Source organism: Ochlerotatus camptorhynchus, unplaced genomic scaffold (assembly GCF_037179485.1).
Source record: "Ochlerotatus camptorhynchus isolate MF236.1 unplaced genomic scaffold, CSIRO-AGI_Acam_v1.1 ptg000116l, whole genome shotgun sequence".
In the NCBI taxonomy this organism is placed as follows: domain Eukaryota; kingdom Metazoa; phylum Arthropoda; class Insecta; order Diptera; family Culicidae; genus Ochlerotatus; species Ochlerotatus camptorhynchus.
The window spans coordinates 588,818-1,165,533 of NW_027040606.1; the positions used below are offsets into that span (position 1 = coordinate 588,818).

General features: G+C 40.2%; 12 protein-coding genes and 2 pseudogenes across 19 annotated transcripts in view; 5 read left to right on the top strand and 9 right to left on the bottom strand.

Moving 5' to 3' along the window:
* ClC-a (chloride channel protein 2) overlaps nt 1-1,905 on the bottom strand; it is a 188,843-nt gene extending 186,938 nt beyond the window's left edge. The window contains exon 1 of the mRNA XM_065220112.1: nt 1,162-1,905. The gene's annotated coding sequence lies outside the window, so the exon portion shown is untranslated. The remainder of the gene's footprint in view (nt 1-1,161) is intronic.
* Nucleotides 1,906-19,869: 17,964 nt separating this feature from the next.
* On the bottom strand, nt 19,870-34,688 carry glo (glorund). Its single transcript, XM_065220099.1, has 6 exons — nt 34,519-34,688; nt 33,703-34,105; nt 32,997-33,141; nt 21,534-21,733; nt 21,189-21,467; nt 19,870-20,885 (listed from the first exon to the last, which is right to left on the bottom strand). Exons 1-6 carry the CDS (start codon nt 34,519-34,521, stop codon nt 20,338-20,340), a joined length of 1,578 nt encoding a protein of 525 aa, XP_065076171.1. The 5' UTR covers nt 34,522-34,688; the 3' UTR covers nt 19,870-20,337.
* An 8,768-nt stretch (nt 34,689-43,456) lies between these two features.
* Nucleotides 43,457-44,198, top strand: mRpS23 (mitochondrial ribosomal protein S23). Its single transcript, XM_065220087.1, has 3 exons — nt 43,457-43,577; nt 43,642-43,803; nt 43,877-44,198. The coding sequence occupies exons 1-3, from the start codon at nt 43,534-43,536 to the stop codon at nt 44,169-44,171; spliced, it is 501 nt and encodes a 166-aa protein (XP_065076159.1). The 5' UTR covers nt 43,457-43,533; the 3' UTR covers nt 44,172-44,198.
* Nucleotides 44,199-63,031: 18,833 nt separating this feature from the next.
* Mgat2 (alpha-1,6-mannosyl-glycoprotein 2-beta-N-acetylglucosaminyltransferase) lies at nt 63,032-455,537 on the top strand. Of its 5 annotated transcripts, none has more exons than XM_065220140.1 (13): nt 63,032-63,313; nt 71,933-72,656; nt 272,302-272,928; nt 311,694-311,822; nt 311,969-312,085; nt 328,869-329,032; nt 413,130-413,282; nt 413,414-413,502; nt 429,268-429,413; nt 429,484-429,644; nt 443,795-443,977; nt 445,052-445,266; nt 454,043-455,537. In XM_065220140.1, exons 3-13 carry the CDS (start codon nt 272,922-272,924, stop codon nt 454,263-454,265), a joined length of 1,587 nt encoding a protein of 528 aa, XP_065076212.1. In that variant the 5' UTR covers nt 63,032-63,313; nt 71,933-72,656; nt 272,302-272,921; the 3' UTR covers nt 454,266-455,537. The 5 variants fall into 5 exon arrangements, with proteins under 5 accessions (XP_065076212.1, XP_065076210.1, XP_065076213.1 ...); XM_065220139.1 differs by lacking the exon at nt 63,032-63,313 and adding an exon at nt 71,741-71,845; XM_065220138.1 differs by lacking the exon at nt 63,032-63,313 and having other exon boundaries at nt 71,734-72,656.
* Nucleotides 84,071-86,304, bottom strand: LOC135699813 (PAS domain-containing serine/threonine-protein kinase-like; annotated as a pseudogene).
* Nucleotides 139,440-153,457, top strand: LOC135699803 (uncharacterized). Its single transcript, XM_065220150.1, has 2 exons — nt 139,440-139,825; nt 152,706-153,457. The coding sequence occupies exon 2, from the start codon at nt 152,814-152,816 to the stop codon at nt 153,414-153,416; it is 603 nt and encodes a 200-aa protein (XP_065076222.1). The 5' UTR covers nt 139,440-139,825; nt 152,706-152,813; the 3' UTR covers nt 153,417-153,457.
* Nucleotides 260,044-261,825, bottom strand: LOC135699781 (uncharacterized). Its single transcript, XM_065220098.1, has 3 exons — nt 261,496-261,825; nt 260,940-261,110; nt 260,044-260,496 (listed from the first exon to the last, which is right to left on the bottom strand). Exons 1-3 carry the CDS (start codon nt 261,823-261,825, stop codon nt 260,044-260,046), a joined length of 954 nt encoding a protein of 317 aa, XP_065076170.1.
* LOC135699808 (uncharacterized) lies at nt 329,051-348,218 on the bottom strand. The gene is made up of 3 exons (XM_065220155.1): nt 347,929-348,218; nt 336,201-336,315; nt 329,051-329,709 (listed from the first exon to the last, which is right to left on the bottom strand). The coding sequence occupies exons 1-3, from the start codon at nt 347,994-347,996 to the stop codon at nt 329,137-329,139; spliced, it is 756 nt and encodes a 251-aa protein (XP_065076227.1). The 5' UTR covers nt 347,997-348,218; the 3' UTR covers nt 329,051-329,136.
* LOC135699809 (uncharacterized) lies at nt 433,192-443,395 on the bottom strand (annotated as a pseudogene).
* An 18,555-nt stretch (nt 455,538-474,092) lies between the features above and the next one.
* On the top strand, nt 474,093-498,368 carry LOC135699799 (4-hydroxybutyrate coenzyme A transferase). Its single transcript, XM_065220145.1, has 4 exons — nt 474,093-474,690; nt 496,382-497,179; nt 497,241-497,507; nt 497,583-498,368. Exons 1-4 carry the CDS (start codon nt 474,513-474,515, stop codon nt 497,768-497,770), a joined length of 1,431 nt encoding a protein of 476 aa, XP_065076217.1. The 5' UTR covers nt 474,093-474,512; the 3' UTR covers nt 497,771-498,368.
* Nucleotides 498,369-504,501: 6,133 nt separating this feature from the next.
* Nlp (Nucleoplasmin) lies at nt 504,502-506,639 on the bottom strand. Its single transcript, XM_065220100.1, has 2 exons — nt 506,474-506,639; nt 504,502-505,837 (listed from the first exon to the last, which is right to left on the bottom strand). Exons 1-2 carry the CDS (start codon nt 506,493-506,495, stop codon nt 505,335-505,337), a joined length of 525 nt encoding a protein of 174 aa, XP_065076172.1. The 5' UTR covers nt 506,496-506,639; the 3' UTR covers nt 504,502-505,334.
* A 10,024-nt stretch (nt 506,640-516,663) lies between these two features.
* Nucleotides 516,664-557,720, bottom strand: LOC135699787 (serine/arginine repetitive matrix protein 2-like). Of its 4 annotated transcripts, none has more exons than XM_065220107.1 (7): nt 557,160-557,720; nt 522,817-523,109; nt 522,532-522,733; nt 518,782-522,466; nt 518,597-518,714; nt 518,383-518,528; nt 516,664-518,141 (listed from the first exon to the last, which is right to left on the bottom strand). In XM_065220107.1, the coding sequence occupies exons 2-7, from the start codon at nt 522,936-522,938 to the stop codon at nt 517,966-517,968; spliced, it is 4,449 nt and encodes a 1,482-aa protein (XP_065076179.1). In that variant the 5' UTR covers nt 522,939-523,109; nt 557,160-557,720; the 3' UTR covers nt 516,664-517,965. The 4 variants fall into 4 exon arrangements, with proteins under 4 accessions (XP_065076179.1, XP_065076176.1, XP_065076177.1 ...); XM_065220104.1 differs by having other exon boundaries at nt 522,532-522,745; XM_065220105.1 differs by lacking the exon at nt 557,160-557,720 and adding an exon at nt 556,916-557,150 and having other exon boundaries at nt 522,532-522,745.
* Nucleotides 557,721-565,112: 7,392 nt separating this feature from the next.
* On the bottom strand, nt 565,113-573,180 carry BCAS2 (BCAS2 pre-mRNA processing factor). The gene is made up of 2 exons (XM_065220149.1): nt 573,047-573,180; nt 565,113-565,698 (listed from the first exon to the last, which is right to left on the bottom strand). Exons 1-2 carry the CDS (start codon nt 573,119-573,121, stop codon nt 565,126-565,128), a joined length of 648 nt encoding a protein of 215 aa, XP_065076221.1. The 5' UTR covers nt 573,122-573,180; the 3' UTR covers nt 565,113-565,125.
* Nucleotides 573,181-573,300: 120 nt separating this feature from the next.
* On the top strand, nt 573,301-575,383 carry RpL4 (ribosomal protein L4). Its single transcript, XM_065220101.1, has 3 exons — nt 573,301-573,458; nt 573,861-574,287; nt 574,354-575,383. Exons 1-3 carry the CDS (start codon nt 573,456-573,458, stop codon nt 575,217-575,219), a joined length of 1,296 nt encoding a protein of 431 aa, XP_065076173.1. The 5' UTR covers nt 573,301-573,455; the 3' UTR covers nt 575,220-575,383.
* The last annotated feature ends 1,333 nt before the right edge of the window (nt 575,384-576,716 follow it).

Consider the following 576,716-nt stretch of genomic DNA (forward strand, 5'->3'; position numbering starts at 1 on the left):
TTCCAAATTCCATATTTTTTCCATCCCTCTTAATTCAACAAAGATCTCTGAACATCTTTGCACTTCTGGAAAGACACCTAAGATATCTACAAATATTATTGTACACCTAGAAAGTTCCTTGAAATTTAGTGAAGTTCCCAAAACCTCCAAGAAGTTCATGGAGCTTTTTTGGAGTAAGATCTCTGACAAACTGCAACGAAGTTCCCTAAGCTGAAGCGAAGATCCCTTAAGCTCTTAGAAATTTATTGAACTATTTTTAGATCATTTATAAAATTCCTTGAACTTTTTCAAAATTCCTTATATGCAGTTTTACGCAGCTCCTCAAAATGCTACGAAATTCGAAAAACTTTTACAAAGTTTGCTGCACTTCTACGTTTCTTGAGCTTGTACGGTAATTCCATAGCTATTCTAAGTTCATGATGCTTAAAAAACCTGAAATTATGTAATAATAATTAGATCAATAATTAGCTTCCCTATAATAAAATAATGTTCCTTTAACTTCTACGAAGCTCATCAAATTTAAATGAATTCTCTACTTCTACGCAGTTTTCAGAATGTTTTCAAGTTCCCTTTCTCTACGATTTTTTTTTTCTAAGATCCATGAAGTTCCCAGAATTTCTACCGAGTTGACTTAATTTCTACCGAGTTGACTTAAGCACCCCCATTAGCTACGCCAAAGGCACCGATTTTTTTTTCGATAGTCTTAGATGAAGTCCCAGCATTAAAACTGATCGCATTTATTCAAAATTGAGCTTAGTTGTGGTCTACTAAAAAGATAATACGACACTGACACATTTGGGAATTTTTAAACCATAAAAATTAAAATCAAATATTTTTCTTGACTCATTGCCCAACACAACATAAAAGATTTGTTTCAATTTGTATATGCTAATCACAGCTAAATATATGATTTCTTTTTATTACAGTCACTTCAACACTCTTGGGTCATTCGTGACTTGTCCCGGGATGAGATTTAAACTCGTGGATTTGGCGTGGAATATATGGATGTTAACCACTACACCGGGGCCGTCTTATTGACACTATGATGAACTCTAGATATTTTGATTTTATTTTATTTAGTCCCTTGAATATCGAGTAATGGAGAGTTGGCTGTATATCGCTCTTAGGCTCTTCTACTAAAATTCCGCAAGTCCTACTTACCTCTCTCAAAACAACTTAACTCCAGCTGATCAATACTCTGCGAAACCTATTTAGCGCAACCAGACTGCAATTAATTCTTCCTATTGAACTTGGCCTCGTTGACATTTTCCGATTCGCGATAAAGTGTCATTAATCAATTGACTCGCTATCGAAGTAAGCCGTTGTGTAGTTTCTGTTGCACCTCCTTCATGCTAAGGAAAACACCCTCTCGAATGCACCTCACTAACGATCTTCACCGAATACATAGATAACAACGCTCTATTTTTACATAATTTTTGTATCGCCTTAAAACTGAACCACAATGGGACCTGTTTTATTTATTTTTTCACTGACGCTAGCACTTTTTCTAACCCTTTGTTTTGTAAACACACAATCCTCGTCGCGTTGTTCAACGGAAAATTCCGCAGCCAGCTGATATTTGATCGTCAAAAAACAAGAAACCGTGTAACAAGATCTTCTACAAGTTGCACGTCACTGGAATGTTCGCGAGGTCGGTCGAATTTCTCTCAGAAAATCGCTGGACTGGTAAAATTGCAACCATCAACCGAAAGCCCAGAAGACGATCGACGTAGACCGGTGATAATGACCGTGCAGTGCGACGACGACGTTAGCGAAAGAAACAAAAACAAACCCTTGAGAATGTGTGACGATCGTTCTTCACTAACCCGGCTAACCAATGGGCGATGATCGCGTGCACGTTTCGGTATTAAAAAACGTACGGTTCTACGCTGATACGACGACCGAACCAAAGTCTGTCCGAGCAGTGACTGACAATGCGCCTCGCCGGTCTGGAGCGCCATACCTATACTGAACAACCTCAGTGGAGAAGTGAAATGAGTCACCCCGATTAAGAAGAAGCTGATCTAGGAAGGTAAATTAAAATTTAAAGAAACTCGATTATTTGATTTGAATTACCGAAATCAAAATCATTCACTTTAGTGACAACAAACATAATATGGGCGGAACGAAAGCGGCAAGGTTGAAAGCTGTTATAAATATCATCAAAATATCTAATCGGAGTTGATACTCATGTCATACCGGGCTTTTTTCGTGGACACCAACCGTTCCGCTTTCGCTGTTATTGCGTTCGGGCCTTAACATTCTACGGTTTTTTAGCAGTTGTTCAGGAAATCAAGGCTATGATCGTGTGCACATTTGCTCGGGTCCCGATCGGTTTTCCATTTCTCTTTTAGCAACTGTTTCTCCAAACACAACACAACCAACCAACGATGCACGCGATCGCAACGAAACCCGCCCTCTAAAGAGACGAGACAAGAACGACCTCTTCTTGCTCATCGGTACATCTATCTAACAACACACGGTGGCATCTTCGGTTTGGTGACGGGCTTTAATTTGGGTCTTTCGGATGGATAGGTCTTCCAAATTTTGATCGATTCCGGCTGTTTCCGCGTTCGTCCGTACCTGTTCCATTTAACATGCTACCACGAGCTTTGGTCCATTCAACTTTGGCACAACAACCAAGAATCCTTCTCCGCGGACTGCGGTATAGAAATCAATCCCTTTAATGAGGATTGCGTTAGTGGAAGTTCTGTTTGAAGTGCCATTCGACATCATGCATACAATGTTATGGAATAATCAACTAGGGGATTACATTTTTGGCCCTTCGATATAGGAAGCATAGAACCAGCTCAAACTCGTCAAGGTTCCTTTTTTCAATGGCGGTGCGGTGTTCTATGTTCGATGATCATTGGTCATCAGCAGCAAAATATTTGGGTTAGTGTCATGGTTGAGATCCAGCTCTTGGGTCGAACTTTGGGCAAGCTTAAATCTCGAATAAGGTACGTGACTGCTTCAAGGCATAACCTGCTAACGTGCTGTAAAGCATCCGCGTAATTGGATGCTTGGCTGTGTAACTACCAGGAACTATATTTTTTTCGCAGTATCGTGCACGGTTCCAATTTTCAGCATTTCTATTGCGATCATGTGATTGAATAAAACGCTCGGCAGCCACATGATATTGTTGCCTGACGACTAGTGGCTAGCTTATGGATTGCTGTGAACAATCATCTCAGGGTCGGCTTTCTATTTCACCTTGATTATACTAATCACAAGCCCCCAGCAAGGTGACAGATAAACTTAGTTTCACGTACCCATTTATAAATAGTAGATGTCGCTACACAACGTAAACAAAGGGATTGTCCTTCACCGCTGCAACGGTTTTTTTTTTCTATGGGAAACCAACTTTTCGTTTCACCATATGTGGACGCCGAACAACAGACAAGAATGTCATACGAAAAGAGAGAATTTTTACGAGGCTTATGATTTACGTGGTGAAATTAAATAAATCCAAACGAATTTAAATTGATGGAGGTTCACTTTCTTCTATAATCATATTACAATAAAATACTTTGGTTTCTTCGATTATATTTTGCTAATGAATATAATCAGCCTTCAGATTTATGTTTTTGTGTATGAATTAAAAATATTGACTTTCCCGTGTTTCTCTTACGGAGTAAGTAAACTAAACGGTTTGAAAGACTGAAATTGACAATAAATCAAATTGAATAATGTATCACATATTTAGCTTAAATGTATTTCAGGCCTTCGTCAGACGTACAAAGTACACCGTTGTACCAACAATCAATACGAAACTAACGATTTTAAATTGGCTCACTACCCAACTAACAATTTTCACAATGTAAACGCTTTACTCATTTCATTTATACAGCCTCAAGCTGTATTCAAACGTTATACGATATGAGGAAACCTTTACTCAACCTCTATACAAGCAAATCTGGTGAACTTAGTCAGCTACTTATGGCTGTTGGGATGGTTGGGACAAGCTTTTATTGCATACCCATTAACGCTTCTATACAGCTGTTATCCTGCTGTTTAGTTGTGTGTGAACTTGAAAGGCGCTTATTTAACCTTTTCCCGGTTATCCAATAATCACTACACAGCTTTCTTACGCTCTTTTACGAAGGAATTTATTGAGTTTATTTAGCTGTGAATCAAAGTAATCGAAATTAGTTAGAAATCATCACCAAATTATTTACCCTGCACCGGAACCTGGAATCGAACTCGAGACGACCTCATTGGCAAACCTTGACACTACCAACTGTGCTACGCCAACACTTTGAACTTATGTAAACAAATCAACATTCCCTTCTACAACAAAATCGCTGAGTAGAGGCTTTATAATAGTGCACATGAATCACTTTTCTCGACTAGTTATAAAAGAGCAGAGTAAAAGCTGTAAAACTGCACACGTCTAAAAATAAACCTAGTTGACTGTGAAAATGCTTCCGAAGTTGCTCTAACACAGTTTATAAGCTGAGTACAGGTTGTTTAGTTGTTGAAAAAGCACTTTTGATGTTTATGTTATTCAGCAAGAGTGGTTGGTTGTTTAGAAGCCATCAAATGAGTAATATATTCACTTTGTTAGCTTTGTTTTGCAGTTACAAGTTGAAAGTTGATTAGTGTGTGTATATAGAAGTGACATTAGCGTTTATTGGCTGATGTTATTCAGTGCGACTGAAAAATTGAATAATGGTTGTGAGAAAGTTTAGTAAACGCTCTCCAAAACTATTTTGCTAGCTTTTGCTTGTAGCTGTATCTGCAGCTTCTTTTCAGCTACTTTACAGCACAACGCTGGACAAATTGGCTTACAAAGCTGAAAATGTTAGTTGCAGGGCTGTTACAAGATTTTCTAAATTTGATCCGCTAAATCCGCGATTTCTCAAAAGAAATCTGCGACTTCTAATACTAATCCGCGACAGCAAAAAACTGTTTTCTTTTCCTAAAAATAGAATTTGTATACAAGGGGAAATGGCTCTAATGCTGGCCTATGAATCTAAGATTGGGCCCATCGCTAAAAATCTGCTTTTTATCAATTTTATCTAGATCAACGCGTCATTGGGACGGTACTATTGGATATTTTGGGTAGTCGATAGCTGAATTTAAGTATGGGCCCAAATTAGGGGCATTTCAAGCTTATTTCTTATATAGTTAGATTTTAGATTTTTGCCTGCTCTGAACATAGTGTTCTTTGAAGTACTTTCACATTTTAATTGAGAGCATTCTATGCCTATGCCCTTATGAAGTAGAGCAATTTTCCAACCCGAAAAATTAATAGACCGGACGGGAATTGAGCTCAGTCACGCCCAGCATGGATTTGATTTGTAGCTGCGCCTTTACCGACTGAGCTAAAGGAGTATCATTTGTAACCTTTGATTTTTTTTTTAAATAAAATTGTATCATCTTCAGTTATTTATGTATAGTATTCTGAGTAATTAATGAACATAATAAAACACCCTTATACCCCGTTCACATTACAGCCTATATCACGTAATATAGGCGTGTCTATGTGGATCATGCATGATCTATTTCCGAGTAATTCAGATGTAATAATGTTTAATTATTTCCATGTATACCAGATGATCTAGGTTCTCCAAGTTTAATCATGCAGTTCAGCTGATTTGTTTTACTAGATCAACAAAGACTAGGATAATATCTGTAGTATTGAAATATCGATTTGGAAATCCTAAAACATTTGGCATACACGAAAATAGGTTGGCATGATCCACATAGACACTGCAAATTTGTTTGGGCATGTTTCGATACTACAGATATTGAATAAGTCTTGAGTGAACTAGTGGAAAAATAATCTGATCTCCATAATGATTTCAGAACCTATAACATATTGTATACGTACCGTAGCGTAACGTCTGATTTGACAACGAAAAATGCTATGTTCGTATTGAAAAAAAAGGAAAATGTTTCACATTGGACAGACCTCAGAGAATTTCCGTGTGACTTATGGAATTGAGATCATTTCTCGATTATTTGCAGGATGTTTGGTTTGAACTGGTAAAAAATTGAGAGCCAAATAAACTACAAAATTGATGACAGCAAAATAATCCGGGAAGGAAAGGTTACAATGAATTCCATAATTTTAGTGACAGCACATCAGTCCCTTCGCGATCTTCGCGACATCATTTAATGTTTCCGCGATTTTCGCGACTGAAAGTTCAAATCCGCGACCAAAATTCGCGAAATCCGCGCCTGTTGTAACAGCCCTGTAGTTGGGTACTTCACTAGCCTATTGGTCCCAAGCAAACGATTAACGTACCTCATTCTAGTCGAAATTCTAGTACTACACAATGTTTGTTTTGATTCGCTATGAAAGGTTGACAGATAAAATGAGGGGTTAGTGGATTTTCCTATGTTTCGAGGGGTGAATCTACTAGCTTGGGACCGAAAAGAGTACCAGAACTGAGCCAAAAAGTTGAGCACGTTTCTTCAGGACCTGCTGGTCTTAGAGTTACCTCTATGGTTGTACCATAGAGGTAACTCTAAGACCAGAAGGTCCCGAACATACGTGCTCAACTTTTTGACTCAGCTCTGGTGCTGTCTTCGGTCCCAAGCTAATCGATTGTTTTTACTTGATTTGTTTTTTGTCGATCTTGTTTTCCGTGCTGAGCACCAATGCTACCGACGCCATGAAGGAAGCTCCCACACCTGAACCCTACCTATCGACCCATCAACTCATGAAACGGGGACCGACGACTTTACTTCCCTTCCGAAGGAAGGTGTGATCAGAGATGTTATGCCTCAGAACATCCCGGCAGCGCCGACTGGAATTCAACCCAGGCCTGCTGGGGTGAGAGGTAATCACGCTTACCACTACACCACCGGCACCGCTAAGCTAATCCATGCGCCCCTCGAAACATAGGAAAATCCATAAACCCTTCATTTTATCTGTCAAAATTTCATAGCAAATCAAAACAAACATAGTGTAGTACTAGAATTTCGACTAGAATGGGATACGTTGATTGTTTGCTTGGGACCAGCAGGCTACTGTGTTACCTGACTTATAACGAATATACGTTCTATACGAGTACCCCGAATACAACGTATAGTTCGTCTAATTTTACATTGCAAATGCTATGCAAAATTAGACGAGTCATACGTTGTATTCGGGGTACTCGTATAGAACGTATATTCGTTATAAGTCAGGTAACACAGTAGTCAAGTAGTGAGCCATTTTAAAATCGTTAGTTTCCACCGGTTGGTTGTACCAACAATCAATACGAAACTAACGATTTTAAATTGGCTCACCACTTTAGTAGCCTATTGGTCCCAAGCAAACGATTAACGTACCCTATTCTAGTTGAAATTCTATTACTACACTATGTTTGTTTTGATTCGCTATGAAAGTTTGACAGATAACATCAGGGGTGTGTGGATTCATGCAGAACATGCAGGGGTGAGTGAAATAGCTTGGGACTGCTTGGGACCGTTGTTCTGGTACTGAGTGAGCCAAAAATAATAATGATTTTCTTCGGGACCCAGTGGTCTTAGAGTTACCTCTATGGCGCTAGTGTGCATATGAGCTCGCTATATAAGCTGTATCTCAAAATCCTGGCCATATAGAAAGTTACTGTCTTCAGCAAAGTTGTTCAGGTGATCATGTCCTTTTGTATGGTGCTTATATTAGTTCAGAACTTTCACACTACGTGGCACTAGTGTGCACATGAACTTCCTTAATATGTTATGTCTGGAAAACTTGTCCATATAAGATGTTGCTGTGCAATGTGAGGACACGAAACGGAATAGGGATGACGTGTAGAGAGACTTTAAATTTATTTCGGACGCCATTTTAAAATCTAAGATGGCGGTCATTGATTCAAGAAAAACTGTCAAACATCCCACAATATGGCGAGGGGGACGACTCTATCTACGATGCAGAAAAAATTGTGTTTTGCTGTGGCTAGCTGCGCGCACCCTGAGTAGATAGAAAGACGATTGATGACGATTCTGAAGATTTCCTGCAAAAAGATGATGCGCGATGCAAGTAGATGCGACAAATGAAAGAAGATTTTTCGAAGATTGATTCGCTAGTGTGAGATTTGTAAAGCATCTATGGGTATTTTCGGAAAGGGAACGAGTTGTAGAGGATGGAAATCGATGCCAGACCCCATTCTGAAATCCAAGATGGTGGCCATCAGTTCAAGAAAAACAGTCAAATACCCTACAATATAGGTGTTTTCGAAAAGGGGATGACGTTTAGTGGCCGGAAATAGATGCCAGACGTCATATGGGTATTTCTGGAACGGGGACGACGTGTAGAGGCCGGAAATCGATTCAAGACGTCATTTAAGAATCCAAGATGGCGGTGATAATACGCTAGGAAGATGAATTTTGTCTAATTAATGTTCTAGCACAGACAAACAGACGTAACTCTTCGAAAAAGTTGTTCTTGAAAACATAGTATCTCAAGGCATAGGACCTCAGTAACGACATCTCTCGGGATTCTCGCGGAAAACAAGCTTGCTCGCTAACTCGTAAACAATATTGCATAAAAATTCTATAGAATGTATAGAAACGTCAAAGTGATCCGATGCCAGCGCTGCGGCGAGTAGTTCGCGGAATTGATAATATTCAAATCAACCGTTAAATGCGTGAACGAAGATACACAATGAAGAGTTACGTCTGTTTGTCTGTGGTTTAGGGTATTTTGGAGCTCAAAATCTTGCCTCGCATTAATTTTCCTGAATAATGCTTACCAAGCATGTTGCGTATGATTTGTATAATGTGTATAAACTGATCTCTATATGTATATTAAAACAAATGAGATAATCCACCACAGCCCCTATTAGAAAAATCCCATAAGCTGTGGGTATCCTTATTCGCGGATAGCCCGGTAATAAGGATTCGGCAATAAGGGATACACTCAAAAAATTCTACACTTCATCATCATGTGTCTCACACTTAATTTTGCACTTATTGTGAAACACATCCATTTCATGTGTGAATCTTATGCTACACGGATACGAATTTTGTTTATTTAAAACAAAAATATAAATGTTCATACTCTAAACATATGAATTATTCAAAGTAAATTGAAAGCATGTTTAAAACTAAAATATTTATGTTTGAATTAAATTCAAAAGCATGTTTATTTCAACAATATAGGATTTGGGTAAACAGTTTTTAGCGTGTCATGCCTTTTTATTTTCTTCTTGTTACATTCGGAAAAAGTTGCCCCAGCTTTGCTCAACCTCAACAAAAAACGGCCATCCATTCCGAATCCATTCCGGATCCTCCTCCGATACCGAACATGGAAAGAAACCGGTATGAGGGCCAGTGGCAGAAACGGCGAAACGACGCTAATAGCACAAATTTGCATCGGTTCCTCTGAACTGAAACCCCCGGACACCCATCCCGACGGGTCCTCGCATCCCGGACCAGGACCCCAATACCCACAGGTCACCCTTAATCGCACCCGAAAAAGAGGAGGAATTAAGATGCCCTGCCCATTTCTTTGCAAACCGTTTTATTTTGCTTTACTCTGCACTCAAGTACTAAAATAATTCCAAAATATGTATGTTTATTTTAAACATGAGAAGCATGTTTAAAATAAACATATTTATTATTGTTCGCATAGCTGTCAAACCAAACAAAAATTAATACGTTTATTTCCAACACGAATATTTTTGAAATAAACGTAACATTATTTTTATTTTAAACATTGATTTCACATGACTTCAAACATGGAATACGTTTGAAATCAACCTAATTTATGTTTGTGGCCAGAACAAACTGAGTTTACGTTTAAATTTACCTCAAATATTTTTGTTACGACGATAGTTTTTTCTGCGTGTATGAATCATGCCTGAACACTATGGATTTGAATTGTGACACACTTGGATTCTATGTGCCTCATATGGTGATATCAATAGCTTTGCACATCATAGTTCAATATTCTACAATATTCTACTTTATCGACTTGTACTTTACCGATTCTAAAAATTAATCGACAAATATATAAACAAAACTTCAGGAGGCCAGAGCTTTCACATATCTTTTTAATGGGTCTGATTTGGGATTCGATCATGGACTGTTGCGGCATAGAGGTTGGTTACGGTGTGCTGCTGCCGGAGTCTTCGTTCGATCTCACTGTGGCACTGTATATGAAAGTCATTTGAAGCCACTCGAAGAAACATGGTTGCCAGTGACATTTCCAAAAGATCCCTCAAAAACCATGCTGCTGTTTTGACAGAAATTTTCTATGCGCGTCTTTATCAACGTCTCTGGTCTATTGTTGCAAAAAATTATCAAACTCGGCATCCATTTTGACGTCAGCAGCAAAAAGGCCTTTTCTTTCAATACAGGCAAGTGAACTGTGAACTGCGAAAAAAAGGAAATTGAAAAATGTTTCACAACCTTTTCCGCTAGTGAAATTTCTAGAAATTTCCCTTCGCTTTGAACTGTATACCTCGCTGTACACTAGGCTTAAACGAAAAAGATGCGATCCACAAAATTCAATTTCACTTTAGAGGAAATAACACTGATGAAGACTGCACCTTGCAGTCGAAATACGTATCTGACATGGATACCAAAGGGTAGAGTCATCGGAGCTCTGACTGCCAAACTTCAGAGAGGCCTGGACGTCCTGTCTGAATATTTCAACAGCTGGAAGATCCGTATCAACGCGGCAAAGACCCTAACACTAGACAGCAAGCTTCTTTTCAGGGAGCACGTTGACAAAACCAAAATCAAGTGCAACATCTTGATAAGATCGTTGTATCCACTCATCAACAGGAGGTCTACCCTGTCCCTGAAAAATAAGCTTGCTGTCTACAAACAAATCATCCTTCCCCTAATAGAATACGGGATGCCAATCTGGGAGAGTTGCGCAAAAAGCCACCATCTTAAACTTCAAAGGATCCAGAACAAGATCCTGAGAATGATCCTCAACAGTCCACCGCGGACTAGAAACTCTGAGGTTCACCGCCTGGCTGGTCTTCAGACACTGGAGTTACGGAGAGCTGCCTCCATCGCAAGGTTCAGAGATTGCTGTAGGCGATCCGACCAACAGATCGTCAGGGATCTGGCACGTTAGGTTAAATTAGGTTAAGTAGGTAGAATAACAAATTAAAACATTCAAGCAACATACTTCATAAGAAGAAAATTGAAAAACATTACACAACATGTACAACACAAAATCAAACAGTTCACCAAAGATGAAGAGCCCTTCTGGCTAACCTCTTGCCCTGTATTAGCAAATGTACACAGCAAAAAAATAATTTTGATATCACATCAAAGTGGATGCACTACAATCATGTCGAAAATGTCATGTAATTTTTATGACCACATAAATAAACAAATGCAGTAAAAGCAGCGTAATGTCAGTTCATGCATTGTATTAATGATAATTTTGTCCTTTTTAGCAAGTAATATTACACCATATTTTCGACATGATTGTAGTGCATCCACTTTGACGTGATATCAAAATTATTTTTTTGCTGTGTAAACCACATAACGAATCGAAAATAAAGAAGAATTTTACTACTACGATACCAAAATTAATTAAGTGGAATTAATGGAAGATAACCTTTTTGCTATTTTATTGAAGCATTCCGCTAACAACCCAATTTCATTACTTCATCACAAAGCTTATTTTTAATAGCAATTGGACAGGAACTCACCTGTTCGTCATTGACTGTCTACATCTGTCGTCTACGTTGAAATGCTGTCGCCAATAAAACTTTTGGCGCTCCAAATAGCTTCCAACGATTATTGTTATGCATGTTAGAAATTGGCCACTTTCCCGGGCTCATCCCGATGGCAAATGTGGCTACTATGGCTACCGTCGATTTTGTTAAATTCCCATGGGATTTGAGCTGTCGCATGATGGGTTTTAATCAAAATCAGAAACTGGCTACTTCCCCGGGAGCAACCGTAGCACCATACTCAGAACGCATTTGCCTTCCCGTTTTTGGCAACACATGATTTATGTCTTATTCACTTTCTAAATAATCCATCCAACGCTTAATTCCATTTCTGATATCACTAGACCCTTCTTTGGAGATCTACTTGAAATGTCATGAAAAAATCCCCAGAAAGTGCTAGCACAAATTTGAAGAAAGAATTAGTTGATGAGGTCGTGTGTAAGGCACTTCATTTCCATTTATGGTCTAACATTTAAAATTAGACTCTAAACTGACTCCCTCAATTCATGTTTTTTTTTTGTGAATTTGACTAAACGAAACTCAAATTTGTGTGATATTCAAAGGCCGTGAATTCAAACAATCCTTATGGCAACTTTTCCCATACTCAGCGACTGGATCAAAAACTGTTACCCGCCTTACCAGTCGTTTAAATCACTTTATCTTTCTGTTAGTTAGTGGCTGGGTTCCTAAGGAAAAAAGGTTTCAATTTTCCTTCCTTATATGTACGCGTTCGTAGTTTCCTCCCGTTGGTCACCTTTGGCACCTTGTCGAAGGTGGGAGGGCTTAAGGTGTTTCCTCGTAGAGTCCGTTTTTCCATCACACCTCGCAATTTCAAGAGCACACATCTCAAGATCTACGAGGTGTATACATCTGAAAATTTCAGACATTCCTTGCTTCTCCGCAGCAAACAACAAGTAGTAGTTTCAGCTACATGAATTCACAGAAACCTTATTATTTTTATATGTGAAATCGCGAAGTGTAACGCGAAAAAGGTCGCTACAGGGAATCACCTTAATATTATGCTGTACGCGTGCATGTAAGACCAAGAATTTGACCAGTAGTAAAAGCACAGACAAACAGATACAACGCATAGTGTACTTTTCGCTGTAAAACATCGTCACTCGAACACTACCGCCGTCTGTTGAATACACTGTAATAGGCACTACGCGGAACAGATGGCGGTAGTGTGTACACGTCAAACACAAGGAAATTGACTATGCGTGCCACAGGCGGTGGCACCATAGAGGTAACTCTAAGACCAGAAGGTCTCGAAGAAACGAGCTCAACTTTTTGGCTCAACCCTGGTACTATCTTCGGTCCCAAGCTAAACGATGCACCCCTCGAAACATAGGAAAATCCACGAACCCCTAATTGTATCTGTCAAACTTTCATAGTGAATCAAAACAAACATAGTGTGTAGTATTTGAATTTATACTAGAATGGGATACGTTAATCGATTTGCTTGGGACCAATAGCCTAGTCAAGCAGTGAGCCAATTTAAAATCGTTAGTTTCGTATTGATTGTTAGTGGTACTGCCAACTAACAAACATTTAAATTGACCGTTAAATGCGTGCTCGATGAAAAACGTGCAAGTGTTTGGCTGTTAGTCGGTAGTAAAAGCAACAATCAATACGAAACTATCGATTTTAAGTTGGCTCACTACTTGACTAGCCTACAGTCAACAGTGACCAAATAGTTTTTTTTTAAACAATGAAAATGTGACCAATAGCGACATTTACTGATCGGACATATGGAGTCTATTATCATCGTCACGTCACCTCACTTTCTTGTCACCGTGCGACAAAAACAAACTACAAGGGACAGCCCTATAGGGTTGTACACAATGGTGACGTAGGACTTCGTGGTCTTTATTCTATACGTAAACGACATATCTTACATTCTCAAAAAACTTAAATTGCTTATTTATGCCGACGACATGAAGCTCTTTTTGGAAATAAGAAATGAAGAAGACATCAATATATTCCGGAATGAAATACACATATTCTACATATGGTGCAAAAAAAGTCTACTAGAATTGAATGTAAAAAAATGTAACTTAATATCATTTAGTAGGAAAAGAACAACTTCAAACATTTCAATTGCATTAGGAAATCAAACTGTAGACAAATGTGAAAGAGTTAGGGATTTAGGAATTATCTTAGACTCTAAGCTAACTTTCATAGACCATTGCAATACAATTATTCACAGGGCAAATAACATGCTAGGCTTTATCAAGCGCTTTTGCTATAACTTTCAGGACCCTTACACAATTAAAACACTATATATTGCCTATGTGAGGTCAATACTGGAATATTGCAGCATTGTATGGTCTCCATTTTCAATCACGCACGAAGAAAGATTAGAATCAGTACAAAAACAATTTCTATTATACGCTCTTCGTAAATTAGGTTGGACTTCATTTCCTCTTCCATCATATGAAGCACGCTGCATGCTTATAAACATACAAACATTAAAAGAGCGTCGTGAATATGCAAAGGTTTCATTTGTAAATGATATCGTTTCGCAGCGAATTGACTCAACAGAACTTTTATCAAAATTAAATTTCCATGCACCCACTCGGCAACTCCGAAATCGCAATTTATTTGCCATAAAACATCATCGCACAAATTATGCAAAATATGGGCCATTAAACCGCATGATGGCCTCTTACAATAAACACTGCGAAACCATTGACTTTACAATGTCTCGGCATAAACTAAAGCAATATTTTTATTCCATAAGAAATAACAACTCATAAAAGAAAAGACAAGAAAGCTGACACTACTTTTTTATATAAATATATATTTAAGAAAACAAAACTGTATTAGTTGTACTAGTCTACGTTGGTTGACGAAATAAATAAATAAAATAAATATAATAAATCTTATTTGTTACCTGCAGCACGAGCTTGTGTTTTGTCGAAGACAACAAATCAAGAAGACTGGCAACTTTGCCAGAATCCAAGCGACCGAAACAGTAGCGCTGCGCTTGAGTGAAGGTGTAAGCATTTGAAAAATTAGCAAATACACAAACCTTACTTCTGAGGATGTAATCTTTGCTAGCAAATTCGTTCGAAGCATTTACATTTGAGCGGCAGATGACGCGATTTTACCTGTCTCATAGCGTTCGTATGAGAAAATGGAAGAGTTGCCAGTCCTCTTGATATGAAGTCTTAGGTTTTGTGTAGGAATAGTAATTTGAGCGGGGTTCTCTCTCTGTTTACACTCTTTAGTATGACGCACTTGACATACACACTTAGAAAAAATAATGTAAATGTAGGCAGGGTGCCTTCCATTCATTTTGGATAAATAATGTTTTATTAAATTATGGAACAATAAGATATTATAGTAATATATTGTTTGTGTAAGCAACAAGAAAAGACTGGGAAGTTTGTGTTTGGCACATAATACCTGCCAATTTTGCTACACGAGTGTCGCAATAAGCGATTTTGTCATTTATTTCACCCACTCTTCGTTCTTCACTCTTCGCGAAGAGGCGATTAGAAAATCGCTCATTGTGACTCTGCCAAAGCTAAATTTGCAGGTTTTATGCGTCAAACACAAACATTACAATCTTTTCTTGTTACTTACACATACAAAATATCATCATAATATATTATTATTCTATAATTTAATAAAACATTTGTTTAGCCAAAATGAATGGAAGGCACCCTGAATGTAGGTGCTCTGAGACTGACATATACGAGCGTCAATGTTGACATAAAATTGAGTCATAAAAGACGCGAAATATAGTTGAATCAAACGTACTTTTCGTCGAGTACCGAACTTGTCAGTCTCGGAGCACTTAATTTTACATGACATGTTCGTTTACGTCTCACCCCTGCGCTTCGGTCAGAGAGCGTATAGGGCGTCGTTGTGCCAATTTGGTCGTGGCACATTTCGAGTATGAGAGAGTAATTGCAGTTAGCTCAAAAGTGCCTGAGAAAAATGCTAGTACTTCCGCAGATTACCCGAAGTTGCGATAGTGAAGGTATGATCACAGAAAAGCAGACATAACACTCTTAAAACGTTCATAAAAATCGTTTTTAACGGTCAATTTAAATGTTTCTTATTTGGTAGTACTGCCATTTGTGGTGCACATAATCAATTCCCCAGCGTTTGACGTTTACACACTACAACCATCTGTTGAGTGTATTGCCCATTAAAGTATATACGACAGATGGCGGTAGGGTTTACAATTATAAATTTTCAATGTGTTGTGTATGCTTGTCTGTGAAATAACATTGAGGTAACGTTAGGATAAATTCAAAACATTGAGAAATATTACGCATCACTTTCAGAAATACTTCACTTCGCAACCGATGAACCATTCTGACGGCCATATGAGTACCCAAGTAACCATATAGTCGCAATATAGCTTGTATATTCTTACTTTGCTTGAGTATGGTTAGTTGGGGAATCTGATGAAACTGTCACTTCTTGAAACTGATCCCTTTCGTATTTCTTTCATTCTCCTTTCGCAAACGGAGCGCTCGATGGACCAGTGACTTTGGACGTGAGCCTCGTCCCAGATCACCATGGCAATTCAATAACATATGGTGGACATCAAACCGGCCAAAAAATGCGGAATCATATTAGAACCAACCAACCAAGGACGGTCTACGGAAGGAAATTGCCGGTGAAGCCCGGAATGAAATACGAAGCGTTAGAGAAAAAGTCCAAGGGATTCCAAAAGAAGCAAATAACGACGGCGGAAGAGCAGAATATGGTGAGAGCTTTCCATTTATTTAAAAAAAAAAAAAATCAAAATTACACTAAATACATGCCAGGGTTGAAAAGAATATTTTCGAACCTGGAAGTGTGTATGTATCACCAATATCCATTTGATAACGGTGATGCATACATGCGGGGCTTATTGTAAGTGAAAGTAACCTCGGAATGGGCGTGACTCTCCAGACATTCTGAAATGGAATGCTGGATCTGCAATAGAGCTATCACCTTCTAACTCCCGGACTAAAGCTGTCTACAATGACCATAAATGCGACATTGTAGAGAGAGTTCTTCCATAATAACACTGCCGGCCAGTGGGGGTTAGTCTTCCTCCTTCTATGGATGGTCATGTGGGCTGCAGCTCGCAGCTTGCTGGTAGCCCAAGGTGACTACATATAGGTGTTCTAATGGGTCAAATTCATGATTCAGCCATATTGGATTTTTGTATGGGACAGCGACCGAGTTTGTTTATAATTTGCTCTAAAACCGCACTTTTCCCCCCCGCGACCTCATCGCCTATATAGTGACAAAGCTGATCACCATTTATATACCCACCATGAGGTAGCCGTTCGTTGTGTACTTGAGAATAAACACCGTTTGGTGAGACCGGATGGAATTCAACTTTGAAATATGTGTTAGGGAAATCAAGTGATCAAGCAATCAGTGATAATTTTAATTATCAAAGCAACAGATGCACATTCGTTCAATTTTCAATTGTGACATTAAAAAATATATATAAATCTTAAATTTAATAGATGTGTAGAAATATATATGATCGATTGGTGATAAAATTATTAAAATTAGTCCTGGGGCAGCTGAGTTATTAACGTTCAAAATCTTTCGTTTTTTTATTACATGTTCCATTTTCGGTTTTCACAAAGTGTACCCCCATATAGAAATGATAGACGTAATCGTAGACGTAGTTACGTTCATAATCCCTCTGGTACCGTGACTCTCGTCACTGAGTGACAAAAGGTGAGGCTCATAATCGCTCCAGTGACGTGACTCTGGCCACTATGTGCCAAAAAGGGACGCCCATAATCGCTCATTAAGTGACACAAAAGTGACTCGAAATTTATGAGGATTTTTTTTAAACACAGTGCACAGTGGTGTAGATTTAGGTCGAAGGATATGTTTTGAGCCTGAAATTGAAACTTTAGACTAAAAGTCTCTTCTGCAAAGTTGTTCCTTATACTAAGGCCCTCATTTTTTAATTCTGGGGTGGTTCTTAATATCATTAAAATCAAAAAAATCTAACTTTTTTGGGTGAAGAAATTAAGATATACATTCTTTAGCAAAGTTATAGCTGAGCTAATTTAAAGCAATTTTGTTAAAAGACTTTTTTGTATCTCCTAAATTGACCGATTTAGAGCAACTTTCTTGAATTGAGTTTGGGTGTCTTTGAAAAACAGTTGTTTTACTCTTGTTTTCTTATTTAAAATTTCTCAACAAAGGTGGTTTCAAATAACTTTTAGATCTTTAGAAGGCACAAATTTTTGATGCACAGAGCTTGTCGATATCTTTCGCCTGGTGGCAAGACAGCTTTTGATCGTGAGTAACATTTGAGTTCATTTTGAGCAACTCTAAGTTAATTTTCAATAGTGACCAAAAATATCCATCCCGAATGGCGCGTTCATCTTGATAAAATTGATAAATATCAGATTTTTAAGCGATGGACCCAATCTTAGATCCATAGGCCAACATTAGAGCCATTTCCCCTATAAATTTGGTTGCTGGATGTCATGATTTTCAGAAAAAAATTAACTATAAACAATTCTATTTGCCACTAAGTTCGAGCCGAGATTACGAGATAAACCTAGCCTACGGCTAAAAATCTCAAATATTAATAGAAAAGCAATACATTGTCATCGTATAGTCATATTTAAAATTGTATGTTTCGATCTAACCATCCCCATCCATCTTGAATGTTCAACTTATTCATGTTTATTAGCTATGCTGAGATTTTGTAATGTGTAGACGTACAGAACCTCTGCTTTTCCAAGCACATGATGCCTCATAAAGCACGTTTTGCCGGGTGATACGGATACATTTTTCATATTAGGCCATCTTCGGATATGATATTTTTTATCTTGTTTGCCTTTACATAAAGCTAAGTTCTTAGATTCCGCTTATCAGTGTGATTCATGACGTTAATGAATTTAATAGATTATATAACGATTTATAACAAGAATATAATAAAATAATTCTGATTATCCTCCTCCTTTGACACATAATGTTGATTTACACTGTAGTTTGTATTTGTTGATGGATATAATGTAATTAACAAATATACTAAATAGGAAGATTTATTATACAACTCTAAAGCTGCCCCCCGCGTCCTATCTCTTATGTCAATTGACTTTCTGAATTCTCTTATTGAAGTTCATTTGATGATTATTTATTCTTATTTAATAAATAACTGAAATCTCTATCTAATAATTTCAAGTTTTTCTGGCTTTGACATATATTAATTATATCTTTGATCGTCCCAGGTGACACCTTCAAGTGACTAAAATGCTTCACTTTGAAGTTAGTTTTCTAGCTAATTTTAAATTGTAAGGGTAAATGTTCCAATTACGCTCTCACGTTTCCACTATGTCACACCACAAAAATTCATATAGGTATGTCACAATAGAAGCACACCACAGTGGAAATCCCGAGCCATAGTTCAAACACTTATCCCAAATCAAAATGCAGCACATATAAGATTAGTTACAATACCATGTACCAAAATGGCGTTTAACATTGTTCCCTGAGTAATACCTCAATGAAAACAACAATGAAAGCTTGTCACGCAAATAGAAGGAGCACTGTTGGGCACTTTCTGAAATATTTCAATAGTGTAATTCTCTTGCAAAGCCAAATAAATCTATCTGCGTAAAAATAAATAAAATTAGAGTGATTTGCGGAAAAACCCGCCAGTATCGCACCCAACGTCAATGCCTATACGTAAGCGTACTACAACGCGGCTGTCAAACAAAGTAGTAATAAGTGTGATACTATCACTGCTAGACTAGATCTTTGGTTTTCTCATGCAATGGTTTATCAGAGAGGGGAAGCTTAGTAATCCCCATTGCCTGCCCATGGCGCCATTCTATCATGACATGAGCCATCAACGCTGGCCATAAACCTACCGTCTCCAACACTCCACTAAAAAGCATGAAATTAAGCCCGCCCAGCAAACAAGGTGGGGCCTGTTCATAAACTACGTAGACAGTTTTTTTGGGATTCTTCACCCCCCCCCCTCCCCCTGCGTAGACAATTGTCCATACAAAAAAATTAAAATTTGTATGGGCCGTGGATAATTGTTAACCCCCCCCCCCCTAAAACTGTCTACGTAGTTTATGGACAGCCCCGTGCAAAAACTAGCAAGGGGAGGGATTTGCAATTAAATTAAATTAAATGGAAATTACTAATCGAAATCGATTGATTCGAGAGCGGGAATAAGAGCGATAATGTATAATGGAATTTCTTTCATTTAAAACCAAACAACGATCGATTAGGATCCTGAAGCATAGATACTGATGTATTCAATGTTTTCTTATTTTTTGTGTTTACAAACTAGTGACCTGGTAAGTTGAGTTAGTTACGCCTTCGGTTAAGTTACCACACACTCTTATGTTTTGTTCCTTCGATAAATTGCGTTATTTTTCAAACGTTTAAAAACTGAAAAACAATATTTCCTATCTTAAAACCTAAAATAAATGAAAAGTGATTTAGCTTCGAAGTTGTTAAGTGCTTTTCTTTTTCTCTCAAATGTAATGGTGGATTGCCGGGAGGTTTGCCACCCCGACACTTACTCTCTAGCTGTTTGTTTATATTATGTGTGGTTGTGAGCGAATGTAGTAAATGTTGAACTCGAATTAATCAATGCATTTGTGTCGGGAAATTACACATCTGGAAGCTAAGTTTCTTCACTTGTCACCATGTCGAGTGTTGCTGAATCTCTTGCAATCGGAGTAGTAGTTCAATCCATAAACTTGCTTTGCGGTCGTCGTGATCCAGCAAAGAGCTCGATGTACCGCGAACCCATCTTCTCCTTGTGTTTCTTCATGGCCTTCATCGCTTCCTCCATGGTGTCGAAGTAGGCGTCACCTTCGCCGGACGGACGACCTCTGGAGTCGAATGAAACCGAAGACTTGACCGGTCTCAGCGGCATGAAGAAGTCGTAGATGTCCTGCTCGTCACAACTGAACGGCATGCCTCTCAGATGTACGCAGAACAGATCCTGTTCGCCGCTGCTGAAAAAGTCATTGCTGGTGAAATTGGTTCCACCGCCGCCGCCGCTGGTGTTGCTACCGAAGCTGCTGTAATTGTTGCCACCAAGTTGGCCACCACCCCCGCCTCCACCGCCACCACCGCTAGTGGAGCGGAAGCCACGGTCCGAGCCGAATCCTCCGGAGCCGGTGTTGTCATTGCTGCTGCCAAAGTTACCGCCTCCGAAGCCGCTACCTCCGGTGCTGTAATTGCCACCGCTGCCGCGTCCCGAACCGTAGCTGGTGCTTCCGCCACGCTCTGAAAGAAGAGACATTTGATAATGAACTTGACACTGAAGCAGGTTTGCTTGGGTTATCGAATTTCGTTGAGGGCTGTGAGGACCATCTGAGTTGTGATGCTGGCGGCTTGTCAAGATGGGACAATATTCGTAGGATTTTAGTTACAAAATGCGCACGCAATGGAGGATGAAGTCGATGCAATTTACCTTTGTTCAACAAGCAAACCAGCAACGTTTTATGTCGAAACCCACCACCCCGCGCCGGACTCACTCGTTCTCACTCATTCAACGTGAGCCTCTACGAAGAACACTCAGCCACTTACTCAACTGATCCTGCAACAATCTCAAGATGTCAATGTTGCCCGTATTGTTGGCCAACCCACCGGAGTACATGTTGCCACCGCCGCCGCCGCCGCCACCGCTGCTCATGTTGCCACCGCCGCCACTGCTTCCGTAGTTGTTACCACCGGTGGAGCCGTAGCTATTTCCGCCACCGAAGCTGTTGCCTCCGCCGAAGCCATTGCCATCGCGAGTACTCCAGTTGCTGCCACCGCCAATACCGCCACCACCACCACCACCGGATGGAGAATCATCGTAGTCATCTGGAATGGGCATGACATTGGGTCAACATTTCCCTCGCTAGGAAACTGCTCGCAAAGAGCTCTTACCTCCGCCGCCCGATCCCCGACCGTAACCTTGACCCGGTGGGAAGCGCGCACGGCTGTTGCTATCGTTGCCATCGTTACTCGAGTTGCTACGACCACCTCCGCCGCCGCCACCGCCACTGCCGCCGTACGGTGACATACGCCGCAGACGTTTCTCGGCCCACTTCAGTTCACGAGTGCTACTGCGGAACAGCTCGATATATCTGTGGTGCGATGATCATGATGATGAGGACGACGGTTCGAAAAATAGGACAAGAATGGTTTTTTGTTTAGGGTTTTGATGGGGGGAAAAGAAAACAGAAAACTTGCGTTAATCTTGCTGGCAAAGAAATTCGGGAGATACGGTATTTTTTTTTTTTTTCAATTGGTGTTCCAGAAATAGAAGGTAGTTTCTTTCAAGTGTTATAGGATCCGTTTGAATTGAATGGAAATAAATCAGTCAATGGATAGTCAGATGCTTCGAATCATAGTATATAATGTGTATGCCTAGGTTTCAACTTGCAACGTTTTTGATGAAAGATAAGTTAAATCATAAGCATTTTATCGCGTTATTTTTTGCTACATACAATTCGATATACAGTTAAATTTAATCACATTCATTTCAGATTTTTACCTGATATATTGCCTTTGTAATAAATCTTTACCGTCATGAGAATTACTTTTTAAGCGTATTCCTAAACTGTCCTGTTTTCTCTATTGGCTCTTGTGGATGGGATAAAATAGTTTTGGTATTGTTCATGACGCTTTCTAAACTAAGTAGGAAACTTTTAGTGTCCATTGTTAAGTCATGGTAGTTGACAATTCGATTCCAATGTATAACTTATTTTCGCCAAAAATTCGAAGGGAACAGTTCTGCCGAGTATCTACCCACATAAACGCATGACAGTCCCATTTAAATAGGAAATCAAGCAAAGATGTGACTGTTATGCTTTTACGGGCAGTCATTTAAAATTGCTATTAACTTTTCATATATTTCGCCATTATTTCTCCTCCAACTGTATCGAAACCTCTCAAATAGATTTTTTCTTATCAAAGTTCATGATGATCAGCAAATGAAAATTTTAAAATGACAGGGCTGGTCTGGTAGCGATCAGTGCTGTCGAAAATAGTGATGTTAGTGACCATTTTGAAGAAATAAGTGACCAAATAGTGACTTATAGTTGTAAAAAAGGGACTATAAAGCGACCTAAGGGAAGAAAATTATTCGTTCTGATGGCATACCAAATAAATGTTTGATGTTTTAGACTTATTCAATTAGATTCTCAGAAACACTTATAGATGTACAATAGGAACCTTTAAACCGAAAGATTCAATAGAAAGTTTAACACTAAACCTCTAAGCTTCTACTATCTGGAGAAAAACTTGAAAAACCTGGAATTCGCAAGGAATTTTATTTGTCTTGAAACCTAGAAGTATCAGGAAATTTAAAAATAAAAACAATTAATATTCCTAGTTATTTTCTTTCACACATTGAACAAATACATTTTTAAAATTCAGAGGCTTCAAATGATTTTTTTTTTTTTGTTCTTGAATATGCATATTTCCCACAAATTTTATAAATGCTGAACTGAAAAGTTATGATACTTTAAGAAATTTTCTAGAATCTGGAGTCAAAATCCTTGCACAGTTTTAGGGCTCATGGAATTTTATTATTATTACTAATGACCTCATTTCACTGGAGTTCTGGAAAAAAAAAATCTATGAGAAAAACATCAACTGCAATCTGCTTTCATGGTAATTCTGAGAAATTTTAAACTTCATGTGAAGCCTATGCCTACGATAGTAAACTCCAAGCGAATTTTCATGAGAAATCTCCGTTGAATATGAAATGGACTATTCTGAGGTCTTCATCTAATAATTGCCTTGAAGTTCTTTAGTAGTTTGAGAAACTAGCCTGATGCTCGCAATACTTCTCATCATTTTTTTTAACTTCTCTAAACTTTTTCGGGCTTCCTAAAGATTCCACAATTTTCCTAACGATCATGAATCTTCTCTAAAGTGTTAACAATTCACTGAATTTATCGAAACTTTTTTTATGATTTAAGTAATTTCCCTGCTCTGGAATATCTTTGCTCTGAGGATATCGAGCTGAACATTGCATTAGGTCCTAAGTAACATTGACAGATTCTCGTCGTCGACTTTCTCTCTTCCACGGCCATATAAAGACATTCCCAGGTATTTTCAGCACACAGATCGATAATAGACGCTTTTATCTAGCATGTTCTGTGCTCAAGTAATTAACGAAAGAGAAAGTCAACGAAGAGAATCGATCAATGTTACTTAGGACCTAATGCAATGTTCAGCTTGATATCTGTTCTTTCTTGAAGTTTTTTTTTTTTTGTGTATAGCTTTAGTAGCGAGATCAATATCTTTCTCGAAGTTCTCGAAACTTCTCTAAAGTTTTTGCAGTTCTCATGAAGCTTGTTGAACTACCATGAATCTATTTGAACAGTTCTAAAAACGTTTAAGCTTGCGTGAACTTCTGGACTTATGTGAAAACCTCAATAATTTTCTTAACATCTCTAAAGTTCTCTGAAAATCTGGGACCTTCTTGAATTTTCCCGCTAATTTAGTGAAACTAATGAAACTAAACTCCCCTGAAATCCCCTTTGTTTTTGGGGCTTAACTGCATAAAATTATTTGAGATGCTCCCGAAATGTCAATAAAAGTTCCTGAAGTACTCCCTTAAGTTCCATAGACTTTTATGAAGTTCTCGAAATGTTTCTGAAGATCTCTGTATTTCTGTAAAGTTTTCGAAGTTATTCTGAAATTTCAGGAACATCTTTAAGCTTCCGCAGCGAAATTATTAATATAGTTATATGATCTGAGGTTCTCAAGATTTGTCTGAAGTTCAAATTATCGAAACTAATTTATAACTTCTTCAATAGTCTAGAGTTTCCTAATGTTTTTAAAACTACCCAAAATATTGCTCAATTTCCTTAAAATTTTCTAGACTACCCTGAATATCTTAGTATTTTTTTAAAAGAACCCACCATTTACTGGACTTGATTGAATTGCCTTTAGGTTCTACAATTTTCCTGAAGTTTTATGAAGTTGAAAATATCGATGCTTGTTAAAATTTCTTCCCTTTTTTTATTAATGGAACTTCGTTGATGTTCTCTAATCAACTTAGCTAAATTTTCGATTTTTTAGATCTTCATGATATAACACCCTTGAAATACTCTCACATTTTATAGATGTTCATACAATTTTTATTGCGTTCCAGAAATTTTCTCTGAGCAAACCGAAGTTTCCGGAAATTCAGGTTTCTGCTATTCCTTGAAATGTTTTGAACTGCCCTTTAATTCTCTTATCTGTCTAGATGTTCTCGAAGCTTCCCTAGAACTTTTAACTCTAATGAAGATCTCGGTTCTGCTTTAAAATAAATGGAATTCTCCTGAAAACCTTTAAACTTCCCTGGAATTTTCTGGATTTCAGTGAAGTTCCTAAAATATTTCTGAAATTTTCTGAAGGTCTCTGTACTGAATCTTTCGGACCATCTCATGGGTTCTCGATTTTATTCCAGCATATCATGGAACTATCCAGAATTTGTCTCAACTCACGCTTATAGATTTTTAAACTAATTCAATAGTCTGGGTTAAAGTTTCGGGGGCTTCCCGTTAAGATCTCTGGAATCCCCCAAAGATCTCTAGATCTAGCTTTTCTGAGATCAATAGAACTTCATTGATGTTTCCACATTTTTGTTAGTACGAAACGTCACGACATTAAAAATGTTGTAATCTTAGACTTACTAAAATGAAGTAAGCAGGGTGGCAAGTGAATTTCTGATTTCAAATTTCTTGGTTTTTTCCCGGTTTTCCTGGTTTCTTCTATTAAATTCCTTGGTTTTTGAACAAAGCTTTAAATATATGAGTTTTGCATTTTTCCTATAATTCTTCTACATCAGAGAAATGTCTTAACTATATTAGTGAAATACTTCAAATTATATGCTTCGTATGCATACTCAACTGGTTTGAAAAAAACAGAAGTAAAATAATTATTCCATTAAATATATGCAACGTTCGCTGAGCTGTGTCGACTTTTCACCAACACAAGGGCATTCGCTAACTAAAATGCATATCATTGCGTCAAATCACATAATAAAAAATATTTAAAATACATCAGTGCTCAACCGGTTCATGAAAACAAATTGAAATTAAATTTGAACAGATAAATATCCATTAACTGAGTATTTGTAGTCCAAGGTTTTTCACTTAGCTAACGTCTACTGTATTCAAGCAGCTTAAGACCAATTTCTTGACCTCCGCTCAAGCCTTAATCCTGGTTTAACTAAATGGGTACAGTGGTCCCTAGCGATATTGGCATTTATATGCCATTAACACTCCGAACACGAAGCCTTCGGTAGAATGTGTAACAGAAAACTTGCAATGTTTGAATGGATGAATTTTACACTCGTTTCCTTTCAGCATCGCTGTCCCTATCGATAGCTTCCTTGTACCGATCGTAGGAGTTTTTGGCATACTGCACAAAACTTTTCGTGATTCCGACTTTCGTCACGCCTCCAGCATTAAATATTGCATTATGCACAATGCGCTGAGCCACAAGACTTTCTTCTGTCTGGTTGATCACCAAACACTTCTTATTAACGAAAAATCCCTGTTCCAGCGTGGCATTTCCATGCGACAATATAATAATTTTCGTGACGAAACCCATAAGGTTTGGAACATCTTTGCCAGCAACATTCATAAGTCATATCCACAATCTGTCCAAATCTGACTTCAGCGATAATTTTTCAAAATTTTCTTAAAATTAAGAGCATCGCACAACTCATTATATTCCACCATAATTTTTGTCCGCTACCGTACCATTAATATTATTCTTCTCCACTAGTTGTTCAAGACAAAAATTCAACTGCTTGTTTAGCAGTTTCAGGAGAATTCGATAGAACAGCAGGATCGAGATAAGAAACATATCTGGTCATAGGGTATGACAATGGTGATCGGTCTTGCGTTGTACGAAGGATTGCTACGTAAAAATCCTTACAGTTCTGTCGGAAAATTAGGAGGGTTTTCTCCGAAACTATGTTTTCCCCCACAGGCAGGCATGGAAAATCATTTACATTCATTTCATGCATTCATTTACATTCATTTGCCCCTAACTTTTTTCATCAACAGAATTCCGCAAAATGATGTATGGAGTTTTTATAGGTTTTGTTATTAGCTACAATTCTTGCTACTAACTCAAATCTGTATCTCTTATGCATCACGAATTAGAGCGGGCAGAACTCGTTACTGTTTTTCAGTGCATGTAAAATACATTCACTGAAAAACAGTAGTGGATTCTGTTTGCTCTGGTTCGTCATGCATAAGAGATATGGATTTGGGTTTTTAACAAGAGTTGGAGCTAATAACAAAACCTACAAAAGCTTCATACATCATTTTGTAGAATTCTGTTGATGAAAAAAGTTAGGGGTAAATGAATGTAAATGAATGCACGAAATGAATGCAAATGATTTTCCATGCCTGCCCACAGGACTTTCAACCGCAGCTTTCACAGCAAATCCCAGCTCAATCTTGGCTACCGGCAAGAAAGAATATTCAGAAAGTTCAACACTTATGAGCGATATGTGATTCACTTTCAAAAGCGCCGGTATGAACGATTTATCCATAACTGGTTTAATTATATTTGTTGATTCGGTGAAAAGAAAAGGCACCATAGGTTCATCGCTTTAAAAAAATTTCAGGAATAGTTCAACTGCAGCAGCCGATGTCATGAAAAAGTTAAACAAACCGACATACATCTGTAAATTATTATTTTTCCTGGTAATTCCCGGTTTTTCCTGGTTAAAAAAAAAATCCCTACATTTTCCTTTTTTTCCTGGTTAACTTGCCACCCTGAGTTAGTATTTAACATATTTAATGGATTAAATAGTAAAGCTGTTTCTTTAAAACTGATTGTCAAGTCTTAAACACGTTTGCGTTAAAAACACATTTTTAACGCATTTCATAAATATCATTCTTATTATAAACCTGGAAATTATCCGCCAAAGTTATGGAAAAACCTGCAAAACTCAGGGAACTTTATTTAACCAAATGAGTGGACACCCTGTAAATAGAGAAGAACGATTAAACGGTAAAAAAAAAAACTCTATACAAGGTCGTAAACATCGAATTGTTCAAAAAATGTAAGCCTATTCAGAAGAATTGTCAATCTTGAAATAAATTCAGGTTTAAAAAACTTTAAAATAGTGACTTATTACAATAAAATGTGACATTAGTAACTTGGTCTTAAAAAATAGACTTTTTAGTGACTGTCTTGGAAAAGTGACCAAGTCACTAAAAAGTGACTCGCTACCAGCCCTGGTTGCATGGGCTTGCACACCTTGGAATTCGTGCCACAAGAAAGCTGATCGCCGATCGCTTCGTGTGGCCATCAATGCAACGGAAGCACTATTTCGGCATATGTATTCACATGGATCTAGTTCGACTGCTTGCGATTTCCATTAGAGGTGAGTGCATAAAACCCATCCAGCTCACTAAAGGGAGTCGATTCTTTTGAACAGCTCTTCAGCTCACATTGGAATTATAGACATTATGACACAAATTGGATAATTAATTAGTGGTTTTAGTGCTTAAAACCGCATGCAATCGTAAAAGTAGTCTAAACCAATAAATCCGTACCTTAATACATGGCTTTACTTTTCAATGGAAAACGCTACTAACGCAATAACTGATTAACCATAGCGTAAACCGAAATGCGCAAAATGTGCCAGCAACATAACAAAAAATGTATGCGAAAAAGCTACACCTATGTCACACACGATGATATGATTGACATCGTGGCACACGATGTTACGCCTTTTCTCAAGCTATGCAATCCAGTCTACATTCTGATGTTATTTCTTCAGCAGAATTTCTCTCACTATTCTCGGCATCAGCTTCAGATCATCAGCTCAGATCCGGATCCGGAGCTGAATCGTGAAAAATCGAGAGAAAAAAAAGATCCGAAGAGCTGGACGGGTCCGAGAGTTGTCATCCTAAACAGCTCCCAGTGAATCATTCGGGACGATGATTCCGATCCGGAGCTGAGCTAATAAGCTGTAGAGCCATAGAGGTAACTCTAAGACTAGAAGGTCCCGAATTAACGTGCTCAACTTTTTTGCTCAGCTCTGGTACTCTCTTCGGTCCCAAGCTAATCGATTCACCCCTCGAAACATAGGAAAAACCAATAACCCCTCATTTTATCTGTCAAACTTTCATAGCGAATCAAAACAAACATTGCGTAGTACTAGAATTTCGACTAGAATGGGATACGTTAATCGTTTGCTTGGGACCAATAGGCTAGTCAAGTAGTGAGCCAATTTAAAATCGTTAGTTTCGTATTGATTGTTGGTAGAGCTGCATTTCGCTTTTTCGGTTATTTGCTTTTGTGCCGATCTTCCGCTCCCCCAGAGAATTATGGGAGGAGAGGTGAGAGCACATATACTGGAGGAATAACATCTACTGGGTAATACCAATAGAAAATTAAGATCATGTAGCACATGCACATATTTCTCTCTCTCCCAAACAGCCGCTGTCGATCAGTAGGCACATGTTGTATTACGCCAATGAGATATACATTCAGGAGTGGCACATGATAGTGTTTGTTTGTGTTTGAGAGCAATACTACGAAACATTTTCGGAGATGAAAAGTGGTGACGACACAAGAACCAACTCTCCGAACAAAAATCGTGATTGTGACGTCGCAACTTTATTGTCTCCGGTGCCTGAAGCCTCGGGTACACGGGACCACACTACCACCCATAAAGTTTGCCCCGCTTACTAATACATTCGTAAGAGGCACTGCCTCACCTATAGGTAAAGCACATAGGTATTACGCGCGAGTCTTGGTTTACGCGGTGACTGTTCAATGCGTTAGTTGAGTAATGAGTCCTTTTTTGAAAAGTTCCACTATGAGTGATGGATTGAATGGATTAGACTTGTGATATCAGTGATCTGATGAGCTACGGTTCCTAAAACATGAACCGCGGGTCATCAGCTGGCTTTAGAGAATCGGGTCTATAGAACAGCTCGGGAGCGGATCGCCCATCTCTAATTTCCATATCGCATAACTATTGCCGACCGTTTCCCGCGTTGGCCAGAAGCAATTCCACTCCAGGACATGACAGCGCGGACAGTTGCTATGGCCTTATAAAATGAATGGATAGCACGTTTTGAAACAATCACAACTGACCGGGGACGTCAATTCGAGTCCCAAATCTTTCAGGAGCTGACACATTTGCTTGGCGTACATATCACATTCACACCACCGCTTACCATCGACAATGAAACGGAATGGTCGAGCGCTTTCATTGCATTGATGTGTACCAACTCGAAAATTTGGTATGATCGCATTCCTTTGGTACTGCTGCTTGGTTTGAGGTCTGCATTTCGTGAAGATTCAAAGTGTACAGTAGCAGCTGTAGAGGTCTACATATGATCCACCAGCTCATTGCGTGAATCGTTCGGATTTTGTGAAGATTCTACATCAAATATTCTCTGATGCAAAATTGCCTAAAGGAACGCGACATGCCAAGGAGAGACTCTATTTGAGTCCCGAATTGAAGGATTGCAGCCATGTGTTCATTCGGATCGATGCAGTTCTACGACCACTTCAACAACCATATGAAGGACCATACGAAGTTCTTAAAAGGAGTAACAAAGTTTTTGAAATTCTGGTGCCTGGCAAGAAGCAAATCGTTTCAATCATTCGAGTAAAACCAGCATTCATTTGTGATGGCAATCTGTCTAGTTATCCACAAGATGATCGTCGCAAAGTAATTACACCAGTAGGACATTGTGTTCGATTCATGGTGTAACTGGGCGGGTGGCGAACTGACAGCGCCACCCGATGCGTGAAGAGAGAACCTTCAAAAGAGAAAGTCACGAACAAGTGTAAACACATACGTATCGGAAATAAAACGCAATTCACTTTGTAGTAAACGCCGTGGTTTTCTATTCGCGAACCAAATTGTTCCCACAGTCCTTTTAAATGATAGCTTGAAAGCTGATGTGTATTTGCCCCGTGCTGAGTAATGAACATTTTAAAAAGCTGTATTTTATATAGAAAATCGTTTACATCGCATGATCTTTAACAGATATTAAATAGCTTTATTCGGCAAAAATGTGTATGTATTTTTTTTTTTTTTTTTATACACCCTAATTAAATTCTTAAAAATTACTCTAAAATGAGAACGTTGCCTTCACAAAGTTGCTTCTCAAATACATCTTTACTGAACCACATGAAGTCAAACAAAATCAAGGCTAAAAAGTTAGTTTCTGACAATCATTTAATTTGAGGCCCACCCTAATGTTCACAACCACCAGAAAAAGGGAGTCTTCAAGCACAAAAACTTCACCAACGTCACCAAACGTCTAAATATTACAGTAAATGCTCTAGGACTAGTCAATTCCACCAGAATTCCCATGCTCAGGGTATGCACTGGATTTCAGAAATTAAATTCCCGGGAGACACCACCATAATTTTCCCGGTTTCATAAAAAACAGCATAACAAGAACTAAACCACAGACAAACAGACTTAAAACATAGACAATTTTTCACTGTACAACATCGTTACTAAAACACTATTCGCCATCAATTGCGCACGCTGTCATGGGCAGTACGCTCAACAGATGGCGGTACACGGCGAATGAGAACGACCCAAATTGAGTATAGTTCACTCATAATCGCCAAAAGTACACACGGAGATGAGAAACTACTCAAAATTAAGCACTTTTCCTTCAATTCTATAGTAGTTTCCATTTAACACCAGCAAAAAATTTCTTACTCTTAAGTATTATATTATATTCCACCCAAAATTATGTTTAATTCACGTAAATTTTAGAATATGCAATTTACTCAAAAGTAATTTATCGGGCTAAACTATATCGTTGGGTCGAATCTATCGTTCCTTTTTTGACAACAATAACGAGTGCAAGTGAGAGGCTCATCTCAAAATTAAGTAAAAAGCACTCATATTAAGGGTAGTATTTTTTCTCCGTGCAGGAACTCAGTGATTAATAAATTTGCCTCATGGTTTGCAGTGGAATACCTCAAAAACCTGGCGGAATATGAAGAAAATCGACTAAAGTTTTACTCAGTCTAGGAGTAGTACCAATAGACTAATGCTGCCTTGTTTAGACTACAGAGTTATAACATGTTATAGCGCTATTTTGATGGTGGTTTCTGTGTTGTAATTATTAAACAGGTATAACATGTTATAACTCTGTAGTCTTCAAATGATCAAAATTCAGAGAACGATTAACGAAAACGTAGTTTTATAAAGGCTATTATTATTGAAATATTGTGCAAACTTCATACGCATCGAGTCCACAACTACAGTACCCGTTCGATTTTGGCAACAACACCGTGCTATGTATTTTTGCACGTTGTTATTACAATTTTTAATAAAAGATTAATTACTAATAACGTCCATGTCATCAAGACCGTTCGATTCTGGCAACACATTTTTGAGCTTGTTTGCCAAAATAGAACGCGTATTGTACATCGATATGTCTTGAATGTTTGATCAACCAGCAGTTTCGCGACTCTCTTGGTAGCAAGACATCAGTAAAGTGTACTACCGATAAAAGCATAACAGTCACATCTTTGCTTGATTTCCTATATTCTAATGGGACTGCTATGCATCTATGGGTAGTGTATGAGAATGAACTGTATTAATTGATTTTACAGAAAATTATTTCCAACTATTTTAAAGTAATAGTTGTACCGCATGGTGGATATTTACTATCACTATGTACTTGAACAAAAACTACATACACTTTCCAATTAAAATATTAGGATCACACGTATGAATAAAAGAGAAAAAGAGACCCACAACCAAAACTGCCATGATTCTGTTTTGAACAAAGGAAAATTATGTCACTCATGATTATTGAAGCACCTGACTAGCCGCGAACTATCGGATTTCCATTGACCTGGTTTACCATAATTGTGTCCCGTTCCAAACTCAAAAGAAAAAAAAATCATTGATCTAAAAAAAAAGGCCCTCGAACCCGCCGAATAAAACCGAACCCATCCACGTGGATATCGGCGGAAGGAGCGGCTTTTTGGAGTTAGTAGTTCCTAGGTTTGCATTAGCAATCATCAAATAACAATAAATTATCCCTTAAAAAATCAGGCATCCAGAATGCGAGAATTGAACGACAAACGAAAAATGCATTGAACAGATTTTCAAACAAATCATAAACTAACAGAAGCAAACGCAAACGCTACAATCCAAATAAGAGTTCTACCCTAGAATTTCTTAAACCTTATATTCTTCTCGCGGTTCGTCCATCCTACGGAAATCCACCTCTTCATACCATTATATTTCTTTCACATCCAGATCACAAATGCATTGAAGTTTACCATAACACTCTAGGTTCTCTATAAATGTATGTTTTTGAAGTATAGACAAAGAAAAAAAAAGTAGTGTAAAAGCTTGCAGTTCAGAAAACAACCCACCTGTTCCCAATCTTCTCTTTCTGTTTGCTCATGGCCTGTTCGGCTTCGGCATCAGTTGCAAATTCAACAATCGCCTCCCCAGATGCCCGTCCCAGCTGATCCAGTGGCAAAACAATCCCATTATAGCCATTCTTTATCGTCAACCCTGTGTGTGTATGTAACGTTGGTTTTAAATTTGGTTTGAGAAATATCAATCGAATCTGTTAAGTTGAATCAAAAAAAGGAAAGGGATATAAAAGGGTAAGGAGTTTCGTTCTTAATCCCGCAATGTCCCACAGGAGCCCTTCCCTTGAGGGGGATGCTTTCTTGCTGTAGTAGTCCTCCTTTGACGGGAGGGTACGACGAGGCAAAACCCGTTGTGCCACTTTGAGCCAAGAACGAAACTGTTTGCCGAGCGCGTGATAGTTGATTTCCTAGGAACGATACCCACAAAACTAGAGAGATAGACAGAAGATAGATAGTGCACGTTAATTTTTGTTCCCTTCAGAAATGGGAAATAGTTGGAATAGGGAACCAAGAGTAGCAAAACATTTTTATTTTGTTACGCACGTTAGTAGTTGGGAAAGAATCTGAAAGAATACCGCCCATCACCGGCTGTCCCCACGCGAAGACTCTTCCGTTTCCCTCTGCTTGTCCCGTCACGTTAGCTATGTACCTCCCAGGAAATCGGCCACAATCGCACCCGCCCTCGCATTGGCACACTTACCGTTGAAGAAGCGCTTGACGTCATCCTTGGTGCAGGACCAGGGCAAGCCACGCAACTTCAGTACCGGACCGCCATCCTCGGCGTTCTCGTCCCGGTTGACAGCCGTATCAAACTGATCGTCCGAAGCCGTGAACACCTCGATGTACCGATGGCCGAGGGTGGCCTTGTTCTGATCCAGCGCCTTGATCTGATCATCCAGCGTCGGCAAACGCAAGTAAGCTTCGCCCGTCTGACGCTTGGTCATCTGGTTGATGCAAATGTGCACCTGATCAATTTCGACTCCGTTCAAAAAGTCGCGGATGTCAGCCTCCGTGATGTTCCACGGAAGTCCGCGCAAGCGAATAAAGAAACCGGATCCGCATCCGTCGTTTCCGTTCCCGTCATTATAGGGCATGGTACTTGTCTGTAAACAATAAAAATATGTATGAAACCGAATAACATCAAACCCAAACAACGCAACACGAAGAAGACAGAAGCCGAACCAGAACCAAACAAGAATTGATGACAGTCGGAAGCGTCGGAAGCTTACTACAAGAAAATTCACCGAAGGCAAAGATAAGGAACACGAAAAAAATGCCACTTGGTAATGGGCTGCGAAAAGACGCCGCCATCTTGGCAAATGCGATGCGTCGTTTAGAAAAATTTACATTTTTTAGATAGTTTCTCACAAATTTACACGTTAAGCACATAAAATTTATATTTTCCGATCATTCATTGTAATTGAAACAGTAATCAACACCATTAAACCGGAAATACTGGAGTTTTTGAAGCATTTTCAGCAAAGTGCGAACATTAGCCCGAATTTAAAAAACTTACCATTTTAGAATACTTCAACTGTTTTTCAGCAAACTTTAACCTCGATGAATTTCCCCACACACTAATGGATCGATTTCACAAGTTTTCACTAACTTTTGCACAACTTTCACTAGGGAAAATATTTTTCCCAACTACCCGGTGAAAATTCGACAAACCAACGCCGGTCGCAAATGAAGTTGAAATGAATGAATGGCGGCTGCGTACCAAGAAGTACAGAGAGAGGTGCAGCAGATCAGGAAATATTGTTGGATTAGTAAACCAAAAATCAACGTAAATGCAATAAAAGACGTCACAAATTGCTTGTATCGTACAGGGGTTTCACTCACACAACTTTACCGAATGTTTTACCTCGGTAATCTGGCAGCTTGGCTGCAGCAAACGAAGAAGATCGAAAGGAAAATTTAAGAGAATTCGTACAATCCCTGCGGCTGAAACTTTGCCACAGTTTATCGGTGAAATCAAGAACAAAGTTTTAAAACGAACTACAGTATCCCCTAGCCAACTCATTCATACCATTCATATAAATACTGTCGGTGTATAATGAGTCACGCCAAGAGTGAAGCCAAGTCTACCAATTGAACTGTCAGACTGGCTACCTATCGTGCAAAGTAAACAAACATTACGATGCTATGAAAGGTACACGCAAGGTATTGCAATAAAATATAAAATATATATGAATAAATGATCATAAACACGCAGTGAGCATTAAATTGTCATGGGATACGTTTGGTAATGATCAGTAATAAGAATTTCTACTATTTTTTGATAAGATAATTTGACAAAATCACTGAAATAACGATTCACTACAGCCGCTTTTTTTTCTCGCTAGAAGTCATTTGAAGTTGATGTAGAAGTCCTCTGTTGCCAAGCAGCCATGGTAAAAACACTGAACCCTTTTGCACGGGTGGCAGTTTTGTCTACAAACACACCACCAAGAGCATTGGGTTTTACGCGTCGTACCAGTGCTCGATGGAAAACACCAAACGCAGCGAACAAGGCACCGGTACCGGTGCCTTGTTCGCTGCGTTTGGTGTTTTCTATCGAGCACTGGTACGAAGCGTACAACTCAATGCTCTTCGTGGTGTGTAAAAGAGGCAGTACGCAGTGTAGTGTTGCGTTTAGACATGCCTGTTGCCAAGTGAAAAGAAAGGGAATCTTTCGAAAACCGTGATGCGCATACAACTGTTTTTTTTTCTCTTGGCGTGACTCATTATACACCGACTCTTATTCATACAGATTCATACCAAATTTATAAAATCTATTCGGTACTTCTTTTTTTTGCTGAATTCGTTCTGTAACATATAATTTGTACCGAAAGCTTTGTAAAATATATTGTTTTACCATCTTTCAGCAGTAAATAATACTGAATTTCCGTACTATCAGAAAATTAAGGAAAACTGTAAATAAATATTACTTTTTTGACAGTATCGTAGAATTGCAGTCATTTACAGTTTATGACTGCAATTCTACAATAAAGGGTGTCCACGATGAAATTGCCACACTATGAAATTGCTCTAACTTTTTAACCGTTGGGTAGAATTTAATGAAAATTTGGGTGGATTTAGTTCATAGTGCATTATTTACATCCTGCAAGTTTTAAAGTCCTGTGATCAAAGCTCGCAGAAATGGAGTCGAAAGAACAGCTCGTGCGTGATAAAATCTTGCGTATTCATCACGAGAACAAGGATCTCTCGCATCGTTCCTTCGCTAAAACGTTGGGAATCGCGAATTCCACGGTGTCGCGAGTGATTAAGCGGTTCGAGGAACGGTTGACCACCGATCGGAAGCCCAGAAGTGAAGGAAAAAGTATTCCGTACAACACCAAAAATCACAACCGCGTAGTTGGGGCCTTCAACCGAAATCCGAACGCCTCCGTTAGGGATGTGGCTAAGAAGCTGCACCTAAGCCGAAGTTTTGTCCAGAAGGCCAAAACTAAGGCTGGGCTTCGAACGTTCAAGGTACAAAAGGCCCCTAATCGCGACGAGAAGCAGAACAAGTCCGCCAAAACCCGTGCCAGGAAGTTGTACCTCAACATGCTGACGAAAGTTGAATGCTGCATCATGGACGACGAAGCATATGTAAAGGCCGACTTCAAACAGATCCTCGGCAACCTGTTTTTCACGGCCAAGAATAAGTTCAGCGTTCCGGAGCATGTCCGCACTCAGAAGATGTCCAAATTTGCGAAGAAATTCCTGGTTTGGCAAGCCATCTGCACGTGCGGGAAGCGGAGTGCACCTTTCGTGACCCAGAACACGATGAACGGACAGGTGTACATAAAAGAGTGCCTCCAGAAGTGGCTGCTTCCTCTCCTGAAGGCCCACAACGTCCCAACAATCTTCTGGCCGGATTTGGCCTCATGCCACTACTCCAAGGACGTGCTGAAGTGGTATGCGGACAATAAGGTCAATTTCGTGCCGAAAATGTTAAACCCTCCCAACACTCCGGAGCTCCGCCCCATCGAGAAGTACTGGGCGATTATGAAGCAGCACCTTCTTAAACGACCTAAGGTAGTGAAGACAGTCGAGGAACTGAAGAAAGTATGGATTTACATGCAAAAAACGGTTGATTCACAGGTTGTGCAGAATCTTATGGCCGGGGTTAAGGCCAAGGTGCGGGCATTTGCGTATGGACTGTAAATAAAATACGAGTAAAATGGTAAAATGAAGTTTAATAGTTATTTCTCAATCCCTGAAAATTTGATGGCAATCGGATGAAAACTCGAATTTTTCGAATCAATTTTGTGTGTGGCAATTTCATCGTGGACACCCTTTACTGTCAAAAAAGTGGCGAACGTACTTACAGTACAGTCTTTTACAAAAACAAACTTTAGTAAAGTACCAGATTCTTGTAAAATTACGGAACAGTACAGAACAGTGTAAATGTCATACTATCAAAAACATCCTTTGCCGCACGGAAAAAAGTTTTCATGTAGTTTCTATTGGGAATGGCCATAATATTTTTCCATTAACAATACCAATAATATCTATCTGAATTTCACATAACATTCATGTGATCAAATGAGTTCTATATGATAAATCACTTAAATTTCATTTGACACATAAGGTTCATGTGATTTTGTGGTGCAATTTCCAATTATGATATCACATGAAAGTTATGTGAAATTCTAATGAATATTTTCCATTGGATATGTGATTTATTCTTTGAGTGTGCTATTTCGAGATTGAATGTTCTTTGGTTCTCCCGAAAACGCACACTCACGTACACATGCTTGCTTGAACAAGCAAGGCTCTGGCTTGAGTGCTTCTCCTTGTACATGGTTCGGTTGAGTCCAGTCGTGTAAAAGATGTTGTAGGTAGCAATGCGTGTTGTGCGGCTTATGTAGTGTCAATGTAGAGTGTGATGGAACCAGCTTTTGTGATTTGCGCGAGGGGGGCGAAAGTAATCCATTCTACATTTCTTTTAGCAGATTTAACCAAAATTAGCTAAATAATTCAGATTTTTTTAATAAACTTGATTCATAATGAATAATAACACGTGCCTGCCGATAGCATCCGATTTCATGCACTATTCTTCGATAATCTTGGATGAGTTAGAATTATCTATCTGTTTACTCTAATATGTTTTAGTGTGTTTATGTTTACTGTCACATTCATGACCACGTGGATTTCACATTCCGTCAATTTCGAAAACATCGCAAATCGAGCGGAAGATTCTTTTAAGCCACTACACTCTTCCCCGGAGCAACAACAAAAACCACCCTTAGCTGCCAATCTTCCGTTCAGCAAAGCAGTTCCGTTTAGTTAATGCAGTTTTGGACCCCAAACAGTGGCAGACGATCGGATACTAGATTACTGGAAACATGACCGGAAAAGGTTCCAGCAGATGCGCTTCTCAGTTCTCTAGATTGAATTCCAACGTCTGAAAGAACTCATCGAGGACTAGTCCACCCCCGGGGTCAAGTTAGCCAATCTGCACTCCAAAGGGTATCCGGCTTAAATACTCATCCTCTCTGGTCCATTACTGCCGTCCCATTCTCTGACCCACAGATTCCGATCGCGCTAATCTACCTAAATATCAGCGACAATGCCTGGCAAATCCCCTAACAACTCCCCGGTTCGCAACCCATCAGCAGCAGAAGAAGAAGCTGAAGTCCGGCACTCCGCCTATACCACTCCCAACCAACAACCTCCCTCTCAATATCTAGACAACCCCTCAACGAGTACTCCCGAAATCCAGCCGTCAACCAAAACTCGTTTGGTCTTACCGAGGGTTTTACAACCACCTCAGCTTCCCACCCGGAGGATGCTCAATTATTTAATGATTCTCAGCCATGCAAGTATCCAAGCAAACCTGGTGCTGCTCGGTCAGACGTCGGTTGCACCTATTTGGGCAGAACCCATTATCCAGGTTGCGATTCGTGAGCTCGAAGCACCCACATTCCTCATCGAACTCTGACGAAATCCACCTCAACATCTCTACACTGAGCGTTCATAAGGGCCAATGTTTTAAATGTAAACAATGGGTTTTTTCTTAAATTTTCCTAATTCAAATTCTATCCATGCAAGCCACTAATTCTATCGGATAGGAGCACTCTCCCTCTACACAATCATTGTGATATTTTACTTGAGCGAGTTTTCATCTTCGAGAAATTCGCGGAAGAAGTCATTGATTACGTTTTAGACATTGGCCCTTATGAAAAAGCAACAGAGAGTTTTTTTTTTGCTTGTTTTGATTTCCGTCGATCTTGTTTTCCGCGCTGAGCACCAATGCTACCGACGCCAGGTAGGCAGCTCCCGCACCTGGACCCTACCTATCGACCCATCCACTCATGTACCGGGGACCAACGGCTTTACTTCCCTTCCGAAGAAAGGCGTGATCAGAGATTTTATACCTCAGAACATCCCGGCGACGCTGACTGGGATTGAACCCAGGCCTGCTGGGGTGAAAGGCAATCACGCTTATGACAATCACGAGGAAAAAAAGATAGATAGATATTTGACCCGATATATTAGAGATGTGATCGATAAAAAGACGATATTATTCATTTTAAATATTTGAACGCAATTATTTCGGATAAAATAAATGTGCATGGATTTAAATCAATTCATCAAACTAAAAGATATTTTTGGATAAAATTTGAATAAATCTGGGACTTTCATCCCCCTCGGATTTGCGTCGGTTCACGACACAACCCAAGTAACCATAGGCACATTATTTCGCCTTTTTGGCTATATACGGGCCTCATCAGAACTTACAAATACTGGTATAGCATTTGTTCAGCTGTATATAGCCAAAAAGGCGAAATAACGTGCCTATGGTTACTTGGGAATCTACCTTAAGAAGTTTCTTCCAGCGTATCCAGGAAATTTCTTCCGTCTTCTGCAGGAAACTCTATTAAACCGGATGTATCTATCAAATTGTCCCAGACATTTATTTAGTCATCCCGAGCGTCATCCTAAAATTTTCTCCATAAGCCATTATTTGTAGGTTTATTTCCGACTTTATTGGCAGGTTTTTCCTCGGGTTTTTCCGAGCTTCTTCTGGCTTCCCCTGAAAATGGCGACTTCTGGAATTTGCTTCCGATTTCCAAAACGTTTCTGGCTTCCTCTGGATGCGTTGACCCTTTTTTTTCGAAAGTTTCTTTAAATTTACGCCCGACGTTTCTCAATATTTGTTAAATCCGACTTTTCATAGAACTGCCAAAGAAACTTCCTGCCTCGCTTCCTCCAGAAGAACTTCTTTATTTTTTCTCTGGAAGTTTTTTTTTCAGCTCCTTCAGAAGCTTATTGAAATATTCCTCGGAAATTTCTTCCGAATTTTCCTGGAAAGTATATTTTCTGATCTTAGTCCAGAAGTTTTAATTTTGGCCTGACAAAAAACCTCGCAAAAAACCGAGGGGGCGACACATCTAAATCTCAATTTTCTAGATGCTCAAAAAATCTCACACTAGCGAATCAATATTCCAAAAATAATCTTTTATTTCTCGCATCTACTTGCATCGCGCTTCATCTGTTTTGCAAGAAATCTGGACGGTTTTAACTTTTACGGGTTCACACTACACAGCAAAAAAAAATGTAATATCGATCAACATAATTCAAGCTGATGTATGAAATAATGATGTAATAGCAAAAAGCAGATACAATATTACATCAATTGATGTAATTTTGTTCGCAAAATCGATGTACATCGTACAATGTGATATTACACAACCGATGGATTGACCTGGTTGCATCAGTTTCGATGTAATATTCAACAACTTTTTTTGCTGTGTAGTGAATACTTTTCCGAACCGAAATGGACGTTTGCTAGATCTTGTCCTGGCAAATGATTCCGCACTACCAGGCACTTCTGTTTCCTTGCCCGTCGAGCCACTGATTGATCTAGATGCCGATCATCCCGCTCTCGTCGTGTCATTTAGTTTACCTGCGCCGATTCTTTTTACGCCGTCATCTGAGTGCTACTCTTTGGACTTTCACCGGGCCGATTATGTTGCATTGAACAATGCGCTTCCGGAAATTGATTGGCAATTTATCGAAACTGCCGCTAGCGTGAATGATGCAGTGGATTTTTTCAGTGCTGCACTGGAAGATGCTATTTTTCGCATCGTCCTAGCTCGACGACCACCGCTAAAGCCTGCATGGTCTAACCCACGCCTACGCGTGCTAAAACGTCAACGCTCTGCCGCCCTCCGAAAGTATTGTAACTCTTGCTCGCCGTACTACAAACGACTGTTCAATTTTGCGAGTCGTAGTTATCGAAATTACAATCGTTTTCTCTATAATCGACACGTGAGACGCACGGAAGCGAACCTTCACACGAATCCGAAAAGTTTTTGGTCATTTGTGAACTCAAAACGGAAGGAATCCGGGTTGCCTTGTTCCATGTTTGCTCATCATTTCAAGCAAGTGTTCAACGATTTCTCCGCTTCGCCAACACAAGTGCTGGATGCTGCTGTTGGGATGCCACGTGATGTGTTTAGTTTCGTTATTCCGCGCATTTCAGAAGACATGGTGATAGCCGCAACACGCAGACTGAAGCTATCGTTCGCCTCCGGACCTGATGGCATTCCGTCATCAGTTCTAAAACGTTGTGTAGCCAATCTCTGCCTTCCACTTGCGAGGCTATTCAATCTCTCGGCACAGCAATGTGAGTTCCCCTGCCGCTGGAAACTTTCTTATCTGTTCCCAGTGCACAAAAAAGGAGATAAACGGAATGTCATAAATTATCGTGGAATCACCTCCCTGTGTGCCTGCTCAAAACTGTTCGAGATTTTCATAAATGGTGCTCTGTTCGCACGCTGCAAAAATTATATCGATACAGAACAACACGGTTTCTACCCGAAGCGCTCCGTGTCCACGAACCTGGTGCACTTCATTTCTAACTGTCTGCGATGCATGGATTCAGGATGGAAAGTCGATACTGCGTATATGGATCTAAAAGCTGCATTTGACACGGTGGACCATAATATCTTGCTGGCCAAGCTGGAGATACTTGGCATCTCGTCAACTGCTGTGGATTGGTTCAGATCTTACTTGGTGAATCGCTATGTACATGTCAAGATTGGCGCGTCGGAATCGGATGTTTTCTCAAACAACTCGGGAGTCCCGCAAGGCAGTAACCTAGGACCGCTACTATTTTCGATCTTTTTAAACGATGTCGCCTTGCTGATACCATTAGGATGCCGCGTTTTCTATGCAGACGATACGAAAATCAACAAAATTATTAAAAGCCTCTCGGACTGCTGGGATCTCCAGAATATGTTAGGTATTTTTGCTGACTGGTGCTCAAGAAATTTGTTGAGTCTAAGCATAGAAAAATGTAACATTATTTCATATCACCGAAAAATTGAACCAATCATGTTTGACTATGTTCTCTACGAACGCTGTCTTGCTCGTGTAGAGCACATAAAGGATCTCGGCGTTACCTTGGACTGCAGACTCACTTTCAGAATCCACTACAATGACATCATCTCCAGAGCTAATCGACAATTGGGCTTTATTTTCAAAATTGCCGACGAGTTTCGTGACCCGCTATGTCTCAGGTCACTTTACTGCTCGCTTGTGCGATCCTTATTGGAGTCAAGTTCAGTTGTTTGGTGCCCTTTCCATGCTAGCTGAATCACTAGAATTGAATCCGTTCAACGCAAGTTTGTGAGATATGCTCTTCGTTTCCTCAACTGGCGTGACCCAACGAACTTGCCACCGTACGAGGAGCATTGTCGTCTCCTGGGAATCGAGCCATTAGAGGTGAGACGGACGGTCGCTCAAGCTATGTTCGCTGGAAAGCTGCTTACAGGTGACATTGACTGCCCAACACTGCTGTCACAGCTAAATATGTATGCCCCTGAGAGGTCTCTTCGTCAACGCGACTTTCTGTTTTTGGAACCACGGAGCCGGAATTATACACAACACGAGCCAATTCGAGCAATCAGCCGGCAATTCAACAACTTTTTTTTATATGTTCGACTTCAATGTATCAGCTGACGTGTTTCGTCATCGGCTACTTGGCCTTTTCCGTACCGTTGACCGTAACTATTTAGTTTAAGTTTTATTCATTTAGACAGTATTTGTCAGTTGAATTTTTCAATAAACAATAAACAAATCTTCAAAATCGACATAAATCTTCCTTCTGTCTACTCAGTGTGCATGCAGCTAGCCACAGCAAAACACAATCTTTTCTGCATCGTAGATAGAGTCGTCCCCCTCGCAAAAAACGGCAAAAATATGAAATTAATTAAATTAGAGGATACCGATTTTTTTTACACATTTGATACTGATATGCTTGAAACAATCTGGCAACGCTGCTGGAGGTTCCCATTAATGTCACAGTTGATTGTTCTGTTCACCTAAATTTTCTCCGCGGAGAGAGAGACGCGTCTCTCTCGCAAGCTCTCAAAAAGCAAAACAAAAGTAAAGTAACTGTTGTAGACAAACGTCAAAATTTATCAAAATAAAAACATCACTTTCGTAATCGTGCATGCGGACGGCACACATTTTCCTTCGGTAAATTTTCTTATAGAATTATCCTAATCGTTACGTGTGAAACAACCCGAAAATGGCCAGCAGTCGTCTAGAGAAGATTGGCACAATCGTATCTCGGTAAGTGAATTCTTATACCCTCAGGAAAAATTCTCATATAATACCAAATACTGTTTCTCCCAAGTACCCAAGGGCTTTTACGTTCCGGTGCAATGAAATGGGATGACCGACCTCTGTGGTACGACATTGTCAAGGCATTTCCTCCGAAGGAAGAACCGCGTTTCGATCGCCCTGCACCTAATGTTTCCGTGAAGCCCATCTTCTACCCCGAGGATATCATTCGGTCGTAAGTACAGAAATCTATTCTTATTCTCCTGACCAGACCAGAGCTTTAACCATTATGCACTGCCATCCAACAGGAAATTCCATAAACAGAACCGAAACCAGTACGTGACGAACCTGGCTGACACGCGCAACAAAACCGCCACGCAGCATTTCGTAGAGATCTATCAAAACTTACAACAGCAGGGAGCATTGGACGAAGAAAAGGTATTCGAAACGGCTCAGGAACTGCTGGATGAAAAATTGACTCAGTTAAAGTACGAAAAGGCGGCCGCACCCGTGGGGCAGCAGCCGACGAGTGTTGCTCCGACGCAGTTGGCTAACGATACGAAAGCTAAAACCGTTCAATTGGAGGATATTTTCAAAGAATAGAAGTTTAGTCTTGGTTAATATAGTGGAGAATAGGAAACGTTAACTGTTTTGTTCATTGTTTTTCTTAAAATCACTGTCCGACGGCCGGCTGTGCTCATGTTTCTTTCTTTAGATCAGTTTGTTGTTAGTTAGCAGATCCTCGCTTCACCTTCGCTGCAGCTCTGTAAATATGAAATAACAAATATTGTTATACATATCATACTAATCCAGTCAGTAAGGTTTTGCTGGGTTTATGAATTGCGGAAATGTTCGGTAAAATAAGATATAATTGATTTCTTACGGATAACGGTTATTTGATTTGATATTTTCTGCAATTCAAAAACCCAGTAAAAAATACGGACACTTATAAAATAGAGTGATAGTCCTGTTGACGGCATTCCACGTGACCTTATCATCTCTACACATTTATCGTACAAAAAGTGTTGAATACAGTTTCACCAAGGGCATCTCCCTTCGTATTGGCTCAATTCTTGAACAGTAGAAGACCACGTGCTCCGAAGTTTCCTCCTCGTTACCCCATGCTCATGCACGCCTCTTTAGCTTAGCTAGCCGGCGTTGCTAATTCGCTGATCGTCTCTTCACTTTCGCACTGCTTCAAATCTTTGGCAGTCAAAGACCACATTCTGCTGAGTATCTTTCAGATTTCCACAATCAGGATAGAGGGGTGTCCGAAACGATGTAGGTACTTCCAGAAGAAGACTTCAGATCTAGAGATTCGGTTATAGTTTGAGTTCATCTACCGTACTTCACTGTGTGCCATTCGTACTGCCATCTGACCATCGACTCAGCTCTCACTACCACATAACTGATGGGGAAGTGCAAACAAATCGGTGAATCAAAAAGTGGTTCGTTTTTCTGCTCAACAAACGATGCGTTGTGGTAGCGTTCCACACGGGCTTATATGTACACTTACACTATCATAGCATGCTGCCGCCTATCTTAACTGCAGGCAGAAGATGCCTTTTACCGCTAGGTACGCTAGTGTTCGCCAATGGAGAGTGGAGCCACGTTCTGATCCGACGTTCCCCTTCTGTTCTGTGCTCACTGCCTTACGTATTCTACGTGTTCTATACGTGCTCACAACTTCCGTGCCAGATGCGAGCCTGTTTATAAATTACGTAACGCAATAGGGGAAGAGGTGAGTGTAGAAGTATGTTACAATTTGTTACACTTTGTTGGTAAGCTAGCCACTAACAAGTCCACTACGGCGCCGTCAGTGCAGTTTAGTTAGCAACCAAATGATCCTCCAATTTTGAAAGGACCATCAGCAAAATGTAAAATTTATGCTACCCTAATAGTAAAACACATCTCAAACGGTTTTTCATATCCAACTACCAAATGCATATGATCTTATCATTATGCATAAAGCCCAGTCACAGTATCACAACACTTCACACCACCAATGAGGCGCTCTCTAGCACTTGGTAATTCAATCTTTGATTATCATCCATTCTCATTTTCGCCAGAGACAGAAAGTCATTCTAATATCAAATCACAAATTAGCCGAAAAAAGCGCGGTCATTTGTCTTGCCAATGTATGTACAGAGGAATGGTGTCATCAAAAGTACACACAGCTGGAGACACATCGCGATGGCATTCGCTCGCTATGGGGATAGAACATGGACGGATTATGAAGACAAATGAACTTTAATTGCATATTTCTTTCCTCTTTCTCTAGATTTTCCGCGCTGTGAGCGGATGGGTCTAATTTTTTTTCGCGCTTGTCCACCGTCGGTCTTTGCGAGAGGATTATTGTATTAATATTTGCATAAAAATTACTTTCGTCTTTCAGTTGCACCGGAGCACTGCCAGAATGACGAATGTGAAATTGCAGTGCCTTGGAGTGCTTTCTTTGATCATCTCGGTGTGTTTTAGACAGGGGTAATGGATTCAGGAGGTGCGAAAATATTTAGCAATTTAGCCGACATTGGACATTTGGGCACTAGTTTGGGCATAAGTTTAGAATCGCAGTGAATCAATAAAATGTATGGTACAGGTGAACTGTACCGTCGATAATCATATTTATTTTGCGTTTACTAATTTCTCCATAATTAGTATTTAGAGTTTCATGAACAATACATTAAAGACCATGTCAGCCTCCCAGGTCCATATCGGCCTTACAGTGGCAACGGAACAGGTTCCAATGTTCCAGACAAGGTATTGGAAGCCCCGTACAGGCAAAATGTCAAGCTTTTTTTTTATAATTTTAGGACCAATTTATCCGAAACCATGCCACATAACCAATGGTGCTTGGTGTTCTCTCGCATTTCCCTTTCTTACCTGGTCTGATATCAATTGTTAGGTGCATTGTGCTCCTTATTAAAAAATCACATTATGCTAAAGGGTGTTACGATCAAAATTTGGTCGACTTAAACTTGAGGCATTTCTTTTAAACGAGCATTAAAAAAAACCTTAAATAATAATAATCAAAAATAGCGAAAGTTTATGTATTGGGATGAATAACTTTAAAATGGGTTAAGCTCGGATAGAAAAGCGTCTCCAGTCAAGTTAGGGTCGTAGCATAGAATTATTTTTATGAATTGATTATCATACAACGCTTACTATGTTAACATCCCCCCTTAGGCGGAATTTCTTCAACACGCAATAGCTTTCGGTTTTCAATTAGCTTCAAGCCAGGTTATGCCTTAGTGAAGATGTCCGCAGGTTGAAGATTGGAGGGGACATGTTTCAATTTGATTGACTTCAGATCCACTTGCTCTCGGATTAAATTATGTGTTTGGTTGTTACTGAATACCCAATTTCTTTTTCAGCAAGACTGATAGGGGAATTTACGTATTCTCGTCAATCTAAGCAGCGTCTGCACTTCTACTAGCATTTTCTCAGCGTCACGCACATATATGATGTGTCTGTTTGTTTACATTCATCTGCTGCTTGCTTCTCTATCCATTCCAATCGACAGAATTTTTCAAAACGTTTTGAAAGCGTTTTTACAACGCTCCAAACTTCTCAGGTGAGTGTGACTATTGTCGGCAGCCTCTTTTTCTTCTGCAACCTTCCCATTAGAACTGCGTGTTAACCAGCTGTTCTATTATCGGCAACTCGAAATCAACCCCATTTTGTAGAGCGTATGCTTTATTTGAAGAAAAATGTAGCATTACTGGATTGCTCGATCGTTCAAATATAATCAGATTGAAGCTGAAAGGCTAAACAATCGTTTGGACACATTCAGGGAAGTGCGTTGATGGGAAAACATAGTGAAATTAACGTTTAAATTTAGGTTGCCGAAAACAGTCAATGGGTGCCGAAGCCAACATTTACCCTAGCACTCTTCTTGTCGCACTTGATGGTAATTGAATCCTTAGCGCCATGTAGTTCATGCAAGTTCCACTAGATGACTTCTTGTGTTGCCGTTGAGAGGGCCATATATATCAGCTTCTGTAGTTGATAAAGCAAAAGTGGATTGCTTTCGGGAACTTTACGATACAGCACCGCCGCTTTGAACGAAGGCGTAAACGCTGAAGGATCGCCTCATCTCAGGACCGTTTCCCCAATCACTATAGCCCGATAGTTTGGAATCAGCAGATTTTCGGTACGACAGCTTACATGCTTTGGTGCAGGGGGTAAGGCACTCTGCTACCTTGTGTCTGTGCTTATTGTGTTCCATGTGTATTTTTGGGTGTCGGAAGGTGTTTTTGGGTGTTTCAGCATGTTAACCCAGCTCCGAATCCTTTGTTGTTGTGCAGATGTGCAGATTAGTAATTCAGGGGAAGCATGTCAGAAGGGTATAACTCGAAACGTAAACAATGACTTTGAACGTCGATTTCTCTTGAATGACCACACATCTACGGAATCTGACTACACTAGCTCATAGAACCAACATTTCTCTGTCAGATGATTTAGTTAGTTTGAGTGGGTATGTAGTCATTCGTAAGAAACTGACGATCCAAGTCATTGTTTACGTTTCGAGTTAGACCCTTCTGACATGTTTCGCCTGAATTGATCAATTTAGATGATCCAAGGGGCTTGCACGCAGTCATCTTTTCGTAGCATAAAAAAGTTAAAACAAAGCAATCAATGCTAGGCCCAAGCGTGGGCCCGCGGTTATGCTCGCTACGGCTACTTGTTATTAGTAGAGATAGGAGTGCCACTTCCCTGAGATGATCAAGCATACCACAGCATGCTTTCGGCGCTACTGTATTTTTTTATACAGGGGGAATCTGCTCCCAGACACCTGAGAAGATAACTCAGGGTGTGGGGATGGGAGAAGTAGCGCTCCCCCCCTATCCTGTGCTCTTGTCCTTTGCCCTTCCCGGAACCGCCCGAAAGCATTACATCATGGGAGGGGGTCGGTTGCGCTATGGCGCATCGCTAGTGGTGGATCACAGACGTGACACTTGCTACTGCACAGTGAGCAGCTGTGCAGGGCCTTCCTCTTATCGTTCGCTGTTAATTGTTCGCCGGACTTCTAGAGCATACGTGATAGCAATCCAACTGTCCACGGCGGGCCAGTTGAGATGTGACTGCGTACCAGCTGCATGTGCTGCGACTTGGTCAGAGTCGTCTACACTCTAAGGCTCTGAACCATTTGGTGGATTATTTTAACTTTTGGTTAAAATTTGACAGATGGAAAGTTATCGATTAACCCTGCTATCCGAGCATGGTTATTTCTGACAGACAAGAAGTTAAATTTTGACGACCGTGGCTCGAAAACCGGTCGATCGACAGCACGGGGATTTTCGAACATAAGAAATAACTTTCGAAATGTCACTTTTAACTACGAGTTAAATTTAACTCGTGGTTAAAAGTGACATTTCGAAAGTTATTTCTTATGTTCGAAAATCCCCGTGCTGTCGATCGACCGGTTTTCGAGCCACGGTCGTCAAAATTTAACTTCTTGTCTGTCAGAAGTAACCACGCTCGGATAGCAGGGTTAATCGATAACTTTTCATCTGTCAAATTTTAACCAAAAGCCTTAGGCTCTGAACCATTTGGTGGATTATTTTAACTTTTGGTTAAAATTTGACAGATGGAAAGTTATCGATTGACCCTGCTATCCGAGCTTGGTTACTTCTGACAGACAAGAAGTTAAATTTTGACAACTTTGGCTGAGTTCTTCTCGAAAACCGGTCGATCGACAGCACAGGGATTTTCGAACATAGAAAATAACTTTCGAAATGTCACTTTTAACCACGAGTTAAATTTAACTCGGCAAATGGTTCACAGCCTAAGAACCCGGGGTCACGAGGGTTTGTGCAGGGCTTATCGAACTCCTGGGACGAGCTGGATGGGGCTCCCGCGTCCTTACTCTGCTGTAGTTCGTTTAAACGTAATATATCTTGGGTTCGATAATTAACGTTTCCAGGGCACACCACGAGGAGGCGAACTACTTCATGCCCCACTGTATACGGACGATCAAATGTAAAATACTGTGGTAGCCACAGTATAGTTCTGTCAAAACCTCAGCATTTTCATTGATGCATTGAAACGGGCATTGGCCCTCTCACTGCAGGACGAAGACGAAATGGGTGCCTAATATCAATTTTATTGCGTCCAGGGAACGGTCGAACACAAAATTCTTCGTGGAGCGTAAAATGTGGAGTTCGGGAATCGGCAGGTCAAATACATGAGTTTCAGTGCTCATGCAGACGCGAAAGGCATCATGCAGCTGATCCAGTAGTGTGAACCCAAAGGATGAAGCTAAAAAGAAAAGTGCTGAGCCACCAGATCCGAAGCGTAGACGCGTCAAATCTCGCTGATGAAATCTTCAACAAATGTGAAATCAATCGTCACGTAATAAGGTAAACTTTATGCCGTTTAAGCATGGCATTCAAGCGTGACTCATGAAATGTAGTTCAAATGCTTGTTTCAGATTCATTGTGAAAAATTGACGATTCGGGGCAAACCCTACGAACAGTTGAGAACAAGATTGAGAAACTGTACAATCTGCTAAACGAGCGCTTCGCAGGATGGAACGTATCGATGAATGAGAAGGGCTCAATCAATGTGAAATCGGTGAATATCAAGATCAAAGGTGACGTGTCGATAGCCGTATCACCAGGATCGGCTTCCGTTCCACCATCACCGCCAGGTATTTCAACGAAGCATAACATTTGTAGCGTTTTGTGGGTTAACCAAGATGAAGATTTAAGAAACTACATCCTCGGCTTATTGCAAAGCTTATAAGCACAACAATTCGTACCTAGCGGTAAGACGTTGATGACTTTTCTAACAAATATAAATTTAATATAGAAGCCTAATAAAGCTGGGAGTAACTGGAAGATTTTTTTTATTACCTGTTCCAGGTGCTTGTTACACAATACTCAAACACATGCATTGGTTGACACAGAAAAAGCCCTTCATTCGGAGTTTTTCCTTGTGGCCAACAAATTCGTCGTCTTGTTCCTCGGCGGATCCATTGACGGCAATCGAATGTGCAGAAAGGCAGCTTCCACACCTGCGTAGGATATCACACCCATACCCATTCCCATACTTCCCTTCGGAAGAAAGACGTGACCAGTAATTTTTATGCCTCAGAAAAAATCCAACCGACCTCGGCTGGGATTGAACCCAGACCCATTGGGGTGCGAAAGCAGTCACGCTTATCACATATCGCTTACCGCACATCTCTATAAATGAATTCGTCCTAGATGCAAAACTACTGTTTATAAACATAAAAATCGAATGCTTAATCGAATGTAAACAGTCGTGGAAGTGGTGCCAGATTTTATAGAAAATTCTGGTGGAAGTGTGTTTGAAGTATGTCGAACTGTGTTTTTGGAATGACACAAGGTGACAGAGTGAGTTACCCCTTGATGGTATGTCACCAACAACGTGCAGGTGGTTCCCAAGGACAAGGGCCCTCCCAACACGTCAGAGCTCCACCTAATCGAAAAATATTGGGCCATCGTTAAGCGGAACCTGAAGAAGCTCCAAACAACTGTTGGAAGCGAGAATCAGTTTAAGGCAAATTAGCGTTCTGCGGCGAAAAAAAGTGGACGAGGTGGCTGTACAGAATCTGATGGCAGAAGTTAAACGAAAGGCCCGGAAATTAGGATTCGGTTAACCGGTTGACGTAGGACTACGTCTGTGATTTCCATATGGGGGTACACTTTGTGAAAACCGAAAATGGAACATGTAAAACATTATGAAAGATTTTGAACGTTAATAACTCACCTGCCCCAGGACCAATTTCAAAATTTTTATCACCAATCCATCAGAAATATTTCTACGCATCTGTTAAATTTGAGACATTGTAATTTTTCAAACTGTCACTATTGAAAATTGCACGAATGTGCAACTGTTGCTATGATGGTTAAAATTATCATATCAAAGTTGAATTCCATCCGGTCTCACCAAACGGTGTTTACCGCGTGGTAAGTGGTGGTGTTCTCCAGTACACAACGAAAGGCTTCTCCCCCAGTTTCAATCACCGTGTGTGGTGGTGTCCGGTCGTCAGCATCAGCAGCAGCAGCAGTGTTTTCGGCACGTGGCATTGAACATTGTTCTACAGTACACAACAAAGGGCTGCCTGCATGCAGCGAGCTGCAGCCCACTTGAACATCCATAGACGAAGGAAGATGCCGCACCGTTATTGATTGGAATCAGTTGCTCTTCGTGAGTCGCTGTGGGTCGTCTATGTCAAGCGCTTAATACTAAAAAGTATAAACAGAGAGAACCCCGCTCAAATTCCTATTCCTACACAAAACACAAGCTGCTGCTGCAGTTAACAAATAAGATTTATTATATAAGACCACGTAGTCCTACGTCACCATTGCGGACAACCCCACAGGGCTGTCCTTTGTAGTTTTTATTTCTGTATTCTATCCTGATTGAACTTGCACAACACGCATTCTTGTTTAACCAAATTTTATGCTAATAATAAAGGGACATAGAACCGATATGTATTTCCGCTCTACTAGATAGCTGTGTAGGTGTCATGCGGGCGTATTACCATCACAGAATAATGTAGATTTCATATGCTCTGCGTGCTTATACCACAAACGAAGTGACAGACGGAGCGGCTCGAAAACTTTGGTGACGCACCTGCTAATGCAATTTTTCAGTGTACCACATGGCAACACCACTACTACTGGATTGTGCCACATGGTAACACTTCTAATGGATTGTACCACATGGCAACACTAAATGTACCCTCAAAAATATTACTAAACTAAGAAAGATTAAAAATTAATAATTTTATGTATAAACGATGTTTATACATTGATTCGATTAAAATGTATTTCAAATTTATACTAACGCCGAATTACGGAGGGGAATTTGTTCGTTGGTATTGCTTTTGATAGACTTGCAGACGAGGAGGTCATCGGCGTGGTTTTGCGTGAAATCTTACGGTGCGGTGGTTTTTGCTAGTGAAATTCCCGTGAATTCATAGCATTAACAAGTTTCCCGGTCGTCACTGGACTAAATTAAGGAGAATGTTTTCAATGAAAAAGATGCCGATAAAAATCATACTGAAGAAGTGGTGTGACGGTGACGCACGGAAGGCTCGGATATTTACCTCGCAGATGAAACGAAATCGTCAACCTGGGTGAATAATCCGGTGCTCGATGACAGATAAGAATTCGATCTGATTAGCCGTAAGTATTGTTGGGAATATGGAAGAGTTAAGTATTTACTACGATTCCATCTGAACCAGATCGTACCACTTCCAAGCGGAGGACGGAGTCGATCAGAAGGTGTGGATGTCGGTGCTGATGAACTGTAAGGAAAAGGCACTGTATTCTTACACTCAACACCGCAGATGAGTCCTAGTCTTATCAAGCTACAGAAGACGGTGACATCCAGAACCTGCAACTTGTGGACGAAAAAGCTTCTGATCACCCGGTCCAAGGTAAACAACAGTCATGGTAGGTATTGGGAAACTAATACCGGTTAGTGGTACGAGCCTGCGCCGATGGTCCGGCAAAAATACTGCCCTCCTCCAATGCACACTGCACGATCGACGATAGTGCATTGTTACAGCTGTGATCCGTCTGTGATTACTGATTACGAGGTATCACCGATATATTCGGATATTCCCAGTCAATGTACATTTTTATTATTCCTTTTTGTGGTATATTATTATTTATTAATGGTTTACAAAATATAACTTAATCATTACGGAATCCTTTGTTTACATTTATCAATAAATCACTTGAAAGCAGTCACTTAACGCATTTTGACCAATAAATGGACTTAATACATTCTAGGAATATCGTAAGTTTATACTAAGCAGTAAATAAATCATTTTTATACTAAGTTTGCATTCTCTCCCATTATACGAATCTATGCGTCAGGCAGGAGAGTTGCCATTTAGCGTAGTTTTTAATCTATATAGATTTGAATATTTTTTGAGTGTACTAGAATGTTTTGGTTCTATCTCTTTCACTCTACTCTAAACTGAAATGCATAAAAAAATGACAAAAAGATACACTCTTTGCACACTGTCAAAGATCATATTGCACACAAAATCAACTATGTTCAAATCAAAACAAAAATACTAGCCCATCTAGTGGCTGATGGCACAAGCTTCTAAGAAAATTCTATTACAGCGAACCACATTCTTTTAATTGATTTCTTCGCCAGTTAGTCGTCTGTCACTTCGTTTGTGCTTATACTTTATCCTCATCGTGCTAAAGGTAGGTACAATTAAATAATAGATAGAGATCTCGATTTTTAGCTATTAATCGATTTCTTTTTCATTCTAATCGATTTGGGATCGTTTAATTCACCCTAGTAAATCTATTACAATTTCATATATATTTTTTATATTTTGCATAGCTATTCATTAGCAGGAGCACAAAATGTATATCATCCATTATCTTCAATAATCTTCTGAAATATGAGATGTCTTTCAAATATTTGCGAAAACAACATGTCGTTACAGCAATTCAAATGACTTCATAATGAATGTAAACAAAGTGGCATCCCTGGGAAGCACAGTAAATCTGAGTAGCTACGGAGTAATTGCGCGTTTTTCAAAAGTTTAAGAAGCACGTTTTAGTGGTACGCTTACATAGCTGCTATTGCAAAGCAATCAAATTAAAAAGTTGTTAAGAAAGTAATCGATCAGTTCAATTGTTCGAAAATTAATCAGGCATCTCCATTCCCAACTTACCAAGTCCATCTCTGACCCTGAAGCTTTGCAAATGTTTCGTTGAAGTTTTTATACCTAGTAAAACAAAACGTGTAAACTCTAAACGTTTCAACCAGGTAGATGAAATGAAAGCATGTTAATGTTTGCTTTGGAATCTACATATGTTGGCCATCACCATGTTGAACGAGCGCTTACAGACGACAATATTTGCTCAGCGGCGATAACATCAGGTTTAAGTCACACGTCAGTTAGTTTGCACATACCTACTAGTACATTCCGACAAAAACCTTGTTTTTGGGCTGATTCAATCAACTACTAGAAAATAACAATGTATCCCATTAAGCGAACAAATGTTGATAAAATGTGTTATCTAATGGACAACCAGTGTTTGATGTGAATCGTTGTTTTCAGTAATGTAAGGGTAATAGCTGTATGGAATCGGTCCACTGTAGAAGCTGAGAGCTGGTGTTGAGATTTGGGAACTTTTCGACGGATGGCTATTACCTTGACTATTACTGGTGTATGGAAGCTTCTTCAGCTACTAACAAATTATGCCAACATTCGAGCATTCGAGATCTTGCCATAGCCAGCTAATTGCATTACCTTTAATTGTGTTACGTTTTAAATTAATTCTGTTCAGATAAAGGGTGATACGGTAAAAATTTGGTCAAGGGAAAACGCGTGTAAATCGGTGAAATCGTTTATTTAAAAAATCAAATTAAATTTCTTTTTCAAGTTCAATTAGTATAAAATTCAGGAAAAATATTCAGTTAGGCTTCCGCTTTTCCAAATCCGAATTGCCGGGCCTTACGCTTGACCCCTGCCATCAGATTTTGTACAGCCATCTTGTCCACCTTCTTCGCCGCAGAAAGCCAGTTTGCCTTGAACTGCTGCTCGCCCTTAGCAGTTTTTTTGGTCTTCTATAGGTTCCGCTTGACAATAGCCCAGTATTTCTCAAATGGGCGGAGCTCTGGCGTGTTGGGAGGGTTCTTGTCCTTGGGAACCACCTGCACGTTGTTGGCGGCGTACCACTCCATGGCCTTTTTACCGTAATGGCAAGATGCCAAATCCGGCCAAAACAGTACGGAACAACCGTGTTTCTTCAGGAAAGGCAGCAGACGTTTATTCAAACACTCTTTCACGTAAATTTCTTGGTTGACAGTCCCGGAAGCTATGAAAATGCTGCTTTTCAAGCCACAGGTACAGATGGCTTGCCAAACCGGATATTTCTTTGCGAACTTTGACAGTTTCATGTGCTTGAAAACATCTGCTACCCTCCCGGAAGCTGCTTGTAGTCGGCTTTGACGTAGGTTTCGTCGTCCATTACCACGCAGTCAAACTTCGTCAGCATCGTCGTGTACAGCCTCCGGGATCGCGCTTTGGCCGTCGTATTTTGTTTATCATCGCGATTTGGAGTCACTACCTTCTTGTAAGTCGATAGTCCGGCTCGTTTTTTGGCTCGATGCACGGTTGTAAACGATACACCCAGCTTATTTGCGGCATCTCGGAGAGAGAGGTTAGGGTTTCGCTTGAAACTACCGGCAACTCTCTTTGTCGTCTCAGCGGCTTCCGGTTTTCGATTTCCCCCCGATCCAGACTTCCTGGCTGTCGACAAACGTTCCCCAAACACTTTAATTACATTTGTAACGGTTGATTTGGCAACTTTTAGCGATTTTGCCAACTTTGCGTGCGAGTAGCTCGGATTTTCGCGATGCGCGAGCAAAATTTTGATACGCTGCTCTTCTTGCTTGGACGGCATTTTGACAACTGAAGAGTGAATTCCAAAATAAAAATAGGAGCAACATTCTACACACACACACACCTTCAAAATGAGGGGTGTTCAGGTTTTTTAAATGCAAAATTGAAAGAAATATGTCAAGTTGATATTGACCAAATTTTGACCGTATCACCCTTTAGTTAAATTCTACTCTCTTCACACCCTTTTTCCCAAGTTTCTGCAACCGAACCCATTTATAAAATATCGTAACCAATAAAAATTAAATAAGATGAACCTGAAGGCAAACACGAATTTTCCATTTTAGCGTTGTACTTCTCTTAGGTGATTGGCAGAGTGAAAGCTGGCGACCGAGTGGACTCAATATTTTATTAATATGTACATGTTATTCCTTTTGCTGGCCAACTCGGTCGCCAGCTTTCACTCTGCCCGCGACCTTAGACTCAGCTAGCCGGCGTTGCTAGTTCACTGATTATCTATCCGTTTCCGTTGCAGCTCCGATAGCTGTTACAGCTAACGGCATTCCAGGTGCTTCCTCCCTGTGCCTGATGGCGCATCCCGGGAATTCCTGGAAATCGGGAAATACTTTTATTCAGTGAACACATAAATCCATCAAAATGTTAATTTTTTAACTTCCTGAAATTTTTCTTACCTTCCTTTCGAAGTTTCTTCCAACTTTCGCATGGAATTTTCGTCCACCTTACCCTGTAAGTTATTTTACAATTCCTTCCGGAAGTTTATTTCGACTTCCCTTGGAAGCTTCTTCTGGCTGCCCTTGAAAGGTTCCCAAGTAACCAAAAGTTCTGATAAAAGGCTATTTATGGCTTAAGCACCTTGGTTGAAGGTGGTCTATAGAATTCTAAGCAGCCTCATTTTTAAGTCGTTATAAGAACTTGAAAGTTCCGGTACCATAATTGAAGAGCATTCTAAGCAGCCTCTGGCGGAACTTAAACGGAACTTTTAGAAAAAAAATTAAAAAAAAAAATTTGTCCTCTACGCCAATTCTAATATTTAGTTCGTACTTTTATGAAAGTTATTTCTAAATGCAGGTATTAATGTGTATTGAGCATCAGTATTAGTAATGGAGCTGTTTGAAGAATTAAACCCAGTCCTTCTGGGTCTGAAATATATTAAAGTGAGCTGTTGTCCCGCCTATTGTTGGAGTTATCTGAGCCGGCTGACTGACTTGAGTACGAAACACAACACCTTGATGAATTTAAATTGGTGTTTGCCCACATGGTATTCCATCAAACTTGTGGCGCAGTGGTTAGCTATCGTAGATCACATGCCCAAATACACGGGTTCGAATCCAGGAAATTACTTTTTATTTTTTTTATTTTTTGATAGAATGTTGCATAAATATAAGAATTATGATTAATTCGGGCCACTGATTATTTCATATTTACGTACATTAAATTTTGTTACAAAAAAAGATTTGTGCGGATTGCTTCATGTGGCTTGAAAGTTCTGTCGGAACTTTATTTGAACTTTATGGAACTTGAAAGTTCTGTCGGAACTTTATTTGAACTTTATGGAACTTGAAAGTTCTGTCGGAACTTTATTTGAACTTTATGGAACTTGAAAGTTCTATCGGAACTTTATTTGAACTTTATGGAACTTGGAAGTGTTGAATGCGGAGCTTTTGGTTACTTGGGTTCTTTCGTCTTCTCCCTTACCTTACCAATCAGGCTAAGGCCTTGTTGTCCTCAACTCTCCGAAGAAGTCGTCTCCGCTCTACTCGATCCATGGCTACACGTCGTCAGCCTCGTAGTCTACCAAGGGTCCGCAGGTCGCCTTCTACTTCGTCTTCTCCCGTCAGTTTTTTCAACTTCCCTGGAACTTCAGAAATGCTTCCAGAGATTTATTGCAGTTCCACTAGCTTCAGGAAAACTGCAGGATCTTTTCAGAAGTTCTGAAACTTCAGAATAGCTCGGACTTTTGGGTAAGTGTAAAGATATGTAAGTACCGATAAATTGAAGGCAGTTTCATAAATTGCTGTTAAAATTCGAGAACCCGGGAATTTCAGGAAAGTCCAAAGAACTCCAGTGAACTAAAGGCGACATCTGAAATATTTTGGAAACTTCACAAGTCCAAAAAACTTAATGGTTTTCAGGAAACTTCCATTTGTTTCAGGAGAATTGAGATAACTTTAGGAAAGCTGGGAGAACATCAGGACACATCAAGTCATGAAAATTTCTGAACCTTTAAAGGAGAGAAACTCAGGGAATTTTCCAAAAACTTCAGTAAAGAGCCGAGAGGTTCATGAAAACTTTGTAAACTTCAAAACAGCCCCATTAACTTCAGGAAAAATGCAAGAACTTTCAAGGAGTTCCAAAGAATTAAGGAATATTCTGAAGTGCATTTCAGGAATGTTCTGAAAACTTCAGAGAAATTGTGGGGTTTCAGGGATGTTTTATCAATATCAAGAATATTGCTGAATCATTTGAGCATGTAAGGAACTTCAGGAAATGTTGTTAACATCGCCTAGAAATCTATTTCTTGCAGATTTTCCCCCAACTTCTCCTTGAAGTATCTTGAGCTCTCTGGCTTCCGGCTTTTTCCAGAAGTTTCTTCCTATCTACTTTAGGAAGTTTCTCCCAGTGCCTCCAAAAAGTTTCCTCCATCGTCTACAGGAAGTTCTCCCAGAAGTTTCTTTCGTCTTCTGAAAGTTTCTCCATAAATCTTCGACTTCTATTCGAAGGTTTTTCCGAGCTTCTTATGACTTCCCCTGGAATTGGCTTCCAATTTTCAAAACTTTTCTGGTTTCCTCTGGGTGTGTTATCTCATTTTTTCCGACAGTTTCTAAAGTTTTCGCCAGAAGTTTCTCAATATTTGTCTTGGAAGATCCTCATCGGATATTTTTCCAACATTTCTTAGAATGTCCTGCAAACTTCCACCACAAGATCTTCTTTATTCTTTCTCTGGAAGTTTTTCCGGTATCATTAAGAGACTAATTCAAATATTCCCGGAAATTTCTTCCGACTTACTACTTCGTTCTCAGTCCAAAAATTTAATTTTCGCCTACAAAAAAAAAACAAAAATATAAAATTAATTAAAATAGTGAATACCGATAAATACCGATTTTTCAAACATTTGATAACGATAAGCTTGAAAACAATCTAGCAACGCTGCCTGGAACTCCGCACCTCAGTATCGACGAGAAACACAAGCCATAAGACGGCTCTTAATACTGCTTGATCCAGAGTTGTTCGGCATGATTCTAGCTACCAAGCTGTGATGGCTTGAAATGATGTCAAAGTTTAGCCGGTTGTCGAACAGCTTTGCTTAGCTCCCTGACGGTGATTTCTGTCTGCTGCACCACTTTGTAGCTACTGACAAATACCACTATCTGCAGTTTCGCTCCTTGCATCCAGCTCCAATCGCTTAGATAGCCTCGACTGCCAGCATTTCCACTTCTTCTAGCGTCTCGCCTGTTACAGTCAAGGCAGCGCGCGTCGCACAGTGGGACGAAATTTAAAAAAAAACTACAAGGGACAACCATATGGGGTTGTTCGCAATAGTGACGTAGGACTACATGGTCTCATATAATAAATCTTATTTGTTAACTGCAGCAGAAGCTTGTATTTTGTGTAGGAATAGGAATTTGAGCGGGGTTCTCTTTATTAATACGCTTTAGTATGACGTGTTTGACATAGATGGCCCACAGAAACTCACGAAGAGCTACTGATTACGATCAATAGCGGTGTGGCTTCTTCCTCCTTTATGGATGCTTATCTGGGCGAGTGAATAAACACCGTCTGGTGAGACCGGATGGAATTAAACTTTGAAATCTGTGTTAGGGAAATCGCTTTTCGCAGCCAATCGATGATAATTTTAATTATCATAGCAACAGTTGCACATTCGTGCAAAAGTGACATTTAAAAAAAAAATGATAAAGCCTTAAATTTAACAGATGCGTAGAAATATGATCGATTGGTGATAAAATTATAATATTTGGTCCAGGGGCAGCTGAGTTATTAACATTGCAAATCTTTCATAATTTTGTTACATGTTTCATTTTCGGTTTTCACAAAGTGTACCCCCATATAGAAATCACAGACGTAGTCCTACGTCAAAAAAGTGGGACATGGCCATTTGCGACGAAACTATTGAGTGTAGCATTTTGATGTCTTCTAAAATGTTGCTTCATTTTTTTTAGTAATTTATTTAAGTGGTGAAAATTTTTGATTAAGGAGGATATACACTCAGATAAAAATAATAACTTTTTTATGTCTGGTTAAAATTGCTGAACATCCATGGAAACATTGCATAAAGCCTTTGACATAGTTTGGAAAACGTAGTGAAATATTCTATAAACCATAAAGTGACGAATGGCCAATTGGATTTGTTGACTATTTAATAAACCTATGTGGAATAATGCTTGCTCTAATAAAACTTTAATAAAACTCAAATGAAGCTGTAAGGCATTGAGAATGTTACTTAGGTTATACCATAGAGGTAACTCTAAGACTAGTAGGTCCCGAAGAAACGTGCTCAACTTTTTGGCTCAGCTCTGGTACTCTATTCGGTCCCAAGCTAATCGATTCACCCCTCGAAACGTTTGCTTGGGACCAATAGGCTACTCAAGTAGTGAGCCAATTTAAAATCGTTAGTTTCGTATTGATTGTTGGTTATACCGTACGGCGAGGCTGAGGAAGACAACGCTGAAGCAATACAAGTCTCCGATGAAGAACTTGTAACAGTGACGAAGGATTGAATGTGAAGAAAGCGCTCGGCCCGGATGGAATCCACAACGTGCCTTTAAAAGCGGTGATCTAGGCGTTCCCAGTCAGATGAAAGCTAGTATACCTGCCGAAGCCAGGAAAACCTCTGGGGGATCCAGCATCTTATAGGGCTACACAGCAAGCAATTTGGAATTTTAATTGTGATGCAAATATTCATTCTCGTGAACTTGTATTTAATTTTTCACAAACGAGCAACTTGTAAACTTGTATGCATTTCAGTTTTGAGTAGAGTGAAAAAGATAGAACCAAAACATTTCAGTACACTTGGTGAAAATACTTGTACAATCCAGTAGTAGCATAGAGCTAACTCTAAGACCAGAAGGTCCCGAAGAACCGTGCTCATTTTGTTGGCTCAGCTCTGGTACTATCTTCGGTCCCAAGCTAATCGATGCACCCCTCGAAACATAGGAAAATCCACGAACTTCTCATTTTATCTGTCAAACTTTCATAGCGAATCAAAACAAACATAGTGTAGTACTAGAATTTTGACTAGAATACGGTACGTTAATCGATTTGCTTGGGACCGATAGGCAAGTCCAGTGTGAGCCAATTTAAAATCGTTAGTTTCCACCGGCTGGTAGTAGTGTTGCCATGTGGTACACTGAAAAATTTCATTAGGCTTTTTTAATAGGAACTAAACGATCGATTCAGCCTCTGGTGGTGAATAGGAGAACGTCAACAAAGGTGTTGTGAGCGAGGGTGGCAACTCTATCTACGATGTAGATTTTTTTTTGTTTTGCTTTGGTTAGCTGCGCGCACGCTGAGTAAATAGAAAGAAGATTGTAATGATTCAGAAAATATCCTGCAAAAAGATGATGCGCGATGCAAGTAGATGCGAGAAATGAAAGAAATTTTTTCGAAGATTGATTCGCTAGTGTGAAATTTGATGAGCATTTAGGATTGAGATTTAGATGTGTCGCCCCCCTCGGTTGTGAGCAGAAATTTTTGCCTGATTAATCTGAGAATCTCCAAAACTTAATCTACAGTTGAAAAATATAATTCTGTAACGTTTTTGCAAAGATCCTGCTGATGTTCAGGAATATTTTTGTCGAGAAAAATGGAAAATTTGAAACTCGTACCCTCAAAGTTATTTTTCCACTTCGCAAATACCAAATTCAACGCGGTTTCCCGGTATCCCGATTGTTCTGGTTTCAATAAACTATTACTACTTAAATACTCCAACAGCTGGCCTTTCACAACAAGTTCTACAATTTTCTCTAATAATGTGTGCAAAATGCCGACGATACCACCCACCGCATATATGGATGGGTTACTGTACTCGATTAGTACCGAGCCAAAGTGCGCCCTCTCCCATCTTTCTATTTATGTATTATAATTTCCTTCTTTCTTGTAACTTTGATACTGCTTGGCGGACGATAGCTGCTGTTGATGACCGGACGCTGATTCGCATATATTGCGGTATATTTTATTATTATTTAGATTTATTTTTAAAAAGGGTCCATTTTTCTACCGATGTAAGATTGCATGTTTTATTGAGGTTTCAAAGTGTAAACCATGGTCTACAGAACGCTCATAAAACCAAAATTGTAACTTGGGTCTCGTTACTTTTGCGCTATTCAATAATATACAAACCTCTCACAAGTGTGGCGCTACTTTACTGCCCTGTGCGGCATGCCATTCACAGTAGCATTTTTGGAGAAAACTAGTTATAAATTGGAATCGATTGTCAAGTACCACTACCACTTTGTTCAGGAAATGTCGCGAAAAATACCAAAACTATGTTGCCCCATCCATAAGAGCCCATGGAAAAAAATCTTCGACAGCTTTTTCTCAGCTTGCTGTTTTTACGAATAGGACAACTATGCTGAAAAGGGCTACTAAATATAGCGACAGTAGGCGCTACCACCTCACTGTGCCTATATGTAGTTTGGTTGGACCCATAATAGTAGCTAGTCCAAGTACCTACCGTGTGCGTGCGAAGTGTGGCGAGTCGGGCGTATGAACGTTACCAAGCGTTACAAAGTGGTTCGCCCCCAGCACTACCCAACAGTGCAGTCAGTGGATTTGGCCGGTCGCCCGAGAGGTGGAAAACCATTGCAAATACGATTGCAAATTTTCCCGACCCCATCCTAGGTTGTAGTAGTGTAGTGCTGCTGATGAAAATGGTGTTGTTTGATCAAAATATTGTGCACTGAATGCGTGTAGTGGTGTACCTCCATATCGTGGTTCGTGTGAACTACCAATACCTACACGAAAAGTTCGTTTCACGCGTAAACGATAAATTACTGCGCATTGCGCGAATGTAAATCAACCGATTTCGGTCGTCTGCTGTGCGGTTTCTCTGTCGTGATGTTGGTGATTTCTTATAGTGGGAGCATGTTGCACACGGAGAAGAGCAAGACAAAACAGTCATCCTAGCTCGACGACGATGTGTGATGAAAACAAATAATTAGTTTCAGAACTATTCGCGGAGTATAGCGAAAGTCGCGTTGGTATAGCAAATACATTTCAGCACGGAGCTGTCAAAAGTGATCCAACAACATCTGGATCGTTTTCCGATTGGTGCAACTGTAAAGTGCAATATGGTCATTTGAAATTTGACAAACTGACTATCGAAGATTTGTGCCCAAAAGGTGTTGAAAGCGTGAGTTTCGTCAAAGCCAAATATGTGAAGCAAGCAAGTGAACTCGAAGACATCACGTTGGATTACCTTGGTCGGACGAAGAAAAAGAACGGAAAGCCATAAGGAAAAATGAAGTGATAAACAACGAAATAGGGTATAGAGTCGATAATTGAATGAACGGCTCCAGGCCATAGGCAGCTGGTTGTGAAAGCATGATGTAATCTACGGTCGGACCGGTCGATCGAACTGTCGGAACAGTACAATCATATTTGCTCGCAGTGCCATAAACAGTGCCACTTGGACATAATCTGCGATAATCTATTGCAGGGCTAAATTTAGTTTCTTATCAATGTACCATGTACGGACGATGATGGTATTCGTCATTCAGTAGTGTTGTCTTGCGGTGACGTTTGCTAAATCTTTTTCTGCTCATGAATGAAAACCGCTGTGGCGCATGCTCGACCTCTGGTTCGCTTTCTCCCATGGGTTTCCATACCACCGACCACCGAGCTACAGCGAGCATAGAACCAGCATATCAAAACAAAGCATGAGACCAATGAACAAGAAGGGGAGCTCCACAGGCAGTCAATCTCGCTATTTGCGCTCACCTTTCGGTTTCTCTGATATACCTACATAGTGTTTTTGAATGGTTTGTCCATTCGCACGCACGTGCGTCTATCATCTTACCTTTCCGGTGCCGATGGACACGCATACCTACATACATAGATTGCACGTGATGTCACCGCTAGCGAAATGGCTCTCCGTTGCTGCTGCTGCTACTGTCATGGTTCGTTTGATGTCGTTGTTGTGTCCACATGCCGAGGGGTAACTTAATCGGGATGTTGTGAGATTTGTTCTGTTGGCTCGGTTACTGTTATTCGCTCAGAAGGCGAATGTAAATTTACAACATACCGTATGCGTGATCATGTTTGCAACATTAAGCAATGTAAAAATTGAAAAAAATCTCAAAAATTTCGTTTTCGAGTTTTTTTTTATTTATTCAAAGGGGTCTTAAACTATGTTAATCTTCGATCGAGTTTCCACTTGCTGCAATTACGGCCTTCACACGCTTCCGGAATGCACGGCAGGTTCTAATAATGTAGTCTGGATCCATTTCTCTCCAGGTACGGGTCAATGTTTGTCTGAGGCTTGCTGTACTCGGGTGGCGTTTAGAACAGGTCTTGGCCTTCATGACGCGTCATATTGAGTAATCCAGCGGATTAAGATCGGGGCTGGATGGCGGCCACATATCCTTCGCCCAGAACGGAAGATGTTCCTGCAACCACTTCTGAGTGCGGTTCGAGGTGTGGCACGGAGCCCCATCTTGTTGAAATACAACATTTGGCTTCGGACCGTACTGTTCTTTGATCCACGGAAGAACATACTTACTTAAAATCCCGATGTAGACCTCCGTGTTGACCTTGTCGCCTTCTGGAATGAACACTGGGTCAATTTTTTGCCATCGGAAGCCACCAATCCAAACACCGTAATACTAGCAGGATGCTTGGTCAGATACAAGTTCTTGTGCTCGTCGGCCACGTCTTTTACCGGAAGAGAACTAATATTAAGGTCGGTTCTGGAATTTGATACGGGATCGACGGTAAACATGGTCTCGTCGGTGAACAGGTTTACCGGATTTTTTTCGCTTAAGGAAGTTCAAGATTTTCTTGCATCGTTCGACTAGTAGCTCCCGGAAGCGGTTGGTAATCATGTGAGTTTTTTCCCGTGCCCTTGATTTCGCCCCGCAATCTTCCTTTACGATCTTCACGCATACGGTAAGTTGGCTGCAAAAAGATTTCCATCACTTTATTTTTTAACACTCGCAAACCTGGTGACTAACAGCAAACATTTTTAAAAGAGAATGTGTAAATCATTAACATCGATGCTATGATCAAAATTTCTCTTCCATGGCATAATTGCAGCTCCCCCATTGACTATGGTCTCTTCAGGTCTCTTCAAAGTGTTCCAGATCAACTTCAACCTATCTCAATTTCCCGTATTTTTGCTGAAAAGTACCAACGAGTCAATTGCAATAGAAGATTTTTCACTGATGAATCCACTGGCAATCGCCTTCCGGAACCTTCAGAAACATTGTTCCGTTTATGTTGATGACCTGGCAGCAATCCACTTCGCATTGGGGATGATTTCCAACATGCCCATAGACCATTATTTCATCTTCTCGGATAGTTTCAGTTCTATTGAGGCCCTCCGGTCGACGAAACTAGAAAGGCACTCATCTTACTTCATTACAAAAACAACAGGGAGTAGTTGTGTGCGTTGGCAGAAAGATCATTTTTTAAACTCTTTATTTGTTCCAAATTCAATATAAATTACATTTCATTTTAACCTAGGCGCTCCAGTTACTACAGTAACTTACCAGCCTTGATTGTTATGATATATATCTAAGTGTTTTTACATTGGCAATTCAGTGTTTTTACATTGGCAACTTCCAAATCATCTTCAGAACTTTGTTCTGAATCCTATGAAGTGCTTTTTTCCTGGTAGTGCAACAAATAGACCATATTGGCACAGCATAAAGCACTTGTTTAAATATTAGAAGTTTATTCGCCAGGCAAAGTTTGGATTTCCTGTTTATAAGAGGATACACACATTTTATGTATTTGTTAGATTTGGCTTGAATACCCTCAATGTAATCTTTGAAAGTTAATTTTTGGTCAAGTACTAATCCAAGATATTTCACTTGACTTGACGAACAAATTGAAACTCCGTTTATAGTACTATGTTACTACTACTAGGTTTCAAAAAGGAAGCTTTAGGCTTATGTGGAAATATTATAAGTTGAGTTTTGGAAGCGTTGGAAGAAATCTTCCATTTGTGTAAATAACAAGAGAAAATATCAAAACTTTTCTGCAGTCTGCTGCAAATAACACGAAGACTTCTTCCTTTAGCGGAAATGCCTGTGTCATTAGCGAACAAGGATTTGTGGCTGCCCTGAGGCAAATCAAGGAGGTACGAAGTGAAAATGTTATACAATATAAGCCCAAGAATGCTACTCTGAGGATCTCCTGCTCTAACAGATAGTCGATCAGATTTGAAATTTGGATAATTTACCTGCAGAGTTCTGTCAGTTAAATAGTTTTGAACTAATTTCGTAATATACACCCCTATTCTGTATTTCGTTTCGAACGAAATTCTCATACAAAAAAATATGTTTTTGTATGAGAATTTCGTTCGAAACGAAATACAGAATAGGGGTGATAGAGCGGAAAATTAAACTTTTTCAATTTAGCAATCAAAACTTCATGCCAAACACTGTCGAATGCTTTTTATATGTCTAGAAGAGCAACTCCAGTTGAGTGGCTTTCAGATTTGTTTGAACGAATTAAATTGGTAACTCTTAAGAGTTGATGAGTAGTTGAATGCCCATGGCGAAATCCAAACTGCTCATCTGCAAAAATTGAGTTCGTATTGATGTGAAGCATCATTCTATTCAAAATTATCTTTTCAAAAAGTTCACTTATTGAAGAAAGCAAACTTACTGGACGGTAGCTAGAAGCTTCAGCTGGATTTTTATCCGGCTTCAAAATTGGAACAACTTTTGCATTTTTCCATTTATCAGGAAAGTATGCCAAATGGAAACATCTGTTAAATAATTTTACCAAAAAAGACATGGTACTCTCTCGGAGTTTTTTATGATGATATAAAAAATTCCATCATCACCTGGAGCTTTCTTATTATGAAACTTTCTTAGTTGTAGATCTTACTTCGTCCGAATCAGTCCCCCAGGAATCATCAAAAATATTTTCCTGGGAGGAAATATTCAGATAGTCCCGAGCAACCTGATTCTCAATAGGACTATTAAGACCCAAACTTAAATTATGGGAACTCTCGAATTGCTTAGCATGTTTCTGAGCTTTTTCCAAATTTGTAATCAAAGTTTTACTAACTTCTTTAAGCGCTGGAATAGGCTTTTGAGGTTTTTTTTTTGAAAATTTTTGTGAGTTTCCAAAAGAGTTTGGAACATCGGTCTAATTTAGAAACATTATTTTCAAAAGTTTTGTTCCTCAAGGCAGAGAATCGCCTTTTAATTTGTTTTTGCAAATCCCGCCAGATAACTTTCATTTCAGGATCGCGTGTTCTTTGATATTGTCTCCTACGGACATTTTTAAGACGGATCAAGAGCTGAAGATCGTCGTCAATTATAATTGAATCGAATTTAACCTTGCATTTTGGTACTGAGGCAGCTCTTGCTTCAACTATAGAAGTAGTCAGAGATTTAAGAGCATAATTAACATCATTTTTGTTTTGCAAAGTAATGTTTGGATCACAGCTATATTCCATAAATGTTCGATATTGCTCCCAATCAGCTCTATGGTAATTGAAAGTAGAGCTGTTGGGATTAGAAATTATTTCTTGGGATATTTCAAAGGTACTGGAAGGTGATCAGAACCGAGGTCAGCATGGGGATCCAATTGGCTACAAAGTTGACATGAATCAGTTAAGACCAAATCAATAGTTGAGGGGTTTCTTACTTAAGAAAAGCATGTTGGGCTGTTTGGATATTGAATAGTGTAATAACCTGCGGAACAATCATCAAACAGAATATTACCATTGGAATTGCTTTGAGCATTATTCCATGGGTGGTGTTTTGCATTAAAATCACCAATAATGAAGAATTTAGACCTATGACGGGTAAGTTTCTGAAGGTCACCCTTGAGAAAATTCTGTTGCTGGCCTACGCATTGGAATGGCAAATAGGCAGCTATAAACGTAAGTTGTTCAAATTTTGTTTCAACAGAAACTCCCAAAGTTTCAAAAATTTTGGTTTCAAATGTAGAAAGAATTTTATGTTTGATTCGTCTATGAACAATGATGGCAACGCCACCACAGGCTCCATCAAGACGATCGTTTCTATAAATGAAATAATTTGCGTCCCTTTTAACCTTATGGTCAGGTTTAAGGAACGTTTCAGTTATAACGACAATATGCACGTTGTGAACTTTCAAAATGTTAAATAGCTCGTCTTCATTATCTTTTTTACAGGTATTCCAATTTAAAAAAATTAATGATTTAAAATCCATTGCTGAATTTCATAGTCATGACAATATTGTTCGCAAATTTTACTCCAGTTTGAATAGCATCAAACATGGAGTTATTTAAATATTTTTTTTTTTCATTACTAAAGAGAATTTCAGCCTAAAGGCTGGTTCACCTCTGGATCAACAACATGGAGTTAGATTTATGCATATCAGTAATCATGTCAATTAATGATTTCTGCAGTAATGCTTCCTAATACCCCGTACGGATTATGGCTTATATCATGTAATATAGTATTTCTTGCAATGAGTACTAATACATAGGATTTCCAGTGAAAACTAGATTTATGAGTGCTCATTGCAAGACAGCCTATATTACATGATATAAGCCATAGTCTGTACGGGGCAGGGCTGGCAAATGTCATTTTTAATGAAAGATCTTACGCGATATATACAGAGATATTTCTGTCACTATCATCGGGTCACATGACGGTCGTGATATTTACCAGCTCTGGTACGGGGTATAAGTCAAAATTTTCAAAATTCCCGTTAGAATCCCGTTGGCTAGTATTTTGATTTCTACCCGTTGCAATAGCAGCATAGGTAGGTCCATTTAATCGCTGAACATTTTTAGCAGCTAGAGGAGTAGGTATAGATGAAGAATTTGAAGCAGGGTGATACCTGTACATGAACATGAAGCTTTTAGTGTGAGCTATTCCACAGCCGCAGACAGTAATGAGCATAGGCGGGCGCAGGATTTTTTTCTCAAAATACTTTAGGGTGATCAAATATCAGAGATTCTCCAGATGTCTCAGAAATTATTGCAAAACTTTCAGGTCTCCAATAACTTCTCGCAACGTTTTTGCAATACTCCAGGATATTCAAGGTTTATTCTGAAGATATATAACTATCCAAAAATTCAAATAACGTCTCTAAGAGATTTTCTCGAGATATCAGCTGTCTCAGAAATCATTGCAAAGACCTGCAGGTGCTCATAGGTCTCCAAACACATCTCTGAATATTTTTTCCAATACGTCCTGATTTGTCCCACGTCTTCCGTTCTGGGCGAAGGAAATGTGGCCGCCATCCAGCCCCGATGTTAATCCGCTAGATTACTCAATATGGCGCGTCATGAAGGCCAAGGCCTGTTGTAAACGCCACCCGAGTATAGGAAGCGTCAGACAAACATTGACCCGTACCTGGAGAGAAATTGATCCAGACTACATTATTAGAACCTGCCGTGCATTCAGGAAGCGTGTGGAGGCCGTAATTGCAGCAAGTGGAAACTCGATCGATGATTAACATAGTTTAAGACTCTGAGAAACATCCCCCCTTGGAATAAATAAAAAAACTCGAAAACGAAATTTTTGATTTTTTTTTTAAATTTGATATTGCAATGGTGCAAACATTATCACGCATACGGTAAGCTCTCTTGATATAATATTATATAACGTATTATCAACTATATTTAGTATGAACGTAGTATAATATCATGACGTCAGGGTAGGCTTGTAAGAATGCACGAGAAAGCTAATACTGTCTGCCACACCTTTTATTTTACTACACTTATGGATTGATTACGCGCTTAAATATTAATGCCGCGAATGGTTTTGGTTACCGTTCTCACCGGGAAAGGGTATTACTGTTGCGGCTTTTCAGAAACATATGGAAATTCTGGAAGTGAACCATATTGTTAATTTATAATATTTGGTGACTGCTTCTCACTCCAGTATGTCTGGGTTCAGGTAGGCTCTGGTGAATGAGATGTCTCATTGGTCTCTGATCACGTCATTTTTCGGAACTTCGGAAGGGAAGTAGCCGTTGGTCCCGACCCATGGTTCGATAATACTCCAGGTGTGGAAATCGCCTCCATAGAATTCGACTGCCGCCAATAGATGGCAATCGTTGTATGTCGGTGATTGGCACTCGATTGCAAAACAGAGACTGACGTTAAATAAAGGAATCAAGAATCGTCCCACCCTGTATGTTTTGACAGCAGAATCATCCGGGACCTTTTCTCGTGGTTCGAACTCGTTACCTGACACTGGATTATGTTGATGTAATCATCTTGTTCCAGGAAACATTCTTGAGTCAGAAACACCTTCTCCATCCGTGCTAAAATCACCGATGCAAACAAAATTTGCACACGCATAAATATGTAGGGATGAATATCAAACACCGCTTAAAATTGTACATTGCGCTTATCATGTTGCAGTTTCATTTTTGACAGTTTCAAATTTTAGAACTATCGAGCAGTTTGAAACAATTTTGTAACTCAGCATTGCAAACGGCCTAATGGATGTTAATTTGTGAATTTGTGAGCTTTATGTTATTAGTAACCACAAGTACGATATCAAGGAATATCTTTCCAACGCCTCAGGAAAAAAATGGTTAGAACCAGAACCTTGATAAAAAAAAAGTCATGCATCAAATCGAACTTCAAAGTATTCATATAACTTCTCGTTCCATAACTAAGTGTTCTTTAAAAAACGCTTCTACAGTGTTCAATCGAAATCTTTTTTCATTCAAATAAATCCTCGACTGAGTTAGGAATCGAACCCTCAAACACGGCTATCGAGAGCCCTTCTATGTCCGTTTCAATAAATGATTCGTACTTCAAAAGCCAACCATCATTCAATGCACGTTCAACGGAATAGCTTGAAGTCAAACACCCTCGGCACAGGTTTACGCAGAGCGCTTTGTTTTACCAACAAAACAAACTGGCCACGATAACAATCATCGACATGCCCCTCGTGCCACACCCGCACTTCAAGTCAATGTTGTCGTGAATCGTCAAAAATCAAAGCACGTCCGAGGTTCACCTGTCGTCCACTCTGTACAGTCACGTCTCGCACTGGACGGTTGCTTTGGTGCCTATTGTTATTCAACCTTGAAACACTTCCTATAGCTATTGATCCTGATGAACCAAGCGTCTCCATCGAGCAATTCAAGATCCATGGAAGCGCATGGTACTTCCCAGTAACATACACCGCACAAAACCACTCTTGACTGTGCTGCTGCAAATGAATCAACAGAGTGCGATATCGGCAGGTCAGTCAGCCAGCCAGCGAAGAAGACGATTGTGACCCACCCATCGCCGTCGCTGACCACCTTTCCACGTCTCTCACGAGACGACTAGGTTCGTCGTCATGTTGGGGTGTGATGCGCGCGTTCACTCACTCTCTGCCATCGTCGACGTCGTCATCATAGGCGTCGTCGTCGTCGTCGTCACTGTGTCTCTTCTCTATACCTCTCGCTGAGGCGTTACATTATATCCATTTCGCACTCCATACAGCGGCCATTACTCGGTTTTCCACACGTAGGTATCAGCAGCCTCTCAGACTGCTCAGTGTACCTACGCAGTTTCGTAGTGTTTGTCGACGTTCGATCGACCGACCAACCGAACGACCGACCGGCTGATGATTCTTAGAGCGCCGCCACGCTAGTTAGTATGAGTACGACAGTGAACCAACTTGGACGGACAGTGCGGGCGTCTGATCTAGCGAACGTCGCCGTGGTCATCGTGTGAAGTGGCTGGCTGCTATAGTTTTAAAGTGTATGGAAGAAGCTCGAGTGTGGGAAAAAATCAGCTGAGACGGTGGAGAGAGTGTGTGACGGAAGCATCTTTAATTTTAATTCGCAGGTGGTGGTCGTGGACGGATTTGCAGAAACTCCGCCGCACACGGTTTTGACAGTTACCCATCCCATTCATTGAACTGTCATCTTCCGGATGAGTGCGATGTGCGCGTGAAGTGAATTTCTAATGCGGTGTTTGTCGTCGGAAGGTACCTGCATATCGTACCAAGAACGAGGGAATGTGCCACTACTGCCGTGAATCAGTGTTTATTGATCTGTTGTGTGTCTAAATTGGCTAGCCGCCTTGCACGGCAGGCAATGTGAATCGAGTCGTAGAGTGATATAGCTATATGGCTACAAGAGCATGCTGAAGATCGTTGGCGCAATGGAAGGCCAAGGCGAATGTGTCACAAATTGAAGAAAGCTTACCAGATATAGTGCGTAAACAGAGGGAAAATTAGCATAAAGCTCAGTTGCCACATCGAAAAATCGCGACATAATAGAGGATTGCATTGCACCAACAAGCACTGTGAAGCGCGAGTGTGTTTGTGAGGCTGTGTGTGTATCGTCGTTGTTTATATTTTCACATCTCGCCGAGCAGCCGCGGAACTGCTCCAATGTTATTGTTGTGCATTGTGTAAGAGTTGCACAGACCAAGTTTATGGTTTTATTGCTGCTACTGTTGTTTTGTTGATGGCACCAACGACGGTAATGATGATGATGATGACGTTGATGATGGCGGCGACTGCAAACGAGGGATCGATATCAATTAAACGGCCGTTTGAATCAAGGTTAGTGTTTGCTGTTTTCCTCGTTTCTTTCCTGCCCTACTAGGGTAGGAAAGGGAGCCAATGTGTGTTTTTGTTTGATTTTATTTTCCAGCCGGTTTGCAGTATGTTTGTTTGGCATGATTTGTTTTTGAACACTATTTTCTGCTGGTGCCAGCAACGCTTGTTCAATGTGAAAATTCTTCGAGGTCGAAACACAATGTTTGATCATGAAATGTTGTATTGCGGTTGAATGTGGACTACATTTTTTAGGGTATCAACATGGAAAACGCTGTAAACAACATGTTACAATGCCAAGTTTTTTTTTCTCAGTATTAACAAAGTGTATGGTTCAAATTGATAGTATGTTATTGCTAACAAGCGAGAACCTGCCAGTTATACAAATATACATCAGTCCAAGGAATTGATACAGTTGTATTGACGGTTTCTTCTTGATTTCTTTATTTAACGTTGCCAATCACCGATAGACAACGATTGCCATCCATTGACGGCAGTCGAATTCCATGGAGGCGATTTCCATACCTGGAGTATTATCGAACCATGGGCCGGGACCAACGGCTACTTTCCGTCCGAAGTTCCGAAGAAAGACGTGATCAGAGACCAATGAGACATCTCATTTACCAGAGCCTACCACTGCTGGAATTGAACCCAGACACTCTGGGGCGAGAAGCAGTCACCAAATTTTATAAATTAACAATATGGTCCACTTCCCGAATTTCCATATGTTTCTGAAAAGCCGCAACAGCAGTACCCTTTCCCGGTGAGAAACGTAACCAAAACCATTCGTGTCATTAATATTTAAGCGTGTAATCAATCCATAAGTGTAGTAAAATGAAAGGTGTGGCAGACAGTATTAGCAACAATCAATACGAAACTAACGATTTTAAATTGGCTCACCACTTTAGTAGCCTATTGGTCCCAAGCAAACGATTAACGTACCCTATTCTAGTTGAAATTCTATTACTACACTATGTTTGTTTTGATTCGCTATGAAAGTTTGACAGATAACATCAGGGGTGTGTGGATTCATGCAGAACATGCAGGGGTGAGTGAAATAGCTTGGGACTGCTTGGGACCGTTGTTCTGGTACTGAGTGAGCCAAAAATAATAATGATTTTCTTGGGGACCCAGTGGTCTTAGAGTTACCTCTATGGTATTAGCTTTCTCCTGCATTCTTACAAGCCTATTCTGACGTCATGACATTATACTACGTTGATACTTTAGTTCATACCACTTAATATGATATTATATCATGAGAGCCTATATTACATGATATCAGCTATAGTATGTACGGGGTATAAAGGCGAACCAAACGAATGGCAGATTATAAAGGTTGAACACGAAAAAATCCAGACACGAATAGAGGTTTAAAAATGGTTTTTATTTTTCATAGTTCAATGTGAGGGGTGCGGCACATCTAAGTCTCAATTATAGATGTTTGAAAAATCTGATGCTAGCAAACCAATCCACAAAAATGTCTTTTTACATCTTTTGCATCTAAACCCATATACTCGCATCGCTCTCCACCTTTTTGCAGTAAATCTTCAAAATCATCATCAATCTAATAAGCGAGTGTGCATCTCACTAGATAAAAGCAAAATTTTTGCTTAATCTTAGATAGAGTTGTCCCCCTCGGTTCAATGTAACAGCTATACATTAGTAGGTATTATGCTTATTGTAAGACCATTGTTTCGGCCTTCCTTCTAACCATAGGCCATTGCTAGAACTTTTCTTCGTACACGGGCCATCATCTTTTGCATGAGCCTTGTATCCACTTGTTTGGTTGCCAAATTCTATTTCCGCTTGAAATCCTGCAGGTCAATGACAATTCCACCCTTTTTCTTCAGTATGTGCTTCATAATTTATCAGTATTCCTCAATTGGCCATAGTTCCGGAGTATTGGCCGGATTCATCACAGTGACGCCATTTTTGCTGTACCACTGTTTGGTGGAATTTAAGTAGTGGCAGCTTGCCAGGTCCGGCCAGAATAGGCAATTCACCTCCTGCTGCTGTAGAAAATACAGTGTGTAGTCTCTTCCGTAGCCACTCCTCCTGGTAAATTTGCTGGTTCATAGTCCCAGAAGTAAGGAAAGTTTCACTTTTCAACTCAAAACTGCACATTGCTTGCCAAATAAGGAACTTTTTGAGGAATTTCCAGATTTTCATCCTTTATCTGGCATCCACCTTTACATATCTTATTGGCAACTGAATAGTTATGAATCGTTAATCCAAATGTGGGAAATCGATTTACATAGATTTCTTCTCGAGCAACATGTCAAAAAGGCATACAAGCCAAACGTAAACAATGCATTTAAATGTCAATATGTGTTCACGAATTTAAACACGTCTACACAAATTAACTATATCATCTGATTCAGCAAACTTTCTCTCAGATGCTGGTATCGATTTACCAGGAATGAGGCTATATTCACGAGAAATCGACGTTTAAAGTAATTGCACAGACAAACAGACATAACACTCGCAAGTTATTCATCGAAGAAGCATTTAACGGTCAATTCAAAAGTATCGTAGTTGGTAGTACCGCCACCTGTGGCGCGCATAGTCATTTCCCTTGAGTTTGACGTTTACACACTACCGCCATCTGTTGAGCGTACTACCCACCACAGTGTACTCAACAGATGGCGGTAATGTTTTAGCGACGATGTTTTATAGTGAGAAATATTCAATGTGTTATGTCTGTTTGTCTGTGGTAATTGTTTACATTTGGTCCCTTTCACATGTTGCTCTAGTTACTAGCTTCTCCCATCATACGTCAAAACAAAAACCATAAAGTTGAGTGCAAAGAAGAAATGAGACTACTCTTGCTAAGTGACGGGTTGCGACATAATTTTGTTCAGGTATCCACTTCCCTAAGATTTAGTAAACCGGAACATGGCTAAGCTGAAATATTTGGAAGAAATAAATACTGAAAGGACCTTATTTTGTGCTGGAACATCCAGAAACTGCGAGAAACGATCGACACCATGCGTTAAAATAATCAGTGAATAAAACGATCCAGATAGTTTAGATGATTAGTTAACAGATAAATTGACAGAAGTTGGCGGTACACAGTCCATGAAAACAACTCTAAATTGATTATTATTTACTTTTTCTAGGCTTTTGTAGTGAGCATTTTGCCGGCTCTCAACTTTAAACAAACATCTAAGGAGCGATTCCAGACGAATTCGCAACTCCATTAATTTTAGTTTTTGTTTTATTTGGCTGAAAGTTTTCAGAAACGTTCATGACCAAAAACTTCATTTTGCATCTTCACATCATCATTTTGAATCGAGCCTTAATTTTAAAAAAGGGCCTGTAGACAAATGTTATGCTTATCTTCAGAAAACAGTTACTCGAAAAATGTTTGTCCAATCGGTTTGGTACCTGCTGCAATGTTGTTTGGAATATCTGGAATTATTTGAAAAAAATACACTCTAAAAAAATCTAAAAAATATTTTAATTTAAAACAAAAACTCGTTTTCTCGTTTTCTCAAAAACCGAATGTTTTATATAAAAAAAAGCGCTTACCAGCTCATCAATATGATTAGTGTCTTCCTTAATGTAAAAATAAAACATTGTGACCTTTTATCATGCACCAAATAGGTATTAACTTGGTGCTAAAATGCTAACATACTACCTATTGCTAAGAAATTCATGATTACCTACACCCTTAGAAATACCTAATTTTACACGTGACGGAATCCATCTTTGACATAAAGGATGAGACTTAAACATACATGTCATGTAAAATTAAGTGCTCCGAGACTGAAAAGTTCGTTGCTCGACGAAAAGTATGTTTGATTGAGCTGAATTTCGCGTCTATTTTGACTAAATTTTATGTCAAAATTGACGCTCGTATATGTCAGTCTCAGAGCACCTAAATTTACATGATTTTTTCTAAGTGTGTACATCCATATTTAAGTCAAGTCTGACACACAATCAACATTATAATATAATTCGCTGTGTATATGTGAAAGTGGCCGGCTTAAGTTCAGTAATTCAGAAGACGAGGTATTAGTTAAAATTAATACTTTTTATCATAAGTTCATAAACGTGTTTAGTAAACGTTGCTCGAAAAAGTGCTCAAGTCTCACGAAAGCCCAACTTGCACTTCAGTATTTAATTCTTTGAATCGGTTGTAGTACTCCCGTATAGTGGTCGTCATTAACCTTTTTTGAACAGACTGACGCTTACAATCTTTTCTTATTGTTACATAATCACGGTGCCAAGGCATTGCTCGATTTAAAATAGTGATCTAAAGATGCAAAATGGCATTTTTGGTCATGAAGAACGAAAATGTTAAGCCAAATAAAAAAAATATGAAAATTTATGGATTTGCAAATTGTATGTATGTATGTAAGGTAGCCACCATCCCTTCGAAGATTTTGTCTTATATGCAGCTCCACTTAATAGTAAGATCCATTTGAGCTACCGATCTGAATTCACAATATCGCTGTATGAAGGGTCAAAAACGGAGGTGCGGACCCGTAAGCAGAGACACTTACACGAAATCCACGGGAATTTAAGAATCTCCTTCCAACGATACGATCCAACAAATCGAATAACACAATTCGCAATACTTATTAAGCTTCCTACAGGATGGTTTGTAAAGAAGGGCGCGTCAATCTCACTGAAACTGTTGAAGTAGAATTCACACCACCACAATCGAATCGGTAGGATAAAGAAAATGATAGTGTTTATTCCCTCCTAGACTCCGGTTGTCATACCACTCCATCGCCCAGTTCCAGGTCAAATGATACCCTGATGCTCCCTCCTAACCCAGTATTTATTTATATAATGGAAATGTATGTAATGGAGAAATGAAATATGTCAGAACATTTAATATGAAATAATGAATATAAATTTATATAGATAAAATATTATAATAATTATTTTACATATAATAAGATGCAGCTCTATGTTTCCTCAGCTCACAATATCAAGTGGATGTAACACTGAAATTTCAAGGTTAGCAAATATATATTTTTATCTCTAATTACTAATAACCTAAGGATTTAAATTTAAAGTGTAAAGTGTGATGTATAACTAACATGACTAACAATAAAAATGGGATTACGAGAAAAATAAAGGAAAGATCTCACCCGATATGTTGCAATGGTATCCATGACATCACGATGATTTCGAAGAGCTCCAATAGATATGCTGCCGCTACTTCTTCAACCGGTGTTTAAAACAGCACTTTCGCCTTTCGGTTCTCACACAGCAGCGCCAACCCCATCAACCACGAAATACACTCTAGCTGCTCCAACTAGAGGGATCTCAGCAGAGAAAAAAAGGGCTACATCCATTTTCCATCACCAATCACTCGCGACGCCAACTCCTCAGCAACCGAATCAATTCGTGACCAACGCCGAAATCAGAACCAAAAACTCCAGCGACGGAAAACCCACGCGTCTAATAGCGGCCACGGCCCACTTCGATTGCATTTCTGAAACATAACCTCAACGCACGAACACGACGATGATAACATTCGGCCGGGAGGCGGAACGCCAGCACGCACAAACAAAGGGAAGACAAAATGCACACACAGAACACGGCACGAGCTGAACTGCTAACGTTGAAAGCCAAACGCGAACTAACGAAAATTTATGGATTTGCGAATTTGTCTGAAATCGCTCTAAGATTAAATATTATTCGTTTTAGGCTAATCATGTGTTTTTTTTCTATTACATATTATCTTCTGTTTTTTTTTTCGCTTTTTCGGACATTGTGGAATTCATATTAAACATGTTCAACATACAAGACCCTCTAAGAAGCTTAGTTTCTGCCTTGCTTCCAACGTTAGAATCATATCTTAAGCAATTGACTGTTTCATGGCCCCTCCTTGCATCAATCATATCTTTCGATGGATAATTCGTCGAACGAGGTTGAAGATATGATCACTGTGCTACAGTGGAACTGCCGTAGTCTAGTGCCTAAACTAGACTCGTTCAAATTTTTACTTCACAATTCTGATTGTGATATATTTGCTCTCTGTGAAACATGGCTTTCTTCCGATAAAGAACTCAACTTCCACGATTTTAACATTATTCGCCTGGATAGAGACGATTCTTATGGAGGAGTACTTTTAGGGATCAAAAAGTGCTACCCTTTCTACAAAATTTCCCTTCCTGCTCTATCAGGCGTCGAAATCGTCGCTTGCCAAATAAATGTGAAGAACAAAGATCTTTGCATAGCTTCAGTATACGTTCCACCAAGAACCTCCATTAGCCGTAGTCAACTCTGGAATCTAGTTTCGATTCTTCCATCCCCAGTATTAATTCTGGGTGATATGAACTCCCATGGTACTGGGTGGGGCGATCTATATGACGACAATAGAGCGGCTATTTTTTACGATTTAAGTGACGATTTCAATTTGACTATTTTGAACACTGGTGAAGCGACACGTATAGCAAAACCTCCGGCTCGAGAAAGCCGACTCGACCTATCTTTGTGTTCAAGATCGCTATCATTGGATTGTCAGTGGAAGGTTATCAATGATACCCATGGTAGCGATCATTTGCCAATCATCATTTCAATAAAGTGTGGCCCTCACTCTGCAGAACCATCTCGGGTTCCATTTGATCTTACAAGGAACATCGACTGGCAGAAATATGCAACGGCGGTGACAATCGGTGTCGAATCAATAGATGCGCTTCCACCATTGGAAGAATATCGATTCCTAGCCGATTTGATTTACAAAAGCTCACTGGAAGCACAAAAAAGAAAAGTTCCAAGTGCACCCTTTAAAAGGAGACCAGCCACACCTGGTTGGGACGAAGAATGCACAAAATTGTATGTAGAAAAATCTGATGCTTTCAAAGCTTTTCGTAGACACAAAACCTCCACTTACTTCGAGGAATATTCAAAGCTTAAGCAAAGCTGAAACAATTAATCAAAGCAAAATAACGCGGTTATTGGCGCAATTTCGCCGAGGGACTCTCACGAGAAACCTCAATGAGCACCTTGTGGAGGGTGGCTCGCAACATGCGTAACCGCTCATCTTTCAATGAGAGTGAAGAATACTCCAACCGATGGATATTCGATTTCGCTAAAAAGGTCTGTCCGGACTCAGTTCCAGTACAAAATATTCTTCGAGAAGCGTCTCCTAGCGGCGGCTCTCTGGATAGACCATTCTCAATGCTGGATTTCTCTATGGCTCTTCTTTCATCGAACAACTCCTCACCGGGAAGCGATATGATTAAATTCAATCTTCTGAAAAATCTCCTAGATATCGCTAAAAGACGCTTGCTAGATTTATTCAATTCCTTGCTAGAAAACAACATTGTACCGCCTGAATGGAGACAGGTCAAAGTAATAGCAATTAAAAAACCTGGCAAATCAGCGTCTGACCATAACTCATACCGTCCGATTGCTATGCTTTCGTGCATTAGGAAATTGTTGGAGAAAATGATCCTTCGGAGACTCGATCACTGGGTCGAATCAAACAACTTGCTATCAAATACACAGTTTGGGTTCCGCAAGAGCAAAGGAACAAACGATTGTCTAGAGCTGCTTTCCACAGATATTCAACTGGCCTTTGCGCACAAGGAGCAATTGGCTTCAGTATTCTTGGACATTAAGGGGGCTTTTGATTCAGTTTCCATTGAAATTCTGTCAATCAATGTTCTGACAATCTGCACAGTTGTGGACTTTCTGGAATTTTAAATAATTTCTTGTACAATTTGTTGTCAGAAAAGCAAATGAACTTTTCTCTTGGAAAACTGACAACTTCCAGAATTAGTTACATGGGCCTGCCCCAAGGCTCATGTCTCAGCCCTCTTCTTTATAACTTTTATGTCAAAGATATCGACAACTGTTTGGCAGAACAATGCACGCTAAGACAACTTGCAGATGACGGTGTGGTTTCCGTAAGAGGTCCACATGCCGTGGACTTGCAAGGACCATTGCAAAATTCCTTAGATAACTTGTCTTCTTGGGCTATGAATCTAGGGATCGAATTTTTGCCGCAGAAAACTGAACTAGTAGTGTTTACTCGAAAGCGGTACCCAGCCCAAATGCAGCTTAATCTTTTGGGCAGAAACATTACCCAATCATTGTCTTTCAAGTACCTTGGGGTCTGGTTTGATTCAAAGTGCACTTGGAATGCCCATATTACGTATTTGAAGCAAAAATGTCAGCAGAGGATCAACTTTCTCCGTTCAATTTGCGGCACATGGTGGGGTGCTCATCCGGGAGACCTCATAACGCTTTATAAAACAACTATTCTCTCTGTTCTAGAGTACGGCTCTTTCTGCTTTCTCTCGGCAAGAAAAAGTCACCTAATAAAATTGGAACGAATTCAATATCGTTGTCTGCGTATTGCTCTAGGCTGTATGCACTCAACGCATAACATGAGTCTCGAGGTTCTGGCAGGAGTAACACCCCTCCAGAACCGTTTCTGGGAGCTCTCTCTCAGAATACTAATCAAATGCGGAGTGACGAACACACTTATAATTGCTAATTTTGAAGAAATTCTTGGGCTGAACACACAATCTCGATTTATGAGAATCTACCACCACTACATATCATCAGATATGTGTCTTCCTTGTTATACTCCAGACCGTGTTCACTTCACCAATCGCAGTTCCTCAATTGAATATGATCTGACCATGAAACAAGCAACTCATGGGATTCCCGATCAACTTCGACCTATTATTATTCCGCGTATTTTTACTGAAAAGTACCAACAAGTCAATTGCATGAAAAGATATTTTACAGACGGGTACCGTCTCAATGGATCCACTGGCTTCGGTGTCTTCAATGAAAACTCTAGCGCCTTCCGCAAACTTCAGGAACCTTGTTCCGTTTTTGTTGCTGAGCTGGCAGCAATCAACTTCGCATTGGGGATGATTTCCAACATGCCCGTAGACCATTACTTCATCTTCACGGATAGTCTCAGTTCGATTGAGGCTATTCGGTCGATGACACAAGGTAGGCACTCATCTTATTTCCTTTCAAAGGTAAGGGAGCAGATGTGTGTGCTGGTCGAAAGATCATATATGATTACCTTTGTATGGGTCCCCTCACATTGCTCAATCCCAGGCAATGAGAAGGCGGACTCTCTCGCAAAGGTGGGCGCGCAGGAAGGCGAATTGTATGACAGGCAAATTTCACACGATGAATTTTACCATTTAGTGCGTCAGAGTACCTTTTCGAGTTGGCAAACCGATTGGGACACTGGAAATCTTGGACGGTGGTTACATTCAATTATTCCTAATGTTTCTTCGAGAGCGTGGTTTAAAGGCTTGGGCTTAAGTCGTGACTTCATTCGCGTGATGAGTAGACTTATGTCCAACCACTACTCGCTAGATGCTCATCTCAATAGAATAAACCTCGTGGACAGCAACATCTGTCGGTGTGGAAACGGTTACGATGACATCGAACACGCAGTTTGGCAATGTACGGATAATGACGCCGCCAGAGAGCGACTTTTGAATACCCTCGAAGCCCAAGGAAGACAACCCTATGTTCCTATCAGAGACGTGTTGGCAACCCGTGATCTCTGCTATATGCAGTCCATTTATGTTTTTCTTCAAATGTCTAGTATAAGAATTTAATTCCTTTTGTCTTTTGTCTCTCTTTATTAGTTTTTGTTTGTCTTGTCCCCCCGTCTCGATGAGTCTCATCGTCGCCCACTGGTCACCCACCATAGCCGGTCGAACTCCGGACGAAGCTAGAACAGCACTACCATTCATACTGGCTACAACGCTCTGATGAGACAACGAAACCCTACCCCAAGCTCCTCCCCTGATCCTATCCTTCGAAAATGTACCCTTCTAACCTCGAGTAAGCCGCGAGTAATCGGCCCAACTCCTACTACACATAGAATTAAGTGAATTTTGTTACACACAGTGAACAATGCATTATCGGCTCCGTAAAGTTAACGCGATTGAGCCTTCCAAATAAACGAACTAGATAAAAAATCTTCTGTTTTGCGAAATTTCGTAAGTGTTATATAATAAACGCCCAATCATAGATCCATAGGCCAACATTAGAGCCACACACTTAGAAATAACTAATTTTCGTGACGGAATCCATCTTTGACATAAAAGATGAGACATAAACAAGTGTATAAGTGTATAAAGATTGCCAGGTGGTGGAGTTTTTATTGCTATTTCTTCAAAATTTATTTCAGAACTTATTGTCTCATGGAAAGTAAAAGAATTTGAGCATGTGTAAAAAGGTTTTTTGCAAAATAAAACAAAGAATAACTAGTGCACAACACAGCTTTTTTAAAGGCCGTTCAACCACCACAATTCTTTTGGAATTTCATATTAAATGGAATGGACAGAGGTAACCAAGTAGAAGTTCTATATACGGACTTCAGCAAAGCGTTGTGAATGATGGTAATGAAAATGTTTAAAAATGTGAAAATGTAAGAGATTTCGGTGTTATTCTAGATTCTAAATTGACATTTGTGGACCATTACAATACAATCCTACATAGAACAGGCAATATGCTTAATTTTATAAAACGTTTCGGTCTCCACTTTAAAGATCCTTATAAGATAAAATCACTTTACGCTGCTTATGTGAGGTCAATATTAGAATATTGTAGCGTTTTTTGGTCATCTTATATGAAAAAGCATGGAGAACGAATAGAGTCAATCCAAAAGCAGTTTTTATTATATGCACTACGTAAGTTAGGTTGCACGGCTTTTCCTCTCCCGTCATACGAAGCACGTTGTTTTTGATCAGCTTTCAAACATTGAACGAACGTCGGGATTACGCAAAGATTTCTTTATTAACAGTATTCAGAACCATACGATGTGAATGAACATAATTCCATTCCTAATGCACGATTTGATTGATTGACGATTAAATAAATAAATAAATTAATTAATTAATAATCTATTAGTCGTTGGGAGCATCTAGTTTAAATATGTTTCGTGATGCTCCATTTTCTTCTAATGGTCGTCTATGTGGCCTATATGGCTTATGGTTATAACGCCATTACTTGCTTTCTGCAAAGAGCAGAATGGAAGAAAATAACGTAGGAGAAGGGTAAAGGAGGAAGGCGTCCTAGTTCTATCATCCCTTGTATGAAAACTGAGAAAAAGCGGGTCTCTAATCAATCTATATAGACAAAAAATCGTGAACTCTCACAAAGACTCGCGAACTTTTTCTTTTGTAAGCTTCAAGAATCTCGTGAAATTTCCCAACGCTGAAAACGAAAAGGTGACGACAAGAAGTTGGTCACTCAGCACAGTGTGCCAAAAACACAGAAGGGCATCTTGGCACACTTATTGGCGCTGTTTGGCATCCATGGTACATATTTGTTATGATATCTAAAGTAACTGGCATCACTGCTCTATTTCTGCGCCTGCGCAGTGCAGATGTGTCACAATTTGATTGTGGACACAATAATTTTTGCTATCCGCAACAGATAAATTGGCCGGAGCCTCCAATTCACCCTTACTGCCATGAGGAAGATCCAGACATCACGAAAACGACCAGGTGGTTTGTTTACCAAGCACGCTTTCGTCGCTGTTGTTGCTGCTGCCGCCCCTGACGGTTACTTTTGCTCGGCGAGTTGTGTATCGTCGTGAAGTGACCCTTCGGGTCGTTCCATCCCCCGGTTGACAGCAGCAGCAGCATCACCACTGTCATTCTCATCCTTATCGTCAGCATCACCATCCAACACCACCAGCAATATCTCACTGTCTTCTTTATTACAGTTGTCTTCTATTAATAAAGCTTCTGTTGTTGATTGTTGGCCAATCCGATCGCCATCGAGCAGACTGATACACGTTCCGTCCGGTGCCCTCAGGCACAGACTGATGAGACAAATATCATCGAAAGGCAGTGTAGTGATGTGGACAGTCCCGTCTGGCTGGAGCACTTCTACGGATTGGTTTCGTACGGTTCGCAGGGGACGGTTTTGGCAAAATTGTACTGTGACAAGTTGATTTCCTGCGTTATCCATTCCGTCACCAGTAGCTCCTGGATGGTGATTCGAGTTTTGGGGTTCCTGTCCAGCAGTGAAAGCAAAACGAGCTCCAATTCTTCGCTGATTTCGTGCGGAATGATTCGGAAGTTCGGATTGTAAGATTTCCTCAACGTCCACATTTCCAGTTCCGGGCCGGAGTAGCGTTTGCATGCTAACACTTCCAAACTGCAGTACGCGGTCGTGCCGTAGAAGGTAGATAAAAGTTGCCCTTCCTGTACGAACGTCGCCGATCCTAAGTCAATCAACTTGATATGGAAATTGTAATCGATGATAACGTTTTCGTCTTTGATGTCCCGGTGCAGAATGTTCAACAAGTGCAGGAAAGCAATCGCATTAGCAATCGGTTGAAAGATCCAACAACCCAGTTTCTTCGTCATCGAGGATCTACGATCGATAAACTCGAACAGTTCCATTCCGGAGCCGTGGATTTCCATCAAAACCTGGAAGAACTTGTCGTTCACGACAATGTTCGGATGCTTCATGTGCGTTAGCAGGTACACTTCCATCGGAATTTCCCGCTTCTCCTCGGGCTTAATCATAAACTGCGGCACGAGCTTCTCCTTCAGTATGAACTTCGATATCACCAGCAACCAATCGGAGCTCCGGTAGCTCAGCTTCACATACCCGTACGCTCACCTCCCGATATGCCTCACCAGATTCTCATATTTGCTGTACTCGCCGTGGATGAAATATTCAAAGCACTGTAACAAATGGGATATGGAACTGGGTCGATTCGTGACTGTAGCAGAAGATATCTTGATGACCTGCCCAACCGAATTGTCCACCGTATTGGTCACGCTGATGAACGTTAACGTCAGATTCTAATACTTACCCTCATCCTTCAGGTTGTTGTACGATGAATCCGGATCCCAGCTTACTCAGATGCAGTAGACATTCCTCCCGCAGGGAAGCGTCTGATTCGAAATGGTGTACAGTATGTCGATCACGTTGCCATCATAGTGAATCGCTCTCCCGCGAATAGATCGACCTGTGTGGTACACACAGAATCGGAAGCGTACCAATGGCCGAATTTCGTTTCTGTTGATCTGGCGTTGACGTGACCATTGTCTTGGACAGCTCGTACGGTTTGGCATACCAAAATAAACATTTGAACTGTTAAAATACCGGGTTGCTAAACATATACTTATTCACAATCAAAGTCAGTCCCATTAATGACACTCTTGGCACAGTGCGGCACACTTGAGGCACACTGAGAAAAATGTTGGCGCAATATAAGTGTGTAGAGTGACCACTCCTTGGTAGATTTCAGTAGTGAGAAATAGAACGAGAATTCATTATAAATTTAACTACATACAAATGTAAATAACTGTCCTGCTGTACTACTGTTGAACCAGACTATTTCAAAACTTTTCCGTGTTGTTCTCAAACTAATGCGAAAACTCTTGATCACAAAAAAGGGAACTTTCAAGTACAAAAACATAGCTGAAGACATCAAACGTCTAAACCCAGAAACAAAAGCACTAGGATGACTCTCTTGCCGTGCTGAAACTTGGCAATTTCCACTCGTTCACAACCTTAGAAAATAGCGCGCTCGACAATTCTCAACAAATTACAGCATGATGTCTAAAACAATAAAACTGATAAAAGGTACCGAAACAGGTGAATAAATAAACAGGAACGAACTCACCAAACGAACGGTGGTTTGCCCGTGAAGCAAATACTTCAAAGACTGCTGCATCTCCTAATTCTAGCACAACATTTCACAACTTTCCATCGGATCTTCAAAGAAACTCTTGCACAAGCCGCCTGCCAATCCCCTGATAGCAGTTCTGCACTTGCACGTGCTTTGCATTAAAGTATTTTTCATGAACTATGTTATCGCGTGGCACATTGTTTTGAGCTAAAATGCGATGAAAAAGTCGATTCCAGAAATACAATACACTCGGAAACACAAGCAGAGCACACTGCGATCCCCAGGAAAAAATGTCTCGAATATGAGTAAAATCGATAGAGGTTTCACTCTCTATTGGTATCCTCCTAGACTGAGTAAAATTTTCATGGATTTTCCTCATACCGTAATCCCTCCATTAATGCGGCGGGTGGTATTGCTTGCCCACCGCTAATTCTCGGCTGTCCTTCAACCAATTGAGCTGATTTTCTGTAGATAACTAGTTTTTTTTGACACTAATCACTTACAAAAAATCACCGTAATTGGTTGAAAAAAAAAGCCGAGAAACAGCGTTGAGTGTACGGCATCACCCACCGCATAAATGAAGGGATTACTGTATTCGAGAAGTTTTTCCTGGCTTTTGTTTGGACTCACTTTTAGGTAAATCCACTTTTGCCGAAATTGAGTCGACTCGACTCAATTTTGAGACGGTCTGAACGACCGTGTGCAATTATTCTAATCGAAAGCTCCCGCCCCTTAGTAAGTAGTACAAAATAGAAGACTTTGCGCAACTTTTGTTTGCGAGACCAACAAAAGTGATATGTTTCATTTGGTTTTAGAATTCCTACAATCTTCTTTGACCTCAACTCCGATCTACTGTGTAAGAATATTCTTCTCTATAAAAGGCCTAAACTGTGAAACTCGGTTTCTTCGAATTGAGAAACAAATTGAGATGGACTTCATCCGATTCCAAGATTAATCTGTCAATGCTCTAGACAAATATCAAACAAATCATTTCTATTCAATTCGTCAAGACAGTAGGAAACTTTGCACACATTGTCACCGACCCAAGATTGATGTGTTTGCTTTCCGGAAAGTTGAAAAAGCAATCCATCTCACCCTCGCTGGTGCGCGTGTGTGTGTGGTGTCAAAGTATTCTCGTGTCGGGTCGCACCTACCCATCTAGATGCTAAAGTTGGTGTGACCATGCCAGCAACTAAAAGAAAGTATCTCTGTCGGTCACGGAGAGCACAATCCCTATGGCTTTTCTTGGTTACCTTTGTTTGTATGCCACTTTGACATTCAAATCGATTAGGTTGGAAGAACAGAAGCGTTTAGCAGAGGAATCAGTATACATGTCACTTGATCACTGATGAAGCCAAAGCTGCCACTGGTGTAGCAAGCAATTATTGGTTTTGGGAAGAATAACAATTGGAGGCTTGAGAATAAGATGGGCCATTTCTACCATTCAGTCCAATTCAGTAGTTTGTTAGTTACTTCATCGCTTCGCAGTAATTAATCTTCATGGAAATAGTTGTGACTAAATTACGTTCCCAAAAACAATAGACCACCCTGCATCCCTTGCGACACCCTTCAAATCTCCACCTGACGAAGCAGAATCGACCGCTCATAGCCATAGGTATTTTCTGTGCGGCATTCATTGGTTGGTCATGGCCTCATACTCTCTGGATGCCTGTTCTGCATTCATCAAATAGATTACCCACGAACCAATTTTCTCGATGTCGTATGGTGGGAATTCCTGGATCCAAACCGATATGAAATCCAGTCATCCAGATCGTCCATTGCGTTCTGTCGGCGTATATGACTTCCATCTACTGTTCTGTTGCGGTTTACCATTCGCATGGATGATGGTTTCTTCTCATCCGACAATGATAGGCATTTTCTCTGTCCTATTTTCAAACACATCCGAACATGGATGGATGGAAATAATGAATGGCTGTACTAAACCATCTACGAGACCGATTGGGCGATGACGGAGCAATGAAATAGGAGCCACCGCATCATCATCCGATATAGGCAGCCTATCGTCACCGCCGGTAGCAGCATCTGATGGATGGTTGCGGTTAATACATCATTCCAACAGTGACATCAGCAGGACGATGCCTCGCACACGTCTACTAGCTGCAAACCGTCTTTGGTGTGTGATATATATCACCAACATAACACCATCCATAGTGTACTGCGCGGTTACCATCGTAGGCTCCTTGCTCCAGGGTCCTGAAGGTTGAATCTCTGTTCTGCACCACGAATTAATATGGAAGCTGGCGAAGCGAAAGCTGTCTGTGATGCGTAATTCTTCACAACTGACAGTAAATTTCCCTCCGGTGCCGTTAGCATAACTGGAATCCGCATACGACCTTTCTACGGGGCTTATAGTTGTGCAAACGAAAGCAAATTGTTACATTGCGTGCCACCGTTTGATGGCAGCACAAATATGACGGTCTCCGCCGCGTAGCATCCGTAATTTATTTCGTAGAATCGAATACATAAGACACGCATAGCTATCAGAACAAAAGTGGACAAAGGTTTTCAGATTGATGAGAGGATGCTAATTTTCATTTGAAATATAGGCAATACTTAAAATGTGTACTGGAATTTGACTATTTTTCAATAAAATTCGGATAAAATGGAACATCTATAAAGTGCCACAGCGCTTCAAAATTTGGATCTGGGTGTGACATATTGCATTGTATTTGGGAAGTAAAGCCGTTGGTCCCCGGTTCATGAGTAGATGGGTCGATAGGTAGGGTTCAGGAGTGGGAGCTTCCTCCCTGGCGTCGGTAGCATTGGTGCTCAGCACGGAAAAAAAGTCGACGGTACAAATCAAGGAAAAAAAAAACGTACAGTTTTGCTCTTTATAGCCTCACTATCGGCTCGTCTCTCTACGCTCACTCTATAGTCATTACAAGCAAGCACGGGATTGGTTGATTGCGACCAAAAATTTTGATCAATTTTGAATAGTATTCTAACGACAAACTAATATAATCTTTAAACCAAACGAGTCTTACATCAAATCTGAATCCAGTGGTGTGATAAGAATTGAAATCCATCCATAAACGGCTATGTTATAAGCATTTAAAATCTGACGCTATTTCGTCACACCGTTTGTTTGATTTGCACCCCAGTATATACATATTCCACAAAGACGTAGTCCTTCGTCAAAATAAACGCTGTACAGTTGTTTGTTTATTACTATTAAGATTGCAGGACAGAAGTCGAAATCGGGCTCGCAGGCAGCAATTTGTGCGCTTGTGGTAGTGGCTATCACGATATCGACCACGTACGTCATGTACCCTCCATTGTGTTGCTAGATCCGAGTTATCCGCATCCCTCAGGGCCCGAGGAAAACAACCCATGCGGCCCGTTAGAGACATCTTGGCGAGCCGAGATCTCGACTATTGCAATTTAATATATGTGTTTTTAAAACGGATAGATCTGAGGATTTAGTAGTTAGTGTCATCTTGTGTTCCCCCAAGTTGTTAGCTGCCCATCGGTGTACCCCCATGTTTGTCTTTTTCATCAGTTGGTCGCTTAGTTCGAGATCAAGAGCACATTGCTCTCCAAACCTTGTGTTCTCAATCCCTACCCTGCCATCCATTTGTTACAATTTGTTACCCCTAACCTCGAGATAGCCGCGAGTAATCGGCCCCCGCTTTACTAACGTTAGTCTTAAGAAATTTTGTAACCTAAACAATGAATATCGGCTCCGCAAAGCTACGGCAAATGAGCCTGGAAAAATAAACACATTAAAAAAAAAAAACCATCTCGTTGTTTACTCCCTGGAAGCATGTAGCATTATCGGAGAAGATTTAACTGGGCTTGCCGAACTTGCTACGGAAACGAGCGATGGCCATTTGACACGACTCAGTCGTGAGACTATGCACGACTTCCAGGTGCACCGCCCCCCGACCAAACAGGTGAAAACTACCACCCAACGCTTCTGCTTACGCCACCCAACCGTAACTTCGACAGGACCCAGGTTGTCAATGCCCACTAGCTGAAAGGCCGAAGATGATTAGTAATCCGCTCAACTGGAAGTGGAGCCATCCTCGGTGATCGTGGATGACACTTGTTTACCTTACACCACATTACGCAATCGCTAATTACCTTCTGGTTCCCCGGACGCATTCTTGGAATCTGAAACCGCTGCCTCATTTCGTTGAACATGGTCTCCGAATTTGCGTGCCCGAACTCTTCGTGATAGTGCTGGATCCAAGAGGTGGTCACTCTACACACTTGTTTTGCGCCAACTTTTTTCTCAGTGTACCTCAGTGTGCCGCAGCTGTACCGACAGTTCCAAGAAGTCATTGAACTGACATTTGATTGCTTGTGAATAATGCTTTGTTTGGCAACCCGGTATTTTAACAGCTCTTGTTTTTGTTTCAAAAACGACACGGACTCCAGTTGGGACTACATACTGGATGCATCCGTCTCCAAGGATGCCTACAACGGACGACGGACGAGCTCCGTTGCTACACGATCCTTTCATCTTCGGCGGAAGGCCGACCCCGCACACCGAACGTCAATCATTAGTCAACCAACTCTTCTGGGAGCTGGCGGAGGAAACGGATTTGAACCGAATTTTTCACCGCCCGAGCATCATCCGTCGGAAAACTGGAAACCAACACCGGCCGGAACACACGTCGGACTGATGAAGGACGCACCGCTGACCCGAAACGGACGAGCCAATTTTCCAAGTAGAACTACTTGTCAGAGTCCACCAACCCGTACACCCTGTCGGATAATTCGATCAGCTTCAAGGTCTACAGCGCCTCCAAAACAATCGCTTCCCAGGCCAGCAAAAATCGAATTCTCCTTTTCTTCAATACCCCACCCGTATGTCATCCGAGGATCTGCTGCTGACTGCATTCACCACCAAGGACTGCCACCCGTCGCAAGTGCGAATGTTTCCGCTGAAATCGGAAAGTTGCTCCTCGGGATTGGTCGAGTTTCCGAGCGTAGCCCTGGCGGTGAACGCCATCATGAAGTGCAACCACAGCGTGATCGATCTCAAATGCACAAAACTCCCGTTCATTATGAAGCTGTTAGTTGGAAGTGCAAAAAGGCAGGAGTAAAAATAATTTGTTGAACTATTTGAGATTTTGCAAAGACGGTCTTCCGCCATTATATGTTGGACGATGGAATGATTGGTGTAGCAGCCACCGCCATGGTTGTATTCGAGCAGTTCGAATAGTCGGATGGTATAGTTTTTGACTTTCCGATTAAAACTCAAGCTCCGCTTGTCGTGACCGGCCCAAGATTTCCAGCGTCGGCCACGGCTACACTAATTAGCGATGCAGCTCTCACAGCTGCGGCTGCTTCCAATGCTGCTGCTACTGCTGTTCCGTTTCCTCTAAAATTCGTAAACAAAAAAGACGGACCAGCAGCATTGGAAGCAGCCGCAGCCGCAGCCGCAGCCGTGGAAGCTGCATCGCTAGTTCGTGTAGCCATGGCCGGAAACCTCGGTCAGGTCAAGAAACCGCTGTTAGCTGTTCTTCGTCTGGAAGGAAATGTGGATGCGACTGCCGTCACGGGTGTAACGATTTTGAGAATCCATAGCGAGACTGGGTGAAGATTCACGGTTGTTTTGAAAATAATTTGACTAGGAGTGGCAACATCAATAACATTTTGACACATGCACACTGCGCAGGCGCAGAAAAAATTCAGTGTTGCCAGTAACCACCAGATTTGCCAGATCATAAAAATTGTAACCATGGGTGCCAAACAACGCCAATGACTGCACCCGGGTGTGCCAAAGTTTGATTATGGCACACTGTGTAGAGTGACCAACCCCTTGGCTGGATCAGTTTCTGCGTCACGTCGTCGAATCGGGACGGAATGATCGGATGCCTTTTGTCGAAAGAACTCGCTTTGGCATTCGTAAGTCGACCGTCCATGCGACATATGCCTTCGCTATCCAACACCGGTGAACATTTGTAGATTGGACTACTTTGACAGTCGCCACTGTTCCCTCCGGATGACGCTTCAAGTTGTCCGTGAGCACGCTCATTTCGTCCTGAAAACTGTTCCACCAGGCCTGCTGCCCATGAATTGTTTCCGCATGCTGGAGCTCTTCCTGTCCGAGAATTGCTTTCACCGACGCGTAATTCACTGCCGTCGCTTCTCAGCTGCCGCTTCTTCGCCGTAGCCTGTGTGGTCACGGTCACTATCAGCTCTTCTCTTCTTTTTCTTCGGCAGTTGGCGATAAAGCGTAAGGTCTGTATCCGCATTATGTTTCATTTGTAGTTGTTTATTTCAAATTCATGGGATATGATTTAAAAATTCACGAAGTCAAAACATAGATATTTGGTATTTGCATAAAATTTTTGTACTTTGCCCTTAACTCCATCCATTTAGGGTTTGTACACACTCATCAGATACCCTGGTAACCCTGGCCTTTATCAAAATTTGTTGGAAGTGTTTGATATCTGTGATTCCTTATTTCTTTCCAGAAAGCTTCCGGTTCATCAGAGCCCAACATCTCTCGATTGGACGTAACTCTGGACAATTTGGTGGATTTGCGGTTGTTGGTACAATATTCACTTGATTTGCTTCGTACCACTCCATCACAGTTTTAGCATAAAGGCAGTATGCCAAATCGGGTCAGAACAAAGGGTTTTCTTTGTGGATTTTGATGAAGGGTAGCAATCGCTTCTGCATACACTCTTTCTGGTAAATCTCATTGCGGATTGTGGCTGTAGTGAAGAAAGATTTGCTCTTTCTGTCACACGTGCAAATTGCTTGCCAAATAAGGTATTGTTTGGGAAATTTCAATGCTTTCTTCGTTCTGAAATTCTCTGCTGTAGTATTTTTGGCCATAGCAGAATAGAAATCCAGCCATGGAAGCTGCTTGAAATCCTCCAGGACATAAGTTTCATCGTCCATAACAACGTATGTAAACGTCGTCAAATATTCGCAGTACAAACTTCGAGCCCGTGATTTTGCTGTCAAATTCTGTTTTTCATTGCGATTTGGAACTGTTTTTACTATATACGACTTCTAATCTAATGTAATCTAATCTAATCTAATCTAATCTAATCTAATCTAATCTAATCTAATCTAATCTAATCTAATCTAATCTAATCTAATCTAACACCAACACAGCCAGTTCTTGAAAGCATCCTGGAAAATGATGGATATACCTCCATCATTTTTCTTGTCTACTTGATATATGTTTCACATCGGCCAGCATTTAAGGAGCAAGATGATTCAGAAAACATCGGGCCTGTTTAAATCGAAGATTTAAACACGATGCTTCAGAATCCAATGAATGGAAGAAACGTGGACATCTCGTACCGTACTCTCCGATTTTGGTAATTATATGATTGGTTGATCGTTGGAAGCATCAAAGCTAGAAAGGTTAAGTGATACTCCATTTTCTTCTGACGGTTAGGACATGAGCACTAATTCTTGTCCTAGCCTTTTATGGCTTATGGCTATAGCGCCATTACTCGCTTTCTGAAAAGAGAAGAGGGAAAGGAATAGGAGAAGGACAAAGGGAAAAGGATTATGTAAATTCTATGAACATAAGCAATATTTTTTATTTGAAATATATAAATGCATAACGGCGGTGGCCACTACCCGAGTCTTGTCACTATTATCAAGTCATAAAAAGTAACAAGGACTAAAATGTGATCCTTTGATTACTGGAAAATTCTGATTCCGTAGTTTGAAGTTGTCACAACTAGGGTTCGGTGGTAGATCTTATACCAGTAACGCACCACAAAAAGGTGATCCCTCAATGTTCTTCTTCTTCTTCTTCGCATTTCAAGCTTATTGCATATCGCATATTAGCTTATTGCGTGCTCTCAACTTAGTGTTCTAGATGCACTTCCACAGTTATTAATTGAGAGCTTTCGATGCCTGTACCATTTTTGCATCGATATGATTGTGTGGCAAGTCCAATCATACTTCTATGCCCAGGGAAGTCGAGAAATTTTCCAACCCGAAAAATTCCTAGACCGGACCGGGAATTGAACCCAGCCACCTCCAGCATGGTCTTGCTTTGTAGCTGCGCCTTTACCGACTGAGCTAAGGGAGATCCCTCAACGTTACTGGTTTGAAAAGATAAAAATTTACAAAATGGAACGAACTCACCAAGTTTGGCCAATTGAACCAAAAGATAGCTTGACACGTGTTGATGTAGAAGTTCAAATTGTAGACGAAGCTTGACGAAGATCAACATAAACTAGTCCGGTTTATGTATTTGAGCGAAATGTCTTCCCTCGATTTGAGATAAAAAATGTTCGGATGTATGTAGTGTAGTGTATGTATTTTGCACACTTAGAAATAACTAATTTTACACGTGACGGAATCCATCATTGACATAAAAAATGAGACGTAAACAAGCATGTCATGGAAAATTACGTACCCTGAGACTGAAAACTTCGTTGCTCGACGAAAAATACGTTTTATTGAGCTATATTTCGCGTCTGTTATGACTCAAATGTATGTCAAAATTGAGGCTCGCATTTGTCGCTCTCAGAGCACCCAAACTTACATTAATTTGTCTAAGTGTATGTGCATTGGCAAGCCTTTTCGTAGCCAATTGTCAGGTTCAGCGCTGCGACTCAACGCTGAGACGAATGATGGAACTAATGATGGAAGAGGTTCTACTTGTCTTCGGAACAGCTTCTCAGTGGGAAACAACAGGGAAATAGAACTAGATACAATGAGATGCAGCTGTCGCAGGACTTCTTCTGTCTTAATGAACTTGCTGACAATCTAGAAATCGTCTCCTGGGCCTGGTTTTGACCAGATCAGCAACCGATAACAAATAAAAAAAAAACGTTACGTTTGATCACACGCACAGTCTACTCCTTCTCAAACCGTGGGCACATGATCAACCTCAAACATGAATTTACGGAAACAAAGTACAAACTGACAAAAAACGATAAAAAAGAACGATCTCACCAAGTCTGCAACAAGCCGCTGTGCCACTTTTCAGCGTAGCAATCCCAATTGTAGATGATCCACTTCTTGACAGGAACCAACATATACCATACCGGTTCATCTGTTTGAAATTCCCCGAGTAATGTTCTCCTTTGATAGGTTCAGCGATCCGCCACACCTCCATAATAATATAGGGAAGTCACGAGTTCGTTTGAGGCTCCACCTTGGTTGTAAAAATACACGCTGCCCGGGGCTCAGAAGCAGCCATTGCAGTACAGCTCTTATGAAGACTAACCACAAAAGAAATGTGGAACCAGCCCATTTGAGTATCACTACTCAGACTTCATGGTTCAGATTCACACTTTACAAACTTCAGATCTCTATTTGCTTGACTTCAAGTTGTAGAGCCAAGGTCTTGATAACCTCAAAAAAAATCATTTGAGCAGCACCCAAGTAGAGCAAAAATAAACGTGCCGTTCGTTCACAAGCACCTGTTTTTACTATATACGACTTCAGCCCCAAACGCTGTTTTTATTTTTTGACAAAACCAGGTGACATTCTTATTTTACGATCCACCGTTCGAACAGAGCGATTCGAGTTTTCCTTCAATATCCTCTTCACCTTTCGGTCCATGACAGGATCAGCACGTCCAATGTTTTTATCACTTCTCGGTTTCCTTTCAAGCGTTCCGAAAATGATTTGAGCACACCGTGAACAGTGGATTTAGGTAAATCCAATTGTTTTGCAAGTTCCCGTATTGACAAGGCGTCCGTACAAAATCCGCTCGCGCATGTGTTTTTCAATGACTCCCAGCTATACCTCAGTGAAATTTTTCACTCATACGTGCAATATTTCAAAAGTTACTGTGATTTGAAGGTGTCAGAATTAATGTGGATACAGACGGTTACTACACTGGTTGTCACTCATAACAGTTTTGTCCAGCGAGAAATCGGTTCGACGTTGATCACCCCGTGGAACAGCACTACACCTCTTGCTTCCTCACCCGTCTCTTCAATCATCTACACCGCTTGCTTTGGCCACTGCTCTTGCGGCCGATACATGAACGCTGGTCCGTTGAATCATTCTCCTTCACTTTGCAACGGTGGACCCCTTCGTTAGCACGTCTGCGATGTTCATCTTGGCCGGAATCCATCTTCAATCCGCTACCTTCGTCAGCTCTTGAATCTCACCAACCCGGAATGCAAAGAATTGCTTGTATCGGTAATGATCGGAATTGAGCCAACTGCACACGGTTCGAGAATCCGTTCAGAAGACGGTGCGACTAATCTGATATTAGTGCGTGCCCAGGATCGTTTGACTCATCCGAGCCCCCAGAACAGTACCCATCAACTCCAGACGGGGAATCGATTGATGTTTTATCAGCGCCACCTTAGTTTGGGACATCATCAGACTGCAGTGGACTTCTCCTTCGATGTAATCTTTCAAGTATGCTACGCAGCCGTATCCATGTTCGCTGGCATTGGTGAAGACGTGTATTTCCAGCGAATCAACTTCAACTGACCTGGCACCACGGAGATAGCAGCGGGGAATCCTAATGGCTTCAACCTCCGGCAATAAACTTGTCCACCGGTTCCATATTTTTTTTATATATTTTGTCCAGAAAAAAAAAATAATTTTCTCTAATACTTTGTTTCAGACGTCATTTCGATCAGAAGTGTCGTTTCCGTGCTGCGATATTTTGAAAAATTTCAAAGACACACGCAAACCAAAAATCTATTACAATGAATGTTAGTTGCGTTTCCTATCATCCTCTGTTCATGGAAATCGGAGCGAATGTTAGAGGTTGACCTTACAGGCGATGTAATGGTTTTTTGTCTTTTTCATTTCGTGTTCTATCTACGCTTTCGACTATACCAGTAAGCTTGTAGAACGATGCACATTGTAGAACATTGTAGAACGACGTACACACTTGCCTCGAATCTCTCCAGCAGAAAAAGCATACGAAGTCGAGTATGCGAGAAAATGAGCGCTTCATGTTTGCTTTTAGGCTATCCATATTCAGGAGCATGGAGAGAGCAGTGGAGAAAGCACAGGTCTGATAATTGCAACGTTCGTTGTTCGAGTCCAGTCGGCAACCTTTTTCCCATTTTTTTTTCGACATAATTAATTTACCTCACTAATACACTCTACATTTTTTGGTCTCCAATTTTCTTGCATTGGACCGCAGCTAGGTATATCGCATCCTCGGTTCATGCGGTCTCCACTTACATCCTCTGATGATGAATCCCACATAATTGTAAGCGAATCTTACATCCACCGGTTGGGTGCACATTTTGAAAATTGTACAAGATTGATGAATTTACGTTACGATCGACCAGCAGATGGAAATGATGAGAAAATGATAATGACGTTTTGCTACCTGTCAAATCGTATGGAATATTTTTTAGTACATCATCATTTTTATGGTTTTTGGATTTCAAACCTAGGTGTCGCATGCACTGGTGCAGTTTCGCGTAGATTCATCAATCTAAAATAGCCGAATTTAGCACAAAGTTGAATCATTGCCCATAACAAACAATTATGCAAAGTTTCGTGCAAATCGGAGAAGGTCGAGTTTTTTCGATTCGTGGAACTGCTCAATATACAAATTCATACACTGGGATTTTATTTAAATGAACAAAAAAGAAGAATAAACTAATATATTAACTACCTAAATACAACATTGTACTGCCCATAATCGCATATCAGTCCCATATGGATAGGAAACACTAGTTTACAAAACAACATAAAAAGTGTGAACTTTAGTGGTTGACCAACGTTTCCAATGCAAAATCCTACGCTGAATTCAATGCCGTGGTCAGAAAAAATTAAAGTAGATCCATTTTTGAGATATACAAAAAATTTGATTTTTTGAATTTGGGCAAAAGTACGATTACTAAAATGTCAATATCTTTGGAACTAGTGCACCAATTTAAATCTTTTTTATGAAAGTGAAGCCAAATAAATTTGCTATCGTTCACTTGAATATTATGTCTTAATTAAAAATTTAATTTTAAAGTCATTTAAAAATTTACAGCATTTTTTTTTATTTTTCCTGCGAATTTTCCATAAAAATCTTGTTTTAATCAACATTTTTGATGGGATAAAAAGATTCAAAAAATCATTCCATAATTTATTCTTAAAGTCCATTAAAAACTGGAGAAAATGAGCCTTTGATGGATGAAATCGGTTGGAAATTGTCGAAGTTATGAAATTTTTTGTAAAATCATGGAAATTGAATGTTCCAAGATTGGCCGTTGTCCCGCTCCTAGGTTCATGCACCACTTCCAGTAAGCCTTTCTGCGGACGTGTACGCATACGGTGCATTTCACTAACACTACCAGCTGTCACGCAAAATTAAATGGGATATTTTCAACAATATAATTTACGCTAGTGTTTGTGAGACCGCTCGGCGAGAACCTAACGCAACCAACTCAATTTGACAGCTTTCTTTCTTTAACATTGCTAAACGATGTATACGACAAAACGTGAATTCAAGTGTAAAAATGATCCTCAAAAGTTTTGTTACGCGTGTGGCAACTATATATTTACAAAATCGGTCAATTTCACTGCTTCGTTGCAAACTGCAAACAGGCTTTATTTTAAAATTGATCCTGGAGACTTTGACGAACCGTGGATTCCAAAAGTATTATGTAGTTCGTGCAAAACGTGCTTGGCTAGGTGGATGTCAGGCGCAAGGTAAATTGATTTTTTGAATAACTTTCATATAAACAATTTATGTACAGCATGGTAGTGCTTTGTTCTTTCCTGATCGACATTATCTTACTTCATCTATTTTTGATAAGTGTTAATGTCTTACTTACTAACTCACTTATTTGTTATCTGTCAGTCGCTATTTGTCCTTTGACATGCCCACCATATGGCGTCGACCGTTTTGTCATGCAACGGATTGTTATTTCTGCTTGACAAAAGTTAAGCAACAAGGACGTCACAAAACAGTTGAGTATCCACAAGTGGCTTATATGACAAAACCTGTTCCACATTCAAGTTCGGTCCTGTATCCTGTTTATCCAAAGCGGAAACGAGCGCCCTCTGTTGAATCGACCGTTACAAAAAGTGAGGAGGAATTCAAGGAGGAATGCGAGGAAGACTTCGAGGTGGAATTGGAAAGAACCCCAAAACTGTTTATACAATCCGAATTTAATGATTTGGTGCGAGATCTCGACTTATCGAAGGAGAAATCCGAATTGCTGGCATCACGCTTGAAAGAACACAACATGCTGAGCAAGGAGGTCAAAATTTCTTGTCACAGGAATCGTCACAAGAAATTTGACAAATATTATTCTACAAAGAACAAGGCATGTTTTTGCCATGACGTAAACGGCTTGTTTGAAGAGTTTGGTGAGCCATATGATCCAGCTGAATGGCGTTTATTCATCGATAGCAGCAAGTTGAGCTTGAAAGCCGTTTTACTGCATCAAGGGAATGAGAAACCTTCTATTCCATTAGCTCATGCCGTTAATATGAAGGAAACGTATGAATCAATGGCTCTATTGCTCAATTTGATAAATTACAATCAACACAATTGGAAAATTTGTTCCGATCTTAAAGTGGTTGCCATGTTGACTGGATTGCAACAGGGATACACAAAATATATGTGTTTTTTGAGTAAATGGGACAGTCGAGCTCGTAAGGAACACTACGTCCGAAAAGATTAGCCAAAACGGGATAATTTCACAATTGGTAAAGACAACGTTAAAAATGATCCTCTTGTGGTAAAAGAACGCATAATACTTCCACCACTACATATAAAACTTGGGCTATTCAAAAATTTCGTCAAAGCGTTGCAAAAAGAAGGGCCGGCATTCCAGTACTTGAAATCAGTATTTCCAAATTTATCTGACGCAAAGATAAAGGAAGGTGTATTTGTTGGCTCACAGATCAAAAAACTGCTCAATGATTCCGCATTCAATACAGTTTTGACACCAGATGAGGAAGAAGCGTGGAAATCGTTCCAGCGTGTTGTCACAACCTTTTTAGGAAATTTCAGAAGCCCAGATTATGAGGAAGCCGTCGATGAATTGCTCAAAAATTATGAGAAAATAGGTATAAATCAAAAATATTGTGTTTGTTACATATACCTAATTAATTTCAAATCCTTTTATTTCACTGAACACAGGTGTGAATATGTCGTTGAAGATACATTTCCTACATTCTCACATGGATTTTTTCCCGGAAAATCTTGTTGACGAGAGTGATGAGCACGGCGAACGTTTTCACCAACAAATGAAGATGATGGAACGTCGTTACCAAGGGTTTTGGGATGAAGCAATGATGGGTGACTATTGTTGGTTTCTGATTCGAGAAACAAGTTCAAAACATCGAAGACAAAGTCATTCGATTCTCAATCATTTTTAATAAAACCTAAATAAATTTCTTTTGTATCAACTCGGTTTTAAATCCTGATATGCCTTAATCAAATTGATATGTAGAGAAAAGAATCTCCCATGAAAACTTTACATGCGATTTGGATGCTTACAACGACACCTAGAAAAGGAACTCTAAAGCTGTTGTATTTCAACAACATTTTTAAGTGTTTTACAAAAATGCTTATAACTTCGACAATTTCCAACCAATTTCATCCATTAAAGGCTCATTTTCTCCGGTTTTGAATGGACTTTAAGAATAAATTATTGAATGATTTTTTGAATCTTTTTATCCCATTAAAAATGTTGATTAAAACAAGATTTTTATGGAAAATTCGCAGGAAAAATAAAAAAAAATACTGTAAATTTTTAAATGACTTCAAAATTAAATTTTTAATTAAGACATAATATTCCAATAAACGATAGCAAATTTATTTAGCTTCATTTTCATAAAAAAAAATTTAAAATTGGTGCACTAGTTCCAAAGATATTGACATTTTAGTAATCGTACTTTTGTCCAAAATCCAAAAAATCAAAATTTTTGTATATCTCAAAAATGGCTCTACTTTAATTTTTTCGGACCACGGCATTGAATTCAGCGTAGGATTTTGCATTGGAAATGATCATCACCTTACCGAGTTCAAAAATGCTGTAAACTAGTGAAATCAAGCAAACATGGGACTGATATGCGATTATGGGTTGTGTATTTGATGCACAAAAGTGTAGCTCTCGTGTCACAAAACAAATGATAATTAGCATTAATTACTATTCCATCGACCTAGTTTAAAAACACGTGGAAGTCTGTTTAACCCTTGTCAGAATGCAAAATGTGTATATTTTCTGAGCTAATTTATACGCATGTTTTCAAGTCAAAAGTAAATTCCTTGTACTGACACCATGGAAACAAAATAATGGAAAATAATAAACTTCAACTTTTCACGGCAATGTGACTGCAACCGACACGGCACACACACGGCAGGCAGGTTGAAGCAATATGGAGAACTTTTGCATGTGTGACTGTGCCTACAGATGACAATGTTTGCTGTCATTTTTGGACGGCCTCGTCCAAATATGGCAAACATGGCTCTACTGTGTTCTAATATGAATGCGTTTCAACTTTCCTGAGTCCTGCTCTCGACTTGTCCACTTGCGGATAACGACTTGCCATCAGCGATATTGGCACCGTAAAGCACAACTGACCTGAAAAGTTGAGCCATAAAATTTATACATCTTCACATTGCCGTCCTAGGTGGGGTAGTTATGACCTACTAACAAGCAAACCAAAGCATCCGAATCGTTCCCACCACACGCTGTGCCCGGTCGGTCATGTCGTACATAAATTGACTTTTGACTCCTCCGAGCGAACTAATTCTCTATCCGGACGGATTGACTACCACTGACGATACATTTCTATGATTTTTCCTACTGTCACGTCACAACATCCTTGAACATTACTTCAGATTTTTGCACTGTGCAGACTATAAAATCGCACCCAAAAAGGGTGCTATACGCATCAAATACAGGAGGAATCAACGGTCATCCATATCCACCCGAACCCAACGAACCTGTGGTAAACTTTGATCGACACATCTCGAATCTCGACACATAAAAGGGAGCCGATGTCACATATTGGATTTCATCCACTTGCAACAACATGGTACCGGCGATGGGGGCGGAATAATCCTGCTCATCTCCCATGTAAGCAAGCATGTAGCCATGCTTGGACGGTACAATGGAGCTGCCAATTTATGTTCCACCAAATTATCGATTTTCCTCCAAACAACTCCACCAATCGATTATGTTTGCTTGAGCTGTCGACCGTGATGATGCGTTATTATTATCTCTTCTCGGGAGTCCAAAATAAACAAACTGATTTTCCAGAACCAACATTTCCCATCCGAGATTAGAAGATGATTTGGTCTGCTGCGAGAGGGCTTGTGCCATTATAATTGAACGCACACATCAACATTCCAGTTCCATTTTGGTGCTGTTTTTCGTTGTTCAGTGGGTGGGAGGGATTCGAGTGTCGCTGGATTTGAAAATTGCGTCGCTCGTGTTGCGATGCGTGGTTGGAGATAGTGAAAGTTGATTAATTGGGCAACCGTGCTGTGGGTGTCCGCACGGCCAATGAGAATAACTCAAAATTGAGTCGGGTTTGACACAAAACTGCACATAGTGCGGGTAGTCAGTGAATGAGTAAATTTTTCCTCTATTTTTACAGGAAAAACTTTTTGAATATGAGGAAAATTGAGAGATATTTCACTCAGTATATATGTAACCTCCAAGACTGAGTACACTTTTGGTCGATTTTTCTCATATTCAAGCATTTTTTCCCCGTTAAAGTGAGGAAAGTTTTACTCACTCACTGAGTAACCCCACTTTTTGCAATTTTGAAATGAATTCGACTCAGTTACTGCACGGCCGATTAAACCAACGCAAATTTGAGTTTAGTTCACTCAAATTTTCAAAAAACGTAGGTTACTCATTACTCATACACTGAGTAAAAGTTTCCTAGGTTTTCCAGCAAAAACTTTTCGAATATGAGGAAAATCGAGGGAGGTCTCACTCAGTCTATTAGTATACTCCTAAACTGAGTAAAATTTTCGTCGATTTTTCTCATAAAGGGTGATACGGTCAAAATTTGGTCAAGGGAAAACGCGTGTAAATCGGTGAAATCGTTTATTTAAAAAATCAAATTAAATTTCTTTTTCAAGTTCAATTAGTATAAAATTCAGGAAAAATATTCAGTTAGGCTTCCGCTTTTCCAAATCCGAATTGCCGGGCCTTACGCTTGACCCCTGCCATCAGATTTTGTACAGCCACCTTGTCCACCTTCTTCGCCGCAGAAAGCCAGTTTGCCTTGAACTGCTGCTCGCCCTTAGCAGTTTTTTGGTCTTCTTTAGGTTCCGCTTGACAATAGGCCAGTATTTCTCAATTGGGCGGAGCTCTGGCGTGTTGGGAGGGTTCTTGTCCTTGGGAACCACCTGCACGTTGTTGGCGGCGTACCACTCCATGGCCTTTTTACCGTAATGGCAAGATGCCAAATCCGGCCAAAACAGTACGGAACAACCGTGTTTCTTCAGGAAAGGCAGCAGACGTTTATTCAAACACTCTTTCACGTAAATTTCTTGGTTGACAGTCCCGGAAGCTATGAAAATGCTGCTTTTCAAGCCACAGGTACAGATGGCTTGCCAAACCAGATATTTCTTTGCGAACTTTGACAGTTTCATGTGCTTGAAAACATCTGCTACCTTTCCCCTTCCTTTTGCCGTATAAAACTCCTGTCCCGGAAGCTGCTTGTAGTCGGCTTTGACGTAGGTTTCGTCGTCCATTACCACGCAGTCAAACTTCGTCAGCATCGTCGTGTACAGCCTCCGGGATCGCGCTTTGGCCGTCGTATTTTGTTTATCATCGCGATTTGGAGTCACTACCTTCTTGTAAGTCGATAGTCCGGCTCGTTTTTTGGCTCGATGCACGGTTGTAGACGATACACCCAGCTTATTTGCGGCATCTCGGAGAGAGAGGTTAGGGTTTCGCTTGAAACTACCGGCAACTCTCTTTGTCGTCTCAGCGGCTTCCGGTTTTCGATTTCCCCCCGATCCAGACTTCCTGGCTGTCGACAAACGTTCCCCAAACACTTTAATTACATTTGTAACGGTTGGTTTGGCAACTTTTAGCGATTTTGCCAACTTTGCGTGCGAGTAGCTCGGATTTTCGCGATGCGCGAGCAAAATTTTGATACGCTGCTCTTCTTGCTTGGACGGCATTTTGACAACTGAAGAGTGAATTCCAAAATCAAAATAGGGTTACGGTATGTAATGTGGGTCTAGTCCTTTCATTCGGCCTATCACGCAAATAAATAATTAATTAAGGAATATTACACAAAAAATAAGGAAAATATTGATCACTGATGATTGATAAATGTGTACCACACACAAATCAATTTATATCACAACATTTCAATACATTTTCAGCTCTCGTAAGTAATAAAACTGGTTGAGAATATCACTCTGTTCGGAGTTTTTAGCCGCCATGACTTCTAAGGTTAAGATGGGAAGGTTGCACTGACGATCATCAAATGGCCTGATTATGGCATTTATTGAATGGAATTACCTGATAATACACACTAGACGTAAAACTCACAGTTACTGTTTGAATATTTTATGTTTATTTTAATTGTTTAACAACGTTTTCACAAGTAAATCATGGACCCAACTTTAGGGACACATTTCTTTTCTATGTTCCTAACTTTGGCCCATGAAATTCATTTGACAGCATATAGCAATAAGAGTAACGTCAACAATGTGGTTTGCATTTGGATGATAAGGAACGAACAGGAAGGGAGATTTTTTCTGCCAAATCTGTATAATGAACATCACAATGTTTTGATTTAGATATTCTGCGGTCGAAAGACGATAAGCGAAATTTTTAATTTTTAATTTTTAACTTGAGTGATTTAATGTAGTTTTCGTAAAATTTTCTCTAAGAAATGTTTTGAGGAATGAAGAGTATTAAGTTAACAGTGATAGTGATAAAAAAAAAATACGTAAGAAAACGTTACCAAGAGCGTTTTTTTTGAGAATCAAACAGGATAGGACGAAGTTGCATCCATAAATAGACCCAATTTGGGGACAATAGACCGATATTACATACATTTCCCTGGTGAGTTTTTGTCTTAAAAAAAGTAAGTTTTTCAACTTTTTGCGGTTCCTGATAGCAAACGACATGATAAGCATATCTAAGCATACCATTTAGCAGTAGAATATCGTTTGCAGGTAAATTAATTGATGAGTTATGATTAAAAACGTAATCTATGGCTGCATATTAGACCGAGGTTAGGGACGTATACCCTAGGAGCAACATTCTACACACACACACCTTCAAAATGAGGGGTGTTCAGGTTTTTTAAATGCAAAATTGAAAGAAATACGTCAAGTTGATATTGACCAAATTTTGACCGTATCACCCTTTATTCGAGCAGAATTTGGAGGAAAAGCGAAGAAAATTTAACTCAGTCTTCAAGTGTTCTACGTTTTTGCGATTTTGAGTGAAAAAAAAACATCAATTTCGAGTCGATTTTATCGTCAGTGTGAGATACTTTCATCGCACTAGGAGAGGAAGGTGGAAATGAATCAAAAAAACAGACCATCTCCAATTCAAAGCAGATACTCTAGCTAAGCTAAGCTCAACATATTTCTGCTAAAGCCCTGCCACTTCAGAATCGGTACGCTGAAAGGATGTGTCGCAGAATCTGTTTGGTTCAGTATAAAACGTTATTAGAAGAAAATCGATGCATAAGGGCCTAACTGCGATGATCGATTCCCTTTATCGATTTTCTCTTTAAATTACTACAGCTAAGGGAAGCAATTTTCTGAAATGTGTCCAGTAAAGTGCTGTAACAGGTTTTATTGGCTATCAAAAGCAACAACAAACGAACCGACAAATGTTAATCCACGCGAGTTATGTATTTATTGTAGTTTATAGATACAGTTTGCGATTTTTATTCCACTTGAGAATTCATTCTCTTCGTTTTTCGCGTCCCAATTCAAGAAAACATAATTTGTTTTTTAATAATTTTTGCACAGGATTTCTAGAGAAAGACATTTATTAACAAATTTCTGTCAAAATATTTCAGAACTGACCAGAGCCGACCAAGTTGTATTATTACCGAACATATTTATGTGAAGTTACTCGAGACATATATTATAACAAATTGTTGATTTTTTTCACCAAATGATGTCTAAAAGAAAAGATCTTCTTAATTCAAATTTACTTGAATTCGTCAACTATTCTTTGATTGCATTGGATAATGGAAACCATGGAGAAGCACTCTATACTGATTTTAGCAAAGCATTTGATCGTATTGATATACGCTTGCTTCTTTTCAAATTACAAAAAAAAAAATAGGAATTTAAACTGGACTTCTTAAATGGCTTGAGTCATATTTAACTAATCGCCAACAAATAGTTCGATTCAAAGGTGAAAAATCAAACCCTATTACTGTTACTACTGGAGTCCCCAAAAGCTCGCATCTAGGCCCTCTTATGTTTATTTTGACGAAGGATTACGTCTTTTGGCAACATATTGGGGATGCAATATCAAAAAACCAAAATTGACCACATTACGAAAAGTGGTCAGATTTTGACCACATATAACTCTGTCAATAGCGGATGGATTTTAATTCTAAACTACGAATCTGCTAAATTGAACACTTTATTAATTTTCAATAGGTCACTACTGTAAATTGCACAAATGTTCAACTGTTGCAATAGTGATCAAAGTTATCACCGATTGTCTGCAAACAGCGCATTCCCTAACACAGATTTCAAAATCAAATTCCATCCTGTCTCCCTGAACGGTGCTTATTCAATCACCGTGTGTGGTGGTGTCCGGTCGGTCGCCAACAGCAGCATCAGCAGCAGTCAGGCTTCCAAATAGTACAGCCTGCTCGCGATAGTTGGTTTATACCTGAACTGACTGTTGCTTTGTGTGCTTTACTACCGCTTGCTACCGTACGTTCAGATCTGAATTCGAAGTGTATTGGTAACAGCGCACGCACGAACGAATGAAAGCTGTATTAGAACAGTCGCATCTACACCCGCTTTGCTAAAATAATCGTTCTTGGAACATAGTGAACCGAATGGGCTGTATTTATACATTTCTTTATGACCAGGTTCTCAATGTTTCTGTCGTCATAACAGCCTTCACAAACCGACGACTCTCTCCGGAGAAAACTGAGTTGGTTGTTTTTTCTAGGAAGCATCATCCTGCACAGTTACAGCTTCAACTAAAGGGTAGAACAATCACTCAAAGTATATCTTTCAAGTATTTAGGTGTCTGGTTCGATTCCAAATGCACATGGGGAAAACATATTGCGTATCTAAAACAAAAATGCCAACAAAGAATCAATTTTCTTCGTACAATTACCGGAACTTGGTGGGGAGCACACCCGGAAGATCTTATCAGGTTGTATCGAACAACCATCTTGTCGGTTCTAGAGTACGGTAGCTTCTGCTTTCAATCCGCGGCGAAAACACATATCTTGAAGCTGCAACGAGTTCAATACCGTTGCCTCCGAATCGCGCTTGGCTGTATGCACTCGACGCATACGATGAGCCTCGAAGTACTTGCGGGTGTTCTCCCACTGACAGATCGTTTCGCTGAGCTGTCTTTCCGGTTCCTCATCCGTTGTGAAGTATTGAATCCTTTGGTAATAGAACACTTTGAGAAGCTGCTCGACCAAAATCCTCAAACAAGATTCATGAGTTTGTACTATGAGTACATGACGCTGGAGGTTGGTCCTTCTTCATTAACTGACATAACCCCAAGCCATAAAAACTTCCTCAAAGCCCCAAGGCTGCAAAATGCGTGTCGATTCATGGTTGACATGGTTGGTTCTCAATAATGCGATGATCAATCTTTATGATTTAGCCACCATTCGAAAGGTATGGCTATCGTCATTCATTTAATACAGGTAGATACCCGATTGGACCTGTGATTGGACATCCGGAACGGAAAAACCCGGAAAAGTCCCGAGCAAAATGCGTGTCGATTGAAGTTGACATGACTGGTTCTCGGTGATTTGGTTACCAAATTTCAAGATTGAGCCACTATTTGAAAGGTATAACTATTTACTTACGAACGAAACAGACAACGAACTGATTGCACTTGTGGTTGGCAAATCGGAACGGGAACACCCGCGAAAGGTGGCTCTGTGGAAATTCGGATTCACCGATAAAATGGTCAATTCCTGAAAGTAGACCTAGAGATCCGCGATTTTTTCTAAATTGCGAACAATTATTAGCAGAGAAGAAATATACCATCAACATATCGATTCTGCAACCAAGTGGCCAGAAAACGGTCCTCTGGATATCCGGAATCACCGGAAAAATAGTAAATTCTTGAAAGTAGACCTAGAGATCCGCGATTTTTTCTAAATTGCTTACAATCATGAGCATAGAAGAAATAAACCATCAACATATCGATTCTGCAACCAAGTGGCCAGAAAACGGTCCCCTGAATATCTGGAATCACCGGGAAAATAGCCAATTCCTGAAAGTAAAACTAGAGATCCGCGATTTTTTCTAAATTGCTTACAATCATGAGCATAGAGGAAATATGACATCAACATATTGATACTGCTATCGGGTGGCTGGAATATGGTGCTCTGGATATCCGGAATCACCGGAAAAATAGCCAATTCTTAAAAGTAAACCTAGAGATCCGTGATTTTTTAGAACATGTGAAGAACCCTTAGTTGAGAAGAGATATCTCAGTGCCATAGTGATCCGGTCCCCCGGTGGCCATAAAACACCCTTCTGGATATCCGGATTCACCAGAAAAATTGTCAATTCCTAAAAGTAGTCCTAGAGATTCGCGATTTTTTCCAAATTGCATACAATCTTGAGTATAGAGGAAATATACCACTACCATATAGATTCTGCCAGGGGTTGCTAGAAAACGGTTCTGAGGATATACGGAATCACTGGAAAACTAGTCATTTTCAGGAAGTGGACCTAGAGCTCTGCAAGTTTTTAGAAAATGAATAGAGCGCTTATTTGAACAAATATGTCTCAGCGCGATATTGATTCGATCCCCCGGAAGCTATAAAAGGCCGGTAAAATGGTTAATTCCTTAAATTAGTCTTAGAGGTCCATAATATTTTTCTAAATTGCGTACAATCTTGAGCATAGAGAAAAAATGCCATCACCATATTGATTATGCCACCATAAAACTGGATTTCCCGAATCACCGTAAAAGTAATCATAAAACTCTGCGAGGAGGATACATCTCAGCACCATATTAATTCAAACACCCAGTAGCCATAAAACACCCTTCCGAATATCCAGATTCTTCATAAAAGTGGTCAGTTTTTGAATGTGTGCCTGGACCTATGATTTTTTGACTTTAATAAATGCTCAGAATGCTGAGAAAAATTGAAATTTATCTGCGTCATATCGATTCACTCACGTGGTAGTCATAGAATATTAACTTGGATATCCGGATTCCTCTGACAAGTGGTAGATTTTTGAATATGGTCCTGAGTTACCTGCTGTTCTATTTTTTTTTTGTTAACGTCGGTTTTCTGTTCCGCAATCTAGTGCCAATCACCGACGGATATCGATTGCCATCCATTGACGACAATCGAATGTGCAGAGAGGCAGCTTCCACACCTGCGTAAGGATATCGTACCCATCAACGCATAAGGGCCGGGACCAACGGCTTTACTTCCCTTCCGAAGGAAGACGTGACCAGAGATTTTTATGCCTCAGAAAAATCCCACCGACCTCGGCTGGGATTGAACCTAGACCCATTGGGGTGAGAGAGCAGTCACGCTTACCCTACACCACTGGCGCCGAAAAAAATCCTGTCCTTGCAAATATTGACGAAATGTTTTTATTAGTTTACGTTATTTTTGTTTTACTAAGTAATACAAACAGATTCTCGAACTTTACCACCTTCCTCCTATACTTCATAACATTGACAAAACCCTGGCATAGATCGATGTCCGATACAACACATATATTATAGATCTGGCCCAACAGATAGCTTGCTTGCATTAGCAGCAAAAATATTGTGAACATTGCTGAGCAAGCATACAGTGACGACGCGTGAGACCTACGAACGTTCCATATAGCGAATATCCAACGTGACGTTACCACTGCAGTTCATGCAAAAAAAAGTAAACATTATGATAAAATACAAACACCACTAAACATTGCCTCATATCACTAACACCAACAAGCCAGTTGAGCAGGATCTTATACAAAGGACATCAGACAGCTATCCTCAGCATCTCTGTCATTCAATTATCTTATTGTCATTAGCCACAGTAACAGGAATGTTGTTGCTTCTGGCATTATTGCTTACCACTTTTTGATGTATACACATTCAGTTGACTTTCACCCACAGTTTCTTCATTGTCATCACCAATAATTATGTCTTCCTCCTCGGAATATTCTTCCACCACCATTTCCTCATCAATCGAGCATTCCGATTCATCCTCACTTTCTTCCCAATCACTTGTTTCACTCATTTTTTTTATTCAGACAAAGCGAAACACGTCACTTTCGAATAGATTGAATTTGAAATATGATATGATGGCTTCAAAAATAAACAAATCACGCTAAAACAAGAAACACCACTTGTGCCGTTCGCATAACGGGTTATAAAATGTTACAAGGCTATCTTGATGTAACATGTTATAACTCCGTAGTGCAAACATAGAATTACAGTAAAAATTGTGTTAGTACACACACAACAAAGCTATTCAATATTTCTCACAAAACCATCTGCACATTTGTCAATGGGCTTATTGGGTAATATAACATTGTACAATGTACTAAGAAACTGTGATCAAATTCACATACATGTATGTAATATTGTATCTGCTTTTAGCAATTGTGAAACATGGATTACATAGATTTATATTACATTTTTACACATTACATTACAACTTTTTTACAGAGGAGAGTATACGTATCGCTAAGAAAACCGTATTTTGATCCGATGCCAAGTTTCAAAAAACATTCAAGTAAGCTCGCCGAGATCAGAATATGTCTGTACAACTTCTTCTTCTTCGCATTTAAATCTTATTGCTTATCGCATATTACCTTATTGCGTGCTCTCAACTTATACCTCGTTCACACTACAACCTATATCATATAATATAGGTTGTCTTGCAATGAGCACTCATACATTTAGTTTTCACTGGAAATCCTATATGAGTGCTCGGTGCAATACAGCCTATATTACATGATATAGGTTGTAGTGTGAACGGGGTATTAGTGTTCTAAATGCACTTCCACAGTTATGAATTGAGAGACGTCGATGCCAATACCAATACATGAATTGGGGCCTATGGGACCCCTATGTATGTACATATGTAAGGGGAGATCCCCCAGCGCGACATATCTCATTGCTCGGACATTGCTGATTTCCATGATTTCAACGGTCAATGGAAGTATAAGACAAGAAATAAGAAGAAGCATACATGCCAAAACACGTGAATAGCACGCATGAAACCGTGGATAAAAGCAATGTCCGGTATTGAGAGATGCCCGCCGCTTAGGGATCTGCCCCTTTTTTTAATTTTTTTATAGTATGGATAAAAATGCTTCAAAAACCTGGCTTTGTTTTGTGGTGTTGTTATGCAGTAATCGAGTTTATACCCATATGTACCCTTGACCACGATGTGAACTCACTAATCATCTAGTGCCTTCCTACTGAAAACAACTCCTTAAGCTGGGTTTAGACAAGGCAAGTCAATTGATCAACTCAGTTGAATTCAATTGGCTTGAAAAGTTGAGCCTGGTTCAACTTTTTTCAATTCAAGTGAGTTGATCAAGTCAGTTGAATGGCATGGTTTACACGTTCAATTCGCGTTCAAGTCAGTTGAATTCAACTGATTTGATCAATTGACTTGCCCTGTCTAAACCCAGCTTTACTCTCTTCAGTAGCCTAGACTTCCCACACGAACACGTGTGTGGTGTGTGGTGTGTGTCTTTGTAAACAATTTTGAGTAACGTGATTCTCAGTAACACCTCATATAATACCTCATAACATGAGAATTAAAACCAAGTGCAATGTTATAAAAAGTGCCCAGAATTACATTGGACACATCCGGACACATGACATATCCGGACGCATGCAATTCGGTCCAGTGGTTAGTGAGAAAAACATTACTCAAAATTGTATAACACACATACATATACTCATCACGTGGTCTTCGACCTCGATTCGAAACAATACGAAGGGAGATGTCTGCCCTTGGCGCAATTAATGTCGGCGAGGAAATGTGTCGAGAGGAGGGCACCTGGGATGCCGTCAACAGGGCAGTCGCTCAAATGCTGTTGAACCTGCAACGTAAGTCACTGAAAATAAAATTTCGTTTATACAACGAAATCGCTCGTTTATTCTACGAATTTATTCGTTGTTTTCTGCAACGAAATGGATTTGTACATTGTATGAAGCTAGTTTCGTTAGAACTGCCACACTCGCTATCGCTACATCCAAGCAGCGGTTCACAAGTGTTGGTAGTGGAAACCGAAAAATGTGGAGTGTGTTAGTGAGGATGGGTAAAAATAACTTCATCATTAGAAGGAATAAATATGACAAAAAAATAAAAATAGGCTTTCAACCGGACTCGATTATGAAGCTTGCGTTAGGTAGATCTGTGCTTTATCCATCGCTCTATCTGTGCGGTGAGAAATAGTAAAGCTAAAGGCAAATAACAAGCACTTATGGAGCGGTACTTCGATTTCTCTTGCTTTTTCTGCTGCTTGCATGTATTTTTATTTCTAACATAAAACCACCGTGACGGGTAATTTGATTTATTGTGGTAGCTTGCATGTATTGGTATATCCCATCTCCAACACACAATCAGCACTTTAGGCGACAATAAGCGCAGTTGTTGGTTTGATTGTACGAAGATGTACTTGTATATTATACGAATAAGGCGTAATATTGACATTGCGTCAAATGACAGGAAAAACGAATGTTTCGTACCATTTATGAAAGATATGTTGTATGTACGATATTCATTTTTACGAAACGGTTTTCAAAGAAATAACGAAAATACATTTTCAGTGTAGGCAGACGATCAGCGAGCTAGTAACACCAGCTAGCGCTGATATTATGAGAGGTGCATAACCACTTTTAGGAATACACTATTTTTCCGGTGTTTCCGATTATCCAGAAGGGCCTTCTATGGCCTTCGAGGGATTGAATCAATGTGGTACTGAGATATCTCTCTCAACCAAGAGTTTTTCACATTTTCTAAAAAATCGCAAATCTCTAGGTCTACTTTCAAGAATTGACCTTGATCCCGTTTATTCAGGATGTCCAGAGGACCGTTTTCAGATCACTTTGAGGAGGATCGATATAGTGATGGCATATTTTCTCTATGCTCACGATAGAATCAAATTAAGAAAAAATCGCGGGTCTCTAGGACCATTTTTAGGAATGGACTAATTTCCCGATGAATCCAGATATCCAGAAGGGCGTTTATGACCACCGGGGGATTGAATCAATATGGAGCAGAGATATCTCTCCTCAAATGAGGGTTTTTCACATTTAAAAAAGAAACGTGGATCGCTAGGTCTACTTTTATGAGTTGCTCATTTTCCTGGTGATTCTGGATATCTAGCTGACCGTTTCGTGGTCACCGTGAAGCAGAATCGATATGGTGATTGAATATTTCCTCTATGATGAAGATTGTATGCAATTTTGCAAAAATTGCGGATCGCTAGGACCACTTTTAATTTAATTGACCATTTTCCTGGTGATTCCAAATTCAGAAAGGGGTTTTATGGCCACCGGGTGAACGAATTAATATTTCACTGAGATATCTCCACTTAACTTAAGGATCAATACATTTACTAAAAATTCACCGAGCATTAGAACCACTTTGTAAAAATTACTACTTTTCCGATGTATCCGAATATCCTGAGGAACGTTTTCTGGCCACCCAGAAGGAGAATTGATATGGTGATGGCATATTTCCTCTTTACTCAATATTGTATGCAATTTATAAAAAATCACGGATCTCAGGGACTACTTTTAGTAATTAACCAATTTCCCGGTGAATCCGGATAACCAGAAGGGCGTTCTATGGCCACCGGGGGATCGAATCAATATGGCACTGAGGTATTTCATCGCAACTGAACGTTCTTCACACGTTCTAAAAAATCACGGATTTCTAAGTCTACATTTAGGAATTGCCCTTAATCACAGTGATTATGGATATCCAGAGGACCGTTTTCTGGTCACCTAGCAGCCGCATAGATATAGTGATATCTTATTTCCTCTATGATTATTATTGTGTGCAATTTATGAAAAAAATCGCGGAACTCTAGGATCACTTTTAGGAATTGGCCATTTTCTCAGTGAATCCGGATATCCACGAGGGTGTTTGGACACCCGGCAGCAAAATCGATTCAGCGATGGCATATTTCCTCTAAGCTCAAGATTGTATGAAATTTAGAAAAAAATCGCGGAACTCTAGGCTACTTTCAGGAATGGATAATTTTACCGATTATTCCGGCCATCTAGAGGACCGTTTTCTGGCCCCTCGGTAGCATAATCGATATGGTGACAGCATATTTTCTTTATGCTCATGATGCTATGCAATTTAGAAAAAATCGCGAATCTCTAGGACTACTTTTAGGAATTGAACATTTTTCTGGTGAATCCGGATATCCAGAAGGGCGTTTTATGGCCACCGGGGGACCGAATCACTATGGCACTGAGATATCTCTTCTCAACTAAGGGTTCTTCACATGTTCTAAAAATCACGGATCTCTAGGTTTACTTTTAAGAATTGGCTATTTTTCCGGTGATTCCGGATATCCAGAGCACCATATTCCGGCCACCCGGTAGCAGTATCAATATTTTGGTGTCATATTTCCTCTATGCTCATGATGCTATGCAATTTCGAAAAAATCGCGAATCTCTAGGACTACTTTTAGGAATTGAACATTTTTCTGGTGAATCCGGATATCCAGAAGGGCGTTTTATGGCCACCGGAGGACCGAATCACTATGGCACTGAGATATCTCTTCTCAACTAAGGGTTCTTCACATGTTCTAAAAAATCACGGATCTCTAGGTTTACTTTTAAGAATTGGTTATTTTTCCGGTGATTCCGGATATCCAGAGCACCATATTCCGGCCACCCGGTAGCAGTATCAATATTTTGATGTCATATTTCCTCTATGCTCATGATTGTATGCAATTTAGAAAAAATCGCGGATCTCTAGGTCTACTTTCAAGAATTTACTATTTTTCCGGTGATTCCGGATATCCAGAGGACCGTTTTCTGGCCACTTGGTTGCAGAATCGATATGTTGATGGTATATTTCTTCTCTGCTAATAATTGTTCGCAATTTAGAAAAAATCGCGGATCTCTAGGTCTACTTTCAGGAATTGACCATTTTATCGGTGAATCCGAATTTCCACAGAGCCACCTTTCGCGGGTGTTCCCGTTCCGTTGTCTGTTCTGTTCGAAAGTAGATAGTTATACCTTTCAAATAGTGGCTCAATCTTGAAATTTGGTAACCAAATCACCGAGAACCAGTCATGTCAACTTCAATCGACACGCATTTTGCTCGGGACTTTTCCGGGTTTTTCCGTTCCGGCTGGCCAACCACAGGTCCAATTGGTTTTCTATCTGTTCAAAATAAAATTAGATAGCCATATCTTTTGATTGGTGGCTGAATCATAACGATTGGTGATCGAGTCCGCATCGTGCTCTCTTGCCGTGCGGATCTATTTGCTTTTTGCTGAAGGAAGTGTTACTACTACCTAAAGCTACAATAAATTTAAACAGCACTTTTCAGTGCTCAACCTGTAAAATTTCTACCTTGTTCAACTCCTCTTATTCCTCTTCGATCCTTGTTTGGACCCTACCCGAGGTAATCCTTCTTGGATATCGATTTGGAAAATTCCTCTTCGATCCTTCAGATTCTTATAGTAATCTGCTTGGAAGTCGATTTGGATAAAAATTTACTGCCGCCATGGCGCCTAAACGCAAAAGAAAGGGGCAAACTCTTGACCCCCCTTCTGAAGAAATTAATTTGAGTAATCAATTTGATTTGCTCACGGATGATGAGAATGATCCATCATCCAAGAAAAATTCTAGTAAACTTTCCCGGCTTAATGCCAAGAAGGAAAAGATTCCCCCTATTGTGATAACCACTTCCGATTTCCATGCTCTTCGCATGGAACTTTTGAATTTCGTGAAAGTTAAGTTTTCACTACAAATTGGACGTCGGGGTGAATGCCGTGTATTGGCTGAAACCTTGGACGGATTTAAATGTCTTCTCAAGTATCTTACTGAGAAGAAGCACAATTTTTTTACTTACGACACCAAAACTGAACGTGTGTTCAAGGTTGTCATGAAAGGACTGCCCAGTGGTGAATCCCTGGATCAGATCAAAGATGAACTGGCAAAATTACTTGGAGTTGTGCCACTCCAAGTAATCAAAATGAAAATGAAATCCCGTCCTGGCGATTCGCGCAACGGGATTTCTAATGATTTTTATTTAGTTCACTTCAAGTCTAGTGAACTAAACAACCTTAAGGCCTTAGAAAAAGCTAGCCTTATGCTCCATGTCCGAGTGAAGTGGGAACACTTCAGGAAGACTGGAGGAAATTTCCAAAACCTCACTCAGTGCCGTAAGTGCCAGGGATGGGGTCACGGAACTAAAAATTGCTACATGCCAGCTAAATGCATGAATTGTGGTGATTCCTCTCACGCAAAGGACGACTGTCCTGTGAAGGAAGATCCTAAGAAATTTAAATGTTCAAATTGTGGTGAAAACCACAAATCCAATTTTTGGGAATGTAAGACTCGCAAAGCGATCCTACAATCTCGTTCTAACCGACAGGTAAGAAACGCTCCACGTTTCCGACCAGGTACAAATTCCTCTGCTGTTAACAACGGTCAGCGAGGAACAAATTCTACATTCGTACCCGTAGGTACAAATATCACCCCTGCTTCAAATTTTTCATCTGTACCTACTCCCCTCGCTGCTAACAATGTTCAGCGAGTTAATGGAGCTACCTATGCTGCTATTGCAGCGGGTAGAAATCAAAATACTAACCAAAGTAATTCTAACGGAAATTTTGACAATTTTGATTTAGGAAGCATTACTGCCCCTAAAATGGAATTTTTACAGAAATCATTAATTGACATGATTTCTGATATGCTTAAATCTAACTCCATGTTTGATGCTATTCAAACTGGAGTAAAATTTGCAAATAATATTGTCATGACTTTAAAATTCAGTAATGGATTTTAAAGCATTAAATATTGTAAATTGGAATGCTCGATCTCTTAAAGATAATGAAGACGAGCTATTTAACTTTTTGCGAGTTCATAACGTGCATATTGCCGTTATAACTGAAACGTTCCTTAAACCTGACCATAAGGTTAAGAAGGACGCAAATTACTTGATTTATAGAAATGATCGTCTTGATGGACCCTGTGGTGGCGTTGCCATCATTATTCATAGACGAATCAAGCATAAAATTCTTTCTTCATTTGAAACCAAAGTTTTTGAAACTTTGGGAGTTTCTGTTGAAACGAAATTTGGACAACTTACGTTTATAGCTGCCTATTTGCCATTCCAATGCGTAGGCCAGCAAAAGAATTTTCTCAAGGGTGACCTCCAGAAACTTACCCGTCATAGGTCTAAATTCTTCATTATTGGTGATTTTAATTCAAAACACCGCTCATGGAATAATGCTCAAAGCAATTCCAATGGTAATGTTCTGTTTGATGATTGTTCTGCAATTCGAGAGTTCCCATAATTTCAGTTTGGGTCTTACTAGTCCTATTGAGAATCAGGTTGCTCGGGATTTTCGGAATATTTTCTCTCGGGAAAATATTTTTGATGATTCCTGGGGGACTGATTTGGACGAAGTAAGGTCTATAACTAAAAAATTTCAAAATATGAAAGCTCCAGGTGATGATGGAATTTTCTATATCCTCATCAAAAAACTCCCAGAGAGTACCTTGTTTTTCTTGGTAAAATTATTTAACAGATGTTTCCATTTGGCATACTTTCCTGATAAATGGAAAAATGCAAAAGTTGTTCCAATTTTGAAGCCGGATAAAAATCCAGCTGAAGCTTCTAGCTACCGCCCAATAAGTTTGCTTTCTTCAATAAGTAAACTTTTTGAAAAGATAATTTTGAATAGAATGATGCTTCACATCAATACGAACTCAATTTTTGCAGATGAGCAGTTTGGATTTCGCCAAGGGCATTCAACTACTCATCAACTCTTAAGAGTTACCAATTTAATTCGTTCAAACAAATCGGAAGGCCACTCAACTGGAGTTGCTCTTCTAGACATAGAAAAAGCATTCGACAGTGTTTGGCATGAAGGATTGATTGCCAAATTGAAAAAGTTTAATTTTCCACTTTATATTATGAAATTAGTTCAAAATTATTTAACTGACAGAACTCTGCAGGTAAATTATCAAAATTCCAAATCTAATCGACTACCTGTTAGAGCAGGAGTTCCTCAGGGTAGCATTCTTGGGCCTATATTGTATAACATTTTCACTTCGGACCTCCCTGATTTGCCTCAGGGTTGCCACAAATCTTTGTTCGCTGATGACACAGGCATTTCCGCTAAAGGAAAAAGTCTTCGTGTTATTTGCAGCAGACTGCAGAAAAGTTTAGATATTTTCTCTTCTTATTTACAAAAATGGAAGATTTCTCCCAACGCTTCCAAAACTCAACTTATAATATTTCCACACAAGCCTAGAGCTTCGGTTTTGAAACCTAGTAGTAGTCACATAGTCACTATGAACGGAGTTCCAATTTCCTGGTCAAACCAAGTGAAATATCTTGGATTAATACTTGACCAAAAATTAACTTTTAAAGATCACATTGAGGGCATTCAAGCCAAATGTAACAAATATATAAAATGTTTGTATCCTCTTATAAACAGAAAATCCAAACTTTGCCTGACGAATAAACTTCTAATATTTAAACAAGTTTTTAGACCGGCCATGCTTTACGCTGTGCCAATATGGTCTAGTTGTTGCACTACCAGGAAAAAAGCACTTCAAAGGATTCAGAACAAAGTTCTGAAAATGATTTTGAAGTTGCCTCCCTGGTACAGTACTACCGAGGTACATAGAATTTCGAATGATGAGACTTTAGAACTAATGTCCAACAAAATAATGAATAATTTCAGGCAAAAATCGTTGCAATCCTCAATTGCAACGATTAATTCCCTTTATACTTAGATAAGATTTAGTTTTAGTTTTTAGTTTTAAGATATCAATTGTTATACTGACATGCAGGTTTAAAAAACCTGTTTTAAATACTGAATTGCCAAGACATGAACAATGTAAAAACACTTAGATATATATCATAACAATTAAGGCTGGTACGTTACTGCAGTAACTGGAGCACCTAGGTTAAAAATGAAATGTAATTTATTTTGAATTTGGAACAAATAAAGAGTTAAAAAAAAAAAAAAAAAAAAAAAAAAAAAAAAAAAAAAAAAAAAAAAAAAAAACGATTGGTGATTGTATTGCTGAGAACCAGTCATGTCAACATGCATCGACACGCATTTTGCAGCCTTGGGGTTATGTCAGTTAATCTCCAATCGTGATTGCTTCCAAGCCTTCTATAGTTCCTCTGTAAATTTTGATCTGACCATGATGCAAGAAATCCATGGAATACCAGATCACCATCGGTCGATGGTTGTTCCCTCAATTTTTGCAATCAAGTACCACCATGTAAGTAACGATAAAAGATTTTTCACAGATGGGTCAACCATAAATGCTTCCACTGGATTTGGTGTATTTAATCAATTTCATAGCGCCTCCTATAAACTGCAGAAACCATGCTCCGTATACGTTGCGGAACTCGCAGCTATATTTTACGCAGTAGAGCGAATTGCCTCACTACCTTCTGACCATTATTTCATTTTTACGGATAGTCTTAGCTCATTGCACAGTGGTACAGAATGCAGATTTAGGTGGAATGATATGTTTTGAGCCTGAAATTGAAACATTAGACTAAAAGTCTCTTTTACAAAGTTGTTTCTTATAGTTAGGCCCTCATTTTTATGACAATGAATTCTAGGGTGGTTCCTATTATCATTAAAATCAAAAATCTAACTTTTTTGTTTGAATAAATTAAGGTATACATTATTTGGCAAAGTTATAGCTGAGCTAATTTCAAGCAACTTTGTTGAAAAAAACTTTTTTGTATCTCTTAAATTGGCCGATTAAGAGCTATTTGCTTGAATTGAGTTAGGGTGGCTCTTAAAAAAACAGGTTTTTTGCTCTATTTTTCTTATTTCGAATTTCTCGGCAAAGTTGTCTTCAGATAACTTTTAGATCTTAAGAAGGCGCAAATTTTTGCTGCACAAAGCTTGTCAATATCTTTCGCCGATCAAGAGTTATTGACGTTTGTATACTAAAAATATACACTTTTCAAATGTTAATATCTCTGGTTGGGGCAAACAAAAAAAAAGTTTTTTTGCAGCATTTGAAAGAGCGTATGTTATTCTCTATAATATGAAAAAATTGGAGGTATTTTATTTTTTAAACTCGTATAAAATCAATTTGAATTTATTCATATTTTTTACTATATTTGAGTATATCTTTTTTATTAGAAGATATACAGGCAACAAATTTAGCTATAAAACATTCGTCTTAAAGAGTTTTAAAAGTCTCTAGGAGATAACATTCATGAGAATTTTCAAATAAAAAAGTTATGGCTAAAAAAACTATTTTTCCAGGAACACCCTAAGTCAACTCCGAAAAATTACTCTAAAATGAGAACGTTAAGAGATAGAAAAAAATTTTCTTCGACAAAGTTGCTTGCAAGTAACTTAACTACAACTTTGTTGAACAATACATGTTTATATTTTATAGAACAAAAAAGTTAGTTTTAAAAATTCCCTAATTTGAGGACCACCCGTTCGTTGTCAAACTTCAATCACCGCGTGTGGTAAGTGCTGGTGTTCTCCAATACACAACGAAAGGCTCCCCGCAAGCAATAAGCTACCAAGGCTGCCCTCAACCGCTGATCGGATTTAGTTGCTCGTCGTGAGCCGCTGTGGGGCATCTATGCCGAGTGCGATTGTTACGGCAACCCAGTGGTTTATCTGATAACCCCTGAAGAGAAGGCTGCCGCGATAGGTCAACACTTCGTCAACTCCCACAATCTCGGACAAAACATCGTCAGCCCTCATGAATCTGTGGTTGCTGAAAATTCAACCAATCTTCAGCAGATTCCTAACATTTTACTACTACTGTTACTACTATATGTAAGATCAATACTTGAATATTGCAGCATAGTTTGATCACCTTTTTCACTCAGGAACGATTAGAATCAGTGCAAACGCAATTCTTATTATTTGCTCTTCGTAAATTAGGTTGGACAAGATTTCCTCTTCCATCTTATGATGCACGTTGCATGCTCGTCAACATTCAAACATTAAAAGCGCGTCGTGAATTTGCAATGGTTTCGTCTGTGAACGATATCGAATCGCATCGGATTGACTCAGTAGAACTGTTTTCAAAATATAATTTTTACATACCTTCTCGGCTGAAGAATGTAACTATCTATAACTTAAAACAAAAAAAGTTAGATTCCTGATTTAAGTTAAAATACCACTCTAAAGTTGATTAACCGTAGTAAAGTACAAAGACTTTATTGTAGACTGTAATGGTTTGTTCATCTACTGCTTGCAATTTAGTGAATCGATCCTCAAACGAAAGAGAAGACTGGTCGAAGGATCAATCTGCGACCAATCGAGTCTCTTCATTTTTTGCAGTACGATATTCATTCTCTAGGGGAGGAGTACCAGTTTTGGAACTACTTAAAAAATGAACCAGTTATGCCCATTATTAGTGCCATTGCGTACATGGGATAGTACCATAGCTGGTGCAAAGGGCTGAACACTCCCATTCTGTGCAAGGGAATATTATCATTTCTACCCATTACAGACGGCAGCTGTTTCAAGTGTACCAAACTACTCGCACGTGGTCAACACTTCGGTCGACGCATCCCACACTTACATGGTAATTTAATCCCCAATCGGTGACACAACTGCAACTTAGTATGACCGCATATCACGGTTCCTCCGTTGATCATTATTGTGACTTTCCCCTGTTCGCTTAGTTTGTTTTACATGAGTATCTGAGCTTGGCAGCATATCCATTTTCAACCATTTGTGTCATTTTTACCGTCAACCGTGTTTGTGAATGTTTCATATTACATACCGATGTATGACAAGGGATGTTTAACGAATGACACCATCCACCGTCCGCCGTCGGGATAAATGCAGTATCTGATGTCCACGATTCCTCTAAAGGCCTGACAGGCGTCAAAGGCATTATTACGAAATACACAATGCAATAAGTACAATCGAACGTCAGTCCCGTCAATTACTCCCCCATTGTAATCCAATTAGCCGGAGGGAAGTATCCATTTGAAATCACTCAACTAAATTAAACGATGTGCAACACATAACGAGCCAGTGTTGAAAGAATCTCCTCGAACCGGTTGCCGAATCCTGTTGGATCCAGATTTTTTAGCAGCACCAGACCCAGTCTGTCACCTAGATTAATTGCTGCTGCGTACGCGACGAGATAAGCGTGGACGTAACAGAAGTGTTTAGTGTGATTGAATGAAAATGACACGCCGCACATTTATTCCCATGTAAACACATTATCTACGGCACGGCTGATGGGCGATGTAATGAACGGTGAGCTGCTGCTACTCTGCAGCGCTATAAATTGCTTTATCAGATGTTGTTTCACATTTGCTAATGACATGCGTTGTTTGACACCTTGTAGCACGCCAATCATAAATCGTTCCATTCGGCGAATAAGTTTCAGGTTAATTGATTTGTTATTGTAGGCCTGTCCTGTATTCAAAGTGATTCCGAATGTGTACTTATGGTTTGCACTTAGTCATATAGTTTATTTCTGACCATCACAATCAATCCCCACTGGCTGGCGATAACGCCCACGGCAGAGTAGTACTTACTCATTCAAAACAATTCTATATCGATGTTGGCAGATGTATTAAGCGAAGAGTTTAAGCGTCGCGAGGGGCTCAAATGCAGTGATAATGGCCGTTTGTTATCGTTTTGTTCAGTACTCAATGCAAACATATGGCGCGTGTTGATTTGATTGCTTGAAAATTAGGAACCACGTGATCAGGAGGCGGTTCAGTGCTGTATTTTTACCCGATACGATGAAGTTATTCATTTGAAATGAATAGGGGCGGAAGAGAATAATCCCAGTGTTCCATTTCACGATAAGTTAATTCAGACAAAATAGATTTCAATTTGTATTCCTTAGAATACAGTGCTTTCGAAATTGCCTAAGAGCAACCGGTGCGTTGCTATTCGGACTGCTATTTTGACAGCTTTGGTCGTTGCTATTTAGCTAGCAACCTGTTTGCACACCAGTCGTTGCTATCAAGGTTGTTCATTTATGGTCTTGAATTTCACACCGCACCGGTAGTTGATAATATGGGTTCTTATCGTAAAATTTAGAGGTGAAAGTGATCATTGAGTTTTGTGATTTTTTAAAGATGATTTGTAATAGCGATAAAATAATAAATTTAGGGTTGTGGGCCAACGAGGTAAAAGTGGTAAATCCATGAAGCTCATTCTAGATCTAGCTCGAGATCCGTGCTAAATGAATTTGGATCTATGACCGAAATTTAGACCCTGAAGGCCAGTAACACTTGTACTCGAGCTCAGCTGTGAACCAGCTATGATAATTTATGACAATATTCTGGGAAGGAATATGTTCCCTGGATTCAACTAGATGATTCTTCGGATGATCCGAAACATGGAAATCTTTTATGAATTCCTTTGAGATCGCGTGTAGTTGTTTAATTCACATCTGTGACCGTAATGTGGAACCTTGCCGTTTCGAAGCGCAATAAACGGAATAACTCGATACATCGCATAAATTTATTTGAATTGATTGGAATTGGCTAACTATTGTTTTGTTTGTTTTTTTCTTTGCAGGTATATCAATAAAGATGCCCGGATGTCAACCTAGGATTGGTAAATACAAATTAGAGAACGGTTTTGTTTTGATTAAAAACATTCGCTAGGGTAAATTTCGAATTGTTGTACAGCTAAGTACGCGTTTTTTGTTATGTTGTGTATTTACGAAGTTGAACAAGTTTAATACAAGTTACTTCAAGGATTTCTCAAGAATGTTACCGTTTGGGTACTTTGCCTAATGGAAAAAGCAGTGCTATAAAAAGCGAGCACTCAACCGAACGAGACAGCGATCCACTAGTATACTGCTGTTCGGTGCGCTCAAGCCTGAGAACCATGAAAGTTTTTAATCAGTAATGATTGAACTCATGTTTGTTTAGAATTAATGATACTATTATTCATATTGTTGCCTATTGAATGGTGAATGAATAGTAAAACACCAATGCCGCAATCACAAACATAAAACAGATAGGAATTAGGGAACTGAATAACATAAACTCCAGTATGAACGGTCGAATTGAATACAGAAACACTTCAACTGTTATACACCTACACTACAGAAAACAACACTCACCATCCGGATCATGGAAGAGATGGGAAATTTGGAATGGAACTAATAGATCAAGAAGGAAAGGGACATGTTGGGAAAAGGGAAATATATGGTCTGCTACCGGTCCGAAGAATAGCACTAGTTCTTTTCCACGCCAACCTTTGAGTTAACAAGTTCACCAAGTTGAATAAAAAAGTTTATAATTTTGATATATAATTTAAATATAAATAGTGAACAGTCGAATACGGGTGGAAAAACAAAGCTGCCTCCCAACAAACAATTTGAGCTGATTAAAAGCTTAATAAGCTATTTTTTAGCTGAAGATGCATATTTTTGTCCGAATAAGCTATTATTCAGCTTTCAATGTTTCATGGGCTAATCCTTTGAAACCGTAGAATCAGTTAGGACAATTTAAGACGGACTCCGGTAGCATAACCTTCAATAGACCTTATTTTCCACGTGCCCGCAGGACCCATTGAGATTTACCTCAAAGCCGTGTGTACATCAGCCCGAGATTGCACCGGGCCAGGTAGTACTCAATCGACGTTGGCTACACGTGCCAACGAGTTGAAGTTCAGCCTTGGTAGGGAACCAAGTACCGCGAGGAGTTCGCAGCGACAGGACTCCGTACCATCCTGCACTGATACCACTGTCCGTGGCAACCGTGCCATTCATCGCACTCATAGCCGCCCCGTCCGATTTCCCGCAGTTGAGATCCCCGTGCCGGCCGGCCCTTACACACATACACACAAACACCCGGAAATTTTAAGTAGGTTTTGGTAAATAAGACCTTACTAGTGAAAGAGTAGGTGACCGTTTTTGAACTTGCTGATCAGTGTCCCATATGTGTCCGGAGCCGACCTTGAGAGTTCCGTCTCTCATCTCGAGCTAGTCGCCGCAAAAGAAGCTGGTGGATAGCCCACCCCGTCTGATCCCCGTGGCTTTAGACCAGAGACCAGTTACCTGCTAACTCAGGATAAGGGATTTCAGGGTCATTTACTGTAGCTTGTATCTTCCACTTTTACGTCAAATATGCAAATTCCAAATTAACAGGAGCAACAAAGATAATAATACTCAACCCACAGATGTCGTTTGCCTGTCAAACAGAATGTAACGACAGAATTAACACTGAATGAATCCTCAACACACCCGAAGAAGAAATTTCAACTCGTATCACTAGAAAGGCGAGGACTGTCGGTTCCCTTGTGAACATGGTTTCAGACGGAATTACGAAAAGGGTGAAAATATGTTAACCAGGGCTGCTCTTTGAAATAACAGACTACCACTGAATCTACTTTTTCATTCTACATTTGTATATTCGTGACGTCACAATTTAGAGTACTTGCATGCTTTATTTTCGGACCGAGTCCAGGTTTACGCTGGTGATGGTACACGGATAGAAATCTCCTTATACCTTTTGGCAAATTTCTATTGCTGATTATTCATAAAATGTATAAGTCAACTAATAAGCAGACGCCTTGCAAAAAGTTAATGAAGATCATGTGTCAAATGAAATGTATAAGCGGTCACACATACCTTTTATGCATTATTATAGGACCTATGTGGTATGTCTTATGGAATGTATAAGGCTGTTGTTTTGGCAAAAATGTATAAGTGAAACATATTAATAAAATAATTGATTTTCGTTTCGTGTACTGTTGGCGATTAGGGTTGGTCGTGCTGGCGATGAAAACGGTGGTTGATCATGATGGATGACAATTGTAGCGGTGGTGGGAAGCTGAAGGTGGTGGTGGCGGACGGCCGCAGCCGGATACTTTATCCGCACGGGCGAAAGAGGTTAGCCGAAGATGACGATGATGAAAGCCGGGAACTAGATTCAACCCGCTAACACTAGCGTTGACCACGCGGTGGCTTTGGTTACGGTGGATCTACGATGGTGGACGGGTAGCTTTAATGATGGCGGATGTGGCTTTTGAGGCCAGTCACTGCCTCTCTATGTGGCAATAATCACAATGGCAGCCTTCCGAGACGTCGGAAACAACCTGCCTCTTCGCGGACCACGGAGCACCACCGGAGTTCCACTCACCGGACACTTTCCTGTCGGATTGGACCACAAAATAAAAGAAAAAGGCCCTTTGGACCGAACAACCAGCATTAGTTACCCTGTGACGTCACTATTCTACACCAGCATAGTTTTCGCAATGTTACAAACTAAATTACCTTTTTCTTCTCGTTTCTTTCTTCTGTAGGTTCAACTGAGAGTGGTTTTTACAAAAGTTTTACTTGTCTTCTTAATTAACTACACTCCTTTATCGTACTATTTACAATAGTTGCACTGCCTACTAAACAAAAAAAAGAGACAAACGCTGAAATTAACACGTTTTCACCATGAGGTTATTTAATTCCCTACCTCAGATTTACTGCAACACACGCGCGCACTTCTACTCCGTGCTAGGATAAGTTGGAAAAAGATCTTTTCCGGGTAGAAGCTGAGCTATATATCAATTTTAAAATAATGTCCTTAATCTAGAACATTCCACATGTCAGTTATGTTTTGTGTTGTGAAACACCTTGCTCTCAAAACCTTAGGCGCCATCTGTGGATGAGCTCAGGTACTAATAGGGCTGGGATATGTTTTGCCCGCTCAAACTGTTATAACAGAATCGCACTCGAATCGGTACTCGTGGAAGTGGAACAGGCTCACACACTCGCAAGCCAACAAGTGAGTGCCACTGTTACCAATCTTTCAGTTAATGTGCTAGTTTAATCGGAAGTTTGTGGAGGAGCCTAAAAGTAATAATTTGGAACCACTGGTTACAGACCTGGGGCATTGTAGTAATATAGCGAGAGAGAGAGAGAGAACTCAGAGATTAACAAGAAACTTTTGAATGCGAATTCATTTCCAATATTCGTATAAACTTTCTTTATAAAAGATCATTTAAATGGGCCTTGGATTCCCCCAATCGCACATTTTGTATATAATTGGTGCACACCTATCAAATATTGTTAAATACACCATACCCACGAATGTAATTTTTCAGCAAGGATAATCATTCCGTGATTCTGTTATATCAGTTATTTCGATAATATTTTTGAACCGGTCAACTATAGAAGGAAAATATACTCAGAAGCTACTTTATATCAATCATAACATTCCTTTATGTGAAGTAATTAAATTGGATTGTTAGCGAAATGCTTAAATAAAGCAGAAAAATAGGTTATCTTTCATTTAATTCCATTTCAATAATTTTGGTATCCATGACAGATACGTATTTCGACTACAATGTGCAGTCTTCATCAGTGTCATTCCCTTTAAAGACTTATCAAAAATCTAACTTCCTTACGAGGGGGGCGACACATCTAAATCTCAAGTTTAGATGGTCAATAAATCTCACACTAGCGAATCAATCTTCGAACAATCTTCTTTCATTTGTCGCATCTACTTGCATCGCTCATCAATTTTTTGCAGGAAATCTTCAGAATCGTCATCAATCTTCTTTCTATCTACTCAGCGTGCGCGCAGCTAGCCACAGCAAAACACAATCTTTTTTGCATCGTAGATAGAGTCGTCCCCCTCGCTTCCTTAAGTACTCATCCTTCCTTATCCTGGTCCGATATCCCTCAGGATTGCACCTACATCACTATGTTACGCCAATTCACTCGGTCCGAGGCTGCTTGTCTCCAATTTCTTGACCGTCCAACACTTCCAAGATCCTGCTCCACTTGGTCTAACCACCTTGCTCGCTGTGCTCCTCTTCGTCTTGTACCGGCCGGATTCGAGGCAAACACCATTTTTGCGGGATTGTTGTCCGGCATTCCTAAAACGTGCCCCGCCCATCGTACCCGTCTAGCTTTCGCAACTTTCTGGATACATGGTCCGCCATAGAGTTGCGCCAGCTCGTGGTTAATCCTTCGCCTCCATACACCGTTCTCACATACCCCGCCAAAGATGGTCCTAAGCACTCGTCGTTCGAAAATACCCAGTGCTTGCAGGTCCTCCTCGAGCATCGTCGACGTCTCGTGCCCGTAGAGAACTACCGGTCTTATCAGCGTCTTGTACATGGTACATTTAGTACGGAGGTGAAGTTTACCCGACCTCAGGGTCTTGTGGGGTCCGTAGTAAGCATGACTTCCGGCAATAATACACCGACAAATTTCTCTGCTGCAGTTGTTATCCGACGTCACCAATGATCCGAGGTACACAATTTAATCCACCATCTCGAACTCATCCCCGTCGATTGTCACGCTTCTGCCTATCCCGCTCGGTTCCTCCAGCTAACAGATACTTTGTCTTCGACGTATTCACCTTTAATCCAACCTTCTCTGCTTCACGTTTCAGACAATGTCCACGTCTTCAGCGAAGCAGATGAACTGGTTGGACTTATTGAAGATCGTGCCCCGCATGTTAAAGCCCGCCCGTTTCATAAAACCTTCTAGCGCAATGTTGAACAGGAGGCAGGAAAGACCATCGCCTTTTCTAAGTCCTTTGCGAGTTTCAAACGAGTCCGATAACGCACCCGATATCTTCACGCAACACTGTACACCATCCATCGTAGCCCTGATCAGTCTGGTCAGCTTCCCGGGAAAACTGTTCTCGTCCATAATCTTCCATAGCTCTTCACGGTCAATAGTATCATAGGAAGCCTTGAAATCGATGAATAGGTGGTGCGTAGGAACTTGTTATTCACGACACTTTTGGAGGATCTGCCGGAACGTTAAGATTTGGTCCGTTGTCGATCGCCCGTCCACAAAACCGGCATGATAACTTCCCACAAATCTGCTTGCTAGCGGCGATAAACGGTGAAAGATGATCTGGGAAAGCACTTTTAGACCACGTTAAGAATAGTGATCGCTCGATAGTTCTCACATTCTGGTTTGTCGCCCTGAATCCTGACTATCAGTCGGTGCAGACAAGTGGCCAACTTATCCGGGCCCATTTTGATAAGTTCCGCTCCGATGCCATCTTTCCCAGCTGCTTTGTTGTTCTTAAGCTGTCGGATAGCATCCTTAACTTCACCTATCATGGGAGCTGGCATGTCTCCCTCATCCGCTGTACCGACGAAGCTATTCCTCCTGCCGCCTTGGTCCTCCGCCTCTGCGCCGTTCAGTTGTTCATCGTAGTGCTGCTTCCACCTTTCAATCACCTCACGTTCGTCCGTTAAGATACCCCCTTCCTTATCCCGACACATTTCGGCTCGCGGCACAAAGCCTTGGTGGGATGCGTTGAGTTTCTTGTAGAACTTGCGTGTTTCTTGGAACGATGCAGCTGTTCCATTACTTCGCACTCCAGCTCTTCCAGGCGGCGCTTCTTATCCCGGAAAAGATGGGTTTGCTGTCTTCGCTTCTGTTTATATCGCTCCATATTATGACGGGTTCCTTGCTGGAGCATCGCAGTACTTATCCCTTAGGTAAATACCTGTGATCTTGACATTTGCCGCTCCTAACTTGAAGAACAGGCGCCATTTTAAGCCGCACCTCCATGGTGAATGGATGCTCGAAGACTGCACTCTCCGGAGAGAGGAGTCTCCCCTAATAAAAACTTTCAGCATACGACCAAGGTCCCTCCGGAGTTGGTACACACTTAATCTAGCTCGGTAAAATCTCTGCAAAATATTTGTTTGTTAGCTGATATCTCAGCAAAATTTTATTTGTTAGCTGAGTCTCGGCAATTGAGTTACTGAATCTCAGCAAAATAAATTGCAGAACTGCTCGGCTGTTGGAATCTCGGCGAAAAAAATTAAGTGTGTAGCCCGATCTTTCTTATGACCTCGGCACCGCGGTGAGGAAGGGAAAGGAGTATCTGGACAAGAGGCTAAGTGACCACGCCCACAGAGGTGTTGGGGTCTATTTTATACCTGCAGATACGCGAAGTATCGATGGTACGCATTGTCCAGCCGTTCACCAGCCGAATCGAAGTCTAGTTATGATAAAATCGCCGATCGGATGAAAACAACTTTCGTTACAGTTATCGTTTGGTCCCATACTCAATATATCCAGTGCAATGTCTGAATCGAATCGTCGATCGTGGGATTTCGTAATGCTTAGCTGCTTTTTTGATGCTCATCTCTTTGCGTTCAAATTTATCAAACGCAGCAGATAGCTCAATTGTGGTGTACGTTTTTCCATATTGTTTAGGTCTCTGCGCGTGTGAGATTCAAAATAAATGATTGAATAAGGGAACAATTGCGAAAACTTCCTGTACTATAATTTGCCACCATTTAATTTATCAAAAATCGTTCGAAAGATATGATTTTGAAAAGTAAAATTACTGAAAATATCTTTGTTTATGTGCTAGAATGTTTTCACGCTTCATAAAGTTTATTTGTATTTCCAGAAAATATTAAAATACCTCATTTCTTAAATTTTTCAAAAAAATTGAGTACGATTGAAGAAGCATTGTTTAAGAATATGATTTATGAATCATAATCGTTGATATTATTAGCAAGTAATTGAAAACATGTGATTTTTCGTTGAATTATATTGGATGAATAATTGTTGCAAGTTGAATTATATTGGATGAATAATTGTTCACTATTCTAAAAACGCTAATTGTTCGTGGCAAAAAATTAACACAGTTGCGAAATACAATGCTTCTACCCTATATATAATCGTTGATGTATGTAATATATAATCAGCTAAGAGGTAGAAGATATAAATGGAACGTTGAATTTCCCCTATTGACTAATACATCCTAAAAAGACAGGCAATTTACTCAACCTGTTCATTCCAGTCAGTCGTATAGGTCATAACAAATCGATTTTAAATGCATTACGATTCACGCTAGTTGTCCGGTTCAATCATCGCACATACCCTCCCCACAATATACATTCGCTCTTCTTCTGGCTCGGTGGCTGTGGTGTGACGTGACGTGCAAAACCAACGCGGAACACTCATTAAAAGTTGTGTATAATCACACCGCTCTTCTCACGCCTTTTAAAAATGTTGGCAAAAACCAAATGCCTCAATCAGCAGTTCATTTCCATTTCCACATCTAATTGGTTCAATATAGGGAGAGAAAATACATGTCATTCACCACTACCTGCAACTACATTGAAGGTAAGTTTTTCTTTTATGGACCCTTTCTCTTAGTGGACCACTAACGGATTAATTCAATTTGACATAAACAAAATTGAAGCAATTTACCGGTAGATTCCATCAAAAGAAATTTTTAAAACAAGGAGAAAAAAACATTTTTATATAAAGCACGGCGGATGCTGTCAAATAAATAGAGGGTTCATATTAGGGCATCTTATGTAAATGCTTCCTTTAGTCGACCATTTGTTTTAGATGATAATTTATCAAAACTAGTGCTGTTATGGTAAATTATACTGATATGTCACATTTGCGCCAAGCCATCTTAAATTCATGCGCCCCTTAAAGAGTGACTCTAATTGTAATTTGGGAATTTACACACAATTTAGCTCCCTCTAACTAATACTAGTATATGGATAAAACTCGGCTGCAATTAGTTCACAATAAATCTTAAAAATACTTAACAAAATTACGAATTCTTCTAGATTTTTTAAATCACCCGTAAATATGGACTATTCTGAAGTTTTCGGTGCTTGGAACTGTTCTAAAGCACTGAGAACAGACGTTGAGGCTCGGATAAAATGTCTAGTGTAAATATTCACATTTAACTCAAGCGCCGTCAATGCCAAGTGTCTAACTAACAAATCCTTTTTGACAACATGATGGTGCAGGCGTTGTTCTCATTACACTAAACAATAAGTACCGATAGCGACCAGTGACAATTTTGAATAGAAAAATGATCGACTTAGTTGGTCATCATTGGAAGATTTTTAGAGGAAACCAGGAAACTTGTAGCCGTTGGCTACAAATCAGGAGATGCCAGCTCCACGTAGCCTTCAAAGGATCCAGAACAAGATCCTCAGGATGGTCCTAAACAGTCTTCCACGGACGTGAAATTCTGAGGTCCACCGCCTGGCTGGTCTTCAGTCTCTTGAAGAGCGAAGAAGGGTCTTCTTGGAAAGTTTCAGAGACACCGGTCTGAGATCAGATCATCAGATCATACACATTTTTCAATTAAAACAAAACACACCCCCAAGGGGTATTCTGTAAACCAGATGAAAAATGCTAATATTGAATTAGAATATTCAATTAAACAAAGATCAAGAGCCAGGTAGGCTAATCAATTGAAATGTTAAATCAATGTTCAATCACAGCCAAACAGACGTAACTCTTCATTCTGGAGCATCGTTTGCGCATTTAACGATTGGCTGGAATGTTATCGTTTCCGTGAACTACTCGCTGCAGCGCTGGCATCGGATCACTTTGACGTTTCTTTATATTCGGTTTTTTTGCATGCAACATTGTTTGCGAGTCAGCGAGCAAGCTTATTTTCCGCGAGAAGCCCGCGAGATGTCGTTACTGAAATTCTTTGTTTGGCGGTACTATGCTTTGAAGATAATTTTATTAAAATAGTTACGTCTGTTTGTCTGTCATTCAATCATAATCAACAGAAATATACGTGACTTTACTATTACTACTACTCCACGTTTCGGCCATGTTACCACTAATTATTATACAAATTTACAAAAGTGTATGACTGAAGTTGGACTTGTGTTCTTTGTGTCTAAAGGTTTTGAATCGTTAATAAACATTTCTAGACTTCCTTGAATTTATCAGAAGGATTTAAACAGGGTTGCCAGTAAACAAAGCAGGAAATTCTGGAAATAACAAGGAGTTTAAAAGTAGCCAGAAAAAAAACGAGGAAAACCCGGGAATTCTACGGAACTTAATCCTTATCATACGGTAATTGTTTTACGCCAGAGGTTCAAAATCAGCTAGTGCAATAGAGCGAGCTTCTATCAAAAGAACGACTTGCTCTTTCTGAAACATAACTATAAATGATCACGCACGGGCAGAACTTTCCTACGTTGTGTGTTTAATTATTAAAATAAAACTCGACCGATTATCTGGTCATCCTGCCATGGCGGAGACATACTAACTACTAAATTTATTGATAGTGTATAGGGATACAATACAACACACAGTTGGTGCGGTAGGAACACACGTAGTGGACGTTTGCTATTTTATGCCCTTTGCTAGTTTAGGTTTAATCCCGTTATATCGGAGTTGGCTTTCTAAATGGAGCGTTTACTTTAAAAAAATAGTTCAAACATTTTTGGATTTAGCAGACTACAGTACTGGACTTAACATAAAATGATACATCGTGATTTTTTTGACTCTCTATGAAATGCATCAAGATTTTTGAAATTTAGGCTGCTGGTTGATTAAATATTCGAAACGGTATCATCATAATTGGTGGCTTGATCGCTATCGCCAAATAAGAGCAATTTAAGTAAATCAATTATTACTTGATTACCATTTTTCAATCTGTTATTTTTTTACGAGGGGGAGCCTCTATCTAAAATGTAGGGAATATTTTGTTTTGCTGTCGTGATATACGATTGAAGAAAATTTTGTAGATTTCATACTTCTATTTTTCGATGCGAGTAGATAGATTTAGTAGCGTAAAATAAAAATAGATTTTAGTAGACCAATTTGATTGCGTTGGAATTTTAAACATCGAATTCTTCTCTTTTAAACTACTCATTATTTATTAAAATTCGTTCAACGCTGTCAAATTTACAAAAGATTAACATGTTTTTCGCGGTCTATAAAAAGAAGAAAATTTTCAAATTTTGTCGCGTTGATTTTTTATTTTTCGGCTATTAGTTTCAATATGCTTCTGACTCTAAGAAGAATATCATTGGAGTAGATTAAATGCCCATTTTAAAATCAGAAGTTATTAGCTTAAATATAATTATACAACCATATATTATAAGTTTTTGCAAAGTATAATAAAAATTATTACTTCTTTCTTTAAACGCAAAATTTAGATATTTGAGAGTAATGTATAAAAATATTGACATGACTACAAATGATAATTTGTTTAGCAAATTAGGAATATTGTACTTCAAGAAATAAAAGATTGAAAAGAGGTACACACTCAATCTAGCTCGGTAAAATCTCCACCAGCTGATTACCTCGGCATTTACTTTTTTCTTATATCTGACAAAAATTAGGTTAGGTGAGATCCCAACAAACATTTAATTTTTAAGCTGATTCTCGGCAATTTTTTTATTGAATGTCAGCTAAATAAATTGCAGACAAATTAAGTAGGGGAAATGGCTCTAATGCTGGCCTATGGATCTACCTATAAGATTGGGTCCATTGCTAAAAATCTGCTATTTATCAATTTTATCTAGATGAATGCGTTATTGGGACGGTACTAATGGATATTTTTGGTCGCTATTGAAAATTTAGTCGATTGCTAAATTTATATATTGGTCCAAATTAGGGACATTTAGGCCGACATTTTACATCCATTTCCCCTTTGTAGTCTAATAAGCAACGATTTAGTAAAATCATTTTAATTGCATTCATACCAAGCCATTCAAGTCACAAACTATATTTATAAACTAGTAACCAACATTTCAGAATAATGATGATGATGATGACGATGATGATGATGATAGTGGTCTACACTCATTGTAGCACCAAAACTAGTCCGATAGCTGTGGGCTCTCTCATTTATATTCATTTCATGCATTCATTTACATTCATTTGCCTCTAACTTTTTTCATCAATAGCATTTCGCAAAATAATGTATAGAGCTTTTGTAGGTTTTGTTATTAGCTACAACTTTTGTTAAAAACTCAAATCTGTATCTCTTATGCATCATAAATTAGAGTGGGCAGAACTCGTTACTGTTTTTCAGTGAATATAAAATACATTCACTGAAAAACCGTAGTGGATTCTTTTTGCTCTCGTTCGTCATGCATAAGAGATACGGATTTGAATTCCTGACAAAAGTTGTAGTTAATAATAAAACCTACAAAAGCTCTGTACATCATTTTGCGGAATTCTGTTGATGAAAAAAGTTAGGGGCAAATGAATGTAAATGAATGCACGAAATGAATGTAAATGATTTTCCATGCCTGGGCTCTCCTCACTATTGAACTTCATCAAGCTTAATAACCTTTGATTTACATCAGTAAATTGCTGTATCAAACGCCAAAAACTAATGAATGGATTGATAGGCAATTCGCCTATTCATCTCCTTGGGACAGTTAAGAACAGAACTTAAAATTATTGACTGCCTAGGCTGAGTGTGAAAGCACTGCACTATTCAATCTATTTCTCTGTGCAGACCGTTTGTACCAAACGGTAAAGGACGAGGCAATGAAAGAGCCAACAAAAACATTCAGTCACTCACGAGCAGGCGACGCACACCGCTTGCATTCACTCTCACAGCATGTAATTGAGTCATTTTTCTATAGAAAATGCACGCTCAGTCATTCTAAACAAATATTGGGTACCATCACGGCAGAATAAACGTTGACTGAGCTACTGACTGAGTGCTCGGCTGTCAGTGACTCGATTACCTCTGAATCATTCAGACTCTCACGAGGCAGTGAATGATGAGGCAGATGGCAGTTCATATTCATATCAAAATGACTCAATGAACCTGACTGTTTTGCGCACTGGTTAAGAATCTCCTTCCAATAACTTGATCAGTCAATTGGTCAGAAAACGAGTCATCCAACAGGAAGATGCCCCAAATGAACGGTAAGAAGAGCCCGCCCTTTGTCCACGAAATGTTAGCAACAGGGAGTTGACATTTTCACTCTCCCCATCCAAATTGCTTTAATTGGGTACCCTGGTGGTGCCTCCTCTTCCCAGCATTTATTGCTTCATGTAGTTTTAAATTTACACTTTTATATGCAAATGCTATAATTTTGAGAAAGTATATACGGAGACTTACCTTTGATAATGTATACCTATGATGATGCCCTAATGGATGCCTGCCGCCGTTGATTGCTTCTTTTGGAATGTTTTGTACATTTTCTCTACCGCTTCGTATTTCATTTCATGCTTCACCGGAAATTTCCTTCTGTAGATCGTACTTGGTCGATTCTGACATGATTCCGCCTCTTGCGTTTTTTTTTTTGGGTTTTCTTGTTTTCTCGAGGTTGATCATTTCCGTTCCTGATTTGACGTTGACTCTTTCTTCGCTGGTTGGTGTGTGTTAGGTCTTATATCCACATCATTGAATCAATGTTGAGATTATGGTTTATATGCAAAGTGCGAAAAGAGAATGAAAGAAAGAAAAAAATACGAACGAGATTAGTTTCAAGCAAGGTTGGAAATACTCATTTCAGCTAAAATAATGTTTTTCGGAATAATAAAACCAAAAGATGGTATGATGGCATGTTTTACTGGTAACTTACAAGAAGAGGTTACAAAGTATGCGTCCTGTAAATTTTGCTTTCTATGAGTCACAATCAGCGATTTTCTGATCGCTGAATGAGTGAGTGAGTGAGTGAGTGAGTGAGTGAATGAGTGAGTGAGTGAGTGAGTGAGTGAGTGAGTGAGTGAGTGAGTGAGTGAGTGAGTGAGTGTGTGAAAAATCGCTGATTGTGACTCTCATGAAGTGAAATAAACAGGTTTTAATATGTCAAACACATTCTTTGCAACTTCTTTTTTGTATCCTAGAATTCAAAATATGATCCTGGCATCTAATTATTTAATAATTAAAAAAAAAACATTGTTTTTGCTGAAATGAGAATTTGCAACCTTGGTTTCAAGAAGTGATATTTTCATCGGATTCCCTAACTAACCATACTCAAGCAAAATAAGTATATATGAGCTATATTGCAATTATATGGTTACTTTGGTCTCAATATTACATGATAGACAAACAGACACAACACTTTGGACATTTCTCATTTTAAAACATCGTCACTAATATACTACTGCGATCTGTCGCTTACCCTTTACATAAAACAGTAAAAAAAAGGTTATCTTCCAATTAATTCCACTCAATTAATTTTGGTATCCATGACAAATACGTATTTCGACTACAATATGCAGTCTTCATCAGTGTCATTCCCATTAAAGAACTTATTAAAATCTAACCCCCTTAAGTATAAAAATGAAACTACAATGTGTTGAATCGGAACCTACCTTACTAATAAAAACCAAAGATTTAAGTAAACTAAAGGAGAAAAATCTGTACAACTCTTCAATAAGGAAGTTTACCCTTTGTTAATACACTTAACAGATGGCTGTAGTGTGTAAACGTCAAATGAAAGGGAATTGATGATAACATTTTGCAAAACCTCTTGTATTCAATAATTAAAAAGTTATGGCCTTGTTTGATTCCCTTACCTCTTTTGAAATCAATAGAATCCTGATTTTGCCATAAAACTCTACTTAGTTCATCTTTTACACATAATAGGACTCTACCAACCTTGATGGAACATTTAAATTAAGTAACATTTCTCTTAAAGTTTGCACTTTCACAGTATCAAATGCATTACTTTTATCTAACGCTAAAATAGTTTAATCTTCCTCCGCATTCTTCCATGACCCACCTAACTATACATATGTGGTCATTTGTTGATCTTCTTCAAGTAAATACAACTTGATGAAATCCTGGTTCTCCTGTAAATCTTCGAAGCTGATTACCTATCCTTTTAGCGTAAATTATGTATGCTACGTTACAAAGCGAAATTCTACGAAAATTTTCTGCTTCCGATGCTCCTGACTTTTTTTAAATGGATATCTGCGTTGACTTATTCCAATCTGAATGCATATTGTTTTGCACATAAATCATTTCAATGATTCTAACCAACTCATCTATCGTTGCCTCATCTGCATTTTTAAAATATTCTACAAAAACTCTATCTGAACCTAGAGACTTCCCATTGCAATATGTATTAACTATAAATCTGATGCCAAAATTTCAGAATGTTGGATACAAGAAATGAAAAGTAATAGCTCTTTGAATTTTCATGGAGAGACAAAACAAAAAATCTCGGGGTATTATTTTTGTATGTATAGTACTGTATGTCTTGCTTGGTATCTTACCGACAACTCGATAACTACGATGAATAATTGTACTGTATTTACAAGACATAATTTTAAGGTTTAATTTTCAATTATAACATAAGTGATAGTTCTTGACCAACGTGAGAGTTGGGCTAAAAGGCAGCGAATTTGAATGCAGATTTTTCACGAATTAAAGGCTCATCCATGCAAATCACCAGCACCATTTGGTAAAGCATGTTTTATCTATATAAATCACAATCGAAGATCCATATTATCCATGGGTTGGGTTGTGTATTAAGCAAATATGAACTCAGGAGAAACCCAGTACAGCAAATTTGAAAAAGAGATACTAAAGAGCAATGAACTCCGATGAATTCTACAAGGAATTAAGGAGATAAATCTTGTTTGGCATTTTGGAGCCCATAGATATATTATGGGTAATCTCAGCGAAGTGCTCTAAGAAGGATTCTAGCGAATTCCCAAAGTATTTCTGAAGGATCAATGAGCAAATCTAGAAAATATCATAAAATAGGAGAATCGCACTAAGACTAGATTATAAATAAGCTTAAAACAGATTCCGTATAATTTAAGCAGCGCCGATGGTGTAGTGGTGAGCGTTCACCCCAAAAGGCCTTTGTTCAATCCCAGTCGACACCGCCGGGATTTTCTGAGGCATACAATCTCTGATCACGCCTTCCTTCGGAAGGGAAGCAAAGCCGTTGGTCCCCGGTTCATGAATTGATGGGTCGATAGGTAGGGTCCAGATGTAGGAGCTGCCTCCCTGGTGTCAGCAGCATTGGTGCTCAGCACGGAAAACAAGATCGACGAAAAACAAATCAAGGAAAAAAATATGCACGAAATTTCGTTCAAATTAACGGGGGTCCACAGTTTATGTAACTTGTGGATCATGCACGACTTATTATCATGTATACTGGAATTTCAACCAAGCCTGGGATAATGTCTTTAGTATCGGAATATCTCTCATCAGATCATGCATGACCTATTGCCATGTTCTAGATGTTATAGGCAAGGTTGCAAAGACTCATTTCAGCTAAAATAATGTTTTTCGGAATAATAAAACCAAAAGATGGTATGATGGCATGTTTTACTTGTAACTTACAAGAAGAGGTTACAAAGTATGCGTTGGAAACATAAAACCTGTAAATTTTGCTTTCTATGAGTCACAATCAGCGATTTGCTGATCGCTGAGTGAGTGAGTGAGTGAGTGAGTGAGTTTGTGAAAAATCGCTGATTGTGACTCTCATGAAGTGAAATAAACAGGTTTAATATGTCAAACACATTCTTTGCAACCTCTTCTTGTATCCTACCAATTCAAAATTTGATCATGGCATCTAATTATTTCATAATTTAGAAAAACATTGTTTTAGCTGAAATGAGTCTTTGCAACCTTGGTTATAGGTTCTCCAAATCGTACCGGGTTCAGTTGATTTGTTCTACTAGATCAACCTAGACTAGGACTATGTCTCTAGTATCGAAATATGTCCAAACAGATTCATTGTACTATGTGGATCATGAACGACTTATTGCCTTGTATACCGGATATTGTAGGTTCTCCAAATCATTCCGGAGTTCAGCTAATTTGTTCTACTAGATCAACCACAAATGTCTGTAGTTAGCCTCCTAAAAGCCTTGAATCGAGTCTGGTCCAGTGAAGATCTCCCTACTGCCCGATTCCGATCCCCAAAGGTGTAGGAAACACAAACGAAGCCAGTAACTTCCGCTCAATCTCGCTAACGAGTTGTTTGGACAAAACCATGGAACGAATGGTGAATCATCGGCTCATCGCGCACTTAGAGGAAAACGGTAATTTGCGCCACAGACAACAGGCAATGGCTGTGGAATCGGGCCACCCTCTCACTAATCAGGAAAGCATTTTCCGTGCTGGAAAAACTACCCAACAAGTGCAACGGCTTTCGCATTTGAAAAAAAAAAAACTTGTAACTGTCCAACATAGACCTTGGCACAAACGGAAATCCTCAATCGATTGGACAATCAAAGTGAAAGTCAAAGCAGGACAGACGCCTCAGTTAGCAAGGAAAGCTTTCCGTGAGCTATTAGTTCAGAAAAATACCAACAGCACAATCGGTGGTACACAGATGTTTGGCTGATGGGAAAGTTGGCTCCGGTGTAATTGGTCCTACACAGATAAAAATTCTGAATTTTAATTGTGATGTAAACATTCATTCACGTAAACTTGTATTTCATCTCACACAACCGAGCAACTTGTAAACAATGTTGTTTACAAAGATGGGCTTTTGTATACAATATATGCTACATTGCATGAAATGTGTCAGAACTTTATATGATATATAATGTAAACGTATATGATATGTGACGCTCCATTTATGTGTATTATATTGAACAGAAATTTACACTACTTTTTCGAACTGTGTACAACTAGAATTGAAGCTGGTATTTCTAATCAATGTTCTGTTTTCACCGCCGAAGCTGCATTATTGTTATGGGCAACTCGTGAAGTAAATGGCAAATCCGTTATATTTAGCGACTCTACTAGTTGCCTACAAGCACTAGAAGCACGAAAGTCCAAGAACACGTGCGTTCAAGCCATCAAGAAGAAGGCAGAAGGAAAGGATATTTGCTATTGGTTGGATTCCCGGTCACTAGAAATGACCGACGGTGACAGAGCAGTAAATAAAGGTTGACAGCTAGAGAAAGGTACAAACCAATGTTTAAGCTACAAGCTAAAAATCTTGTTAATAAAGCATTAAAAAATGATCCAGCACACGATATTATTGAATGGAGTAAAAGTGAAATATGGAAAACACATCAGTCAACATGGGACGGATCAGCAAGGAATATTACTAGGATTATGAAACCAACAGTTAGTGGATGGATGGACCAGATGGACAGAAGAGACCAAATAGTTCTGCCGAGTATGTGTTACGAGGCTTCGACTTGGAAACACCTGGCTAACAAAACACCATTTGTTTGAAAGGAAACCACAAGAAGTTTGAGAGATGAACTAGCCTACGGCTAAAAATCTCTAAAATAAAGGTTGAAAAAAAAACAAGAAGTTTGCAATACCTGTAACACCAAACAGTTCATCATATACTAATCGGCTGTCAAACGAAGTGGGTTTCACGCTATTTTGAATCTACCCAGTAACTATGTAAATGGCACCCAGTCTTGTAGCCAGTAAGGAGTTGTCAAAATCTTGGTAAACAATCTTTGTTCTGATGAGTAGAATCTACCCAGATTCTGGGTAAATGGTTCTAAGTGAAAATTTCCCAAACTTAGACATGGTTTGTTGTGCTGCCAGTGAAATGATTACTGTTCAAAATATACAATTCTGACGCTAAAAATGTTACAGCTACGGAACTGTTTGGATTGCGAGTGCTACCAGCAGCTATAGTTAGTAAGTATATTGTTAGTTTCTGAACTTTAAACTTTCTTATATTTATAGGTTATAAAGATATTCCGTGCCGCTTTTCTTGATGACAAATCTTTGTTGTTGTTCTTATTTAAAAACTTATTTAAAATCAAATATCAATAAATGGTTAGCATTTGTAATGATATCCTTATTTGGGAATTGCAATGCCTTATTCCATAGTTATACATTTTTTCGACAATCATTAACAGGTTAGATAAACCGAGAGATGAGCTATAGTCAGGTGAGGTTATGTTTGATAGAGCTGCTGCAGCGGTCATATCAACAAATTTCTATTAAATGAGTAAAGTTTACCCAGTTATCAAATGTCAACATCTGAGTAACCGTTACCCAGTTTGTGTCGCAAGTACGTTTACCCAGATTTGGGTAAATGCATGTTTACCCATTTTTGGATAGGTTCAGTTTTGACCGAACTGGGTAGACTCTACTCATTTTTGGGTAGTTTTCAAGTAGCGTGTTCCGCGACGACGTAGAATTTGTATTAAGAAATAATTGGGCTGCCGAAGTGAAAGTACTAAGTTTTTTGAAAAAATTAGAATGTATAAGAAAATTTTCAATGTAGGGGAATTTACGTATTCTCGGCAACCTAAGCAGCGACCTTCTTTCTATAGCCTTTTTCTCTATGGAACGCACACATATGCAGTATTGGTTTGTTTACAATCTTTTGCTGCCAGCTGCTCTAACAATTTCAGTCGAAAGAATTGCCAAAAACTGTTTTGAAACGCTTTTACAAAGCTCCAATCTTCTCTAGTGAGAGCGAGTATTGTCGGCAACCAGTTTTTCTTCGGCAACCGTTCCATTTGAACTGCATGTAAATCTGCTGTTCTATTATCGGCAACTCGAAATCAGCTACAATTTGTAGTGCGTGTGTTTCATTTCAAGAAAACCCTGCTAGATTGCTTTTTCTCAGTGGTAAAAATATAGCCAAATTGAAGCTGAAAGCATAAAGAATAGTTTGCATGCATTCAGCGAAGTGTTTTCATAAGAAAATCCAGTGAAAATAGTGTTTCAATTTATGTTGCCGAAAATAGTCTGTCATGCCGAAGCCGTCTCCCTGTTTATTTTGTGAATTATTAAATATATATAAAAATCTTAAACTTTCAGCGACGAATGCCCATGAAGGGTAAAGTCTCTTTAAAAAAAATGTATGTGGTATCGAAATATGTCCAAACAGATATATAGTGGCTATGTGGATCATGCACGACCTATTGCCATGTATACCAGACGTTCAGATGGTTTGTTCTACTAGATCAGCAAAGACTGGGACAATAATGTTAAATAAAGTAGGTAAAATATACTAAGTTATTTATTTCACGTATCAGCCTCGCTAATTAAAGGATAAACTTGCACCTTATTGAAAACCATTGCTGCAATACTTATTGAATTGCCGTGAATTTAGCGTAAAACAGCAACTAAATAGGGAACCCATAATGGGCCAATTGACCCTACCTACAAATTGGTTCAGATGTGCTGGCGCGGAAAACGAAAAACATCGAGAAACACTCGAAAAAAACAGTGCAATCAAAAGTGAGTTCCGATTCGTCAATAATGACCATTAAAAACAACAGTTCGAAAATTGTTGGTTGCTTGGTTGACGATGGACTTTGCTTTCCCGTTTCCTCTTTTTTCTCGGCGCTTTTTTTTTCAACGAGCGCTCGGTGAGGAAAGCCATTAAAAAAAATAAGTGACCACTTTGTGCCGATTAATCAACTGGTTCTCTCACTTCTTACGCTCTCTCCCTCCCATCTCTTGCTTGCTCTCTCTCTCTCTATATGTGATGTGCCTGTGATGGTTCGTTGGTCGGTATAATGATCGGTTGTACCGGATTAAATAAAGTGATGCATTTGTCATGTGATTTATGGGACATTTCTGCCGATGATTTGCGGTTCCCGAACTCGTTGTTGGATTAAATGAATGGGAAGCAATAAAGATAAGCACAAATTGGCATTTAATGTTGGAAAATTGGAACTTTGGTGGGGTAAAGCGGCAGTGAAATGGGATAGGAAACCGTACACCAAAACTAATGGATATTAAATAATGTGGCATACACAGCTCAAGGTCACCAACTTTTTTGGACTGTCGGAAAAGTCTGTGGTGATAATTTCAGCTCCTGTGCTGTGAACAGCTAGTTATTGTAATTCAATTTGAATTTTAATTAATTTTTACCCGATTTTGTCAGCACATTTTTGAAAATCTAATGGTCTATGAAACTCATGCGCTTTTTCAGTGACCTAATTGCACCAAAGTACACATGAAACAGATTTGGAATTACGGCTATGTAAAATTGTTGATAGATAAAAGTGTGATGCGCAAGCCCCTCCGACAAAATAGGACAGTTACTATATTTTCCTGAAAGAAGTAAATTTTCTACTGGTTTGCGAGAAATAAAGGAAAATACATTATGTATAAGGCTGCCATAAGAGACCGTCCACACGGAGCAAATAAAAAGCTTGCAATATTAATGAAATGCTGTTGATTTAATGCAATTTTCCAGCCACAATAAAAGCGCAAATGAAATTTATGATACCTCTAAATATAACGATTTACTGTATGGAAACCAAATAAAAACCAAAACGAATTACTGAAAGCCCGCGTTAATTTATGCAAATCCTTTTTGCACACAAAATCCAAATACTGCGCAGAGCCGTGACGGAATGGCAATAACCCAAATTGTTTTAATTTTTACACTACTTCCTCCCGGTGTTTTCCCGGTCACCCGGTCATAAACCTTCGATAATTCAGAAAGCACCCTTCCTCCCAACAAGCACTTCTCTAGATACTCAGCCCGGCCGCAGTCGATCGAACCAAATGTGTTATTTTCCACTTTCCCTCGTCTCGGCACATGCGGTCGCATTTTTTCCTATACAATTCATACCATTCACAAAGCACGGAGCGGACCCCCCCCCCCATCATGAGAGGTCAGGTCAGGTTCCAGTGAAACAACCTGCGGACGCACCGTTTTTCGCATCGTTAAGCAGTCGTCTGCTCTGATGGTTCGACCCAATGACCATTCGGGTCAATGCTGTGCTTTGGTGTGATGGAAGCCGCGAGCTCCGGACGCGCGGTTGTCTCAGTTTAACGGCGGTTGCGTTTTGGAGCAATGGAATTGTTTTGGATTTTGGTGCTTTTGTGCGAAGTAGGTACCCATGCAATGACTTAATTACAGAACGAAATTTCTATTTACTAGGGTTTTCAATGTTAATTCAAAATCCGGAGAAATCTAAAATCCAAATTGAGCATCGTATTGCAATATGGGACAATCCAAATTTACGATGAAATCTTGATGTATTATTTAGAGTGCAATTTAAATCTTCGCATTATTGATTCAAAAAAAAATAAGTCCGACTTCCATTTGCATATAATTCAAGCTGAACATTGCATTAGGTCCTAAGTAACATTGATCGATTCTCTTCGTCGACTTTCTCTTTTGCTTATAACTTTAGCACATAATTGTTTCTTGTTGTGTTTGTCTTATTATTGGCTGGATAAAAGCTTCTTTATCGATCTGTGTGCTGAAACTACCTGAGAATGTCTTAACATGGCCGTGGGGATACAAAGAGAAAGTTGATGAAGAGAGTCTGTCAATGTTACTTAGGACCTAATGCAATGTTCAGCTTGAATTCATGTCACACGGAGGCATAGAAGAAATGTAAACGTCCAGCACAGACACGAAGTCGACCAATTTCTTCCTCCTCTTCCATTCAATGAATAATTATGCCTGTTCCGGGGCATCTACCGAGCACAAATCATTTCGACCTCAGAAACATTGTCCAATGATTCATCGCAGTTTTTTTTTCGTCAATGCATAATTCTCATTATTTATTGCGTTACGAGACGACAATGACGGCTATCACTAATCGTCTTATCAAATTATTTGCCGCTAATGAGGCATCGTCTGAAGATTTCAGGCAAAAAAATAACACAAATAAAAATCAATAAATAAATAGCCGGTGCCGGTGGTGTAGTGGTAAGCGTGACTGCTTTCTTACCCCAATGGGCCTGGGTTCAATCCCAGCCGACGTCGGTGGGATTTTTCTGAGGCATAATAATCTCTGATCACGTCTTCCTTCGGAAGGGAAGTAAAGCCGTTGGTCCCGGCCTATGTGTGTTGAATGGGTGCGATACGATGTCAATTATACAAGGTCTGGCTCCAACCGGCTTATTGGTATTAGTGAAATGTGAAAATGTCTAGTGGTGGTCGTATTTCTAGCAATGTTTATCTTTTTACACGAAACAGCTGTTTTCTGTGACGACACGTCTGCTAATCGCAGTATGGAATGTTCGCTTGCTCAGCAATGTTTACAACATTTTTGCTTCTAACACTAGCAAGCTGCCTGTTGTTCCAGACCTTGTATGATTGACATCGGGTGCGATATTCTAAGCAGGTGTGGAAGCTGCCTCCCTGCAAATTCGATTGCCGTCAATAGATGGCAATCGATGTCCGTCGGTGATGGGCACTAGATTGCGGAACAGAGACCGACGTTAAATAAAGGAAAGTAAAAAATCAATAAACCCCCTTATGTGAATAAGAAGGGAACGCTACTTCCAATCCAACTTCCAGTTCGACTATTATCGCTTATCGCAACAACAGCAACAGCTCATCATAACAATCATCTACTCGCACGCACACACACACATAAAGCAGATTGACACGATGATCGCAATAATTTATGCAATGACGGAAACGAGACATCTATACAGAAGGGGGGCTGGGGGGTTTAGAAAACAAACAGAAGACATTGTGGTATTGGAAACAAACAAAAAAATGAATGACAGTTTTGAATTGATTGCCATCAATCGATGAATTCTCGATGAACATTTCAAATAGTCCTATCTGCTTTGATCGATTCTCTTCATCGACTTTCTCTTTTCATAACCACTGCTATGCAAACAGATTTCGCGCTAATTCTACCACATAGTTTGATAAAGGAGGTTCTTATCTAGCGTACAAAACGTCAAATACAACAGGGAAAGGTTTTACAGCTTAGTTATTAACGAAAGAGAAAGTCGATGAAGAGAATCGATCAAAGCAGATAGGACCATTTGAAATGTTCATCGAGAATTCATCGATTGATGGCAATCAATTCAAAACTGTCATTCATTTTTTTGTTTGTTATCAATCGATGAATTCTATGAATTTATTATACCGTAGAGCACCGGTAAGTAGACCGTTTTAAATCTGAATAGGGTAAAGAACTATTTTGGCCTAGTCGCCCATTTTGGGCCTATCGAGCAGAAAACTTCAAATAAATCCATGATGTCAGAGTTAACAAGGCAATTAGGCGTTTGGTACGATACTTTAATTAATAAGCTACGGAACGAAGTCAATGAGAACGCGTGATATGAAGGTTTCCACCAATTATTCCCAAAAACCAAAAGAAGCACTCGGACCGAATCAATTTGTATCTTCATCCGATAGGCCGAATTGAATTCATTGGCGTTTCAATGCGTTAGGCCGAGTTTAGAATCCATAGGCCGAGTTTGGCGTCAAGAAGCAGTGTTAGACTTTTGATAATATCTCAAAGATTGGTTTCTCTTTATCAAATCTTACGGTACGTACGGAAACGTAAATAAATTTGGAAGCCATCAGTAATAATAACATTCCGTTTGGTGCTAAACTGCGCTATATTAAGAAAGACTAAATGCGGGTTGTGCTTAATAGGCCGGAAATGGGGTAGTTAACACTACTTCCTATAATTTGAAATCTGCACGACGTGCAAACTTAAAAAAAATAGTAAAACGTCATTTAGCATAAGGAATGAAGTAAAGTGAAATACAGTGCTCTCCTGATTTTGTTTGCTCCCGATTTTGTCTACCCCCGATTTTGTCTACACCCGATTTTGTCAGCCTAAAGATTTTGCTGAACTTTTTTGATTTTTAAGCAAGAATTCTTAAGCATTTCGCTCCAAATGACTCCAATTTGTCGCAACAATTACAGAGGTAACTCAAATAAACCTCCAGCTGTATCGAGTCTCTCCCGATAAAGGTAACTAGGTGGCGGATAGAGCTGGATGGCTGCAATACAAGTTATGGGCAGATACCCCATTCAAGAAGAAGGTTTCGTGATCGCCAAAATTAACGGAATAATCATTTGCAGTTTCTACCGAGGGAGGTGACTCTATCTACGATGCAGGAAAAATTGTGTTTTGCTGTGGTTAGCAGCGTGCACGCTGAGTAGATATGAAGAAGATTGATGACGATTTTGAAGATTTCCTGCAAAAAGATGATGCGGGATGCAAATAGATGCGAGAAATCAAAGAAGATTTTTCGAAGTTTGATTCGCTAGTGTGAGATTTTTGAGCATCTAGAATTGAGATTTAGATGTGTCCGCCCCACTCGGGTAGGGAAAGACTTCCCCTATCCGATGGTTATATGCGTCTGCGTGGGCGTGCCTTGAGTTCCTAGGAATCATCGATAGAAGTCATTGTTTACAAAAGCTGTTACGCCCTAATTCCAGCTCTATCTAGATATGGAAAATCAATGTGCGTAAACAGGAGAGGGTCAGTAAATTTATCGTCTCTTTCGTTCTCCAGCTGATTAAATGGATGACGGAGTTTGACGTCACACTCCTTCAACCGTGTAAACAGCGGGAGAACGAAAGTGATGACAAACGCAATGAGCTTTACACATTTATATCATAGAGGTAACTTTAAGACCACTGGGTCCCGAAGAAAATCATTATTATTTTTGGCTCACTCAGTACTAGAACAACGGTCCCAAGCAGTCCCAAGCTATTTCACTCACCCCTGCATGTTCTGCATGAATCCACACACCCCTGATGATATCTGTCAAACTTTCATAGCGAATCAAAACAAACATAGTGTAGTAATAGAATTTCAACTAGAATAGGGTACGTTAATCGTTTGCTTGGGACCAATAGGCTACTAAAGTGGTGAGCCAATTTAAAATCGTTAGTTTCGTATTGATTGTTGTTTATATCTCATTGATGGATTTTAAGTAAAGGGCGAACACGAAATTATTGCGACACCGAAAATGTCATGCCAATTTTCTTATAATGTTTAGAATCAAACCAAAATTTTAGGGTAGTTTTATACATATATTTACTTCAAAAATCAAAAGAAAAGTTATCGATGGAGCCTTGAGTGTAAAATTGAACGCATTTTCGCTCGATGCCCTCCATCAAAGTCTTTACAGTGTCATCCGGTACCAGTTTCTCAGTTTTTTTTTCCATTTTCTTAACATGTCCTTCTCGTCTTTGACTGTCTTCTTGCTCTTCCGAAGTTCCCGCTTCATTATTGCCCAGTACTGCTCCACCGGGCGCAGCTCCGGACAGTTTGGCGGATTCATGTCCTTTGGAACAAAATGGACAGAATTGGCCTCATACCACTCCAGGACACTTTTAGAATAGTGGCATGATGCCAAATCTGGCCAAAATAGCGGAGCTTCGTCGTGCTGCTGCAAGAACGGCAAAAGGCGCTTCTCGAGGCACTCAGATTTGTAGATCTCGCCATTTACTGTGCCCTTTGTCACGAAAGGCTCACTCCTCAGTCCGCAAGAGCAGATGGCCTGCCAAATGAGATATTTGGAGGCGAACTTCGACATTTTCTTCTTCTTAAATTTGTCGTCCACATCGAACTTGCTCTTGCCGGTGAAAAACCCCAACCCCGGAATTTGCTTAAAATCGGCTTTTATATACGTTTCGTCGTCCATCACACAGCAGCCATATTTTGTCAGCATCTTCTCGTAGAGCTTCCGTGCCCGAGTTTTAGCCGTCGATTGTTGCCGCTCATCGCGGTGTGGGAAGTTCTGTACCTTGTATGTATGTAGTCCAGCTCTCTTCTTTGCATTCTGGACGTAGCTCTGCGACATGCCGATCTTTTTAGCCAAATCACGGCTTGAGACGTTGGGATTTGCTTTAATCATCCGCTTCACCTTTCCCTCCGTCTTTTTGTTCTCCGGTCCCAGTTTTCTTCCAGCTCCTTTGCCGTGGTCCAACGTCAACCGCTCCTGGAACCGCTTCAACACTATGGAGACGGTTGAATGGCGAATGTTCATCATTTTTCCCAACTGCCGGTGCGACAGGTCAGGAAATTCCAGGTGTTTGGAAAGAATTTGTTCTCTCCACTCGCGTTGGTTCACCTCCATTTTCGTTGAATCGAAAAACACGACTTCGAGTTTGACAGCATGTACACAATACACATCAATGAGAAAGTATGCAAAATTTGGTTGATTTTTACCCAATGGTAAAAAAGTTATGCCCTGTTGAATGTGTCGCAATAATTTCGTGTTCGCCCTTTAGACCAATTTGACTGCACATTCCGCCCCTGGGTGAGCCAAGAGTTTCGTCAAATTGACGTTTGATTCTTTGTTTACAAATGCAGATACGGCTATTTGAAATTTAATCTGTAATTCCAATACAATTGCAAAGGATTCCTGAGAATAATTTTAAGGGAATTCCGTGAATAATTTAAAGGGCATAACGAAGAGAATTTGTAGAGAACTTCATGAAAATATCCTAAAAAAATTCAAAAGAATTAAGAGGTGAACTTCAAGAGAATTCTGAACAAATTTTGAAGAAATTCTGATGTGAATTTTTTGAGTCATTCAAAAAAGGAAGCTTCAATTAATTTAAAGAAAAAAGCTTTAAAGTTCAATGAAAATCTAACAAAGCATTTCATGATTTCTTTGAAATGATATGCAGAGATTTTCTGGACTGTTTTAAAGAAATTTTCAAGGGACTCCTAGAGAAAATTTCAAACTAATTTTAGAAGAATTCTGAAATAAAGACTGTACTCGAAAAAAAATGCAACAGACAAAAAGATCACCAGATATTTTTGAAACTCTCAGGGAATAAATAAACACAAACTTGCAAACTTGGTTTATTAAACCTCCTCTCCTAGGCTAAGTGCCCACACCTTGGACTTAACGCTACCCGTCAAATCCTGTGCAACACTTGCGCCATCTTTCTTACACACTTTCATCCACTCTTTCTTCAAATCCTTGTCGGTTTTGAAGACCTTCCCTGTTTTCCGGAGCTTGGCTTTCATAATAGCTCAAATTTTTTTCTATTGGGCTATGTTCTGGCGGATTTGCCTCCTTTAGCACAAAAATAACATCGTTGGCTTCGTACCACTCCATCACCCGTTTCGCGTAATGGCAGATCCGGCCAAAATAGAGTGTCACCTTCGTGGGACCGAAGAAAGGACAGCAGGCGCTTTTGGAGGCATTCTTATTTATATATTTAGCCGTTGATGGTACCGGTCGTTATGTACTTCTTGGCAAATTTGTCGACCTTCTTCTTCCGGAACTTCTTCATTTCGGCTGCACCAACCATTCGCGGTACAGCTTCCTGGTGCGAGATTTGGCCACCGTATGCTGTTTATTGGTTCGGTTAGGCGCCTTCCTTACCTTGAAGACATGAAGTCCGGCCCGCTTCATTATTTGCTGGACGAACCAGACGGAAGAATTGACCTTTTTGGCCACGTCCCGAATCGAAAGCGCTTGAAGTAATCCCTCACCTTCCTTGCGTTCACGGGGTCCGTGGTCTTTGCTTTTCTTAAGTGCCATCCATTGACGGCAATCGAATGTGCAGGAAGGCAGCTTGTGGCCTCCCTTAGCTCAGTTGGTAAAGGCGCAGCTACAAAGCAAGACCATGGTGGAGGTGGCTGGGTTCAATTCCCGCTCCGGTCTATGAATTTTTCGGGTTGGAAAATTTCTCGACTTCCCTGGGCATATAAGTATGATTGAACTTGCCACACAATTATACCAATGCAAAAATGGTACAGGCATCGAAAGCTCTCAATTAATAACTGTGGAAGTGCATCTAGAACACTAAGTTGAGAGCACGCAATAAGCTAATATGCGATATGCAATAAGCTTGAAATGCGAAGAAGAAGAAGAAGAAGAAGGAAGGCAGCTTCCACACCTGCGTAGGATATCGTACCCATTCAACACACATGGGCCGAGACCAACGGCTTTACTTCCCTTCCGAAGGAAGACGTGACCAAAGATTTTTATGCCTCAGAAAAATCCCACCGACCTCGGCTGGGATTGAACCCAGACCCATTGGAGTGTGAAGAAAGCAGTCACGCTTACCACTACACCACCGGCGCCGGCGGAAGCCATCTCGATAATCACTTAACATATTATGACGAGATTTTTCACATCTAAACATTACACTCTAAAGTAGTTTTACTGAAAATTTCATAATTTTTTACCCAAGTAATTCACAAAAGAACATGTTGTATTTTTTCGAGTACAATCTTTAACATCTGTGAAAGGAAATAATTCACTTTCCTTTCGACGGAAGATGTAATATTGAAGCCATATTCACTGGGGTGAGAAAGCAGTCACGCTTATCACTCATCAACCGGTGGTTTCAAAATAAGGCTCTTGTTTTTTTTCACTAATGAAAGGGGCGTCATTTCCAAAGACTGTCAAGGGTGTAGTAAAGGGTGTCCACGATGAAATTGCCACACTATGAAATTGCTCTAACTTTTTAACCGTTGGGTAGAATTTAATGAAAATTTGGGTGGATTTAGTTCATAGTGCATTATTTACATCCTGCAAGTTTTAAAGTTCTGTGATCAAAACTCGCGGAAATGGAGTCGAAAGAACAGCTCGTGCGTTATAAAATCTTGCGCATTCATCACGAGAACAAGGATCTCTCGCATCGTTCCATCGCTAAAACGTTGGGAATCGCGAATTCCACGGTGTCGCGAGTGATTAAGCGGTTCGAGGAACGGTTGACCACCGATCGGAAGCCCAGAAGTGAAGGAAAAAGTATTCCGTACAACACCAAAAATCACAACCGCGTAGTTGGGGCCTTCAACCGAAATCCGAACGCCTCCGTTAGGGATGTGGCTAAGAAGCTGCACCTAAGCCAAAGTTTTGTCGAGAAGGCCAAAACTAAGGCTGGGCTTCGAAAGTTCAAGGTACAAAAGGCCCCTAATCGCGACGAGAAGCAGAACAAGTCCGCCAAAACCCGTGCCAGGAAGTTGTACCTCAACATGCTGACGAAAGTTGAATGCTGCATCATGGACGACGAAACATATGTGAAGGCCGACTTCAAACAGATCCCCGGCAACCTGTTTTTCACGGCCAAGGATAAGTTCAGCGTTCCGGAGCATGTCCGCACTCAGAAGATGTCCAAATTTGCGAAGAAATTCCTGGTTTGGCAAGCCATCTGCACGTGCGGGAAGCGGAGTGCACCTTTCGTGACCCAGGACACGATGAACGGACAGGTGTACATAAAAGAGTGCCTCCAGAAGCGGCTGCTTCCTCTCCTGAAGGCCCACAACGTCCCAACAATCTTCTGGCCTGATTTGGCCTCATGCCACTACTCCAAGGACGTGCTGAAGTGGTATGCGGACAATAAGGTCAATTTCGTGCCGAAAATGTTCAACCCTCCCAACACTCCGGAGCTCCGCCCCATCGAGAAGTACTGGGCGATTATGAAGCAGCATCTTCTTAAACGACCTAAGGTAGTGAAGACAGTCGAGGAACTGAAGAAAGTATGGGTTTACATGCAAAAAACGGTTGATTCACAGGTTGTGCAGAATCTTATGGCCGGGGTTAAGGCCAAGGTGCGGGCATTTGCGTATGGACTGTAAATAAAATACGAGTAAAATGGTAAAATGAAGTTTAATAGTTATTTCTCAATCCCTGAAAATTTGATGGCAATCGGATGAAAACTCGAATTTTGCGAATCAATTTTGTGTGTGGCAATTTCATCGTGGACACCCTTTAAACCATCACCATGCCTCTGCCCCCGTAACAGCTTCTGTATTACTTTATGATTTATGGAAAACTTACCACTTTTTTCTGTAAGTACACCCAACAGACTTGTATTTTCCTAATAATAACATTACTTATACATGACATAATATAATTCTAAATGTGTCAGAAATGCATTTCACAACATTAAAAGTAATATAACAATCAACTGTACAGCAGTTTCTATATTCATAACCAAGAGGGTAGCCGCCTCAACTGGACATCGTCACAGTCATGGTTGAGGTACCAACCACCAAGGGAAAAACCGAGATTGTAGTTGCTCGGCTTATTTTCCTGGTGATGCTCCTGAGGTACCTCCTCCTGAGATCGCCTCATTAGTCCAATATTGCAGAGAATACAACAAGTCGTTCATCATTGGCTGTGATGCAAATGCGCATCATACCTTGTGGGGTAGTGCGGACATCAACAGTCGAGGTGAGTGCCTTTTGGAATTTCTCTCATCTTATAATGTAGACATATGCAACAAAGGAAATGAACCTACTTTTTCAAATGCCATTAGACAGAAATGTTTAGACTTGACATTTTGCAACACTGCAATTTCTGAGAAGATTCGAAATTGGCGTGTGTCAGATGAAATCTCACTTTCTGATCATAAACACATTATGTTTGAATGGGGTGGAGGTGATTTACCACCTTCTGCATTTAGAGATCCTAGGAAAACAAACTAGGATCAATATGCACAGTGCTTAGATTCTTAGACAAACGACGTAAATATTGATTCGATACAACAATTGAAATCATTTTCTGAAAAGGTAAACGAAAAAATTATCAATCTGGAAAATCAACGGTTACTGCTCTCCATACTTTGGTAACTAAAATCGAAAAATCACTTTCAGTTAAAGAAATTGCACTTTGTTCTTTCTTGGATATTGAAGGAGCTTTCGACAACGCATCCTATTTTTCTATGGTTGACACCATGAAGAAAAGGAACTACACGTACATCGTTAACTGGATTCATACTATGCTTGCAAAAAGAAAAGTCTTTTCTGGGCTGGGAAGCTCATCTATAACAGTAAAGGCAACAAAAGGCTGTCCTCAAGGAGGAGTCCTTTCACCACTAATGTGGTCTTTAGTTGTAGACGATCTTCTAAGAAGCCTAGAGGCGAAAGGTTTCGAAGTTGTGGGCTTTGCGGATGATATAGTCATCGTATTTAGAGGAAAGTTTGACGCTATCATTTCAGAAAGAATGTAGTAATCGTTCCTTTTACTAGAAAGAGGAAGTTCAACCTAAAGGAGTTCAAGCTTGGAGGAGAACAGATCCATCTTAGTGAACAGGTCAAATACCTAGGAGTTATATTCAATGCAAGATGAATTGAAATGCTCATATTGATTCTGTGATCAACAAAGCAGCCAGTTCCCTGTGGTTATGCTCCAAAACTGTTGGTAGAAAATGGTTCAAAACCAACAATGACAATGTGGATTTACACATCAGCAATCCGTCCAAAAGTAACTTATGCTTCGTTAGTGTGGTGGCCAAAAACAAGGGGGGAGAGGTAGCTCATCGATTCTTCCGGTTCGCCTCCTAGCATCGTGCTATAAGGTACCAGGCGATAACCAGGGTAGTTGATCGATAGCTCGATGACGTCATTTCGTTGACGTATGCAATGGGAAATTCTCATAGCAGGCATTGACGATGGGACGTTGTCGAGTTGTTGAATAGCAACTATCGTGGTAACTCACCGATTACCTGTCGATCTGCTAAATTTGGAAAGACGTCTGCATTGAATTGTCTCATATAATAATATTCCGCCCACTATATCACAAGAAATTGCGAGTAGCTGAGTGGAATGGAGATAAGTTAAGCATTGGGTACAGGACCAAGTCTCCCCTGGGTGGTGCCAAAAGATGAGCGCAATATAATCATCAAGTTGCCATAAGGCACGGAATGAGACTATTGCATGGCTGGGTAGTCAAAGTCTTCCATTCGTTAGTCATTTCAGGTGGATTAGAACAGGTTTAGGTGGGCGCTGGCCAGATTTGGATTTTTTAGATGTAATCCTGGATAGGACCCTGTCATTGAACGTCGCGTGAAAGTGGAACTTAATGAAGGCCTAAGTACTTTTTCGTAGTTTTTAGTTTTCGGATTTGAAAGATCGTCGGTTACAGTGGCCTGCTTACTGAGCAGAAAAACGCTGTCCCAGGTCTTTACATATCAAAGAGATTTATGGTAAAATCGCTAGTGTATCGTGTATTTTGCGAAACTCGTTGTTGTCGTTGGTTCCGGGTTTGAATGGATACACAAATTTGAGCAACGGTATTATGTGATATGAGGGGCTCGGTGGCCTTAGAGCAACCGTTTTTGCTTACTGAGCAGAACATCATGAGTCTAATCTCAGGCCCATCCACATTCAAGATTCGTCAATCGTTTTATTTGTTAATATGACTACATGGTAATAACAGCACTCGGTGATTAAAAAGGTGCTCGTCTGAGTTGGTTGGAAATGCTAACATGAAGCTTTAGTGTGATGATTTATTAGCTAGGGAATGATCTTTAGAAGAGTGTAGGTGGATAGTTCCGTTAGAGTACGGCAGTATGAAAATTGAATAGAAGTTGAAAATGAGCGAAGGGCCATTAAAGCGACAGTTTTCAAGATAGACGCACATTTTTGCCTAGCCCGTACGATGTACGCGGGGACTTGAAGTATGTCTCCAAGTCCACAGGCAAAAATGTGCGTCCCTCTTGTTGCTCATAAACTGACTGCGGCTGTGGAATAGTTCTAGCGACGTTTTCATCACTACCTAAAGCCCCACGTCGCGAGAGCATTTCCAGTCGATGGTGTGTTATAATGCAGTTCTTCTTTACCCAACTATTGTGTTGCTCCTCTCGTCATGACCAACGTGATCATCTCAGAGAGAAAGCAGTAGGGTGGTTGTTGCGTGCTGTACCATCATCAGCATTGTTGACGGCTACTCCCGCCTTGAGTTGTTACATTCAAAGTGTTTTTTATGTTACTTCATACGCGAAGTTAACGATTTTCAGAACTGCAAACCCAACCCTCTTATCCAACATCCCAGTGATTCCTCGTGGAAGTGCAGAGGTGTTCTCGGCTTCCATCAAAGCGAGTGTCATGTCAACACAATCCTTCCCATTCCTTTCTTGACCTGTGTTCGGGCGCGGCCGGCGCTGGTATTGCCTAATTTAAGATCACCAGTTTTTACACATTGAGGATGATTGCTAGTCCCAAGCATTGTCTATTGGTTCTCTGTGTAATTACAGCTGATTTGGCAGTAACAGAGTAGCAACCGTGGGCGGTCAATCAAGCTCAAGCTCAAGCTCAAGCTCAAGCTCAAGCTCAAGTTAGTGTGGTGGCCAAAAACAAAAGAGGCTACCTCACAGAGGAAGCTGACAAAACTACAACGTCTAGCATGTATTGCTATAACGGGTACGATGCGCAGCAACCCATCAAAAGCGTTGGATGCAATTCTAAATCTACTGCCCTTGCATGAATACGTGCAACTAGAAGCGGAAAGAAGTGCACTAAGGCTCAAAAGGTCTAAAAAAAGTCATGCCTGGTGACCTGGTTGATCACCTAATCATTTTACAATACTTCCAAAAAGGACCAGTTATGAGTATGAATGGGACTGGATGAAACCAGAGGACAATTATGACACTCCCTTCAACGTATGTGAAATGTTGCGTTCGAATTGGGAAGTCGGTGGCGTTCGTCAAGGCTCAATCATATTTTTCACAGATGGCTCAAAAATTGGAACACAAACAGGTGCAGGAATCTTTGGCCCTGGTACAAATATTTCAGTAGCGATGGGACATTTTCAACGGCGCCGGTGGTGTAGTGGTAAGCGTGATTACCTCTCACCCCAGCAGGCCTGGGTTCAGTCCCAGTCGACGCCGCCGGGATGTTCTGAGGCATAGCATCTCTGATCACGCCTTCCTTCGGATGGGAAGTAAAGCCGTTGGTCCCCGGTTCATGAGTTGATGGGTCGATAGGTAGGGTCCAGGTGTGGGAGCTGCCTTCCTGGCACGTCGGTAGCATTGGTGCTCAGCACGGAAAACAAGATCGACGGAAAAAACAAACCAAAGGAAAAAAAAAAAAAAAAAAATGGGACATTTTCCAACAGTGTTTCAAGCGAAAATCGTGGCCATACTTGAATGTGTAAGTGTTCGCTTAACCCTTTGTCTGTACCTTGGGGTCAATTTGACCCCAGGCCACTTTGATAGGCTGTAACTTTTTTATTTGACAATGGATTTTTCTAATTCTTTCACGACTAGGCGCATCCACCGGAGCTCTGTAATACTCGATAAAATTTAGTTAAAAAAACTTAAAAAAATATTTGTTGGATAACATTTATTAAAATACTTACGTAGTCTGTACCTTGGTGTCAATTTGACCCCAAATTTAAATTGCCGTATCTTCACGAATTTTCAATGGATTTCTAAAATTTTAAATGTTTTGCATAGGTAATTTAGTGGACTTTCCGTTACTATTATCAATTTTTGTTTAGGGGTTGGTATCTCGGGGGGAGGGGTCATTACAAAAATATACCCCTGAAATGGCATATTTTGATGTTAGCAACGTTTGTATCACGAGATCCCAACCATATAGGATGTTGCTTCTTTCTGTAAAGATGTTCAAAAATACAAGGTCTTCAAAACTATGGATAGTGTATGACAGAATTCACTCACTAGATGGCGCTAAAATGAAAATGATGAAGTTGCGCCATCGTAAATAAACATTATATAACGTTATCTACAGATCCTGCACATACAGATATGGTTCCATTCTTCAGCAAAGTTGTTCTGATGGACTAGACCTATCTTCAGGACTAGAGTTTAGTTCAGAATTCACTCACCAGGCAGCGCTAGTGTGAAATCAATTATGAATTGTTTGCCTTAGCTCAACACACGGCCTAGATAGAAAGTTTTCGTCTTGGGTAAAGTTATTCAGATGGAAAAGATCTCTCCTAAGGTAAAAAGTTTAGTTCAAAATGCACTCACCAGGCAGCGCTAATGTGACATTCATTTTAAATTGTTTGCGCTAACTTAACGTTTAGACAAGCTAGAATGTTCTCGTCTTCGGCAAAGTTGTTCATATGGACAAGTCCTATCATATGGTAAATAATTTAGATCAAAGTTAACTCACCAGGCGGCGCTAGTGTGGCATTACTTTTTCATTGTTTGCCCTAACTTAACATATGGATTAGATAGAAGGTTCCCGTCTTCGGCAAAGTTGTTCAGATGAACTGGACCTATCTTCAGAATTAGAGTTTAGTTCAGAAAACACTTACCAAGTTGCACCAGTGTGATATTAATTTTAAACTGTTTTGTTAACCTATCAGATAAACAAGACCTATTTTGTGGTAAAAAAAAGTTCGGCACAGGATTCTCTCACCAGGTGGTGTTCGTGTGACATTAATTTAGAATGTTTTGCCCTGACTTAACATCTTAACTAGATTGAAAGCTTCCAACTTATGCAAAGTTGTTCAGATAGATTCTATGGTAAACAGATTAGCTAAGAATTTACTCATCAGTTTTCACTGTTGCTTCACATTGTTTCGAGTTTTTTGGTTTCACTGGACAGTTTGCCTAGATGGAAGTTTTTTGATTTCGACCAAGTTCTTAAGATGAACTAAAACAAATATATAGTAATCCTCATAGTTTAGAATTCATTTCCCAGGGATCACTAAAGCGTCATTGTGTTTAGATTTTCTGCATTAATTTTATATTTTAAGTAATAAGAATATCGCTCTCTTCAGCAATATCAGCATTCAGAAATTTAAAAAAGTAAAGAATATAAGCAGCAATACATGCTACGTCCATCATATTGAAGAACGCAGTCATTGGCCATCTATTTGACTTTCTCCGACAGGTGTACGTTGAAACAAGTTTGTCCATATTGTCTACTCCACCTTTAGTCTTGTTGTAGTCCAATATTATTGTCGGCTTGTTTCTCTGTGTCATATCCGTTTCGTTTGTGTGCTGCATTCTGGACAGTAAAATCACGTTTTTACCTTTCTTCGAAACGTAACTTACCAGCGTTAGTTGTCTATCGAAACAAAAAAGACTCGATTTTTTTACCTTTCTTTGACATTCAACATCTCTCGAGGAAGGTTGGCTTGTTTTTGCAAATTGTCCCAAGGAGAGTTGTTGTGCGTTGAGCCGCTGTGTCACGAAAATGAAAAGTGGACGCAGGCCTTGTTTTCTCTGCTGAGATCCCTCTAGTTGGAGCAGCTAGAGTGTGTTTCGTGGTTGATAGGGGTTTACGCTGCTGTGTGGAACGAAAGGCGAGAGTGCTGTTTTTAACGCCTGTTGAAGATATAGTGGCAGCATATCTATGGAGCTCTTAGAAATCTTCGTGATTAACGTGATATCATGGATTTCTTGGTAACATACCGGGTGATATCATTCCTTTATTTTTTCTTAACTTTCATTCCATTATTATATGAAACATTAAATGTTGTGGACAGGACGGATCACCAGGACACCCGATTGACGCGAAATGGATGGGGAGAGTCGAAATGCCAACTCCCTGTCGTTTACATTTCGTGAAAAGAAGGTGGGCTCTTCTCTCCCACTCATTAGGACATCCTCCTGTTGGATGGCCTGTTTTTTGACCGGTTGTATGATCCTGTTGTTGGAAGGAGATTCTCATTTATTCCGTGTATGCAAGTGGGCGATGTTGCTCACGGATTCACCCAAACCGTTTTTGGCCCTTCATACAATGGCAGGTTGAATACAATTAGAAGCTTCGGCATTCTTCAGCTGCTAGATGGACGAAGGCAGTGCAAAGCGGCTGCTTTTCAACTTCGCCAGCTGACCAGCTTCACCGGTGTGGAGAACATTAAGTTGGCCAGATGGTCGTTCACCAGCATTTTGTCGTTGGATAGCGAACGGACCTTCAGGGCACCCTTGATGTGGGAGGTTGCCTTCCGTTTTTTTGGAGTGCTACTGTCCATGACGTCGATTTCCTGTGTCAAACGGTCCTGTTGGTGCATCCGTACTGATATGCATTAGATAATGCTGGTAAAATGTAAAGAATGCGTTATTTTTTGTTTTGTAATAGGGATCGTGGCGTCATTTTCAAGCAATTGAGGCCAATTGATTTTTTTTTTTTGCGTTTTCTGTAATGGCGTCGTTTTGAAACGATTGAGGCATATTTAGCATTTTTTTAGGCATTGGCATCGTTTTGAAACGATTTGGGCAGATTTTGCGTTTTCTGTAATGGCGTCGTTTTGAAACGATTAAGGCAGGCTTGGTAGTTTTTTTTCTCGCAATGGCGTCGTCTTGAGACGAATAAGGCAGATTTGGCGTCGTTTATAAACGAATCAACCGGTTCTAGCAGTTTCCATTATTATTATTTTTGCGGTGCGTGAAGGCTACGGTTATTCTAAACCGATTGATATTAGCGTGGCCCCTTTATGATAGAAAATCAAATGAGTTTATGGAAGATTCCATATGGCTTAGTTAAATCTGGCAGGATCGCCAATGTGCAACTTACCTTGTGAAGAGCTGGTCCGAAAGTGAGTGGAGAGTTGCCCGTGTGTGTTTATGATGCGTTGCCATAGATACCTCTGTTTACCAGCACACATGGCTTGCTGACTCGTTAAGCGTCAAGTTAAGACCTGCTTACACTAGCGCTAATATATGCCACACAATTTATACATCGCTCTTAGATTTTTCTGGAACACATCCCATATTTTTCGCAAGGCAGCTAGTTTGTCTTCGGCTAGTCTGACTTTTCTTGTACGCAAATCATCAAACCTTAAGAACCGTAGCAATTGTTGGAATCGCATCAATGACATAGTTGCTCTGAATATAGGGCGATTATCATTTTTCCACAAATCTGGTAATTCCTCATCCCACGATTTACATGCTCCAGCATAAATTAGCAATCCCAAAAATGCATAAATTTCCTTAGAATCTTTCCATTTTCTATAAGATCCACCAGGATTATTTCTGAAAAAACTACAAGCTTTCCTGTTAGTTTCACAGACGACGATTTTTACAATATTGTCATCAATGAACAGTTTAAAGGCATCAACCACATTCAACTTACAGATAATCCCCGTTTCTCACGTGTTATCACATCAGTGGGAGGTTGTGTGTTTGGAATAACACTCCACAAACGACCATTTTTTCCCACAAACATGTTACCTACATCCGGTTCCATAACGTCTGCATCTTCTTCGTCATCGGAAGACATTTCCTCGTCATGGTCAATACTTTCTTCATACGTCAAAATCAGAGAAGTCACCATCAACGTTATCTTCGATTTCCGCGTCCATTATGCTAATTGAAATACAAATCAAATATCCTTCAATAATAATAAATATAACGGCGCCGGTGGTGTTAGCGTGATTACCTCTCACCCCAGCAGGCCTGGGTTCAATCCCAGTCGGCGCCGCCGGGATGTTCTGAGGCATAACATCTCTGATCACGCCTTCCTTCGGATGGGAAGTAAAGCCGTTGGTCCCCGGTTCATGAGTTGATGGGTCGATAGGTAGGGTCTAGGTGTGGGAGCTGCCTTCCTGGCACGTCGGTAGCATTGGTGCTCAGCACGGAAAACAAGATCGACGGAAAAAACAAACCAAAGGAAAAAAAAAAAAAAATAATAATAAATAAAAGTATCACTTACTCAATCATCCAAGAGTATGGTATAATCGAATGGTAATTGAGAATGAAAAACTCACTTCGCATTAACCAATTTGTAGACCTATTTTCGTTAGTATTGGTTTATAGTACCATATATGCACAAAACAGTTCATAATTACAGATTATGTACAGAAAAAAAGCAAAAAGCAAAAAAACAAGCACGGGAACAGACCTATGAGCTTGCTTTCGTCTGACTATTTTTCGATATGCTTGAGATAAAGAAAAGCTTCAAAAACGTATTGCGCAGTTAATCTTGAATCCCCCCGATAGCGCGGTGGTTGATGCCGTCCATCCACCGTACCTTCTCGGTTGTCTTCCAACGAATTGAGGTGATTTTTTGTCGGTGCCAAGTTTACAGAAAATCAGCTCAATTGGAAAGAGAACAGCCGGTAAATGGCGGTGGGAGCTCGGCGCCACGCACCGCACATAATGGTATTAGTTAAATGTGGAAATGTTTAGTGGCGCTATAGACAACTATATTCTGTGACTTTACATCTACTATTTACATTGGAATGTTGTGTTGCGTCGACGTGACGTCGTCATTCGCTTGCTTAGACATATTTACAACATTTTTGCCTAACGTCAGAAAGCTGCCTTTTGTTTCAGACCTTATCTAATTGAAATCTGAACAACTTTGCCTAAGACGGGAACCTTCTATCTAATCAAGATGTTAATTCAGGGCAAACAATTCAAAACGAGTGTCACACTAGTGCTGCCTGGTGAGTGAATTCTGAACTTAAACTCTTTGTCTTAGCATAGTTCTAGTCCATCTGAACAACTTTTCCTAAGACGGAAACCTTCTATCTAGTCCAAAAGTTAAGTTAAGGAAATCAGTTCAAAATGAATGTCACTCTAGCGATGAATGAATTCTGAACTAAAATCTTTTCTGGCAGATAGGTCTTGTCCATCTGAACAACTTTGCTGAAGACGGGAACCATCCATATGAGCAGGATCTGTAGATAACGTTATACAATGTGTATTTACGATGGCGCAACTTGAGCATTTTCGTTTTAGTACCATCTAGGGAGTGAATTCTGTCATGCACTATCCATAGTTTGGAAGACCTTGTATTTTTGAACATCTTTACAGAAAGAAGCAACATCCTATTTTGTTGAGATCTTGTGATATAAACATCTCTAACATTAAAATATGCCACTTCATGGGAATATTTTTACAATGACCCCTCCCTATAGTAGATCCGCCCTCTAAAATAAATTTTGATAATTTAAACAGAAATTCCACTAAATTTACCTTACATAACATTTGAAATTTCGATAATCCGTTGAACCTTCGCTGAGATATGACAATTTGTATTTGGGGTCCCCAAGGTACAGACAACGTAATTTTTTTTTGGCACAGCGAAGGGTTAAGGAGAAAATATAGATGTGTATTTTTTTTCTGACAGTCAAGCAGCACTAAAAGCGCTTCGTGCTTACAAATCTACATCAAAGATTGTCTGGGAATGTATTCTCTTGTTGCGACAGCTGTGCAAACAGAACTCAGTAAACTTATATTGGGTTCCTGGACACTGTGGCATTGAAGGGAATGAAAGGGCAGACGATCTCGCAAAATTCGATTCCAATTCGCCGTTTATTGGCCCAGAACCATACTGTGGAATATCAAACTGTACGGTAAAAATGGAACTCAAACGCTTGGAAGAACAAAGGGTGATGGCCAACTGGATGGTCGTCACGAAGTGCAACCAGTCGAAAAGATTTATAACTCCAAATGTAACACATACCAAAAAGCTCTTGGAGCTCAATAAACGGGCTCTTAGTATATACACTGGCCTAGTAACTGGGCACTGTCCGAGTAGATATCATTTGAAGAACATTGGTCGGGTTCAAACCGATATCTGCCGTTTCTGTAGCACAGAACGTGTAACCTCGGAACATCTGCTCTGCAGTTACGGTGCATTACACAAGCGTTGATCTAAATTTCTTCGTAGTGTTATCCTACAACCTAATGGAATTGGGTCTGCTAATCCTGGAAAGGTAGATGGTTTCATAAACCATATCATGGTTTCATAAACCAATAATGGACGCAGTGGTTCAACTCCCCCTAACAAAAAAGCCGTCTCACCCCGGATGGTCGTCTTCCTCCGTTTATTTCATGCCAACCGAAGATGCGTAACCTGAACATTGATTAAAAAATGCATGAAATCCTCTCCCTGCATCAGTAGTGGAATGTATTGAAACCAAACCATCCGCATGCCGTTCATCGTTCATTATGATTCATTGATAATCAAACACGTAATCAGCACATTTTAATTGAAAATGCACCCTGACGACACGTGTCTTGCTGCGACGGCTGATAACGACTGATAACGACTGATTAATAAAAAAAAAAATCCTCTCATTACTGCGGTTTCGGCAACCGTGGCTACCGAGGTATTTTACACCACGTCAGCATTAAACCCCGCGGAGAGCATGCTCGCTCAGCAAGTCAGGTGATTAATGGTTTCCCCGAGCAAACAATAATGCATTTTTTTATCCGAAACTGGCTGATGGCTGCGGTGGTTGCCGGCTGCGTCACGCTGATTACAATACTCATTAAATACACTATTTATCCAACTGCAACAAAGACACCGTAACCCATCAACCATCATATATATTGGTACGTTGGTGGGTAAAGTGCATTTTTTTTTATTCGTTGACCGATTTCCATATCAGAAGGGCTGATAATGCCATTTACCACCAGCAGCGTTCCCTTGTGGGATTTTGTCGGTGGATAGCATTGTTAAATTGTTTATGCGGTGTTAAAATGCATTGCTCGTGAGCAATTAAGCACCAATTGCCATATATATTTTTTTTTTCAATGTCTCGTTATAATCATTTCATGAGTTGGTATCAGGTGTACTTGTGTGTGACATAGTGCCTTTGGCATAAATGAATCCATTTTGATGTGAGGTGGGCGATTTTTTGCTGGCACACGTGGTTCAGTTTACCAACAAGCCGCATGCGGGTGGTTTATTTACTTTTAATTGATTAGTTTTGGACTAATTAACGTTGATTGAAAATGTCAATGGGTAAATCACAGTTGTTTTCCCATGTTTGATGTCAAGTTGGCAAATATACTAGCTACATGGTTTGATACACGAATAGAGATTATAATGCAAACATTAATGGCATGGACAGTGTTGCGCATATTGAATAACTGTTGAGCTATTTTCAATCATAGCTTTGATCAAAATTTGAGCTAATTAATTTGAGTTAATAAGCGATGACAGCTTACCTTATCAATCAGGCTAAGGCCTTGTTATCCTCTGCTGTCTCTCCTCTACTCGAGCCAGCCGGTCTAATCAGCGTCTTGCAGACAGTCAACTTCGTGCGGCGGCGAATTTTATTCGACCGGAGCGTCTTTCGGAGTCCAAAGTAAAGTAGGCACAATTCCCTGCCATAATGCATTTTTGAATTTCTCTGCTGGTATCATTTTCGGCGGTCACCAGTGAGCCCAATTACACGAACTCGTCGACCACCTCGATTTCGTCACCATCAATCTGAACTCGGGATGGGAGGCGTACATTTTCTTCCCTAGAACATCTTCCTCTCATGTATTTCGTCTTCGATGCGGTGATGGCGATTCCAATCTGCCTAGCTTCAGCCTTCAGTCGGTGTACGTTTCCGCCATCGTCTCAATGATCCGTGATTTTTTGCCACTCGTGTTTTTCCCAGCTCTTCTGAGATCACATCGTCTAACGCGATGTTTAATAGCAAACACGAAAGTCCATCACCATGCCGTAACCCCCTTCGAGATTCAAAAGGACTCTAGAGTGTCCCCGATATTCGAACAATGCACATCACTCGATCCATCGTCGCCTTGACCAATCGCGTCAGTTTATCCGGAAATCCGTACTCGTGCATAATCTGCCATAGCGATCGATTGTGTCGTATGCGGATTTGAAATCGATGAACAAATGATGTGTGGGCACGTTGCATTCGCGGCATTTCTGCAGAACCTGCCGAATCGCGAAAATGTGGTCCGTGGTAGCGCGGGCACCCATGAATCCCACCTGGATTTCCCCGCGAGCTCTCTTGCAAATGGTGACAGACTTGACGCCCTTTTTGTAGATTGGGCATGCGACACGTTCATTCCACTCCTCCGGTAATATCTCCTCCTCCCAAATCAGTGCAGCGCTCTAGCCAGTGCATCACCACCGTATTTTAATAGCTCACTTGGTAGTTGATCTACACCAGTTGGTTTGTTGTTCTTCAGCCGACCGATCTCCTCCTCAACTTCTTGAAGATCAGGTGTCGGTAGCCTGTCGTCTTCTGCGCGTGCTCCAAGGTCTGTTGCCGTGCCACCTTCGTTTTCTGCTGCATCACCGTTGAGGTGCACGTTATAGTACTGCTTCCACCTCTCAATCACCTCACAGTCGTTCGTAAGGTTACCGTCCAAGTCCTTGCACAGCTTGCGGCACGTAGCCTTTGCACGAACTATTTAGCTTCTCGTTGAACTTCCATGTGTCGTTTACGTGGTACAGATTTTCCATCGCCTCGCGATCTCGGTCATCCTGACGCTTCTTCCATCGGAAAACCGAGTTTAGTGTGTTCCGCGCTTGTCTGTATCGCTCCACATTCAATATCGTGCGGTGTTGCAGCATTCTCGCGCGTGCTGCATTCTTCTCTTCTACTAACAGTTTGCATTCGCCGTCAAACCAGCCATTTCTTCGGTTCGGGATCGCAGTACCTAGTGCCGCTGCAGCAGTACTACCTATGGCTGAACGGATGTCCCTCCAGCCATCTTCAAGAGTTGCTACGCCAAGCTGCTCTTCCGTGGGTAGTGCAGCTTCCAGCTGCTGCGTTTAATCCTGGGCAACTCCGGCGTCCCGTAATTGCTCAATGTTGGGTCGCAGTGTTCGTCTTCGACGGGTATTATGTACCGTCGAGAGATTTGAGCGCATGCAACCTGCTACTAAGTAGTGGTCCGAATCTATGTTCGCACTGTGGTACGTGCGGACGTTGATAATGTCGGAGAAGAATTTCCCGTCGTTTAGAACATGGTCGATTTGGTTTTCTGTGTGTTCGTCAGGTGATCTCCAGGTGGCTTTGTGGATATCATTGCGGGGGAAAAAGGTACTTCGAACTACCATTCCTCGAGAGGCTGCAAATTTCACGCATCGTTGGCCGTTGTCGTTCGATACGGCATGCAGGCTGTTTAGCCCGATTGCCGGTCTGCACTTTGCCTGCCGTCCTACCTGAGCGACCATGTCGTTGATAACGATTTTGACGTCCCGTTGCGAACAGCCGTCGTACACTTGCTCCAGCTGCGCATAGAACGCTTCTTTCTCGTTGTCGGGTCTCCCTTCGTGTGGGCAGTGCACGTTGATGATGCTGTAGTTGAAGAAACGGCCCTTAATCCTCAACTTGCACAAGCTCGCGTTGATCGGCTGCCAACCAATCACGCGTTGGCGCATCTTACCCGGCACTACAAAGCCGGTTCCCAGCCCGTTGGTGGTGCCACAGCTCTGGTAGAAAGTAATCGCTCGATGCCCGCTTGTCCATACCTTTTGTCTCGTTCAGCAAAGTTCCTGCAGTGCTACGACTTCGAAGTTGCTTGGTTGAAGTTCATGATTATCAGAGTAATTTGCAGTTCCATTTCCTGAGTTTCCAATCGTAGTCCTTATTTCGTCGCGTAGGTCTGTGCCGATTTGGTATTTGCAACTTTACATTTTTTCCAGGGTGGCTTGCTGGGCCTGCCATACCTCCCTGTCTCGCCGGGGGACCATCGTGCACAGCTCTGTTTAGAGTCCTACGCTGGCACTAGGTGGGTGATCAGCCGCTCCTAACATAGAGAACAGACGCCGTTTTGAGCTGCACCTACATGGTGAACAGACACTTAGGTTTGGTGAAGCATTTCCTCTATCACCGTACTTTGTTTAACGCGCCAGTGTTTGTGTCGCGTTTGTGTATTCGAAAATTTGAAATCTCGTCAAGTCATCCACAAGAAATGTTATGATAATTTTAAAGATACTGTTTTCGATTTTATAAAATGCAATATCCCCAAAAATTTAACAATTGTTTTGCCCAATTGGGCAATTGTATACAACAAACATTTCATTTATTAGCTATTATTAAAGAAATTTAATTCAAACCATCATGCTCCTGCTATCAAATTTTAAATGGTTGCTTTCACTTTTGCCCCGATTTCAGGCGGAACATAACATATTTCCTTATTAACACCAACTTGAAATTCTGACAATGAAAACCGTGCGGAAGAAGCTCCACGAGTTGTGAAAGTTTCTCCTCCAAATTTTCCCGCAACATACAGACCGTACTGATCGAACTCCGGAACACGACGTCCATGTTTTTGAAGAACCCCCAAAGTTTTGATCGATGGGAAATATTCGGTAAAACGAAAACTTTTGGTATTCTGATTCAAATACGTCCACTATATGCAAACATGTTTTGCAACTGATGGATCTGTTCTTCTTATTATTCGAATTTCAAGCTTATTGCGTGCTCTTAACTGAGTGTTCTAAATGCACTTCCACAGTTATTAATTGAGAGCTTTCGATGCCAATGCCAATGCATGAATTTGTATATTGTGTGGCAGTCGAGAAAATTTTCCACGACTGGACCGGGAATCGAACCCGCCGTGCTCCGGCTTGGTAATACCGTGCCTTTACTGACTAGGCTATGAGGTACCCTAATGATGGATCTGTTACTTAAGCTTTTTTTTAAATATATCCCTATGTGTGAAACAGAGAGTTCATTTCAGCCCTGTCCAGTACACATTCCAATATCTTTATTACCTTTGAGGTGATCTCTGTGCACTACATCGAGCTCCAGACCTTTTTCATCGGTGTACCATTTCGGAAACAGCAAAAAATAATTCTTATCAACAAGAGGAACCAAGGATAAATCGTTCATGCCATTTTCACACTCGTAAGCAAGACCCATTCCTCTCCACATTCGTTGGTTTTCAGATTCCGAATCGGATGTGATTAATTGCACTCGCAATCCAAATTCTTCTACTCTCTGAACAGCTTCAGGTGGTCTTGAGGAATGGAACATCCGGTGAGCTCATAGGCTACAACCTGCTTCTATCGCTGCGCTACTCCAACTAGCATCAGTACTAAGTCTTTAGATGCTAACGAATCTGAAGCAGGGAACGTTGCGTTACCAATAAAACGTTTAGTGGTAGTGCAAAACTCTTGAGCTTCATCGATACTCATTTCATCAAGCCCCAACCTCCAATCTCTATCTGCGGCTGACATGTTTGAAATCTTGTACTAGAGTAAAGCAAAGATATCGTCAAGAATGCCTTGTTTATTACCAGCGGAGAAATTGATGCCTTCAACTCGACGTAGTAGAGCACTGGAAATGGAAACCCACGCTTGATAAATTTGTCGTATCCTCCCTGGCATGCAAACCGAATTGGCAGACTGTCAATTATTGTTGTTTCTGACCATTGTTTCACTTGACGTAGCTTGTCAGTTATCAATCTCAGTTGATCCGCATTGAAAAGTTTCTGTATGTCAGGCTTGACTGAACTCTCAAAGTTTTTCTTCTTCTGGGTTAACAACGCACCACATCGACTTCTCCAATGAGTAACGGACCCAAGGTGTAAGTCACTCAGTTATTAATAAAAGTTGTTCCTTTTCTCGAGTACCTGGGCTACTGCACGCGTCTTTGAGTTTTTTCCGCTGATATCCGTTTTTCCGTATTTTCCGTTGCAATCTGCCTACAGGTTGGGGACCCAGTGTCGGAAGAAGTGAACGTTCATTGAGAAAAGCTGGTTTTCCGGAAGAATCGCGTTTTTTCCGACTGTTTGATTGTGCTGCGCGAAGTGAGAAAAGATGGCTGATAATGTGAGGGTTACGTTTACCAAACTGAACGACAGCAATTACGTCTCATGGAAATACCGCATGATGACAATGTTGAAGCGGGAGGAGGTTTGACACGTAATCGAAGAGGCAAAGCCGGAGGAAGTCGATGATGCATTTCGGCAATGGCAGAAGGATGACCGGAAGGCCCGCACGATCGCCTTGTTCGTGGAGGACAACCAGTTGAGGATCGTTAAGAAGGCAAAGTCAGCGAAGGAAATGTGGTACAACCTTAAAACGTACCACGAGAAAGCAACCACCGGCAATCAGGCGTTGCTATTGCAACAGCTGTTGTGTGCTTTGAACCTGAGCAAAGGCAGTGTTGTAGAGAAGCACATCGAAGAAATTGAAAGCCTCTACGAGCGTCTGGATTGTGCGGGGGTGGAACTGAGTGAGCTGCTGCGAATCATAATGATGTTGCGGAGCTTGCCACCGTCGTTCAACAGTTTCGTCACTTCATTGGAAAACCGCCCGCAAGAGGACTTAACGATGGTTTTGGTTGTGGCTCGAATGCGGGACGAATGTCAAAAGCGAGCGAGTCAGCCGGAAGGCAGCTGTAAGGAGGAGCGTGCTCTGAAAGCAGAAATTAAACCGAAAAATGACAAACTAAAGTGTTTCTTCTGTAACATGCCGGGTCATCTGCGAATGAACTGCCGGAAGTTTTTGGCTGCCAAGAAGGAGGAGAAAGCCAGTAATTCTGCGCCTAAGTCCGGCGAACAGCAAGCGAAGCAAGTTCAAGCAATGCGTTTCGTGGAGACCATCCCATAGCGGCTTCCTCTATCCAGATCCAGAACGTTCTGTATTTCATGCAGGAGCTATCGGCCTTCTCGATAACTATAGTGTAGCAACGCTTTCTCAAATTAACTACGTAGTCAACGAGAACAACCGTAGTTTGGACCTCTGCTTCGTGAGCACTCAGGACAATGCTCCGTTCATTTCCACAGCACCTTGTCCACTAGTTAAGCTTGTTCCGCACCACCCTCCTCTGATTGTCACTGTTGAGGACAATCTCGTTCGTGATTTCGATAGTCTTCCTGCTGCGGTTTCTTATGACTTTCGAAAGGCCGACCATCGAAGCATTGTAGATGTGTTGTCAAACATGGACTGGGAGAACATTCTCGATCATGACGACGTTGAGGCCGCTGCGCAAACTTTTTCTCATGTCTTGGCATATGTCATTGACAGACACGTCCCGAAAAGAATTCAACGCAAAGACTCTCACCCTCCCTGGCAGACGATTGAGCTGCGTAGGTTGAAGTCGATCAAGAGAGCAGCATTGAGAAGATTTACGAAGTATCGCACGCTTCCTCTGAAACATCACTACGTGAGGCTTAATCACGAGTATCAGCGAGCCAGTCGTCGATGCTTTCTGCGATTTCAACGAGGTATTCAGCGTAACCTTAAACTTCACCCAAAATCCTTCTGGAACTACGTGAACGAGCAACGCAGAGAATCTGGCCTCCCATCGTCAATGGAATTGAACAGTGAAGTCGCTTCCACTCCGCAGGATATTTGTCGCCTTTTTTCTGTCAATTTTGCCAGTGTGTTCACTGATGAGAGACTAAGTGACGACCATGTTTCCCTCGCAGCCAGGAACATCCCACTAAATGGTCAAACGCTGAGTGCAATTGATGTCAACGTTGAGATGATTTCTAACGCTGCAACGCAGCTCAAATCGTCCTTCAACCCTGGACCCGATGGAGTTCCGTCCGTGTTTTTGAAGAAACATATTGCTTGCTTGTTAACTCCACTTCACCGTCTATTCCGGATGTCTCTCTCCAGTGGTATATTTCCATTCTTCTGGAAATGTGCACACATGTTTCCTGTCCACAAAAAGGGAAGCAAACGAGCCGTGGATAACTATCGTGGAATTACATCGCTGAGTGCTGTTTCGAAACTATTCGAGCTTGTTATTATGGAACCGTTGCTCTCTCACAGCAAGCAGTATCTGAGTGCTGATCAACACGGGTTTACTGGCGGTCGCTCTACAACCACCAATCTGCTATGCCTCACATCCTACATTACCGATAGTATGACTGAACGGGTACAGACGGACGTTATATATACCGATCTATCCGCGGCATTCGATAAGTTGAATCATGACATTGCGATTGCTAAACTTGACAGGCTTGGGGTGAGCGGAAATCTTTTGAGTTGGTTCCGTTCGTATCTTACTGGTCGCCAACTTATGGTTGCTATAGGAGATTGCAAATCAGCTAGCTTCTTTGCCACATCAGGTATACCGCAGGGAAGCCATCTGGGACCGTTGATTTTTCTACTCTACTTCAACGACGTGAACCTGGTTATCGAAGGACCTCGATTAGCATATGCAGACGACCTCAAAATATTTTTACGAATTTGCTCGATCGCTGACTGCCACAATCTTCAACATCAGCTTAATGTCTTTGCCAGTTGGTGTACTTTAAATCGAATGGTAGTGAACCCAGCAAAGTGTTCTGCCATAACGTTCTCACGAAAAAAGCAACCGATTGTATTCAGCTATGACCTGCTTGGAACGACACTCGAACGCGTGAATCAGGTGAAAGACCTGGGTGTGGTGTTGGATTCACAGCTAACATTCAGGCAACACATTTCTTATGTCATCAATAAGTCGTCTAGGACTTTAGGATTCATCTTCAGGATAGCTAAGAATTTCACCGATGTCTACTGCTTAAAATCTCTTTACTGCTCCCTCGTACGATCGACGCTTGAGTATTGTTCTGCGGTTTGGAATCCGAATTACAACAATGGTGCCGAGAGAATCGAATCTGTTCAACGTCGCTTTCTTCGTTTTGCGCTTCGTAGACTGCCCTGGAGAGATCCGCTTCGGCTGCCCAGCTACGAGAGTCGCTGCCAACTGATAAACCTTGAACCTCTCCGGATTAGAAGGGACACCAACAGAGCTTTGATTATCGCCGACACTCTACAGGGACGAATAGATTGTGAGGCTATCCTAAGGCAAATTGACCTAAACGTGCAACCCCGACCACTCCGTAACAACCTCATGCTGAGACTGCCACTGCGTCGCACGAACTACGGGGCATATGGTGCGATTTGTGGACTACAGCGTGTGTTCAATAGAGTCGCATCTGTATTCGACTTTCACCTCACACGTGATGCGCTTCGTCGGAGATTCTCATCTGTTTTCGCCGGCCGCAGTGACTGACAGAGAAAATTAGTGTATTTCCATTTATGTTTTTTTTTACATTCTGACCATGTTGCTTTGTTTTTCTTTCTGTGATTATTTGACATGTAATTTTACTATTATTATTTTTATGATTAGTATTATTAACATCATTTGGGCTACAGCCAGCCTGTTGATGTATGGCAACAATAAACAATAAACAATAAACAATGCCGAAACCGGTGGAGCAGCCCTCGGAGCAACCATCAACAAGTTCGAGCACGGTACAGGGTGCTATGTGTTTCATCGCAGGTGGAGCAATTCCAGAAGCCTGGACGGTGGACAGTGGCTGCACGTGCCACATGACAAACGACCGTGAGTTATTCAATGAGTTTAAACGGGAGGCAATTGTCGATGTGACACTTGCTGATGGTACCACAACAAAGTCAGCTGGATGTGGTAATGGCGTTCTGTTCGGCGTAAATGGTGAAGGAAATCGTATCGCAATCAGATTGGAGAACGTTTTGTACGTGCCGTCGTTGAAGGGTGGCCTAATTTCAGCTCGAAAATTGGCACTGAAGGGATTTGCAGTGATTTTTAAAGTGGATTGCTGCGAGATCCGCGCGGCGGATGGTGTCGTAGTTGCAGTTGGCGAAACGATTGGTAACCAGTATAAGCTGAAGATGACAGAGCAGTGCAAGGCGGTGGTGGTTGAAAACCACAATGATCAGTTTCAACACACTTGGCACAGAAGATTTGACCATCGAGATGTGAGTGTCATTAACGTAATCAAGTCGAAGGATTTGGCGAGTGGATTCGAAATCAAGGATTGTGGTCAACGGATCGTTTGCGAGTGCTGTCTTCGAGGGAAGCTAGTCTGGAGCCCGTTCCCTCCAGTGACCGAGCGCAAGTCCAAGCAGCCGCTTGATCTGATCCACAGTGATCTATGTGGACCGATGGAACATCAGACGCCGAGCGGCTACAAATATTTGATGACCGTAATCGACGATTTTAGCAGATTTTGCGTGAAATCAAAGGCAGGCGGCAGACAAAATTCGTGAGTATGTACGGTGGACTGAAAACGTTTTTGGCCCGAAGCCTCGGGCCATTAGATCGGACGGCGGAGGTGAATACATCGGACACGAGTTGCAGAACTTGTATAAAGCAGAAGGCATCGAGACTCTCCCCAACAGAATGGAGTAGCGGAACGGAAAAACCGTTCTCTTCAAGAGATGGCCATTTGAATGCTTTTGGACGCGTATTTGCCGAAGCGATATTGGGGAGAAGCGGTGTTGACGGCAGCTTACATTCAGAACAAAATGCCTTTCCGTACCGTCGATCGCACTGTGGATGAAGAACTTTACATGCTACAGCCACCGGGTTTTGCGGCAAGTGGACAGGAGGAGTTAGTGTGCAGGCTTAAGAAGAGTATCTACGGTCGGCGTCAGTCCGCGAGACGCTGGTTTTGTAAGCTTTGGACAGTGTACTTCGTGATCTTTGGCTGCACGGACGAGGAATGAACGATGCGGCACCAGTGAAAACTCCAATGAACCCCGGTTACATCACGGTCAACAGTGACAGTAAGCTGTTCCTTGATACAACACGTTACCGTAGTCTGGTGGGAGCGTTACTTTATTTAGCGGTGAATGCACAACCGGATGTTTCCATCAGTGTGGGATTGTTGGGAAGAAAAGTGAATGAGCTGAACCAAAGCGACTGGGCAGCTCCAGTACTTGAACACCACGAAGTGCTGGAAACTGAAGTTCAGTCCGAGGGAGGCCTGGAAATTGATCGGGTACTCGGACTCAGATTGGGCGGGTGACCAGCAAACGAGAAAGTCCACCTCTGGGATTGTATTTTTCTTCGGTGGAGGTCCTATCAGTTGGACTAGTAAGGGTCAGGATTCGGTAGCTCTCTTATCGCTTGAGGCAGAGTACAATGCGCTATCCGTAGCGTGCCAAGAAGTCATCTGGATTAGACGATTGCTAAAGGATGAGGGTGAGCCCCAAAATGAAGCGACAATTCCATAATATTCGTATTTTACAAAAATATACAAATGTACCATAATATTCGTATTTTACAAAAAAAAAATCACAGCTTGCTTCATCACCAGCACTGCCGTCACAATCGGCAGACTTGAAGCACACTGAGAAAAATGTTGACCTAAGATTGGTGTGTGGAGTGACCTACCCCTTGAACGGACCTGAGAATCGTTTATGAAATCATCATAATTTTTTCATCAGCTATGAGTGGCTATTATGTCTAAAATTGTGATTTTCCTTGGTTTCTATGTGTGTGTATGTGCATAGGATTAATTTCCTTGCTGATATTCATAATTTTACTTGAAACTGCGTGCCAATTACCTTTTAAGCTTAATCAGTTGTAAAATTGTATTTGTTTATTTGATTTTTAGTATTTACTTACACTGCATAGTCTAATGTGGGGACGAACTTTGAACAACGGCACTTCTTCCCCATTAAAAACGCACGCACGTATCCACTCCCGGCGGATGATTGGGTCCTTTGGAAAACGGTAGAAATGAAGCCCTGGATTAGCTTTATCGCTTTTTCTACATCCGATAACCTTGCACTTCATTTTGGAATTTCAAACGAACCAAAATATATCAGATTTGAACAAAATGAAAATGACTAAATGTAACCGCTGTTGTTGCTATGCCAATTATGTGTATCATACCAATCTTCTAGCAACACGGCCAAAAAAATTACAAAAAACCCTGTAGTAATTTCATCGAGGCTTGCTTGTGTTAATTTCAGCCAATCAGAAAGCGGTCTCCTTTTGACATCAAATTGGTCTCAAAATTTAACATGAGCTGACGCCATCCAGTTTTACATACGGTCCATCACGCTTCACGCTCACCCGATTCTACTCATTCTTTATTCCACACTAACTCTATCTACTACAATCAAATGACTCGGGGAGGCGTGAGATGGGAACTTGTAAGGACCAGAGCTAGGTATTCCGCTCCTAACAGGTTGTCAACTCACCATTTTGTACACAGCAAAAAAATAATTTTGATATCACATCAAAGTGGATGCACTACAATCATGTCGAAAATTGCATGTAATTTTTATGACCACATAAATAAACAAATGCAGTAAAAGCAGCGTAATGTCAGTTCATGCATTGTATTAATGATAATTTTGTCCTTTTTAGCAAGTAATATTACACCATATTTTCGACATGATTGTAGTGCATCCACTTTGACGTGATATCAAAATTATTTTTTTGCTGTGTAGCCCAAATATCAATATATCGTAATTTTATAACGAGGTAGGCATTTGTCACAGGTAGGTTAATTCCGGAGAACTTTGAGATTAGGGCGTAATTGCTTTTGTAAACAAACACGTCAATCGCCGATTTCTCGCAAATTAAAGCTCAATCTAAAAAATTAACGGCACAAACAGGTAGAGAAATGATTCCTTTATCATTTAGTATGGTTTGTTCGCGATAATAAGTTTCAATTTACGATTAATCGGCGATAGACGTGTTTGTTTACAAAAGCAATTACGTCCAAATCTCAAAGTTCTCCGGAATTAATTAAGGTGTTTTTTTTATGAAAACAATTACAATCCATCGCTACTGTTAATTTGTGACAGAGATTTATAAATCGTAATTGCGGTCATCGAGTAGATAACTCCATTTGCATCCTTTGTGAATTTACAAACAAGCAGTAATGCATAATTATCGGTGCTGCGGTCAGCAATGGCTAGCAATTATGTTATACTGTTGTAAGTGAGACAATGTGGAACCATCGACCACCCGGACCACTTTCCACCGCGAGTATGTAATTATGGAGATTTATTGACTTTTGACCTTGCGCAGGTGTACCCCAGGTGCGGTTTCATTTGCAACAATTAAACTTTTGTGATGTGGCTTCATCGCTGGCTGTAAAATACAAAAGTTATTTATCCACATCGAATTAATGTATTTATCAGTTCCAGATCAATCGAAAAGTTTCACTCCCCTGCTGGACAACAACGTTCATCAATCAGTGAGAGCAAACATAGGCAAACAAATTTTAGTGCTGTTGATACGCCAATCAACAAATGGCTTGAAGTTCATCAAACTTTGACCAATACGTTCACATAGATTGAAATCACAATTTACTGATTCGATGGAGTTAGTTTCATACCCATGATCGTCACTTCTTGCAAAAGCGAAACTATGTTTGTCTATGTTAGTTTTGACACTAATCTGATTGCGATTGCTGCATCCTACTGGCATCAATTTGGATTTTGTAGCTATGCACCACAGCAAATTTGGCTAACTACACACTTAGAAATACCTAATCTTACACGTGAAGGAATCCATCTTTGACATAAAGGATGATACGTAAACAAACATGTCATGTAAAATTAAGTGTTCCGAGACTGAAAAGTTCAAAATTACGTTTGATTCAGCTGAATTTCGCGTCTATTATGACTCAATTTTATGTCAAAATTGAAACTCCTATATGTCAGCCTCAGAACACCTAGATTTACATTAATGTTTCTAAGTGTGTAGTTCTGTAGCAGCAGATCGCGGAATTATCCATCAATCAAAGGCTAATTATCATCAGTGCATCACTCTACCCTTCCTCATGCCTTTTTCCTCACATCCTCAAGTACCCGGCAAGTCACACGGGCATGCAATTAGGGTGTCTAGATTATTGCGTTGTAATGGCTGTAATACGTCACGTAATGTACATTGTACATGATACTTTGATGGACCTGCTGGACTTTGTAGTAGACTTTGATACATGACACGTATGTGTTGCGGTCAACTGTGTACAGTAGTTAGTGAAGGATTGGCCTATGTCAAGCCAACTGGCTTCCTGCGGTTAGGAGTTTAACTAGTTGTTGTCAGAGTTACTGAAAATCATTGTTTATTTTATTTGTCTTATGGTTGACACCTTGAATTTCATTTCAATACTTCAAACCATTTTCAAAAATTAACTTCTACGTAAGCTTCTACCATTCAGCTTTAATTCCATTTCACTGTATTTATCTCCACGCATCTCCGATCTGCACGATAGCCTCCACAATTCGAGCTTCCTATCTTTTGGAAACTCAATTAAGCTTAAAGAACCCAAACCCGTCAAAAGCGAAGTAGAAAATCTCCAAAAACGGCCATAACCTAAAAGATAGAAAACGCTCTCGTCGTTGTTACAGAGCGGAAACAACCCGTGTCGCTTTTGGATGATTGAGCAGCATTCTGTTGTGTGCTCTCCTTTCCTATTTTTTCCGATGATTTCCCAGGGTATCCGGGCAGACGGCCAAGGTTTCACTTTCCAATGAATCCGAGGAATGTTGAGCGAGGAAAAGTAGAGCGAAATCATTCGGTAATGTGCTGGAGATATCCGCAATCCGCACACTCAATGTGGAGAAGCGCAGTGATTCATTTAATTAAATTACATTTTGGGAAATCCCTTCGAGTGGTGCTGGTAGGAGTTTTCGATATTTGAATCATGTTCATGATAATGATGATGATATTGAAAATAAAATGGGGCGCTACTTGAGTATATACAATGATGAAATGCTTGCGAAGAAAGCGATGGAAAATAGGTCGAGGATTTTTCGTCAATAGAATATCATTCATTGTCAAACAATATGCGATAGATTTCTTTCACATAATGAGTGCTCAAAAATGGAAATACCTACATGTGATTTTCTAAAATTCTGTCGTCAAAACCACCCTCACACACACAATTGCTTTTTTCGCTGCTCTGTTCTTATGATCGCAATCATCCCAATAGTAACTGATTTTATTTATTGAACAGATTTATTGAATTTATGGGACATTTTATTTCCCGTGAAGCATAGCAGCTTCCAGCTAATTAGTTTCCTTTTTCGTTTACTTCCACCAAATTCCTCTGCATTGAGAGGGATGATAGTGGTTTGAAGATACAGTTCAAGTGGCCAGAACGGAAACCCCAAAACAAATACCAACAGACAAACAAGAACAAAATAAATAGGAATTTGTTTTGAGCTTGGTTTGGAGTGGTTTTTCAACGGGTACGTTTTATTTGTTTTAGGTCCTAGAATCAATTTGCCATTCGAGTTCTGAGGAATTACACGATGGAAGATGGATTGTTTTTTTCACTCGGAGTTTGACGCAATGTGTGGGGAGGGAGCTTGATAAGAATGAAAAAAGTTTTGGACATATCCGGAGAATTTCGAGATTTTTGGCGTAATTGCTTTTGTAAACAAACACGTCAATCGCCGATTTCTCGCGAATAAAAGCTCAATCTCGTGATCAAATTATACTAGATGAATTATTCCTCTACGTGTTTGTGTTGTGAACTTTCTAGGCTGAGCTTATTCGCGAGAAATCGTCAATTGAAGCGTTTGTTTACAAAACGCCCAAATCTTAAATCACTCCGGATATTTCATCTGAAGCCCTGTTCCGATGTTCGTGATGTCAATGAAGTTATCCAGTACCATACCATCCAGCATGTACTAATTTCTAATACAGGAAGCCATACAGTACCATACCATACAGCATGCAAAATAAATCAACTATTGCACGGCGTAAATCGAGCAATTGTGTTAAATAAACATTCAAATCAAAACTTGCAACCATGAATGATATTACATATAATTAAACCATGTATGGTGGGAAAACCAAGTAAAATACCACTTCAGTTCTTCACCAAGAATATTCTAGAATATCAAAAGAAGACATTTGAACATTAAGACATCATGGTTAATTGTTTTAAAATTGTCTGATTGATTTTTTTTACTTCTGAGAGGAGTTCTTCAAATAAATTTTAATTTCTTTAACAAATACTTGTTGGATGGGAAAATGAGCCAAACATAATTAAAATGATTTATCCATAGTATTCAGAAGTATCTTTAGAACACATTTGCATACATAAACAATAGTTGATTTATTATGCATGCTGGATGGCTTCCTGTACTTGAAATTAGTACATGCTGGATGCGAGGCTGGATGGTACTGGATAACTTCATTGACATGTTCGTGAATGATTTCTAGATATAGCTGGAATTAGGGCGTAACAGCTTTTGTTTACAATGACTTCTCTCGAATTCTAGGAATTCAAGGCACGCCCATGCAAACCAACCATCGGAAAGCGGAAGTGTTCCCCTACCCGATGGTTATGTTGATTGACCTTCTAGAAATCACCAAGAGAAGTCATTGTTTATGTCACGGCTTCGAACTGACAGGGAGAATGTCAAGACTTTAACCGACCGGAGACCACTTTCGGATATTATAGGGATAGACCGTACGTTCGTGATTTCAAGCTAAGACTGACTGTATTGTATTCTCAGATCATTACATTACCCTGACATTGAGTTCACTTGAAGTGTTCATTTCTCTCTCGGCTAGTACACCAAATCCCTTACCTCACATCTCCCCCCTTCAAGTTAACCCTGTACCTGAATTTTCAACACCTCTTTAATCTTAGATTTCCAAATTATGTTATCTTTTTAGCTAACTTCTCGAGGTTAAGATTACTATGTCTTGGGTTTCTCGTTCTGTTAGAACGACGTATTACACTAGGTGAGTTTTGTTTACATTCACTGGTTTGAACGGCGTCTTTTTCTTCGTCTTCATCTGAGTTGCTTGAATAAGGCTGGTTATCTGTAATGTCGCTTGGGAGGCTGGGGTTGCCAATGTTATTTTTTAATACAAAAGGTGTTTGGGGTACATATTTTAAATGGTTCAAATGAGCTGAGCGGGTTGAACCATCTATTTCAATTAAGAAAACTAGCTTTGATAATGGTTTGATAATTCTTGCTTCATGTTTGAACTGTCTGCCGTTTACTTTATGTGTATAGATGACTTTGTCATTAGGTTTCCAATTCATGCTTTTAAATTCATTTTCACTTGACTTAAAACTATAATGTTTTTCTCTTAAATTTAATAATTCTGAACGTGGTGTGAATGAAAAAAATCGTTGATTCGGTATGATGTTATCGCCAGTGGTTGGAGTTTGGTGGTGATTGTAGAGGAACGTTCGGATTTTATTCTCGATCTGTAACGATGAAGAAGGATCTTTCTCGTTTATTATTTTTTCTAACACCGCTTTTGTGGTTTGAACGGCTCTTTCTGCTAGACCATTGCTGGCAGGGTGATACGGTGGGGAGAAAATGTGCTTTATGTTTCTTGCTGTACAGTATTGGGAAAATTTATGGCTATTAAAAGGAGGCCCATTGTCGCTCACTATGGTTGCCGCAAACCCAAAAGTGGAAAATATATTATCTAATTCTTGGGCTACATCTTCTGCTGTTGTTTTGCCCATTTTTTTAATCTCAATCCATCTTGAGTATGCGTCTATTAAAATGAGAAAAGTACGATTATATTTATGAAAAAAATCGATGTGGTACCCGCTCAAATGGTGTACTTGTTGCTGGCCAGTTACCATAAATTCGCGGTGTCCTATCAATTCCTTTAAGCTGACATGTATTACAAGACATTGCATAATTTTCAATGTCTGATCCGATCCCTTCCCAATATATAAATGTACGTGCTATTTGTTTCATTTTTTGAACACCCCTATGATTTGCGTGCAAAAGTTCCAGGGCATGATGTTTCAAACTAGTTGGAATAACAATCCTTTCTCTGAAAATAAGACAATTTGCCTCCAGACTCAATTCATGTCTTTTAGCGTAATAATTTTTAATGTTCTTATTTTTAACATGACTTGGCCATCCTTGTTTTATGTGTTTAATTACTAAAGAGAGAACTGGATCATTTTCAGATTCAACGGAGATGAGTCTGGCATTGAGAACGACCTTGTGATTTTCAATCAGATAATTTGCCCAGTTTGGAGAACTTCTCAAACTTTCTTTTAAATCTGCGTCACTTAAATTTTGTTGTAGTGGTAATCTTGAAAGACAATCAGCTGTGTGATTTTCCCTACCAGGTTTATAGGTGATGGTGAAATCAAATATTGTTAATCTAGAAAAATAACGCTCTAAACGGTTTGCAATTACCGTTGGACTATTGTTTTTGCCCATGAAAATCCCCACTAATGGTTTGTGGTCCGTAATTATGTTTACTTTGTGACCTAAAATATATTTGTAGAATTTTTCCATCGCAAACACTATAGCCAAGGCTTCACGGTGTAGAATCGGATATTTCCTTTCTGCTTTGGACAGTCGTCGAGACACAAAAAAACTGGTTTCTCGAATCCATTTATTTTGTGACTTAGAATTCCTGATATACCATCGTCACTTGCATCGCATGTAACTGTAATGGGTTTGGAAGGATCGAAGTGCGTAAGAACATTTGCGCTACAAATAGCTTTTTTGCTGTTTTCTAACGCATTTTGGCATGCTTCGTTCCAGACCCAAATGGTATCTTTTGTTAATAAATTATACAATGGTGAGAGTACTATATTCAGTTTTGGGACAAATTTGGTATAAAATGTAATCATGCCGAGAAATGACTTGAGTTGTGTCTTTGTTTTAGGCACTGGCACGGCCATTATTGCTTTCACCTTCTCCGGATTAGGCGATACCCCTGCCTCCGAAAGAATGTGACCCAAATACTTCACCTGGGAGACAAACCATTGACATTTCTCGGCATTGATTTTTACATTGTATCTTTCTAATCTTTCTAACACTATTTTTAATTTTTCAAGTAGTTCCTTATCCGACCTCGCCCATATCAGTATATCGTCAATATAAACTTGTACACCAGGAATTCCGCTTAAAATGTTATCCATAGCAGATTGGAAAAGAGTTGCTGCTGGTTTTACCCCAAATGGTAGCCGCTTAAATGCATACAGGCCTTTATGGGTATTAATCACAAGCATTTTTTTGTAGCATCCGATACTACTAATTGTTGATACGCCCCTCGTAAATCAATTAACGCAAATTTTTTTGCACCACTCTTATTTGTAATTAATTCCTCAATTAATGGTAATGGGTAATGGTGAGTAGTTATGTGTGGGTTTACTGTTTTAGAGCCATCCATACAGATTCTAATATCAACTTTATTTGATTTTACCACCACTACGATAGGAGAAGCCCACTCCGCATATTGTACTTTTTCAAGAATCCCTTTTGATTCAAGGTCATCCAAATATTTTTTTCCACCTTTTCTCTGTGTTTAAAAGCTACTGTGTATGGTTTGTGTATAAACGGTTTTGCGTTTGGATCCATTTTAATATCTACTACTACATCTTTGATAGGCTCCGTTAAATCATCATCGAAAGCTTTTGAATATTTACTTTTTAAGTTTTTTACAACTTGTTGGATCCATTGCTCTCTCGGTTCGCTCTGAAGTGAATTGAGAGTGAAGCTTTTTCTCCAATCCGGCCAAATTATATTCAACCAATCTCTACCCAAGAGAGGCACGAAATCTCTTGGGGAGTTGATCACTAACATTTTTAAATTTTTGAGTTCATTACTCAGTTGAAGCTGTACATCTAGTGTTCCCAATACTGAGACCTTTTCTCCAGAGATTACAAAAAAGCTTTTTTTTATTGGTATTAGTTATAAGTTCTTAAAATGGTCTTTATAAGTGTTAAATGAACATATCGTTGCACATGCACCGGTATCATACTCCATTTCTATTTTTTTTTCCGTTTACGATCAGGCCCACAAAAGCAGGTGTTATATTGTCTGACTTACCGAGCAGGACGTTATTTACCCAGTTAGCCGCTTCGTCATCATCGTCGTCTGATCCCTCGATGGATTGCTTGTCCGACGGTTCTTCTTCGTCCTGTATTGATGACCTGAGTTCCTCCATAGCCGCCGTTAGTTGGTTGATACGTTCTTCGAATGCTCGTTTTCTATATCTTGACTGTAGTGGTACACTTGGCTTAGGTTTTTTCACTTTTGGTAAGGTACAGTCGTACGACAAATGACCTCTATTATAACAATTGTAGCACACTGTCTGAGTACTAGGCTTGAATGTACCCCGATGGCTCACCATATCGCTTTGTTTTTAAAATGCATTATTGGCTTCACCAAACTTGCCTCTCTTCACTAAGTTGTGAGGTTGGGAGTATAATCCCCGCCGATCGAAATAATTTACATCTCCCGATTCACTACGACCCATTTTCCGCGCTCCCTGAACAGCAATTTCAATGCTTTTCGCTTTTTCCAATAACTGCGCCAAATTAAGCTTTTCACTAGCGTCACGTAACATCGTTTCTCGGGTGTTATCGTTTCTCAAACCCGCTACAAATACAGATTGCACTAAGGTTGCTTCAGTTTCCACATTAACACCACAGTGCTCGACAATATCTTGCAATTCAATTGCGAAATCATCGAGACTTTCGCCCACCGCCTGCTTGCGAGTTATCAAACGGTAGCGCTCCGCGAACACGTTTTTATTTTCTTCGTGTAATTTTTTAAACTTGTCTATAATTTGTTCAAACGTTTTATCTACTATTTTCTCAGGTTTAAAACTTCCTATGATACGATTTGCCGTTTCCTGCCCGACACTTGTAATGAATTCTAACGCTTTTTCTTCGACCGAGGTTTTGTTCAACGTAAAATAAATTTCTACCGTTTGCAAATACGAACTCACGTTGAGGCCTACAACGTACATTGGAAACTTTCCTTTTGTTCTCTTCTCCGCTACCGGTACCACTTGCGGTATGGGATTCTTATTATCACTCCCTGTAGCCATGTGGAATGTTTTTCTAGAGTATCTGGGTATCTTTCACGACCCGTTTTTATTTCACTACTTCCAATTACACTGCTATAGTCCAGGGAATTTTACCCTCGTCGCCAATTGTCACGGCTTCGAACTGACAGGGAGAATGTCAAGACTTTAACCGACCGGAGACCACTTTCGGATATTATAGGGATAGACCGTACGTTCGTGATTTCAAGCTAAGACTGACTGTATTGTATTCTCAGATCATTACATTACCCTGACATTGAGTTCACTTGAAGTGTTCATTTCTCTCTTGGCTACTACACCAAATCCCTTACCTCACAGTTTACAAAAGCTGTTACGCCTCATTCCAGCTCTATCTAGATTTGTTTTTTTTTCGGTTCAAAAATTTGGTGTGCTCTGGTACTCTCTTCGGTCCCAAGCTAATCGATTCACCCCTCGAAACATAGAAAAATCCACTAACCCCTCATTTTATCTGTCAAACCTTCATAGCGAATCAAAACAAACATAGTGTAGTACTAGAATTTCGACTAGAATGGTGTACGTTGATCGTTTGCTTGGGAATAATCAAGTAGTGAGCCAATTTAAAATCGTTAGTTTCGTATTGATTGTTGATATAACTCTGTCAATAGCGGATGGATTTTTTTTAATTATTATTATTTTGTGCCACACATTTTAGGTCATTCGTGACTTGGGATGAAATTTTAACCCGTGATTTTATTGGGTCCCTTGTTCTGTACGTATCTGACCTTGCCATGAGATGAAATGCCTGACAGAATTTCCAGACGCTCCTGAAATTAATTCCAGGGTCCAGACGGAGATTTCAAACGTTCACGACGCAGATTCCACAAGTTTTCGATGAGAATTCCAGACGATCAAGACGGAGATATCAGGCGTTCCCACTGGGAAATTTATATCTTTATTCGATTCAACCGAGGGAGGCGACTCTATCTTTGATGCAGGAAAAATTGTGTTTTGCTGTGGTTAGCTACGCGCACGCTGAGTAGATAGAAAGAAGATTGATGTCGATTATGAAGATTTCCTGCAAAAAGATGATGCGCGATGCAAGTAGATGTGAGAAATGAAAGAATATTTTTCGAAGTTTGATTCGCTAGTTTGAGGTTTGTTGAGCTTCTAGAATTGAGATTTTGATGTGTCGCCCCCCTCGGATTCAACTTCATTTCCTCCGTTGAAATTTGTCGTTAGTGTGAGGTGTTGCTTGTGACTGTCACGTCAACATAATTAATTGACCATTGTTTTCACCTCTTTGACATCGCAGACTTATCAGCATTTCGTTCAATACAAATTGCAACATTGTAGTATTGTGGCTATTTCCTTGGTAAAGGAATATATTTTATTAATATTGAATCTACTAACACATCGTGAATCTGCTATCCTAGAATTCTCTGGAGTCAATGCTTCAGTGGCATAAGCAAAGTAATGCAGAAAGAGCTTTTGATGTTTTATCTTTATGATCTCAAGACAGTTCAGCTGCTTTCAAAAACGTTCAAGCAGCTTTTTCTCATTCCTGATATTCCGGGAAATCCCGGAAAATTGATCGCCGGGAAATTTGGAAACACAAGTTCCTACCGAGGGATCCAGACTTTTCCGACTAGGATTCTAAACGTTACTGAGGAAGATTCTAGTTGTTCCCAAGATGATTCTTGACGTTCCCATTTTTTTTATCTTGATCGTTTATTTAGAAGACTCAATCGCGTTAGCTTTATGGAGCCTGTAATTCATTGTACATTGTTTGCAACAAAATTCACTTATTTATATATCTAGGTAGTAGGAGTTGGGTCGAATACTCGCAGCTTACCCGAGGTTAGAGGATATGCTTAGGGGTGAGGTTTCGTTTATCAGAGTGTCACGTTCCCATCTTGGTTTCGGGACGTTCTTAGTTGAGGTTTCAGAAGTTCTTGACGGAGATTACAGACGTTCCCCACTTAAATTCGAGATTCTTCTGACAGAAACTCCAAAGGCTCCCGACGAAAGTTCTAGAAGATCCCAAAGATGATTCCAGATGTTTAAGACGAACACGTCCAGACGTTCCCGAGGGTGGTTTCAGACGGCTCCGAAGATGATTCTAGACGTTACCGACGGAGATACCAGACGTTCCCACCGAGAATTCCAGACTCTCCCAACTGGGTTTTCAGACGTTATTGTGGGATATTCCAGGTGTTCTCGGCGATGATGCTAGACGTTCCCAACTTGGTTTCGAGACGTTGTATAGGGAGGTTCGAGACGTTCCCGAAGATGTTTCCAGACGTTCCCACGAAGGGTTCCAGACTTTCCCGACGGGGACTCCGAACAGTACTGAGGGAGGTTGCAGACTTTTCCGGCGATACCAGACATTCTCAACCTGGTTTCGCGACGCTCTGAATGGAGGTTTCAGACGTTCTTGACAGAGATTCTAAACGTTCCTGACTTGGATTCGAAACATTTCTGACGGGGATTCAAGGTGATCCCGAAGATTTTCCAGACGTTACCGAGGGATATACCAAAGGAAACCATAGAGGGTTCCAGACTTTCTCGATTGGCGTTTCTGATGTTACTGTTGAGGGTTCCAGACTTTCCGAACGATGATTCCAAATATTCCCAACTTGGTTTCGAGACGTCCTTAATGGATGATCCCAACCTTCTTGACGGAAATTCCAGACTTGGATTCGATTTCGACTTGGATTCGAGACGCTCGCGACGTAGATTCTGGAGGTTCTCTACGGACGTTCTCGCAAACAAAAAGTAAACCAAATCATAGAGGAATCATTCCTATACCTGATTGTAATGTTAGTTTTAGAGATTGAGCTTTTATTTGCGAGAAATTGGCGATATGCGTTTTTGTTAACAAAATCAATTTCGCCCTTATATCTAATTTGCTCCAGACGTTACTCAGTAAAGTTTGCACTTCAATCTTCAAAAGTGATCATTGTATATTATGATTTGTACTTATTGTTGAAGTGCTTTACACTGACGATGAAACGAAACGAAAATGACTGAACTTGCCAATGAAGGCATTTGCACTAGTCCGTGAAATGCTTTACCCATACAATAAACTTTGTTAGATCTGTACTTGACCCATGAATTCTTTGGACAAGCCCCGGATATTTTATACTTAATCCCTTGATTTTGAACATGTTCATTCAAGACTTCAACATTTCAACACCACAACATAACAAACCGATGGGAGCGTTCCAAGGCGATCGATAGTCTACAATCACAGAGATCTGGATGTGGTACTAATCAACGGCAACTCATACACATTATCCGATACGAAAATGAGTGTACAGGCGCCAAGATAAGTTAATTTTAAATTACTGAAATGCAATATGGCAGCTTCCGGTTTCAGAAAAAGTGCAAAATAATGTCAAAAAGTACAAAATATGGATATTTTCGGAATCAGAGTGCCATCTAGAGACCGAAAATTTACATCCGACGCAATTTTGAATTCCAAGATGGTGGCTTTTGGTAACAGATAATCTGGAAAGCACTGTCAAATACTTCCTCAAATTGGGTATTTTTAGAACGGGAACGACATGTATATGCCAAAAACAGATGTCCGACGCCATTTTGAACTCTAAAATGGCAGCCCTCTGTTTTATAAAACTGTCGAATACCCTACAATAGACGGAAAATCGAATGTTTGACGCCATTTTTGAAATCCGATATTTTGACATTACAATTTTCGGTATCTATAAGTCATCCTCTTAATTCTGATTCCGAGGGCTGTCATCATGGATTAAAAATGGCGCAGAACATCAATTTTTGGCACGTCGTCCAAATTCGGATAATATCCATATTGTAGGATTTATGACAGTTTTTCTGCATCAAATGGACGTCATCTTGGATTCCAAAATGGCGTCGGACATCGATTTTTAACACCTGCACGTCGTGCCCGTTCTGAAAATACTCATATTATAGAGTTTTTCACAGTTTTCTGATACCAATGACTAGTGGCGCCGGTGGTGTATTGGTAAGCGTGTTTACCTCTCACCCCAGCAGGCCTGGGTTCAATCCCAGTCGGCGCCGCCGGGATGTTCTGAGGCATAACCTCTCTGATCACGCCTTCCTTCGGAAAGGAAGTAAAGCCGTTGGTCCCCGGCTCATGAGTTGATGGGTCGATAGGTATAGTACAGGTGTGGGAGCTGCCTCCCTGGCGTCGGTAGCATTGGTGCTCAGCACGGAAAACAAGATCGACGGAAAACAAACTAAAAAAAAATATACCAATGGCTGCCATCTTGGATTCGAATATGGTGTAGGGCATTGATTTTCAGCATCTACACGTTGTAGTCGTTCTGAAAATACCCATATTGTAGGGTGTTTTTCAGTTTTTGTGATTCTGAGAGCCGCCATCTTGGATTCCATAGATGGACGCCATCTTGGATTCCATAGATGGCCGCCATCTTGGATTCCATAGATGGCCGCCATCTTGGATTCCATCTTGGATAGCGTCGAACATCGATTTTCGGCATCTACACGTCGCCCTCCTTCCGTATAATTTCCATACTGTAGGATTTGACAGTTTTTTTTTTCAGAAACCAATGGCCACCATCTTGGTTTCCAAAATGGCGTCAGACACTGGCCACTGTGGTCCGAATATTGTATTTACATGCCATTTATAATATCGTCAAGGTGATCGACTTCATGTCTTGATTACGTCATTATAACAATCTAAACAGTGTATGTTGATTTTTTTTAAGTTGTATCATTAACTTAATCACCAAATTATTTGAAAGAGCCATCAGCTGAAATGCATTAAAGAATCTGTACTGTTCACTTTTTCGAAGTGTTCTTGAGTATGCTGTGCAAATCTGGACCCCTTACCACGAAACCCATATTGCCCGAATTGAAAGAGTGCAACCATAGAGGTAACTGTAAGACCAGAAGGTCCCGAAGAAACGAGCTCAACTTTTTGACGGATTACTCACTTTAATGAAAGCTGATAACACCTCTGCACTTTCACGAGAAATCACTGGGATGTTGGATAAAAGGGTTGGGATTGCAGCAGCATTCGTTTTGATAAACGATATGCTGAATTGATGTACTAATGATTCAATAGCGCGAAGGAGCTTGGGTTTGAACCCACGGTCTTCTGCTCAGTAAGTAAAATCAGTCACCACTAGACCACTGAGCTCCTTATATCACAAACCAATTACGATCCCGTTACCGTTCAACTTGTTGTTCAATCCCGGTGGCGACCTGACCGACGACGACAACATGTGCTCTTGAGAAGGATTTGATATGGATTTCCGATCAACACCTCTTTCCTAAAACTCAAATATTTCTTCTTTTACGTACCCGTCTCTTCAACTGAATTTGATAACGCTTTGTATCATATTTTATTAAAGAAAGCCGATTTAAAGTATAGCTCTATAATGTGAAGGATTAAACACATGATTTTCTACTCAGTAAGCAAAACTGGTCGCCACAAGGCCACCGAGCTCCTCATTTCACAAAACAATTACATCCAAGTTCCTGTTCAATTTGCTGTTACTAAATTTCGATCCCCGCGGTGACCTCACTAAATACGATCACAACTAATCTTGCGAAGGATCTGTTATAGATTTCCGATCAACAAGTTTTTCCTAAAACTCCAATATTATTTATTTTAAGTACTCGTTCCTTAAACCGAACTTCATTTTATCTCATACATTGGATACTAGTGACACTCTCGTCTCTTTAGAAATTCTCAGTCAGGAATAATGATTCCAATTTTAGCACGGATACCAAAAGCATAACTGTTGCTGTTCCCAACCACGCCCATCATTACCGTACCTAGGGATAGGGAAGGAAATGTTGATGTAGTACTTAATTAACGGAAGGCCACCGACTTAGCAACACCCTCATAAGTGCTACGGAGTTGAAAAATTGGGTAGAGTATTAGCATAGAGGTAACTCTAAGACTAGAAGGTCCCGAAATAACGTGCTCAACTTTTTGGCTCAACTCTGGTACTATCTTCTGTCCCAAGCTAATCGATTCACCCCTCGAAACATAGGAAAAACCAATAACCCCTCATTTTATCTGTCAAACTTTCATAGCGAATCAAAACAAACATTGCGTAGTACTAGAATTACGACTAGAATGAGGTACGTTAATCATTTGCTTGGGACCAATAGGCTAGTCAAGTAGTGAGCCAATTTAACATCGTTAGTTTCGTATTGATTGTTGGTATTAGGGCATGATTCGCCTCAAGCTGGTGATGCGACCAAAAGTATATGTTGTTTATGTGTTGCTTATTTAATCTATCGACAGCCAACTATCGAAAGAGTATATTCATTTTATGTAGAGTTTGTGAATTTTAGGGTTTATGGTTACCGAGAGGTAAGGAGTAGTTCCAATGTAATAATGATTTAAACATTTCAACTTATGGTTAATATGACGAATCTCGGCGATGGAGATTTATTCTGTTATGGAAGAGCTTGGGATTAAACCCATGATTTCTGTTCAGTAAGCAAAACCGAATCCTCCACAACGCTCTACGACAAAATACGATGTAGTTTTCGCTTAGTATGTAACGAACGACGCTATGATTCATATCGTTTCTACGGTTCAGTGTTGGAAAAATATCAAAAAATCAAATCTCACCAAAGCTCAAGATCACGCTAAATTTTCGTAGACAAAAATCAACAAGCACACAACTGCGGTTGATATTGCAAGCTGGGATGTTGCAACTCGAAATATCAAGTTAACAAAACTCACCAGCTGCAAATCTCTCCAAACTGTGGTGAGATTGAGGCTGTGTTCCATTTGGTGAATTTTCACTTAAATTTGACAGATGGAAAATTTTCAAATAAACCTGCTAATGTACTAGACTTATTTCTGACAGACCAGGAATCAATTTTGACAAACACCTTCTCGAAAATAGGAAGATCAACAACAGAGGGATTTTCGAACATCTTATTTTATTTTCGAACTGTCAAATTTAAGTGAAAATTCACCAAATGGAACACAGCCTGAGTTTCATGATGTTTATTTTACACCCGAACGCAACCGAAACTTCCGTAACGACTGGTAGCAGTGGCATCGTGTCTGCCATCGGTGAAGATAAAAAAGAGATAGCACTGTTAAACCTTCCCTTTCTAAGAAAAACCAGGTGCCATGGAATCATTTTTGCGTCGATTCAACTCTCACCTTCAACTTTAGGCTGGGTTTAGACAGGGCAAGTAAATTGATCAAGTCAGTTGAATTCAACTGACTTGAACGTGAATTGAACGTGTAAACCATGCCATTCATCTGACTTGATCTATTCACTTGAATTGAAAAAAGTTGAACCAGGCTCAACTTTTCAAGCCAATTGAATTCAACTGACTTGATCATTTGACTTGCCTAGTCTAAACCCAGCTTTACACGTTGTGAATAGTCTCGCAATATCAAAGGAGCTTTTAAAATCAATATCAAGCATTATATTTTGCTCCAATCATACGCGTGATATTGAGAGCGGAAAAATATCAATTTGCTAATGATTATGCCATCACTGCTACGGTTAATGGTAAATGTTAAATATATCAATCGTACTGCCAACGACTATGACGACAACGACGAAAACAGCGAATTCTTACGTTAATTGAACATTTCTTGCAAAGGATTTAAGAGGAGACACAGGACGCGTGGTTCCCCATAATAGATCAATTTGAACGTGTTTGAAATAAATATTTAAGTAAAGTACACACCTAGAAACATTCATGTAAATTTAGATGCTCTGAGACTGACAAATACGAGCGTTGGCATTCAATTTAGTCATAACAAACGCGAGAGTCAGCTCAAACAAACTTTTTGTTCAGTAACAAACTATTCAGTCTTGCAGCCTTTAATGTTACATGCCATGTTTGTTTACGTCTCATCTTATATGTCAAAGATGGATTCTGTCACGTGTAAAATTGGTTATTTCTACATTTCAAAGTATTAACGAACGTTCAGCTGTTGAGATAAAGTTGTATATTTCTGAGCTCATTTAAACAATAATTCGATTTCTGCTTCCTAATTCCTGCATTCAGTTTACTGTTTCAGCTTTTGATTTCTGACTTTTGCTTCATTATTGTTGATTTCAGAATTTTCAAAGCGATGGCTGTGCTGACATTGACTCCAATTACCGAAAAGTCTATTCAATTTACACTGTATCATCATTTATCGGTCATTGTGGTTGCAAATTAACACCCCCCGCCCAGTGATACGTGTTAAACTCTCAAAAATAGTTGTATAGGAACACAGAACCATTAGTCAGTTTCGGTTGATTCAACACACGTACAGTTTGCTTTCCTATGTGAAGTGTTCCTATATCCAAGTGATAATCGGTCGTCCAAATTGTGTACAGTCATGAAACCATTATTTACAATCATCGCCGTTGTCCCAAATGGCACGTTTGTCTAAATATTCACTGATCACCGATTCGAAACATGTTCCAAGTAGGGAAGATTACATCTGCCTGCTCATCTCGTGGTGCACCCGGTCGCTCACCCGTCGACCTAGTGAGAGGAATGGTATTTGTCTACTAATTAGTTTCCAACCGCCAACCGCTATTCGCGCAGATTCCCTAGCAAGTGGGTTGCCTCATTTAGCATCTTGTTGCAACAAATCTGCAACGACGACAACGGCTAAGGGGGCATAGGACAACACGCAACCAGCAAAGCTTCTTACCTTGCTATGTGCCTCTTCCACAATGTAAAATAGAACATGCTTTCCCATGTCCAACGTGGGCGGAAGTTTCCTCCAGTTGCATTTAATTATCGCTTGCACACCGACTTTAATTAATTTAAATGCTTACCATGCCCGACCGTCCTCCGGCCGGAACTGGGTCACATCTCATATATGTACATGTGTTTCTAATGTGTTGTTTTTCTTGTATCTCTAATTTGCAGGTTGGTTGAATGACGGAAACATTCTATGCTGCTTTTGACTTGAATTATCGCGCATCAAGCAGGTAGGTAGCTGATTGTAATCAACAGCTTATCACACAGGTTGTACGCCCCCACTCGCCAGGAACAGTAACCATTATTGCTTGTTTCTGGGACCATTTTTCCACGGTCATTATGGGTCACGTAACGGGAATAATTCCCTCTACTCATCAAAAGTAGTTTGCTGAATGTTAATCATGCTCATTTGAAGAAGAAGCTTATCACGCAATATTATTAGGTCACTAGTATAAAGTCTTACACAAGCATCCTTTCCATACGTCTATGCACGCCAGTGCCGGTCCGTGTGTGCTGTCTTACATTCATCAAGTTAAACATAAGGCTCAATTGAAATACATTATTCATCCTCAAAAAACACACGTGCTCGCTAGCAACACTGACCTACGATGAAGCACTAGCAGCCAGCTCTGGCTGAAAGAGGGGGTTGGATGGTTGATGTGCAAAATTTAATCAAAACCCCCGGGAGGCAGCCTGCTCCTAATTGAAATTTATTATTAATGGGCACACATTTTTCAACACTGCCAAATCCTTCGACGCCAAGCCAACGCGTTGGACCTCAATCGGGCACCGAACGTTTCCGTGAGCTTCGAATCTATCAACAATGTCAAAATCTAGCAAAAGGAACAAATCTAGCAAATGCATCGAATGAGTTCCGGTATGCGCGCATCGGCATGCTCGATCGCCCCCTGACGCTAGCATACCTAGAGCCAGCAACTGGAATAGTGGCACCGGGAGTTTATCTACTATGGAGCGACCGCAGAGTGTTGTTACATGCTCCAGGCGCCCGAGGGTGAGCCATTGGGAGCACGTGCTAGACCAAAGCACACTGGATTCCATTGGAAATATGTGTGCACGTTCTATCTGGAGGTTGTGGGAGTCACGGACCGTGTGCCAGACACTAAATGTGTGCCCATGCATAACTACAATGAAGATAAATATTTCAGTGGGTTTCGCTGCCAAAGGGATCGGAAATGGGCAGTGCACGCAGATTATTTGGAATTATTTCTTGAAAACCATTTACAGATTCCAAGACTGATGCAAGTTTTAAATTTTCGCTCTACAGGGCTCAAATAGCATCGCATCTGGTCTTTATTTTATTCCCAACATTTGAACTCATCTGGTTGAAAACTGGTTTTGCACAAACCATTCGGGTGAAATTTCCCCTATCTGATGGTAGTGTTAGGATGCGTGGGCGAGTTACCTAGTTACGCCAAATCGACGATTAAATGCATTGTTTACAAAAGCTGATACGTCCCTTTGAAAAAGTTTTCGAGAATTGCTAATTTTTCTAATTCTTTTTTTCCATTCCTTGTTCAATTTGCCCACCGATTTTGAATGTTTAAGGTATGATAGAAAATACTATTTTTGTTTGGTGTAAAAAGATTTGTTTTTCATTTTGAACAACTGCGCCATATTCTGATATGGTAAACGCTCCTATAGTTGCGGTACGTTAGAAGCGTTAGGTTCCTATAGTTGTGTACGGAGTCTCCATACACAACTATAGGAACCTAACGCTTCTAACGTACCGCAACTATAGGAGCGTTTACCCTACATAATATTGGGCAAAAAAATTAGTTTGGTTTCAGTCAATAATGACGAAAGAATTTTCTTGCATAATGGCTGATTTTAAATTAGAGAATGTATAAAATCTTTTAGACAGCATATTGTTCTCATGACTATTACTCGAGATAAAGTACCTGTCAGACCTTGATAAAATTACACGTTATCGACTACATGTACTTCACTGAAAATTTCAAGTAATTTAGTTACAGCTGTTTATATGTGTGACATTTTTTTATAATACACCCTTTATACGGCCTGACTATGTCTGGAATCTCAAACTATTTTCTAAATACGGTATCATTAATCCATCTCCAAGATTTTGTTTTGTATTATAGTCACAATTAGAGAGGGTCTAGTATAAGAGAGGAGCGGATTCAAAACAAAATGCCTTGGCAACCTATGCCTAGGTCATTTCTAGCAACACTGCCAATGTAATCAAGATAGGCGCTGCTCGATTGGCTCTGGCTTTGACAGTTCGTTTGGCTCAAAACCAGCCAGTCCGCTCCTCTCTTATATTAGACCCTCTCTAGGTACTATAACACATTTTCGTTACAGCAATTCCTTGATTTGATTTCCTTCGATCTTGTTTTCCGTGCTGAGTATCAATGCTACCGACGCCAGGGAGGCAGCTCCCACACCTGGACTCTACCTATCGACTTATCAACTCATGAACCGGGACCAACGGCTTTACTTTCGAAGGAAGGCGTGATCAGAGATGTTATGCTTCAGAACATCCGGGTGGCGCCGACTGGGATTGAACCCAGGCCTGCTGGGGTGAGAGGTAATCATGCTTACCACTACACCACCGGCGCCGCTGTTACAGCAATTCAAAATCAGTTGTTTTAAGATCTTATTACAATTTTTCAACTCTGAGGCATTATTATTTCATATGTGGCTTAAGGTGATATGATATGGAAACCCTTTTTTCCTTGATTTTTTTTTCTGTCGATCTTGTTTTCCGTACTTCAAATACAAAGGTCCAAAGAGTGATTCTGAAGAATATTAAGAGACATTCCTTAAGCATTTGAAATTTTTCTTAAGTTCTCAGATCTTCTTGAGAGTTTGCTGCAGATGTTGGAACTTCTTGAAAGCTCTCGTTTTTTTCTTCTTAAAGTTATGGAACTGCCTTGAAGTTTTCTGATCTTCACTGAAGTTTCCGCAATTTTTCGAAAGTTTTCGGATCTACTATTAAATTATCGGAACTTCTCTTAACACTCCGAATACGGTGGGTAAAAAACTTTACGCCGACTACGAAGCCTCCGAAAAACGTGTAACGGCAAGTTTGCAATGGCACAACTTAGCCATTTCTTAATGAATTTCAAAAATTGTGGTACTTTTAGAATTCCTAGATTGCAAAAAACTTGAAAATAGAGTCGTCTACTTTTTTAAAAAGCGAAAAGAGTTGTTACACGTTTTTTTGGAAGGTGTGTTTGTAGGGTTTTGCAAGTGGCGCAAGATCTTTAATTTAGATTAATGGGCACAAATGTTCACAATTAGCCAGAATACAGTCATGGTTCCTATATATGGATCCTGGAGACAATGGAACGGTCCTCGAAAAATCCGGAACATCCATAAAAATGGTCAATCCATGATCCTGATCCTAGAGGTCTGCGTTTTTTTAGAAAACATCAGGAACTGTGATATTAAAAAATATTTGGGGTCGTGACATAAACATGTACCTGTATGGCCATGGGCCCGTCCTCCGGAAGATACGGAACATCCGTAAAAGTGATCCAGTGGTTTCTTATATCACAGTGTTTAAAAAAGAACTGCAGAGCTCTAGGATCAGTTTCACAGTATGATAAATTTACGGATGTTCCGGATCTTTTGGAGGACAGTCTCATGGCCATCCGGATCCATGTTTATGTCACGACCCTAAATTCTATCTTAAATCGCAGTTCCAAAAGTTTTCGAGAAAAAAACTACGGTTTTTTCACAGTTTCATCGATGATCCACTTTTACGGATGATCAGGATCTTCTGGAGGCGGTTCCAATGGCTATCCAGGTTCGTGTTGATGTCTCGACCCTAAATTCTTTCAAATATCACAGTTCGAAGTGTTTTCGACAAAACTACGGAGCTCTAGAAACAGTATCATGGATGGACCATTTTTACGGATCTTCCGGAGGACTGTCCCATGGTCATTCGGTTCCATGTTTATGTTAAGACTCCAAATTCATTCTAATATCACAATTCCACGGTTTTTTCGTTCTTGGATCAATTTTATGGCTTGCACTCGGGCTAAGGCCTTGTTGTCCTCTGCTGTCCGAAGAAGTCGTATCCACTCTACTCGATCCATGGCCAGACTTCGCCAGCCTCGTAGTCTGCGAAGGGTCGGCAGGTCGCATTCTACTTGGTTGATCCACATTGCCCGCTGCGCGCCTCTTCTTCTTGTTCCTGTTGGCGCGCTCGAAAACCATTTTCGCTGCGTCGTCGTGCGGTATTCTTACGACATGCTCAGCCTACGGTAGTCGCCCAATTTTTGCAATGTGAACGATGGATGGTTCTCCCAACAGCTGGTGCAATTCTTGGTTCATTCGCTTCCTCCACGTTCCTTCATCCAAGGGCGCGTTTGTCCTCCCCGAGCATAGTCACGGTCTCGTGGCTGTAGACGACCACTGGTCTAATCAGCGTCTTTTAGATAGTCAACTTCGTGGCGAATTTTATTCGACCGGAGCGTCCTCCGGAGTCCAAAGTAGGAACGATTCCCTGCCATAATGCGTCTTTGAAATTCTCTGCTGGTATCATTTTCGACGGTCACCAGTGAGCCCAAATACACGAACTCATCAACCACCTCGATTTCGTCACCGTCAATCTGAACTCGGGGTGTTAGGCTAACATTGTCTTCCCTAGAACCGCTTTCTTTCATGTATTTTGTGTTTAATGCGTTGATGGCAAGTCCAATCCACCTTGCTTCAGCCTGATGTACGTTTCGCCTTCGTCTCAAAGTTTCGTGCTGTGATGTCGATATCATCGGCGAGGCCAAGAAGCTGGATGGACATCCTGAAAATCGTACCACTCGTGTCTATCCCTGCTTTTCTGATCACACCTTCTAACGCGATGTTGAATAGCAGTCACGAAAGTCCATCACCTTGCCGTAACCCCCTTCGAGATTCAAAGGGACTCGAGAGTGTCCCAGATACTCGAACAATGCACATCACTCGATCCATCGTTGCCTTAACCAATCGCGTCAGTTTATCTGGAAATCAGTACTCGTGCATAATCTGCCATAGCTGATCACGATCGATTGTGTCGTATGTGGATTTGAAATCGATGAACAAATGATGTGTAAGCAGGTTGTATTTGTGGCATTTCTGCAGAACCTGCCGAATCGCGAATATGAACCGATGAATCCCTGCTGGTATTGCCCAAGAAATCTCTTGCAAATGGTGACAGGCGGCGGCATATAATTTGGGAGAGTACCTTGTAGGCGGTGCTCAGCAGTGTGATCGCGCGGTAGTTGCAGCAATCCAACTTGTCGCCCTTTTTGTAGATTGGGCATAAAACACCTTGCTTCACTCCTCCGGTAATATCCCCTCCTCCAAATCTTGCCCATTACTTAGTGCAGCGCTCTAGCCAGTGCTTTACCACCGTATTTTAATAGCTCACTTGGTAGTTGATCTACACCAGTTGCTTTGTTGTTCTTCAGCCGACCGATCTCCTCAACTTCTTGAAGATCAGGGGCCGGTAGCCTGTTGTCTTCTACGCGTGCTCCAAGGTATGTTGCAGTGCCACCTTCGTTTTCTGCTGCATCACCGTTGAGGTGCTCGTCATAGTAATGCTTCCACCTCTCAATTTTATGGAGTGACCATTTTACTGATGTTGTTGATCTTCTTGACGACGGCTCCATGGCTATCTAGGTACATGTTTAAGTCACGATCACAAATTCATTCTTATATCACAGTTCCTAATGTTTTTGGAAAAAAACTGTGGAGCTCTAGGACCAGTTTCATTGATTAACCTCTTTTACGGATGTTCTGGACTTGGATGGCCCCATGGCCATTTGGGTCCATGTTTATATCATGACCCCAAAATCTTTCTTATATCGCAGTTCCACATGCTTTCGAAAAAACCGTAAAACTCTAGGATCAGTTTCGGAGATTGACCATTTTTAAAGATGTTCTAGATCTTGCGGAGGACGGTCCCATGGCCTTCTAGGTACATGTTTATGTAACGACCGCAAATTAATTTTTATACGACAGTTCTAAGTGATTTCGAAAAAACCGTGGAGCTCTAGGCTCAGTTTCATACATTGACCACTTTTACGGAATTCTAGGATCTTCCGGAGGACGGTCCGATGGCCATCTGAGTCCATGTTTATGTCACGATCCCAAATTTATTCTAATATCGCAGTTCCTAACGTTTTCAAGAAAACCATGGAGCTCTAGGATCAGTTTCGTCAATTTTCCACTTTCACGGATGTTCCGGAACTTCCAGTGGATGGTCTCATGGCCATCAAGGTCCATGTTTATGTCACGACCCCAAATTCCTTCTATCATCTCAGTTCTTAGTGTTTTTTTTTTTAAACTGCGGAATTTTTCGGATCTTCCGGAAGACGTTCCGATGGCCATCTGGCTCCATGTTTATGTCACGATCGCAAAATCATTCTAATAACGCAGTTCCTAACGTTTTCAAGAAAACCACGGAGCTTTTGGATCAGTTTCGTGAATTTTCCACTTTCACGAATGTTCCGGATCTTCCGCAGGACGGTCCTATGGACATCCAGGTTCATGTTTATGTCACAAGCCCAAATTCTTTCTATCATCACAGTTCCTAATGTTTATAAAAAAACGCGGATTTCTAGGATCAGGATCGTGGATTTACTTCTTTTACGGATGTTGCGGATCTTCCGGAGGACGGTCCCATGGCCATCCAGGAACATGTTTATGTCACGACCCCAAATATTTTTTTGTATCACAGTTCCTAATGTTTTCAAAAAAACCGCAGACCTCTAGGATCAGGATCATGGATTGACCATTTTTACGGATGTTCCGAATTTTTCGAGGACCGTTCCATTGTCTCCAGGATCCATATATAGGAACCATGACTGTATTCTGGCTAATTGTGAACATTTGTGCCCATTAATCTAAATTAATGATCTTGCGCCACTTGCAAAACCCTACAAACACACCTTCCAAAAAAACGTGTAACAACTCTTTTCGCTTTTTAAAAAAGTAGACGACTCTAATTTCAAGTTTTTTGCAATCAAAATCATCTAGAAACCCTAGGAATTCTAAAAGTACCACAATTTTTGAAATTCATTAAGAAATGGCTAAGTTGTGCCATTGCAAACTTGCCGTTACACGTTTTTCGGAGGCATCGTATTCGGAGTGTTAAAATATTCTCGCAGTTCCTCGATGTTCCCTGAAGATTCTGCAATTTACCTGAAACTCTCGGAGCTTTACTAAAGTTTCCGAAAATTTCCTGAGTTTCTCAAAACTTCCAGAAATCCTTTAAATTCATTGGCGTTAATTGAACTGCCCTGAGGTTCATGTTCATGGAATTTTCCCAAAGTTGTCGCAATTCTTTTGAAGAGCTTCTCTGAAGCTCTGAAATAAATGGAAATGTCCGAAAAACTAAAATAATTCCAGAAGCACTCATACTTCTATGAAGTTCCTGAAATATTTCTTAAGTTTTCCAAACTTCATTCTGGACTTCCCGGAAATATTTATGGAATCTTTGGAACTGTCAAGTATACTTCGGAGTTTACCCTTACAGATCACTAAGCTTCCCCAAAAGTCTGGACATTGCTTAAATTGTCCGAATATCCCTGACGTTATTGCGCTTCCTTGAAGATCTCTGAACCAAGCTTTCCAGAGCTTCGTGGAACTTCTGCTAAGTTTTACAATTTAACTCTAGTTCTAGGGTCATGTCTGGTGGTGTTGTGGTAAGCGTGATTGCCTCTCACCCCAAAGAGCCTTGGTTCAATTCCCAGTCCTTCGGAAGGGAAGTAAAGCCGTTGGTCCTCTGTCCTTAAGTAGATAGTTCGATAGGTACGGTCCAGGTGTGGGAGCTGCCTTCCTGGCATCGGTAGCATTGGTACTTAGTACGGAAAACAAGATCGACGGAAAACAAATCTCTGAAGTTTTCAGGACTTTCTGGAACAATTGCTCGTTACAGACAAAATGTTATTATTGAGATACTATAGTTAAAGATATTTTTTTATTTGTAACATGCTGGAAGAGAAGGTAAAGTTTGTGAATGCCACATAAAACCTGACCCTGACCAGACTCTGGAAGCAAGATTGAGAGATTTTATGTGGCATACACAAACTATAGCTCGTATTCTTGCATTTTACATATACAAATTATTATTATTATATCTCATAGTTTCATAATTGAAAAAGTAGCATTTAAGCTGTAACACTACCTGGAAGTTCTCCGAATACCCCTGGTTGCGGCACTTGGCAACACTGCGTGACTGAAAAATGGTAATGTTAATTTAGCGTGCGTAAGGTCCACCCACCTTGTGCGCGGATCACCTTGTACGGATTACCTTGTGCGGATCACTTTGATCGCGCAAACGTCAAACGAAGGATAGATAGAAATAATAGGCGAAAACATTAATGTGAGAAAGACTTTATTACGGCCATTGTTAGTGGTTACGCGGTGAATAATTGCTCTTGGTGAACCTGGAAATATAATTAGAATTAGTGATCAACAGTTGAATTCGGGTTGAAGAAAATAGTGAAAGTGAAATATAAATTGAATATCAAATAGAAAGAATATTAACATAAATTGCATTTAGTTTGCAGATAGTTGAGGGAGAGAAAGAGCTTGAATAGTGATAGCTAGGAGTGAAAACTATACATGTATGTAATGTGAAACAAAAGGTAACGATGAAATTTAAATAAACACCCCTGAAGTTCTCAGATAAGTTGCTGCAGTTTTTCTGAAACTAGTTGAACGCCTTGAACCTCTTGAAGCTTCCAAGAAGAGCACAAAACTTTTCTAGAAGTTCAGGAAACTTTCCCTGTAAGGATGTGTCCGCAATCTGTTAAAGAATTTTCCCCGAAATTTTCGGAACCTCTTTAAAGTTTCTCATATATTCATGAGTACACTCATAAAATTCAACACATTTTTATTGGCGAATTTCCATGTAAAATTCCACGTGATTTTCATGTGTCCACACATAAACATAATCCACTCAGAAGTACACATGAAATTTATAAGTCGAATGAATAGTATGTGTGGTTACACATGAATTTTATGTGTACACATAAGAATTATGTGTCCGACACATATATAAAGTTTGTTTATCACATTAAAAAAATTCATGTGTGGGACACATAAAAATTAGCTTTGGATTTTTATTAACTACTGTAATTAAGACTGTCCCAATGTTCTCTATTCTTGCTTGAAGCTATTGAAACTTCCCTGAAGTATTCACTATTTTCCTGATGATGTTCGTGGAACATCCGAGAAATTTATGGAACTACTCAAAATATCTTTGGACTTACGGAACTTCTATAAGGTTTCCGCTGTTTTCCTGAAATTAATTAAACTGTCTCAAAAATATCGGAATTAATCTGAAGTTATCAGATGTTCCCTTAAGTTCCCACAATTTTCCCGATGTTCATGGAACTATACTAAAGCTCTCAGAATTTCCTAAAATTTCACCTAACGTCCCTAAAGATCATTAAACTTCCCTGGAGTTTTGGCAAGTCCTGTAAAGCTCCTGCAATTTCGCAAAAGTCAATGGAACTGCCCTGAAGGTCTCTAATCTTCACAGAAGTTCTAGAAATTGTCCTGGAGTCTGTGGAGGAACTTACTCTTTAAGGTAATCAAACTTCCCCAGAGCTCTGGACGATCTTGAAACTCTTGGAACTACAATGAAGTTTTTTCCGTTTTCTATAACGCTCAAATCTCCTTGAATGTTCCCAATAGAACACTAAGTTGAGAGCACAAAATAAGCAAATACGCTATAAGCAATAAGATTAGAATGCTAAGAAGAAGAAGAAGAAAAATAAGTTTTTTTCCTTGATTTGTTTTCTGTCGATCTTGTTTTCCGTGCTGAGCATCAATGCTACCGACGCCACGAAAGCAGCTCCCACACCTGGACCCTACCTATCGACCCATCAACTCATGAACCGGGGACCAACGGCTTTACTTCCTTTCCGAAGGAAGGTGTGATCAGAGATGTTATGCCTCAGAACAACCCGGCGTCGCCGACTGGAATTGATCCCAGGCCTGCTTAGGTGAGAGGTAATCACGCTTACCACTACACTACCGGCGCCGCTTGAAAAATAAGTGTTCTTAATAAATTTGGAGGTTTATGTTTTGAGGTTATAAGTCTATATAGAGCTTGAATTAGGGCGTTACAATGAATCTCTCGATGTTTTCTATGAATTCAAGACACGCTCACGCAAACCAACATAACTACCGGGTATGATGTTCGTTTGCGTGGGCAATTCTTGACTTTCTAGAAATCATGCCTCTGTTTACAAAAGCTGTTTCGTTCTAATTTCAGCTCTATCTAGAATTATTCTGTTATTCAACATTGCGAAATTCCTTTCACATGTAAAAAAATATGTTCATTACATACTAAGGATTATCACGGAATACTCCATAACTCCAGAAAATTCTCTTGGAAACCTACTCTTAATTAAAATCCCTTTGCAACTTTTATGGGAATTAGATAACTTGAAAATTCCTCTTAAAACTTTCTTTGAATTCAAAACTCTCCTCAGAACTCCTTCAGAATTCTCCTCAGAAATTCTCAGCTTAAATAACATTCAACTTTCTTAAAAATTAAAAACAAATCCTTGAAATTTATTTTTAAATTATCCTCAAATCCCTCGAATTTGTCTTCTGAATCTTCCTCAGTATCCCTTTGAAGTTATCCTCAGAATGGCTTTTTTATTCTGCTTATAATTCTACTGGTACTCTCATTCGAATACTCTTTGAACTCTCCTGCTATCCTTTTACTTTTTTCCTTGATTTGTTTTACGTCAATCATTTTTTTCCATACTAAGTACCAATGCTACTGACACAAGCGAAGCTGCTCCCACACCTAGACCCTACCTATCGACCCATCAACTCATGGACCGGGGACCAACGGCTTTACTTCCATTCCAAAGGCGTGATCAGAGATGTTATGGCTCAGAAAATCCCAACGGCTCCGACTGGGATTGAACCCAGGCCCTTTGGAGTTATAAGCATTTACGCTTACCACTACATCACGGGTGCCACTATATTCTCTTCATGATTTCCATTCATTTCTCCAAGGAATTCTATTCAGAATTTCCTTTCATCTCTACAGAAAACCTTTGAAATTCATCTCTGAATTTCTTAGGATTTTATCTTCAAAGCAGCTTCAGAATTTTTCCCGTATTTTTTTTTTTGGAAATATTTTTCCTCAGCATTTTTGAATTAATACTTTAATTCCTTTCAAATCCTAACAAAAAATATCGGATTTATCGGTTGGATTCTATAAAAAAAATTAGAACCCTACATATACTAAGTCCCAAAGCCTAGATTTGTTTGAGCCAAAATCTGGGATCTTGGAAATTTGTCAATATCTCACATTTTGAGTTCTTTCTCAGCCCTAGATTGATGAAAACATTTCCATTTCTGTTTATTTTTCTAAATCTAGGATCACGGAGATTTTTTTTTGGTTTTAGAGCCGTTTCAATACAAGATTAAACAATGAAGTCGATCCTCCACCAGTTCTCAAACAATTTCTTAATCCAATCATTGACTGTTTACTGTTTTCCATTTGGATAGCTAGCACACTGAGCTGACTGATTCATAATGATTATTAGTTGGTCCTAATTGTGAGATGATTTTTCAACTTACAGTGTATCTCAAAATTGAGTTTACAGCTGTCCGTACATTTCAGAAAGACAATGTTTGGTTGCTGGCTCATCAACCATTTATCGGTATAGTATTGGGCATATTTGAATGAGTGTGTAAGAAGTTAGAGCTATTTTAGAAAAATAAAACTAGATTTCCTAAAAAACACACATTTTCTTGAAGTTCAATGAGAAAAACATATTAAAATTCTGCTAATCTGTAGTCATAATAAAGATCTTTAAAATGCCGCTAATATTACTTAAATCCGCCAACTATGAGACAAGTTGAAAATCGACCGTTTTACTGAAATTACTCAAACTTCATACATAACTACTCTGCCAATAAAGGCCAAAGCTATACTGATCAATAAATAAATAGTTGTTCAACCACTAGCCAAGATTTCAAAAATCTATCTACTCACAATCTTTAAAAAAAATTGCCTATTCAGGTGTACGCTCAATGTTGAGATACACTGTATATACATTGATCAAAACATTATCGTGAAAATTAATGCTTTATTTTTGAAGATGTCAATGGGTCACTAGTTTGATATACTTTCAACTTAAACCAGAATTGTTCCTGATGATTTACCCACAAATAGCATCAAAAATTTGCTAGTAGTTACGCTTAAAAAAAAAGATGATCATTTCGTGTTTAATTGAACATTAAAATCTGGGAAATTTTTGAGATTTGTACAGGTATACCTCGATATAACGTAACTGTCACTTTTCGCTTACATCGATGATTTCTAGAAATCGACCATTCAATTACTTATTGGTTTGTGCTATTGAGTTGTTATTTGAGAGAAATCGACCACGGATGTCACAGTGACAGTTGCGTTATTTTGAGGTATACCTGTACCTGGAAAACTGGGGAAAAAACTGGGAATTTTTAAATGAAAATATACTGACCACCCTGATTTTTATTTCTGTTTTGAAGCTAGTGGCTTATGGTATCTCTGAATATTAGTCTTCAATTCATCGTTTCGAAGTTCTCATTTAAAAAATACGCAAATCTGCCAACTATTCCCTGGTACAACCGACAACGTTTGCAAACGATAGCACCGAAACCAAGCACCGCTCTATCTAAATATTCCACTCCATGCACTACAAATCACGGCGAGTATTAATTGTCCTTCCCAGCATATGCAATTCCATGCACCTGGCTGCTATAAGGGATACTATTTCAGTGCTCCCACGTGCCATCTACGGTCTTCCCTCACTAGACTCAAAAAACAAAACAACACCAGAACAGTGAAACTCAATATTCGCAACCATTTACATTTGCAAACACAACAAACCCTAAAAACACCTCCGATCCCATGCTTCTAGCCAGGCCACTAGGGAGTGTATGTGTGTAAAATTTACATTCCAACGTGTATCATGATTACAAAGTTTGTTGTTTCACCATCACAACCGACCAACTGTTTTCTATGGCTTAAATTGAAAAACCCACATCTGTTTGATTGCTTTTTGAAGGGGGTAATTGTGCAGTTCTGGTTAGGGTAATGAACACGTAGATACTGTTCTGAAATAATTATCAGCCAAGGGCTCTAGATCAGGTGCGCTATTTCGCGGAATCATTATCCAAAGTAGGGCGGGGTTGGTTTATTGATTCGCGGATCAATTTCCATATGATGGCTTCTTATTGGTGGGCATTTTAATTGAATGGAAAATCGATTCAGGCACGAATTGAACAAATGGAAGGTTCAGTTACAGAAGGTCTTTCAAAAGCACAGGAAGAACGGAAGAAGCTTAAAGAGAAATGTGCTGAAACAGAATTTTCTAGTAGGCATCGGCATGTCGTCTCGATTGATGTAGCCCGACCAGACAAGTGGCAGAACAAGTACTCTCACCATACTTCAAAGGATGCGCTGTCATCGGTGTACCAGGTTTCCGTTTTTGAATCATGAACGATAGCGAAACCAATGATGATTCCGTTTTCAGTCAGGGCTGTTTTACGCCGTGTGTTAAATTTCCTAAAGTTCTTTTTCTTTCTAAAATTTCCGATATGTACATCTCTACTGTTCGTCTATTCATCGTACTTGAACCTAAAATTAGGAAACTCTGCCAATTTGAAAAACGCGTCAATTTCCGAAACTTGGCGTGCAGTGGTTTGATGATTTCACATTGATTTTTAGGTGATTTCTTTTACGCTGCTATAGTAAAACCACCCACCCGGTGCACTATCCATTTCGCTAGCAATAAAATCTTATCGTGTAAATCCGGACTTTGAGCACCAACGATGTTCAACCATTCTGCATCCTTTCGTTCGTTGGACCGTGGTCCGTGGTTGGTTATTGCTTTCAGGGCCATTTCCGACGAAGATCGGGAAAAAATGCTGTCGATTCCTTTGTTCTTCAAAGGGGGGGAGGATGAGCAGAGCATTTGTAAAAATCCTAACTAATGGCAAGAGCATGTCAACGGTTCCGTAGTTTGCTATAACAAGGAAAAACAGTGAACCTTCCAGTGCAGTGCAGTGGTGATGACGATGGCTATAAAACCGGCAATCAGTCCTAAACTACATACAGGGAATATGACTGCAAGCGATCAACGCCTCTTAGTGCTTGTTCTAGCTATCGGCAAGCAAAAAAGTACGGTAGCACGTGGTTGGTAGAGTGCAGCGTGGACCGCACTAGTAAGAAATGCAATAATCCTTCCCCTCGACTTTGTGAAGGTCGTTACTCGTTCGTTCGTTCGTTAGTGTGTGACACTACCGAGTATGCACTTTATAGCGTACCATTAGCTTTTATGAATGGAGCACTGCGCGAAAATGTGCTGGATCTTTACATCCTCTTTTTAGTTTTCAAGCAATTTGTCACTGTGCATCAGAGTTGCCTCTTCGGTGGAAGTGCTGACGAAGTGGGAGAGACATATAACGACGCCGACGGTATAGGTAGCTAGATGCTAGAGTCATATTTTTCGGAATTTACGATCGAACTGGTAATGGATGAAATTGACTAGGAAACGACTTACTTCCAGTAGTAGGTAGCACTGAAAGATGTTCGTATGTAATGATCTTTCAACGAGTTATGCCGCGGATACACTTGTATGACAAACTATGAAGCAGAAAATGTTCCTCTTGTCAACATCCAATGCGCAGTACAAAGCTCGTGAAATTCAACAAACACAAAAAAGTTCCGAAAAGTACTACTTTTCGACACGCCCTTCAGTGCTGAAAAGTAGTAATTTTCGGCATTGTTGTTATAGTTAAGTAAAGAGGGCTATTTTGTCATTCCACCGCTTGATGAAAACGGGGTAACTTTGATAGTTTTTTGAAGCATATTCTAAATATTTTTTACAACAATGAATGTTTTTCAATTTTTTTAACAAGTACTGGAGATCCTAGAGTCAATTTGTTAGTAATATGTTTACCAGGAATTAATGCATTTGTACTATTTGTATTGCCTTGTGACCGAACATCAGTTCAATTCCATCAACTCATGAACCGGGGACCAACAACTTTACTTCTCTTAGACTGCAACTTCTTGAAATTAATCCCAAGTAACAATTTCGGTTTTATGATGGTTCTGTAGACCACGATTTAGACTTGTGGAATACTGTAAAACCTCTATAAAGCTTGCAATGTTACTTGGAATGTAACTGATTTATCCTCTAAACGCGCGAGGAATTTGTTGCTTTTTCTACATCGTGTTATTCAAGCTGGATATCCGGGTTAGCAATGGGCGATCTTGGATAGAAACACAAAAGATCGATTGTTTTGGTTTGACTAATCGATTTTTTGAATCGATCTCAAACACGACAAAAATCGACTGCATCAATCCTTCTCATTCGATTTTTGTTTCGATCCAACAAAAAAAATTTCAGTGCATTTGCATTTGCAATTTAATATTAACCTGTACATGGAGTCTTAAACTCACGGTCGGACCGTCAAAATTGTGTCTCAACAGATCTATGGTACCAAAGAGTATACGATGATTGCACACATCTGTCGCCCCACCAAAATCAACCGGAGGCCTGTGGGATATTCATGACGAAATGGTAAAGAAAGTTATTAATCTACATATGTACAAACATTCACTTCTTATGACATATTTCAGGTTCATCAGTCCTCTGCTATGTCAAAACTGGATCACCATGGGGGCATATCGGCAGAATTACAAAATTTATTGCATCAGCCTGTTTTCCCACGTTCTGTCGATCTTTTTCAAGCATGGGAGAAAATCCTTAGTATATCCCCATGTAAACCCCATTGCTCGAGACTATTTATCAAGAATGGTAACAAGTGTTCCGTCAGAGAGACTATTCTTCAAAACAAACAGAATCGATACCGGTTCAATGCAAAACGCATGGCTAAATTTGCTTTCTTGGGATCCCTCTCGGATGAGTGTTACGTGAGTATTTTAAGAGGTATGAAGAAAATAAGTTCAGTGTGTAAGCCACACAAGGAATTAAAATGAAGTATTTTCATCGAGCGTGCATCACCGAAACGTCTTGCTGCAGGGGCGTCTCGCTTGAAAAATCAACAAGGAACAAAGAATCGCTTGCAGTTTGACAGGCGCTGGGATTTCCGCCGTACACACACTAACAAACAGAACGAAAGCAACGAAACATCATCGACAGAGTAGTTCGTGTCCGGGGCTGAAGTCGAAAGGTCGTCGAACGATTGGTGCGGAGTGAGTGGCAGCAGCCGGTCGGCAATCAAGGAAGTTGGTGAGGTCTGGTGGCAGCGGTGAGCTACACCGTGAAAACATGATCACGCGACGTCACGCGACGTGTCGCAGCGCGAGTGAGAAAAAATCCAAGATACGCGACGGGTTACGAGAAGCCCCTGAATTTTCCTGTCACGCACGTGACATTCTGGTACCGGCCATCTTACAACACCAGGTAAGATCACGAAAGTTGCCACACGAGGTGAATTTGAAGTGAATCTCGCATTTCGATCTCGGTCTGCCAAAATCCCACGAACACTTTGTAATCGATCGATCCCACGTCCAGCGAAGAACTATCCGCCGCACGGACAACAAGCCACAAGCCGTCAAGAAACCCATTACACGAGACAAAAGAGCCTTCTCAGGAAGTAAGACTCCATCGTTCTGTTCTGCATTACTCGGACTAACGGTATTCGTCCGCAAGGCTCTTTTTTTCATTTAATTCACAGCTAAGGAGATTTCATTTATTGACGTATCGGGAAGCGGCATGGACACCGACACGCACGGTTAACGCATACCCGCACCGAATCGGGTTCTTGAATGGCGAGCGGTGGCGTGCAGTTGCAGCTGGAAACGGTACCATCTGGAGCGGGCGTCCTCGCGCAAGTAGATCTTTGACAACATCCCGGTACGCCGCATGAAGTGACCTTCGCGAGTTATCATCGGAAGAGGAAGGTCGAACAGCGTCCCGAGACGCCCATGAGAAGCGAGAAGCAGCAGTTTCGGATGGTGATAGCCATTTGGATCAGCACAGTGGGGTTGACGCTATGCGGATATGCCAACGGTCCGAGAGTAGAAAAGTTAAATGTGATAGCATATAAAAGAACATTAGGCAGATTAGGGACAGACAAAATGTTGGTGCAGCAATCAAATAAAGGGGCATGTACTTAAAACCATACTTCATACTTTGTTGGCGTGTTGGCATGTTAGCCGGTTTGACGGATGCACAAATCCCCGCAGAAGTCGTTATTGCAACATGAGTTTTGGGATACCTGAATTAAGTACTTTCCGTACTTACCTACTTTTACACTCTGACCATCTGATCGTTTTGTTTCATATGTTATTCTTTCGTTTTTTAAATCGTTCATTTAATACCAATAAAACGAACGAAAACCTGTTAAATCACTTACCTAATCAAGAATCCTGAGCAAAAACTTCCACATGTCCAATGAAATCAAAATAGTCATTCACTATATTCTCACGTAGACCATCCGGTAAAGAGTTCGATCCGCGATACACGGTAAAGACCGAAAATCATGGTTTAGGGCTGTTTTTCTTGGTAGGGAGTAGGTCCCATTTTCCGTGTTAATTCTATCATGACCAGATTTGAATACAAAGAAATCATGGAGGAGGTTATGCTCCCTTATGCAGAAGAGAACATTCCTCTTATATAGCATTTTCAGCAAGACAACGATCCGAAACCTAGGGGAAGGACAGCTCCAAGTATCAGTATCAATACCGATGGTGGAAATATTAAATATTTTAATATGTGTGATATTTGCGAATCTTATACTTAGTCTGACAGTTGTTTTTTGTTTGTTTTTGACTAGTTTTGTTTTAAGTGTACATTTGACATTCGTTTAATCAAAAATGTATTTCACACAAGAGGCAAGTCATTCCTTTGTGATCTTGCTGGCCACCGCCACCAAAATCCGCTCCTTGTTCTCATAAATTCGGCATTTTTTGGTAGCTGTTCTCAGTGCACATAATCGGCCGCACTTCCATTCTCAGGAATTAATTTCCACGAATTCTTCATCGTCTGTGAACCAATGTGCTGTTCTCCTATGGAACGGGAATCGATTGACAACGCCGCCCCTGTTAACGGAAGCCCAGAGTGATGGTCCCGTGGTCGTATTACGCTCGATTCGCCATGAGAATGCAACTTGAGTGTATGCGTTAAAGTTACACTGTTATTTTTTTTTTACTTTGAAGCTTTCCGCTTGACAGTTAATATCATTAATATTTATACTAAAAAATATAATATCTACCAATTTGAGCAATTTTTACATCAAATATTACTTCAGATCAAGTTGTAGTCCGAAACACACTTCTAAGTATGTTGGAATGGTTTCGTACAAACAAAGAGTCGGTTATTTCATGGCCTAGCCAATCTCCTGACATTAACCCCAAGAAGTTTGAACAAGGTTCTGCTTAACAATGGAGTGCACAGCGGTTACTAAGCGTCATTAGTCTAATAAAACTTATACGATTATTTCCAAGGTTTTATACTATCGTTTTATGCAACACACCTACTTCACTGACCAGGCAAATTTTATATATGATTCTAATGAGTGAGTTATTTAATGTTTTGGATTTGAGTTTTCTCGTGCAATTACTTAATTTTTATTGCACTATCAAATGCTTAACCGTCGCGCACATAACGGTTTACTTACTTTTACTTTTCCTGGTCTGACGTCCCTCAGGATTACAACATCGTCACAATGTTACGCCAACTAACTCGGTTCGTGACTGCTTGTCTCCAATTTCTCGACCGTCCCACACTTCCTAGATCTTGCCCCACTTGGTCTAACCAACTTGTTCGCTGTGCTCCTCTGCGTCTTGTACCGGCCGGATTCGAGGCAAACACCATTTTTACGGTATTGTTGTCCGGCATTCTTACAACGTGTCCCACCCTCGTACCCGTCCAGCAGGATACTGGGTTCACCATAGGGTTGCGCCAACTCGTGGTTCATCCTTCTCCATACACTGTTCTCGTTCTCACATACTCCGCCAAAGATGGTCCTAAGCACTTGTCCTTCGAAAACACCCAGTGCTTGCAGGTCCTCCTCGAGCATCGCCCACGTCTCGTGCCCGTGGAGAACTACCGGCCTTATCAGCGTTTGTACATGGTACATTAAGTACGGTGGTGGAGTTTACCCGACCTCAGGGTCTTGTGGAGTCCATAGTAAGCACGACTTCCGGCAATTATGCGTCTACGAATTTCTCTGCTGCAGTTGTTATCCAACATCACCAATGATCCGAGGTACACAAATTCTTCCACCACCTCGAACCCATCTCCGTCGATTGTCACGCTTCTGCCAATGCGATCCATACCGCCCAAGTAACATTGCAGGTTTTATCGCGGTTTTATAGCATGCTACAAGTCTAAATCATGGTCTTCAGAACCCTCATAAAACCCAAATTGTTACTTGGGCGCGCTCGGTTCTTCCAGCTAACAGATACTTTGACTTCAACGTATTCACCTTTAATCCAACCTTCTCTGCTTCACGTTTCAGACTGGTGTATTGCTCTGCCACGGCCCGAAAAAGTAAATAAATAAATACACCATCCATCGTAGCCCTGATCAGTCTGGTCAGCTTCCCGAGAAATTATTATTATTATTTAGCTTTATTAAGGAGGCTTTCAGCCTTGGACTGTTTCGCCTCCATTCCCGAGAAAACCGTTCTCGTCCATAATCTCCCATAGCTCTTCATGGTCAATAGTATCATGAGCGGCCTTGAAATCGATGAATAGGTGGTGCGTAGGGATTTGATATTCACGACACTTTTGGAAGATCTGCCACAGCGTAAAGATTTGGTCCGTTGTCGATCGCCCGTCCACAAAACCGGATTGATAACTTCACTTAGTAGGCCGCGTTGAGAATAGTGATCGCACATAACGGCTAAAGTTCTCTCCCCAAAAGTACTCTAAACTTCTTTAATGTTAATCACATTTTCATTAATTTCTCCAAACTTGTCAACAGTTGTCTAATCTAACCAGAAGGTCTCGGAGCTTCTTAAAAGTTTTTGTAGTTGTTTGAAACTAATGAAACTGCCTTGAAGTTCCCTTAATCTATGCTGAAGTCTTGCATTTTTTGCTAATGTTTTCGAAATTGCTCTGAAGATTGCGGAACTTTTCTTGAACGTCTCTTGATGTTCCGCTAATTTTTGTTTTCGAAAATTTGTTGAGGTGCTCGGAGCTACTTTGAAGTTAATGGTACTGCCCTGAGGTTTTTTATGTTCCCTGATGCTGTTGAAGCTTTCCTGAAGTTCTCGCAGTCCTCCTTCCCAGAAATTAATGAAACATTAATAAAAATCCTAAAACTTCCCTTCTGATATATATCTGAAACTTTCTAAAATTGTCAACTCACCCTCCAAAAGTCTGAACTTTCCTTAAGATCTCGAATCTTCCCTTAAGTTATGCGAAACAGCTCTAAAGTTTTCTATTCCTGTTCCTGATGTTCCCACAATTTAACTCAAGTTCTCTGGACTTTTGCGAAGTTGTCTGGACTTGCTTGAAATTCTCCAAATATCCCAGAAATTCTCAGAACTTTTAGAACAATTCTTCTGCAATTTCTCAGAAGATAATTGCATTTCTCTAAAGTTCCTGAAGTATTGTAGAAGTCTTCTAAGGCCTGTACTCGAAAAAATGCACCAAACAAAAGTGTTCGCCATAAATTTATTTTAAGTCGGATTTTCTTGAAACTTTCAAGGTATGAACTAATAGGATAGAGAACTACTTCGGCCTAATCGCCCATTTTGAGCCTATCAAACAGAAAACTTGACATAAATCCATGATTCCAGAGCTAACAAGTCAATTATGCGTTTGGTAGGACACTTTAGTTAATAAGCTACCGAACGAAGTCAATGAGAACGTGTGATATGAAGGTTTGCCCATTATTCCCAAAAACAAAAGAAGCGCTCTGAGCGAATCATGTTTTATCTTCATCCGATAGGCCGAAGTGAATTCATTGGCGTTTCGATAGCGTTTCAATGCGTTAGGCCAAGTTTAGAATCCGTAGGCCGAGTTTGGCGTCAAGAAGCAGTGTTAGACTTTTGACAATATTTCAACGATTGGTTTCTCTTTATCAAATCTTATGGTACGTACGGAAAGGTAAATAAATTTGAAAGCCATCAGTAATAATAACATTCCGCTTGGTGCTAAACTGCACTAGATTTAGAAATACTAAGTGTGGGTTGTGCTTAACAGGCCGGAAATGGGGTATTTAACCCTATGTATAATCCATTCCACATTTTAGGTCAAAGGTAGATTCTGGATGAAGAAAGAATATTTCGACGCTGTATGTTTGCGGCGATATTTTGCTCATATGAACGCATATATCAGTGCCAACATTTCAAAGGGGTGTAATTGCATTTGTAAACAATGGCTTTAGCCGTCGACTTCTCGCGAATAAAAGCTTACTCATGAAAAATAATGACACCAACAGGTAGAGGAATGTTGCCTCTACCAGCTAGCATTGTTATTTTTGGAGAGGTGAGATTTGATTCACGAGAAATTGACGGCTAAAGCCATTGTTTACAAAAGCAATTACACCCCTTTGAAATGTTGGCACGGATATAGTAATCTAGATGGGTGTCCAAAAATTTGGTGCAGCCTGAATTAGAGAAGCGCATGCAGATCGAAATGTCAGTGCCCAAAAAGCATTCCGAGAATCTGGTTACCATGAAGTAACCACGAGTAACCATCATGAAAGGCCTGACAAATTTATTGACCTTCGGACAGCTAGAAGGATTAATGTTTTAGGACTTTCATGATTTTTGATGGTTTTTCGTACAACATTCTATCATATAACTTCGAAGCCTTCGGTTTGACAGATGCGCTCTGGTTTTGACTCCGTTTTGGTTTCTTCTGCTTGGATGTCTATAGACCGTTTCTTGCCTTGGCACGTTGGACGATACTCGTTAATGAGGCACTCTTCTCCAAACAAAAGTTTGAATGGTCTTCCGAAACAGCTTTCGGTCATTTGTTTTGTTATATTTCTACTGGAATCATCTTCTTCATTTTGGCTTCTTACAATTTCTACTGCATTTTTCCCCATCTTACACAGTTATTAATTGAGAGCTTTCCGCACCTAGCAATGCAGGTGTTTATTGTAATGCATAACAACATCATCCGGTGAGTTACCAGTTTAATGCAACCAACTGATTAGATTCATCAAAGAAGAATGACATCCAGCTTTTCACATGGACCTTTGAAGACAAAAAGAATACAACCACTGCTGAAAGAACAAGAACCAACATCGATCTCTAAAGGATGAGTGTGATGCCATTTTCCTACCCTAATAAAAATTAAATGATTATTTTTATGTGTCCCAAACATGAACTTTTGCAATGTGATGAACAAATGATATATATGTGTCGGACAAATATTTCTTATATGTAGACATGAAATTCATGTGTAACCACACATAGTATTCATTTGACTCATAAATTTCATGTGTACTTCTGAGTGGATTCTGTTTATGTGTGGACACATGATAATCATGTGGAATTTTACATGGAAATTCGCCAATAAAAATGTGTCGAATTTTATGAGCGTACAACATGCTGGGACTTGTAAAATGTCATCGATTGCGAAACCAGATTGAGAAAATTTTACTCTATGCGGTCAACAAACGCTATGTTTGCCAATCGTTTTAACTGGTCTCAAATCAATCATGACATCGTCTATTGATAGTGAGAGAGTTTTTTTTTTTTAATTCCTCAATAATTACTTCAGAAAGTGATCATCATTCTTCGACAAAAATATAAATTTGTTATTTGCTTTATTTTTAAATAATAACTAACTGATGAAATAGAATACATAGTAAGTGATCCATTTTTGATATTCATCGTGATAGTTATTTTCAGAGCCTCGTATTTTCCAAAAAATTAAATACCGGGAATTTTCGAAACATCTCAAGAAAGGGCTACCACTGAAGAAGTCGAGTCCTGTATAGGATTGGGTGATCTTGAGGCAAAAATCTATCTTAAAGAATTGATTTTTTTTTTGAAAATAATCGATTCATCGTTTTAATCAATCATTTTGAATCGATCTTTTCCAATCAACCTTTTGAATCGATTTATTTTTCAAAATTACACAAAATTTTTCAATAATAACGCATCATAGGAAAGTTGGTGCAGATTAACGTGAAGTTCAGTCTAAAGTTGATATAACGTTACATAAGCTATGACATTTCACTTATAATAGTCATTTGGTGTGATGATTGATATATTTAGAAATAAATTGTGTAGTGCGTACGCAGTAAAAGTTGTGAGTGTAACATGATGAGAATATAGCAAATGACTATTTTGATTTCATTTGAATTGCAGAACTTTTTGCTCTTAATACCTGAGCTTGGTTGAAGTTTTTATTTGTATTAAATGAACGCTTTAAAAAACGAAAGATTAACATATGAAAAGAACGATTAGATGGTCGGAGTGTAAAAGCATGTAAGTACGGAAAGTACTTAATTCAGATATCCTAAACTCATCCGAGAAGGATCCCAAGAAAACTAATTGAGCCATGCGTTTTGCATTGAGCCGATATCGATTCTGTGTGGTTTCACCAGTCTTAGATAATAGCGTCTCTGATGGAACATTTGTTACCATTCTTGATGAATAGTATAAATAGTTTTTGTCTAAATACATATCAGCTCGTTTTGACAACGAAGGCCGCAGTAGGCCGAGCTTGAAAGCTGACGTGTTTTTCTTTTGCGCGTATTTTTCGTAAGTGAATTAAACACTGTTTGGCTTTTGTTTGTTAATTTGTGTGCTGAAATTTAGTACTTGAAACGGGTAGTTTCAAGTGTTCATAAAGTTATCTCTTAGTGATATATCGTGTGTTGCTTGTGTTTGCCTTGAGTGGCTCGGTTGACATTGAATCTAACCTCCAAAATATACGACGCAGCTTCAGTTCCATTATTCGGTGTCGATTTTCATTGCCTCCCGGGAGCCCGGTTCTCCGAGTTCGGATGCTACACTTTCGACGGGTAGTTCTATTGAGAGATCGGTCCGGCTGGTGAAAGATGCCTCGCTGGATACGCCCAAGACTGGACGGGTGGCAGTTGGTGGTCATGAACTGTTCCTGAGGACAAACTCCGAACCTCCTCCCAGATCACCATGACAATGCAAGAAAATTTGACAGAGGTGCATCACGAAATGAGATGCATAGCTAAGAGAAAATCAAAATTACGGAACCCATGGATTGGAGGATCAACTTAACATGGTGAGACCAGTCCAAATACATTTTTCAATTTAAAAAACATAAACTAAATACGTACCAGGTTTGAAAAGAATATTTTCGAAACTGGAAGCGTGTATGGAATACTAATATCCATTTGATAACGGTGATGCATACATGCGGGGCTTATTGTAAGTGAAAGTCACCTCGGAATGGGCGAGACGCGTGACTCTCCAGACATTCTGAAATGGGTTGCTGGATCAGCAATAGAGTAATCACTTTCTAACACCCGGACTAAAGCTGTCTACAATGACCATAAATGCGCAGTGGTTCAAAACCCCCCAAAACGTGCGTTTTTTATTTTTCGGTATGAAAACGACATTTTAGAAGGATGGTGTCTTCAGAAGAGTTGCAGAGTTTTCAAAGGGCTATCGTTTGGTGCTGAGATATTGCTGGTCTATCCACCTAGAAGGGCAGGGCAAAATTAAAATTTTACAAACTTGCTCAAATCATGTTGGTGTCTTGAGCAAAGTTGTAGATTATGTCAAATGAAACAACTTTGCTGAAGACACCAACTTCGTAAAACGATTTCGTAACGAGTTAACGAACGTTTTCTTTAAATGACCCCCCAAAAACATTTTTTTAAATTACTTTTTTGTCTGTGATTTTATCAACAAGGTTTGTTCTAAAAAGTTATTTGCAATCACAAAACACACATTTGACCCGAAGACACTTTACCTCTCTGACCATAACTGTCAAAGTTATAAACAATATTATAGTCAAAATACGCATTTTTCACGTCGACACACCATAAAAACCGGCAAAAACCGGCAAACCAAACAGTTTCCATTCAAAAGATACGCTTTCAAACTACAAAACACCATAGGTTTCATCTTGTTCTGTAATGTTCTTCTATTGATTTATCCTCATTCAAAGAGGAGCGTATTTTCCTCATACAGCATTCCGGTTTTACCTTTGGTCTTCAGTTTGCCATCCTACTAACACATTCCCATCTTTATATAATACACAATGTTTACCGAGTTTATGTGAGAGCTAGACAAAAATAAATTACAGTTTTTGATCAACCACGTGCTGCTTAGTTTCAGTTTGTTTGTGCTGGCAATTCGTACCGTTCAGTTTATTGTGTTAGACGATCTTTATCTTAAAATCTAAAATGGAGTCCGAAAAGATGTGCAACCTTTCAGGTACGTAAAAATAATAATATTGATACTTCCATTTTGCTGTATACCTAAAATGCAATGTAATTTGTTAACACAGAGGGTATTGATAGACGGGATCTGTTCCTCTCCTGGAAAGAAGCTAAAGGACAGCAACAAACACTGACCTACTAAATCGCCTTTTGGAATCATCGGATCCATTGATATCTGCACTAAGAGCACTTCCAGATAAGAAACAGTTATCATTATCTGATGATGCCAAAGCTCTCTTAGTGGACATGGATCAACCCAGTACAGATGGAACAGAAGAAAGTGATCAAGATAGCAGCATAAGTAGCACAGAAAGTGATGATGAAATTGAAGATAAACAAAGTAGCGATGATGAGGTAACAAAGCTCAAATTGTAATCGTTCGGGCAAACATTAATTTTAAATTGCTTTTTTTCTTATTTCAGATTTGATTGACACGCACAACGAGATCAATAGCGGTTGAATAACTTTTAAAGCTTATGTTATTTTTAAGCACATAGTATTCCTCAAAGAAATATAGACTAAATATATAAATGTAACTAAACAATTTGTAAAAATCTTATATGTCCGTTGGAACATTACAGAACAAGATGAAACCTATGGTGTTTTGTAGTTTAAAAGCGTATCTTTCGAATGGAAACTGTTTGGTTTGCCGGTTTTTGCCGGTTTTTGCCGGTTTTTATGGTGTGTCGACGTGAAAAATGCGTATTTTGACTATAATATTATTTTGGGGGGTCATTTAAAGAAAACGTCCGTAACTTGTTACGCAATCGTTTTACGAAGTTGGTGTCTTCAGCAAAGTTGTTTCACAACATAATCTACAACTTTGCTTAAGACACCAACATGATTTGAGCAAGTTTGTAAAATTTTAATTTTGCCCTGCCCTTCTAGGTGGATAGATCAGCAATATCTCAGCACCAAACGATAGCCCTTTGAAAACTCTGCAACTCTTCTGAAGACACCATCCTTCTAAAATGTCGTTTTCATATCGAAAAATAAAAAACGCACGTTTTGGGGGGTTTTGAACCACTGTGCATTGTAGAGAGAGTTCTTCCATAATAACACTGCCGGCCAGTGGGGGTTAGAGGGAATACCAAGGGGAATCAACTCTGCACACCCCAATCCGAGCTTTAGAATGTGATTCTGATGTATGCCAAGGGGAAGCTTCAAAGGGGTTAAGGATCGGGTTTAGGGTATTGGAGTAACATAACTGTCACTTTTGACTTCCATCGCTGATTTCTAGCTAACAATCATTAAATCAAGCAATGTAATAACACCATCGAAGATATGAGTCAATCCTCCATCTATTATGCATGCCAATTTGAATAATTGAATTGTTATTTGGGAGATATCGACGATGGAAGTCAAAAGTAACAGTTACGTTACATTGAGGTATACCCAAGGGGTAAGTCACTCAGCACATTGTGCCGAAATTAGATTCGGCACAGCTTGGCCACATCCATCGGAATACCTTCGGCACAATATCGTAGGCATTAGGATGTTTTTAATTAAATGGGAGCACTGCTGGATAACTGCCATTGAAGTTGTTCACAACATTACGTGCTATTTGACTGTATATTCAGGAACATCCTTTAATTGAATATACCAGAGGAACTCAGACCAGCAGTTCACTTATAGATCTAAATACGAAATGTAGGTTCTAGAGTGGGCTCAAGAGAAAGAGGCAGTTATTCAGCTTTTCGACCCTTAATTCAAACAATGATGCAACTCACACAAAATAAACTACATAAGTCATATTCATCATCCTCTATACAACGGCAAACCGACACAAATTACCACGAAATTTCTGCTCAAAGCACACTACCGACAACTGTCTCCGTGTTCGCGGAAAACGTTGATCTAAGCTACGAACACGAGTGAAAAATGTATGAGTTGGCTCGTGTCTGCTATTCTGAACAAGTTATTTTTATCTAGATGAAAAAGTTTCTATGGTTTTGACAGATGGGATCGCTGCACATTAGAATCGGCCGTTATAGATTTTCGAGCGAAAGTTAAGTTTAATTTTCATGTCGGTTTGTTGGTGCTCTATAGTCGGTCTCCAACAATGTTCCCCACCGGTTCCATCTCTTTGTGGCCACTGATAGACCGTTGTTTTTCACAGCACGATAGGCTAGGTTTCTGGTCTGTCTTTGAGGGCATTATAAAATCTTAAAACACAGGACTTTTCCTGTGTCGTATGAACATAAAACACCAACACCCGCAACTTCCCCCGTCATCCTCAATACGATTAAATCGATCAAATTGTGTCCTTGCGATTTCAAACCAAAACATTCAAGATGTTAGAAATACCGGGTTGCCGGGATGGATATTTTACAAAAAATTGCAGCTTGTCCTATGACCGACTCAATCGGCACACGTGCGGTACATTGACAAAAAAGATGACCCAGGATTGGTGTGTGGAGTGACCTACCCCTTGGGTATACCTGTATTGTTAGGTGAATAAAACATAAAACAAGTTTAAAGAAAGCCTATCTAATATGTCGAAGACTGCACAATAGGGTATCATAATAGGTATTGATCGAATCCTGATTACTTAAACAGGGTGAACTACCGGTGGCTAAGAATATCACTCATCCGAGGAGGATGATTTGTATGACACTATGTATTTGGCCACCGTGCCTGTGGAATTGACCCATGTAAACCATGATTACCGATATTGTCGCTACCGGAAACGACAAGCAATCATGGTGGTTGCAAAAGTGGATGACCCTGATAGTGTTATTGCTGTTGCTGGTTATGATCTCGGCGCTGCTATTTATTACCACACTTTAACAACTCTTGCAGGGAATTAGACGAAGTACTGGCTGCAGGAGAGATCCGAGCAAAGTCCTATAGGTTTGACTTCTAATCCGGGATATGATCGTCTAGTCCAATGTATTTATTAAATTCATTCTGAAGCGAAGATCAGCGACTGTCAACAAAGTGCGAAGTTGTCAGCAAAAAACAGTGATGCCGTTTTAAAATACATTCTGTGTCATTCTTGTCAATTTCTGCCCTACACTGAACAAAAACACCCGCAATACTTCAACTGATTATTGTATTGCTCGAGCCCTTTAACAATATGCTGTCGAATTTCGGATGATTTCCTTATGGTTGAATTCGTCATCCACTGATGAGCATCCATATGACTGTCTTCCAACTAAAGGATGATATTTATTTGAAAATTGGCTGTAAAACATACAGGGTTCAGAGGACAGCAATTTAAGGATGGGATGACTTGCAAATGCTGTAGATTAGATTATTAATTCGATTATTTACATTTCAATATTGAATAGCCATGAACAACCATTCATCATGGATACAAAATTTGGTAGAGGAAACTTCCTCCACCACGAAATAGACAATTTACGGTTTCCACGCTTAACCAATGCTCGTACCACCTCTAATAGCGATGGCTATGCTTCCACCTATTTTGTCTGCTCAGAGTAACAAATGACGCTCGAAAGAATTATTTACATCATCGTTTTGAATGATTTGCGTTAAGGGGCTGAGCCAATACCAAATTAATTTAAATTTAAGATAACTATCATTCTGCAGAGAGCATTACGCATCCCAACAGAATACCCTATCCCTTTTCATAACAATGTTCATCCTGTATTCGAGATGAAATTCATCTGATTTCAAAACAACCGTCATCCAGTTGCAGCTATCATTCGAAATGGCGATTTGGTTTTTTCGATTTCAATGGTCTGAGGTTTCATTCGAACAGGGGACGGTAGTTTGGTACAGTGTAGCGTGCCAAGCAGTGAGCCGTGATGTGTTTCGGCAAAGTGTGCAGAGTCCTCTTGGAGAATACACACACACAAATACATATCAGCTCGTTTTGACAAAGTTTTTCATAACAATAAATCAACCAAATGGAGTAGGCAGAAGCATGTTCAAACTCAAACACTTCCTTTGACGTTTGATACGTCATGAACTCATTTCTTAATCTCTTACGACTATATCGATCGGTCCATCTTTAACTTTCTTGTCTTAAAACATTTCCGAAACCCTTCATCTGAAACCTTCACCAGGAAGGCCTATACCAAGCTTTATCCTCATTTCAACTGTCCATCTTCTTGTACGATAAACAGAACGGTATTTTCTCTTTTTGCAAACTTCTATTCCCATTGACCGAACCCTTGTCTTTATATTTTCTTATTTCTCTTTTTATTGGTGGTAAGCTTCAACCGGGACTATCCTCGAATTAAATCTAGGCCACGAATGTCGGGCTGCTTTGATGTCGACGTCGGTGTTAATCAATACCATCCTAAACAAACATTTGGTAGATCCTCCAATCACGACTGTCTCGATTTAAACATAGCTAACATAGTCACATAATCTAAGTCGTAAGTCTAGTCGCACAGGAGTATTGAGTGAAAACCCAAAACATGATAACTTTAAAAAAATATATAACTCAAAAACGGAAAAACAATTGCGCCCTCTGTCTACAAGCCATGAAAATCATTTTAAAAAAACAAGGGACAGCCCAATGGGGTTGTACGAACAGTTGACGTAAGACTACGCTCACATATGTTAACTATTTTGAACGAACGTTATTTAAAATTCCCGATATAATTATAATGTGAATTTCTTCCGAAGTGTAATAATTGGTCAGTGTCAATTTTCCGTTTAATACTAATAAAATTCCTTTTCAGTCCATGTTAATTATTCTTGTGTTAGAAAATATTCCAAACTAACTCTTTCTTTGAAAATTGTGGTGGCTCTGAAAAGGGTCATTTTGATGGTTTGTGGCTCTGAAAAGAGCCGTTTTGATGTTGCATGGCCCTCAAATGGACCGTTTCTGGTTCCTCTATATATGCATTTCGCTCAACATCCGAAGGTCCCTCCTTTTTATATATTCTGCACAAAGTATGCTGTGCAGAATATGTAAAAAGGAAGGGACTTCGAATGTTAATCTAAATGCATATATAGAAGTACCAGACAAGATTTGCACTGCACTGTCCTCTGTGAACAATTAACGGAGTGAACAATTGCGTAGTTTCAAACAACAGCAGTGACATATGATGAAAATGAATGCAGAAGCTTGACAAAATGGTTAATTATCAAAATCAACTCTTTTTTTGGTGGTCAAATTAATATTGGCGCCCCGAAAAAGACGGTTTTGTGTGAATTTTGTTCAGGCGGGCTTCTAGAAAATTTATGAAAATTAACTCTTTAAGAGGAATTATTTGTGTCACCCTGAAAAAGACGCTTTTGGTTTGATACGCATAGTCGTTTTTCGAGTGGCAAGCAAATTACCCGACTGTTTGCCGATGAACAACACGCACTATATCGCGACACCACTTATCACAGGTTCGTATTCTTCTGGACGCGGCAGGTTTGATGCATATACCGGGTTGTTCGATCTTTGTCGTGGTTGGAAAATTCTGAGACCTCCACGGATACGGTGAGCTAGTTTGAGCTTCGACATGACGATAACGTGCTTGATGACGGTGGCCCACAATGCTTTTTCACGATGAGCAACTGTCCGATCACGGACACTGGAGATGGTGTGGCAATCCTCGGCTCGGAGGATTCCAGCTGATTTGGCCAATTCCCCCTGTGGGAATGCCAACAGGAACACAACGAAAAGCTCGACTGAAATTCAACTCAACTCATAGCCCTGAAAAGGACTGTTTTGGCTTCGGCTTGTCCAAAGAGGAAAAACGAGAATGAATTAAAACTTTCAACGGCGCTATATTTCGGTGTTTGCTTTACAAAGCTTGTGGACTGTAATGATGGCGACGCGCAAAATGCGTCGCTTTAAATATGTTTGGCTTTCTTCTTTTTGATGTTGTATTCATTGATTTCTCCTTCATTCATAACCAATCAGCACTCGCTGCACGCTCGTTGGTTTGTGGTCGGTCGGTCGCTCGTCGCTCGGTCGGTGCTGCTGCTTGCATGCTCGTGCCAAGCCAGCGGCAGCGTAAGGAAATGATCAAAGCTTGTTTTCAGGGTCTTTATACAAATTAAACATGTAGCACATTAGGGTTAGTTTCGGAAACCGATTACCCGCGGTCGCCTCGGGGTTAGTAGAGTTTTAAAGGATTGGGTAAGTGGTTAGGGCGATTACACAAAACAACTACTACTACTACTTCTACAACACATTACGTTCGCTTCAATCGCGAACAGCAACTGTACCCAAACAGTGACAGTGTGGCTTCATCACTGCTACTCTGTCTAGAGCGCTCTTGCAGGCAGCCTTGGCAGCAAGCTGCTTGCGGAGCCTTTCGAACACGTCTGAAGCTCGAAAGGAAATGCAGCAACGGCTTGATTGGTTTGGGACCAACTATGTGATGTCTTTGTTAGAAAATACACCTTATGGTGTAAGAAAATGTATGGGAAATTTTGATGATACAAATTTTAGTTAAATTTATTAGTTGTTTAACTATTTGCACTACTTGTACTATATGCCACAAAATTGCTGGAGTAAGTCCCCGTCGAATGGCATATTGCATGTCATATTTCACACTTTGGAGATATATGCATTCAAAACCTGACCCTTTCGTTACATGCTCATCTTTCGTACTCGCAATACCCCCATATAGAAAACAAAGACGTAGTCCTACGTCAAAAACAATACTATCTATAGTTGAAGATGCTAATTTCAAATAACAGACTAGAATGGTAATTTTTATACGATAGATGAGGAGATGAAAGTATAGAGTTGATAGTTCCAGTTAGAGTACGACAGTGTGAAATTGTTTATATAGAGAGTAGAAAGCTAGCAAGCACAACTTTTATGAATGAAGGTACAAATCGGTTTGATCATCTCTCTTTACCAAACTCCCCCGTTGGAGAGGGATGGTGAGGGGTATTCCCCCCGCTACCACTGTCAAAAAGAGATGATCACCGACACGCTCAAGTACCGACGATATGTGTTTGAAACAGTTCTATCGATTTTTACCCCACTCAAGTTGTTATCTGAAGGAAGGCATCCAGTCGTAGGTTTAACGTTTTGATCATTAAAATCGTCCAAGTGGTTCAAAAGAAATTTGAAAAAAAAAATGATTTATGGACCACCCAAACGACAACATAAAAAATACGGGTCTAATATTTTGCGACAAGGAGCAAAACTACCAATTTTTATGAAATTCAGAGAGTTATCGGTACGTCATTGCAACTATGGACGACCTTAAATGCTATTCGATGGTGTATTCTGCATCAAACGATTGATGGAATCTATTTTCATACAATTGGTTTAACAACTTCGCATTGCCCACATCGGGTAAGTTTTAAATAGCAGAGAAGCAAACAACGTGTCTAATTTTCAGATCTGCACGACTTCTGAATGTTTAGATTAGATTAGATGGATTAGTTCCCCCGAAAACGCTAAGAGGAAGAATTCCGTCAATGTTGTCCTCATATACAATGTTTGTCAGCCTAGTAGCAGGGATGTTAGAAGAATCCTAAAAATATGTTTGGAAAAATCAGGCCTATGCTATGATTGGAAGATTGGCATCGCTGCCTTGTAGTGAACAGTGTCTTGATTAACCGCAATAGAGAGATAACATGTTCATACCATGTACATGTATTGAAAATAATCCGATTTGACCAAGGTGCACCATTTCAGAATCAAGATCTCGAGAGGTTTTCTCGGCAGGAGGACATTCTTCTCCGTTCAGAACGAAGTAGGTATCTGAAAGAAAAACAACATCTTTTCATTTTCGACATACCGAAAGCGTACCTTTCGGAAAGCAGCAAGCACAGGTAATATTCTAACAGTTTGGTTTCATAAATGTACTATATTTGTTGCATTTCCGTAAGCCCACCACAAAACCACGGTAGAAAAATATGACCCCCTGAACCAACATGGACGCTCCTACTCCCATCTTTAGCATAGCTCCTTGCAAGGGGAAAAATTTACGAACATGTACTTTTTCGCAAACTGCACTCACTCCTCCTGGTTCGGATGTTTGGAATTCCGATCCTGTTGCTGCACCATAAACTATAGCGTCTTCCATTTATATTCTCCCAGGGCTGCTGGCCGAGGATAGTAGAGTATAGGTACATTCGCACACCGGAAAAGTTATGATTTCCTCCCACATTCCTCGCTCTACACCGCAGATCGCATCGACCGTGTAGGGTTTGAGCAGTGTCTGTTGGAATGTTATCGCCGCGCTGCGCTCCGGGATGTATGGGAATTTTCAGGAAATTGTTCCGGGCATTCCCGTGGGGATGCCAATCCTCTTATAAATTGAATCATTCCGCGGATCGGTAGGTCACACGTCCAAATGTGGTCGGAATTTACCTACACTTGACATTTCATGAAACCACAATCTACCGGAATGAATTCATCGAAATATATAGATCTATATAGATAGGAAGGTGAATTACGTTCTGCTTGGCAGTCGTCAAGTATTATATTGCCGTTCCGCGCCAGCGATGGTTGTAGATCAAGTTTCATCCGGGTCTCCTCACAGCACAGAATACATGCCATGCGTTCAAGTGGAAAAACAGAAATCCTTCTTTATTTTCCATTTAATTGCTCTTCGGTCCTACTCAATTGTACCGCATCGTAGCTTTTTGCGAATATACACTCACATGTGCGCATGGATTGTTAGGTACTACCTTACCTACGATTACTCGAGGATTACAGAGGGAATGGAACCAATACTCTTCTTAATACCAACCGGTGGGTCTTGATCCAGCATCGATTCGGAAATTCGAAAGAAGGATTTACCGGGGCTCAATCGAGCGAGAAGCACATATGGCGGTAAGCTCCAACTCGAATCAACTTTAAATACTGGCTGTGATTGGAGGATCTACCAAATGTTTGCTTAGGATGGTATTGATTAACACCGACGTCGACATCAAAGCAGCCCGACGTTCGTGGCCGAGAATTATGCCGGTTGGAGCTTACAGCCAAGAGAGAGAAAAAGAGGAAAATATAGAGACAAGGGTTCGGTCCATGGGAATAGAAGTTTATAAAAAGAGGAAAGACCTTCTGTCTGTCATACGAGAAGATGGACAGTTGAAACGAGGCTAAGGCTTGTACGCTGGCATAAATCTTTCGGATAAAGCTATCAGATGAAGGGTTTCGGAAATGTTTTAAGACAAGAGAGTTAAGGATGGACCGGTCGATATAGTCGTTAGAGATTAAGAACTGAGCTCATGACATATCAAACGTTGATTTATTGTTGTGGCGAAACAAACTGTCCAAACAAGCTGATATGTATTTAGACAAACCTATTATTGAACAGACTATTGACTAGTATTGCTGCTTATGCAACGAAAAGAATAGAATTTCAACGGATGAGCATTTTAATAGCTTGCTATCAATACATACATTACACTCCAACAAAAAGTTTGATAGTTGAAAACAAGACAAAATAGGCTAACACGCGTTACATAACATATTACATACAATACTACAATTTATTTCGCATTTTCAAAGTGTTCAACGTTTACGATGCGGTATGTGAAAACCCCTACTAAATTTGTAAATTAAAAGTCAATGAGAAACGTGCGCCTGAACACTTTCGGCCTAATTATAAATTACATAACGCCAAAGGGGCTGGGTGAGTATATGTCAAGGCGTTCAAGGTTTAATTAAACTCACAAAGGGGGTTATTGCATTTCGCGGTTGGGTCCTCTTTTGATGAGAAAAGCATAATTGGAATGATACACAAAATTAATTGTTTTTACACAAAAACTGTCTTATGCGTCTTCTCATGTTCATGAAGTCCTTCCTAGATAGTTCTCAAAATAAAATTCTAATAAAAAAGTTAGAGCAAAGAAGTTGTTTTTTTTTTTAGATCCACCATAACTAAATTTAGAGATCGCAGTAAGCCGCGCTTGAAATCTGACGTGCTTATTTTTACTGCGTGTTTTTCTTCCGCGGATTAGGATTTTTTTGCATTATACATCATTTGTTTGCGCTGTAATTGAGTTTTAAGTGTTCATGAAATTGTACTATAGTGGATTGCCTCCCGGGAGCCCAGTTCTCCGAGTTCGGATGTCACACTTTCGGCGTGTATTTATATCGAGAGCAACAATCTGAAGGTTGTTTCGCTGGATACGCCCAATACTGGACGGGCCGTAGCTGGTGGCTGCGAACGGCTCCTGGGGGAAGCACTAGACGCGAACCTCCTCCCAGATGACCATGGCAATGCAAGAACATTTGTTTTCGTTAAAGGAAGTATTACGGCAAAGGTAATTGCTATTAGATTTTTTTGCAAACCGTGACAGATAGCGGACATGAAGATCCAGTGGAGGTGCCGGTCAAAGGTGTTATATCCTAGGCAAGTGGTAAGTTCCAAATTTGCTGTTGTCGTCGCCATAGTCGCCGTAGGCAGTAGCATTCGTTTATTTAAAATTAACCATCATCCGCTGAAATTATATGAACTACCGTGCAACTCTGTTGTTCATTACATACCAAATGAAAACTTAATCATATTTTGTCGTGGAGTGTTGTGGTTTTCAGAAGCTTGATGAGAGATCGTTTTTGCTTAATGAGCATAATAGCATCCCAAGCTCTCCCACAACAGAATAAACCGCCATCGTTGGGTTTCGCGAGCATAAAGCGTAGTTAATAACCAATAGTTGAATTGTTTAAACCATGAATTTCGGAAAGGGTGCATGCGTGATCCAGTTTGGAAGACTGTGAATAGCTTTTTGTTCAGTCGGTCGTAGATTGTGGTAATGTAAGGGGCACGGTGGCCGTTTTTGCTTTTTGAGAAGATCGTGGGTTAAAACTTTAACCTCGTTACAGTACTGAGTTGATCTATCCAGGCCTCTATTGTAGAAAATCGTTAATAATAGAAATCGGTGGAACGATTCAGAAATGTAATACGTATATTAAGAAAAATGTGACGTACGCCTAATCCGGTTCCGAAGACATTGTTAAATACTTTCGGGAATTTCATTTCATTGTACCTTCTTGTAACCGATAATGAACGATCGTCGGTCGTAGCTTGTTGTGATGTAAGGGGCACGGTGGCCATAGAGCGACCGTTTTTGCTTACTGAGCAGAAGAGCGTAGGTTAGAACCCAAGCCCTTTAAACTCCTGAGCGTAATGAAATTCGGTTAAAAAACGAGTTTTAGGAAATACGTGTTGATTGGAGCTCCATATCATTTTTTTTTCTCAAAAGCAGTTGTTGTCGTCATCGGTGAGGTTGTCACCGGGATCGAAACATAGCACACTGAAACCTCCGTTTACGAAGTCTTTTTTTTTTCGCAGTATTCAATTTACGTCCCTCTTTTTACGAAGTAAATCCCAAATAACGAGGTTTTTTTTCGAAGTAAATCCCAAATAACGAGTTTTCTTTTTACGAAGTAAATCCCAAATAACGAGTTTTCTTTTTACGAAGTAAATTCCAAATAACGAGTTTGTTTTTGCGATTTTGGGGTCTGGGGAAAACTGTGAAATACCCCACAATATGTGTATCTTTGGAATCGGAGTGACATGTAGGAACCGGAAATCCATGTCTGACACCATTTTGAAATCCAAGATGGCGGCATCCGGTTCATGAAGAAACTGGAAAATACTTTCAATACCCCACAATATGGGTATTTTTGGAATCAGGGTGACGTGTAGGAACTACAAATCTATGTTTGACATCATTTTTTGCATCCAAGATGGTGGATTTTGGTTAGAGAAATACTGTCAAATATGCCACAATTTCAAAAATAGCCATTATGTGGGGTATTTGACAATTTTTTCCAAAAACTCTTTTTACGAAGTAAATCCCAAATAACGAGGTTTTTTACGAAGTAAATCCCAAATAACGAGTTTTCTTTTTACGAAGTAAATCCCAAATAACGAGTTTTTTTTTACGCACTAATTCGATTTACGAACCCCCGGTTTGATTCGTGAATGGAGGTTGCAGTGTAACAATAAATTGAACGGAAACTTGATCGTAATTGTTTTGTGATATAAAGAGCTCGGTGACCTAGTGGCGACCGATTTTGCTTACTGAGCAGAAGACCGTGTGTTCAATCCCAAGCTCTTTCGCGCTATGGAAATGCTGCAATCCCAACCCTTTTATCCAACATCCCAGTGGTTTCTCGTGAAAGTGCAGAGGTGTTCTCGGCTTTCATTATAGCGAGTATTACGTCAATATATTCCTACCCATTCCTTTCTTGATCAGCATTCGAACGTGGCCGGCGCTGGTATTACCTAATTTCAGATCACCAGTATTTGCACATTGAGGGTGAATGCTAGTCCCAAGCATCGTCTATTGGTTCGCTGTGTAATTACAGCTGATCTGGCAATAGCAGAGTTGCATCATCGGTTGGTCAATCATACTCATGGTCATCCAGCATAACTAAATTTAGAAAAATGTCCATAGAATTATATATTCACGAGATAGAATGTTGAATTCTTGTACTTAATTTTGTGAAAACATTCTGGTTTTGAACAAAGAGGACCACTCTAGTCACTACCTACGCCAAAAGGGAGTTCTTTTCTTTATAAGATGCCAAACCACTAAAGTGCATGGTTTTCAAGATATTGATTTTGGTCGTGAAATTTTGCCTTTTTGACAACAGTGCGCCGCCCAAGTAACAATTAGGCAACCGTTTGGCATCCACTCTGATTTACCGTTCCGATTCAAATTTCGGACGATTCAAATTTCGGACACTTTCATTTTTAATTAAATATGACATCCAGTTAGAAACAAAGTAATAATGTTAGATGATCGTGGAGGGCACTAGTCAAAAAAATTTAAAATTTACAAGACATGTGGATCATATTCGACCGAGATAATCAACTTTTAAAAGTGTCCGAAATTCGAGTTTAAGTGTCCAAAATTTGAATCGGCACGGTATGATGGTTTTGTAACGGCAATGAAGAATCCATTTAGTTTGGCGAGAAAGTAAAAACCTGTTTCGTTTTAAAAATAAATTTAAAGCATCTCTCAATCCCTCCGTAAAACTGATCTGTAATTCAATCATAAACTTCATTAGCAATTGTTTATTAATGTCTTGATAAAATACTCTATAACCATGTTCTATCATTATAAAAGCAACCAGGTTTTAAATTAGAGCAAAAAGTATATATTGTTTCATTTAAGGTTTTTTATAGTGTACAATACAATACAAAATTCAACCGATACTAACGACCGAAGGGATTGATTGATTTCAGCAAAATGTACTTCTTTAGAACAACAAGCACGTCCGGCTGAATCGGTACCATCAACGACTGAGCATATGGCGGAGAAGAGTGAAATGAACGTGGCCCTCGAATTCATAAAACATTGTCGAAACAGTTTAAAAACAGTCCAGCCTTCTCCAGATCTTGCGAATAGATGACGATCGGAATAAGTTGCATCAGTACCGACAGCAAACCACTGAAACTGTCAGTTGGCGGAGATTAGCTGGTTTCCGATCCATAGCAGTGATTTTATTCGCCGAAAGGGTCAACTCTTCGAAAAATTTCATTCAACCGTACATTCCTGCATCGTTTGATGGTGCCAGAGTTGCGACCTATCACAATCACGATTGCCAAACAGCTGATGGTAGTAATGCTTTGTACATTCCTATCAATGTGCTCGTCGAAGCTCTCTCCTTGACCATCCATCAAGTTGACGAAAGAAGTAAAAAGCAACTGGTGAATGTCGTCTTCTGTTGTGATCCATCACCGATCTGGTCATTCCCGACAATCACGACACTCATCTGTGCTCGTTTTGAAGCAGTTGCTGCTTTGCTTGCTTATGTGAGTGTGTTGGTGAGTGAGCCCTACAGCTTCCGTTTCATGATGCCTGCTTTGTTTGTAACTTACACAGTCGCGCCTGCCAAGACGAACTTGGAATTCGTAGACATTGTTTTCATTTTCTTCTGTCGTTTCGCTTTTTCTCATGATCGTACTGCAGAAGTCTTCACTGTTTTCGTTTTGCTTTTCATCATCAGCAGCGTGTGTAACGTTTTGCTTGTGAGTAGCGACCATTACTGGTGATTGTTGTTTGCTATGGCTCTAACTCTCACTGCGTGACAAAACGATCTGTCAGCGATAGTCCGTTGATGCGAAGAAGAGTGTCACGTGAGTGTCATGATATTTTGCATCACTGGATGGTGCACATTGGGAACCATCCGGAAGAAAGCCTTATGCTCCAGGTCCGAGTGAAGTGAAGAAGCTTTAGGAAGACTGGAGGATATTTCCAAAACCTCACCTAATGCCGTAAGTGCCAGGGATGGGGTTACGGGACCAAACATTGCTACATGCCACCTAAATGCATGAATTGTGGTTATTCCTCTCATGCAAAGTCATCCAGTCCTGTTAAGGAAGATCCTAAGAAGTTTACATGTTCAAATTGTGGTGAAAACCCCAAATTCAATTTTTGGGAATGTAAGTCTCACAAAGTGATCCTAAAATCTCGTTCGAAGTGACAGGTAGGAAACGCTACAGGTCAGCGAGGAACAAATTCTACATTCGTACCCGTAACTACAAACATCGCCCCTGCTAGAAATACTTCAGCAATAGTTTGAATGTATCTGGGGATCAAGCTTAATTCTTAGATCTAGGGATCAAGCTTAATTCTTAGATCGCGAATACTGCTCACACGTTGCAACGGTTCATTGTTGATCGTATAGTTAAACATGATTGGCTTCTGCTTGCGATGAAAAGTGATGTTGCTGTATTTGTTGAATACTCAACGTAACGAAGTTCCTGGAACATCAATATTCGAAGTCTTCGATCATATGCTGTAACTGTAAGCAGTCAGAAAGGCTTCGAACGGCGACATAAATCTTAATGTCATCTGAAAGAACGACAGCCAACCGGAATAACCAATCCAACCTTGTTAATGAAGATTGAAAATAGCAACGGCCCTAATTTGCTGCCTTGAGGTGCACTGAATGTATTGGTGAAAGAGCTTGATTGTGCTGCTCCGATTTTCACACAGAGCTCTCGATTTGTCAAGTATGACTTTAACCAACGAATGAAGCCCTGTAACACACCAAGCTTATCCAGTTTAGCTTGCAGGATAGCATAATCAACTCGATCAAAAGCAGCCTTTAAATCCATATAGACGACATCTGTTTGTGCTCCTGGTTCCATATGCCGAAGACAAGAGGATACGAATGGCGTTAGATTTGTAGAGACGGATCTCTTAGGGTAGAACCTGGGTCTGGCGAAGTCAAATCGCAGCCAGCTTCAGACACTATCCAAGACGCATTGCAGCAAGCTTTACTCTGTTCGAACGGTTGTCAAATTGATAAACAAAGCAAATGTGTGCAAGATTGTTAGTGACTCTCTTGAAACATCGATTGGTAGTTGTAGTCTGTTGTAGTTCGTTGTTATTGTCAGTCGCGTTTGACACCGGAAAACCCCACACCCGACTTTCGATTTTACTCTCGTTCTGGTTCGATTTTGACAGTTCAAATTGGTTCGAAATCCATTACGAGTCCGCCAGACCCAGGGTAGAACCCATGCTAGTCCGGAGAAATATAGCTTGCAAATAAGGCATCATAAACGATTATTTCAAACACTTTAGAGCAGGCACAGAGTGAAGTGATTCCGTTTTCAATGTTACGCTTTTCAGCTTTCATGAAAACTGTGAACATAAAGGAAGATTTTCACCTCCTAGGGAATTCACCTTGCTGCAGTGAGAGGTAAAACAATGTTGTTAATGGCAAGGTGGTTGCGGAAGAACATTTCTTCAGGATATAAGCGGGGATCCCACCAGGCCCAGTGGCAGTCGAATGTTTCATCTTGTTAATGGCAGACTCGACTAACTCTTCCGACATCTCGAAGATATCGAAATGAAACACATCATTAGCCGTGTCTGTAGTTGCCTTGTTCACTTGATTCGCTGAGGCAGTAGTGTCGTTGAAAGCGTGTCCCAGAAGGTTACATTTCTCGAATGGAGTGCGGGCATGTCCAAGAGAGATTTCTGTAGGAAGGCCAACTTCGTGTCTCTTAGTGTTGACAAACGACCAAATCTGTTTAGGGTTGGAGCGAAGGTTGTGCTGCATTCGCCTGGTATAACTTCGGATAGTTGTTGCCAGCTTTAGAAAACCATCGTGTTGCTAAAGAGTTGCGCGTTTGACAGTATTTTCGAATGGCTGCCGACCTCAGTCGTTTGAGGTGACTGAGTCGAGCATTTGACCACGCGGGTTGTGAAGGAGGTCTTCGTAATGGTATACAATTGGTGATTAGGCGGTTGACAATCCCAATGAAATTTTTTAGAAAGCCTCATCGACGCTTGGTATTTGCTCAAGCATTTGCCAATCGACTTGTTCTAGCGCAAGCCTCAGTGTAAGAAAGTCTGCTTTGCGGAAATCAAGACCTAGCATATCTATATCGGAAATCAAGACCCAGCATCCTAGGTAGGTTCGAAGCTGATGGGAGCATGAAGGCTGATGGATATTTCCAATGCAGGATGATCGGCATCAAGATTATCAAAGGATTTGCAGTTTCAGATACCGAGCATGCCGGGAGAGTGAGCTAGTTCGCCAGTACAAGGTCAAGCAGTTGAGCATTCCTAATGCAAAGAAAATTGAACCGATTTAAGTTTGTTGATGATACAAATATTTGTCAGGTGAAAATTCCAAGCATTCTAGTGATTTATTTAGCGCAGTGTTGGAAAAATATCAAAAAATCAAATCTCACCAAAGAACAAGATCACGCTTGATTTTCGTAGACAAATATAAACAAGCAAGCAACTGCGCTTGATATTGGAAGCTGTGATATTGCAGCTCTAGCAGTTTCTAAAATTTCTAGCAGTTTCGAATGAAATTCAAGAGCTACGATCATAAAACATACGAATTTCCAAAAAAAATTGATAGCATTTGTGGAATTATTTGAACCAACTTATTACAAAATAGGTAACAATTTTTAAACCACATTTTCTAACGAATTTGACACATTCTACGCGATGTTACAACGGTGCCTGTTTATAACAGTTTTTGTAGCTGAAAAATGAAAAGTAGCCCTCAAATATTATTGCAGATTTGGAGAGTGTGATGAATTTTCTACATTAATTGATCAAAAGTTCCTGATTTGAGAAGCTCAAAGCTTTTTGGTGAGTAGTTGTTGAGTAGGTTAGTTGAGAAGTGCAAAACGTTGTAACGTCACGCACCATAGTCGCTCACCAACTCATTTTGAGCAACCCAAATCATTCTTATTATCAATTCTTATAAGAAATGTATCACACTTTCCAAGTCTGCGTGAATATTTCAGGGTTGCTCTTCGTTTTCTCCAGTTACAGTAAAAAAAAGTGTCAAAAGTAAGGCAAAAACGTGGATACATCCCGAATGTGTCAATTGGTCATCAACCAACCCAAAGAAGTGGTCACAATTTGTAAGAGAAGATTTCAAGAGAAAATTTTCACACAGCTTCTATCGACTTTTCTCCAATTTCAACGAAAATGGACACAGTTTTTATAAGCACCTGTCACAATTTCCAAAGAAGTTGATAAAAACAAATTAATTAATTTTAAAAGATATCAAACTCAAATGTCAAACTTTTAATTATATTGGTCTTAATTTATATGAAGCAAAATTGGTCTGATTTACAGAATAAATTGGCTACAGCTGCGAACAAAATTGATCACCATGATTAACGAAATTCTTGATAAAGCTAGAATAAGGACCTTTCAGCATTTGCAAGTAACGACTTCCCTTGATGATTTCTAGGAATTCAAGACACGGCCACGCAAAACAACATGTTATGTTGAAGTGTCTTGAATTGCTAGAATTCATCGAGTGATTTCTCTCAATTTTCTCAATTACAAATAGAAATAGGCAGACATTTAAACCAATGTTTCTGTTACTTATTTATAATTTCTAAATAAATCATAATGTTGCTAAAAATACACTGCACACACTCTTAAACAAAACTGGTACCAACTGTTTACGATTTCTTTATTTTTCAAAACTGAAGTGATCTGAAATTGTCCAAACTGTTAACAAAAGCAGTTTACAATGAAACCTAGAATGCAAGTAAACTTTCTGAAATTTTGATATAGGTGAAATGACTCTACTGTTGGAATATGGATCTATGGATCTATGGATCTTTACCCATCGCTAAAAATCTGCTATTTATCCATTTGATCTAGATGAACGCGTCATTGGGACGGTACTAATTGATATGTTTGGTCACTATTGAACATTTAGTCGATTGCTGAATTTATGTATGGGCCCAAATTGGGGGCATTTAGGCCGACATTACATCCATTTCCCCTATCCGATGGATTATCAAAGTCTTCAATAAATTTTTAATTGTTGTGTTGTTATTTTTTTATTTATGCCAAAAAAACATTTTCCATTTCAATTAAAAAGCAATCAAAATATCCAGACTTCATGAACCAAAAGCCGTACCAGAGGATTGCGTTGAGGCCGTTGCTGGGTTTGAACGACAATGACAGCAACTCGATCGGGGACTAGTTAGTAGTTATTTTTGTGACATAAGGGGTTCAGTGGACTAGTGGTGACCGTTTTTGGCTGCTGCCCGAAATACATAAGATCATCAGCATTTGCACAAGTATGAATGGAGTAATACTAAAACTTTTGAATTTTCTGTTGCAAACTTTAAAATTTATTGCTGCAATATTTTCATAGCATAACCAGTGAAACTAATGGTTTCTACTGGAACTTTTAAATTTCCATATTCAAGAGTTCGTGAAATTTTCCTACTTATTTGATGATCTTATGTATTCATTGCTAGGGTAGTTTAGTCAGTAAAGACACGGTATCACCAAGATGGAGGCGGCTGGTTCGATGTTCAGCCGGTTGGAAAATCTCTCGGTTGGAGTTCGAATTTAGTTGAGAGCAAGTAAAGGGTGATACGGTCAAAATTTGGTCAAGGGAAAACGCATGTAAATCGGTGAAATCGTTTATTTAAAAAATCAAATTAAATTTCTTTTTCAAGTTCAATTAGTATAAAATTCAGGAAAAATATTCAGTTAGGCTTCCGCTTTTCCAAATCCAAATTGCCGGGCCTTACGCTTGACCCCTGCCATCAGATTTTGTACAGCCACCTTGTCCACCTTCTTCGCCGCAGAAAGCCAGTTTGCCTTGAACTGCTGCTCGCCCTTAGCAGTTTGTTTGGTCTTCTTTAGGTTCCGCTTGACAATAGCCCAGTATTTCTCAATTGGGCGGAGCTCTGGCGTGTTGGGAGGGTTCTTGTCCTTGGGAACCACCTGCACGTTGTTGGCGGCGTACCACTCCATGGCCTTTTTACCGTAATGTCAAGATGCCAAATCCGGCCAAAACAGTACGGAACAACCGTGTTTCTTCAGGAAAGGCAGCAGACGTTTATTCAAACACTCTTTCACGTAAATTTCTTGGTTGACAGTCCCGGAAGCTATGAAAATGCTGCTTTTCAAGCCACAGGTACAGATGGCTTGCCAAACCAGATATTTCTTTGCGAACTTTGACAGTTTCATGTGCTTGAAAACATCTGCTACCTTTCCCCTTCCTTTTGCCGTATAAAACTCCTGTCCCGGAAGCTGCTTGTAGTCGGCTTTGACGTAGGTTTCGTCGTCCATTACCACGCAGTCAAACTTCGTCAGCATCATCGTGTACAGCCTCCGGGATCGCGCTTTGGCCGTCGTATTTTGTTTATCATCGCGATTTGGAGTCACTACCTTCTTGTAAGTCGATAGTCCGGCTCCTTTTTGGCTCGATGCACGGTTGTAGACGATACACCCAGCTTATTTGCGGCATCTCGGAGAGAGAGGTTAGGGTTTCGCTTGAAACTACCGGCAACTCTCTTTGTCGTCTCAGCGGCTTCCGGTTTTCGATTTCCCCCCGATCCAGACTTCCTGGCTGTCAACAAACGTTCCCCAAACACTTTAATTACATTTGTAACGGTTGATTTGGCAACTTTTAGCGATTTTGCCAACTTTGCGTGCGAGTAGCTCGGATTTTCGCGATGCGCGAGCAAAATTTTGATACGCTGCTCTTCTTGCTTGGACGGCATTTTGACAACTGAAGAGTGAATTCCAAAATCAAAATAGGAGCAACATTCTACACACACACACCTTCAAAATGAGGGGTGTTCAGGTTTTTTAAATGCAAAATTGAAAGAAATACGTCAAGTTGATATTGACCAAATTTTGACCGTATCACCCTTTATGTAAGAGCATCAAAGCCATGAAGATTAATTATCTTTATATCATTTATTGAAAATTGTTCTGGTGACTACATTACCGAACTTGTATATGCGATGACTATTCACAATGAGTAAGAGAATGTTACATTCTCCGGTTGGGTTTACAAATTCTCCACAGCTGTCTAATATTGTTTACATCTATCCCACCAGGAAGTAATATCAAGTTTTAATAAGTTTGTAAATCAAATTTACAAGTTTGTTCTTGTTACCCGTGCCAGAAAACGCCTCGCTCATCATCTTGCTTGTACATGCTTAAGTGCAAAGTACTGGCATATCCACATGTGTGATAGATAGCACCGCCGACCGGCACTCACAAGAAAGACTCAAACGCTCAGGGCACACTCGTGCTCATCACAGTTGAAAACGAAGTAGCAGGCACACAATACACTTTCCTATGTAGATACATGTGTAGTGTGTACTGAGGTACAACTTTTTTCCTCTTGAAAATTAGGATGAAGACGACGTCACCGCTGATGGCAAAAAAAAACTATAACTGGCAAGCAAAGTATAAAACTTACACGTTTCTCCCATTTGTACCGGCGTCGTCTATATCGTCGTCGATTGTCCTCTCCAGCAGCAGTGCAGCAGCCTCCTGCCTACAACAACGGGAGATGGAGCGTTGTTTCGCCGTGTTATGCTGCATAACCCGACATGCACTTAGTGGATGGAAGTTAGTTTTGCTTCGCAGATCCTTCCGGTTCCTGACGCTGCCAAAGAGGAAAGCGGGCGAATAAGAAGGGCAAGCAAGGACTACGACGACGACGACGACAACCAACGGCATGATTTTCATGAATATGTAATAAAAAAGTGACTATGAAATTGTGTAATAAAACCGAATGCCACCATGCTTGCCACCTATATACATTGCTCCGAGTGGAAGTGGAAAGATATGAATGAAAGGAACCGGTGGAAATTGAAAATAATAAAGCGAGAAAAAGTGAGCTCGCCCTTCTTTCCGTTTTTTTTAAATGCATTAACAGTGCAACATGGGAGTTAGTTGGAATGCATTTCTTATGATGGCTCCCACCGGAAAGTGACAGTCGTAAAAATAGACGCTTTGCACTAATTCTCTTAATGCACCCGGTCCGTAATTTGCTAAATTAAAGAGACGCTTTTCTGACATTGCTTAGGTTGATGGAGTGCCCCGGTTGGTTTTGTTGGAATGAGAGTGATGGTTGTTTTAATTTTAATTATACTGTTGATGTGGAAAACCAGAAAACTTGAATTGCAATATTTTTTATCCAGTTCGTTTATTTGGAAGGTTCAATCACGTCAGCTTTACGGAGCCGATAATTCATTGTTAACTGTTTGTAACAAAGTTCACTTAATTCTATGTCTAGTAGGGGTTGGGCTGAATACTCGCGGCTCACTTGAGGTTAGAAGGGTACATTGTCGATAGTTAGGATCAGGGGAGGGGTGGGTTTTTGTTGTCTCATCAGAGCGTTGTCGCCAGTATGAACGGTAGTTCGGTTCTAGATTCGTCTGGAGTTCGACCGACTATGGTGGATGACCAGTAGACTGATGCAAAATTTGAAATTTTTGCTCCACAGTGCTCAAACGGCTCCAAATTGGGCTCTGATTAGGCTCTTAAAATTTGAACTCATTTAGTGAGAAACTGACTTGTCACAAACCATTTGAAGTTTATATGGGAATTACTATGGAGAAACCATACTTTCGGTTCATATCTATCTCAAAATTCACCAGTTCACTCTACTTTAGAAAATGATAACTGAGCTTGTTGAAAATTTTCTCAGCTACAACTTTGTTGAAGACCATTTGATTCAAGTCACTGATGTCTTATGATTATGCTCAATCAACTGTTCAGCAGGCAACATTGGTGTTTATGGCGCGTATAATAGAGGAAAAAAATCATGGCTACTATGACACACTGCAGAATACAGTGTTGCCCACAATACAGTTGCTTAATCTTGCCATAAGATTATCAATCTCTTAAACAATTAATAACTATTTAATTTGACGTTTGGCTACAAAGTTGTAGCTGATAAAAATTCCCATAAGAATAGCAATAGATTTTTTAACAGTACAATTGGTGCTCAGCTGTAAAAAGACTAGAAGACAATGAACAAGCATAGTCAGTTTCTTATCAAATGAGTTTAAACTTTCGGAGGCTATTCAGGGCCCGATTTGAAACCGTTTGAACACTGTGGAGCAAAAATTTCAAATTTTGCATCAGTCTAGTGACCAGTGGGCGACGATGAGACTCATCGAGACGGTGGGACAAGACAGAAAAACTAATAAAGAGACACAGTAATAAAATTCTTATACTATACATTTGAAGAAACACATAAACCGACTGCATATAGCAGATATCGCGAGTTCCCAACACGTCTCTGATAGGAACATAGGGTTGTCTTCCTTGGGCCTCGAGGGTATTCAAAAGTCGCTCTCTGGCGGCGTCATTATCCGTACATTGCCAAACTGCGTGTTCGATGTCATCGTAACCGTTTCCACACCGACAGATGTTGCTGTCCACGAGGTTTATTCTATTGAGATGAGCATCTAGCGAGTAAACTAAATGGAAAAATACTGTCTTTATTTTTCGAGCAAACTTCTTTCCTCAAAATGTAATTGATCATATCATTCGAGTAGTTTAAACTGAGTTTCTTATCACTCGAACTTTTCCGGGTAAGATTGTTTTTAGGTGTTTTCTTCTATATCCTCGAGAAAATAGGGTCTTATATATACTCTCCCTAAAGAATCATCAAAAATGAGGCAACAATCATTTTCGTAAAATCTTTGGCAGAAGGTCGTCCCAAAACTGCTCGACTATGTGCTTTTCGGAGAAGAGACGGGCGTCCCACAAGGTTCAGTTATCGCCGTTACCTTCTTCCTTGTGGCCATGACCGGAGTTTTCGGAGGACTGCCGAAAAATGTTTACATTTTCGTGTATGCTGACGATGTACGAATCGCATCTACCAGCCCAGCAGCAGCACGTAACAGGATCAAGGCCCAGGCAGTAGTCTCCGCTGTAGCCAGGTGGGTCAGCATGGTAGGTTTCCAGCTTTCGGCAACCAAAAGCGTCAGGTGCCACGTGTGTCCACCAGTGTCAGCGGGCCATCTATCAAAGTTCAAATCCAGCCCATACCACTGCAGAAGACGGTCCGTATTCTGGGGGTACTCGTTGACCGGTCCCTCAACTTTGAGCAGCACTTTAAGGCGATCAAGAACGGTATAACAATCGCGACACTTGTTTCCGGGTTGCAAGTGCCGTCATCGATAGTCGCCTACTGTACGGTCTTGAGATGACGTACATCGCCACCGAAAAGCTCGTGCAGATTAGAAACACTGGAATAAGAGACCAGCGGAGACACTGTTATGATTCCAATCGAACTGTCAAAAGCGGTTCCAATCTGCAATGTTTACAAATGGTTTGCTTCAATTAGGGAGGAGTATTAAAATCGTTTAACAATCACTCATGAAGTCACTCGCAAGCAGTTACAAATGCAAGTTTTTTTTTTAATTCTTTATTAAAGAGATTTTTAGCCTTAGGCTAGTTCATCTCTATACAAATGCAAGTGATGCCATGATTGCTTTGATATTTATCTTGTTGCCACATTCATGTTTTTCTCCGCTGGTCTCTTATTCCAGTGTTTCTAGTGCAGATACTAGCACCAACTTTCAACACCTACGATCAGATTGTCTCCGGTCTTCTTCCGTCAACGCCCGCCGATGCCGCATGCATCGAAGCGGGTATTCTGCCCTTCCGCCATCGTATAACCGCAGCAATTGCAACGAAAGCCGCTGCCTTTACAGCAATGACCTCCGGAAATGACAGGATCTTTCTCCTCGATGAGGGGAACAGACTCCTCCGCATGATTGCCAATTCGGAGCCCCCTCCAGTGGCCAAGGTCCACTGCACAGTGGTACAGAATGCAGATTTAGGTGGAATGATATGTTTTGAGCCTGAAATTGAGATATACATTCTTCGGCAAAGTTATAGCTAAGCTAATTTCAAGCAACTTTGTTGAAAATAACTTTTTTGTATCTCTTAAATTGGCCGATTTAGAGCTATTTTCTTGAATTGAGTTAGGGTGGCTCTTAAAAAAAAACAGTTTTTTTGCTCTATTTTTCTTATTTCAAATTTCTCAGCAAAGATGTCTCCAGATAACTTTTAGATCTTAAGAAGGCGCAAATTTTTGCTGCACAAAGCTTGTCAATAACTTTCGCCGATCAAGAGTTATTGACGTTTATATACTTTAAAATATGCACTTTTCAAATGTTAATATCTCTGGTTGGGGCAAACAAAAAAAAAGTTTTTTTGCAGCATTTGAAAGGGCGTATGTTATTCTCAATAATATGAAAAAATTGGAGGTATGTTATTTTTTAAACTCGTATAAAATCAATTTGAATTTATTCATATTTTTTACTATATTTGAGTATATCTTTTTTATTAGAAGATATACAGGCAACAAATTCAGCTATAAAACATTCGTCTTAAAGAGTTTTAAAAGTCTCTAGAAGATAACTTTCATGAGAATTTTCAAATACAAAAGTTATTGCTAAAAAACTATTTTTTCCAGGAACAAGATCTAAAAGTTATCTGAAGACACCTTTGCTGAGAAATTCGAAATAAGAAAAATAGAGCAAAAAACTGTTTTTTTAAGAGTCACCCTAACTCAATTCAAGAAAATAGCTCTAAATCAGCCAATTTAAGAGATACAAAAAAGTTATTTTCAACAAAGTGGCTTGAAATTAGCTCAGCTATAACTTTGCTGAAGTATACCTTAATTTATTCAAACAAAAAAGTTAGATTTTTGATTTTAATGATAATAGGAACCACCCTAGAATTCATTGTCAGAAAAATGAGGGCCTAACTATAAGGAACAACTTTGTAGAAGAGACTTTTAGTCTAAAGTTTCAATTTCAGGCTCAAAACATATCATTCCACCTAAATCTGCATTCTGGACCACTGTGCACTGGTACGGAGACAAAAGTTGGCGCATACCTCCACCAATCGACAGTCGGATAAAGAGCAGGTTCAAGGCTGGAGATAACTCTGCAGCGCTGAGGAGAAAAGTAGCCGAACTGCTAGGTTCGGACTACCCAACCCATGCCCACATATACACGGATGGATCGCTTTCCCGAGCCGGGGTCGGATTTGGAGTAGCCGGAATTTCAGCACCGATGAGTAGCAGCCGAAGTTGCGGCCATCTTTGTTGCCGTTACAACACCCTCGAACCCGCCCATACTGGTGCTATCCGATTCGTACAGCGTGATACAAGCCCTTACATCTGAGATCCCGACTCACCCCTGGATACAGGGTATCGTGGAGACCACACTTCCGAACACGGTGTTTTCCTTGATCCCTGGGCACTGCGGTATCCCAGGAAATAGCGAAGCCGAAGGCCTGGCAGGGTCTGGACCAGCTGGCCCCCGTTACACCAACGAAGTGCCACTACAGGACATAAAGCGATGGATAGTCAGTAAAATGTGGGAAGCCTGGGAAGCAGAGTGGTGCCAATCCCAATCCCTCTTCATCCGAAGAATCAAAGGAACGACGAGCAAGTGGACGGATATGTCGGAACGACGAGACCAGAAGGTGGTTTCTCGTCTTAGGACAGGCCATACAAGGATCTCACATAGTTTTGGTGGGACGCAGTTCCACAGAATGTGCTACGTTTGCAGAACCACTGCATCGGTGAAAAACATCCTATGCCTGTGTTCGCAATGCCAACATCTACGGGAGCAGTACGCACTTCCCAACAGCATTAGGGACATACTGGGCGACGAACCTTCGACTTTAGCGACAGTTATTTATTTCCTCAAGAACGCTGGGCTATAAAACAACATTTAGGTCCTTTTAACTTTCTTTTGGTTGACGGGACATCTCTGTCGGACGGGGGATCACTCCTCCTACGGTGGAGCTCCGATCTCTTTCAGAACCCTACATAACTTTGATATAAAAGTTGGTTTTTTTCGTTGCCTGTATTGTTAGTCTTTTACTGGAATCTGTTGTCATTGCTTCTATTTGAGTACATGTGAATTGTAAGCCAACTCCGTAACAAAATTTGCAGGCAGAACTTTCTCTGGGGCCCCCTATTTTATTAATGTGGATTTGGCCACATCTTGATACCTGGAACCGGTTTCAGTAGGGCGCCAAAAAGGACACTTCCAAAACCTCATGTACTGGAAGCGTCCGATGGATCAACATTTATGATTTTTCATCCAGAAGTAAACAGATATCATGCCACAAACAAACATGTGGATTTGGCCGCATCCGGATACCCAGAACCGATTTCGGTAGGACCCCAAAAATAACACTTCCAAAACCTCATGTACTGGTACCGACCGATAGCTCAAAGTTTATGATGTACAACCAGAAGTAAATAGACATTATGCCATGGACCAACAGTCCTTTTTTAGCCCCACCGGAACCGGTTTCGGGTATCCGGATGTAGTCAGATCCATCAGTTGGTCCATGGTATGAAGTCTATTTACTTCTGGATGAAAAATCATAATTGTTTAGCTGTCAGACGGTACCAGTACATGAGGTTTACGGTGTGTCCTTTTTGAAGCCCTGTGGGAACCAGTTCCGGGTATCTGGATGTGGCCAAATCCACCTTTTTTTTTTCTTGATTTGTTTTCCGTCGATCTAGTGTTCCGTGCTGAGCACCAATGCTACCGACGCCAGGGAGGCAGCTCCCACACCTGGACCCTACCTATCGACCCATCAACTCATGAACCGGGGACCAGAAATGTAATGCCTCAGAACATCCCGGCGGCTCCGACTAGGATTGAACCCAGACCTGCTGGAGTGAGAGGTTATCACGCTTACCACTACACCACCGGCGCCGCTGAGATCCACCTTTTGTTCATTGCATGATGTCTATTTACTTCTGGATGAAAAATCATAAATTTTTAGCAGTCGGACTTTACCAGTACATGAGGTTTTGGAAAAGTCCTTTTTGAATCGTACCGGAAACGTTTCCAGGTATTCGGATGTGGCCAAAATCACCTTACGGCCCATGGCATGATGTTTATTTACTTCACAAATGATGAAAAATCACAATTTTTGAGCCGCCGGACGATACCAGTACATGAGGTTTTGGAAGTGTCCATTTGTGCCCTATCGGAACCGGTGCACAGTGCACAGTGGTTCCCCTTAGAACAAAAGTTGGTCAATACCTCAAAATTGTTGCAAATAGGCAAAAAAAAAACAGTTGAAATAGATGTTTTTTAGCTGTACGAAGAAAACTTGACAATCAATACGTCACAACAAGGAGTATATTAGAACCAAAACCAATGCACAATGGTTCTAAAGCCGTATTTAGGAAGACAAAAATGTTTGCGCCCAAACCGTCAGTTTAAGGTATATGGTTTCTAAAGGAAAGTTGCTTCATATTTTTTGATCAATCTTTTTATGTCCGTAAAATTAGGGTGGTCCATAAAATTGGTGAATTAAAAATACATTTTTTTTATTATTTGAGATAGACCAAAGCAGTGTCCTAGACAGTTGTAGAACAATCAATTCAAAGCAACTTTGTTGAAGACACAACGTTTTTATCTCTTATGATTCAGGAGTTATGATTTGATTAATCAAGCAGGTTAGGGTGGCCTCTAAAATCGGTTTTCTTGATTATCTTTTCATGCATTAATTTCTCGTAAAAACATTGTTCTGATTACATTTAGAACTTTTGCTGACGCATATGTTTGCTCAACCAACTAGGCTACTATCTTTTTTGATTAGAAAGTTAAAGGCTATTTTCTTCGAAAAAAAATTGCTCTTTTCAATTGTCAATATCTCAAAATGGAGCAACCCGATTTTCAAACATTTAAATTCATTGAAAAGATAGTTTTTTCTTCATTTTTGGTAAACAACTTAATTTTAGAAATGCAATATTTTTAGCAAAAACTAGCCAAAACTTTTCAAATAAAAGAGATAACAACTTAGCGAAAATATGCGTCATAAAAAGCTCTTAAAGTGTCTAGTTTAAAAATGTTACGAGAAATGAACGTATGAAAATATATTTAAAGAATGCCGTTTGTCTAAGGGCCACCCTAACCTGCTTGTTTAAAAAAAATCATAACTCATGAACCATAAGAGATAGATATATGGTGCGTGTGTGTTCTTTGAAAAAGGCATGGTGAAGCTTGCTACAGCATTCACCGCACATTATATAACTTAGAAACGGATATTTTGCAAAGAACACTTTACTCGATATTCCTAATTTCAACATCTTTCGCAAAAAAATCACACAACACATTAAAGCCTATCTGAAAGCTAACTTTTCTAACTATCTTTTGGTTACTATAAGATAGTGGGCGGATGTGTCCGTCATATGTTTTGCTTAGTCTAAATGTGAAAAAGTATATTTTTGCTAATTTTGTATTAGAAGCTGTCACTTTTAACAGTGCAGACACTCTTTTTTACCACTCATTTGACGTGAAATAAGCCGAGAAACATTTCTTCTGAAGCAATCAAGTTGATAAACACATTTTTTTTGCTATTTTTGAGCAAAACAGTAACAAGAAACATTACGATTTTTTCAAAAATTTGAGATATCGCTACACAATAACAACCATAAAAAAAATTTAATCAACAGAACTGCACAAATCATTTAATTTAAGATACTGTTAACATGTAAAAATGATAAAAAAATTGAAATAAAAAAATATTAACTTTAATTTTTGAGGTTTTGGCCAGCCAGGAACCACTGTGCAGTGGGACGAAATGAAAAATAGTGGAACATGGCCATTTGCGACGAAACTATTGAGTGTAGCATTTTGATGTCTTTTAGAATGTTTCTTCATTTTTTGAGTACTTGAATTGAGAAGTGAACATTTTTGATTAAGTGGGGTATACACTAAGATTTAAAAAATAGCTTTTTTTCTGTCTTGTTGTAATTGATGAACATCTGTGGAAAAGTTGTAGATGAAGTCATTTTAAGAAACTTTGTCGAAGACGTCCATTTTCTATCTCGCAAGTGGACGAAGTTATAGGGTGAAAATGGAGTACTAACGCTAGTACCCCCTTAAAAACCTTTTTTTTTACCATAACTTTTTAGTTTAAATTTTTCAATTTATTCAATGTTACACAAAGTTATAAGTACTCTAAAAATGCATATTTTTGCCCAATGAAGCAAATCGCTATCTCTTAATGTAAAGGATTTACATACGTATTTATAATTTTTCAACACTAACTTTAAAGGGGTGTATCTTGCAGGTTAGCAGGTATTAGCAGCTAAACTCGACGTAATTTCGTTCAGTAACTTATACCCGTTACATATACAATTCATAGGGAGATCCAAGTAGATGCCTAATAGACTGATGCAAAATTTGAAATTTTCGCTCAACAGTGCTTAAACGGTTTCAAATTGGGTCCTGCTTAGCCTCCCAAAATTTGAACTACTTTAGTTAGAAACTGACTTGGCACAAACCATTTCAAGTTTATATGGGAATTACTATGGGAAAACTTATGTTTTTGTTCATATCTATCTAACAATTCACCACATCACTATGCTTTTAAAAATGATAGCAGTGGTTGTGGAAAATTTTCTCAGCTACAACTTTGTTCAAAACCACTTTTCAATCAAATGTAAGGAACAAAAGTTATTATTGATTCAAGTCACTGATGTCTTATGATTATGCTCATTCAACTGTTCAGCAGGCAACATTGGTGTTTCTGGTGCGAAGAATAGAGCACAAATATCATGGCTAGTATGTCACACTGCAAAATGCAGTGTTGCCCACAGAACAGCTGCTTGATCATGCCATAAGATTATCAATTTCTTAAACAATTAATATCATTTTAATTTGACATTTGGTTAAAAAACGGTATTCGGAAAATTTGTAGCTTAGAAAATTTCCCATAGGAATAGTTATAGAAATTTTCGAAAATCAATATGGAAAATGGGTAGAAGGCAATGCACAAAAAGTTTGGTTTTCCCATAGTAATTTCCATATAAACTTCGAATAGTTTGTGCCAAGTCAGTTTCTTACCAAATGAGTTTAAATTTTGGGAGGCTAATCAGGGCCTGATTTGAAACCGTTTGAGCACTGTGGAGCGAAAATTTCAAGTTTTGCATCAGTCTAATGCCTAATGAATATTCTAATGTACCTCAATGTTTTGTTACGTTTTGCTGTTTTCATGATCATTTCTCCAAGTATGTACATTAGACTGGGTTGTAGCTTCGACAAAGTTGTTTGGTATAGTATTCTCAATCCAAGTCCGAGTTTTGGTGAAATTTTAGCAATATTTGGATTTTTTGGTAAGCAAATGAATTGGATCGTTCCGTTTCCCATACAGAATTTAAAATTCTCCTGCATATCGAGATTATAACCAAATTCGTTCAAATGTTACCCAGTTGCTGGGGACCAGAATAAGCATTGAAAGATCAGTGGGAAACCCACTCTAATGTAAACACTTGGACAAATGGTCATGAAACCGGCAAAACGTAACAAAGAATTGAGATTGTGATCCCCCTATGAATTGTATATGTAACAGTAGACTAGAAGATGTTGAACAAAATAACTTTGAGATTAGCTGCTAATACCTGCTAACATGCAAGATACACCTCCTTACAGATAGCGTTAAAAAAATATAAAAAGGGACTTAAATCCATCAAACAAAGAGATAGCCTCCCTTAGCTCAGTCGGTAAATGCGCAGCTACAAAGCAAGACCATGCTGGAAGGTGGCTGGGTTCAATTCCCGGTACGGTCTAGGAATTTTTCGGGTTGGAAAATTTCTCGACTTCCCTGGGCATAGAAGTATGATTGGACTTGCCACACAATTATACCAATGCAAAAATGGTACAGGCATCGAAAGCTCTCAATTAATAACTGTGGAAGTGCATCTAGAACACTAAGTTGAGAGCACGCAATAAGCTAATATGCGATATGCAATAAGCTTTCAATGCGAAGAAGAAGAAGAAGCTATATGTTTTTGCAGCAAAAATGTACAGTTTTTGAGCACTTACAACTTTGTAAAACATTGGAAAAATTGTAAAATTCAAACTAAAAGTTATGGTAAACAACGGTTTTTAAGGGGGTACTACCGTTTGTATTTCATTTTCACCCTATAACTTCGTCCACTTGAGAGATGGAAAATTGACGTCTTGGATAAAGTTTCTTATAATGACTTCATCTACAATGTTTCTATAGAAGATCATCAATTTCAACAAGACATAAAAAAAAATATTTTTATCTTAGTGTATACCCCCCTTAAGCAAAAAAAATCACCACTGCAATAAAGTATTTAAAAATAAAGATTTTGTCCCACGGTAGCCTAAATGGTCAAATTGGAGCAGGGTACCATTCTAGAAATCTTCATCTTTCATTTGAGGCCATTATTTCAAGAATCGGTTCAAAAATGGATTTTTGAGAGCAAGATGCAGTTTGGGTCTTTTTTGACCCGCTATGCACAATGTGTAAATTTTTCCTAATGCAGAACGAAATGTATAACTGTTCCCAATCCCTTCCCTGCTATCCATTTGTTACGATTGGTTACCCCTAACCTCGAGATAGCCGCGATTAATCAGCCCCCGCTTTACTAACGTTAGTTTTAAGTAATTTTGTGATCTAAACAACGAATTTTGGCTCCGCAAAGCTACAGCAAATAAGCCTGGGAAAAATGAACGCATTATAAAAAACCAAATTTATTTTATTTGTTTCAAATATGTACATTCAATTCAAATTTAATGAAAATTGTTACTGGATAGCTTAAACTTACGGGAATTAGGAAGTTATTATTATTAAGATATTATTGTCAATTTTCCAAAGTTGTAAACGTGGAACGAAAAATTATACCGAAAATTATGCAAAATAGTGCAAACACTTTGTTGTACGAAATTCATATTTATTTTACTTGGTGTGTATCATCTGTTAGAAGAGCTGTATTTAACAATATCTGGCAGTTATACCAACCGGTGGAAACTAACGATTTAAAATTGGCTCACTACTTGACTAGCCTATTGGTCCCAAGTACAGTCAAGATTCCTATACTACGGATTCGTTCTTGCAGGATTCCTATAGTACGGTTGCCACTGGATTCCTATAGTACGGTCGATCTGGCATTAACGAATACACGTAGCAAATGGGATTTGAGCTAATTGGGGCCAAACACTGATTGTACGGCAATTTGAAGAGATAGCTTCCTGATGTCTTTGGAGAAGTTGTTAAGCAGATAGTTAGCCACCTTTTGGGAATAGTCAGTTCCCGATAAGTCACAAAACTGGTCCTGTGCAAGATCCGGAACATCGGTGAAAGCGGTCATTTTATGAAACTGATCCAAAAGCTCCGCGGTCAGTTCGCTCGCGTCGTTCGTCGGGAACGGTTGTCTTGAGTCAAAGAGTCTGGATTTTGTTTTGTTTTGTGTCTTCAAGATTTTCTATCGGTTCTGCTTTCAATTGTGTGCCGAAATTATTTATCAAGTCTGTTTTTCATTGTTAATCAAATTATCGAGTGAAATGTTAGAATTATTAATAATGGTTTATGCTAGAGTAGAGTGAATGAACATGAAAAAAGAGCAGCACAGTGTTAATTTTGTTTGATCTGACTAAGTGCATGGACAGGATGGAGAGCTGTACATAAAATTAAGTTGTGGATTGTGCTTTCAAATCATTTTCATGAAGAAAGTTGTGAAATTATTGAAATTGTGTTTTCATTGACGAATAAAAGCGCATATCGTGGAGCTAGGTTGTATTGGTGAGAAGAAGAGTAATCGGTGTGCAACATGAAATGTAAACGGTAAAAGCATTATGAAAGATGTCGCACACGTACGTGGAACGAGATAGTGTGAGTGAGTATGCATACACGCTAACTCCAAAGTACCCATTAATGAGTAAAATTTTACCCATTTTGAAGAAAAGTGGCTTAACTCATGAAATGAGTAAAACCGTCTTTACTCATTAATGAGTATTTGATGAATACGCCAAAAAAGGGGTATTTTTTATCCATCTTTCTTTTTCTGTACATGAGTAAAAAGTACCCATTTTATTGATTTGGTTTTTGCTTCAGGGGGGTGGGGGATGGAGTCTGTGATCAAAGCAATTGAAATACTTAAACTATGAAATCAAAACAATAATAATTAATACACTTTATTGCACGTAAGCACTTATCATAATCGTTGACCAATCGAGGCATAGTGTCCGTCTGGTAAAATCCATAAGAAAACGTCAGACTGTGCGTGAAACATGGCGGCCATCGTACTATCCTTTCACTCCACTGAAAATTCCTATGAAAAACTGAAATTATTTGCTAGCATAGAGGATTTTTCAATGGTGCCGTCAACGCCAGTATTCAGTTCAGATCACTGGTGGGAGGGATGCTGCTCTTCGAGCAGGTTCGGCCCTTCCGCAAGTGTACTTCATTTACTTTTTCGAAGATCTTCACTAACCTGAAAGGTACATGTTTTTAGAATGGTTTAATGTTCTTCCTAGTTGCACTTTTTATCCTTACCTCGTAAAAGTCGGTACCAGATCGTGACCAGGAATCCTGCTTTCCCTGAAAGTAAAAAAGAATAATTTAACTCCCAGCCGCACAATTATTTTCAAATTAACTTGTTTACCTCAATCAACACCTGCCGGAACGAATCTGTTAATTCGAATCGATCGAACGTCAAAATAGCTGTTTTAACATTTATTAAATGCATATTTTTATCCATTTTAATTGCAGGGGATATTTTCAAAAATGGGGAAAAAGTACCCGCTTTTGGATTTTTGAAAATACCCATTTTTTGACAGTTTAGAATAATTTCAAAAATGAGTACAAGATACTCATTTAATGAATACTTTCAGGTTAGCGTGTAGCTGAAAATTCTCAACGTCTAGAGAGAAGATTGAGATAGCGCAAACCGAAGGAGTATTCCCGCTTTTACATAGATGTTGCCAGATTTAATGTGCGGATTAAAAGATAAGTAAATTGTTTTTGTTTGATCGGAATAATTATGTTAAAATATGAAGCTTTATTTATAAAAATGATTAATGAATTTGAATTTAGCAAACTAATCCATGTCCAGCAAGAAGTGGCACTACAACAAGCATCATCGTCACTGTTTTTATTTCAATATACAGCATTTTCAGAGCAGGTACTTCAGCAACGAGGATGTCGAAACACCAGTTTTTTAGGGACCAGCCATAAATGACGTAGCATAGTTATTACCAACTTTAGACACCCTCCCTCCTCGTAGCGTATTTTGCTATGCCTAATACGTAACCGGTCACAACTTCTGAAACTAAAAAAAAAACTGTTCCCCATCAAATGCTACGTGATTTATGGATGTTCCCGTACATCGTTTCGAAATCAGTAACGAAATAAGTACTATATGTGTGAGAGAGTATTCTCCGCAGATTGATTTCGCGCGGCACTTTTCAATGGATCCTGTCTGCATTGATCGGTTCTCTTCATCGACTTTCTCTTTGAATCGCCATGGCCATGTTAAGATATTTCTGGAGGTTTTCGACACACAGTTCCATAGAAGAAACAACAATCTAGCATTTCATAAAACAAATACGACAGGGAACATTTTTGTATCCGAGTTATTTGCGAAAGAGACGGTAGATGAAGATAATCGTTAAATGTCGACTGGTCTATTGAGGGGAGATTTGATCTCCGAATGGTGTTTATTCTTAAGTGTATATGTGTTGGATGGCACAACCGGGAGAGGCGCACCGCTCAATGAAGCTTTCAAGTATGACTTTTATGCGTGTGTGAGAGTACTCCAATGGAATAGAATAAGCGTGAATGCAAACTACGCTGTAAAGTCAGAGATGCATATGCCGTGTTCCCAGTTCGACAGATGATATCGATTACTAGTATATTAAAAGGAACGTCCGTCTTTACGATTAGCTCAGATAAAAGGTCATATAATTTGAAGCTGCTTATATTTCTACATTTCAATGAAATACAACGAGCAAAGCATCTTGGGTGATGCACCACCGAGCTTAGTAACTGGCAAATACCATTTGAATTTTGAGGATTTCACCGCAAGGCACACTAAATTCAATAAATGTAGGCAGATACATCATATGTTGTTTGGCATTATTTCACTATCTTTCTGCGTTTCTAGATTTCATAATCAAAATTGACAATGATTTTTTTCGTATCTAATTTGCAGTTAATAATAAGAAATTATTATCTATTTTATATTTAGCATGATGAAAATATACGAAACACATGAGCGTCAATCGAAGAACATCCATGCAACTTTTAACATAAATTGTATAACCCCATTTTTTAAATTGTTTTAGTAGCATAGAACCTGTCTTAAAAGCCAACTCATAAAAGTATCGATATTGGTATAATGCGAAAACGAATACATTACATGAAATTATATTTATTTTGTACAAAATAATTAATTAATTGTTCAAATATTTACAAACAGGAATACGTCTGGAAGTAAACAGCATAGCATCATTGGAGATAATTTCAAATTGCCTTAATATAACCTTACATTACAGTGTAATAACCAAATAATTTTACTCTTACAGGCTTTTCACTTTATACAATCATTGTTGATTTATTCATTAGTATCCTTGCAAAAGTATTGTTTCAGGTCCAAATAACCTAAATTTTTCGGTCTATTGATTCATTGCTAAAAATAGTATCGATATTTTCAAAATATTCCATGATGCGTTAGATCATTCTATGGCTAAATGTTTAAAGCCTACTAAAATATTATTACAATTATAAAAAAAAGTGCAATTGTAAAAATTTAAAATCTACGTTATTTGAACATTTTCATGCTTATTTTCTCTTATATTTTGCAATTCACTATATATTTAATAAACTTCAAATAATGTATGTTATATATTTAAAATTATATTGTATACTCATATAATGCGGGGACGGGAGGGAGCATCAGAGTATCATTGAAGTTGTAACTGGACAATGGAGTTGAGTGCCAGCCGGAGTCTAGGAGGAAATATTCTGTCATTTTAGATAGTTGCATTTTACTCCAACAGTTGCAATGAATTTGACGCGCTCTTCTCAAACAAACCATCCCGTGGAAAGCTTATCATGTATTGCGAATTTCGTGGTTCGTTTTGTTGGATCATATTGCTGGAAGGAGATTCTTTTATTCCCGCGAGTGTCGCGTAAGTGTATCTGCTTACGGGCCCGCCCAATCCTTTTTGGCCCTTCATACAGCAATATGTTGAATTCAGAATGATTACGAAATTTGATCTTGCTGTTAAGTGGAGCCGCATGCAGGGCCAGACCCAAGCTAGGATGGTGGCTTCTTACATACATACATACATGATCCATCCGCGGTTTTTTTCTAAACCACTCAAAGACGTCTTATCAGAATGAATTTGAAGTTGTGACTAGAATATGGACTCTGGAGAATACGGGATGGCCCACTGGAAGATTCGGAACATCCGTAAAAGTGGTGAATTCATGAAACTGATCCTAGAGCTCCACGGTTTTTTCGAAACCACTGATGGACGTCTTATCAATTTGAATTTGGAGTGGTGACCATGAATTGGCCACTTTTACGGATTTTCCGAGTCTTCCTGAGGATCAGACTCGTGACTTTCCGGATGCTAAATGTTCCCAAAAGGTGGAAATTTTTCTGTTTAATAACTTTTCAGAAGACGTCAGGAAGCTATCTCTTCAAATTACCCTACAATAAGCGTTTGTCCCCAATTAGCTCTAATCCCATATGCTACGTGTATTAGTTAATTCCGGTTCCTAGGGACCGCACCTATTAACCGTACTATAGGAATCTTGACTGTACATCTATAAGCGTTCCCCATTCTAATCAAAATCCTAGTACTACACTATGTTTGTTTTGATTCGCTATGAAAATTTGACAAATAAACTGAGGGGTTTGTGGATTTTCCTATGTTTCGAGGGGTTGCATCGAATAGCTTGGGACTGAAGATAGTACCAGAGCTGAGCCAAAAAGTTGAGCACGTTTCTTCGGGACCTTCTAGTCTTAGAGTTACCTCTATGGTTAGACTGCCTTGATTATAAAAATTGCATTATAGAGCACATGTGTTTTAAAATTTCATCAAATTGACATGCTAATTCAATTACAGCTTTCCCCCGAAGAACGCGTTACCTACTGAGTTGCACCCACCCATACCTAAATTTCCACTTTAAATCAATTAAATGTCATATTTTTCGTGCCTATCCACGAGATATCTTTAATTAAACTCATGTTCCTGATGGTTACCTGCGTAGAAAATTTAGTTAGATTTCTTTTCTCACCCCATGGCATGAATTGCTATGAAACCAGGAAAGTTTTAAACTTGCCCTTTAATCCAGCTGCCACTTGCACGTTCCTACATGTACACATACCGTGTATACCCATACAGAGGAAAAGTTTGATACAACTTTTCATCTACCCACGAAACAGCCTGTTTCGAATTACATAACTTTTCGTTTCCGATTCCCTGCACTTTACAAATCGAACAAAAACTATGGGAACACTTTCCGGTTCTTTAAAATTGTTTTAAGTTGGAACAAGCTGTTACCAAACCATCGCCGTCTGCCTAGTGCCTACCAAAACCCGAGTTTGGCTAAATAAAAGAAACCTAGCTGATAGGTACCTACTCTCCCATTGCTGACATAAGGGAGGGAAAAAGTTTTTCGCTTGCCTGGAAAACCGGAGCCAGACGTTGTGTATCCGGATTTCAACTTTTTCATTTGTTTCACCACTGGCTGCAGCATCGGCTGCAGATATGGCAAGCCATCTTCTTCAAGTTTTGCTACGACCTTCTTGTTTTCGAAGCGAGCAGACGATAGAAAAGTTTAATCGAAAATATTTGACCAACTAAAGAGCGAAATTGAACAACGTTTAACCTTCTCTGAGAATTGCTTGTTTTATGGGTCGTAGTATTCTGAATGTGTTGAAATCATCGATTATAAAAAAAAATATTGTCGCCTTGAATGTTAGCATCGAATTAAAACAAATCAAACAGATACATATTTGATCTCATGCTTTACCAATCATACGAAAATAGGAGCACAATGGACATAAAATACACAAAAGCTGTCTTCTTTACTCTGCACATCCAAAACTCTTTCTCTCTCTCGTCGATATCAAACATCCAAACAAAACTCACAAATGTATACCTGCTTTAGCAAGGACCATGCAGTGAACATTGCACCGGAAATGGAAAAAGCAATCATGCGAGATGCCGAAATGTGTGGGGTAAAAGTTTTCAATTTAATTTCGTTTTATAACTCCAATCTTATCGAAGGAGCTGGAAGGCGTACGGCGTACCGTGATCGTTTGCCCTGCTTTCAGAATTCGACAATTCGTTTGCCAAAAGTATCAGACGGTAAGGTACCACTCCATATAATTGTTGCAAAGCGTTACGGAATCCAATTGTCCGGTATATTTGTCGTGTCGGACGTTGCTTTTGTTTTTATGCTGCTGAGCTGAGAGTTGGTTGTACGGACTGGATTGCCTCATCTCGGACAACTCGAACCGTTCGATAAACATTGCGCCCAAAATTCCTACCACATGTAGCATTGGCATGAAGCTGGCTGACCAACAATCAAGTCATTCCTTTCAATCCTGTTCAGCTGGTTTATTGCAGTGTGCAGTGGGTGGTGAAGATTAGCAAAGCAATTTAATTAAACTCAAACGATATGGAAAAGAAAGGAAATGGATGCGGTTAGTGTTGCTGTTCTGGTTTAAGTTGATAAATGACACCATTGTTGTTTTTTTTTCGAACGGAATTGTGCATATCTCCAAGCGATGTTTCAATCTTACAAAACAAATAACCGCACTAATTGTCCTGAAAATTGGAACGAATCCATTTGCGGTTGCATGTAGTCTACGTCTCACTGACAAACAACAGAAATTACGTGTTTATTTGATAGCCATTTCATGTTAACGAAATGTGTCTTAATCGATAATCCATCATCCAGCAGCAACACAAAAATCCTGAATTTCTAGATAGAGCTGGAATTAGGGCGTAGAGGAACGAAGTAGGCTGTGCCGGCGAACGGTCGTGTTTATTTTTGCTGTCAAGATTTTTTCTCGTGATTCCCCGTTCTGAAGTGCTTTTAATGAAGAACAATCCCCAGTTTAGTTTTCGTGAAGTGGATTTTAGTCTGAAATGTTAGTTTCTGCTAAATTGGAACGCCTTTGGATACGGTTGTTTGTTCTCTGTTTTGTGGTGCGTTCGCGTTCATAGTTTTCGGCTGCATTTGCCGGATTAGCGCTAGCGCTCTGCCTCCCGGACGTTTATAAGTGTGTGATTGGTAGTTTTCTCGCTTTCCGGGAAGTTTTAGAATAGAGAAAGAAAACGTGATTCAACATGTTTGCAAGCATCAGAAGAAATGTCGCAATCTGCGTTATTTGATTTTCTCCCGGACCAGAAATTAGTGGCATCGCGAGTGATAATTTTTAATTTCAGTTTATTTACGCGCTGCAAGCTGCGTGAAAGAGTTCGGCACAATCGGTGTTGATGTTGGCTCGCTGCTTGAAACTTTTTTTTGTGTGTTCGAAAGAAATTGATCGAAAGTGTACCAAAAGTGCTTCTGAACGTGTTTCGCAGTTGGGAGTGGTGAACTTCGTAAATTCACGGTTTATGTTCAGTGAAAATTCCGTATCACAAAATTGCTCAACGAGTTCCCTTTTTTTTGCCGTTTGACGACGACGGGCATGCGAGAGAAAAATAAGCATCGGGAATGTACTCCCGGATGTATTGATTTGGTGAGTTCGTTCCAGTTGAAGATTGTTCTTATACATATCTCGATTGCATTTTCGAGGGGACGTCCGGAGAGCCTTGAGATTTAGGCGTTGTTGCTTTTGCGGGCAGACGAGTTGGTCGCCGGTAAGGTCCAGTAAGTGCTGCCAGCAGATGAATCAAGAGGTATTCGAAACAAAATTGGTAAGAAATGTCCATTCAAATCGTTTTATTACAGTTAAACAAATTTCAAAACTATATACGTGCCAGATTTGGAAATAATATTTTTTTAATCTGGAAGTGTGTTTATGATACCATTATCCATTTGATAAAGGTAGAGTGAACATGCGGGGCTTATTGTAAGTAAAAGTGACCTCGGAGTGGTCGTGAATTACCAGGCATTCTGAAATGGGTCACTGGAGCTGCAATAGAGCTAACACCTTCTAACTCCCGGACTAAACCTGCTTTAATTGAAGGGTAATAAAAAGCAGTTTTCTTCCATAATAACACTGCCGGACAGTGGGGGTTAGATTGTACACACACACACACACACACAGAGCTGGAATTAGGGCGTAACAGCTTTTGTAAACAATGACTTCTTTCGACGTTTTCTCGCCCACGCAAATCAACAATACTATATGGTAGAAGAAGACTTCCCCTGCCTGACGGATGTGTTGGTTTGCGTGGGCGTGCCTTGAGTTCCTAGAAATCATCGATGTAAGTCTTTGTTTACAAAGGCTGTTACGCCCTAATTCCAGCTCTATCTAGATTTAAAAACCAATGGTGAGATCTGATCCTTCTAACCAGCGAATCCAAACACATAAAGCAACCAACGATCAGTGTTGTGAAAATCACTTGTATCACAAATATCACGCCCACGCAATATCAACACTGATTAACACTCATTTGATATTTTTAAATTCGCCACTCATTTGAGTTATTGACAACCCAAGCAATGCAACATTACAACTCAGCACTCACTTATTTTTGTTTTTTTTTCACTCTCAAAGAATTATACCCATGCACTTTCCATTCAATGAAACGAAATATACAAACGTTTCCTTTTGAGTACAATTCCTTTGAGTGGTATCACCAGTGTTGGTAAAATATCAACAAATCAAATCTCACCAACGCCCAATATCATGCTTGATTTTCATAGACAAAAATCAACAAGCAAACAACGGCGGTTGAATTTGCAAGCTGTGATATTGCAGCTCGGAATATCGAGCTAACAAAACTCACCAACTGCAAATCTCACCAAACTGTGGTGAGATTGAGTTTAATGATTTTTGCTTTACACCAGAATGCAACCGAAACTTCCATAACGGCTTGCAGCAATCCCTTCGCGTCTGCCATCAGTGAAGATTAAAAAGAGATAGCAAACTATGCTTTCTCTTTCTAAGAAAACGATGTGCAATTGGCGTTGACGACACCGTCGAAAAATCGTCTCTTCTAGAAAATATTGACAGTTTCTCATGGGATTTCTCGGTGGAGTGAAAGGATAGTACGAAGTCCGCTATATTTCAAGCACAGTCTGACGTTTGCTTATGGATTTTACATCTTCGTGGATTTTACATCAAATCCTGAATGCGCTGATCACTTAGTCTTTGTCTTTGGTCAGTCAAGACAAGCTTAAATCCGATAAATGCTCGTTCGACTGTGACCTGTGTCGATGGTGCTGATAAAATAGCAAAAGCCATCCTGAATACATCACGATGGTTCGTTCGCATCCCAATCCAGTACTTAAAGATATCAAATCGTTCTTCACTCGATGAAGCATCCAAACCTCCTACACGTATGCGCACTTTGGGTCTCAGCTGTAGCTCCTTAATTTGCTGCAAAATTTTGTCTTCGGCAGGCTGCATGCGTCCACCAGTTCCCGGAGAATCACGTTCGAAATATCTAACCAGATACTGCTCTACAAAATCACTCGCTTCGTCGTTCGGTTCAGTGAACATATTCTGTTGATCTTCATGTTTACCTTCCAGTGCATTGAGTCGTGTCCATAGTTGAAGCATGTAGCTCTAAATTGCAAAAAAATAAAGAGATGGGGAATAAAATATTATAATACATTACGTGATAAAGAAGAGAGAAAACTAGAGTAGATTTACTAGTCATAGCTATTCATTCTTATTATTGTATGTTCCAAATATGGCCTATGAAATTCCCCTTGGCCATAGCAAATATTGTCGCTAGGTTGAATACTGGAATAATCTTCTAGCGAAAATCTATTTTTCTCTTCTTTCTATACATTATAAAGTGTCGGAAGTAGTGCGCTGTAATCGCACAATGATGCGTTGTACAGCGCATTACTTCCGACGCTATGTATAACGTACCTACAATTGGAGTAAAATCTATATTCGCTAGTGGGTTAGTAGTGACAATAGCAATACACCATAATATGAACGTATAACCATGATTGATGCATCTACCCTACCAGTACATTGTTGAAATCTGTTAGGCTTACCTGAGAGCGTTCTTTATCGGTAGCCGTCGTTCTATTGGATCCCATATAATTAAACCGTAGATCTATGTAGAGACTTACTTTGAACTGAATCGTGTCCGTAAGCTTTTGCAACCTCTGTTCCAGAGCGTTTAGCAACTTTTTGGCCAAATAGTTAGATGCCAATGAATTGAGCTTTGCGTGACAAAACAACCATTCCGACAACGGTACATGTTGCCTTTGTAAACTTACAGTTAAAAAAAATTGGCTCCAAAGCACCACAGAACACATCAATGAACGCCCAGTGTTTTGAGAAATCTGAAATACAAAATGCAATGAAATAACAAAGAGAAATAGAAGCAATCTGTTTTAAAAACTAACTGAGTTCCTCGAAATCTTTTTGGAGCATTAGAAAGAATGATTTTCTTCGTTCCATCTTGTTGCTCCAGGAATAGGTGGAAGATGTGCTTTGTGAGTACAGAAAACTTCTCTATATTTACCCAGCCGAGTGTTCTTTCACAGTTTCTTAACGTTCTCAATTTGGCGGGAATGCTTTTCAAGGACATCAAATACAGCCAACTGGCAGGTGTGAGCAGGTGCACCGGGTGCCAGTAACGGACAAAATTTCCTCGTCGTCTTCATCAAAATCACATTGGGTACCGTCTGGCTCGTTTTGGTCTGTTTCGCCAACCTCCTCGTAAGCCTCTGGCTCGATTTCTTTTTGAGGTTCATCTTCTTCTTCCATATCAATTGCTGTTTCTTCGAGAGCGGCATCCGTTTCCACCAGGTCCACCAAACGATGACTGGACGAATTTCCGATTACCTCATCGAGGGCTGAGGTTTCCTTCTTCAGCAGACTTGCGATGCCTTCTTTGATATACTCGCGCAGATTTGTAACTGAAGCCACCATGTTTGTGCCGTTGTCATGGACAACTGTCAATATTTGTTCTTGCAGTATTCCAAATCGTTGAATATCCTCTTCAAAGATTGTTTGGCGAAGATTCTTCGCCGTCTGACTCTTTACCATTTCCTTGATTTCTGGAATAAAAATTAATATTATGATTGTGCCTCAAGTACGTATTAATTTTAACCTACCAAACGATCTAGTAACTATTTTTCCATCTTTGTAAAATGCCGCGTTCACGGCAAACGAATGATGGTTCCGTCTGGAGGCACTATCAATCTTTAGATGGAGTGGACAACCTTTCATCTTATCTGCGAGGAATTTCCTTCCTAGAGCGCTTCCTTTATCGACCATATCGGTCAAAGTATTTCTGTTCACTGACAGATTTGAAGCTTGCCACAATGGCCCAACCAAGGTTTTGAATCCCGTCCATTCAGGGTAGCTCAAAGGAAGTGAATGAGCACTTACCAGCGGCAACGTTCCGAGTAAATCGTTTGTTTGTGATGTTTCGACACTGATTTTTCCAGTTTCCTTCGCTTTGACGTAGGCTCCGTGTCCTTGTCATGAGCTGGCAGGCCGAGCAATTCCAACTTTTCCGGATGATTTGTTCGCACGTGTCGAACAAAATTACCATGAACCAATTTCCCTTTCTGAACATAGTCACAGTTCTGACACACCGGGATTTATTGTCCTCTGTCACTAAAATAGCCGCTGCGATTTTGGATCTCTGCGTTGTGCGTTGCTCCATTTTCACTTTTTTCCAAGTTAACACACACCCGTAGCACACTGGTTCTATAAAGTGTTGAGATGATCGCTGAAGCAACGCGATATGCAACCTAGTGGTACTTGACTGTGGCGACTGGGTTTGAGAAAAACTTTTGACGTAGAACTACGTCTTTGTCGACTATACTGGGGTGCAAGTCAAAAAATATGTGTGGTGAAGGAGTGTTAGGTTTTGAACGCTTGTAACTTTGTCATTTATAGATGAAATTAAAATCCAAATACGCCAATCGATAGGATATTACATTACGAACCTGTTGAAATAAATATTTTTCCAGTTTTTCTGTAATTAAACTTTTAAAAATGTACAAATGATAATTTTATCACTGATTTCATGAAATAAGCCTTTTTCCCAAACCCAGTCATCATAAACGAATACCACTTGGTTGCACATCATTCTGCTTGAACCTGAAAAGATATAAATCAGCGCTGCTCTCATGCCAATGCTCATAACTCATCCCAAACCCATTCCACCTCTCAGAGTCGAAAATGATGACGATCGGCTTTTAATCACCCCACAGGAGAAAGCAAATGCGATCGGCGAGCATGTCGCTTCATCGCATTTGCTTGGCTCGAATATCCAAAGTCCGCTCGAAGATCAGGTTGCGCAATGCGTTCAAAACCTAGATGCCTCCCCTTGTGTCGTGCCTCCGGCGGATATGATTACAGTACAACAAATTTGCTCAGCGCTGAAATGCACCAAGAACATGAAGGCTCCCGGGTTTGACGGTATATTCAACTTGATCTTGAAGAGACTCAGCATGAAAGTGCAGTCTCTTCTAACCGCTATCTTCAACAGATGTTTGGAACTGCACTACTTTCCAAGTATCTGGAAAGTAGCAAAAATCATACCAATCCGCAAACCCGGTAAGGATCCAACATTGCCTTCAAGCTACAGACCAATCAGCCTCCTTTCAGCGCTGAGCAAATTGTTCGAGAAACTCATTCTCAATCGTTTGCTCAAGTTTGTCGAGGAAAATAACATTCTCCTTCCGGAACAGTTTGGGTTCAGAAAGGGGCACTCCACCAATCATCAGCTAGTACGGGTGATGAATAACATCCGAAGTAACAAAGCTGTATCCAAGTCCACAGCCATGGCCTTGTTAGACGTTGAAAAGGCGTTTGACAATGTTTGGCATGACGGACTTGTGTACAAGCTTTGTAACTTCAACTTCCCATTACATCTGGTTAAAATCACCCGTAACTACCTTCAGCAAAGGTCGTTTAAGGTATCGTTGAATGGTTGTCTTTCCGACACGTTTTCCATCCCAGCAGGAGTGCCGCAAGGCAGTCTACTGGGCCCGTTGCTTTACAGCATTTATACTTCCGACATTCCTCCCCTTGGAGACGGTTGCGTGTTCTTCCTGTTCGCAGATGATACCGCAATAGCCGTCAAAGGAAGGATGCCTCGCGAAATAACGAACAAACTTCAACGATGCCTTAACGCCTTTGCTGATTATGCCACCACGTGGAAAATTAAAATCAATCCCTCCAAAACACAAGCGATCATGTTCCTACATCGGCAATCGCCCAAACTGAAACCGGCTCCATCTTGTACTGTAATCATGGATGGCACAAGGGTTGAGTGGTCCGCCGAAGTAACCTATCTCGGGATGTTGATCGATGAAAAGCTCCTCTTCCGTTCGCATGTAGAGAAAACTGTAGTCAAGTGTTCTACCTTGGTTAGGTGTCTGTATCCGCTGATTTGCCGCAGATCCCGCCTCTCAAGGGTGAACAAACTGGCCGTCTACAAACAAATCATAGCACCTGCGATCCTCTACGCAGCTCCGGTGTGGGAATCATGTGCACAGACTCACAGGAACAAAATTCAGGTCGCTCAGAATAGAGTGCTGAGGATGGTTCTTGATCGTCCTTTCGACACTAGAATAACAAATTTACATGAAGAGGCAGGCATTGCCAAAATAGATTCCAAAATTAACGAAATTAAGACTAAATTTGCACAAAAATGTAATTTATCAGAACATGCTTTGATAAGCAATTTGTATATAGTAGGTTAGGTGTATATAGTAGTTGTAGGTTAGTTGTAGTTTTAAATAGTAGTTATAAGTAGACTCCTTTTTCCAATTCAAATCATACCAATCCCACCAAGGTGGTCATTCTCTAAAACAGGCCTGATAGGACTAGGAACTGTAATTAATAATTAAAATCTCACTGTACTAAAGTTGAAAAGACGCATCTGTGTCACTTGAAAAATTCATACATGTAAACCGCACAAACACAAGAAATAAAGATCATTTAACTGGTAAAAAAAAAAAAAAAACTGCCAATGCTCATTAACGCTTCGGACGGCGTGGCGCTTGGTCCTGCAGCAAGCAGGACCAAATCAGCGGCTTAAGGTGGATCACGGCGTGACCACAATGAGGAAAAGCACACACGCCCTTCACAACAATCTCTCGGCCCCCCCTCAACAACCACTCCTACCCCCCCCCACCATCAAACCTCTCCTACCCCTCTCCCCACCATCAAACCCCTCCTACCCTCCCCCTCAAATACCTCTCCTAAACCCCCCCCCCCTCAAATACCTCTCCTACCCCCCCCCCCTCAAATACCTCTCCTACCCCCCCCTCAAATACCACTCCTAAAACCCCCCTCAACAATAACCCGAAAACGAGACAGACTTTGACGATCCCTTTTTTCCGGGAAATAAATTTTAAACAAACCACAATCATTAGTAAAACCAAGTTTTACCAAATTTGAACAAAAAATTGCTTTGAAGACATGTTTGATGACATTCAGTTGGTGAATTACACATAACTGACGGTAAAACTTTTTTTTTTTTGACTTAAAATGATCTTTATTTCTTGTGTTTGTGTGGTTTACATTGATGAATTTTTCAAGTGACACAGATGCGTCTTTTCAACTTTAGTTCATTTGAGATTTTAATTATTATTTACAGTTACTAGTCCTATCAGGCCTATTTTAAAGTATGACCACCTTGGTGGGATTGGTTTGATTTGAATTGGAAAAAAGGAGACTACTTATAACTACTATTTACAACTACAACTAACCTACAACTACTATATACACCTAACCTACTATATACAAATTGCTTATCAAAGCATGTTCTGATAAATTACATTTTTCTGCAAATTTAGTCTTAATTTCGTTAATTCTTGAATCTATTTTGGCAATTCCTGCCTCTTCGTGTAAATTTGTTATTCTAGTGTCGACAGGACGATCAAGAACCATCCTCAGCACTCTATTCTGTGCGACCTGAATTTTGTTCCTGTGAGTCTGTGCACATGATTCCCACACCGGAGCTGCGTAGAGGATCGCAGGAGCTATGATTTGTTTGTAGACGGCCAGTTTGTTCACCCTTGAGAGGCGGGATCTGCGGCAAATCAGCGGATACAGACACCTAACCAAGGCAGAACACTTGACTACTGTTTTCTCTACATGCGAACGGAAGAGGAGCTTTTCATCAAACAACATCCCAGATAGGTTATCTTCGGCGGACCACTCAACCCTTGTGCCATCCATGAGTACAGTACAAGAAGGAGCCGGTTTTAGTTTGGGCGATTGCCGATGGAGGAACATGATCGCTTGTGTTTTGGAGGCATTGATTTTGATTTTCCACGTGGTGGCATAATCAGCAAAGGCGTTAAGGCATCGTTGAAGTTTGTTCGTTATTTCGCGAGGCATCCTTCCTTTGACGGCTATTGCGGTATCATCTGCGAACAGGAAAAACACGCAACCGTCTCCAAGGGGAGGAATGTCGGAAGTGTAAATGCTGTAAAGCAAGGGGCCCAGCAGACTGCTTGCGGGACTCCTGCTGGGATGGAAAACGTGTCGGAAAGACAACCATTCAACGATACCTTAAACGACCTTTGCTGGAGGTAGTTACGGGTGATTTTAATAAGATGTAAAGGAAAGTTGAAGTTACAAAGCTTGTACACAAGTCCATCATGCCAAACATTGTCAAACGCCTTTTCAACGTCTAACAAGGCCATGGGCTGTGGACTTGGATACAGCTTTGTTACTTCGGATGTTATTCATCACCCGTACTAGCTGGTGATTGGTGGAGTGCCCCTTTCTGAACCCAAACTGTTCCGGAAGGAGAATGTTATTTTCCTCGACAAACTTGAGGCAAACGATTGAGAATGAGTTTTTCAAACAATTTGCTCAGCGCTGAAAGGAGGCTGATTGGTCTGTAGCTTGAAGACAATGTTGGATCCTTACCGGGTTTGCGGATGGTATGATTTTTGCTACTTTCCAGATGCTTGGAAAGTAGTGCAGTTCCAAACATCTGTTGAAGATAGCGGTTAGAAGAGACTGCACTTTCATGCTGAGTCTCTTCAAGATCAAGTTGAATATACCGTCAAACCCGGGAGCCTTCATGTTCTTGGTGCATTTCAGCGCTGAGCAAATTTGTTGTACTGTAATCATATCCGCCGGAGGCACGACACAAGGGGAGGCATCTAGGTTTTGAACGCATTGCGCAACCTGATCATCGAGCGGACTTTGGATAGTCGAGCCAAGCAAATGCGATGAAGCTACATGCTCGCCGATCGCATTCGCTTTCTCCTGTGGGGTGATTAAAAGCCGATCGTCATCATTTTCGACTTTGAGAGGTGGAACGGGTTTGGGATGATTTTTCAGGACCTTGGCTACCTTCCAGAATGGTCTGGAGCGGTCATCCAGATTCTGGACAACACGCCCGAAACTTTCATTTCGGAGTGAGTCCATTCTGGAAGCAATCTGCCTATTCAGATCGGCCATTTCACGTTTTTTACCCAGGTCTCCAGTCCTCTGAAACTGGCGTCTACGAACATTTCTCAACCGAATCAGTAATTGGGTGTGGGAATCAATAGCAACAAACTTACCCCTCACAGGAACTTGTCGAACGTATGCCTCGTCAGCCATGGATATGGCCTGTTGGAGCCCTTCCAACGTCCGGTCGATGTCATCTACGGTGTTGAGCAGTGGATTTTCATCGATGTTGCTGTCCACCATTCGTCCGTACTGCACCCAGTTGACATGGTGGTAGTCTTTACGCAGGCAGCTTCTAGCAGGAACCATGTTGACACCGACTTCAGTCACCACCGGTTGGTGGTCGGAGCTGAGATCGTTGTGCGCCTCCGGCTTGGATAGTCCGATGTTTGACAGGAAAAAGTCCAGCGTGGAGGGATTTCCCGCCGGAGAGATGAAAGTTGGTTCGTCCAGAAATTGCACAGTGTACAATCCATGTTGTGCGTGGTCGAACAATAGACATCCGTTCCGGTTCCTCTGGTAGTTCCGCCAAGCTTCATGGCGGGCGTTCAGGTCGCCCCCAACGATGAATCGGGAGCTAGTACGGGTGATGGCGGTCAGGTCCTTCTTGAACTGGATTCCTAATCCGTTGCTTGCGGTACACTGGCGTGGGCAGTAAACAGCGATGAACCGGACGTTTCCAGTTGGTGATTCCACCTCCACACTAATGGCCTCGATGATAGAAGTGCGGATGTGGGGCAGAGTGCAAAACTTGATTCCCTTTCTGACGATGACCGCTACACCACCCCCCCTGGAGCTGGTGCGATCAAGCCGGATAATGTTGTGGTCAGGCAACCAGAAGCTGTCACCGGACTTTAGGTGGGTCTCAGTTAGAAGAACCACGTCGATGCTATGCTTGCGGAGGAAGTCGGCAAGCTCAATATGTTTAGCTCTTACAGAGCAAGCGTTCCAGGTAGCGATGGTTAGCGGTTTAGACACCATACTGGATGATGAACTTACCGAGCACTTGGATCTGTTCGGGCTTATTGCGGCACTTACGTAGAGCACCGGTCATGTTGACGAAAATATCCATCAGTTCATCCGCTGAAAACAGATCGGGGTTGTTGTTTTGCGCTGGTGGTTGTCTCCAGAATCCAGGGGGGGATGGAGAGCTTTGGCCAGCAGAATCACCAGAAGTTGCTTGAACGGAATGCACCCGCGAATTCGCTTGCCTTTGCTGAGGAGCACGAAGAGGCGGGAAATCCTCCGTCCGAAATGCCGGGACTTTGTCCTTCTTGCGTCCTGGTTGGCTGTTAGCTGCCGCCTGTTTTCGGATCCGTTTGAAGTCCTCGTGTTTGGAGCACTGTCTGTCGAAACCTTGGTGATCACCACCACAGTTGGCGCATTTTAACACCACAGCTCCATCCGCAGGGCAGTCGGAAGTGGCGTGGTCTTGAGCGCAATTGCCGCAGCGTGGCTTAATGTTGCAGTTGCGGGTGCCGTGTCCAAAGTTCAGACACCGTTGGCACTGAGTCACATCGCGATGGCCGCCACGGTATGGCTCCCAGCGGACGATGATGCAATTGATGGATCGGATGGCTTTCAGCGCGTTGAGTGTCACCGTTCCCTTCTGGAAGTGTACCAGGAAAAGGCTATCCGGATACGCCTTCACATTCTCGTCTCTTCTTGTCATCCGATAGACGGCACTTGGGGCCAGCTTGTACCGGTCCCTGATTTCAGCTTCGATAAACTTCGGGTCGAAGTTTGGTAGGCCCCTGATGACGACCTTGAATGGTTTCTCACCGGGAATGTCGTGGGTGAAGAATTCCACCTTGGAAGTCCTCCTGTGGGCGACGACCAAGTCATACTCCGCTTTGGTACGGAGCACCACCTTGGTGCCGACTCTGCCCAACTTGTATTCGGCTTTAACGCCCAGCGTCGCTAGATCCGCGATGAGCTCATTAAGATGAGCATTTTTCACTACCAACGGAGGTAGCTTCACTTTTGCCGCACTTGGGCCGGCAGAATTTTCGTTGTCGATGGCGTCGCCGAAATCACCGATGTCGCTGGCGTTCGTTGCTGTGACGTCATCACGTCCACTCGCACCATCGGACTGGCCTTGGTTTTTCTTCCTCTTCTTGGATCGCTTCACCGTGGCGGTGGTGGTATTTCCAACATCGGTGGGAAGAGTAGCGTACCTATTTGAAATAGGTACACTCGTGCTACACTCACCACTGTTCTTCTCCGCTTTCTCACGGAGCCTGCTCCGGGAGCGCTGTCTTCCCATCACACGGTGCGACCGACACTACTGACGACGCGAATAAACGTTTGGAATAATTATCGAACAACTCGACAGAGCGAGCAAATACCGGACTGTACTGCTTGTGTGACTGAAATACTGACGGTAAAACATATCTGGTGCCTCTATATATGCAATTATATTAACATTTAAAGTCCATCCTATTTTTACATATTCTGCACAAAAGAAACTTTCTGCTCCGCCCCATTCATAAAAAAACTGCGGGAAATCCTAGCAGGTTCTGAACCGGAAAAGATATAAAAGAGCGCTGGTGTCATGCTTTTGCTCATTTTCGCTTCGGACGGCGTGGCACTTGGTCCTGCAGTAAGCAGGACCAAATCAGCGGCTAAAGGTGGATCACGGCGTGACCACAATAATGATGTAAACCCCCTCCCCCTTTCACAACAACCCCTCCCCCTTCACAACAATCTCTCCCCCTCCCCCCTTCACAACAATCTCTCCCCCTCCCCCCTTCACAACAATCTCTCCCCTCCCTCAACAACCTCTCCTAACCCCCCCCCCCCCCCCACCACTCATTAACAACCTTTCCTAACCCCTCCCCCACTCATCAACAACCTTTCCTAACCCCCCCCCCCCCACCCCTCAAATACCGCTCCTAACAAATCAATATCTATGTGTCGGCCACATACTTAAAATATGTACGTACCGTGCCGATTCAAATTTCGGACACTTAAACTCGAATTTCGGACACTTTTAAAAGTTGATTATCTCGGTCGAATATGATCCACATGTCTTGTAAATTTTAAATTTTTTTGACTAGTGCCCTCCACGATCATCTAACATTATTACTTTGTTTCTAACTGGATGTAATGGAATTTCACATGGATATTTGTCAAGAAAAATGTGTAAATTGTTTTGAGTCAACCATAACCGAAACATTGAAATACTTGAAAATTTTAAGATAAAGTATAATAGTCAAAAATGCATGAAAAACATCAATTTTGTGTGGTTCTACGTCATACTGCGGTCGTGTCTAGGACACAACCCTTTACTTTTTATTTCTTCAAAACAGTGACAACTTATCATTTTGTACATTTTCCAATAGTTTTTTAGGGAAAATTGGAAAAGTATTCAATTCAGCAGATTCATAGAGTTATTTCATGTTGATTGGCGTATTTGGATTTTAATTTCGTTTATAAATGACAAAGTTACAAACGTTCAAAACCTGACACTATTACGCCAAACTTTTTTTTTTTTATTATTTGCACCCCAGTATAGTCCACGAAGACGTAATCCTATGTCAAAATCTCACATCGCATTTCCAGTCCATTATATCCGTAATACGCGCGCGAGGTGAACATAAAGCATGGAGAGCTAAACTTCGACCTGAAGCACATGCTTCATGGTCACGATTGCTTCAGGAAGGACCTACAACGGTTCGGACACGCATTGGCTCAACCGAATTAACTTTACAGAGCCGAGGATTCTTGGTGACTATACAAAACATCTTAAAACTATAGTCAAAAGGTACAACACAATAAACACTTTATCTTCCGCTATCCAAAAAGCATCCTCCATCAGAACTGGAGCCGCTTCCAGTAGTTTCATTGTATGGCAAATTGTTGTACGCCAACGAGGGTCAGAGCGCGTCCATTGCAGCAATGGACGCAAAACGTGGTCAGCACTCACACACTCATCACGAAACGGTTGCTTTCCAAAGTCGACGACGCATCGACCGAAAAAACTGCTGATGAAGAACAATGAGGAGGACCACACAATGGTTGCTGCCCAGAAAACAGACGATCGCGTGGCACACATCGAGAGTGGCCTGCTTTTGTCGACAGCCGAGTGAACACTGCTTTTGAGTGTGTTGATTATTTCCTTTCAATTCCGTTATAATTGATCATTTTAGATGGTCAAGTTTTGAACCCACCACAGCATGCTTTTGGCGCTACTGTATATGGACGATCAAATGTAAAGTACTGTGGTAGCCACAGCACAGTTCTGTCAAAACCTCAGCATTTTCATTGATCCATTGCTTAGCTTTTGACAGATACGCGTATTTCGTCTACTACTTGCAGACTTCATCAGTGCTAAGTACTCAACAGTAGGGTTGAATACTTGACACTGACGAAGTCTGCAAGTAGTAGATGAAATATGCGTATCTGTCAAAACATAAGCAATTATAACGGAATTAAAAGGAAATAATGTTAGGAATATATACATCCTGAAAATATATAGTTTATTGAACTTTTTGCGAAAAAATCACGATGTTATATACTTCGTCCTTTACTGTATATACGATTTTAAGAGAAGAGCTTCAGTGAGTGCAAATTCTGTATCAGAAATACATTGAAAATAATCAAAATGGTGCAATTGTTTGAGTCTTCAAGCACTGAAATCACAATTTGAGATATTTAGGTAGTTTGGTTTCTGTGTGAAAAATGCATGCATCTTATGAACAACCCACAATAAAGGTAGTTGGGATCTTCCCTCGTTTCCCCAAGTCTAATACACTTTATAAGGTTGAGAATGGATTTCAAGACCTTAATAAACTCATTCCATTATTTTCATTCATTCCAATATTCATCATATTCCTCAGACAGGTATAAGATTACGCACTAATTTCTCTGTAGAAAAATCGCTCAACTAACCGTCATTAAACTAGCATCACAAATGTACTAGCAAAACTGATCCGGATATTTGTCTCTTCCTCCTCTATTACCAAACAGATGCTACTCTCTTCTCGGAAGCGGAACAAACAGCCGTTAACTACCGGGTCCCAAAGGCGCCTATCTACAAACGGCAACGGCGACAACGAGGACGACGACATCGTCTCACCACACAACGAACACTGCGACACCGGCAACGACATTTCCGTCCCGGAAGCGGATACAAGCAGCATAACACAATCAGCCCAACCACCGCCCAGCTTCATCATCATCTGACACTTTACGGAGGGTGTGTGTGTGTGTGAATCATCTTCTGCTGGTATTTTGGTTACACCTCGGTCATCCTCATCTGTTTGCCCGTTTCCGGATTACACCATGTGCCTAACTGGTGCTGCCTGGCAAACGATCACGACAAGGACGACGCAAATCACCGCAAACAGTCGTAACGGAGGGAGGGGAAATGGTGGAAGTGTCCCAAATTTAACAACCCTTCAAGATTAAACCGATCCGGAAGGATAGTTGCTGTGGGGTGTAATAATTGTGACAGTATATTTTTAACGAAAACAAAACAGTGTCAGAGCTGTTTGAATTAGCGGACCCTAAAAACAAAAGTGATATATACTACTAAGGAGAGCGGAGCGTAATAGCAAAACCGTGCTAAACCCGGGACCGGTTATATAATGAGAGGTAAGTGGCTTTGATCGCAGAGACATAATGACTAAGCTCCAGCAGCAGCACCCACAGAAAGAGTTTCGCAGCCACACAGCTTTGTAAGTTCGGTTTGGAGGTCAGATAACGCTGGAAGGTCCTTTTAATCCACCCCTTTTGTTTTACTGTAGCGGTAATGTTGTCGAACGTGTTTGTTAGATTTACGAGAAAAAGTCGAAGAGAAGGTCAAATTTATTCATTGTAGCCTGTAGGCTTCTGGAATTGGTGGGAGCTGTGAGGAGAGACGCAGGCAGGCAGCTGGTTTGTAATTGAGATGGGTCTAATTTCGAGGCGAAAGTGTATGCCTTGGTACTTTCATCGGTCAACTTTGGTCGGTTCTGGGTGTTTGCTTAATTTATTGTACAGAATTGATGGGAGAAGATCCAGCTGAGTGGATGTACAGTTACTCACAAAATTGAGCGTACACGTCTGTTTCCGAGTTTATTTTCAGATTTTTTTTCTTGTTTAAAGTTAAAAAAATATATTTTTTTATTCTTCCATATTGTTATTATTCGATCTTTATGATGAGTGAAAGAAAAGTACAAATGGTGATACTTATGTCTTTAATAAAATCAAATGATAAAATGACAAGGTTTTTCGCGACACAAAATTGAGCGTACATCAATTCAATTCTTATGAAAACTTATAAAAATGTTCATGAATGATCGATTTCGTACTGGATTTAGTACTTGGTGTGTCCTCCTTTGGCATCAATAACATCTTTCAGTCGGCGGGGCATCGATTCCACCAACTTTTTCGTGACTGTTGATGGAATCGAATTCCATGCTTCCATTATCTTCAACTTCAAGTCGTTTTTGTTCGTAGGATGGCTTTTCTTGACCCGTACCTTAAGTTCATACCACAGATGTTCGATCGGGTTGAGGTCCGGCGACTGAGGTGGAGAGTTCAACTGCTTTGGCACATTATACAGCAACCATTCTTTGACGATGTGAGCTGTATGCTTTGGGTCGTTATCTTGCTGGAAGTAATAATCCGATGGGAGCTTGAGTTTTTCGACAGTTGGCTTGACATGTTTCTTCAGGATGTTCATATACAACATCTTATCCATGGTTGTGTCGATAAACTCAATGTTTCCTGTTCCACTGGCCGCCATCGAACCCCAAAGCATAACGTTCCCTCCCCCATGCTTTACCGTTGGTTTCAAGTTCCGTGATTTGAGCGCTGTATTTGGTCTTCTCCAGACGATTTGCTTTCCATCGGAACCAAACAGGTTTATTTTGGTCTCGTCCGTAAACAAAACCCTTTCCCAGAATTCAACAGGCTTTGAAACATACTTTTCCGCAAACGCAAGACGCTTTTTCTTGTTCACTGCCGAAATGAACGGTTTGTTACGAGCAACTCGGCCGTGTAACTTATTCTTCCGAAGGGTCCTGCGGACGGTTTCTGTGGAAATCGGTCGATTGATCATCTGTGTCACCTCTGACGTCAGTTCCGGAACGGAGATCTTTGGATTTTGATTAACTTTCCGCGTAATCAAACGTTCATCGCCTGCTGAGAGTATGCGTTTACGACCTCTTCCGGGATTATTCAGCAACTTTCCTTCATATCTCCACTTGTTTATGATCCTCTGCACCGTGGAATGAGTACGTCCAACCATTGCACCAACTTCCCGCATGGTTTTTCCTTTGCAGTACAAGCTGATGACTAATTTCCGAGTGGCAAGATCGGTTTGCTTCCTTTTGCCTTCCATTCTGCTTAAACTTATTGAAAACAAGCACTTTGGTCGTAATTTGAAAACAACCGGAACCACAGCAGAGCAAAAAACACTGTATGCTACCGAACTGTCAAAATTTACAGTAAATTCATCAAAAACCGGAAGGGTATCGGAAATGTACGCTCAATTTTGTGTCGCAGAAATGCTTGTTATTTTATGATTTCAATTTTAATAAAAACTCAAGGATAACAATTTGTACTTTTGTTTAACTTTTCGTAGAGCTTGGACAATTACTATATCGTAGGATATTTAAAAAAATAAATCAATCGAAAGTTCAACCGAAAAAATGAATTAAAAACTTTTAAACAGACTTGTACGCTCAATTTTGAGAGCAACTGTATTTAGGCTATTTGAGCGGAAATGTATGCGGTTACCCAACATGGATATTCTTTTTAAATTCCAGGAGATTGTTGAGGCACTTACTTGAAGCAAGTGGAAAACGAGACATTCGTTGGCACACAAACGATTTTCACCTGTATAAAACATTCCCAATCGATTGGACTTTATTCGCTCTAAAGGGCTGAACACAATGATAGCGGCATATCGATAAGCGCATATTTTCCAATACACTGAAATCCGTTTGACAACCCACAATGAGCGTGTTGCGTCAAAAGCTTCATTGTACTAAAACTCGTTTTTCAACATTTTGGAATTCCATATGACCATTTTTGTCCATATAAAGTACTGAAGACCACGTTGGCCAGATCCGGACATGTTCCGGATACCCTCGGAGAAGTGAAACTTGGACCTACATCCTCATGTGACACATCAAACTACATATTAAGCACTGAGGACCACGCTGGCCAGACATGTTCCGGGTGCTCCCGGAACTTTCCTGAGGCCAATGGAACTTCTCTGGAGTTCTCAGAAATTCCCTGAAATTCTCATCAAAACTACTTTGAACTTCTCATCAGAACTACTCTGAAGGTCTCCTCAGAACTAAGTTCTCGTCCGAACTTCTCTGAAGTTCTCCTAAAACTACTCTAGATCTTCGATGAAGTTTTCAACATTTTCCTGAACTGTACGAAGTTTTCTGAAGATCTTTGAATCTTCCCGATATTCGGGACTTCTCTAAAGATATCGTTACTCTTCAAAGTTCTTTAAACTTCCCAATAAATTGGAGTTCTCTGGACTTCCCTAAAATTCATGTAACTTTGCTTAAGCTCTCGCAAATTCCCAAATATTTATAATTCTTCTGCGAAGCCCTAATAAAAAAATACCATAGACGAATGATAACCCAAATGATAGAACTATTCCCAACGACATTTCCCCACGGTTCATGGTACTTCTTCAAAGTGCTCCCATTTTTTTTTTAATTTAATGCGAATTCAGAGATGATCACTGAACTTTGGAAATTTTGAGTTAGGCCCTTCCAATGTCTTATATGCTAAGATGTCAAGAAAAAACAATTACATCTCTTTACAAATGCTTCTTTACGTGAAACAGGACATGGCATATCTGTTCTGAAGTGTTTTAAATATGAAAATCCATAAATTTATTTTGAGAGATAACGGATACAATGTTATGGAAATCTAATGGACTTAAGTACATTCCAAACTCTCCTTTATTAATTTGGTTTCTATGTAAACCAACAAGTGATGAATCATAACATTGGAACCCCAGATTCGTGTTTAGTTGTTGTTACATTTGTGTAATCAACGACAGCACGTAAAAGTTGGGCCTTGTACAACGTCGATGTGTTTTGTGGTTTTATACCTTTCCCATGTTGTCAAAAAGTCACAGATTCGGATGCCTGTTCATTGTGTCAGACCAAGTCATGTCCAAATGCTTCACAAAACTCTTTGACGTGAAACTTGGTGATATGATATTTGGATGTTTTGGGTAGCTGTAAACCTTCCCTAGACTCAAGAAAGCTGTTGATCTCATTTTCATATCCGGGTTCAAGATCGAATGAGAAGCACATTTTATATATTTTTTGGAAATGTTTCAGGACCTAACTAACATAACAAAAAATCTTAGTATTATGTCTGTCTATAGTTAACGAAAAATGGAAAACTTATATCAACACAACTAAGCAAATCCTCGTTCTCCTGAAGGATATCAACAGCTTCGAGAAGACTGTGGTAGCTGGCAGGCACGACCTGAAAATCCGTGAGTTTGCTTCGCTTCTCCAAATGCGGTTTAACAAATACTTGAGAATTTATGCGAACAGTCCGGAGAAAGTTTTTCGGAATCCTCATTTTTCATTAATTTGAATGCCGTTTCGTAAAATCCTTTAAAATAAACACAGTTTAAACAAGAGGAAATGTGCAAGGAATGAATGGAGAAAAAGGTTACCTTCACTTTGTAGCACCTGGTTGGAGGGTCTCACCCAGCACCGACGCTTTTGCGTGGATATATTTTTTGCAGATCCCGCAGTACTTTAACGACCTGCACGATTTTAATGATATTCCCAATAGCTTCCATTATTTGGGACTTTTTTTCACGATAAAATGAACGTGGACGAGAGAAATTAGTTTTTAATTTTGCACCACTAACAGTAAAACGAAAACATCACCTGGTTTGTTTACCTACAGAAAGCAACAAAACAGCGGAACAAAAGAAAAACGTGCATCAATTGTGGGTAGAAATGTGGCAAAGCGGCAGCGGCACAGCGGTACCGGCGATTTTAGTACAATGCGCGTTTACCGCTGTGCCGCTGTCATTGTGTTCAGCCCTTTACGTGGTTCTTGTTGACCATTAATCCGCCCAGTCTGCTTAGTTTACATACTGCTTTGAAAACCGTGTTCACGATCCCAAATCTCACGTGAAGTGGAGAAGGATGGCATAGACGAGTGGACGGATGGATTTGAGTTCACTCGCTCGACAAAAAGTGACACAACAGCGGGGCCCTGTTTACTAAAAATGAACACATGAATAATTGCGTAATATTTGAAGCGGGCCAATCAACTTTTGTACACAAAACTTGTTAAGCCCTTTTCGCGCGAACCGAATACGCCCACGGAAATATTAACAACACCATCGGGTAGGAGAAATTCTCCCCTTCCCGATAGTGCTCTTGGTTTACGTAAGCATACTTCGGTTCTCGTGAAAAGGACCTTGCAAGTTGCTTAGAAAAATTGATAATCCATTTTCAAATGTTATGCGAGCATTATTCATGTGTTCATTTTTAGTAAACAGGGCCCAGCTGTTGTGTCACTTTTTGTCGAGTGAGTGAACTCAAATCCATCCGTGCACTCGTCTATACCAGTAAAATGGATGAACTGTCTTGGCCGTAAAACAAGGCAGGCTTAAGGTGATACTCTAAGGAAACCTTAGCGTGAAACTTCAAAAGCACAAAAATGTTAGCTTCCACAAAACATGCAATAATGTAATTGCTACTCTTTGTTTCTCGCTTTGTTTGTTGTAACGCTGCAACTAAGGAGTAGCAATTTCATATTTGTACGTTTTGTGGAAGTTGACATTTGTGTTCTTGAAGTTTCACGCTAAGGCTTCCTTGGAGTATCACCTTAATACACCTAGCATACTTTGTCCGGTTTAGGGATTCTGGATCTTTCTTGCAATTTTCTCGAATGTTCCCAACCGTTCTGGACTCTCCTCGCAATGCAAGGTTGGCCTTTTATATTTCACAATAAGGACACAAATAAGCTGCAGGATGCGCCATTATAAGGTGATCCAAGAGACGTTTCTCAGTGGACCTGACAGCTAGAAATCTAGAGTGTAAGAGTTTTTTTTATATATCTTTATTAAGGAGACTTTCAGCCGTTGGCTGGCTCGTCTCCGAATACCCCAGAGGGGGGTATTCCTAGGGGAAAAGGGGGTTTACAGAGTTTTTAGAATGTACAGAGTTTTGGTTTTTGAAACTTATGTTTCCTGTCTCAGCTAGCTGTCAAATTTTCATTTCAAAGGCTGTCTAAAGGACCCCGGTAGAGCCCCACCGGCAGAGGCTGCCAGGTGAACCTGGTAGTTGCTACCGGCAGGGGTTGCCGGGTCTGCTATCAAAATAGTATTTTTCGTGTTATAGTGACTAAATTTAGGACCCCGGTAGAGCCCCACCGGCAGAAACTGCCAGGTGACCCTGGCAGCCGCTGCCGGCAGGGTTGCCGGGCCTGCTATCAATATCGTATTTTAAATATTTTTGTAGATTCCTGCTTCCTTCGTAAAGCAGATGAGTTGGATTTCCGCTACCGGGTCGTTTTGGAGGACGTCCCGAATGTTGTCGGCCAGACCGTACAACTCCCGTGATCCGTGGAAACACGGACAGTTGATAAGGATGTGCTCAACCGTCATCGTTGTTCGGCACGCGTCGCATCTCCTCCGGAAGCCTCCACCGCTGCTGCTTCCCATGTTGTGAGTAATCCGGGTGTGACCGGTTCGAAGTCTGGAGAGTATTCTCTGTTCCGCGTAACTTTTGGTGTCCGTCCATGGGGCCGTTTCCCCTTTGACCTTTCTAATGAAAAGCTCTTGGTTGCTGTTCCATTCGTTGCCCCATGCTGACCTGATGGTAGATTTTATCCAGGCTTTCAGGTCTTGTCTGGGGACCGACTTGTGGGCAAGACGGCCGCTTCGTCCGGTGGCCGCGAGGTGGTCGGCTTCAATGTTACAAGTGTAAGAGTGACCTGTTGTTAATGGTGCTGAATGTAACCATAAACAAAGCAGAAATTCATATGAGAATAAACTGCCACTTCTACTGGGATCTGTCAAAAGTTCTTGATAAACAAAAAAGGCAGCTGACGACAGCATCAACTCACTGCAACTTTTTGGGACCGGCTTCAATGTATTCCGTTGCGATCGCAAAGCTCGCAATAGTCACAAAGCAACACTTGGTGGAATCCTTATTGCCATGACCAGTCTTTACAAGTCGATTGAGATTAAGACTATTAATGGTAGTAGCCTGGAACCAGTCAGCGTGTCATTCGCGGGAAGCGGTTCGTGCCTTGTGCCTTATTTACTCCTCCGGATCGTATCCGGGATGTTGCCATTATTGATGGTCATTTATCAACTCTTCGTGAGCTACACGACGGAATGTCTAATGGAGACCTTTTGCTTGCTTGTGGTGACTACAATCAACCACTCATAGCATGGGATTTGCTCGATGATGCAATCTTAAATTATCCTTCCTCTAGGTGATGGAACGAACTTCCTGAATTTCCGGCAATACAACTCTTTTCGAAACCACCGAGGTTGTATAGTGGACTTGGTTTTCTCTAAGAGGAAGAGGTGACAATTGGCTTCTTCCTCTTTTATTTCTATCTCTATCTCTATCTTTATCTATCTCTATCTCTATCTTACACACATGAATCCGGCCAATCAGGAGCTGGTTCACGTTTGGCAGAAAAGTGGTTCTTTTTCGCCCCCGTATTGTCACCTCTTCTCTTAGGGTTTTCTGTGAATTCCACAGCAATATTGTAGTTAACGAAGCAGTGTCCCTATTGCTGACTATTTGTTTGCGTCATCCACCGCTATTATTCTCCTTGCCAACTCAATGAAACTGTGATGACAGTGTGGAATCCTTCGATGCTAGTCAACAATCGCTCGACTACACGCTATTTTGAGGCTACTCAGTGACTGGGTGGATCGCACTCATTTTTGCATGCTGAATGGAGTTGTCAAAAAATGAGTAAACTGGTTTTGCTCTGATGAGTGAGATCTACCCAGATTCTGGGTAAATGGTTCTGATATAAATCATTTCGGTTAGTAGTGCCGGCAAGAAACGAAGACGAGGCAAGGGATCCGGACGTATTACTCCCAAGGATTTGAACAAAGGACAGGTGCCTGGTTTCGGTAAGGCCAACATTTTATGGCCAGGATTGTCAGCGCCGATTATTCGAGGTCGCGAGCTTGTCCAACAGCAGCAGCTTCTGGAAGATAAGGAGCGGTAAGCCAAGTTCAAGAAGATTCGCGATGAAATGGTGAACTTCAAACGGATGAAGCTCAGTCCCCTTGAGCGAGGTTGGCCTGGATATAAAATGCCTAGCCGTAGTATAAGACCGCCGTATGCAGTTGGAGAGGACCAGTTTGAAGGATTCGACACCAAATTTAATTTTCTTCCCGGACGAAAAAATGTATATGCAAAGCATTCATTAGGGAGTTTATTCGTTTATATCGAAATGGGTAAGGTTTACTCAGTTGACAAATGTCATCGCCCACTCAAATCAACGTCACCATCGGGTAGAGGAAGACTTCCTCTTCCCGTTGGTTATGTTGGTTGGCGTGGGCGTTCCTTGAGTTTCGAGAAATCATCGAGAGAAGTCATTGTTTACAAAAGCTGTTACGCCCTAATTCCAGCTCTATCAAGAACTGTTAAACTGTGATTGGAACAGTTTCCTGACAACAAATGACATTAACGATATGGCATCACAATTTTGCAACATTATTCGCAATTGGCTCATCGATAAAACTGCAAGACGGAAACCTACTGTATCTTCATTTGGGGTTCTCCTCTCCTGCGGCTTTTGAAACGTGACAAGATTTCCTGAAAGCGTAAACTCCGTCAGCATCGAACATCTGAAACGAAACACAACTTTCACCGTGCTTGCAATGCCTATCTTAAGCTTAATTCGACCCTCTACAAGTCTTTTGACTTACGTGTCCAGACTAATCTGCGTAGAAATCCAAAGAGCTTCTGGGACATTGAGAACTCCAAGCGAAAATCGTCGTATATTCCATCATCCGTATTTCTTGGCGATTCGGAATCTAAATTTGTGCTCGAATCTTGTGATATCTTTTCCCGTCAATTCACTTTTGTTTTCTTTTTCGGAATCAGCCGCCAAATCAGATGAAGTAGTAAGGACTACTTGCAATGTTCCGGAGGGTCTCATAGATTTGCGTACATTTGAGGTTAGCTCTATGGATGTGATCAAAGCTGTTAGGAAGTTAAAGAAATCGATTTCCCCGGGTCCTGATGGTGTACCTGCTTTAGCTAATCCCCTGGCCAGCATCTTTACCGCTTCGTTGGATCAAGGAGTATTCATGAGATATAGAGACATTCCTTTATGTTTCCTGTTTATAAGAACATCGACACACGTGACGTGACTAATTGCCAAGGTATAACCAGCCTATCTGCAGCTTCAAAATTACTCGAGATCATTGTGAACGATGCTATCTTCTTTCATGCTAAAGGCTAGATTTTATCAACACAACACGGTTTCATGCCAGGACGTTATGTTTCATCGAATTTATTGGAATTCACTTGTAAAATGGGGCCCAAGTAGATACCGTTTGTACAGACCTGAAAGCAGCCTTCGATTGCATCGATCATTGTATTCTTCAACGGAAAATGTCTCGTCTGGGAGTTTCAGACGGCTTGGTGAATTGGCTGAAATTCTGCCTTACCTGAACTCTCCGTATCAAGCTTGGTACTCGTGTATTTCTTCACCTTTTGTTGCAACCTCAGGAGCTCCCCAGGACAGCAATTTAGGACCATAGCTGTTCACAATCTTCTTCAACGATGTGACGCTCATCCTTCAGAGTAGTTGGTGCTCATATACGCCGATGAACTCAAAATATTTATTCATCGTTTATAAGGAAGTCGAAGATTGCAACTGGCTCCTTGAAATGTTGGACTGATTTGTTGATTGGTGCCGCTTAAATATGCTCTCCGTCGAAACACGTCAATCCTATTCGATTACTCGATTAACTGGAGTACTGGAAAGAGTTGAACAATCAAGCGACCTAGGAGTAATGACGTACCCTAAGCTTACATTTGATTTACAACGTTCAATGGTAGTTGCGAAGGCAAATCGTCAGCTTGAATCTCAAGAGAGTTTTCCGACCCATACTGTTTAAAGGCACTGTACTTTTTTCGGAGCATCAGAATAGGACGAAGTCAAAAAACTTTCATTCGTCGAGTACAGAGGCAACTTCCTTGGAGAGATCCTTTAAACTTACCTTCGTATGTTGAGGGATGTAACTACCTTAACATGGATACGTTAGAAGGACGGCGAAAAATTCAACAAGCAACATTTTCTACAAAGCTTTTGAATGATGAAATCGACTCCACCCACTTAAATTCTTGCCTAAACTTCCATGTGCCAGGCAGATTTCTACGCTCATCGCTCCTGTTGTGACAGAACTTACACCGCACCTCACATGAACCTATTACGAGAATGATCCGCACGTTCTCTTCAGTTGAAGATCTGTTCGAGTTTGAGGAACCTGCGGCTCGTTTCCTGAGTCGAATGATCGATTCCAGACACATTTAGCATTTGTTCAACACGGATTAGGCTTCAACACGGATCAGTATGTTGTTTGGAACGCGGGTGACGCATAGATGGCCCACAGCGACTCACGAAGAGCTACTAGATCAGTAACGGTGCGGCTTCTTCCTCCTTCTTCGGTGAATGGACGCTCATGTGGGCTGCAGGCGGGCAGCCTTTCGTTGTGTACTGGAGAACAATGTTCAACACCACGCACCGAAAGCACTGCTGTTGCTACTGCTGATAACGGCCGACCGGACACCACCACACAAGGTGTTTGGATAAGCACCGTTCGGCAAGACTGGATGAAATGTGCTTTTGAAATCTGTGTTAGGGAAAGCACTTTTCGCAGGTAATCGTTGATAATTTTGATCACTTTTGCAACAGTTGGACATTTGAAAATTAATAAAATGTTCATTGTAGCAGATTTGTAGAAAAATTTCCAATCGACTGGCTTGTTTAGACTTAAAATCCATCCGCTATTGACAGATCTGTAAGTGGTAAAAGCCTGACCAATTTTTAGTAACGCGGTCAATTTTGGTTTTTTTTTTAAATTGTATCCCCAATATGTTGCCGAAAGACGTAATCCTACGTCAAAAGGGCCAGCAAAGTATTTACGATCATCCGGGAGGGAAGTGATTGTTAGTTCTGAGCTCATTGTTACTAGAGACCGAGTATACTTTTGCATCACCACGGTTTTCATGGGAAGGACATTTTAGTCAGTAGAAAGAGCTAATTTCACTTTGGAAAGTGATGCAATCTTTTAAAGCATGGAAATCAAATGATGCGACCCTATCAACTCAGTAACGTAAAGGGGCTTGGGTTTTAACTCACTGCTCAGTAAGCCACAACGGTTACTCTAAGGCCACCGTGCCCCTTACATAACAACAAGGTACAACTGACGATCATGCAAGCACGGGTACAACAAGCTATTCAAATGAAATCACGTCCCCGAAAGCAGTTAACAATACTTTTCAAACCAGATCAAGCGTTCGGAATATTCTCCTAAACAGTTATATCTGTAACGATTTTTTACAATAGCGATTTTGTAGGATTTTGTATTTTATATAATACAGTGAAACATCAAAACCTTAATTCCCCTAAAGCATAGCCTTCCATCATTAAGCGAAACGAAGAAAATATTATTTAAGTACCTACTTTCCCTCAGCATTCTCTGCAGTCCAGAGAACATAAAGATAGCATTTTTTCCACGAAGTTATTCTACTTCTCTATTTAAAAAAAATACTCCTCCTAGAGTAATGAAACTGCAGACCAGTCAAACTATTTTCATAGCTCTCATTTTTCCTCTTCCAAGCACACAGCCACGTGTCATCTCGAGTATACGACAACTTTCGTACTATTTAGACCATGAAAAAAAAAAATAAAAGTTGGTAATTCAGCGGCACGGTGTGTTCCGAGAGCGGGATGGTTTACATTTTTCTCATTTTTTCAGTCTCTACTTTGAAACTGGAGCCCTCCAAAGGAAGAAAGCAAAAAAAAATGCGCAGGAAATTGTTCTGCAGTTTCCTGTTCCATCTGTGTTTCATTCAACGGAATGAAGACGACTCGGGTGGCCGTCAGGCTCGTCTTCGTCGTCGTTCGTCCGTCAGTCGTTCCGGTGTCAGCTCGAGAAACGAGATGCTTGAGCAAAGATATTGCCCAAAAATGAAAGTCCAGATTCCGAAATTGTTTTTTCGGGGCAAATAAAAGCTAAGGAAATTGGCTTTTCTTTCGGTGCATTTTCCACTGTTGGATGAAAAGATTCAACGACGGTAGAACAGAGTTTACCGAAAAAAAAAGACGAATATGGTAGAATCAAACAGACTAATTGGGGTAAAGTGGCCTCTGCTGCCATAGCGGGGATTAATATCGCTTTCTTGTTTGAGAATTAACGTTTACCAGGAACTACGGACCGTTGTTAATTTTAACAGTATGCTCGCAAATCACTGCCGACGGATACAATCTTCATCAAGTTGATGAAATGTTATAAGATATCTGCAAAATAACATAAATGCCCTTGTACTAAACCTCCCCAAAGAAATCATCGGTCAATCAAGTAAAATAGTTTCATGCTTGTGTCGAAAGGGTAATTAAGTTCCACCATCTTAATAAGCAAGACACTCCTTCGTCATATTGAAGCATAGCATCCCCTTTCACTGAAAGCTCGCCCCGTATTTACACAACTAGCCACATCTGCCCAACCCGAAAACTGAGTCATAGACCATGATCCTAGGTACATAGCAACATCTTGTTAATTAATTATACTCAATTTGTGTTTTCGTGTGCTGTGGGTGCGTTTTTGCGGTGCTCATAAGGAGCCAGAAGGAGGTAGTCAAATTAAATTCTACCGCCTCTACCACGTTGGTTGCGGTAGATCCCTATAGGAGACTTCTACGTTTAATCTCAAAAACTAATGAAATCTGAGTGTTTCAGAATAAATATTGGTAATTTTTGAAAAAAAATCTTAATTCACATAGACAGAAAATTGCCGTAATCAGTGCGTTGTCGTAAAATTTGAGCTGAATACTTGCTCAAAATCGTGGAGTCAAGAAACATTCGATCATTCATTTTCGTACATTTTACCATTACCTAAGATATAATGAGTGACATATCTTAATAGTTCATAATACTTCATAACCGTCAACTTGTACAAGGTGATAAAGGGTGTGCACAGTTAAATTGCATCACATAGAAGTACTCGCCAAAAATAAGTCTCTCAACCGATTGTCATGAAGTTTTCAGGGAATGTAATTCTATAAAAGCTTGGGCTACGTATCTTTATTTAACTCTATTTCTTCACCAAATCCAAATGCCCGAACTTTCTTCTTAATTCCAACCCATAAGGTTGTTGTTGACAGTTGCACATGGCGAATCAGTGCAATAGATAATTAATTGGTTTTTTATTGGTTTAAGTGCTTAGAAGTCAATCACTACACGCGACCACCCAAAACCACAGCATTTTTTTCGATTTTTCTCAGTGGAAAGACGGTTTTGTTTTTCATAATCTTAAAAGCGTGGTGAATCCAAGGTAAACAAATGTTTTGTTGGTTTTAGTGCGACCACCCACAACCACAGCACTGGCCTCAATTTAGAAGGCACTCAACAATCAAGGCTTAGAAAATGCACAATTTCTGCACAAGTTTAAATTCCACAACTCGTTAAACTAAATAAATGTATCCTAATCTCTAGTCGTCCATATCTCATCTTCATCTACGCAAGAAACTAAACCAACCACAGCTCTTCAGTAACGGTCAAATTATCAAATTAGACACGCTACATGTTTCCAGAGATCGTAGATTCCTCTGGAGACTACTAAATAACGCCTCCAAAGACGCCATCTCTCTCCGTAGAATGCAGAGATAATTAGAAATTCCTCGGAATTTTTCATCGCTATAATTATCGTCATTAGTGTGGCTTCTATTTATTCAAACGAGTGGACTTAGGAATGTAGTGAAGATTGATAAAGGTCTAACTTTCCTACCAGCACGATGCTTTTACTGACGAGTAACAATTTCAACCTCAATTTCCACGTAGCAACCAATCGGGAGTCGTAAAGACGCGCAATACGACACCTAAGAGGACCATTATTTGCATGATATGGCACTTGAAATCGAGATTCTCAAGGAAGGCAAACCGTCAACCGAAATAAATGCACACTTAGAAATATAGCTTGCACGTGACGAATAATTCTTACTTGACGAAAACAAACATGTCATGTAAAATCAAGTGTTCCGAAACCGAAACATACTCAACAAAAAGTGTATTTTTGATTTGATGTTTGCATTACCTGGCCATTTTTGGCTTACTGGAAAGCGGGAAACAGGCCAGTAGTAAATTTAGACCTGCTTACTCACTGTTTTTAGCGCCCACCTCACATCCATGCGCTCCTTTCTAGATTGCTCGTAATTGTAATATAGGAATATACAACTGCACAATTCAGTTCCCTCTAATTGACACTATAGGTAAAACTTGTCTGCGATCAGCTTGCCATAACACTTAAAAATACATACTAAATAACAAGGGAGAGTGCCAGTTATAAAGTTTGTGAAGTTCCGCTCGTTGACCACACGCATGAATTGTCCCGCGACAACGGAGGACCGCTAACCACGTCTTACCTGCCTGATGGCCAGTTGGAAGAAGAGGACGAATGACGGTGAGGCCAATCAACGACCACGAAAGCAGTGTTGCCAGATGTTGTATTTCTCTTGACCCTGCCAGCGTCAATTGACAGCTAACCTAGGGGTGTGTTGATGTGAGCATTTCACTATGCTTAGGGTGTATTCCTCAAAGTGCCAGTTCGGTTTGTTAACTATCGATATCTGAGACGAGAAATACTTTCGCCAACGAGAGTTGACCCCGACTCTCATTTTGATAAGCCAAACCCCTAATAACTGTTCTATACGGCCATGTTATTTTCACTGTCACCGTTCACATATAAAAAGCAGGAGGCGATCATAGCGCAACTCTTCGCTGCATTACAGGCAATTAACGCCATTCATTGAAGTAGAGAGAATACGAATCTCCAACATATTCCGACAGACAGGGCAGCTTGAAACGGAAACGAGACTGTTATTTTCTACATGCCGATATCATATGTATGGTAAAATCCAATCCTGCAATTTTCCAAATGTTCATTGAACATCCCTGAATGTCCTGGAATTTTCCCGAAGTTCTCGGAGTTTTTCGTGAATTTCTCTGCACTTCCTCGAAGTTCTCTGAACTTCCTCGAAATTCTCTCGACTTTCCTGAAGTTCACTGTACTTTTCTGAAATCTTCAGAGCATTTAAAGATTCCACAACTTTTCTGCAGCAACCAAGGGGTAGGTCACTCCGCTCACCAATGGGTAATCTTTTTTATCAGTGTGCGCAAGTGTGCCGCAGGTGTACCGATTGTACCGGTCTTAAGGCTTGTACTCGAAAAAATGCACCATTTTTATTCGTGTGTAACTTTTTTATCCGTGTTTTTTGTAACTTTTTAATCCGTGTAATGAAAATCTGGGTATAACTAGTTTGGAGTGTGCAAAATTTCATAACAATCGGTTCAGTGGTTATTGAGATGTCATCGAAACAAGAAGAAAATCGCCGGAGAATTTTGCGCGCCGTCATGGAAAATCCGACTGCGACCATGAGATGGATCGGAAGACAACTGGGAATCACCCATACAACTGTGTCTCGGGTGGTAAAATCGTTTAAGGAGTCCCAGACGACTGAGCGGTGGGCTGGAAATGGAAGAAAATCAAAGACAGCTGACCCTGTGAAGGCACGGAAGGTGTTGGTTTATTTCAAGCGTAATCCGAACCTTTCGATTCGCGACGCGGCAAAGTGTTCCGCCTGGTTCGTTCAGCAAACCATGAAACGAGCTGGGCTTCGTGTATTCAAGGTCCGGAAGGCACCGAACCGGCGTGATCAACAAAACACGGCGGCCAAATCCCGCGCAAGGAAGCGAACCGATGGATGACGAAACCTACATCAAAGCAGACTCAAAGCAGATACCGGGGCTGGAGTTCTACGTTGCCAAATCACGGTTTGATGTTCCGGAAGACATAAGGAAGAAGAAAGTGGACAAATTCGCCAAAAAATACTTGCTCTGGTAGGCCATATGCCAATTCGATAAACTGAGTAAACCGTACATCACAATGAGTACCATCAACAGCGAAATTTACCGCACCGAGTGCCTCCAGAAGCGTCTGTTGCCCTTCCTGCGGTCCCACGGAGGCGAGACATTATTTTGGCCGGACCTGGCATCATGCCATTACGCGCGATCGACGTTGGATTGGTACAGAGACAATAACGTTGTTTTTGTACCAAAAACCGCCAACCTCACAAATTCACCAGATATTCGACCGGTGGAAAGATTTTGGGCCATAATGAAGGCCAAAGTTCGAAAATCGTCCAAGGTGCTTAAGAACGAGCTGGAGTTGAAGAACGAATGGATGAAAGTGACCAAAAAGGTCGGCTCCACCATTGCACAAAATGTAATGAGGGGTCTTAAGGGAAAGGTCCGGGCTTTCAGCGATGGAAAGGAAATTGAATAAAGTAATCCATATTCCATGTGTATTAGTTCATTCCCTGAAAGTTTCTAGAAAATTCGACTTAAAATAAATTTTTGGCGAACACTTTTGTCTGGTGCATTTTTTTCGAGTACAGGCCTTAGAGCAAGCTGCGATTGTTTCTAGAATACCCAACCCGGCAACCCGGTATTTCTGGCACCTTGAATGTTTTGGTTTGAAATCGCAAGGATAAAATAAATCGGTCTAGTGGCAACCAAGGAGAAATGCAATGTCTACATCGGTTGTAGATGATGCTCAATTTTGATGATGATGATGATATTCATAGGATAATAAAAGTCTTTGAAGGCAGACCAGAAAACTAGCCTTTCGTGATGCGGAAAGCAACGGTCTATCAGCGGCCAGTAGGAATCGGTGGGGAACATTGTTGAAGACCGAATATAGAGGATGATGAATATGACTTCTGTAGTTTGTTTCGTGTGAGTTGCAGCATTATTTGAATAAAAAGTACTAATTGGGTCTGAGAGGCAGTTATCTCGAGCCTACGTTAGAACCTACATTTCGGATTTAAATCTATAAGTGAACCGAGAAGGTAACTGCTGGTCTGCGTTCCTCTGGTATATTCAATGAGAGGATGTTCCTGAATATACAGTCAAACAGCACGTAAAGTTGTGAACAGCTTCAAAGAAAGTTGTCCAGCAGTGCTCCCTTTCTATTTACAACAATCCAATAGATTGTGCCAAAGGTGTGCTGATGGATGTACCCAAGCTGTGCCGAATCTAATTTTGGCACAATGTGCTGAGTGACTTACCCCTTGGCAGTAACTGCTTTGCAGTTTTCTTGAAGTTTTCGAGAATTAAAAAAATGATGCTCACAGAACTTTTCTTAAATTATGTTGACTTTCCTTTTTCTGTGGACTTCCAAAAATTACCTGTGATTTTTCTGGAATTCTACACGAAGCGAAAATCAATTATTTTATTCATGTGTTTCACCTATACATTTTTGCCAAAACATCAGCCTTATAATTCCATAAGACAAACCACATAGCTCCTATAAGAATGCATAAACGGTATGTGTGACCGCTTATACATTTCATTTGACACATGATCTTCATTAACTTTTTGCAAGGCATCTGCTTATTAGTTGACTTATACATTTAATGAATAATCAGCAATAGAAATTTGCCAAAAGGTATCAGGAGATTTCTATCCGTTTAGGAAGCTTCTGACGCTATAACAATTTGTTAGAAGTTTTCGAAGGTTCTTTAATATTTCTGTAATTTCCATGAAGCTAATCGAAATACCCTAAGGTTCTCTGATATTCCCTGAAGTTTTCGGAACTTCTTTAGAGTTTGTTAAATTCTCCTAAGCTACACAGAAAAAAAAAGTTGTTGAATATTACATCCAAACAGCAGCACAGAGGTCATTCCGTCAGTTGTGTAATATTACGTTGTACGATGTACATCGATTTTGCGAACAAAATTACATCTATTGACGTAATATTGTATCTGCTTTTTGCTATTACATCATTATTTCTTACATCAGCTTGAATTACGTTGATCGATATTACATTTTTTTTTGTGTACCCTCTCAAGCAACACAGATGTTCTACAACAAATTGTTTATCCTTTATATTACTAGTTTTGGTTGTATAACAGTTAACTCAACATAATTTTATGAATTTTTCAAGGGGTAATCAGCTCTACACACTGTGTCGAAACACATCCTGGCACACTGATTGGTACGCCATGGCACACCATGACAAGTATGACACAAAATATAATAAAAAATTGCATCATGGAAGGCACATCAAGCAGGAGTAGGTAGACATCTAACGACTGCAACCAGTATCGAGATTCTGGACCGACATTTGGATAGTGGAAATTATTCGATGGAAGATGTTGATAAACGGATTCAAAGTAAGAATTTGAGATTACCAGCACTAGCTAATTTGTTACCGCAAATGACCAATCTCAGCGGTCTCCTGGGTCTCCTGATTATTTATCATGGTGTTTAAAGGTTCTAAGCCACGGACGAAGTAGTTTGAAACCACCCCCCCACCCCCCCCCCCCCATTTAAAAGGGGACCCCAGTTAGACAAATTTAGTACCTAACCACGACTGCTGACACTGGAAAGCTACTGCAGGTCTATTACTGCTAGTGATACCGCCGGTAGGCAATTTAGAACGAGTTTTTTTTCTGTTTTCAGGTTGTAGCATTGCTCAAGTAGCATGATGATGATGCAAACAAGATGCATCTTCGACTTGCTGGTTGGGTTCTTGGTTTCGGCAAACGTCTGCCAGAATGAACCACGGTACAGAGCTGTCTTCTCCTGGATGGACAGCTTCTGCCATCAGTCACCCTTCTCCTTATCGCGAAGGGGCTAAACTTCGAGTGCCACTTCCTTGAAGCGGATGACGGGCAACGAGGTCGTCGTTGACTTGAAAATGTAAATACACAATCTCAAAAGTCATAAAAGCAGGGTTGTCAAACTCATGGGTTACCAAGTGGGTTACTGAGACTGATACCACAGACAAACAGACATAACACTCACAATCATCGCAAAAAAAATTTAGTTTAGTTGGGAATGTGCTTGCATTTGTCATGGTGGCGCCACTGAAGCATTGAGCAAGCCACCACATTTCAAACTTATCAGTGATGCCAGTTCTTTTTCACGTCTAGTTAGTAGATGTCAGCTCTTGAAAATGATAAGTGGTCAAGGCATTCCACTGGAGACACATACCACATCTGACGAATACAGGAAAAAAAGTTGTTCAATATTACATTCCGTTCCTAATATTACGTTGTACGATGTACACAGAATTCGAGAACAAATCATGTTGATGACTATACTATTCTATCAACTTTTACCAGTTATTGATGTTCAATACTTCACCATGAATATCATTGATTGATATATATATATATTTTTTTCTTTTCTCCTGTGTACACATTGAAGTGATGAGCGGTGGTAGAAAGGGCACTAATAAGTGATGCATTACCTCGTTTAAAAACTTGTTTCCAGCAAAAGAAAAAGCACACTAGGCAAACAAAACAAATCCCTAAAAAAAGTCTTAGCTTCTGAGAATTTTTCCTACGGATCCGTATTTCTGCAGAATTCAATCAATTCTATAGATCTTCGGAAAATTTCATAGAACCGACATCACTGAGTTCCATCTGTTTTGTTTTTATTCAACACAGCTGACGCGTTGACAGAACGAGGGAAAAGCAACTAGTGAAAAAATTGCATGCACGTGGGATGCTCCGGTTGCAAAACATTGCTTGAGAATGTGGATGATAGATGGTGCTAGTGCGCATGCAAAATACGCTTGACGATATTTTTTGAAGAATTTTCTTCTAAGAGTTATGTCTGTTTGTCTGTGCTGATACCTTGAATGCAACACTTCGGCACGTTCAGCTTGACGCTTGACCTAGCTTTCGGCACAGATAAAGTATTCGGCACAGATCGGGATTACTTGGGCTGAACTTAATATAACAGTTCTAAGAACCCCTAGCCTTCATTGATAAGTACTGAATTTCGATGGAGCATTTTAAAATTCTATGAAGTTTTCACATATGTATGTGAAGTTTTTTGAAGTTCTTGGAAATTTGGAAGCAAAATAATGGAGCTGCAATCACCTTCCCTGAAGTAACCCCAACTGCCGAAACTGTCATGAAGCGTACGAAGCATCTTTTAAAGTGTTCCAGCATTTTCCTGATGTTCATGAAACAATCTTGAAGTTCTCGGGTCTTCCTTAAAGTTTTCTGGACTTCTATGAAGTTCTCGAAGTTTTCTTGATGTTCTCTAGACTCCCGCAGATCTTTGAACTTCCCTTAAATTTACGGAAACCAATTTTCCTGAAATTAAAACGAAATAATTTATGTACTTCTTAGATTTTCTCTTTTTTCCCTGAAGTTCCTAGAACTGCCCATAAATTATGAAAACTAATCTTCAACATCTTAGAATATTATCCCAAAGTGTAGACTTTCCTGATGTTATTCGAACTGTCCAAACGATCTCTGACCTTATTTGAAGTTCTCTAGACACCCCTGAATTTCTCAGTATTTTATAAATGTTCGCACTATGCTTCTGAAGTAAATAGATTTTCTACGAAGTGCCTAGATCTTCCATGAAGTTTTACAAAAATTCCTTTGAAGCTCGTGTTGCTTTTCCCCAATTTCTCAGCTGGAAATTGCCTGCGAATTTTCTTCCAACTTCTTCCGGATTATTGTTTACGACTTCTCTGGAGAGTTTCTTTTGATTCTGACGATATTTTTGGATTCTCTTCCAGCTTTCCTGGTAATTTTCATACCATGTAATCGAAAACTTCTTTTAGAAGTACTTCTGGCTTCCACGATAGCATCTTTCGACGTTTATTAAACTTCATCAGCAACATCCTTTGAGGAACACGGAAGTTTAATTGTGAAAGCCGTTGAGGCCATTTAAAAGTTTCGCTACAAATAAGGTTTTTTGCATTTTTCTTCTGTGTTCCAATGTGTTCAGGTCCAATAGCATGCATCGGTCTGCATAAGATGGTAAATTCATTGGATCGCGCCGCGGCAGGCTGTGGAAAACCCATCTAAAAAATCTTTTCTGAACACGTTCTATTCGGAGATTCCACACTAGCTCATATGGAGACCAGACCACAGATGCATTCTCAAGTATGGGCCGAACTAAAAAGCAATATAATACCTTCAAGCAGTGAGGGTCTTTGAAATCTCCTGCAATCTTCGAAATAAATCCCAGTTGGTGATTCGCCTTAGAGATGATCAAGGAATAGTGAAGATTCAAGGTCAACTTTGGGTCCAAAAGAACACCAAGATCAGTCATACGTTCTACTCTGCGAAGCGTTACATTGTCAATGCAGTAGTCGTAAAGGATTGAACTCTTAGAGCGGTGAAACGTCATTACTGCACACTTTGGAACGCTGATGATGAGCATATTGCGACGGCACCAATCAACAAACAAATCTAGCAGAGCTTGAAGACGATGACAATCCTTAATTGAGTGAACTATGCCGTATAGCTTAAGATCATCTGCATAAACAAGCTTGAATTTAACTCCCAACAAAGCTGTTACATCGTTGAAGAATAACGTAAACAAAAGTGGACCCAGGTTACTTCCCTGAGGTACTCCAGAGGTTCTGGTAAACGTAGAAGAGACACAAGATCCTAGTCGTACTCGAAAAGTTCGTCCAGTCAAGTAGGAATGTAACCACGACCTAAGTTGCTCAGACTCTCCTAGTCGGGAAAGCTTGCATAACAAAACCTTCTGGTCGATTTTGTCAGATCAGTATATATGACGTTGACTTGTGCCTTATCCTCCATCGCGGTTATGCATGTCCTGGTGAAATCCAAAAGGTTAGTAGCTACCGATTTACCGGGAATGAATCCATGCTGGTCAGTTGAAATGTAGTTCTTCGAGCGATTCAGGACAAATTTGCTCAAGATGATCTCAAACAATTTGGAAGCTGCCGAAAGACTGGTGATACCTCGATAGTTCCAAGAGATGAACTAGCCTCAGGCTAAAAATCTCTAAAATAAAGATTTAAAAAAAAAAAACCTCGATAGTTCCTAATATCCCGTTTATTGCCAGCTTTGAAAACAGGAAACATATACGACTGCTTCCACAATGTTGGGAATTTTCCTTGCTCAAAGGATGCATTAAATATGGCTGCTAAAGGTTCTGCTAAGGCAGCTGAGCAACGGCCGAACACCACTCCCGGAATTCCATCTGGACCAGGAGAGAGTGAGGTTTTCAGTCTTCTTGCTGAAAGTACCATATCCCGAGTTACTTCAAATGTGCTCAGTTCCCCTAAGTCACTAGCCATATTTTTATCAAATACAGATGCAAAGTGTTTAGCAAACATCTCACACGCTTCGCTAAGAGAAGTTGACTCTTTCCCATCGAGTAGCGTGTTGGACGGTATACTCGCATCTTTCCTTTTGCTGTTGACAAAAAGGACGTGTGATTTGTACAGGCACTGTTAAGTTTAATGTAAGCGATACTGGCAAGCTTGAAGTTACGGTTCGTGTCAGCTGTTCTGTGACGACGTAGTTTTCTCTGGGCTGCGTTACGCTCACGCTTCATCACTCTAAGCTGAGGAGTACTCCAAGCTGGGGAAATTGGTCGTCTTTTGAGAGGCACATTTGATTCCAACCAATGTTGAATAATGCTACAGAAACCCACAGTCATATCATCAACATCAATACATTCAAACACATCGGCCCAGTCTTGATCAAAAAGATACTGCAGTAATGAGACATAATCAATTTTCTTGAAGTCTAGAAGCCCTACTCTATCATCCACGTTGCAAGCTGGGTGAGATGGCCAGTCGAGTGGAGCAGGTAGCGACAGAATTAAGGAAGGATGGTGAGCATCAATAGGTTTAAAAGCTGATTCGTCGATATCGAAATCATTTTCACCGTTGCAAAATACCAAATCCAGCGTGCGGCCAAGTTCATTTCGGACTGTATTGTGTTGACTGACATTAACGAAATCCATTCCATCAACGAGAGCAATACTTGCAGCGGTCAGTGAAGATGTTTCGGTGAGGTGTCAGACACACTAAAAATCTCCTAAATAAATAAAAAAAAATACACAACTGTCAGGTGAGGTGTCAGACACAACTTCCTTTGAAAAATTCTTCTGACTTCTTCCGAAGCATTTATTCGATTTTCCTTAGAAGATCTTCAGATTCATCTGTAGGGTCCTTCAAACTTTCTCCTTAGAAGATTCTTTTGGCTCCTATGGTAAATTTCTTGTAACTTTCACCCAAACATCTGTCTGAAATTGTATCCCTGGAATCTGTTCCAGTGGGGAAACGTGATTTTTGGTCAAATTTCCCGATATGCCCTGGATATAAAACACTTGTTTGATTGAATTGGTTTTCTCATTTCTTTCAGCTGATTTTTATGTCTAAGGGTCGCTTGCATGTGTCGGTCTCAGGGTACCGAAATTTATATCACTTCTTAGTGTATGGTACAATCTGTTGGATGGATTGAAAGAGTTTGAGTTAATCATTCAACTTATAAGCCCTTGATTGCGCTGGAATTTTTATAACTATCTTAAGCTTCCTGTCAATTTAACTAAATAACCATCATAGAAAAAAAAAACGATACTAAATCGTAAATCCATTCTATTAGACCGACAAATCCATTCCGTAGAATCCATCCTACTGGGAATGTCTTTACCTACCATTAACCACAATCATTTCCTGGAAACGAAAGCTCAAGGCTATCTCGGAACCGCTTAATCTCTGCATACCTTTTGCGTATCAACATCGCCTGATCATCGGTTCAAATTGTACCGAACACAGCTGCCACCGGCAGCTTGAATTTATATATTGCCCAAATAATCGTAAGGCGGCTCGTAATCACATCAAATTCAGGCAAACAGCGTTCTTCCGCAAGATGATGCCTGTTGGCTGTTATTGCCCTGGAAAGGAGAAGCTATTTTTCTCTGCTTATTTGAAGACAAAACATCCGAGAGAAATTGAACTGACAAAAATAGGCGCAGTCAAAGTTTTGATAATTTAAACCACGATTTTCATTTACCGTTCGCTCGTTTCCTATACGGCCAACAGCAACAACTCAGCGACTGAATTGAATTGACTCAGAGCATTTTCTTTCCATACGAAATTTACTCATATTTTGGAAAACCTGCAGGAGCTCACAGCTAATGAGTAACTGCAGGTTTTTCCAAATATGAGTAAATTTCGAATGGAAAGAAAATGCTCTGAGTCAATTGAAGTCAGTCGCTGAGTTGTTGCGGTTGGCCGTGTACAGGGTGGAGAACGATTTCGGCTCCCCGAGATTCTATTCCAACCAGGTGGTAAACAATAACATTCAAAGCTCATTTTCTGCAGCATGATACTTCATATCATAGAGCATCTTTTCGATAGATTTCCGATTAATTTTCTTTAGAAAACCCCGTGCTTTTATAATAGGGGTCTCGAGGGGGGTGGCTGAAGCCGTTCTCCTTAGTGGGCAACTGAGCTGATTTGGTTTTCTATTCTGCTTTGTTCAAGGATGGCACGACTGCTATAGGAAAAAATAAGGCATTCAGAATATTTCCATCTCTTGAAATCAACAGTGCCGTCTTCATGGGTGCTACGAGCATAGAGAATATTTTTCTTTCAACAAAAGGGGTTCAAATATGAATTTTAAATTATTATTCGGAAAACCTGTTCTGTTCTTTTAGGTACTCCGTTTAGGTGGTAAAGGCGTAGCTATAAAGCAAGTCCACACTGGAGGCAGCTGGGTTCGATTCCCGGTCCGATCTAAAAAAAATCGGATTAAAAAATGTCTCGATTTGCATGGGCAATATAGTATGATTGTACTAGAGCAGTTTCAGGCCAAATAGCAAAGATATAAGATATTAATGACATCTGTGACAAAATTATAACCAAAAATATACACGGTATATTTTGTTTAATTTTGAATAATCGTAACACACTATTTAGCAAAGTTTTATTCAAATCGGAGAAAGTAAAGTTTTTTTTTTTCGATTCGTCATTTGTAGTGGACTGCTCTCTTGCCACAAAATAATACTAATGAAAAATTTGAACAGGCTTAGGCTCTGAACCATTTGGTGGATTTTTTTAAAACTTTTAATTAAAATTTGACAGGTGGAACGTTATCAAATGCTATCCGAACGTGGTTATTTCTGACAGACAAGAAGTTAAATTTTGACAAACGTGGCTGAGTTCTTCTCGAAAACCGGTCGATCGACAGCACAGGGATTTTCGAACATAGAGAATAACTTTCGAAATGTCACTTTTAACCACGAGTTAAATTTAACTCGGCAAATGGTTAACCCGGCCCCGACCCGGTACAGAACCTTGCAGGTTGGTTCTTATGACCCTTCCTAAACTCCAGAAATATTTTTTCCGGGTATCCAGGAATGGAAACGAACCAACTGGAAGGAAAATAGAGTTGAAATAGTTATGAATTCAGTCGGAGATGACTTTTCAGCCGGAGTTCACTTAACTCACCATATAGACGAAGCAAGAAGGAAATGCCTAATCGAACCAATAAGTCTAAGCAAACCAAAACGGACGATAAATGATTATGCGAACATGGCTAAAAATCTCTCTAATAAAGACAAAAAAAGGATAGAAGAATTGACCAAATGAAGAAGAAACTCTAAAACAACGAAGCTGTTGACGGAGACGAATGGAGATGAGCCAGCGCTGCAAATTTTCAAATTATTCATTTAAATCCGAGCAAACATTAACAATCAGTCGATTCTGATAACCCACTGATAACCCTCCCGATCGAAGAACGATCAGTGCCTCATGAATCGATTTGACAGATGGGTGTGCTTCATTCATGCGGGTTGCTTTTCGCTGTGTTTATTCTGTTCATTTGAATGAACCCTTATACTATACTATACAGTTCATCGAGTTTTAATTTTGTCAAATGAAAAGGCAAGCTATCAATTGGCTGATCACGACTCCATTGGTCTTTGCGTGGTAGTGCTAAACGTAAATATTTGATTCATAGTAGAATCCCAAGAATCGCAGGCCAAAAACAAAAAACTGAAAATTCTAATGCACTAAACGAAGGAAAATTTAAGAAGGGAAAATCTACTGAAGACACCAAGTACCTAAATCCTAAAATAAAAGTACTAAGGAGTTTTATCTTACTAAATTCCAATCCTGGACCACTGTGCATTCGGAGTTCTATATAGAATCAAGATTTAACTTTAACTTTAATCGAAAGGACTGAAGTCGAAACTTGAATTATCGTGTCCCTGTTTGTAACTAGATAATAATTAAATTTAGTTTTATAACATCATTGCGATATTTTTTAATTTTTAATGGGGGTGGGCGGGTAAGTGCCTGTTCCATGTTTTTAATTTATTTAATCAAACAAAAACACGAACAGCATGGATTTTTTTATGTGCTAAGCCATTCAAACTGCAGCTAAATTCCGGCCACAAATTTCATTGAAAAGAAAGAAATTTATTCATGTTAGACATAGGGGAAAAGTTGGCTTCGGCAATACCTTAACCTATTATCGTCAGGGGGTAAACAACGTCCTTGAGAGCTCAATTTTGGCATGTGGATACATTGTGTTTCGGAACAACTATTGGCCAAATTTGAGTGCTCTAGGACTTTGTTTACCCCCTGACGATAATAGGTTAAGGTATTGCCGAAGCCAACATTTCCCCTATGTTTAAATTTCCAAATCTTCGTTGAAATTTATGCCCACAATTCAGTTGAAAATATAGATCAATGTCTGTTTTTATCATTTACAATCACAAGCAAGGAGTAGCGCTTCAACCCAGTGTAAATGAATTGCGTTTGTTTTGCTATTACGTACGAGCGAAATGAAAAAAATGAGTTGCTTTAGTTGATATTCACCAGTGCTTGATTATCCAACCCAAAATTTTCAAAATCAGAAGCGATCCTCAAAAGCAAAATAATCAAATTAATTTTGAATATTGAATATTGTTGACCTCAGAGCCTAAAAGCAGCATGAGGCAATAATTTACCATAAATCTGAGTGTAAAAACCAACACGACGCGTTATTCAACGCTATGTTTGTGTAAAATGAAAATAATCATTTTGCATTTGATCCTCATTCCCACAAAGATAAAGACGAATATTAATATTAACAAAAACAGAGGCGATTATGAACATCCAGCCACGAATGAAGAAACACAAATTTTGACTTTGATACACAGAGGTTGCCTTGATCAAGAGAATGTTTTTTTTTTTTTTTTTTGTTAATTACTTTATTTGTACAGGCTCAATCGAATAAACTTTACAGAGCCAAGTTATCATTTTCTTTATACATTATAACTGTCTTAAATCTAAAATTAAAGGATTGGAACCGATTACTCGCGGTCTTCTCGAGGTTAGTGGATGACAATTGTTTGGATCGGGAGAGGGAAAAGGAGATTTGGAATATGATTTATGATTCAAAAATTTCACTATTTCTAAAACATATACTTAATCCTATCGACGTTATATCAACTCTGTAATTATACAATTATTACAGAAACACATCTACAAAAAAAAAATACACACACACATACAAAACACAAACTAAACACAAGGTTAATCAAACTTACAATCTATGGTTAATATTCTTCAAGAAAACATATATGAGTTGCATAAACTCCAGATCGCGTCTAGCCAAAATATCCCGAACTGGAACATTAGGTTGTCTACCTCGAGCCCGAAGGGAATCGTACAACTCGGATCTGACTCCACGGTGCTCAGCACATGACCAAAGGATGTGATCGGCGTCTTGGTAACCTTGTCCACATTCACAGAGATTGCTGTCACCCAGCCCAACACGAAACAAGTGAGCGTTTAACGAATAGTGATTGGACATGAGGCGAGACATCAGACGAATGAAGTCTCGACCCACATCCAACCCCTTGAACCAAGGACTCTTCGACACCTTAGGGATGATCGAGAAAAGCCATCGTCCCAAACTTCCTTCACTCCATTTATTTTGCCAGCTGGCGAGCGACTGTTGACGATAAATGAAGAAAAATTCATTGTAGGCGATTTGTCGATCGTAAATATCGCCTTGCATAGCGCCCACCTTAGCAAGTGAGTCCGCCTTCTCATTGCCCGGAATCGAGCAATGAGATGGGACCCATGCAAAGGTGATGACAAAATATCTTAAAGATAAAGCACTTAGAAGCTCTCGTATTTTCATGAGAAATTACGAGGAGTGCTTTACCGGCCTCATAGAGCGAATAGCCTCGACAGAACTGAGACTATCCGTAAAAATAAAATAATGATCTGGTGCAAGTGAGGCGATCGTTTCTAGCGTATAATGTATTGCCGCCAGTTCAGCAACATATACGGAACAAGGAGCATGAAGCATTCGAGAGGCGCTATGAAATTCGTTATAAATACCAAAACCTGCGGACGCCTCTATTAGTGATCCATCTGTGAAGAACGATCTTGCGGAATCAACTTGGCCAAACTTTGCAGCGAAAATTGACGGAGCAATCATGGAACGATGATGCTCTGGGATTCCGCGAACCTCTTGCGTCATGGATAAATCAAATAGAACAGAATTGTCGAAGTCGGAGAAGCAAACACGATAGGGATTATGCTGCGAAGGGCTGACATCCTGTGTTATGTACACGTAGTACAATGACATAAAACGAGTTTGAGGGTTTAGCTCAAGAAGCTTCTCAAAGTTTGCAATCACCAGTGGGTTCATAATTTCACAACGGGTGAGGAGCCTGAGGGATAATTCCGAAAACCGATCAGAGAGTGGCAACATGCCCGCTAACACTTCGAGACTCATCGTATGAGTCGAGTGCATGCATCCTAACGCGATACGAAGACAGCGATACTGGATCCGTTCCAGTTTGATGATGTGCGTTTTAGCCGCCGACTGGAAGCAAAAACTACCGTACTCTAAAACCGATAAAATCGTTGTCCGGTACAACGTTAGAAGATCTTGCGGATGGGCTCCCCACCACGTTCCGGTAATTGTTCGGAGAAAATTGATCCTTTGTTGGCATTTTCGTCTCAGATACTCAATGTGTGATCTCCAGGTGCATTTGGAATCGAACCAGACCCCAAGATATTTGAAAGACATGGAATGAGTGATCGGCTTACCCAAAAGTTGAAGCTTCGGTTGTGCTGGGCTATGCTTCCTAGAAAAAACGACCAACTCAGTTTTCTCCGTGGAGAATTCGATACCTAGCTGGATAGCCCAAGTAGACAAATTGTCTAAGGTATCCTGTAAGGGTCCTTGCAGGTCGGCCTCTCTGGGTCCTGTCATAGACACTACTCCGTCATCTGCAAGTTGTCTCAACGTGCAGTTGTCACTTAGACAATTGTCAATTTCTCTGACGTAGAAATTATACAGAAGGGGGCTTAAACATGAGCCCTGGGGGAGGCCCATGTAGCTAAATCGTGAAGCTGTAGAGTTTCCATGAGAAAAACTCATATGTTTCTCTGACAGCAAATTGTACAAAAAGTTATTAATTAATGGAGAAAGGCCACAAGCGTGGAGTTTGTCTGAAAGGACATCAACCGATACTGAATCAAAAGCCCCCTTAATATCCAAGAAAACAGAAGCCATTTGCTCTTTATTAGCAAAAGCCAACTGAATTTCAGTGGAAAGCAACGCGAGACAGTCGTTCGTTCCCTTGCCCCTACGGAAACCAAATTGAGTATCTGAGAGTAGGTGGTTCAACTCAACCCATTTGTCCAGGCGAAAAAGGATCATTTTCTCCAACAATTTTCGAATACACGATAACATCGCAATGGGACGATACGAGTTGTGATCTGACGCGGGTTTTCCAGGCTTTTTAATGGCTATAACTCTCACCCGCCTCCAATCATCCGGAACAATATTAAGCTCCAAGAACTTACCAAACAAGTTCAACATGCGCCTCTTAGCGACGTCTGGGAGGTTCTTCAACAAGTTGAACTTGATTCTATCAGCCCCCGGAGCCGAATTGCCACACGAAAGGAGCGCGAGTGAGAGCTCCAGCATTGAAAAAGGCTGGCTGATCTCGTCTACCGAATTCGTCGTTTCGCGAGGAATCATCTGTGCCGGCACAGAATCAGGACATACTTTTCGCGCGAACTTGAGAATCCAACTATCCGAGTACTCCTCACTCTCGTTGTGTGAAGACCGGTTACGCATCCTTCGCGCCGCATTCCAAAGCGTAGTCGTCGACGTTTCGCGCGATAATCCGTCCACGAATTGCCGCCAGTATCCGCGTTTCTTGGCTTTGATGAGGCTCTTGAGTTCGCGTTCAAGAGCCGAGTACGCTTCGAAATGTACGGGTGTTCCACGTTTCCGGAAAAGCTTAAACGCGTCGGACTTTTTACGATAAACCTCAGTGCATTGCTGGTCCCACCAAGGGGAAGGAGGTTTCCTACGGAAAGACGTTCCTGGAACCGGCCGAGTTTGAGCTTGAAGCGCGCTGTCCAAGATCAGATTGGAGAGGAAGTTATATTCCTCCAACGGTGGAAGCCCTTCTACCGACGTTAGGGCATCTTCTATCACATTCTTGAACTTTGTCCAATCGATATTACGGGTAAGATCGTACGCGACGTTAACGGGTTCCGACGGATTGAACCCACTGGCAACTGAAACTTTGATCGGCAAGTGATCACTACCGTGGGGATCTTGGATCACATTCCACGTGCAATCCAACGATAATGAGTTAGAGCAAAGTGTGAGGTCTAATCTACTTCCATTCGAGGATGGGCCAGCCAAACGTGTTACTTCTCCATTGTTAAGAATTGTCATATTAAAGCTGTCGCAGAGGTCATATATCAAAGTAGAACGGTTGTCATCATACAGTTCCCCCCAGCCTGTACCGTGGGAATTAAAATCTCCCATAATCAACCGTGGAGCAGGAAGTACCGAACAGATATCTGAAAGTTGTTTTCGATTAACAACGGCTCTAGGAGGAATATAAACAGAAGCAATACAAAGGCTCTTACCTTTAATAATAGCCTGACATGCGACAACTTCAATACCTGGAAATTGTGGAAGATTCACTCTATAGAAGGAATGGCACTTTTTGATCCCCAAAAGTACTCCTCCTCCACGCGAATCCTCACGATCCAGTCGAATAATGTTAAAATCATAAAAAGGAAGATCGATATCTGAATAGAGCCAAGTTTCACAAACAGCAAATGCATCACAATCATTATTGTGAACTAAAAACTTAAAAGAATCTAATTTAGGAATGAGACTTCGACAATTCCACTGTAGAACAGTGATCAAATCCCCGACCTCATTTGGAAAATTATCCATCGAAGGAAATGATTGCTGCAATGAGGGGCCACTTCAATGTCAATTGCTTCAAGAGAGTCTTCACAGAAGGAAGCATTGTCAGAACAATGCTTTTGAGAGGATCAGAAATATTGAGGTACTTGAGAATATCGTCCACAATTTTATCAAATGAGAACAACCCGGATGAAGAAGGGGCTTCTGTTCTTAAAAATGGGCCATCAGGGGTTTTTGATGTCCCCGGGAGAGATGGAAAATTCTGGTTATAATCAGTTCTGTGGAAACCAGGAGGAGTTGAAACTTCCTTTTTTCCATCACTCCTTGATTTGGTCAAGCTGATTTGGGGTTCCTTATCTGCAACTTTCCGCGAACGGATGCGTTTTCGTTTCCGTGCAGAACCTTCCGGAAAACTGAAAGAAACTCCCTCCTCAGCCAAGTCAGAGTCAGACTCGTCATCAGACAAAACAGCAAAGGGATTTTTGTCGTTGGTTGATGGTGTGGCTGTTTTTAGCATGGCTGCAAAAGACTGCCTGGAACGCTCCTTAAGAGAGCGTTCTAGTTTCTCCCCGCGTTGTTTGTACGCCGGGCACGACGAGAGACCATGAGGAGTTCCCTTACAGTACACGCATTTTGGTGCAGTGACTGTGCAGGCGCCTTCCTCGTGCTTCTCCCCGCATTTGGAACAGCGTGCCTTGCTGCCACAGTGAGAGTGTGTCCCAACTGTTTGCAGTTTTGGCAGTTCATGACCCGAGGAACAAACAAACGCACAGGTAGCCGAAGTTTTCCCAACTCGATGTAGTGAGGAAGGGCTGAACCAGAAAAGGTCACCCGAAACGAGTCTGTGGGGGTAAAGCTCTTTTTACCCTCGCTGAAAGATACTGAGTTCAGCTTCTGGACTTCCAGTATCTCAATCGTGGGAAGCAAGGGGCTCTTGAAACGGCCAACCGCTTGCTTCGCCAAGATCTCGGGGGTCAGACTCGCTTCGGTGACCACACCTTCGATCTCCACATTACGAGCTGGGATGTACACTCTATACTCGAGTGTAAAGAGCTGGGAGGCAGCAATCTCGTTAGCTTGTCAGGTTAGAGACGACAACGCGAAGTTTATTGTACCTCACCTTCGAGATTTCGGTCACGGCCGAGAACCGCTTCGTCAGATCATTAGTAATTTGCATTACATTCAAAGGTTTCTTTTTGGGCTGAAAGTAAACAACCCATGGGCCAGTCGAGTCTTCTGGGTAGGCTCGCGATCGGGGGCTTATCTGTCCCTGTCCATTACCAGACTGAGATGACGAAGCAGGGATGGCATCATCTGATTTCTGGGATGACAGACGTTTTCGACCCTTCTTGCTATCGCGTGGCAAAGTGGTGTCATCTTCCGACAAAATGTCCATTTCGTCTTCCGACAAAATGTCCATTTTGCCGTACTAGTGGGAGCGAAAAACGCTCTACCACTGCAACGATAATCAAAATTACTCGGACACAATACACGAAGAAAAAAAAATACTAACACAGAAACACAAACTTAAAATTTAACTGATGGGAGAAAGAAAGAAACAAGAAACAAAAACTTATCTGATAATCCTATACTACTATCACCGAGCGTTTACACAGCAGCAGCGGAGCGACGCGCAGCTTTGATGATCTTCGATCCGCGTGTGCGGGCGGTCTTCGTTGGTGTGTGCTTGTATGAAGCTCGGCACTCAGCTGAACACACGAGATGGATGAGCGGTTTGAATGTGGAGGCAGATGCTGACACTCGATGACGATGATCCGTGTGCACAGGTATGCGTGACCACGCACCGATGGTGCGCAAAATGGTTGGCGAATTGGCAATCGCAAAAACAATTTTCCTTCCGATGATGCCGAAAACACACTTTCTTCTCAGAAAAAAACTCACTTTTTGATAAATTTATCGGGAATTATGCCAGGAATCACTAAGCGAGAAAAAAACTGATTATTTACGTCAGATAATAGCGAGAAAACTTCCAAATTAACGGAGCGCGTAACAAGTCGACCGTACTTCTTGCTAGGACGCAGTGTTGTGATCAAGAGAATGTTGTTTTGACTAAATTCAAATTCATGCAGGTAGTTGGTTTATCTGTTAAGGTTGTCTTCATTTTCAGCTAAGTTGAGTGTAAAAGAAATGATTTTTATCAGCACTGATATAGATAAATAACCAAGGCACGGGTCTTTCCTATAGATAATGTACATTCATCTAGATCTATTTAGATCCAAATCATTCAAAAAAAATCTAGATTCATCATTCAAGATTCCATCAGATTCAATTAGCTGGAAAACTTTTCAAAACTTCCTGAACAACCTACAGCCTTGAAATAATACTTGTATGTTTAAACAGTTAGAGTATCAAGACGATCACCAACGAACCATCAAACCAGAACAGTTAGAGCATCAACGATCAAGATCCTCAGAACTTGATCAACCTGAAGTCTTAGAAAAATATACAGAGAACTATACTAGTATCTTCATCTATATGGAGATCTTTTGAATATTTCTTGCTGTCTAGGAAGTATGTCTGAAAAAAAATCCTGTAACTTGCGCAACGTTTCCTGAACATCTACAAAACTCCCTTAAGTTTTACAAAATTCTACGAAGATCCCTGGATGTATTGCAATTTCCATATTTTCCATATTTTTTGATGATCTATGATGATCTCTGAACATCTTTGCACTTCTGGATAGACACTACAAATCTACAAATATTCTTGAACATCTAGAAAGTTCTAGAAATTTATCGAAGTTCCCAAAACCTCCAAGAAGTTCATGGAGCTTTTTTGCAGTAAGATCTCTGACAAACTGCCACAAAGTTTCCTAAACTGAAGCGAAGATCCCTGAAGTTCTTAGAAGCTTATTGAACTATTTTTAAATATGAAGTTTTACGCAGGTCCTCAAAATGTTAATAAATTTACAAATCTTCTACAAAGATTGCTGCTCTTCTACGTTTCTCTCTGATATTCCATGAAGTTCCACGAACGAAATTTCTTGAATTTGTTCGTGCTTTCCACAACTATTCCAAGTCCATGAGGCTTCAAAAAGTTCCCTGAAATGATATAGAGGCTCCCGGGCAGTAATGAGCATCCTTGAAATAAAATAATGTTCACTTAACTTCTACGAAGCTCCTCAAACTTAAATAAATTGTCCACTTCTACGCAGTTTTCAGCACTTTTCCAAATTCCTTGTTTCTACACAGCAAAAAATTAATTTTAACATTACATCCAAGAGAATGCACTTCAATAATGTCGAAAATCTCATGTGGTTTTTATGGTCACAAAAATAAACAAATGCAGTAAAAGCAGCGTAGTCAGTTCATGCACTGTATTATTATATGTTGTCCTTTCTGGCAAGTAATACTACACCACCTTTTCGACACGATTGAAGTGCATCCACTTTAAAGTGATAGGGGAAATGAATGTAATTTTGGCCTAAATGCCCCTAATTTGGGCCCATACATAAATTCAGCAATCGACTAAATTTTCAATAGCTACCAAAAATATCCATTAGTACCGTCCCAATGACGCGTTTTTCTAGATCAATTTTATAAATAGCATATTTTTAGCGATGGGTCCAATCTTAGATCCATAGGCCAACATTAGAGCCATTTCCCCTATTTCAATTATTTTTTAGCTGTGTACGATGTTTTTCTGAAGGTCTATGAAGTTTGGAGAATTTCTAATAAGTTTCCTCAATTTCTACGATGTTCCCTGAACTTCTTAGAATTATCTTGAAGTTTTACGCTCATGGTAATTTGTAGAGCCTGAAGACGTCATTATCGATTGAATATCGATATAATATAATAGGGGAAATGGCTCTAATGTTGGCCTATGGATCTAAGATTGGGCCCATCGCTAAAAATCTGCTATTTATCAATTTTATCTAGATGAACTGTGTAGTAGAAAGTGCTCAGTTAAATTTTTAATCGAAAATTATAACGTCACAGAATGCAGATTGGTGGCAGCTAAAAGCAAAGTCACCCCATTGAAATGTATGTCAACGCCTAAATTGGAACTTCAAGCAGCATTGGAAGGCTCCTGGCGAGACCGATCCATATTTGATGCCTGTTAATCCGAATCTCTCACTGCTTCACCAACAATCAATACGAAACTAACGATTTTAAATTGGCTCACTACTTGACTAGCCTATTGGTCCCAAGCAAATCAATTGCGTACCCCATTCTAGTCAAAATTCTAGCACTACACTATGTTTGTTTTGATTCGCTATGAAAGTTTGACAGATAAAATGAGAGGTTAGTGGCTTTTCCTATGTTTCGAGGGGTGAATCGATTAGCTTGGGACCGAAAATAGTACCAGAGCTGAGCCAAAAAGTTGAGCTCGTTTCTTCGGGACCTTCTGGTCTTAGAGTTACCTCTATGGCTTCACCCCTTTGTGATAAAACTATAATAACATTTAATATGATATGGTTCACATGTCATCAAAAGTAACACCTTTTGCAATATAAGGCTTATAGGCTTTTCAATTTTTATATTAGCATTATATCAGCATTATTGGTCACAATAAAGATTGTACTCTTTTGTGTGTAACTTTTTATTGCATAGGAAAAATTGATGACATTTTGAGTAAAACTACTTTAGAGTGTAATGTTTACATGTGCAAAATCTCATCACAATCTGTCAAGTGGTAATCGAGATGGCTTCCAAGAAAGAAGTGCTTGGACAAAAAAATATAGGAGCAGTCGTGGAAAATCCAGGCCAGTCCCACAAGTGGATCGCGAAACAGTTTGGAATCGACAATTCGACCGTGTCCCGTGTGGTAAAATCGTTCAAGGAAGAAAAGCGAAGACGACCGACCCCGTGAACGCAAGGAAGGTGAAGGATTACTTCAAGCGCAATCCGAACCTTTCGATTCTGGACGTGGCCAAGAAGGTAAATTCTTCCGTCTGGTTCGTCCAGCAGACAATTAAGTGGGCCGGACTTTATGTCTTCAAGGTAAAGAAGGCGCCTAACCGAACCGATAAACATAAGTGAGCAAATCCCGCGCCAGGAAGCTGTACCGCGAGTGGTTGGTGCAACCTAAATGCATCGTAATGGACTACAAGACGTACATTAAAGCGGATGCCAAACAGATCCTCGGCCTGGAGTTTTTCGTCGGCAAGTCCCGCCTGAATGTTCCGGAGAAGTTCCGAAAGAAGAAGGTCGACAAATTTGCCAAGAAGTACTTAGTGTGGCAGACGATCTGTGGGTGCAGCAAATTCAGCAAGCCGTACTTAACGACCGTCACCTTCAACGGCCAAATATATAAAAACAGAATGCCTCCAGAAGCGCCTACTGTCCTTCCTCCGGTCCCACGAAGGTGACACTCTGTTTTGGCCGGATCTGGTGCAAAACCGGTGATGGAGTGATACGTTGGTAAGTCAACGATGTTGTTTTTGTGCCGAAGTAGCCAAATCCGCCAAACTCACCAGAACTTCGCTCAATAGAAAAATTCAGGGCGATTATGAAGGGCAAGCTCCGGAAAACAGGGAAGGTCTTCAAAAACGACAAGGATTTGAAGAAAGAGTGGATGAAAGTGTGTAAGAAAGATGGCACAAGTGTTGTACAGGATTTGATGGATTGCGTTAAGTCCACACACTAAGATTATTTTACCGAAATCTGTGAAATTTTACCGAAATCTCAACAACGAGTATCTGTGAAAAATCTCAGAAAATCTGTGAAAAGTCACCGAACTGTTTACCGAACGTTCAGCTGTTGAGATTTCGGTAAAATTTCACAGATTTCGGTAAAATAATCTTAGTGTACAAGATGCGGGCATTTAGCCTAGGAAAAAAGCTAATATTTGTTTATTTATTCCCTGAGAGTTAAGATGAGTCCGACTTAAAATGCATTTTTGGTGATGATTTTTTACGAGTACAGTCTTTATGACTTTATTGAGATCCACAGAAGGTTGCTTAAACATTTTGGTTGGCGGAAAAGGTTTTATCATTGGGCTTAACCCAGTTATTTAAAATCATAATAAACGAAAATTGTTACCGAACATCAAGCATGTTATCAGAATTATCAGTATTGGGCGCAGGTCTAGCTACATGAAGCTTCTGAATAGACAAAAAACTAATTTGTTTCTGTTATCAAAAAGCTATGTAACATTTCATTTTGCTCTAATTTATCTCTGGACAATTTGTTCTTCATAATTTAGGAACAATTGTTCTACAGTATAAAAACTGAATTACCAAGAATAATAATAAATTAATCGATCAATCAAAAAATATATCTATCAAAGCCTACGCGGTACCATTTCTATTCTGCTTATAAGTTCAAGTGAATCGATACTTCTGTAAAACACTTCAATGTTTACTTATTTTTGTCATAAAACTGATCCACCTTAAAGCTAGTAAAATATGCCCCAGAAGTTCCTAACCCGGCCCTGGCAGACAGTGCCAGGCTTCATTCCATTTGGATTTTCCATCCGGCTTCCAGACTTATGCTGGGTAAGAACGAAGAAGACAGATTTCTCCTTCAACCAGTCGTCTTCAAGCACCGATGGCAATATCCGATTCTGATTTCTTCCCATTCACCGCGGCAAAGGCTTTATGTAATAACATCAACCGAAAGCTTAAATATGCGGAATGATACCTGGCAAATATTAGGTTATTTCCCAGAAAAGTGTTCGCTGAGTACCAGGGACGAAGCGAAATGTGCGAGAATATCAAGAGTCGTTTTTTTTTTCATTGCTCGAAAGTATGGCAATCAAGCTATACAACATCTTCATCATCACAACGATCCATCATCCAGAGATACATCCCTGTTTTGAGTGAAACCCCGGCATCGTAAAAGCAATGTTAACCCGTTGGCAACCAACGAATAATGGGAAATCAAAATTTTTCCAGCCTCCGGCGTTCCTTTCCGAATATTTTATTACCCTCTCGCGAAGCTCACGGAAAGTTGCTCAATTTATTTAATGATCATCACCCACACTGCTTCGTTTTCTTGCTGCTTTGTTGCTGTTCGGAAAAGTATGTTATTCGTAATTCAACAATTTTCAAATACTTTCATTGCGTGAACAAATATTGCCGTCGTTTACCCAGGAAAGTGAAAAGTTTCAAAATTGTCTCCGACGAAAGTTTACCGCAATGTCTCATAAAATTTTAATTCTACATCATTCAAGAACTCGTTAGAGTGTAACATCCCTGGGCATCTAATTAAGCCTATACACACACACACTCGCAATTTCCGGTGGAAGGAAAAGTCACGACGATAATTTTGAACCATTACGGTGGTTTCCTCACAAACTTTTTATTTTCTCAAAAATCGAAGCAAGGAACAACTTTCTGATCACGCTTCCAAGGAACCATTAATGGCTTTTCGACTGGTGCTACTATCAATGGTGCGACATTCAATTTGAGTTTTCCACCCTCTTCTAGCGAATTCAACGGAAACGCTCGCATAAATTATCGTATTGGGATGGGAGTTTTCGGGGGATTTTCTTTCAATTTTCCTTCGTACGTATTTTTTTTTTTTTTTTTTAAATTAAGTCGATTCATCTGGCTGTTTGAATGTATGTGCGTATGATTACTTGTTCACTTGATTCAAATGGATTTCTTTTTTCGATTGAGTTTGGAATTTGAACGCTTCATAATGCGAATACTTTCCCGTCATTCAATACGCTAAGATGCAATCCAGGATAGAAGGTCTATCTGTCAAATTTCAAATTAGGGAGCCATAACTATCTTGCTCAAAGTATGCCACATTCCATTACTCTACTGTCGACCTGAAACCAACTCCGGTTTCATCTCCACTGGATTCACATTTTCCAAGCTTGATTAAATAACCTCAGAGCTAACCCATTCTAAAGAAAAACATGAGATTAAAACCGTCCGAAGGAAAATAATTTTCTGCTCGACAGACTCGAGATTCACATTGCTATTTATAATCCCAGTGAGTCCCCTGTATCAAACTGACGGAAAGAAAAGACCAACCAATGCTTGCCGAGCTGTGCGCTGAATTAGGAAACATCATTTCGAAGGATAACCTCATCCTTTTCCCATCACGTTCTGGAACGATATCCCTGCCATAAGCATCTGTATACCACCATTCTAACTCAATTTCTCCTTTATACTATGTCCCTCTTCCTCAGGACGACGTATTCCGATCGCATTGCCAAACACAGGTGCCCTATCACGTAGACGCCACACGCTTTACATCCGATCGGCCATCATCGTCTTTATTCTGTTTGCATTCCTGCAATTCCACGTGATAAACTATGGTAAGTTGTTTGTAAGCTGGGAGTGCAAATATCCGTGGGTGTGCATCCCGCCAACCACCCACTCCACCAGACGACAATGAAGCTTTTCTGTTATTACATCGACCATTTTTGTTCTTCTTCTTCTTCTACTATTACAACTGTTGCAGACTCAAACGAGTCGGGACCGGCGGATTCCGCCAACTACTCGACGGCAGCGATCTTGCAGATGGTGCCACCGGTTTTCCATAAATACCTGACATCAAAGACCCGGAATGGGACTCTCGGTAAGTTCGGTTTATTAACATAAAAATCATTGGAACTAATTCTTCTGTCACAAATCTTACAGAAGTTTGATTTATTTAAAAAATTCAATGTCATGGATTTAAAAAAAAAGTGTTTTAGCCAATATCTTGAAAATTTCCAGAGTACCATTATCCTAAATTTTATCGAAATCTCATGATTCGGTATACATAATATATTTGCTAAATTAATAATTTGTACATTTTCCCAAGCGTTGATTATTATTAAAATTAAAGCCCAGAATTTTAAAAAAGTTCAATCTTGAAAACATCACCCATGAGATTTCAAATATTTATCGAAATATCCGACCATTTTGGCAACAGCTAGAACCAAAGTTAGAGCAATATTTCAGATATTTAAACTGCTTCCATAGTAACACTAAAGTTATGACTAGCTTCTAGGAACTTTTATTGAGGAATAAGAAAGTATTTTTTTTTAATTCACGTTTATTTGCTGGTTTTTTAAGTTTCAACATTTGGTTTTATATTTCAATTGGTTAGCCTTTGGTTCTTTAACTTTGTTCTAGTTCATTAGTTATTCTAATTTGATGATTGTGTTTAGGGCTAATTTTCAGAATACCCTTTTAAAGGCTTGTTTCCGTTAGAATTTAAAAATTTGATAACCTACCCACTTGAGCACAGAAACATACCTAACTACTTAAACTAGGTTGCCAAATCACGAATGATCTGGTGGTTTGATCGCAGACAGGCGACTCTGTACTTTTCCAGCGTGGACGTCTTTCGCTCCACGAGTGTTTGAAGACCAACCAGGTGGTGAATCTCACAATTACGAGTTCGCGGTGGACTGTTAAGGATCATTCTGAGGATCTTGTTTGATCCTCTGAAGCTTTAGGTGGTGACACTTAGCACAACTCTCCCAGATTGGCATACCATACTCAATAGCCGGCAGAATGATCTGCTTGTGGACAGCAAGCTTGTTTGGGACAGGGTGGACTTCCTGTTTATCAGAGAGTAGAGCGACCTGATCAGGATGTTACACTTGGTGGATGTCTTGTCCACATGGGATCGGAATAGCAATTTGCTATCGAGGGTGAGACCAAGGTAGACTACTTCACTCGACCATTCAATGCGAGTGCTATCAAGATGGACGCCAAGGTCCATCAAGCAGGTGGAAAAATCCGAGGTGAATTCGAGTGTGGAAACAGAATGGTTTGTGGTTTAGCTGCATTGATACAAATCTTCCAGATCTTGAAATATTCGGACAGAACATCTAGGTCTGATTGTAGTTAGTCTTATAGATAATGGAGGTGTCATCTGCGAAAATTGAGAGGATACCACCACCCGGCAGGGGAGGAACGTCTGACGTGAAAATGTTGAATAGGATAGGCCCAAGCATGCTACCCAGATCAACGTTGAACGTATCAGAGGAGACATTGCTCTAGTGGACCTGGAATGATCTGTCCGACAAGTAGTTTTTGATGATCTTCACGAGGTAGCTTGTACACTAGGTCATCATGCCAGACATTGCCTTCTCGACGTCCAACAATGCCATGGCAGATGTATTGGAAACGGACTTGTTCCGCTTGATGATGTTAGTAACCCGTTGCGAGTTGCTGGATGGTAGAGTGGCCTTTCCTAAACCCGAATTGCTCTTTGAAAAATATGTTATTGTCATTTGAAAACACCAGCAGACGGCTGAGTATCAATTTTTCGAATAGCTTCGAGATGGACCACAAGAGGCGATGGGTCGATAGCTTTTGGCACTGATCGGATCTTTACCAAGCTTGCGTATTGGAATCACTTTGGCTAACTTCCAGAATGCAGGGAAGTAGCCAAGCTCCAAACATTTGTTGAAGATAACGGTAAGATGGTTGACGAAGTCAATACTCTCAAGTTTTTCAACTCGAGATTGACTACACCATCCATGCCGGGTCTTCATGTTTTAGTGCTTCTAATAGCTGCTATCACCTCATCAGCCGATATTCTACTATCATCATGCACTACTACGGGGGTGTCAGCGACTCTAGACATTGCCTCCAGAACGGCAGGCTCATGGGGGCTCACCATGGTTTGGCCAAGATTATGTGAAATCACAAAATGTTGGCCAAAAGCATTGGCCTTTTCAGCTGGGGTTATGAGTAGGGATGGGTCCGCTTTCTGGTCAACAGAGGAAAGCAGAGGGATCGGTCTCGACTTATTTTTCAAAATTTTGGTCATCTTCCAAAATGGTTTTGAACAATCTGGGAGAGAGCGAATCTTGTTGGCAAAATCGTTATTTCTAAGTTCCGCCATCCTGGCCTGGATAATTTTGGTTAGTCTATGACATTGATCTTCAAGTGGGGCAGCCCAGAACGCTGGAACTGCCTACGAATGGTGTTACGAAGCCTGGTTGGGATGTCAAGGTTCAGAGTATGACTCACCTGTCTGGATGCTGGTACGTGTTGCTCCCTGGCACGGGATATCGCCTCTTCGATTGTTTGCAGACACCGATCGACTTCTTCGAACGACTCCGGTAGGACGTCGTAGTCGATTGCTGTATCCACACAGCGCTGGTACTGCTGCCAGTTGACACGATTGTTATTTCGCCGGGAAACTTGAAACCTATTGGCCGAGGAGCCTACTCTACTGGTCCGAGCTCAGTTCCTGATAGGCGATAGGTTGAGAGATGTTATCGCCAGAAGTTGTTGATGAAGATGTCGATGGTGGCATGAGCTCTGGATCGACTCAACCGGGTGGGAGTGTCCGGACACAGGATGTTGTAGTGGTCTTCCTGCATATCATTGTACAAGATTGTGCCGTTCTGGTTTCGCCGACTATTGCCCCAGGCTTGATGCTTGGCATTCAGGTCACCAGCGATGATGAAATTTTGCCGCCGTCGTGTTAGCTTGATGATGTCTCTTCAGAGGTCTGCGGCCGAGCCGTCCCTAATGTTGGTTTGCTTGGGGCAGTAGACCGCGATGATGGTCATAGAACCAAGCGATGTGCTCACGTCAACTCCGATGGCTTCGATAGTTTTCAGCTGGAAGCTTGGCAGTAGTCGGCAGCTGATGTTCCGTCTAGCAGCGATGGCTACTCCCCCTTCTCCGGAGCTGGTGTGGTCAAGCCTTACGAGCCGAAAGTCGTGAAGGAAGACGTTCAGCTTGGGCTTCAAGTCCATACTTAGTGACAAGGGACAGGGCAGCATGTAGCTGTTTAGATCGAGTCTTGCAGTTGCGCATGATGATGATGACCTCGGTCACGAGCGTCACATGTTCCGCCGAAGTGAACGGAGAATCGTCGACAGGCTCACCTGAGACAGCCACAACGTATGATAAACCATAGGCGGTGGATGAACCTAGAATAGGCTGGGCCGCAGCAGCAGCAGAGACGATGCTGAACTGTCCGACTGTTGGGAACCATTTGTATACTCGCAGGATTGGCGTGTTGGTTGTTGAGCGGAAGTGGGGCTAGGTTCGGAACATGACGCCAGGACTGGAGAGCTGGGTACTGAACTTCCGTGAGTACAGGAGGCGACCGGGCTGATTGTTGATTGAAGCCTTCCGACGAATATTCATGAGCTCCACTCGCTTGTGACAGCCGCGATTGGAGGCTTGATGGTTTCCACCGCAGTTGACACACGTTGGCTCGATGTCATCATCTTGCTCACTGGACGCAGTTGAGTGAGTTCCAGCACACTTGCCGCAGTTTTTCTTCATATGGCAGTTTTTGGTGCCATGGCCGTAGGAGAGGTAGTTCATACACTGCGTAACATCACGATGTTGGGGTTTGTAATGCTGATGATGACCTGAAACAGGTCCCGGATTTTGGATCTCAGAGTCACAAGACTGGTGGATCCCTTCGTGAAGTGCACCAGGCAACTGGTCTCGGAAGCTTATTGTGGTTGGAACGCCGGTTCATCGAGTACACCATCTCAAACTTGAGCTCAAGTCGCTCCAGCTCGAATTAACCGCAGCCGCCTCGAACGACGGTAATCCATGCAAAACCACCTTCAGTGACTTGCTCGCTGGCAGATCATGCGTGAAGAAGTTCATCTTATTTGTTTGTACTCCTCCAGGCTAGAGCACATGATTTTGGTACCGATGCTGCAAAGCTTGAAACGAGGCACCAGCTTGTGTTTTGCCAGTTCGGCACCCAGCTTGGCAGCATCCTTCATCGGCGTGAAAAGCGGGGGAATCCGCTCTCTTCTAGCACTGGGAACGGCGTCACTATCGCCATTTTCTTCCGGGAGTACTGCGTACTGGTTGGCTTGCAGTACCCGTTTTCCGGCGTCAACCTGCGACGCACTGGGCTTGATTAGCACCTTCTTAGAAGGGCACGCTGCTGTCTCATTGGCACGTTTACGCACCATTTGTTTCGTGTTTGCAAGTTCAAGTAGACTTGCCAGAACGCGAGAAGGTGGCGACACTTCCACCGCGCAACGCGACAGCACAAAATGAATCAAAATCGAAACAAGAACTTGAGCGAAAATACGGACTGAACAGCTAAACATTCGAGCAAAGAGTGAGACGTGAGAAAGTAACAATTGGGAACTGAATTTATATAGAGTGTCATAGTTCATCAACTGCTACTTCAATTTGCGCTTTCTTCAAATACAAAAAGGAAAAAACATCTGAGAATTTGCAGAACTATCACAACATATGCAATGAACTCAACCCAACCATTATCTCAGCACATGAAGAATACAATCTTAAAGTCGAAAAAGTCAAATCATGTAAAAATGTGAACGCATCAAAAGGACCAGGACCTGATGGGGTAGCACCTGTATTCCTGAAGAATCTTTCAGAAGAACTCTACCTTCCTTTACAACGCCTGTCTTGGAAAAATTCAATATATCCGGAAATCCGAAAAAGCCTTCTTTTTTGGTACCTATTTTCAAATCTGGCATGAGATCTGACATCGGAAATTACCGTGGAATTGCTATTATTTGTTGCATTTCAAAACGTTTCGAATCTATCATATCACAATCACAATATATTTCCAATATTTTAACGTAGGACTACGTTTTTCGGGAAGATTGCCAATTCAGTCAAATGTAACAAAAATTGGTCAGCCTTTAAATGCTAATAACTTGGCCAATAATCAATGTATTTTGATGATTCGTATGTCGATCGATTCATCAGTGTTATATTTGTGTGGTAGTCACACATTATAGATGTAAAATATTTAAATAGTTAACAATGAAGAAATACGGAAATATTCAAATTTCCCATACATTTTCTTCGACCGCAAGGTGCTCACCCCTAACACAGCCATCAGAAAGTTGATCCCTAACGACAAAACCGAAGCCGCACAATCATTCAACGTTGCACGTTGGACGGTTCAACCTCAGACTTGTTCGCTGCAGCGTGGACATCGTAGCATTCCTAGCAGCTTAATACATACACCTCAATCCAATGAAAAACAACCGCAAGGCGCAAATCAGTTCAGGGAAATTTGGAAAGCCTTCTTTTTTGGTACCTATTTTCAAATCTGGCACGAAATCTAACATCAGAAATTACCGTGGAATTGGAAAAAAAAATGTTGCATTCCAAAACTTTTTGAATCTATCTATCATTCACAATCACGATCGTCAAACAGCTGATGGTAGTAACACTTGGTACATTCCTATCAATGTGCTTGTCGAGCACTCTTAATGACCATCCATCAAGTTGACTAAAGAAGTAAAAAGCAACTGGTGAACGTCGTCTTCGGTGGTGATCCATCACCAATCTGGTCATTCCCGACAATCACGACACTCATTTGTGCTCGTTTTCAAGCAGTTGCTGCTTTGCTTGCTTATGTGAGTATGTTGGTGAGTGAGCCCAACAGCTTCCGTTTAACTCACACAGTTGCGCGTGCCGAGACGAACTTGGAATGCGTAGGCATTGCTTTCATTTTCTCCTGTCTGTACTGCAGAAGTCTTCACTGTTTTCGTTGAGCTTTACATCATCAGCAGCGAGTGTTACGTTTGGCCTGTGAGCAGCAACCATTACTGGTGATTGTTGTTTGCCATGACTATACCGTTCACTGCGTGACAAAACGTTCAGTCAGCGATAGTCGGTTGATGCGTTGACGACTGTCGAGTGAGTGTTATGATATTTTGCATCACTGTCAACAAGTACAAAACCAAATAAAAAGCCAACAGCATGGCTTCCTCAAGGACCGCTCCACTGCTTCTAATCTTCTGGAGTTTGTCTTTTTTAAACTGAATGCCATGGATAATGGTAACCACGTAGAAGCTCTGTACACTGACTTCAGTAAAACATTTGACAGAATCAACAACCCATGATTACTCTTCAAGCTGCAGAAAGTAGGAATGGAAGCAGGACTTTTGAACTGGCTCCTGTCCTACTTAACAAACCGTAAACAAATTGTACGCTTTCAGAACCAATTCTAGTCACCTCTGGGGTCCCGCAGGGGTCTTTGGGTCGGCTTCTTTTTATTTTGTACGTAAACGACATTTCCTTCATACTTAAGAATATTAAAGTACTTGTGTATGCAGACGACATGAAGCTCTTCATAGAAATAAGAAATGCCTTCGATGCAGAAATATTCCAGAATGAAATAAATCTATTCTACAGCTGGTGTAGCAAAAGTCTACTCTAACTCAACGTAAAAAAATGTAATGCAATAACATTTAGTAGAAAAATTGGAATCCCATGCATAAACATACGTTTATCAAACGAATTACAGGGTGGAACGGTCAAAAATTGCCAATCATGATTAAGTGCACACTGATCATGTTATTGTATAAATGATCAAACTTTATATAATTTTGAAGTTCAATTACTACAAAATACAGGAAAATTATTAGATTACGCTTCCGATTTACCAAATGCGAACTGTCGGGCTTCACACCTACCATCAGATTTTGTACCGCTGTTGTATCAACCTTATTTGATGCTGAACTTCGATTTGCTTTGAACTGTTTCTCATTTCCAACTGTTCTCTGATTTTTTTTAGTTTCCGGCGAGTTTGGAGGGTTTTTGTCCTTGGATACGACTTGCACGTTGTTGACGGTACCGTTCCTGAGCCATTTTCCCGTAATAACAGGAAGCGAGGTCAGCCAAAACAGCACGGAACAACTGTGTTTCTTAAAAAAGGCACCAATCGTTTTTGCAAACATTTCTTCTTATAAATATCTTGGTTGACAATACCAGTTGTCACGAAAATTTCGCTTTTCAGCCCACATGTACAAATTGCCTGTCAAACCAAGGATTTTTTCGGGAACTTGGACAACTTTTTCTGCTTAAGGTTTAATTTACTTTGATGCTTTTTGGAAAATTTCGAAAGCAGTTTTTTTTCCGAAATAATAGATTGCAAAAAGCTCGCACTATTCGATTCCTTTTGATATTTTACACAAAATGATGCGAGCTTTCTGCAATCTAAAATAATGCGTCCAAAAAAACTGCTTTTGAATTTTTAAAAAATGCATCAAAGTAAATTGAACCTTAAACTTATCTTGAACCTTTCCTTTTCCGGTAGCCATGTAAACCCTTAACCTGGGAGCTGCTTGTTAGACTTACTTACCTTACCAATCAGGCTATGGCCTTGTTGTCCTCTGCTGTCCGAAGAAGTCGTCCCCACCCTACTCAATCCATGGCCACACTTCGCCAGCCTCGTAGTTTGCGAAGGGTCCGCAGGTCGCCTTCTATTTGGTCGATCCACCTTGCCCGCTGCGCGCCTCTTCTTCTTGTTACTGTAGGGTCGCTTTCTAGAACCATTTTCACTGGGTCATCATGCGGCATTCTTACGACATGCCCAGCCCACCGTAGTCGCCCATTTTTTTCAATGTCGACGATGGATGGTTCTCCCAGCAGCTGGTGCAATTCGTGTTTCATTCGCCTCCTCCACGTTCCGTTATCCATCTGCACTCCACCGTAGATGGTACGCAACACCTTCCGTACGAAAACACCAGGGGCGCGTTGGTCGTCCACGAGCATAGTCCAGGTCTCTTGTTAGACGCCTTGAAGTATATTTTATCATTCATTAAAACGCAATCAATTTTCTGACGCAATCAATCTGCGTGAGAATAATTTGGATTTCGAGAATTTCGAGCAAAATTTTGATACGCTGTTCCTCTTACCTCGACGCCATTTTGACAACTGAATAAAAAATGGCAAAAATAAAATAGAGGCAACATTCCGTACGCACAGACCTACAAAATGAGGGGTGTTTAAGTTTTTTAAATGCATGATTTAAACAAAAAATCGCCAAATTGTAGTCGACCAATTTTTGACCGTTCCACCCTTTATGTATCATAACAAATAAGGCTGGTAAGTTACTGTAGTGACTGGAGCACCCATGTTAAAATGAAATGTTATTTATTTTGAATTTGGAACAAATAAATAGTTACAAAATCAAAGTAGAAAGACAAAGTAGAGGTGAATGAAAAACCATTTAAAAGCTCATATATAAACAAAAAAATCAAAGGACAATAGAACAATTTTTCGCGCTGAGTACGGTGCTGGTGAGACTATTGATTAAGATTTCGCTGATCATCTAGATTCCCAGGTATGAACTCCAGCGAACTTTGGATGGACTCCGTAATTTGATTATCAGTAAAGCAGATCTCTTCAATCATAATTTGGCAACCGCAATAGTAAACAATTGTTGAGAATTTGAAAGTGGTTGAGGAAAACAACTCTAAACATACATCCAACCTTCATGAGCTATGAGGGTTGTGTCAAAGTTTGTCCAACTGATTGCAGTTACCAATACCCGTCTCATTCATAGTCATAGAGGATATAAAAGTTACAAAAAGTTCAATCATTGAAGGGTAAAGCTTCCTTCAAAAATAATTACAATTTTTTCTTTGACTGCAGTCCGTCATCAAAGATATATAACCCCATTTATGTCAGATCGAAAAGCTTGATAAATCAACACAATGCCCAATCCACGAAGAGCAACCGCAGCAAACGTTTTCTGATTGGAAATTTCTGATTCATTTACTGCCAGAACTGGTAGAAATTCATTCATGAAGAAAATATGATTTTATCCGGTTTGCATATTTCATCTCTCGATGACCTGTGAGTGTGCCGGACGATGGATCCTTTTCCGGTGGTACGTTACACTCGCTGTAGTGGATACATGTTACTGTATGCTATTGTTATTGCTTGCGTCCAGTTGGGATATAAATAAGCGAACGAATGTAGAAAGGGGGATGAAGATCGCCTGGGGTCATTTTCCGTAGCATGTACTCGTACGAAGTGATTCCATTCATGGAAGAGCACATCCTTTTTCCGAACATCAACCGGCAAGAGTAACAGTTGTGCAACGAGGCAGCTGTTCAACTTTGAGTGTATATTAGGGTGCTTCGTTTTGAAATTGTTGTTGTCCTAACGTTGAAAAAAATGGTCCGTGCTTGCCATGACAATGATCAACAAGTCTGTTGTTGTTTTTGTTATGAAAATGGCGATTTTGTTTTGCAAATATGCATCTGTTAATTTACCCTACTTCGTCATTTCTATCTTTTTAAAACAAAAGATTTTTTGTTCATTGCCATATCAACAACACATTAAATTTGACATGTAGAAGCAAAGTTAGAGCGATATAAGTGATTTTAGAAATTCTTCCATAGTAATTCGCAATTCGCATACAAATTTCAAATCATTTACGTGACCTCTAAACCTACCATTTTATTGCACAGGTTCATATTTTGGGGCAATGGGTGGCCTATCCGAAGTTCATATTTTTTTTAAAGATGAAGCACCCTAGTTTATATACGGTAGATGTGATTCTAGAAATGCTCTTCCAGTAAGACTACCGGGAGAAGCAGACGGGTTTTGTAGAGTCGGATGGGATTCATCACTGATGCAGTCATTAGCCGGGAGCCATTCTTGAAGTTGGTTGGATAACTTACTGCATATAGTAGTAAGGCTCTTACCATAAGAGAATACTGTAGGACTTGACTCGATTTACTTGACCGAAAGTGTGCTTGATGAAAGGTGTTACGGGAAACATCTCGGGGGAAGAAAACTGTTGTTTCAGAAAGGTAATCAGCATTCGTATAGCTCACAGATAAAAATCTCAAAATTGAATTTTAAAAATTCAGGATCCAAATTAATCCGGATTCCTTAAGATAGAAACGTATCATTAAAACGATTGTATACTCCTTAAACATTTGAAAAACGCTCAATTCCTTTGCGTACCTATTCAGATCTACTGTCCTGCCCGTCCGCTTCGACCGCAAAGTGCTCAAGGCCAGCAATAAATCTTTACATATTTAAGAGCTATAGTTTATTGTAAATTGAACTGAACCGTCCTCAAAAGTGCAAAAGATACCGATAAACGATTTTGACAGAATTTAAACCTACCAGAACGTTTCCCTTACTTAAGCAATTAGATTAGCATTCTATGCCCCTCCTCCTTTTTTTCTATTCATTCACCTACATCAGCAAAATACAGAAGAAAGGAGGGTCATAGAATGCTAATCTAAATACTTAAGTAAGGGAAACGTACACAGTTAGAAATAACTAATTTTATACGAGACGTAATCCATATTGGACGTAAATCATGGAACGTAAACAAACTTTTCATGTAAAATTAGGTGTTCTCAAACCGAAACATAAGCAACTCGACGAAGAGAACGTTTGATTGAATTGATTGTCTCGTTTCTTTCAACTGATTCTTATGTCCAAAGGGCTGCTTACATGTTTCGGTTTCAGGAAACCGAAATTGACACGACTTTTTCGTAGTGTGTAGATAGGGAAACCGTCAAGCAGTTCAGTTTGGTGTTAGCTCGCTCTCTCGAGTTGTTCGGGAAGTTCGTTGCGATAGTGGTCGCGGTTTTCATGTGCGTGCCCCGAAATGGGGACGAATCACTCGCGAAGCCTGGTGAAGGACCAGGACCCTGGTGAAGAAAGCTCAGGTGTACCTACATCCAAAAGATTTGCTCTTCTCCCCATGGATGGAAATATTCACCCAGCTGTGACGGAAAAGCGCAGTAAAAAGAGTAAGGCACGATTGGTCGCGAAACCGAAAATGCCAGCTCAAACTACCACCGTTGGTAGTGAAACATGCACCTCTAAATACACTTATCGCTAGCTTCACGTCAATGGGCATTAAAGCTGGGTTCAAGCTCAGTAGAATCGGAACAAAGGAGATGCTCCGCACGAAAGCGGAATACGAGCTGGCCATATCTTACCTGAAGAAGTTCAAGGCAGAATTATTCACTCACGATATCCCAGGCGAGAAGCCCTTCAAAGTGGTCATCCGAGGTTTACCGAGCTTTGACCCGAAGTTAATCGAAGCGGAAATCAAGGACCGCTACAAGTTGGCCCCAACTTCCGTCTTTCGGATGACAAGGAGGGACGATAATGCCAAGAAGTATCCGGATTACCTTTTCCTGGTGCATTTCCACAAGGGAACGGTGATGGGAGCCATACCATGGCGGCCGCCACGACGTCACCCAGTGTCAGCGTTGCCTGAATTTCAGGCACATCACCCTAAACTGCTACATCAAACCGCGCTGTGGCGCATTTGGTTTTGGGCGCATTTGCCCAAAACCATATCTCCTCCGAGTGTGATGTCGACGAGTAGGAAACGGTCTAGTGCGCCAACTGTGGTGGCGCCCATCAAGGGTCCGACAAACAGTGCCCCAAACGTGAAGATTTCAAACGGATCCGAAAGCAGGCGTCCACATGAAACCAACCAGGACGAAAGAAGGATAGTACGCCGGCATTTAGAGTGGAGGACTTCCCGCCTCTTCGTACTACGCAACACGGTCAAGCAAATCCGCGGGTGCAATCCGGCCCTCGTCAAGAAACATCTGGTGCTTCTGCTGGACAATTCTCCCCATCTTATTCTTATTCTTATTCGCATTTCAAGCTTATTGCTTAGCGCATATTAGCTTATTGCGTGCTCTCAACTTAGTGTTCTAAATGCACTTCCACAGTTATTAATTGAGAGCTTTCGATGCCAATACCAATACATGAATTTGTATATTGTGTGGCAAGCACAATGATACTCTATGCCCAGGGAAGTCGAGAAAATTTCCAACCCGAAAGATTCCCTCGACCGGACCGGGAATCGAACCCGCCGCCTCCGGCTTGGTAATACCTTGCCTTTACTGACTAGGTTATGAGGCCCCTGACAATGCTCCCCATCCCCCCTGGATTCTGGAGACAACCATCAGCACAAAACATCAATCACGATCTCTACTCTGCGGATGAGCTGATGAAGATTTTCGTCGACATGACCAGCGCTCTTCGTCTGTGCCGCAGCAAGCCCGAACAGATCCAAGTGCTCGGTGAGTTTATTATTCAGTATGGCGTCTAAACCATGTCGTCACATGGAACGCTTGCTCTGTAAAAGCAAAAAGGCTAGAGCTTGCTGACTTCCTCCGCAAGTATACACACTTAGAAATAAGTAATTTTACACGTGACAGAATCCATCTTTGACGTAAAAGAAGAGACGTAAACAAACATGTCATGTAATATTAAGTGTTCCGAGACTGAAAAGTTCGTTACTCGACGAAACACGCTTATTCTGGTCAACTCAAAATTGAGTCGAATGTACTCATCTCAGTGGCAAGTAGGGCTACTCAAAATTGAGTAGCCTTATGTTGACTCACTTTTGAGTAAACGACGTTCTCACGTAGACTGAGTCAAATCCACTCGCCGGTATTTTCAGTTGCGGGGAGGGTTTTTGTTTTGATTTTTATTCAAGGAAATGGAAATTGCCTGCTCCGGATTCATTCTACCGGAGCAGAAAATGGTTCAACACCGTTTCCCTAAGCAATTCGTACTTACCTCAAGGCATTTCAGCCGGTTTTAAGTAACATTTTCTATGAGGTTACCTCCGAAATGACTGGCATTTTTTCCAAGTCCAGGATTTAGCTGACTGAGTGGCTTTTACTCAGTTTGACATTTCTCGTTTACTCAATTTTTGACAACTCGATACATCGGACGAAAGTAAGTACGATCGACTCACCTGGTGAGTAAGCAGAAGTTAGCTTGAAAGTATGTTTGATTGAATTGAATCTCGCGTCTGTTATGACTCAATTTTATGTCAAAATTGACGCTGTCAGTCTCAGAGCACCTAAGTGTGTAGCATCGACGTGGGCTTCCTAACAGAGACCAAATAGCAAACCCGGTGACAGCTTTTGGTTGCCTGATCACCACATTATCCGGCTTGATCGTATCAACTCCAGGGGGTGGTGTTGCAATCACCATCAAGAAAGGAATCATATCCGCACTTCTATCATCGAGGCCCTTAGTGCGGAGGTGGAATCACCAACTGGAAACGTCCGGTTTATCGCCGTATACTCCCCTCTTCAGCGTGCTGCCAGTAATGGATTAGGCATCCAATTTATGAATGACCTGACCACCATCACTGACACGAGCTCCGGGATGGTAAATTCAAACATCAGCTTCCAGCAGGATTAGCTTGACGTGGTTCCGGAGCATGATAGATCGTAAGTCCTCCAATCGGTCCCACCAGCAGAACGTCGTTGAGTGAAACGTCGAACGACGTCTTGCACGAATACCACACGGGCCTTAGTTGTGGTGCTGGACTACTTATTTACCGGATGATGTGGTAATTAGCAGGAAATTCTTCGACCAGATTCGAAGAAATCGAAAAAGGATTCGATGTCCAACACCAAGTCCACTGAGCTTGGATTGAAAAAGGTGGAATCCACCAGGATGATCCCGTTAGGTACCGGATGGTGATTGGTTCACCAGATTCCGTTTAGGGAAGAGGATTGTTGTTTCCGGCAACAGCAGCGACCTTTGCCGATCCATCCTTCTCCGGTTTGAAGCATACCAATGTATGATGACGACCCTTGCAACTACGACAGAAGTATTTTGACGGACAATCTCTGCCAGATGGCCCGATCTAAAGCAGTTCCTGCATAGGGAGTTCGCCCTCAGCACTGCATCTTTTTCTAGCATCGACAACCGTTGGAAGAATGAACACTGGTAGAGTGAATGGTTCTCCTTGCACACCGCACATCGTCCCCCAGACGATTGTACAGAACTGTCGCTTCTGTCTCAATGAATGATGCTGTAAAGAGTATTGAAATGCAAGAGGATTATCTAAAACATTTAAAATCTCCACATCCCTGGCAAGACTAGTACTTGCTGAAGCCGTCACCGATGATGATGGTGTTAGTGTTGAAAACACGTTCTTAAGCTAAATTCATGTGTACCGCATGATTATATCGCGTTAAAAGTTTTTAATGGTGTAGTAATGCTGTTATCAAATCCAATTACAATGCACTTCATTTTTAGGCAACGACAATTCCTGTTAAACACAGTAAACAGCGCCTATGGCACAACAAATATTAAACAAAATCCTTCCCGCCAATCGCGGAAAACTTCCCTAACAACGTATCACGCATGAACAGAGCTTATTTGCGAATATTTGCAGCAGCTGTCAAATGTTGACGTAAAATCGAACCAGAGAACCAAGATTTTTCGGCTTCACGCACAGTATATGGGAATGACATTTGTGTCATAGATGTGAAAATCTCAGGCAAATAAAAAGTTTAAGACCAGGAATTAGAAAATAAATTGACCAACATTTCGTTTAATTAAAAATGCTCAAACTCATACAGAGTTAGTCATATTTCAAAATATATATATCTAAACGTCGTAGAAATGCGAGGGGGGCGACACATCTAAATCTCAATTCTAGATGCCCAAAAAATCTCACACTAGCGAATAAATCTTCGAAAAATCTTCTTTCATTTCTCGCATCTACTTGCATTGTGCATCATCTTTTTGCAGGAAATCATCAAAATCGTGATAAATCTTCTTTATATCTACTCAGCGTACGCGCAGCTAGCCACAGCAGAACACAATATTTCCTGCATCGTAGATAGAGTCGTCCCCCTCGTAGAAATGATAGAATATCGTGGATCAATTATGCATTAATATTGTTGTGCCTTCTTTCAATATATTTTTGACGTAGACTACGTCTTACGGGAAGGTACTGGGGGTAAATCGAAAATCTAAAATTGCAACCGTCACGAAAAGGTGTAATTTTTTGAATGCTACAAGCTTTGTCATTTATAGATGAAATTAAAATCCGAATACACCAATCGATAGGAAATACCTTTCGTAAGCTGTTGCAATAAACTTTTTTTCAATTTTTCATAAAAAACTGTTTTAAAAATTGATAAACAAAAAGTTATAATTTTATCACTGCTTTCATGAAACAAACGTTCTCCCCAAACCCTGTCCTCATAATCAAGTACAATTTGGTTGCACATTCACCTAACACATGGCCGGTCCCAACTTCTGAAACCCCTCTCCTCCCTCAACTACTACGTTATTTATGAAAGTTCCCTAATCATTGGGCAACACTGAAAATCAGCAGCACACACCAAACAAAATGGGTTGGACATTTATGCGAAATTTTGGTATTGATAATCAATATTTCGCGATCAGAACATTTTTCAACAACATTTCACAAACGAGTTGAAGTGATTACTGATCTCGAAGTTGTGCTGGATCCAAAACTGACGTTCAATTCTCACTACACTTCGATAATTGCCAAGGCGAATCGACAGTTGGGCTTTATTTCGAAAATTGCAAAGGATTTTACGGATCCATTGCTTGAAATCCTTGTATTGCGCGCTGGTACGGCCAATTCTCAAAACCACTTCTATTGTTTGGACTCCAAATGATGTTTCCTGGACCTTAAAGATTGAACGTGTCTAGCGACGATTCATCCGGCTAGCACTGCGTCATCTACCTTGGCGCGATCCGTTGAACCTCCCTGCCTATCCCGATCGATGTAGACTGTTGGGCATGCACACCCTTGAAAGAAGGCGAAGACTACAACAGGCGACATTCGTGGCGAAGTTGCTAAATGGTGAAGTCGATTCTCCCCGGCTACTTTCTATGTTGAACTTCCGTGCTGCTCAACGTCCTCTTCGGCAGCGGTCACTACGACAGGATAGATTTCACCGTACTTTGTTTGGATATAATAAACCAATATCGTCGATGATTCGAGCTTTTTCGGTGGTGGAGGATCTCTTTGAGTTCGGCGAAACTTCTGGTCGTTTTAAAAATAGAATTACTAGTTTGTCAATTTTGTAGCTGGTTTGAAAATGTATTCTCATATTCATTAAGACCACATATGTCAGATGAATTACAAATAAATAAATAAATAAATTTTAGCTTGAAATCCATCCATTTAATTCTCGGTATATCTTTAATCTATTGATTGAATTAAAAAAAAATCTTAATATGGTTTTTTAAGATTTCGTGTGTTTTGTGAATGCGCATTCATTATTTTGCATAAGAAAACGGGAACGGGGTGTTTCTGTGGTGATAAAAAGGATTTTCCTACACAGATTACAGTTTTCTGTACCAAGCACTGAAATTATCAGACGGTACCTCTATTTATGCTTTTAGATTAGCTATGAAAGTCCCTTCTACTAGGAAAATTATGCTATAGAACGGTTTATACAACCCCAGTTTTTTTGCTGATGGGGGCGAGCAAGCCCCCAAACTTCCATGACACATCCCAAAGTTTTCTTCTCGACATTAACTTATCCTTCCCAATGAAATTCAAATCAACTACCTAGACCATATCTTTCCAAGTTCATCTGTAGCTGTCCCAAATGAAACACGCACCACGAGCTGATCAATCTATTTTATTATGTAAAACTCAGTTCCATCATCGTCATCATAATCATCGTCATCAAGGAACGAAACAAATCCAATTACCAAGTTTTCCGTTTTCCCGTGACCTCCAATTTGCTAGGCGACGACCTTTGTACAAATGTACATACCTAACTACCTGTAAACTTTCCGTTCAACTTTTCTAAACTTTGTTTTTCCGGTATTCCGTTTCCTTTCCCTTGCTTCCGCAGGTCAAAACGGCACCCACGTTGGAGGTCTGGGTGACAGCGCACAGCGGTCGGCCAACATCAGTGAGATTCTTCGCATGATAAACCGCTACAACGAACTGCAGACGATCCTAAACGAGGACATCTTCGGTCCGCTACAAAATGATTCTGTGATAATAGTAGTGCAGGTGAGTACTTTTCGAACATTTAGGTTAGCGTAAGCGTGCACAGACACATCAGAGCAGCAAACGGAGAGAATTGGCTTCGTTTCGTATGGTCACGCGGTGAAAGATTACATTTTCGCCTGACAGCAGCCACAGGGAATTGAATCATTAATTTGTACCTGACAACTACCGCGTGTCGTTCCCTGGCCCATGACTATGAGCTGCTGGACGGCCTGTTCTTTGTTCGTCGTGATGGGTGATATTTTACAATCGCTACGGTGTCCACAGTTGCAGCAGCAGTTGCACCTGGAACCCTCGGGATGCACTTCTGCCGACGAGGCTTGCATGTTGGCCGCCGCAGACCGGGCGACAAACTGGTCGGTAAGCTCTTCCTCCTGCTCGAACGGGTCCTGGACGGGCGAATCGAACCGTACCGGCTGGTGGAAACCCTGGGGCATGCCACCGTCGCTGCCACTGCTACTGCAGTAGTCCAAATCCAGCAGCAATTGAGTAATTTTGTTCCGGACCAGTGAGCCGATGCGAATATTCGACGCCACCGGGTTCCGATGCTGGACGTTGGCCGATAGGAGCGTCCAGTGGTTGCTATAGTTGACGACGGTACGCTGATGTCGGTTGAAATCCCACGGACATTGCACCTGATGCCAGACGGTGCTGCGGGCAGTTTCGTACGGCAATATGGACTGAAATGGGTTATGCCATTATTGTGGGGGAAAAGACTGGGAAAGATTGAGAGTTTGTATATGTAGCAACATTATGGTTACATTTCAAACGGGCAATTGGGAGGATGATACCCCGTTTGACATATGGTCCATTGCTGAAATTCGTTTTTTTTTTTTCACTATAGAGATTAGTGACATTTAACGCACGCACATTAGCGGGAGCAACGCCGTGTAAAGTTGTTTATTATTTTCCTCAGACTAACCTAAAAAATGTATAAAAGTAGATCTGTCAAAATGAGTTTGATATCGATTTGTAATGTATTTTCCTCGGATATTTCCGGAGTGATTTGAGATTTGGGCGTAATTGCATTTGTAAACAAATACGTCAATCACCGATTTCTCGCGAATAAAAGCTCAATCTCGAAAAGTAATAACACTATGAGGTAGAGGAATGATTCCTCTATCATTTGGTATAGTTTGTTTGTGAGATTGAGCTTTTATTCAAGAGAAATCAGTAATTGACGTGTTTGTTTTCAAAAGCAATTACGCCCAAATCTTAAATCACTCCGGATTTACTAACACGCTCGCATACATCCTACCAATACAACCAGACGTGAAAACCTCTATTTCTCGATTAATTTTTCAAACGGACGTATCTGCTTTTGATTCAAACGTCAATTTGTCGCAACTCTTAGCACTCCCACGCAAACTAACTATATTGTTGGGGAAACATTACCCTTTGTTGGATCTTCTTTTACAAAAACAGATGAGCCCCTTTAAAAAAGTAATCGAGATTCAGTCTGGATTTTCAAACGTATCTTAAATCATGAAAAAAACGGGTTTTTATTCTATAATAATTTTGTTACTTCGGCCTGTTCTAAAACTACCTACTTAGGGTTAGGCTGTGTTCCACTTAAATATGACAGATGGAAATTGTTTAAATAACCCTGCTATTCCAGCAGACTTATTTCAGACTGACAAGAAATCAATTTTGACATACACCTTCTCGAAAATCAACCGATCAATAACAGAGAGTAGTAGTGATATACAAGTTAATCAAGTTAATGTGCAGGATATTATGGCAACTTTGAACAATTTGGATGCTTCCAAAGGCTCTGGACCAGACGGAATTCCACCAGTATTTATGAAGAGCCTGGCACTGGAACTTGCAGCTCCATTATTCTGGCTTTTCAATATGTCACTAGATTCTAGAATCTTCCCAAAAACATGGAAAAGCTCTTTTCTAGTGCCTATTTTCAAAAGTGGCAAAAAATCTGACATACAAAATTACCGAGGAATTGCTATTATTTCCTGTATCCCAAAGCTTTTCAAAGCGATCGTCAATGAAAAACTATTCAATCAGATCAAAAACAGAATCACTAACATGCAACATGGTTTCTTCAAAGGACGATCAACTAATACAAATTTACTTGAATTCGTCAACTATTCTTTGGTTGCAATGGATAATGGAAACCATGTAGAAGCACTCTATACCGATTTTAGCAAAGCGTTTGATCGTATTGATATACGCATGCTTCTTTTCAAATTACAAAAAATAGGAATTGAACCTGGACTTCTCAATGGCTTGAGTCATATTTAACTAATCGCCAACAAATTAGATTTAAAGGTGAAAAATCAAACCCTATTACTGTTACTTCTGGAGTCCCCCAAGGCTCGCATCCAGGCCCTCTTTTGTTTATTTTATTTGTAAACGACATCTCCTTTATTCTTAAAAACATTAAAGTATTAATCCATGCGGATGACAAGAAGCTCTTTCTAGAAATAAGAAATAAGGTATACAGACATACCAGATTGAAATAAACTTATTCTATGTTTGGTGTAACAAAAGCCTCATGCAACTAAACGTTCAAAAATGTAAATCAATAGCTATTAGTAGAAAAAGAAACAAACCAGAAAATACAATTATATTAGGAAATCAGGCAGTAGAAAAGTGTGAACGAGTTAGGGATTTAGGAGTTATAATTGATTCAAAACTAGCATTCACTGATCATTATAATACAATTATCAACAAAGCAAATAATATGCTTGGCTTTATCAAACGATTCAGTTACAAATTTCAATCACTGTCACTGATTCAGTTACAATTTTCAATCACAATCGAATACAATAAAATCACTGTACATTTCATATGTAAGATCAATACTTGAATATTGCAGCATAGTTTGGTCACCTTTTTCATTCACGCATGAGGAACGATTAGAATCAGTGCAAAAGCAATTCTTACTATTTGCTCTTCGTAAATTAGGTTGGACAAGATTTCCTCTTCCATCTTATGAAGCGCGCTGCATGCTCATCAACATTCAAACATTGAAAGCGCGTCGTGAATTTGCAATGGTTTCGTTTGTGAACGATATAGTATCGCATCGAATTGACTCAGTAGAACTTTTATCAAAGCTTAATTTTTACATACCTTCTCGGCAACTGCGAACTCGAAATATATTTACTACAAATCACTATCGCACAAATTATGCCAAATTTGGTCCACTAAATCAAATTATGACTGCTTACAATAAACATAGTGAAGCTTTTGATTTTATAATGACAAAAACCAGATTAAAGCAGTACTTTAATTCTGTTCGTAATTTTAACACATGACTTGTAACTTGTAAAAAATGGTCTACATCTGATTGACGACAAAATAAATAGATGGATTTTCGAACATTATAATTTATTTTCGAAGCGTCAACTTTAAGTGAATATCTACCAAATGGAACAGCCTTAGACTATTTTTGAGAGGTGTTAGGCACCTCCGCTACCCCTACGTAGACAATTGTCCATACAATTTATTTGAAATTTGTATGAGCAGTAGACACTTGCCAATTCCCCCCAATTGGTCTATATGAGTCATTTGGCTGAATTATAAGTGAGATATTGAACTCAAATAGAAATATTTGACATCTTTAACCAAGACATTTTTTCAACAATACTGACTAACAAAATATTTTAAGGAATAGGGCCTTAAATAATTTTCAATATTCTGTGGACATGTCTTTAGACTAGGACCAACAATATACGTTTCAATATTTGTGACTAACAAATATGAGAATAATGAGAAATAATAAAGAATCTAAAACTAAGAAATAGGGTTTTTGATCTAATTTCCGATGACTTCTAAATTTATTCACCTTTCCATACGAACCGTTAGATTTGATAAAGAGTCACAAATTGTGGAGATATTGTTTAAAATCTAACACTGCTTCTTGATTCTAAAGGGCGAACACGAAATTATTGCGACACCGAAAATGTCATGCCAATTTTCTTATAATGTTTAGAATCAAACCAAAATTTTAGGGTAGTTTTATACATATATTTACTTCAAAAATCAAAAGAAAAGTTAATCGATGGAGCCTTGAGTGTAAAATTGAACGCATTTTCGCTTGATGCCCTTCATCAAAGTCTTTACAGTGTCATCCGGTACCAGTTTCTCAGTTTTTTTTTCCATTTTCTTAACATGTCCTTCTCGTCTTTGACTGTCTTCTTGCTCTTCCGAAGTTCCCGCTTCATTATTGCCCAGTACTGCTCCAGCGGGCGCAGCTCCGGACAGTTTGGCGGATTCATGTCCTTTGGAACAAAATGGACAGAATTGGCCTCATACCACTCCAGGACACTTTTAGAATAGTGGCATGATGCGAAATCTGGCCAAAATAGCGGAGCTTCGTCGTGCTGCTGCAAGAACGGCAAAAGGCGCTTCTCGAGGCACTCAGATTTGTAGATCTCGCCATTTACTGTGCCCTTTGTCACGAAAGGCTCACTCCTCAGTCCGCAAGAGCAGATGGCCTGCCAAATGAGATATTTGGAGGCGAACTTCGACATTTTCTTCTTCTTAAATTTGTCGTCCACATCGAACTTGCTCTTGCCGGTGAAAAACTCAAACCCTGGAATTTGCTTAAAATCGGCTTTTATATACGTTTCGTCGTCTATCACACAGCAGCCATATTTTGTCAGCATCTTCTCGTAGAGCTTCCGTGCCCGAGTTTTAGCCGTCGATTGTTGCCGCTCATCGCGGTTTGGGAAGTTCTGTACCTTGTATGTATGTAGTCCAGCTCTCTTTTTTGCATTCTGGACGTAGCTCTGCGGCATGCCGATCTTTTTAGCCAAATCACGGCTTGAGACGTTGGGATTTGCTTTAATCATCCGCTTCACCTTTCCCTCCGTCTTTTTGTTCTCCGGTCCCGGTTTTCTTCCAGCTCCTTTGCCGTGGTCCAACGTCAACCGCTCCTGGAACGGCTTCAACACTCTGGAGACGGTTGAATGGTGAATGTTCAACATTTTTCCCAACTGCCGGTGCGACAGGTCAGGAAATTCCAGGTGTTTGGAAAGAATTTGTTCTCTCAACTCGCGTTGGTTCACCTCCATTTTCGTTGAATCGAAAAACACAACTTCGAGTTTGACAGCATGTACACAATATACATCAATGAGAAAGTGTGCAAAATTTGGTTGATTTTTACCCAATGGTAAAAAGTTATGCCCTGTTGAATGTGTCGCAATAATTTCGTGTTCGCCCTTTAAATCTCGTTTCTACGAGTTTCAATTCCGTCCTAATGCATTGAAACGCCATTAGATTTTCTTCGTCCTACGGATAAACGTAGAAAAGGGGGATTCGCTAGGAGCGCTCCTTTTGTTTTGAGAACAATGAGCGTAAATATTCATACAATGCGCTCCTATAGGATTTATGCTGTAGCTAATGAACTAACGAAATCATTGATATTATTGATCTTTTCTGATCGATATAACGGAAATGGGCGATTACTACGAAGTAGCGCTCTACCCTATGATCAAGAATGTTCAGATTTAAAAAAAATGGAAGATCCCGGATTTGAAAAAAAAATATTTTGGGCAATGAAAACTTTTCAAGTAGTAGGATAAAATGTCGAAAGACAAAAGGTCGACTACAGTCGGGAGGTTGTTCAGTGGTACCGTGACTATGGGGTGGATATCATGGACAAGAACCTAAATCCGCCCAATTCTGCCAAATTATATCGGGCAATTATAAAGCGGAAGCTCAAGAAGACTGGTAAAACGGCTCGGGATACTGCACAGGTGACCAGATTTTGGGACAAACTTGCCAAAGAGGTTGATACTACAGGTGGGCAACATTTGATGGTGGGTATCACAAGGAAAGTTCGTACGTCAGAAATAAAGAGACATAATTGTAATGGTATTTTTTTTAAACTATAATAAAATATCTTTGTTTTATCATTTTCCATTTACCATTTTCGTATGTCATTCCATCCCCGAGATATGAGTGATTTCATCCGAACGGATTCTAAGTGGGCAATGCATTATTTGTATCGAGAATATAAGACTTCTCAAAAGAAATTTCGGAAGAAAACAATCAACCAGACAACTTTGAAACAATTAGCCATGCAGTTTAATGGTTGAAATTGAAGGAGTACAAGCAACCCATGATTGAAGCTACACCTATCATTCTATCACAGTAGGCTGTATGTAGATAGATAAGAAATATATGTCATTCGTTTTCGCACTCTTGAACAGATCGGTTCGTTTTACTGCCTGCTAATAGAAATGTCTTCTTATAACATTCCTGAATACACTGGATGAATTACTTTAATAAAATTTTAATCAGCATTCATATCCAGCAAATATTTGTTCCACCTCATAAGGATCTCTTTGAATTTGTGTGGATTCTGTAAATCAATTAACTAATTATGAAGAAAAAGGGAAGGATTAGTAGTTTCCATATTTCGTCTTCAATGTTTCGTATTTCGTCTACAATGTGCAGACTTCATTGTCATTGTTCAAATGGCATTCATTGTTATTCTATAACAGGCTAGATGCCTATATATGATCTGGTATTTTGGATTGTATTACTACTCAGCATATTTTTGTAGTTGGAATATAATTTTTCGTTAAAACAATTAACATTATAATTTTAGCACATTTGACCCATTTCTGCCGGAATGTATGCAAAATTTGATTTAAGATGCAAGCTGGAAGATATGGAGTTGAATATCTTCCTGTACTAAAATTAGTACATGCTGGACGGTACGGTACTGGATAGCGTCTTTGACATCTTCTTTCTCAGAAGTGTAATCGATTTGCAGTCTTTGACAATCTTTTTCAGAGATTTGGAGAAATTTGAGCAATATTCGAATTTTTGGCAATAAATAGGTTTGTTTCGTTTCCAGTACAAAATTCCCGCAAATTCAGATCATAACCAAATTTGTTCAAATTTGACAACCTTGTTAGGAACCTCAATACACATCAGGAGAGCAGTGGGGAACAGAGGTTCGTGATCCTTCATACATACTTGACCCACCCTAATGTACATAAAACACAATATCAAGATTTCAATGTTTTTCGCGAATTTAAAGAAATTGCGAAGCTGCAAATTAAGAAATGTGTTATGGCATTTCTGCTGAAAAAAAAACATCCATCAACACACGACGTTAACATTGAATCAACGTTAACAACCCTGACACAGTACAAAACTAATGAATGACTGAATTTATACACCCACTGATACTCACAATAACGGTGGACCAGAACTTTTGCCGTGGAACGACCGGCAGCAGCAGCTTCCGGAGCACAACCTCGCACAGTGTGAACAGCGTATCCGGTGAGATCCACACGCAGCGGGATATCCTGTGAAAAATAGGGGACTTAATCAGTTGAAACGAGGACAACGAGGACGGTGGTTTCAAACCACCCAAGCGTGCACTTCGTCTTCGTCGTCGTCTTTGCTGTGTTTAAGTACAAACACCAATATTGAGCGACGAAAGCTAGAGAAAGCTTTGCAATTATTTTAATTATTTTTCTCACCGCGCTGGAGGAACCAACCAAAGCGATAATTACTGCTGCTGTGAAAATTTACCCTGCAGGGATGCAGTTCTCTGCGGAGTTTCTACGAATCATTTCGAAATCAGCACTCAGCATTCTATGCTTGTTGATTCTGTCAAATCAATTACGATATTCGAACTGTCTGCGTCGAGTGCAATCATATATACCGCATATCCTCACGTTCGAATGATTATAATTAATTCGGTAAACTTTCGGTTCACTAATAACATTACCCGTACGATTTATTGCCACATGCATCCTGGGGTCGATCCGGTATGCTATCTGTTGGGAATTGAAAAGGAAACTGCATCTCCTCTCCCCGCAACACGACCACGTTGCATCTAATTTTCATTAAAAATTAATATCGAAACATAAATCGAAAAACTTTTCGCGCTTCGCTGGTTGGAATAGTAGGTACCGCTCGCATTCACCCGAGCTGGTACCAGCGAGCGTGAACACCTGAAACTTGGTAGCCGCACACATACCAATAAAGGGTGTTCGCGACAAAAATGGACCATGGATGGATCAGTGACGGATGAGGAATTTTATGTGAAAGCGAACTTCCAGCAGCTTCCGCGTCTTTTGGTAACCAGCAATCCCGAGTAGTACATGGAGCAGTGTTTATAGAAGCGATTTTTCCCATTTCTATCTTTTCACTAAGGTGCTACTCTGTTTTAACTGGATCCTATGTGAAAGTCAGGTTGGTGAGGTACATCTGAGAAAAAAATTGGCCATCTTGAAGCCATCCGAATATCAACCCAAAACTGTCCAGAACGAGCTTGAATTCAAGTTATATAAGGAGGTTATTCAGAATCTGGTGGAAGCGGTAATTTTTGACCGTGACCACCCGTTACCAGCAACGCCACATAATTCAACTTCGAGGCAGGATACCCAATCTCCCTGGAAATGTACAACCGAGCAAGCACTACTGCACACACACATAATGTCGGAAGTGCAAAAGCGCCAGGAAATTAAATTGACTTTCCGAACTCTGACCGACCGAGTACGGGAGGGGGCGGCACAGTTGACTGCCGACATTATGCTCACGCCTTTGGCCTGCTGTCGTAAGTTGCAAACTGGTGCTAGAAGTAAAGTTTCAATTTTCCATATCCTTCCTTCCCTGGTGGCTTTTATGCATAATAATAGAAACTGACTGTGTGTAGAGGTGTGGAGCGAGAAAATCACATCACAATCACTTCCTGAGTGAGAAAATGGGAATTTTACGCGAAGGCATTAATTCCGACGAGGAATAGTAAGGTTACGGGATCTAATAAGTATTATTCAATCCAAACAATAGGCTAAAAAATTATGGGCTTATATTTTGAACTACAAATCTTGTGCTTTCAAGATTTTACCGAATTCTTGAGGTTAGGAAATGATTTTTCAAAATAGTTTTCCCTTTGCTTGAAAAATATACTGTTTTTGGAGGCATCTCGAGCAGGACATAATGAATACCAAATTCAGTTTTAATTTCAGCATAACTGGCAATCTAAGCTTGATTAATAGGTAAAATACCAAAAATAATACATCAAAATTGTTCTATGAATAACGAACTAATAAATAATTAAGCTATTATAATAAGTGCCCGAGTAGGAGAAAATAACTAATATATATCAGCATGACCGAAAAAATTACATGCAAAATACTCTGTAAATAACAAACATTGATATTTGGATACCAAAAGAATACCTGTGTGGTATTGTTTTGGTATTGCATTATCATAATTTCGTATTGGAATGTTATTGTGGGAACATTTTTTTGGTAATATTTTTTTGGTATTTTACCTCTTATGTCAGGTTTATCCATACCAATTTAAGGTATCGAGATATGCTCGGATGACTTCAACTTGTAATGCATATTATCCTGGGTAAATTCAATGAATCTCCCAAGCTATCAAAAGTTCGGCATTCCACGATAAAACCCACTTTCAAGTTCCATATTGCCCAAATAAAGTTTCGACAAAACTTGTTCTTCTGCTTTGGAAACTAAAGGAAGCACACGAGCAACTTCAGGCTCCAAAAATTACTCATGCGTACTCTTAGCACCATGTGGTGTTCAAAATAAGTTCCGAGAGGCGCTTCTACGCAGTATTCATGCTGGATAAGAGTTCCATGGTCACTTCTTAGGAACTCTAGACAAGGCTGCGAAAATGGCTGTATCAAAGTTCCGAATAAGTTCACGGTGAACTTCTAAGCAGTTTTAAGTTTCTAAGAAGTTCCGTGGAAGCCCACATGAAACAATCGGTTCAAGTCTTTGTTTGTAATAGTATTTCAAGTAGGGGAATTTACGTATTCTCGGCAACCTAAGCAGCGACCTTCTTTCTATAGCCTTTTTCTCTATGGAACGCACACATATGCAGTATTGGTTTGTTTACAATCTTTTGCTGCCAGCTGCTCTAACAATTTCAGTCGAAAGAATTGTCAAAAACTGTTTTGAAACGCTTTCACAAAGCTCCAATCTTCTCTAGTGAGAGTGAGTATTGTCGGCAACCAGTTTTTCTTCGGCAACCGTTCCATTTGAACTGCATGTAAATCTGCTGTTCTATTATCGGCAACTCGAAATCAGCTACAATTTGTAATGCGTGTGTTTCATTTCAAGAAAACCCTGCTAGATTGCTTTTTCTCAGTGGTAAAAATATAGTCAAATTGAAGCTGAAAGCATAAAGAATCGTTTGCATGCATTCAGCGAAGTGTTTTCGTAAGAAAATCCAGTGAAAATAGTGTTTCAATTTGGGTTGCCGAAAATAGTCTGTCATGCCGAAGCCGTCATTTCCCCTAAGTAAATCCAAAGGATAGGTGGTTCAAATAAAACATAATAGGGTTACGGGATGTAATGTCAGCCTAGCCCCTCACTTCGGTCTATCAAGCAAATAACTAGTTGATTCAGCAATAAGACACAATAATTATGAAAAACTAATACCACATCTGCTGCAAAATTCGAACCCGTAAATCAATTGACTATTTTTGGGACAAATATTGAACATTTATTGCTCTTTTTCAAATAAAAAGTTTAGTGGAATTATCTTATTTTTCGATTTCTAGGTGTCATGATCTTGCCGTATTATTGCATTAACGAAAATCTACGCTTCGGGAGGCATAAAAAAATTTGATAATTGCATGAATTGAATAGACTTACCTTTTTGTAATATGCTAGCCTAATATTTATATCAAAATCACACTTTTCATTATTATTAAAAATTAAGAAGATTTCACGCTTTTAGCGCTTTATAACTATGGACCGAACTTTAGGAACATAATTTTGAGACGTATTCTTAAGTATGGCCTAAGAACTGTATTTGATAACTTTGTTTTGGTATTGGTAAAACCATTCGCGTTGACGAATTGCAGCTGTTCACTCCTATAGCAAATGTCGAATTTCGGGAAACATAGCGGAACGTTTTTTACACTTTCACTCCACTGAAAAATACCGCCGGCAAAATGTTAATCTTTGCGTGAAAGGAGGGGTCGAAACGGTACACATACTATTTCTAAGTAACCCAAATTTGAGAAGGATCTACTCATATTCGTCAAAAGTAGAGTACTCCAAATAAGTTAACAAAGTTTAGACTAACAAGAATTGAAAACATCGACCTGAATCCGAACGAAGTCGTTAATTCATCTTGTCAGTTCTAACTTTTCGTTTTTGAGTTATATTTTTTTTAAAGTTATCAAGTTTTGGGTTTTCACTCCAAACGCTTTTCCAAACTTTCAGAACAAAGTTTTTGAGTTCATGCAGTATAATGAATCTATGCGTGAATAGCTAACACTTCAATGCTAGCATGACCATGAGCATGATTCATCGCCCGTGGATGAAACTCTGTTATTGCCTCCGAATGCTGGTCAAGAAAATAATGGGTAATACTCCCTTTAATAAAAGCCGAGAACACCTCTGCACTTCCACGAGATATCACTAGAATGTTGGATAAAAAGGTTGGGATTGCAACAGGATTCGTTTTGGTAAACAATATGCTGAATTGATGTCCTAACGATTCAATAGCGCGAAGAAACGTGGAATTAAATCCAAGGTCTGCTCAGTAAGCAATATCGGTCGCCACTAGGCCACCGAGCTCCTTATTTCACAAAACAATCACGATCAAGTTTCCGTTCAACTTGTTGCTATCCTTGGGGTAACCACATGGACGGCGAAAACAACTGCTCTTGAGAAGGATTTGATTTCGATTTCCAATCTACACATCTTTTCTAAAACTCAAATATTACTTCTTTTACGTACCCGGCCCTTAAATCGAATTTCTTTACGCTTTATATCATATTATGAATGAAATCCGATTTAAAGTAAAACTTTATAATGTGAAGGAGCTTGGGATTGAACCCATGATTTTCTGCTCAGTAAGCAAAATCGGTCATCACAAGGCTGCCAAGCTCCTTATTTAAAAAACAATTACGACCACGTTCCTGAACGGCGTCGGTGGTGTAGTGATAAGCGTGATTACCTCTCACCCCAGCAGGCCTGGGTTCAATCCCAGTCGGCGCCGCCGGGATGTTCTGAGGCATAACATCTCTGATCACGCCTTCCTTCGGATGGGAAGTAAAGCCGTTGGTCCCCGGTTCATGAGTTGATGGGTCGATAGGTAGGGTCCAGGTGTGGGAGCTGCCTTCCTGGCACGTCGGTAGCATTGGTGCTCAGCACGGAAAACAAGATCGACGGAAAAAACAAACCAAAGGAATATCGACCACGTTCCTGTTTAACTTGCTGTTACTACGATGACAGCAACTCTTGAGATGAATTTGTTATAGATTTCCAATCAAAACGTCTTTCCTAAAACTCGCATATTATTTCTTTAACGAACTCGTTCCTCCAACTGAATACGCTTTATCTCAAATTAAGAATAAATCCGATTCACACCAAAGCTCTATTATGTGGAGGAGCTTACGAATGGACCCATAATTTTCTGCTCAGTAAGCAAAATCGGTCGCCACTAGGCCACCGAGCTTCTTATATCATCAATGACTTCACAGACGTCGACCACAAGTGCTCTTCAGAAGGATTTGATATGGATTCCCGATCAACACGTCTTAAACATAAAGCGGCAGCCAGCAAGCAGCCAAGCTGCTGAAATAATTTTTTGAGACGCTAAATATTAGGTAAAGGTTTAATTAAATTTAAACAAATAACTGAAAAGGATCTCATCCGAATGATCTGTAATTAGCTCTCCTAATGTTTCATAAGCTTAAACATTCTTGTGCTTCTATTTCCACCTAATCCATCATGCACCGATTTCCTTGATGCCATTGCTTGGATTGTAATGATTCTTTTTTTTTTTTTTTATTATAGTCACTTTAACACTCTTGGGTCATTCGTGACTTGTCCGGGGGTGAGATTTGAACTCGTGACTTTGGCGTGAGAGGTATGGATGCTAACCACTACGCCAGAGTCGCCCCCCTTGTAATGATTCAATACGACCGTCACAGGGCCGTCTTGACCACCCTTGATATCAAATTTCAAATTCTAGCATGATATACAAATAGGTAGGGTAAATATTAGCTGGGGCACCCATTGACTTTTTTCGGCAACCAAAATTTAAACGTTAATTTCTCTGTATTTTCCCATCATTACACTTCCTTGGATGTATTCAAACGATTCTTTAGTCTTTCAGCATCAATTTGATTACATTTGTACGACCGAGCAATCCTGTTATGTCAGATTTTTCTTCAAATGAAACATACGAACTACAAAATGGGGTTGATTTCGAACAATTCTGTTGATTGGAATGGATAGAGAAACAAGCAGCAGATGAATGTAAACAAATAGACACGTCATATACAGTGTATCTCAAAATTAAGTGTACAGATGTCCTTAAATTTTACAGTTCAAACAGTTTTTAAACACAATTTAAGGAGATACGTTTTTGAATTTCTGGCTGCTGAACCATCATAAATTCATGAATTAGTGGTACAGCGTTGGGCTTATTTGGTTGCGTTTATTAAAAGTAAGAGCTATTTGAGAAAAACGCCATTTCCTTGAAAAACCTTAATGTCTTGAAATATAATGAACTAAACTCATTTTTAGTCATAATAAAGATTATTCATATTCCACTAATTTTACTAAAATTCGCCACTAGGTAAAAAGTTAAGTCCGTGTTACTAAAATATATCTAACTTCATACAGGTTATTCCAAAACACTCCAAAACTTAAACGATAAATAATATACACACCACCCAAGATTAAAAAATAAACATCTATTCAGAATGTTTCAAAAACTGTTCTACTAGGGTGTACGCTCAATTTTGCGATACACTGTATGTGCGTGATGCTCATAAAATGCTAATTGAAGTGCGGACGCTGCTTAGATTGACGAGAATACGAAAATTCCCTTACTTCTTTTTCTAACCTGCTTTTATTTTAACACACATTTAAACTGAATCTAGATCTAGATCTGTTTACGACTCCTCATACTTGCTAATGTGTTAATAGAAGTTTTTTTTTTTTGAACGTCGGTCTCTGTTCCGCAATCTAGTGCCAATCACCGACGGACATCGATTGCCATTCATTGACGGCAATCAAATGTGCAGATGGGCCGGGACCAACGGCTTTACTTCCCCGAAGGAAGACGTGACCAGAGATTTTTATGCCTCAGAAAACTCCCACCGACCTCGGCTGGGATTGAACCCAGACCCATTGGGGTGAGAAAGCAGTCACACCACCGGCGCTGGCGTTAATAGAAGTGTTGATATCAATTTTCATCAATATTTCGTACTCAATATTCATGATCAGTAACCTATAAAGTCTGGTTTACTCATTAAGCAGTTGGTGGTGGATATTTATTGCAATCCTGAGGATTATTCCCAAACTTGGGGAAACCAATTAACCAAAAAGCATCAAAGCCTTGTTGCCATTGAGTACAGCCCATTTGCTTCATTTGCATTTCTAGTCACAGTGCATTGGAAAAAAAAACACACCTAGTTCAAAAATTCTCCAAACGTAAACATTACAGAAAACAGTTCAATGCAGATCACAGAGCGGTTCATGATTTTTTGAGCTGCAATAAACGGATTACCAATATATGATTGCGATATGCTCCGTAGGTTTCCTTCCACCTGGTTGCTCCATCTTATTCCAACTCCAACGTATCGCAATCCTAGACCACAGACAAACAGACGTAACTCTTTGTAAAAGTTTTTCTTGAAAACATAGTATCTCAGTAACGACATCTCTCGGGCTTCTCGCTAACTCTCTAACAATATTGCATAAAAGTTCTACAAAATGTATAGAAACGTCAAAGTGATCCGATGCCAGCGCTGTGGCGAGTAGTTCGCGGAACCGATAATATTCAAATCAACCGTTAAATGCGTGAACGAAGATACACAAATAAGTGTTACGTCTGTTTGTCTGTGCCTAGACTCTCACCTGTATGCGTGAAAAAAAATGTGAAAACGCCTTTAATGTGGTATTTTCTCTATTATGAAGGCCTGCTTTTTGTGAATCATACACACTCAGTCTAGCACGGTAAAATCTCCAACAGCCGATTTGCTCGGCATTTTCTTTTACTGGTATCTCTACAAAATATGTGTTTGCCAGCTGAGATTTCTGTAAATTCTAATTTGTTAGCTGAGTCTCGGCAATTATTGTTCTGAGCCTCGGCGAAATCATTTGCAGAACTGGTCAGCTGTTGATATCTCGGCAATACAAATAAAAGATCTTTGATGTTTTGGGCAGCATTTTTCATCATCATGAAATGCACAACTTTACCCAAGAAAGCCTCTGCATAGGACGCTCTATTTAAAAATCGAGTGCACTCTAGGCGGTAGGGACAAGAACTAACAGAAACCTTAAACAGTTGGTGCTTTGTAAGCCGAGCAATTTTGCCGAAGACCGTAGAGCTGTAGAAAATATGCCCACTAGACTGATGCAAAATTTGACTTTTTCGCTCCACAGTGCTTAAATGGTTTCAAATTGTTCCTGATTAGCCTCCCAAATTTACAACTCATTTGGTTAGAAACAGACTTCGCACAAGCCATTTGAAGTTTGCATGTAAATTACTATGGGAAATCTCAACTTTTTGTTCATTGCCTTCTAGTCTTTTTCCATATTGAGCTGCGAAACAGTTCGATAACCATTCTTATAGAAATTTTTTTCAGCTACAACTTTGCTCAAGATCATTTCTATGTAAAACGAGACAGGAAAAAGTTATTAATTATTTAAGAGATTGATAAACTTATGACATGATCAAGCAGCTGCTCTGTAGGCAACACTGTATTTTGCAGTGTGACATAGTAGCCATGATTTTTGTGTCCTATTCAACGCCGCAGAAACGCCAATGTTGCCTGCTGAGCAGTTGATTGAGCATGATCATAAGATATCAGCGGATTGAACCATTGATAACTTTCGATCCTTGCATTTAATCAAAAAGTGATTTTCAGCAAAGTTGTAGCTGGGAAAATTTCCTACAAGTAAAGTTGAAAGCTTTTGAAGCAGACCGATATGGTGAATTATTAGATAGACATGAACAAAAATGTTGGTTTTACCATAGTAATTCCCATACAAACTTCAAATGGTTTGTGCGATCTCAGTTTCTCACCAAATGGGTTCAAATTTTGAGAGGTTAGTCAGGATCCGATTTGGAATAGTTTAAGTATTGTGGAGCGAAAATTTCAAATTTTGCATCCCTCTAATGCCCACGGATCAAGAGATTTAGGCCACGTTACCAACCTAACAGCCCTAAAGTTCTTCTGTATTCTGATAGTAAATGTGAGAGTTTTTAGTTTTATTTTCATGTTATCAACTTGAATGATTTTATTGTTTCAAGTATTCAAAGATTTAGTGTTCGATACAAATACAAAAATAACCAACGATCTATTTCTGGAAACACATTATTGAGAAGGATGTGATTGTTATCTCTGAGCCGGTGCCCTGGCTTTAGCCTATCATCACCCTACCGTTAATACGACACTGGACCGTCACAAAGAATTATGAGTGCGCTTTGAGTATCATTCGAGAACGGTTGTATTGTTGCTCCGCTGCGTGCCTTTATTTTGTTTTCTGTTTTTGAGTCCTGTCTTTGTGTAGGCGTGGAGTTTTTCGGTGCTCGCATTTTGTTAGTTTTGTGTCCCGGGCGCGATCATTTGGTTTGGAAAGGTTTGTGCAGCTGTTTTTCCCCTGTTGCTTGCGTGCTTGGTGTGCTCCTGCTTCCCTTTGTTGCCGGTGTGACTCGACCGCAATCTATTGTTGGGTTTTTGCGATGAGCATTGTTTTTGTGCACGGAGTGGTTTGAAGGGGAAATGGAATAAAATGCCCTTGTTTGAGCTTGATCAGTGGCTGATCGTTGATGAGCGTGCCAGTCGGGAGAAATGAAGTGATATGGATGAGAAGTTTATCTCATGTGATTGTGCGGCTGGAGTCGATCGAAAGCAGATTGAGGTGAAGATTTGTCGGTGCTGTGTGGGGGGAGCCGATCTGATTGATCGGTGGTGTGATGTGTGCTAGAAAAGGTGTAATTTTCGTTTCGCAAAGCATAATTTTCTGTAGAATATAACTTTTGCTTGACGGAAAATGATGTTAAGATCTATGCCAGGTCATTATTGTAGAAGATCGTATCAGATAGAACGCGGGTGTAACGGTACGGAAAAAGTAATAAGTATATTAAAATTGCTTGTTAACTGCTTTCGGTGGCGTCATTTTACTTGAATTGATTTTTACCCAGGCTTGATATATCGTCGGTAGTAGCTTGGTGTGATGTAAATGGCACGGTGGCCTTAAAGCAACCGTTTTTGCTTACTGAGCAGAAGATCATGGGTTCGCTCCCAAGCCTGAATTTATCTATCCTTGGCCTCTATTGTAAAAAAAAACCATTACTGATATAATGCGGGCTGAACGGTACGGACAAAAATTTGTTTATATAATAAATGACGTACGTTAGATATTTGTCAATATATTATTTGTTAATATGACTACATGGAAACAACAGCAACTTGAGTAAAACGGAGCTCGTTTGCCTAGTGTCAAACGTTTTTGCTTACTGAGCAGAAGACCGTGGGTTCAATCCCAAGCTCCTTCGCGTTATATGATCGTTAGGACAGTTTATCGTTTACCAAAACGAACCCTGCTGCAAACCCAACTCTCTTATCTTAAGTGCAGAGGTGTTCTCGGCTTCCATCAAAGCGAGTGTCACGTCAACACATTCCTACCCACTCCTTTCTGGACCTGTGTTCGGGCGCGGCCGGATCACCAGTTTTTACACATTGAAGATTATTGCTAGTCCCAAGCATCGTCTATTGGTTCTTTGTGTAATTATAGCTGATCTGGCAATAACAGAGTAGCATCCGTGGGCGGTCAATCATGCTCATGCTCACTGGGCAGTCACAAAGAATTGTAATGAGTTCTGGAGAAAGAGCTTGTATTCCTGGGCATTGTTCACATTTTATCAACTAACACTGTTCGTTGTTAGGGTTATCACAAAGATTTTTTATAAATAAATCATGGTATGAATTCACATCGGGATGCAAGCGTCTATCTTGAAGAGTTTTGATCGTTAATTTAACATTCTGAACATTTATTTGTTTAAATATTTATCTCTCTTACAGGGCTTTAGTAGAAATTAATAATGTATTATCATCAAATGCATCTCGTAAACAGGTAGAACAACATTCTTGAATTTTCGGTATGTTATGCACGAAGGTCTAACTCCTCAGTACAATCATTTTAAATTAATGCAGACATGGCAGTTCAGTCATTTTTAAACAATGGAGACGCATAGTAGTTTTGAGAAAAACAAAACAAAAAACTTAATATTTTCAAAAATATATATCTCAAAAACGAAAGAAAACGCTTTTCTGAATTTTTGATATATTAAGTAAAAAGCTTGTGCTTTAAAAAATACAACACTAGGGTGTCTTTGGTCTCGGCACTGTAAAGTCCATAAAAACAGGTTTTGTTTTGTTTATGCGTATTAAAACTCATTTGATTATATTTTTTCTACATAGGTCTTTTAAATCCATTCATTTTCTGAACAAAGATTGAAAATCGGTTCAGTATTCAAAAAGCTGGGTATGTAGGTAAAATGTCAATTTTTTGGCCCACCTTTACCCAGGAAGGTCTAAGGGTGAAATAAAAAAAATACGGATTTTTCTATAAGAAACAAATATTCAGGGATTGAGTGATATCAGATCATTTTTTTTTCGGTGGTGCTTTTTTCATGGAATTGCTGTGTAATATGACGATTGAAAATCATATAGTTTCTGATCACATTAAGCTATTGCATCGATTATCACCATCACACACAGACAATGAAAGGGAACATAAGATTGACGTTTGACGCGTTGATGAATTGGTTCGCATCTATGACAGCAAAGAAATTGTATAACCTACAGTTGTATTACATTTTATGATTTTAATTGTAAAACAAATACACCTCGCTCTCCAATCAATTACACGACCTCAACCCTTGCGCCGCTTCGAACTCACTTTCTCCTCCGGTAGACTTTCGACTTCGGTTGAAATCCATCTGGTAGTTTAAACTGTATCACATTCATCGCAGCTGGTCGTAAACCTAGCTTGCCACACACTGCCAATAATTCGGCCCCGTTAATCACCAATTCACCGTTTCTTAACACTGACGGAACACTCTGGGAGATCCGCGTGGGCTAACGGCCCGTTGACGAATGGAGAGCGATTTTCCGCGATGGCTTTTTCCCCGCAAAAAATTCCGTTGTTTCATTATTATTTTTTGATTTAACGCTGTTGCTTTTTTTCGATTTTTGGGTGCCCGTTCTTTCGCTCGTGTACGAAGTTGGTATTTATAATTTGGTTGTATTCGATTTATGTTTTGCTTTGCTCTTTTTTTTTCAACCACCCCTCAACCCACAGAAATCCTAAAAGCCACGTGGCACACCCCCGAGCTTCTAATAAGCAAAAACGGTTTGATTATTTGCCGGCAAAGCAGGGTCGTTCGAAGCCAGCGGGGGTAACACAGCAAAAGGGTTAACAATGCTCCAGGATCCAGAAACCACCACCCCCACCCACACCATCAGTGAGCCAGAGAGCTTTTGGAAAAGTTTTGCGCCATTCAATCCGGTCGCGGTGTGGTGCGATGCGATGCGGTGCTATTTCTTCACCCTGTGTGACATTGCTTCTCCTAAACGGAAAAAAGGCTTCTACTGGCGCTCACGTTCGTTCGCTATTGTTTCGTTGCTGTTGTTGCTGCCGCCCGAGTCATAGTATTGTTCATATGTCTAGAACTTTGAACAGCGGAAAAGTCACGTTCAATCATCTCACTTTTCACCAAAGCCCAAATCTGAAAGCGGTGGTGGTAGTGGTGGTGGTAGATGTGAGTAGAATGTAAAGGAACACAACAAGGCCATGTGACGAGCCAAGCAAAACATAAACGGAAACGAAGAGAGCATCTGATGTAGTGACATCAACCAAACTTTTTTATTGCGTTTGCGAAAAATACTCGGAAGCGAAGGATAAATCAGCGACATCAAACTGAGTCGATTCCTTTCGTTTTGTTCAGACTTATGTATTTTTCATGGAAGAAGCTGCTTTTTCTCGGGTCGTAAAATGTTGGATGATGAAAGAACAATATTTTAATTCAAGGGCAAATTTTCATTACGTCGAAAGTAACAAAAGGAGAACAATATCGAGCTATCAGTGTCAATCGATGCTCATGTTATTACACTATATACTGTCCGAATATAGGATCACATCCCACTTTTAAAATTTATTTACCAGTCAAATTGCTTTTGACGTAATCACCTTCCGATCAAAAGCTGTTTCGATGCTACTTAAGTCACCCGATTTCTATGGAGATGCCGTTTGTCTTAAGTAACAGCGCAGAGAAACCCGTGAAAAGTGTACATTCGTCATTTTGCTTTACCATTATTAAGCAAACCCCACACGCATCAATATATTGAAGCGAAGGGGAATTATTGACAATAATATTGATAATGTGAATTCAGAAATATTGTCAATCTCGATGTATTGACGTCAATATAGAATGTATTGACAATACGATTATTGTCAATAAAAGCAATCGTGTAGGGTTCACTTTAGAGTGAATAAATCGAACTGTTTGTTGCTAAGATGATTCTTAGGTGGTCCTAAAATGATGAATTTAAGGAGACGTAAACACACTTTGATTTAAGTAACATTAGGGGGCATTAAACAACGTATAATAACTTTTGCTAGCGATCTACTTTGTTTAATTAAAAAATGCTTAATATGTTAAGCATTGCTATCACTATGAGATTATATGTGTTTAATTGGAAATAGAAATATCTTTTCGGTCATCAAAACAAAACTTTATTTTTCTCGGATCGGTACGAATGTTACTTTCGACACAATGAAAATTTGCTCTTGAGTTGAAGATTGTTCCTTGCCGTGATTGGATGTCATTTTGACGCGCTACACTGTGAGTGGTTTTAGAACAAATCATAACCGTTTTCTGAGCTTAGCGTAAAATGTTTAATGTTTGGAAAAGAAAAGTTGGACTTTTGACAGAGTTTTGTATTGATGTAAGCAATATTTACTCATCATTCAGGCCAAGACATGGGTACTGATTACAACTAGATATAAAAAGTAGAAGGGTCTGTGCCTAGGGGCACGAACGGAAGCTTGACGTAGGACCGCTAGTGTTTTTTTTTTTTTTTTTTAATCTTTATTTTAGAGATTTTTAGCCTGAGGCTAGTTCATCTCTTAAAGGACCGCTAGTGGACGGAATAAATGTGAAGAGCATTAAGTTCTTTTAATTGATCAAATCAGGCATAACATTTGATAACGGCACAAAAGCATTTGTAAACAAACATTCTAAGGCCTTTTACACGCGAACTAAAGTAGAACAAATTTGGGTCGTCGAATTAGATGCTAGATTGTTGCTTCTTCCATCGAAAATATCCGGCGGTGGCGATTCAAAGTTGATCAAGGTTGATCAAAATAATTTGTATCCCTGCTTCCAGTTTGATTACATGAGCATTTTGTGTGGTCGGTGGTTCTGAATATGGACAAACAGACAGATGAATTCTATTCCTACTCTTTTCTGTAATAAGCTTGGTGGCCCTGAAAAGAGCCGTTTTTTTCCAATGTTGGTGATGATTTAACCTCCGAAACCAAACAGAGTGCGTCTCTGTCACTTCAAAAACGTAGATGACATCCATGGCCGCTTACGCTTGGCTTGTTTAGTGTAGGTGACAGCATCACGGATCTCATTTTTGAGGAACACCTTCAGCACACCTCGTCAGACACCGCCACGGCAAGCCAGACGACGGATAGTGGTTATCTCGAAGAATTTGCGTTTAGTTCTGAACATGGCGATGAGTGTGTAAAGTATTACGCAATTCCATCCTCCCTATTCGCACGCGCCTGAGGATCGGAGGCGAATGCCACTTCGACTTGTTTCGTCTACTTACTACTCTCTGACGACTGTGCTGGGGAAGCAGCATATGCATGTAGGTAATTGGTGGATTTGTTAGTTAATTCGACGCTTTTGGACAATGCTGAACATTTACCAGTTTTTCAATAGTTTCTTGTTGAAAATCAACATTTGGAAGCAATTTTATCAATGCGTAGCCATATTTCTGATCGATTGGTGATAAAATTATTGAAATTGGACCAGGGGCAGCTGAGTTATTAACGTTCAAAATCTTTCTTAATTTGTTACATGTTCCATTTTCGGTTTTCACAAAGTGTACCCCCATCTAGAAATCAAAGACGTAGTCCTACAACAAAAATATGAAATGCATCCTACTAAATACGTGCCATCTACAAAGCAGGAATTGCTTTGATGATGGAAGTGTACACGCAGTCCCAATATACATTTAATATCGGTACTACGTGTATGCGGAGCTTGTTGTAAGTGAAAGTAACCTCGGAATGGACGTGAGTGACCAGGCATTCTGAAATGGGTTACTGAATCTCAACAGAGCTATCACCTTTCAACTTCCGGGCTAAAATTGTTTGCAATGGGATCAGTATAAGATAATAATAGATTATATTGCAAACATTTTTCTTCTATAAAAACACTGCCAGACAGTGGAAGTTGGATTGTATATACATACATACATACATACATATATCATTCAGGCAAAGACATGGGTGCCTTTTGCTGTGAAGTAATTACTTCCGTATTATTTGCAACAATTGTATTTATGGGTGTTTTTTTTGGGCCTGCCCCAACCCCTTGTCTCAACAGAAGATCATCGTTCGTAGCTCTCACACTAGCATCAGGACGATTAACAGCCACTTCTAACATGGGGAACAGACGCTGCTTCTATCTGCCCTCAACATGGAGAACAGACCCTGTCAGCATTGGACTAAGGTCCCACAGGTGTTGGTTACCCGATTTTTACTATAGTTACTTATACCCCAGCCAGCAGCTGGGGAAGTAGAGATAGGAGCTACTAGACCATAGACTAAGACATTTAATTAGCAGTCCTAAGTGCACCTTTAGAATTGATAAAACGATCCATAACCAAATTTAAAAAACACTCTTTATAAACACCCAAATGGTTCATAAAATCCCGGTGAAATTACCTAAAATAGTGAGAATGATCCATAAGAAATATCAATATGATTCATATTTTATGCAAAATTTAGCAACACAATTGTAAAAATGTACCGCTTAATTTTTTTTTTAATGTTCCTTGAAATTGTAGGATTTACCCATAAACATATTGCAAATCTGTTCAACAATGAACCATAATCTAATGAAATTGAACCATCGAAAATAAATTTTGCGCACTAAACCATATAGGATCCATAAATTAAAGGGTGTACCGTTTAAAATCCGCACACACTCAAATTGATCCGTGGAGTAAAATTAATTGAAATTTTGCGCAGACATAGTTTAATGTGTATTGTTTACACTCTGTGTAAACACACAAAAGTTTCCAAAATGGCGACGAAAGAACAGTGCGTACGCGAAACAGTTTTGCACGAGTACTTTGAGAATAAAGATCTGTCGCATCGCATCGGAATAAGGATCTATCACGAATTCCACGGTGTCTGGTATCATAAAACGGTTGAACCAGGCTCAACTTTTCAAGCCAATTGAATTCAACTGAGTTGATCATTTGACTTGTCTAGTCTAAACCCAGCTTAAGAGCGTGTGATAGAAAACAGCAAATCTCACTCTCATTTTATTCCCCTTCGCTCACAAGCTCTGAAGCTCAGTGGAATGATATAGGGTAGAGAACTGCTTCGGCATAAGCGCCCATTTTGGGCCTATCGAGCAGAAAACTTCAAATAAATCCATAATTTCAGAGTTAACAAGTCAATTATGCGTCTGGTACGATACTTTAGTTAATAAGCTTCAGAACGAAGTCAATGAGAACATGTGATATGAAGGTTTGCACCCATTATTCCCAAAAACAAAAGAAGTGCTCTGACCGAATCAATTATTATCTTCATCTCATAGGCCGAAGTGAACTCATTGGCGTTTCAATTGCGTTTCAATGCGTTAGGCCGAGTTTGGCGTCAAGAAGCAGTGTTAGACTTTTGACAATATCTCAATGATTGGTTTCTCTTTATCAAATCTTACGGTACGTACGGAAAGGTAAATAAATTTGGAAGCCATCAGTAATAATAACATTCCGTTTGGTGCTAAACTGCGCTAGATTAAGAAAGACTAAGTTGGGGTTGTGCGTAATAGGCCGGAAATTGGGTAGTTAACCCTATTTCTTTAATTTTTGCAGGCTCTGACTGGGGGTGCCTTGTGGATTGTTCATGTCGTTGCCTCGGACCGACTTCTTCGCCGGAATCGGTTCCTGTCATGTTGGGTAAAATTACTCTTTTACTGCGTAACAACTCAGATTTACTATCCTGCTCGTGTTTTTTTAGTCAGAGGAGTGGAGCAACGGGCAAACGTCTAGAATAAGCTTCTAAAAAAAGCTTCTAAAAACGCTTATGAAAGGGCTTCATAATAAGATTCTAAAATAAGCTTCCAGACAGGAATGGATTGTTCTTTTGGGGCATTTTCATTACTTTTTATTATACAATGGAAACGTAAAATCCAGTTGAATTTTCAGTTAACCCATTGAAAAAAAGATAGTTTAGGGCTATTAATCTCCCTATCAAAATGCAAAATTTCCGCACCGTAGAGCCACACTCTGTGTTTTCACTGAAGTTGTACTTGAGAGAGCTCTACAACTGCAACTGAAAATTCTACTGGATTTCACGTTAGCATTCTATAATAAAAAGTAATGAAAATGCCCCAAAAGAGCAATCTATTGCTCTTTTGGGGCCATAATCCATCTCTTCCAAAGGAAGCTTCTTAAGACTTAGTTCATCGATTATTTACAAAATAATGCAAAGCTCAATCGAAAAAACTTTTCCGTGCAAAATCAAGCTTCTTAAGACTCAGTTCATCGATTGTTTACAAAATAATACAAAGCTCAATCGAAAAAACTCTTCCGTGCAAAATCAAAGAACTAAAATTGCTAGGATTCAATATCGTTGCATTCGAATCGCGCTAGGTTGTATGCAATCGACGCATACCATGAGTCTTGAAGTTCTTGCGGGCGTCCTCCCCTTAAAAAATCGTTTTGCGGATTTATCGTTCCGGTTCCTCATCCGCTGTGAAGTCATGAACCCGCTGGTGATCAAAAACTTTGAGAAGCTGCTAGAGCGGAATCCTCAACCACGATTCATGAGCTTGTACTACGAGTACATGACTCTGGACATCGGCCCCTCCTCGTTCAACCCCAATCGCGCTGTCTCCCATCATTTCAGTGGTTCTTCCGTGAGATTCGATCTCACAATGAGGCAGGAGATTCAAGGAATTCCAGAGCCTCACCGTGCCCTGATTGTCCCAACTATTTTTGCGAACAAATACCGCCACGTCCCCACCGAGAAGAGATTTTTCACAGATGGGTCGGTGATAAATGCGTCCACTGGTTTTGGAGTATTCCACGATCTTCATAGCGCCTCATACAAGCTTCAAAAGCCGTGTTCGGTATACGTTGCTGAACTAGCAGCTATATCGTACACGTTAGAGCGTATTGCCTCACTTCCACCTGACCATTATTTCATTTTTACGGATAGCCTAAGCTCCCTGGAGGCTATGCGTTCAATGAGGCCGATGAAGCACTCGGCGTATTTCCTCCAGGAAATACGATCGTCATTCAGTGCTTTATCAAACAGCTCACATGTCATCACCTTGGTATGGGTCCCTTCTCATTGCTCTATCCCGGGCAATGAGAAAGCGGACTCGCTGGCCAAGGTGGGCGCTATGGAAGGCGATATTTACGAGCGACAAATCGCCTACCACGAATTTTTCACGATCTCTCGTCAGCAAGTCCTCGCCAACTGGCAACAAAAGTGGAATGATGGTGATCTGGGAAGATGGCTACATTCTATTGTCCCACAGGTGTCGATCAAACCCTGGTTCAAAGGGTTGGATATGAGTCGTGATTTTATTCGTGTAATGTCCAGGCTCATGTCCAATCACTGTTCGTTAAACGCCCACCTCTTCCGTATTACGCTCGCCGATAGCAACTTATGTACCTGTGGAAACGGTTATCACGACATCGAGCATGTTGTTTGGTCCTGCTCCTTGCATTGTGAGGCGAGATCCGTTCTGTGTGATTCCCTTAGGGTCCGAGGAAAACAACCCTTTAAGCCAATTAGAGACGTCTTGGCTTGCCGTGATATCGACATTATGAAGCTTATTTACGACTTTCTTAAAGCTGTTGATGTATGTGTTTAGTGTTTTGTGTTTTAGTCATCCTTTACGTTTAAGTTTTAAATTAGTTCAAAATGCTTTCCCTTGTCCTCCCTCCAAATGATCAATAAATGTAATCCCTAATCTCGAGTAAACCGCGAGTAATCGGCCCCCGTTCTACTAACATTAGTTGTAAGAAAATTATATTCACACACAATAATGTAAAAAATATTCGGCTCCGCAAAGCTAACGCATTTGAGCCTTGACAAATAAATGGATTATTAAAAAAAAAACTAAAATTGCTATCTTTAACAATTTTACTACACATTTAGAAAAAAAAACAATTAGGTGCTCTGAGACTGACAAATACGAGCGTCATTTTTTACATAAAATTGAGTCATAACAGACGCGCAATTCAACTCAATCAAACGTACTTTTCGACGAGTACCGAACATTTCAGTCTCGGAGCATTTAATTTTACTTGACATATTTGTTTACGTCTGATCCTTTATGTCAAACATGGATTCCGTCACGTGTAAAATTATTTATTTCTAAGTGTGTACTGTATCGACATCTGTGTGAGGATAGATGTACCTCTTGAGCTAGTAGGATAGTTGCGCATGTGCTAGACGTTTGCACAAACAGCATTATTTCAATACAAACCATTTTTTGTAATGCAACCCCAAGCATTAGATTTCCCTTTTCCCTAAAGAGACTAGAATATACAAAGAGACGCCATCTGATCCTTGTGAAAACAAGTAATCTAGCAGCCATGGTAGCCGATATCCGCAACACTGTTATTGGTCAAAACTTCGCTTGACTTTTGTTTTGGTCACGTTTGTCTAATGTTTGTCTAATTCGAGAAAAATTATTCATTGCTTTTTTTTGCAGTGAATCGATTAGAGTTGCAAGTCAATTTAAATCAAAATAAACCATTTGTTTGCGCTTTGGCTAAGGGATTATAATTGTGAATAGCTGAAACGCTTGATGAAGCAGATAGCAATATTTCTCCAATCACCCCAATAACAGTAACACAATTTTTGGTTTGACAGGTCTCGTGCTCGATTGGAACGACACTGACAGATGAATTAGAATTCCAATCGGAACATAGCGTCTCTTTGTATATTCTAGTCTCTTTAGTTTTCCTAAGCAATCAACTGGCTTTTCCAAGTGTCTGTGCGTAAGCAGTCTCCAGGTGGAAGAACAATGTGATTTGGAACGCTCACACAAAGCAGAGAAGCGATAAAAAGCCACACGACGGGGTGATCCATGAATGAATTGGCAACAATAACCATCAGCACCGAGAGCATGATCAAGCTCGCGCGTGACGTTTTTCGTTCGTAATAATTGACGAATATTGAAAGATATGTTTTGGAATTTCAATTCGAGGATCCTCGAATAGATATGCTGTGAAAGTTTCAGCCTAATTGATGGAGGTATTCTGATATATCATGTGGATCACAGATGCAACCTGGCGGAAGATTGAGGAGCGTAGAGAAGCAAAAGCCGCGATAGAGCGGGCGAGAACCAGAGGAGCCAATAACGAAGCCCGTCAACGGTACTCGGCTCTAGAGAAGGAAGTCAAGCGCTCTTGCAGACGGGACAAGCGAGCGTGGGTGAACTCCCTGGCCGACGAAGGGGAGAAAGCCACAAACACTGGCGATATACGCCTCCTCTACGATATCTCACGACGCCTGAGTGGAGCAAGGATGAACCCGAGGATGCCAGTGAAGGACACGACTGGACAATTGCTTACCGACCCCACTGACCAGCTGAAACGCTGGTTTGAGCACTTCGAACAACTTCTTCAAGTTTCGACGGCCAACCAGCCATCAACATCTCGGCATGATCCGCCTAGGGTGCGGCGCATCACTCGCGTCAATTCCGAGACCCCATCACTGCAGGAGATTGAAGCAGCTATCCGAAGCATGAAATCCAACAAGGCTCCAGGGGTCGATCGCATATCAGCAGAGATGCTCAAAGCTGACCCCATACTATCCGCACAAATGTTGCATCAACTTTTCTGTAATATCTGGGACACCGCGACTTTTCCGGCCGACTGGATGCAGGGCATCTTAGTGAAGGTCCCAAAGAAGGGGGATCTGACTGTGTGCGACAATTGGCGAGGCATCATGTTACTGTGTATTGTTCTCAAAGTTCTGTGCAAAGTTATCCTGAATCGGATACAGGAGAAGATCGACGCGACTCTCCGACGGCAGCAGGCAGGATTCCGTGCCGGAAGATCTTGTGTGGACCATATTGTCACGCTCCGCATCATCCTGGAGCAGGTCAATGAATTCCAAGAGTCCCTTTATTTGGTATTCATTGACTACGGAAAAGCTTTCGACCGTCTCAATCACGAGAATCTGTGGGGCGCCCTGAGACGCAAGAGAGTCCCGGATAAAATCGTCAACCTCATCGAAGCGCAGCATGAGGCTTTCACGTGCAGAGTTCTGCATAACGGAGCCTTGTCCGACCCTATCCGGGTAGTCGCAGGTGTGAGACAAGGATGTATACTATCACCGCTACTGTTTTTCATCGTAATCGACGAGATCATGGTAGGTGCAATTAACCGTGTACCAAACCGTGGGCTGCTTTGGCAGCCTATCACCATGGAGCATCTCAACGACTTCGATTTGGCTGATGATGTTGTTCTACTAGCACAACGGCGCTCTGATATGCAGCGTAAGCTCAATGACCTAGCCCAACGCTCCTCTGCGGCGGGTCTCAACATCAACGTCAACAAGACCAAATCGTTGGATATCAACACGGGCAACCCTTCCAACTTTACGGTAGCGGGGCAAGCAGTGGAGAAGGTCGAAAGTTTCCAATATCTTGGCAGCCAAATAGCGTCGGACGGCGGGACAAAGAGCGACATAGGTGCACGAATCAAGAAGGCTAGGGCTGCCTTTGAGAGTTTACGAAACGTATGGAGATCCTACCAGATAAGTCATCGCACCAAAATCCGAATTTTCAACTCGAACGTGAAATCTGTGTTGTTATACACCAGCGAGACGTGGTGTGTATCAGCGGAGAACACTCAAAAGCTGCAGGTCTTCATCAACCGATGCCTGCGGTATATAATTCGTGCCTGGTGGCCTCACAACTGGATCTCGAATGCCGAGCTCCATCGTCGATGTCATCAGAAGCCGATAGCAACAGAAATTCGAGAGCGAAAGTGGAGATGGGTCGGCCACACACTTCGACGGGGCGGAAATGAAATCTGCAAGCAAGCGCTGGATTGGAATCCAGCAGGACATCGCAGCAGAGGCAGACCCAGGGGCTCATGGCGGCGGAGCTTCAATAAGGAAATTAAGCAAGTCGATAGAAATCTGACCTGGGCCCAGGTCAAGGCAAAAGCGAGCAGCCGCCCAGGATGGAAGTCTTTCACTTTGGCCCTTTGCACCGCTGGTGGTGCACAGGACCCTTAAGTTAAAAAAAGTTATTCTGATATATCTGAATATTTTTAAAGATAATTAGATTAGTTGAACAATTTAGAAATCACCCTCCTTTGCCATTGCTAAATGATTTTTTTTTTAATCCAAACTGATCCTCAATTTTCACAAATTGTTTCACAAGAATTTGAGGATATTCTGTTTCAACTGTTTCTAAAACAATTTCAACAGTTCAATTTTTAAAAACTATCGATCGACACTTTTTCTCGAAGACCCACCATCGTTAATCCAATGTTTGAAAATCATCCAACATTTTGGAATTGAAATTTCCAGTGTAAATATAGTGGAGTTATAATAACCATACAACAGTATTACATGTAGAAAGATCGAACATTTTACCATTTCAAATCCACCATTTTGAAAATAACTCGCCATCTGAAAATAAACCAACATCCAATAATTGAAATTACAGGATTTCCCTGAAATTCGGCAGAACTTCCCTGCACTTCGTCAGGACTTCCCTGAAGTTTGTCAGGCCTTCCCTGAACTTGGAATCTTGGAATTGAAGTTGTCATTTCAGTAGTAGAATTAGTATAATTATACAATAATATTGTATTTACGAATATGGTCAAAATTACTTCCCATTTTGCTAATTTGCAATGCTTGTGCATTTGTGCATTTTGAATGTGAGTGTGGTTTGAACGGGTGTGGAGTCAGTAGCAATGAAAAGGCATTAACTTTCTCCTTAAGAAGCAGTTTTTGAACGTATATTTTTGAGAGCAGCCACTTTCTGTACACTGGAGTCGCTTTTTACGCGGTTTTTTTTTACACGGTTTTTTTTTACGCGGTTTTTTTTTACGCGGATTTTGGAATTTACGCGGTTTTTTTTTACGCGGATTCCGGAATTTACGCGGTTTTTTTTTACGCGGATTTTGGTTTTTTTTTACGCGGATTTTTGAATTTACGCGGTATATCGCTTTTTACGCGGTTTTTTCTTACACGGTCTTTTTTTTACTCGGTTTTTTTTTACGCGGATTTCGGAATTTACGCGGTTTTTTTTTACGCGGATTCCGGAATTTACGCGGTTTTTTTTTACGCGGTTTTTTTTTACGCGGGACGTATCACCCGCGTAAAAAGCGACTCCAGTGTATTATGTGCGTGTTGTTCTGTGTTCATAATTTCGTGTAATATGTGTCGTGTAGCCTAATCGCGTTGTTTACTGTACTGGTACATACCGCTGCTGCCGTTGATGGTGAATCGGGATGGCCGACACAGTGACTCCTGTCCTACTGTACGGCCGGAACTCTCGCCAGATTGGCGAAGCGAGCGGATGACGGGCCAGCGGGCGTTGCTAGACGGTGGGATGGCAGGCGTCGTCCTTCGTTGGCACGATCGGCCGACCGTGGCAAGGCCACCTTGGTCAAGCCGAGAAGGGAAAACTCCTTTGCGATTATGGCCTACGTTTGGCCAGATAATATTGTTTCGGTCCTTAACAATTAGGCTCGGAAACTGTTTCCAAATTCCCGAGCCGGCCGTGTGCTGACGGATGACCTTTTTAAGGTCCAACATAAAAAAAGGTCCTGAACGTTAAATTTCCCTAGCGCACACTAGCTGTTGCTAGGGGGGGGGGGTCCTGGTTCACGTTCAAAAACAGCAACCACTGCACTTAGCTAATTAAAATGCGTCTTAGCACACGGACGCCTGATATTAAAAGAGGCCGATTTTGGGCAATGGCAGTTCTTTCTCCCAATTTTCCTTCATCCCGTCATCCCGTCATCCTTGTTTGCATAGTTATTATTATTATTATTTAGCTTTATTTAGGAGGCTTTCAGCCTTAGGCTGGTTCGCCTCCAATTTGCATAGTTGTTTGTAGCTCTATGGTGGACATAACGTAACGGCACAACATTTTCACAGCGGTACAGAACCCTATCACTTCTGTGGTATACTGCTGTTTTTTCACAAGAAACGTGAAGGTTCTGAATATATAACATAAATGACAAAAACCTTTGAATTTGTGACCACACGGTTACAAATTAGTGATGTTTCTATTTACCATTTGTTCAGCTTGATTTGACCATTTCCCCCACCTCTTCCTCAACCTTCTTCTTCTGTTTCCTTATCGTTGTTGTCCAACGATGCACCTTGTGTCACTACTTCAGCATAGATACGTACTGCTAACGCTCTCTCCTTTGTTCCGTTGTTACTTTTCTTCTGCCTAGTGTTGCTTTTCTGGATGCTTCCACGCATTTCGCTTAGGTCAGGAATCCATCCGCTGCCCCTTCATCTTGCATAAGAAACATATGCTTTTGTTCTCATCATAGCACGTATTCCCCTTCCGATTCAGGCAATGCATCGAGGTGGGAATTTCCTTTTTCCCATTTAGGGTGACGAAATAGGGTCAGGTTTTAAACGCTTATAACTTGATCATTTATTGAAAGATTCAATTCTTTTCACATCATTTGATTCAGATTTGATGTAAGATTGGTTTGGTATAAAGATTATACTAATGTATCATTTGGAAGCTATTGAAAATTTTACAAACTTTTTGGCCGCTATCAACCAATCACGTGCTTGTTTGCTACGACTATCGAGAGAACAAAGGAGAGACGAGCCGATTGAGAGGTTATAAAAGAGCATACCTGCACGTTTTATTTTAGTTCCCACCAAGGTGTTGATTCTCTAAAACAGGTCTGATAGCAACTGTAATTAATGATAATTGAAATTTCAAAAGAACTAAAGCTGAAATGACGCATCTGTGTCACTTGATAACTCATACATGCAAACCACACAAATACAAGAAATAAAGATCATTTAAAGACAATCTCAAAATAGTTGAAAGCGTTGTATAGTTATATTAATAGTTGAACTGAGTTCGAAAGCTCTATGTTATTATTTTAGAATTATATAGCTACACCAACACCAAAGTACATTGAATAAGTAAATTTCAATGACACTGTACATCTCAAAATGGATCGTACACCATAGAGGACAATTTTTTGAAACATGGTGAATAGATTTTTTTTTTAATCATTGCTGGTGGTTGAAAAGATGTTTAGAAAGATGAAAAGATGTCGATTTATTGCTATAGTTTTGGTCTTTATTGGAAGAGCCTCTATGAAGTTAGATTTGTTTTAGTAAAACACTCGATTTTTAACTTTTTACCTAGTGAACGAATTTTAGTAAAATTAGTGGCATATGAATGATCTTTATTACGACTAAAAATGAGCAAAATTTCAAGCAGTTACGATCATTTTATTTCAAGAAAATAAGGCTTTTCAAGAAAAAGGCGTTTTTCTTAAATTTCTCTAACTTTTTGTAAACTCAACCAAATATGCGCAATACTGAGCCAATAATTGATAAATATATGCTGGGTCAGCTGCCAAAAAATCAGAGACATATCTTTTTAACTTGTGCTGTTAGAGCCGTTTTTTCTAAAATTTAAGTATAGCTGTACGATTAATTTTGAGATACACTGTACTTTGGCGTTACCTTACGGTAGGTTTCGGTATTAAAGACTGTATATTGGGTATTAAATGTAATGACCTACAACATTGCTGAACATTTAGAAGCTCCATGTTGTCATCTTCCAGAGTTGTTTAGCAACTAGTAAAATAATGCACTAAAATGATTCTATTCACTATTCACTCAGTCACTTATTTCCAGGCTTGATGGAGCCTCACTCGCGAGTTTGAAATGAGCCGAGCGTAGCATTTTTCTGAGGAGTAGAATGCCTACTGCCAAATCATTCCACTGAGCTTCAGAGCTTGTGAGCGAAGGGGGATAAAATTAGTGTGAGGTTTGCTGCCATTCATGTTCATGGTTTCTATCACACGCTCTCACTCTCACTCTGGGTGAACTATGAGCTTCTTGCGTCGAACAAAAAAGTCAACCGGAGTCTCGAAAAGCGCCCCTCACGTCAAATCATCTTCTCGATGAAGTTCACTCTCCCTCTCTCTCGAGGAGTTTTTGTTTACTTCTTCCATATTCCTGCCGCCACTCACTCGAGGTGATGGCTGGCTAAACTCGCAGGATATGAGTGTTTTAAAACCTCCAGTGAGTTTGAGGAGTTTCAGCAAGCCTGCTTATTTCTCACTATCCGGGAGCATGTTTATGTAACGACCCAAAATTAATTCTTATGCATCAGCTCCGAATTTTTAAATAAAAAAAACGGAATTCTAGTAGGGGAAATGACGGCTTCGGCATGCCAGACTATTTTCGGCAACCCAAATTAAAACGCTAATTTCGCTGGATATTCTTACGAAAGCACTTCGCTGAATGCATTCAAACGATTCTTTAGGCTTTCAGCTTCAATTTGATTATATTTTTACCACTGAGAAAAAGCAATCTAGGAGAGATTTCTTTATATGAAACACACGCACTACAAAATGCTGCAGATTTCGAGTTGCCGATGAAAGCACAGCTATTTAACACGCAGCTCAAATAGAAAGGTTGCCGAATAAAAAGATGTTGCCCACAAGTCGCTCTCACTAGAAGATTGGAGCTTTGTTAAAGCGTTTCAAAACAGTTTTTGACAATTCTTTCGACTGAAATTGTTAGAGCAGCTGGCAGCAAAAGATTGTAAACAAACTAATACTGCATTATGTGTACGTTCCTTAGAGAAAAAGACTATCGAAAGATGATCGCTGCTTAGGTTGCCGAGAATACATAAATTCCCCTATAAGTTTCATGGAATGAGCACTCTTATGGATGATCCAGATCGTCTGGAGGACCGTCTCTGTAGCCATTCGGATCCATGTTTATGTGATGACTTCAAATTCATTCTAATATCATGTTTCGGATCTTCCGGATCTTCCGGAGGACCATGGCCATCAGGGTCCATATTTATGTCCATAATTACCATGTCCTCAAATTATTATTTTTTATCACAGTTCCAATTGCTTTCAAAAAAATCGAGGTCTATATTGTATTACCTGACCTATAACGAATATACGTTGTGCCCGTAGGCCTCGTATACAACGTTTACCTAGTATAATTTAACACAGCATATGCAATACAAAATTAGTCCATTAGTCCATTGAGTCCGCCGCTCAAACTACTTCAAATGTCTTGGCATATATCATTGACAGACACGTTCCGAAAAAGATTTATCATCATACGACCCATCCACCATGGCATCCCAAGTAACAATTTGGGTTTTATGAAGGTTATTTAGACCATTATTTAGACTTGTAGAATGCTATAAAACCTCGATAAAACTTGAAATGTTACTTGGGATACGAGCGAATTTCGTCGACTGAAATCTAGAAAGAGAGCCACTCTTAGGAAGTTCACCAAGCATCGCACACTATCCCTTCAACGTGACTATGTCAGGATCAATCACGCATACAAACGAGTTGCGAAACGGTGCTTTCTTCAGTATCGACGTGGATTGCAGAGAAAGCTTAAGTCACGTCCCAAGCAGTTTTGGAAGTTTGTCAACGAACAACGCCATGAAGCTGGTCTGCCGTCGTCTATGACACATAATGGTAACGTGGCCTCATCTACGCAAGATATCTGTCAACTGTTCTCAGAAAAATTTGCTAGTGTCTTCACGGACGAGAGACTGAGTGACGACCATGCCCGACTGGCTGCCAGTTACGTACCACTCTCTGGCCAAACCATGAGTAGAATTGACATCAATCCCGAGATGTTTTTCAGGGCTTCCTCGAAACTCAAGTCGTCGTACAATCCGGGTCCTGATGGAATTCCATCGGCGTTCCTCAAAACGCACTTGTACAGTTTGTTGTCTCCACTGCTGCACGTTTTTCAACGGTCTGTGGATGACAGAGTTTTCCCATCCTGTTGGAAGCTAGCGCACATGTTTCCAGTACATAAAAAAGGCAACAAACAGGACACTGGCAACTACCGTGGCATTACTTCGCTTAGCGCTGTTGCTAAATTGTTCGAACTCGTTGTTATGGAACCGTTACTCGCTCACTGTAAGCCGTATATTAGTATCGACCAGCATGGTTTCATGGCTGGTCGCTCCACTGCCACTAACTTGCTGTGCCTTACTTCCTACATCTCCAACAGTATGTCGGATCGTGCTCAGACGGATGTCATTTATACTGACTTATCTGCTGCCTTCGATAAATTGAATCACCGCATATCAATCGCTAAACTGGACAGGCTTGGTATCCACAGCTGCCTTTTGCAATGGTTTCAGTCGTACCTCACCGATCGCTATCTTACTGTTGTCATTGGTGATCACCAGTCCCGTACGGTCGCTGCCACATCCGGCATACCTCAGGGTAGTCACCTGGGACCGCTGATTTTCCTGATTTATTTCAACGACGTGAATCTGGTAATTGAGGGACCACGATTATCTTACGCAGATGACCTTAAACTCTACCTCCGAATTCACTCAATTGAAGACTGTTGCTTCCTTCAACGTCAGCTGAATGCTTTTGCTGATTGGTGTATTCTGAATCGTATGGAGGTTAACCCGTCCAAATGCTCGGTTATCTCTTTTTCGCGCAAGAAAGAGACTATTATGTTCAAGTATGTTTTGTTAGGCACTGAAATTGAGCGCGTCAGCCAAATTAAGGACCTAGGCGTGATTCTGGATACAAAACTCTCTTTCAAGCTGCACATCTCGCACGCCGTCGACAAAGCTTCCAGAATTCTAGTGTTTATCTTCAGGATTGCCAAAGACTTCACGGATATCTACTGCCTTAAATCGTTGTACTGCTCCTTGTCTCGCTCCATATTAGAATACTGCTCGGTTGTCTGGACTCCTCACTACAACAACGGTGTCGAAAGAGTTGAGTCTGTTCAGCGACGGTTCCTGAGATATGCGCTACGTAAACTGCCGTGGACCTAGCTAGCTACGAAAGTCGTTTGCAACTGATCCATCTGGAGCACCTGTTGGTCCGAAGAGATACAGCAAGGGCAGTTTAGTTTGTTTAGTAATGTTCCTTTTTTTTACGAGATGACTATCTATGTACTTTTGATGTTTTGTTTTAGTACTTTTCATGTTTAGTTTAAGTTACATCATTGGGGCAAATAACGCCTGTTGATGTTCAGTCACATAAATAAATAAATTAGACGAGTTCGTGTTCCTCCGGATAAAGGGTGTCCACGATGAAATTGCCACACTATGAAATTGCTCTAACTTTTTAACCGTTGGGTAGAATTTAATGAAAATTTGGGTGGATTTAGTTCATAGTGCATTATTTACATCCTGCAAGTTTTAAAGTCCTGTGATCAAAACTCGCGGAAATGGAGTCGAAAGAACAGCTCGTGCGTGATAAAATCTTGCGCATTCATCACGAGAACAAGGATCTCTCGCATCGTTCCATCGCTAAAACGTTGGGAATCGCGAATTCCACAGTGTCGCGAGTGATTAAGCGGTTCGAGGAACGGTTGACCACCGATCGGAAGCCCAGAAGTGAAGGAAAAAGTATTCCGTATAACACCAAAAATCACAACCGCGTAGTTGGGGCCTTCAACCGAAATCCGAACGCCTCCGTTAGGGATGTGGCTAAGAAGCTGCACCTAAGCCGAAGTTTTGTCCAGAAGGCCAAAACTAAGGCTGGGCTTCGAACGTTCAAGGTACAAAAGGCCCCTAATCGCGACGAGAAGCAGAACAAGTCCACCAAAACCCGTGCCAGGAAGTTGTACCTCAACATGCTGACGAAAGTTGAATGCTGCATCATGGACGACGAAACATATGTGAAGGCCGACTTCAAACAGATCCCCGGCAACCTGTTTTTCACTGCCAAGGATAAATTCAGCGTTCCGGAGCATGTCCGCACTCAGAAGATGTCCAAATTTGCGAAGAAATTCCTGGTTTGGCAAGCCATCTGCACGTGCGGAAGCGGAGTGCACCTTTCGTGACCCAGGACACGATGAACGGACAGGTGTACATAAAAGAGTGCCTTCAGAAGCAGCTGCTTCCTCTCCTGAAGGCCCACATCGTCCCAACAATCTTCTGGCCGGATTTGGCCTCATGCCACTACTCCAAGGACGTGCTGAAGTGGTATGCTGACAATAAGGTCAATTTCGTGCCGAAAATGTTCAACCCTCCCAACACTCCGGAGCTCCGCCCCATCGAGAAGTACTGGGCGATTATGAAGCAGCACCTTCTTAAACGACCTAAGGTAGTGAAGACAGTTGAGGAACTGAAGAAAGTATGGGTTTACATGCAAAAAACGGTTGATTCACAGGTTGTGCAGAATCTTATGGCCGGGGTTAAGGCCAAGGTGCGAGCATTTGCGTATGGACTGTAAATAAAATACGAGTAAAATGATAAAATGAAGTTTAATAGTTATTTCTCAATCCCTGAAAATTTGATGGCAATCGGATGAAAACTCGAATTTTGCGAATCAATTTTGTGTGTGGCAATTTCATCGTGGACACCCTTTACAACGTATTCCCGTCATGGGTCAGTAGTAGACAGTAGGATCAGTTTAGTGGACTGTCCACTTTTACGTGTGTTTCGGGTCTTCCAGAGGACGGTCCCATGGCCATCCAGATCCATGTTTATGCAATGACCCAAAATTGATTCTTATATAAAAAAAAACACGTAGCTCTGGGATCAGTTTAATGAATTGATCATTTTTACGGATTTTCCAGTTCTTGCAGAGGACGGTCTCATTACCATCTGGGTCCATGTTTATGTCACAATCACAAATTCTTTGTTATTACATAGTTCCTAATGTATTTGAAAAACTGTGGAGCTCTAGGATCGGTTTCATGGATTGACCAGTTTTACGGATGTTTCGGATCTTCCGGAGAATGGTCCCATGGTCATCCGGGTTCATGTTTATGTCACGACCCTAAATTCTTCCTTATATCGCAGTTCCAAGTGTTTTCGAAAGACAGCGGAGCTTTAGAACCAGTTTTAATGCTTGACCACTTTTACGGATGCTTCGGATCTTCCGAAAGACGGTCCCATGGCCATCCGGCTCTATCTTTATATCACGACTCCAAATTCTTTCTTATGGCAGAGTTCCACGTGTTTTCGAAAAAAAATGATAGAGCTCTAGGATCAGTTTCATGGATGAATCACTTCTATGGATATGCTGGATCTGGCCATCCGGGTTCATGTTTACCAATTCTTTCTTATATCACAGTTCCATGTGCTTAAAAAAAAACCGCGAAGCTCTGGGATCAGTTTAATGAATTGACCATTTTTACGGATTTTCCGGTTCTTGCAGAGGACGGTCTCATTACCATCTGGGTCCATGTTTATGTCACGACCACAAATTCTTTGTTAGTTTCTAATGTTTTCGAAAAACAGTTTCATGGATGGACCATTTTTTACGGATGCTCCAGATCTTCCGCAGAACGATCACATGGCCATCCGGGTTCATGTTTATGTCACGACTCCAATTTTTTTCTTATGTCACAGTTCCAAGTGTTTAAAACTAAACCGCGGAGCTCTAGGATCAGTTTCAAAGATTGACCAGTTTTACGGATGTTCCGGATCGTCTGGAGGACGGTCCTATGGCCATCCGTGTCTACGTTTTTGTCCCGACCCAAAGTCTTTCATGTATCACAGTTCCAAGCGTTTTTGAAGAATCCACAGAGTTCTAGAATCAGATTGCGGATGTTCCGGGTCTTCCGGAGGAAGGTCTCATAGCCATATAGATTCATGTTTATGTCAGGACCCCAAATTCTTTCTTATATCACAGTTCCTAATGGTTTCAAAAAAACCGCAGAACTCTAGGATCAGTTTCGTGGATTGACTACTTTTACAGATGTTCCGGATCTTCCAGAGGACCGTTCCGTCGTCTTCATGGTTTATATATACGAACCATGAATGTATTCTGGCTTATTATGAACATTTGTGCTCATTAATCAAAATTATAGATCTAAGTCACTTGCAAAACCCATAAACACACCCATAAACACACGCTTTTAAAAAAAAAAGTAGACGACCCTATTTTCCACCAGCCATGTACCACCAGGTACCACCAGCTTTTAGATTCATCAAGATAGGGCTATGATATGTCATTGCAAACTTGCAGTCACACGTTTTTCGGAGGCATCGTGTTCGAAGTGTTAAGAAGATTCTACAAGAAGCTTCTTTTGAAAGCTAGTCGCTTGCCCGTCGCTCCGCTCCTCTGACTTATAAACACCGGCAGGACAGAGCATTTTTCCAGGGTTCAAGGAGCATTTCATCGTTTTAATATTACGTTTCCATAGCTGCCGTTTGCAAATGTGGTTAAGATGTTTAAATTTTGAGGCGGCCCGGCGTAGTGGTTAACATCAATACCTGTCACGCCAAAGTCAACAGTTCAAATCTCATACCCGGACAAGTCACGTTTAACCCAAGAGTGTAAAAGTGACTACAATAAAAAAAATAAACTTAACAGTCATATTGAACAAGTTCGCTTCTCGGTAACGGGACAGTCGAGCTGTGTCGCAGCATCGACACGCATTTTGCAGGCTCGGTATTATAACAGTAAATTATCTAGAAGATAAATCGTCCAGCTCAAACCTTTGTAGGAGTGGGGACCATTATCATCATCATCAACTGCTACTCAGCATTTGCTGAAAAGCAGTAACAAGCATCGAGTTAATTTATTAGATCCGCACGGTTTATAGATGATAAGCATTGTGCCCTTGGAAACGCAAACAGATGAGACTTCGTTGAACCTTGCCAGGAATATCACAAAACAAATAAAACTGAGATAAGTACTGATTGCAATACCACTCATTTATCGATATCTTTGAAAGTATAGTAATCATTTTGCTCCGTTTTACGATACACTTTAATAATCCAAATTGACCTTGTTCCATTTGATTACACCATTTCTCATAATTGCAAATGTGACGTCAACTCAAACCGAATAAACACGGCATTAAGCAAGCCGTGAATCATCAGTTTCTATAAATGAGTTTCCATTTCGGTTGATTACTAACATGCCCCAGTTTTCCCATAGAAAACTACCATGTATGCTAAGATCAAGACACAGACAAAAAAGGAGGTGTCATTCGAGTGTAGGTATTTAATCACTCAAGATTAAACAATGTTTTGTCTCGGGTGTCTCGGCTCTGCTTCCCAGAGAAGTGTATCAATCCCAATCAATTTTGCAACATAGTCCTGTCTGTGGGCAGATGAATAATTTATCATTCAGTGAGTGTGTGTGTGAATAGACTTTTGTTGAAGAAAATCCGGTGCAAGCAGAATGGACCCCAAAAGAAGATTATCAATGGTTTCAAATTACACGGTTCGGTTTAATTGAGAGAATTTTTCTATCGCACCACTGTCTTTGTGTTAAGAATATTCTAACAAATCCTATGCACATGAATAATCTCAACAACGGACGCAAAATCGTCCAAACTGTTCCCCGAAATTAATTGATCCCATTTATTAACGGTGCGGATGTAATTACCCGTACACAGTTTTCCCAAATGTTAATGAAAGCTAACCTGTCAGATACGCTAAAAGCATCATTAGCATTCTAATTCCAAAACATCCGACCGATCGTACAACAATCGTAATATTACCTATCCTACCACACATCGTTCGCGTTCCGGTAAAGGTTTCAATTTGCATAATTTTCTCCGGGTTCGTAAATAGTTTACGAACCACTTCAACCGAAATTTAAAGGCCGTAATACAACGTTCCCAGCCAGAGCGAGTAGCAGGTATAGTTTCAATTCGCCGTTGGTTCTGCGTTAAGAATGCGGGTGGTGGAAAGCTTTCCTGGTGGTGGTTGGAAAATTTCCCGAACCTCTCTCTTTGCAGCAGAGCATGGCGATGATGTGGGGTAATTGAACCGGCTTGAAATTTTAAAACATCCCAAATCGACTGGCAATTCCTGTCGAACGGAATGGAGTGAAATTTCTGGAAAACGAAACGGGACTGACTTTTCAAGAACTCGGTCAATGGGGAAACCGTGAGACTTGGGTTGGGTTTGCTATTTGGGTCGATGATTGCGAAGAACAAACGGGTCGATTGGTTGGCTGTCTGGCAGGTATGACGTGTATTGTCAATTGGAATATAAATGGGTCTGTTCCTATGTATATTCTCCCCCCGGCAGGGGATCGTGTTTACCGCTGCTGACGACATACCATCCAATAATATTAATCGGCTATAAATTATGCCGCTGTCACGGTTGGAAAATTATATGCGTTCGGTCGATCGGTGTTTAGCCGCTTGTTGAGATGGGTAATTTCGGTAATGTTATGCCAGATACCTAGTTGCACGACGAAAGTGTTTATTGCCATGTGAGGCAGCACAATAGCTAATTTCCAGCCCAAATCGACAAAAAAGTCACGATTTAAACTATAGACCGATAGCCAAACTTTTGCGACGAAATACAATAACTCTTCATTAGGATGGATACCAAAAACTCGTTCGATCATGCAGTGTTTGAGCTTGGCCTTTGGCTAATCGGTGTGAATGATGGTGATAAAAGTGCCAGCCAAGAAAAATGAAATGATATGGAATAATAAAATAGTGTGGCTAGAATCGGATGGAGGGAAATATGCGCGGAATGATGGTTATTCATGTCAGTTTATCGGTGATTATCGTGGAGAATGATTCGGGGCCCGTTTGCCTTAAATGTCATGTAGAGCGGGTCCGGCGGTGCGAGTTTGTCGAGTCTTTGATTCTCCTGCTGTTCTTGTGACGTCAGTCGTTGCATGGGAGCAGCGGCGGAGTGGAGGAAGTGATAGATTTGCATTGCCGGATCTGTTCTCCACGACATTGACCCAATTAGCACATGTTGTCACATAAAAGTGGCTGCCACTATTTTGTGACCAAATTATGTGTCGTAAAATCATTACAGCAACCATGAAGGCAACAGCAATGCAACCAAAAAAGCGCAAGATGTGAGTTTATATATAACCAATTCAATATTACAAAACCAGTTACACAGTAGTGACGAAATAACAATATTGGGTTACATACAATCATAAATAAGTTTACTTGTAACGTTGATTAACTTTAGCTTATTTTCGGCAATGAGTATTGTTTTACAGAGTACATTTATAGGGTAAACATTTTGCGGCGTTGATAAAGTTATAATTAATCATAATGACATATTTTTAACGAAAACACGTATCAGTAAAAAAATATGCAGTTTCATATAAATACGGTGAAGTTGGGAGTTTCATATTCATAAAATAAATGCGGCATCATATATTTTAATTGAATTATAATTATTATCATATTTCTGGTCATACATACAGTATGCAAAAAAAGTTTATCCACCCCCCAACCAATTACCATTTTTTTTATTTTTCTGGTGAAAATCAGTTTAATTTTATGAGTGTTCCTCCATGATTTATCAATTTATGTTTATTTATCACATTGCCATTGAAAATACGGCGTTTATATCTTTTTTTGAGATTTCATGTGATAAATTATGAAAAATGGTAAAAAATTACGCAAAAAAAGTTTATCCACCCCCAAACGGATATTATGATTTAAGTGTGTTTTACAGAGTTTTAGTGTGTATTCTGCAATTTTATCGAATGTAAACATTGTGTCTATCTGTCATTTAGTGCTCTTGAAGTTTTCGTGCTCAAAATTTCAGTTTTGTGTTCAAAATTGGAAGTTATTTGTTTCAAAATGCCCAAAAAAGATCAAATTTCAATCATAATCCGAAATTTGATTATTGAACATCACAAAATTGGCAAAAGCTACCGTGATATTGCCGATATTGTCCAGTTTCACAAAGATACGGTCACTAGAATTGTGCAGATATACAAAAAGCGTGGTTCTATCTCACCAGCTAAGCGATCGGGGCGTCCTTCAAAGACAACTGGCCGAATTGACCGAGCTATCGTGAAGAAGGCGGAGCTGGACCGGGGACTATCAGCTTCGAAAATTACTAAACAGATTGAAAGCGAGTTTTCCACTCAACTGACATCACAATCCGTACGAAATCGTATTCATAAGAAAAGTCTTAAGGGCAGAGTAGCTCTTAAGAAGCCATGGTTGTCCGCAAAAAAGTTTAGAAAAAGATTGAAGTGGGCCCAGGACCACATTTCATGGACCATGACGAGACGAAAGTAATGCTATTTGGGTCTGATGGTATCAATGGTGACCCAAATAGCATTACTTTCGTCTCGTCTGACCAGATCCCCTTATTCCAGTCATCATTAGTCCATGAAATGTGGTCCTGGGCCCACTTCAATCTTTTTTTAAACTTTTTTGCGGACAACCATGGCTTCTTAAGAGCTACTCTGCCCTTAAGACTTTTCTTATGAATACGATTTCGTACGGATTGTGATGTCAGTTGAGTGGAAAACTCGCTTTCAATCTGTTTAGTAATTTTCGAAGCTGATAGTCCCCGGTCCAGCTCCGCCTTCTTCACGATAGCTCGGTCAATTCGGCCAGTTGTCTTTGAAGGACGCTCCGATCGCTTAGCTGGTGAGATAGAACCACGCTTTTTGTACATCTGCACAATTCTAGTGACCGTATCTTTGTGAAACTGGACAATATCGGCAATATCACGGTAGCTTTTGCCAATTTTGTGATGTTCAATAATCAAATTTCGGATTATGATTGAAATTTGATCATTTTTGGGCATTTTGAAACAAATAACTTCCAATTTTGAACACAAAACTGAAATTTTGAGCACGAAAACTTCAAGAGCACTAAATGACAGATAGACACAATGTTTACATTCGATAAAATTGCAGAATACACACTAAAACTCTGTAAAACACACTTAAATCATAATATCCGTTTGGGGGTGGATAAACTTTTTTTGCGTAATTTTTTACCATTTTTCATAATTTATCACATGAAATCTCAAGAAAAGATATAAACGCCGTATTTTCAATGGCAATGTGATAAATAAACATAAATTGATAAATCATGGAGGAACACTCATAAAATTAAACTGATTTTCACCAGAAAAAAACAAAACAAAAATGTGAATTGGTAGGGGGGTGGATAAACTTTTTTTGCATACTGTATATGATTTGAAGAAAAAAATCTTCTGTGTACACTCGGTTTAAGAGTTACACTTCTAACAAAAAGTTTCATGATATGAAAAATTACTTGATATTAGAAAAAAAAACTCGATTCTTTTAATTTGTCTTAAAGGATCAGGATTCACAACAGCATCACCATTAATTAAATATTTTACCATTTGGATAGACTACAATTAGATTGTGTTTGGTGAAACATTTTAGAGCTGCAGTGTAGCTATCATTTTTCCAGATCATAGAGATAGAATCTGTGTTATCATCAGGACACATGCGACTATAAGGGTCACGCTGAAACGAAAATGTAACTGTAATGTGGCATGCAATAGATGCCAAGTTACATATTCCTCGTAAAAAATAAAGTTTCAGCGTAACAACTTTTCTACACGAATCAAGATATTCGTAACTTTTCCGTCACTATTGTGTGGCAACGCAGTTACAGTACAACCAAATAACATTAGATCGACACAAAAAGGTTACACTGTGTCATCATTGAGACCAGATAAGTCGCATTTTATCTCAACATCGTGACAAATTGACTATGAAGTTACCAATGACCATTGTGTGAAATTAATGTGTCCTGTTACTTATAAGGTCATGAAGTAACTTTACGCTCAGGCTGCTTTGTGCTGGCGTGTAGTTTTTCGGTGCTCGCATTTGAATAGTTTTGTGTCCCGAGCGCGATGATTCGACTTGGAATGGTTTGTGCGGATGTTTTCCCCCTGTTTCTCAGGTACCTGATGTGCACTCGCTTCCCTTTGTTGCCGGTGTGACTCGACCGCGCTGATCTATTGTTAGGTTTTTGCGATGTGCATTGCTTTTGTGCACAGAGTGTTTTGAAAAGAAAAGTTATACATAGGGTGGGTGAGCCAGTAGTGGAGATACTAAGCCAATTTATTAATTAAAAAATAAATATGGGATGTACTCACAATTGTCATACGTCAATATATAGCTTTCAACCTCTATTTTGATAGAAACAATTTTATAAAACTCATCTTCCATTAATGGGAACACTGTTCCAGTAGTTGTGGTAGTTGCCAATTTTGGTTCCTATAATAGTGGAATGCGTTGATTTCTTATGGGTTCCACTATTATAGGAACACTACCGCAACTATAGGTGCAAAGGAGTGAACATCTTAAGGAAAATTAATGATTTTCCGTAATTTTCGGGCTAATTTTAAGTTTGAAATATGCAAATATGCTTTATTTTAGGACAGCTACTGATGAAAAAACACCTACCCTATTTAGTTATCGTGTGGCTAACTAGAGAAAAATATGCCTGGAAACATCGGGAATGCGCTCCCAGATATATTGATTTGGTGAGTGAAATGGTTGATATAAAATAAAAATTAATTTACCTATATTTCGTGTGAAGTCGACAAAGTGCATTTGGCAACACTGGGAGTCGACACACATAGACGATTCATAGTCCTCTCCAGGCGGGTTCGTATTGGTGCGATTTGCGTGTGTTAGTGAGATGAAATTTTTTGTTAGCTGTGAGAATTTTTTTGTTTGCTGTAAGAACTGTCATTCTAAAGTAAAAATAAACAACAAAATGAATACCAATCCACGGTAACAGTCAAATACCCTATTATGAGTAAAAGTTAACCCATTTTTAATCAAAGTGGCTTGACTCATTAATGAGAATATTATTTTAACAAAAATGAGTTTCTGCTAACAGTAGCTAACAGTTACTACTTAATTGGCATAGTAAATTACTAATAATTAGTAGTGCCACTTTTATTGACAACGGGTTCACTTTTACTCATAAATGGATGTTAGGTTCTTACCATACACATGACATCATATTATTAGTGTATCGTGAGATCCTGTTTGGAGAATTCAATACGCGCCGAGATCAGTTGAGTATGAGCTTCGGAAAGCTCCGAATACACAAATCTAGATAGAGCTGGAATTAGGGCGTAACAGCTTTTGTAAACAATGACTTCTCTCGTTGATTTCTAGTAACTCAAGGCACGCCTACACAAACCAACATATCCATCGGATAGGGAAAGTCTTCCCCTATTCGATGGTAATGTTGATTTGTAATTTGTGATTCGTGTCATGAAAAACGAAGATCGGCTTCGAGACGACCTCAGACATCAGACGAGGGAGATAGAATAAATGATTGTTATGATGCTCTGGGATAGAAGAGTGCAAAAGGATGGATGACTGGTTCATCGAGCTGGTTCAGGCTGGCTAGTCGCTCGTCTCGCATTCTTGTGTCTAAATTTAAAGCGGATGGACGTAGCTGATCAACGCGGGATGGTTTGACTGGCGTCGTTCCAGTGACAAAAGATCGAGGCTTGCAACCTCGATCTGAGTTCACGACAGTGAGTACGTTCCAGTTGAAGGTTGTTCTTATACATTATTAGACCAACAATTGAGGTAGGTGGAGTAGCCAATCGTGGGCAGTGGCTTTGAACGCAAATTCCTCGGGAATCAAAGCACATCCAAGAAATCTAGCATCATCATCTGATAGAGCAAACTTACTTTATCGTATGCCATTGTTAGTTTGTGTGGGAGTGTTTTGATTCGCGAGAATCTTGTGTTTGCGTTTGGTTGTTCCATCTATTTCAAATGTTGGTCTAGATTTCTTAATTGCATTTTCGAGGGGACGTGTCTTGTTTTTGTGGGCAGTGCACTTGATGGTCGGTTTGGTGTGTCTGGTGGCTCGTCCGCGCGTGCTGACGCCCCTATCAGGTATGGGGTCGCTTAAAAGTAGAATTTAATCAAGACATAAGCACTTTTTCGTAGCTGTTTTTGACTCCAGGTTCAAAAGATCATTGGTCGTACAGGCTTATTCTTGTGTAAAGGGCACCGCCATCGAGTTTGAGTTTGAATAAATCCCAGGTCCTATCATATTAAAGAGGCTTTTAGTAACATTGCTTGATTATCGTGTGTTTTGTGAAACTTATCATTGTTATCAACGTCACCATAGGGCAGGTTTTGAATGGTTGCAATAACAATGCGATCGTAGCTATGATGTGATATGAGGGGCTTGGTGGCCTTAGAGCGACCATTTTTGCTTACTGATTAGAACATCATGAGTTTAATCTCAAGCCCCTCAACATTCAAGATTCGTTAATCACTCTATTTGTTAATGTGAATACATTGGAATAACAACAAATCGATCTTTAGTGTGTTGTAATAAAAGGAGCTCGTTTGCCTACTGACGAACGTTTTTGCTTACTGAGCAGAATATCATGGGTTAAATCCCAAGCTCCTTCGCGTTATATGATCGTTAGGACATCAATTAAGCTTATCGTTTACCAAAACGAAACCTGCTGCAAACCCAACCCACTTACCCAATATCCCAGTGATTCCTCGTGGAAGATTGAATCCAGGCCTTTTGGGGTGAGAGGCAATCACGCTTACCACTACAATACCGGCGCCGCTCTATTCATATGCTTGTCAGAAAATCAAAAATTGTTACAATTTGATTAGATCGAAAAAAAAAACTATGCAGAACAACTTTGTCGAAGATCCCAAATCGATTAGACATTTGCTCAAAATGTTATTAACTTTTAACTTCAGGCCAAGTGCGCCACGCATACCTATAAGCTCCTAAACAGGCCTTTAGGTATACGTGGTACAGTAGGCCAAAAAGGAAATGGTTGATAACTTTTTCACAGAAGTCCAATCAATTTGCGGCCTTCAACAACGTTGTTCTGCATAGTTTTGACGTAGGACTACGTCTGTAATTTCTATATGGGGGTACACTTTGTGAAAACCAAAAATGGAACAGGTAACGAAATTATGCAAGATTTTGAACGTTAATATCTCAGCTGCCCCTGTACCAATTTCAATTATGTTTACACCAATTGATCAGAAATATTTCTACGCATCGCTTCCAACAGTTAATTTTCAACAAGAAACTATTGAAAAAGTGGTAAATGTCAAGCATTGTCCAAAAGCGTCGAAATAACAAACAAATCCACCAATTACGTACATGCTTATGCTGCTTCCCCAACAAAGTCATCAGAGAATCGTTTCTAGACGAAACATGTCAATGTAGCAATGCTACTTCCCCACACTGTCATCAGAGAATCGTTAGTAGACAAAACAAGTCGAAGTGGCATTCGCCTCCGATCTTCGGGCGTGTGCGAAAAGGGAGGATGTAATTGCGTAATATTTTGCAAACTCATCGCCATATTCAGAACCACACGCCGCCAACGACCACACAAAATGCTCTCCAGAGTTGGAGCCAACTTGGAAGCAGGGGTGCGGGTGATTTTGATCGATTCTCTTCATCGACTTTCTGTTTCGTTAATAACTGGACGGCAAACACATTCATTGATACGTTTGTTGCTTTGGATGATAGAAGAGTACAGCAGAAATAGTGTGAAACCATGGTCACCAAAAGAGGAAATCTATGAAGATAATTTACTTTCACTCTGCTTCTAAGCCCCTAAATTCAGTCGTGGTCATAGCAATGGAAACTTGCATCGCACCGCTTTTGGTTGCAATTCTGCTGTTCGACATTAACGAAGGACCGCAAAAAACATGAAATTACACTATTTTCTAGGGATGCCTAAAAGTCCAATTATTCAATTATAGATTTTTCCAGCTATTCGATTCAATATTTATCGAATTTTCAATTATTCGAGCGCCTAACCGACATCCCTTCTTATTTCTACTCGTTTGATTCAGCGCAGTAGAGAAAATAAACATAAGTACTAATTTATCTGAACAGGCATAGAGAAGAACCATGACGTGAAACAGGATCATAAATTCGCCGAAAAAAATGTTAAGCGTCTTTCTGCTTAAGGCTAAGATTTACCAACTTGTTGAGAGAAGAAGTTTAACGAGAAAAACTAAAAAGGGGAGGAGCTTTAGCTGGGTGGACACTGATATTCTGCGGCCTTCCAACCTGTCGCAGACACCAGTTCAACCCCTGTCCAGCAGCAGGCGGGCCGAGGCTCTTGCGAGTGCCCAATCATTGAACCGAAGAATATGGGATTGTCCGGTCCGATTTGTTGCTGATCCAGCTGCTTACACGGTCATCATCATCTTCCAAAGGCTTTAAGCCTGTACTACCATCGGCCTTTTCAGGGCCACCAAGATTTTCCAAAAGAGTTAAATTTCTGAACATGTCCCAACTAAAATTCATTTCAAAAGGTTCTTTTCAGGGCAATCATAGTCATACTAAAGAGTATTAACAGAGAGAACCCCGCTCAAATTCCTATTCCTACACAAAACACCAGCTCCTACTGCAGTTAACAAATAACATTTATTATATAAGACCACGCAGTCCTACGTCACCATTGCGTACAACCCCATAGGGCTGTCCCTTGTAGTTTTTCCAATCAAAATCGCTAGTTTGATCAACATTGAGCATGTTTTGACGTATTCTACGTCTTACGGGAAGGTACTGGGGGTAAATCGAAAATCTAAAATTGCGACCGTCACAAAAAGGTGTAAGGTTTTGAACGCTTATAGCTTTGTGATTTATAGATGAAATTTAAATTCAAATACGCCAATCGATAGGAAATAACTCTTACATTTTTTTCCAATTTTCTCAAATAAAAAAATCGTTGAAAAATGTACAAATTAAAGTGATAATTTTATCACTGTTTCAATGAAATAAACGTTCTCTCCAAACCAAGTCGTCATAATCGAGTACCATTTAGTTGCTTGAACCTTTGAAACTATATAAGAGCTCTGCTGTCGTTCCTCCGCTCATTAAAGCTTAGGACGGCGTGGCAAGCATAAGCAGGAGCAAATCAGGAAAAGGTGGAATTTTTCCCTCTGCCTCTGCTAAACATTACCGCAGTCAGGCTAGAGCGCTGCTGTTGTGAATCCGCTCATTTTCGCATCGGACGGACGGTGTGGTAAAATAGCAGTAGTCAGCGTGATCACCTTGATGACAACCAACGATGGGGTGGAGAGGATGTGGAATTTTTGGAGATCGAACAATTGGTCCTTTTCAGGACCATACATATTTTACAGAAAGAGTTATTGAGACTATTGTTGGTCCCGTTCAAATAATATGAAACGTGAAAAATGTTATTTTTATAAAACAAGCCCCCCCCCCTCCTCCTATAACGACAACGTTAATTTGTTCACCCGCTAAAAGAGCCAAAAATTCAAGTTGAGAGAAAATTTGCATGTCATGTATGCTGTACCTCTCACAGCTACAAAATAGTGTAACATGTCTGGTACCTCTTTAAAAGAAATTAGAATCTGAAGTCCATCCTTTTTTTACATATTCTGCACCAAAAAATACTTTCTGTCACGCCCCATTTATAAAAAACGGCGGAAAATCCTGTCAGTGGCGAGGCTTAGAAACTAGTTTTTGTGCAGAATATGTAAAAAAGGAAAGACTTCGGATGTATTTTTTCGTTTTCGAGAACCGTTTTCACCGAGTTGTCGTCCAGCTTTCTTACGACGTGCCCTTCCAACCGTAGTCGCCTAATTTTTGCAATGTGGACGATGGATGTTTCTCCCAGCAGCTGGTGCAATTCGTGGTTTATTCGCCTCCTCCACGTTCCGTCTTTTATCTGCACTCCACCGTAACACGAGCATAGTCCAGGTTTCGTGGCCGTAGAGGACCACCGGTCTAATCAGCGTCTTGTAGATAGTCGACTTCGTACGGTGGAAAATTTGATTCGACCGGAACGTCATCCGGAAGCCAAAGTAGACACGGTTCCCTGCCATAATGCGTCTTTGAATTTCTCTGCTGGTATCATTATCGGCGGTCGATTTGAAGTTGAAGAAACGGCCCTTAATCCTCAATTTGCGCATCCTCGCATTGATCGGTAGCACTACAAAACCGGTTCCCAGCTCGTCGGTGGTGCCACAGCTCTGATAGAAAGTAACCACTCGATACCTACTTTTCCATACCTTTTGTCCCGTCCTATAATTACTTCGAAGTTGCGTGGATGAAGTTCGTCATAGATTAACCTATCGCAACCCGGGAAGCCAAGCGATTTGCAGTTACATGTTCTGAGTTTCCAATCGTAGTCCTTATTTCGTCACGTAGGTCTGTGCCGATTGTTCCAATCCGTATTTCTTTCTTCGGTATTTGCAACTTTATATTTTTTCCAGGGTGGCTTGTTGGGCCAGACCGTTTTGTCAACAGTGAGCATGCATAAGGGCGTAAATGCGATGATCGATTCTCTTCGTCGTAGCAATGCAAAGAGAATCGATCATAGCGTATACGCCCTTATGAATGCTTGCTATGGAATTAGCTCCGTGTCGTTAAATTTGCTGAGGGAGCGTAACCGGATATTATTATTTTTTTTCAGTTGAATATGGCTCTCTTCGTTTTGAATGAAATTTTTCCCATATGCTGCTTGCTACTTCAGATTACATTTTCCATTAAAAAATTGTAAATGTTCACGAAATAATTTTTTATAATGTCAAAAATTGTTTTTTTTTTTACCATAACATAAAAGGTATATTTGATCAAAATGACGTCTGAGAAGAAGAGAACATTCACTGTAAAATCAATTTAACTGTAAAATAAATTTAACTTTTAGACACGGATTTGCAGTGGTTTTTCTCTCGGTGTATATTTTTCGAAAAGATCATACTACTAGTTACAACTTCTTCTCAGACGTCATTGTGGTCAAACCCATGTTTTACGTATGTGCAAAGTTTCATTCAATTCTGAAAAGGTCGGAACAAAAGTGGCTTTATTCTAGCCATTTAAAGCTGGAAATTCTCAAGGGTTTAAGTAAATTAAAGAACATTTCAAGCTGAACATTGACCGACTCTCTTCTAATCTAATCTATTCTAATACAAACGCAGCCAGTACGAGAAAGCATCCTGGAAAGTGATTAGGTTAGATGAGGTCTAATCATTTTTCTTGTCTAATTGATGTTTACAGCATATCTGATATATGATATAAACATCAATACGGTCAGGCCTACTGCGTTGTATTTGCCGCAAAGATGATTCTTGGAAATGAATGGGAACATTTCTTGAATCTACCGGGGTGGAAGGATGCGTGAACATACCGTACCAAACGCTCCAAGTTACTATGTGTGGTTTTATGTAATGTGTAAATATTTGTACAATATTGAAGAATCATAAAATAATGCAATGGATTGGTCCTTCATTATGAACAACATCGCAAACTGCGTTAGCATCATGGCACCGGCTACAAACTTGAACCGCGGATCACCGACAACTTCTTGATTTTCGGATACTTTTGCAGGATAATCTTCCTTCGACTGGCGTGCAGTTCCTCGGTGTAACACTAATCGAAATCCGTCCTGGACACGTGCTGGCCCATTGCGGTCACTTCTTGATTGCTTGGGAAATACCCCCAAAATGAAAAAAAAAAATCCGAATTTCACAACACTACTTCACGTAGAACAGGCAAGACGCTCAAAAGTAAAAGTACACCGCCCCGGCTGCAGTATCGATGATACTGACCTGGAATTATCCTTAGCTCGGCTATAAAAGTCTGCACTCGCAAACTTCTCTAGAAAAAACACGACTAAAAAACATAAACGAACATTTTTTTTTTTTTTCCTTTGATTTGTTTTTTCCGTCGATCTTGTTTCCCGTGCTGAGCACCAATGCTACCGACGTGCCAGGAAGGCAGCTCCCACACCTGGACCCTTCCTATCGACCCATCAACTCATGAACCGGGGACCAACGGCTTTACTTCCCATCCGGAGGAAGGCGTGATCAGAGATGTTATGCCTCAGAACATCCCGGCGGCGCCGACTGGGATTGAACCCAGGCCTGCTGGGGTGAGAGATAATCACGCTTACCACTACACCACCGGCGCCGTTTGACGAACAATTTGACAACCGGAAAATTTTCACGTTCGTGTAGAAGCAGTGCACACTTCGATCTTTTCTGAACGACTCTCTTCGTAGACTTTCTCTTTGAAAACTTCATGGCCAAATTAAGACATTTCCAGCTATTTTCAGCTCATAGATCAATGAAAAAATTTATTATCTAGCTTAATACGACCAATACGACAATAAGCGGTTATGTACCCAAGTTATACGGGATACGAAAGAGAAAGTCGATGAAGAGAATCGATCAATGTTACTTAGGACCTAATGCATTGTTCACCTTGATTTCTCAAAATGTCACTTCCACTACTCTATGTGAATTATTCAGTATCATCCCATGATACTGAACATGAGCCCGATAAACGAGGAAAGCTAACCTTTAATTATGAAAGGTAGCCATCTGATAAGTTGAGTGGAACCTTATCATTCTTGTTTATCAATCCTGGTCACACAGATAGAAAAAAATAGCCACCCAACCATCAAGAGACCATCCGGTCTCAGCCAGTCCCAATAGCTGTATACTTATATATGTACAGAGCTTATCAAAAATTGATATCACCACTCTAGATGCACGTGTGCTTGGCATGTGGAATGGGGTTTCCTCTAGTCTAGAGGAAAGACGTGTAACACCACCCACTTTTTTTTGACAGCGATGCTCAACCCCAACACAGAAGTGCATTGTGAATTTAATTCATAGTTTTTGTGGCCAGTAGAATTTAGAAGAAGGTAATTTCATGTGTACAACGATAATTAATTAAATCAATTAGAATTACAACATCAAAAAGCTTGAGTAAGTGTCATTGCATAAAGTAAAATCATGATTGTTGAAATCTTGACCTGGTTGTTGTACTGGATTCCCAAGGAAAGATGTGATATCTGATCTGAACCTGTCGAATGGATATTTTTATTATTATTGCTCTTTTCCCTGTTGGGATAAAAGAACACAAAATGTAATTGATATACGCTCGTCACGAAATATTCAACACATACTTATCATACATTTCCCCTATGAAGCTCACGTGTTGCTTTACGATGGTGTCGTTTATGTCATTACATCAGAATAATGATGGTCATTATGTTTTTATGAACATTATGCTTTCACATTTCCTACAGTCAAGTGGCCGTTGCAATACTAGAATCTGTTTCTCCTATCTATCCGGAGATCACTTTGCATACTCAAATATCTTAATTCCCCGACAAACCTGCAAGTTCTACTACCGAATTTCTCACTCTACCCGCTCCGACCAGAACCATCACGTATTTCGGTCACGCAACCGAAAAATGTGCACTGCACAACGATGCTCGAGGATATAAATTTAAATAATAGAGACACTGGAAACCTTCAATTTTATTCTGTTCCCCTTCTGGATACAGTCGTTGACACATATTAGTAACCGATGTATTTGACTGTTATATTTTCTCTACTTGAAAATATCGTTAATTTTTATGCTAGTTCTAATCTGAATGAATGAAATTCCCAGTAAAGCGATCACTTGGGTTTTGAGATCCTAGAATTCAATGTAAAGCAGCTGGGACCAGGAAAATGGTTACTAAATTTTGGCATCCAACTGTACGTACTCCCAGTGCTTGCTGATTTTCCCACCACGTACCATCAGGTGCCGCTTTGTTGTCTATCGCTCTTGTCACGATCGGAAAATATGGGAAACTGTCTGACTGTCTCGAATTATTACCTATCCTATGGCTTTGGAATAGGAGCAACCCCGCCATAGATAAATTGAATTTAGCAAATTCAGCACCCCCGCCCCTCATTTCCTGCTAGTACAGAGCTAAAAGGAAATACTGACGTGAGGCAGAAATGACCCAACCTCGAGCAGAGTGTAGCAACAGTCTAGAAGTAGTTGTAGTAGATATTGGCGGTCTCATGCAATGCACATATCGTCCCATCAATGCTACCACTAGGTATCTTTATATGAAATCCATACATAGATACCTAGTTGTAGCACTAAGAGGACAATATATAGGTAGATCGAGGTAGATACAGTGAAGATTCCTTTTATTTATTCTACACAGATTATGAGCTTTGAACTAGTTAGTTTCTAGCTTTATAACTTAACCCAAGTAGCACACATCTGTCACACAAAGTTGCAGCAACTTGAATGTGATTAGAATTAGTCCTATAGAAGTTTCCTCAACCGGTTTGCGACAAATGTGCTACTAACGGGTGGCAACTAAAATTTTGGAATTTTTTCGAGGCCTCTATGCTCAACAACAAACGAGCTCAGAGAGAAATAAGAGTGTGTATGTGTTAACTCTCTCTCTCTCTCTCTCCTCTTTCTGCTAGTATTTTCTGTTTTGTATATGCTTGCTCAATTTTGCTCAAAATGCCGTCGAAACAAGAAGTATTTCGCGAGCGCGTTGTACAGTTCTACGAACTGCACAGAAATCTCGGGAAAAAAAGTATACGGTACAACATTTTAAAAGCGAAAATGTTGCGGCTTCGACTGTTTACCATATCCTAAGATCCCCAACAACTGCTCGCAAGCAAGGTAGTGGAAGACCAGCCAAAATTATGGACGCAAAAGGATTTCGTTCTCTTTCTCATGCCATGGTTCAAGCCCTCTGGTTTGGCAAAAAGAATAACTGGAGAGCCACGAATTGCAAACAGTTGATTGGTAGAATCAAGAGATGCATTCACAAAGTTTACATGAAGGCCGTACAACGCTCCTGTTCCGACATCAAACGGAAGCTTCGCCGAACATCCGATTACGGACCGTTTTCAAATGTTCACTAATTTTTTTTTTCAACAATGGACAATGTATCTTAAATTTCAATAAATCAGATCTTCTTCAAGTATGTTTGTCTTTTTTTGACAGCTTGAGAAAGAAATTCCAAAAATGGGTCCAAAATTACCCAAAATTCAATATCTCAACAGCACGCTGAATTCCGGCCATGAAAAATAACTTTTCCGAAGGGAAATTGTCCCGGAAATCGATTGCACGTGGTCCCATAGACCGGAGAGCCTTGTAGGTATGTGTTTTGGACCATTTTACCCCATTTTCCCCTACTTTTTGGAGGAAATGTTTTTTTACAGCTCTATTTTTCGTAAAACATAAGCACTTTATGCATGGTTTGAGAATACTATGTCTTTAAACAACAGTTCATGAGATATTAGGGGAATACTGGGTACACTGTATAGGGGAGTAAGGGGTCAATGTGAAAATACAATCAATGTTTTTTAATACAAAATCAATTCTTTTAAATATCATAATATTTTTTCTGAATTTTTTTTTTAATTAACTTTTATTTGGTATTTTGAGTTCCGTAATCAGCCAAACAGTTCAAAAGTTATAAGTTTTTGAAAAAAATCGAAAAAAAAAATTTTTTTTTTGATCACCCTAATGACAAAATACAACATATGGGTCTGATATGTTGCGATAAGGAACAAAACTACCAATTTTTACAAAATTCTGAGAACCACTCTATCGTTTTGCTGTATACAGACAAAAAAAAGTGAAAACTCTTTTAAAACAGATAGCAGTAAATTAAAACTTATATAACCCAAGGGGTAAGTCACTCAGCATATTGTGCCGAAATTAGATTCGGCACAGCTTGGGCACATCCATCGGAATACCTTCGGCACAATCTCGTAGGCATTAGGCTGTTGTTAATTAAATGGGAGCTCTGCTGTATAACTGCCATTGAAGTTGTTCACAACATTACGTGCTATTTGACTTTATATTCAGGAACGTCCTCTAATTGAATATAGCAGAGGAACTCAGACCAGTAGTTCACTTATAGATCTAAATACGAAATGTAGGTGGGCTCAAGAGGCAGTTATTCAGCTTTTCGACCCTTAATTCAAACAATGATGCAACTCACACAAAATAAACTACATAAGTCATATTCATCATCCTCTATACAACGGCAAACCGACACAAATTACCACGAAATTTCTGCTCAAAGCACACTACCGACAACTGTCTCCGTGTTCGCGGAAAACGTTGATCTAAGCTACGAACACGAATGAAAAATGTATGAGTTGGTTCGTGTCTGCTATTCTGAACAAGTTATTTTTATCTAGATGAAAAAGTTTCTATGGTTTTGACAGATGGGATCGCTGCACATTAGAATCGGCCGTTATAAATTTTCGAGCGAAAGTTAGGTTTAATTTTCATGTCGGTTTGTCGGTGCTTTATAGTCGGTCTCCAACAAAGTTCCCCACCGGTTCCATCTCTTTGCGGCCGCTGATAGACCGTTGTTTTTCACAGCACGATAGGCTAGGTTTCTGGTCTGTCTTTGAGGGCATTATAAAATCCTAAAACACAAGACTTTTCCTGTGTCGTATGAACATAAAACACCAACACTTCCCCCGTCATCCTCAATACGATTAAATCGATCAAATTTTGTCCTTGCGATTTCAAACCAAAACATTCAAGATGTCAGAAATACCGGGTTGCCGGGATGGATATTTTACAAACAATTTCAGCTTGTCCTATGACCGACTCAATCGGCACACGTGCGGCACATTGACAAAAAAGATGGTGTGTGGAGTGACCTACCCCTTGATATAACCCCAATTTACCTTAAAATTTCGAAAAAAAAAATCTTATTATTGCAGGCAACCTTTGGGGTCATTCAAACAATCGCATCGTTCAACATTTATATGAATTAAAATAAATTTAACGAGGGTTCACTTTTACCCCTTACTCCCTTATAAAGTGTACCCCGTATTCCCCTAATATCTCATGAACTGTTGTTTAAAGACATAGTATTCTAAAACCATGCATAAAGTGCTTATGTTTTACGAAAAATGGAGCTGTGAAAAAACATTTCCTCCAAAAAGTAGGTGAAAAAGGGGTAAAATGGTCCAAAACACATACCTACAAGGCTCTCCGGTCTATGGGACCACGTGCAATCGATTCCCCGGACGATTTCCCTTCGGAAAAGTCGTTTTTCATAGCCGGAATTTAGCGTGCTGTTGAGATATTGAATTTTGGGTAATTTTGGACCCATTTTTGCCCATTTGGGGAACTTATTGTTTTTAAGCCGAGACAATTAAAAAAAAAGTAAGAGGTATGTGCTCGGTATCAATATTCGGCGACTGTGATAGGGAAACAATTTTTTCTTCCATCATGGAAACGCCTCGTTTTCGTTTATTCAATAGATAATAAAATATATCCAAAATTAATTGGAGGAATTTCTTGCTAACATTTTACAATCGCGATCAGTCGCTTTTTCTAGCGTCCTGGAGAAAATCTTACGACAATTCGAAGCGTTTCTGGTTAATTGACAAAGTCATGTGGTATCCGATCATTGCGAGAATTTTTTCGTAACACTTCAATACGCATTTGACTACAAACGTTTGGTTGCTGAGCACATTATCAAAGAGCTTTGGGGTGATGTGGCTGGCAGCAAGGAGAGCGAACGTTCAATAAAAATTAACTCTTAAGCAACAATCAATTTATGGTGGTCCTGAAAAGAACCGTTTTGTCGTGATGGTTGAGTAAAGCTGAGCTATTAGGATGTTCAACACGGATGAGGCTGGCGACATGTATGTTGTTTGGAACGAGGGTCACGCGCTTGGCATAGATGGCGCACAGTGACTCACGAAGAGCTACTGAATCAGATCAGTAGCGGTGCGGCTTCTTCGGTGGATGGACGCTCATGTCGGCTGCAGCTCGCTACTTGCGGGCAGCCTTTCGTTGTGTACGGGAGAACAATATTCAACGCCACGCGCCGAAAACACTGCTGCTGCTGCTGCTAATGCCCACCAAAAGGACACTACCACATACGGTTATTGAATAAGCACCGTTCGGCGAGACCGGATGGGATTCGATTCTGAAATCTGTGTTAGGGAAAGCGCTTTTTGCAGGCAATCGGTGATAATTTTGATCACCTTTGCAACTACCGCCTTATTTCTACAACGGCCGCATCATCCTAGTTCCTGCCGTCGCAGCCGTCGCAGCCGTCCTGGTCCTATATCTGTGGCTACGAAAGGTGTCTTCCAGCCTGCTCTTCCAGCCAATTGCCGCCTCCTGGTGGGTTCAATTCCAGTTGCAGCATTATCGATATCGCTTCTCTTTCTGTCGAACCTACAAGATGAACGCTAAATTCGTACGGACAAGCTTCTACCTGCATATCCTGCATATTCCCAGCTGCTTTACCAGTCTTTTTGAAGACCCTCTTCATAATCGCCCAGTAACGTTCGATGGGCCGAAGCAAAGGGCTATTCGGTGGATTGATGTATTTCTCAACGAAATCTATACCCTTTTCCGTGAGCCAATTGAGAGTTGTTTTGGCGTAGTGCGACGACGCTAAATCCGGCCAAAACAGTGGAGGGGTACTATGCTTCTCATATAAAGGCAGCAACCTCTTCTGCAGACGTTCAGGCCGATAGATTTCCGCATTTATAGTTCCGGTAGTGTGAAAAATTGTAGACTTCAAACCGCAGGAACATATTGCTTTCCATACCAGCACTTTTCGACCAAATGTCTCCACTTGAATCGACCTGTCCGCATCGCTTACATCCTCCCCTACGGCGGTAGTATAATATTGTGGACCTGGAAGGGTTTTTGAGTCCTCTTTCACATCGTCGTCGTCCATCAAAATGCATGCATCCGGTCGCTGCAAAATTCGCGAATACAATTTCCGGGCCCTTGTTGTAGCACGTTGCTTTCGTTCTGCACTTTGGCGATTTTCTGCTTCTTATAGGTCTTCAGGTTGTTCCGTTTCTTAATACGTTGGATCATTCCGAAGCTGGTTCCCACTTTATTGGCCAAATCACGTATCGACATTGATTTGTTCTTCCTAATTAGAGATACCACTTTCTGGTCCAGTTTCGGGTTGGAAGATCCGGGTTTTCTACCTCTTCCTGGCAGTTCATCCAAAGAATAGCCAAGTAATAAAAAGTTCCGCATTCAACGATTAAAATCACTTCCAAGTTCCATAAAGTTCAAATAAAGTTCCGACAGAACTTTCAAGTTCCATAAACTTCGAATAAAGTTCCGACAGAACTTTCAAGTTCCATAAAGGTCAAATAAAGTTCCGACAGAACTTTCAAGATCCATAAAGTTCGAATAAAGTTCCGACAGAACTTTCAAGTTCTATATAGTTCAAATAAAGTACCGACAGAACTTTCATGTTCCATAAAGCTCAAATATCAGCTCCAATTCTACTACTAATGCTGATAAATCAATACACATTAATAACTGCCTTAAGAAATATATTTCATAAAAGTGCGAACTAAATATAGAATTTTGATGTAGAGGACAAAAACCTTTTTTAATTTATTTTCTAAAAGTTAGGTTCAAGTTCCGCCAGAAGCTGCTAAGAATGCGCTTCAATTATGATACCGGAACTTTCAAGTTCTTATAACGACTTAAAAATGAGGCTGCTTAGAATTCTATAGACCACCATCAACCAAGCTGCTTAAGCCACAAATAGCCTTTTATCAGAACTTTTGTTACTTGGGTAGTTTTCCCCAAACTTGTTTATGATGGATTTTAAAGATGACAGTCAAACGCACAGGATGCAGTGAATAGCATATTAAAACCATCACAAATACGTGCGTACAACGCAAATGTATGTGGATAGCTTATTTCCGATACATTCCTTAATCGTGATTTCGCTGCGATCGTAGTGAGTCCACCGAGAGGTGGTGGTGTGTTAATTGCAGTAAAAACTAGTCTGCAGTGTACAGCGTTCTCTGTACAGAGTACTACATAGTAAACTGTGATCAAATTGAACAAGTTTCCGTATGTTTGAAGCTTTCACATCGATCGATATACATCTTCGGCATCTACCCCGACCAGATTCTGATCCAGGATTATACCATAGAGGTAACTCTAAGACCAGAAGGTCCCGATGAAACGAGCTCAACTTTTTGGCTCAGCTACTAGCTTCGGTCCCTAGCTATTCGATGCAACCCTCGAAACATAGGAAAATCCACTAACCCCACATTTTATCTGTCAAACTTTCATAGTGGATCAAAACAAACATAGTGTAGTACTGGAATTAATACTAGAATGAGGTACGTTAGTCGATTTGCTTTGGACCAATAGGCTAGTCAAGTAGTGAGCCAATTTAAAATGGTTAGTTTCGTATTGATTGTAGGTTATCGCTGCTCATGCTTCGGCCGATCAGAACATTTTTGATCGAACATCAGAAAACGACATCGTCTTGCTACTCTGCGATTACAATCTTCCTCATCTGCACTGGATCTTTGACGAAGACGTGAACGGGTACCTGCCGTGGAATGCTGCCAGTGAACATGAACTCGTACTTGCAGAGTCCATCTACGCTTGTGGCCTGGTGCTAATGAACTCCATCACAAACCACAATGACAGGCTGCTCGATTTGGTGTTTGCAGATTCACAGGACGAAGTTGAAATTTTTCAACAACCGCTTCCACTCTTGAACATCGATGCTCATGACGTACCATTCGTTCTATAAGTTGATACTCATTGCTATCTTCATAATCAAGTTGATTCTCAATCCGAACTCGAGGATTTCGACTTTCGGCAGTGTGACTTTGCGGCTCTGAATTTGGAACTCTCATCGATAGATTGGGAACCTTATCTTCAAGGTGACTGTGTGGATGCCAACGTACTCCTGTTTTACGATAAATTATACGAAATCTTGCATGCTAATGTTCCTCGTCGCCGCCGTGCTTATAGTAGGGTCAACAGGAAGCCTTGGTGGTCAGCTAAGTTGCGCAACCTGCGCAACCTGATGAAAACAGAGATTTTCTCCGACACGCTGAAACGACCTATAACGATCTTCTTGCTTCAAGTCACCATGATTATTTGCTAAGATCGCAGTCGTCTTTGAAGCAAAACCGTGGTATGGAAATTCGCAAAGGCGCATAGGACCAATAATCGCGTTCCGAACAATGTTAGCTTCGATTCATCTACGGCCACCATGCCCGAAGAAGCTGCTTTCAAAGCGTGTTCAGTTTAACGTCATCTAAATGATGTACTGCTGCCTGTCCTCAACTTTTCTCGAGAGGAAGTACAGAAAGCTTTGGAGAATCTCGACGTGTCAAAGGAAGCTGGAGTCGATGGTCTGTCACCATATCTACTGAAAGAGTGTGCTACTTCTTTAGTAGATCCATTGACCAAGCTGCACAATCGATCAGGCCTGTGGAAAACCGCTTCAATGATTCCCATTCACAAATCCGGCAGCCTTCAACGTGTCGAAAACTACCGTGGAATTTCGATACTCTGTTGCCTAGGAAAGATCATCGAATCCTTAGTACACGAAGTCATCTTCACTGCAGCAAAACCGCTGATATCTGAATACCAGCATGGGTTTGTTCCTCGTCGCTCAACCACAACTAATCCGAAATGTTAAACGAGCAGTTTATTCCGAGAGTTGGAACGTCGGAATCAGGTTGATTTTATTTACGGCGACTTTTCGAAGGCGTTTGACACTGTGCCGCATAACTACGCCGTGGAAAAGCTGAAACACATGTGTTTTCCGGAATGGATAACGGACTGGTTGAAGTCATGCCTGACTGGTCGTAAAGCATTCGTCCAGGTCAACTCTGCACGTTCCAAAGCATTCAAAATACCATCTGGCGTTCCTCAGGGTAGCGTGTTAGGCCCTCTTATCTTCGACCTCTTTATGAACGATCTGTGCCTTCATATGTCGTCCGGGAAGCTTTTACACGCTGATGATCTAAAGCTGTTCAGGGTAATCAAGTCCGTACTGGCTTTTGCGGCTCTACAAATGGGCATCGACATGCTTTCACAATGGTGCAACTAGGATGGTATGAGCTTAAACATCAACAAGTTCAAGGTAATCACGTCCAGTCGTGGCTGGTCGCCTATTATTCACGTTTACTCCATCGATACAACCCATCTAGAACGTGTTCAGTCCATTCGCGATTTGGGTGCTATAACTGACCACAAACTGAAGTTCAATGATAATATTGCTACCATAACAGCTAGAGCTTTCTCTGTTCTTGGATTCATCCGTCGCAACGTTTCGCAATTCTCTGACGTTTATGCGTTGAAAGCACTGTTCTGCGCGTTGGCGCGTAGTACTCTCGAATACGCTTCTCCGATTTGGGTACCTTATCATGATCTGCATTGAACGTGCACGGTGAATGAGAACGACGAGTTTAGTTCACTCATAATCGCCAAAAGTGCAGGAACTGAGCGAGGAGTAAATTTGTCTCATGGTTCCTATGAAAAAATTAAAAAATCTGCCGGAAAATGAGGAAATTGACGAAAATTTTATTCAGTCTCGGAGCAGTACCAATAGACTGAGTGAATCTTTACTTTTCTCAAATTCGAAAATTTTTCCTTGGAAAAACCTGGGAAAACATGAGACAAATTTTACTCATCGCTGAGTTCCTGCACTTTTGGCGATTATGAGTGAACTAAACTCAAATTTGAGTCGTTCTCATTCGCCGTGTGTACAAAAACAATTTGTGCGATTCGCTCTCCGTCATCTTCCGTGGAACGATCCTGTTCATCTTCCTGAGTATGGGGCACTAGACTGATGCAAAATTTGAAACTTTCGCTCCACAGTGCTCAAGTTATTCCAAATTGGGCCCTGATTAGCCTCCCAAAAATTGAACTGATTTAGTGAGAAACTGACTTGGCACAAACCATTTGAAGTTTATATGAGGATTACTATGAAGAAACCATAATTTATGGCGCGTAGAATAGACGACAAAAATCATGGCTACTATGTTATACTGCAGAATACAGTGTTGCCCACAATACAGTTGCTTAATCTTGCCATAAGATTATCAATCTCTTAAACAATTAATAACTATTTAATTCGATGTTGGCTGAAAAACCATTTTCTGCAAAGTTGTAGCTGATAAAAATTCCCACAATAATAGCAATAGAATTTCTTAACAGTACAATATGTAAAAAGGCTAGAAGACAATGAACAAAAAGTTTTATTTTCTCATAGTAATTTCCATATAAACTTCAAATGGTTTGTGCCAAGTCAGTTTCTTATCAAATGAGTTTAAACTTACGGAGGCTAATCAGGACCCGATTTGAAACCGTTTGAACACTGTGGAGCGAAAATTTCAAGTTTTGCATCAGTCTAATGCGGCACGCTGTCAACTTATTGACCCCCAGTTGCTATCAGCAAGACGCCTCCAGACACAGCGGATGTTCATATTTGACCTTCTAAAGAACAATTTCGATTGCTCGGACCTACTTCAGCAAGTTTCCTTTAGAAACTCGGCCTTGATAACTGTTCCACGACATAGGACTAGTTACGGGTACAACAGCCCATTTAGCTCCTGCCTCAGGGCTTTTAGCAACATTAGTGACTGTTTTGACTTTAGTATAACTGGAAATTGTTTTAAAAAATAGTATTAGGAACGTAGGTTAGTAGTAGTCTGTGCGACATAGTCGAAGGCGAATGACAATAAATAAATAATCAGTATGACGTTTTTATACTTTTCAATAGTGATCTATCGAAAATTGATAAAGTGTTAATTTCAGATTTGTAGAAAAATTTCCAATCGATTGACTTGCTTAGAATTAAAATCCATCTGCTATTGACAAAGTTATAAGTTTTCAAAACCTGGCCACTTTTCGTAACGCAGTCGATTTTGGCGATTACGTCAAAATTAAAGTTATGTAAAACGTAAATTTGATGAATTTCACACATAACACCAAAAAAAATGACTGTGATAAAATCGAAACTTCACTGTACGCCAATAAAATACTTCAATTTTAATTCAAAATGGCCGAATTTTTGCAAAAATGTAAATGATTGGCCATGAAAAACAATTATGCAAAGTTTCATGCAGGTCGGATCAGCTCGATTTGTCATTTGGTGTAGAACTGCTGAAGTGCTTTCTCCTTTGCTTTCCGGTAAGTTGCTTCCATCTGCACGAGATTTGCATCCAGTGCACAGTAAACAGGCAATGAGCAAAGCGTGCCGCAACAAAAGCTGAATCTCGGGATCGGCTGTATATTATATTGCAGACAATTAATCGCGTGATGCGCACCGAGAAGTACAACTGCTGCTGCCGGACTCGACCACAACTGGAGACCGAACTGATTTTCAATATTCGCTTGATGACAGTTTTTGGCCTCTATATCAAGGGCACTCAGAACATGTCCGGGTGTACTCAATATTAATATGGTCATCAATATGACCACTAATGATATTGTTCTTCAATTCTCATGGGTTTCACTGCAAAATGGTGAGTTGACAACCTGGAAGGTGGTTGACACCTAGCTTTGGTCCTCACAAGTTCCTATCTCACGCCTCAACAAACCATATGATTTCAAACGACTATCAGCTGAAACATGGACTATCAGCTGGTGGCGTAGCTTGTGAAATGTTGTCAATCCGACAATAGTAAAGTGAGGAGGTGCCGCTAGACATTTTATCTGGCACTGGTTTTATTCAAATTGGTGTAGTAACAGCCAATAAACTATGCTACTGACTAATGGAAATATTTCACAAATGGAACCAAATGTCTTATCGGGATCTAGTGGATTTTCTAGGGTTCTATGGAAGCCACAAACAAAATGGAACTGGTTGCACTCTAATCAGTTCAGCCATCTCAGATAACAAGAGTGCATAGCACAGCTTGAATGAGATATTTCGCTTTCGTCAAGCTGATTCGACCGGTAAACCGTGTAGAAAGAATTTTCACTCTATAGCTAAAGTTTTCCTTTGTAAAAATGAGTTTAAACAACTCTACAGTCTACGGAACCGACCAACGAACGGTGAAAGAGAAATATGGACAAAAGATAACGTTGGACAAACTGAAGAGCATCACGATATGGAAAGAAAAATGATTCCATGTTACATACATTTAGGCGATGCTCCCTTCCCCGCTGGACCCCAGATCCCATTTCGGAAGTAAATGTTTGAGGGTGTTAAATAATGGTTTTATTTTTTTTTGTTCTCCGTTTTTCGGATGCCCCGATAAGACACTCAGCGAATGGTTGAATGAATGAACACGAAAGCTCCTGTGGTGGAATCGGTAGTTGCCTGTCAGTGTAGATTACCAACAACAAGAGTTGGTGGCTCAGTAAAAGGTATGCTATGTATTTTGTGTTGGGACCAAATTGAAAGATGTCGGCTTGTGTGAAGGAAAAGATAATTGATGAGTGCACTAGGCAATGGGGAGTTCGTAGACAAAAGTAGATTAAATTTAAATTTATTTAACATTAGAATTATTTCACAACTTTCAATAGCTCGCAATACCTACATACTAGGAATATCACCCCCAAAAAACCGATATAAACTCCCACGTCAGAGATTCGTATGTTATATCAACTCAACACCTAGTGTAATTCATGCATACACTTCCAGAAGAGTTTTCTTTACCCATCGTACCGTCAATTTACTTGACGAAGCATATTTAAACAGCATTCGCAAACATCAAAGCTCGAAATGTAGAAGGAAAATCTTCATTATACTCCGAGCTATGTCGAGCGGAGGAAAACAAACCATGTGGCAAGACTCTGCCAAGGGAAAGCCCAAAATTATGTAAAAAACCTTTTGAAGTTAACTCTCGCACAATCGTAGAACTCATTTTAGAATCTTGTACCGAGTAGTACACATTTTTCAAAGAAACCAAATGACACTGCCACTTCGAATTTTCTGGAGGATAAATATCAGCTACCAGAACACATACAATAACAAAATCGCAATCATGTCCCTGGAAAATTTGAAGTGTTCGTGAAAGTCAGCCATCCTGCCGTTGATTTGTGAATGCTTAACCGCCCAATTCCGTTTACCAGATAATTTTGCTACGCCCTAAAATCATCACTTATCACCAGAAGAGAGTTGATTCCATCCGAATTCTCAACAACGGCCACTTCCATCAATAATGCATATAGGGTTCCACCCAACCAGGCTACCCCAACCGAAACTCAATTCATCCATTTTCGTGAAAATGATTATGTGGATGTGCTCGGAAAACAAACTCCGGAATGATTTATGGTGATCTTCTCCGTGTAGAAGTTTTTCTCTGTGGCTTCTCGAACTTGTATTCTTGTTGGTTTTCTTTTTTAAAAATAGGGCATTGGAAAGCACCTTGTAGGGCCCCGAACGTGACAAACCAATGATTATGACAGCGGAAAGAAATCCACTCTCATGCATTATTCAACGCAAAAGTGGAACACACTGTAAAGGACAACCCCGAATAAGTGGGTGACTGTCGGTATGTATGTATGTATGCTGCTGGTGGATGACGAAAGCAGAAACGAAAAAAAAACACAATTTTATGCAAAGTGTCATCCATCGATTGGAAGTCGTTATAGCTTTTGCTGATGGGTTTTTGAACTTTTCACTTTGAACGGCGAACCCGGTGAGGGGATATCCATCATCTGAGAGCTACTCTCGTGGATGGGGCAACCCAGTAGGCAGTATAAAAATATTTACCAGGGCGGTACCAAGGAAGATCAGAAAAAGATTGTTACAAGTTACTTACAACCACTGACCAATATAAATATAAAACCGACTGCATAATAGGATTGCCATTCGTAAAAAAGCAACTATTTCCTAGTAGAACTCACGGAAGCAATCTGATAACAAATAACATATTGCCAGTATCGTGCTCCATCTTTTTTTGCAATCTTCATCAATCTCCTTTCTATCTACTCACTGTGTGCACATCTTACAGCAAAGTGAAATCTTTCCTGCATCACGCCGCGCCGTTCCCATTTCTAATACAATGAGATCTAGTGAAAAATGTCTACATTATCAGGTTTCTAGGTCTTCCCCTTTCTTACTTGAATTTCAAGCTGATTCTGAGGAGGGTTCAGAAAAATTAATATATGGGAATTGTGAGAAGCACTCGATGTCAATTTAAGGGGGAATTCATAGGGAATTCTGTTGAAAATGAATACAGACTGATGAAGAGATCAAAGGAATACTGAAAAGTTTCCGAGAAGAATTCCAAGTCAATAGAATTCTGAGGATGACTGTAATTTAATGACGGTAAGCTCCAACTCAGAATAACTTCCAATACTGGCCCTGATTGTAAAATCTGACAAATGTTTATTTAGGATCGTATTGATTCAAACCGCCTTTGACATCAAACCAGCCCAACATTCATTAACGAGAGTTACGAGGACATTTTGTAGGAAACGCTGACAACAAATTCTAATAGGAGTAAAACAAATCTAAAATCAAGGATTTGAATTCTATTCAAGATAGACTTTGTGAGGTTTCAACACTTGCTTTTATCAATTTCGAAACCTTACTACGCTATTTAAATAATGCTCAATTGTTTCTAAGTTTCTTTTCAAACAGTTTCCTGTTTGTAAATATGATGTTTCATAATCCAGCTTGACAGACGTCCATACTTTTACTTAAAAGACTTTAGCTTTTTACGCTTGAGCGCCATAACATTGTAACACCCCTCTTTGCCATATGAGGATTACCATTACGGCAAAGGCTAAGATCATAGTGGGTATACAAATGGTGATACAGCTTTGTCACTATATAGGCGAGGAGGTCGCGGGGGGGAAAACTGCGGTTTTAGAGCAAATTGTAAACAAACTCGGTCACTGTCCCATACAAAAATCCAACATGGCTGAATCATGAATTTGACACATTAGAACACCTATATGTAGTCACCTTGGCTAAGATGGCCATGATTGAAGACAATTTTCTGCACTTTGACAGTGCAAGCAAAACAAATCTGATTTCAATTTTGGTTGAGTTGATTCCATGCATAATTTTATTTTAATCGTTGTTCAGAAGTCTAGATAGAGCTGGAATTAGGGCGTAACAGCTTTTGTAAACAATGACTACTCTCGATGATTTTTCGGAAGCCATGGCTCTCCCTGGCAAATCGACATCACCATCGAGTAGAGGAAGACTTCTCCTATCTATAGGCGTGCCTTGAATCAACGAAAAAAGTCATTGTTTACAAAGGCTGTTACGCCCTAATCTAGAAGTATCCTAATGTCTCAGAAAGGACAATGATATTCAACTAAAGCCTAGTATACAGTTCAAAGTGAAGCAAGTGGAAAAATTGGATATTTCGCTAGTGAAAAACGTTGTTGTGGAAACTTATTGAATCAACGGAGTTGCTTCACCAGCAGACCAAATACCTAAAGCAGATTACTGCTAATTCGGTGCAATGTGCCAAGTATGCACGGAAGCAGTTTCATCTGCGAGAAGATAAGTTTCGGTACAAGAAGGAATATCTCCTTAGAGAAGAGAAAAGAAAACAGCGAAAGTTAGAATACCAGCTCGCTACTCTTGAGTATAAGAAGCGAAAGCTGGATTTGATGGAAGCGTTCAATAAGTAAATTTTTCAAAATGAAAACTGCAAAAATATATGTTTTTCGAAAAACGACACTTAATGTCCATTATTTATTTTAATAATTCTCATAATATCAACCTAGATACCTAAATATACTGGAGTTCCCATATTCATCGATTTTGGATCTTGGATGACTTTCCAGTTCCCATGACATGTTTCGGGTGTACCTTAGGTAGTTTCCAGTTTAATTCGTTTAGGTCATTCGTGACATGTTCGAGGAGATTTAAACTGGTTATTTTTAGCTTGAGTGTTCCTTTCAGAATTCCCCTCAATAATTTTATTATTCACTCCGGTATTCCTGCATAAACGCGAGCCATAACTTGACCTTACCGAAAATGGTTGAAAATTGTTTATAATCCCATAACTTTAACGTAGCGTAGTATGGCGTACAAAGTAGTGTTTTTGTTGAGTTGTGCTGTGAAAATAAATTCATAATTTCGTGTGAAATAGTGGCGTGTGCCGCGAAAGGATTATTCCAACGCGTGCCCGTGGTGTTTTTTGAACAGGATAAGTAGAGGAAAGGTTGCCTAGCAACTAGTTTTTGTTTAATTTTGTATTTTTCCCCCGGCGCGCTATTGCTTTTGTATAGTGAGCTGTGGCGGTAAAATTTTATTTTGTGTTCTCCTCCCCTGTATATGTCTGGTGCTAACAGTGTTAGCGTTTAATTTGATAAAATGGATGTGTGTAATGTATGCGAGCAGTCTATTGCTATGAGTGGAACGTTCCATTTCGCTTGTGCGGCACTCACTAAGACTGTGGCGAGGCTTATAGCAGATAATGCTAATGTTCTGTTCAAGTGTGATAGTTGTCTATCAGATCAGAGTTGTGACGAGCAGAATGATCTGATCTCGCGCGTCAAAAGAATAGAGGAAGAGATGAAGAAGGTTTTTCAACTCTCGGACTCGATCACTGGCATGTGAGATCACATTGCTGCTCAGGTGGACATCGCAGTTAAAAGCGGGATGGCAGATATTAGAATAAATCTAAATGGTCTTGAAAATTTAATTTGTAAGAAATTGGATAATATGAAAAGTTCATTTTATAAAATTGATGCGGAAAACCAATTAGCTGTAAAGAATGATCAGTGCAGTTCATCTAGGACAATTCAGTCGGAATCGGACCAAAATACCAGACGCAAAAAACGTAAATTAGTAATTAGTAATAGTGATCATGATGATGATGTTGTTTTTCAAGAAAATGCGAGTTTTGCGGATGTTGTAAAAAGACATAGTCGTGTTAGTCAAAGTAAAACTAATAGTAACAGTAATAGTAAAAGTAACAAACCAGATAATCGTAAGACTCGTCCAGTCATTGTGATTAAACCGAAAGAGTCCAAACAACCTTGCGAAGATACTCGTAAGTTTTTGAAAACTCAGTTGGATCCAAAAACACACAAAATCAGTAATTTTAGGAATGGTAAAGATGGCTCCATTATTGTTGAGTGTGCAACAGGAGCAAACGTAAGTGATGTGAAAAATGGTATTGAAAGCAATCTGGGTGAAAAATATAGTGCTGTTGTTCCCACTTCGGTGCCAAGATTGAAAATAGTGGGCATGAGCGATCAGTTTTCCTCCGATGTCTTTATTGACTACTTAAAAAGTCAAAATGAAGACATCGCTATTAATGATGTAAAAGTAGTGAACATGTTTGAAAATCCACGCTTCACTTATAACATGTTTAGTGTTGTAATTCAAGTCGATGTCGATACTTATAAATGTTTGTTATGTGCGAAAAAAGTAAATGTAGGGTTTGATCGGTGCTCGATAGTTCCCGCGATTAATGTGTTGAGATGCTTCAAATGTGGAGAATTTGGGCACAAGAGCATGGATTGCAGAAATTGCGATAGATGCTCTAGGTGCAGCCAACAACACAAAACGTCGGAGTGTACGTCAACTGTATTGAAATGTATTAATTGTTTGAAAACGAATAAAGAACGAAAAATGAACTTGGACGTCAACCATGCCGCATTTAGCTTGGAATGTTTGCTCTACAATCTACTTTTTGATCAGAAGAAAAGCAGCTTGCGTTTCAATAAATAGCAGCCAAGTTCAGGAATGTGAATCAATTCGATTTTTTATACTTGAATATTGCGGGGTTGTCAACAAACTACGTAGCATTACGTCAGATTGTTGAGGAAAAACGTCCTCTTTTAGTTTTATTATCTGAAACTCATATTGTAGAAACTGAAGCTTTTGATCAGTATAGTATTCCGGGACATATTGTTGCTGCTTGTTTATCACATTCTAGACACACTGGCGGTGTTGCTATTTATGTCAAAGAATCAGTTCAATTCAACCTTCGTACCAACGAAGTTATTGGTGGCAACTGGTTCTTGGGCATTACAGTTGTACGTGGCATGAAGATGGGTAATTATGGTGTTTTGTATCATTCTCCCAGTTGTAGTGACCAGCGTTTTGTTGAAGTTTTAGAGAACTGTCTTGAAACATTCCTTGATTCTAGTAAATTAAATATATTGGCTGGTGATTTTAATATTAATTGGCGTGATAACCATAATTCGAATCATTTGAAGCGTTTAGCTTAGTTTTTTAATTTAAAGCAAACGGTAAATGAGTATACGCGTATTTCTAGGCACAGTAGAACTTTAACAATTTTGATTCCATTTGTTCAGTTACGGATACTGATTTGAAAATAACCGATCATGATACTTTAGTGATTAATGTCTTAGACCATGTTAACGATAACGATAATTTTGTAAAATTGAAGTGCTGGAGGAAATATTCGAAGCAAGCTGTTTCAAATCTTGTTGAGAGAAGTCTGGATTTTCCATTCGCGGCCGGTAACTTAGATGAATCCACAGCTGTTCTTAATTACGCTTAGAAAACGTGTACCAATCAACTAGTTAAGCAAAAGTTTGTTTCTTTGAAAAACTCGAACAGCTGGTACAATTTGGATCTTTTGCGTCTTAAACGGAAAAGGGACAAATGGTACAAAAAGTTTTGTAGATCTAATAATGACAATCATTGGACTAGGAACACAATCGCGCGTAATAAGTATTCACAATCGATAAAGAAAAATATGTTCAAAGGAAGATTGATCAGCATCAAAACAACAGCAAAGAGTTATGGAAAATTTTGAAATCTTTATTAAAACATAGTAATTGCAAACCGCGGTCCATAACTTTTAATGGTACATTAGAACAGTCAGAACAAGTAATTGCAGCTAAGTTTAATGATTATTTCGTAGATAGCATTTCATTGATTAATCAATCTATTGAATTGGTCGATGAACCTGACGAAATAAAACAGCCAGTTAATAGTAGTTGTAGATTTGAAGTTTTTCACCCAATCACATTAGATGAACTTAGAGTTATTTGTTTTTCATTAGGAAAATCGGCTGGAGTAGATAATGTTAATGCTAGAGTTATTCAAGATTGCTTTCATGTCATTGGCCACATCTTGCTGGACCTTATTAATGTATCATTGCAGAATGGACATGTGCCACAAATTTGGAAGGAATCCTTAGTGATTCCTATTCAAAAAGTTGCTGGAACGATTAAAGCCGAAGAGCTTCGTCCCATCAACTTGTTGCACACATTAGAGAAAATCTTAGAACTTGTTGTTAAAGGCCAGCTGTTGGAGTATTTGAATAGCAACTCTTTGTTGATACCAGAACAATCGGGATATCGGGAAGGTCATTCTTGTGAAACTGCATTGAATTTGGTGTTGGCGAAGTGGAAAGACAACTTGGAGCGTAAAGATACGATTGTTGCTGTTTTTTTTATCTGAAACGCGCTTTTGAAACAATTTCTAGGCCCTTACTGTTAAGTACAATCAAGCGCTTTGGAATTACGAGTACTGCATATAAATGGTTTGAAAGCTATTTGTCTGACAGAACTCAACGGACTGTTTTTAATGATTCTGTTTCCAGTCCCGTGGGGAACAACCTTGGAGTGCCCCAGGGAAGTGTATTAGGGCCCCTTTTATTTATTATGTATATTAATGACTTGCGACGTGTTTTACGGTTTTGCGACATTAATCTTTTTGCAGATGATACTGTATTATTCATTGCAGCTAAGGATTTAGAAGTTGCCGTCTCGCACTTGAATGAAGATTTGCAGTATCTAAGTTAAAATTGAATACAGGTAAAACTAAATTTAAGGTAATTTCGCGGAATCGATTAAATGAGAACGTCTCTGTTGTAATTGATGATGAGACTATTGATCGCGTTCAGGAGATTAAATATCTTGGCGTGATTATTGATGACAAACTTAAGTTCAACTCTCACATTGACAATGTCATCAAGAAAATTGCCAAGAAGTATGGAATTCTATGTCGATTGAAAAACGATTTAACTATTGCCAGTAAAATACAGCTATACAAATCAATCATCTCTCCTCATCTTGACTTCTGCCCTTCCATTTTATTTCTGGCCAATGCAACACAAATATCGAGATTACAGCGCTTGCAGAATAAAATAATGCGTTTGATTTTGAGATGTAATAGATTCACTTCCTCAACTTTGATGCTAGACGCCTTACAATGGTTGTCGGTGAAGCAAAGAATTGTATATTTGACTATGGTGTGCATTTTTAAAGTAGTTAACGGTTTGCTGCCTCGATATTTGTGTGATCGAATTGAAAGAGGAAGTGACTATCATAGATATAATACTAGAAACGCGGATGAAATAAGAACACCACATTTCTTGACTTGTGCTTCACAGAATTCATTATTTTTTAAAGGAAAAATGTTTTCAATTCGATGCCTAGACACATTAAACGTTCAACAACATTAGCAGAATTTAAGAGACATTGCATTTCATACGTTAAAACTGTCTTTTGAACGGTTATCCAGTGATTTTTTTTAATGAATTGACAAATTATGTATCTTGACGAAGTTATTTTGAACGGATTATTTTGTATGGATAGCTGTTATAACGACTTTTCAATAATTATTGTAGCACTGCAAAAACTATTTTGTTCGCCACGATGGTGATGATGGATTTTTTATATTTGATTTAATAGTAGTAGTAAAAAAATAGTAGTCTACAAAGGTTTGAGCCTCGAGCGCGTATTACGCATATAGAGGACTGAATTTAACATGTGATAAAAAAAAATGCAATTTTGAAGCTTATTTGGAAGATACCTTGAGTTAGTAGTAAGTTTTCTGGCAAATGTTGGGGGTTCGTGAGCATTCCTGACATTGCTGAAAATTATGATAGCATCAGATTGCGAGGTTACTAGTGTAATAGGATGCTTTGTTGATTGTTCATTAACTCTTGATTGCTTGTAATACTTATGAATATTTTAGGTGGACAAAAAGGCGAACTAAGAGGTGGACGCCTGAGCTTTTCCACATTTATATCGCTGTGAAGCAACTGTAAACTCTGAAGGGAATTTATATCTGTAACTGAAACCAGTTCGATTTTGTTTGCCAACCTGGTTAAAATGTCATATTTAATTATCTTAAAGATAAATCGTCCAGCTCAAACCTTTGTAGGGGTAAGAGGTGGGACCATCATCATCAACTGAAATTGTTATGGAACTTCACATGGACGTTTGAGTGATTAAGTTGTAACCTTATGTATTATGGTTTTTTTGAAGTGAACCTTACAAATAATGGGTTGTTAAGAACCATTACCATTACAAATTTCGCAAGCGCAATTGTCTTGCACCTAATACGCACCGAAAAAACATTTTTGAGCACTCCAATTGACCTCTCCACGGTTATTCTGGTCTTCGATAGTATTTCATTAAACTTTATTTTATTTCGAGAAATAGAATTGGAAGTAGTTCGGAATGCAATATTAGAATACCATATTACTGATATTTATTTATACACTACATAATAAACCTACCTAGAAGCCAAGTTTTCCGTTCCCCACGTTGATAATTAGTTTTTAAGTGCTCATTTAACGGACTAGCATTCCAAATAAATGAATCATGGCTAGATCATGGATAGTTCGCATCAACGTAGCGTATCATTAGCTGATGATCACAAACCTGAAAAAACAAACTTTAATACAAGACAAGTTTTGCTAGTAATCCTACTGCCAATCAATGCATTGAGGCTGTGATACCTCTTTCGGTTATAATATGAGTGATGAATATCGGATGGTGGAGGGAAAACCTTAATATGCCTCCCATCCACTTCTGATAAAATCCCAATTTTGTTGCATTTTTCTCTGCTTCCTCTGTAGGAAACATAATTGCATCTGGGCATACGTAAGTTTCCATTAATCACTTGTGCCAGTGCCTTAGAAATGGTAGGATGTGCAATACCCACAAAAAGATCGTTTCCGACACCCTTTTGATAGCTTCCTTCAGCCAGGAACCTTATGGTGGCGACGAGCTTGATAACCGGAAGAACAGTTGTTGATCCTATAGGCTCCAAGTTGAACTTCAACAATGTTCAGTAGGTGGCAAAACAAGTCCTTCGACACTCGAAAATACCTTACAAACCTACAGAAAAAAAACCATTAAAATGTTCGATTTGAACAGCTCAATAACAATTAATTTACATATGAGCAGGCATCTCCAGGAGATTCGAACGATCTCTGATCATCCGGCGTTCCAGACGTACGACTGATGCATCCTCTTCGTAAATATCGTAATCGTCCAACCAAAACGCGAAGCTGCTCATAGTCTAGAACGAATCACAAACATTTGCAGCTCAAATCACTCATGAATATACATGTATCTTACCTTAAAGGATTGCTTGGTCAAAGCAGTGTTCGGAAGTAATTGAAAAATGAGAATTAGATTGATGTACCGGTGAAATAAGCACAAAAATAAAGCTGTTATCGTAAAATTCTTGTTATAATCTTCTTTTGAAAAACATAAACAATATAAAAACAATGGGCCTATGTTAGTCAATCTATTTTACATTTATTTTGTTCACACTTAACGTCATGGCAAGAGATAATTTAAGCTATAAACTGTTGACAAAAAATATTAAATTTAATCAGTTTTATTTCCGGGCTTAACATGTTAACAATCGCTTGTAGTAATTAATATTCATAATTGTAAATCTAATTCGTAATGAATTATCAAAAGATGCTTGCGCCATTTGCAATCAACAAGGTAAACTGACAGTTCGTCGAATGAACCCCGAGTCACCTTTGCCGCTTACCGTGAAATGAACCTCTCACGTCACTCGAGTCGACTGTCGGACTGTCGAGTGAGAAAAGTCACGTGACAGTGAGGTGACTATTTTCACCTCACCACACGCGCGGTGCAGAATAAGCCTCATTAGCTTGAGTTTATGCGTCGATTCAAAAAAAGTATGCTATATTGTATGTAACCCCACCCCCTCTTATCTAAGGGGCTACTCCCTATGACCATCTCCCTTATAGCAAGGTATACGGATGCCAAGTTTGGTGGAAAACGGTCCAGGCGTTCCAGAGTTATGCTGGAACATACATACTCACAAACATTGGCTTTTATATACATACCAGAGAGGGGAGGGGTCTCGAACCACCATAGAAACAATTCTTGCCTTCATAGACCTCCACATACCAAATTTGGTTAAAGTTGCTTGATTAGTGGAGGCGTCTCGAACCATCATAAGAACGTTTCCCGGCCCCAAAAACCCCTGCATACAAATTTTCACGCCGATCGGTTCAGTAGTTTCCGAGTCTATAAGGGTCAGACAGACAGACACAAATTCATTTATATGTAATGAAATGGGGAAATGGCTCTAATTTTATACTATGGATCTAAGATTGGGCCCATCTTTAAAAATCTGCAATTTATTAATTTTATCTAAATAAACTCGTCATTGAGACGGTACTAATGGATATTTTTGGTGACTATTGAAAATTTAGTCGATTGCTGAATTTATGTGTGGACCCAAATTAGGGGCATTTAGGCCTACATTACATCGATTTCCCCTATATAGATTTTCTCTTCGCTTTGATCTCTATAAGTCTTAAAGAGTAATTCAACAATTATTGTTGAAGGACAAGCATGTGTATAGAGACTACCAGATTGAATCGGTAAGATCTACCTCTTAAATAAAGAAAAAAAATCGGTAAGACTTAGTATGCGTATCAATCTATTATTGCTGTGGAAACCATTCATTTGTTTATAATTTAAACAATAATGCTATCTACGTAGGATGAATGCCGGCTTCGGCAATACCTTTACCTATTATAGTCAGGTGGTAACTGAAGTCTTAGAGCAAGGAGTAGGTCACTCCACTCACCAATCTTGGGACAACATTTTTCTCAGTGTGCCGCAAGTGTACCGCTGGTGTGCCGATGGTGGCGGCAGTGCCGGGCATATAGCAAGCTTCGATTTTTTTTAAATGCGAATAGTATGATATATTTGCCAACCCGGTATTTCTGACAGCTTGAATGTTTAGGTTTGCAATCGCAACGGCCCCGAAAATGTCGAATATCGTGCTCGATAAGGATTCCTTCTACCGACGAATAAAACGCCTCTACGCCATCTGGAAGGAACCAGAGTTTTCCCTCGATGATTCGCTGTAGAAGGTGGATTGCATTCTGACGGCGGTCGGCGTAGACGAGGAAACCATCTACAGCAAATCGACCTCGCTGAAGACCTCGCTGGTGCTGTGCGTAAAGTCAATCTTTTCCTGACCAGCAAGAAGAAGGTCGATTTCCTGAAACAGATCGAGAAGGACGGTGAGGAGGGCATTCCGTCAGTGAAGGTGTTGGTTCGAGAAAATAACGACATATACAAGACCTATCTGCATTATGGATTGATCATCTGTAGGTGCGCGTTACAAGTCCGACTACTCTAATGTCGTCCAAACGTTGCTGGTTAATCCGACGGAAACAATTCAGAAGCACTACACCTTTCTGCTCAATCTGGAAGAGGAACTGCTGAAGGTGATGATTCCGAGCAAGAAGCTCTCGGTGGTTTTCGACGTTGGAATGGTTTATTCCAAGAAGAAGGATTCCAAGCTAAGACGTTCGGTTTTACCAACGGGTTGGAGTTCCGAGAGAATTAGACCGTAGAGAATTATATAGGGAAAATTAGATCGTAGTACCTCAACAAGTTAATTAGGTTGAGTTGAACAATAAAAAATCCGTGTGATTATGCCGTGAAAATTAGTTCGGTATTGTTCAAATGAGTTTGGTTTGGTAGACGACCATTTGCTTCCACTCAACCGAATTAACTTTTATTTTTGTTACAAAAATTGAAAGCCATTTATTTCATCTCGTATAAGATGACACATATCCGAAAATAAAACTACTCTTTTACTTAATTCTAATTTAAACCAAAATCTCACTTCAAGTTTACATACGTCGCATCGGTGGTGAGGCCTTCACCGCCATCGAAACATATCCATCGTTGCCCTATTAGTTGGACCAGGAGTTCTTGATTAGCCAGTATTCTTCTCCTTTGAGTGTTCCGTATCCAACCCCTACCATTGCATGATCCAATCCATCCAAATTGTGTTTGTATTCCAGTTCGTAGTACACTCAATTTTCGTAGTAGTTCAATGACTTGTGACCGGCATCGATAGCAATTGACAGCCCTCGGAAGCCAACATTTCGAATTTAAATGTGAACCGACAAGTGAATTGCTGGTCTGAGTTCCTCTAGTATATTCAATTAAAGTATGTATCTGAAATACACAGTCAAACATCACGAAAGGTTGTGAACAACTTCAATGACAGCTGTCCAGCAGTGCTTCCATTTTATTTCATGAACAATCCAATGTCTACGAGATAGTGCCGAAGGATGTGCACAAACTGTGCCGAATCTACTTTCGGCACACTGTGCTGAATGACTTACCCCTTGTCTTAGAGTGTTTTTTCTGCAGAACGATGCTCTGGAACATGATGCACCTTCAGGCAAAAAATCAGCATCCTAGGACTTCGTTTATCTTCTATAGATTCGAAATGCTTCCGGAACACCTCCTCCACCATGTACCGGGAGCAGTCCAAGTATTCGCTTCAACCACTTCACCCAGCTTCGCGTCCACAGCTGATCGTGAGTCGCCATTTGTGCTTCCCAAATCTGTTTCAACTCTCGAGCGTTGTAATCTTCAAACCAATTCTCCAAATTATCGTTCTGCAACTCGGGATGTTCCTTCTGGTATTCTTACTTTTGCAGGTCGACCATCTTCTGATAGCCCTGATATTTCTGGGTCAGCTAGGCCTGGTCCTGTCTGATCCTGTGGAACTTTCCCCTTGGTCTGTTCGAGGACATGCAGCGACCTGGTAAAGAACTCAACGGGTTCCTTTCTCACCTGTTACGTTTGAACATAATTCAACAAATCATAGCCTTCTATACCCGTAAAAAAAAGAACCGTAGAGGTACAATGAAATGTGTTGTAACCATACAATAGAGTTTATTGTATTTACAATAAATCTTATTCTCCACAAAGATAAAATAACAATAGAATGTATTGTGTCCACAACAGAATCTATGGTAAATGGGGTAATATACAATGGAACAAGGGGGTCGTTATGTATCTTAACCATACGAAAAATCACTTTTTCCCGGACAAACTTGAGCCATTTACCATTAATTGAATTGTTGTTCTATTGTTGAAAACTCTTACTAAATAGTACGTATTATACATCTAATGTAATAACAATATGCTAAAATTTCGTGTACTATATACGCACAATAAGATCGATTGTGGCCAATAGGTTTGCTTGTAATTGTATTTTATTTTATGGTAATTGTATGGTTATTTTTATCCGGGTAATAGTGCCATAAAACCGGAAAGCACCTAATGTCAAAGATGAATCACCCATCGGTGAAATAATGGCTAGCGCAAGGGGTTGGTCACTCTACACGGTGTGTCAAAATCAAACTTGGGCACACCCGATATGATCTTTAAAGTTACTGGCAACACTGAACTTTTTCTGCGCCTGATGATGTTGCCACAATACAATCCAATTTTTACAAACCACAACCGTGAATCTCCATCAGTCCCGCCAGTGATTCTCCAAAATCGAATTGAATTCACCAAAGTACAGTCAGCGCACATCCTATTACCTGTCCGAAGAAGTAGGTACATGAAAAAATCAGGGTAATCGCTTGCATAGCAACACCGCTCAATCAATCTCAACATTACCAGCTCCAGCTTCGTTATTAAAGTCGTTACTCAGGCTCCCGTGACCGGAGAAAAGTACGTCCCATGAGTGGTTCTGATCAACCTTGAGCCGGGAACTATGGATTCGGTCCGAGCGGGACCATTTGGACAGCTGTTCCAACCGAATAACTTCGTTTTCGGACAGTCCGGTGCTGGAAACAACTGGGTCAGACGACACTACACCAAGGGTGCCGAACTGGTGAATTCTGTGCTGGATGTTGTCCGTAAGGATTCCGAGGGTTGCGATTGGCTGCAGGTCTTTCAGCTTACGCATTCGCCGGAAGGTCTTCTTACACTGGTACACCGGCGAGGGAAAGGACGACATGGAGTTCACCGAAGCCGAGAGCAACATGACCGGACTGGATTCGGACTACCAGCAGTACCAGGAGACGACGTTTGACGAGGAATGATAATTCGACGAAGAAGAGGAAGGTGCCGACGAGTGGTTAAAATTGTCGTTTCCATTATGCTACCATATACTACTTTTAATAATTGCTGAAATAAAATCTAGTTATATTAAAAAATAACACTGTTATCTTCCTTCCGGCAACACTAGTCCGGAATCTCCAGTAGTAAATCTACTTTGAGTGGCTTGCCATAAGATGTTCCCAAACGACTGGATCCAATATGGTACACGATCCGTTGCTGAAAGAATTTGAAGCTTTCCTTGGCGAGAACATGCCACCTGTCGGGAAATCCCTGTGGAAAATCAACCTCTTCATAATCCACATCCTTCAGATATCGTTCATTGTCCGAATCTTTTACCGTCCTCAGAAACTTCCGGAAATCGCCCAACCAACGCTCAATATAATTTAACACCTTGAATTTCACCTTCACCTCGCTTAGCATCTCTTCCACCTGCAGCCGGAACAGATTTGAGTGGTAGAAATGTTCCGTTTCCTTCAACCGATTGATTTTGTCTACCGTCGGCGGTTCGTACAGCTTATAGTCGCTATATTCATAGCCTGGCGGATAGAATTTCGATCTATCAAAAAGCAGAATCAATTCAATATATTTTAGACCAACAATTGAAAAGGTACTTTCAACTTTTATAAACAAAACGTTGATTATTCTTTCCTCGCCAATCGAACGCAAATTACTGGCATCATCAGATAGGGGAAACTTTCCTCAACCTTAGTTTGGTTTTAGTTTGCGTAGGCGAGAAAGGGGTTTCCGAAGTTTTGTTCGCAATAGCTGATGTGCTCTTTTCTGTTGTTGGTCGTGATTTGCTCGATTGGTTCCGCTATTTGACAGCTCAATTGGTTCCCGAGATTCTATCCGCCAGACTATGAATATAGCGACTATAGTACAGCTGCTTCATGGCTTTGATCTTCCGTTGGTGTTCTTCGTATGTTCGTCGCTTGGAATGGCTTTGCGCTTAGCGCCTTTCGATTCCCTAGATCCGACAGTCGTGACTAGCACAAAGCGTCCAAAATATCGGGTTTTAAAACAATTCATTATTCACAAGCAAACAAAAGTCAGTTTAATTACTTCTCGGCACTGCCGTGCCAGCTGTGGCACACAAAGGTACACTGAGAAAAAAGTTGGCGCAAAACAAGTGTGTCCAGCATTTTTCAAGCGGTAATGGTTGCCACAATCTGATTGAGTTTCTGGTAGGGATCATATGATTTGAAGTTTGTCTTGTGTAGTTTGACCTGTAAAAGGTCAAATTTGATCGTTTATACATCAAAATTCATAACCCAAACATCAAATTGAATGTTCCCTACCAGATACTCAGTCAGATTGTGGCGGCCATCAGCACTCGTGAAATGCTGGGTAGAGTGACCACCCCTTGAGTTCTTCATTATCATTATCCTTCATTATCATTCATTCATTATCCTTATCATTATTATATCTTCAGTTATCATCAAATATTAAACTCGTATTTTTTATCCGCTATTATGGTGACCATTTCCGTGTTACGTTGGTCCGAAAAATGTTTTTTTTTTCAAAAATGCCTTTTTTTTCACGGTTGACCTTAAATGAAAGATTTTATAATGTAGTTTTAAGGAAAATTACGAAACACTCAAAAATATTTGATTTTCTATGAACAAACAAATGCTTTTTCTTGATTTTCACTGCAAGGGTCTTCAAAAACTTCTTATATTAATATTTTTTACTAAAACATAACATATTAAAAAATTAGCGATATCGGAGGAGCCGTTTTGGAGATACAAGTTTTCTTAAATATAAAATCATTGTTTAAAAATACATGGAAACGATGAAGATGTAAGGTAGTTCACAATGCGTCTCCATCGAGTCACAGCAGCTGTGACTAACGAAATCTATGAGTAACTTACAATCTGGGTGCAACATTCAGTTCAGCCTGTGGGCTGTCCATAAACCACGTAGACCAATTTTTAGACATTGCAAATCCTACCTTCCCCCTCGTATACTTTTCTAAAATTTTAAAATATTTTTACCGAGCGTATTCTTTGGCTGGACTCCCCTCCCTCATTAAAGTCTACGTGGCTTTAAAACAGGTCCAAGTTTGACATAATTCATGTTGCTATCAAAATGCTGGGAGAAGTATTTAAATGCTACAAAGAATGACGAGGACGATGCAAAATAAGTAAAACATCAAGCATTTCTTTTCTTTAATTAAAATTTCGCATAGTCCAAGCAAGATTACTTAGAATTAATATATTCGTGCAAAACCTTTACGAGATCATTTTCTAGCCGTAGTGCATTTGGGGAAACAAACTTTGTTCGAAAATCCAGCTAACATAAAGTTACAAAATTATTTAAAAAAATCTTCCGACGAACACAGTACAAAATCTGTTCATGCGATGAAACATTGCAAATTCAGTATAATTTTTAGAAAAATCTGTCATAGAATCTTACATTTCCCGGTTGGGTGTAGCTTTTGGATTCATAAAAAGAGCCGATCCTTCCTAATTTACAGCTTCAACCGACTTCCACATTGTAATCCTACACAATACACGACGGGATGGCACAATCCAATCTCTATGCTAAGTACCATTTTACACACTTCAGTGAACCACTATCGGCAGGGCAGCTGAGACTAAATCCTCCTCCTTGCAGCTGTTGGTTGGAAGGATGAACGCATAAAGCTTTTATGAGCTAAATAACACCGAGCAATAACATTACTGTTAATGTATTAATTTCTCCAGTGACCTTCCCATCGTTCTTTGTTTGACTCGCTCATCGTCACGCCGTACGTAATTCAGTCACACTACTTTGTCGTGCAATACTCACTCGACAATAACACATTTCGCCATGGCCATTTACCACTCAATGTAGCGCCGCGAGGAAAGCAGCTTTCCAGGCGAGATATATTTCCACCCTTCACGTTCACGCTCATAAAAGAAATCCCAGTCTGAAAACTCTGAGGAAAATGTCCGTCCTATATTGAGTTTTTCGTTTAATCAAAGTTAATCCGAGATTTCATGAAACCCCATCAAGTTGGCAGAAGCTGCAATAAAAACTAAACTCGATGACAACTCCCCCCCCCCCCCCCTATACTTCCTCTCCCCCTGATGTCAGATTCTGGTTATACCTGTACCGAAACGATTCCACCACCGGCGTTAATTAAAAGCTAATTAACTCTCCGTTTGCCACTCATTCTGTGTATCTGCTGCAGCTTGCGGAAAAAAACGCGGTGGCAAAAATAAAATAAACAAGACAAACCGGATCCAATACTAATTTCCGTCGTTTCGTCTCGGCAGGTACACAAAAGGATAACCTATTTACGCCATTTAATCGTCAGCCTGGCACAGGCTAGGGACATCTCCCGGACGTTGCTGGTCTTCTCCCACGACCACTTTGACGACGACATCAACGATCTGGTGCAGAGTATAGACTTTTGTAAGGTTATGCAGGTAAGCATTTTTCTTTATGTTTGTTTTATTTTTTTCGAGCTCAATATTTGCCTTTTCTGTAAGCATACTGCGTCATTAGTGCTAAATGGGATTTTCTAACCATTATTTTCTTTCTTTTTCCGTTTCCACAGATCTTCTATCCTTTTTCGATACAGACACATCCGAGCGAATTCCCCGGAGCGGATCCCGAAGACTGTCCCAGGGATATCAAAAAGGAACAGTAAGTGTCGGGCCGGGGCAATTTTACGATAGTTCAAATTATTGGGTATAGGCATTATTAAATTATTGGAATTTTTAAAATGTTCAAACATGTTGGGAAAAATGTGGCGGATAACTAAATAAAGTTCATAATACAAGAATATTAAAAAGTCTAGAGTGTTGAAAAGCTCTCCGCGTCTTTCTGTAGAGCATTTCCAGTTGAAATCAGCCAGAAAAAGCCTGAATCTAGCACGGCTATTTCCGGTTTGAATGAAACCAGAGCTGTTGTTGTAAAATTTTATCTAAGTAGCCGCAAATGAATCAGCGCCACATATACAAGATCAAAATTGTGGCGTCAAGATTTTTTTTACGTAGAACGACGTCTTTGTGGACAATACTGGGGTGCAAAAGAAAAGTGTGACGAAATAGTGTTAGGTTTTGAACGCTTGTAACTTTGTCATTTATAGATGAAATTCAAATTCAAATACGTCAATCGATAGGAAATAACTCTACAAATCAGTTGAAATAAATACTTTTCCAAATTTCCATGAAAAAACTTTTGAAAATTGTTAAAATGATAATCTTAACATTGTTTTTATGAAATAAACGATTCCACACTGGGATAAATTGGAGGTATTGACCGATTTTCAGTAAGACTACAATATTATTTATACATACTACCATCCGCTTGTGCACGGAGGCCTACAAGCTGATGGTCCCGGCGATGCAACATTACAAGGCGCTCCGTAACGTGGGTAGATCACCTTTTCGTTGTACGTTACGGGATGTAAGATCTACCACCGATTCCTAGTCTTGACTACTTCAAAGTAGGGGAACAGGATTTTTCAATAATCCAAGGAACACATCTTAGTCCTTGTTACTTTTTATGCCTTGTTGATAGTGACAATACTCGGCTTTGTCCACCGAGGATGATCTTGAAACAAGGAAAAAATGAGTTAGTTAGTCTTCATCTATGTGATTCCTAATCTTCTATTCGTTGTTCCTTAGGTTTGAAGTGGTTAAAACTAGGTTTCTGATGCATGGTCATTATCGGTGTCATTCCTTAATTTTGTTGCTAAGGAATCCAATTTTGACTGACTAAGGGGCGCGCCTTTGGAGGGTGTTTCCGAAGGGTATAAATAGCGGAACCTTTCAATTAGAGTCGGATCCTTGCGATAAATGCGAGAATGAAAACTTCATCATTTCTCAATAGTAATGGAGTAATACGACATGCACTAAACTAAGGACACGGGATATACTACAATAGATCAAATTACTGATAGCAGTGGTGTTAGGTCCCGAACAGAGGAAAAAAAAAACATTACAACAAGTCATGCTGAACAAATTGAAGGTGGAATATTTCTCCCACGATCTCGAAGCCAACAAGCCGCTTAAGGAAGTGCTGCGTGGCCTCCCGGACATGGATACCGACACACTGTGGGATGAATTGACCACTCAAGCAGTTTTGGCGTGACTTTCTACCAGCGATTTCACAAAACTGGACCAACTAATTTCTATTTTTTATGAAACGCACAAATGTTGGCTACTTTTCTCGAGGTTCTAGAAGAAAAAATCTCAATATAATCTTTTATTTAAAAGTTCGAGTGGTAGTAAACGTCGTTTTAACTGCTTGAATGAAGTGGTTAATTGAAGGCGAACGGCCTCAATCTGGTGCAAATTTGCAAGATGGCCCGTCATGACACTACTCATAACTATCTGCACTAACGTGCACTGCTTACTTTTCGGGCATGTAACCAAAAAGATATAAAGGAGGAAGCTGATCCCATATGTGCCAACCGCCAACTTCGTCGTAATCCGCAAAAAGGTTTCCACAAGCAACCAACCAGGCCACAGAAGGGTACCGGAAAACAACGGGCAGAACTTCCCTGCCATTGGCCAACGGCGTCCGTGCTTCCGCCACTTCCACTCAACAACCGACTGACGTTGTCCCACACAACGTACCGCTGTGGTGCCCAACCCTTCGACAAACTGCATCCCACAGTACCTTCCTCCCTATGGGTCTATCAAAGCGTCACAATGATGTACACATACGATGATTTATTCACCCAGCTTGCCACACGTTTGCGCAGTTGCAAAACCCGTTACGACCAGATTTACACTCTGGGTCTTTTCGTCATCGAGTATGTCCTCTGAAGTGTTCAACCTAGTCAACTGGAACACTTGCTCGCTCAAGAGCAAGAACATCGAGTTCGTTGAGTTTCTCAATGAACGAAACATCCACATTGCCATCATAACTGAAACCCATAACATCAGCAAGATGGTCCACATCTCGCGACCGGATGTCTACCAAGAGCTCAGATCGGATCACTATCCCGTGGTGACCGAAGTTGGTTCCTCGGTGAACCGATTCGAAGGACCCCGGCGCAACAACCATCGTGTCAACTGAGCTCAAGATCAACACTGCGTCGACACAACCATGGACTACGATGTCCAACCGGAGACGTCCGAAGACGTTGACCGGTATCGAGATACATACAATCGAGGAGGTAGATTTCCAGACCAGGGAACAATGAAGACCAATTGTAATCGATTAACAAAAAATCATTCAGGATGTTGGATCTCAGAAATAACGATTTTGCCAATAAGATCCGTATTCTCCCAGATTGAAAGTCTTTCTTGATACTAAGCAGAATCTTAAAAAAAGCCCAGACCCATTCCACCACTGGTTCCACTGAATCGTCCAGATGATTCAGTGATTCATCTGATAACTCCTGTTGAGAAGGCTGCTGGGATTGACCAACACTTTGTCAGCTCCCATTATCTCGGACAAAACATGATTAGTCCACATGAGGCTACTGATGCTGAGATTGCAGCCAACCTCCATTTGATCCCCAACAACTTCCCCGAAGTTTCAGAGATTTCAGCTGACGAACTGGCTTATATAAAATCTTCCAAAAACATGAAGGGTTTCGATAACACTTTGAATCTAGAGCTCATACATATGAGTTCTAAATTCTATAATTACCTGGCACTGGTTTTCAATCAGTACCTTAGGCTTGGCTACTTCCCCTTGTGCTGGAAGTTTGCTTGTCTTCCTCTCCTTCCAGCTATAGACCTACAGAAGAATTTCCAGAATATCCTGAATTGGATTCAAAGTGTATTTTAATCAAATTTCTGAGGATTATTCCATGATAAATCTGAGCAGAACTCCTGGGAACCAATGGAAAAATCCAAGGGCAATCTGAGGATAATTTCAAGCAATATTAGGAGAATACTTAAGGAGGTATGTTAAATGGAGGATTACAATTAAATCTGAGTATAACTCCAGGAGAACTTCAAAGGAATTCGGAAAGAATTCCAGGAGAGTTTGTCAAACATATTCTGAGGACAACTCTAAGGAATTTGCAAATGCCCTAATAACACACTCAGAGTCACGTTGCTGCAGCTTTGTGTGACACTTGAGAGAATTCTTGAGAAACTTTCAATGTGAGCAGAGTTACAAGGGAAGGAGTGAAATTTAAAAGGAATTCTGGAATGAATTCAATGAAAATTCTCAGAATTGTTCCAAAGGGTTTTTTACTGAGAAGAATTTCATGGCAATTCCGAGGAAAATTTCAAGAAAATTTAATTTGAAGGATAGTTTCAACGTTTTGAGGAATATTTCCAGGAGATTCGGAGAAGTATGCCAATGATATTTCGGTGATAATTTTTGAGAATTCAAAGAATTGAACGCTTCGCAAAAACTGAGGATAATTTCAGAAAATTTATGGCATTTCTAGAATTATTACATGGGAACTTTGGGAGAATACAAAGTGAACACTGAGGAGAACTCCGAGTGAATTTTCAGGAAAAATCTCCTGGACTATTCTGAGGTCTTCAGAACTACTTGAAAGCTCCTCAAATTTCCCTGAAGATAATTAAACTGTCTCGAAGTTTCTTTTGAAGTTTTAGAAAGCAGCTTGACGCTCACGATACATCTTTAAAAAAATCTGAATCTTTTTAACTTCCCTAAAGTTATTCAATTTTCCGAACGGTCATAGATCTCTGAACTGCCGTGAGAAGACAATGTGACGTAAGTCCATTTAGTTAATTGTTCTGAAACCGGATACTTTTGTTTAACCTCGCAATGATTGCGAAAATTATCAAAATTATTACAGGACTATTTGAATATGATCTAAACAAAGCTTGAACATTGATGTTTAAAAAGGCTTTTAAATTGTCAGCACTTATGTATGGCGGACGTCATTTATATGCTGGGGTAGGGAAGGTCCACCAGGGCACCCGATTGAAGCGAAATGGATGGGGAGAGTGGATATGCCAACTCCCTGTCTTTAAAATTTCACGAAGAGAGGGCGGGCTCTTCTCCCCACTCATTGGGGCAACCTACTGTTGAATGGCCTGTTTTTTTACTGGTTACAGGTGTCTTGCTACAGTGAGTGATAGTTCCATATCATCATCATTATGTATGACGAACGTCATTTAAGTGTAGAAACAGTGACAATTTAACACTGATTCTCCGATAATATATGGCTAAGTGGTAAGTGTTTTTGGGTTTTGAGGATGCAGAACTCAAATATGGTGAAAAGTGAAATTTGAACAAAGTGGCGCTTACGTCATTTTCTCAACCCACGGCAGTGAAGTTTCCGCAATTTTTCTAGAATTCTAGGAAGCTCCTGATGTTTTAACAATTCGCTGATACATTCAAAGTGTTTTTTGTTACTTCATACGTGATGTTTACGATTTTCAGAGATGCTTGGAAATGCTATCTAATACGAAGCTTTAGTGTGATAATTTATTAGCTAGGGAAAGGTCTGCAGAGGGTAGGTTGATAATTCCGCTAGAGTACGGGAGTATGAAAATTTAACAGAAGTTGAAAATGAGTGAAGGGCAATTAACGTGCAGTACTAGAATTGCATAACACACCATCAACTGGCAATGCTTTCATCAACGTGGGGCTTTAGCTAGTGATGAAACATTGCTAGAACTATTCCACATCCGCAGAAAGTACATGAGCAACGCGCCCTCTTTTGCCTGTAAATTTGAAGAAATACTTCAAGTCACGTCATCTATTAATGTATGAGTTAGGTAAAGGAGTGTGCGTTTGACTAGTACTATCGCATTAATGGCCCTTCGCTCATTTTCAACTTCTACTCATTTTTCATACTGCCGTACTCTAGTGAATTATCACACTAAAACTTCAAGTTAGATAGCATTTCCAACCAACTCTGAAATTCACTGATGTTCTCGAAACTTTTTAAAAAATGCCTGTTATTTTTTTAAAGTCTATGGAACTAACGTGAGGTTTTCTGTTCTTTCCTGAAATTCTAGAAACCTCTCTAACGTTTTTGCAGTTCTTTTAAAACTTGTTGTTCTGTCATGAATTTAATAAAACTGTCCTAAAATTGCCTAAGCTTCCGTGAAGTTCACTGAGCTTAAGTGAAGAACTAAACAAAAATTCTATAAAAATCTGTAAATTTTTCGAAAAATTTGGGAACTTTCCAAAATTTCTCGCTAATTTTCTGCACTTCATGGAACTTTCCTGGAGTCCCAGAAGTTTTGGAGCAAATAAAACATCTTTGAAATGATCCCACATTTTCGTAATGTTCACTAATCATTCGTGTTCTCGGTTCTCGGCGCTTCCCTAAAGTTCCAAGATCTCTGGACTTCTGCGAAGCTTTTGCTGAAATGTCTTTACTTCCCTGAAATTACTGGAACTTTTTTAAGTTCCCTCAATTTTTCTGGAATCAAACGACCCTCTTCTGACACGCAATACAGCCATTCCATAGCAAAACGATACAGTGGTTCTCAGAACTTCGTAAAAAAAATGTAGTTTTGTTCCGTATCGCAAAATATTAGCCCCGTATTTTTTTTTCATATGGGTGACCATTCCCATGTAAGGGTGGTCCAAAAAATCGATTTTTTTTTCAACAATGACTTTTATCAAAAATATAAAACTTTTGAACCACCCGGCCGATTTCAAAGATTAAAATATCAAATAAAAGGTAATTCAAAAAACTTTTTATATAAAATATAATGATATTAAAAATAGTGATTTTGTATTGAAAAACATTTATTGTATTTGTTTTTTATGGTTTTCATGGATTGTAAACAGAGGAAGCAATATTTTTTTTTTATATTTTTGCTTAAATTTTTTGGATTTTTACACAATATATCTGATCTTGTTTTTATCAGTGATATTTTTTTTCTTTTTTGAGTTATATAATTTTTTTTAAAAAAGCCATTTTTTAAGAAAAAAAAAACATTTTTGGACCACCGTAACATAGATATGGTCCCCTAATAAAAAAAACACGGGTCTGCGATACGGAACAAAACTACCACCTTTTATGAAATTCTGAGAACCACTATATCGATTTGCTATGGAATGGCTGAATCTATATAGGGTGAACGCTCCTATAGTTGCGGTACGTTAGAAGCGTTAGGTTCCTATAGTTGTGTATGGAGACTCCGCCTCATGCATGTAACAAATGAAATTTTGATTGTCTTTCTTTTTGAACACGCCGGTAAAGTACACAGACCTCTCCCATCATGAGTAGTTTGCTATCAAGTAGCGACACTGGCTCCTCTCCTTTTGTACTCTCTGAACTTTAAATCTATACTCTCTGTACTCTGTATTATTTAACGGTTCGGACAATTTCGAAAATGTCGCGCAGTAGGAGACTGCATACGATGAGGGTTTCACAGTTTGTGAAAGTGAAACGGATTTTTGTATCATTTTGATGTATTTAGTGACAAATTGAATGGGTGAATCATGGGTTACTCTGTATAAATTCTATTCTAACTATTTTATGAAATGAACTTGGTGGCCCTGAAAAGGGCCGTTTTGTTACGTTGGTGATAAGTTTTAACCTCCAAAACCGTACAGAGTGCGTCCCTGTCGCTTTAGAGTGTAAACGACATCCATGGCCGTGACGGTTTTGCGCTTGGCGTGTTCAGTGTAGGTGACGGCAACACGAATATTTCTAGGAACACCTTCAGCACACCTCGGGTTTCTTCGTAGATCAGACCGGAAATACGCTTGACACCACCACGTCGAGCCAGTCGTCCACCCGAGGTGTGCTGAAGGTGTTCCCAGAAATTATGATCCGTGATGCCGTCACCTGTACTGAACCCGCCAAGCGCAAACCGTCACGGCCATCGATGTCGTCTATGCTCTGAAGCGACAGGGACACACTCTGTATGGTTTTGGAGGTTAAAACTTATTACCAACGTAACATTGGTGGCCCTGAAAAGTTAGAAGTCATTTCAGAAACTAGTTAGAATTGAATTTATATAGAATATCCCCTGCTTCCAAGTTTGGTTAAAGGATTACAACTCTGGAGAGCAGCGGCGCCGTTGGTGTAGTGGTGAGCGTAATTACCTCTCACTCAGATAAGCGTAATTACCTGGGTTACATCCCAGACGGCGCCACCGGGACTTTCTGTGGGTAGCATTGGTGCTCAGCGCGGAAAACAAGATCGACGGAAAACAAATCCAAGGAAAAAAAACGGAGAGCATTTTGTGTGGTCGTTGGGGGCGTGTGGTTCTGAATTGGCAGCAAATGTTTCGCAATTGCATCCTCCCTATTCGTACACGCCCGGAGGCGAATGTCACTTTGACTTGTTTCATCTAGGAACCATTCTCTGATGACTGTGTTGGGGAAGCAGCATATGCATGTACGTAATTGGTGGATTTGTTAGTTATTTCGAAGCTTTTGGACAATGCTTGAAGTTTACCACTTTTTCAATAGTTTCAATTTGAAAATCAACAGTCAAAAGCAATGTTGTCGATGCGTAGAAATGTTTCTAATCGATTGGTGATAATTTTTTTGGAATTGGTCCAGGGGCAGCTAAGTTATTAACATTCAAAATCTTTCATAATTTCATTTTTCGGTTTTCATAATGTGTACCCCCATCTTCCCGAAAGACGTAGTCCTACGTCAAAAATCAAATATTTTTTACTGAAGTTCTCCAGATGTTGCATAATTTTCGTATAGTCTAGACATTCATGATGTTATTAAAACTATCCAAAATATTTCTGTATTTCCTTCAAGTTTTCTAGGCTGCCCTGAATTTCTTAGTATTTTTATTAGTACCCTAAATAGTACTAAAGTTAATTGAATCCCCTTTGATTTCCCATAATTTTCCTAATCTTTTGTGAACTTCGTAAACGCTCATGGAACTTTTCCTAACACCGCGCTCAAAGTATATATACACTATTTCATCTCGTCGTAGTGGTGAAGCTAAAGTTCATACATTATCTATGTTCTGGTGTAATCTTGCACTGTGTTTACACAAACCATTGAAAGTGCTGTTTGATTATTTTCATTCCAGCGTCCATCTTTTATCAACGATGAAAGAATTTCGTGCTGTGGCGATAAAAAGTTTTTGGAAGAAGAGCGCCCAGGCACTAGAGTTTGAAGAACCTGGGAGTAAAGCGTGATTTTGTGTATCGAACTATTAGAAGGTACCGTGAGATTTCCTCGTTGGATAACCGGAAAAGATCCGGCCGAAGACGTTCAGCTAGGACTGAACGAATGATTAAGACCGTCAGGGAACGAATTCGACGAAAGTCACAACGCACTGTACGTATTAAAATGGCCGCTGATCTTAATGTCTCGAAATCAACCATGCACAATGTACTCAAACAGGGCCTGGGATGCCAAGCTTTCAAGAAACGTAAAGTTCACGAAATTTCAGAATCTTCCAAGAAGAAAAGGCTTGAAAGAACAACTCTTCTTCTATCGCGGCACGCTGGACGAGACTTTGACAGGGGCATCCAGAACATTCCAGAGTGTTGCCAATGTTCAAAACTCAGTATCAGTTCCCCAGGGGTATCGAAAGCATGTCCGGGTTTGAGGTAATAAATAAATTGGAAAACTAATTTGCAACATGGTGGCAAATTAATTCAAGAACAGTTTGCCAAATAGCCGAAACTACTTTTGTAAACTATTACTTCAAACATAAAATTGTCGAAACTGCGAGTAGCTCTTACACGCTAACTAACACAACCCTGTGGTAGGGAAAATTTTCCGCAACCTTGAGGTTGCGTTCGAAAAGTTAGTTTTGAGTAAAAAGGCTTAGTAGTTGTGAACTTGCAATGTACCTATTTTTGAGCTGAGTACATCAACTTCAAATGACTCAATATTAAGTTCTAAATACACCGCTTACTCAACATTCAAGCATATTGCGGGTGACCAGAATAGAAAATAAAGCTTTTTAATATTACACAAGAAATGCACTTGTCACCGGTATGTGGATTAATCAGGGTTTTTTTTATCATATATCCGGAATCAAACATCTTATCGAGATAAAATACAATAGGATTCTATGGTAACTAGAAACACGTAAACTGGAACAAGTTCCACTCAAATCGGTTCGTCCATAGCCGAAAAAAGTGAGTGAGTTACATACACACATACACACACACATACATTTTTCATTTTAGATCAAAAATGTGTTTTTCAAGTGATATTATATTTAACCTTTCGGTACATCTAAGTATACGAGAAAGCCACAAATTATAGTTTTGTTAAATATCACTGAAATCGGTTATTTGCTATCAGCAACAATCAATACGAAACTAACGATTTTAAATTGGCTCACTACTTGACTAGCCTATTGGTCCCAAGCAAACGATTAACGTTTCCCATTCTAGTCGAAATTCTACACTCAAAATAATTTTCACGTCAATGCTACGTGAAAACATACATAGATTTTTTGCATCGCACTTTTCACGTAAGAGTTACGTGATTCATACATGGAAGCTCTCGTTTCAGTGAGCGAGATGGTTACTGGATTATCACGTATAATCGTCTCCAATGATTTTAATTTCGTTGTAAATAAAATGTATCATTGATTTCACATTACAAATGATTCTATAGTATTCATTGATTCCAACACATCTTTATTATGGTCAATCCAGGCATGGAAAATCATTTACATTCATTTCATGCATTCATTTACATTCATTTGTCTCTAACTTTTTTCATGAACAGCATTCCGCAAAGTGATGTACAAAGCTTTTGTAGGTTTTGTTATTAGCTACAACTTTTGCCCATAGCTTAAATCTGTATCTCTTATGTAAAGGGTGATACGGTCAAAATTTGGTCAATATCAACTTGACGTATTTCTTTCAATTTTGCATTTAAAAACCTGAACACCCCTCATTTTGAAGGTGTGTGTGTGTAGAATGTTGCTCCTATTTTGATTTTGGAATTCACTCTTCAGTTGTCAAAATGCCGTCCAAGCAAGAAGAGCAGCGTATCAAAATTTTGCTCGCGCATCGCGAAAATCCGAGCTACTCGCACGCAAAGTTGGCAAAATCGCTAAAAGTTGCCAAATCAACCGTTACAAATGTAATTAAAGTGTTTGGGGAACGTTTGTCGACAGCCAGGAAGTCTGGATCGGGGGGAAATCGAAAACCGGAAGCCGCTGAGACGACAAAGAGAGTTGCCGGTAGTTTCAAGCGAAACCCTAACCTCTCTCTCCGAGATGCCGCAAATAAGCTGGGTGTATCGTCTACAACCGTGCATCGAGCCAAAAAACGAGCCGGACTATCGACTTACAAGACTCCAAATCGCGATGATAAACAAAATACGACGGCCAAAGCGCGATCCCGGAGGCTGTACACGACGATGCTGACGAAGTTTGACTGCGTGGTAATGGACGACGAAACCTACGTCAAAGCCGACTACAAGCAGCTTCCGGGACAGGAGTTTTATACGGCAAAAGGAAGGAGAAAAGTAGCAGATGTTTTCAAGCACATGAAACTGTCAAAGTTCGCAAAGAAATATCTGGTTTGGCAAGCCATCTGTACCTGTGGCTTGAAAAGCAGCATTTTCATAGCTTCCGGGACTGTCAACCAAGAAATTTACGTGAAAGAGTGTTTGAATAAACGTCTGCTGCCTTTCCTGAAGAAACACGGTTGTTCCGTACTGTTTTGGCCGGATTTGGCATCTTGCCATTACGGTAAAAAGGCCATGGAGTGGTACGCCGCCAACAACGTGCAGGTGGTTCCCAAGGACAAGAACCCTCCCAACACGCCAGAGCTCCGCCCAATTGAGAAATACTGGGCTATTGTCAAGCGGAACCTAAAGAAGACCAAAAAAACTGCTAAGGGCGAGCAGCAGTTCAAGGCAAACTGGCTTTCTGCGGCGAAGAAGGTGGACAAGGTGGCTGTACAAAATCTGATGGCAGGGGTCAAGCGTAAGGCCCGGCAATTCGGATTTGGAAAAGCTGAAGCCTAACTGAATATTTTTCCTGAATTTTATACTAATTGAACTTGAAAAAGAAATTTAATTTGATTTTTTAAATAAACGATTTCACCGATTTACACGCGTTTTCCCTTGACCAAATTTTGACCGTATCACCCTTTATCACGAACTAGAGCGGGCAGAACTTGATACTGTACAGTAGTGGCTTCTGTTCGCTCTGGTTCGTCATGCATAAGAGATACGGATTTGAGTTGTTAACAAAAGTTGTAGCTAATAACAAAGCCTACAAAAACTCTTCACATAATTTTGCGGAATTCTGTTGATGAAAAAAGTTAGAAGCAAATGATTTTCCATGCTTGCAATACACAGGGGGAACATAAATTCGAACGGGAAAAGTAACGGAAACGTGGATACAATCATATGTTGTAAGGGAGTTTAACTCGCATTCATGCTCACGGTACTTTTTGCCGGTATATACTGAAACTAAAAAACAAACTTAAAAGTTATTCTATACATAATTTGTTTAGTTAGCTATATCATACTTACAACACGAAATTGTTCCGCGCAAATAAATAGGTAACAAAATTATCTAGATTTCCACTGGTATGTAAACATGTAGATTGCAATGCCACCATATTGTGTAGCATTATGAGTGAGTCACTCATTTATTTTTTCATATGTGACAATCACATAGGGTTTACGTGAAATGCACATAGAATTTGTGTATGTGAAAATCACGCACGTTTCATTAAAAAATTTACCGACTTCGAAGGAAATTTCCGTTGATGCATATGTGGTATCACGTAGACTTTACTTGTGTCACGTAAAATTGACAGAAGCGGAAATAGAGTGACTCTATGTGATTTTTCACGTAACAATAACGTGTGAATTATTTTGAGTGTAGTACTACACTATGTTTGTTTTGATTTGCTATGAAAGCTTGACAGATAAATGGATTTTCCTATGTTTCGAGGGGTGAATCGATTAGCTTGGGACCGAAGATAGTACCAGAGCTGAGCCAAAAAGTTGAGCTCGTTTCTTCGGGACCTTCTGGTCTCGAGTTATCTCTATGCTAATTGCTATTATAGTATTCAACGCAAAAATCCATTCTAGCTTATCCCCAAGTCCCGCTTTCCATAGCGTAGCTTATCTCATTGGATGAGTTGTATATCGTCATTAGATGACAATCTATCTCAACAAAGACAATTTCCAAAGCGAAGTAGATAGCCCTAGGAATCCCATTTGCATTCGGTTTCTCCATTTTCTCCGTAATCACTTCGTATTAAACCGGATTTGCCATCATAAACAAAAGGACAGTCCCAACTTTGCCAGAGATTTAAGCTAGGGCACATCTTATTCTCTGGAAGCATAATGTTGTTGCTGTTTCTTTACTCCACTATGTTTACTCCCTGACTTTCCAGCGAGTGGTCCAACAGAGGACAAACTTTACACCCCATTATCATTCCCAATAGCCGGTGGCCAACTGGGGTTGGACTATGTAAATTCACAGACAGCTGCAATACAGCTTTTATCATACCAGCAAAGCAAGAGACCATCGGCAATTTTCGCTTCCAACATTTGGAATCCTCTGTGCTGCAGCAACAGCTCTACAGTTTCGATTGAAGCAATAGATATTTCTTTATTGGATTAGGTACCGTGCGGGACCGAAATCCGTACAGCACCGAAATCCGTACACCCTGTTGAATTTGTTTATTTTTATGCATCACAACAATGTAAATATTATACATGAATACATATTCATGTTCATTCATGCATTAGCTTGATGTTTACGTCAACAATTAAGCAGTATGTCATACAATTAAAATAAGAAAAATAAAAACCTTATCAAGTGTTGGACATTTCTGTCAATCGGTTGCGTTCTTAACTATTTCCTAAGAAAATCTCTCGGATTTACTTCCAGTTGTTAAGCGTATTTAAGTGATTTTTGCAAGTAGTTTCCTGAAGGTCGATCAGAAAGGTAAGTGTTTATCGTTTTATATCTCAATTCTAAGCAATGGATCATTCATATGGTATTTATTTATCAAAATTAGTACTGTACGGATTTCGATCCATATATAACAGCTGATTCTAAATCCGTACACTTGTGCATTAACAATGACGACTCCACTTTATCCAATGTTTTTCAGCAGATCATGGAAGCTAAATACACGCCGGAGGATTTGGAGAAGACTGTGGCAATGATGTGTGCGGGGAAATCTTACCGAGAAGCATCCAGGGATTTTGCCGTTCCATTCACCACCATAAGAGATGCCGTATTGAATCGCTACTCTCTTATTTTATTCGTATTGTAAATGTTATATTATTAATATCTTTTAATGAAGAGCGTCAAGAACCAGCCCAAAAGGAAAACAGCGCAGCTCCCCTACAGGAAACCACCAAGACGCATATACAAATTACAGAGAGCAGACAGAAATGGGCAAGGGAGCATTCCCAACAGTAGCCACCAGCGAGGAATGGCCGGAAATATACATGAAAGTGAACGGGAGAAAATTGATAAAGAGAACGCAAAGAAACAAAGGATTGAGGAACGACAAAAGAAAAAGGTTGAACGAGAGAGGAAGAGGAGGAAGAAGAGGAAGAAGAGGAAAGAAAGCTGGAAGCAAGAAAGCATTATAACTTGAAAAGGCAATGGCAACAATGGAGAAGAAGCCGAAGAAAGCTGCGGAAAAGAAGCAATGAAAGATCTGCATTTTTATGATTATTACTCTCTTGACGTTTTAAATTAAATTAAGTTTTAGTAGTTAACTAACGTTTATTTTATTTTTCATGCACAAAACGAAAAACTAATCTTTGATGTTAATTCATTGTCTTTTTTTGTTGGTTTCGAAGATGGTTGTAATTTTTTTTTTCACTTATCCGCCATTATAGGGCTACCATCTTAGGAACCGCTTATTCTATCGCTTGATGCCAGTGGGTTGGTGGAGCGTTTCCATTATCGGTGTATTAAAGATGTTTCGGCAGTCTTCTCTTCAGTTTGCTATTATTGATTCGACAACATTGCCCAAGCTACACCGCCAGTTTAGTCCCGGTTAATAATGTTTTGTAGCGTTGAGCTGGAGTGCCCCCAAGTTCCAAAGTATGACGCATCTTGCACGTTATCACATGTCAAAATTCAAAGACCTCGAAGTTGTGATCGGAGGTAATCTCTAGTAATAATATTTAACCCAAAGCACTGGTATAGAATAAAATTTGGAGGAAATGAATTCTTAAACATGATATTAGTTAGCATAAAAATCCAGAGCAGTCACCTTCTTAAATAAAAAGATATCATTTACCTTTCCTTTGAATCGATTGGAACATCAATTAATCTAACGCTGATATTACTAATTAAAAAAAATAAAAGTAAAAAAATGAACTTGAACCTTTGACGAATGATTCTTATGTAAAATCGTGCGCAGAATCCAAAAATATAAATATCAATTATTTTAACGCTAAATTAGAGGTAAGAAACTTTTCGTTCGATCAATTGAACATCAATTGTCAGTGAGATTAGTGGTATTGTTATTAGTTAATAGTTTGTTTTTTTTTAAGTTTTCCTTAGAAAAATTGAAATTCTGCTAATTTTTTAAGCAATGTAAATAAAAATGTTTATTGTGGTTCTACCATTACTCTCACGGAAAAATAGTTTTGTAATGATCGAAATCAAATTTTATCACTTTTAATTCGGCGTTAAAATAATTAATATTACTTCATTACAGTCGGAGGTATTTGTGGTTTTAGTAAACACGTTTTTTTTTTAAAGTGAGATTTCATTTTTAAGCTATATCTCGAAAACTGTCCTACTGAGATTTTTTTGGACTTCATTTTTGGATTCAGCGCACGATTTTACATGGGAAATGACCATCAGCGTACAAAGTTCAAACATGCTGTAAACTAGTGTATTTGAATATATATGTTTTGGACTCCTAGCCAAGCAACTTCTAAAACAAATACTTTATTCAAGACAGCAACATGTTTTTTTTTTCATTTATTTAGATCGATTTACATGCATGTACGGATTTTGATTCATGACTGTACGGATTTCGATTCATCCTCAACACAGTGTACGGATTTCGATTCAAAATTGTACGGATTTTGATTCAATCGTAGAACGCTGTACGGATTTTGATTCAAGAGATGTGCAATTTAAATACTTTTTTCTTATAATTAAAGGTAATTTTAAGACCTGGTGTTTGTAAATAATGGAAAAATAAAGATAAATGTATGGGGAAAAGATGTGATACAGAGCATAATGTGATAGCATTATTTAGTATTGACCGTTAATGATTCTCTCGTGCTTAGGTGTACGGATTTCGGTCCCGCACGGTATGTGAACCCAGTGCACTAGAAAAAAATATTAATTTTCAACTCCCCACGAATGACCGCACATGGTTCGGTTGGTGGAGCAAATAAAGGAAAGAACCCTAAACCTACGGCGTCGGTGATGTTTGTGTGGGAAAACCCACACAATTGAATGACCGTGACCAAGCGATTCGGTTATGATGGCAGCTATCTGCTTTAAAACGGTTTGGACAATGTGGAGAAAATGAAATTTTTAAAAGGGAGCACCTACAAGCTCAAGTAATCACATTTTGCTCCTCGTTCTTTTTACAGGGCACTGTTACGAAAGTGTAACAACGCGTTACATCCAGATCTGTATGGCCACTATCGGGAGGCCAAATTTACCCAAACCAAACACCACTGGTGGTGGAAAGCGAACCGGGTGTTCGATCAGCTAGAAGTTACCAAATACCACACGGGTAAGTACTCGATTGCTCCCTCTATATAATCACCAATCGATTCCACGTAAATGTTCACTCATCCACACAGGTCTAGTGGTCTTCCTAGAAGAAGACCACTACGTTGCGGAGGACTTCCTCTACATCCTGGAGCTGATGCAGCTAAAGTCAAACGAACTGTGCTCCAAGTGTAATATCCTCTCGCTAGGGACATATCTGAAAACGTTCAACTACTATACCTACAACAAGAAGGTGAGTGTCATGTCCCTTTCCCTGAATTGTGCACTGCTTTTCTTCCAAACACCGAATAAGTAATTATTTTGAAGAAAAGATAAATCCAACCGAACAATGGATTGGGTCCTAAGCAACAATGACAGCTTCTTTTCGTAGATTTTCTCTTTTGCGTCCCCCCTACGATTATGTACAGACATTTACAGCTATTTTCAACACACAGTTCGATGAAAGAAGCAATTATCGATGAACTGAATCGATCAATGTTACTTGTAGGACCTAATCCATTCTTCGCTTTGAAATGGTTATAAGTAAAAATACAAAAGTGGCTTCACAGGCTTTTCTGTTTCTTCCCTGCTCCGACCTGAGAGTGATCATATTTTGTTGCCCACCAATCCACCCTTGCCCTGCTGAGAGAGCTACTAGGTCCTATACATACACTAGAGACACATAGAGCGTGCTTTCCGATCACGTGTGTGATAAGAGATTCATCCTCGATCAGAGTCATTGCGAAGATTGGGGAGCCATTGCCGTTCAGTAGTAGCGCAGTTTTATTATTACTCATCCACATCAGTGCCATCTTTCAGGCATCATTGAACTGACACTTGTCGGGAGGCATTTTTTTTTTTTGAATGGTAGCGACTTATTTGAAGTGCAACATTTATCTATAAACCAGCGTTTCTTAATCAAAGGATCGCGATCCATCGGCGCACCGGTGGGTCGCAGGAATTCAGACAGCTTGAATATCAAATTATTTTTAAAATATCGAAATTCATTTGACATCATTTGATTTTAGGTAAATATTGTGTTAAGTCAATTTATCCATATAACGCCATTTTGTCATTTTAGAAAGTCTTGGTCATTTTGACTATGTTTGGGCCATTTTAGGGCCCTTTTGACCAAAGTCCTCACACGCCGCCTTCTTTTCGTAGCCAGCATAAAAACGTGATCACATATCAATCTAAGCGGGCCCAGAGCAAATATATCTGACTCGGCTATTTAAGGCTCTGAACCATTTGGCGAAATTTTTTTAACTTTTGGTTAAAATTTGACAGATCGATTGTTATTTCCCCTCAAATGGTTAAATTTTTCTTTCAATGCATCCCATTTGGAATTTTGACAGATGGGTAGTTATTTTGATTTGACAGCTGTTGAATTGATCAAAATTCAGGAAAAAAATAAAACATAAGACAAATCTACGGAAAAATTGAAAACATCATGCCGTCCGTTGAAATATTTATAGTATTTGCTTTGATTTTTGTGATATTTAATTATTTTTTCAAGCCAGATGATAATACAGCGATGCCCTTTGATGCCCGCTCAAAGAATCGCAAGGATAAATATTTCGACTGAAAATTGCATGTTGTTAATATACACACTTGGATTATTTTACCGAAATCTGTGAAATTTTACCGAAATCTCAACAGCTGAACGTTCGGTAAACAGTTCGGCAATTTTTCACAGATTTCCTGTAATTTTTCACCGAATATCTGTGATTACAGGAAATTTGTGAAAAATCACTGAACTGTTTACCGAACGTTCAGCTGTTGAGATTTCGGTAAAATTTCACAGATTTCGGTAAAATAATCTAAGTGTGTATGTATATATTTTTAAGGGAATGAGGTACGCTGTGAAATGTCCAGTATCTAGAGTTATGACAGAGATATTGAACCTAAATCCGAATATTATAAAGGAGCACCTAAAAGTATCAGCTGCCGTCTTCCAGACAATTTGTAGCTTGGTTCCCGAAAAACGATCTGAATGGGAAATTGAAATAGATGTTGCTATCTTTCTTTTCTTGTTAGCAACAGGAACAAACCGGCGGGTGGTATGCCCTCTTCTCGCCAACCGAGGGTCGCCCACACAAACTAACAACATCATCGGAAAGGGGAAACCTTACCCTATCCGGCGATGTTGATGGTTTGCGTTGGTGTCATATGGGTGGCGAGAAAAGGGCATAAGAATGCTTGTTTACAAAAAGCTTGTTGTTCTTGATATAGTTTACAAAAAGCACATGTTGTTCTTGATATAGGATATATATGAAGCGATGCATTTAGCAACATGAAGAACTGCAGTTTAGAATTAAATGTACATATATACACACCAACTAAAACAAACATCACGGATACTAAAGCTACCGGGGGTCAAAGATTATTCAAATTTCTGGCCTTTGAACAAATGTTGAGAGCTTGTTATACATTGAACCAACGAGAAAGGTAATTTTTACCTGAAAATTCAGGTAACCTTTCCAAGATAGGACTTCAATGACATGGCACTGGATTCACTGGTCCAGTCCACATATCATGCTGGTGAAGGCTAAGTGAAATTCACTTAAGTTTTTCGTGATTTCATAACACGAAAATTTTCTCGTCGTATTCGTAATTCAAAAATGGCAAAGGAAGAAAGTGCGCATTCGTCGTTGTTGGACGAGTTGGAATTCCCAGGCTTCTTCATGTTTTCAAGCGTAAGGTTTATAATGTTTATAAATGAACACTCATTTATAAATTAAAAATAAAATTGCAGAAAATGAGTGAATTTCAATTTTTCTAGAATGCAATCATTTAATGACTCAAATAAATCGAAATATATATATCTATAGTCTGTCACCAATTCACTTTAGCATTACTACAAAATCCAGTAACATCTACTTGCTAATTCCCGTAGCTTTTGAGTAGCAATTTGAAGATTATCGGAAAGTCCGATAAAATTTTCGTGAAAATCAATTGATTTCTATGTGAATTACTCAAATGTAATCTCTCCCCCAAAAAACCTGATATTCACCTGAAAAGCATGCTTGGCATCCACAGTTTTCGTCACGAACTGCTCATTTGCTAATAACTTGTTAACTAATGTACGTAAGAAAAAGTAGATTTTAATTCTAGTAATAAACTGTATTTGTTTTTGCGTTGTAAAAATCAAGTGAGAAATGCTCGCTGCACATCGCGGACTTTATGTGTAAAAATTCTTTGCTGTTGATTCAAATGTTAAGATTTACCTACTCTTTGCATATCTATTGTAAGCTATGATCCTTATCTATCAATTACTTTAAAGAAAATCAATTTTCAATAACTGAATGAAAATATATTAACAAATGAGCAGTTGGTGTGTACAACTGTGCATGCCAAGCATGCTGAAAAGTATGATGGAAAATATAAACGTGCCTATTCATTTGAATTTTACGTAAATTTTAGTTGCAGTGTAGGCTTGGATAACTTTCAAGATCTCCTTGTAAAACAGCCAGAATATTGGGTCTAGAGCTTTTTTAGAAATCTCTGAAAATTTATGATAGGTCTATGACAATTTCAAGATAAAAATAAATAAAATATTAGATTTCGTGAACAGTAAACGTTTCCATATGTTCGCAACTCTTCTTGTCAGACTATTTACTCTGAATTTTTAAAGTCAAATTATTTACTCGCAACGTTGGTCTAAAAAGTGACTTTAGTGACTAAATTTTAAGGAATAGTGACTTTAGTGACTTTTTGATGAAAAAAGTGACTTTTTAGTGACTGACTTGAAAATAGTAACCAAATCACTTAAAAGTGACCTGCTACCAGCCCTGCCAGTACAAATGAAGCTTTTTTATTTTCGCTCCAAATCAAACAGAACAACAAAGGACTGTTTAAAATGCGGGTCCGTCTGAGATTAGATACTGTAGTTCATTTGCTCAATACATATCGGAATCTGATGAACTGGAGATGTCAAAAGGTACAGAAATGTTCTGTGAATGAGCGATCGATTTTAAGAGCATAAGGCACTGTTTGCTTTCTTTCCGCTTCCGTTTGGATTCTTTTCGAAAGTACTCAAACATTTCCTGCTGTGAGTACCGCTTCTTCCTCTTTTCCTCCGATTGAATCCTCTTTTCCGGATCTTCCATGTCAGGGCTTATGCGATGACGTTCGCCTGAAGGACCAGCCACAGGTGAAACAGATGAATTTCTCGTAGAAGCTCTACGTTGGGCAACATCGTGAGAAAATAGAAACGATGGGTCCGGATCGTATACGATGTAGTCGCTCACGTTGAGATCATCAGGATCACCACTTTCATCTTGAACTGGATCTGGTATGTTCTGTGCATTTTTAATCACGTCACCGTTGCTGTTCACTACAAGTGGAGGATAACACGTATGCTGTGTTGACATGAATTCATGCATTTTCTCGAAGTGTACCTCTGCTCTCCGTTCTCGGTGGCACCTCCGGTCGGAGGAGCGATAAGTTGCTGGAATATAAAGGGTTATTACAGGTTTGTTCTACGAACTGAAGCATTACATTTACCTTGTACTTTTTTGCCAAATTATTCCACTTCGCCTTGATCTGGTCGATGGAAAAGCTTTGTAGTCCTGATGCTTCTTGGATGGTTCTGAAAATCATTAAATATTGGTAAAATATTTTGACAGAGCACGAATAAAATAGTTCTTACCGCCAGGCCTCCTTTTTGTCAAAAAACTTGTTGGTAAACATTCCGTTGTGTTGAATCCAGCTGTTTACCAAATCGGAAACCTCGGTCACACTCACTGGAAAAAAATGTTCGTCATATTAATGTACTTTACACGATTCATACTTTTTTCGCCTTTTGCTTGCCCTCTATTTCAAACCACTAAATTTCACCCTCGATTTCACCACCAACAACAAAAAAACACTTGATACGGGATGCGCTCTTTCACTTCTACCGTGCCCCAATGAAGCTTACTGTCAAATCACTGAGATATGAAAATAACTATCGAACCATGCTCCAGAGTAGAGTGTTATTTTCAACCGGAAGGGAAATAACTATCGATCTGTCAAATTTTAAGCAAAAAATAAAAAATAAATCGCCTATATGGTTCAGAGCACAGAACAGAAGGAGAAGTGCAAACAAATCGGTGAATCAAAAAGTGTTCGTTTTTCTGCTCAACAAGCGATGTGTTGTGGCAGCGTTCCACACGGGCTTTCTATGTGCACTCACACTATCATAGCATGCTGCCTATCTTAACTGCAGGCAGAAGATGCCTCCTACCGCTAGGTGCGCTAGTGTTCGCAAATGACAAGTGGAGCCACTTTCTGATCCAAAGTTCCACTCCTGTGTTCAGAGCCTAAATCGTTAGCATTCGGATGTTACGCATTCAATCTGGTTCTTCCTCGGTAGAGAAAATTGTACAGCTCCCTTTCAGTTTATCCTTCTTTCCTTTTACTGCTGTCAGATCTGAAGCAAACCCCACACGCATCAATATATTGACGCGAAGGGGAATTATTGACAATAATATTGTTGATGTGAATTCAGAAATATTGTCAATCTCGATATATTGACGTCAATATAGAATGTATTGACAATACGATTATTGTCAATAAAAGCAATCGTGTAGGGTCCACTTGAGTCGACCTGCAGAGTTTATGTCAATCATACAAGGTCTGGAACAACAGGCAGCTTGCTAGTGTTAGAAGCAAAAATGTTGTAAACATTGCTGAGCAAGCGAATGCCGATGTCACGGCAGCACAACATTCCATACTGCGATTAGCAGACGTGTCGTCACAGAAAACAACTGTTTCGTGTAAAAAGATAAACATTGCGTTGAAATACGACCACCACTACACATTTTCACATTTCACTAATACCAATAAGCCGGTTGGGCCAGACCTTGTATAATTGACATCGCTGCAGACAGGGTGACCAGACCTACCGATTTATCGGTAGTCCTACTGATTTTCGGGATTCCTACCGATTCACAGACAAAAGGTTAAAAACTACAGATTTTTCACTTTTCCTACCGATAATCACAGATTTTTAGTAATCTTGAAAAATGTGTTGATTTCCGGGTAGTCAGAATTAGGAACTAGCATTAGAATTAGAATTATTGATATCGACACGTTTAAAGCAGAAGAACTGAATAAGGACAGTGTATTGTTCTAGAGGACAGTTCATCCCCCCCGCTCACAAAGGTTTCAAGTATCGGGAAAGCCTTCTTAAGACGGCCTACCGATAACTACCGATAAAAGTTTTGAGAAGCTACCGATAATCGATAATGCAAAAAATAATCTGGCCACCCTGGCTGCAGAGTCACTTGGTTGGAAGAATTTACACTCGTTCGGCAATCTGTTTGTAGGTGAGGATGGCTATGTTGATTCTGTGGTGCTCGCGCGACTGAATGAATTTTCCCATGCTTGCTTGTTGTTAGTAGAGATAGGGGTGCAACCTCCTTAATTTTCACAGTTTAACCTTCCTAGTGCATTAGGGTCTTTTTGACCCGGCGTCACTTTAAAAAAGCTGTAACATTGTAACGAAATATGATAGACACCTTAAATTTCCTCTCTTTCCTAACTTTCAGAATCGAACATTTTGCTGTCAAAAGAAGCTTTCAGCGACCTCTAGGGGTGGCGCCTCAAAAGAAAGATAAATGTTCCAAGAATGACACTCTGCCCAGGATTTTTCCAATTTGGCCATTTAAGATACCTGGCACCGGTTCCGATAGGGCAAGAGCTGATAAATATCACGGCCGTTATGTGACGATGAGAAAACAGGTCCTCTCACTATCACGAGACGAAACGACCGATCAATAGCTTTCTTGTCATTTTCCAATGATCAAGCACTCATGAGAATAACTTTGATGCAGTTTTGACATCAACATTTCTAAGTGATTTAGATGAATTTAAACAAGTAACCATATGTAACCGGTAGAGTGAATATATTTTTAAGATTATCTTGGTACAAGTAACTTTAATAGCAATAAGCTAGTAATCACGATGATCACAGCACTGTCACGTTATGTCATGACAAAAAATCGATGAGAATTTGAAGAAAATCTCTATCATCGTTTTCTCATCCGATGATAGTAACAGAAGTATCTCTGTAAATATCACGTGAGATCTTTCATTGAAAATGACATTTGCCAGCCCTGGATAGGGCACAAATGGATACTTCCAAAACCTCATGTACTGGTACCGTCCGACAGCTCAAAACTAATGATTTTTCATCCAGAAGTAAATAGTTAAACATCATACCATGGACCAACAGGTGGACTTGGCCACATGTGGATATCCGGAACCGGTTCCAGCAGGGCCCGAAAAAACCTAATGTACTGGTACCGTACGACGGCCCTTAATTTATTATTTTTCATCCAGAAGTAACGACGCCGGTGGTGTAGTGGTAAGCGTGATTACCTCTCACTCCAGCAGGCCTGGGTTCAATCCCAGTCGGCGCCGCCGGGATGTTCTGAGGCATAACATCTCTGATCACGCCTTCCTTCGGATGGGAAGTAAAGCCGTTGGTCCCCGGTTCATGAGTTGATGGGTCGATAGGTAGGGTCCAGGTGTGGGAGCTGCCTTCCTGGCACGTCGGTAGCATTGGTGCTCAGCACGGAAAACAAGATCGACGGAAAAAACAAACCAAAGGAAAAAAAAAATCCAGAAGTAAATAGACATTATGCCATGGACCAACAGATTTATCTGGCCACATCTGGATACCCGGAACCGGTTCCAGCACGGCTTAAAAAACAAACATTTCCAAATCCTCACGTGCTGGTACCGTCCGACGACTTGAAATGTATTATTTTTCATCAAGAAGTAAATAGACATCATGCCCTGGAACAATCGGTAGATCTGGCTACATCCGGATACCCGGAACCGGTTCCGGGATAGCCCAAAAAACAAACACTTCCAAAGCCTCATGTACCGGTTCCGTCCGACGGCCCTAAATTAATGAATTTTCATCCAGAAGTAAATAGACATCATGCCAGGGACCAACAGATGGATCTAACCACATCTGGATACCCGGAACTGGTTCCGGCAGGTCCTCAAAAAGAACACTTCCAAAACCTAATGTACTGGTACCGTCCGACGACTCAAAATTTATGATTTTTCATCCAGAAGTATGTAGACATCATGCCATGGGCCAACAGATGGATATGGTCACATTCGGATGCCCAGAACCGTTTCTGGCTGGGCCCCAAAAAGGAAATCCCGTGTAATGGTACCGTCCGACGGCTCAAAATGTATGATTTTTCATCCAGAAGTAAATAGACATCATGTCATGGATCTAAATGTGAGTCTGACATCTGGGTATCCAACCAACAATGGCATGATGTCTAACTATTTACTTCTGAATGAAAAATCATAAATTTTGAGCCGTCGGATGATACCAGTATATGAGGATTAGGAAGTTTCCTTGTTGGCCCTCTCAGAACCGGTTCTGGGTATCCGGATATGACCAGATCTGTCTGTCTGTCGGTCCGTGGCATAATGTCTATTACTTCTGGATGAAAAATCATAAATTTGGAGCCGTCGGACGGTACCAGTACATAAGGATATGGAAGTCAGTCCGCATCGTGCTCTCGTGCCGTGCGGATCTATTTGCTTTTTGCTAAAGGAAGTGGTACTACAATAAATCTAAACAGCACTTTTCAGTGCTCAATATACCGATAAATTGTCTACCTTGTTCGTCTCTTCGATCCTTGGTTGGATCCTACCCTTGGTAATCCTGCTTGGATATCGATTTGAAAAATTCCGTTTTGATCCTTCAGATTCTTATAGCAATCTACTTGGAAGTCGATTTGGATAATCGTTTTACTGCCGCCATGGTGCCTAAGCGCAAAAGAAAAGGGCAATCTCCTCATGATCCCCCGTCTGATGAAATTATTTCAAGCAATCAATTTGATATGCTTACAGATGATGAGAATGGTCAATCATCCAGGAAAAATATTAGTAAACATTCCCGATTAGATGCCAAGAAGGAAAAGATTCCACCTATTGTGATAACCTCTTCCGATTTCTATGCTCTTCGCACGGAACTTTTGAACTTCGTGAAATTTAAGTTTTCACTGAAAACTTGGCCGTCGGGGTGAATGCCGTGTGCCGTGTATTGGCTGAAACCTTGTTTTACTTCAGACACCAAAACTGAACGTGTGTTCAAGGTTGTCTTGAAAGGTCTGCCCACTGGTGAATCCCTGGATCAGATCAAAGATGAACTGGCAAAATTACCTGGCGATTCGCGCAACGCGACTTCTAATGATTTTTATTTAGTTCACTTCAAGTCTAGTGAACCAAACAAACTTAAGACCTTAGAAAAAGCTAGCCTTATGCTCTATGGCCGAGTGAAGTGGGAACACTTCAGGAAGATTGGAGGAAATTTCGAAAACCTCACCGAGTGCCGTAAGTGCCAGGGATGGGATGATGGAACTTAAAATTGATACATGCCAGCTAAATGAATGAATTGTGGTGATTCCTCTCACGCAAAGGACGACTGGTTCTGATTCTGAAGGAAGATCCTAAGAAATTTCAATTGTAGTGAAAATCTCAATTCCAATTTTTGGGAATGTAAGACTCGCAAAGCAACCCTACAATCTCGTTCTAAGCGACAGGCAGGAAAAGCTCCACGTTCCCGAGCAGGTACAAATTTCTCTGCTGTTAACAACGGTTTTTTTCCGTGTTGGGTATTTTGATCACTGCGACCAGTACTTAGATCTATTGTGATATATTCCCCGTTTTAATATTGCTTTATCAGCATGTCGTATCACCATTTTATGAAGCGACCGACATAGACTGACCAAAAGCATTTTCCCAGTCAGGTTTTACATTTCGAATGAATTGCACTACTTGGCTGGGAACTGAATTCCAAATATCAAGGGGTTCTGTCAGCCCCTTATCCAGAAAAATACACCTCTTATTGAAGCTTGCTTTACAAGAGCATAGCAGGTGTTCAGAGTCTTCTTTTTCTATGCCACATAATCGACACATGTCCTCTTGAAGCTTTCCTATTAGCTTCAAGTGATATTTACATGGACAGTATCCTGTTATTAAACCAGTGTACATACTGAGATCTTTCTTTGATAGTTTTTTTTTATCATTATAAAGGGTGATACGGTCAAAATTTGGTCAATATCAACTTGACGTATTTCTTTCAATTTTGCATTTAAAAAACCTGAACACCCCTCATTTTGAAGGTGTGTGTGTGTAGAATGTTGCTCCTATTTTGATTTTGGAATTCACTCTTCAGTTGTCAAAATGCCGTCCAAGCAAGAAGAGCAGCGTATCAAAATTTTGCTCGCGCATCGCGAAAATCCCAGCTACTCGCACGCAAAGTTGGCAAAATCGCTAAAAGTTGCCAAATCAACCGTTACAAATGTAATTAAAGTGTTTGAGGAACGTTTGTCGACAGCCAGGAAGTCTGGATCGGGGGGAAATCGAAAACCGGAAGCCGCTGAGACGACAAAGAGAGTTGCCGGTAGTTTCAAGCGAAACCCTAACCTCTCTCTCCGAGATGCCGCAAATAAGCTGGGTGTATCGTCTACAACCGTGCATCGAGCCAAAAAACGAGCCGGACTATCGACTTACAAGAAGGTAGTGACTCCAAATCGCGATGATAAACAAAATACGACGGCCAAAGCGCGATCCCGGAGGCTGTACACGACGATGCTGACGAAGTTTGACTGCGTGGTAATGGACGACGAAACCTACGTCAAAGCCGACTACAAGCAGCTTCCGGGACAGGAGTTTTATACGGCAAAAGGAAGGGGAAAGGTAGCAGATGTTTTCAAGCACATGAAACTATCAAAGTACGCAAAGAAATATCTGGTTTGGCAAGCCATCTGTACCTGTGGCTTGAAAAGCAGCATTTTCATAGCTTCCGGGACTGTCAACCAAGAAATTTACGTGAAGAGTGTTTGAATAAACGTCTGCTGCCTTTCCTGAAGAAACACGGTTGTTCCGTACTGTTTTGGCCGGATTTGGCATCTTGCCATTACGGTAAAAAGGCCATGGAGTGGTACGCCGCCAACAACGTGCAGGTGGTTCCCAAGGACAAGAACCCTCCCAACACGCCAGAGCTCCGCCCAATTGAGAAATACTGGGCTATTGTCAAGCGGAACCTAAAGAAGACCAAAAAAACTGCTAAGGGCGAGCAGCAGTTCAAGGCAAACTGGCTTTCTGCGGCGAAGAAGGTGGACAAGGTGGCTGTACAAAATCTGATGGCAGAGGTCAAGCGTAAGGCCCGGCAATTCGGATTCGGAAAAGCGGAAGCCTAACTGAATATTTTTGCTGAATTTTATACTAATTGAACTTGAAAAAGAAATTTAATTTGATTTTTTAAATAAACGATTTCACCGATTTACACGCGTTTTCCCTTGACCAAATTTTGACCGTATCACCCTTTAGTCACTTTAACGCTCTTGGGTCATTCGTGACTTGTCCGGGGGTGAGATTTGAACTCGTGACTTTGGCGTGAGAGGTATGGATGTTAACCACTACGCCGGGGTCGCCCTCTTCTTTGATAGTTCAAGAGTTTTGCTAGTCATTGAAATGCTCGGATTAATAAACCGATTCAACTGCCTAGCAATGAGAGTGTTGTTCCAATTGGTCTCCACTTTCATTTTTTCCCATTTCTTGAACTCCATTCACTTGGTTTTGGCAGGCCAATTTTTGGAATGATATTGCACATTCCGATACAAGCTTAGAATAACATGTTGCTGATTTCAAAGCATTTAGTGCTGCTGGGCTATCAGACATAATGCAGATATTAGAATGTCTATAATTTCTACGCAAGCAATTTTTAGAACATTGAAGAATTGCTTGGACTTCTGCTTGGAACACGGTAGGCCAGTAGCCCATAGATATTGAGATATTTATTCCTGGACCTGTTACCCCTGCTCCTACACGAGTATCCAATCTAGAGCCGTCTGTATAAAAGACAATTGATCCTGGACGAATGTTTGGTCCCCCATTGGCCCACAAATCACGATCCGCATCTGCTACATTGTAAAGACTATCAAAGTGATCTTTTCATCATCCAATCTTTATTCAATCACAAGAGAATCAACATTTAACATTTTTAGGGTGCTCATATGTCCTCTAAGATCACCTTCAAGGAAGTGCTGTGAGGGTCGGATCCTTAATGCACTCCTTTCGGCTTCTAATTGAATAAATTGATGCAACGGCCAATTGGTTGGTTACCCATGCCGACTTCGGTTCTGATCAGCTTCCAGTAGTTTTTGAAATATCACAAGAAATAATTTCTAATCCCAACAGCTCTACTTTCAATAACCACAGAGCTGATTGGGAGCAATAACGAATATTTATGGAATATAACATTGATCCAAATATTCCTTTGCAAACCAAAGACGATATTATTTTCCTCTGTTCGGGACCTAACAGCACTGCGACCAGTGATTTGATCTATTGTAGTATATACCGTGTCCTTAGTTTAGTACGTGGCGTATTACTCCATCACTATTGAGAAATGATGAAGTAGTCGATTTTTTTACAGTTGTCATTCTTGCACTCTAATTGAAAGGTTCCGCTATTCATACCCTTCGGAGTGTTGAAACAGGCTCCAAAGGCGCGCCCCTTTGTCAGTCAAAATTGGATTTCTTAGCAACAAAATTAAGGAATGACACCGATAATGGCCATGCATCAGAACCCTAGTCTTAACCACTTCAAACCTGGGGAACAACGAATAGAAGATTAGGAATCACATAGATGAAGATTAACTAACTCATTTTTTCCTTGTTTCAAGATCATCCTCGGTGGACAAAGCCGAGTCTTGTCACTATCAACAAGGCATAAAAAGTAACAAGGACTAAGATGAGTTCCTTGGATTACTGAAAAATCCTGTTCCTCTAGTTTGAAGTAGTCGGGGCTAGGAATCGGTGGTAGATCTTACATCCCGTAACGTACCACGAAAAGGTGATCTACCCACGTTACGGGGCAAGATGATATTAATAATGCTCTTGAATTTTTGACTGCTATTACATTGACGTAAGAGCTGCCTCAGTAGCAAAATGCGAGGTTAAATTCGATTCAATTATAATAGGCGACGATCTTCAGCTCTTGATCCGTCTGAAAAATGTCCGTAGAAGGCAATTTAAAAGAACACGTGATCCTGCCATGAAAGTTATCTGGCAGGATTTGCAAAAACAAATTAAAAAGCGCTTAAAGAAGGTGGTAAAATTTTGATCACAAATTCGGAAAAAGCTCAGAAACTTGCTAAACAATTCGAGAGTTCCCATAATTTCAGTTTGGATCTTACTAGCCCTATTGAGCATCAAGTTGCTCGGGATTATCGGAATATTTTCTCTCGGGAAAATATTTTTGATGATTCCTGGGGGACTGATTTGGACCTGTTGCTCCAGTCTATTTCACGTCTATTCATTTGACGAATGATATTTTAAGCATTTCTATTTTTTGAAACTAGGAAATGAACACTTGTACCCCACCTAACTTGTCAGTGATTCAAGCGTCTCCTCCGGTAGGGCCGGAATATTGTCTAAAAATCGTTAAATGTTGCACTTCCAATGTGATAATAATTTCATAACCGCGCTTTTTGTCGAGAAAACTACGTTTTTACTTTTAACTACCTAAATACTTCATCCCCTGTCGCACACACAAACCTTTTGTACATACAGGCTGTTGTCACACTAATCCACTTTCATCAAATCACATAATAACTAAAAGTCCCTCACTGCCAAGTGCTTTTCACACCCACCGACTATAGCCACATAAAGATCAGATTGACTCCCATGTGTATTTAAACGTTTTGTCTTTCACCTGTTCCGTCTCGTTTCATCCGACAAAAACCATCAAATTTCAAAACTCCATCATCCATCCAAAAAAAACAATCGTTCATCACCCATCAACCCAATCTGTGCAACACCGCAACGTGCGTGCTGTTTTCCAAAATTGGCCAACCGACGCGCCCAACAGCACGCCGCCGCGGCAAACTACGGTGCCAAACCGTTCAGCTACCAGAGCAAAGCCTTGCTCAAATCGGCTGCCGCTTCGCTGGAGCTTACCGCAGCTGCTGTGCCTCATCTCCATCATCAACAACAACAACAACAGCAACAACATCGACTGCAGCTGAAACAGTCATACCCATTCGTGGACGTTAGTTCCCTTCTTCTCGGTGGAACTGGCGACGGTGGCCACCACCGTGGAGACGCTGATTTCAGCTTCGCCAACTATTACCACAATCGTTACATGCCACGCCCCCAGAACCAGAAGGCTTCTCCCAATTCCCTCTCGTTTTCCCAATCTGCCTCTAGGGGCGCTGCCGCTAGTGTTGGCCAAAACAATATACCATCCTACATTGCTCCCCCAATTGCTAACGAATTCCATAATAATCAAAATCGTCTGTTAACGGCCTATTTGGATTCGAATCCATCAACGAACGCTGAACTCGCGACATCACGACAACTACCATCACATCTTCAGCAGCAAAAGCAGCTACAACAACAGCAACAACTTCGACAGCAAATACAACGCCAGCAACAGGCCAATAATGGCGGCGGTGATGGTAATGGTGGCTTTGGCGGTCAATCCACCACCGAAAAGTACGCCTCCCAGTCCCAGTGGGGCTACCAAGTGTTGCCAACACTCTACTCGATCTACCAGAAGGTACAGTGCGTTTCAAGTGTGCCCAGCTCGCTGCTTGCTACTACTACTTCTTCCACTACCTACATGTTACCTACCGTACCGCTACTTTGACTTCTTCTTCGATAAGTTGATGAAGTCACGCAGCTTTTTCGATTGTTTAACTCCTGTTCTCTGGCTGCTACCAAAAGCTATTTGGCAGTATTTCTGACATGCGTTAGCTTGCTTGCTTACAAACTACCAAGGATGAAACGGTATCCGGCATCGACGACGCATCTGTCAAAGGCAAAACTGTTGACGTTTTCGATGCAGTGATGCCAAATTCCTTTCCAGCCTTAAGCCCCCACGTTCTATATATGTATATCCCACAAAGCAGTTACGGTTCTGGAATGTGTATCCTTAAATTGGTGATCGGTGTCTCTAAATGTAATTCGTTCGTATCTTAATTTGCAGAATATTTGCAGCTTGTTTTCGTTCTCGATGGTACTGACTTTAGATCACTCACGAAAATCATACATTTAACCTCACTGTTCAAACCGTTTACTAAATAGAGTATGCCATGTTACCCTTTAAGGCACCATGATATTGCAACACAACACATTAGCATTCTAGTTGGTAGTATGTAGATTAGCTTACTTTGCATTTTGCTCCACATCCTAACCTCAAACTCATGCTTGCAAAAATTTAAATTCGGCCCTCTGAAATCAATCATCTCAACCATGCAGTAATCTCCTGCATCTCGTATGCTTTCAACAATCTGTGTAGTTACCATATTTGCAAATTGCTCGCTGCACATCAAAACCACGCATCCCACATTTCCCCATTTTTGAGTTTTCTGAACCAGTTTGAATGAATTATTCATGATTTCCCAGACTCTTTGGTTCCGTTCCTGTTTTGTTCTGAATGCGCGTGTGTACTGTATCTATCCCCTGCTCTGGTCCGCAGTTTTATACGAACAATCGAGTGAAATTTGGTTTTAGACTTTTGTTTTCGTTTTCGGTAGAATATGGTTAGTTGATGGAACCCCCTCTAACAATAATCGTTTCCCGAAACACGATCATAATGCATATATTCTAATGGAGTATTCAACATAAACAGGTTGAAGTGACACCGTGGATCAGCAGTAAGCACAACATGGGCATGACGTTCAATCGATCCACGTGGCACGATATAACGCGATGTGCGCGACATTTCTGCGAGTACGACGACTACAACTGGGACTGGTCTCTGCAGCACGTGTCGCAGCAGTGCCTCAAGCAGAAGCTGCACGTTATGGTCGTCAAGGGACCCCGAGTCTTCCACATCGGCGAATGGTAAGTACCTCCATAACCATCAAACAACTTAAGGCTCGTTATTGCAGTAAAATGCCAGTGAAGGTTTCAAGAAAGTCTGACTGTTTTAGGGAACCCTCTTCTGGGGCTTCCAGAGACGAGCCAGCCAATGGCTAGAAGTTAGGATATCCAAAAAAACGTTTTTCGAATAATTAACTTGCTCACTCCTATTACATAATACTGATAGATTAGGCTATTAGGAACAATACACGGCGAATGAGAACGACTCAAATTTGAGTTTAGTTCACTCATAATCGCCAAAAGTGCAGGAACTCAGCGATGAGTTAATTTGCCACATGTTTTCCCAGGATTTTCCAGGGAAAAAATCCCGAATTTGAGAAAAGTAAAGATTGGATTCACTCAGTCTATTGGTACTACTCCGAGACTGAATAAAATTTTCGTCAATTTCCTCATTTTCCGGCAGATTTTTTAGGTTTTCCACAGGAAACCATGAGACAAATTTGACTCATCGCTGAGTTCCTGCACTTTTGGCGATTATGAGTGCACTAAACTCAAATTTGAGTCGTTCTCATTCGCCGTGTAGCTATATACATGAAAACTCTATAAAAAAATGTTTGAAGGAAGGTTCAGAGAGAAGACCCAAGTAACCAAAAGTTCCGCATTCAACACTTCCAAGCTCCATAAAGTTCAAATAAAGTTCCGACAGAACTTTCAAGTTCCATAAAGTTCAAATAAAGTTCCGATAGAACTTTCAAATTCCATAAAGTTGAAATAAAGTTCCGACAGAACTTTCAAGCCACATGAAGCAATCCGCACAAATCTTTTTTTTTAACAAAATTTAATGTACGTAAATATGAAATAATCAGTGGCCCGGATAAATCATAATTCTTATATTTATGCAACATTCTATCCAAAAATAAAAATAAATTAAAAAGTAATTTCCTGGATTCGAACCCGTGTATTCGTCCATGTGATCTACGATTGCTAACCACTGCGCCACAAGTGTGATGGAATACCATGTGGGCAAACACCAATTGAAATTCATCAAGCTGTTGTGTTTCGTATTAAAGTCAGTCAGCTGGCTCAGAAAACTCCAACAATAGGCGGGACAACAGCTCACTTTAATATATTTCAGATGACGTAGTTGTTCGTGCTGAGACTCTCCCGCAGAAGGACTGGGTTTAATTCTTCAAACAGCTCCATTACTACTACTAATGCTGATAAATCAATACCTGCCTTTAGAAATAACTTTCATAAAAGTGCGAACTAAATATAGAAATTGGTGTAGAGAGGACAAAAACCTTTTTTAGTTTATTTTCTAAAAGTTCCGTTCAAGTTCCGCCAGAGGCTGCTTAGAATGCTCTTCAATTATGGTACCGGAACTTTCAAGTTCTTATAACGACTTAAAAATGAGGCTGCTTAGAATTCTATAGACCACCTTCAACCAAGGTGCTTAAGCCATAAAAAGGCCTTTTATCAGAACTTTTGGTTACTTGGGGACAGTTGCAGAGGCTAGCCTCGTGACATCAGCGGTCGATGCCGATAATGGAGAAGCAGAAGAGTGTCCTGGTTGTGATCACACAAACAACGCCGAACGCTATAGGGTGCAGTGCAAAAAGTGTACCAAATGGAATCACCTCAGTTGCTCACACATTGCATGCATCCCACGTGATCCTGTACCACCACCGACCTCTGTCACTGGACGATCAAGTACTTCGAGGCGAGCACATGGAGAGCTAGATTGGCCCGTGAGTTGGAATTGCTGAAGGAAGAGAGAAGGATGCAGGAAGAAACTCAAAGGGAACAGCTAGAGCGAGATTGGTTGATTAACGAAACCAGCAATAGGAGGAAGATGAAATTGTGAGTCTTAGGAGTCATCGTTTGAACTGATCAGGGGTGAAACGTGCAGAAGATTGGGTCATCAAGTAGGTGAAATCAGCCAGCCATGCTGGTGCCGGCGTCGTTGTAGAGGCGTCCAAGCCAGTCAAACCAAATGACCATATGTCATTAAATTCGATTGAAGCTCCAGACAAGCAACGCACTTCCACTTCTATCCAATGCGAAATGTTGGGATCTTTCCCTATGGAGAACGAGCCTGTTAACTTCAACGATATTGAAGGCAGTATCGCGATCGGTGCTTGACGGAGCTGTTGGAGGAGATTTCATTTCGTTGGTGGACCTTCATTCGTTGCAGATCATTCTGGATGAACCAAAGCCTGTCGTGTCACGCAATGGGACAGTACCAAAACTGGCGAAAGAGCAGTGGTACCATACGACCAGTGGAAAAGTGAAACGGGCAATCGTCGGAAAACGAATTGCGCCATCAGCAGGACATCGAAATGCGAAGGAAACGGGAGCTGGAACTCATAGAGCAAATTAAGCATTTTCAGTTACAGAAGGATGCGGATGTGGAACAACTCCGCAAGAAGGAAGCAGATACGAGAAAGCAGTTGCAGCAGATTACTAGACCGCCATGGAAGTGCAACGACAGAAAGAATAGAAGCAACGGAATGCAGAGTTAGATCGTCTACGAGCTGCAGAACAACAGCTTATGAACCAGCTTGAATCGATGCGACAGCAGCAGCAGCAGCATGCACCCAGGATAAAACCCGACCTCCACACACCTGCACTATTAAGCCAGGAGAAAACGGTTCACCCAGTTTTCCAACAAACGGAAGAATTCCCAGGGATTAGAAGGTTTGATGTCAATCCCTATTCGGTAAGTGTTGCACCACTTATTCCTAGCGAAATAAACCCTCATCCAAACTACCACATATCTGACTACCACCCCTCAATATCTTCGACTCCAATCGGGGGTCGCTCATCATATTCTGTTCCAATCTCACCATCGATAATACCACCACCAATACCTTCACGTGTGCCACAGGTGGGGGTTTACTTTCCTGGTCCACCAAATCCTGTGATTGCTGGTAGCAGTATGCAGCACGGAGCGCTTCGTTCGAGAACCTACTTCGTCTTCAACGTGCTTTGTAGGGAGCCACTAGAGATGCAGTGAGTAGCTTTTTACAGCATGCATCCACGGTTTCGCAGCTGATATCAACGTTGTAGATTTTGTTCAGACGCCCAGAACAAATCGTACATTCCATGGTTACGAAAATCAGAGCTACTCCACCGCCAAAACCGGACAAGCTGGAAACACTGGTGAATTTTGGCTTGATAGTACAGAATGTGTGCGGACATCTGAAGACGGTTGGGCTGAAATGGCATCTATCGAATACCACATTGTTACAGGAGCTTGACTTGAGCTTGAGACCCCTCATTACATTTTGGGCAATGGTGGAGCCGACCTTTTTGGTCACTTTCATCCATTCTTTCTTCAACTCCAGCTCGTTCTTAAACACCTTGGACGATTTCCGAACTTTGGCCTTCATTATGGCCCAAAATTTTTCCACCGGACGAATCTCTGGTGAATTTGGGGTGATGGCGGTTTTTGGTACAAAAACAACGTTATTGCCTCTGTACCAATCCAACGTCGATCGCGCGTAATGGCATGATGCCAGGTCCGGCCAAAATAATGTCTCGCCTCCGTGGGACCGCAGGAAGGGCAACAGACGCTTCTGGAGGCACTCGGTGCGGTGAATTTCGCTGTTTTTTTTTCCTTTGGTTTGTTTTTTCCGTCGATCTTGTTTTACGTGCTGAGCACCAATGCTACCGACGTGCCAGGAAGGCAGCTCCCACACCTGGACCCTACCACCTATCGACCCATCAACTCATGAACCGGGGACCAACGGCTTTACTTCCCATCCGAAGAAAGGCGTGATCAGAGATGCGGCGGCGCCGACTGGGATTGAACCCAGGCCTGCTGGGGTGAGAGGTAATCACGCTTACCACTACACCACCGGTGCCGTTTAAATTTCGCTGTTGATGGTACCCATTGTGATGTACGGTTTACTCAGTTTACCGTATTAGCATAAGGCCTGCCAGAGCAAGTATTTTTTGGCGAATTTGTCCACTTTCTTCTTCCTTATGTCTTCCGGAACATCAAACCGTGATTTGGCAACGTAGAACTCCAGCCCCGGTATCTGCTTTGCGTCTGCCTTGATGTAGGTTTCGTCATCCATAACCACACACATCGGTTTCGTTAACCACTCTCGATACAGCTTCCTTGTGCGGGATTTGGCCGCCGTGTTTTGTTGATCACGCCGGTTCGGTGCCTTCCGGACCTTGAATACACGAAGCCCAGTTCGTTTCATGGTTTGCTGAACGAACCAGGCGGAACACTTTGACGCGTCGCGAATCGAAAGGATCGGATTACGTTTGAAATAATCCAACACCTTCCGGGCCTTCACAGGGTCAGCTTCGATTTTCTTCCACCTCCAGCCGGCCGCTCGGTCGTCTGGGACTCCTTAAACGATTTTACCACCCAAGACACAGTTGTATGGGTGATTCCCAGTTGTCTTCCGATCCATCTCATGGTCGCAGTCGAATTTTCCATGACGGCGCGCAAAATTCTCCGGCGATTTTCTTCTTGTTTCGATGACATCTCAATAACAACTGAACCGATTGTTATGACATTTTGCACATGTAAACACTTCAAACTAGTTATACCCAGATTTTCATCAATTTTTACCCACGGATAAAAAAGTTACACACGGATAAAAATGGTGCATTTTTTTTTTCGAGTACAAGCCTTATATGGCCCGTGTGACATCTGCAACCAGAAGTGTGACGCTAAGCAATATTCAGCAGAAAAATACCAAGGATGACCGTACGAAGGAGAAAGCCTACGTGAATGCACACACGGCGACGGAGAGAGACGGATATACATCGGTAATCAATGTCCAACGTGTAATGTGCAAAATCATCAGGTTGGTGAGTGTTAAAAGTTCAAGGGACTTCGTTGGCCCTGCAAAGGGGACGTGTGTGGAGGAAATGGTTGCATCATCGCTTTCTGCATTACAAGCCATCGGCGGATGCAAGGATACCGATCACACGACGAACGATGCGGTAACAATTCACCATAAATCAGCTCCACTCACACTATTCCGAGTGCTTCCTGTCCCGCTTTACGGGAAATACGGCGAGTTTGTCTTTCTTGACGACGGTTCATCAGTAAATTTAGTGGATCGCACAGTTGCTGATAATCTAGGTCTGGACGGACAAACGGAGCCACTTTGCATCCAGTGGACTAGTGGCATCAATAAGGTCATTTCGGACGCACGGATAGTACAGATGGATATTTCTGCACAGGGTAGTATCGATCGTTTCAAACTCGGAGGTGCGTTCACAGTGAATGGCCTAGGACTATCAGAACAATCTCTTAACTTTGACGAGATGACAGGTCGGTACAAACACCTGAGGAAGTTGCCTGTACAGAGCTTCAAGTTAGCTACTCCAGGAATTTTGATCGGGCTCAACAATTCGCATCTTGTTGCAACGCTGAAACTGCGGGATGGTCGTGCACAAGAGCCGATAGCATCGAAGACACGTATTGGCTGGGCAGTCTACGGCAGCATACGAGAGGGAGATCAGCTGCAACATTGGTAGATGCATATTTGTGCTCTAATTGCGGCCGCCGAAATACACGAATATGTTCAAAAGTTTTTCTCACTGGAAACCCTCGGGATTGCGTTAGCAGCGAACTTAGGAGGTGCTGAAGAGGAGCGAGCACGAAAGGTTTTGGAAGAGACTACAACAAGGACCAAAATCCGTGCCAGCTTTAAAACGAGTGAAAACCACACCAACCATTAATTCCACGTAAAACGCAAAACCGGTGCCAGCTGTAACAACTCTGGAATTTGTGGAAAGCTCCAAGGAACCTTATGGGAAAGTTCCAAGAGCACTTGTTGAACGTACCAAGAGAACTTGTCGGAAGTACCAACGGAACTTGTGGGAAGTTCCGATGGAACGTGTAGGAACATCCAAGGGAACTTGTGGGATGTTTTTAGGAAACTGTCAGAGGTTCTAAAGGAACTTTTTGGAAGTTCCAATGATACTTGTGGGAAGTTCCAAAGAAAAAAAGATCCATGAACTTCTAGTGTCATTTTTTTTATATTTCATGAACTTTACCGTAATTCCGCGAACTTCTTTTAAAATCCGTGAACATTTCCTAAGTTCTGTGAACTTCTCCCAAACCCCGATAACTCGGAAGTACCAAGGAAACTGGCGGTGAATTCCAAGGTAGAAAATTCCTTGTACTTCTAACAATTTCCGTGAACTTTTCTTAAGTTCCATTAACCATGTCTCTTGAAGTATATCAACTTTCCTAAGTTCCGTTATTTTTCCTGTGAACTTCTCCAAAGTGTCATATAGTTTAAATAGACAACTGACAACACACAGAACCCAGTAGACCAGTAGTTCAATTTCCCTTTAGAAAAAGTTTCACCGGCTGGAGAGGGAATCGAAATCTCTCTTCGTAGCACACCGCATGACCACGAAGTCCTGCAATTTAGGTGGTATCCTTATGGAGTTGGGCAGTATCGTTGGATCAACATAAGTATATGAAAATTACGGTAGCCTGTAATGTTTCGAGAACTCTAAGTAAACTCTGAAAATAAGTTGTTTGGTAGGTTTGCTGACGAGAAGATTTTGGGGCGATTTCGTCAGAGATTTCTAACGGAGTTTGCGGAAGTTCCCGGCGGAGGATATTCTTGACGATTTGGGTGGAAATATTGGACGATTTCGATGGAGTTTTCTGACGTAGAAATCGGAAAAGGCTCTAGACAAGATCGATGTAGATTTCTGATGCTGCAGAGGAAGGTTCCAGACAATTCCAACGGAAGAGTTTTTGGTTGTTTTTGAGGCAGTTGACTGACGATTGAGATGCTGCCACTGAAGGTACAAAACTATTCCGACGAAGGAGTTTCCAGACGATTTCTACACATTCCAGACGGTTTTGACGGAGATTTCTGACGCTCTCAAGAAAGCGGTGGAGGAGGTTCCTGACGATTTCGGTGTAAGTACTGGACGATTTTGACGGAGTTTTCTGACACCGAAATCAGAGAAGATTCCAGACAAGTTCGATGCTGATTTCTGATGCTGCGGACGAAGGTTCCAGACGATTCCAACGGAAGAGTTTTTAAACGATTTCGACGGAGTTTACTGACGATCCCAACGATCTCGGTGGAGATTTCAGATGCTGCCAAACATAGGAGATTTCAGATTATTGCAGCAGAGTATCATAACGTTCCCGACGGAGATGGAGATTTCTAACGTTCCCGACGATTTCAATTCGTCGTGGAGTTTTGTGGAATATCTGTCGAAATTGTCTGGATCCTCGTTCGTTGGGAACGTCCAAGGAACTCTAAGCAAAATTGATAGTAAATTCGGATGATAATTCCGTAGAGATTGTAATGAAAATTCCAAGACTTCCCGACCCGACAAGAAAATTCTGAGAAGACTCCAAACAAATTCTGGCAAATGAAGAGAATTGTGATGAGAATTTAAAAAAAAATCTGAATCAGACAATAATTCCTAAGGGGTTATTGGGGAAACGCTCCTATAGTTGTAGTACGTTAGAAGCGTTAGGTTCCTATAGTTATGCATGGATACTCAACCTAACGCTTCTAACGTACCGCAACTATAGGAGCGTTTCTCGGAGCGTTTACCCTAATGAGAATAAGGCTGTCCACGAGACAGTTGCGATCAGCTGACTTTTTTTGTTTACCAAGAACTTTTGACATTTCACAGTAGAACTGGCATTCTATTCTCATATGAATTTCTGCTTTGTTTATGTTTACATTCAGCATCATTAACACCAGATCACTCACACACTCTATAGATTTCTAACTGTCAGTTCCACTAAGAAAGGTCTCTTGGATCACCTTATCAATTTTCTGAAGGCCTTCTTACATTCATTGCTTTGGAATCATGAAGAGAATTCAAGGGTAGGAGTAGAAGGGTGGGTGAGCCAGTAGTGGAGGAACGAAGAAAATTTATTTATTTAAAATTAAATAAACGATGTACCTACAATTTTTGTACGTCAACCTATAGCTTCACGGCCAATCATACCAACTCAGTGACTGAGATTAATTGACTCAGAGAATTTTCTTTCCATACGAAATTTACTCAGATTTGGAATAAACTGCAGTTATTGACAAGCTATGAGTAACTGCAGTTTATTCCAAATCTGAGTAAATTTCGTATGGAAAGAAAATTCTCTGAGTCAATTAATCTTAGTCACTGAGTTGGTATGATTGGCCGTGTTTGAATCTCTTTTTTGCTATAAAAATATTACATCGTAATTAAATTGTATACATTTTGCGAAAACTTCAGGCATAACATTTGATAACGGCACAAAAGCATTTGTAAACAAACTTTTTAAGGCCCTTTACACGCGTACCAAAGTACGCCCACGCAAACAACATCATCGAATAGGGGCAACTATCACCTTTCCGAAAGTGGTATTGGTTTGCGTGGGCGTACTTTGGTTCGCGTGTAAAGGGCCTTAAAAAGTTTGTTTACAAATGATTTTGTGCCGTTATCAAATGTTAGGTCTGACTTGTCCTCCAAGAACTCTGTTCCACTAGTAGGGCTCGTTGCTAACTTTAGTTCCTATAATAGTGGAGCGAATTGGTTTCTCATAGGTTGCACTATTATAGGAACACTACCACAACTATAGGTGCAAAGGAGTAAAATTGTTTAAACTTTAAATAAATTGTTCTGCTTTTCATGTTTTTGACATGGTAACCCTAATTATATGGAGGTATTTCTGAATATCTAACCTACATGATGTAAGTCTTACTTTATGTCGAAAAATCAATGATGCACATTATTTGGTAAACACTGAACTAACCTTAAATTTCACAATCTATTTTTTTTGTAAATCTCCCACCAGTGGCGTCCACCACAAGAAGAGCAACTGCGAATCGAACCAGGTGATCTCGAAGGTCCAGCAAGTGCTTCGAGTGGCGCGCCGATCGCGGCAGCTCTATCCGAAATCGATCTCCCTGACGGTGGCCAGCGTGATCAAGAAAACCAAACTACGCAAAGGAAACGGCGGCTGGGGAGACCAACGGGATCACCAGTTGTGCTTCAACATGACCCTGATCGGACGGTAATCCACAGAATCCCCAGAAGTGATACCGTTGTTGCTCCAGCGGTACATTTTATTATACATAGCTAGACTGAGACTTGGAAGACTCGCATGTTGATGTTTTTTGAATTACACCAGACACACAGACACGTCCTATTTTATTTGTAAATTATATTAGGTGTAAATGTAACAGAAAACCAAAATGACGACAGATGGAGAATCACAGAGAAATCATGCACGAATGGAATGCAAATGCAAACACACACCATAGGTCAGTCATTCAGTGTAAAGGAGCGTACGTTTAGAATTGTAAGACGGAGATAAGAATGTTGTTTTGTATAAAATGTGAATACAATAAAATGGAGAACGTACACACCACTTAGTGAAAAAAAAACAGATTAATGTTTAAAATAGTCGTATTTAAAGAATTTTAAAAAGTGTTTGTTTCGTCCATCCACTCAAACCTCCTCTTTAGTTAGAATAAGATTGGTTATCATCACAAAAGTTTTGACACATTATATTGACATCACATCTTCCATCCAATTGTTTTCCTAATTTTTTACTAAGTTCGTAAATTCCATTGTGATGATGCATTACAAATATGGGCATTTTAAGATGTAAGGTTATTTATTAGATCATTGTTTTCTGGGCACTTCTCTAATGATCCATCCCAAAGGATAGTACCACCAATGATTTGTTTTACAACACCAAAAATCAAAACCCTTAAACATTTGAAAAAACAACCTGACAGCATAAAGATGCAACCCCAATTACCACTACTAATTGAACTGGAAAGGAAACATACAATAAAGTTGTGCAATAAGGTCAACCCAATAGTAAAGCGACCTATAGACAAACAAACAAAACAGTTGCAGTACGCACACTCTCTTAAATACACAGTTTCTGCTTTTTTGTTGACGTTTCTAGAGAGCAAAACATTCAAACCATCTCCCAAAAATATCATCTAGTCATCAGTACCGATCGGACCAATCAAGTTTTTGCATTTTGTTCTACTAAACTAAGTTAGTTTTTGTTTTCAATTTACCGTTGTCCCACAGTTTGTTGAATTTATTTACACATCTACAGTTGAATAACTTTGTTGGTTAGGAAATTCTGCAAAACCAAAAAAAAAAAGGAAAACCATTTGTTCCACTTTTCAACCGCGCACAGAAAATGGCGTTTCCATTAGTTATTATGAGTTGAAGAATATGTGAGAAGTAGCGAAATGAAAAGACGTGTAAACCATTTTTAGGATCGAAACATTCAAAATCTAAAATGTATGGAACGATAAATCGAAGTTTACTAAATGTGTCATTATTACATTGAAACATTCCGAAAGCTCCAAAACGGTGAGATTATGTACTAGATTGAAATTGAATAATCGTAACAGCCTAGGCTACCCAAAAGAACGAATGACAACAGCACAACTCAATGCTGTACCAGGAAGCTATGGGGGCTTATTACGGATGTCACTTCACGGTGAAAACTTGTCACTTGTCGTCACGGTGAAGTGATTCCCATTTGATTTGTACGGCAATCACGGCTCTTATTCCGAGTATCACTTCCTTATCACCGTGTACTGACACCCGTAATAAGGCCCATGCTCTTAAAAAGTCGAGGAGCAAAGGTTATGAGGATGTTAAGGCTGGCGCATAATTTATAAGTTTTCGGGTTTTTTGACAGATAATGCATGGGCTAACTGTCAAAAAACCTGAAAACTTATCCTTTGTGCACCGGCCTTAAAGGCGTTAGAAGGGTTTCAGAAAATGCAATGTGGCAAGGTAATTTGTCCCGAGGGGGATGACTCTATCTTCGATGCAGATAAGAGTTCGTTTTGCTGTGCTGAGCTGTGCACTCGCTGAGAAGATAGAAATAAGATTTATGGAGATTTTGAAAATTTCCTTCAAAAAAATGAAGCACGATGTAAGTAGATGCGAAAAATTAAAGTAGGTTTTTCGTAGATTGCTAGCTTGAGATTTTTCGAGCATTTAGGGTAGAGATTTAGCTGTGTCGCACCCCCTGTCAACAGCGACGTGACTGAACATGTATAACAAAGTTACTTCCCCTTGGGAAAATGCGAAGCTTATTGCTCTGGACGATAAAGAGGTCCATCGTTTGGAAATGACCCACACACTTAGATTTTTTTTGCCGAGATGGGCACCACCGAGCAGCTCGGCATTTTATTTTGCTGGAAATTCAGCAAAAAATATGTTTGTTAGCTGAGATTTCGGCAAAATTCCCGTTTGTTAGCTGAGATTTCGGCAAAATTCCCGTTTGTTAGCTGAATCTCGGCAAGTTTTTCACTGAGAACCAGCAAAATAAAATGCCGAGCTGCTCGGTGGTGCCCATCTCGGCGAAAAAATCTAAGTGTGCACGAATTCTACCCACTAATGGCGGTAAGCTCCAACTCGGATTAACTTTTAATACCGTCCCTGTTTGTATTGATCGACATCAAACCAGTCGGACATTCTTGATCGGGATTTAATCCGAGGATAATACCGGTTGGAGCTTAACACCATAAGTGCCGAATTCTACGATGAGAGGTTAAGAGACTCATTGATAATCAAAAATATGGCTTGAGCACGAATGGCTGGTAAATACTGAATCGTTCCAACGCATATACAAGTTGACGTAAAACCAAATATATCAGATTAACAATATGATCCATTCATGCGTTTTCCAAATGTTGCAATGGCGACCCACACATATTGTTTCACGCACCATCTAGCGTTGAAAAAGGTCAGCAACAATCGTTCAATTACAATCGAGGGGTGCGAATATAGCACTTATTACAAAAGTAAGAGTCAAATTATTTTCATTAATTACATTGTGTATATCACTTTAAAATGTGTCTGACATGTCACTGTTGTCATGAAATAAAATAAAATGCTGAAATACATTCATTTGAAATATTAAACAAATTTTTATTTAATTTACCCCTCGTGACGATAAACAAGTACATTGGTAACCTTTTTGGCCACAGGGGTGCCTTCATCGCTAAAAATTTGGTTCGCCAGCTAAGCGAAAGAGTGGATCATATTGTTAATATAATATATTTGGTAAAACGTTGACGTTGGCTCGATGAAAACACGCATTTTCGGAAATTAAATGTTGTACTGAGCTTCCAATTTGGTGAAACGCAGCTAAGGATAATCACAACACATGGCCAGAGCTCAATTAAAATTGCAATGAAGAACTCCATACTGCAAATTTTATTCTCCCAACTAACAATTTTCGCAATGTAAACGCTTTACTCATTTCATTTATACAACCTCAAATGTTCAAATGTTATACGATATGAGGAAACCTTTACCCAACCTCTATACAAGCAAATCTGGCGAACTTAGTCAGCTACTTTTGGCTGTTGGGACGGTAGTGGCAGGCTCTAATTGCATATCCATTTACGCTTCTATACAGCGGTTATTCTGCTGTTTAGTCGTGTGTGAACTTGAAAGGCACTTACTCAACCTTTACCCGATTATCCAATAATCACTACACATTTTATCTTGACGCCAGGTTAAATACCTACTATTTACGCTTTGTTTTTTGGTGGAGGAATTTATCAAGTTTATTTTACTGCGAATTAAATTAATCGAAATTAGTAGCACACCACCAAATGATTTACACTCAGGGCTGGTAGTGGGTATGTGATGTAAAAGTAGTGACTTTAGTGACTAAAATTTCGAAAATAGTGACCAACTAGTGACCTTTAAACTATTAAAAAGTGACCACGGTCCAATTCTAACCTCCATTTCCTCACTCTGCAGATCACGAATTTGTTATTAGATCGCGAAATTGAGGCACAATTTACAATTTTAGGACAGCAGTTTTTTTTAAGATCTAGGATATATATGAAGCGATGCATTTAACAACATGCAGAACTGCAGTCTAGAATTAAATGCATATAGATCTAAGTTAGCCATGAGTATATTAATAAAATATCCTTCTCTTCTTTGTAACCTCCCAAGAATAGAATCTTCTGTAACACCTCAAACAAAGAAAAAGAATCATAACCCTGGGACCTAGACAACTTTTCTAGATCACAGTTTAAGAAAAAATCTCATTATTATGTCCCAGATGGAGTGATCACGGACATAAAACAAAATGAATGCGCCTGGGACTTAAAATCTCAATCGTGAAAAATTAGAGATTTAGGAAAACTTTTTTTTTTTTTATTTTTTTTCTAAGACCTGTATCTGGAATATTTGTTTTTGTATTACCGGAATATTAGTATGGACAAAATACAATACAATTTAATGGATTTAAAAAGGAACTCAAGAACCTGTGACATGATTTGTTTTCTCGATGTTTTGACAAATACTAAAGCTACCGGTGGTTGAAGATCATATAAATTTCGGGCGTTTGAACAAATGTCGAGAGCTTGAAAATCTTCTTCTTCTTCTTACTCGCATTTCAAGCTTATTGCGTATGGAATATTAGCTTATTGCGTGCTCTCAACTTAGTGTTCTAGATGCACTTCCACAGTTATTAATTGAGAGCTTTCGATGCCTGTACCATTTTTGCATTGGTATAATTGTGTGGCAAGTACAATCATACTCTATGCCCAGGGAAGTCGAGAAATTTTCCAACCCGAAAAATTCCTAGACCGGACCGGGAATCGAACCCAGCCACCTCCAGCATGGTCTTGCTTTGTAGCTGTGCCTTTACCGACTGAGCTAAGGGAGGTCCCAGCTTGAAAATCTTCCTAGACCATTTTTTTACATTGAACCATCGGGAATGGTAATTTTTACCAGAAAATTCAGGTAGCCTCTTCAAAATAAGAATTCAATAAGGTTCACGTGCCGCACTGGACCAGTCCACATGTCATGCTGGTGAAGGTTAAGTGAAATTCAAGTAAGCTTTTCGTCAGTCCGTATCGTGCTCTCTTGCCGTGCGGATGTATTTGCTTTTTGCTGAAGGAAGTGTTACTACTACCTAAAGCTACAACAAATTTAAACAGCACTTTTCAGTGCTCAACCTGTAAAATTTCTACCTTGTTCAACTTTATTCCTCTTCGATCCTTGTTTGGTAATCCTTCTTGGATATCGATTTGGAAAATTCCTCTTCGATCCTTCAGATTCTTATAGTAATCTGCTTGGAAGTCGATTTGGATAAAAATTTACTGTCGCCATGGCGCCTAAACGCAAAAGAAAGGGGCAAACTCTTGACCCCCCTTCTGAAGAAATTAATTTGAGTAATCAATTTGATTTGCTCACGGATGATGAGAATGATCCATCATCCAAGAAAAATTCTAGTAAACTTTCCCGGCTTAATGCCAAGAAGGAAAAGATTCCCCCTATTGTGATAACCACTTCCGATTTCCATGCTCTTCGCATGGAAATTTTGAACTTCGTGAAAGTTAAGTTTTCTCTACAAATTGGACGTCGGGGTGAATGCCGTGTATTGGCTGAAACCTTGGACGGATTTAAATGTCTTCTCAAGTATCTTACTGAGAAGAAGCACAAATTTTTTTACTTACGACACCTAAACTGAACGTGTGTTCAAGGTTGTCATGAAAGGACTGCCCAGTGGTGAATCCCTGGATCAGATCAAAGATGAACTGGCAAAATTACTTGGAGTTGTGCCACTCCAAGTAATCAAAATGAAAATGAAATCCCGTCCTGGCGATTCGCGTGTGACTTTAGTGACTTTTTGATGAAAAAAGTGACTTTTTAGTGACTGACTTGAAAATAGTGACCAAGTCACTAAAAAGTGACCTGCTACCAGCCCTGTACACTGTACAGGAACTTGGAATCGAACTCAAGACGACCACATTGGCGAACCTTGATACTACCAACTTCGCTACGCCAACACTTTGAACTGACGTAAACCAAGATAGATGCCCTTCTACAACAAGATCGCTGAGTAGAGGCTTTAAAATAGTGCACATGAATCACTTTTCTCGACTAGTTAATTCAGCTTTGTAAAGAAGCAGAGTAAAAGCTGTAAAACTGCACAAGTCTAAAAATAAACCTAGTTGACTGTAAAATAGCTTCCAAAGTAGCGCTAACATAGTGAATTAGTTGAGTACAGGTTGATTAGTTGTTGAAAAATCACTTTTGATGTTTGTGTTATTCAACATGAATGGTTGGTTGAGTAGAAGCTATCAAATATGTAATATATTCGCTTTATTAGCTTTGCAGCTTAAAGTTAAAAGTTGATTAATATTTGCATATAAGTGACATTAGCGTTTATTAGCTGATGTTATTTAGTGCGACTGACAAATGGAATAATGGTTGTGAAAAAGGTGAGTAAACGCTCTCCAAAACTATTTGGCTAGCTTCTGCTTGAAGCTGTATCTGCAGCTTTGTTTCAGCTACTTTACAGCACAATGTTGGAAAAGTTGACTTATTAGTTGGGCTAGCTGTTGAAGAATCAAGTAAGCCAAAAAAGGGGCCTCACTTAAAGGTTCTACCGGAGTTCTTTCATCTTCTTCCCACTTCAAGCTTATTGCTTATCGCATGTTGGCTTATTGCGTGCTTTCAACTTTCAACAACAAGTTGTCTAGATGCACTTTCACAGTTATTAATTGAGAGCTTTCGATGTCTGTACCATTTTTATATTAGTATAATTGTATGACAATTGCATTCATACTCTCTATGCCCAATGAATAAATTTTCCAACCCGAAAAATCCAGACCGGGAATCAAAACCCAGCCGCCTCCAGCATGGTCTTGCTTTATAGCTGCGCCTTTACCGACTGAGCTAATGGAGGCCCCTATCGAGGGCCTATAGAGATTCAGGTAGTAGAGTAGCTCATTATTCTACAACAGGATCTAATACAACCAGTGTTGGAAAATCAGAAATCAATTGATATTTTTCCGCTCTCATGCGCTCGCAATATCACCCGTGATATTGGAACAAACTATCATGCTTGATATTGATTTTACAAGCTCCTTTGATATTGCGAGACCACCGACAAACCGACATGACACTTAATTCTGACTTATGCCCGAAAATCGTAAACGGCCGATCCGAACTGTCAAAACCATAGGATTTTTATATCTAGATAAAAATAATTTGTCAAGAATATATCAGAAACGAACCAATTCATAACTTTTGCATGTGGGTTCATGACTTAGCTAAATATTTGCCGCGAACACGGAGCCAGATGTCAGTAGTGTGCTTTGGTCAGAAATTTTATTGTTTTTGCTATGGTCATTCATGTCGGTTTGTCGGTGACGAGACTATTCACAACGTGCAAAAATCAAGCTAAGAGTTGACTCGACACAAAAATGATTCCATTGCACATAGTTTTCTTAGAAACACAGCAAAAAAATAATTTTGATATCACATCAAAGTGGATGCACTACAATCATGTCGAAAATTTCATGTAATTTTTATGACCACATAAATAAACAAATGCAGTAAAAGCAGCGTAATGTCAGTTCATGCATTGTATTAATTATAATTTTGTCCTTTTTAGCAAGTAATATTACACCATATTTTCGACATGATTGTAGCATAGAGGTAACTCTAAGACCACTGGGTCCCGAAGAAAATCATTATTATTTTTGGCTCACTCAGTACCAGAACAACGGTCCCAAGCAGTCCCTAGCTATTTCACTCACCCCTGCATGTTCTGCATGAATCCACACACCCCTGATGTTATCTGTCAAACTTTCATAGCAAATCAAAACAAACATAGTGTAGTAATAGAATTTCAGCTAGAATAGGGTACGTTAATCGTTTGCTTGGGACCAATAGGCTACTAAAGTGGTGAGCCAATTTAAAATCGTTAGTTTCGTATTGATTGTTGATTGTAGTGCATCCACTTTGACGTGATATCAAAATTATTTTTTTGCTGTGAAGAGAAAGCATAGTTTGCTATCTCTTTTTAATCTTCACCGATGGCAGACGCGAAGGGACTGCTGCAAGCCGTAATGGATTTTCCGGGAGTAATGCATTCGGGAGTAAAGCAAAAATCATTAAACTCAATCTCACCACAGTTTGGTGAGATTTGCAGTTAGTGAGTTTTGTTAGCTTGATATTCCGAGCTGCGATATCACAGCTTGCAAAATCAACCACAGTTGTTTGCTTGTTGATTTTTGTCTACGAAAATCAAGCGTGATCTTGGGCGTTGGTGAGATTTGATTTTTTGATATTTTCCCAACACTGAATACAACAATGAATCTCATCACAGCGAAGAGCAACAAAAAATCTCAAGTATCAAATATTAAACGATGTGCCTGTCGCTTGCCAGAAAGCCAAAGAAGAGCGACCCACAAATCATAATGAAACCGATTAAGTTCCTGCAAGTTGCCTCAATTGTGCAAAAGACGCTTTTGTTGTATTGAGTCAGGGGTTCAAAAAGGATAGGGTACACAGCAAAAAAAATGTAATATCGATCAACGTCATTCAAGCTGATGTATGAAATAATGTTGGAATAGCAAAACGCCGATACAATATTACATCAATGGATGTAATTTTGTTCCCAAAATCGATGTACATCGTACAATGTGATATTACACAACCGATGGATTGACCTGGTTGCAGCAGTTTCGATGTAATATTCAACAACTTTTTTTGCTGTGTAGTCAAGGCCCCTATCCAATATAGGGAAAAAATAGGGTTCAAATAATTAATCCTGGGTGGCTGCTTGCTTTTTCTTTGATCTGGGTCCAGGTCAAATTTCTGTGGAATTCCTTGATTTAATTGTTAAGGTTCCATTGCCATGAGCCCTTGGGGATGACCCGCTGGGTTCCAATCCAGGACTTGCATGCAGATTTAGCTTTGACCCCTTCGTAGCGGATAGCCGACCTTCGTTCTGGATTTTGTATTGATATCTTTCTGATGACATTAACGATGGAGCTCGGCATTCGAGATCCGATTGTGAAGCCACCAGCTTTTGAGTGTTCTCGCTTGCGTATGGCAGACCAGGGGCATCATGGTAGAAGTCGAAACGACAGACTTTTTTTTACAAGTGTTCATACAAAAAAATGCTTCGTTTCAACTTCTCCCCAGATGTCACTTTTTAATTGAAAATTCGGATTTTGGTGCGATGACTAATCTGATTTTATTTCCGGCTATTTCGTTGGCTCGCCAATGCAGCCCTAGCGTAGCCAAAGGTTAAAAGTCTCTTTAATAAAGAAACCTAGACATGGAAGCCCTGAAGACTTCTTCATTTGTGCATCTATGTCGCTCTTGGTCCCACTATCTGCCCACAAACAATTTGAGTTGATTAGCTGAATAAGCAATTTTTTAGCTAAAGAAGCCAATTTTTGCCTGAATAAGCTCTTATTAAACATTCAATGTTTGTTGGGTAGCTGGTTACCAATATATTGGATTCTTTTGACATTCTTCACTGCTTGCCCTGCTACCGTTATGCTGGGTTTAGATTAGGCAAGTCAAATGATCAACTCAGTTTGAATTCAATTGGCTTGAAAAGTTGAGCCTGGTTCAACTTTTTTCAATTCAAGTGAGTTGATCAAGTCAGTTGAATGGTATGGTTTACACGTTCAATTCGCGTTCAAGTCAGTTGAATTCAACTGACTTGATCAATTGACTTGTCCTATCTAAACCCAGCTTTAAGTTGGAGGGGTTGTCCGTGTTGACATCCAACGATTTAGTCTTGCAGACATTGATGATCAAATATGGATCAACAGGTCTGTGCCAAGGTGACTACATATAGGTGTTCTAATGTGTCAAATTCATGATTCAGCCATGTTGGATTTTTGTATGGGTCAGCGACCGAGTTTGTTTACAATTTGCTCGAAAACCGCACTTCCCCCCCCCCCCACCCCCCCCCGCTACCTCCTCGCCTATATAGTGACAAAGCTGTATCACCATTTGTATACCCACCATGGTCTGTGCCATAAAAAAAGGAGAAGACATTGATGATGATACCGCCACAGAGTACCGTTTAGCCAGGTCGTCGAGCTTACTCTGCACGCTACTTCAAAACAACCCAAAAATGGGTAGAGTCTACCCAGTTCGTGTCAAGCTGCATTTACACAAATCCGGAGACCTTTAAGATTTGGGCGTAATTGCTTTTATAAACAAACACGTCAATCGCTGATTTCTCGCGAATAAAAGCACAATATCGCGAACAAACTTTATCAAATGATAGAGGAATCATTCATCTACCTGTTTGTGTTGTTGTTAGTATTTTTAGATTGAGCTTCAATTCGCGAGAAATCGGCAAATGACATGTTTGTTTACAAAAGCAATTACGCCCTAATCTCGAAGTTCTCTGGTAATCTGGGTAAACGTAATCGTGACAGAATCTGGGTAAAGTTTACTCATATGTTGACATTTTCTAACTGGGTAAACTTTACTCATTTTGATTGAAATGAGGTGATGCGGAGACGAATCAGCCCAAGGCTGAAAGTCTCCTTAATAAAGATAAAAAAAAAGGTGATATGATCGCTGTAGTAGCTCTCTCAAACATAACGTCACCCATCTGGCTCCTCTAGATTCCAAGAACTTCATAGAAATAATAGGAGCTACAAAAATGATCCAAGAATTCAAAGAACTTGAAAGAAGTATCAAAAATCCACGCAAGAACCCCAAATAATTCGATTTTTCGGTACATCAATAGTTCCTAAAAACCCTAACAGTTTCATAAATATTCCAAGAGCTTCAGAAAAGGTCCGAAATCCCAAGAACGTTCGATACCACCCAATAACTTTAGAGAATTCCAAAAACTTCAAAACTTCACATAAATTACAAGAACTCGTGATAAACAGTTTCACTACCCAAATATAAGCATAACTGCTCCATATACACTTAAAAAAATTCGCCGAGATTCCAACAACCAAGTAATTCAAGTGCAATATGTTTTGCTGAGATTCAGTCAAACAATTGTCGAGACTCAACTAACGAATAACATTTTGCTGAGATATCAGCTAACAAACAGATATTTTGCAGAGATATCAGCAAAAGTAAATGCCGAAGTAATCGGCTGTTGGAGATTTTACCGACCTAGATTAAGTGTGTATATGAATAGAATAGCAAATAGATGGTGTAGTTAGCGTTAACGTTAACGCTAGCGTTGTTATTTTATTTATTTATTTTTATTATTGACATTTTACTTGTATGCATGCATTCATGTCATATTCATTAATTCTCTTATGTTGATATCCTGTTGACGGATTACCGCCGCCGGTGGTGTAGTGGTAAGCGTGATTGCCTCTGGGGGGTCTACACAGAAAAAAAAGTTGTTGAATATTACATCCAAACTGCTGCAACCAGGTCAATCCATCGGTTGTGTAATATAACGTTGTACGATGTACATCGATTTTGCGAACAAAATTACATCCATTGATGTAATATTGTATCTGCTTTTTGCTATTACATCATTATTTCATACATCAGCTTGAATTACGTTGATCGATATTAAATTTTTTTTTTTGCTGTGTAAGATTTTGTGACAAGCAATGCATTAGGTTTAGGAAAAACGTCACGAAAGGTGGGTTGGGGGTGGGGGGGGGGGGTAATTTCTCCTCGATTTAGCGTGACATAATTAATGCATGGGCCCTTTACTTCTTCATCATCTCTCACTATTTTCCACTTTATCTTGTTGATCTTCTTCGTATTCTTCCGCTTCGTTTTTAGTTCCGCCTTCGCTTCATCATAATTCTTCTCTTCATCTTCTTCTTCTTCATCTGCATAATTCACGTTATTTCTCCTTATTCTCTTTCCCCTCCGCTTTGTGTTCTTAATTACCTTCACCTTTTTTTACATGTCCGTATCAATTTTATCCAGCTTTGTTCACCTTCTTTGATCTTCATCCTGTTACATGTTTTCCTTCTTCACATTCTTGCTTCCTTCCTTGCTCAGTTATCTGCTTAACCTTCTTGCCGCTACACCGGGTTTCGGCTGCTCCTTCTTCTTTTCTCTACATCCTTCAAATTTTTCGGTACAGTCGGTAAAATTTTACTGGGTTTTTAAACAGCTGAGTTTTCAGTAATCAATCCAGTAGTTTGGGTTGATGCATATATTATGTCACGCTCTAAGGGGGGAGGGGGGTCTAGGATTTTGTGACAAGCAATTTATTAGGTATAGGAAAAACGTCACGATAGGGGGGAGGGGGTAATTTTTTGCTCGATTTACCGTGACATAATTAATGCATGGGCCCTTTTTAATTTTTACTGAAAACTCCGCAAATCGCAAAATCACTGAATTGGGTTGTTTAGGGGTATTGAGGTAAATACATATTCGTTATCTGCATTAAGGGGGTATTCCCGATCTTTTTTTTTCAAAAAATCAAATTTTTTTTTTCACGTTTTTTTGTACTTTAGACTATATATTTTCATCCCCCCAAGGCGTTTTCCGATCAGCGAATTCGGTGTCCAGGCATAGCTGACTAATGATAAGAACCCCCAAATGGTTTTAACTAAAGTCAAAACTTTAAACGCGTTTTTCTCGAAACCACATTTTTTTATCGGTCGAAGATTTTTCTCAGAAACTATAAGAGATATTGACTTGAATCTTTGCGCATTTTGTTCCTTATTAAATTCTTTGGAGCTTCTCCCACTTTCAGCCAAAAATATTAACATTTAACATTGTTTGAAGCACCTTAAAGCTGCAAAAAAGCGGGCTAAAAATCGCCTGTTTTTTCATATGGCCGCCATTTTGTTAATTTGCAAGATTTTTTGCTGCCAACGGGAGAAGCTCCAGAGAATCTTATGAAGATTATTAATTTCATCGCGAAATTTGTTTCAGATGAAGCCGTTCCAGAGAAAAGTCTTCGCCCGTCCAGGCGTTTGCGGCGAACAGGGGTCTGTTTGCCGCCATTTTGTGACGTCAATAAACAAGAATTCCAAAGAGTTAGGCGCATTACTATTCATTTTCCTTGAAAAAAAAAATAATTGAAAAACAGACCGAAAAAAGGCAAAAGATTGGGAATACCCCCTTAAAAATGGATCCGAAATCCAAAATTTCATCAATTTTGGTACACTGGAACTATTTTAAATAAGTACGATTACATTAGCAAAAATTACTATCTTAGCGCCCCTTGGTGGGACTTTGTATGGGAGCGAGCTGTCAACGCATAGATTTAGTGTCAACGATCAAAAATTTAAATCTTGATTTAAAAATCAAGATGACTGTCTACGGAATCGATAAAAATATCGTTTTGCTCAGAAAACGAAGTTCTATCAGATGATATGTAAAAACCAGTATATTTTTCGAAGTTAAACAACCCAATTGTCAAAAATTACCGTTTAAAGCCTGGTACCACAGGAGTAGAACCAACAATCAATACGAAACTAACGATTTTAAATTGGCTCACCACTTTAGTAGCCTATTGGTCCCAAGCAAACGATTAACGTACCCTATTCTAGTTGAAATTCTATTACTACACTATGTTTGTTTTGATTCGCTATGAAAGTTTGACAGATAACATCAGGGGTGTGTGGATTCATGCAGAACATGCAGGGGTGAGTGAAATAGCTAGGGACTGCTTGGGACCGTTGTTCTGGTACTGAGTGAGCCAAAAATAATAATGATTTTCTTCGGGACCCAGTGGTCTTAGAGTTACCTCTATGGTAGAACTTCGGATCAGAAAGTGGCTTCTTCGGTGTTCACTTCTAGATATCGAGAGTATTTTTGAATTCAATGATGAACCTGGAGTGAGCTTGGAACTTGATTTTACTCCAAAAAATTGTACAAAGTGATCTTACGTCTACATACGTGTCCATATCCTTCCTTAAGGATAAACAGAGATAAAAACTAAACAACTTATCGGCTACATAGGACGCGTGGGCGTGTTTAATTGAACTTGAACGCATTATACCGTTCCTAGATAAATCAGACATAACATTTGAAAACGGCACAAGGCCCCTTATACGCGAACCGAAGAACGCCCAAGTAAAACAACAACATCATCGGGTGGGGAAAATTTTCTTCTTTCAGATAATTCAAGTAACATTGACAGATTCTCTTCATCGACTTTCTCTTTGTATTCCCACGGCCATGTAAAGACATTCCCAGGTAATTTCAGCACACAGGTCGATAAAAGAAGCTTCCCAACAAACAATTGAGAGCTCTTATAAAACACCTGAGTTGATCAAACGTTGAATAATGGCTTCCAGAGCTGTACAAGAATGTAGTTGTATTTATTTTTTGGTTAAACGCTTCAAAAGCTGCTTGGAGCACTCTTAAATGATTGTTTACGTTCGGTTTACCTATATGTTTTATAAGACCTACGATAACTTTTATAGCACCTTAGTTAAACCGATTGACAAGAGCTATATAGTACGTGGAATAAACGCATCAAAACAAACCATTGAGAGCTCTTATAAAACACCTGAGTTGATCAAACGTTGAATAATAGCTTCCAAAGTTGTACAAGAATGTAGTTGTATTGCCTTTTTGGTTAAACGCTTCAAAAGCTGCTTGGAGCACTCTTAAATGATTGTTTACGTTCGGTTTACCTATATGCTTTATAAGACCTACGATAACTTTTATAGCACCTTAGTTAAACCGATTGACAAGAGCTATATAGAACGTGGAATAAACGCATCAAAACAAACCATTGGGAGCTCTTATACAACACCTGAGTTGATCAAACGTTGAATAATAGCTTCCAGAGTTGAACAAGAATGTAGTTGTATTGCCTTTTTGGTTGGAAGCTTCAAAAGCTGCTTGGAGCACTCTTAAATGATTGTTTACGCACAAACGAAGTGACAGACGGAGCGGCTCGAAAACTTTGGTGACTAACCTGCTATTACAATTTTTCAGTGTACCACATGGCAACACCACTACTACTGAATTGTACCACATGGCAACACTACTACCACAAACGAAGTGACAGACGACTAACTGGCGAAGAAATCCATTTAAATAATGTGGTTCACTGTAATAGAATTTTCTTGGAAGCTTGTGCCATCATCCACCAGATGGGTTAGTTTTTTTGTTTTGATTTGAACAAAGTTGATTTTGTGTACAATGATTCTTTGACAGTGTGCAAAGAGTGCGTATCATTTTGTCATTTTTTTATGCATTTTAGTTTTGAGTAGAGTGAAAGAGATAGAACCAAAACATTCTAATACATTTGGTGAAAATGCTAGTACAATCCAGTAGTAGTGTTGCCATGTGGTACAATCATAGAGGTAACTCTAAGACCACTGGGTCCCGAAGAAAATCATTATTATTTTTGGCTCACTCAGTACCAGAACAACGGTCCCAAGCAGTCCCAAGCTATTTCACTCACCCCTGCATGTTCTGCATGAATCCACACACCCCTGATGTTATCTGTCAAACTTTCATAGCGAATCAAAACAAACATAGTGTAGTAATAGAATTTCAACTAGAATAGGGTACGTTAATCGTTTGCTTGGGACCAATAGGCTACTACACAGAAAAAAAAGTTGTTGAATATTACATCCAAACTGCTGCAACCAGGTCAATCCATCGGTTGTGTAATATAACGTTGTACGATGTACATCGATTTTGCAAACAAAATTACATCCATTGATGTAATATTGTATCTGCTTTTTGCTATTACATCAATATTTCATACATCAGCTTGAATTACATTGATCGATATTACATTTTTTTTTGCTGTGTAAAGTGGTGAGCCAATTTAAAATCGTTAGATTCGTATTGATTGTTGGTACAATCTAGTAGTAGTGGTGTTGCCATGTGGTACACTGAAAAATTGAAATAGCAGGTTAGTCACCAAAGTTTTCGAGCCGCTCCGTCTGTCACTTCGTTTGTGCTACTACTGGATTGTACTAGCATTTTCACCAAATGTATTAGAATGTTTTGTTTCTATCTCTTTCACTCTACTCAAAACTGAAATGCATAAAAAGATGACAAAATGATACGCACTCTTTGCACACTGTCAAAGAATCATTGTACACAAAATCAACTTTGTTCAAATCAAAACAAAAATTCTAACCCATCTGGTGGATGATGGCACAAGCTTCTAAGAAAATTCTATTACAGCGAACCACATTATTTTAATTGATTTCTTCGCCAGTAAGTCGTCTGTCACTTCGTTTGTGGTTTACGTTCGGTTTAACTATATGCTTTATATGCACTTCGCTTAATGCATGCAAACGATTCTTTATGCTTTCAGCTTCAATTTGACTATATTTTTACCACTTAGAAAAAGCAATCTAGCAAGGTTTTCTTGAAATGCAAAACCCGCACTACAAATTGTAGCTGATTTCGAGTTGCCGATAATAGAACAGCAGATTTACACGCAGTTCAAATGGAACGGTTGCCGAAGAAAAACTGGTTGCCGACAATACTCGCTCTCACTAGAGAAGATTGGAGCTTTGTAAAAGCGTTTCAAACAGTTTTTGACAATTCTTTCGACTGAAATTGTTAGAGTAGCTGGCAGCAAAAGATTGTAAACAAACCAATACTGCATATGTGTGCGTTCCTTAGAGAAAAAGGCTATAGAAAGATGGTCGCTGCTTAGGTTGCCGAGAATACGTAAATTCCTCTATATCATATAATCAACGATAACATTTCTAGATAAATTCTCTCAATTAATGATTAGAGAGATTAATTGAAAGAATATCAATCAAAGATTAAACGATGCTTGTTACTACTTCCTCCATGATCACAGAATGTGAATTATGGCATAATTACATATTTTTTCAATGTGCACAAATAAATTAAATTAATAAAAACTGTACAAGCAATTATTTTGGCGTACCACGACAATTGTTAAACTTATTTTAATCTGTGAATATTGTGAGTACTTACACAACGGTTATTAAGGAGTCATTAAAAAGTGCTATAAACGCTTTTCACCGCTTGCTGTATAGTGATTATTTAGGAGTCATAAAAGAGTGTAACAAACGCCTCTCAGGTTCAATCTCTAATACATTTCGAAGCAGCTGTTAGGAGGTGTCTACAAACATTGTATTAGAGCTTTCACCAAAACAATAAAGCTTGAGTTTAAATATGTATCTATAAACGTTGTATAAAAGTTGCTTCTATCCGGTTGTTAAGGAGTCATTGATAAGTGCTATAAACGCTTTTCACCGCTTGCTGTACAATTATTATTTAGGAGTCATAAAAGAGTGCAACAAACGCCTCTCAGGTTTACTCTCTACTAAATTTCAAATCAGCTGTCAAGAAGTGTCTACAAACGTTGTATAAGAGCTTTCACCAAAATAATAAAGCTTGAGTTTAAATATGTATCTATAAACGTTGTATAAAAGTTGCTTCTACTCCTATACCGCGTATACATATAATGCTGTAGTTGAACAGGTTCTCCAAACCAGTGTAAACAAGAGTTTTACAGAAGTTGTAATAAACAAATTGTACAGTTATTATTCAGCATGCAGTTGAATAAATCACAATGGAAGCGTTTCTTCAACAAGAATTTGATTTTGGGTAAACGTTTTACTGAATACGTTAGACAACACCTTTGTGTTGCAGTTGTATAGGTTCTCCAAACCAGTGTAAACAAGGGTTTTATAAAAGTTGTGGTGAACACATTGTGCAATTATTATTCAACATGCAGCTGAACGAAATCAAAACGAAAGCGTTTCTTCAACTGGAAATTGCTACTTGGGTTTTCTCTAGCATCTAATACGACAAACACAACTCGAAACACAACAAGAAACGGTTATGTGGTCAAGTTATTAACGAAAGAGAAAGTCGACGAAGAGCATCGGTAAATGTTACTTAGGACCTAATGCAATCCCGACCAACCGTTCGTGAAACTTCTTCAAAGTTCTTTATATAGAAATAAAGATTTATGTCGGCAATTCCTTACTTTAAATGTTCAATGATTTCGATGTACACATTTAAAAATCTTTATTGATCGAAACTTACATTTAAGGAGTTGGTTGGAAATGCTAACATGAAGCTTTAGTGTGATGATTTATTAGCTAGAGAATGTTCTTTAGAAGAGAGTAGGCGGATAGTTCCGTTAGAGTACGGCAGTATGAAAATTGAATAGAAGTTGAAAATGAGCGAAGGGCCATTAATGCGACAGTTTTTGAAGTTAGACGCACATCTTTTGCCTAACCCGTACGATGTACGCGGAGACTTGAAGTATGTCTCCACGTCTACAGGCAAAAAATGTGCGTCCTTCTTTTGCTAATAAACTGACTGCGGCTGTGGAATAGTTCTAGCGACGTTTTCATCACTACGATTAGACTTTTAGCATATTTACAATTAATCATGTTTTGTTGTTTTTGACATCATCCACATCCAGAGGGCCAGTCACTTTCGAATGTATGGGAATGGTAGGAAACCATTTGAAAATGCATGAAAATTTTCAGTTTTTATTCATTATCGTCTTTATGGGCAGTTTTAGATGCACAAAAATTGCACGAGTACATTACTATGGTGATAAGGTAAACACTCGTTTATTTGTTTTCTTCTGTGAAAGCATTTTTAGTCACAAATCGTGGATTTTCTGGTATTCTCCATACTGCAAAAATGATTTTCCTACCACTGAAGGGGCGACATCTATCGGATCTTCTACTCAAATCATATAATTAATTATTCATGAAAAGGTGACGATCGCTATCGATTTTTCTGATGAATGCTTTGAAGATCGATGTATAGAAAATCAAAGAAAATTAACGAAATGATTGGTCGGGATGTTCAACTTGAATTGTATTGGTTTGCGTGGGCGTACTTCGATTCGCGTGTAAAGGGCCTTACAACTTTTGTTTACAAAAGCTTTTGAGCCGTTATCAAATGCTACGCCTGAAATAGTGCAGACAGAATAGGTAACAAACAATCGTTCCTTTTTCCGAACCTTTTTCACTGCTTTCATTTCATTTCCTTGAAGCTGTGCGATCTACCCAGTCACTGAGTAGCCTCAAAATAGCGTGTATGGTTTTGACAGATGGGTATATTCACATTTGAACCGGCCGTTGTAGAACACGGTAATTCTGAAGAACCCACTAAATGAGTAGTACTATCTTTGGTCCCAAGCTAATCGATGCACCTCTCGAAACATAGGAAAATCCACGAACCCCTCATTTTATCTCTCAAACTATAGCAAAAAAAATGTAATATAGATCAATGCTGATGTATGAAATAATGATGTAATATATTTTTTTTTTTCTTGGATTTGTTTTCCGTCGATCTTGTTTTCCGTGCTGAGCACCAATGCTACCGACACCAGGAAGGCAGCTCCCACACCTGGACCCTACCTATCGACCCATCAACTCATGAACCGGGGACCAACGGCTTTACTTCCCTTCCGAAGGAAGGCGTGATCAGAGATGTTATGCCTCAAAACATTCCGGCGGCGCCGACTGGGATTAAACCCAGGCCTGCTGGGGTGAGAGGCAATCACGCTTACCACTACACCACCGGCGCCGCTAATGATGTAATATATAATTATATATGTATATATAATATCAGCCATAACATTTGATAACGGCACAAGCATTTGTAAACAAACTTTCTAAGGACCTTTACACGCGAACCAAAGTACGCCCACGCAAACCAATACCACTTTCGGAAAGGTGATAGTTGCCCCTATCCGATGATGTTGTTGGTTTGCGTGAGCGTACTTTGGTTCGCGTGTAAACCCTAATAAAAATTGTATGGTTAATTTGCTTAACGACGTGTTCTGGGTATCATCCAAACCATTTATGGAATAGTTCAATGATTGGGGTTATCATTCGTTTATGGTTAGTTTTTATTAGGGAAGGGCCTTAGAAAGTTTGTTTACAAATGCTTTTGTGCCATTATCAAATGTTATGCCTGCATTTTTATTATATTATTATTTATTTCAGCTTTATTACATTTATTTCGTCGTTATTACATTTATTACATAACACTACATTAAGTTTTTTGTTCTGTGTGCCCCTCGGCTCGAGTCACATGACTGTTAAAACATTTGTGAAGCCCCTTCTTCACTCATTTTCTTTTAGTCTTTCTCAGCTCTTCGTTCGGTGTGGTGGTGGCATTGTTGTGTGTGCAGTGTTTTTCCTGTGCGGTTTTTGCGACGACAGTTTGGCCGCTGTCTTCTGTATTCCGATTCCGATTTGCGACTGTGCTTGTGTGCCCCTGACTGACATAATCGCCCAGTCTGTATTATATTCTTCGACGCCGGGTGGTGTAGTGCAGGCAGAAGTAGCAGGACAGAATAAGGTGGAGGAACAGCTCGTAGCGCACAACACATCTAACCCTCACGGCAGTTCGCTTCCTGCAAACGTTCCAGGCAGCAGCACTAATCAACATACCAGCAGATCCCGCGTCATCGTCGGCAAGCAGGGAGATTGAATTGAATTCAATTAAGAGGAGATTCTTCGAGTAGAACAGGAGGGTTCGGAAAAGGAATACTATACTGTGATATATAGTGTGGAACAAAAGACCGGATTAGGCGAAAAAAGATGAGCTCTTTGGCATTGCGATTTGCGCCGCGGTTCGGCAAAACCACTGCTGCGGCCGTGGCCAACTCGTCCCAGAAGGTCAACAGCTACTATACCTACTCGAACCAGATCTCGCAACCGCTGGAACGGAAACCGACCTACACCACGGCCGAGGAAGCGGTCAAAGTGATCAAATCAGGTAAGTTCACGTCACTTACTTTGCCGTGGGTTACGGTTACTTGTGTTGGTACATGCCATTTTGGTATGTATTAGCAAGGAAGCAAACCACCAGAGTCACGAGCCTCCTTTGCTGTCGCAATGAACATTGAACTGCGGAGGCATGTTACGCAATCAGTTTTTTTTTTTGCTCCATCGCGATTTGTTTTCCATTCGAATTATCTATTCTAATAACGGTCGGTATAGGATCCCGAATGAGGTCAACTCAATGAGCAGCCTCTGATTCTGACTTTGGCCTAGAAAGGGGTATGTGTGTACTTTGGAACAGAGTTAATCAGTAGTGTCGGGGTCAAGAGTTCACTCAGCAATCAGGGTAAATAGGTATTTTCCGGGCTACTCTGAGACTACACTCGTTCTGATCGCAAGAAAGTGAAGTATTAATACCGATCACGATCAGAGAGAGTTCGCAAAATGAGACAGGAATTTCTTAAAATAGCATCAGAAAAACGATACGCGTAAATTAAATGGCATAACCAAAACAACGTCATAGCGGACTGGTAGTTTCCTAGCTAAATAATTCATAATGGCGCATCGGGTAAGGTCGCGCAGTTCATAATCTAGAAGTAGTTGCTGACATTGACCTTGGAATTATCTTACGGATTTAAATGTATAATCTAAGTTCAATTCAGCTTAGGAGTTGATCAGCACACTAACTGAATACATATATAATCTATAGCAGACACATAAACTTGGTTCATTATCATCAACCTACAAACTTCTGGGAGCGTTCAAGTGTACAAAGTATAGAGGGTCTGTGTACTCCGTACTTTGAACTTTTCGAACGGAAAACAACCCCATAGTGACGGAACTGTTATCAATTTGTTTATGTGGAACATACATTTCATACGTATTATTCCATTTAACGAATCAGTCAGTTTGGTTTGCACTTCTTGAGTTACATTGTGGGGCTCGTTCTTCTTGGATTAAGATTAACAAGCTGTATTTGTATCTATTTCTACTTGATAGGGCAAATGGCTCCAATGTTGGCCTATGGATCTAAAGATTAGATCCATATAATTTTCTTAGAACAATGCGCAATCCGAACAATACAAATGGATATTTTTGATTACTATTGTAAAATTGTAAAAAGATTCTTTCCTTCGAAATGTATGTACGGGTCCAATATTAGGGACACTTAGGCCGACATTAGGGACATCAACCCTATGTGCTATCAATTCACACTTGGCATTCCGGTTGATCGTTTTCAAGTATGCCGACGAACCTAATAAATAGACATGTCAATTCAATAAACACGTCTACATTCAGAAACGTGCAAGTATTCGCAAGAATATACTCAACAATAAAACGAACACGATAGCGGGGGTGGTGTATAAGGTAGTCAAACGAGTTTAGCCTGTGAGCAAATACATCAGTGCTGCAGCAGTACTGCATATAGGCATTTATTTCAACAAAGATTATAAAAAAAAAACAATTATCTATGATACCACTCGTTTCATCCGTTATCAGAGATAATACAAGTCTACGTTGCACTACTACATACTAAGATAGGGGAAATGGCTCTAATGTTGGCCTATGGATCATCGCTAAAAATCTGCTATTTATCAATTTTATCTAGATGAACGCGGATGGAATATTTTTGAACTATTGAAAATTTAGTCGATTGCTGAATTTATGTATGGGTCCAAATTAGGGGCATTTAGGCCAACATTACATCCATTTCCCCTATCTTATAATATCACCCGATACATTCTACTTGACGTTACAACGGTTTTTGCCTATTTTCTACAGTTTTCGTACCGTAACTTAAAGTAATCTTTATATATTCAGAAAGTATGTTAAAATTCCTATAAGAATTGATCAAGAGTTTCTGATTTGAGTAGCTGACAACGTCTTTATTTATCACACTTAAAAAAAAGTATCACACTTTCAAAATTTGCAATAATATTTAAGGGGGGTAAGGTGCTTTCATTTTATTTTTCAGAGTACAAAAACTGTCAAAAAATCAGGCAAAAACGTGGATACGCCCTGGTAGAATGTGTCAACAGTATCATGATGATTGCTAGGATTCTTCAACATTACACAGTGATGTGTAAATTGGATGTGAACTAGCTGTCTAAATGGTGCAAATTATGCTAAACAGTGTCGGTATCTTCTTGCGCACCTGAAATTGATGATAACTATATTTTTCCGGTCCGTACGTTTTGGTGCTTATCCGACTGCTGTTATATTTTTTTTTCGCACTATTATTATGCCAAGTCCACAAAACTGTTATGAACATATCTTCACGAGCATTGCCACGGCCAAGTAAATATACTTATAGAGTTTTTTTTTGACGTAGGACTACGTCTTTGATTTCTATATAGGGGTACACTTTGTGAAAACCGAAAGGGAACATGTAACAAATTAAGAAAGATTTTGAACGTTAATAACTCAGCTGCCCCTGGTCCAATTTCAATTATTTTATCACCAATCGATCAGAAATATGGCTACGCATCGATAACAATGCTTCCGAATGTTGATTTTCAACAAGAAACTATTGGAAAACTGGTAAATGTCCAGCATTGTCCAAAAGCGTCGAATTAACTAACAAATCCACCAATTACCTACATGCATATGCTGCTTCCCCAGCACAGTCGTCAGAGAGTAGTAAGTAGACGAAACAAGTCGAAGTGGCATTCGCCTCCGATCCTCGGGCGCGTGCGAATAGGGAGGATGGAATTGCGTAATATTTTGCACACTCATCGCCATATTCAGAACCAAACGCAAATTCTTCGAGATAACCACCATCCGTCGTCTGGCTCGCCATGGCGGTGTCTGACGTATCTCCGGTCTGATTTACGAGGTGTGCTGAAGGTGTTCCTGAAAAATGAGATCCATGATGCTGTCACCTACACTAAACACGCAAAGCAACTCATGAACAGGGGATCAACGGCTTTTCTTCCCGAAGGAAGGTGGGATCAGATATTTTATGCCTCAGAACATGCCGGTGCGACTGAGATTGAACCCAGGCCTGCTGGGATGAGAGGTAATCACGATAACCACCCGCGCCGATATCTTTCAAGGCGAATGAGATCGGCCCAAATTTGAGTTTAGTTATCTCAGAAAGAAGAAATAAAGTGCAGGAACTCAACGATGAGTAAATTTGCCTCATGTTTTCCGAGGATTTTCCAGGAAAAAATCCCGAATTTGAGAAAACTAAAGATTGGATTCACTCAGTCTATTGGTACTACTCCGAGACTGAATAAAATTTTCGACAATTTCCTCATTTTCTGGCAGATTTTTTAGGTTTTCCACAGGAAACCATGAGACAAATTTACTCATCGCTGAGTTCCTGCACTTTTGGCGATTATGAGTGAACTAAACTCAAATTTGGGTCGTTCTCATTCGCCGTGTACGCAAAAGGAAAAGAGCCAATGTCGCTACTTGATAGCAAACTACTCATAATAGGAGGAGTCTTTGTAGCTTTTATACCACTTGGTTGCACATCATTCTGCTTTAATCTGAAAAGATATAAAAGAGCGCTGCTGTATGGCATTAGCTCATTTTCGCTTCGGACGGCGTGGTAAACAGCAATAGCAGCAGAAGGAACAAGCAACAATTGACTGGTCGTGGCAAAGGAGGAAAAGGTCTTGCGTCATCGCAAAGTTCTTCGAGATAACCGCCATCGGTCATCTGGCTCGCCGTGGTGGTGTCAAACGTATCTCCGGTCTGATCTACGAGGTGTGCAGAAGGTGTTCCTGGAAAATGAGGTCCGTGATGCTGTCACCTACACTAAACATGCCAAGCGTAAGTGGCCATGATGTCCTCTTCAATAAAACGGCCCTTTTCAGGGCCATCAAGCTTACATCAGTAAAGAGTTGGAAAAGAATTTATCTGTGCTTGTTTGTCCATATTCAGAACCACAAGCCCCCAACGACCACACAAAATGCTCTCCAGAGTTGTAATCTTGTAACCAAACTTGAAAGCAGTGGTACAAGTGATTTTGATTGATTCTCTTAATCAACTTTCACTTTGAAAAAAATTACTACAAATTTGGTACGCCTACAATTCAAAAACGGAAAGAGCTTAGATAATAGATAATTGATCAATTAAAAAAACTAAATGCTCTTCACATTTATTCCGTCCACTAGCGGTCCTACGTCAAGCTTCCGTTCGTGCCCCTAGGCACAGACCATTCTACTTTTTCAATTAGAACTCGATACGTCAAACGATAAATACATCAGCTCATATTTTTTGTAGCTGAATTATTAATGAAAGAGAAAATCGACGGAGAGAATCATTCAGTGTAGGTACATTATTGGACATTTTACATTGACATTGAATGAACGCCATTTATCCGAATAGAACATTTCTCAAATAGTGTTTTTAACCGAATGAAGCAAGGGTCAGTCAGCCCAATCATTTTGAAAATAAACACATGAAACTATGAATGGTGTTCTATGCAACATTATAGAAAGTTCTGTCAAAAATAAAGTCTTAAAAAAAAGGGAAAAAATTTATTATAGAATATCCAAATGTTTTTTTTTTCAAAAATGCCTGCATTGAGCCATTACGAATAATGATTAATTGAAGAATAGGTAAATATTTGTTATAATTGCCCGCATAAACGCGAACCATAAATTTACCTTACCTAAAATGGTTAAAAATTGTTTATAATCCCTGCTAAACTTTAACTGAAATGGTTATGGAACTTTACATGAACGTTTAATGATAAAGTTTCAACCTTATGTATTATGGTTTTTTGGAACTGGACCTTACAAATAATGGGTTGTTAAGAACCATTACCATTCCAAATTCTTGTTTTCTCCATACATTTTCAGAAAGAGAGCTATATAAGAACGTTTTTACTTATGATTTGAGAACATTAATGGTAATGGTTATGGTAGTCAGTAAGGTCCATTAATGGTTTTGTATTATCGCTCAACTTTACGTGGAATATATCGTGAATTGGTAATCAGTAAATTACAGGCAACCAATTCGCGATATATTCCACATAAAGTTGATCGATGTTACAAAACCATTCGTGGACCTTAATGACTACCATAACCATTACCATTAAAGTTCTCAAACCATAAGTTAAAGGGTTCTAATATAGTTCTCTTTCCGATGAATTTGGAACGGTAATGGTTCTTAACAACCCATTATTTGTAAGGTCCAGTTCCAAAAAACCATAATACATAAGGTTGAAACTTTATCATTAAACGTTCATGTAAAGTTCCATAACCATTTAAGTTAAAGTTTAGCAGGGATTATAAACAATTTTTAACCATTTTAGGTAAGGTCAATTTATGGTTCGCGTTTATGCGGGTGGTCAAACATCACGTTCGTTAACATGTACCTCACACGGGGCAAGAGTGTCATCTCTACATTTATGAATATTTATTTTTTTGTAATCACAGTGGCAGCATACACTTGCTTAAACCGAAGACTACAAATCAAGAAGACTGGCAACTCTGCCAAAAATCAGGAGACAGTAACGGCAACGCCTCTTCTGAGCAAAAGTGGAACCTTTGTATGATGGTGTGTGTTAATTCACACACATAGGTAAAAATAAATAGCTGTCAATTATTGGTTTTGTTATGATTGTCGTAAAAAAGTGAAACGTTTCTTTTTTTGCTTTATGCTGACAACGCGTAAAATCCCAGCTGAAATTGAACAGAAGCGTAAGTAAATTTGTTTTGAAAATTAAAGCTATGGCAATGATGGTAGGACCTTCCACTTTTCTCAAGCCCTTTAGTGATGCATTTATGGGCATTCGTATGGTATGCCCGTTCCGCACGGCTTTGGCACCTGGCCACAGCGGGGGAGTTAAGTTGTAACGATCGGCAACTTGGCACAGTACTCGCTGACCATTTAAGGTGTTTCGCTGTGAGATCCTATTCTCGTCACCACTTCGAAACTTCAATTGCACAAACATCAGCTTCCTCAAAACGTACCTCATTGAAACTGTTACTGTTACACGTTTGCTTTACTGCAGTATACATGAAGTAGCAATTTCAGGTGAAATGGGGCATAAATTTCCGAGATTTGTGCAGTTGAAAATTCGAAGTGGAAGTGCATTTGTGGACTCTACAAGGAATCACCTTAAATGTCACTGGCGAATCCGACACTGTTGTTATCATTCTCTGGAAGAGGTCGGTCGATTCCAAGAATTGTTAAAGCATACAGACGATCACTATCCGGTGGTTTCATGTTCTGACAACATTGGGATCGTATTCCTTTAACCTTTCATGTTCATTTTCTCCAACATTAGATTCTGCTACGCCTTCCTTTGGATCGTGATGTAGGTACCGGATCTTTCTTCTGTTTGAATCCTTGAATTTTTAGCAGCTTCTGAATGCCGCCAATTCCTTATAATTGATTGCTTCCAACAGGCACAGTAAACAATATTTCGGTTCATCGTAAACAAGTAAAAGTTACTTTCACTAGGTATCGATCCAAGTTACAATCTTCTACTTGATCCACCATGACAAGTTTTTCGGTTTGGATTTGGAAAACCACCAGCTTGCAGTGATTAGGATACAAATTGCCGTGAAATTTTGTAGAGCAACACAAAAACAACAACGAGTACCGTGTTATGATTATTCGTTTCGGTGACATTAGGTCACACACACAGTCACTGTTATACCCCGTTCACATTACAGCGTATATCACGTGATATACGCTGTCTTGCAATGAGCATTCATACGTCTAGTTTTCACTGGAAATCCTATGTATGAGTGCTCATTGCAAGACAGGCTATATTACGTGATATAGGCTGTAATGTGAACGGGGTATTAATGAGCAGTCTCACTAACACTTATGCTTCAAAGTTCCACCTTTGATTGACAGAGGCGCTGTTATCAGTGACGTTTCACATTTGTATGGGAGAAGGGAACAGTTGCCAGTCTTCTTAATTTGTAGTCTTCGCTTAAACTCTACACTGGACCCCTTTTATAGATAAATTTTGCTTCTATGAGCCTCTATTTTAAATCAACACAGACGCTCCTAGGCTATGGTGCCCATTTGGTCACTGTTGTTTTTGTGTTGATCCAAATAGTTTTGATAACGTTTTGTTTGCCCATTCTTATTTTTTTAAAGGTTGATTTTTGTCCCAGTCTTGTCTTCTGTCGTCACTTATTTTGCCATTTTGTATTGTGTATTAACCCCAACTTGTCTTGTGTATTGTGTCAACTTGTGTCTATTGTCCTTCCCCATCTTTCATTTTCATTTTGCAGCGTTTGGTGGGGCAATGGGAGCGCAAGTCAATCCAAAGCCTTTATCCTCGGCGGGTAATGGCTGAATAGTCTATGCGGATCACTTGAACGCCATGGGAAAAGGAAGGGATTGAAGAGGCCGGTTATTGGGGGGTTTTGAGGAAATGACACATAGTGATGCTAGATGTAAAGAAACCGAAAATCCATCTCCCATCCTTTCACATATATACCAAATTGATATTTTAAAGCAATAATCAAAATAAACAGACAATACATGAAAAGGCTAGTTGCCAGTTGCTTTAAAGGCTAGTTGCCTCCCTAAGCGAACCCTCCGCATCCTAACTCTTCTGTTAATCCACTTAATGCTACTAGGCTATCTAAATTTTCTTATTTAAGTTCGTTTCATGATTATGATATCTCTAGTCTAATTTAATAAATAATTGAAATCTCTAATCTACCTACCATGCTTTATTAAGTACCTGCACTTGTGAATGTTATCTAAAATTTAACGTGTTTCAAGTTGTTTTTGACTTTGACCTATATTTAATTTATATTAGTTCGTCCCAGGTGACACCTTCAAGTGACTAAAATGCTTCACTTTGAAGTTAGTTTCCTAGCTGATTTTTAAATTACATAGGGTATATGCTTCAACTACGCTCACACGTTTCCACTATGTCGCACAACAAAAATACGTATGGTTATGTCACAAAAGAAGCGCGCCACAGTGGAAATCCCGAGCCATAGTTCAAACACTTATCCCAAATCAAAATGAAGCACATATAAGATTAGTTGCAATACCATGTACAAAAATGGTGTTTAACATTGTTCCCTGAGTAATACCGCAATGAAAACAACAACGAAAGCTTGTCACGCAAGTAGAAGGAGCACTGTTGGGCACTTTCTGAAATATTTCAATAGTATAATTTCCTTGCAAACCCAAATAAATCTATCTGCGTAAAAATGAATAAAATAAGAGTGATTTGCGGCAAAACCCGCCAGTATCGCACCCAACGTCAGTGCCTATACGTAAGCGTACTACAACGCGGCTTTCAAATAAATGAGTAACAAGTGTGATACTATCACTTCAGGCTAGAACTTTGGTTCTCTTATGCAATGGTTCATCAGAGAGGGGAAGCTCAGTAATCCTCATCGCATGCTCATGACGCTATTCTGTCACGGTATGAGCCAACGATGCCGTCTCCAACGCTCCACTATGAAGCATACGATTAGGCCCGCCCACCAACGTCCAGGTTAAAAAACTAGCCAAGGGGAGGGTTTCTATTGTCCTTCCCCATCTGATTTTAAACTCGTTCTGTTACTCTGTCATGACTAATTTCATTGATATATAAAAATATTAATATCAATTATAGGATAGTATGGTTATTTCTACTAATTAATTAATAATTGGCAATTACCTCTCATGATCCTTGGCTCGATTATGATTTTAACTTACCACGTTTTGATTATTTATCAAATCCTACCTATCCGAGTATGTAACTCACAGATGCCTTGCTGATTTCTGGTCTCTAATGGATTGGTCCTGAATTTGTTTGATATCCTGTTTGAAGAAATTCTATTCCATCTCCTTAGATTGAAATCACGTTATTTCTTTGAGTTCCAGCTTGTACGTGTCTCGTGATATTCGATATATGATTCGCCATTCATAACGATATAGGGTTAAAAGGGAGAAAAGCGTACATAAAGGTAGATTAGTATTAGTTGAACTTGATGCAAACAATAGAAAGAAGCATAGATAAATTAGTAGGAAAATAAAACTAATATATAACTAAAAGTGCAATGGATGAGTGTTAGACCCGGGATCATTTTAGTGTTTAGAGTTATGTTAGTTTTCCATATTCAGCCCTGCCGGCCCCTCCAGCATTATTTGCAGTAATTGTGATTAGATTATGCGACACTGCTACTACCACAAACGAAGTGACAGACGACTAACTGGCGAAGAAATCCATTTAAATAATGTGGTTCACTGTAATAGAATTTTCTTGGAAGCTTGTGCCATCATCCACCAGATGGGTTAGTTTTTTTGTTTTGATTTGAACAAAGTTGATTTTGTGTACAGTGATTATTTGACAGTGTGCAAAGAGTGCGTATCATTTTGTCATTTTTTTATGCATTTCGGTTTTGAGTAGAGTGAATGAGATAGAACCAAAACATTCTAGTACATTTGGTGAAAATGCTAGTTCAATCTAATAGTAGTGTTGCCATGTGGTACAATCCAGTAGTAGGGGTGTTGCCATGTGGTACACTGAAAAATTGCAATAGCAGGTTAGTCAACTAAGTTTTCGAGCCGCTCCGTCTGTCACTTCGTTTGTGGCTACTACTATGTTAGATGAATGACTTGTCAATTTTCGTTAGAGAAGAATACTGTTTTCTAACGCAACGCAATATTTCAATGAAGGTGTCTTTCAATAAATCAATCAATTTGATTTTTAAAAGTTGCTCAAAAGGGTTTAGTTGACACATCATACCTTACCGAAAACTAAAGCACACCAATCTTTATTCTTATCTACCTATCAACATATTTAAAACATCTTTCCTAAAACTTCACTTTTTCGCAAGCGCCTAACTGAAGATATAACTTTCGCTTTGACATTGCTCGTAATTGTTATTGTTATTGTTATTGCTCAGTTCACACCCTGGCTGGCTGCTGCCTACCGATCTGCACTTAAGCCAGGCATGAACCTACCAAAATTTAGTCGTGGCCTATGCTAGACCGTATAGCATAACGACTTTCCTTTCACTAGCAGGCTTTTTGGTCCCACTAGCGTCCGATTAGGGGATAGTAAGAGATTAAAAGAATAAAGAAGAGAGATAGAGGGTTTTGTTTTCCTGAAAAAAAAACGCCGGCTTGTTGTGCAACATCAGGTTTGTTCACTTTCATTCCGTTCCAAGGGGCAACGTCCATTGTCGTCGTACTCAAATACCTGGGAACCTCCAGAGGTGCACAGGGCCAACGTGAAAGACTTCCATTCTGGGCAGCTGCTTGACCTGGGCCCAGGTCAAATTCCTATCGGCTAGCTTAATTTCCTTGTTGACGCTACGCCGCCTTAGTATTTGCCTTTGCTGCGATGTTCTGGCGGATTTAATTCATAATCAAACGCTTGCCTGCAGATTTCGTTTCTATTGCTATCGGCTTCTGACGACATTTACAACTGAGATCCATTTGTAAGGCCACCAGCCACAAGTTTTATACCGCAGGCAGCGGTTGATGAGACCTGCCCTTTTGAGTGTTCTACACTGGTGGTGCGCAGATTCTACGTTTTAATCGAAGTTTCGAATTTTGGTACGTTAACCAATCTGATTTGATCTCCGCTTTTGTGTAAATGTCATATTATCATCGACCTTATAGCCATCACCTTAGTGTGTGACATCAGGTGTACGCTCCCCTTCCCCAATTGCAACAGCTCCTAGCCATGCAACAGGATCATTTTGTGCCCCAGGACAACTTGATCCAGTTGCTTCCAGGTTTATTGTTTTGGCGCCAGCCGGGAGAGACTTGGTCCTGTACCAAATGATTTCCTTGTCTCCATTCCGCTCAGCTACTCGCAATTAATTGTGATATAGTGGGCGGAATATTACAATGTGAGACAATTCAATGCAGACGTCTTCCGAATTTGCCCGATCGTCAGGTAATCAGTGGGTTATAACCTGGCACCTCTTTTTTTTTTTATACAGGGGGGAATCTGCTCACAGACACCTGAGAAGGAACTCAGGGTGTGGGGATGGGAGAATTTCACTCCCGACCCACTAAACCTTACCCTGTGCGCTTGGCCCTTGGCCTCCCCGGAACCGCCCGAAGGCATTACTTCGTGGGAGGGGCCGCTGTAGCGCTATGGCGCCTCTCTAGCAATACTCTAACGATCTGGTCGGGCAGTAGGTAACTGCTGCTCGACTCGCCACTGTCGTTGTAATACCGAAACTATGTGGGTGACCGCAGTCACCACCGCGCTCCAGTTCTCGGTGGTACCACACATCCTATGAACGATGTTGTCCGGACTGGTATCCGCTCCGCATATCGCTAGCATAGCGCTCGATACTGGCTCGAAACGTGGACAGACAAACACGACGTGTTCGGCGATCTCCTCGACACCAGCACATGTGAGGCAGGTGGGAGTACTTGCATGTCCGAACCTATGCAGGTAGCTCCTAAAGCAGCCATGGCCTGACAGGAACTGTGTCAGGTGGAAGTTTACTTCCCCATGGCGCTTGTTGACCCAGTTTGATACGGAAGGTATCAAGCGGTAAGTCCACCTCCCCTTTGTGGAGTTTTCCCACTCCAATTGCCATCTCGCGGTCGACACAACTCGCGCGTTGTTGCGCACCCCTCGAACGGTCCTCGCGTCATAGCACGCCATATCCTCCTTAATGATAAGGCTGATTGGCATCATCCCTGCTATGACACAGACGGCCTCTCTCGAGATAGTGCGGTATGCACTGGCCACCCTTAAGCACATTAGCCTGTGTGTACTCTCTAATTTCTGCCTGTGGCAGTCAATATCCAGTACCGCAGCCCACGCAGGGCCGCCGTATCTGAGGATAGATACTACGACCCCAGCGAGGAGCCTGCGCTTACTGGCATTCACTGCCGAGCTGTTTGACATCATACGGGATAATGCCCCCACAGCCATAGACGCTCTCTTGCAGGCGTACTCGACGTGGCAGCCGAAGCTGAGCTTATCGTCGAGCATGACCCCCAAGAGTTTTAGAGAGCGCACAGACCTAATTGTGCTTCCGCCGACTGTCAACGTTGCATGCTGTACTGACATGCGATTGTTGACTACGACCACTTCCGTCTTGTGATGGGCGAGCTCCAGTTTCCTGGTTCTCATCCATTCCTCCACAAGCCTGACGCAGTGGGCCGCTATCAGCTCTACCTCCTCGAGGGATTCCCCGCAGACTACCAGCGTGACATCGTCGGCAAAACCTACAATTTTCACGCCTACCGGGAATTTTATCCTCAACAGTCCATCGTACATGACGTTCCATAACACCGGGCCCAGGATGGAGCCTTGTGGCACACCTGCGGTGACTCTAACGCATTTTTCGCCATCTTCTGTGTCGTACGTCAACACACGATTCTGGAAGTAGCTTTCCAGAATCTTATACAGCCCTCCGGGAATTTGGAGCTGGTGTAGCGAGCGGGCTATCGCCCCCCAGCACGCGCTGTTGAACGCGTTCTTCACGTCTAAGGTTAGCACCGCGCAGTAGCGAATGCCCCTTCGTTTCCGATGGACCACCTCTGCCGTCTGGATGACGTCGCGGATGGCGTCCACCGTGGATCTGCCCTTTCGGAACCCGTACCTGGCACCTCTTAGCCAGCACTATGCTACGAAGCGGACCGGAAGTTTCAATGAACAACCTCCCCCGACTTTCGCTATTGACATTGCTCGTAATTAACAAATATTCTAAATAGAAAGATTTATTATACAACTTAAAAGGCTAGTTGCCTCCCTAAGCGGACCCCCCGCGTCTTATCTCTTATGTTAATTGACTTTCTGAATTTTCTTATTGAAATTCATTTAATAAATAACTGAAATCTCTAATCTACCTAAACCCCTCCCCTTGGCTAGTTTTTGGAGTGTTGGAGACGCATAAACCCACCGTCTCCAACACTCCACTAGCATGAAATTAAGCCCGCCCACCAACAGCAAGGTGCAAAAACTAGCCAAGGGGAGGGCAGTAAAATAAGTAGAATATTTAGGGAGGAATCCAAACTGTTTTTTCTCTACGGTTGTTTCGCGTGGCGTTCACAATTTGCGCGATTTTCGTATCTTACGTAATTTAGATTTTTAAGCTCTAAACGGTTTTACTGACTCGAGGTCCTACGTCTACGGAGCTTACGCAGAAGTGATACGCAATTCGGTAGAGCTTGTCAAACGCTTTTCAGCTTATGTAGTATAGAATTTGTTCGTTGCGGTCGCGAAATCTTGAAATGATGGATACGTTCTTTAAATTAACTAATTTGAAACAAAGCTCAGTAGTAAATAAGGGCAACCCTAAGTTTGCACCTTTAGAATCGATAAAACGATCCATAAAATATTGAAAAATGTTCCATTAAAAACATCCAAATGATCCATAAAACATCGGATAAAATCCCTAAAAAAGTGTGGATGATCCATAAAAATATCAATATTATCAATATTTTATGTGAAATTTAGTAACACAATTGTAAAAATGTACCACTAAATTTCTAAATAATGAGCATTGGAATTGTATGAATTACCCTTAAACATATTGCAATTGATCCATAAAACATTCAGCAATGAACTTTAAACTAAAGAAAGTGATCCATAAAAAATCAAGTTTGCACACTTAAAAATATAGGCATGATCCTAGGGGAAGGACGGCTCCAAGTATCAGCATCAATACCGATGGTGGAAATATTAAATATTTTAATATGTGTGATATTTGCGAATCTTACACCTAGTCTGACAGTTGTTTTTTTTTGGTTTAAAGAGTACATTTGACATTCGTTTAATCAAAAAAAATTAAAGGGTTGTGTCCTAGACACGACCGCAGTATGACGTAGAACCACACAAAATTGATGTTTTTCATGCATTTTTGACTATTATACTTTATCTTAAAATTTTCAAGTATTTCAATGTTTCGGTTATGGTTGACTCAAAACAATTTACACATTTTTCTTGACAAATATCCATGTGAAATTCCACATGATTTTCATTTGACCACACATAAACAGAATCCACTCAGAAGTACATATGAAATTTACACGCAAATGAATAGTATGTGTGGTCACGTATGGTTTTTATATGTACATATATTAAGTATGTGGCCGACACATAGATATTGATTTGTTGATCACGTTGCAACAACTCATGTGTGGGACACATAAAAACAATATTTGAAATTTTGTTAGTGTTCAATGTTGGTTCAAGTATTTTTCCTGGAATGTAATAAATAATGAAAGTTCAAATGTATGGTCCTAAACAAGCCGTTACATATTTTGGCGTAGACACTGGTAACTGTTTGAATTTCCATTATATGCAATTAAGTTTTAAAATCAACTCTTTTAATTTTATTTGTGTTTTGGTGTGGGAAGAAATTAAGGGAAAAACTTCCGTTTTTACTAATAATTGTGATTTAAAATTTATTATTATATTGATACATAATAGAGATCGTCCAAGTCTATGTCTTTTTCAGATTATTGTTGAGGGGGGTTAGGAGAGGTTGTTGATGGGGGGGGAGGGTAGGAAAGGTTGTTTATGGGGAAGGGGGGTAGGAAAGGTTGTTGATGAATGTGCGGAGGGGGGGTAGGAGAGGTTGTTGAGGGGGGAAGATTGTTGTGAAGGGGGGAGGGGAGGGGTTAATGTGAAAGGGGGAGGGGGTTTACATATATTGCATTTCCTCATTGTGGTCACACCGTGATCCACCTTAAGCCGCTGATTTAGTCCTGCTTACTGCTGCTAGGACCAAGTGCCACGCCGTCCGAAGCGACAATGAGCAAAAGCATGACAGCAGCGCTGTTTTATATCTTTTCAGGTTCAGAACCTGATAGGATTTCCCGCAGTTTTTTTATGAATGGGGCGGAGCAAAAAGTTTCTTTTGTGCAGAATATGTAATAAAGGATGGACTTTGTATGTTAATATAATTGCATATATAGAGGTACCAGATATGTTTTACAGTCAGTTGTTGGTAATTCATCGAGTGTATGTCTCCTATTAAGCAATATTTTTTTTTTGAAAATGTTGGCTCTGCATGTAAAAAATTAATTGTTCATACATTATTGGGGTTTTGCTTAAAATTTATTTCTCGAAAAAAAAAATGATCGTCATGCATAGTCCATGTCTTTTTTGGGTTATTGTAAAGGGGGTGGGGAGGGGGTTGTTAAGGGGGAGGGGAGGGGGTTGTTAAGCGGGAGGGAGTTTTGCATGCACGTTTTTACAAGTATCATTCATTGTGGTGGACACGCCGTGCTTGATGCAGGACCTAGCGTCACGCCGTCCAAAGCGGTAATGAGCAATGGCATAAGAGCAGCGCTCATTTATATCTTTTCAGGTTCAAGCAGAATGATGTGCAACCAAGTGGTATTCGTTTATGATGACTGGGTTTGGGAAAAAGGCTTATTTCATGAAATCAGTGATAAAATTATCATTTGTACATTTTCAATAGTTTAATTACAGAAAAATTGGAAAAATATTTATTTCAACAGGTTCGTAATGTAATATCCTATCGATTGGCGTATTTGGATTTTAATTTCATCTATAAATGACAAAGTTACAAGCGTTCAAAACCTAACACTCCTTTACCACACATATTTTTTGACTTGCACCCCAGTATAGTCGACAAAGACGTAGTTCTACGTCAAAATGGATTTCACACGAGAGTCAAGTCTTTCCTTGATGATCTTGCTGGCCAGGGGCACCAAAATCAACTCCTTGTTCTGATAAATTTGGCATTCTTTGGTAGCTGATCTCAGTGCACATAATCTGGGGCACTTCCGTTCCCAGGAAATAATCATTAATTTTCACGAGTTCTTCATTGTCTGCAATCCAATGTTCAGTCCTCCGATGGAACGGGAATCGACTGACTACGGTGCCCCTGTAAACGGAGTCCCATAGTGATATTTCCGTGGTCGTAATACATTCGCCATGAGCCTGCAATTTGGAGAGATTTGCTGCTGGGGGAACTTGCCTATAGTCGAGTGCCGTTTTTATCATCAAAAAAGCCGAAGGCGAAAGAGATCAGAGCTATCGAAAACAAAAATCTAGGCAAACATGATGAAACAGAAAGCTGCAGGTAACATAAACAACAACGGTGAAACGTCATTGAGTGTATGCGTTAAAGCTACACTGTTATTTTTTTTTACTTTGTAGCTTTCCACTTGACAGTTAATATCATTAATATTTATACTAAAAACTATAATAACTACCAATATGAGCAATTTCTACACCAAATATTACTTCATATCAAGTTGTACTCCCCCTAGGCATGATCCATAAATTAGACGTATATTATTCATGTTTAGGACACTATTTTTTTAAATGTTGATCCATAAACCTTGAAAAATTGCTCCACTGCTTATCTACTTATATTTACTGTCCTGCCCGTGTATTTAAGGTAGATGTGCAAAGCGACGGACAAGCGTCTAGAATTAGCTTCCAAAAGAAGGTTCTATAATAATTTTCTTAAGAAGCTTCCTATGGAAGCTTCATTTAGAAACTTAGAAGTTTATTCTAGTCGCTCGCCCATCGTTCTGCTCTTCTGACAAAAAAAAACACGGGCAGAACATTAAACCTGAGTAGCTACGCAGTAATGTAGCAATTTTCCAAGGTTTATTGATCAAATTAAAAAAAAACATATGTATATAGACCGAGGGGAGCGACTCTAGCTACGATGCAGGAATAATTGTGTTTTGTTTCGGCTAGCTGCGTGCACGCTGAGTAGATAGAAAGAAGATTGATGACGATTCTGAAGATTTCCTGTAAAAAGATGAGGTGCGATGCAAGTAGATGTGAGAAATGAAAGAATATTTTTCGAAGATTGATTCGCTAGTGGTAGATATGTTGAGCATCTAGAATTGCGATTTGGATGTGTCGCTCCCCTCGATATAGACTATAATTGGAACACACCAAAATAAAGGGTGATACAGTCAAAATTTGGTCAATATCAACTTGACGTATTTCTTTCAATTTTGCATTTAAAAAACCTGAACACCCCTCATTTTGAAGGTGTGTGTGTGTAGAATGTTGCTCCTATTTTGATTTTGGAATTCACTCTTCAGTTGTCAAAATGCCGTCCAAGCAAGAAGAGCAGCGTATCAAAATTTTGCTCGCGCATCGCGAAAATCCGAGCTACTCGCACGCAAAGTTGGCAAAATCGCTAAAAGTTGCCAAATCAACCGTTACAAATGTATTTAAAGTGTTTGGGGAACGTTTGTCGACAGTCAGGAAGTCTGGATCGGGGGGATATCGAAAACCGGAAGCCGCTGAGACGACAAAGAGAGTTGCCGGTAGTTTCAAGCGAAACCCTAACCTCTCTCTCCGAGATGCCGCAAATAAGCTGGATGTATCGTCTACAACCGTGCATCGAGCCAAAAAACGAGCCGGACTATCGACTTACAAGAAGGTAGTGACTCCAAATCGCGATGATAAACAAAATACGACGGCCAAAGCGCGATCCCGGAGGCTGTACACGACGATGCTGACGAAGTTTGACTGCGTGGTAATGGACGACGAAACCTACGTCAAAGCCGACTACAAGCAGCTTCCGGGACAGGAGTTTTATACGGCAAAAGGAAGGGGAAAGGTAGCAGATGTTTTCAAGCACATGAAACTGTCAAAGTTCGCAAAGAAATATCTGGTTTGGCAAGCCATCTGTACCTGTGGCTTGAAAAGCAGCATTTTCATAGCATCCGGGACTGTCAACCAAGAAATTTACGTGAAAGAGTGTTTGAATAAACGTCTGCTGCCTTTCCTGAAGAAACACGGTTGTTCCGTACTGTTTTGGCCGGATTTGGCATCTTGCCATTACGGTGAAAAGGCCATGGAGTGGTACGCCGCCAACAACGTGCAGGTGGTTCCCAAGGACAAGAACCCTCCCAACACGCCAGAGCTCCGCCCAATTGAGAAATACTGGGCTATTGTCAAGCGGAACCTAAAGAAGACCAAAAAAACTGCTAAGGGCGAGCAGCAGTTCAAGGCAAACTGGCTTTCTGCGGCGAAGAAGGTGGACAAGGTGGCTGTACAAAATCTGATGGCAGGGGTCAAGCGTAAGGCCCGGCAATTCGGATTTGGAAAAGCGGAAGCCTAACTGAATATTTTTCCTGAATTTTATACTAATTGAACTTGAAAAAGAAATTTAATTTGATTTTTTAAATAAACGATTTCACCGATTTACACGCGTTTTCCCTTGACCAAATTTTGACCGTATCACCCTTTAAGCACGTCTACCAACAACTGGAACACCTACCCTAGGTATGATCCATAAAATTAACATTTATTTTTCATTTTTTCTTAAGAAGATTATTATAGAAGCTTCTTTTGGAAGCTAATTCTAGACGCTTGACCACCGCTCCGCACATCTACCTAAAAACACGGCAGGACAATAAATCTAAGTAGTTAAGCAGTAATGGAGCAATTTTTCATGGTTTATGGATCAAAATTAATAATACAGTGTCCAAAACGTGAATAATATACGTCTAATTTATGGATCATGGCTGCTCGGAATATCGGGATAACCCTGTACCGCCAAACCCAGTGACAACCCTGTGGGAGATTCAGAGAGCTACGGTAACGGTCGCTGTCAGAAATGACAGAAGCCAGGTTTGGTTCAAAGGAACTGTGAACTCACAGTTCCGTTGAACCAAACCTTAGATAGGTCGGAGTATGAACGAGAAAAAAAAGAGGAATTGCTTAATCTAGATACTACAATTTGATCCTAAAATCTGGTATCCTACAATTTGTTCCTAAACGCTATATACATGATTTACCCTAAGTAACTAGTAAGTAGCTCATTCTACATCGTTTGCGTGCTTAACTAAAATAATAATTGAATCTCTAAATGCTAAATCTAGCCTAATCTTTGTTGAAAGAGTGACGGAAGATAACTCTCGGTTTGAAAATCTCCTATCGCTTTTCATGCAGGAATTTCTCTTCCTCCAGCGCTTTCTTATTTGCGCTTTTCTCCTGCAGCAAATGGTCTAGGGATTCTTCCAGGCTGACCTCATTGGTACTTCCTTTTCCAGATTCGGTTGCGGCATCACCCCTCGCTCTATTATTTCTGCAAGGTGGTTTCTTTGGGACAGACTTCTTGGTTCCTTTTGCCACCTTCAGTATATTTGTGCACTTAGAGCACGTCTACGGAACCTCCTTTACAGCTGTTGTCTTACGAGCACAACTATAATGGGTCCAGAAATCGCAGACATCACACTGGACCATATCATCTACGTGGTCATGGCCTTCACAAAGCGTACAGTTTCTATCGCTGTTCTGTTCTTCACTCAACGGTGGTGTTGATCCCTCTGACATTCTGAGGTTATATCCGATGTTGTTCTTAAAGAATGTTCGGATTAATGAAAGCAACTTCCTCAGAGCAGTCTCGTTTTGGACAGCTTGAAGTTGAAATAGGTTTTATTATAAGCATTAAGATTGGTTTTGATTTTATATTAGTTTAATAAAACCCATTTCAGCTTCAAGCTGTCCAAACCGAGACTGCTCGGAGGAAGTTGCTTTCATTAATACAAACATGGCTATATTTTTAAGTGCACAAACATGATTTTCTATGGATCACTTTCTTTAGTTTAAGGTTCACTGCTGAATGTATTATGGATCAATTGCAATATGTTTATGGGTTATTCGTACAATTTCAATGCTCATTCCTTAGAAATTTAGCGGTACATTTTTACAATTGTGTTGCTAAATTTTACATTAAATATGGATCATATTGATATTTTTTATGGATCATTCACACTTTTTTAAGGATTTTCTCCGAAGTGTTATGGATTATTTGGATGTTTTTTTATTGAACGTTTTTCAATATTTTATGGAACATTTATTGGTTTTTATGTTCAAAAGTATGTTTGCCGTAAATAAGTAGAATATCTAGGGACACACGCACACTGGTACGCTTGGCTACTAATTTTGTTGTCACTTTCGCCACTGCTTGCCAGTTGCCAATGTAACTAGCTTAGTGCGGTTTCTTCTTCACCCAGTTTAGTTGCAAATTTGGTACCTAGTATTAAGCTATTTTAAACCACAGAAAGAGAAAGCAGAAGACACTTCAGATTTAAAAATAAACGTTCAAGTTCGACAGGGTTACTGCAGTTCGAGATCATTCAAACAGAGTGCTGTTGTTGTTGTTGTTTATCTTTATTCGTGGGCTAGTTCGTCTCTGACAAACAGAAGGCGACGATATGCACTATCTATAATCGCACATCAGTCCCGTATGGATTTTCGTCAATGTTAAGACAGCAACTCACCGCTTCGCATACATATGACGTGTTTGTTTGTTTACATTTATATGCTGCTTACTATTCTATTCATTCCAATCGACATAAATGTCCAAAACTGGTTGAAAGCGTTTTTACAATGCTCCAAACTTCTCAGGTGAGTGTGACTATTGTCGGTAGTCTATTTTCTTCGGTAACCTTTCCATTTGAACTGAGTGTTAACCTTCTGTTCTATTATCGGCAACTCGAAATCAACCGAATATTGTAGTGCGTATACATTCATCGAGGTGTTTTGATGATAAAATACAGTGGAATTAACGTTTAAATTTTGGTTGCCGGATCAATGGGTGCCGGAACCATCATTTACCCTACATGAATTCTCAAAAGTACATTTTTCTGAAGGATATGCAAAACGCATTTTAGAAAATTTAGGGGAGATTTGATCCCATTTTGATTAGGGATAGATGGGGCAACATACCCGAGCAAAGTCGGTTAACAAAATGAAAGCAAATCGATATTAAAGTTTGCAGTTCCTATCATAATGCAACGAAATTTGATATCATATTGTGCTTTCATTATGCAGTCAAGACTTTTCAAATGAAAGCAACTTAGCTTGATGTTCTGCTGTAAACGTGTTCTTCAAAATTTAATTTAAGTTCATTTGTCGTTGAACTAACGATTATTTGTTTTGCATTAGCATCCTTGCTTCTCACGCTGAAAGACTATATTTTATCAAAACAAAATACTACCACCAGATTGAAACATAAATTGAAAGTTGTAACAAATGTAACAAACAAAGAGTTACTGATTATTAGAATTTACAATTACAAAGAATGGATTATTTTTTTCGTTCGGCACTTTTTCATCAATTTCTTGATAGTTACTAAATATGTCTAAATAATTTTGGAAACGGTGCATCGTAGAATCATTGTTGAAAAGTACTACTTATGTGCAGTTTTAAAAATATAAGATTTGTGATGTGCCCCGTCTTCCCCTACATGAAGTTTGGTAAGGAAGAGCGGACTCAGGAACCTTTAATGATTGATTTTTTTAATTCTCTCGAGCCTTCTGACATGATCTCTACGTTCCTAAAAGTACGTTTTTTTCTTAAATTTGCCAGGAAACGTGGTTTCGAGAATTAGAGGACTTGAACCCCTTGTTTTTGAATATTATTTTTTAAGTACATCCCGTGATCGAATCCCCAAACAGAGTTTTATTTTTATTTCACCTTCATATCTCAGGATTAAGTGTGTGTAGTTCTTGAGGAATCAAGTCTCTCCTAACTGAGCTTTCAACTTCAAATCAAACTGAACAAAAGATCAAAAGAAACAGCATCAATTCAATAATTATTATTGATTCTATTTATTCACAGCTGCTGGAGCTGTATAAATTTAACGTTTTGGTTGAATATCCATAAAGTTATTGAGAATTTTCTTTCTGGATTTTGAGAAAACAGAGGAATCAAGTGTGTCCAATTCCCCATACCATTATATTTTGCAACCTATGATTACATCTGCATTCAATATAACCTAAGATGTTTAGAAGTTTTCATTCATTCCATTGCTTTCCAGGTGATGTCGTCTTCGCCCAGGGAGCAGCCGCCACTCCGATCCACCTGCTGGATGCTATGACCAAGCATGCCAAGGAGAACAACCTCCGAGATATCACGGTGGTCCATATGCATACCGAAGGTCCCGCTTCGTACTGTGCTCCCGAGTACAAGGACATCTTCCGCTCCAAGTCTCTCTTCATGGGTGGCAACGTGCGTGCGGCCGTTGCCGATGGCCGCGGTGACGCCGTACCAATCTTTCTGCACGAAATCCCCATTCTGTTCCGGCGAAAGCTGATCCAACCGGACGTAGCTTTTGTCTCGGTTTCTCCACCGGACCACCATGGATACGCCACGCTGGGAACTAGCGTCGATTGCGTGCGTGCTGCCCTGGAAAATTCCAAAGTCATCGTTGCCCAGGTCAACAAACAGATGCCTCGTACATTTGGAGATTCCATCATTCACGAATCGCACTTCGATGCGGCCGTGAATGTGGACATCCCCCTGCCAGAGCACGGTGGTAAGGGAATGAGCGAGACGGAAACCAAGATTGGTAAGCTGATCGCCGAAAACCTGGTCGAAGATGGTGCCACTCTGCAGATGGGCATCGGCAACATTCCGGACGCCGTGCTGAATGCGCTGCACAACCACAAAGACCTCGGCATCCACTCGGAGATGTTCGCCGGCGGTATTGTGGATCTAGTCAAGAAGGGCTGTGTCACCAATGATAAGAAAGCGTACCATCGGGGTCGCATCGTCGGATCATTCCTGATCGGTACCAAGAAGCTGTACGACTTTGTTGATAACAATCCATTTATCGGTAAGTTTAATCAATCCACTTCTTATTCGATCGTCGTCTTATCTTCAAATCTTCCCACCAGAAATGCTCGAAATCAACTACGTCAACAACGTTGGCATCATCGCCCGTAACCCGAAGATGACTGCCATCAACTCTGCCATCGAGGTGGATCTGACTGGTCAGGTTTGCGCCGACTCCATCGGAACCCGCATGTACTCCGGTTTCGGCGGTCAGGTCGATTTCATCCGTGGTGCCGCGGAAGGTTTCGACGGCAAGGGTAAACCAATTATTGCGCTGCCCTCGATAACCAACAAGGGACAAAGCAAGATTGTGCCAACGCTCAAGCTAGGTAAGCAATCAACTCACGCAGCGTGATTTAGTCGTGATGCTAATTTGCTAATCGAAATTTCTCCAATTCCGACAGGCGCCGGTGTCGTAACGTCACGTGCCCACGTGCACTACGTTGTCACCGAGTACGGTATCGCCAATCTATTTGGTAAAACGCTGCGTCAGCGTGCCTACGAGCTGATCCAGATTTCCCATCCGGATCACCGCGAAGCGCTCGAGAAGGCTGCATTTGAACGGCTGAAGACTATGCCGTCTCCTAACTAAGCATACACACAAGCCCGCTAAAGTCGATCGAAATGATCATTCTCTCCCCTCCTGCTTTTTTTTAAGTTACATGTTTCGTTAAACGTAGTTTTACCGGAAAACGACATCATTTTAAAAATCTTTTCTCCTGTTTGGCATACTTTCCGGCAAACCAAACCGAGGTTGTTATTTTTTTTTAATTTGGCCAAACCCAAATAGTTCAAATGCATGTTTCTGTTTTTTATATAGATGAATAATATCGTACTAATGCCTAACGCGTTGATAGCTAAAATTTAGCCAAGCCCGGTAGTTGAGTAGGAACAGAAAAAAAGGTGTTTGTTAGACCAGCCAGTTCTGGCGAGATCGATTCATACAATAATGAAGGTTACAAAGTTTCAACACAAATCAGAACACATAATTCAACCATCTATCTCCAAAACGTGCATTGCATAACTATAAGAATCGAAAAGTACACACGTACATCGTAAGCATAACCCGTACAGAAAATCAAAACCCTAGGAGCAGCACCTGGTTACTGCCACCGTATGGTTTTTGGGAAAAGTAAAACTAAGTGATTAATAAAAAAAAGCTACTATGAGTACATTGTGATTATGCTGAAGACTTAATTTGTTACTTTGTCTGTAGAATTCGATCACTTCCGCCAAACCTGATTCGTGCTTTTCCTGATCCTAAGCCCTTCATCAGGACTTGACCTGCTATACATCGCCAATTCTCAAGTATCCTATACTTCGTAGTTCTTGCTCGATATGGCACTCCTCTCTGGACCTTATACCGACCGGCGACCGGATTTGAGACTAGCACCTTACTGGATGCTGGGTCCGCAAAAGAATTGCTCCAGCTCCTGGTTCATTCTGTCCAAATACATAGGTACTATCCATGATCTAGATGGTCGAATTCACTCAGCACAATTATTTGGCAGTATGTTCTCAGTTTTTCGTACACAGTGCCAAATCACGTAGGGGTGGTTTCCAAACGACTGAACTGTTGCCTCGATCCTGCTCCGGTCAGCACTTCTCTTGAACAGTTATGAGTGAAGATTACGACATCACACAACATTATGAGCATCGGCGTTATATACCTTCCTCTTGAACGTAAATGTAATTTGATCTGCGTTGATAACCATACCAGTTCCATTGGTGCTGTATTATCCTGCTATTTGGCGACTACAACCAGTACATACCTGAATCCTGCTGTGCTCTTTTTGGGTGGTTTCAGCCTGCATGATTTAACGCAAATAAATGCTGTACCAAACACTAGAGTGCAGTATCGTTTCCACCCCAAACTTTCGGTCTCAACAAACCTTGCTCCTTTCATTTCCCTATGCCTACAGAATATGAAGACAGAAGCACATGTGGACGTCGTATACACGGATCTCAAGACTGCCTTCGACCGGGTTGATCATGCCATTCTACTTGCCAAACTTGAGAAGCTCGGTGCCTCTCAAGGACTCACACGGCTCTTATCAATCAGAATATTTTTCAAACAACTCAGGCGTTCCTCAAGGCAACAAGAATTTGGGACCGGTGCTATTATCGATATTCATTAACGAAATCGGTTTGATATTCGAACTGGCTGCCGGTCATTCTATGCAAACATGGTTGTGCGATGCTTAACAGATTGCCTGCGGTTGCAGCATCTGATTGATAGTATCGAAGAGTGGTGCTCTAGGAATTTTATCACGTTGAGTGTTTAAACATGCAATATCATCACTTCCCATCGCAAGCTAAAAAACCTATTGAATTTAATTATACGCTCGATAACCAACCTCTGCAGCGTGTGGAAAACGTTCGTGATCTATGAATTACACTTGACTCTACTTTGACATTTAAGCTACATTACATGGATATCATAGCCAAAGCTAACAGGCAACTCGGATTCATCATCCCCTCTTGGATTCTGGAGACAACCAACAATGCAAAACAACAACCCCGATCTGTTCTCAGCGGATGAACTGACGGAAATTTTCGTCAACTGGGTGCAGTTCGGACTAATAGTGGACAGAAACATCGGAGAAAATCCACTGCTCGAAACCGTAGATGACATCGACCGGGCGTTGGAAGGACTCCAACAGGCCATATCCGTGGCTGATGAGGCGTGTGTTCGGCAAGTTCCTGTGAGGGATAAGTTTGTTGCTATTGATTTCCACACCCAATTACTGATTCGATTGAGAAATGTTCGTAGACGCCAGCTTCAGAGGACTGCCTGGAGAGCTGGGGAAAAAAAACGTGAAATGGCCGATTTGAACAGGCAGATTGCTTCCAAAATGGACACACTCCGAAATATAAAAATGTCCAGAATTCTGGATGGTGAGTCAAGAACTTAAAAATTTACTCCAAACCCGTTCCTCCTCTCAGACGAACATGACGACGATCGGCTCTTTATCACCTCAAAGGAGAAAGCAAATGCAATCGACGAGCATGTCGCTTCATCGCATTTGCTTGGCTCGACAATCCTAAGACCGCTCGAAGATCAGGATGCGCAATGCGTACAAAACCTAGATGCCTCCCCTTGTGTTGTGCCTCCAGTGGATATGATTACAGTGTAGCAGATTTGCTCAGCGCTGAAATGTACCAAGAACATTTGGTGGACGGTATATTCAACTTAATCTTGAAGAGACTCAGCATGAAAGTGCAGTCTCTTTTGACCGCTGTGCTTGGAGCTGCACTACTTTCAAAGCCTGTGGAAGGTAGCAAAAATTATACCAATCCGCAAACCCGGTAAGGATCCAACATTGCTTTCAAGCTACAGACCACCCTAATAAAATTGTTATGGTTATTTTCCTTAACGGCGTGTTCTGGGTATAATCCAAACAATTTGTTGAATAGTTCAATCATTTGTGTTATCATCCGTTTATGGTATTTTTTTTATTAGGGCAAGCAGCCTTCTTCTCAATCGTTTGCTCAAGTTTGTCGAGGAAAACAACATTCTCCTTCCGGAACAGTTCGGGTTCAGGAAGGGGCACTCCACCAATCACCAGCTAGTAAGGGTGATGAATAACATCCGAAGTAACAAAGCTGTATTCAAGTCCACAACCATGGCCTTACTAGAGGTTGAAAAAGGCGTTTGACAATGTCTCGCACGATGGGCTTGTATACAAGCTTTGTAACTTTCAACTTGTTAAAATCACCCGTAACTACCTCCAGCAAATGTCGTTTAAGGTATCGTTGAATGGTTGTCTTTCAGACATGTTTTCCTTTCCAGCAGGAGTCCCGCAAGGCAGTCTGCTGGACCCTTTGCTTTACAGCATCTTTTTTTTTTTTGTTTATTAATTTATTTGATAAGGCTCAACCGAATTAACTTTACAGAGCCGAGGATTCTTGGTCACTATACAATACATCTTAAAACTATAGTCAAAAGGTACAACACAATAAATACTTTATCTTCCACTATCCAAAAAGCCTCCTCCATCAGAACTGGAACCGCTTCTAGTAGTTTCATTGACTGACAGTTACGCCAACGAGGGTCAGAGCGCGTCCATTGCAACAATGGACGCAAAACGTGGTCAGCACTCACACACTAATCACGAAACGGTTGCTTTCCAAAGTCGACGACGCATCGACCGAAAGAACTGCTGATGAAGAACAATGAGGAGAACCACACAATGGTTGCTGCCGAGAAAACAGACGATCGCGTGGCACACATCGAGAGTGGCCTGCTTTTGTCGACAGCCGAGTGAACACTGCTTTACAGCATCTACACGTCCGAAATTCCTCCTCTCGGAGACGGTTGCGTGTTTTTTTCTTCTGTTCGCAGATGATACCGCAATAGCCGCCAAAGGAAGGATGCGAAATAATGAAAAAACTTCAACGATGCCTTCACGCCTTTGCTGATTATGCCAACACGTTGAAAATCAAAATCAATGCCTCTAAAACTCAAACATTTATGTTCCTCCATCGGCAATCACCCAAACTAAAACCGGCTCCATCTTGTACTGTAATCATGGATGGCACAAGGGTTGAGTCGTGGTCTGCCGAAGTAAACTATATAGGGATGTTGTTCGATGAAAAGCTCCTTTTCCGTTCGCATGCAGAAAAAACCGTAGTCAATTGTTCTCCCTTGGATAGGTGTCTGTACAGACAAACAGACGTAACTTTTCATTTAACGATTGGTTTGAATGTTATCGTTTCCGCGAACTATTCACCGCAGCGCTAGCATCGGATCACTTTGACGTTTTTATATATATTGGGTTTTTCTTGCATGCAACATTTTTTTGGTATCAGCGAGCAAGCTTGTTTTCCGCGAGATGTCGTTACTGCAGTCCTATGTTTTGAAGATAATTTACTGGAAGAATTACGTCTGTTTGTCAGTGGTGTCTGTATCCGCTGATATGCCGCAGATCCCGCCTCTCAAGGGTGAACAAACTGGTTGTCTACACTCAAATCAAACCCCCTTCAATCCTCTACACAGCTCCGGTGTGGAAATCATGTGCACAAACTCATATAAACAAAATTCAGGTCGCTCAGAATACAGTGCTGAGGATGTTTCTTGATCGTCCCTTCGAAACAAGAATGTCCGATCTTCACCTAGAGGCGAACGTTACAAAATTAGCTTTTATTGGTGACATTAAGACTAGGTTTGTGCAGAAATGCAACACATCAGAACATGCTTTGATAAGCAATTTGTATATAGTAGTTGTACGTTAGTTGTAGTTGTAAATAGTAGTTATAAGTAGTCTCCTTTTTCCAATTTAAAGCAAACTTTAAATAATAATAATAAAATTCAAATGAACTAAGTTGAAAAGACGCATCGTTTAAAAATTCATACATGTAAAACAGGCCTGAAAATACTCATTTTTTTTTTGTAGACTGCAGGTTGCAGCCCTTTTGGGGCTCATTTGTCAAGGCCTACTCTATCCAATAAATCCACTACTCGAACGCCAGAAGAGATAACCAATGGTGGTCGAATAGGCACCGCACTGCTAACACATTTGAGTATGGACCTATTGGGAAAGCATGTTAATATTACGATTGTGTGAACTTACCTATGAATTCTGGGCTTACTTGTGTTGCTGAATCATCATCGGTTGACTGGGGATGCTTTGTGGGTTGTTATTGCTGAATCATCTGTTGGCTGGGGATGCTTTGTGGGTTGTCATAGTCGTTGCCTTGGACCGACCTCGTCATTAGAATCGGTTCCTCTCATGATGGGGTCCTCATTACTAAATCCGAGGAAGTCTGATGGAACTAGGTCTTCTGAATCAATCTCCCAGTCCGAGTCGCTGCTTGTCTCAAATTCCGACTCCTCCATGCTACTATACAGGTTTTTAGTGGTTTGTTTGAATATTACTGGATTATTTATATATTGTTATTGTTATTGTGCCATGCTGGAGGGAGTATTGAGTCTGGTCGCCAGTGTAATGTTGATGACCAATTATACACCTTTCATGCAGCAATCAAATAGATAAAGATGAGATGGCTCTTATGCCTTGTTCAGACTGGAGAGTTATAACATGTTATAACGGTTGTCAAATAATTGCAACACAGAAACCACCATCAAGATAGCGCTATAACATGTTATAACTCTGTAGTCTGAAACGCTGTCCAGACTGGAGAGTTATAACATGTTATAACGGTTGTCAACTAATTGCAACAAAGAAACCACCATCAAGATAGCGCTATAACATGTTATAACTCTGTAGTCTGAACGTACTATAATAGTACGTTCAGACTACAGAGTTATAACAACAATCAATACGAAACTATCGATTTTAAATTGGCTCACTACTTGACTAGCCTATTGGTCCCAAGCAAACGATTAACGTACCCCATTCTAGTTGAAATTCTAGTACTACACTATGTTTGTTTTGATTCGCTAAACGGCGAATGAGAACGACTCAAATTTGAGTTTAGTTCACTCATAATCGCCAAAAGTGCAGGAACTCAGCGATGAGTAAAATTTGTCTCATGGTTTCCGGTGGAAAACCTAAAAAATCTGCCGAAAATGAGGAAATTGACGAAAATTTTATTCAGTCTCGGAGTACTACCAATAGACTGAGTGGATCCAATCTTTACTTTTCTCAAATTTGGGAATTTTTCCCTGGAAAATCCTGGAAAAACCTGGGAAAACATGAGGCAAATTAACTCATCGCTGAGTTCCTGCACTTTTGGCGATTATGAGTAAGATGGTACTACCTATTTTACCACTTTTTATTGTGATACCAACCATCACAGAAACCGACTTTGAAGCATCATTAACAATACACTCGTTCCGAGAAGGGGCTTTTTCATCTTTAGGTTCGCTCACCACACCAGGCACTTTTGAGCAAACTGCAATCACTCTCTCATAATCGCAATGTGCCACGACCAAATTAGCACAACGACGCCCTATACGCGATCTGACCAAAGCACAGGGAATAGGCCTGAACATACTCATAGTTTCATAATTTCGAAAACTAATATTTTAGCTGTAATGAGTAAGAGGCCTGCATGAAAACCACACAAATTCGCATCATAGTTGGAACAAAAGCTTCTATAAAATAAACTATATAATGTATCCTTCTATAGATCACATGTTGTTTGCCCGTTTGTCTTAATTTCTGGATAATGACGTTCGGGTAAGTGATATTCGGGGTAATGTAGCATAACCCCTCGTGGATTCCCAGGAGGTTCCCCAAAAGTCCTATGAACTACTTAGTATTAGAAATTTCTTAGCTTACCCAAGGAAAGGGTTCCTACGTCGAACCGAGGAACCCAGAAAGGCTTTCGAAGATCAGCAAACGTGAAAATCCAAAACGAATGAGATTTTATTCTTTATTTTCTCACGTTTTGTAGAACCTCCTTGCCCCCTCTAACTACTCCGCTCTCGTATTTCCCGCAACACTTTTCTGCCAACTGCCCGCTTCTGATGATGATGGGTGTCCAAAAACAACAGCCCGCCCCTAGACAATAGGTTACGATGACTGTAAGATTACTGATGGTTGGGCTTTGCAAGTTCATATTTATTTCCCCCACAACGTTCTGATCAATTCTTATTCGTTAAAAGGTAACAACCCTACCTCCTACTATGACGACAGCACACCTTTTTGACAGACTAATGTCCATCCCTTAAAATTCAATTTAAATTATTATTTTCTCTGATTCCACTCTCAAATTGAATTGTTTGTAGTTAGCTTACCCGGATGCGTGTGTACAGGCGTCGACAGGAAAATACTACTACGGAAATGGGAAAACCGAGCAAAGGTACCGAGGGAGCCGGAAGTGTGGTCTCTTACAATCTAAGTTTTATCTGTTTCTTTAAATATTAATGTGTAGATTTTAGTTGAGGAAGCAATTTGCTCCCTCCGTTCTGGTTGAATTTATTGAATGAAAAAGGAACGGTATAATATTTACTCCGAGCGATTATAGCTTGGTAAATCACTTTACTCGACTTACAATCGTTATTGGTTGTTGTATGTTGCTGTTCTACTAAATGTGTATTTTGTATGTTTAGTTAAAAAAAAAAAAGAGGAGGAGGGTTGTTCTGATGGGATAGGAAAGAGGAAGAGAAAACGAACGAAACACTTACAGTCAGTGTGTGGGTGTGTTAGTTCGCTGTATTCTGAGGGACTCAGTCAGGAACTAGCAGCTTATTTCTTTTTGCTGTTTTTGGCGCTATTACTGCCAGCAGGGGGTCCGGCAGGCTTACCCTTGGAATTGTTGGTAAGCTTCTGTTTCTTCTTCTGTGGGCCACCCTCCTCATCATCGTCCTCATCATCTTCTTCTTCCTCTGGAACTTCCTCTTCCATTTCTTCCATATCCTCGAACTCCTCGACCAGTGATCCGAGCAAATGCTGTCCATGGATGTGGACCGGTCCCTTGCCTTCGACCAACGTGAACGTCACTGGCGAGTCGGAAAATTCCAGGTCCAAACGACACTGTCGGGCTTCGCCAACCTTGAGCACGGCGATCGGAATGCGCAGTGTATCCCGAATGGTCATGGTTTCTACCTGCACTACATTGAACTCATCAGCGGCAGCCTCGTGTCCGAGAATGCACTGCTTGATGATCAGCTTGTGTGTACGTGGGTAACCTTCGGCTTTGGTGTCTGGGTCCCATGTCACTGTCTTGTTACCTTCCTTCAAGGTAGCTCCTGTTAGAAAAAAAAAAAGTTCCTCATTAGTCCTTTTATTGCATCAAAACCTAACCAATTTAGCGCTCCAACCACGCGGGCAGCAGCAAATCATTCAATACAAAACACCCTATGATTCACGAATGAACAAATTACTCCACTTTGTTGTCACACTCTTTCCCGGGCTTGCCATAACCAAACTTTCAAGCTAAGAAAGAAAAATAAACAAAAAACGCGAAAAAGACACAAGCGCCTACGCCACCGATAGTTCGTGAGCGCGGTAAGCAAGTGGAAGGCTGGGCCACCACAAGAGCCGGCAAAATGCTTACAGGGGAATAAGAAAAATAAAAAGCAAAAAATATGTTTCCCACAGCCACTGGCCGATCTGTTGGCATCCAGAATTTCAATTCGCAAATTATTCTCCAAATTTACGATTAGATAACAAGTGCGATTTTAATTAAATCATTCAGTTGAAAAAAAAACCCGCATCATGATTTTTGCGATGCGGCGGCAGCCATTCTTTGCTCACCATTACGAAATGGCAGCGGGAGACGCCGACGCGCGACAACCCGAAGCTTTCTTCTGAAAAACGCTCGAATTACAACCGAATCTTACGTAAAACCCACCAAAAACGATAGAAAACAGTTTCGTACTCACCGTAGAAGTATTCGTCGGCCATTTTAATGCGATTTTCCGGAATAAAACTAATTTTTCACTGCTTGGCAAATGGAAACACGGCACCTTTACACCACGTTAGGACTAGCAAGAGAATGATCGTACATCCGTTTTCTGACTCTTTCTGTCAAACAATAAAAAGCTGAACGCGGCGGCGAACGGCGTTGGTGATGGGCGGCTGACTTTCAAACGTCGTTCTTTTGCCGTTTGCGGGCTGACGGGCCGAGAGAGAGAGAGCAAGCGCTCGACAGCTAACGGGCGGCATGTAACGGATTGTCCAATTTCTGGTAGAAACCCAGTGCGAAAAAAAAAGATAGCAAGAGAGGATAATTTCGATTCAGAGCTGCCAAATTGCCGGTTTTTCTATATTGCTTTTATAAACTACCCTAATAAAAATTGTATACTTTACGACGTGTTCGGGGTATCATCCCAGGGGCCTGGCTAGTGGCTATGTTTTTGATGCTATCATCTGCTCTTGTCTTTCTGCTTATAACGCGATTTTCCGTCCCTTTCCACCATATATACGTCAGGCGGGCCGAATTTAAATAAGGCCCGTGATGTTGCCTACTGTTAAACGTATAGGATTGATATAGGGTTGCCAGTCCCCTGTATCATACAAACCATTTGTGGAATAGTTCAATCATTTGGGTTATCTTTCGTTTATAGTAATATTTTATTTGGGTATGGGCTCGGGTATGGGTCAAATTCTCACGAACATCAGCTCGCACATGCAAAGACACCATCAGATAGAGGTATATTTAAAATAGGCTATTTTTTAACTTTAAATTCGGTGAATATTTACTTAATATTGTTTATTGTTTATTGTTTATTGAAAAATTCAACTGACAAATACTGTCTAAATGAATAAAACTTAAACTAAATAGTTACGGTCAACGGTACGGAAAAGGCCAAGTAGCCGATTACGAAACACGTCAGCTGATACATTGAAGTCGAACATATAAAAAAAGTTGTTGAATTGCCGGCTGATTGCTCGAATTGGCTCGTGTTGTGTATAATTCCGGCTCCGTGGTTCCAAAAACAGAAAGTCGCGTTGACGAAGAGACCTCTCAGGGGCATACATATTTAGCTGTGACAGCAGTGTTGGGCAGTCAATGTCACCTGTAAGCAGCTTTCCAGCGAACGTAGCTTGAGCGACCGTCCGTCTCACTTCTAATGGCTCGATTCCCAGGAGACGGCAACGCTCCTCGTACGGTGGCAAGTTCGTTGGGTCACGCCAGTTGAGGAAACGAAGAGCATATCTCACAAACTTGCGTTGAACGGATTCAATTCTAGTGATCCAGCTAGCATGGAAAGGGCACCAAACAACTGAACTTGACTCCAATAAGGATCGCACAAGCGAGCAGTAAAGTGACCTGAGACATAGCGGGTCACGAAACTCGTCGGCAATTTTGAAAATAAAGCCCAATTGTCGATTAGCTCTGGAGATGATGTCAGTGTAGCGGATTCTGAAAGTGAGTCTGCAGTCCAAGGTAACGCCGAGATCCTTTATGTGCTCTACACGAGCAAGACAGCGTCCGTAGAGAACATAGTCAAACATGATTGGTTCAATTTTTCGGTGATATGAAATAATGTTACATTTTTCTATGCTTATAGTACGTTCAGACTACAGAGTTATAACATGTTATAGCGCTATCTTGATGGTGGTTTCTGTGTTGCAATTATTTGACAACCGTTATAACATGTTATAACTCTCCAGTCTGGACAGCGTTTTAGACTCATCAAATTTCTTGAGCACCAGTCAGCAAAAATACCTAACATATTCTGGAGATCCCAGCAGTCCGAGAGGCTTTTAATAATTTTGTAGATTTTCGTATCGTCTGCATAGAAAACGCGGCATCCAAATGGTATCAGCAAGGCGACATCGTTTAAAAAGATCGAAAATAGTAGCGGTCCTAGGTTACTGCCTTGCGGGACTCCCGAGTTGTTTGAGAAAACATCCGATTCCGACGCGCTAATCTTGACATGTACATAGCGATTCACCAAGTAAGATCTGAACCAATCCACAGCAGTTGACGAGATGCCAAGTATCTCCAGCTTGGCCAGCAAGATATTATGGTCCACCGTGTCAAATGCAGCTTTTAGATCCATATACGCAGTATCGACTTGCCATCCTGAATCCATGCATCGCAGACAGTTAGAAGTGAACTGCACCAGGTTCGTGGACACGGAGCGCTTCGGGTAGAAACCGTGTTGTTCTGTATCGACATAATTTTTGCAGCGTGCGAACAGAGCACCATTTATGATAATCTCGAACAGTTTTGAGCAGGCACACAGGGAGGTGATTCCACGATAATTTATGACATTCCGTTTATCTCCTTTTTTGTGCACTGGGAACAGATAAGAAAGTTTCCAGCGGCAGGGGAACTCACATTGCTGTGCCGAGAGATTGAATAGCCTCGCAAGTGGAAGGCAGAGATTGGCTACACAACGTTTTAGAACTGATGACGGAATGCCGTCAGGTCCGGAGGCGAACGATAGCTTCAGTCTGCGTGTTGCGGCTATCACCATGTCTTCTGAAATGCGCGGAATAACGAAACTAAACACATCACGTGGCATCCCAACAGCAGCATCCAGCATCCATGTTGGCGAAGCGGAGAAATCATTGAACAATTGCTTGAAATGACGAGCAAACAAGTCGCATTTTTCTCTTTCACTATTAGCCGAGTCATTCCCGAGAAACATGGAACAAGGCAATCCGGATTCCTTCCGTTTTGAGTTGACAAACGACCAAAAACTTTTCGGATTCGTGCGAAGGTTCGCTTCCGTGCGTCTCACGTGTCGATTATAGAGAAAACGATTGTAATTTCGATAACTACGACTCGCAAAATTGAACAGTCGTTTGTAGTACGGCATAGAACAGCATAGAACAGACGATGAGGCTCGAACAAAAGTTCCGTAAAAAACACGTGTTTTAAGACTGGCGTCTTGCAGTGAAACTTTTCCAAGCTTTCGCCTCCTACATTTCGAAGTGAGAACTACTAGAAGGAGGATAGTTTCCAAATTTTTCAAGTAAAACAGACGAGTTTTGGGGCAAATCGGTCCATAAAGAAAAACTAATAATTTCTCGTGGAAACTTTTGCTTGAATCGTGTAAGAAAACGTGTTTGAAAACTAATTGTTATTATTTCGGTATGGATCGGAGAGGTTTTCATGGAAAATTATGCATAATAAGTTTGCACCCACAGCGAGAGGTTTCCCTTCTGCGCAGCTGCATTTTTCGGAAAATGGTGAATATGTGCGATTTCCACTAAGATGAAAGTGGAAATTAAGTTAATTTACTTATGAAAGGTTGTATCATGCTGGTGGTAATGGAGAATTGGTTGTATAGGAAGCCAATATTAAATAAATGTTCATTTTGGCCTTTTCTAAGCAAACATATTGATACTCACAATTTTCGACGGAAAACGCAACGGAACTTGCTTTACTCAACACGCACCATACTATAAAATGGTGCTAGATGGTCTTCAAAGTGATAACAAGATGAAAAATCATCTTTATTTTGAGTAATTGAGCAATTTACTTCTGTTTACAACATATTTACAATGCAGCATTGATGGAGCCGCGAAATGAAATGAATATATCTAATGAAAGTTCACCTGGAAAAGTCAAAGATGCATATCAGTCTGATCGTAAAAACGTTTTCTTCTTCAATTCGAATGTTATATTGGAAGGATTTTACACAGGCTTGATGAAAATTATGATTTAACGCGAATTTTCACGAATTTTATATGCAGTCTATGTTGACAGATCATCATCATGCAGTGGCGACATCTGCGTTGAGCTTTTACGGCAATCTTCCAATTCCTATTCGGCTCCACCAACGCTGACTTCCCCACTTAACAACTTAACACTTCAACAATATGATGGCGCTGGCGTTGCACAACTTACCGAGGGAGGCAACACGGAGGGGCGATCAACTTCATAATTCAGCTGAATGTAAATACACACTTTGGAAAATACACAAAAAAATACGTAAATGCGTACACACTGAAACTAAAATACCCTAATAAAAATAGCTCGACAATACTTTGTATACGAAAAATACATTTCATAATGAATTTAATACACCTTAATACAAAAATACACAAAACTTAAAGAAATACATAAATACGGAAAAGTACAAAATACACCTTTTCAAGACGGGTAGATGAATCGTAAATACTCAAGTTGTCAGCCACTCGGGCGACACAACTAAAGCCCCAAGCGTAATGACAGCGGAAGCGGAACGGCAGCGGCAGTGGAAAAGCCTGATCTGAGTAAGCCTACTTGTCCGATTGAAAACTAGTTAGAACCAAATCGACATCGGTTAGGCTTTTTGTTGCCATTTGTGACAATTGTCAAACTTTCTCTTCACTGTATTGTGTGAATTTCGGATAATTGGGTCACTGAACTGCCCGAAAAAATAAATATAATAAAACATCGAAATAACTATGATTTTTACTGTTGAATTTTGAGTGCAAAAATTTCGATTTTTAACGATACAATGCTCAAAGAATGAAAATTAATGTGATACAATCAAATTTGTTCGAGAAAAAAAAACAGTTTTTATGTTAAAGATGTTAAGATTAACTTTTTATTGTAAATTTCTCAAATATCATGATTTCCATTTTGGTGAACTTCGTTGTGATTTTACAGTAATCGACAAATATGTCCAATGTGTTGACAGTAAATATCATGGTTACATGATATGAAAATTAAAATCATGGTATTTTAATTGATTTTCATTACGGGTGTGGTAATGCGAAGAGATCATCGCAGATAGGCCCTTATGATTCTGAACGCTCAATTTATTCGATCACATGAGTGTTATACGATTTTTTTATATATCTTATCTCATAACTTTCATGTGGTTTTGTGGTAGGATTTACAGTTATGTGATTTTTTTCCATTAAATATGTCAGGCGTTCATAATCCTAAGATCCTAAGGGCCTAACAGCGTTGATCGATTCTCTTAATCGATTTTCTCTTTCGTTAATAACTCGGCTCAAGTAACATTTGTTGGTGCGTTTGATTTTTCTTTTGCTAGCTAATACATCCCTTCACTTCACTGCTTTATAATAATTTCGGAAAATATGTTCACTTAACTGTGGTAATGCCGATAATGTATGCCATAACCACAGACAAACAGACATAACACATTGAATATGTCTCACTGAAAAACATCGTCCTAAAACATTACCGCCATCTGTTGAGTACACTGTGGTGGGTAGTACGCTGAACAGATGGCGGTAGTGTGTAAACGTCAAACCCAAGGGAAATGACTATGCGCGCCACAGGTGGCGGTACTACCAACTACTAAACTTTTAATTTGACCGTTAAATGCTTGTTCGATGAACGATTTGCGAGTGTTATGTCTGTTTGTCTGTGCCATAACCATTAACAAATTGATATTTTTCCGCTCTCATACACCCTCAATAATGTAACGCGTGATATCGGAGCAAAATTCCTTGAAATTGATATTACAAGCTCCAAAACATTAATAGACAATTCAGAACGTGTAATGTTGAAGCTGAGAGTTGAATCGTCGCAAAAATGACTCAATGGCTCCTCGTTTTCTTAGAAAGAGAAGGTATATAATAATGCCACAGATAAACAGACATAACACTCGCAATTTGTTCATCGAACAAGCATTTAACGGACTATTTAAAGGTATCGTAGTTGGTAGTACCGCCAACTGGGGCGCGTTTGACGTTTACACACTACCGCCATCTGTTCAGCGTAGTGCCCACCACAGTGTACTCAACAGATGGCAGTAATATTTTAGCGACGATGTTTTACAGTGAGAAATATTCAATGTGTTATGTCTGTTTGTCTGTGATAATGCTATCTCTTTTTTCTCTTTACCGATGGCAGACACGAAGCAACAGCTGCAAGGCGTTATTGAAATTTCGGTTACGTTCGGGTGTAGAGAAAAAATCATGAAACTCAATCTCACCACAGTTTGGTGAGATGCTTGCAATGTCAACCCCATGCTATCACAGCTTGCAATATCAACCGCAGTCGTTTGCTTGTGTATTTTTGTCTTCGAAAATTTGATTTGATTTTTTGATATTTTTCCAGCACTGGAATCGATTATCGTAGTTAGGCCCTTATGTTTATAAATGCTATACGGCAAATAAGAACGATTCAAATTTGAGTTCACCTTACTCATAATCACATAAAGTGCAGGAACTCAGCGATAAGTAAATGTGCCTACACGAAACGGAAATCAATTATTTTATTCTGCTTATTAGTTGACTTAGGTATATAATTTATGAATAATCAGCAATAGAAATTTGCCAAAAGGTATAAGGAGATTTCTATCCGTGTAGTGTTTTTCCCGGTTTGCCCAAGATAAAATTCCCGAATATGAGAAAAGTTAACTGACTGAGTAAAATTTTCATCAAACTGTCTCTTCCTTTTCTTCCAACAGGTCTGTGAGTCCATATTTAACGTCGGTCTCTGTTCTAGTGACAATCACTGACGGACATCTATTGACGACAATCGAATGTGCAGGCAGGCAGCTTCACACCTGGGTAGAATATCGTACCTGACCAGTTCCAGGCCAAATAGGATAAAAATATAAAAATTCAAGACTTGACCTTCTCCGATTCTGGATTTACATGAAACTTTTCATAACTATGTGTTATGGGCAATCATTCACATTTTTGCCAAAATTTGGCCATTTTAGATCTTGTATTTTTTTTTTCAAAATGGCTTCTGACATTTTTCAATAAATTGTAGCACTAAAACGTCACTTTTGATCGAAATGACGTCTGAGACAAAGTTGTTTAGGAAAGTAAAGTATTTCTCAGGAAAATATAAACGGTAATTTTTTTATGGTAAGTTGGAGTAAAAATACAAAAAAGTGTTTAAAACTGAAACATCTCAAAAAAGTATATCTGCAATCTCATGAAAATTCAAATTTAGAAGTGTTTACAACCATATACTCGTTCGGGTATGATATTTTTTATTAGGGATGCCTGCAATGTGAACGATTGCCTATAACCAGTGCTGTAAATTTCCATATCATTCGATTGAAGATGAACCAATACAACCATTCAATCAATTCTGTGTAAAAGAATTCTCACATGACCATAATTTTTTTTTACAATGCGATTATTTTTCCAGGCTCATTTGCTGTAGCTTTGCGGAGCCGATATTAATTGTTTAGATTACAAAATTACTTCAAACTAACGTTAGTAAAGCGGGGCCGATTACTCGCGGCTATCTCGCAATAATTATGCAAAGTTTTATGCAAAGCGAAGAACGTCAAGTTTTTCCGATTCCTCATTTGGCGTGGCGGCTATGGGATTATGCCTTTTGTGTCAGACCTTTGAATTCTGCCTTAGCCGGTGCCGGTGGTGTAGTGGTAAGCTGCTTCTCACCCCAGAGTCTGGGTTCAAACCCATCCGAAATCGAAGGTCGAGGTGAAGCATAACAATCTCTGGTAGCTTCTTCCTTCGGAAGGAAAGTAAGCCGTTGGCAATGAGCTGGATTACCGAGGTGAAGCAATCGGTTAAGTTGTGTGAGTAAAACTCCTGTACGATACAAGCAATTAGTGACGTCACTACTTGCATTAACGTTGATTTTTTGGTTTACTAATACAACCATATTTCACGATCTGCTACACCTCTCTCTGTACCTCATTGAGCCGTGGCACAGTGGTCTAAAAGTTCCAAAACGTGCGTTTTTTTTGTTTATGTAAAAACGGTCCATTTAAGCCATTAATCCACCCAGCAGGGAGATGAAAAATTTACTTTTTTTTGTTTGTCGAGATAGCAAAATGGTGTCTTGAGCAAAGTTTTAGACATAATTAAAACAAACATTGTTGCTGAAGACGTCAACCCTCTATCTCTTATGTTTACAGAGATATGTCATTTTTTTGGTATGAGCCTTCAGAAAATCAATTTTTGCAAATAACTTTTCAGGAAGTAATTTTTCGACATTAGTATATTCTACACTAATGTTGTTTTTTTTTTTTAAATATGCAATTTTGTCTTAGGAAGCAAGTCCTTATCTTCAATATTTCTTGAGATATTCAAGGTTTTGATCCAAAATTAGCACTATTTCCAAGGCCAATAGCTTAACATCGGGCAAAATTGGGCAAACCACGTTGATTACATTTGAAAGTATACTTAAAATGCTGCCCAATGCATACCAAATCATTAGTCTTCTTTAGTATTATCTGCTGATCTGCTTATTATCAAACTATAGGTTCACGACTTCCCGTATAATTGTGCTACTGTTTTTTTATGAACATTAAAAACAACATTACTACCTTAAATGATTACTACATATATCTGAAAATTTTGCTATCGACAAAAAAAAAAGTAAATTTTTCATCTCCTTGCTAGGTGGATTCATCATGAAATGGCTAAGCTCAAAAGAAGGGACTTTTTAAGTGCACAAACTTTTCCGAAGACGGTAATGGACAGATTTCGAATAAACTAAAAAACGCACGTTTTGGCACTTTTAGACCACTGTGCATGGGTGCGATATCTACCCAGGTGTGACAATGGATGGCGATCGAGGCTCGTCGGAGATTGACACTCGATTACGGAACAGAGACCGAAGTTAAATAAAGGAATTTAGAAGAAGAAGAATTCTGCGTTATGTATTTTCTGCCTAACTTGAGACACCCAATGAATTTTAATGGAAAACTAATGAAAATCTACATCACGTTGTGTCATGTAGATCATTTTGACCGATTTTGTTCCTTTAAGGAAACGCACTATCCACTTTGCTTCTCCGGGGTTGCTACTGTGTAACGCAGACAGCATTGGCGATGTCATGACGAGTGCACTGCGCCAGAAACTGCAATCCTCCAACCAGCTCCCGGAAGGGAATGTTCCGCATCCTTTGCTTCTCCTGCCAATTCTTCCTGCTCATATCTTCAGTCAGACATAGGTTCAATTTCAGCTGGGGTCGGTACAGTATTGCAATGAACAATGTGGACGATTTGTACCCTCTGGGGCAGATTGTAAAAAAAATCAGGAAATCATCCACATAAACGGCGATAATGCTACTACAGACCTTGTAGTACACACGGATCAAAACTGAACGCTTGGGAACTAATTTGTTTTATCTCCGAATCAAGCTTCATGTTCTACACTCGGCTAGCCTGCTTCAAGCTTTTCCTCATATGTATTCCAAGTTTTTCTTGGAAAATCAAGGAAAATTTTATTCGGTCTATGAGTGACCTACTCAAACGGAACTCAAATATGAGTCAGATTGAAAGGCCATTCTGTTCCACGATTTCTTAATATATTAGAGCAGATTGTTTAGGAAAACCGAAAGAGAATTTAATCTGTCTATGAGTGACCTGAGGTAACGGAACGAGTAGAGTTGCCACCCTGTGACGACAACCACAATCCTCTCATTACAAATTTTGTTTGTAGAAATATACATAAAAAGCTCCTTCCATCATAGTCTCTCATACTCACTGCACTGCAAATGGTGGGATCTTGTTCAACTTTACCAATGCTTTACTCCGTCCGTAATCCTTTGACAGTTGTATGTAACCTCCGAACATACTTATGCTCCATCATGTTTTCCTATGCAACAGCAATTCCGTGGTTTCTTTTAATTTTTCGCTTCCTGATTTCTCTCTAAAGATAAACGTCTGCTATGCCTATTCTGCGAGTAGTGTGACTCTCTGTCACTAGTAGTGAGGTGACTCTCCATTTGATTTGCACGGAGTCACTTCACATGACAGCCAGCCGCATAGGCTTGGTGAGAAAAGAGATCATTAATTTGATTCATTTTAAATTCAACAGGACCTAACGGCGCCGGTGGTGTAGTGGTAAGCGTGATTACCTCTCACCCCAGCAGGCCTGGGTTCAATCCCAGTCGGCGCCGCCGGGATGTTCTGAGGCATAACATCTCTGATCACGCCTTCCTTCGGATGGGAAGTAAAGCCGTTGGTCCCCGGTTCATGAGTTGATGGGTCGATAGGTGGTAGGGTCCCTTCCTGGCACGTCGGTAGCATTGGTGCTCAGCACGGAAAACAAGATCAACGGAAAAAAACAAACCAAAGGAAAAAAAAAATCAGCAGGAGCGTAATTTGGCACCGAATGAGAACAAATCATCTCCGGTACTCTGGGGGTAATATGGAAGTGCTGAAAAATGGTAACATTTCGGATGACTAACAAACAAACCAAATTTCGTCCCTTTTCAAAGTTTTATTTAACAAAAACAGCGAGCAGTATTGAAATAAAGGTTCCTAGGTCAATATTCAAACTATAAGCTAGGTATGGAAGTAATGGTTAGAAGAAACAACTAATCGACTAACATGGGGGGATTTGGACTTAACAAAACTAATCTGCGGCTATTTTATGCATAATTATCATATTATCGATTAAACAAGACGAAAACCGTGTGTAGTTTCTGCCTTTGAATCCTAACCTAAAATTTTCAAAAGTAAATATTTGTTTGACAAAAATCAAATCAGGGCATATGAAACACATTCCTTTTATTACATAGTCAAAAATCACAGATTTTAATGTTTCATCGTTTACATGTTCCATTTTAGTGAATAATCAGTGTCTTCTCCATTCTTGTTTAAGTTGTTAGGTTAAAAGAACGAAACGAGTATGTTTATGTAAAACCGGTAAATTAACGTTTAAATTATAGACTTTTGGTTTTCACTACCATTCGGTTGTATCTTGAACAAATTGTTAATGTAAGAGTGAGCAGTTTCGTTGGAAGATATTTTCGATAACAGTTTATTTTCAATCATGAACAAATTAAAGTAGGGAACAGGAATTATACATCGCTAATGCTTCAATGTTTTACATAAAGCCTTTTTTTGTAGACCCTATCTAGCACTTCTAAACAGGAAGGTTATACTTTTAATTTAATATTTCCGAAGAACATAGAACAACTTTAAAGAATAACGTGCCGTATCCTACCTCGGGAAGGCTACTTTTTTCGTTTTTTCGTATCGTGTTTGAAAGTGATAGCTGCATCGCTTATTTCAACGTAACCTTGATAACACTTCCGTGCACTAAAATCAACAACAAAAGAAAACAAATGATGTTCAATTGTCTGCTGAATCTCTATAAAATTAGTATTTGATTTACTATATATTACAAATATCATTTCCCAATGGCACCGTTGATGGTAGCATAAATCAAATATTTTGCAATTAGAGCACAATCGAAATCTTGAGGTGTAAAATTACGTTGAATTGCACACGAACAAAAACAAAATAAGAAACCGATAGCTAAAATTTCAATGTTGCGAGTAAGCTAAGAGAAACCGGCCAAACCTGATTGCGTTTGTTTAGAATAAAGTTTAAACAATAAACCCGTAAGAAAGTTTGAAGTAGCGCCGGGTGGACAATATGAAATGAAGACAAATGTTCTTGAAGGTTTGTCAAATTCGGTGGTGGAGGCAGTACAACACCCTTTGAAGTGAGGAATACCAGCGGCCAAAAGCAGGTACGCGTCATAAAGCAATCGCCACTTGTGGTCAAGACTTGCGTGGCTTTTTGGCACTGATTTCCTTTTTCAGTTTTTTGAGTAGTTCCTCGAAGGAATCGCCCTCGTCCTTGCGCGGCTGGGTGATTATCGGATTTGGAGCCATCAGCAGTGATCCATTCGGTGCGATATACGGAACGCCTTCTTGAACATGCGATAAGTCGCCATCTGATGGGAGATGATTCAAAGAATTTGATAGGAATAAAAGATAAAATATAGTTAGTTGGGTTGGTAGCTTTGCGGTTCGGGGTGCATTGGAAACCTCTGAAAAGCATTTTCTTGAGGACTTTCTTGCGCAGAGAAACCGCTCTGGAAGGTTTTACTTGAGGCTCGCGGTCTTCATGGTAAGGAAATGAATTAATGCAAAAATGACAAAGAATGGTCACAGAAAAAAAGGCACCATACATACCAAGATCAGCATACTCCGTGCGACAGAAAGCCCGTCTACCTCCAAAACTGACGTCGTACTCGCTCAGGATAGGATCCTTCGAACTGCAATCGATGGCTTTGTATGCATCCTGGGGCTTCTCGAACGTTACGAATCCATACTTTGCCCTGCACAACAGAATCATTTCGTTAAAATCAACCGAAATTAGTTCCAGTCGAAACCGAGAAACACTTACCCGGATTCCTTGTAGTGCAATGTCACTTGCTTGATGCGTCCATATTGGACGAACTTTCGCTTAAGATCTTCCCTTTTCAGCGCTGGTTCCAAACGTCCCACGTAGACTATTTTCCTCTCTACAGCGAATGAAAAAGCTAACGTAAATAAACAGTTTTGTGTTGGTTTAATTTCCCGGCAACGTACCTGGTGACTGTGCTGGACGGCGGAACTCAGTACGGGATAAATTCCTCACCCGGGACGAAGGACGTGACATAGAGCGTGAGCGTGATCTACTCGACCGCGATACCGATCGCGACCGTGATCGTGAGCTATAGCTACTGCTGCTAGAATAGTGCGACGAAGTGCTTCTTGATCTTCGCCTTCTACTGCTGCGACCGCGTCGCGAATAGTCTCTTTCATAGTAGCGACGTCGCTCGGAAGACACGCTCGATCTCCGGCGATGTGAATTGCTACGGCTACGGCGTCTGTAGGATCTGGACCTGGACCGAGACCGGGATCGTGATCTACGTCTAGAACTACTGCACCGACTGCGACTTCTTCTGGAAGACGGTCGCTGCTTGCTACTTCGGAAGGAGCTGGAAGACCTGGTACGGATTTCAGGTTCCGATGAAGAACTACGACTCCGGCGTCTTCGGTATTGTCGACGTGAACGATCCCGACTTCTACCGGCACTTTGGCGGCTGCGGCTACGAGCAGCTGATCCACAGCTACTTCGTGATACGGTTCGTTCCTTCTTGACGGGAGAGAATCGTTTCAGTTCCGGGAAGCGATCTAACGACACAGTCTGAATGGCTATCGAAACCCCTTTAAACCGTTGTCGATCCTTTCGTAAATGCATAATGATTTTGTCTTCGCCATGATCGACCGGTTTGACCTTTCCGACCGTCTGCTGCAACTGTCCTTCGTCATAGTCGAACGAAGGCGACTGGTCGTATGTTCCGCCTGCTTTTTCCGGCTTGCCCGGAGAGAATGCATTGGGTGGAGATACGCCAACGTTCGGGGATCCTTGCTGATTGGCTTGTCCGCCACCAACCGCACGTTTCTCAGTCAAAGTCGCCGTTAGGGCTTCATTCGTATCAGTCTTTTTGCATTTCTTCCGGATCACCACCTCGTGGATGCTGGATATCAACGAACTGCTGGAAATGATTGCCGTCGCCGACGATTGGCACCGTTTGATCGTATCGGTAATGTTAGACAGCAGTTCATTCTTCGGAATGTTTTTATCTTGTTGTTCCGGTTTAACCATTTCTCGATTCATTTCATGTGGGTTAATCGTAATCTCCGTGTTGCAACCCATAGAAACGATAACAATTTCTTCGAAATCCTTGTGCAGTTTCCACTCACTGGCATCCTGTTCGGCGTTCTTGTCGTACGGCATGGGGTTTCCATGCTCGTCGAATTTTATCGATGTGATTTCAGCCAGTGGAACGATATGCGGGACAGTCTTTGGGATGATATTTGCTTCGGTTGACTTGATGGCGGCTTCCTTTTTGAGTTGCTGCATTCGCAGTGCCTTCAACTTTGCTGCCGAAATTGGATCCAAAGGTGCGGCTTTACAGCCTGATTGTTTTTGCGGTTCTGGTTGTGCAACAGTTTGCTCCGCCGATGAGCTAGATAACTCTTCCTTGCTGCTAGTTGCGCTCACGGTGGAAGTACAGCTGGTGATGCTACTTTTACTGCTGCTTTCAGTTGCGATCACGGGCATCGTCACTTCATCAGATGGATGCTCACGACGTTTCTTGTATTCCTGAAGGTTTAATTTCTTCTTAACTTTAACCATAGATTCATTACTACTGCTATTGGTTGCATTGATTGCTTCAGACTTGGGTTTCTCGTCAGACGGTTCCAACTTGATGCTGCGTTCGACCACAGGAGCCGATTGCACACCATTGGGCTTATTTTGATTTATCTTTAATAAGGAAATTTGCTTCGGTTGACTTTGCGCAGGTGGTGGCAATCTATTCGTGTTGACTTCTATCCGTTCTTTGGGCTCTTCCTTGACCGAGATTACTTCCTGCTTCACAACCGAAACCGGAACCGGAACCGAAGCTGCAATGCTTTTGTGTTCATTACTACTCCGCTGTATGCTGCTAGGCTTAGTAGGTTCCTTTTTATCACAGTCGACACCCGTTTTGACTTTCTTGCTGGTGGCTTCCAGACGTTTTTTGTTCTTCGAGAGCTTCTTCTGACGCAGCTGATCCATGGTAGGCAAAAGGAACGGAATTTCTATCGCTTTCCGCTGTGGCACTGGCGCCAGCGGATTTTGGCCGGAACCTTTCTTCGGTGAACAGTAATCATGGTCAAGTTTTACGTTGTTTTTTACAATTGTTGGCTTCTTTTTCGGCTGCTCTGCCGATTTCAGCTGGCTACTGCTGTTAGTGTTACTTACTCTTCCGGTTGATTTTGAATGTTGTTTGATTGCTTGCAAAGGTGGCTTGTTTTTTGCCATCAGGGAAAGCATTTTGTTACGTGCTAATTGCGATCCAGCGCTAAGCAGTTTATTTTTGATGTTTGAATTATTTACAGGTTTTGTGGGTTCACTGGCTTTGGCTGGTGCCGACTGGGGTTTCATATCACTGATATCTCGTTTGCCTATCTGTTGAATCGGTACAACCGCTGGCGGTGTTCCCATTTTCTGACTTGGGACTATTCGTTGAGCTGGCTTGGCAGGGACCGTTCCGTTCGGATTCCATGTAGGATCCGCTTTCGTATCATCTTCCTTTCGCTTTGGTTTGCCGATCATTCGTTCGATTCCGAAAATCTTCACGCAAGTTCTAGTGTCACTTTCGGACTCAGAGTCTTCCGATTCCGAGCCACTTTCTTCTACTATTCGGCGCGTTTTGTTTGTGCAGGTCCTTCGTGAGAACCCGGACTCGTCATTGTTGGACTTGGGCGAAATCATCAGCTCCCGCAACATCTTTAACTGTTTTCCACGAGATTTTGGAGCTTTCTTCACGGGAGATGCCTTTGGTTGTTTTTGGTTCTGGGTATCTCGCTTCTCAGAGTCCGTTGTAACGAAGTCATCCTCTGTAATGTACGCGGCCAGATCGAAGTTGCTTTCAGATAACTCTTGCACCAACTTTTCATCGGATTCACTGGCACGTACCGGGATTTTCAATGGGCTTAGATCGTTCGCTATAGCCGATACATCCAGATCATCAAAACTTAAACTTGTCATGTCATGCAATACACTGCCACTCACTCCGGCAATCGGCGAGTGCGGCAAAGAAAACGACTTCCTATTTATGCTAGTGGTACGTTTTCGACGTTCAATCGCCATCAATTTGCGGCGTTCTATCACCTTTGCTAAATTTTCCTGCTGCTCTGCGTTTGCATCCTGCTCTGCATCAGATCGATGCACAAAGTCACTTGGATGACTGGATGCTGTGGACGTTGACCTATTGCTACTGGAGCTGGATGAACTGCTTCTACTTCTGCTTCTGCTACGACTATTTCTGCTGCTATCGCTATCACTGCTGCTGTCACTACTACTATCACTATCGCTACTGCTATCGTTATCCGAACCCCCTTCTTCCGAATCGCGATGAATGTTCTCCAACTCCGGTTCAATGTCATCACTTTCCAAACCTTCTATCACATCTCGTTCTAACTCTACTTGAGCGCACACTTCTTCAACGACAGTTTCCTGTACAATTAACGGTTCCATAATGCTTTGTTCTTCTATTCTTGGCTGTAGCTCCGGTACTGGAGCTTGATTGACTACAATCTCCTGACCCGCTACAGCCGGATGTTCTTCTACTACTTCTATTGTTTCATCTATTTCTTGTTCCTCCTCTTCATCCGAATCATAGTCACAGTTTGGATCGATCGAGATCACCTCGATTGCTGGCGACATTTCGACGTCCTCCTACAGGGATAAAGATCGTCATCACCACCGTTCCCTACACAACAAGAGATCCACCCAAAACTTACATCGATTTCTTCCTCCTCGTCATCGTAAAACTCCCCATCGGTCGTGCTGACCATATTCATTGATGATTGGCTATAAGCATCTAGGGCACCAGGTACTAAACCACTACAGTCCTCTTCCTCATCGTCATCGTCATCCTCCTCGTCATCCGGAGCGAATGCGTTCCCATAGTGGTGTCCAATAGCCGGTATGTTGTATTGGAGACTGCAAATTGTTCTAAACATTATTTTCCATACACAAGATAAACACTCTCCTTCCTATCAGACCAACCGAATCAATTTACTCACTTTTCGTTAGTAGTGAACTGCTGGAATCCGCCGATGTAAGCGTGATTCCCTTTGGCTCCGATAAAATGTGCAGAGGTGGGTGCTGCCCTCGCAGCCGCTGCATTCAATATTCTAGACTCCATGGCGTATGCAATTGAGTTAGGCCTCTTCTCCACTGGTACAATGTTGCTTATGCTCAATTGGGACCGGGATAATATCTCGGTTCTGGAAGATTCCGATTCCCCAGAACCGAGATCACGTCGTGGAGAGGGGTACAATTAGCTTGTGACTATTAGCACTTCGCCCCTATGTCACTGTAAAGAAAGAGGTAAAAGCCAAAACCGTTTACTAATGTATCACAAGCATCAGTGATAGTATGTTTCGAAAGTACCCCGCCAACACACATGGTGCGATATGATTTCACGCTTCCTCCTATGTAGACGAAATCTAAGCCAAAACAAACTATGAAGACGATAAGACCGACTACGAAAGTTAGCCGAGAGATTCTCGAGAACGGACTGTCAATGCAGGGAGGGAGTGATAGCGAAGCAGATCACACAAATCACAAGTTTCTAGTGGGAAATAGAACCACGATCAGCACACTTCAGGCAAATGTAAGATGTTCGACGGTACCGCTCTCAGAAGCAACTAATGTCGCACGTATTAGCCGCACGGGTGACTAATCTAAATTTAACCGTGTTAGGAACACCAGCCAACTACAAGTATCTCAGTCAGTCCGTAATATGTAGAAGAGTTTAACAATGACACAGGGAAAGTGGTGGATGGAAGCGCGGCGATGTCGGTGCGTTACGTAGACTAGACTAAATACCAACCGCGTGATTGGCAAAATGGTTACACGCTTTGTATGGGTTTGATATGGATTTCAGCAAGTGGCCAGCAAATGATACACAAAAAAGTGGGTCAATTAAAGGATAGCGTCCTGCACTGAATCTTCCAAGGAATTTGTTTTTCAAATGTGGGTGCTAAAAGGGACCAGAGGGCCTAAGAATGCCTAGTCGGTGTCCGGCCGTTTGGTTGAATGACATTTGGCCGAATGGGTCGTTTGGCCGAATACTTGAAGGAGATTTCCAATTTTTGAACACTACTAGATTCCTAAATGGCAGCCCTGTGAACTTTTTTTTTTAATTTCCACAATTCTGTTTATAAAATTATAAATATGGGATTTTTTGTTAAATTGTATGTTGTATAAAACTGAAATTTTATATTGTCGATGGATTCATTATTCTTTCAAAGATAAACTTTTCGATATGTACTTGGTATTTTTTTAGCCACCTTTTTTAACATGAGCAGTTCTTTGGAATTTTGATGACCTTATTATTTTTTGCATAGTAAACTCAGGTTGTTCTCAAATTTAATTAAATTAAAAATTTTAACAATTTTAAGAGATTTTTACTTTTTTTAAACATTAACATAAGCAGTTCCTTGGAGTTTTGTTATTCGGCATTCGGCCAAACGACCCATTTGGTCAAATGGCATTCGACCAAATTACCCGGAACCCCCCTTTAGTTACAGACGCGCTCCATTGCATTAATTTATTCAGAAAATCTGGCTCAAAATGGTGATGTTTATTGATTTTTCCCGGATCTTCCATTAAATTTCCGAGTTTCTCCCAGATTTTCCAATTGCTTATCAAGTTCCCGGTTATTTTCTTCTCGGTTTTCTGGCCACACTGGGTTATGAATCAAACTGGAGGGTAGCCTATAAGACATCTAACACTTTTTTTTTTAATGAAGCCCCACCCTAACAGAAAAAAAAGACTAATGTCGTTTTTGTTTATGTGGTGTAACTTACATCGATGCTACACCACCGTACACCGAAATAATTCAGAGTGTAGAAACAATTGCACCTTTGTTTACTAATAAATATGTTGAGCAATCAATGACTCGCGCTTCTTGGCGCTGACACTTTTGGTGTATTACACCGCCAAAACGAAAACGACATAACTTTCACCTCAAACTCATCAACATTTTTCTAGCCAACCTAACCTCAAACTATAATTACTTCTTTAATTTTGTCGGGGTTCACTTTTTTTTCCCAAACTTCACTTATTTGCAGACCTGATTCTTCAACGGAAAACGAATGAACAGCTCATGATAAAAGAAGGGGAAAAATGTGGATGGGGTACTTCCTTTCATTTGAACATGAACTGTTCTTCAACTGTATTCCATTGAAGTACAGCTCATGAAACGAGAAGGCATGTTTCTCCATGATTCACCATTTCGTACTCAAACGGTTTTTTTTTATTTGTGTTGGTGTTTCTTGGCTTTCTAGAAATCATCGAAAGATCTGTTTACAAAAGCTGTTACGCCCTAATTCCAGCTCTATCTAGATGTATCACATTCTATAATTCTATAAACGGTCATTGGCATCAGGGTAGAGCCATACTGCATCAAAAGCGCACTACAACCGCAACTATTATCAACAACCCACAGCCATGATCAAAACATTCCCGCTTGCAATTGGAACCTTGGCTGTCAGAAGCAGTAAGAAACACCTAATTGGAATTCTCGCGTCACTTTTCAAATAGACCAATGTAACAAATGTAAACAAATCGAGTTAAGCGATACAAACTATTGCTCTTCTATCATTGTATGTGATACAAAAACATCCATCCAAATTTACTTTCATTTATTTAAGATAATCATTGATCAAAAGTTGTCCAATGTACAGTTTGAAATGATGGGTACATGATTGTTACTTCGGTCATTCGGACTGCCTTAAATGATTGGTGCTCATTTTCCAAAGGCGGGGCCAATCTAAAGTTAGGTACTATACTCTGAAATCTGTGAAAGGGAATCTAGTATCATGTAGACAAAACGTCCAATGTAACATTCATTGATTATATCATTGAGAAAAATCGTCCAATGTTACATGTCCGATGTACAACTCGACTTTTCAAAACGTCCTATGTGGTTTTTTCTATGTTGTAGCATGAAATTCAAAGTAAAATTGTGATTTTACCGTTTCTTTTGAATTTTCAACGTTATTATACACTGACTACATTAAAAATAGTATTGCAAAATGTATTGTTTTTAAACAGTTAAAATAATAATCTGTCGAACTTCAACTTCGGTTTTCTTAAAATGGTGGATATGTTACATTGGTCTATTTGAAAAGTGACGCGAGAATTCTCCAAAAATTGCCTTATAGTTCTTCTTAGAAATCCAATTTTTTTCAATCCGCCCACCAACGTCCAGGTTAAAAACTAGCCAAGGGGAGGGTGCTACACCATCCATTAATATTTAAAGTAATCCGTGTAAACTTGCTCGATTTTTTTTACATTTTGCTAGTTTCGCCCTAATCACAATTTGCTCTGGAACTCTTTCCCGCCCATGATTACTCTGGAGCAACATGCTTTTTTGATATTGTGAGCTGTAACCGATGTTTGTAAAAATATAACAACATAGTCTGTACTAGTTGAGTGCTTCTATTATCGGAAGAAAGTTCAGACCAATATCTTCAGACACATCAGAGTTAATGCTTTTTAAAATTGATACCAAAAAACTCTGGGCGGGAAAGGGTTAAATATCTTCTTTTGAAAAGTACATCCAAATTATTTCAATTATGCTTCAAAATGAAAAAAAGTGCAGTCCAGTTTAAGGTTCTTTAATATTTCCAAGATATTGAATCTTATTTTTAACCGGGATATTTTTCATTCAAAAAGAAGGTGCGAGGAAATTTTTTAGAGCTCGGGCTATCTTTGTGCTGGGGCGTGTAGTTTTTCGGTGCTCGCATTTGAATAGTTTAGTTTTGTGTCCCGGGCGCGATAATTTGATTTAGAATGGTTTGTGCTGTTTTCCCCCCTGTTGCTTAGGTGCCTGGTGTGCTCTCGCTATCCTTTGTTGCCGGTGTGACTCGACCGCGCTGATCTATTATTAGGTTTTTGCGATAACCATTGCTTTTGTGCACAGAGTAATTTGAAAAAGAAAACTGATATTTAGTTATTGTGCGGTTTGAATCGCTGGAGAAGGAATTGTTTAAAAATGACTAGAGAAAAATAAGCATCGGGAATGCGCACCCGGATATATTGATTTGGGAGTACGTTCCAGTTGAAGATTATTCTTATACATTTCTGGATTGCATTTTCGAGGGGACGTGTCTGCTTTTGTGGGCAGTGCGTTTGATGGTCGGTTTGATGTGGCTAGAAGCTCGCCCGCGCTTTCCCTATCTGATGGTGGTGTTGAAATGCGTGGGCGGGATGCCGGTCGCTCCCGGATACATTGTTTGCGGGAGCGGATGCGTCCCTTCGGAGGAGTAATCGAGATTTATTTTCATCGTTCCCATTTGTCAGAGGGATGACCTCGATCGCATGAAGCATGTTCCTCGAGTTTTTACGGTTAGATGTCTACGAATAATCCGTTATGTTTTTTTTTTTCAAGTTGATGCATGATTCGTTAAGAAAATAAATGTCGCGATCGAACATGCAAGCTTGGTACTTGACCGATTAGTTTTTGTTGTGTTGTTAGGTGTGCCCTTAACATGCATGATCATGAGAGCTGTGGTTGAAAACTGACGGTAGTCACGGCGGGTCGTGTTTGATTGTGGGGTTTGGTGGTTTTGACGACGAAATATGAATGAGAAAACAGTCGTTTTAAAACACAAAAGAGTTCGGTCGAGATAGCTTAAAACATGTGCAATATGTGTACGCTGGTAAAATCGGGAAGCGTAAAGAAAGGGGCACGGTAGTCCAAAAATGTAAAAGTTTTATGGATTCTGTTCCCGTCTTACGTAAGGACCAAAACGAAACAACGAACGTCGCGTAAAAGTAGAATTTAATGAAGGCATAAGTGCTTTTTCATAGCTTTTTTGTCTCTAGGTTTAAAAGATCATCGATAGTAGAGGCTTATCATTATGTAGATGGCACCACCGTGGAGTTTGAGTTTGAATGAATCCCAGGTTCTATTATATTATTATTATATATTCAATGATAAATATTTAAAACAGGATCAAAATACAACTGGAAGAAGCAACGTAATATCATTTGATTTCGTTCGATTTTGTTTGCAAAACCTGGTTAAATTGTCATATTTAATTATCTTAAAGATAAATCATCCAGCTCAAACCTGGTCACTGATCTTGATTTTCACGCGACGTGTGTAGTTCGGTTGTTGCGATTAGATGCGTATGTTGAGTTTGAAATTTCGGAAAGGGTGTATTCGTGCCCAAGCCTCGTTACATTACTGAGTTGATCTATCCAGGCCTCTTTTGAAAAAAATCGAGGAGGTGCCGGACAAAGGTGTTATATCCTAGACAAATGGTAAGGTACAAATTCGCTGTTGTCGTCATCGTAGTGGCCGTAGGCAGTACCGTTAGTATATTTAAAATTAACCATCAGCCGCTGCAACTATATGAATTATCGCGTATCTCTGTAGTTCATGACATACCAAGTGAAAACTTAATCATATTTTGTCGTGGAGTGTTGTTGTTTTGAGATGCTCGATAACCCTGGAGGGATCGGTTTTGCTTGATGAGCAGAATATCATGGGTTTAATCCCAAGCTCTCCCACAACAGAATAAACCACCATCGTTGGGTTCCGAGAGCATAAAGCGCAGTTAATAACCAAAAGTTGAATAGCTTAAACCATACATTTCGGAAAGGGTGTATGCGTGATCCAGTTTGGAAGACATTGTTGGCTGCTTTCATAGACGTTCATTTGAATAACTTTTTGTTGAGTCGGTTGTAGATTGTGGTACTGTAAGGGGCTCGGTGGCTATAGAGCAACTGTTTTTGCTTAATGAGTAAAAAATCGTGGGTTAAAACCCAAGCCTCATTACATTAATAAGTTTTAATATATCCAGGCCTCTATTGTAGAAAATCGTTAATAACAGAAATTGGAGGAACGGTTCAGAAAAGTAATAAGTATATTTAGACAAATGTGACGTACGCCTGAATCGGTTCGGAAGACATTGTTAACTACTTCTGATGATTTCATTTTATTGTAATAGCTTCTTGTAACCGATAACGAACGATCGTCGGTCGTAGCTGGTTGTGATGTAAGGGACACGGTGGCCTAAGAGCGACCGTTTTTGTTTACTGAGCAGAAGATCGTGGGTTAAAACCCAAGCCTCTTTACATTACTGAGTTGATAGGGTCACGTCATGTGCTTAACAGGTTTTACAAGATCGCACCAATGTGAATCCAGATCTAATTTACCCTGCCCACTAACAAAAACGTCCTTCTCGTGACAACTGTGGAGATGCAGAGGTATACTCAGTCTCTAGTAGCAACAGTTGTTGAAATAACAATCCTTTCCCTCCCCCGATGACCGTAAGGACGTGGCCGGCGCCGTTATTGACCTCAAAAATATGGATTCTCGGTACCAAGCCCCATTCATATGGTTCTTTGTGCAAATTTCGCTAAATCTGGTCGAGCACGGAATATCAACTACTGAAATGTACGGTCGTCAATGTTCATGCTCATGCTCATGCTCATTAATATTATTCACGTGATCTTCGCTTTTCGAAATGAACAACCACGCCTAAAGGCTCTATAAACGATCGAGTAAAACTGGAGCAAAAAGCACCATATGGCTAGAGTAAAGCCGGTGTGAAGTTTTGCGGAACTAACCCAATATATCAACATATTTGATGATAAACACGGATAGAAATCCCCTTATACCTTTTGGCAAATTTCTATTGCTGATTATTAATAAAAATGTATAAGTCAACAAATAAGCAGACACCTGAAGGTCATGTGTCAAATGAAATGTATAAATGGTCACACATACCGTTTATGCATTCTTATAAGACCTATGTAATTTGTCTTATAGAATGTCTAAGGCTGTGTTTTGGCAAAAATGTATAAGTGAAACACCTTTGCAAACCAAAGATGAAATTAATTATGCTCTTGAATCTCTGACTACTTCTATAGTTGAAGCAAGAGCTGCCTCAGTACCAAAATGCGAGGTTAAATTCGATTCAATTATAATAGACGATGATCTTCAGCTCTTGATCCGTCTTAAAAATGTCCTTAGGAGACAATATCAAAGAACACGCGATCCTGCCATGAAAGTTATCTGGCGGGATTTGCAAAAACAAATTAAAAAGCGATTCTCTGCCCTGAGGAACAAAACTTTTGAAAATAATATTTCTAAATTAGACCCGAGTTCCAAACCCTTTTGGAAACTCACAAAAATTTTGAAAAAACCTCAAAAGCCTATTCCAGCGCTTAAAGAAGGTGGTAAAATTTTGATCACAAATTTGGAAAAAGCTCAGAAACTTGCTAAGCAATTCGAGAGTTCCCATAATTTCAGTTTGGGTCTTACTAGTCCTATTGAGAATCAGGTTGCTCGGGATTTTCTGAATATTTTCTCTCGGGAAAATATTTTTGATGATTCCTGGGGGACTGATTTGGACGAAGTAAGGTCTATAACTAAAAAGTTTCAAAATATGAAAGCTCCAGGTGATGATGGAATTTTCTATATCCTCATCAAAAAACTCCCAGAGAGTACCTTGTCTTTCTTGGTAAAATTATTTAACAGATGTTTCCATTTGGCATACTTTCCTGATAAATGGAAAAATGCAAAAGTTGTTCCAATTTTGAAGCCGGATAAAAATCCAGCTGAAGCTTCTAGCTACCGCCCAATAAGTTTGCTTTCTTCAATAAGTAAACTTTTTGAAAAGATAATTTTGAATAGAATGATGCTTCACATCAATACGAACTCAATTTTTGCAGATGAGCAGTTTGGATTTCGCCATGGGCATTCAACTACTCATCAACTCTTAAGAGTTACCAATTTAATTCGTTCAAACAAATCTGAAGGCCACTCAACTGGAGTTGCTCTTCTAGACATAGAAAAAGCATTCGACAGTGTTTGGCATGAAGGTTTGATTGCTAAATTGAAAAAGTTTAATTTTCCACTTTATATTATGAAATTAGTTCAAAATTATTTAACTGACAGAACTCTTCAAGTAAATTATCAAAATTCCAAATCTAATCGACTACCTGTTAGGGCAGGAGTTCCTCAGGGTAGCATTCTTGGGCCTATATTGTATAACATTTTCACTTCGGACCTCCCTGATTTGCCTCAGGGTTGCCACAAATCTTTGTTCGCTGATGACACAGGCATTTCCGCTAAAGGAAGAAGTCTACGTGTTATTTGCAGCAGACTGCAGAAAAGTTTAGATATTTTCTCTTCTTATTTACAAAAATGGAAGATTTCTCCCAACGCTTCCAAAACTCAACTTATAATATTTCCACATAAGCCTAGAGCTTCGTTTTTGAAACCTAGTAGTAGTCACATAGTCACTATGAACGGAGTTCCAATTTCCTGGTCAAACCAAGTGAAATATCTTGGATTAATACTTGACCAAAAATTAACTTTTAAAGATCACATTGAGGGCATTCAAGCCAAATGTAACAAATATATAAAATGTTTGTATCCTCTTATAAACAGGAAATCCAAACTTTGCCTGACGAATAAACTTCTAATATTTAAACAAGTTTTTAGACCGGCCATGCTTTACGCTGTGCCAATATGGTCTAGTTGCTGCACTACCAGGAAAAAAGCACTTCAAAGGATTCAGAACAAAGTTCTGAAAATGATTTTGAAGTTGCCTCCCTGGTACAGTACAACCGAAGTACATAGAATTTCGAATGTTGAGACTTTAGCACAAATGTCCAACAAAATAATTAATAATTTCAGGCAAAAATCGTTGCAATCCTCAATTGCAACGATTAATTCCCTTTATACTTAGATAAGATTTAGTTTTAGTTTTTAGTTTTAAGATATCAATTGTTATACTGACATGCAGGTTAAAAAACCTGTTTAAAATACTGAATTGCCAAGACATGAACAATGTAAAAAACACTTAGATATATATCATAACAATTAAGGCTGGTACGTTACTGCAGTAACTGGAGCACCTAGGTTAAAATGAAATGTAATTTATTTTGAATTTGGAACAAATAAAGAGTTAAAAAAAAAAAAAAAAAAAAAAATTATAAGTGAAACACATGAATTCAATAATTAAATTTCGTTTCGTGATAGACAGAACACAAAAAGCTCTAATATATTTAAGATGTCTTGCCCCCTGTCTCAATATGACCAGACTACAAATGATAGAGAAGATCTAACTAAATAATGAAATTTATGTTTAAGCTATACACTAGTACCAAATTACTGTATAGAAGGCGTACCTTTGCTGCGATTTGGTATGTAACAAGCATGTCAATATGTAGAAGGTGACCGCACACCAAAAGCATACCAATTGCTGTCAATCGACCGTTGAAGACCTCATATTGATGGCAAGCAAGCAAGCAAGCAAGCTTGACGAGGGAACGCGTCACTGCCAAAGTTCGCGCGCGCGGACAAACGAGCAAGTTCGTGATCCGTTTGTTCTATTTTTCCCCTTCGATTCGGTCGTTGTGGACGAGTCGGTTGTGGGTGGATGACAGATCGAACGTGCACCGTTGCCTTGTTGGAATTCTATTTTCAACCGTGCTATTGCTTTTGCTTCAGTTTTGTACGTGTACTGCCGTTCAGAAGTATGGGAAGAAGATCTAAATTTACCTCTACCTAATACAACCCTGGAGCAACCTTACACTCCGAATTGGTGATGAACACTAGGCTCCGTATAATGGAGCGAATTAAAAAAATCACATCACCAATGGTGGTTAGCTCCAACCGGTATTATACACGGATTAAATCCCGATCAAGAATGTCCGGCTGCTTTGATGACGACATCATATTTAATCAACACGACGCTAAGCAAACATTTTGCAGATTAAATGTTGATCGGAGTTGGAGCTTACCGCCACAAATGTTGGATTAAGAAAACACCGGTTGAAATAACCGACATGTATAATGTCGGAAATAGTGTGCTGTAATCACACCACGATACGCTATAATTTGCGTTTATCAAAGGATGCTCATCTTGCCCCGTCTACCCCTATAATTAAAAGGTTTCGGCCAGCGAATGTGCAGCGTACATTCAAAGATGACAATACTTTCCGATAGGCGTCAAAACTTTTCTTTGTGCGAATTTCAGAAGAAAAAAAAAAACGTGCTCGTTAATCTCTCGATCCTGAAAATCTACGCTTTGGTAAACCCGAATAAACCGGTGACAAAACACAGCAGCAATGATGGCTCAATGACCGCCACCGGCTGTTGTTTTTGTTTTCGTTGATCTACCGTGGATGCGCCGATGCAAGGATTCTCAGCTCGGTAAATAATGCCGAACACGCGGGGACGTCCAACAACGACGACGACGACGGACGGGAAGCGTTGCTCTCATTTCGTGGTGCATTACATCCGTCTGGTGTGACTTGTTTGGCTACAAATATAGTGATGTGCATTCACATTTTTACACTCTTTCTTTATTTACATTGACATTGCGAATGCGATGATGACGGACGAAATTAGTGCATCCTCGCTCAGGCATACGATTCTCTTTGTTTACAGTTTTTCGATGATACCAAGTTCAGCAGCAAGTCTTTGTTTTGGTCAATTTTACGCGCCAGATGGAAGATGCCGAGGCCTTTTTCCAACAGAGGCCGTTTGGAAATTACTGTACGGTGTAATAATTCTTCTAGCGAGGGTCAATAGCACAAATTGTGTCATTTGGTTGTACTATTTCTACCCCAACCGAACAATGAATGAATGATTCTCTTTCAGTCTTGTATAAAATATATGAAACTTCTGTAATAAATCATCGCAAAATCATTCTGGTCATTCAAAAATGTAATTTTATAATGTTGCACCACTGTTGAATTAAAGTCATGTGTAAAAATGTCTGGTAAATGTCGGCTTCGGCAGTTATTGGCTGTTTTCGGCAGCCAAAATTTAAACGTTAATTTAACGGTATTTTCCCATCAACTGTATTCAAATGATTCCTTAATCATTCAGCTTCAATCTGATTACATTTTTACGACTGAGCAATCCTGTTATGCCGGATTTTTCTTTAAATGAAATATACGCACCACAAAATGCGGCTGATTACGAGTTGCCGATAACAGAACAGCTGGTTAACACGCAGTACAAATGGAGTCTCCCTCACCTGAGAAGTTTGGAGCGTTGTAAAAACGCTTTGAACAATTCTGTCGATTGGAATGAATTGAGAAGCAAGCAGCAGATAAATGTAAACAAACAAACACGTCATATGTGTGCGTGACGCTGAGAAAATGCTAATAGGAGCGCAAACGCTGCTTATACTGACGAGAATCCGCAAATTCCCCTATTTGATAGCAGTAGGTAGCAGGGACCTCAGATGCTGGTATCGGTTTGACTGAGTCCTTATTCGCGAGAAATATCCGTTTAAAGTAATTGTTTACATTTTTCACATGGGCACTTTTCACATGTTTCGCTAGAGATAGCTAAATACACGGTATTATCAATGCGGAGGTGGCGGATTCGTGCAAAGCTCTCAATTAATAACTGTAAAAATGCATATCTAGATCGCTAAGTTGAGACGGCGGCAAATCGCTCGCTACAGAAGCGTAAAAAATCCTATAAAAAGTAGAAGAAGAAGAAAGTAGCAGCATCAGAATAGTATTGGCAAGCTACACTACTGAATTCGAGCTCTAGAAAATTTAAAGAATATTTAAATGTTATGACCAGTGCGAACATATTACTATGTACGTTTCCTACCACTCGAACTTTATCACGAAATCATATTTTGAGATTTTTTCTTCTAGAATATTGAGAAAATTAGCTTTTTATTTATATTAAGCTAAACAAATCTGGTATTTATTGCTTTATAAAACCTCTGGTAAAACATCATCTCAAAATTGCTCGACTTATTTTTCTTTGGCATATTACGCCCCTACTGTGGCTTGACGCCCCTACTGTGGCTTGACGCCCCTACTGTGGCTTTACGCCTACTCTTACCTTGGTGTTTTTAGCAGATGTTTACACATTAATCAGCTATCTTGCAAAGATGTCCGAGATTTATGCTCTGGAAAACATGAAGTGATGGGGTATCATAAAACGTTCATTTGTGGACCGTTCAGGGAATCACCTTAATTGTTTATACTTAACAGATACGCGTATTTTCTCTACAACGTACAGACTTCTTCAAGGCACTTGACCTCTAGGATAGCAGTTTATGAGGGATTACCACATTGTAGACTAATTATACGCACCTGTCAAGGATAAGCACTTAAGGCAGTGGAATTAAATGGATTTTTATAAAGACTTTCATTTTCCAGGCTTCCCTGGTAGAGTTGCCACAAATCTTTGTAATGATTCCCATATATAATCTCATTTAAATACCTCACAACACACGTGCCTTCGAGATCCAACAGATAGCACAATCTTGTGACAGCGTCCTAAATACACACAGTGCGGGACATACAATATGCAACAACGTCCAAACAAAACGACAAATACATCAAATGTAAGGGTCGATTTCTTACATCCCCTGCAGAACAGTTGTTTGGGATAATGGGTCGTTTGACATCATGTCGTGAAAGGGTTTATTGCACAACAATAATAGTAAATTCTACCTCTGCTTGGCTGCATCTAAAAAATAATAATATAGCTTTATATATTTTATTCATCAGGACAAACGATGGTATCATATTCCTGGGTTACCATTTCGCAGACTGCCATTTCCCGGAATGATATATTTCCCGAAATTTGTTTTCCCGGAATTCAATTTTTTTTATTATTAAAATATTCAAAGAAGGAAATAGGGTAGAGAACTACTTCAGCCTAATCGCCCATTTTGGGCCGATGGAGCAGAAAACTTCAAATAAATCCATGATTTCAGTGTTAACAAGTCAATTATGCGTTTGGTACTTTAGTTAATATGCTACCGAACGAAGTCAATGAGAACGCGTGACATGAAGGTTTGCACCCATTATTCCCAAAAACAAAAGAAGCGGTCCGAACGAATCAATTTTTATCTTCATCCGATAGGCCGAAGTGAATTCATTGGCGTTTCAATGCGTTAGATCCAACCGAGCTTAGAATCCGTAGGCCAAGTTTGGCGTCAAGAAGCAGTGTTAGACTCTTGACAATATCTCAACAATTTGTTCCTCTTTATTTAAAAAGCCATCAGTAATAATAACATTCCGTTTGGCGCTAAGCTGCGCTAGATTAAGATAGACTAAGGCCAGTTTGTGCTTAATAGGCCGGAGATTGGGTAGTTCCCTCCCCTTGGCTAGTTTTTTAACCTGGACGTTGGTGGGCGGGCCTAATCTTATGCTTCATAGTGGAGTGTTGGAGACGGTAGGATTATGGTCGGCGTTGCTGGCTCATGCCGCGATAGAATGGCGTCATGGGCAGGCAATGGGGATTACTAAGTTTCTTCTCTCTGATAAACCACTGCATGAGAGAACCAAAGATCTAGTCTAGCAGTGATAGTATCACACTTGTTACTCCTTTATTTGAAAGCCGCGTTGTAGTACGCTTACGTATAGGCATTGACGTTGGGTGCGATACTGGCGGGTTTTTCCGCAAATCACTTTAATTTTATTTATTTTTACGCAGATAGATTTATTTGGGTTTGCAAGGGAATTACACTATTGAAATATTTTAGAAAGTGCCCAACAGTGCTCCTTCTATTTGCGTGACAAGCTTTCATTGTTGTTTTCATTGAAGCATTACTCAGGGAACAATGTTAAACACCATTTTTGTACATGGTATTGTAACTAATCTTATATGTGCTTCATTTTGATTTGGGATAAGTGTTTGAACTATGGCTCGGGATTTCCACTGTGGCGTGCTTCTATTGCATACGTAATATGCATACGTAATTTTGTGGGACGACATAGTGGAAACGTGTGAGCGTAGTTGGAGCATATACCCTATATAATTTAAAAATCAGCTAGGAAACTAACTTCAAAGCATTTTAGTCACATGAAGGTGTTACCTGGGTCGTTCTAAGATATAATAAATACATATAGATCAAAGCCAAAATTACTTAAAACACGTTAAATTTTAGATTACATTGCAGTTTAGGTACTTAATAAAGCATGAGTTAGCATGAGGTAAATTAGAGATTTCAATTATTTATTAAATTAGACTAATGAAATATCATAATCATCAAACGAATTTAAATAAGAAAATTTAGACAGCCTAATAACATTAAGTAGATTAACAAAAGAGTTAGGATGCGGGGGGTCCGCTTAGGGAGGCAACTAGCCTTTAAAGCAACTGGCAACTAGCCTTTTTATATATTGTCTGTTTATTTTGATGGTTGCTTTAAAATATCAATTTGGTATATATGTGAAAGGATGAATCAGTGGGAGATGGATTTTCGGTTCTTTTATATTTTGCAACACAAATCTAGTACTATGTGTCATTTCCTCAAAATCCCCCAATAACCGACCTCTTCAATCCCTTCATTTTCCCATGGCGTTCAAGTGGTCCACATAGACTATTCAGCCATTACCCTTCATTTATCCTCGGCTTTGGATTGACTTGCGCTCCCATTGGCCCCACCAAACGCTGCAAAATGAAAATGAAAATAGGCCGGAAATGGGGTAGTTAACCCTATATTCTTCTTTATGACAGGGCTGGTCGCTACAGTATGTAATATAGTAGTAGTGAAATAACTAAAATAACACAAATAGTAACCAAATATTGACATATCACAACCCATCACGAGCATTTGTCATGCTCCTTTAAAATAAAACAAATCTAGTGTTTAGAATCTTAAGAGCTTAAGCTGCGATGATCGATTCTCTTCATCGATTTTCTCTTTTGTTAATAACTCGGCTAGATTAACATGTCTCGGTGCGTTTGATGTTCACAGATGAAAATATTTTCAACTAAAGTCTGGAACGCGCAAAAATTGGTCAACTTCAAATTGGTGTATATCTATTAGAAATTCATAAAAAACCTGAAATGCTGCATTTGAAAGTTGAGTGTATATACAATGGTTGCTATGATGAGTTTTCACCGTTTGCTCTCCAGTTTTCAAAATGACGTCCAAGCAACGTGTTAAAATTTTGCTCCAAGTTCTCACACGCCAAGTTGGCAAAATTGCTGGATGTGGCCAAATCGACCATGACAAACGTTTTAAAAGTGTTCGGGGAGCGTCTGTCCACCGCCAGGAAGCATGGAAGCGGCGGCAATCGTAACCCGGACGTGGCAGCGACGACGAAGAAGGTGGCGGTGAAATATAAGCGGAATCCTAACCTCACCATCCGGGACGTCGCTGGTAAGCTCAATGTCTCCCATACTACTGTGCAGCGGCAATGTCTCCCATACTACTGTGCACAGGCCAAGAAACGAGCCGGGTTGTCGACGTTTAAGAAGGTAAAGGTGGCGAACCGAGATTACAAACAAGACACGTCGGCAAAGCAGCGGTCCCGAAAGCTGTATACGAAACTGCTCACAAAGTTCATGGACGACGAAACTTTTGTGAAGGCGGATTTCAAGCAGCTTCCGGGACAGGAGTTTTATACCGCATCAGTAAAAGGGAAGGTGACTGAAATTTTCAAAACCATTAAACTATCAAAGTTCCCGAAACAATATCTCGTCTGGCAGGCCATATGCACGTGTGGTCTAAAAAGCGGAATTTTCAATACTACAGGAACCATCAATCAAGAGATCTACGTCCAGGAGTGCCTGGAAAAGCGGCTGCTACCATTCCTAAGGCAACATAATAGACCTGTGCTGTTCTGGCCGGACTTGGCGAGCTATGGGGAAATGGCAATCGAGTGGTACGATGCGAACAACGTGGTTGTGGTACCCAAAGACCACAACCCTCCCAACAGCCCAGAGCTCCGCCCTATCGAACGGTATTGGGCCTTGGTCAAAAGGAATCTAAAAAAAAAAGTAATAATCCATGAAAAACGAGCAGCAGTTTAAATCTAACTGGCGTTCGGCGGCGAATAAGGTCGATGCAAAATGTAAAGGAAGGGGTTAAGCGGAAGGCACGGCAGTTCGGATTTGGCAAACCAAAAGAATAAACGAACATTTTTTACTTTAAATATATGAATTGAACTACCAAATGAAAAATAAGAAGATTTTTGTGATATATTTTGACTGAAAGAAACGACCAATTTTTGCGCGTTCCAGTCTTTACCAACTGCAGCAGGTTTTTTAATATAAAATTGCAAGTTTAACGATCTTAAATTCAATTAATTAAAGCAGAAATTTACTCGTTCATGTAGATTTATATTGTTTCGTTGTTCGTTGAAAATTAAATCAAGAACAATTGAAGTTATGACTTCCATGTAAAACACACATGCATGCAAAATTCAATGTGTTATTGCTGCTATTTCAACTAAGGCCAGAAAATACAACAATGTAACACAAGTAAATTTAAAAAGTTTTTGCTGTATTGCTTTTGCTAGCTAATACAACCCTTCACTACACTGTATTGTTTAGCAGTTTGGTTCACTGAACTGTGGAAATGCGAAGAGAACATCAATGAGGAGAATCCATCAACGCAGCTAGGCCTTTATGATTCTAACCACTAGGAATGGTTTAGGTATTCCAAAATTTAACCTCGAAAAATCATTACTTGATTAATTATATTACCTAAAAAAATCATAATTTTATTAATTGAATAAAAAATTAAACGAAAACTGGAGGCAAAGCGAAAATTTTTCAAAGTCTCGGATAAATTTTGATAATTTTACGACAATCAATTTCAAAGATCTTGGATATAGAAAATTTTGTACCACTTACCACATGACATGGACAAATTTTCATATCTCTGGGACCTAGACAACTTTTCTAGATAGTAGTCTTAGAAAAAATTCTCATTAGTGTGGAACGAGAACGAGGGAAATCTTCCAAAATGGAAAGATCACGGACATTGAAAATGTTACATGCGTATAGGAGTTAAAATCTCAATCTTGAAAAAAATTTAATATTCAGGAACACACTTTAGATATTTTGGGCTATTTTTTCAAGGCTGGGACTTAAAAATTGTGAGATCTCTGACACAAACAAATTATGAAAAATTGAGCCATATAGAAAATGTAAGTTCACAGTCCTAGAACATAGTTTATGCTTCTGAAACGTAGAAAACGTTTTATGATCTTGGGCACCATTTTTTAAAAATCTAGACTTATTACAAATGCGGAAAAAATACAATTCAATTTAATGGACTTAGAAAAGAACACAATATCCCACGTCATATTTTTTTTTTGTTGATATTTGGCTTTAAAGATTATTCAAAATTCTAGTCTTTAAAAAAATGTCTAGAGCATGAACATTTAGCTAGGTCATTTTTCAATAAACTATGACCCACTTAGTAATGGAACAAACTCTTTTGCTTATTACAGCGCTCCTAGTGGACGTTTTCGGAAACTTTTGACGTCTATTGGTTGACAACAACAATAACAATAACAGTGTATTTTTTCAGTTCATAAAACGCTCTTGTTTTGGAGAAAGTCACCAAACATCAGTGAATTTTCCTAGAAACACCGTATGACGCGTGCTCAAATTGTACAGGGCAATCTTGACAACGGATCGGAAGCCTCAAAGTAAACGCCAGAGTGGACGGTTGGCAGGTCAGCTCCATGGAAGGTCGTGAGGTCCATCAGAAGCAGGCATGGAAAATCATTTGCATTCATTTCGTGCATTCATTTGCATCTAACTTTTTTCTTCAACAGCATTTCGCAAAATGATGTATAGAACTTTTGTAGGTTTTGTTATTAGCTACAACTTTTTTGAGTTATGAGCAAAACTTATAGCTAATAACAAAACCTACAAAAGCTCCATACATCATTTTCCGGAAAGCTGTTGATGAAAAAAGTTAGAGGCAAATGAATGTAAATGAATGTATGAAATGAATGCAAATGATTTTCCATGCCTGATCAGAAGCAACTCAGGTATGTCCGATCGTGATTTGAGTAAAAATTATGATGCCGCCAGGTGCAGTGCAGGCTTACAGGTAACCAAATCAATCACTCAATCAAGCAGAAGACCGTAGCAGAACCCATGCTCGAAAGCTGTATGACAGAACCTACATTTTACAAGGCGAATGCTCGAGGAGGCAGATTCAATTCAAATTTACTTTTGCCGAAAAATTCGCACACAAATATATTATCTGGCAGGGAATATGCAGCTGCTGCCAGAAGACAAAGGTTTTCGTCACTCGGAGTTTTACAAAACCGAATGTCTCCAGAAGCGAATTCTGCCCTTCATTCAGTTGACATTTTGGCCGGATCTTGCGAGTTGTTGCTACAGTCGGGAAGTACAACATTGGTACAATGGCGACCTATCACAATCACGATCGTCAAACAGCTGATGGTAGTAACGCTTAGTACATCCCTATCAATGTGCTTGTCGAAGCACTCTCCATGACCATCCATCAAGTTGACGAAAGAAGTAAAAAGCAACTGGTGAATGTCGTCTTCGGTGTTGATCCATCACCGATCTGGTCATTCCCGACAATCACGACAGTTGTGCTCGTTTTGAAGCAGTTGCTGCTTTGCTTGCTTATGTGAGTGTGTTGGTGAGTGAGTCCAACAGCTTCCGTTTAATTTGGCCAGCTTTGTTTGTAACTCACACAGTCACGCGTGCCGAGTCGAACTTGGAATGCGTAGGCATTGTTTTCATTTTCTTCTGTCGTTTCCCTGCAGAAGTCTACTATTTTCATTATGCTTTACATCATCAGCAGCGGGTGTTACGTTTTGACTGTGAGCAGCGACCATTACTCGTGATTGTTGTTTGCCATGGCTCTACCGTGCACTGCTTGACCAAAACGTTCTGTCAGCGATAGTCGGTTGATGCGTTGACGAGTGTCGAGTGAGTGTCATGATATTTTGCATCTCTGATGACAACGATGAGTTCAGTTTATTCCGAAAACCCTCAACCCGCCCAATTGTCCATAGTTCAGGCCCATTGAAAACTACTGGGCAATTATGAAGAGTGGAGGTTGTGCGCCGCTTGATGGGTCGTATTAAGGAAAAGTTCGAGAATTCCTTCGAAACCGCGACGAGTTTCGTATTTTTTTTACGGTACTAATGGGTATTTTTGGTCGCTATTGAAAATTTAGTCGATTCCTGAATTTATGTATGGGCCCAAATTAGGAGCATTTAGGCCGACATTACATCCATTTCCCCTAATTGTTTTTCAATCAAAAAAGGTTTGTTACACTTCACTGACTGCTTAGCGGCTTCAAGTACCATGTTTTCAAGTAATATGTCAAACGACTGTATGCCAAACGGGGTACACCTCCGGCAACCACATTACAGAATCTGTTCATGCGGTGGTATTATGATAAACTGTGAATACTTTTTATGCGAACCTGTAAATGACCTTACATCTTTGGTTGGTTTTAAGCATGTTTATTCGGAAAAAAATCCGTTCCCGAAAACGGGAACGGACCGTGAACTAAAAATCACGGCCAACTATCCAGAACAAAATTTTCTCAAATATACACCGTGAACTATGGTTCACGGCTGTGGTTCACGAATATGGGAACTCTTTTTTTCCCGTGTAATTTTCTTGCGGAAAATTGAAATAAAAGTAGTTGCTACTTTTTTATAGGTTTCCCGTCGATCTTGTTTTCCGTACTGAGTACCAATGCTACCGACACCAGGGAGGCAACTTCCACACCTGGACCCTACCTAGCGACCCATTTTCAACTCATGGACCGGGGACCAACGGCTTTACGTAATCAGAAATTGTATTCCCCGGAAAATCCCGACGCACCGACTGGGATTGAACCCAGGCCCTTTAGAGTCACTAGCTACTTAAACTCAACTGCAGCGAATTGTCCAAAATCTAAATTTTCTAGAAAACCTTTACGGGAATGATAATGTTGTTAAGCAATTTGCATTTTGTGGCATCTTCGTTTATAAGCAGTTGACATCAGTGCAATGTTAAGCTAGTTGAAAATCAACTAACATTACCTACGATAACAAATTCGGTAAACGTAAACTTGTGTCCGACACTGTACCTTGATTATAATTCGCTATCTTTGCATTTCCACCGACGCGGCGTCGTCGTTGTCGTCATCCTAGTCGTCTAAGCGCATCGCCCTACCGTTCTTTTGAGAAACGACACGCCGAAATTCGGATTGCGCCGGTGAAATTGCATAACACCGTATGGATGGATAGCCGCTGTTGTTGTTGTTGTTGCCGGTGCAAAAATAGATAAGGCCTTCCTAGCTGCGGTAGCCAGCAGCAGCGGAAGCAAAAGTAGCAGCAGCTTTGGCTCTGATTCTATCTGACGCCCAACATGTGGTCGGCGGAGCGTCGTGTCGTGACAGCCAGTTCAATGATGCAGTGGAAATTTTCCAATGGATTCTTTTTCGTAGCTTTACATCTCGGCTCCAACTTCACAAGCGAAGGCAGTTGTGTAGTTAAATTGAGGGCGTGCTAAGTTTACAACTTTTTGTTAGTTGCATGCCAAGGAAAAACGAGAAAAGTTTGCAATATGACCGAAGCATCTTGATCGAACCCACACAGTGCAGTAAAAGATTATTGTGCGTAAATATTGAGGTCTCCAAAAAATCCCTCTATTTTCATATATTTTTTCCTAACCACTATTCGGTCGATGGATATGGACTTTATACGTTGTATAAACAAAATGTTTCGCAGCCTTTTAATCGAGAGTGTATATTCGGCCAAGCAAAAAAAAAAAGTAGCGATACAGTGTTAATGGTACCTCTATAACGAAGATAAGACATTCCCACTTTACAAGCATTCTCTTCTTCACGTGATTTGCAATCTCTCTGACGGCGTGTCCCATGGTAACGATGTGTATTTATATTTTTTGTGGCCAACGGGCTGACCTGTATGTATACACCCAAAACCAAGCGACAAATACGTTTAATTATTACATTTACCTTCAAACCATCCCAATGTGTCATATGTTTCAGAAATCTCGCGTCACTTTTCAAATATACCAATCTACCAATCTCGCTTTCATGAATAACTCGACTACAAAAACATGCTCAGCTGTTCTTATCATACAATACGCCTAATAATACTTTCTTCTAAAAGGCTATGTAGACAAATTAGTCCGAAGTATGAATGCAACCAAGTTATTAGCGAAAGAGACAACAACATTGTAAAAGAAACTACAATTTCCGGTTAGATTTTGGAAGATTAGAATTCAATTAAGTAAGTGCAAACTACTTCAGCAGTAGTATCACTTCACAACATCCGAGATAAACCGAAACCATCCGGCTTTTGTTGCAGCCATTAGTAAAACACACTACCTAGAGAAGATCCATAAATGACGTAGTATTTTAAGATGACCAGCCATGCCAAAAAATAGACTACAAGGGGGAGAGGGGCCAATGTTTGGTGCCGCATTAAACGTAAACAACTTTGGTTCCCTTCCCCCTTGTAGCGTATTTGTCTACATGGCTAGTCCCCCTAAAATGCTACGTCATCTATGGATGTTCCCCTACTGAATTGCGTCCCACAACGAGCGAGTGTATACGATAATTGTCCACGGCATTGGCATGCTTCCGTTCCCTCTCCGCACAGATTCGATGTATTTAGTACACAAAAGTACGTGATCGCAATCTAGCCATTTGACACCTTGCCAAACGTCTTGTGACAGCTTTCCCACACGCTGCTGTTACATAGCTACCCGCTGCATTAGATTCGTATAGATTTACATATACATTCACATATCCCAAAGACGACAGCTCAGGAGCAAACCGATTATTCATTTTTTTTTGGACCCTGCATCTAACTCTGTGTTCAGTGTGTGTATATTTGCACCAAAAATTATTTCTTTTTCGCAGCTTTATACTACACTTTAGCCTATCTGGTAAGTCCCGAAACAACGGCGATGAACTACTTACATAGGTAGGTATCAGCGCGCACCCCTCCTATGACGTCTGCGAACTCGTGAAAAGTGCTTCGGTCAGCAGGGGAGCAGGACACGTTACCGTGCTCGTCATCCATCTAATGCCGAGCTCGGCTGTGTTATCTATGCCATTGAGCATTGTGCTAGGGCGAGCTAGGTGTTGTGATCGGGTGGATGTTGAAATAAATGCTCTGTAAAGCAGGAAGCATTTCTCTGTTATTGTTGAAGATTTGAAAGACGATGTAAGGCAATAATTCACACACTGACGAAATAAAATTTCGTTAAACTTTATCGTAATTCTGAGTGTTTATTACCTGACCCTCATTGAACTAAATAATTCCAAGCCAATCATTATAAATTTAAAATGCTCTAGCCTAAATTTATATTGGCTAACCTAATCAAGAATAAATCTTTGAAAAGAAAAGTCATTAAGTTGATCATGATTATTCGTGCAATTCGTCAATCATTATGCAATTTTGAATGACTTTAGGATTAATTTAAAAGAACATAAGGAATGTAAGGAATGTAAATGACCGTTTTCTGTTACCAATATTAAAGCGTTTCGTTCATTGTAATTCTCACGAAAAAAACTCCACTGAATGTATTGAAACCATTACTTAGTCTTTCAACTTCAATGCTATTCGATTTTACCGACCGAGGATTTACCTTATTTTTCTTGATATGAAACATACGTAGTATAAAAGACAAATTGGCGCTGATTCTGAATGACCGACAATAGAACAGCTATCTAAAACGCAGTTCAAATGGAAAGGATGCCGAAGAAAAACCACGGGAAGGACGTTTTTGTTATTGGGAAGGGTGAATTAGATCTGGATTTGCATTGGAAAGTCATGCGATCTTTAAAAGCTATCAACTCAGAAATGTTAAGATCTTCTGATCAGAAAGCAAAACCGGTCGCTACTAGACCACCGAGCCCCTTAAATAACATCAAACTACTGCGTCTGATGATCGGTCAAGCTCGGAGACAAACGGAGCCTGTGATGGTCGCTCTTTTGGGACTTTTCATTACTTTTTAAAATAGAATTCTTACGTTAAATCTAATTGAATTTTCAGTTAACGCATCTTAAAATAGATAGTTTAGTGCTATCAATCTCCCTATCAAAATTCAAAATATCCACACCGTAGAGCCACACTCTTTGTTTTCACTGAAGCTGAACTCGAGAGCGCTCTCAAGTGTACCTTCAGAGAATACACAGAGTGTGGCTCTACGGTGCGGATATTTAGAATTTTGATAGGGAGATTAATAGCACTAAATTATGTATTTAAAGGTGGGAAAACTAAAAATTCAATTGGATTTAACGTAGGCATTCTACACACTTCGAAAAATTGATGTAAATTTAGTTGCTCTGAGACTGACATATACGAGCGTCAATTTTGACACAAAATTGAGTCATAATAGACGTGAAATTCAGCCCAATGAAACGTAGTTTTCGTCGAGTAACGAACTTTTCAGTCTCAGAGCACTTAATTTTACATGACATGTTTGTTTACGTCTCATCCTTTATGTCAAAGGTAGATTCCGTCACGTGTAAATTTAGGTATTTCTAAGTGTGTATATTAAAAAGTAACGAAAAAGTCCCAAAAGAGCAATTCTTCTCTGAACGGGGCTATCCAAATGAAATTAAGTTCCCGAAAGCAGATAACAATGTTTTCGAAACCGGATCAAGCATACTTTATATTTTTCTAAACATGGGCCATTCCTGCTCAAGTGTATACAAAATTTTCCAAAAGTTGTAACCTATGTTACCGATATCAACCAACCTTTGCCAAAATTCTCATTTTGGTATTCTAAGAAAATGCCTCCCTGGATTTCTAATCTTATCTAATAAATACATCTTGGTGCCAGTACGAGAAAGCATCGTGGAAAATGATAAGGTTAGATGACGCCTAATCATCTTTCTTGTCTATATTAATGCTGGCAGCATATCTGAGATATTATATCAACATCAAAACGACCAGGTCTATTGCGTTGCAATTGCCGCAAAGATGATTTTTTGAAATTATTCGTTTTCAAATAACAATAATCAAACGACATAGCATTATACGCTGCAAAGTTTGGCCATGTTGATTCTGCAAGAACGTTTTTCACAGATGGATCTCTAATAGAGGAGTCCGCTGGTTTTGGTGTATTTAATGAATTCCATAGCGCCTCTCGAAAACTTGAAGCTCCTTGTTCTGTGTATGTGGCTGAACTGGCAGCAATTCACTACACTTTGGAAACTATTGCTTCACTTCTTCCACACCACTACTTTATTTTTACGGATAGTCTTAGTTCTGTCGAGGCTATCCGTTCCATTAGGCCGGTAAAGCACTTCTCGTATTTTCTCTTTAAAATACGAGAACTGCTTAGTGCTTTATCCGTGCGCTCTTTCATCATCACCTTCGCGTGGGTCCCTTCGCATTGCTCAATTTTGGGCAATGAGAAGGCGGATTCACTTGCGAGGGTGGGCGCTATGGAAGGCGACATTTATGATCGACAAATCACCTATAGTGAATTTTTCTCTATTTATCGTCAGCAGTCGCTCGTTAGCTGGCAACATCAATGGAGTGAAGGGAGCTTGGGACGATGGCTACATTCAATTATCCCTATGGTGTCGAAGTTTGCATGGTTCAAAGGGTTGGACTTGGGTCGAGACTTAATACGCGTGATGTCTCGTCTCATGTCCAATCACTATTATCTAAACGCTCACTTGTTCCGTGTGGGGTTGGGAGACAGCAATCTCTGTGAATGTGGACAAGGTTACCAGGACGTTGATCACATCCTTTGGTCTTGTGCGGAGTATCGTGGAGTCAGATCACATTTTTATGATTCCCTTCGGGCTCGAGGTAGACAACCTAATGTACCAGTTCGGGATATTTTGGCTAGACGCGATCTGGAGTTTATGAAACTCGTATATGTTTACTTTAAGGATATTAACCTTAGATTGTAAGTTTGATTAATCTTGTGTTTAGTTTGTATTTTGTACGTGTGGGGTTTTTTTTTTCAATGTTTGTTTTCAAGATGAATAGAAATAATTTCATGCTTTAGGATTAATTAAATAGTTGTATCGTAAACCACATTTCAAACCTCCTTCTTCCCTTTCCCATCCAAAAAATTGTAAATCTCCACTAACCTCGAGACAACCGCGAGTACTCGGTCCAGTTCCTTTAACTTTAAATTTAAGACAGTAATAATGTATAACGCAAAGGATAACTCGGCTCTGTAAAGTTTATTCGATTGAGCCTGAAAAATAAAGTAACTATAAAAAAAACGACATAGCAATTCTTGAATCCACACGGGGGGAAGGATGCGTGGACATACCGTACCAAACTCTCCGAGTTATATAAATGTATGTCAATATATAATATGTCATTTAGAAAAAACAGATTACCGACAATAGTCAATGCTCACCTGAAAACTGTGCAGCGTTCCAAAAACGTTTTACATCAATTTTGGATGGAAAAGAGCAGCCAGCCGAGCCTAACACTAAGAACCATCGAAAAAATTGGGCCTGGAATTAGCTCAGGGTGTCTACTAATTTTGCTAAATAAAATTCCCTGAGTTTTTGAGGCTATTCCAGGACATCAAAGAAAAATTTACTTAATTTTTAAAACGTTAAAAAATAAACAATGATGCGACGTTTTCGCAAGCAGCACTTGATTTTCCTATGTCCTTTCCTATTTTGACGTCGGAAATTGCAACTCAGACTAACGAACTTCGGTTTAGTGGAGACGGGACAATGATTCAAATGCCATAAACAGCATATGTTTAATAAATTTAAAGACATATAATTTATATTATAAGCAAAATCAAGAAATTGTTTCAATGACGTGAGGATAGCTCGTTCCATTATAGATTCCAGTCCAAAAAATAATGATCAGAATGTGGGGGCGACCCCGGCGTAGTGGTTAACATCCATACCTCTCATGCCAAAGTCACGAGTTCAAATCTCACCCCCGGACAAGTCACGAATGACCCAAGAGTGTTAAAGTGACTATGATAAAAAAAAAAAAAAATATCAGAAAACTACATTTATGAAAAATACATCGACAGATGAACTTATGCATTGTACAGTGTTAAACAAGTTGAATAATCATAATTTAAATAACGATTACTATTTTTTTAAATGCGTTTATTTTTCCAGGCTCATTTGCCGTAGCTTTGCGGAGCCGATATTCATTACTCGCGGCTATCTCGAGGTTAGGAGTAACAAATTGTAACAAATGGATGGCAGGGTAGGGATTGAGAACACAAGGTTTAGAGTGCAGTGTGCTCTTGATCTCAAACTAAGCGACATACTGATATAAAAGACTGACATGGGGGTACACCGATGGGGAGCTAACAACTTGGGAAAACACAAGATGACACTAACTACTAAATCCTCAGATCTATCCGTTCTAAAAACACATAAATTAAATTGCAATAGTCGAGATCTCGGCTCGCCAAGATGTTTTGTTTTCTCCAAAAATATCACCTTCCATAGCGCCCACTTTAGCCAACGAGTCCGCTTTCTCGTTACCCGGAATAGAAATCCATTCCAATCAACAGAATTGTTCAAAACTGTTCGAAAGCGTTTTTACAACGTTCTAAACTTCTGAAGTGAGTGTGACTATTGTCGGCAGCCTCTTTTTCTTCGGCAACCTTTTCATTTGAACTGCGTATTAATCAGCTGTTCAATTATCGACAGCCGCTTTTTATAATGCGTATATTTCATTTAAAGAAAAATCTGGCATAACAGGATTGCTCAGTCGTAAAAATATCACGTTGAAGCTAGACAATAACGTTTAAATTCTGGTTGCCGAAGCCGACATTTACCCTATTATGTTTTTTCCATATAATACTTATTTGTCATGGAAATATTTAACGTGGATAGGTTTCGAAATAGAAGAGTGCAAAATCGTGAATAAATCAAATTAAATATAGTTCTAGGAGTCGATAATACTAATAAATTCGTTAAATATAAATGAAGACCCAGGCACTAGATTTATATTAATTTCGAAATATTAAACATTTCACAATACGACATTTTACATATATGTGCTAGTTTGAATCAACAAAGCTTCTTATGTTCCAGAAGCCAGGAAATTCCCCACTGCCGTGAATATTGGGCTGAGAACTCACATTACATCCAATCTCCAAATCTTGAAGTTTTTTTTTTTATCCAGAATCAAGGCAACTTCAAGAGATTTGTTTTTTTTTTCCTTGATTTATTCTCCGTCGTCCTTGTTTTCCGTGCTGAGCACCAATGCTACCGACGCCAGGGAGGCAGCTCCCACACCTGGACCCTACCTATCGACCCATCACCTCATGAACCGGAGACCAACGGCTTTACTTCCCTTCCGAAGGAAGGCGTGATCAGAGATGTTATGCCGCCGAAAATCTCGGCTGCGCAGACTGGGATTGAACCCAGGCCTGCTGGGGTGAGAGGTAATCATGCTAGATAATGAGATTTTAGAATTAAAAAAAAAATGAATTGAAGTCTCAGAATTTTGGTTTTCTTTGATCTTGATAACATTACTGTGTTTGATTAATCATGGATCTTCATAGATATTTTTGGTTTGAATTATCTCACGAATTTCCTAGAATCAACTAAAAATGTCCCTTATCATTTAACCACAATACGTACCGTACAACGAGGTGACATTGGGCCAAAATTTAAAAAAATGTTTATTGATGCAAATATCTTCAATACACAGAAAATAATGAATAGAATGTGTTTCTTGAACTTCTGGAGTAAAGTGTCGATATCATTAACCTGTTGTTTTATTAAAATAGTGCTGTAAAGTTCAGTGTCATAAATAGTGGGAACAACCTGTTTTAAAAAATGTCTACAGACAAACAAAAGCTTGAACAAATTGTTATGTGGATAGACGAAGGTTACACGCCATCTTTAGCCATACACTCCGTCCAGTTTCTATAAGACCAGCTGATTTATGCCTTCCATAAATGAAAAGAAGATCCTTTCAAATCATATCAAAGTATGTCTATATTTGTGAAAACTTTTCGACGCATAGTTAACACGTGTGTATGTGTGCGTAAATTCGCTATGCATCAACATGTTTGAAATACAGTGTCAATTTTGAACCCTTTCATCTAGGTAAAGTTGGAATCGGAGAAATAGCTCGTCGGATTGATCGATCCCAGCAAGTGGTAATTAGCTACTTAGCTAATCCGAAAGGATATTGGGAAGCCAAACGGAATCCACGCAAAACAAAGCTTTCCAGTCGAGATGAACATGAAATAATTAGAATAGCTTCGAATTCATCTAAATCATTGGCGCAAATCAAGCAGACATTGAATTTGAACGTTTCGACAATTCGCCAAGAGTTTATGAAAAGTCCTCATATATAAAAGCTACTAATCTCACACCTTCCAATATCGAAAAACGACTGCATTTTGCGAAAACCAACATGAACCGGTAATGGGACACGGTAAGTAATCAGATTGTATTGCTTAGACCTGATGTCAGCAGTTGTTGAAATCATTTGTGGAATCCTCGTGCGTAGGATTTATGCTGAGGGTAAGCAGTACCCAACCAACATTTAAAGCTGAATAAGAGCTTATTAAGACAAAAATATGCTTATTCAGCTTTTATCAGCTTAAATTGTTTGTTGGGTGCTACTGTAAATGAGCTCAAGTTTATGTTTTCAGAGGATTGGGAAAATATCGAGAAATCTGTTATTCAAAACTTGATTAACAATTAGGGTTAAGTTAGATTTGGTCTCCTTTGGGTTCTCCTTCTTCTCTTGTAATTCTACTTACAAGTACCATGTTTCACTTTCAGTTCTTTTTACAAATCCATTAGAAAACTCTCCTCAAAATTACTTGGCAGTTCAAGTCAGAACTCTATTTGAATTCTCTTTGGCCATGGAATGCTCCACAAAAATCTTACTTTCAATCATACTCAGAACTGCCTTGGAATTCTACTCAGAACTATCTTGGAATTATCCTTATGTTTTACCTGGAGTCTGGAGTTCCTCAGTACTAATTTGAACGGAATCCTCATATTTCACTTTCCTAAAAACCCATCCTTTGTTATTCTCCTTTAATCTTTAAAGTTAAGGTTTGAAACTTTTGCAAGACCCTTAATTTGATTGAAATCTAGATTTTGATGCATGGTCATTATCGGTGTCATTGCTTAATGTTTTTCCAAAGGAATCCTCGGATGAATCAGTACTTTGAAGGTCAATAACGACGCCGGCCACGTCCTTACGGTCTTCGGGGAGGGAAAGGATTGTTAGTTCGACCTCCGTTGTTATTAGAGACCGAGTATACCTTTGCATCTCCACGGTTGTCACGGGAAGGACGTTTTAGTTAGTGGGATGGATGAATTAGATCTGGATTCGCATTGGAAAGTGATGCGATCTTTAAAAGCTATCAACTCAGAAATGTTAAAGGGATAGAACCTACGATTTTCTGATCAGAAAGCAAAACCAGTCGCTACTAGGCCACCGAGCCTCTAAGATCACTACTGCGAACGACGATCGATCAAGCCCGGAGACTAAAGGCTATACAAATTAAATGAAGTTCCTGAAAGCAGTTAACAATGTTTTCAAAACCGGATCAAGCACACTTCATATTTTTCTAAACATGGGCGATTCCAGCTCAAGTATATACAAATTTTTCCAAAAGTTGTAGGTTATGTTACCGATTTCAACCAAACTTGGCAAAAATTCTCAGAAAATGCCTCTCTGGATTCTAATCTAATCTAATCTCATAAAAATGGAGCCAATACGAGAAAGCATCCTGGAAAATGATAAGGTTAGATGACGCCTAATACTTTTTCTTGTCAATATTGATGCTGGCAGCATATCTGAGATATTATACCAAATCAAAACGGCCAGGTTTACTGCGTTGCAATTGCCGCAAGGATGATTCTTTGAAATGAATGTTCAAACGTGTTCAAATAACAATATTCATACAACAAAGCATTTCTTGAATCCACAGAAAGGGAAGGGTGCGTGGACATACCGTAGAGGAACCTTACTGCATATAATATTGAAATCAGGAAGCAGATCAGAAGATCTTGGATTTAAACATGTGAACCAATTGAAAGAACTCCTATAGTTTCTAGATTACAAAAGTTCATACGATTGAACTGTGTAATCTAAAACGACAGGATGAAGTTTCAACTAACAGTCTACGTGTTACTTTGTATTTAATAATGGAGAAGCATTTTCCAGGTTTGGATGTGAACATGGATTCAGCTAACTCGGATTGTGTAGAAAGTAAAAGATGCTGACCTTTTAAGCGTCTTTCAGAACAGGAAATACCACATCAGAGGTAGCTCATGAAATCTTCACGAGAGCCAAAGAGAGTAGAAGATGCGGTGAGATCCTGTCAGCCTTTTAAATCTGCTAGTGTGGATGGAATATTCCCAGTATTGATTTCAGGAAATCTGACCTGGGCCTAGATCAAGGCAAAAGAGCAGCCGCTTAGAATGGAAATCTTTCACATTGGCCGACTAGGGGTGTGCAGGATGCATGAGTGACTGAATGTGTAATATTTTCTGAGTCTCTGATTCCACGCAATTTTGGAAAATCCCAACATAATGTGTAATGTGTATGTTTTAAATTGAGCAGAATATGTAGATAGGTAACATTGGAGTGTATGGGAAAAATATAAGTTTAGATAATAACACAATACATTACAACATATTGGCAAAAATGAGCAAATTTAAGTGCCGCACGTAATTATCAAACTTCACGGTAGTTCTTTTCAGAATGATTCTATAAAGCATACTACTGGTATTCTGTCTGGTATATCTATCAAGCCTGTTCTATAAAACTCTAGGACTTCTTCTTCTGCCATGAAAATGTATTTGAAATTCTCCTCAGCAGCTTGCATGAACATGACTCCGTCGTCATGAGCCCCTAGGTCTACCTTTGCTTCTAAGTCTTTCTGGGATCCAGCGGTTACTTGCAGATGTCACCCCTTCGTAGTGTTTGACCACTTTAGTTCTTGAATTTATGTTGATATCAGCTTCTAATGACATCGACGATGGAGCTCGCCGTACGCGATCCAGAAATGAGGCTACCAGCCCCCTCCAGAATGATCCAGACTCCGTCCAGATATTGTTGGTGATTCTAATACCGACAATTTAAATGATATGAATCTTCAAAAACTTTTGGAGGGGACCAGGCCCCCTAGGCAGCCCCATTAGCTACGCCAATGGTCACAAGGCACGCATTATATATCGCATCGAGCATCGTTTAATGAAGACCTGCAGCTATTGAGTGATCTCTGCTGATACGAATTGGCGTATACCAGAACAGATTTCACGTTGGGATTGGCTATTCGGATTTTTGTGCGTTAACTAATCTGATTTGCTCTCCAGATATTTCGTTATAGCAAAAGCAGCCCTAGTTCTCTTGATTCGTTTACCTACGGTGCTCTGGCTGCCAATATATTAGAAATTTTCCACTTTTTGCCCAGCTAACCGTAAAGTTGGAAGGGTTGTCCGTGGTGACATCGAACAATTTGGTCTTGTTGACGTTGGTGGTTAGACCCACCGCAGAAGAGCGTACAGTTAGGTCGTCGAGCTTACTCTGCATATCAGAGCATCGTTGTGCTAGTATAGAAACATCTTCAGCCAATCGAAGTCTTTGAGATGTGCTATAGTGATTGGTTTTTTAAAGCAACCCACGGATCAGTACACGGGGAATTGCGCACAGCTGCGACGATCCAGCTAGGAACGGACAAGGTTTCATTTTGAAGGGATCTGCACGTGAAGGCCTTGTATTGCACTTCGACGAGGTTGACGATTCTCGTCCCAGATTCTTGTGTTTCAGTCGGTCTAAAGCTTTTTCGTAGTCAATGAACATCGAATACAGGGGCTCTTAGAATTCATTGACCTGCTGCAGAAGATCTTCCGACACGGAATTCTGCCGGCTGTCGTCGGAGTCAGGTTCATCTCCTCCTGTATCCAGTAGCATGATGCCTTTGCAATGGATCGATGGCTGTTGGACGAATGCCGTTCTCCCACGAATGCTTGGTAATAATTAATGACTACCAAATTAGAAAGTAAGATCCGTCCTACACTGCCCTGTGCGGCATAACAGTCCCATTAGCATTTTCGGCGATTATGAGTTATACATTGGAATCGATTGTCAAGTACCATCACTTTACAATGTACACGAATAAAATCCTACTTTGTTCAGAAAATGTCGCGAAAAATAACAAAACTATGTTGTCCCATCCATAAGAGCCCATGGAGAAAAAAATCTTCAAGCGCGTTTTTCTCAGCTTGCTGTTTTAACGAATGGGACAACTATGCTGAAAAGGGCAGTACAGCCATCGGTTAATTGTCGCTTTACGAAAAAGTCCATCAGTGGCCGAAAATGTCGCGCTGTCCCACATATTTGAGAAAAATTGGTGCAACATTTGTGCTGATAATACGAGGCTAGCATTGAACATCTCTGCTGATATGCGATCGACCCCGGGAGCCTTATTGGATTTCATATCATGCTCCATATGGCTACTTATTTCTCACAGCCGCGGAGGTGAGTTAATGCGCGTCGTAGTACTTCATTAAAAGTTATGAGATATTCGTTTTCGATACAATTGTCATTCATGCTTGCACATCTCACAAGAATCTTCAGCTCTTAGTTCTTATATCAGTTACCCGCGAAATGCATTAAAAAAGCGAATGTCATAACCGTAACAGCACCAGATTTCAACGTGTTTTTTAGCTCTAAGCTTATTGAAGCTAGTATAAGTTCTACTCCACGTCGTCTACATAGAAATATTCAATCGTCTACATATCCTAATATACAAGGTAATTTAATATTAGATCATTACCCAAGCGTGATATCTAGTAGAAACTCATTGACTGACATCAGTGCGTGATGCAGTAAGATAACGGATAATTACCGGCTTAGTGGACATCCTTGTTTCACACCTCTTCCTTTCCGGATTGATTTGTACCTCTGTAAAAACCATTGACTGGAAGTAATTTCATGAAGACAATTAACAACTATTCGATTGATCAACGCTTAGAGACTCCTAGATTGCTGAGAATAGCTGCTGCGTTCGAAATAGTCAGACGATCAAAGGCTAATTTTAAATCCTGCGATACTAGTATGGTGTAACATACTTTACGCCATATTTCATAAACTTACTTACTTTACTTACTTTTGCTAGGCCATTGTCCCTCAAGATTTGACCTGCTGTACAATATTGCGCCAATTAACTTGTCTCCAGTTTCTTGAGCTTCCCACACTTCCTAGATTTTGATCGCTGCGCTCGTCTGCGTCTTGAACAGGCCGGATTCGAGACAAACACAAATAAGTTTCCAAAATATCTACTGCAAAAACCATATAAAATTGCTCCTGAGTTCACTGATTTTAGTTACTTAGACAATTTCCTGTATTAATCCATAATTTCCTAATGGAAATTACAACTGTTGTAAACACATCCATCCAATGTAAATACTATAGAAATTTTTTAGAGTGCTACACAAGTTTTGTCGGCACTGTTTAGTTTGACAAGAATACGTTAAGCATTTATAGTGTATAGTGAGCGTTAAAGGTTCACCACTCACTGCAGGGCAAAATGATGTTTACGACGTTAGTACGCTAGTTTTACAAACCTGAAACAACTTGCTCGGAACATTTACCATGATAGGGATATGGTTTGTAGGTTCTTGATGTTTTAGAAGGTTTTAGGATTTGATCCACAATCACCTTTCTTATGATATTGGTCGTATTGTCTATTTTAGGTATATTTTAAGAGTACAAGTAAACAAAATATGTAGTACCCTCTATCAAGTTTGGGTTTCCATTCACCGCATGGATATAAATAAAAGTTACCTTTTTCGACAATAATCAATGAAATAATAGTGTTTATTATTAATTATTATGAGCAAGCATCTTAAATGAGTGAATTAGTGTAAAACAAGTGCTACAAACTCATTTTTTGAACGCAGTGGTTCAAGGGCACAACACGATATTTTCACCAATATAGGTATCGAAAGCTTCAGATAATGTCGCTTGTACATTTGTGACCTATTCCCACTTATTATGATACAGTATTGTGTAATTCAGTTAGACAACAAAATCAAAAGCTATATATCAAACATCAACAAGCCCTATTCATCCTCAGCCAAGATTCGAAGGTTCTTCCGCGTAAATCGCGAAAATAAATGCTCCCACTAGCAGCCAAAGAGGCAACCGTAGAAACCGTATGTAGAAACGCAAAAATGAGAGCATTGAAAAGAGAAGAATATGATTCCGTTTATGCGAAAAACTAGCAGTGAGGTTATGTTTTGACTATTCCATTTTTGTTATTGTTTTTAATATGGTCTGCGGGTGGGTCATTTTCAAGAATAAAAGGATAAGATATTGAAAGTCCTTTTGTGATCTTCCTCGGACAGGATCGCTTTTGTGATACCGAACAAAGGGGTACGTTGTTTACCTACTTGCAAAACGGATAGCCTCGTGTTTTGTTTACAATCCTTGTGGCTCGGGACTACGAAAGCACCCACGTTGTCCAGAAAAGAGACGACATTGCAAACAAACCAGCACCAGCAAGTACTCCTACCGATCGATTATAAACCACTGGATATTTGTGGAATTTGGACGTGAATTATTAACCAATTTGATTAATATTTTCGCACCACGTTGTTGACATTTTGGCAGATTTTTCCCTTAAGAATCACATACCATTCACTGCTCACTGTGCTCCATCATCCTAGTAGAGACCGACTCGTATTTGCATTCGGACAAGTCCGAAACCAAGCATTCCACACTTCCGATCACTATCCACTTTGGATTAAACTTTCAATTCCACAACAAGACTAATCCCTTCCTCCAAAAACACGCGACTGGTGCCGAAATTTTCCACTTTTTGATCGCTTCTCTTTTTCTTCCTCCGCAACGATAGCAAACCCCCACACCAGCCAGCCGATCTGATGAGCGGAGCAGGCGACCACTGCACACTTTTCACGTGAAAATATTTTCAATGGCTATTTTCGGCTTCTGATATTTTCACTGCCCAAACACCGATAGGGTTCAACTTTTATTGCTAAACACTGGTCAATCGATTACTTCACACGATGGAACGAAACTGTGCACCAAATTTGGCATTATTACTGGAGTTTTGAAGAATATATTGTGCGCGCCGAAGTAGAGAACACCGCAAACCGATACGCGATAATCACATGGAAAAGTTATCTAATGACAGCCGCGAAGTAAAACCAGCGAGGCAACGAGCCAAAAACCGACCGACTGTTGGTCGACTGACTGCCATCCAGGGTCGAACTCCGGTCCGGGTTGTTTGTGAGACATGAAGTCTGTCAAAATCAGGCGATGTCTGGCATGGTGCTGCACAGGCAACCGTGTCGTCAGGGGTGCGTTGTATAGCGAATTGTGTTGCTGATGAGTGAAAAGGCCTTTTCTTGAAATGATTTCTCGAGCAAAATTTGAAGTTTTCTCCCCACACAGCAAAACAAAAGTTGTTGAATTTCGAACCAGTGAAACAGCTGTGCACTAAAGCCCTATACAGTAAAATCGAGAGTAAAAGCAACTTATATGGTATAGACATCCCTTAAAAGTTGTTCCAATGTTTCGAGGGGAGCATCGGTTAGCTAGGGACCGAAGATAGTACTAGAGCTGAGCCAAAAAGTTGAGCACGTTTCTTCGGGACCTTCTGGTCTTAGAGTTACCACACAGCAAAAAAAAATGTAATATCGATCAACGTAATTCAAGCTGATGTATGATATATTGATGTAATAGCAAAAAGCAGATACAATATTACATCAATAGATGTAATTTTGTTAGCAAAATCGATGTACATCGTACAATGTGATATTACACAACCGATGGATTGACCTGGTTGCAGCAGTTTCGATGTAATATTCAACAACTTTTTTTGCTGTGCAACTGGTGTAAACTAACGATTTTAAATTGGCTCACCACTTGACTACCCTATTGGTCCCAAGCAAATCGACTAACGTACCCTATTATCAACAATCAATCAATTGACTAGCCTATTGGTCCCGAGCAAATCAACTAACGTACCCAATTCTTTTCGAAATTCTAGTACTATACTCTGTTAACAGAGTTATTAACAAATTTGTTTTGATTCACTATGAAAGTATGACAGATAAAATGAGGGGTTAGTGGATTTTCCTATCCTTCGAGGGGTGAATCGATTAGCTTGGGACCGAAGATAGTACCAGAGCTGAAGCTGAAGCAAAATGAAGGGTTCGTGGATTTCCTATGTTCCTAAGCTTGAGACCGAAGATAGTACCAGAGCTGAGCCAAAAAGTTGAACACGTTTCTTCGGGACCTAGTACCAACAATCAATACGAAACTAACGATTTTAAATTGGCTCACTACTTGACTAGCCTATTGGTCCCAAGCAAACGATTAACGTACCCCATTCTAGTTGAAATTCTAGTACTACGCAATGTTTGTTTTGATTCGCTATGCAAATTTGACAGATAAAATGAGGGGTTATCGGGTTTTCCTATATTTCGAGGGGTGAATCGATTAGCTTGGGACCGAAGAGAGTACCAGAGCTGAGCCAAAAAGGTGAGCATGTTATTTCGGGACCTTCTAGTCTTAGAGTTACCTCTATGCTAGTACTGCGTTACCTGACTTATAACGAATATACGTTGTAAACGAGTACCCCGAATACAACGTATAGTTCGTCTAATTTTACATTGCAAATGCTATGCAAAATTAGACGAGCCATACGTTGTATTCGGGGTACTCGTATACAACGTATATTCGTTATAAGTCAGGTAACACAATAGAATTTTGACTAGAATGGGGTACGTTAATCAATTTGCTTGGGACCAATAGGCTAGTCAAGTAGTGAGCCAATTTTAAATCGTTAGTTCCCACCGGTTGCTAATACCAACCGTTGGAAACTACCGATTTTAAATTGGCTCACTAAAAATGTTAAATCGATCAATGTAATTCAAGCTGATGTGTGAAATAATGATGTAACAGCAAAAAGCAGATACAATATTACATCAATGGATGTAATTTTGTTCGCAAAATCGATGTACATCGTACAACGTTATATTACACAACCGATGGATTGACCTGTTGCAGCAGTTTGGATGTAATATTCAACAACTTTTTTTTTTCTGTGTACTTGGCTAGCCTATTGGCATAGAGGTAACTCTAAGACCACTGGGTCCCGAAGAAAATCATTATTATTTTTGGCTCACTCAGTACCAGAACAACGGTCCCAAGCAGTCCCAAGCTATTTCACTCACCCCTGCATGTTCTGCATGAATCCACACACCCCTGATGTTATCTGTCAAACTTTCATAGTGAATCAAAACAAACATAGTGTAGTAATAGAATTTCAACTAGAATAGGGTACGTTAATCGTTTGCTTGGGACCAATAGGCTACTAAAGTGGTGATCCAGTTTAAAATCGTTAGTTTCGTATTGATTGTTGCTATTGGTCTCAAGCAAATCGATTAACGTATCCCATTCTAGGCGGAATTCTAAGACTACACAATGTTTGTTTTGATTTGCTATGAAAGTTTGACAAATAATATGAGGGGTTCGTGATAGATAGTACCAGAGCTGAGCCAAAAAGTTGAGCAAGTTTCTTCGCGACCTACTAGTCTTATGGTGGTAAGCTCCAACCGGTATTATCAACAATCAATACGAAACTAACGATTTTAAATTGGCTCACTACTTGACTAGCCTATTGGTCCCAAGCAAATCGACTAACGTACCCTATTCTAGTTGAAATTCTATTACTACACTATGTTTGTTTTGATTCGCTATGAAAGTTTGACAGATAACATCAGGGGTGTGTGGATTCATGCAGAACATGCAGGGGTGAGTGAAATAGCTTGGGACTGCTTGGGACCGTTGTTCTGGTACTGAGTGAGCCAAAAATAATAATGATTTTCTTCGGGACCCAGTGGTCTTAGAGTTACCTCTTTGCTAATACCATAGAGGTAACTCTAAGACTAGTAGGTCCCGAAGAATCGTGCTAAACTTTTTGGCTCAGCTCTGGTACTATCTTCGGTCCCAAGCTAATCAATTCACCCCTCGAAACATAGGAAAATCCACTAACCCCTCATTTTATCTGTCAAACTTTCATAGCGAATCAAATGTGTAGCACTAGAATTTCGACTAGAATGGGGTACGTTAATCGATTTGCTTGGGACCAATAGGCTAGTCAAGTAGTGAGCCAATTTAAAATCATCAGTTTCCACCGGTTGCTACACAGCAAAAAAAAAATGTAATATCGATCAACGTAATTCAAGCTGATGTATGAAATAATGATGTAATAGCAAAAAGCAGATACAATATTACATCAATGGATGTAATTTTGTTCGCAAAATCGATGTACATCGTACAATGTGATATTACACAACCGATGGATTGACCTGGTTGCAGCAGTTTCGATGTAATATTCAACAACTTTTTTTGCTGTGTAATACTTATAATTTACCACGAGTTCTGCACTAATACTTGTGCATTTCACAAACTTCAGAGAAGTCTATACAGTCTGCTTGTGTTTGATGTCTAGAAAAAATGCCTAGAATAAATCAGGGTTCAACAACGATTTCCAGAGCTGACAAATGAAATTATACAATTGATGCTTGAAAAAGTGGATTTCAGCGATGGTAAAGCGTTATATTTACAATTTTAAACATGTAAAGATTAAAATTAATATCTCATCAGAAAGTACGTTTAGTAGGCATAATTTAAGACCTGTTTAATCACGTGCTCGCAAAGCTTATTTTCGACAGCGGCATACAAGTCGGCTCCTCGTTGTGTCGCGTTAAGCTGCAATAGGTCATATAATCAGAACTGCTGCGAACGTTAATCTCTGGTTTCCTTGTTGTATGTATCGTGAGAGCTAATATTTGCGTTCTTGAAATTGCGAGTAAATAAGATTAATCAGAAACAAGGCTTCCACAGCGATTCACCTTAAGCGAAGACAACAAATCAAGAAGACTGGCAACTCTTCCGAACGCTATGAGACAGGTATAATCGCGTCATCTGCCGCTCAAAGGTAAATGCTTCGAACGAATGTGATAGCAAAGATTACATCCTCAGAAAAAGGGTTTGTGTATTTGCTAATTTTTCTATGCGTTGCTTCCACCTTCACTCAAGCGCAGCGCTATTGTATCTGTCGCTTGGATTCAGGCAAAGTTGCCAGTCTTCTTGATTTGTTTCTGCGCCTTAAGGCAGTGGAATTAAATGTAAAATACTAATCTTTTTTTCTTAATAAAAAGAATGAAAATTTCTAGACGTTAATAATTTAAAAACTACAGGGGACATCTCTATAGGGTTGTACGCAATGGTGACGTAGGACTACGCGGTCGTATATAATAAATGCTATTTTTTAACTGCAGCAGGAGCTTGTGTTTTGTGTAGGAATAGTAATTTGAGCGGGCTTCTCTCTGTTTATACTTTTTAGTATGACGCACTTGACATAGATGGTCCACAGCGACTCACAAACAGCCTTGATAGCTGGCTGCTTGCGGGGAGCCTTTTGTCGTGTGCTGGAGAACACCACAACTCACCACGTGGTAATTGAATAATCACCGTTTGGTGAGACCGGATGGAATTCAACTTTGAAATCTGTGTTAGGGAAATCGCTTCTCGCAAGCAATCGGTGATAATTTTAATTATCATAGCAACAGTTGCACGTTCGTGCAATTTTCAATAGTGACATTTTGAAAAATGATTAGTTCTTAATTGCGTAGAAATATTTCTGATAAATTGGTGATACAATTATTAAAATTGGTCCAAGGGCAGCTTTGTTATTAACGTTCAAAATCTTTCATAATTTCGTTACATGTTCCATTTTGGGTTTTCACATTGTGTACCCCCATATAGAAATCACAGACGTAGTCCTACGTAAAAAAATAAGAAAGATTTGTACCACCCAGACCATAAATACAGGGCTGTTACAAGATTTTCTAAATTTGATCCGCGAAATCCGCGATTTCTCAAAAGAAATCCGCGACTTCAAATACTAATCCGCGACAAAAAAAAAACTGTTTTCATTGTCTAAAAATAGCATTTGTATACTACTACATGGCATTTCAAGATTTTTGCCTGCTCTCAACTTAGTGTTCTTTGAAGTACTTTCACATTTTAATTGAGAGCTTTCTATGCCTGTACCATCCTATGCCAAAGAAAGTAGAGAAATTTTCTAACCCGAAAAATTAATAGACCGGACGGGAATCGAACTCAGTCGCCTCCAGCATGGACTTGCTTTGTAGCTGCGCCTTTACCGACTGAGCTAAAAGAGTATCGTTTGTAACCTTTGATTTTTTTTTTAAATAGCATTTATCATCTTCAGTTATTTATGTATAGTATAAATTCTGAGTAATTAGTGAACATAATAAAACACCCTTACATTATAAGATTCTATTGAATAATACCGGCCTAGATTTGATGAAACATTATTTAAAAAAAATGCATTTTCATTTGCAATGCATTTTTTTTTTTTAATTTAACCTTTGCGTCCCTGACGTATTTAAACCAAATACCCTGCACAGAATCGAGAAATTACCATAGTTTCATAAGTCACACTTGTTGGTCACGTCACGGTTGTGTATTTACACGGATATTCCTTGAGTTCTATCCAATGGTGGGACATTTTCATGTTTTTTTTTTATTTCTAATGTGAACCTAGCACTTTTTGTTGTCAAATAATAATCGAATCGTATATATGTGACTTTATGGATCATGCACGACTTATTACTATGTATACAGGAAATTACAGGTTTTTCAAATCGTCCAGGACATCCGTTGATTTGTTCTACTAGATCAACCAAGACTGCAATAATGTATGTAGTATCGAAAAATGTCCAATCTGATTCAAAGTGTCTATGTGGATCATGCATGATCTATTTCCGAGTAATCCAGATGTTCAAGGTTCTTCAAATCGTACTGGAGTTCAGATAATTTGATCTACTAGATCAACCGAGATTGGGACAATGTCTTTACTATCGAAATATTTCCAGACAGATGCACAGTGTATATGTGGATCATGCATGAACTATTGTCATGTATACCAGATGTTTTAAGTTCTCCAAATCGTTCTGGAGTTCAGATGATTTATTCTACTAGATCAACCATGACTTGGATAAAGTCTGTAGTATCGAAATATATCCAAACAGATTCATAGTGTATATATGGATAATGTTTAATTATTTCCACGTATACCAGATGATCTAGGTTCTCCAAATCGTCCTGCAGTTCAGATGATTTGTTTAACTAGATCAACAAAGACTAGGATAATATCTGTAGTGTCGAATAATCGATTTGGAAATTCTAGAACATTTGGCATACACGGAAATAGGTTGGCATGATCCACATAGACACTGCAAATTTATTTGGGCATATTTCGATACTACAGATATTGAATTAGTCTTGGGTGATCTAGTAGAAAAATAATCTAATATCCCAAATGATTTCAGAACTTATTACATCTTGTATACGTAGCAATAGGTCGGGTACAATCCACATAGACACTTTGAATCTGTTTGGATATATTTCGATGCTACAGACATTATTGGAGTCTTGGTTGATATAGTAGAACAAATGAACTGAACTCCAGGACGATTTGGAGAACCTAGAATATCCGGTATACATGGCAATTGCTCGCATATATACGATTTGTTTATGATTTGACAACGAAAAATGCTATGTTCATAATGGAAGAAAGGAAAATGTCTCACATTGGACAGACCTCAGGGAATTTCCGTGTAAATCCGATGTGACTTTGGAATTGAGATCATCTAGGGTTTTTGATCTAATTTCCGTCCTACTAAGGACATCCCGCACTTTACCACGCTTTTTGGAAAGCGTTTGAACAAAACATGGAATGTTTTCATCAAAGATAACTTCTAAATTTATCCACCTTTCCATACGAACCGTTGGATTTGATAAAGAGTCAAACAATGTTGAGATTTTATTAAAAATCTAACACTGCTTCTTGCTTCTAAATTCGTCCTACGCGTTTCAATTCCGTCCAAACGCATTGAAACGCCATTAGATTTTCTTCGTCCTACGGATAAACGGAGAAAAAGGGGATGCGCTAGGAGCGCTTCTTTTGTTTTGAGAACAATGAGCGTAAATATGCATACAATGCGCTCTAATAGGATTTATGTCGTAGCTAATGAACTAACGCATCGGAACAAACGTAGTATTGTTTTGTGCATGGTGAAATCATTGATATTATTGATGATTTCTGCTCGATAGAACGGAAATGGGCGATTACGACGAAGTAGCGCTCTTCCCTATATCGATTATTTGCAGGGTGTTTGGTTTGAACCGGTAAAAAATTGAGAGCCAAATGAACAACAAAATTGATGACAGCAAAATAATCCGGGACGGAAAGATTACAATGAATTCCACAATTTTTGTGACAGCACATCAATCCCTTCGCGATTTTCACGACATCATTTAATGATACCGCGATTTTCGCGACTGAAAATTCAAATCCGCGACAAATCCGCGAGAATCGCGAAATCCGCGAAATTCGCGAAATCCGCGCCTGTTGTAACAGCCCTGTAAATAATGTAGGGAGTTTGGCAGCTGTAGTATATCCCTATTTCTTTCACATAATTGAACTAGGGACCATTACGGACGCAAAGAATTCAGTTAAATCTGCAATTTAAACCATTTATTCCTGACTTCCATCTAGTGCCTGTTTTTGACTTTTCTTCTGGTAAATCCGCTCCTCTAGTTTAGCACATGCTTGTTCGATTTCGTAGTTCTTCGACACCAGCATGACCCACTGCGCCTCCAAGGACCGCAACTTTTCACCACCTTGTGTCTGCTTCGTTTTTCTCTTCCAGTTGACATCCTGGATCTCCTTCTTGATGGCTTCCAGTTGAGCCTGAGCTTTGGCTTGCATAGCCGTTAGCACCTCCAGGTAGGACTTCCACATTTCGCACCCATATTCCATCATCAGGTCGAGATTCATCGCCCGGATGGCCTGATGTTCGAGCTGTGCCATCGAGTTGTCCACACTCTCGGTCCATGCGGGTACTTCGGACATTTTGCCACCGGGTGGAGGTGGAAGCTCATAACGCTTCATGCTCAACGGTTCCATGGGTAGACGATTCTGGATTCGCTCAAATTCCGTCGTCATCAGTTCGCTTTCGAAGGCGGCCGTATTCAGAGTGGGAAGATGTTCTAGATAGTTTTTCGTGGGTCGGTAACGGCGGCATTCCTCTTCAACCATGGCGATTGCCTATTTTTTGTATAAGAGAATTATTATAAGTTTTTTTGTGAAATTATGAAAATTGAGCTCTTTTCAAAAGTGTATCGTTTAAACTATGGAAAATAAAATACCGTGCCGATTCAAATTTCGGACACTTAAACTCGAATTTCGGACACTTTTAAAAGTTGATTATCTCGGTCGAATATGATCCACATGTCTTGTAAATTTTAAATTTTTTTGACTAGTGCCCTCCACGATCATCTAACATTATTACTTTGTTTCTAACTGGATGTAATATTTAATTAAAAATGAAGGTGTCCGAAATTTGAGTCGGAACGGTACACAATACTGCTCACGTGAATCGCAAAACTACTTACTTCAGGGCGCAGCCAGATGACGCGACTAAAACGCTGGCCAGACCGCTATACTGAGCAGTTATAGAACATTCTTCTTTGCTTAAACGCCGGCCAGACTGGCGAGTTATAACATGTTATAACGGTTGTCAAATAATTGCAACACAGAAACCACCATCAAGATAGCGCTATAACATGTTATAACTCTGTAGTCTGAACGTACTATTAAGCGCTGTCCAGACTGAGCAGTTATAACATGTTATAACGGTTGTCAAATAGTTGCAACACAGAAATTACCATCAAGATAGCGCTAAAACATGTTATAACTCTGTAGTCTGAACAAGGCATTATAGCATTTTATAAGCTTATGTCATCTTGTCCATATTTATTATAACATGTTATAACTCTGTATTCTGAACGTACTATCCTACTTTCATGCTACATTATGATTGGGGAGTTATAAACATGTTATAAGGCTTTCTGGATGACATTTTTCTTGTTGATATGTTATAACTCTGTAGTCTGAAGAAATTATAAAATGATTCAATAATTATCGACAAGAAAAATGTCAAGTTATAACTGCTGCTGCTAATTTGAATTAAATGGAAAATAATAACCTTTTTGCTCTTATGAGTATTCCATTAACAACCCAATTTCATCATTCCTCGCCGATAGCTTGAAGTAGCCGGACGTAGTTTGTTCGTGTCTCCGTTGCGGGTATTAGTTTCGTAGCCGGTGGAGTTTTTTTTTCCCACCATAGTGGTTTTTTTATATCGCGCGTTTTACCTACCGTGGACGAAGTTCAGTGCCCAAGGCAACCGCAGTCAGCAGAGGAAGTAGCCACCTTTAGCGACGCTATAGGTGGACTATCATCTCACCGTCATCATCTCATCACCACTCCAAAGCAGCAAGCAACAACAACAAAGCAGCAAACGGAGTGGCTGCACCAGCTCACACAGCCGGCACCGGCCGGTGTTAAGTATTCTATACAATAGTCTTCTCTAGCCCATTGCCGCGCTTTTGTTATTGAATTTTGCGCGTGGCTTTGCCCTCTCCCCTGATAGGGTTGTGAGGGCTATAGTGGTGCAACTTCTTGCAACTAATAAAGTTTTTTTTTTTTTTTTTATAATTTTGTTATTGTTTTGTTTGGTTGTTCATACACTGGGCAACAAAATATTAACAACTAGTCGTTAAGTAGATTAATTGGTGAAGGTTTTTTGAAGTATTTTTTTTTTTTCCTTTTTAAGCGGTTGTGCACCGCGTTTGCGCAACACTTATGGCGTCTTCAGATACCTACGTTGCGCGAACTAGATACTATCAACCGTCTTCGAAAGGACCATGGGTTGTCTTTTTTCGGCCTAAAAATAAACCTTTGAAAACTCTCGACATTTCGAGAGACTTGCTGCGTAAGTATCCGGGAATCTTGGTACATAAAGAGAGATTCAATAAACTGCGTGTAGAAGCACCGACTTATGATGTGGCAAATAAAATTGCTGAACATGAGCTGTTTAGTGTTGAGTACAACATCTACATCCCTTCTCGAGATGTGGAGATAGAAGGTGTGGTCTCCGACGCGAGTCTGAGTGTCGAGGATTTAAAACGAGCATCGGGTTGCTTCAAAAACTCGAAAATCGGTCAGCAGGTACAGATACTGGATGTCAGGCAACTGCATTCAGTATCTTTGCAAGATGGCAAGAAAGTTTATCAGCATTCAGACTCGTTTCGGGTGACTTTCGCTGGTTCAGTTCTCCCAAACTTTGTCAAAGTTGATGGTGCTTTTTTTCCGGTGCGGTTGTTTGTACAGAGGGTATATAATTGTACCAACTGCAAAAGGCTGGGACACTCAGCCAGCCATTGCGGCAACAAAACTCGTTGTGGCAAATGTGGTGAAAACCACAAAGAGGATTCTTGCAACAAAGAATCAGTAAAATGCGCTTATTGTGGCGAGAATCCTCACCCCTTGCAGGAGTGCCCGATGTACAAACAGCACTCCGATAAAGTGCAGCGTTCAATCTCTGGACGCTCCAAGCAGTCATATGCACAAATGGTGAAGGCTGCATCAGCCGTCCAAGATGAAAATCAATTTTCGATTTTGTCAGCTGAAGAATCGGACTCTGACTCATCCGATGAGGGTGACTCTACGGTGGTACACGCACCTTTGAAAACGAACGGATCCTCAAAACGAAAATGCTCCTCCCCGAAAGTGCGCCGTAAGAAAACTAAAGTCACTCCCAGAGGATTGCAAAATTCCCAGGGTAATGGGGATGAAAAAATTAAATCGAAGGCTCCTACTGCTCCACTTCCTGGCTGCAGTAAGGATTTTCCGCCATTACCCAACAAAGAAAAGAAAAACAAAAAAGCTGCTCCTCAAACTTCTCAAAAGAAATCCAAGTCCGAACGCGGTTTGCTAGCTTTTTCGGACATTGTGGAATTCATATTAAATATGTTCAACATACAAGACCCTCTTAGAAGCTTAGTTTCTGCCTTGCTTCCAACATTAGAATCATATCTTAAGCAATTGACTGTTTCATGGCCCCTCCTTGCATCAATCATATCTTTCGATGGATAATTCGTCGAACGAGGTTGAAGATATGATCACTGTGCTACAGTGGAACTGCCGTAGTCTAGTGCCTAAACTAGACTCGTTCAAATTTTTACTTCACAATTCTGATTGTGATATATTTGCTCTCTGTGAAACATGGCTTTCTTCCGATAAAGAACTCAACTTCCACGATTTTAACATTATTCGCCTGGATAGAGACGATTCTTATGGAGGAGTACTTTTAGGGATCAAAAAGTGCTACCCTTTCTACAAAATTTCCCTTCCTGCTCTATCAGGCGTCGAAATCGTCGCTTGCCAAATAAATGTGAAGAACAAAGATCTTTGCATAGCTTCAGTATACGTTCCACCAAGAACCTCCATTAGCCGTAGTCAACTCTGGAATCTAGTTTCGATTCTTCCATCCCCAGTATTAATTCTGGGTGATATGAACTCCCATGGTACTGGGTGGGGCGATCTATATGACGACAATAGAGCGGCTATTTTTTACGATTTATGTGACGATTTCAATTTGACTATTTTGAACACTGGTGAAGCGACACGTATAGCAAAACCTCCGGCTCGAGAAAGCCGACTCGACCTATCTTTGTGTTCAAGATCGCTATCATTGGATTGTCAGTGGAAGGTTATCAATGATCCCCATGGTAGCGATCATTTGCCAATCATCATTTCAATTAAGTGTGCCCCTCACTCTGCAGAACCATCTCGTGTTCCATTTGATCTTACAAGGAACATAGATTGGCAGAAATATGCAACGGCGGTGACAATCGGTGTCGAATCAATAGATGCGCTTCCACCATTGGAAGAATATCGATTCCTAGCCGATTTGATTTACAAAAGCTCACTGGAAGCACAAAAAAGAAAAGTTCCAAGTGCACCCTTTAAAAGGAGACCAGCCACACCTGGTTGGGACGAAGAATGCACAAAATTGTATGTAGAAAAATCTGATGCTTTCAAAGCTTTTCGTAGACACAAAACCTCCACATACTTCGAGGAATATTCAAAGCTTGAGACAAAGCTGAAACAATTAATCAAAGCAAAAAAACGCGGTTATTGGCGCAATTTCGTCGAGGGACTCTCACGAGAAACCTCAATGAACACCTTGTGGAGGGTGGCTCGCAACATGCGTAACCGCTCATCTTTCAATGAGAGTGAAGAATACTCCAATCGATGGATATTCGATTTCGCTAAAAAGGTCTGTCCGGACTCAGTTCCAGCACAAAATATTCTTCGAGAAGCGTCTCCTAGCGGCGGCTCTCTGGATAGACCATTCTCAATGCTGGATTTCTCTATGGCTCTTCTTTCATCGAACAACTCCTCACCGGGAAGCGATATGATTAAATTCAATCTTCTGAAAAATCTCCCAGATATCGCTAAAAGACGCTTGCTAGACTTATTCAATTCCTTACTAGAAAACAACATTATACCGCCTGAATGGAGACAGGTCAAAGTAATAGCCATTCGAAAACCTGGCAAACCAGCGTCTGACCATAACTCATACCGTCCGATTGCCATGCTTTCGTGCATTAGGAAATTGTTGGAGAAAATGATCCTTCGGAGACTCGATCAGTGGGTCGAAACAAATAATTTGCTATCAAATACACAGTTTGGGTTCCGCAAGAGCAAAGGAACAAACGATTGTCTAGCGCTGCTTTCCACAGATATTCAACTGGCCTTTGCACACAAGGAGCAATTGGCTTCAGTATTCTTGGACATTAAGGGGGCTTTTGATTCAGTTTCCATTGAAATTCTGTCAGACAATCTGCACAGATGTGGACTTTCTGGAATTTTAAATAATTTCTTGTACAATTTGTTGTCAGAAAAGCAAATGAACTTTTCCCTTGGACAACTGACAACTTCCAGAATTAGCTACATGGGCCTGCCCCAAGGCTCATGTCTCAGCCCTCTTCTTTATAACTTTTACGTCAAAGATATCGACAACTGTTTGGCAGAACAATGCACGCTAAGACAACTTGCAGATGACGGTGTGGTTTCCGTAAGAGGTCCACATGCCGTGGACTTGCAAGGACCATTGCAAAATTCCTTAGATAACTTGTCTTCTTGGGCTATGAATCTAGGGATCGAATTCTCGCCGCAGAAAACTGAACTGGTAGTGTTTACTCGAAAGCGGTACCCAGCCCAAATGCAGCTTAATCTTTTGGGCAGAAACATTACCCAATCATTGTCTTTCAAGTACCTTGGGGTCTGGTTTGATTCAAAGTGCACTTGGAATGCCCATATTACGTATTTGAAGCAAAAATGTCAGCAGAGGATCAACTTTCTCCGTTCAATTTGCGGCACATGGTGGGGTGCTCATCCGGGAGACCTCATAACGCTTTATAAAACAACTATTCTCTCTGTTCTAGAGTACGGCTCTTTCTGCTTTCTCTCGGCAAGAAAAAGTCACCTAATAAAATTGGAACGAATTCAATATCGTTGTCTGCGTATTGCTCTAGGCTGTATGCACTCAACGCATAACATGAGTCTCGAGGTTCTGGCAGGAGTAACACCCCTCCAGAACCGTTTCTGGGAGCTCTCTCTCAGAATACTAATCAAATGCGGAGTGACGAACACACTTATAATTGCTAATTTTGAAGAAATTCTTGGGCTGAACACACAATCTCGATTTATGAGAATCTACCACCACTACATATCATCAGATATGTGTCTTCCTTGTTATACTCCAGACCGTGTTCACTTCACCAATCGCAGTTCCTCAATTGAATATGATCTGACCATGAAACAAGCAACTCATGGGATTCCCGATCAACTTCGACCTATTATTATTCCGCGTATTTTTACTGAAAAGTACCAACAAGTCAATTGCATGAAAAGATATTTTACAGACGGGTCCCGTCTCAATGGATCCACTGGCTTCGGTGTCTTCAATGAAAACTCTAGTGCCTTCCGCAAACTTCAGGAACCTTGTTCCGTTTTTGTTGCTGAGCTGGCAGCAATCAACTTCGCATTGGGGATGATTTCCAACATGCCCGCAGACCATTACTTCATCTTCACGGATAGTCTCAGTTCGATTGAGGCTATTCGGTCGATGAAACAAGGTAGGCACTCATCTTATTTCCTTTCAAAGGTAAGGGAGCAGATGTGTGTGCTGGTCGAAAGATCATATATGATTACCTTTGTATGGGTCCCCTCACATTGCTCAATCCCAGGCAATGAGAAGGCGGACTCTCTCGCAAAGGTGGGCGCGCAGGAAGGCGAATTGTATGACAGGCAAATTTCACACGATGAATTTTACCATTTAGTGCGTCAGAGTACCTTTTCGAGTTGGCAAACCGATTGGGACACTGGAAATCTTGGACGGTGGTTACATTCAATTATTCCTAATGTTTCTTCGAGAGCGTGGTTTAAAGGCTTGGGCTTAAGTCGTGACTTCATTCGCGTGATGAGTAGACTTATGTCCAACCACTACTCGCTAGATGCTCATCTCAATAGAATAAACCTCGTGGACAGCAACATCTGTCGGTGTGGAAACGGTTACGATGACATCGAACACGCAGTTTGGCAATGTACGGATAATGACGCCGCCAGAGAGCGACTTTTGAATACCCTCGAGGCCCAAGGAAGACAACCCTATGTTCCTATCAGAGACGTGTTGGCAACCCGTGATCTCTGCTATATGCAGTCCGTTTATGTTTTTCTTCAAATGTCTAGTATAAGAATTTAATTCCTTTTGTCTTTTGTCTCTCTTTATTAGTTTTTGTTTGTCTTGTCCCCCCGTCTCGATGAGTCTCATCGTCGCCCACTGGTCACCCACCATAGCCGGTTGAACTCCGGACGAAGCTAGAACAGCACTACCGTTCATACTGGCGACAACGCTCTGATGAGACAACGAAACCCTACCCCAAGCTCCTCCCCTGATCCTATCCTTCGAAAATGTACCCTTCTAACCTCGAGTAAGCCGCGAGTAATCGGCCCAACTCCTACTAGACATAGAATTAAGTGAATTTTGTTACACACAGTGAACAATGAATTATCGGCTCCGTAAAGCTAACGCGATTGAGCCTTCCAAATAAACGAACTAGATAAAAAAAAAACCCAATTTCATAACATTAACGTAGTATTGTATACTAAAAAGAGCGGAATTACTTATAAAAGTGCGGTTTTACGTTGTATTGTCTTGGTGTCTTCTGCGGACTTATTCCTTGAGTCAAAGAATAAGTGCACCGAAGACATTAAAACGACTCGTAAATGCGCATTTTTAAAGCGTTTCCGCACTTATTATGTGCCCAATGCGCTAGGTATATAAATAATAATAATCACCCATATTCATGTTTTCGTTCGAACCGTTAGTAGCATAGAACAAAAATTGTATGGTTCGAACGAAAACAAGAATATGGGTGCATATAGGATTCCTTTGAATTTGTCGCGTCGCGTTGTTGCGCCACTCGCTCTGGCTGTCCAAGCTTCAGGTTTTCCATACAATATTACTGAAATTTATACTTACCGCTTCCCGAACTCCTGGATCATCGTAACCAAGATCGATGTACGGAAGCGCATCAACAAGCACTTCTCCTGCCATTTTAAAACTATCAGTTCTCACAAATTTAACTAAAATTAAACGTTTTTGAGATTGTTGAATCTTCTACTTCCCAACACGGCGGCGTAAAACAAAACAAACGTCATGACACCCACTCAAAAACCCATATAGCCCCTGCAGCAATAATATTCTGACAATCACCCATTGAACTGAAATTTCCGGCGTTTTGACAGTTCGAAGCTAGCGGCGAAAGGCCTCTTCGGAGCGTTTCCGCTTTCGCTATTTCTTTTTCAGTCCTCCGTGGCATGGCGGACGTGCTTTAACGATTTGAAGTCGTAATTAGTTTTTGAATTTTCGAGTGAAGTCGTGATCGAAAATGGTTAGTATCGGTGAAAAATAATTCGGAAAATACAATGCAATCGAATGGTGGTGAAAACTGCGGAGACGTAATATCGATTTTTGAAGAAATTTCGGTTTTTGCACGTGTTTGACAGATTGATTAAATTGTGCGACCGAAAGGCTCTTGTGTTGATGCGCCGTGGGATGGGTTTTCAAGGGTCAGGATGATGGAAAGGATAAAAATTTGAGCATCCGGTGGGGTGCATGGAGTCTAGGATCTAAAAGCTACTGGAACTTGATTCGGCGTAAAGTGTATGAACGGAAATCGATTGTTTACCGTGGTTTTTCACCGGAATCGTTCGATGTGTTGTGATTTGTTTATCATCACGTTCTTGTGTAGTCCCAGCACTAACCTCAATGCATTTCCATTTTCGGTTTTCAGAGTTTGACGGCATCTCGCCCGCTGGTCAGCATCTATTCTGACAAGAATGAAGCCCTGAAGGATAAGAACCTCACCTTGCCGTACGTGTTCAAGGCACCAATCCGGCCCGATGTAGTGAGCGAAGTTTCGCAGCTGATGCGCCGCAACAAGCGCCAGGCATATGCCGTGAGTGAAGCCGCCGGTCACCAGACCTCGGCCGAATCCTGGGGTACTGGTCGTGCTGTTGCCCGTATTCCGCGTGTCCGTGGTGGTGGTACTCACCGCTCCGGCCAGGGTGCTTTCGGTAACATGTGCCGTGGTGGACGTATGTTTGCCCCGACCAAGACCTGGCGCCGTTGGCATCGTAAGATCAACGTAAACCTGAAGCGCTACGCTCTGGTTTCTGCAATCGCCGCTTCCGGTGTTCCGGCTCTGGTGCAGTCCAGAGGTGAGTTAATTGCGATGGGAGTCGAATGGAACAAGATGTTAATTTGTTTTTATTTATTTTTTCTAGGACACGTCATTGACGGAATTTCGGAATTGCCCCTGGTCGTCTCGGATGATATCCAGAAGTTCCAGAAGACCAAGCAGGCCGTCGTTTTCCTGCGCCGTTCCAAGGTCTGGGCCGATGTCCAGAAGGTGTACAAGTCGCAGCGTATGCGCGCCGGTCGCGGTAAGATGCGCAACCGTCGTCGCGTCCAGCGTCGTGGTCCGTTGGTCATTTACGCTAAGGATGAGGGTCTACGCAAGGCATTCCGTAACATCCCCGGTGTTGATACGATGAACATCAATCGTATGAATCTGCTGAAGATGGCTCCAGGTGGTCATGTTGGCCGTCTGTGCGTCTGGACCGAATCCGCTTTCGCCCAGCTGAACGAAATTTATGGCACCTGGAAGAACAAGTCCACTGTCAAGAAGGACTACAACCTGCCAAACCCAATCATGGGCAACACCGATCTGGCCCGTCTGCTGAAGAGCGAAGAAATCCGCAAGGTCCTGAAGCCGGTTAAGAAGGCTGTCCACCGTCACGTGCGTCGTCTGAACCCGTTGACCAACACACAGCAGCTTATCAAGCTGAACCCGTACGCCCAGGTAACCAAGCGTCGTGCTCAGTTGGCCTCTAAGAAACGCAAGTACGAGCGCATCATCGCCTCGTTCAAGGCCCGTGGAATCGAGCTGCCCAAGAAGAACAGCGCGTTCAAGTTCTTGGACCAGGATAAGAAGCGTGTGGAGAAAGTGACCAAGACCAAGGCAGCTCGCATGGCCAAGGTCACCGCCCTCAAGGCTGAGAAGCTGACGAAGCGTGTGGCGAAGCACAAGGCACAGGAGAACGCCAGACGAGCTCGCAAGGGATTGCAACCACTGAAGGGCAAGAAGTAAACAAGCTCGTAATTTAGAAAGGGGAAAGGAGGTGTGTGTGTGGATATGCTTCTTTTCAATACTTTGTTTATTGATAATAATGTGTAAGGAAATAAATGCTGAGGAGTGCATACCTGTGGTACACGAGAATAATAAGTCTTATTTTTACGATTGTACAAACATAATTCTAATTTGTTTCATTTGTTGCGTTCTCGGGATTCGTCCAAATTGTTCTGGCCCCGGTTCTGGTGCTTCGCCAATATTAGTCATCTAGGCAACGAGTGGTAGCCAGTTTCTCTCGAAAACTCCGCTTCGGCAATTCTTTAATGGACAAATGCAGGGGTCGTGTAGACAAGTGGAATGCAGATAACACCCTAAGCGTTTCAAAATTTACAGTGATTTATCAAATCCAATGAGCAAGGAATCAAAAATGACAAGAGATAAACGAGCCGAACAGTAACGCTATGTCTGAAATGGCAAGCGATATTGGTACCTATAATCCTCTTCCCTTTTGTCATGAAAAACTGCCTTTGCAATATAGCTCGCTCGGACTGGTAGAAGAAAACGACCAAATTGTTGGCAATGGGAATATATTTGTAATGACTTTTCTCGATTCCGGACAAGCTGTGTCCTCAACCGTGGATATTGCAACAACGCAGGAAAGCAATACATATATCTCGGTTACTTTTTCAAAGGGACGTATCAGCTTTTGTAAATATTATCATGTTTGAGAGTTTATCGTGGTATGTAGTCAGTGCTGCAAAATCTCGACAGTACACGGTGATATTGACAATTCTGCTTTGGTCACTCATTTGAGATAACAGTCATAGTCAAGGCAAACCATGTCAATTGTCAATGACAATGGTGTCAATGACGAACATGTGCAGATTTGTTTATTAGCTAAATTTGTAACGAAATTAAATGACTTGAGCAAAACAATTACATGGATCCATTTTAGTGAACAAGTATCTACGTCCTGAGCTACTTGGATAACAATAATGTGACACAGAATGTACTAATGTCGTTTTTGTTTTTGCGGTGTAGCACTGGTGTAGTGTAATAGTACGTTCAGACTACAGAGTTATAACACGTTATAGCGCTATCTTGATGGTGGTTTCTGTGTTGCACTTATTTGACAACCGTTATAACATGTTATAACTCTCCAGTCTGGACAGCGTTTAAAACGCCGTCCAGACTGGAGAGTTATAACATGTTATAACGGTTGTCAAATAATTGCAACACAGAAACCAACATCAAGATAGCGCTATAACATGTTATAACTCTGTAGTCTGAACGTACTATAAGCAGGAATAAGCGCGAGTCTTGTAGTGTAGCGGCAGTGTAGCACCGGTGTAGCTACACCGCAAAAACGAAAACGACATAAATTACACTTTTTGTTACCAGGTGAATCTTTGTCATTGACGAAAAAATGAATGAGATTTTGACGAAGGTTTTTTTGAGGATCAAGTCTGTCAGTGTCTATGTGACGAACAATTTTGTCAATATCGCGCGAAAGTC

Bases quoted from the DNA above. Each gene is read 5' to 3' on its own strand.
- LOC135699781 (XM_065220098.1), bottom strand. From the start codon at position 261,825: ATGGTGGCTTCAGTTACAAATCTGCGCGAGTATATCAAAGAAGGCATC. The intron at 261,111-261,495 runs GTTGGCTGTATT...TGTCACGCAAAG, and splicing joins GCACCTGCTCACACCTGCCA to CTCAATTCATTGGCATCTAA. The intron at 260,497-260,939 runs GTAAGCCTAACA...TTTGCAATTTAG, and splicing joins CCGATAAAGAACGCTCTCAG to AGCTACATGCTTCAACTATG.
- LOC135699787 (XM_065220104.1), bottom strand. From the start codon at position 522,938: ATGGAGTCTAGAATATTGAATGCAGCGGCTGCGAGGGCAGCACCCACC. The intron at 522,467-522,531 runs GTAAGTTTTGGG...TTATCCCTGTAG, and splicing joins ACGAGGAGGAAGAAATCGAT to GAGGACGTCGAAATGTCGCC. The intron at 518,715-518,781 runs GTACGTTGCCGG...CATTCGCTGTAG, and splicing joins CCGTCCAGCACAGTCACCAG to AGAGGAAAATAGTCTACGTG.
- Mgat2 (XM_065220140.1), top strand. The intron at 413,283-413,413 runs GTAAGCATTTTT...CCGTTTCCACAG, and splicing joins ACTTTTGTAAGGTTATGCAG to ATCTTCTATCCTTTTTCGAT. The intron at 429,645-443,794 runs GTGAGTGTCATG...TCACATCTTCAG, and splicing joins ACTATACCTACAACAAGAAG to CAGCAAAAGCAGCTACAACA.
- glo (XM_065220099.1), bottom strand. The intron at 33,142-33,702 runs GTAAGTGTGCCA...ATACACACACAG, and splicing joins CGTCAAGCGCTTCTTCAACG to GGTTGACGATAAAGAATGGC. The intron at 21,734-32,996 runs GTGGGTTGTTTT...ATCGCACCACAG, and splicing joins AAAGAGAAGATTGGGAACAG to ATATATCGAGCTGTTCCGCA.
- BCAS2 (XM_065220149.1), bottom strand. From the start codon at position 573,121: ATGGCAGGAGAAGTGCTTGTTGATGCGCTTCCGTACATCGATCTTGGT. The intron at 565,699-573,046 runs GTAAGTATAAAT...TACAAAAAATAG, and splicing joins ATCCAGGAGTTCGGGAAGCG to GCAATCGCCATGGTTGAAGA.
- LOC135699808 (XM_065220155.1), bottom strand. From the start codon at position 347,996: ATGAATGTGATACAGTTTAAACTACCAGATGGATTTCAACCGAAGTCG. The intron at 336,316-347,928 runs GTGAGTTCGAAG...TATTTTTCACAG, and splicing joins AAAGTCTACCGGAGGAGAAA to GATATCCCGCTGCGTGTGGA. The intron at 329,710-336,200 runs GTGAGTATCAGT...AACCCATTTCAG, and splicing joins AGTTCTGGTCCACCGTTATT to TCCATATTGCCGTACGAAAC.
- LOC135699803 (XM_065220150.1), top strand. From the start codon at position 152,814: ATGCTGACGAAAGTTGAATGCTGCATCATGGACGACGAAACATATGTG.
- mRpS23 (XM_065220087.1), top strand. From the start codon at position 43,534: ATGGCCAGCAGTCGTCTAGAGAAGATTGGCACAATCGTATCTCG. The intron at 43,578-43,641 runs GTAAGTGAATTC...GTTTCTCCCAAG, and splicing joins ATTGGCACAATCGTATCTCG to TACCCAAGGGCTTTTACGTT. The intron at 43,804-43,876 runs GTAAGTACAGAA...GCCATCCAACAG, and splicing joins CCCGAGGATATCATTCGGTC to GAAATTCCATAAACAGAACC.
- RpL4 (XM_065220101.1), top strand. The intron at 574,288-574,353 runs GTGAGTTAATTG...TATTTTTTCTAG, and splicing joins GGCTCTGGTGCAGTCCAGAG to GACACGTCATTGACGGAATT.
- LOC135699799 (XM_065220145.1), top strand. From the start codon at position 474,513: ATGAGCTCTTTGGCATTGCGATTTGCGCCGCGGTTCGGCAAAACCACT. The intron at 474,691-496,381 runs GTAAGTTCACGT...ATTGCTTTCCAG, and splicing joins GGTCAAAGTGATCAAATCAG to GTGATGTCGTCTTCGCCCAG. The intron at 497,180-497,240 runs GTAAGTTTAATC...TCTTCCCACCAG, and splicing joins TGATAACAATCCATTTATCG to AAATGCTCGAAATCAACTAC.
- Nlp (XM_065220100.1), bottom strand. From the start codon at position 506,495: ATGGCCGACGAATACTTCTACG. The intron at 505,838-506,473 runs GTGAGTACGAAA...TTTTTCTAACAG, and splicing joins GGCCGACGAATACTTCTACG to GAGCTACCTTGAAGGAAGGT.